Source organism: Lycorma delicatula, chromosome 2 (assembly GCF_047948215.1).
Source record: "Lycorma delicatula isolate Av1 chromosome 2, ASM4794821v1, whole genome shotgun sequence".
NCBI lineage: Eukaryota > Metazoa > Arthropoda > Insecta > Hemiptera > Fulgoridae > Lycorma > Lycorma delicatula.
In genome coordinates, this window is record NC_134456.1 from 5,471,046 (window position 1) to 6,000,308 (window position 529,263).

Sequence of the window (529,263 nt, forward strand, 5' to 3'; positions counted from 1 at the left end):
TATTCTTTACTTTCTGTCACATTGGCTGTTGGATTTTGTCAAACAGACACAAATTTTTCTGCCTGATTTTCACCTCTTTGTATTTGATCCTTTTTTCCCCCCACTCTATTCTATTTCAGACTTTCTATTTACAATGTGAAGGTGGTAAAATTTTGTTTTCTTCTTTAGTTTTAATTGTTGATGTTTGAAGTGAACAAATTATTGGTATTGGAAAAATTAAACAGGTGAATGCAAGAATTCTTTTTGTTTTTCCACATTGTTATTAATTATCTGTGTGTTCATTTTATTAATTAATTTATTTTTTATTATATTTTTTCTTATTCATTTTTTTAAAATGAAAAATAGAGAAAAACTGATTTCTTAAGAAATCTTAATAAGAGTTCTTTTGGAACTTGAAGGAGGCAGTAATCACGAAAAGAATTTGTCGTCAATAAATCAGATAGTAATTTGAATAATAAGGATACTGCTTTGAGTATTCATGACTAGGAACAGAAATACAGTAAAAATAATGCTGATGACTCCAACCAAGGTACAACAATTGGTAACCAGCATACTATACTTTGGTTGAAGAGCTAATGAAAAAAAATGACGTTTATTGGAACTGCTAGAAAAAACAAAAAATAGATCTCCCTCAGTTTCAAACCAAAAAAATCAAATCTTAATTTAATTTATGGTTTTCAAAAAGGTAGATCTGTTGAGCTATGCAACTAAAATAATAAATTAGTAATACACATCTTCTATGCACAATGATATTGGAATAGACAAAGAAGCTAGAAAACCAAACATTATTACAGAATATAATATAATAAAAGGTAAGATGAATGATATTGATAAAATGCATGCCACATATTCTATCTCAAGAATGACCAGAAGGTGGCCATTAGTTTCATTATTTCCAACCTGAACACAGGAATATACAAATAATTCTTTCTGTCTTAAAATCAAATGATTCCCCCATCGAGATGAAAATTTCTTTCTAACCTCGCAATGGACCTGAAGAAAAGAGAAAATATAATCTGGAAGAAGAAATGCAAAATAAGAAACTGTGGAGCCAATCAGAAAAAAATGTTAACACAACAATCACACGTGCCAAATACAAAAATTTTACCTGCAAATTAATTCGCAGTAAATATTATAAATAATGATAAAAAGTTGTCAAAATATTCCTCTCTAAAATTTTTACAATGTAAAAATCATACATTTTAAAAATATATATTAATATATATATTTAAATATATATTAGTCATCATTTTATGTTTAAAAATGTAGTTAAGTTACCTTTTAAAATAATAGTAATAATAATAATTAAGAAAATCAATTAAAAAATTGCATTTTTCTTGTATCTTTTATATATCATAATTAATGAAAAAAATGAATTTGATAAAATCCAACGTACAAGTGACTGTATTATAAAATTGTTCCAAATGTAGAAAGGCTAAAAATAGTATACCTATTTTCAAAAATAACAAACGTTCCATTCCAGGTTTAAAAGGAAACTGAAGAGCAAAATTAATTTCCTATTCCTTCTACCAATGAGTCAAATGTGTTAATTTTACATTATCAGCACACCAAGCCCATCAAAATGCAGATGATTCCACAAGAGACAACTTCAATTTAGCACAGGGACTGACTAGGTAGCAATTACTTTCAGAGAAAGTAATTCATAATACTACTACTTACACTTCAAATGCTTTAATTTCTTACAGCTACTAAAAAAAATGTATTTTACTTCTAACTTTTAAATTTGCAGTTTTTAGTTTTTGTATTTAGTTTCGTCTTTGTTGATCGACATGCAACAATAAAATAATAGGAAATCTTAAGAAACAAATTATGATTTAATTATTAATTTAAAAAATTTTAAGTAGGATTAGTATTTGCGCCTTTTATTTGTTCTCTGTATCAAAAATTATTATTTTACAGAAAATTCACTGTAATAAAAATATGTTAAAAAAGGACTTAGTGTATAATTATAAAAAAAAAATTATTTGAGAGAAAAAACATTCTATACTACTTAACTTTTTATCTCGAGAACTGCATTGTACATATAGAAAATTATATAATAATGAAAAGAAAATCTTTCATGTCACAATCTGTCATATAAAGCAGCTCTCAAACTGAAGCAACAGGCAATGCACAACCAGCAATAAGCAATATACAATAATTTTGCTGCCAGTATGTTTATATTAGAATAGGTCTGGAGTCTTACACCAGAGCAAAGCAATATCATTATGCTGAAAATGTTGCCATTCGACAGCAACAAACAGCTAGCTGCTAAGAGATAAATATCGCTTTAACCAGGCAATGTTCATAATATATATATGTATAGTTGGTGTAATGTTTGGTGAGTACAAATACTATTTGGGAAGTTTATAAGTTTATTTTAACCAACACTATTGTGTTGTAAAAAAATTGTCAGGACCCATTCAGTAGCAGTTTTTAAAATGTATAGGATGATTCTATAATTCTTTTGTACAAACTACAGCACTATGATCTATTAGAAGTTCTTGCGAAGGATGAACCACATACTCCATACTTTCCTCCTTTTCTCAAAAACCACCACACCTCATCATTGTCAGATGACATAATTATATTTTTCACAGTTAAAGTGTAAAGTAACCCTACAACTAGACAATAACTCAACAACTAGAATATTGTTCAAACAAAATTGCTTTTGTTACTAATCGTAGATCATCGATTGATCTGATGTGAGAGTAGGCTCGAAGCAATGTTATAGTTGCTTATTGTTCATTGTTGGTTTCATATTGCTTGCTCCTCTAGTCTGAGAACTGCCTAACAATGAAAATTCAATTCTATACGAAGAGTGAAACTCTTCTAAAAAATAACAAAAAAATATATAAGTATATTTTTTATAATGACAATACACGTTGAAGTTTGTGACACTTAATCCAAATAAAAATAAAACAAATAAATAGTATAACAAATGAATACTTATTTATAGAAATCTGGAGAAAATATGATTAAAGACATCAAAAGGGTTAATAACATCACACAATACACTATCTTAATGTGCGATTTTTAGTAACATATCAGTATAAATCTAAAATCTACAACCATTGTTAAATGAATACAAATTAAAAAAAAAAATTATAATGTTAGATCTACAATTATAATCTTAGATCTTTAGACAGATTTTTAGACCACAATGTAAATTAATTGTTTGACTATTAACTTCTCAAAAATTATTACAATACACAGTAAATTAATCTGGTTAGGTGTAAGCATAAATTTACACAAAAAAAAAAAAAAATAAATGTATAATGATAATAATTGAATAATAATGGATATTAGTAGAAAAAAATCTATAAAAATGTATCATTTAAAAAAAAAATTGTATCTTAACCTACAGAGAAAAAATATAAAAATGTAAAAATAATAATTATTTTAGCATTTGACAAGGTTAAAAAATTATCAATTAAATTTAATTAGGAATGTGTAAATTACATTCATTTATTTTTATTTGAAAAGAAAAAACACTTTAAGCCTTTAGTTATAGACAATTAAAATTATGAAATAATTTAAACAAAAAAAATTCATAAATAAAATTGAATCATAAAATCTACTTAATACAGGTACAACAATGAATTCACCATTTACTACAACTAAATAACGCTAATAAATGTATAATTATCATGATTAGCTGCCCACAATTACAACTTAGTACTTGTGATCATATCATGAAATTATAAATTTTAAATTCCTAAATAAATAAAAAAATACTCAAAAGCCATTGAAAAATAAATAAAAATATAACTTTGATGTTACATAGTAAAAATAAACATATGTATGCGAAATGTAAAAATGAAATATGAAATGTACATAAATGTATATAATAATGTAATAAATAATGAATGAAAATAAATGTAATAATAAAGAATGTAATAAATGTTTATAAATGTATGAAATGTAAACATGAAATATAAAAATGTGTGTTTTGACTGTTAAAGAATCATTATCAGAAAATACAGTTTAGGGAAATTAGTAAAAGTATATTAACAATTAAACTAAATAAATAAAAATGTATATTATTACCAAATACTACTTACTAGTTGTTGAATTTAGTATTTATACCCGATGTTTGTGAATGAAAATAATATTCAATCATCATTTATTATTTTAAACATTAAACATTATTATCTACCTTTTTATTTTATTTACTAATACTTCTGAATCTACTGAAGATAATTGTTATTTTAAAATAAATAAGACATACATCTGATAAAAATAAGCTCTTTACGACATGTAGCCTAACAATAAGTAAAAGAAATAATATGGGGGATAGTATCTCATAACCACCACACAATGTATCAATAACAGAGTTCAATATAGACTGAACTTATGCTACAGCGACAAACTCTATATTTAAAAATGAATTGTTGAAACTGCATCACACTGATACAGTTAAAACCTATTGATTGAACCTGATTAAACCTATTTGAAGTTCCTGCATTGCAATTGGCGATTGGTCTTATGCTGTGCTTTGTGTAATAAGAAGGTTAGAGTCAGATAACTGCACTATGGTAAAGTTAGCTGATTCTGAATCCACAGAAATCCAGAGACATTTCTGCTCACTAGACAAATATTTGTTGTTCTTGATATAGCATCACTACATGTAGATAATTGATTATCACTCTAATGCTATGATTTCATAAGAGAAAAAAGAAACTGACAATAACATAATGGTTAGGTTAATTTAAATGAAATCAATATAATGTGCTACTTATCAGTTTTCAACCCCCTTTTTTAATTCAATATATAAATAAGATATTGCGAATGATATTCAGGGAAATATGGAACAGCTCACCTAAATAATCGAAGTGATGCTACAACTTGAAATTTCGAAGCTTCACTGCACTAACAAATTTTAATTGGCATTTATTTAATAACTAATTTAGATATAAAATGAGGTTCCTGCATTTAATTAACTTGTACTGAACACATTCTACTTTCAGAACAAATTTACAAAAACAGGTTAATGAATATGTTTTCAGCAAAAATCTGGGGCCAGACACCAATAGCTGTTATGGAATACGCTGTGAAAGAGTTCACTGTGTGAATTAAAAATGGAAGACATTTAAAAAATGTTATTTTCTACTTATAGTGTTAAGTAATGTGATGTGTTTTTTTATTATAATCAAAAATAAATAAATATAAACAAAAAAATAAAAACTAAGTTTCAATCCTGCTGTGACTTATGGGTAAATTTTTTTAGATGCTGGTTTTTTTTTAATGCAATTTGTTATTAATTAAGATAAAATAAAAAATAAAAAACTACCTTTAAATTATTAAAATTAGATATTACACTAGTAGGGTTCATTTGGGTGGTGAATCCAACCTTCTTCAAAGATACAATTTCAAGATTATCTCTTATTTAATTTTTATTGGGTTAGGATGCAAATTTTGGATTTCTATTTTACTTAACTCTCTCTCAATCATTCCCTCTCAAAACCTCTTCTCTTCTGACCTCTACTTCACATCTTCCTTTACACCATCTCACCACATTTTTTTGGCCTACCATTAGGTCTTCTTTCTATTATATTTGGATTACTAAATATTTAACATAATTTTTCTCACTAAAGAGAAATAATCAGTTTTGTATGTTTTAATATATACTTTGAAATTAAACCTCTGATGAAACTGCATCCACCAAACGCATGTTAGGTACTTGTGACATATATCGTTTTACAACTTTTATTAAGATTTATTTTTTATTTTATTTTAACTAATAAAATAGCAAAATTAACTGCAGGATAAATATTTATTTAACTGTACTTATTACTAATTACAAAGTTCTATTCACTTGTAATAATACTTTATTTTTTCATAATACTTTTTTCAAAATAACTATATTACTAAAGCAAATGTCAGTAGCGTAATTTATTTATTTGAAACAACAAGGAACTATTTTTGTAATATTATCTTAATACGTAATTCAATAATAATAGAACTGCTAAAAATTCCAGTATATATTTAAGTAGACAAATTATAATAAATATACAACATAGTGATTTGCATGAATGAAGACATTCATTGATTTACAGAATATGATCTGAGAACTATTAACTTTAAAATTAATAAAATTGAACTATTATAGTTTTAATTCAATATTATAATGTTTTTTAGAAGGAACAAATAACCTTCTGTAAGTATGAAATGCAATAGTTGTTTACATTAAATACAATATTGTTCAAATTATAAATACACTATTTCAGGTTCCAGGAGATGATGAAAGATGGGAAGCACTATTTAAACTGGGTTTTTTTTTAAATTTAAGAATTTTTTGATTAACTTATATTAAATTTGGAAATAAGCTTAATGAAATTTATAATATTATATAGATGTTAGAAAATACAAAGATATTCTGTTAATTAGGAGCGGGTGACATTGCACTGCTTCATTATTATTTTATATAAAACTATTGGAATTGTTTCATACTTACAAGAATTAATATTGTAATAATTTATAATTATATTGAATCAGCTTAAAAAGAAATATGTAAATTAATAATAGAAAATGTTTGAATAACATTACTGATAATTGTTAATAAGAAAAAGTGGTATGATAAAACATTGTTTTAGCCTTCTGTAAATATGAAAACAATATATGCAGAAATTGAGAATGGTAAGAAAAATAAAAAACTAGTTCTAATTGATAAAGAAAGTCTGAGAATGTATAGTTAGCAAAATTTATTTTATTTTAATTACCGATATGTCAAAAATGATGAAATATTTTACAGTGACAGAGATTTTAGAAATACTTTAGAAACAATTCATAAATTAAATAACAATTATAATTATATAACATATTTCATTATTTGCTGATTAAATAACATTACACAAAGCTCTAACTGATGATATTTCTTATTTTATAAGTACAAATAATGTATGAAACCTGATGTTCTGGAATTTGAACATAGATTATTAATAAATAACTTACTAGATATGTTGAAATAGCATCTATTTTATTATAACCAGATAGTAGAGTGTAGTCAATAAACTGTAAATCAATTTTAAAATGTTTTAATTTTTGATAAAAAAGGATATTTAAGATTCTAGGTGCAAAATATTACATCACACTACATTGCAAAATATTGTCACATTATACCTTCACCAAGCATATACTATAATTATGTATTTTTTGTTTCACTTTTATTTTCATTTTATGTTAATTATAAAAAATTAATTAAATTATTATTTTCATAGTTTATTTTTTTTAGTTAATTTATTATATAGCCAATCAAATAAAAAAAAAAAACCTAGTTGCACCAACATTAATAGGAATGCTTAACAATTAACATCATTTTATTATGTAAAATCTAATTAAAATTTTATATAAAATCTCATGAAATTTTTTTATGTAATTTAGGTACACATAACTGCGTAACAGGAAAAATATTTTTATAATATATATTTTTGAAAATGTGTACAAAAACAATTTTTGTTAAAATATTATTTTATTGCGCTTCTAAAATTATAAGCCTAACCTTTAATTACGATTATGATAAGTGTAGACACTAAAGATTCCAGCTGATGTCATTTTAAAGTCAAATAGCTACCTTGAATTCAAACACAATTGCAAATATAGAACTAATTAATATAAACCCTAATAACAGGTTTTATAAGGTTTTTTTTATAATTCTTGTTAATAAAGGGTTTGTAATATAACTAGAGTTAGTAATAACCATAATAAGTTAATAAAAATCCTAATTAAATTATTATTTTTGCCATGTTAAGTTTTTATAGAACATTGTCAAAAATATAAACTTAACCTGCTTTACATATTAGAATATAAAGGATTTTCCTATATTTGAGTGAATATATTATATCATTCAGAATAATATAGAGTTTGATCTGTTAATAAAACACCATTGTTCTAGATATAAAAAAATGTACATGTGGGAAAAACTATCACATTCATTAGGTTATTGCATATCATATTAAATAAATGGAATAACAAATCAAGTGTAGTTAAAGTTGATGATTTTTGTAAGTACTATAATTTTTTCTGATTCTTTATGCTCTACAGTAAAACAACATTAGCTTGGGGCATTCACAGCCAATAAATTGTATCAGTTTCTTCATATAAAGTCAAATTGTATTAATTTTACAACTATCTCTTTTATGAATAATTACAATTATTTTTTTTTAAATAATAAAAGAAAATGCTAATTTATATGAATTATTTAGACAAGTATTTTTTTCTCATTGTTTTTTACGAAAAAGATAATTATATAGAAAAATAAATAAATATTAAAAAGCAAATGACTATTTTTCCATTATATGTTCAGTATTCAATTAAAGTTCCAAAATTAAAAAAAGAATATTGATCTTTATTTATAAGATTTGTGCATTAAAGTGAGAACAGTTCATAAGAATTTTAAAATGCAATATCAGTTTGGTCAGAGAAGTTCCCAGTGGTTATCCAGTAAGTTATAATCTCACATAAAGGTGTGGAATATTTGGCTACCACAAACTGGCTCAGAATATTTGCAGCAACAGCCAAAAAAAGTCTCAAGGGCTTATGCATATGCTTGATTTTGTTCCTGATCAAATCAACTACTGATTTCGCTGATAGAGACAAGAATAAAAATCTATAGATTAACATCACAAGTTCACTTTTTTTATTTCTTTAAAATAATGAATAATATTGACATTTTCCATGAACATTATGACAAAAGGTTAACTTTGGTGTGAATAAACTAGCAAATTTCATTACCATTAAACTTGTGAATATTTCACATCGGTCAGTGAGAAGTTTAATCAACAAATAATAACCATAATTTTGAACAAAAATAATTTTATATAAAACAGATGAAAATGAATTTGAAAAAAAAACTTTCTATAATGTTGGACTTGCATATTACTACAATTAATTAAATAATAACCTATTTTAATTAAGTCTGTTAATTTTTAAAATAAGTCTGTAATATTTTTATTTACTATTAAGCAAAGAAAATAATATAGTTCAAATACATCTTATTTGGAGCACTTATATTCATATTTGCCTTCTAAAAGGTTCAAAAGTGTTAAAATAATGTTTTGCGATTAGATTTTTTTTTTAATAAAGGTAAAATACACATTTTTTAACTTATAATAATTTCACATTAATAAATTTAATAACAAAGTTTTATCTGACATAATTTTTGAATTTCTCTCTTGTTAATTTCAGAACTAATACAATAAAACTTGATTATCATTGTTAGTCTATATTTATGATCACAGAACATTATTATTTATTAAGAATGTATTGATCAAGAATTAAACACTGCAGATTATTAATATCACTAAATGCAATATTAAAATTTTCACTATACTTAATATTTCCACTAGGATTATTGTAATTGACTTGAGTGTTATTTTCTGCACTTCTTAGCACTTTCACTAACCTCCATAGATGACATGTTTCAGAGTATCTCCATTCTCAAAACTACTTTTAACACTTTATTAAAGAGGGAAGGGCAGAAAATAACACCTAAATCAAGCACATTAAAATTTTACAATGAGTTTATTCCAGAAATTTTCAGTCATCCAAAAATGTTTGGTTCCTGCTTAGGAAACCTTATAATTCCTGATGTTATCTTTACAATGTAAAATTATGTTATAATCTGAATAAATTATTTATTTGTTTTTTAATAAGACTGTATTACACATGTTTTAAAAGGAATAAATCTAAAAAGGATAGATTAAAAAGACCCTGAATTTTTTTTTATAGAAAACCAACAGTCAAAATGTTAACATATCAAAGGTACTTGATTCTTGATTTATTAAGTTACAATTTTAATAATAAAAAATGAAAATAAATGATAGAACTATAAATAAAGTCATCAATTCAACAAAACTTATAGTCATAAATCTACTACACTCATGATGAATTCAAAAATATAAAAAAAAATGAAAATAATCATAATAAGAACTTAATATCTAAAAAGAAAATATAAATCTATGGACAGAGCAGCACAAATCTTACTTGAATTACAGTCTCTATTCATATCTTTTCAAAAATAGGAATTTAATTAGTACTCAAAATGATAAATAAACATTAAAAAAGGAACAATTTATTTAATTTTATAAAATACGATTTCTGCTGTAATGAATTCAACTAATTGAATTATTTTGATATATTTTATTTCTATCACATGCTAAATTAATAAATTTTATATAAGAATCAAGAACATAACTGGGTAAAGGAACAAAAAAAATATTTTCTGAATTTTTTGTTTATCTAATATTTTATAGCATAAATAGGATTTGATGTAGTTTTGTAAGTGAAAGGTTAATATAGCTTCGATTATTTTTTAACAACAAATAAATGTTTTGGTTTTATACAATAATGAATAAGATAAAGTAAAAAAAATGACCTTTTTTTACTTTATGTTTTATTAATATAAAATAAATGTAATTATGTACAAGGAGTGAACAACCAAAATCAGAGAACTACAAAGAGAATAAACTAGGAGAAAGAGAATAAACAAATAAAAATATCATTCAAAATACTGAAAGAGCCGTAATATCACAATCATATACCTTTACCACCACTCCTAAAAAAAATAAAAAAGATATCGAGGCTTAAAGTGTAAAAATATTCCTTATAGAACCAAGTTAAATACTTACACCAACATTGATTGTTATGCAAGATATTTGTCCAAAATAAAACAGAAACCCTATTCTATACTTAAAAATATATGGAACCATACTACACAATAATTCTAAATAATAAAATAAAAACTATGTTAACACAATACATACATAATCCCACAACTTGTGTTTTCCTTTCCTATTTTTTAGTAAGGAAAAGAAAAAAGGAAACAAAATAATACATTTATGCATTAGTATGTACAGTTTTACTGCTAGCTGATACTTTATAAATTGAATAGGAATACTGCGATTCAGCAGATAACTTATGTGTTATATTATCAACTCTATTTTTTATATGACTCAACATATCAGATGACAATTCTTCAACACTTGTATATCTTGTCTTCTGGAAACTGAAGATGTCTGTTAGGAATCCCATCACTTGTTCCTAATAAAAAAAACACATAAATGATAACAAAATAATTGAAAATATATTTACAACATTACTAAATATTAATAAAATATTTAAAAAATATATCAGTCTTTATATAAAATTTATAGAATGTTTGTAAAAAAAATAAAATGATGGCAATTTTTTTTTAATATGCTACAACACCACTTCTCCAACTTTTTTTTTGTCATTTCCTGAAATGGGACCTGCTTTTACTACAAACAAATCCAAGGGAAAATCAGGGGTGTATCGTCCCTGAACTTCTTCTGCCATCTCGGCTCATATATTTGCAACCAACATTGCGACATTGTGTCTCATGACCACTTGTTCTGCAGTATAGACTCCATGATATTTACAGAGATCAGCATGCCAAATTTTCTCAGCATGCTTCCCTGTGCTGCACAAACTTGTTATACACAAACACTCTGTTCCTCTGTGGTGTCATCTCTCCCGCAATAGTTGCAGTTCGCAGAGGGTCTCAATGCCTGCGTGTCAAGCATGCTTTGAAGCTTCTATGGCCAGTGAGGAACTGAGTTAACTCAAATTCTCTCAACTCATTTTGAGTTAACTCAAACCCTAATTCCTCATGCTTCTGGAATCAGTCTATGGGTCCATATATCATCTATCCTTGGTTTACTGATCCCATACTACTTTTCCAACCTGACTAAACTAAAAAAATATTTTTTTGTGAAATAAATGGTATAAGAAAAAAATTTTTTTTTGGACATGCTTCGCTTTAAAAAGGGAAAGCTCTGTCATACAGATGGAATGCAAAAAAAATGAATATTATATAAAATTAATTAGTTTGTTAGTATAAAAATTGAACTAGAATTAAACAAAATATTTAAAAAAATTTTTTTATTTAAAAAAGAATCATGAGTGACACTCTAGGCTATCGTAAGCTGTGCACGATGGATGCTGAAAATGTTGAAGTGTTCACAAAGATCAAAGAATGACATCTGCATGTACTTTTCTTGACCACTTTAACCCAATGGGAAACGAATCTTTTTTCCCATATCGTTACTGGGAGATAAAATGTCGTTTCATGTTTCAAATGTTGAGATGAAACAATAGTGGTGTCATTCTGGTTCACCTAAACCAAAAAAATTCAAACAAGCCCATCGTCAAAGGAAAATCATGGCAACTGTATTCTGGAGCCAAAAGGGTGTTCTTTTATTGATTTTATGGAACCTGGGACATCCATCAAATCACAAGTCTATTGTGAAACACATGTGTTTAGAAACACTGTGTGAATATTTCCATTCAAAACCAATGATGGAAAATGCAGAGATCAGGAATTGTTCTTCTCCAAGATAATAAGATAATGCATGTCCACACAAGGCTGCATGTACAACAGAAACAATTAAAAATTTGGATGGGAGATATTTTTTTTTTTATTATAAACTTACAAGCTTGTGTCTCAATGACTCTGAGGAAAGTGAATAGTTGAAATTCTCAGTGCAGAAGTGGCTACAATCCCAGGCAGCAGAGTTTTTTTGCATTGGGTCTGATAAAGCTTGTTTAACGATATCAAAAGTGTTTGGAATGAAATGGTGATTATGTAGAAAAATAAACTAAATAAAAGTATTAGAAACCATTAATAATTTTTTTATTTTTTCAACTGTTCTCATTTTAATACTGATGGCCCGGCCCTTACTTTTGAATGGCTCTTACTAGGGCTAAATGAACAGCTTTATGAAAAATTTGAAAAAATTACAGACTCCGTAAAAGATACGATATATACTTCTTTCGATATTTAAAAAGAATGAGTGAAAGCAGACTACCCAAGAAATTATTTCAATTCCTAAAACTTAAGAGCAAACCTAATTGTTTTAAAGAACTAAAACTAAAAAGAAAACTGAACATAGTAAAATTATTACAGAGAAATTAAAAAAAAAAAAATGAATTCTACACAGTTTCCAGGAAAAGCCAAGAATAAAAAGAGGTAAACCTGGAACAAAAGAATGAAACAAACTCAAAAGAATAGAAAAATATTGGTAAACATAAAATCCAAAACAATAAAATGTAAAGTGAAGTTTTTTTAATGTGACCATTGAAGACCCAAACAAAACACAAAAATGGATTATTAAATTCAGTATATTTACTGTTTACGCCAATGCGTAAAGCAGTTATAAGTTAATTCAACTTGTTTGGTATTTGACTTATTTTCATCTAAAATTTAACAGTATTTCAATGTAATAAATATTTCAATTATAAATAAGAAATTTTTCATACACTGAAATTGATGCATTCCATTCAACGTACATATATGCTCAGCTGATTTTTATTTATGCCTTTTGTATTGATTATTTATTAAGATTTAACTCTGTATTATTTCATGTTTATAAGGTTTAAAAAAAAAACGTAAACATGTTGCATTCACTCGGCTCCATCTACACTATATAAGCCGGCTCCCCACTAGAGTCAGTCAGTGTTTCTCTCAGTCTCTCTCTAGTCAGTGTGTCTCTCTCAGTCTCTCTCTGATCACAGTCTCTCTCTGACCATCATTCGAAGAATCATTAGTGCATCTTACAATTCTAATATTGTTTAGTCAAAATTTACACTTCATGCAGTTAACAAGTAAATTACACATATTTTTCAACAATGAATCTTTTTTTATATGTTAAAAATCCTTTAAACATTATGTTTGTGTTTTTACTTCTCTATAATTGTATGATAAAATATTAAACTTAAAGGAATTTATATAGACATATATAAAATCCACGATTGTGAGATTATATTTTGTGCAAGTGAATATCAAGATGTCAATGTTTTTTCATTCTACAGTAATCGTCCATTAAACTCTTTGTTATGATAATCCAGATTACATCCTGCGTAAGTGAATATCAAGATATTAATGTTTTTCATTCTACAGTAATCGTCTGTTGAACTTTCTATTATGACCGTCCAGATTAAGTTCTGTGCCAGTGAGTATCAAGATATTGTTTTTCATTAACAAAAAACAGTAATCGTCTACTAAATATTAAGGTAATCCTCTGTTAAATAATACGATATTATTATTATACTGTATTGTTATATGCTGTGTTTATGTAAAAGAAATATTTAAGGTAATAAGTTTACCTATACTTTACTTAAGGATTGTTGCATATAAATATCGTACAAGGAGATTTTGTGCAAAACATTTGTCTTAACAAAACAATAATATGTAATAATGAATTTATGCATTATTTTTTGTTTTTATGAATATGGTTATATAATTCTGATTTTCATTCTGTTAAAAATAAAGTCCAATTACCTTTTGGCAAAACCGAGCTATGTGTAATTTTATTTTTGTAACTTTCCCCAACTTTACTTTAAATCAAATTCATAGGAGAGGAGTTATGACTGAGTGTTTAAGTGTTTGCAGCAGACCAACTTTTCTAGCAGAGAACAATTTTTTAGAAATGTAATTCTTGATATAATTTACAATTATATACTTCCACAGCTAAGTATAACGGAAAAATCATAAAATTTCAATCAGTTTATGTGAACAGCAAAATGATATTATCTACTTTCTCAAGATGGTAATGTAGGTCAGATCTCCTGTTTCAATTAGCCAAGAAATATTGTCACCAAAAAAAAAAGGACGATGATCAACTTTAACAGTACAAAGACTGGTAATGCAATAAAATTCTCTTTACAGTACTATTTTTTTTTTAAATAAGCAGCCACCTTGCATCATTTTTTTTTTTAAATTTCAGAAGGTTCTTACATTACTGTAATTCTTATGCATTTATTACAATAGGGCTTAATAAATTTATATCATAATGTAGGCTGGGAAAAATCAGCTTTGAACAATTAATAAGATGTATCTGTTTTAACATCTAGGCCATTCGTTCTCAAAGTGGGCAATAATGCTCCTTTTTGGGTGCTGGAGGCCTTCAGGGGAAGCAGTAGAAGGCCCAGAAAAAATTGGGGGCATTCAGGCGGTCTAAGAAAGTGATAGCTGATTAAAAACGTTAAAAAATTATGTTTTCCTGATATTTGAAACGAAAATTAAATACCTACTATGCTAGTACAAAGAATTAAAGGGCCACCTATATTTATGATACAAAATTATTGTATTCAAACTATTTAACTTTGCAACCAAGAGGTTTAGAGAGATGAATAAAAAAAATTAAGCTTGAATACTCTACCTTTTGACAGTATACTTCAGATTTCAATTTAAAAAAAAATACTTCCAAATATGATTAAATATGCATTTTACTTGCTCTCATTTAAAAGGCAAGTTACAACTCAGAAACACAATATGCCACGTTTAAAAACAATAATTGCAATTGCTGTTTTTAAGAGTGCATCTTAAAAACAGCAGTTGCAATTATTATTTTTAAAAGATGCAAGTTTAACAATTTTGGGGGCACTAGAAAATGTTTCATCCTCAATGATCTAGGCCATTCATTTTGGACATTTTTCAGGATCACACCAAGAAATAACATTTAGAAAAAAACAATATGAATCAAATCATCATTCCTAATGAACTTACTGTAAAATTCTAGTAATAAATGATAATATTAATAAGCTGTTTAAAGTCAATTATACCAGTTAGAATGGATGGCATGTACACCATCATCAATTTACACCAACCAGAAAAATAAAATTTGTCAACCGAACTATTGTGTGTGTGATGGTTAGGGATTTGACAAAAGCAGAAAATGTTCAGAAAAGTTTTAAGAAGTCATTTCAAATATTCTGAACAGTATAGAAAGTATCATAAAATGCAATTAAGATAAATTAAGGAATCAAAAATTCATATTACTCACAAATTAATGACAACAAAGATGTTGTTTAAGAATCTGATTATGCTGTTATAATCTTGCCACTGCTGTCAGTGGCAAGAGAGAATAAATCAATAATTAAATGTGGTGAATGTTTATCATTTTGACATGAAATTTAACATTAAAATTTAATATTGTTTTTTATTTTGACCAATCAAAACAATAATGTAACTAATTTTTTAAGTTTCTATTTAGGTTAGAAAAAAATGTTCACAAATCTATCTGTCAACTGAATTATTATTTTTTATTTTACTTATATATTTAATGGATTTAAACTCAGACATTTAAGAAACTGTTGTTTGATTACTTTTAATTCAATAAATAAATGGAATGGAATGGAATGCAAAGTTGGCAGGAGTCTATTACTCCCTACTTTATCGCAGAACCTGGACAGAGTCCCTTGCTGCTGGATCATTCTAATCGGGCTTGTTTTTAAAAGGGTTATTTTTTTAATCTCGGATCTAATTTTTCAAGTTTTGTCTATTATTATTTTAGTGAATTTAAGACGGATTTAATTGCATTCCAATCCGTTGTTAAACCAGCGTTATCGAACCCATTTCATGGGCCGACCGTGGAAGGCTAGGCTTATAAAGCCTGTCCTCCAGACGTAATTCCCCTTCAGACCGTCCACTGAAGTCCTTTCGGTGCTAACTCTTTAATAGGCTAGCAGGAATACGCCACAACGGGGCACTACCTGTAAGGAGGGAGCAATGCGTCTCCTTTTCCGGAAGAGTCGCAATTGCTAGGTTATTTTATCTTACTGTAAGTTTTGAAATAGGAGAGGTTGTGTAGAAGCTCTTCATCCGCTTCTGGTATGGCTGCCCTTCAGGACGCATCTCTGCTGGGCTCTGTTCCGGACTCCAGTCCGTGATGTTGAGACGAGTGGCTGGTCTTCCTTCTTCTTCATCATCATCTTCTCCCTCTTCTTCTTCCGAAGACCCCTTCGTTCTTCTTTGGCCTGCACTTTCCAAGAATTGGTAGTAACCGAAGTTACATACCATTAACCTTGAAATTCCCGAGGCCCCGAAGGGCTGAACGGGGGAAAGTGCAGGTTTCTTCGTTCTTCTGTGCTGTCAGTGGCTGCTGGGCAGGTGACTGCTGGGCAGGTGGCTGCTGGGCTGATGGCTGCTGGGCTCGTTCCCTCTTTCTTCTTTCTTGAAAGGAAAGGAAGGTAATAGGGAACTTACAATGGTGACACCTAATCGCGATCGCGGTTTGGGGGCGGCGATTTTCTGGAAAGAAGTAAACAGAAATCATTCACTCCACGTAATTATTAACCTTCAGACACACGTGTGTCTGAGAAGGGGTTGGGGGGATCGCGTGGCCGCAGTGAAGAAACGAAGAAACCATTTCCATTTGTTTTTGTGGTGGCTGTTGGTATCTGCAACAAAAGAAGCAGAACACACACACGAGAAAAAAGAAAAAAAGAAAAAAAAAAAAAAATTTAATTTTTACTTTTCTTTCGACTGGCAGGATGAGACGGCACGACGAGTCGTTCCACATCCACGTTTCTCCCGTTTCTGAAACAAGAGAAACAGAACAAAACACACGCGGAAAAAAAAAAAAAAAAAAAAAATTATTGACCGCGTTTTTGTTTTATGCGCGACTTACCGTGTTTGTCGTCTTCAAACTATATAACTCGCGAAAACTATTCACTCGCGACCCCGGAAACGCGTCTGACGCACTATTCCGTTTATGGCTCATGCGATATGGAGGCCCCTAAGCCTGGTTTGTCGCTAAATAAATGAATAAATAAAAATAAATAGTTCTGTTGCTCTTTCGCTTGTTTTCCTCTACAAAATATTCTGCCTAATTAAATTATAAGATATTTTACATAATAGACGCTTAATATTCTTTCTATAGAATGGCTGCAAAATTCCTATCCACGATATAACATATAGGTCGGAAATACTGTATCACCAGGCGATTTTAATGATTAATCAGATGCTTTTATTTACTCCACAAAGTGCTGGGTTTGTTAGAAAGTGATGTTATTTTCATGTATTCAATGAGAATTTTTATTTGTGCAGTGTTAAGTAAAGGCACAAAGACAAAGCAAGTATTCAATTGAAGGAAGACTTGTTGCTAATATTTGGGTGCATGGACAGACAAATGCAAATGAAGACAGAATTTATCAGCTTTTTTCCTAAGGAAGCTCTGTCAGTAGTAACAATCTGAAGTGGAATAAAAAAATCCTTAACCACCTCGATTTGAAACTTATCGGAAAAATGTCTTTGATTTGAAACGATCTAGATGAGATTCCAGTTGATTGAACAGCTTTGATATCGTTGAGGAATCCTGTTTACACAATTTCCTCTTAAGTCAACCAAAAAAAAAGGTCAGAACTAAATACAATCTGTTCAACACTTAAGAAAATAATGAAAAAAAAAATGTTGGGTCTAAACTCTTTAAGGCTGCTCTAGTTAATGAGTTTTTTGACTGGATCATTATTTTAATGGAGTCACTGCAAAAATCTTCTAAGGCATTTTCCCAATGTGCAATCCCAAAAACCAGTTTTGTTCTCTGATAAGTGTGTCATTTACCTGAGATATATTTCTCAGAATATTTATTTTTTGTGTAAAGAAAATATCTTCTTTCATTAGGAAATCACAATCCACCCACCACGTGTAATGATATGGATAGAGATATCTGAAATGCATCTGGGAGGACCACACTTTTTTGAATGATGTGTTAACATCACTTCATATTAAAACATGCTTGAAAATGACTATTTCTTAGCTTCGATTAGTATGGAATTAATTGCCAAATTACAAGAAGATGAAGCTCCAGGTCGTAAAGTTCAATCAGTAAGAAACTTTTTAAATGAACATTTTGAAAGGTGGTGGCTCAATAAGGGTTCTGAAATTCAGTGGCCTGAAATTCATAAGTCCAAACTTAACAATCTTAGAAAACTCACTTAGAGCATAACCAAGAAAAAATGTCTGATTTGCGACTAAGAAATTTTGATGAGCTGAAAACTGCTGCCAGTGACTGTTTTTACAGCTGTTCATTCAATATAAAATCTAAACACATTTGATGACTAATAAAACTATGTGTGGACAAAAGAAGAGCACTTACAGAAATAATTTAAAGAAAGCTTTATGTTTAAAAATAATAATTCTAGGTGTAAAAGTGTGATTGTGACAATCATACTTCATCTACCAAAACAGAGTAAGCTAAAAAAAATGTATACAAGATTTTATTATTAACATTATCATATTTGTATTTACCCTGAAGTAGAAGCACATCTCACGTAATTTTTCATCCGGACCAAGGAATCCCCAGGCCATCAGCGGTGACATTTGTTCAGAGATAGCATAAAAATGTGCCATAAATCCTCTTGGATATTTAAGCATTTGCCTTTTAGCTTTTAAAACTGACCAAACAGCTGTGGTTAATGCCTGTTAACAATACAGTAACAATATTAATGCACTTATGAGTAATTTCAATTGAAATAATAGAAAAACAATTATACAGCAACAGTAAATTTGAATTATAAAAAAAATATCACTCAATATTATATGATATTTCTCAAAGATAAATTGAAATAAATATCTTTCCCAAAAAAAGTTAAATAATAATGTTAAAGAAAATTTGCAGAAATGTGTAGAAAATTGAAATGAAAAAAGAGTTTTATTTAAATTTTATATAACTACAAGAGGAAAAAAGTAGCAATACTGAAGTAAGTACCATTAAATTCCAAAAAAATATATAAATAAATAAATCTTACTCTGACTGATACATAATTATATGTCATATAGTTCATTTTAGGTAGATGTGGTACTCTATGGGAAGAAAAAAGAGATGCCCTAGCACTTGCCTGGATCAAGGAAAATTTTGGTAAAACCTTTGTCATAGCAGAATTACAAAATATAAAATAAAATAAAAAATTAATGTGATTAAATTTCATATTATTTATTTAAAATACAGAGTGTTCATAAAAGAACTCTTCCATTTCAAGTATTATTTAAACAGCATTATATTTAAAGTATTACTTGCATGAGTATATATTCTGAAAGGGTAAATTCTGAAGTAGTTTTTGGCGTTTGATACACTTTGATATGTGCACCATTCATTGCCCTGCGCATGTCCAGACAGTAATCCAGCTCTTCCAATATACTCGGCAGCATATGGGATGTAAAAAATGCTACTGCCACAATAATCCTCTCCTGTAGAGAGCTGATATCATGGATATTCTTCTAATAAACAATTCTTTTCACATGTCCCCACTAAGAAATCTAGTGAGGTCATGTCTGGGCTCCTTGGTAACAATGCAACAGGCCCTTCTTTAATGCAGTATAGACATGGTTGCTGTAATGCTGCAGAGTGCTGTCTAGCAAATAGAAAATTAATCTTTTTTCCTCTTCAATATCGTCAATCTCCAGTCATTTCTACAAAGATGGACAGGCCCACTGTACGGTCATTCATCAGTTTGCACCAAACATTGAGTTTGGGAGAGTCACGCTGATGTTCAATAATTTCATGTGGTGGTTATGATCCACAAATCCTGCAATTGTGTCGATTTACTGACCTACCAATGTAGAATGTTGCTTCATCTTAAAACATGACATTTTTCAGGTAGTTTTCATTTTCATCAATGTTATTAAGCATTGCAGCTGCAAACTCCAATCTTTTCACTTTGTCATTGGGTCTGATTTCATGTAGTAAGTTGTATCTTATACACACGTAGTCGAAGCCTCTCAAGCAACAATTTATACACTACATATTTAGGTATTCCTAACTTTAAACTGTGCTTTGCTAATGACTTTTTAGGGCTACATATACAAGATGCTTGGATCTGTTTCATATTCTGTTCAAATATGGACAGCCTGCCTTGTGCCTTTCCCTTTAAGATACTGCTTCTTTTCTTAAATTGATTAAACCACTGGAGAATTGTTTTATTTGTAGGCGCAGCACCTGATAATGATGATGCTCACATTGATAATTACACTGAACTGTGATAACCAATCTTGTTTTAATAAACCAAATCAGGCACTGAGTTTTCTGCTGTGGTGTCATCATGACTGAGAGTGAGACTGCCAATCGAATATATAGTGAAGGTAACACAGCGGTGCCAATTGTGACAAAAATTTGTGATGAAAAACTAAATAATATAACCAGCATAGATATGAAACCAGACACTTTTAACTGATTCCATTATTTCATTATGATTTTTTGGAACCAAGCAGTTCTGTTATAAATATCCTGTACAAACAAATGAAATAATATAAAGTAATACATTATAATATAATATAAAATAAATAATATATCAAGGTATTAAATATGAAAAAGATATCTCAAAATAATTTACAATTAAGAAAACATTAATAAAAATTATTTGAGTACATGTTTATTTACTCATTTACAGGATGCAGAAAATTCAGGGATTTTTTAACATTTTTTAATTTAGTATTATTTTAAAAGAATATTTTTTATTGTCTTTTTTTAAATAAAATAGCGGGAAGATTTTTTAAATGGTTCAGTAATTTATTAAAAATGGTAACAGAAGAACAATAATGTCTTTTCTTGTAAGCCAAAGTGTTGTGTTGAGTTATACAAAAGCAGTTCTGTTGTCTGGTTCAAGTCCTATTAAAGGCACTTTTATATGGATTTGAATATTAGATCGTGTTCTTTGGTGGTTGGGTTTCAATTAACCACACATCTCAGGAATGATCAAACTGAGACTGTACAAGACTACACTTCATTTACACTTATACATATCAACTTCATTCATCCACTGAGGTAATACCTGAATGATAACTCCCAGAAGCTAAACAGGAAAAAAAAGAAGAGTTCAGTTGTCTGGTTTGATAGGGATAGATATTATTTTTTAATTGTATGTAACTATCTTTAAATAGTATATTTAAAATAGTAATATTTAAAAATATGTATCAAATTCAAATCCTGAAAATATATATCCTAGATGATGGGAGATTTCCATCAAGATACCCAGCACCAGCCTCTGGGGATCTCTAATGCAATCAATATAATAGCAAACATGTTACGGCCATCCCAACTGCATAGGGAAAGACACCCGCCATGTGATGCTTCCAGTCGCCACTCCCCACCACCCCTGTTCCTAGCCATGATGGGCTTTAACGGGAGTCATCTTTCGCCCTCTAACTTTTTACATCTCATAGTAATAAGCCAGCCCTTGTTGGGATACCACCGATGTAAATGCCTTGGCAGACATTTACATAGATGATTTTTAAACTCAACTTTTGCCTTTGCTTCAGGCCTCATCCAGACATCTTGAATGTCCTACATCATTGTCCTCTGAACTAGCTGAGTTCGTAGAAGCACAAACCCTGCGCCAAGTTCTACTTTTACTGAGCCAATTCTAGTAAATGTCTTGTAAATTTAAGGCAAATTAAACAACATACCACCAAAAATGTTGTTGAAAACAATGAAATTTAGTCCTAGTTCCCTTAGTGAACTCACCTTTCAGTTCATACCCCAGACCTAGGTTAATTTACGGACTCCAGTCTGGTCTACAAGGGAGAGGCGGACAGACCTCCTACTCCCACTCAGCTCCATCGTAGAGTCCCGCATGACATTTACTTGCTTTTACCATTGTCAAAATTCCGCTACACCTCACAGCTGCATGGGATCCATACCCTTGGCAGTGCAGTCGCCATCCCTCCAACAGTCATGTTTGCTCATTCAAAAACTACCCTCGTCAAAATGGTGCTGCACCTCATGGCTGTATGGTAACCCATACCCTCGGCCATGCAGTCGCTGACAGTCAGAATAATCACCACAATTTCTATCTGACCATGGCTGGAATGCCAATATGCCTACCTTCGGCCAATCAACTGCCCAGGCGGTTCCTAGCCACCCAGGATACCACTCTACTGTACCCCTTCAGTCGTCCTGCTCAGGGCAAGGAAACAGAGGAAGCCAGAAACAACTGTTCATTCTCTGCGAATCTTCCAGTTGAAGCTGTGAGACTTCCACATGTTATGGCCAATGAAATACAGTCGACTAAAATAGCTAATGAAATAGAAGAAAACTATATAAGTAAAACAAAAATAATACTAACAGATTCTTTAAAGCCATTTGAAAGCCATCTGTTTTGTACAACAGCAGTAACAGATGATGGTGGAGTATCAAGATCTTCAAAAGCATCCATCAATATATAATCCATAACTACATCGTAAAATGTCATTGCTTTTACTCCCTTAGCACTCAATTCTTGTTCAACATCATCCCAACTTTGCTGATCTTGAAGAAATTTTAGCATCTCTTCATACGCAATTAGAAAATCCTTTGGATCCTGCATATCATAAAAAAATAAGTTAAAAAGAATAATCAGCAAAGAAATTTAAATATAGGTGAAATAAAAACACACATAATAGAATTCCAAAGAAGAACAGATAAAAGTATCTAATAAGGCAGTGTTTTTTCTTACAAACAATTTATGAATAATTAAAATATTTTATTGATTCTTTCTTACTTTGCTTTTATAGTAAATTTTTATTTTATTCCTTCAATATTTGCAGCATCATAATTCTTTAAAGAAACATACAATAACGGGATATTTTTTGTTAATGCACACATTAAAAAAACTCTTTTATTCTGATCTGATAAATAATAATTTATTATTATAAATCATTTCAGGAATGGGTAGATATGCTACTACATGGACCAAAAACGGAGGCTGTCCTAGCATTTACCTGAAGTGGAAATGAATCATGAAACCCTGATCAGAGCAACTTCATAAAAATAGAATATAAAAAAAAATAGATGTGATGGTAATTAAAATAAATGCTGTTCTTTCATTTCTATTTTTTTAATATGTTTATGGTATCTTCAATGGGTACATTTGAATATTCTATTTATAACATAAGATACCATTTTAGTATTATTACTCATTTTTTAAACTACTTTGAAAGAGTTCAGAAGTTGATTCAAAATGTTTCAAATGCTCTTAAGAAAAAAAATATTTTTTTGGAAACTTTGTAATAACTGTTTACTCTTATCAAACCCAACAGTTGATCATCATAAAGCCAGATTATAGCAGTGGATATACTTTTATCTGTTGTTATAATTCTGTCAGTTTTTTCAGATTGCAGCAGAGTATGACCACTTCATAGAGAATTAATGAATCAAGTTTCTTTTAATACAAATTCTTTGAATGAATATATATTACAGCTTATTAGCTATTCTACAAATCATTAATTTGTTTTTCTTGAATAATCATGATCATGTGGAAATATCACAAATGATATTTGGCAACATCATAATATTTAAAATGATTTTGAATTGTTTAAATTTTAACTTTTTTAAAAAACCAGTAGAAACTGTTCATACAGATATTGTAACATTTACAAACAGATACTTATTAAACAGCTTTTAGTTCAAAGACCACGTAAAATAAATATATAATAACAAACCATTCGGAATTTATTACAACAAAACATAATTTATTATAACAAATAAGCTTAATAACTGTATATTTATTTATAAGATTAACTTTTTTCTATGGCCGCATATTAACGTTTGAATTAGACAACTGGAACCTGTATCAATTTTTCCAAATTTTCATTATGATACAGGTCTTCAACTGATCAAAAGTCTACTCTTCTCAACCAGTGACCAATCAGAAGCGGATATTGTTTAATATATCAGTTGTTTTTTTGTTTTTTTTACTTTGACTTTAATCCGATTTAATAGTTAACAAGCAGAGGTTAATTTAAAAGTGCACCAATAAGTTTCTATATTACACAGTTTATCCTTTTATTAATTATGTCGGATTCTGAGGAAGAAATGTCTAACACCAATCAATATTAAAGAAAAGGCAGAACTTATGATTAATAATCTACTGCCACAGAAATGTATGGTTTAATATATTTTTTGAAAAAGTTTTAAAAGATATTCTGTAAACAATGCATTCTATCATTAGTTTTTTTTTTTTTTATTAAAATCTACCTTATAATTGGTAGAAGGGAAATATGGACAGACAGGCTGGTGGAGGATTAATTGGCTTGGAAGATATGTGCTGAGAATTTCCACATTGCAAACCACTTGTCATATTCATCATAAAGAGAAAAAAATAAATGGAATGTGAACAGCAGACAATAAATAAACAATTTATGTGTATATTTTACACACAAGCACGCACTACAAATAAATATATATATATATACCTTATCAGCAAAGAGCAACAGGTCAGTTAACACTTGACGTCCATTATCAGCAAACCAATACCATGATGTTTTATCTTTGAAAAGCCACTGGAATGCCAGGCGAATGCAGTGCAGTTTACCAAGATATTCCACATCAGAACTACAATGAACCATCTCTGTACGAAGGCATCTAAACAAAAAAGATGAAAAAATCACCTAAAATCACAGATACACAGATTAAAAATATTATTTATTTAAAAATAAGTTAAGGCTTTATATATATCGAAAAACTGATCTCATTGCCATTGTTACCATTAAATAATATTGGTAACTTTCAGCTATCTTATATGCAGAATAATTATAAAAAATATGTAACAGGTATATTTAAACAACTCACATCTCACACATAATAAAAAAAATTACTGCAACAACTGCAAACACCTGAATTAAAAAAAATAATAAATGGAATCTCATAATCAGGGACACATGACCGTTGGTACATTTACAAATTTTTTTTCCTTTTATTTTCTGTAGTTAAAAACAATTAAAACTGGTTTTTTAATACAAACCAATGCTAACTATTAATTAACTCTGGGAATCTTTGTTTGGCATGAGACACATTTTCGCCTGTCAGTTTTCAATTCATATTCAAGTAATGTCACTTCACAGACAACCCAAGTAGATTAATAAAAGACATATATGATTCTATTTAGTTGCTTCTTGTGATCATCAGGATAATCTGTGGACATATTCCATGAACAATAAGGTTAGCCAAATATTCATAATGGGATAGTATCACTAAAATTCTCTTTATTTGTTTATAAAATTACACAACATTATGGCTTATTATTTAAGTTTCTTCAGGTGCTATTTTTGTACAACATTCATATATTACACATTTGTTTGACTGCTTATTTTTATTAATTTCTCACATTTCCAAATTTTTTATTAAATATTATTCATAATATAAGTAGGTAGAAATCTTGATATCATTTTTACAACTACTACAACACTCTGAAAACTGCTGCTTGAATGATCTAGTCGTTATCTCCAATGTAAAATAACTAAAACATACTCATAATATACACACAGGGGATGTTAACAAAGCATGGCAATCCTTAAATAATTTTTCAACTGTTGAACATTGAAAAATGAAATTCAGCAGATGCTTCTACCTCAAAACAATCTATTTTTTAGTACGAAATCACATTCCAAACGACTCAGGAGAAGGCAGCTCAAACATTTTAAATAATTGGGTCCTAAAAGTATGAATTGTATAGACTGATATTTAAAAAATTAAATAAGTTAACTTATCCCTTTGTTTATATTTATTAATATGCAATCTTTGGTAAAAAGAATGGTCACTTATTCTTAAGAAATAAGAATATTCACATTTACCAAACCAGACAACAGAATTGTTTTCATATAACTGAACACAATAATTCGGCCTTAAGAGGAAGGATCTTGTTATGTTTCCAATACCGTTTTTTATAAGTAGCTGAACTATTTGAAAAATCTTCCTATCAATTTATTTCAAATACAATTAAAAGATTTTTTTAGTTTTTGGAAGCAGTATTACTGTGTCAATAAATTTTTAAATAACACAAAAAATATAAACATAATTACCTAGATCACATCCAATGTAAACATAAATATGTGCTCACAATAATTTTCAATAGCAGCTTCTGAATAGTGAATAATTTGTTATAATTTTTTATATTTGATATATTTACCTTAATATTATTCCATGTGTTTGTATTTAAATAATTAATATAAAGTTTAAACATCATCTATTTTTTATCTTACAATTTGTTTTACGCTTATAATTTATCTTACACTGAAGTAATCTGCATAATGTATTATTACATTTTAATCAGAATAAATGTTTATTTAATACTACATTTATTTATTAAAGGGTACAATTCTGACATATCATATTAAAGCACATTGAAAAACAAAAATTTTGACATAAAAAAAACTTTTGGCAACAATAACTCCAACCAATATGGTAGCCATTAAATATATATATATATATGTATATATATTTTTATTTTAAAAGTAATTATAGTATTTCTTGAATAACTTCTCAACAATGAAACAATTACAAAGAAAATTAAATAGAATTTAGCAAATGCTCCTACCTTGAAACAATCTATTTTTCAGTACAAGACCTATTTGGGGTGTACGTTAGGGCACCTTTGAAACTATTAAATGAAAAAATATTAAATGGCCACCATTTTGGATACCATAACTTTACATTTTTTTTATGGCAAAATGTTTGGTTTTCAATGCCTTTTAAAATTATGTTATAACCCCCATCCTCTTCATTTAATATTTTTTGAGTGGTCACTCATGGGTTCTTACAGGTATAATGGTCCACACACACACACACACACACACACACACACACACACACACACACACACACACACACACACACACACACACACACACACACACACACACTCCCTGCAAAAAAAAAAACTGAAAATTCCATAAGCAACAATTTATAAAATACAATATGTTAATTCTGATGCTTTATTTATGAGTGGTTTGTACAAAAGTACAAGCTACCATAATTTATCTTAAGTGAAAAATAATTTTATTAAATAAATTAGACTTAATTTATTACCTGTAAGGAATTCCACCTTCTTCAAACTGCTTAAGTGCTGACTGATAAAGTGGTAACTTCTCAATATCTGTTAAAATATCAGCAAATTCTTCAAATTCTCTTAAATCAGCAACCTGGAACAAAAGGTTACATGTAGCAAAAATGTTGCTTTTCAGTAATCTTAATGTTGTACTATTTATGCTTATGTTTAAAACAGCTTTTATGACTTGATATAATACACCATTACGTTCACATAAATAGACAAATAAAAGCTATAGCTTTTATCTGTCTATTTATTTATTATCTATTTATTATGTCTATTTTTGTGAAATAAAATATTTTTGTAATAAACATATATGTTTATTACAAAAAAAAATCGAATCAATAACTTCAAAACTCTAATGAACTGCTATTCTCTAGCAACCACTCAAATAAATAGTTCTATTAGTTGAATGGAATTAATTGACTTGATGTTGTATTATGTCATCTTCTGTGCCAATCATTACGTGAATATTTATTATTAAATGCATTCTGGACTAACTGCAATCATACCCAATAGTCCTCCATTGTGGTTGCTCTGCAGGCTATATTTTATGTATGTATTCAATCACATTTGAAACGAATTATAAACGTGCTTATATCCGGTAACTACATTTTCATTTACAGCATGCCTTTGCTTATAAGTTAGTTATTCATGAAAACAAATTTCACAGTGTATACATTTTTATTTTCTATGTTTAATGTAAAAGAGATCTGCATTTAAAAATAAACTAAAAATTTTATTTTATGATATCAGCTTTATTTACGATTGTTTTTTACAACTTTATTGCTGTTATTTAGTTTTCTCTAAATAAAATTGCTCAATCATTTGCCTAGATGGATCAAGGAAAACCATGGTATATCCTTGATCATAGCGGCATCCCAAAATACATAACTAATTATAAAATAACGAATGGATATGATTAAAAGTCTGTATTAATTGTTTAAAGAATATTAAAACATGAAGATTAAAATATACTGCTGTTTAGATATGAATATACTAAATATAAAAAATAGCTATAAAATAATTAATTAATAATTAATTCAGAAGGCAAGAATGAAAATAATTTTAGTACACATTTATATCTAAGTTGAACAGAATGTAGAAAACTTGGGCTTCTTTATTTTTATTTTTTAATTGTTATTATTTAAAAATCCACTGTCAGAGTTAACATTGATTTTGTAAAAGAATATTTTTTAATTATATTTTAAATAAATTGGTGGGAAAAGATTTTTAAAGATTTGGTAATTTATTAAAAATGGCAACAGTAATATAATAATGCCATTTTTCTTAAACCAAAGTATTGTGTTGAATTACACAAAAACAATTCTGTTGTTTGGTTTGATGGAGTTGGATAATGTTATCTTTTTTAAGAATAAGTGAGAGTATTCTTTATAACAAAAATTGTGTAATCATAAGGACAAAAACAAGTGAAAGTTTACTGATGTTTCAACACGTTTATTTTCAGTAGATGAATAAGGGGTTAAAATATGTATTTTAAATATTAATGATAAATAATCAGTAGGAATTGATGAAAATCTTTCCTCTATTTTGAAAGAAGTCATAGATACTGTTAGTGTTCCTGTTACAAATTGAATTATTGAATCTTTCACTAAACAATATGTCCAAGAAGTAGGCTTACCATATTTTTTTTGTGTCCAACCAAGGACATATTTTTGTAATTACTTAAACATTTTAATAATTTATTGAAACATTAAGCTTTATTTATTCAGTTGTATTTTTTACTAATGACTTTTTTCAGAAATGGTTTGTTTGTTTTAATTACAAAGAATTCACAACAAGGAGGTTTGAATTAATTTTAACATTTAGCAGATGTTTAACAGTAGATACTGAAAGTCTACCCCTTTCTGCAGACCAAATGTTTCCCATAATTGTAAAAATCTCACAACTGCAGCAGATGTCCCAAGCAAAGACATCAAAAAATCAACCATTTTAGAAATATTGCAACATGAAATATCAGTCTTTTGAAACAGCTTAACAATTTTGCTTTCCACTTCTCTTCAATAGTGTCTGGTACTTTTTCAGAACTTGAACCACAACCTACCCTTTGGTTTTGAATTACCTGTTTCAACAATGTATCATCAAATACGTCATTAGTATTTATGAAATCTTTTATAATTTCATGAAAAACTTGCCCACTTTTTAAGTGGGCAAGTTTTAAGTGGGCATATTTTTAAATCAGACCAGTCAATTTCAGTGCATAAATTTATCCACTGAAACTTACTAAATTTATCAAAACTGATTCTCCACAACTCTAAGTATTGGATACTAGAATTATAAAAATTGTCTACGCTTGAGAAGAATTTTTGTTCCTGAACATCATTATTTTCTTTTAGAGTGCATAGCAATTCTTTGGCAGAAGAATGTATAAATTTGTGGGTTTGAATTTGACAAATTAATTCAGAATATGTCTGAAATGCTTCTGTTGCTGGGATAGAATTAGCTTATATAAAAATTTCAAAAACAGTTCACTTACTAGATTTTCAAAAAAATCAAATAATAATTTTGGGCATTTGTCACAAGATAAGAAGTATGATTTTAGGCCATAAAAAATGGAAATTCTTTCTATTGCAAGTAACAAACTAAGGAACTTTGTGCTGCTATGAGATAATATGTCTTTATAATCTGTTTCCACAAATTCACAGAATTCTTTAAGTTTTGTTACTTTTACAGTATATATGTGACAAAAATATTTATAAATTTTTATAACAATAACTTCTATGTCTAGGTGATAGAGAATCACATGCTGTTTGTACTGAATAGTGTACAATGTGGACTGAACAACCAATTCCTAAAATAGGTCTATCTAAATCACTTTGAACTTTTCTGAACATTTTTTCAATCCCCTTTCTCTTCACACCACCAAAATTACTATTAGTGTTACCAGTAGTATAACAAACCAATGTTTTTTCAAGTTTATATTTTTTCACACACTGCAAAAGAAACCGAGTCAAATTTGAGCAGTTTCACCTGACACTTCATCAAAATTTAAAGTTTAACTTGAATACCCTCCTTCAGGCTAAAATACCCTACAATAATCGGAACAAGTTTTAATTTACTTCTGTTTGAGCTATCCATCGTTACTGTTACAAAATTAATGTTTTCCAAAGAACGCAACACATTATCAAATATAAATGGCAAAATAATGTTAACAATAATTGCTTCGGTTTTGGTTCTAGCAGATGAAAGTTTTGGATCATATAACTTTTTAACCTGTCTAAGAATTGCAGTCTGATGTTTTGAAACTGAGTTCATGTTTAGCAGTGTGATATGAAAATGTAGCTTCTTTAGCAGCACACTCCACATCACTATTATTGTTATTTTCATCTTTGGCTTAAAAAAAATCTCTTGTTTGCTAAAGCAGTAACATTAACAGCACTCCAATGTTAGCTTCTTTCACATGGCCTTCAATAGTACCGTTTCCTTTATGTGCAACAGAAAATTCTTGTGCATAGTGTGTTTCATTGTTACTATCATTACACAATTTTAAAATTTTTTATTCCTGTTGCAGGTTAACATTAAACACACATTTTCCTTTGTCCATTTCTATATTTGTTTTGGTTCTGCCTGGCAGCTGATGAGCTGTGCGTCTGTGGGGAGGTCCAGTCAAACGAGCACATTATGTTCAACTGCCCAGCTCTTGGGAGGGGGAGCAGAACTCAGGTCACTCTGGAACTTAGAGGTCAAGGGTGGTCAAGGGGAAAATTGGCCACTCACACGCGGCAAGTCATTGTGGTGAGAGCCACATCGTCGGACCATGTGAGAGTTGCTTAATGCGGTTGCTTTGTTCAACCGACATTAGTAGTTTGTCTAAGGGAAAAGATTCCTACCACGCTGCTTAGGAAGCTAACAGAGAGATATGGCTGGCTACCAGCCAGATTAAGGCTCCAAGCGCTTTAATGGTGGACAGGTACTTGCTGGCATTCAGCGGCCTAAGCGTGGCAGCGAATTGCTGTCTTTGATGAGATAAATTTAATTATTGATAGTCATATATATTTTAGTAGTTGATGGGATGTGACCCATTTTAGTGATCTATGACAAGTGGGTGGTAGGACACACAAGTGAGTGGTGTATGGTATCACGCTTATTCTGCTCACGCTTTTAGGTTAGATCTAGGAGTTAGTTAGGACACTGGTCGCTAAACTGTTTCGAGGCTCAGTAGCCATTTGTGGCATAGACATTTGGTCTTATGCTTTAGGGCGACTGAATGGGGTGGAGGCAGGAGAAATGCCAAACAAACCAATCTTGACCATTGCTAAACGATACAAAAAACAAATAGAGATAAAATGATCAAAAACATGTAGACGAGTTACTTCACACGAAAACAACATAAACACATTGCCCCTGTTGTGTTGCCAAATGACTAAGTAAAATGTTGTGGTGAGACCAGTAGCCATGCCTCCATCAAAATCAACATCAAAACTTGCTCCAAGGTTGGCTGAGAGATGTACGGCCATAAGAGAATGTTTAAACACACGATGTCCAACATACAGGTCTAAAATTAAAAAAAGTCCTCGCCAGTTATAATATTCTCAAACCACAGACATTTTTGCAACTCCGGACAGCATTAAAAAACCAGGACTGTCCAGGTTAATCCCGGACATATGGTAAGCCTACCAAAAAGTACTATACTCCTCCTTAAAATTAAATGTAGCCAAATAAATCCATTTCTAATCCTCCAATTAAATTTATTCATAAATGAATGCTCAATCTTAAATATACCACAGTAACTATACATGAGCATATTACAGCAGACATGTATGAAACCATTTCAACTGACTTTTGTGTATGAATTATTGGGTAGAAACATTTAATAGTATGTTGCAGCCTGCCATGATTTATTAGCACTACTTCGAAATGCAGAGTTGCATGCAAGAGTACTGACTGTTTTCTGATGAATGTGGAATTTATTGCAATTCAAGAACCACAAATGTAGTTTTCTGGACTAAGGAAATGCCCAGTTTTTCTTATTTGTAAATTTTGGAAAAATGGTTAAACCTTGACCTCAAGAGAAGGATATCATGGATACAGTAAGATGGGGCTCCAGCTCATGTTCCTCTTTGGATGGATGATTTCCTAAAAGATCATCTTCCAAATTGCTAACTCAGTAAAAAAAACTAAAAGTCAGATAGTCTTGATAGAGTTGGATAATGTTATCTTTTTTAAGAATACGTGAGTATTCTTATGACAAACAGTGTCTATTCATAAGGACTAAAACAAATGAAAGTTTATTGTTTCAACATGTTTGTTTTCAGTTAATGCATAAGGAGTTAAAACATGTATTTTAAATACTAATGATAAATAATCAGTAGGAATTGATGAAAAAGTTTTCCTTTGTTTTGAAAGAAGGATACTATAAACTGTTATGGATATTGCATGGATACTGTTCTTTGTTTAATTTTAATAAAAGTTATTTACATAAATTTTCTCAGAATTAAATTCTCTACAAAGTTAACTAGAAATTTTTATTTCTTTATTTGTAAATTAACAAAGTTACTTTATTCTAAACCTAAAAAAGTGTATTTTCTGGCAAAATATTGTCATGTTTTACCCCATTATTCATAAAAACCTAAATGAGATACAGATCTGGAACCCCTTTTATCCAATTTCTTAGATCAAAAACCATAACACAGCACCAAATTTACAGCTCGATTTGTACCCCAAGAATTTCAGTATGGTTTAGTTTCACGGAAGGAGCAGAAAGCAAGGCTAAATGTTTCACGAGCTGAAACTCACCAAAGAACCATTATCTAACCTATGTTTAATTGAACATTTTTTCTTACTTTTGGCTATAGAACCATCTCCCAAGGGATTGCCATGCAATTTGGAATCACTGTGTATTGATGTGTATGTGTGTGTGTTTGTGTGTGTGCTGATGTGTGTGTGTTGATGTGTGTATATTGATGTGTGTGTGTGTGTGTGTGTGTATTGATGTGTGTGTGTGTGTGTGTGTGTTGATATGTGTGTGTATATATGCATATGCCACTTTGTTATAACATGTATGAAATATAAAGCACCAAAACACAGTAATTATATAAATTAAACTTACCATATTAATTTCCAAAAACTGGTTTTTGCAGTATCCTGCACCTTCAGATGGTATTAAATTCTATATTCATTATATATTACAAAAACATAATCTTTTAATGATTTGCCATTTTTTCCAAAATTATAAGTTTTTTTATTACCAAATTTTAAATGATATTGTATGCATTCATGTAATTTTGTTGTCCATCACTGGACAGAACCACCCCTGAAGGCCAAATACTCTAAATTAGGGCTTACTGAGTTAGCCTCTCTTATCAGAGAAGATTTCTAAAGAGATAATCAAGATACCTCAAATAAAAATAATAAATGGGAGCACACAACCATAGTTCTAGCTACCTGAAACAAGCACACTATTGGCTACCATTTTGGACTGGACAATCAGAATTTAGTATAATTGTATCATTTTTCTCATATCATTAAGCTCTTTAAAATGATATATCGAATGACCACTGGTTCCATTTGAAATTTTTAATTTGCTCCTCCCGCCACCCAAAATCAAAAACAGTGAAAAATATACATTGACTGAAGTAGCTCCTCAATACAGGGAAGAATGCCACAAACCATAAACATTTATCTCAATTATAAAAGAGGTAGAGGGCGATTAAGTTACTTTTCAGCCGCCTGGTATAAACGAACACAAAATCATGTTAGTACAATAAATTTAAAAATATCAATAATACATAATAATCAACCTTTTACTGCAGCAGTAAATGCCTGCACACTCCACATATTATAAAAAAAAGAAGCTTATGTTAAATATTTTGACAATGTTTTTATTTTCAAACTTTTTATTTTCATTTTCTTAAGATGATGATAAAATCTGAAAGTAGCCACGTTGTATTTTGAGTTTCTCTAGGAGAAGCAATTTTATAATTATAAATATTTTTCATAAAGAAATTTATTATAAACAGTTTTTTTATTTTAATTAGTTACTTGTATACCTGTGTTAACAGTTCGAAAATAATTCCCTTTCTGATAACATTCATTTAGTAAAAAATAAAAAAAAGAACACTTCAAGTAAAGAATAAGTTGAAATAGTAAAAAAAAAAAAAAATAGAATTATTTATATTAACGTATTTACTAGTATGTTTAGGAGTGAGAAGTATAATGCCAATTAACTCCTAGTCTAGAAAAAATTATAATAATATTTTTTATTTAATCATTTGTTTGTTTTTTTATCAAAAAATAATGCTGATTGATAAAATATATTTATAAAGTGTAATTCAAATTAACTTCCAATGTATAATCATTCCTTATTTATTCATGTACAAAGAAGAAAAAGATATCAGAGTTACTTTCCAGAGATATTATTATCAAGTACAATGTAAACACAAATAAAACACATGTATTCTTTATAAATGAACAAAAAAATCACTTAATAGACAATGAACTGAACATCTATGTCTGTTCTAAACAGAGAAACAATTACTTTATTATTTACATTATGTAATATGTTTATAAATACAAATTCTTATTTGTATTTTATCTATTAAATATTAATCTTTACATAAATTGTCACAATTGTCTTGCATTTGATCATTTTTATATCTTTGTTTATTTTTGATTGAGAAATCAGTAAGGTTACTGTTTATGTTCTTTTTGTACTAAAGATTACTAGTAATAAAGAAAGTAATAAATTTTTAATTTTATAAGGTGAAGTTGTTAAAATTTCTGATCATATCAGAAATGTTACATAAAATATTCCACAAAATGAAACTGCTCAGAAATTTGCCTGAAAAAATCAAAAGACATCACTGAAAACCCATAAAAATTCAGAGTCACCATATCTAAGATGTCACACCTGTGACAGATAAAAACATGCTTTTTTTGAAAAACAGCTCTGTCTGTTGGACGTAAAAGCAACACACGCTATACTAAATATTTTACGATTCCATAACAATGTTTCTAATATGTGTGTCCGCTACAGACTACAGAACTACTGGATTGATTTAAGCGCAGGGGAAACACTGGAAAATGGAAATAGGGTAAAACAGGGGAAATTAAAAAAACGGGAAAAGGAAATGGAAAGGGGAAAGGAGAAAAAATAAAAGGGGAAAGAGGAATGGAGAAGGGGGAAGAGAAGGGAAAGAGAAATGGGAGAATGAAAGGAGAAGGGAATAAAATGAGAAAATGTAGAAAGGGAAATGGGAAGGGAAAATGTGAAAGGGAAAATGGAGAAAGAGTTAAAGGGAAAAAGGGAAGGTTAAATTTTGTGAAATTCCGTAATGTTCATGTTGTTAATGTTTTATCAAACTTTTAATTGTGTTAATTTAATCTATATATATATATATATATATATATATATATATACTCAAATCTAGCAATATTGAAATATTACCGAGACTGCTAGTAAAAAATAAAATAAAAATTCTGAAGGCAGTTGGAGAATATATACATAAGAAATTGAGTATACATAAGAAATTCAGGTTTATTTAAATATACTAATTGTATTATCTATTATTTAAAAACTTATCAACAAAGTTTTATTTTTGGTGAAAAGAAATACTTCAATATTAAATAAATTAGTTGGTTTGAGTTTTAAATCATTAGGTTATTTACTAAAAAATCCCCCAATAAATTGCATAGACTGCTCTATAACATGAAAATAGTTCTGTTTTCTGGTTGGATAGAAATGAATATTGTAATTTTATAAGAATTTATATTATTTTATATTGTATTATTAGTTTATATTATATTTTATATGTGTGTGTGTGTGTGTGTTATATATATATACATTTACTGAAATTAAATTTTTTAAGATTCATATTACTCCTCTGCACTGTTAAATTATATTTAAATTCTATTAAAATAAACTACCTAGTACAGAATATTGAGATAAGACATAACTTACCTTAACGTTACCATGAAAGTAATTTTGTGAAATTAATTTTAACATTAAATTTTTCTGGAGATTCTATGAATGTTAATAAAATAATAGAATGTTAAATTATATAGAACAATATCAAAATAAAGACAACCAAATTTAAACATCGTATATAGAAAACCTACATATAATAACAAAAAATATCCAAACCACCCTTGGTCTCATTAAATTAACACTTAAACAAATATGATTAATAGAGAACTCAAGTATACAAATAATAACAAAGAAAAGTTACACAATGAAATAAACATCATAAAATGTATATACTGGTTGAAAATGGATATAATGCTATTTTAATTAATAATATTTAAAAAAAAAACAACTATCAAAACACAATAACAAAATAATTACCTTACAACCAATACATAATAAGACACAAAAGAGTGAAAATATATATATATCGTATATACATATATTATATATATATATATATATACACATAAAGTTTTTAAACGAACAATAATATCATTGAAGACATTACTAAAAACTTACAATAAAGAAATATTTAATTCAGCATACAAACCTAATAACCACAAAATAAAATATTTAAAAAACAAAAATAATAATAATAAACTAAACAATTTGTGTAGAATTTATAAAATTAAATGTAATGATTATGATTGTATTTATATAGGAAAAACAAATAGATTTTTAAAAATAGATTTCTCAAATATTAAGGCAATTACATAAATAATAAATTAGTTTTATCTAATATGACAAACCATCTAATAACCAATAAATATTCTACCGCTGATATTAGCGTAAATTTAGAAATATTATAAATTAATGAAGATGATATAAAATTAAATATATTAAATACAAATAAAATTTAAATTTGATAAACAATCAGACAGTGTTTGAGGAAAATGGTCTTACAAAAACTGCAACTCTTAAACAACTCACATACATTAGTACACAATTGTCATTATTCTAGTATTTTAATTATGTAATAATGGAATTATTTCAATCATGACTGACAATGCGGGAACCCATGAAAGTACTTTCATGGTAAAATATGTCTTACCTCAATATTCTGTGGTTTATTTTAATAGAATTTAAATATAAACAAATATACCTAAATTTAAATATAAACAAATATATATATATATATCATTGATAAATTTTGGGATCTGTTACCCCTTTCAAAAGTTAAAGACTACCAAACTCCCTAAGCTCTAATGGTGAATGGAAACTAAATATTTTTTAATGAGAAAGGGTAGGGTTACAATAAATAATTTTAAAGGATAATGATAAAAAGTTTTGATGTAAAAAAAAAAACAATCTATTACTTATTCCTAATCAAAATGGCAGTCATTTTCACAGCTAGTTTTAAAAGTGGTCTGTCTACAGAACCTCTTAAATAACAGCTCGACAAAGAAACCCCCCCCCCAAAAGAAAATTTAAGTAAAATTTAGCAATTGTTCCTATCTCAGCATGATCTAATGTTTTGGTATGATATCACATCCTAAAATCCTCATGGGGTACAACTTAAAAATTCTAAAAAGAAAATTCAAGGTTGTGACAAATCATTTTTAAGGGCATTGAAAAACAAAAATTTAAACTAAAAACATTTTGTTAAAACAACCCTAACTAAAATGACAGACATTTAATATTTTTCACAATTAACTTCAAGAGTGGTTTATAGTACACCATAAGTAGTGATCACATACTAAAAAATAGACAGTTCTGAGACATCAGCTTTGCTAAATTTCATTTCTCAATGTTTAACTGTTGAAAAATTATCTAAGGATCTCTATACTTTATTAACACAATATTATATATATGTATATAAAATAAAAAAAAATCGCAAGATTTTATCCGGCTTTTAATTTAATTACACTTTTTCACTAAATAATTTTTTGTATTTTTTTATCTTTTAATTCTTTTTTTTTATTTCCTTAAATGATTTCAACCACCTTTTTTTCATATTTTATACAAAATATTTTTTCAAAAATATCTAACTGCTTTTTAATCCAAATTCAAGGTAAAAATTATCACAATTTATCATTTTCAGTAAATTAAATAAAGATCAACTTTTTAATTTTTTTTTTATATTTACCTACAAATGTTTCTTTCTTTTAATAAAGATGTATGTGCAATATATTTGGTTCTAAAAATGGTTTTTTTATTTTTTTTTATGTATACTACATACAAGTTGTTAAATTCAATATAAATATATGATTACTATTTTGTTTCTTTTATAAAACCCGAAACTACTATCTCAAAGTACTATCCCAATATTAGGATTAATACTAAAGTGTTACAATTCATTAAAAAGTTTCATATTAAAAAGAAATCTTACCTCTTCTTCAAATAACTCAATTCTATTATTTTCCAGTGATATACTACTTGCCTTATGAAAACTATTTTCACACATTTCACATTTTGAAGTGTATTTAATTTCATAATCTAACTCATGATCACTTACAAATATTGCAAATTTATTTATAATTAAACCCATAAGAAAAAAATTTTAACTAAAAATCAAAATCAAAATATAATTAAAATTAAATTATAACAGTATTTCACACAGTTTCCATAATGAAACTAAAAAAAAATAATAATAAAAAAATAAAAATATATATATTAACTGTTATAAACATTTAAGTCACAACAAAACCAAACAAATATCGGTTATAAAATGAAAAAGTAAAAATACTTTTGTATCTAATCTGCATAGCTTATCTATTAACAGCATACATATAACATTTATGAACTCCAGAAATTAGCTTACAGAATGGACAAAGGAACATTTATTACAGATAAGTAAGCAACTTCTTCTATACAAGTTATTACATTTCTATAAGTTAAATAAACAAGAATATAGTGCTATGTATATACCCATGTAAGGTTGATAGTAATTACAAAATATTTATACTTACTATTTATTCTACTTGTCAATCAAAACAACTGCCATATTATTACAGAATATGCCGAAAGAAACAATCCTTTATCTATTTAAGAATTATTTTAATGGATATCATAATTGTAATTAATATAAACTAATAATTCCTTAATAATAGAATGATCATTTTTAAAATGAATTTAACAAAAAGATCTCTAAAACAAATTGAACAATAAAATTGGAAATTAAATTAAAATACAAAATGGATTTGTCAATTCTAATTGATTTTGTGATATTTAACTAATGAAAAAAATAATGTTATATAAAAGCCAGTTAAAGAATTGGATAAGATTCCTGGCTTTGCCCTTGACAGATTTTAATTTCGAATACACCATAGGGTTTTTAAATATTAATGACTCAATTATGTAATAACTGGAAAAAATACATTACAAAAAAGATTAAAATGTTTAAAAAATTGAGTCATATTTGATCTCCTTGATTGAATGACATTATTACCTTAAAAATTATATAATATTACTAGTATAATTACTAAGAAAATCAAAATTATTAAAAATTTTTGTTTCCTGTTTATCTCAGCTGAATGATGTCCAAAATTACACTTAATTTTTTTTATTACTAAAAAAAAAAATCAAAATTTTTAGTAAATAATTTGGGTTCTATCTGAACCCTTTGCTTGTCAGTTACTTAATATAACATGTTTAATAACAGAGTTGAAAAATAGATGAAATTCAGAAATTATAAATAATTTTTAAATTCTTACATTGGATCTATTGAGACCCCTTTTTTTAGAAGTTTCTTTGTTAGCTATATTAATACTAGATGCAGTTGGATTTTCAATCCTAAACATTCAAATTAAAAAAAATATATATTTTAAGAACCATTTCAAGTATAATAATAATTATCTTAATACCTACAATTTTTAAGTACCAGTTTCATTTAGCCCCCTAGTTTTTTAGCACTTAAAAAATTATTGATTGGAGTGCTTATTTACTTTAGTAAGTCAGCATGATTTGGTGCAATATTATTCAACAAGGCTAAGATAAATTATAGTTTACTAAAAAAAAAAAAAAATGGGAATCACAATATCCCCTTATCTGATGGTGTCAAAATAGTGTTCAAAAGTGACACAACCTTATAGGAAAATGACAACAGTAGTTGAAAGTGGCCTCCATTACGTGATTCTCATTATTGAATTTGACATTGCATGCTCTTAAACAAATGCTGTAATGTTTGTTCAGGAATTAAAGTGACACATTGTTCAATCTTGCTCTGCAATTCAGTAACGGTGTGAGGATGAGTGAGTGATGTAAGCAGCATCCTTAAGGTAGCCCCACAAGAAAACATCAGGAGGGGATAAATCAGGAAACTAAGGGGACCACAACCCCTTCAAAATCACTTGTCCATGAAAACACTGATCCAAAAAAGTCATAATGTTAGCTTTAATTAGTCATAATGTATGAGCTGTAGCATTGTCCTGCTAAAACCATAAGTACTCTAGCTGGTCTGCAGGTATAGTGTTTACAAATTGTTGTACCATCTGTATGTAGTGCTCCTCCTGTTAAAGCCCAACAGAGCTAGGAACAGAATGGTGGTGTGGCGACCGGAAGAGTCATAAGGTGGATGTCTTCTCCCTACGGGGTTGGAATTTATGTACTGCTCACTGTTCACTGTGCCACGAAAGAATGTCATGAAGATTCACGTACATGATATTGCACACCAAACAACTACTTTTTGTTCATGCAGCTGATGTGGATTTTCCATGAAATCTGTGAATCACGAAATCAAATACATGAAATCTGTGCAATCACGTATCTGTTAAGGAGGAACAATGCCTCATCAGACCAAAACCAGTCAGAATTCTTCTCCATCTGGCGTTACACATTACATGAACCGCTGACAAAAAGCTACACGCTTTCCAGTGTTTGTGAGTAACAACTCGTGAACAACACAAATTCTGTATGGATGCATCTTTAAATACTTGCCCAATGCCATGTGGGCACTACCAACAGAGAGACCAGACTGACTAGACAGGTGTTGCACAGATTTTTTAGGACTAACAGAATATGCAGCTTGCACATGGATCAACTTTTCTGGTTTTTAAACTTTTGGTCGATTACTTTTGGCTGCATCTGCTGTCACAATCCCTGTCTCTTGGAACTTGTAGAATCGCTTGATGGAGGGCTTGTTTGGTGCATTCATACCATAAATTTCTGTGAAGGCATTCTAGGTCTGGACATAGCTGGCACATCTAATATATTAGGAGACAATAAATATTAACTGCTGCATTCTGTAACCCATTTTTCCTTAATTTACCTAAATTAAACATGGAACAAAAGAAGAGAGCATTCTTCTATAAGGTTGCATCACTTTTTGAACATTCTGTATATATAAATAAATATATGTATATATCTCAGCTTTAGCCTGATTTATATATAAATATATATGTAGCCAAATTATTTTTGTGCCAAATTTCAATTTTTTTCTTCAAAAGGTTTTCAATATGTGGGACAGATACAGTTTAGAAATAAAATTCAATATATTCCCCCAACCCTAAATCTGATCAACTTAAAACTTTGGAATTTTAAATAACTTAATAAGTACTTACATTGTACTAAAACAACTGTTTTACGAAAACTAACCAAATAATCAAAAAATAAAAATAGTGAAAACTACCCCTCCCCTTTCTTAATTTGCCCTAATTTTAATGCCTTCCTTTTTTATAGTAAACCCCAATTTGGCTTATTTTTTGGTTACTAAATATCATATGATTATTTTTGTAAATGCAAATTAGATGTGTATGAAACTTAAATATTAATTACTATGTATTTTACACTGTTCATTGTTCAGATGTGATTGTATTTTCATTCTATTAAATGAAATTAAATTGTTTTATGATACTTAAATTTACAATTATTTTAACTTAACTACTTCTACACTGGCTATATTAAGGAAAGAGAGATTTAACTACTCTGCCATGGAGATTAACAATTTAATTGCATGTTTTTTGTTTTTTTTTTTGAGAATTATATAACTACGATCTGTGCCCTTGGAGCAATGGATAGATTTGTTAAGTGTCAGTAATCAATTTGAATGGGAGAAAGTCTATCAACAATTAACTCCTCTATAATCTGTTTTATTCTGTTAAAGGGCTGCACTCAGTAACAGCTGCCTATGGACAGTGTTGAAATGGATTTTTTTAGCATGTGAAAAAATTCCATGCCTGACTGTATACTCAAACTCAAAACCTCTGGATAAAAGTCAGAGACACTACCACTCCACTATGCAGATTGGCTTAAGTACATTCTAGTTATAAATTATATTTTCTTCTTTATATTTCTTTTTTTTATTACTTCATACCGTTTTCTGCAGATTTAAAAAAAGAAGATTGTAGATTTCTTCTTATACTGAATTATTTTTCAATAATTGGGTTTAATGTCACAAGAAAACTACAATGAAAGTTGTCACTAATATTTATGTTTATAAATGTATATATGTACATTTATGAAATATTTATACTTCTGTTTACAGTTGAATATTATGTATGAATGAACATGAGTATTACAAATGTTTACTCATTTGTGTTATTAATATGAGATGCTATATTGTACAGTTTGAAAAAGTATATATATATATACGATGTACAAAAAATATTGTACCCTTTTCTTTATTTTTTCTAGGTGCCCTTTTCTAGGTGTGTAGAGAGAGGTGTAAGTTACACTGACTGCTATTAGGTACTCCAAGTTTTGATTGAAATACCCACCATTCCCATAAGTACAATTTTTTCAAGATGGCGCCCACCAAACAACAGAAGGCATTTTGTGCTATGGAATACGCAAACACGTCTGTTATCACAGTTGAACACAACTTTTGGCAACAGTTTGGGGTTGATCCACCTGACAAGAACTCCATTAAGCATCGGGCATACATAACTCAAGGAGACAGGTTGCCTATGCAAAGGCAAAAGCATTGGCCGTCTTTCACATTCAGAGGAGACAGTGGATAGAGTTCGGCAATCCTTCCAATGCAGCCCCATGAAGTAAGTTCGGAAAGCAAACCATGAGTTAGCATTACCCCACTCAACAATCTGGAATTTTCTTTGTAAGCATTTGAAAGTCAGGGCTTACAAACTGAAACTTGCAGGCAATCACTGAAAATGATAAACAACTTCACACTGTCTTCCGTGTAAACATGTTGGGATTCCTGGAAAATGATGAGTTTGGGAACAAGATAGTCTTCAGTGATAAGGAAACCTTCCATGTCATTGGTCAAGTCAATAGACATAATGTTCGAATCTGGGGTTCAGAACACCCTTGGTGAATAATTGAGCATGTCAGAGATTCTCCAAAGTTGAACGTCTTTGCTGCCATGTGCAGAAGGAAGCTTTCTGGGCCATTTTTCTTTGTAGAAAGAACTGCAGAGGGACACTCGTATCTTGACATGCTCCAGATTTGGTTGGTGTCGCAACCTGAAGAGAACTCCCAAGATTTTATTTTCCAACAGGATGGAGCTCCACCCCACTTCCATAATGACATCACAGAGTATCTGAATGAACATCTCCCACAGCGATGGATAGGTCACACTGGTCCTGATGATGAAGCATTGTTGAGATGGCCCCTGAGGTCTCCGGACATGACACCATGCAACTTCTTTTTGTGGAATTTCATCAAAGACAGCGTCTGCGAGAGTGGATCACAGAAGCCTTTGCTGTCATTACCAGAGACATGCTGATTCAAGTATGGGAGAAAATGGACTATCGACTAGATATCTGTCATGTCACGAAGGACAACCATACTGAAACTTTGTAAGGTAGGAAAAAACTTTGATATATTATTTTACTAAGTCGTTCATGCAACTACTATTTGTTGAAATTAGTTAATTAGATAGTTGAAGAGAAACCGCTCAAGTGTTCTTTTGATAATCTCTAATTTTCAATTCTTTAAATATTTTAATTTAGTAACAGCTAAGCATTTTTCTGTCGTAGGTAGGTTTAATCAGTTTACACGTTTATTTAAATTTCCTTGTTTTATATAATAAATTAATAATTAAAAAGCAAAAAAGTGATCAGTTATGTATTATTTTATATCACTGCAACATATTATAAAAACTTGTTTAAGTTTAGATTTTAATTTTGCTGTTATCTCTGTGGTGATCTCATGACCTCATATACCAATCTCCAAAGCAGAATGGTATCATCTCTGCTTTTCAACAAAAGGTTCTGAGTACAAGTACTGGTCAGACTCCCATTTCTTTAGAAGCTGAAAAATTCATTATCATCCATCAGTAACTGTATATTGCGCATCAGCCTGCTGTTGATGTATGAATAAGAAAAATATGTAATTTTATTCTGTTTTACATTAGTTAAGCATGAATATTTATTCATGCTTAATTAAAACTTGTTAATTACATGTTAATTAAAACTTAACATTATAATTTGTTAAAAATACTGCAATAATAATTTTATTTGGTTATTTAATTAATCTACCAAGGTGATATCAATCTACCAAGATGATTAAAGAATTGAAAATAAATCAATAGAAAAGGATCAAATTTTAATTTTTATACAAACGTCAAGAAAGTATAGCAACATCACTGCCAGATTTAACCCTATATTTTCTATTTAAGTTCTGAACCTCAGTGGATCTTCTTTTGATCCACCTGGTTTTGTGAATTTTCTCAGCTATATTAACAACATTTATAATGCACAGCTATTGTAATTTATGAATGGATTGAGTGTTGTTAATAAGTGTTTGCGAGTTGGTAACTATAGAACAATTGAAATCAATATCTGACCATTTCAAATCATGGTAATCAAACTGGGAAATACTTAAAGCATTCAATCAATTATCTCTCCTGATTGAATTAGCAAGGACACTTTAACTATTAGTAAACAAAAAGTTAGGATTTACAAATTGGAACAACTTGGTATAATAAAGAAAGATTACTAACTTTTAAACATCTAAAAAACAAGAAAGTTGCTTTTACAAATTTATACAACTATAATAGGTATTTACAAATTAAAATTAAATAAATACTGATTTCCAGTGATTAAATAACAAAAATATTTAGAGTGCAATTAGATTTAATCTAATGAAAAAATAAAATCATAAAATTACCTCATCCTGGGCAGAAACAAATGATTCTGGAGACGAGTAATCAGTACGAACTTCTGAATCGGCTCCAAGGCGTGTAGAAACACTATCAGCACGGAATAAAACAGAGCGCTGAAACACAAAACAATAATAATAATTAAAGTACAGAATTATATTGTTTTAAATAATAATAAATAAAATTAACCAATAAAAAACCATTTAAATTTCAAAAAAAGGAACAGATTCTCAATTTGAGAATAAGAAATATAAAAAAAAAGATAGGAGCTAACTATTTAGATTTTTTTATTAATGAAAAAAGGTATTTGACAAGGATGTCCATTATCTCAAGCTCTCTTTAAGACTTACATTAATTTTTTTCTTAGATACTTGCCAAAAAAATTTGTTAAGATGGGAGTCATGACTGTAGGTGAAGAGCTTATTCATACAATTTTATTTGTGGATGATCAAGTGGTACTAGCCGAGGATGAACAAGATATAGAATACATGATAAGAAAACTTATCGAAGAGTGTGCTTATGGACTGTAGGTGAAAAAAATATGTACTATATAATAATTGGAAATACAGGACAAGATATTTTTACAAATGAAGGAAAAATAAAATTAGTAAGTTTAAATATATGGATACTATTCTAACATCAGATAGAAGCCAGATATTGATTTTTTGGAAAAAGTTGGTAAAAATAGAATGATCACCAAGCTCTTAAATCAATATTTATGGAATGTCTTGTTTAAAGTTGTTGCCCTCTTGTTGAAAGTTTCTCTACATATGGATCTAAAATATGGACTCTCTTCAAGACTTAAAAGTAGAATGATTACCATGCAGATGAGTTTTAGAGAAGGAATTGTTAACCAACTATCTTAGACCAAGTAAGAAATGATGATAGCTAAAAAAAATAAACAGGAAATCACTTTTGATGGATAAAGTGGAAGAGAGCAATCTGATGTATAGATAAGAGTAAGATAGCTCAAAAAATTTGGTCCTGAATTCCTAGCAGATGGAGAAAGAAATGTCGGCCAAGGAAGAGCTGGATTAATGATGTTATGACCATTATGGAGAAGTAAGGACTGTGAAATGAAGATGATTATAATACACACAGATGGTGTTTTGCATTTTAGTAAATGGCCTTGAGCTATACACAGACTTAAAGAAGAAAGAAGAACTATAAATACATATTCATATATTTTTATGTATATTCATGACTTGCTTTTTACCAAATGTATTTATTGAAGTTATTCTACTGTTATTCTGTAAAGAAAGTTTCTCTAGTAGAAAAACAGTAAATTTCTTCTACTTATAAAAAAATATGTTTGAAATAAAAAATGAGACGGTCTACATAGATAAACTAAAGATTATATATATATATTTTTTTCTTTATTATTGCTTTGCATTGATTTGTTACAGCATAATAATTTAGGTAGCCAGATATCATTCTGATATTCAAAGTATTCTCAATGGAAATTTCTAGAAAATTAGTTTGAAATGTTTCATTAAAAAAAGTAGATAAGAAAAATTTGTTTGAAAAAAGTTTGACTTTATATTTTATATGAATGTAAATATAAGCTAAAGGAAGTAATAATACATATTGCTACATTTCAGAGAACCTGATCCAATCTCTGTGATCACAATTGGGAATAGTCATCTCTTTGTTATTTTTCTCTATTCCTTTTCTTATATTTAAAAAGGTGCAGGCTGTTCTTTTTTAAAGAATTCTTTTTTACATAGGTAAAATATTTTTGTAGTTAAATAAAAAAACCCTTATTTAATAGCTAAATGAAACTAAAGCTAAGATAATTTTAAAACTACTACAAAAAAAAACGTTGACTACAAGAAAAGCACTAAAAATTTAAAAGTAATGATTTTTCAAATCTTTAAATGTCACATTTTTGAATTAGCATCAAATGTAATAAGTGAATGATAAATGTACTTGTATATATTGCTTTGAAAAATATTATGTTTTATTTTTAATATCCACTGAAGCCAGTTTTATTATTATTTTAAAGAAAATTTCTGCAGCAGGTGTAACAGATTAATTCTATTTTGTTTCCTTTTATATATAAGTGATATATAAATAGAAAACAGATCTATATACAAAAATAACAAATACATCACTCAGTTGTAAAATAATATTATTGAATAAAAATAATTCATTTACAAATAATAAAATTTTATTGTATCAGTCACTTTAAAAGAATAGTAACAAAAAGTTAAAATGATACATACAATTATAGTTTCCTGTTTTTAATTGAATGCCCTGGGCATACATTAATTATTTGCTTTACACTATTTGTTCCATTTTTTCTTATGGCCATGATACAATAAGTACCTGAAAGTGGCATTAGTCGTAAAGTTACTTTCTCTGAGATTAATGATGTTTAAAATATATCCAGTCCCTATGGTAAATAGAGTGAAATTTTTGGCTGAAAATAATCTGCAGTTGAATAGAACTGGCATTTTGGTTTACAACACCATATTCAGTTCAGGGAAGAAAGTAAACCACTTTACTCCTAAACCTCCTTAATAAACATGGGATGCATATTACTTTTGTAAATGACAATGCTATTTTCAGGAATGATTTGTGTCTTGCACCAAGTCACCTATTATTCTCTTATTGCATCTGAATTATATAATAAATATACATAATAGAATAACGTATCACATAAAATTATTAGCCATAAATATTAATCAAATCATCAAAAAGGAAACACAGTAACAAAACTTTTTATCTGTTAATTTGGCCTAATCTAGAGAATGATTCAGGAGTAAAGGGAAATAATTTGGTAGCCAATTCTAGAGCTTGAAATAAGGAAAAATGTTTATACAAACATATGTTAACACACTGTTATAGAATTACCCATAAAGCTTACTCCTTACATAACACCTTAAAATTTCAGTATGACCTAATTCACCGAGAAACTGAAATCCAGGTGAAACTTTTTTCTAGCTGTAACTCAATAACAAAGTGTTTTCAGACATATGTTTGCATGAATTTTTTCCGTATTCAAGCTGTAGAATCAATTCCCAAATCATTCCTGTAGAATCTTTCCTCCTGAATCATTCTGCATATATATTCATAGTCTAAAGAAATCAGTTAAAGTGGCTTTTTTACAACTGAGTAATTTCAATTTTTAAACATTTTGAAGATTATTTGAAGTTTATATCGCACAGATTATAACTGAAAAAAGCTCTGAGTAACAGTTTAAAGATACATGATGTAAATTTTTATTGAAATGATTGGCACAATGGAGACTGAAAAAAAATCTGCTTGATAAAATTATTTTTAATGATAAAGCTATTTTCCACCTGAATGATAAGCTAAATTACTAAAAATTTAGGTTAAGAGATATTATATCTGCATGAGTTGGTGAAACACTAAATAAGGATGTATATAATTTATGATGTAACTTATATTAAAAATATATTGCCTTTTCTTACTTGCTTGACAAATTATAAATGACATCAGTAACTACCTACTCACTTAAACATAAGTTAACTTAAACCTAACCACAGTTACAAGATAATAACAGAAAATTTATTTTTCAATAAAATAGTGAACCACCACCACATTTCCGTTCTAAGGTTTACTTTTATTTCAAATGTACTATGATTGCTTGGAATGGGTGGAGGTCAAATAATTGACCACCAAGATTATCTGATCTTTTCTTTTTTTTCTTTCTTTTTCTATTTTTAGCTGCCAGAACCACCGTAAGGTATTACTTCAGATGAATGAGGATATGTATGAATGTAAATAAAGTGTAGTCTTGTACAGTCTCAGATCAACTACATATGAAACTGATTCTGATCTAACATCTTAAAACTCTTCTATTTCAAACATTTAAGACAAAGTTTTTATTCCGCATATTCCTGCAAGTTTAGATGTGTAGCTTATTCAGAGAAGTATGATTAAAATATTGTATGTGGTGCCTCATCATGTTTTAAGTTTTAAAACATTTTTTAAATTAAACAAATGATATCATATAGTTCTTAAATAAAACAAATATAATCATGTAGGCAGGTTTTTATATCCTTTGTTTTATTGATATTTTGCATTTACATAATACTTGAAAAATGTTACAAATTTTAAAACTTTAGTTTAAAAGAATGAAGATATCCATATCACGATCATAATACACTATATAAAAGAAATATTCAAATTTAAGAACATAATTTAAAGTTATTTCAAAAGGTTCCATAAATAATATTTAAATAGGCTTAAAAAAATTCCAAATGGAGTAAAATAAATAAAACTTTTATTCTGATCAGCGCATAATAATACATTATGTAGATCACATCAGGAACAAGTATAAATCCTACTTCACTGATTAAGAAAAAGGAATTGACCCAGCATTTGCCTGGGTCAGTCAATGAAAACCAAGGTAAACCTAGATCAGAAAAGTATCACAAAATAAACCATTAATTATAAAATATTAAAAAGATCTGATTAGAGTTCATATTAATTATTTAAAATATAAAAAATAATTCATAATTCAAAAGATATTAATAAAAATTATTTGAGCACGTAATAAGTAATTCCATGAATTAAATACATTTGACATTAAAACAACTCTATATAATATATATGTTGAATGCAGACAATTCAGATTTTTTAAAGTTACACTGCCCGACAATAAAAGTGTTTCAGGCTGAAAAATAGCTTATTCTTATGTATTTCCATCTGCTGATTTAAAAAATCACCATAAAAATTACTCATTAGCAATTGCTTTAGAGATACCACGACATGTCATTTTTTACCCGACCTACATTTTTAGTTTGGGGTAAGTTTTGTTTTTGGAGTTGTCACACCTGTTAAATGACAAAACACAACATTTTCCAGCAGGTTATAAATATTATTACTATTGCTGTGTCTGTAATTTTCATATTGTTTGTGTTCTAATTAATGCAGAATTTCTGGTTTTTGAGTACGTTTGAACTGAAAAATTTGTTAAATCAAAATTCTGCGAAAGTGTGTAAATTCAGTGAATAATTTTTGTTACATTTGTGGTGAAATAACATTTTCGTCACAGAAACACAATCTGATGCCTCTTGTGAAGACTGTGTTAATAATAATGCCTGTCAGCATTATTTTGGTATGAAAGTAGGGGACCAGGATAAGTCATGGGCTCCAAATACATGTTGAAACTCTTATTCATTTATACTACAAGAATGGCTGAAAAACAAAAAAACAATCTATGGTTTTTGTTGTACCTATGATTTGGCGGGAGCCTACAAAAACTGCTATTTCTGCTTGACTCCACCTATAAAGGCAGGAATGTCAATGAAGAAAAGAGGAACAGTTCAATACCCTAATCTTCCATCTGCTACTCGACCTATTCCACATTCAGATAGTTTACAATTTCCTACTCCACCCGAAAATTATGAACTTGAAGTAGAAAATGAAGACAGTGTGGAAGAAGAAGAACCCAACAGCCTTCTATATCCCTTGACTCTGATTTTGATGAAAAAGATAATAAACCACACAAACTCAGTCAAGCAGAATTGAGCGATCTCATTCAAGACCTTGATTTGTTGAAGGAGAAGGTAGAACTTCTAGGGTCAAGACTACAGCAATGGAATCTTCTCCAACATGATATCAGGGTCTCACAGTACAGACATCGTCATAGGGATCTGCTTTTTTGAGAAGAAAAACAATCTTGCTGTTTGCTGCGTTAATGGCTTGATGAAATATTTGAATCATGATCCAACTGATTGGAGGCTATTCATAGACTCTGACAAGCTTAATTTTAAAACTGTATTACTTCACAATGGCAACTGTCTTCCTTCTATTGCTGTTGGTCATGCAGTTCACATGAAAAATGAAGGTGGTATAGCTGAACGGATTAAGGCAACAAACAGTTTACATGAAAGACACCTTAGCTACTCTCAACAATAACAAGACTCTATATCAGATTTACTAAGGAAAAATGAGAAGAGAAGTGGTTTCCTATTATTTTTTTCATCACTGAATTCATATGAAGGAGCCTTATGAAAACATGGCAATCCTCCTAGACTCAATGAAATATGCTGAACACAAGTAGAAAATCTGTGGCGATCTAATAGTCATCGCTGTATTCTTAGGAATGCAACTGAGTTATACTAAATACTGCTGCTTTTTATGTATGTGGGACAGTAGTGATAGGAAATCACATTACATTCAAGCAAGCTGGCCTGCAAGAAATCTTAACTCTAGGGAGAAAGATGTTGTTGCCAAGCCTCTCGTGGACCCAAAAGATGTTCTTCCACCCCTTCACATAAAGCTGGGTTTGATGAAAAATTTTGTCAAAAGTATAAACCGAGAAGGACAGGCCTTTAAGTACTTAATAGACGAATTTTCTACATTAAGTGATGCAAAAGTTAGGAAAGGTATTTTTGTTGGGGCACATATTTGACAACTTGTAAAGAATCCTGTGTTTGACCGAATTTTGGAGGGGAAAGAAAAGGAAGTTTGGGAAGCCTTAAAGGGAGTCATTCATGGATTTTCAGGCAACAAAAGAGATGAAAACTAGTCAGTTGGTAACAGTACTTCTGCAAAAATACCAAAAACTCAGATGCAACATGTCCCTTAAAATCCATTTTCTCCACTCACACCTGGACTTTTCCTCCTATTTGTAGAATTGTCAGTGATAAACATGAAGAAAGATTCCATCAGGATATTTCTGTAATGGAACAAAGATATCAGGGCCATTGGAATGAAGCAATGCTTTCAGATTACTGCTGGTCTGTGTGTTGGGATGCTCTGGAACTCATTTACAAGAGGAAAACCAAAAGACAACAATCTCATGAAGCCATCACAGGATTCTCTTCAGACCCAACCAACTACCAGGTATTCTTTCATCAATTAAGAACTCTTAGAATGTAACTGTCATAAAAAAATGTCAAATGGACTGTCTACGTTGTTTGTATATGTAATTAGAATGTATAGTTTTCTCTTAATCTGTTAAAATAAAATACTACCACCTATTGTATATCACAGAAACCAGAGGTAATAAAAATTTTTCTTTGTCATATTTGTTTTTCTCAACCCAAAATTAGTAAGATTTGATTCATGAAGTGAAGATAAGATTAAAAAAAAACGATTTTGTTGGGCAGTGTTGTTTAATTCATATGATTTAAAAATTAATTGACAAAGTAATATTGTGTCTTTAAAAAACTCTTTTAATAGTATTTTAAACAAACTGTATGAAGATGATGTTGAGAAAATTATTTAAGTGGTTTGGCACTTTAATATTAATGACAATGTACGCACAGTATGACCTTTTCTGGTAAGCCGGAGGTAATATGTTGTGTTGCACAAAAAAAAAAAAAAAAAAAACAATACTGTTATCTGGTTTGATAAGGTGTATATGTTATTTTTTTTTAGGAATAAGTGATTATTGATTTTAACAAAGATTGTACATTAATAGACATAAATACAAAGATAAATCAACATTTTTAATTTACCAAATATCTACATAACTCATATTTATGTGTGTAAGCAATGACCTGGCAGTCATTTTTCTATTTTGAATACTCCTTCTGATTTTTTGAGCAAGTCTCAAGAAATGATATTATATTTCAGACAGTAATGTATGTAAACATAATAATGTTTAATAATGATGACAAACTTAGCGTTTTATTAAGGTTTAAAAATAACAGTACAGTTTAATTTTATTACAAATGAAATCAATTTAATCATTCCAAGAGAATTTAGCATCTAATAAAACACTCAAAAATTTTTCTTTATGGACTAAGAAATATTATCATTAATAAGAATTCTATTCATATGATTAGTAATATAACATCTACTTGAGAAGCATCTTGTTGGTTTATCCATTTTTAAAGTTAGTTACAATTCATCCAGTAAATAATTTTTTGAATTCCTAAACTGTTACAGATTTCAAGACTTCCTATGCTCTTTAAAGTCTCTAAAATTTATTTTGTTTAGAAAAGAGACTTACTGGGTTGATCTTGTGGTAAAATTGTTGTTGCAAATCAGTGTTTTAACTAGTGATTTTCTAAGTCGAAGGTTCTAAGATCCAAAACCTAATCCAAACTCACAGATGAACTTCTCTAAATATTATATTATGTCCATAGATGGATTACTTTCATACCCAGGACCAAAAGTGAATTTAAAAGTAAACAAAGAAAATAAAATGTAACAAAAAGGAAGATCCTAGATATTGGTATACGAAAATACAAGACCAAAACTTTTACCAGAAGTTGTGGAATTTGATATATTAGGTGGTAAAATTATGAAGAATGACTAAGTATAAAAAATATCAAGCAAGGGCGGCGTGATAGAAAAAATTGCTAGTATCAAAAATATATTTAAAAATAAAATAAAAAAATATCTATGTTAAGTACTTTATGATAACAAAATGTGATCTATAGGGAAGGCAGAAAAACAATGGATGGAGGTTTTAAAATCTGGTACTCTAATGGAATGCTAAAATTTAGGTGGGTTGATAGAATATAAAGTGAGACTTAAAATTTTTTAGAGAAGAGTGAAAGATCTTGTAAAAAAAAAGAAAAAAGTAGGTTGGTCAGATTAAGACATCGAGGCTGACTGAATTTTGTTTTAGAATAGATGAACCAGTTAAGTGAGAATATAGAATGTAAGAGTTATACTGGAGATAGGAAATTAGCACACAATAGAAAGGAGTAATAAAATGCATCAATTCATTCAACAGACTAGTGTGTGTGTGTGTGTTTGTTTGTTTGTTTGTGCGCACATACATGTGTATGCAGATATTCTGAACATTAGATTAGAACAATAAGTAGAATAAAATTAAAGATAAATTTAATTAATATATAAAAATTAAATTTGAATTTAAAATTCAAATAACTTATTTTAAAATATTATAAATTAATTTAAAATTCCATTCTTAACATGGAATTTTATTTATATAATACAATCAAAATATCAGAAAACAAGCAATGCATTCATAATTGGTTTAATTTGTAATCTTTCACTGTTATAGAAACAAAAAGAAACAATTTGCATAAAAGTAGGTCAGTTATAAACTATATATAACAGTCATTATAAATTCAATAAACAATATCTAAAATACCAGGTAAGAAAAATAAAAATATTAAAAACTCTGAATGAGCAATTAATTTATGATTAGTCACACATTGTTAGAGAGACTTTCTTGATTATTTCTTTGTACATAATCTCTGATAAAATTTGTTTCAAAAATAAAAATAAATATAAAGTACCTTATTATTTTTACTATTGTACTTAACTATGCCACACAGATGCACGTATATGATTTAATCATTTGCTATGTACACATTTTATTTACTACGTTTTTATCCATGACAGGCAGTAATGAAAATTATTTAAAGGTATCAAATTTCTAAAATGACAAACTAATCAGTTTTTAATTTTAAAAAAGCCAGGAAAGTTATGGTTACTGAGGGCTTTGCCCTTAGTAGATTTCTACTTAAGGAAGGAGGAAGATTATTAATGAGGACTTAACTTTAATAACTTCATCATCTAGTATAAACCAATATAATTACCGCTGTTTACTTGCTACTAATATTAACTGGTTTTGTATGTACTAAACATATTGCTCTGCTGATAAAAAAGTCTCTTAAGAGATATTACAGTATATTAAAAAACTGGTCTACCCCTTAAAAAGAATTTTCAGATACGGGAAACATGGTCATTATATATTATATCATCTCCTTCATCACTTTTAACCAAACTAAAACGGTATCAATGACCCATGTTCACAAATCAACATAAAAAAGGCACAAAAATCAAATAATTCAGTCTGAAGATGTAAAGCAAAATTAAAACTAAAGAAAAAAATTACTTACTGTTAACTAAGATACATTAGACTTTCCTAACTAGGTTATTAAGACTTTCTTAGCTACCTAAGTGATATTAAATTATGTGAAAAAAATTTAACTACCCTATTAAGTAAAATTTTCAGATACAGGACCCATGAGGTCATGGTCTACATGGGACCTGAACCATATACAGAAATCATTATAATAATTTCAACATCTAGTCCAGAGATACCAAGCAACAGGCCAATATCAAACAGACCAACATATGTACATATATTTTTTAGTTATTTTTCAATGTTAAAATTGTCTTTTTTTGTTAGAAGGGGGTCAAGATCTGCAAAATGTACAACACCAACATGTAAAATTTGACCTGATTAGTATACTTTCATTAAATAGTAAATTGTAGAACTATAAGAGTTTAACCTAGAAAGTAAAAATGAAAATATCTTAAAACATCAAATGATTGTTATTTTAATAAGTTGATAGTTTTAATTAAATAACTTTAAAAAAATTTTTAATTAAAAATTTAGGACAAACAAAAAGAAAATTAAAAGTACATTAATAACACCTGGTAATAAAACTGGAATACAAAATGCACATTGTTATAAATATAATTGTCGAATGTAACATTTAATTGTTATTTACAGAATCTTAAAACAAACAATTATCAAATTTCATGACACTACATCCACTTTCAGATGTTGCAGCATTTATTTGGTCTTGAAATCGACTGAAATATTGACAAGAATGTAGTCAAAATGTTGTTTATTTTAACACTGTATCTTGTGTATGAACCAGACAGGTATCCTCTGTTCGTGAAACTAACATCTATAGATCTGTATGAAATATGAGAACATATGCTCTCTCTTACAAGAGTACAAGAAATGTAAGAAAATGTAGATATAATTTTGGCTGAAATTATGCTAAGTAATATACCAGTTCAGATCAGGAGAATCCAGACTATTCAGTTCAAGTGAATCCAGACTATTCACCTTTCAAGTTTGCTACCTGATTCGAGTTCTCCATAAAAAATTACGGGGGATGTCTTTAGAAAATTTTGACATCAGGGGGACCCTCCAAAGGGAATCAAAATTTTGAAAAATACACCCATCTGAATTAGTAAATTATGCCATCATTCGCCCATCCAATTGATTTGTTTATTTCATTAGATACTATTTAGTACAGTTTGTTTTAAAAAGTAACAAATAAGCAGTCTCTTTGAAACAAAGTACAATGAACTTCTTGGCTAGACATACAGGTAGTAAGTTATGAAATTTTCAAAATAAATCAAATCCTTTTCATTTTTGAATCAGACAGAACAAGTAAAAACGTTCCTTTACCAAATATTTTGCCTACTTGAATGTAAAGTACATTCAAGTAGAGAATACACAGAAAAAGAAAAAAAATATAAAGTAGAAAACGAGAAAGAGCAGGTGCAAGTAAAACTCTAGGGAAAGGATTATTTTAACAGAAAATTTCAAAAAATTATTCAGGTTTGATTTGAAGTATTTCTCAAACTAAGAACTGAGAGAGAGTGTGAGCAAGCAAAATTCAGGGAGATAAAATATGAAAAATTTCTCAGATATATTAAGATTGTGGGATGGTATAGATACAAAATCCACTGTAATGCTGTTCAAGCCCTAACATGGAGTGTTAAGAAATAAAGGAAACAGAAACGAAGAAAAAGTGGCATGCAGTTAGAGTCTGAAATAAACATTAGGAATGGAAAGGGAATTTTTTTTGGAATATTTGAAAAAATAAAGATACTGACTACCATTTGGTTGTGTTCTATTAATCAACACATCGCAAGCTAATGATCCACAGATTAGTAAACTACAGTTACACTCACTTCAAAAATAAGGAATAGTTTCCTTTACACCCCAAATCAAAAATGCTACACTAATTATCTGTAGCCTCCATAATCAGAAACCATATATGGCTAGATTCTATGAATATAATGAGAGAAAGCACACCTTCGATCTCCTTTATGCTAAATTGAATGGCATCAATAATGTTTATTTACCAATCTCAGTGTAATTTGCAAATAAAATTTTAGTATTTTTCAAGTCTTTGGTTCCAGAAATAATGGAGGACAAAAGGTAAAAAGAATGTAGAATTTTTTTACTTAAAACCTAATAGTACCAAAAAAAAATGCACAAAAATATTTGTTTTACATCAAAAGTATTTCTGGAAGAGATTAGGCAAATAATAACTACACTATTTCATTATTACAAAACTTTAAACATGTCTTTCACTTATATAGATACATACTACTAATTTTCATTAGCCATTAACAGATTATCCTTACAAAAAATGCCGTAGTTCATCTACATTCATCTCTTTTTGTTTATAACATTAAAGAAAACTGCTGTAGTTAAATAAAATTAAAATTCATTAAAAATTATAATATAAATTCTGATTAATTTTTACCTGGTCAAGAAACAAAAGTTCACACTGTCCCTGGAGCTGATAAGCACCATCCAATAATTTTTCAAGTTCACGATAGAACTCAGCCTCCTCTTCGGAAGTAAGAGCCAATGCAGTAGTACCAGCAGTGCTTCCAGCTGCAGCAGAACTAGCAGAATTGCGATAAGCATCAAGTGCATCTTCCCAATACTTGATACTGATTTCCAGTGCTTCCATTCCTAAAAGTAGATATAAATAATAAACTGATATGAAATTCAAAAATAAATACATGAAAAAATTCATCATGTTGTGCAATTTCTGAACATTTGTGAAGAAAATCTAAAATCTAATTGAAAATTACAGTCCTAACCTATTTTTCTCTGTATAAAAATTTCACAAAACTCCCAGGGTTCAATTTTTTTAAACATTTTAGATAATATATTTTAATGTCTTTTTTCCGCCAACCTTCATGGTAGAACAGACCCAAAGTTAACCCAAAAATCCTGGGTTTGGATCCTGGTCAGGCATGGCATCTTTAGTCTACAAAAAATTTCCATTCCATATTCCTATGCACCAAACTTAGAGATTATGTGGTGAACCATCAACAAAAAACCCCATTTAATTTTACATGATTTATTGAAGGTAGACTCTATTTTTTTTTTTTTTTTTTTTTTTAATAGGAAATATCTGATAATGATAGTCAAGAAGTTGGTGAACAATAATAATACATACGTAAAAACTATTTTTAATTTGGAAAACTTAGTTATCTTAATACATTTAAGGTATCAAAACTCCTAAGCAAAAAATGGATTATTCCAAACAGAGGCAGTCCCTCTATAGGTTGATTGTTCCTTTCCTGATCATTTAACTTTCATTCCCTATTCCTTAAATAAATTCTGTAGGAGTTCAATCAGCTGTTTTGGTAGCCAGCAGGCAACTGCTTCTTTATTTGAGTTTCCTCTAAACTCAAATAAAGTTTCCTCTATCCCTCTGATAGTGACCTGATGTGCTTGTGGAATTGTCCAAGGACTCTGTTTCTCACTTGGAAGATTATACAAAAAGATAAACTAATTACTCAGGTACCAACCGAGTGAAGTCAGGTCAATTATCCTTGTTCCTAATCAACCAGTCAAATCTGTTTTTCTCTATAATTTATATGTTTAAGAACTGGACGAATGGAATTGTCAAATTTATAAAGGTCTTCAGAATAATTTGGCTAGGGCCCTTGAAAGAATGAAGACAACCAGGGTGATCAAAATAATATATAAAGAAAGATTGCACAGAAGAAGAAAAAAGGGTCAGCTAAGGAAGAAATGGGTGGATAATATTATCAAGGATCTGGTTTTGATGGGTGTGAGAGGATATAGAGTGCTAATGACTGATAGAGAGGCTTGAAAAATGATTGTTGAGGAAGCCAAAAACTAAAAAGGTTGTAGCATAAAAAAAAGATGTTTATTTGAATGGAATAGAATATGTAACATTAATATAACAATTCAAATATGCTTAGACTAACATCAGTAGATTAATTTGTGGTACTTTGATAAATTATTGTTGATCATTAGCAACCTTCAGCATTCATTGCCATTTGAGATGAATAATACAGTGGTTAAAGTTCCTAAATATTAAATAAAAAGAAAGAGCAATGCTAAATACCTTTTGTAATAAACATGAAAATAAAAAATACACAAATATTCTTTATTAAAGGAATAACAATCTAAAGCTAAAAGAACACTTTGATTGTTAAATAATCATCATTTGATATTAAAAAATTGCAATAAAATATCTAAAAAACTTGACAAAAATAAAAGAAAAAATTTCAGTGATAAAGTAATAATAATGGTCAATGCAATTTTTGGAACAGAAAAGGAAGTGAGTTTTATGTAATATTTTTCTTGCTAAATCAAAATATAAATACTCCAAAATACTTTATCGTGTCACATTTTCAAGTTACTAACATCTAAATTTATCTATTGTATCATTATAATGTTAGTATATAAATATAAATAAACTCATTAGCATTGTTTAGCATACATCTTTGCTCATATCTGATTTCTTACATGACTGATCCCTAATTACATGCTACTGTAAAATATTAGCTCAAACTTGTACAGACAAAACAATGATTCTTCACTTTTTAATTGTTAACCTGTACATGATTATTTTTATGGTGGAGTTTTTATTGCATACTTTAGTTAAAGAATTATAACTGTCATAATTGCCATAATAAATTTTAACAAGATAAAAGTTTTTCATACTGAGAGTGTTTTCAGAAATTGTTAATTTTCATTTGAAGTAACATATATACATGTTTTCTCCCATATTAAAACCAAAGAATGTGATTAATAATTAATTCATAAGTGACTTAGTACATATTGTAACAAGACCGATATAAGGAACCAGAGTAACAGATTTCTGCCAATTAAGAAAAAAGTGGTAGAAAATATCATAATTGGACAAATCCAGAAACGGGCTGAAAGGTACCTTTTTAGTAAAGCTAACAGGTCCATTTAACAATCGTTCTTTGTAATACTGCCCACAACAGATGTTGTTCAATAAAAAGAGGTTACAGGATCAGGGTAAGAAGGTAGGAATCTCATGGGGAAAATGTAAGGGCAGATGATCACTCTCATGCTTTGAATTGGTCTGGTCCTGCAGGTAAAGAGGATAGGAGTATTAATACTCCGGGAAAGGCCAGTTACAGTCAGTCTGCAAAGAGAGTTTGCGAGAGAGTGCTACGATAGAGTTCTATGAGAAAGTTCTAAGTGAGGTGTTATTATACGAGTTCTGTATGAGAGCTCTAAGCAAAGTGTTATTATACGAGTTTGAAGCGAGAATATTCTACGAAGAGGTCAGTGAAGGAACAAATTTCTAGCGTGTGCAAGATCGATGCCATTATGCTGACGATCTTGTACACACAAGATCATCAGCCTAATCTGATTAGTCAAACTAATCTTTGATAGCACCAAATTTCAAAAGCTTCAGCCCTGCTTTCCTCTTGGAGGAATGTTTATCAGGCTTGAAATCAAAAAATTAACATGTGACTATATATTTGGCAACAAGTTTGATCCCAAGTAACAATCAGGATGGAAATAATTCAAAGATGTTATTCAAGGTTTTCTTGGAAACAAAAAAGCTAAAATAGTGATTTTTTAATACAAAAATTCTTAGTGAACTGCAAAATTTAGGTTGGAGAATGACAGAGAAAATTCCTTTTTTTACATTCTAATTTTGCCTTTTTCCTTCTACGTTTAAATGCTGTTAGTGATGAACAAGGAGACAGATTCCTTCAGAATATATTAAAAATATCATTAGTATTATCACGAAAGGTGGGATGAATCTATGATCAATGTGGGTGATCAACTACTACTGGTGTTTAGAAAGAGAAAAGACTTCTCAGAACATAAAAGAAAAAAGTAATTTCACAGTTAAGTAGACATCAATTTCTGCAAAATATATAATTTTATTTATTCTTCTTACCTTGGAAATAATAGTTATTAGAAAGAAATATCTGTAAAATGATTAGGTAGATTAAAATCACATCTTAAATAACACTAAGATCATGAAGTTAATTTTTTTGAAGTTAACTAAAAATCTTGTGAGAAAAACTTGATTTGATTAAAAGAAACAGTATAAAAATAGATATAAGGTCACCTACTTGTGTATCAGTTCCAAGATTTTTATGTTTATTTTTAGACCAGTGTAATTATAATAAATAAAGAATATTTATGGAACGTGAGAGGTAGATTGCTGAGCAGGAGCGCTTCCTGCTCAGCAATCTGACCTGGTAGTTTGGATCTTTTTGTTTTCTATCTAACTTTCTACGTTTCACTAGGATTATATAAAATGCTACTGCATAGTTTTTAGTCAATAGTTATATTTATTTTGAAACATAGAAAAAAATATTTATAATGTTTTCTGTAAGTATCACTTATTTAAACAGTAATAAATTTTTCTTTTATTAAATTACTGTCATTTTTAATTTCTTATACTAGTTCCTAAGTATCTACTGATGATGGATCTTTAATAATGAATGACTAATTTTAGATTTTACTTAATTTTTTTAAAATAATTTTTGAGTGTGTTCTATTTTAAAATTTATTCCTAAATATTGTTGTCATATAGGCATGAAAATGCCGATAAATTTTGTAAAAAATAATCTTATTCTATTGTAAATTGGTTTTATGTTAAATGAGCTCTTCAAACTGCTCATCTGGACTGACACAATTTATAACGAAAGATTATTTTACAAAGGAGCTCCAATAATAAAATACTTAAGTATAAGCAAAAAATTACATCTTTGAAATTTATTTTAAAACATTCTTAATAACCATTTTAAAAGTTATTTTGGTAAAAGTCTAATATTAAACATTACCATCCAGGCACTGACACTGTTGAGGAATTGATATATTTAGAACAGATTGTATCATTCCAAAATATAGTGACAAAAGAAATTTAGAGATGCATCAATCTACTAAGATAAGATACAGGCAGTGGAGATGAGATCAAAGAAGGCTGAAGGGCGTCACATGATTAGATCTGGGTATGGAATGAAGAAATAAGAACTAAATCGGATAATTACAGCTTGAATTAAAGAACGACAGATTACTGTAATTGAAGGAAGCAACCCTGGAGAGAATCTCTGACAATAGAATTCTCATAAAAGTACAAAATTATCAGCCTTGCAGAAGGAGAGACATTGGAAAATCATGTAAAAGACGGCAGTAGCTCATTGTGAATTCAAAACAGGCATAAGTCTAATTCTTGTGTGAAAGAAGAAGAAGATCAATTTACCATGGAATAAATACCGGTAACTAAAGAAGGTTAAAAAAACCTGTGTTTATATTTATGGATGTGCTACCTTTATTGAAGAAAAATCACTATTTAAAAAAAAAATAAATAACAATATTCATTTCTATCAAAACAGTCAACACAACTGTTTTTGTATAACCCAACACAATAATTCAACTTACAAAAAAGGATTTTATTATGATTTTGTTACCATTTTTTATAAATTATTATTGGATCATTTAAAAGATATTCCCACCAATTTATTTAAAATAAGATTAAAAGATCTACTTTAAAAAACCAATATTACTCTGTCAATGAACTTCTAAATACCAATTAAACAAAAAAAGACCAGAATTTTCTGAATCTCATTCAATGTGTATGTAAATATGTGCTCAAATAATTTTCAATAATGCCTTTGGAAACTGTAGCTATTTTCATTTAATATCTTAATGTATTTAATGAATTTACTTTAACATCATTTCATGAGTGTATTTTAAATAATTAATATAGACTTTAATCATACCTGTTTTTTATCTTATAATTAATTTTACACGTGATGTTAATTTGACGTGAATTTGTTAATTGATGTGAATTTTACCAGTCATAATAAAATATTTATTTTATTTAATGCCCACATACAAGCTGAATGGAAATTCCTTATATTTTGTAGTATTAAATTGCCAGCTTTAAGCTACAGTTGTCAAATATGAGCAACAAAAAAGCAAATAAATAAATCTTTTATTCTAATCGGTATATGAAAATATGTTATACAAAGTCAATATAAGAAGAAAACCTTTAAACATAAAAACAAATTATAAGCTAAAAAATAAACATGTTTAAAGTCCATATTAATTACTTAAAATATAAGCACATGAAATAATGTTAAGCCACATTAAATGAAAAAAATAATCCCCAATTCAAGAAAGCTATTGAAAATTAGTTTGAGCACATATTTATGTACACATGAGTAGCGCAGATAAAAGTGTTTTTTTTTTTTTAATTTGTATTATTTAAAAAGTCATCAACAGAGTAATGTTTTTTCCATAATAGAAATTAATCAACTGACTTTTTAAATAAACTGGTAGGAAGATTTTTCAAATGGTTTAGCAATTTATTAAAAATGGCAATGTTAGCATAATAAGTTCTTTTTTCATAAGCTGAAGTATTGTGTTAATTTACTCAAAAACACTATTTTGTTATCTGGCTTAATAAAGTTGGATATTATTATTGTTTAACAATAAGTTACTGTTCTTGTTGATATTGTATTAGTGACTTGTTAGAGTGATAAAATCAAGGTAAGATCTTGGGAAAGAAGTATTAAAAGGAATAAGTTTATATAAACAAAAAAGAAGATAAGGTTGTAAGAGAGATTACTTTTTTTTAGGGATGCTCTCACTTAAAAAGAATGGATAAGAATAGATGTGCTAGATTTATAAGATAATGGATATTCTTAGAAAGGCAAACAGTTAAAGGAAATGATCTGACAAAATTAGGGAATAAAAAGGAATTAATTATCCCAATAAATTGGGATAAAATCAATGGTAACACAATTCAATTCAACTCAAGATATGGCTGGTCACCGAAAAGCCTAATTTCCCAAGAATGAGAAAGCCTAAATATTTATTTCAAGTACTGTTTTTTTTATGTATTAATGACTCAAAAGCCTAATCTAGTGGTTAACTCATCGTCGCAAATCAATTGTTAACAGCTGATTTTTGAAGTTGAAGGTTCTGATGTTCAAACTGTAATAAAAGTTAATTTCTTTTATATAGATTTGAATACTAGACAATGGATACTGATGTACCTTGATGGTTGGTGTTCAATTAACCATACATCTCAGGAATGGTCAGTCTTGAGTCTGCACAAGATTATACCTCATTTGCATGTCATACACATAACCCTCATCTTATTGGCCCATGGGGGATTGCTTATTTTTCATTAGTTAAACAAATTTAACTAGTAAAGAAAATAAAAAATAAATATATTAAATTATGTTAATTAAAAAAAAGAAACCAGAGATAAACATTAAAAATTAAAAAACACGAGTGCCAAAAAAAGCATTGCTGACAAACATTGCACTTTAATAGAGGATAATTATTAATATAGTACAATTAAAGAGTATAGGGGTGACAATTTTGTATGTACTATTTATATGTACACACACACACACACACATACACACACACATATTTATACAGCCTATGACAATCTCAGTAACATAAGGATTCTAACACAGGGTCATACATCTGAATTGGTTCAACTGTAGAGCTGCTGTGGTGGGTCAAACATATGCACATACATTCTAAATATATTACATTCCTTTTTGGGCAGTCATGTAAAAACATTAGTTAGACAACTTCACACGTACGAGATTTGAGGTTTCTGAATTTTTCAGAATGAAGTGTTGAGATTCGAGTTATTCAAAAACGACTTATTCATCTGATAGACATAATTATGCTTGTTATGTATTTAACCAGCTTAATTAATATTTTCAAACCATACATCAAAATCGGCTCAGCAGTTGAGCTGCTACAGTCAAACAAACATACATACACCCTAAATAGATGACACTCCTTTTTGTGCAATTGTGTAAAAAGTAATAAATTAACTTTACCTAAAAAATCAATTTTTGTTTTATTTTTTAATTTATTTGTACATAAATATGTAAATAAATGCTTCTTATTTTTATTAAAAGTTAGATATTTATAATCTAAATGATATCAATGAATGTTAAAGTAGAATTTTTTAATACTGTTCAGTAATATTTTTTAATATAACGGTGCATCTGCAAAGAGCGGTATGATATGGCAAAAAATTGTAATACATTGTGAGATTAATGATAAATATTAATAAGAGCAAAAAACCAAGGGCACTTTTGAGGCAAACTACTTTTACAGTTTAAAGTGAGGGCCTACATGTCAAATAATTCTATTAGGTCACTGAAACAAACAAATTTTATGTGGCAAGTAAAATTTTATTTTACAAGTTTTATAGAGGAATAAAAATCAAAAAATAATGTAATGCAAATAAAGTAAGCAAGTATATATTATTACACAGTTAAATATTATAAGGAATTACAACTAAAAAGAGCTAAATTTTATAATAAATAATAGTCAATATAGGGCACATTTACATAAACTCTAAATTATGCAATGTCCCATATTCATTTATACCAATTGGTCTTAATGAGTGAAATGTCAGGAATGTTCTTCAAGTACATTTGAACAATAATAGACGACAGCAATAATTCTTCACCAATTTGTTATTTCTTTCTTTTCTAAACAAGAAAAAAGCATATGTTCAAACAATTAATTTTATGGTATACAAGATGAACAGTTCTTTATATTACATAATAATTTTATTTTATTTTCTTAACAGAGTGCTTGCAAGATAAAGATTTTTTTTTAATCAACAAGAATATTTTTATAAACCATAAAAAGAAAAAAATAAGTGTAAACTTCATCAAATTTATCTAAAACATAAAACCCACTAATATTTCATTTTTTTAGATTTCATATAACAATTATGACTATCTTAAAAAATAGTAATTTTAGCTAACAGAATTATACATACACAGAGATTAGTCTTGGGACACAATATTGAGACTTGACAGTTGTTTTAGTAATATTTCCAAAGAAACTTTTGCTTCTTTTAGACATAATATTAAATCTGATTAAGGATCAAAGGAGTCAAAAAATAAATAAATAAAAGAACAAACAACGAGAGAATTAAAATTTTGTATGAAAATGTATTTTTTAAATTATCAACCAATACACAAAGATAATAATATAAATCACTCATTTTCTTAGTTAAACATTCTATTTTCATAGTATATTATGAAGGGTGGCTGAATCATAAATAAATATTATCATTCCTACATATATTCTTGAATAAAGTATGTCATACTCATGGGCTCCCTCAAAATGCTAGAATGAGTTTTTAAGATACAATAATATGCTGTATGTAAGATCATTATCTGGGGCACATAAATACGAATCATGTAGACCAATATTTATAAAAATTAATTATATTAACTTATCCTTGTATTTATATTTATTCCCTAAAAAGAATAATCATTACTTATTCTTAAAAAAAATAACAATATCTACCTGTATCAAACCAGACAACAGGACTGTTTTCATATAACTCAACACATTCCTTTGGCTTATGAAAAAGGGTTTTATTGTAATTCCATTGCCATTTTTAATAAATTTCCAAACCACTTGTAAAATTTTCCCGCCAATTTATTTAAAATACAATTAAACAATTTTTCTTTTATGGAAACAATACTACTCTATTGATTGGTTTAAATAATACTATTTTTAAAAAAAACTTGATTTTTAAGCATCTTTTTTTTGGTGGGGGGGGGGGGGTGAAAAATACTTTATGTTAACATCGCCAGGGACAAAACTGCAAAAAAAAAAATAAATAAATAAAAACATGCTTCTTCTCAGATAATAAAAATATTAATAAAATAAGATTAAAACTAAAATAATAAAAGAAACATAACCATTTAAAACTAAAAACCCAAAAAGTGAGATAAATCCATAATAAAGTATTACATCAATAATTTAAATTAAAACAGTAAAGATTACCATCAGCCATATACCAAATGGTGTAAATAGCTGAAAACTACTACTGAATATTAAAATTGTTCAATATAAACAGATGGCCCTGAGAAATAATAAAAGATTAGATAATACTGTTTCATTATTTCCCAACGTACTTTGCATTTCAGCTCCTAGTTTAAACTTGTGATGCAAAGCCCCATAACAGATACAATTCACAAGGATTTGATGCACTGTTAATGGCAGTCGCAGAGAGTACAAACAGGTGCATTTGTTTGAGTCATCAGCTATCCATGAGTGAGTCTAGTGTGCCCTATTTGCCAACAGCAAATAATAACCTCATCTTGACGGTTATTTCTGCATGAGGAGCCCCACGGTGACACAATGTTCTTAACTGGATGAAGTTTATTGTTGATGGTAGTATTGCATTCACTTTGCCACTCATCATGAACCAACCTCTTCAGAAAAAGGGACAAGATTGTTCGAAACAACACGGTTGGTGAAAAGAGGTCGGAAACAATCCTTTTTTGCCGCACTATAAGTACACTCATGGCCTGAAATTCCAATATGGATAGGGATCCAGCAGAAGCTCAGAGTTGTATTACGCTGAGTCATTTGTGAAATAACACTGAACCTCACAGACAATATAGTGTCAGGAGAACACATCACTAATCGCCTGTAAGGCACTATGCAATCTGAGCAGACAAGTACATGTCAAAATGTTGTACTAATTATATTTAAGGCCTTACTAATAGCATACAGCTCTGCAGAGAAAATACTAATGATGCTGGAAAGACCAAAAATGTATGTGCTGTTGCCAATCACAAAATCACAACCAAGCAAGTTAACGTTTTTAGAGGTGTCTGTATAAACTATTGTAAACTACTGTTTACAATATTATGAATTTTTCTCATAATTAACCAGATTCGTGTTCTTTTTATGATACTGAAAAAGACAAAAGCAGTAATTAACAAGAGAAGGCCAATTCAATGTGTACATAAATATATACTCAAAATAATTTTTTATAACACTTTCTGAATTATGAATATTATGCAGTTTACTTCTTATATTTAGTACTTCCATGTATTTAGTTTAAGATTATTTAATGCATTTACATTTCAAAAAATATTAAATATTTTAATGATATCTATTTTTTATCTTATGTATTTTTTTATATTTATAATTTATCTTATAATGATGTGATTTATACAACGTATTATTATGTACTGATCAGAATAAACGATTTATGTACTTATTTATTCACTTTTACAATACTCTTCAACTAAATCTGCAGTTCTTTCTCTGATTCCACAAATTCAACTCTGTTATCTTTTTATCTGATTATTTTTATTTCTTCTCTTTCCATTGTAATACTTTAGGTTTTTTTTTGCCTTCTCTGTTAATTTTTTAATAAACTTATTGAGATGTGTTGATGGCATACAAGTCTTCCCTCATTCCTCATCGATGCAGATCAACAAAATATTTCAGCATTTTGTACTGTAACTATCACTTTCTGTCTAAAATACATTTTATTCCTTTATTAATATTTAATTTATTTCTATACTAGTGTTTTTTCAAAACTTTCAACAGCATAATCCAGTCTAGTGAATAAAGCAGATTTGCATAATATGTATTCCTCAAATCTAATACAAAATGTTAATACAATTTTTATTAGCATCCTCAGAAACCCATTGACTCATGTACCTTTTCTTCAGTCATATTCTCCTCAGCGCAAGCTGAACACACACGGTAAATGGAAGTTATTATTTCATCAATTTGTGGTCTAAATACCACTTTCCAACCTTAACACATCTGCTTTATTAGTAATATTTTTTATGTGTCTTTGTGTCTAACAAATATCTTACACATTAGTACTAAACAGCAATATTAGATCGCCAGCTTTCATTTTACTGATGATGCATAACAATAAAATACTGCACACCAAAATTTATGAGAATTAAATACTTAAGTAAGTCAATAATTATTTAATTTTAAACTGCATTCTTACTTTGAACTGAATTGTTGAGTAGAAATTATGGTGACTGATAATTTTATGTATTTATGAAATAATTATTAGTATATATATTTTGAAAAATAATATTATGTTAATCTATTTACAACATGATTGCCAATTACATCTTTCTCTTTGTGTTCATTCATGGGAAAATGTGCAACTATTTAATCAAAGTAAAGATAAATTTAATCTAACACATTTACAGACAAAGCAATATTAACCAACAGTAAATTTCTAAATGTTACATTTAGCTTCTGTATAAATTTGTCTCACTTTATTGGTGTAAATCTATAGTTTAAATTCTCTTATTATACAAATGAAACTAAGCTGTAAGGTACTGAGAATAGCAGTGGTTTAAATAGCATATCATTTCAAAAGTAACAATAAAGGACATCCTTTTCTCTAAGCTGTTTATGCTTTTGTTATTACCTATAAAGTTTTGCTATTACAAAACTTTAATCTATATATAACGAAATCTAAATATTCTACAGATGCAAACAATAAATACCCACACTTCATAATTTAAAAAATGAAAAAAGTTATTGTTTTGCATTGTCAAAATAATCAAAGTAAATTAACCCTTTTTTTTAATATAAATAAAATGCATGTATATACATTAAGAGGCCTAACCATAATAATTGTAAGTGATTCAGACAAAAGCCATGAACCACTCCTAAAAAAGATACCCATTTTCAAAAATAGCAACTTCCTAATGAAAGATTTACTTGGAAAAATTAGGAATGAAGTGGTTTCCAGGTTTTTTTTTGTTTTCTTTCTTCAATGAATTAAATATACAATTGAACAGTAAGTCCGATGAGTCTCCATGTACCTCCTTTTAATTAACATGTTATTTTTTTTTAAATCGCTTGGTATTCGGTACCGAAAAAATATTTTCTTTAACGCGGTTAATGTCCTTGATATCAAGGTTAACAGGTAACTCACACGCTTTCTTGTTTCAGTTGTTAAGTCATGATCAATGTTAGTGAACATATTTACAGTGTTTAGGAGCGATTGGTGACATGTCTTTAAATACACAAATAACGCACACACATGGCAAACAATGCTACAAACACAGAATGGATTTAAAGAACCCTCTAACAAGGACCTGTTTTGTAAAGTTAGAATGGTTGATCAGGAGAAACTTTCATTTGTTTCCGGTAGTTTTAAAGGCAGGCCCCGTAGTAGATGAAAGAAGACAAGTGTAAAAATGTGTAGCCATCGTGATTCGACCGAGCAATTAAATCTAATCTATTTGTAAATCTAAATTAATTAAATCTAATCTAAATTAAATCTATTTGTAAACAAGAGGCCAATTTAATATACCGCAGTCAGCAATGCATGATTATATTAAAAAATACTCGAATATAAAACCATTTCGACCAAATTTTATAAGTAGATTATCGAATAGAGATATGCTGCACTTAACAGCAAGGCAAATGCATTGTCCACCAATAGTGTTGTTCTTTAATGAATGTACAATCTATTTTAGATTACAATAGTGTTGTTTTTCTATGCTACGAGAATAATACTGCCGGCCTCCGTGGCACAAATGATATCGTCTTGGCCTTTCATCTGGAGGTCCCGGGTTCGAATCCCGGTCAGGTATGGCGTTTTCATACGCTACTTGTCATTCATTTTATTCTCTGAAGCAATACCGAACGGTAGTCCCGGAGGTTAAAAAAAAGAAAAAAAAATTATAATTCTGATTTGCGTACGAATCGGAAAGGAATCCAGCATCTGTCATTATATGAGCAGGGGATGACACCGCAATAATTGTTCGGGCCATATTTTTTTGAGAAGTACGTGAGTACTGATTCTTATTTGCAAATGGCGGAAAACAGTTAATACTTTTACTTTAAAAGAAGGTTATCATGGATATCCATGTACGGCAAGACGAGGCTCCCTTCAGCTCATTTTGCTCTTCGAGTGCTTAAATGTGCAATTTCCAGGTCACTGGCTCAGCCATGGTTTTCAAGCACTAAGAAACAAAATAAAGGAAAATATATAAATCGATTTATATATTTGGACTATGAGAAAGTCCAAAAACGTAAAAAAAATCATCCAAAAGATGTATAGAAATGCGAATGTATATGGATTTTGCCTGTACTATAACATCTCGGGACTGATTCGACATAAGTTCTTCGAAAATCTCTATATTGATGGGGCACTGATGGAATTAAATTTTGGACAAAATTAAAAAGAAAATCACGCCGAAGGCAGAGTTAGATTTCACCGGTGCTATGTAGGGGATAAAAAAGATTTTCACCTTAAAGTTAAGAAAAACTTCAATTTTACTCAATACGACAATGGTTGGATGTGAAAAAATTTTCATATGCTTACCATACGACATCTTCTTACAATTCCAGCAACATTTTGGTCATCCCTTGCCATATCAAAAATTGTTTCACACAAAAGTTTTATGTAATTTTTAAACAACTAACGACCACTTTAAACCGATTCGATGCTTGCCTATTAAGGGAAATATGATTTTTTTGTCCTGAAAACCCCAGTTTTTCCACCCCCTGGGCTAATGGTTGGTGATATCAAAAAACTTTGCTTATGTAAGTTTCAGGCCCTTATCCAAAGAATAGTATGAACTTTAAACGAATTCGATATTTTACTTAATAAGAAAGTTATGGCGATATTTTGTTTTTTCGAAAGAGCCCCGCATTTCTACGCCCATGGTCCGATTTTGCCCATTAACAAACTCGACCGAGATTTTGGGTTGTTATATTTTATGTATCAATTTGAAAGCGATTGGCTCAAAGTTGTGGCAGTTAACTTTGAAAAAAAAATTATATATATATATGTATGTATGAATATATAAACTTTTGAACTGGCAGTGTTTTGGGGTCTGGGGGATGTGAAACGCGAAGATGTGTCGAAATTTTCCGGAAGTCGAATAACGATACCCATTACAATAGGTACCTAAAAGGGAAGGGGTAGTTTATGGCCTTTTAAATTTTTGACTTTTTGTATAGCGGTCGTAAATGATTGATATTAAGTACGATGAAAGTTATTTAAAATTCCACAGTTTTAAGCGAATCGGATTTAGGATTGGATAAATGGGCTTTTAGGTGGTAATTGGATTATTTCCTTCAATTTCATAATGAAAATAGAAAAAATAATCTAAGAAATAGACACACAAAACGTCAATTGTATATTAAGTACAGAGATTGAATCTATATAAAAACCATTCATACTTTAATGGGAGAATCTTATATGATAGTAATAGCCATAGTAAACGTACAACGTACATATTACAATCAACTCCTGCTATGTTATGACTAAATTGATAATTGAGCTAGTCCATCCGTCGCTTATTTAGTGTCTGCCCTCGCCCCAGTTACCCATGAAGTATCAATGTCACAGTATCATCATCATCATCACGTACTAGATTTGCACGGAAAGCAGTTTCCTTGTTGACTAACCTATTTTTAATTTTTAAATTGACTAACAAAACTGTGATTTATAACCTCAATCAATTCGACGTTCATACATATGCTATTTTAGTTCACGATTCTTCATTGGCAATTACCATAAAATATTAAAATTCTTTATATTGTATACACCTACACAAATTACATTCCTCCGGTAATTTGTAACTCCTACTCTGTTAAATTACACTAAGAAGAATTAATTGTACCATGACTGAAAAGGGTAGTATAATTTGTTGCTTTCCATAATCTGCTATTATTTTTTACGGCTACGATTGATATCCAGAGTGATTCACGAAGAATGTAACAAAATTACAGGATATGTTCTAATAGTGAAAAAGTTCGTATAAGCGTAGGTTCGTAAACGCTTTGTTAGCGAGTGTCGGCTGGCGAAATATTTCGTCCCGATTTCTGCGCCTTCGGTAAAATTAAGCCAGACTGTAATTCTTGGAATCAAAATTAAGGGATAAATTTAGCGGTTTCACATGAAATCTGACCTGAAAACTTTTTTTTTAAATTAGGTCCCAGAACTGTATTTTTAGTGATTTTTTAAAAAAATCTAGGAAAAAGGAAAAAAGATTGGGATCAAAAACACACTATTTTAGGTTTGGAGTAAAATAACTCCGTTAAATGGGTAAATAAATAAAACACACAATAGTTTTAAATAAAATAGAGAATTTGATTCCGAGTAAAATGGTATACATAAAATCCACAGGAACTAAATACCATTTATTTTCTATAATAATTACGAGTTATATTTTCCATAGTTTATTACAGGACCATTTATTTATTTTCAATGAGAATGTTTCGGTTGCTTCATACTTAAATTTTTTGCAGAATAATTTCTCAGATATATCGGAAGATGTTACTCTGATTACAAGAATGCAGAACGATTATCCAGCACTATGGGGTAACTCCATACTTTTCTCTAGCACTTAGACAACACCTAACCGCGACATTTTTAAACAAGTGGATTGGACGTAGTGGACCTATTGACTGGCCTCCGAGGTGGCCTGACTTAACACTTCTGGACCGTTACCTGGGGGCCGCTTGAAATCATTAGTATATGAACAAAAGTGTAATACAAGAGAAAAGTTAGTTATGGGAATTCTCAGTGCGGTACAACTAATACAAAACAACCCTGTTGAAATACAGACAGGCAAAATAAACACTGTTCGTCGGGGAGAGTGGTGTATGCACTGTGGCGTTGGACATTTTCAGCAGTTTAATTCTAAGTCGATTTTATTGTTTGTATTTCTTTTTTTCCAAAATATTTAATTCTTTTGTTTTATAATATTGAACATTTTGTTTCGCTGATAGCTAGTGAAAATCTGCCACATTTTCATATATTTTGTTTTTAATAACCTTCGAAATTTTTATGTTTGTATTAAGTTTTTATAGACTTTATTCATATTATTTCAATCATAATCAAATTATGTACCGGTTTTGTTTACAATCTTTATGTAATTATCATCCACTTAACAAAGTTATTTTACTCCAAACAAAAAATAGTGTTTTTCGACCCCAATCTTTTGTCTATTATCCCGTATTTTTCGAAAAATACTAAAAAATACAGTTCTGGGACCTATCTTTTTCAATTTTTCGGGTTAGATTTCATATAAAACCACTAAATTTATCGCTTAACTTGGGTCCCAAAAATTACAGGATGGCTTAATTTTTACCGAAGGCGCAGAAAAAAAGCGAAATTTTTCGCCAGCGATACTTACTAATGAATAGTTTCCGAACCTACATTTATACATAATTTCTTCTTTATTTTCATCAATAGAACGTGTCCTCAAAGTCTGTAATTTTTTTTTCTGAATCACGCTGTACATTAAAAAATTAAGATACTTCTTAAAAAACTAAGATGCTTCTTTAAAAGTATTAATATTCTATTAACCGGGCATACCCTGCGGTAAAAAAAACTTGAAGGCATTATGATAATTTGTAGGGCTGAATACCGCCTGAATTTTGGACGGGTTGACGCATTAATATGCACCAATATTTTTGGCTTACTGCAGAAGGAATCATTACTTCACTTCTCGCTTTCCACAATAATCCAGGCATAGAGTATATTTTCTTATCATTTAGAATTTCTGTTTAATTTTTGAAGGAGTGCATTTGTTTCCTTAACAGAAAGCCTAAAAACTATGATTAAATGTAAATATATACAAATAAAGATATAAAAAACGTAAAATTTAGTAAAAGTAAAATCAATAAATTAATTAACAGTTACTTCTTTGTAAAAATATTACAAGTGTCACTTATTACAGAGATACCTAGCATCCGATCAACGAGCACAAAACATATCTACAAACCTCTAAAGACTTCAGTTGTGTACTTTTTACACTCTTTCTTTTCTGTTTAGCCACCGTAAGGTAAAGAACCACCGTAAGGTACAACTTCAGACGATGAATGAGGACGATATGTATGAATGTAAATGAAGTGTACAGTCTCAGGTCGACCGTTCCTGAGATGTGTGTTAAATTGAAACCCAACCGCCACAGAAAATCGAATCCAGATTGAGTATTCAAATCCGTATAAAAGTAACTGTCTTTACTAGAATTTGGATCTTAGAACTCTCGACTTCGAAATTAGTTGATTTCCGATGACGAGTTCACCACTAGACCAACCCGATGGGTTCTGCACTGCGATTTACTAACTTACCAGATGGTACAAGTAACTCCAGACGGTGCAAAAAATGATGTGTTACGCGTAAACCATCATATCCTCCTACTGCAACCTTTGTTTCGTTTTGGGCCGCAGAATAAGATCTGATGTTGATCACCCATCGATATTACAGTGGCAAATAAACAACGCAACACGCATTCTGCACACCATTCTATTCACCGTCCGAGGAAACCCAATTCCTGGAATCGATAGCGGAACGCCGAAACTAACTACTACTGACGAGGATGGGCCTGATTCAACCTGCCACTTTGAGGTACCTGTGGTCGAAACCAAATCGTACAACAAGATGGATGCAACGTCCTGTCATCACGACTACAATCCCGATTTGAAGGCAAAGCTCGCGGTAGAAGAACAAAGTAAAAGGACCGATCGACTCTTAACGTTGTTTTTCCTACCCTTGCCACTAAGGCTGGTCCTGCGCGGAAGCATTGCGCAGCCTCAGCGGGTGCCATGGCCTCTAACCCCCAAGGTGACCCCGTGAGATCCGGCTATGCCGTGCCCCACGGAAAATCATCCCGTCGGCCGGGACTCGGTCCTCTAAGTTGCCGTGCCTCTAACCGGTGCCCCTCCGTGAGGAAGGACTCCAGCCGGGACTACAGTCTTTACATTGCCTTGCCTCTAACCGGTGCTCTCTGGTTAGAGAGGGCTCCAGCTGGGACTACTGTCTTTTATTTCTCCAGAGCAAGAGGGGTCCTCGGTCACTCAACAAAGGCGACCCACCTTAGCGAACCGCCGTCTCCTGAGCAAGGCTACCCTCAAAGTCCCTACCTATCATATGCCGTTCCACTCCTAGCATCCCGATCTTTAGTTTTAAGGATGCGTGTTGCTAAATTCACGATTGACTCCTGCTGTTTCCTTCTACTAAGCATATATTCACAAGTCAATTTAGGGATGAGCAAACGCAAACCAAGACTCTGTCGGGAGTTAAGTTACACCTATAGATAGTACGTTCAGGCGTGTCTGATATACTGCAGTAACTGCACTCAAGGTATTCTCGCTAACCAAAGCGATGGAGGTAGGCCTCAAAATCCCCATGTCCCGTCAACAGCTGGGAAAGGTAGAAACGTCAAAGCGTCTCTGCACTCACTCAGTCATGTACCCGTGGAATTATTCGCCTCGTCTATTCTCCCGTTGCGGAGGCACTCCACTCGTCTTATCACTCACCAAGTAAGACACGACTAACCTCAGTCTTAGGCATCTCATTATATATACGCGATAGCATCTGAGCCCTCAGTTTCTGGACTCTTAATCTGGATCGAATGTAACGTACATCCCGGAATTAGAATAATTTTTTTTTATCAAGGTTAAAGCTATACGCGGGGCCATAATTCCCACTAATAATAATCAATACCTAAAACAAACGGTACAGTAAATTATTTCACGTTATCTCCGTGTCTCTGCAGAGTACCAGCCGTCATATTAGACCTCATGTTAAATTTTTCATACGTATCTATTAAAGAGCAGTGAACCCTCCAAATTTGGGGTTCTACCGCGGGAAATTTTCGACAAAGAATAAAAAAAGTTGTGAAATCTAAACGGGAAATTTACGAAACATTGTTATAAATCTTATAGGATTATGGATGTTAGCAAAAAATATTACTTAAAGTTTATTTAGAATAGCTTGATAAAATATTAATTGTCATTATAAGATTATCGACTTACAATCATCAACTACTACAAGTTAAAAATCTCACAATCACTATTTTTCCTCGGGTCACGTGTTATAAATGGGATTATTTACGGAGAGTATTCTACAGGCTGATTAATTTTCCGTTAGCCAACCCAATAGAAAATGGCAGAGCAGCATGTGATGTAAATTAACCGCCACCAATTTGTTGAATCTATTACTACCGAATCACTTAAACTTGGTATTCGTACGACAGCTCAATTTAGGGCGAACACATTGTATTTTACGTGTAGCTGTTTAATATAAAAGAAAGGAATTTTGCTCGTCACTCATTCAATCATAATATTAAAACCTAATTATTACCCGACGAAATTAAAATTTTGCCTGGAGATTTAGCTCTTAAACCCCCTATAAAAAAATTCTTTTTTAATCGCATTAACAGACTGGAAAAACACACGAAAAAGTAAAATAGTATATGTTTTTAATTCTTTTTGTTCTTATCAATTTTTTTTTAGCGTCTAAGGGACCATATCATGTCAGCGAGGTAATCAATAGACACATAATATGTGTATTTGGAGATCGGTAATCCATATGGGTTTAGGGAAAGGGTAAAAATCATTTATTTTTTTATTTTATAATTAATTGTATATTTTATGATGCTAATCGGATCAAATTCTACATATTTCACTTGATCTACCCAGGCAAATACTGGTTTTTTTATTTGTCCTTATTATTCATGGAATACCATATATATCCGTTTTTTATACGATATACGCTTATAATTACGTACCGATCAGAATGAAAGACTTTTTTTAATAAAAAATATTTATTATATCTACGTAAAAAATGGGAAAAACTGATGTGAACACCACATGACTTCCTTGTACGCATATTAAATCACATATACAAATCTTTTTAAAATGAAAAGTACTTAAAGTTTTATTTCATTAATAACGTCTGATATTTGTTTTTGTTAATGTAATTTTCTTTTTACAATCACGGGTTAATACACGTAATTATTAATAAAACAATATATTTAAATTAAAAATAGTTAGAAAAATAAATTTAAAAAAACTAAAAAAAAGGAGATGAAGTCTGATTCGAACCGATGTGCCTTTTCCCTTCTAAGATCCAAATATTTCATTAATTAAAGTTTTATTTGGCTATAACTCTGAAACCGATAAAAATAAATACAATTTATGATATATCGTCGAAAAGCTCTCGATGAGAGCTTATTACTGCAGTTAAGAAAAAGTCCAAAATCCAGATTTATTTGGATTCTGGGCTTTTCTGGACACTTTGGTTTAGTCGATTGCAATCAAAAGAGGAGGTGCACAACTAGATGTTACAACAGTCCTAAATCCAAAATTTCAACATCCTACGACTAATCGTTTTTGAGTTATGCGAGAAACATACATACGCTCATACGTACAAACGTCACGCCGAGACTAGTCAAAATGGATTCTTAGATGGTCAAAATGGATATTTCCGTTGAAATTTTAAAACTGAAATTTTTTGCGATCACAATACTTCCTTTACTTCGTACAAGGAAGTAAAAACAGGCCATCAGAACCATATGGGTAATGCGGTAATTTAAAAATTGGTGAAATAAGATAAATCGACAGATTTTATTTAAAATTTTTAACAGAGAAATGTACTGATACATATACTTTTTTAATAAAAAGAAAAAAGAAAATAAAAGATACTGAGAAAGAAAGATTAATCAAATAACATAATGTTTTTTTACCAATAAATTGATTGTCAATAAAAAATAAAAAAAGGGAAACAAAATAAGTTCTGTAATATGAAACGTGTTTAAAAAAAATAACTTGTCAGATAAGTAGTTCAATAATAACTATGTATATAATAGTAATGCATATAATTAATTATAAGCTCGCAAATCATTAAAGTAAGAAATAAATATATGTTTCACAAACAGAATATTTTAATCTTTTTTATAAGAAATCGATAGTCTATTATAAAAATAATAACCTACATTTTAATAAAGCTAATTATTTATATAGTTATAAATACAAAGAGAATGTGTGTCCGTTTGCCTTATAGTCAGATCTACACTTTTATTCCGATCATTATGCAATTTTGCAACTAATAGTTCCACACAAGAGAAAACGTTTTATCTACAATTCATTTTGAAAAATTACCCCCTTTTCCAATCCCATTAGCAAAATTTTAACGCGCAGTTTTGCGATTTTTAAAAATTGGTGAAATATCTCGCAAACGACAAGGACATCAGATCAAAGTAGAAGGTGATTTTCTGAAAGCCCATAAAATTTGCTACTTGTCCGGCTCTAACAGCGTTCTTAGTTTCGAAGTTATTAACAATCAAACTTGAAAATTGCGGCACAACTGTTTTCTACTTTAACCCTGTAGAGAGTGTGAGTCACCATTTCATCTGTTATTTCCTTCTACCCGTTTTCCACCTCATTGTCGGTCATAATTTAAATATTATTAAATTTTTAACAGAATAAATAAAAGTTTTATTTTAATGCGGTTGTATGCTTTATTTAAATATTAAATACTTGCATCCCCGTCGCGTGCTATTTGGTTACTTTCGTTTCCCATTGCAACCGTAGCAGATAAGCACTAAACAACAATAAAAAAATCCCTTCCGGCGTGCCGGAAGGCGGAGGTTGATTTCACCGGTGCTAAGTAGGGAATAATTGATGGTTAACGGATCACGGTTTGCGTTTATTGCCTCAGAAGAGTGAATATAACGTCCTCGCCGGTCGGAGGAGGGTGGGTCGAATAGACCTACGCATTGGAGAACACCTGATTCCGTCGAGTCGTGTTGTCCGATATTTAGGGGTGACTATTGACAAATCGTGTAGATTCAGCGACCACATCATCGCGGTCTGTGAACGGGCAGAGAACACTCTTGCTGCCCTGAGACGACTTCTCTCAACCCAGTCGGCGCCTCGAGCATAGAAACGGAGAGTCATTATGTCTACTGTCCCATCTATTATTTTGTACGCTGCTCCGGTTTGGAGCTCAACGTTGCTGATTAAAAGGAACCTTACCAGGCTTCAGAGTATGCACAGACGTTCGTTGCTGGGGGTCATTGCAGCAAACCGATCACCTCATATGATGCTGCCTGAATGCTAACGGGTGTTCCCCCATCGATTTATTGGTAAAGGAACGGACGGACAGGTACGCCGGGAAATCGGCTGCATTGATACGAGACTACTTTTAATATCTGATAAGATCAATGGCTGGCCGGGGAAACGGCAGCCTGGACGAGAGTCTTAATACTGGAACTGCGATCGTGGTGTTTGAAAAAACAGTGACCTTGACTATTACACTACTCAAATGTTCACAGGCTATGAGAATTTTGGCGTTATCTTCATCGTATTGGGAGGCGTGATATCCCCTAATTGTATGTACTGCACGGAATGTTACACCGTCGAACATATCCTGTTTCAGTGCTCTAAATGGGAGGAAAAAGGGCTCGTGCAAAGATTACTGGTTTGTCACCTGCATCCCTGCTACTTTATATCATCACTTCTGCAGCTTCCTGGATGCGTTCAGTCTCTTTTCTCGGACGGTGCTTCGAGCCAAAGATGATGAGGAACGCTTGAGGGGTTTCTAACGGGAGGTGTTGGACAACTCCAGCTGTGAGGGCCGGTATGCCCTGGTGTACTGGCTCCGATGATCAGCTGGGGATTCCATCTGTGAATGGCGTTATGTTCACTGAACGGTTCCCGGGCCAGGTCTAGCCGCTGCCGCCGGGGAGGGGGCCCGGGGCTGAGGTGGGGCCGGAAGTGGGCCTGGTTGAGGTCACGTGACTGCATTATGCGCTCTCATTGGCTTATGACGCAGTATGCCTATTTTTGTACTTATTTTATTCTACGGATTGAATGGTAATTAGAAATTTTTGAAAGATAATAGAATTGTTCGAAAAATTTATAGGAATTTACTAAAATGTAATCTACGGAACCCTTAGATAAGGTTCCTATAACCAGTTTTTTTTTTTATTTAACCTCCGGGACCACCTTCACGTATTGCTTCAGAAGATGAGATGAATGATTTGTAACGTGAGTGAAAATGCGATGGCTGACCGGAATTCGAACCCGGGACCTCTGAAAGAAAAGCCGAGATGCTACCACTCGCGCCACGGAGGCCGTCCCTATATCCAGTATCTAGCTGAACTTTATGAAAAAATTTCTCGCGAGCTTTATATGTATAATACTGTAATAGTGGTACACGACTTGAAATAATTCATGTCACTCTCAATAATAACACAGCCATCTTCAAGAATAACAATCACACTATGCCAGAATTACTAGATAAAAGTAAAGAATAAAGTAGTTTTCTGTTGTTTTCTTCACTGAACCGAATATACTCTTGCCATATCAGCAAGCCAAGATCACCAGAATGCAAGTGATACATTCAACCTCCCTACAAGTGACTTCATTTATTCATCACAGAAATTAGCTAATTAATGAACATCATTACTCTCAGACATAGAGACTCTGACCGGTGTCATTTATTTATCCCAGGGATTTGTTATTTAATGAACATCATTACTCTCAGAGACAGACTCTGACTGCAGTCTTGTACCTCAGGGACTTTAAATGCATTACAGACTAAATCATATATTTTTAATCCTTTTTTTGTTATTATTATTCTTTTTATTGTGCTTTAAATATTTATTAACAAAGACAGGGACGTAGCGTAAAACTATCAATGTATTTTTCCATTAATAATTTCTGATTTTTTTTTCATCATTGAATTATTATTTACTGTAATTTTTTTTACAATCAGAAATTAATAATTATTAATAAATCAACAGAGTTAAATTGAAAAAAAGGAAAAAAGTAAGACGTTGCAAATGCTGCAAACGATGAAAGAATACAAAATTAAGAGAAAATGATAAATATAAAGAGGAAGAAAACATTAAGACCAAGGAAAGAATAAAAAGATTAAGAGAGGATGATAAAGAGAGAGAAAATTTGAAAACTAGAGAACGTGTACAAAAAATTAAGATCAAAAGAATTATATCAAACCAAAGATCGATTAAATGACCGGCAATAAAAAACAAATAAACGAAATGATGATCAACTCCGACTTATGAAGAATATTGTTCGACAATATCAGAGGAGTAATGAACTAAACGTTAAGAATTTTTCGCAATTTATTAAAGATCTGGTATGTATGCCTCTGTGCATATGTTGTTCTTGGGAGGGTCTGTTTTTCAGTCGCTCTGTAGTTAACTTTAATGGAACACATTAGAATTTTTTTAACGGTTATCTTTTCTGCATGAAAGGAACTTTTATGTTACGTTTAAAACTGAAGTTATAATGGTGGAGAAATATATAAAATTTCAATTTATCTGTATTCACGCACCATGAAAAAAATAACCGATTTTAATGAAAGCTCCCTCCTCTATGAATCATGAGACCTTGCCGTTGGTGAGGGGGCTTGAGTGCTCAGGGATACAGAGTAGCTGGACCGAAGGTGCAACCATATCGGAGAGGTATCTGTTGAGAGCCAGACTAAGGAATGATTCCTGAAAGAGGGCAGCAGCTCTTTCAGTAGTTGTTAGGGGCGTGAGTCAGGACGACTTAAACGGCCGTATCAACATCACTCAGTCCTCTGAGTACTGCGGAGCTGAAAGCAATGGAAAACTACAGCTGCTTTTTTTCCAAGAAAATGTGGCTCTCTGCATTTTCACATAGCAATAATGGAGGCGCCTTCCTTGGTAAAATATTCCGGAGGTAAAATAGTCCCCCGTTCGGATCTCCGGGTGGGGACTACTAAGGAAGGGGTCACCAGAAAATTAAAAAATAACATTCTACGAGTCGGAACGTGGAATGTTAGAAGCTTAAAAAAGGTTGGTAGGCTAGAAAATTTAAAAAGGGAAATGGGTAGGACAAATGTGGATATAGTAGGAATTAGTGAGGTTCGGTGGGAAGACGAAGGCGACTTTTGGTCAGGTGATTTTAGAGTAATTAACTCAGCGTCAAATAATGGGCAGGCAGGAGTAGGTTTCGTGATGAACAAGAAGATAGGGAGGAGAGTGGAGTATTTCAAAACGCATAGCGATAGAATCATTGTAATAAGGATAAAATCAAAACCTAAACCGACAACGATTGTTAACGTCTATATGCCTACAAGCGCCCATGATGATGATGAGGTAGAGTGTGTATACGAAGAGATTGATGAAGCAATTAAACACGTAAAAGGAGATGAAAATTTAATAATAGTTGGAGATTGGAATGCAAGCATTGGAGAAGGCAAGGAAGGAAATATAGTGGGTGAATACGGGCTGGGCAAAAGGAATGAAAGAGGGGACCGACTTATAGAGTTTTGCACGAAGTATAATTTAGTAATTGCCAACACCCAATTTAAAAATCATAATAGAAGAATATACACTTGGAAAAAGCCAGGCGATACTGCAAGGTATCAGATAGATTATATCATGGTTAAGCAAAGATTTAGAAATCAACTCGTTGACTGCAAAACTTACCCTGGAGCAGACATTGATAGCGACCATAATTTGGTGATAATGAAATGTAGATTGGGGTTTAAAAACCTGAAGAAAAGGTGTCAGATGAATCGGTGGAATTTAGAGAATAGGAGGTAAAGAAGATTTTTGAGGAGGACATCGCAAGAGGTCTGAGTAAAACAGATAAGGTAGAAAATGCAGAAGAAGAATGGGAGAATGTTAAAAAGGAAATTCTTAAATCAGCAGAAGCAAACTTAGGCGGAATAAAGAGAACCGGTAGAAAACCTTGGGTTTCAGACGATATATTGAAGCTGATGGATGAACGTAGAAAATATAAGAATGCTAGTGATGAAGAAAGTAAAAGGAACTATCGGAAATTAAGAAATGCTATAAACAGGAAGTGCAAACTGGTGAAAGAAGAGTGGATTAAAGAAAAGTGTTCAGAAGTGGAAAGAGAAATGAACAATGGTAAAATAGACGGAGCATACAGGAAAGTTAAGGAAAATTTTGGGGTACATAAATTAAAATGTAATAATGTGTTAAACAAAGATGGTACACCAATATATAATACGAAAGGTAAAGTCGATAGATGGGTGGAATATATTGAAGAGTTATACGGAGGAAATGAATTAGAAAATGGTGTTATAGAGGAAGAAGAGGAAGTTGAGGAGGATGAAATGGGAGAAACAATACTGAGATCTGAATTTAAGAGAGCATTAAAAGATTTAAATGGCAGAAAGGCTCCTGGAATAGACGGAATACCTGTAGAATTACTGCGCAGTGCATGTGAGGAAGCGATTGATAGATTATACAAACTGGTGTGTAATATTTATGAAAATGGGGAATTTCCATCAGACTTCAAAAAAAGTGTTATAGTTATGATACCAAAGAAAGCAGGGGCAGATAAATGTGAAGAATACAGAACAATTAGTTTAACTAGTCGTGCATCAAAAATCTTAACTAGAATTTTATACAGAAGAATTGAGAGGAGAGTGGAAGAAGTGTTAGGAGAAGACCAATTTGGTTTCAGGAAAAGTATAGGGACAAGGGAAGCAATTTTAGGCCTCAGATTAATAGTAGAAGGAAGATTAATGAAAAACAAACCGACATACTTGGCGTTTATAGACCTAGAAAAGGCTTTCGATAACGTAGACTGGAATAAAATGTTCAGCATTTTAAAAAAATTAGGGTTCAAATACAGAGATAGAAGAACAATTGCTAACATGTACAGGAACCAAACAGCAACAATAACAATTGAAGAACATAAGAAAGAAGCCCTAATAAGAAAGGGAGTCCGACAAGGATGTTCCCTATCGCCGTTACTTTTTAATCTTTACATGGAACTAGCAGTTAATGATGTTAAAGAACAATTTAGATTCGGAGTAACAGTACAAGGTGAAAAGATAAAGATGCTAAATTTGCTGATGATATAGTAATTCTAGCCGAGAGTAAAAAGGATTTAGAAGAAACAATGAACGGCATAGATGAAGTCCTACGCAAAAAATATCGCATGAAAATAAACAAGAACAAAACAAAAGTAATGAAATGTAGTAGAAATAACAAAGATGGACCACTGAATGTGAAAATAGGAGGAGAAAAGATTATGGAGGTAGAAGAATTTTGTTATTTGGGAAGTAAAATTACTAAAGATGGACGAAGCAGGTGCGATATAAAATGCCGAATAGCACAAGCCAAACGAGCCTTCAGTAAGAAATATAATTTGTTTACATCAAAAATTAATTTAAATGTCAGGAAAAGATTTTTGAAAGTGTATGTTTGGAGTGTCGCTTTATATGGAAGTGAAACTTGGACAATTGGAGTATCTGAGAAGAAAAGATTAGAAGCTTTTGAAATGCGGTGCTATAGGAGAATGTTAAAAATCAGATGGGTGGATAAAGTGACAAATGAAGAGGTATTGCGGCAAATAGATGAAGGAAGTAGCATTTGGAAAAATATAGTTAAAAGAAGAGACAGATTTATAGGCCACATACTAAGGATCCTGGAATAGTCGCTTTAATATTGGAAGGACAGGTTGAAGGGAAAAATTGTGTAGGCAGGCCACGTTTGGAGTATGTAAAACAAGTTGTTGGGGATGTAGGATGTAGAGGGTACACTGAAATGAAACGACTAGCACTAGATAGGGAATCTTGGAGAGCTGCATCAAACCAGTCAAATGACTGAAGACAAAAAAAAAAAAAATGAAAGCTCTGAAATAAATTATTACATTATTTAAATCTTGATTTAATTTAATAAATTAAAAAAGAACCGGCACAGAACATTGCCAGTAAAAATATTTTGGCGCATGACTTGCTGCTATTTGATTGCATTTTAACAAAATTTTAAAATAAAAAGAAAAAATTGTTGGTAGACCTTTTAACGATTTTCACAACGAAACTTATTTTAGTAATTCTAAGCCATAACTCATTCATATTTAATCCAGATTATTTTCAAGAATCCTACCTGAAATTTTACGGTATATAAAATTTCAACTACCATAAAAGGTTGTAAAAAAAAATCCAAGGAATAATAAATTTCATTTACGATAACAAATGTGAAATTCCAAACTCTAATTTTTTATATCTACTGCATACAAACCATGTCGAACAACTAATCTAGTGTGTAATACATCATAAAATAAAAATAAAAAAAATTATTTTGTAGGAGTTTCTGTAACAATACTTTAGGAATTAAAACTGCCTTCTACCGATAAAACCTTTATTTTTATAATTTATAAGTATTTTACAACAACAATTGTTACACAATCAAACTGAAATTGAATAATAAAAATTCTGAATTAAGATATGTAACACTTTAAAAGAATTTCCCCTCCATCAGCATATCCAACAGTCATGGTTCCACTCCACCATGCCACCAAACGAAAAACCAAAGCACAATTCTAAATAGCAGTTGACTGTGAATATGAAAAGTTAAGTTAAAAGTTCGACTTGGTGCAACTACATTTTATTAATGGGCATCATCTTAAATAATAAGGTAAGTGTTTCTATTACTTATCTCTTAGAAAAAGAAACGTAAATTAAGAAAGCCATTAAGAAATCACAAAGTAAAAAGTAAGTATGTACAAATGATTTTAATATTATGTTTTAGTGATGAGTGCGTGTTGTAGTTCATATACATGATGTTATAACATGCGGAATAGTATTATAAAATATGCTTTCCTTTTTTCTATGTTTCAATTACATCTTTAAAAAAATTTCATCCACGAGAACTGCCTGCGCTATCAATAACATGATCCTCCTTTGACGGGATTTGGATGATTTTCAATGTGGTGATCTAGCAGTCCTCCACATGCACGACACAATTCACCTCCCAAAGTTAAAACATACGTAAAATCTTAAAACTGAAATTTTTTCAAAGTTTCAAATACGAAAAAAAGAAATAATAAATAAGAAGAAAACATTAAAAAGTGAGTAGTACAATAATTTGGTTTATTCTTCTTTTCTATACACAATTTAGTAAAGTAGTAGTTATAAATAAATTTCCAACTATATTATCTAGTAATTTGTAGAAAACGTTCACAAATTTAATAAATTAAAAAAGAATTGGTAAAGAACCCGGCCAGTAAGAACATTTTGGCACATGACTTTTTAACGGCTATTTAATTGGATATTTTAACAATTTTTTAAAATAAAAACAAAAAATTGTCGGTAAACCTTTTAACGACTTTCACAGGGAAACGTATTTTAAGTAATTCTTTGTAGCCATAAAAACCAATTCATATGGATACATCCCTCCTCTATGAATCATGAGACCTTGCCGTTGGTGAGGGGGCTTGAGTGCTCAGGGATACAGAGTAGCTGGACCGAAGGTGCAACCATATCGGAGAGGTATCTGTTGAGAGCCAGACTAAGGAATGATTCCTGAAAGAGGGCAGCAGCTCTTTCAGTAGTTGTTAGGGGCGTAAGTCACAATGACTTAAACGGCCATATCAACATCACTCAGTCCTCTGAGTACTGCGCAGCTGAAAGCAATGGAAAACTACAGCTGTTTTTTTTTCCAAGAAAATGTGGCTCTGCATTTTCAAAAGCAATAATGGAGGCGCCTTCCTTGGTAAAATATTCCGGAGGTAAAATAGTCCCCCGTTCGGATCTCCGGGTGGGGACTACTAAGGAAGGGGTCACCAGAAAAGTAAAAAATAACATTCTACGAGTCGGAGCGTGGAATGTTAGAAGCTTAAAAAAGGTTGGTAGGCTAGAGAATTTAAAAAGGGAAATGGATAGGGTAAACGTGGATATAGTAGGAATTAGTGAGGTTCGGTGGGAAGAGGAAGGCGACTTTTGGTCGGGTGACTTTAGAGTAATTAACTCAGCGTCAAATAATGGGCAGGCAGGAGTAGGTTTCGTGATGAACAAGAAAATAGGGAGGAGAGTGGAATATTTCAAGACGCATAGCGATAGAGTCATTGTAATAAGGATAAATTCAAAACCTAAACTGACAACGATTGTTAACGTCTATATGCCTACAAGCGCCCATGATGATGATGAGGTAGAATGTGTATACGAAGAGATTGATGAAGCAATTAAACACGTAAAAGGAGATGAAAATTTAATAATAGTTGGAGATTGGAATGCAAGCATTGGAAAAGGCAAGGAAGGAAATATAGTGGGTGAATACGGGCTGGGCAAAAGGAATGAAAGAGGTGCTATGTGTGGTGCTATAGGAGAATGTTAAAAATCAGATGGGTGGATAAAGTGACAAATGAGGAGGTATTGCGGCAAATAGATGAAGAAAGAAGCATTTTGAAAAATATAGTTAAAAGAAGAGACAGACTTATAGGCCACATACTAAGGCATCCTGGAATAGTCGCTTTAATTTTGGAAGGACAGGTAGAAGGGAAAAATTGTGTAGGCAGGCCACGTTTGGAATATGTAAAACAAATTGTTAGGGATGTAGGATGTAGAGGGTATACTGAAATGAAACGACTAGCACTAGATAGGGAATCTTGGAGAGCTGCATCAAACCAGTCAAAGGACTGAAGACAAAAAAAAAAATGGATACATCTGGGCATATCTATATTAAATAATCGCGTATACATTAATTGCTCAGATATTTAATATATATATATATATATATATGCCCAGATACGATATCCATATCAATTTCAATCGTAAATTAAATTTACGACGTGATACTGTATGCTGCAGCTGTTTACTGCAGCAATTCGCTGTTTCGATCTTCCCGGCACTGATTTCTACCAATTTGTTGATGAAATATTTGGAAGATGAAATATTCGAGACCAGCAGTTGCAGAAGAACTACTATAGCGTTACTCTGTTTCAATATAAGCGACCAGATTTACGTCTTCTCTCTAAAATTAATATTACTTATTAATAATGGAGTGTTAAAATGATAAAACGTTTTTGTTTCGAAGAAAGTGATGCCATAATACATTTTAATGATGAAAAACTAATGATTTGTCGTTAACTATTAACAGGATGTTTGTTTTCAAATTGAAATATTTTAAAATTAGAAATTATACAATTTAATAATTGAAATATTTAAAATTTAGAAGCCGAGTTTAACATTAAAGTTGGCATCTAAATTTAACGATAAAACAAAGATTAAAAAAAAACCAATAATAAATTGAATAAGTTCTCAGTCCTGTTCTTGAATAATAAGTTCTCAGGGCCTGCCTGAACTGGACAGGACTGAGCTCGCCGTCACAACAGGTTCCGATTTTGAACTTCCATCTAGTCCGCATTTACATGGGCATCTGGTAAACTATAGGTTCCCAGACCAGCGGCCGAATTAAAGGGCACAAAAATTTAAAAATAATATTTTAAAATTGTATAAAATATGTGAGGTGTTTTCATTTAATAGTAATTATATTTTATAAGCAAAAAAGTTTTGTTTCAAACCACCTTTATTTCAGTAAAATTATAAAACTAATCTGTTTAAATTATATTAAAAAAATCTAATGTGGATACCGCATGACTTCCTTGTACGTTTTCTATATTATATATACACACATTCTTTTTGAATGAAAAGTTTATTTCATTAATAACTTCGGATATTTTTTCATATTTTTTTTTTATTGTTATTGAATATTATTTATTGTAAAACATTTTTTGCAGTCAAGAGGTTAATAATTATTAATAAATCAATACATTTGAATAAAAGAAAAAAGTTAAAAAAAAGGAGATGAATTTGAACCGATGTGCCTTCCCTTGTAAGATCCAAATATCTAATTAATTAACATTTTATTATGCTATAACTCTAAAACCAATGAAAGTAAGAACCACTTATGATGTATCGCTGAAAAGCTGTCAGTGAGAGCTTTGGTATGGTGGGTGGATCTGAAGTCTCCTCGCTGGGTGTTAGAGGCAGGCATAAAGTAAAAGAGTCAACCGCCGGGGAAGGTCTGCCCGCCGGTGATGTTCAGCTGGTGGGCGGGAAGGCCCGTTAGAATTAAAGGGCACTCCCTTGGAATGTGTTTACTTAATTGTGGGTCCGGCTCAGAGGAGGGGATATAAAAAAGATAAATAAAAAGTAGGGGGTAAAAAAGATTTCAGCCTTAAAGTTAAGAAAAACTTCTAATTTAGTCGATACAATGGTTGCATGTGAAAAAAATTTCACATATTTAGCATTCAAGCCCCATCTTACATTTCCAGCAACATTTTGGTCATACCTTGCCGTAAGGGTTGATCATATCAAAAATTGTTTCAGACAAAATGTTCTAAGTAATGTTTAGAGGACTAACGACAACTTTAAACCGATTCGATACAATGCCAATTAAGGGAGGTAATGATTTTTTTTGTCTTCGAAACCCCATTTTTTTCCACTCCCTAGGCCAATGATTGGCGATATCAAAAAAATTTACTTAGATAGGTTTTAGTCCCCTTATGCAAAGAATAGTAGGAACTTTAAACGAGTTCGATATTTTACTTACTATGAAACTTATAGCATATTTTGTTTTTTCGAAAAAGCCGTCCATTTCCATCCCACGGTCCGATTTTACCCATTAACAAAACTCAACCGAGATTTTGGGTTTATTTTATGTATCAATTTGAAAGTGAATGGTGCAAAATTACGGCAGTTATCGTGTTTACAATAAACTGAAATATATATATAAACTTTTGAACTAACGGTGGTTTGGGGTCTGGGGGATGTGAAACGCGAAGATATGTCGAAATTTTCCGGAAGTTGAATCATGAAACCCATTACAATAGGTAGCTTTCTTATGAAATCTACCAAAAATATTTCCTTCAAACTCACTTTAAATGTTTTTTTTTTGTTTTGTTTGCAAATCTTAATTATGCAACCGTAAGCAAGTTTGTTAAACACGTTTTCAATTATTTTTATTTTTTACACTTTATTCACTAATGCACTTTTTCTGACGACTTAAGAAAAAGTGATAGAACTTAGTTACTTTTGCCTGCGAGATCTTCAAGTTGTTTTCTTTTTGTTTTAAAATGTTGTAATAAGTACCTTGTCCGCACGGGTAATCTTCTATCTTATATAAAACGTATGTTTGTTTGTTTGTTTGATTCGAAAATATCTCGACACCGGCGAAAAATTTTTCTTTTCACGTAACTATATATATATTTTTAATATCAGCCAAATCGGGCCATAAATACAATCTTTCTAAATATTTCCATCCCAGCGCCACCTAGCGGGTCCATTTTCGCAAATTAATTTGTTTTCACGTAACTAATATACAGTATATTCCGAATATGAGCCAAATCGGACCATAAATGAAATTTTTCCAAATATCTCAACCTAGCGCCATCTAGCGGGTGAAAACTAATTCAGGAACCTTCGCGGGTATGCGCACAACAATTCACCAAAGTTTCATCGCAATCGGATGAATGATAAAGGAACGCATATACGGAACAACCAAACAAACATTAATTTTTATATATAAAAACTAGGTAGAATAAAAGAGAAAATATGGACTGTTTGACTACGCGTTGAACGTCATACAAGCGATATTGAATTTTACGCTTATAAATTTGCATCACAGTAAAATTTAATTTTCTTATATTAATAATATACTAATGTATAAATCTGAAAGTCTGCTTGTTTGTTTGGCTGTAACTCATTCACACAAAAACTATTGCAGCAATTTATTTTATTTTTTTTATAGAGAAACATAGAGGGGTTACAAAAAACCGATATCATACGTTAATTTTTCGAAAAATGAAGAAATTGTACAAGTTTATCAGTTTGTGAAACATAAATTTCTTCATTCGGCGATTTCTACTGCACCGACTACGATGAATTTTTATTATTTTATTTCTCTTAATTTATTTCTTTTAATAAATTTAATAATTTGTCTTTTTAGTAAGGCAGTTCTTTGATACCATAGTTAAGTTTTTTAAACCGGGTAAAAATGTGAAACTAAAAAATTGTTTACATGTTATTTGTTAATAATAAATGAATATGTTTTAGTACAGATTGCACATCATAAACAAAAGGATAAGTTTACAATTTTAATTTTCTAAATATCAATGTACAGTCCAATTTTTTATGTTGAAAACTCGTTCAAATTCTTTGAGTTAGTACTAAAAAATTGCATTATACTTTAGACAGGAATATACACATATGCGTACTTTTATTAAAGTAAAAAATACGGCTTCATTTTTAAAATTAACTTCACGTTCATATTTTAAAATCGTAAAAATAAAATCAATTTGATGTTCATCCCAAGAAAATTTGTCATTTAATAGAACACCCATAACTTTTTCTTTATAAGTAACAGAAATATTATAGTTATAATTAATATGAATTCTATCTACGCATCAATGTTCGTCTACCTGAGAAGCACAATGCAAGTACGGGTTTATCCATATTTAATGTTCAGATGTTTGCAAACCATTTAGTAAATATTTTTTAACTACTAATGTAGAGCTTTCAAGTTTTTGTAAATAATAAATTTCAGATATAGATACCAGTTGTATTATATCCGAAGAGGGAAATGATTTACGGTTGATTTTGAGATAGATCATTAACAAACATATGAAAAACAAGGGTCCAAGAACACTTCTCTGTGGCACTACTAGTTTTATATTTTGAAAAGTAAATCTTAATTTTACACGTGTATTTTTATCAAAAGACGAAAAGATTTTATCATTTGCTTGTTTAAGACGGTAAGGTTTGAATTTAACCAATTTTAAGCAGCTCCTTTGATACCACAGTTAAAAATTTTTTAATCAAATAAAGATGTGAAACTAAAAAAATGAACTTTTGTTTTCTCTGAAAAATAAAATATTTTGTAAAACCACTGGGAAATGTCTGTGTCAGTAGAACTTTCTAAAACCAAACTGAGAGTTTATTAATGCGTAATATTAAAAAAAAATTTTAATTTAATTTAATTTTAATTTAATTTTCATAATTATTTCAGATAGCTACTTTAGAAAATACAATAATAACAAAATCGGCGTTTAATTTTGTAATTTAAGCGGTAAATCTTTGTAAAGAAGTGGAATAATGATGGTTTAAGTCTTATTTTAATAATTAAATAATGATTTAAGCCACATAAAGTTTAAGTTTCTTCTTAGAATAAGGAGAAAAATATATACAGGTCAATACTATCTTTCATTTTGTGGGTCTCACAGGTTGAGGGATCAAATTATTTGAGATATTATCCTTTATACCAGTACTAGAAAGTGCATTTAAAGTAGCGTATGTCGGTCACTTGTTACTTGCCCATTTATTAAGTGGAAGCCTAGAGTGTTTACTTCATTTACTGCTTATTAAAATTACATAATTGCGTAAATATTTAATAAAACTAGAATTTGAATTTTTTAATTTATTTTTTACGGCGATATAGAATTACGTGTTTTTTCATAAAGAGGTTTATAATACAGTATTTAAGTTATGTATAACATTACCTCTTGTTATTTATCATAATTAACATAAATAATCATAAAAGTTTTTATCATACTCGGTATACGGAATTTATTATTATTATTATAATTACTGTTGATATTTTTATAATATGATGGTTGTTCAATAATTAAGGAAAAAAAATGGTAAAACTACTTTACAATAAACTGAAACTGTCTGACCTTTAAGTTGGCACTCCTGATATAGAAATCAGCTGTTCGAAAAGAATTTCTAATATTATAACCTGTTTTGTTTATTTCAAAATGTTCGGCTCCATGAAAACGTATACGTTTCAAGTGAGCACAGTAAAATCCGACGAATTTCATTCGTGGATGTTAAAACCGATTGGTAAAACGCGTATTATTGAAAAGTGCTAATTTGTGTATAAATAGACTAAATAGAATACATAGGCAGAACGCTGATTTTCATCGTAACGGAACACCTGTAGAAGTTTCGACTGACGGGTTGCAAAATTGCGTTACTGATATTATTCGCAAGGTCAGACGCATAACAATTTGAGAAATTTGTACGTCCGTTTTATTATCCATTATAAGATGAATTACCGAAAAACGTGTTCGAGATGGCTTCCGACACAGTCAACTCAAAATCACAGGCACCAGAATTCACATTTGTACGGAACGTACACGACGGATTTTGGCAGAACGAACTAATAGTAACTTGTGATAAAACTTCATCATTTTCGGCCAGAATTCGAATATCAGAGTAATGGAATGAAAATATCCGAGTTCATCCTCCAGAAAACATCCAAAATCTATGCGTCTAGTGCACTGATTCTCAAACTATTTCGCCCGCCGCCCAAATTGAGAATCAATCATTTTCTGGCGACCCCCAAAATGTTTAAACTTAACATCTGTTAAATAGCAATTGCTGTTTTTAAGATGTGCTCTTAAAAACAGCAAATGCAATTATTGTTTTTAAACGTGGCATATCCTATTTGTGTGTTGAAACTTACGTTTTAAATGAGAGCAATTAAAACGCATATTTAATCACATCTAGAAGTATATTTATTAAAATTGCTTTTAAAAAAATTACAATTTTTAACGATTGAGACTGTAATATGATCTCGGGTTAAGCCGAGAGGGGGTGATACATGTTGCACAAAGACCTCACAATTTGTCATTAAAGGTAGATCAGCTAGATCAAAACCCTTTAATCTCCATATTTATTTGTACGGATCAACACGTTGGTTAGATCGGGAGATATGCAGCATTAAAGACAAAAGTGGTATTTCGGTTCAGAAAAATTGTAGAGGCATAAATAAAAGAAATTAAACTATAGTCTTAAACGATTTTAATGCAGTTGACTGAAAAAATTTTGTTTCCCCCATGCGCTCGATCAAACATGAAAACTTTCAAATTTTTAAAACTTTGCTTCTCACTAATTTTTTTTTAATTTGATGATTTTTGAAATCTAATGACTACTGAAAAAAGTAGAGTATTCAAGCTTTAATTTTTTTTCTTACTCGTCTCTCTAAGCCTCTTTGTTACAAAGTTAAAGTAGTTCGAATACAATAATTTTTTATCATAAAATATATGAATCCCTTTAATTTTTTGTACTAGTATAGCAGGTATTTAATTTTAGTTTGAATATCAGGAAAACATAATTTTTGCCATTTGTTCTGCGGAAGACCTATTTTTGCACCTAAATCAACCCTGATATTCACCCAGTTGTGTTTAGGCACGATAAGAAGAGCTTTAGATAGAATTTTTTATGTAACTTCCAACAGCTACAATTGAACTTCCCCTAGAAGCTTGATTATTTTAAGTTCTTTAATTAAGTTTTGAATTTCATCCAATTTTGGAGGTTTCTGCTTAATGGTTGTTAATTTTTAAATTAAAAGCTTTTTTTAGTTTCTCACAATTTAATAAATTTTGGAAATATTTTTGTCTATTTTATAAATTGCCGAATAGCACAAGCTAAACGAGCCTTCAGTAAGAAATATAATTTGTTTACATCAAAAATTAATTTAAATGTCAGGAAAAGATTTTTGAAAGTGTATGTTTGGAGTGTCGCTTTATATGGAAGTGAAACTTGGACGATCGGAGTATCTGAGAAGAAAAGATTAGAAGCTTTTGAAATGCGGTGCTATAGGAGAATGTTAAAAATCAGACGGGTGGATAAAGTGACAAATGAAGAGGTATTGCGGCAAATAGATGAAGAAAGAAGCATTTGGAAAAATATAGTTAAAAGAAGAGACAGACTTATAGGCCACATACTAAGGCATCCTGGATTAGTCGCTTTGATATTGGAAGGACAGGTGGAAGGAAAAAATTGTGTAGGCAGGCCACGTTTGGAATATGTAAAACAAATTGTTAGGGATGTAGGATGTAGAGGGTATACTGAAATGAAACGACTAGCACTAGATAGGGAATATTGGAGAGCTGCATCAAACCAGTCAAATGACTGAAGACAAAAAAAAATTATAAATAGTTAAAATAAAATATATTACTAACTATTTAGATCTATACGAATAGAATCTTTTGAAGTATCTGTTTTAACGAAATAAGAAACAAAGAGAATACTAATAATAATAATAATAATAATAATAATAATAAAAGAGGAGGTAAAGATAGTAATCGCAAGGAAAATTAAGCTTCCTGGTTACTAACTTGACAACGAAGGGGAATGTTAAATTGGTGTTAATTACACGGTCGACATTGTGGTTTTATTAACACGGGAAACATAAGTAAGTATAAGATTATTACGCCGACGACGACATAAAACGAACCTTTCATGAAAGAAACAAAAGGAAATATAAGAGAAGAATATAATTAAGCGAAAGGTAAACGGCATAAAATCAAATGTACATTAATACGAACAAAAAATATAAAAAGCGTGTTAAATGTTCTATTTATATGTTTGGTTTCTATAGCGCTAGATCTACATAGACCTTCTATATCTAATGCTGGGATATTTAACAAAACCACACCCCCGTGTGTTGACATCAACCGCCACTCCCTCAAAAACCTCAAGTCATTTTATGGGTTCACACCCATTTATTTACCTCAAAAGTCAACCGTTACGATATTTTCTAACAATATGATTGCTTTTCAATTATCCCCCTTTTTTATCTTGAATTTGAATGACCACGCCTATTTTAAAAACATTTATCTTAACAGCAGCAAAGTCTATAATACATATCAGAATAATCACAAGTCCCATAAGGGTTTTTTATTTATTTATAGGTAAGGAATTTTTATCCTTCTAGTAAAAAAGTTGTATTAAATTTCATGAATGTGTTAAACCGTTTTTGAAATGGAAAAACATAAACTTTAGATTCTACTACTATAAAATCGATTTTAATATTTTTTTATTGGAAAGTAACCGCACCTCTCACGTTTTCCAATAGCACGACATACAAACGATAAATGAGATACCTTTTCAAAGAAGATTACCTAAATCTAAGCCCGGTTTGCAATAGCGGAAAAACCTTCGAATATTAAGTAAGATGGCCTGAACTACCGTATTATCAAACCTTAAAAATTCAACTTCAACTTTCACTTTGGTGAGTCACCGAAGATATACTCGATTCAGTTTAAGAGCTATCCTCTTTTAAACAAACCGCGTGGCGTTGTAATAAACTGCCTCGAAAGTTACGCGAAAAGATTATATGTTTTGATTTTTCATTTGGCACCGACTGAATCGAGTTAATTTACGAATTAATTACACGACAGCTATATTTAAAGTTTTATCATTGTCCCTGGAAACATCCAAAGTGGTAATGTTTGAAAAAAATTGTTTTAAATTATTTTTTACGAAATTTTACCTTATAAATAGATTAAAGTACGGAAAAAGTCGGAAACTGACTTTTTTTTGAGAAATTGAGCCGTTTTAAAAATCTTAAGACTCGATCCGTAGTCCTAAAAAGATTTACAAACATGTAATGTTTGAAAATTTTTAATAATAAATTTTATGGAACTCAACGCATTTAATCGGATAGATAACCGTAAGGAAAATCAGGAATCGTTGATATTTTTGCAAATTTCCCTAGAGAAATCATTTTTCAACCCGTTAAAATATTGAATTCGTGGCTTCGAGAACTTTTTTCGTAGACTTTCGGCGTCGTATATTTACTGTGCTGCGATTTTACAGGATATGTTTCTCTTCCCTCTAGTATAAGGTCATGATGCTTCTTTGTTTTTGTTTTAAATCTGTTACGGAAGATGCAGACCAATCACAGCGATAAAGTCCAGAAAGATAACTTTTCGGCCTCATGGTCACTCCAAACCTAAATGCACGGGAGTCTAGAAGAAATTAAAATTTATTTTTTCTTAAAAATTCTATAGACGCTTCTTACTACATGGAATAAATAAAATAAGGCGATCGCTGCTCCCACTCGGGAACGCGAATTTTGCTAATCAATTGTAAGATCCGAACATCCTATCCTAACTCAAGAAAGTGAAGAAGACCGCAAACGGACAGTAACGAATGATATAAAAAAGCCCCGCAGTCCCACGACGGAAGAGCGCGTTCCCTTTTTCAGGACCACGGGACAATTTAAGGTTTACGGTTTGTAAATTATTTACAGTCGGAAAGACAGGCTAGAGAAGACAAGAAGAAAGGACAATGGAGATCGACTCGCTACCATGAACTGGAATCCGAACCGACATGCAGTGACGGAGACAGCCAGACCGAAGAAAGGTTCCTAACATTGTCACCAACCACCCATCCTCCTTTCCTAAATCTTACAATTACGTCACCGCCGGCACATGCGATTCCCTCCGGAAAGGAGAGTTAATTGTATCCTCCAAACACTAGGGCCCATGAAAGGCGCATTTCTGTTAGGCCGGATGGCTCTAGCACCGAAACGACTTCAGGAGACGGACTGAAGGGGAATCGCACCGGGAGAATGAAACTCAAATGGGGCTAGTCTCCGAAGGTCAACCCTGTCAAACAATTTATTTCCGGTCTACAGAATCGGAATGCAGGAAATAATTCCATCTGTAAATAAAATAAAATAAATATAAAACCCCATTAAATAAATAATTATGATGATGAGCTTTACAGGAAAAATGTACTGTTTGATTTTATTACAAACGAAATCAACTTGATTATCTCATGAGAATTTTTCATTTAATAAAACACCCAGAAATGATGCGTTATGTGCAATAAAAATATTATCGTTATCATTAATGGCAATTCTATTCACGCGAATAGTAATGCTATGTCTACCTGAGAAGCACAATGCTGATGCGCAATGTTCTATCTGCATTAAATGGCTAAAGCCCATCCGGTGAATAATTTTTCGAACCTCTACCGTAAAATTTTTAATTCCTTTAAATAGTTACCTTCAGCTATAGAAACAGTTTTGAAAAGTATCATCTATGAAAAGGAGTTGGCTTAAGATTTTGAGAGGTAGGCCATAATAAGTAATAAAAAAAGCAACGAAAAAAGAACACTTCCCAAAGGCACTCTATGTTTTACGTTTTGAAGTTCGGATTAAATTTTGCATATGTATTCTTATCAAAAGAATAATTTTGCAACATTTTGTTTAAATTATAATTAAATATTTTATCAATAAACTATTGATCTACAAAGTTATCCTTAAACAGACCTGGATATCCTTAAACCTTCTGTTATGGGATTCAGCTACGGGGTACGACAAGTAACAGCAATACTGAAATGATCAAATATTTCAAAATAAATTGATGACGACTATAATCGAAGCGTCGTGGTTTGCTAGGAATATAGAAATTCATCGCTATCTAGGATTATCTTTTGTTTACGAAGAGATCTAAAAAATTGTGGTTTAACAGAAGTTAAACAAACATGTAAATTATCTGGCAATAAATCTATTGGAAAACAGAGATGACATCAGGCGACTGAAACGTTTCCATGTGGTGGACCTGGGAAATGTAACCAAAGAGGTGACCTGGAGAAGGAACCTACGACTGGGAACATAGGATGACTATGTCACTATGTAGTGAAAGTAACTTTAATTAGTCTACAAATTACAGCTATTTCTTTTACCGACAAATATCTGTTTTATCTATAATGTTGTTTTCTATTTTTAGTTTTTCTTCCTGTGATTTACTTCTAGCGCTGTGTTTTAAGTATTGAACTTTACTCGGACCACCGATATGTGTTTTTCTAATATATGAGCTTTTGAATCTTTGTATGCTTTAATAAGGGTTTTCCGGGGGGGGGGACATCTCTTCCCGTGATTATCATGACTCAAATTTATTTATGGTTCCCTATGAGATACCGATTGTAAAATTATTAAGGATGTAGGATGCACAGGGTATACCGAAATGAAACGACTGGCACTAAATAGGTAATCTTGGAGAGCTGCATTAAACCTATCAAATGATTGAAGACAAAAATCTGTAAGTTTTAACACAGTAGAAAAAAAAATTCCTCAATTTCCTATGTTTCTGTTAAACGTGTACATAAATAATATATGGATTTTAATCACGTTTATTCTTTATTTTATAATTAATTGTATATTTTACGATGTTGTTCTGATAAAGAATTTACTCAAGTGGTTTTACTATTGATCCGTCCAGGCAAATACTGGGATTGTTTCTTTTTTAACCAAGAAGTAATATATCTATTTATTTCCGATGTATTATTTATTTATTTATTTTTTTTTTTTTGAGGTTTTTAGGGGCATCGACTACTTTGGTCATTAGCCCCATCAAACTTTAAAAAAATTAAAAACAAAGGTTCAGTAATTCATTATCATGAATCAAAAATGTTCAAAATTTTGCATTCTTCTATAACTACAAATCCAGAAAATTACTTCCTAGGCTTTCCTTTCGGCCATCCTTTCTTGCACCGTTTATCCATCCTGCGAACGGCCTCAACTTCTGACGAGAGAGTGTCTGAGGTCTCGGACATGGCATCATCCTCTCTATCTGATGCCAATGACGTTCGCCGACTTACATCAGGTGATAAAGTTTCGTCGGTGCTGTTAGCATCGTTGCTAAGGAATCTAAACTAGCAAAAGATGCACTTTCCGCGGATGATGGGCTGGATTCTATCTCTACTGTAGTGCTGGGTCCAGCTGAAATAGATGCTCTCATCGAAGCTGTTCTTTGCGCTTTTGGAGGCTCTATTGGTACAGGTTTTATATCCTCTACGTCTGGTGCTTTCTCAATAATAACTTGCACCTCCATTTCCGTAGATTCAGATTTTCTTGTCACAATTTCTTTAGGCTTGTGACTAGACGACGGAGTGATCTGTTTCTCTTAGTCAAGATTTTTTATTTTTACTTCAGTTGGTGGCTTTATAATCGCAGGTTTGACTGGTTTTTTTAACTGCGCTGGTGCGTCTCTCGTGTCAACGGCGTCAGACGGAGAGTGAGCCTTCTCATCTTTACTTTGATGAGTCGACTCAATCTTTGAACCAATGATTCTTTCAATCACCGTCGCAAGACTTGGTGCCATCGTGTTACGCAACTGCTCCACGGTTATTATAGATGTGGAAGGGGCAGCCGCTTCTTCTGCATAAGAAGTCGATGGTCGAGGTGTACGCTGATTAACAATTTTCTTCGCTTCAGGATAACTGACCTTTTGAAGCGTTTTAACTTCCTGAATTGCCGTTTCTAATTTATATATAGGGCAGTTCCTTGAACGACAGTTGTGGTGCCCTTTACAGTTAACGCAGATTGGAGGGTCTTTACATGGGTCACCCTCATGTGTTTTCACTCCACATATACATATTTCCTGCGCTTCACATCTAGCTGTTGTGTGTCCAAATCGCTGACACTTAAAACATCTCATCGGTTGCGGAACGAATGCCCGAACATCAAGACGATGGATGCCAGCTCGCACCTTTTCAGGAAGGTTCGGCCTATTAATGTTAAAACATGCGAGGCCGAAGGTAGAACTTCACCATTTCTTCGCATGGGTAGTCTGCGACACTCCCTGACGCGACATTTCTCGTACAATTTCTTCTTCTGTACAATTTAGAAGATCGCGACAAACAACAACTCCTCTAGATGAGTTAAGTGTGCTATGCGTTTGGACAGAAACCGGAAATTCACCGACCTTCTTCAACGCCAGAACTTTCTGGTTTTGCATGTCGTTGATGGTTTCGACATGCGATTCATTAAAAGTTTTACGAATTTCCTTAACAGGACCACCAGTACAATTTGTTATCTCTCTTGCGATTAAAAATGGACTAACTTTTTGAAAGTTTCCATTCTCCTTTGTAATAATTAAAAATCTTGGCTTAGGTATGTTATAGCCAAATAAACCTTTCTTTAAGTCTTTACTGATTCTATCAGCATCTTTCTTTATCTTATCAGATTCCTTACTTTTTTCCTCTTCGCTTGTGGCGAATCGGAGGTTTCTAAACGAGGGTGTTTACGTGCACCCTCTGCCACGTTTGTTTGTTCAAGTATGTTCATGAAAGATTATCCCTTCTGTAGCAAGGCTAGCCGCCGGGGTACACCCCCACTCCAGGGCTACTAACCTTGGAGGTCCGACCCGGTACTCTGGTGGAACCGGCATATGTCCTGGCAGAGAGCGAATGCGCAGTCTCTGCAGACTCCAGGCTCCTACTCACCGAAGCTTTCAGAGCTCCCATGCACCGACACAAATGGGCACCATTGCTACATGCTTGCCATCGCAGGGGGCATGTGGACAACGGATGGGTCTCTGTTACACCTGCAATAACATTGACCCTGGCCGCCACATCCCCAGCTCTAAGTTTGGTATGTCTCCACTTCCTAATCAATAAATTGTTCACATCCTGCAGGCAGCCGAAAAATACAATCCGTCTGTTGACCTGAAGATGGAGACAGGTCAATGAAGTCATACATCGAGGAATTTACTCGGAGCCCCGTTAGCCAGCTATATGTATTGTACATAAGTACAGCTGTTGCCGCCCTGAACGTGGAACTTTGATGTGTTCCGGACGTGGGGATTACCTACCTCAGGGCATTATTATTATTATACACCGATCATAATAAAAACAAGATTATTTATTTTATTGGTAATACTAATAAATTTTAGTGGTTGGGATCTGAGAGAAAAATACAGTTGAACAATTTTTAAATTGTAAAAAAAGTGTTACATAAGTTAGTAAACATATACTCGGTTAACTTAATAAAAATAAAGATAATTCTAATAATATATAGCATTTTGTTTTATATGTATATACCAACAGAAATTATTAGAAGCAAATGGGAGTGATAGAAAAAAAAATATATATATATATATATATATATATTTGTAATCTTTCCGAGCAACACCTCGAAAAGCAGCTAATTAAGTAAAGATTGTTACGTTAATAATAATAATACTGTATTTTACGATACCATAATATAAGTACGCGTAAATGCAGTAAAACCTTTTATGGCCACGCAACTGTAAAATGAGTACGTCATGGAGTAAAAAAAATCCATGTTGATAGTAGATGGTGTACGCTACATCAATAAACTCCCGCAGCTTAGTAACAATATGGTGGTATAAAAAATTTAATCGACTTTTCTACTATAAACTTAAATGTTACGTTTGATTATAAGTACTAAAAAAAAAATCACTAAATAACAAGACGATAACATTTTTGTCATAAAAAAAGAGTTCGGCAAATTCTTTTTTCTTTCTATTTTATCCTAATCCTTTATCGGTTTACGACACAATGTTCAGTTATTTGGTTATATTCATACCTTAGATCAATGGTTCCCAAACATTTCCGAGTCGCTCTTTTTCAATTAAAATATTTCCATGGCGCCCTACCCTAAGTAAAAGTATGAGTACTCGCAAGTAAAAGATAAAAATAAATAAAACTCATGTATCTTAATTATAAATGCCTTGGTTCAATTAATTATGAAGCTTTTACAATATTTCGCGGAGCCCCTGTGGAAAGGCCGCGTCTCCCCGGGGCGCCGTGGCGCACAGTTTGGGAATCACTGCCTTAGATTATCTAATATACTTATATTTAATTTCTATCCGACTTAGTTTACGCTAATGCCTTATATTTATACTTTAAATTTCATGCGATAGTTTTAATGTGTCCGTAAAATAATGATGTGCATTACTTTCTCAGAATAAAATGTTCTAGAAGTTTTGATAATAAATTTTACTCTATCTAACAAAGTTTTTTTAAAATTATAAACGTAAAACCACCATGCTTTTATACAATAAGTTTTTCTATTTTACTATTGAAGATATGGTTTTGAAAACTTTTATTCAATTTTTCAGGTAAAAATCCACAAGAAACCATCGTTTATCCTTTAATTTGGGTTCCTAGAAATTCAGTACGGTTTTATTTCATTCTTTGCCCAGGTATCACGGCGAAATCTTTCGCTAGCCGTAACTCACTAACGGAGCGTTTCCAGATCCACGTTTATATGAACTTTCTTCATTATTTTTGCTAGTAGAATGAGATAAGAAAGCGCCGGTAACACTAGGAGAATCATTCTGTATACAAGTTAATAATAAAAATTAGAAAATGAAAAAATTTCACATCTAATCCAACTAATGGAGTTGTTTAATGAAAGAGGTGGTGGTGACGATGATGTGTGTATGTGCGCGCGCGCGCCCGCATTCATGCCACGTGCGTGTTAATATGTTATAACATAAATAAAATTTTCAATGATCAAAAGAATAATAATAATAATAATAATAATAATAATGCTTGCAATAGCATTATTTTCAAACAAAAAAAAAAAACAACTTGAAAACCGTTTTATTATTTAAACGTAAATAAACGATAAAAATCGCACCTGAATTTATTCACATTTTAATGAACATCGAAGGGAATACTAGACATGGTACATTACGCAGTTATAAGAGCGGGTAGAAAAAGAATGAAGAGGACAGGAAACGAACGAGATATCTATCCACTTCACTCATTCGCTCCCTATATAATAATTTATACCCTCATTATAAATAATAATAATTAAAAGGATCCACATAAATTTCTAACTAAATAGCAAAACTACATTTACTAGATGTAAAAATAAAATTTCATTTCTGATAAGTCTATCAACCGTTACGACACAAATTACTAAATAACTATTTTTCCAATGTAAAATCATTTAAATTTTTAAAAATCCATAAAGGCTGCATAACTTTAGCTACCGGGAGGCTTCTCACTCGGCAGAGGAGGGAAAATGATTAATAAGCTCTTAATTTTAATAACTTCGTGGATTCGCTTCGGCGTACTTTCGACTAATATTATGTATTCTTGCTTATAAAATCCTACTGCTCGATGAGTTTCTTAACAAAGAATGTTAATCGATGTGGTTTCACATAAGTAGTAACTTAAATTGTTATAGAAACTAAAAATGTTGTGTATCTAATAAAATATTTGAATCAAACAACAAAAGGGTGGATTACTTTATTGATAGGAATAATTATGATTCTCTATAACGTTTTTTTCAACATGTTTGAAATTTTGTAGTTAGTTTTGAAGATGAAAAGCAAAGGAATGAGCCCCTCCAAAAATTTCCACTGTGCGAGAAAAATTATGCAAATCTATCCTTATACTTATACTTAGGATCGAACCTTTTAATTAAGGCCCCGATGGGACACAACTCAGTTTCTTAGGAGATATTGAATTATGTAAGAAAAATTATTCCAATCTTTTGAGTAAAATTTAGAGTTATCCCTAGACTGATTTTAACCAAAACTAACAGGCAACAACGACCAGTATTCAGAGATCATCTTCCAAAATGACATGAAAATCAATTTTACAGTCTGAAGATACCAGGTAAAACGATAACTGACGAAAAAACCAAAAGAGAAGGGTAATTATCTCCCATCCCTGAATGAAATTTTCCCTGGTACAAGAATGTAACTTTAAGCTCAAAAATGACATAAAAGTAAAATACCTCTTTACGGGAGTTTGAATAAGACCAAACACCATCAAAAAGTATCTTAGCTAATTAAGAGGCAAAAACTATATGAAAAACTTTACCTATCCTTCGAGTAAAATTCTGCGGTATGAGAACGATGAGATCCATACCTTCCTGCCTTTAAACGATTGTAAGCGAAATTAAATTATATCAATCCCATATATATATATATATATATACAGAATCACTGAGCCAAATTTAATCCGAATTAGTCCATCTAGTTGGTGGTATCAAGAAAAAACAGACCAACATAGATAATCCTCCCAGAATTTATCAATGTAAAAAATATGTTTTTTTGTTTAGAGAGGGACAATAAAATCAGTAAAAACTTCGATTTGCAAAACTTGATCCGATTAGCATACTTTTCCTTATATAGAATTTTGTGAACAGCTATGCAGGATAACAATGCAGACATGAAAGTAAAAAGGAAAGAAAATGTGTCAAATATTTTATAAATTAATAAAACATAGAAAATATTTTTATAGTTTGATTTTTTTTTAGATGAAAAATTCTCATATTAGTCTGAAAAGATAATCTATTGCTTATAAAAAAAATATACTGTTCTTTTCAATAAGATGCTTTTTTCAATATTATAAAAATATAATGATCTGAAATTCAGGTTTAAAAAATCTGATGTGGACAACAGATGACTTCCTTGTATCCTATTAAATTACATTTTCACATTTTTTTAAAATGTAAAGTACGTAAAATTTTATTTCATTAAAAACTTCTGATATTTTTTCATATATTTTTTATTTTATTATTTATTATAAAAACATTTTTGCAATCACGGGTTAGTAATTATTAATATCTCAATATATTTAAATTAAGTTAAAACATAAGGAGATGAAGTCGGATTCGAACCGACGTGCCTTTCCTTGTAAGATCCAAATATTTCATTAATTAAAATTTTATTTGGCTATAACTCTGGAACCGATGAAAATAAGTACCATTTATGATATACCGTTGAAAATCTCTCAATTATAACTTATTACTGCGGTTAACAAAAACTCCAAAATCCAGATATTTTTGGAGGGCTTTTTTTGACACTCGATTTTGGATTTTTTTGGTTTAGTCGGTTGCAATCAAAAGGGAAGGTGCACAACTAAATGTTACAACAGTCCTAAATCCAAAACTTCAATAATCCTACAGGTAATCGTTTTTGAGTTATGCGAGATACATACGTAAGTACAGATGTCACGCCAAAACTAGTCAAAATGGATTCAGGGATGGTCAAAATGGGTATTTCCGTTGAAATCTGAAAACCGAAATTTTTCGCGATCATAAGACTTCCTTTACTTTGTACAAGAAAGTAAAAATCTGATCCTACCCTAGTTGAAAATTAGTTTCCTGCAACCCTTTTATCAAAAAATAAAATATGAGCTATCAGGATCCTAAAGGTTTAGCTGGGAATAGAGGAGAATGGAGTCAAACGGTAAGACAGAGAGAGACCTACCTAAGAGTAGATATGTTGAAGAATAATTTTTGAGAGATGTCTAAAACGGTTAGATGATAAAAGAATTATAACAGAAGATCAAACCGAATATAAGTTTTAAATAAGTACTGAGCTCTATTTTTTTTTTTAATTTATGATAAATACAGCAGCAGCTAACAATAAATAGGAACGTACAGGCGGTAGAAAAAATAATACTGGGTTTCAAAGTTACTTAATATCTCTTAAATTTTATTTACAGTAATGAATCGTAAATGAAATGAAAGAGTCATTCTTCAGTATTCAGTGATCAATAATTCTTACACGAGTTGAACGTAAGCACCATTCATCACGCGTCACACATCACGGAGATCTGACATCGGTAAACAAGCTCTATCATCGGATCTATGCCGACCGATTTAGTGATCGTGGAAAACGTAATTTACCCGATCCCGTATATATCAATATAAGCAGCATATCCAAATAAAGAACTCATGTTACTCTTACTTCAGAGAAAAAAACGGCCCGTAAACTTTCCGTTAGTATATTGTATAGAAAACGCTTAATTTTGAGAAGTACCTTTCGTACTATAACAATGTATGGAGATTTTCTGACCCCCAGATATAGACATTAAAGTGTGTTAATTTTTCCACTATGATAACAAGTTGACTCATTACTAAACATAATGCGATCAAGAAAGTCATCATCTTCATGCTGCAAAACTTCGACTGTGAAGTCGGTAGCCACAGGCTAGTCGGTAAGCTTCTAGTGACTAAACATGCGTGCAAATGTAAGCGTTTCCTTAGAACATTCCAGAATATCATCACCGACATCGCTAGTTTGCGGCCGCTTTTCTAACAATTTTTTTAAGACTGTGCAGAAAAGATTTCCTGTATCGTTTAACATTTTGTTCAGACACATTTGGTCATCCGATACTGAAATTTATTCATTACCTATTTATTCACGTAATTAGTTATGTTAACGTCAACCTGAAAGCACAATGCATCCGTTTTATCTGTATCTTCATCCAAGTAGATCATTCAATCCACCCAAAAATAATTTTTTGAACTGCTAATGGATAATTTTTAAATCTTTATCAGAGAGTAAGTAATTTTGTCGTAAACGAAAGTAGAAAGAGTAGAAAAATTTAAGGAACATAAAAGATTAGAATACCAGGATTTAATAATAAACAGCGTAATATTTAGAAAAAAAAGTAATAAACAAAATGAATGAAGAAAGGTATCCAAGCAGTCAAATAACTGTTGACCCTACGTAATATTTCTCACTTTCTCTTATTTTACTCATTTAGTTGAAATAAAGAAACTTAAAATTGAAATTCCTAGAGTCTTTATTCAAACCATACTATTATAGGGTAATAAATAGGTTAGATTTGAAGGATATTTTCAACAATAAGGAATGCAAAGAGCCAATCAATAATAATAACAGAAAGCTTAGATGAACATCTTTATATATATATTTCTTGTGTCCGTGTGTATGAAAGTGAACTCCTCCTAAACGGCTGGACTGATTTTGATGAAAGTTTTTGTGTGTGTTCAAGGGGATTCGAGAATAATTTAGATTCACAATTTGGTCAGATGGAAAATGTTTTTTTAATTAATTTTTTATTTATAAGTAGTTGTTGATTTTGGAATGTTTTACATTGGATCCGGCAGACTGCACTACCATCGCAGTATCGAATATTCAATAATATTCTATTTTAATTTTCGTTTGTCCCGGCAGTTGGTGCTGCGATCAAATTGAGAAAAATATTTCGTAATTTTGTGTTACAAAAAATCGCGAGAAAACAGTCTTTTAATAAATAAGAGGTTAATAAATCAGATGGAAATGTAAACAAAGGAAAACCAATCAGATCAATTGCAAGATGGCCGCTGTCAAACACAACGACCAATCACAAAGAGCCCGTATGGCCGTTGTCAATGTAAACAAAATCACAACTGATTAAGTAACAAGTAGGCAGCACTGCGATCGCGTTTAGAATTGTGCGCGTATTGAGAAGTATTATATTATTATTTATTGAAATAACGTTTTAAAGTGTAATTAAAAAATATACATTGTGCAAGCGTCGTAGCTTGCACAATGTATATTTTTAGTAGCTTAGTGTTGTTCTTACATTAAAATTCGTATTTTTAACGAACTACTGTGTTTAGAGAATAGTTTGAATTAAATCCGATAGGTAGTGCTGTTCTGACAATTGGATTTATTTACATTCTGAATTTTATAAAGTTAAAGTTGAAATTTTATAAGGTTCCGTAATGTTTTGTAAGTTTCTTAATGTTCAGTATTAATTGTAATAATTTTGCAGCCGCAACACTTTTCGTTAAAAAATTATTTTCCACCGAATACTGTGATTAGAGTGGTGTGAATTAAATCCGATAGGTAGTGCTGTTGTTTTGCCATTTGGATTTATTTACATTCTGACTTTTATAAAGTGAAAGGTTAAATTTTGTTAAATTGCTGATGTTCAGTTTTTTAAGGTTTTATGAAACTTTCAATTGTTGTCATTTAATCTGTATACTCATGGTTGTATATATATATATACTCAGATCTAGCAATAGCGAAGCACTGCCGAGTCTACTATAATTGCGTGCTTATTGAGAATATTATATTATTATTTATTGAAATAACGTTTTAAAGTTTAATTAAAAAATGTACATTGTGCAAATTTGTAAGATGCAGTATTGAAGCGAGTATTTTACATGATTTTTCATGAATTTTAATGATGTATACACGTGCATACAAAAACAATCAACTTAACCAACAAATTTAAATTGTCAGTTCTCATTTGATTCTATGCAACTTATGAAGTATTGAACGGCTCTTTGAAAATAAAAATTTAAGTTTGTAAAATAAATTATAACATTTATAAAATTAAAATATAAGTTACTTATAATATAGTTTAAAGTATATTTAAAAAATTGAATTTATAATGTTTTAGCCGATTAATTTTATAAAAAGTTTTCTAAAATTATTTTTAATTTACAATTATCTAAAATAGATGTTAAAATAAAGAATGAGAAAAATGATAAAAATTTCTACTAAAATTTTAACTACGTTGCTTTTTTACAGCACTTTAATTTTTTTTATTAATTGATTAATTAAGCTGTTACGTGGTTATGAAACATCAAAATTATTAAATAAAATAAAAAAAAATATGTAGGAGGTACTTTTTTAGAATGATGTTAAGTGAAAATTAGTAGTAATGTGGATGAAAATTTATTAATTACACTAATTAGTAATTTTACGACGTTTCGATTTTTTAATTCAATTTTCATCCGACATCTCAATATTTAGTGAAAATAAATATTAACCATACTACACATAATTAATCAATAAACCCATTAAAATAATACAACAATCACAAACTGATAATATCATACTAATAGTAATTTTAATGAAATTTATAACACATTCCTGCTAATTTTAACTTAATTAAGTTACTTATATTTATGTGTGTGCATTTATTACAGAATAATGCCGCGTCAGGACAACGTCTGTCGGGTCTGCTAGTAGATATATATATATATATACGGAAGATGAATAAATTAAAAAATAATAATTGTAATCTACATATCCAAAACCGACAAATTCAATAAGAAAAATTAACAAAATAGAAATATAATAATAATAATTTAGATATAAAAACAGATTTAATAGTTTACAAAAAATATAATACTCCGTAAAAATAAAAAGCCTTTAATTATATTTTTAAATATAAAACAAGATAATTAACCACTACTTCCTATATTCTATTAAATCCAACTGGAATAATACCACGGTACTCGTATTTATGCAATTAATATATTATTTCTACACTATTTTATTATTATTATTATTATGATTTTATATTTCGTTACATAAAACTTAGTCATAAAAATAAATTTATAATTAATTACGAGTATAACATAGAAGAAATGTTAATAACATGATCACCTTAGACGATTATTATATATATTAAACCAGACAATTATTTTCCTGGTCAATTAAGATTATACTTTATATGAATTAAAGTTAAATTTATGCTTAACTATTCCTACCTGACAAAGATAATTATTAAAACTTACTCCTTATTACGTCAGTGGTACAATAATATCTTCACATAAAAATAGACCTTATAAAATTTGTTTACGGGTAATAATGTACTTAAATTTTATATATTAAATTTTTTCTAATTTATAACGTAATTAGCACTGTTGTTAAATAAAAAAGCAATTTAATTCATTCTTGCATTTCAAGTTCTGATTTAATTTTCAAGTTTTTGAATTTCAAGTTCAATCATTTTAAGGTTTATTTGTATCTTTATAATAAAATAATTCCTTTTTATTGAAAAACGATAACCAAAATTATGAATACTTTTTTTCACATTTTTATTTTAAAATATATATTTCTAGTTTTGTGATACACGGATAAATAAATAAATACAAAGAACTGATTATTTCTGTACTTGTGGAGCACTTAATGGAAAGTTGAACGGAGGGACTATTGTTTTTATTCTTGTTTAAAGATTAAAAAAAAAAGTTAACTTCTTTTCTGAAGCAGCAAGATAAAGCTCAAAAAAGAAAAATATATAAAGACATTTTTGAGGGAGGGTGTGAATATTAAATAAAAATTTCTGCTGATTTGCGATCTTGACAAAAAAAGATTTTCAAAAAAAAAGTGTCCCAGTAAAGATCTGAAATTTTATTTTGGCTGAAACATCCAAACCAGTTTTATAAACTTTTGCAAAAATTTAATACATTCTTTCTCCCCGAAGGTAGTATCTATTTACAAATTTGAAGAAGATTGGTCAACGGGATCCAGAATTCTAAGATCAAATACAGCCCAACCAACATACATAAGTACATACCCACAAACGTACATGTATGACAAAATACATTTTTTGGACTTGGGAGCGCGCTGGAATAATTTTTTTTTCTCGCAGATTATTTGAAATTTATTTAAATTAATATTTTTTTTTAAATTGTTAATGTCTCCTTAAGGCACAGGACTTAAATAAAGAGCAATTTTTTTTAATCGATCTGTATACATATTCCCGTTCTGCATTTTCCTGTTAAACTACAGCTGCTATAGCAGCATATATCGTTGTAGCCGGATAGAAGCCACCGCTTAACTAATTACATAATCTAAATATACTTCGATTAATCATTTTTTTGGATATAAAAAATCTTGTTACCGTATTTATTTAAAAATTGTACTATTTTACATACAGAATGAGTCAGGAGGAAAGAGAAATAATTTGGGAACTGATTCTAGAGCTTTAAATAAGGAAAAAATATCACACAAATTCATCTCCGAAAACGCTTTGTTATCGAGTTAAGGCTACCGAAAGACTTCGCCTAAATTTTGAGTTCCCCGGTGAAATGAGATCATACTAAAATTATACTAAGGCGTTATATAAGAGATAAACTTAATGGTTTTTTTGACCTGAACCGATAAAACAGGTCCCAGAACTGCATTTCCTGTAGTTTTTACGATATCCCACGTAAACCAGAAAAATTCGATGATGAAAAACATGTTGCTTAGGTTTAAAGTACAACTGTGACAAACATTTAAAAACTATTTCTATCCTCAGACACTTGAACTGAGCATAATAAAATTATAGTTAGCCGGCCTCCGTGGCGCGAGTAGTAGCGTTTCGGCCTTTCATCCGGAGGTCCCGGGTTCGAATCCCGGTCAGGCATGCATTTTCTCATACGCTACAAGTCATTCATCTCATCCTCTGAAAACATACCTAACGGTGAACCCGGAAGTTAAAAAAAATAAAAATAAAATTGTAGTTTGATAAAATATTAAAAAAAAGAATTAAAATTAGATATTTCCACGCTGATAAACCTTCATTTGTAAAAAAAAAAAAAAAATGTTTACTATGAACAAAGTTTTTAAAAATCATTAACATCCTAACTATAATCATCATTATCATCGTAAAATCATTATATCGTAACTGATTTGATGGCACTTCAAGTGTCGGAGAAGCGCTTGTCTCCCTGCCGGATTTTACTTTCCCGTCTAGATAGTGCTGTAGCAGAGTTATAGCTCAAGAAGAGAAAGCATTGTAATCGGTCCAATTTGGGCATGAGCGGTTTTCTCCGGATCTTTACGTTTTGACACCTAAGGAATCCAAACAACCGGATGGAAATTTCTCGAATGTTAATGTTCGTATGTACGAGTGTGTGTTCGGTGTTGGCCTCTAAATCACCTTATATCTCTAGAAATAATGGACCAAACTTAAAAGGTTAAGGAAGTGAGGCTGTAGAGCAAGGTCATCCTCAGTATCTCGAGATTTTGCCTAATTAAGGTCGTATTTTTCTTAGGCACATCTGGCCTAAGAAAAATACGACCAAGGCGTTTTTATGTTATGACGTCACAGATAAGCGGTAGACTTAAATAAATAGTATTTAAAGTGTAAAAAAGTAACTCTGGCTGGGTCTCGTCGATCCAGAGTTACTGGATCGACAAGTAACTGTGGATCGACGAGTAAACGAAAAAATATAATATTTAAATAAAATTACAAATATTTTAAATTAAGGTGTGTGTGTGTATGTGTATGTAGCCGTGCATAAGAAATAACCCACAGTTGTAGGAGTTTCCCGGAACATGGCTTTAGCTGCATGACGGGAAAGTCTTACCACTGTGTTTTCAGCTTTTTTTTTTAAGAACAAGTAACTACATTTTTTTTAGAAAAAACAAATTCATAAATATAAACACAAGGGAATTAGATAAATTTTTAATTTCCAAGAGTGATCTGATAGCCCATTTCTATATCTAATAATCTCGTTCTTACTTTTTGAGAAAACTAAAATACAAGTAATGTATTATACATTGGAATATACGTAAGCATAATAAATGTTTATTAAAGATGAAGAAGCTTAGCGCTTTATTAAGGTATTTCAAAGCAAACCATTACGGGGTTTTACTTTGTTAAAAACGAGATCAATTTGATAATTCCAAAAGAATTTTTCGTCTAATGAAAGGTAATTATCGAGCAAACCTACACGTACTCAAGACCTGGAGCGAGCCATTACTCTGCAGAGATGAATTCCATTAGCCCTGATGTCCTACGAAGGGTGTCAAAAAACATGGCGCGAAGGATTCGGACCTGCCTTCAGGGAAATCGTCGATATTTCCAACTCTTGCTGTAAGACATTACCAGTTGTCATAACTACGTTTCATGAATCAAATCAAATTTATTTCTGTATTATAGCTATAATGGAATTATAGTGCATAGTACCGTAATGCGCACGATAAATTGATCCCATTATGTTTTCCTTAAGTAAACTAAAATATTGAATATACAAAAATTTAGAAGGGTAGTTATATTTGCTTTATCATCACTTGTACGGTATTCCTTCTGTTATGTAATAACTCAGTCAGTCAGGGAAGTAAAAACGTAAAGAATCGAGGAAAAAATAATGCAGTTGAATTTACGAAATTAAAAAGCAACCGCGGAATCAACAACCACAAAAAATTAGTTTTTTTTTTAATTTAAACATTTTTTTTTAAACTTTTCATCATAAATTAATAAAAATAATACTAAAATAATAAATTTTTATGGAAAATAATTTTCAAAGTAAATCGGTGGAAGTAAATTCACATTTAGAAAACGACTAACAATTTCATTTATAATTTATCTAATCTAATAAACAGCGACTACTAAAAATCGTTAACCAAACAATTGCGTGCTACTTGATTTATACGCACAACTAGATACTGCACGCATTTTTACGCATACAAACATGCTAAGTAAAAATTCCACAACTCATAAAAAAGAAAAGATAAAAATATAAAAAGGAAAAACATTATAAATCATTCCTTAAATTATAGGGAGAATTTCTCTATAATTTAAACGAAATAAATAAACCAATTTACAGAAGTTTTATCTTCTATAAATAGTTTTCACGAAATTCATTTTGTAAATTACTAAATAGGTTAACTGAATTATATTAGCGTTTAACTTTTAAAGAGTGTATATACACACACACGTATGTTATAAATGTATGGGAAAAACACCACTAAATCTATCTATATATACAAAGAAGAACGTTTGTGTGTCCGTTTGTCTTTTATATAGATCAACAATTTTCTTCGGATCGTGATGAAACTTTTACGCACTAATAGTTCCAAACAAGAGGAAAATTTTTATCTACATTTCATTTTGAAAAAACTACCTGTTCTTTTCCAACCCCCTTAAGCAAGGATTCACAACTTTGCGATTTTTCGCGAATATCTCGAAAACGGTGAGAAAATTGACGAAAGTGGAAGTGATTTTCTGAAAGCTCATAAAATTTTTCTACAAAATGCAACTTGAACGGTGCTGATAGCTTCTTAATTACGAAGTTATTAAAAATCTAACTTGAAGATTGGTCACCACTGTTTTGTTCTTTACCCCGTTGAGTAAGTGTCACCGTTTCATCTGCTATCTCCCTCTCACCTGTTTTCCTCATTGCTGGTCTCAATCGCTGACTGTTTTAGGTCTACATAAAAACCCACAAGCTGAACTTCAAGAAGCATCCGTAGCTGCCGAAATTGAACATCAAACGATAGTCGCTCAAGTTACATGTCAATATGCGTGCGAAGCAGCAAGGGTAGCCGCTAGTAAATAATATATTTTATTCAAATCAATATATATATATACCCACGAAGAAACTTTCAGGACATGTTCTACTGGTGAAAATAATGAAAAACGTTCATATAAACGTTAGAATTACTCATTAAAATACGAAATGCTATTGAATTTATATGAAACGATCCTGAGATGATACCGAAAGCCACCCGGAATATTTTACATCCGGCAGAGTACTCCGTACATTGTGAAGGAGGAATTTCAAGCAATTACTGTAGCTGAGACTTATTATTTTGTTACCCCATTTATCGTTTCATGTATTTCATTTTTTTGTTTTGCTACATTAAGAATTTTTATTAGGTTCAAAAAGAATAATACAATTTTATGTCTATTTTTCGTCTGTTTTCTTTAATAAAAACCGATCTTTAAACGTTTTTATTTACTTTTTTGTACTGGAGATACAGTTCTGGAACCTGTTTTATCCTATTTTCCAGCTCAAATTACATTAAAAAAAAAACCACCAACTTTACTCCTTAAAATTTGGGCCCCAAAAATTACAGTACGACTTCTTTTTATTAGAAAAGATGAAATTCGGGCGAAATCTTTGGCTAGCTGTAACTCGAAATCAAAATGTTTCCAGACCTATGTTTGTATGAACCTTTTTCATTGTTTTCACCAGTAGAACATGTCCTGAAAGCTTGCGCGTTTCTTTATGAGACACTCTGTATATCATGTTAGGAATTGGTAAACATCTTAATACAAGAATACAATAAATGAACTGACCAAAAATACGCCTGGAAGGATCAAGGAAAACCGAAGAAAAAACATCTATCACAACAGCGTAAAAAAAAACCAGGAAAAACTAGCTTCTCAGGGCTTTCCCTTAAGCAAATTACTAGTTAGAAGAAAAATTAAGTGAAACATTAAAGTATGTGTGTAAAAGAATGTTTTACACGTAAAGTCTATTTTTTCAGTGAAATTGTGAGATTGGATCGTACCTCTCAATTTTTTTCATCGACTGTAACCAAAATTAAATGGCATCAATGAAAAAAATTCAGAAGTAACCGGTCTGAATATATCAAGCAAACTGATAACTGGCAACAAAAAATTAGTCTTATTATCTCCGATTTCTGAATGTAATTTCCCGTTTGCATAACCAAAATGACCTACTAATGAAATGAAATCATCTCAAAAATATGACGTTGATTCTAGGAACGATAATAAAAATAAAAATAAAAAAATAGTTTTTTTCCCCGACCCGTTTGTGTGGGTTCGAATAAGACCGTACACCATCAGAAAGCATGTAAGCTATCAAAGGGGTATTAAATTATATGAAAACATTTACCTACCCTTTGGGTAAAAGTTTTTGATACGGGCCCATAAAATCCGTTCCCTGGAACAGAGAATACGACCAAACTTAAATGGCATTATTAACCTACATACAGAAATGATCCTGGAAAATTTCATCCGAATCGGTTCATCCACTCTTGACATATAAAGAAAAACTAGGCTGCTATTCATACATACATACGTACGTACGTATGCACATCGTTTCGAAGTTTTTCAAAGCTAAAATTGTATTTTTTTTTTTGGCGGTAGAGGGGGTCATGAAACGTTAAGATATGCAAAAATCCTGACATGCAGAATTTTGATCCAATTAGCACACTTTTTGTACATCTATATAGCCAAGAAAATAAAAAAAAATATAAAAAAAATAAAAATTTATTAACTGTTTTTAAATTTTCAACTCGCTACGACTTTTTTTTGTTAAATAATATCGACGGCTATGTTTCTTACTGGCAAAACTGTTATTAATTTTAAATATATGTAGGACATATTTTAATAAAAAAAAAATTTCTAGGAACAAAAATAAAAAAAATTTAATTCAAACAATTTATTAAGTTAAGAACAGTTTTTAAAATTTCAAACAAGTTAAACGATTAATCCTCTACCGGGACATTCGTGATATATAAAGCTAACATGTAATTTGTTGGGTTATTCGCTAATGAAGGTTCTGAAAACCTTTAAAAATACATAAATGTGATCAACGTTAAACTTATATTAGTAAAAAAACGAAAAAATGAAGTCCAAGATAAAAACAAAATTCCGGTTTCTTATTTTTTTTTTTTTGTTTATTTAATATTAAATAATTATAAATATAACACACATGCGTTTTCACATAACAATAATGGAGGCGCCTTCCTTGGTAAAATGTTCCGGAGGTAAAATAGTCCCCCGTTCGGATCTCCGGGTGGGGACTACTAAGGAAGGGGTCACCAGAAAATTAAAAAATAACATTCTACGAGTCGGAGCGTGGAATGTTAGAAGCTTAAAAAAGGTTGGTAGGCTAGAAAATTTAAAAAGGGAAATGGATAGGGTGAATGTGGATATAGTAGGAATTAGTGAGGTTCGGTGGGAAGAGGAAGGCGACTTTTGGTCAGGTGATTTAAGAGTAATTAACTCAGCGTCAAATAATGGGCAGGCAGGAGTAGGTTTCGTGATGAACAAGAAGATAGGGAGGAGAGTGGAGTATTTCAAAACGCATAGCGATAGAATCATTGTAATAAGGATAAAATCAAAACCTAAACCGACAACGATTGTTAACGTTTATATGCCTACAAGCGCCCATGATGATGATGAGGTAGAGTGTGTATACGAAGAGATTGATGAAGCAATTAAACACGTAAAAGGAGATGAAAATTTAATAATAGTTGGAGATTGGAATGCAAGCATTGGAAAAGGCAAGGAAGGAAATATAGTGGGTGAATACGGGCTGGGCAGAAGGAATGAAAGAGGGGACCGACTTATAGAGTTTTGCACGAAGTATAATTTAGTAATTGCCAACACCCAATTTAAAAATCATAATAGGAGAATATACACTTGGAAAAAGCCAGGCGATACTGCAAGGTATCAGATAGATTATATCATGGTTAAGCAAAGATTTAGAAATCAACTCGTTGACTGCAAAACTTACCCTGGAGCAGACATTGATAGCGACCATAATTTGGTAATAATGAAATGTAGATTGGGGTTTAAAAACCTGAAGAAAAGTTGTCAGATGAATCGGTGGAATTTAGAGAAGCTTGAGGAAGAGGAGGTAAAGAAGATTTTTGAGGAGGACATCGCAAGAGGTCTGAGTAAAAAAGATAAGGTAGAAAATGTAGAAGAAGAATGGGAGAATGTTAAAAAGGAAATTCTCAAATCAGCAGAAGCAAACTTAGGCGGAATAAAGAGAACTGGTAGAAAACCTTGGGTTTCAGACGATATATTGCAGCTGATGGATGAACGTAGAAAATATAAGAATGCTAATGATGAAGAAAGTAAAAGGAACTATCGGCAATTAAGAAACGCTATAAATAGGAAGTGCAAACTGGCGAAAGAAGAGTGGATTAAAGAAAAGTGTTCAGAAGTGGAAAGAGAAATGAACATTGGTAAAATAGACGGAGCATACAGGAAAGTTAAGGAAAATTTTGGGGTACACAAATTAAAATCTAATAATGTGTTAAACAAAGATGGTACACCAATATATAATACGAAAGGTAAAGTCGATAGATGGGTGGAATATATTGAAGAGTTATACGGAGGAAATGAATTAGAAAATGGTTTTATAGAGGAAGAAGAGGAAGTTGAGGAGGATGAAATGGGAGAAACAATACTGAGATCTGAATTTAAGAGAGCTTTAAAAGATTTAAATGGCAGAAAGGCTCCTGGAATAGACGGAATACCTGTAGAATTACTGCGCAGTGCAGGTGAGGAAGCGATTGATAGATTATACAAACTGGTGTGTAATATTTATGAAAAAGGGGAATTTCCGTCAGACTTCAAAAAAAGTGTTATAGTTATGATACCAAAGAAAGCAGGGGCAGATAAATGTGAAGAATATAGAACAATTAGTTTAACTAGTCATGCATCAAAAATCTTAACTAGAATTTTATACAGAAGAATTGAGAGGAGAGTGGAAGAAGTGTTAGGAGAAGACCAATTTGGTTTCAGGAAAAGTATAGGAACAAGGGAAGCAATTTTAGGCCTCAGATTAATAGTAGAAGGAAGATTAAAGAAAAACAAACCAACATACTTGGCGTTTATAGACCTAGAAAAGGCTTTCGATAACGTAGATTGGAATAAAATGTTCAGCATTTTAAAAAAATTAGGGTTCAAATACAGAGATAGAAGAACAATTGCTAACATGTACAGGAACCAAACAGCAACAATAACAATTGAAGAACATAAGAAAGAAGCCCTAATAAGAAAGGGAGTCCGACAAGGATGTTCCCTATCTCCGTTACTTTTTAATCTTTACATGGAACTAGCAGTTAATGATGTTAAAGAACAATTTAGATTCGGAGTAACAGTACAAGGTGAAAAGATAAAGATGCTACGATTTGCTGATGATATAGTAATTCTAGCCGAGAGTAAAAAGGATTTAGAAGAAACAATGAACGGCATAGATGAAGTCCTACGCAAGAACTATCGCATGAAAATAAACAAGAACAAAACAAAAGTAATGAAATGTAGTAGAAATAACAAAGATGGACCACTGAATGTGAAAATAGGAGGAGAAAAGATTATGGAGGTAGAAGAATTTTGTTATTTGGGAAGTAAAATTACTAAAGATGGACGAAGCAGGAGCGATATAAAATGCCGAATAGCACAAGCTAAACGAGCCTTCAGTAAGAAATATAATTTGTTTACATCAAAAATTAATTTAAATCTCAGGAAAAGATTTTTGAAAGTGTATGTTTGGAGTGTCGCTTTATATGGAAGTGAAACTTGGACAATCGGAGTATCTGAGAAGAAAAGATTAGAAGCTTTTGAAATGTGGTGCTATAGGAGAATGTTAAAAATCAGATGGGTGGATAAAGTGACAAATGAAGAGGTATTGCAGCAAATAGATGAAGAAAGAAGCATTTGGAAAAATATAGTTAAAAGAAGAGACAGACTTATAGGCCACATACTACGGCATCCTGGAATAGTCGCTTTAATATTGGAAGGACAGGTAGAAGGGAAAAATTGTGTAGGTAGGCCACGTTTGGAGTATGTAAAACAAATTGTTGTGGATGTAGGATGTAGAGGGTATACTGAAATGAAACGACTAGCACTAGATAGGGAATCTTGGAGAGCTGCATCAAACCAGTCAAATGACTGAAGACAAAAAAAAAAAAAAAAAAATAACACACATAATACGTAATTATAAAATTAAGGTCAAACGGTAAAATAAAAAGAAGTTTTTTTTCTTAACCATAATAATTACAAGTTCCGTTACATTGTTACAACGATGCGTGTCCGTTTCCACCGACGCAATTTTAATAAAAGCCATAAAATATCAACTAATTATTTAAAACATAATAACTACATATAAATTGACCGTTTAAAATCAGCAGCAACCTTATTTCACAAAAAAAAGAATCAAGCGATAATTACTTTTAAAGTAAAGTAAATCCATTAAAAAAAGGAACACACATGTAGGCCTATATAAGTGCCAAAATTATATGAATATTAAATTGGTATAATTTCGTAAAAAAGTTATTAAAAAAAAATTAATATTGATAATAAAAGGTAACACGTATTTTGACCAAAAAAGTGTGTCATAACTTAGAACTAAAGTTTCAAATACGGGAAAAGGAATATTGAGTTCACCCAACTGCTAATATGTAAATGACCTCGTGCAAAAAAAAAAAACGAGTATTGCTATATACTAAGCATACAATAAATACTCACACGATAGATTCAAATTATTTCTGTTTTTCAATGGTTATACAATTACTTGAAAAGAAATTTTAAAAAACTCAAAAAAAAAACTGGCAACGATGTTGTTACATTTTTATGGAATTTGCTTACAGCTTAAAATTTAACCCATCCAGCTTTACCTATTTTATGATTCGATTCTTAATATATATATATATATATATATATATATATATATATATTTGTATTTATTTAATTTTAACTAGCTATTCAACCACCCGGTTTTGCCAGGCATCACAGATTTGCATCGCTTCGCTCTGCTCTTTGAAGAGTAAAACGAGATTCAGTTTTTGAAAACCGATTTATTTATCGTAATCAAACACGCAGTTTGAATTTCATTTTTTAAATTGGTCGTACCGTTCCGGAGATATATGTAAATTTCGGAAAAATAATGGATAACCGAATGATCCAGCGTACATCTTTTTTACTCAAAGGGTTAGCACTCAACATTGTAAAAAATACGCCGTTTGAATTTGTAAGATTGGTCATACTGTATTGTAGATATAACTGAATTTCGGCAATGTCCAGATAACCGGATAATCGAGAGTATAAAAGAAAAAAACATAAAAACCACTCTTGAAATAAGTAGAAACTTTTTGGCGTATTAAATTTTTCTGTATACCTTTAGGATTCTTAATTTTGCATTACAAAAAAATCAACTCGTTTTGTGTGTGTGTGTGTGTGTATATATATATATATATATATATATATATATATATATATATATATATATATATATATATATAAGATTATTTAGGAGCAAGTATGACTGTCTACACGGAATTGTCCGAAGAATTCCATGTAGACAATTCTATCTTCTACTCTAGACAAAAAATGAAATCAATACACATTCTGTCAAGCTTAAATTTTCATTCGATCGTTTTCCTCCTACATGAAGTTTCTTTTATATTTCAATATGACATTTTTTCTACATACAGCTCTATGCTTAAACAAATTTACGTTGAGCTAATGTTTTTTGCAAACTATTTATATATTAGATATCAACGAAAGAAATGTGATGCACAAAATGTATTACAATTTATTGTTATATAGTATTCTTAATACTGTTTCGTATCTTACTGAATTCATCCTATAGAATTCGTCGTAGGATAAAAACAATATATCTCGTATTAAAATGGTATCCCTATAGAAAAAAAGGAACGACCAAGTAACCCACTTCCTTAATCGAATTATTTTCAATCGAAAACACACGGGACTTTGACCGCACTTGACCGGTCTTATTTATTATTTAACAAGTACACCTGACCACCACGAGACATGTACTAACGTATCGGTAATTTCCGCTAGTGATCGGTACATTTCGGTGCCTACTTTTTGGTTATAGTTCATTATTTTAGTGAGAAAAACAATCGCATAAATAAAAAATTTAAAAAAACATATTATTAATATATATTTCGCATATGTATATCAATTAAAGAAAGAAATTTAACAGCAATTAATAAAGTAACAGCAAGTATAAGTAATAAATATATAATAATATAGAAAGTACACACCTGACCACCACGAGACATGTTCTAACAAGTCGGTATTTTCCGTTAGTGATCGGTACATTCCGATGCTTATTAGCTAAGGGGGACGGGCAGACTTACAGACAAACAAATGCCCTTTAGTAGGGTAGGATAACTACAGTTTGATTTTCTAATAACTCAGGATTATTATTATTAATATTATTTCCACGATAAAGATGAAAAATAAAGTTAGTAGCGTAAGAGAAATGTTAAACCTGACAGGGATTCAAAATCTGAATTACTTGGATAAAGATCAGAAATGCTTCTAGTTAGCCGATCACAACGAATCGCGATAATTTTTATTCTCAAAAATAAATAGATTCTTAGATGATTTGCTATATAAATTTAAAAAGATGAAATAATTAAGAAAAAATTAAATTCTAAATTAAGATAATTCTTAAAGGAAAGGTTAAAAACGAAAATTACAGTATTATGTGTGTGTGTGTATATATATAAATATATGTATATACTTGTTTTTTATACAGTTGCTAATTTGGAGAATTCTGACCGATACCGTATCTATTTTGAACATAAGTATTATTTTTAACGTATTCCAAAATTATGGTCATTATTTGTATTAAATCCATAAGTTGAATCCATATTGGATTCAACTTTATTTTGTTAAATGGAAAATTTTAAATGTAAGTAAAATTTGACGAAAAATCAACAGCGAAAACTGCGCATCGTTTTTCAAGATATTATTCATTAAAAAGTCTGACTTAGGGGTGCCTCTCTGGACAACTCTCGATTAAAAAATATATATACAGATAAACAAGTAATATAATTATTCATTTTACAGGCATTCATTTTCTATTAAAATTCCTTAAAACATTTCAACGAAATCGTTGGCATTCATGCAACACCTGATATTTTACGTATCATTATGAATTAGTTTGAACAATGCTCTATTTTTACAATTAGACTATTAAAGGTTACAAACTGAATAATGAAGTTAATTTTTTTTTCTTAGTTTAGAAAGTGATATAATTACTACTAAAAGTAATGCTATAAACTGTAATCGTGTTTAAATATAATTTTTTTTTCATTTATCAATACTTGATTCCCTACGAGAATATGTGTCACAATGGCACGTAAACCTAAAAAAGAAATAATAAATAAAATATTTATTTTTTGAGCAAATAATAAATATTATCCACAACATAAAATGACATTTAAACGATCTTCTTCCTCATCGTCTCCTTTCGAGCAGCTATCTTCTTATTTTTCTCTTTCTTTTTCTCTTTAGACTCCGGGAATTGTCATTTCGACCCCCACCAGAGCTTATCTGTGTTTTTCGAAACATACCAGCGAAGGTCCGAATAAGCAAATATTTCGGTTTTTCACCGACGTATTTGATTTCTATCGTCATTTGCCAGATATCGGTCTTTCTATTTTTTAAAGAAGCTTTTACTACATCCCAAGCAGTAAAAAATAATTCGTTTTTGAAGACTAGCGACTAGCATTTGTTAAATTTAATTTTCTATGTTTAACTGTTGAAAAGGTTCCTAATTAACGGTTGAAAATACTCCCATACTTTATTAACACCTGTATGTAATGTGAAGCATAACATAGTAATATCAATTGTAATATAACTCAACAAAGGGGAATACTTTTTACTCGAAGGTGGGGTGGTAGAAAATCGTGTGCCACGTTTTTAGTTGGATAAAATGCATCCGTGCGGAACCAACCGGAGGTCTTCTGTATATCTGGGTGTAATTATAAATAAATATATATATTAATTAATACTTTTAAAAAAAATTAAATTCTTTGTCGTTCCACGATTATAAGACAATTCAATCATCTATAGAAAGTGGTCATACTTATAAATAAATGAAAACAAAGGCTGATTTGTTAGCGGCGTGTTTTCACGAAGTAAATAAATGATTGAACCCGTTATACTACGCATATTGCGTCGTAGATCAGAGAATGAATTCCTGTAGCAGCAATTCATCACAGTTAATAATTGGTTCGACTGATCGTAAGTACCAATAAAAATTACTGGCCACCAGAAAATAAAAATACGATTGCAGTATAATGCGATAACTTTGCTGATGAATTTCAAGTTTAATAAAAGGATTTGTAATAATGGTAAAAATTCTACGGTCTCGTATTTTATTTTCCAATCGCTTTTCTTTTAACCTATAGAATTTCATTTCAGTACTAAAATATTTAATCAAAAAGTCTGAAAAATCAAAAAAAGGTTTTTTATTTTCCTGGCTTCAGAGATATGTTTCAAAAAGGAAGGTATGATATTATAATCAGTCAAAAAATTGGGTACGGGTTTTTTTTAATTTCTCAACGTTTTATGACCCAGGGACATCAAAAAATTTGAGGATAATGTTCATACCTACTTAAATAAGTACCTATATAGAGTGGCGGGTTACCCTATGGGCAACTTGGGCAAATGCCCGGGACCCCAAGAAAAAGGGGGCTCCGAACACAAACCAAGATCCAAATTCTGCGTTTTTCTCACAAAAATATTTCGAAAAAATTCATAATACTGCATTATAAACAAGGGTCCAGCTTCCAAAGCATCGGCAGAACGTTCTTTCTATTTCCTTAAAAGGATTAAGAACTATTTAAGAAATACTTTGGGGGAGGGTAAACTGTCAAATTTATATATATTATCTATTGAAAGTGATGTAACTAATTGTGTTAATTTTAACGAATTAATAATTTTGCGGCAAAAAAGCCCAAAAGTAAATATTTAAATAAATATTGCATTCATGTGTACATTAGATTTATAATGCTCTTTATATATCAATATGTGTAATTGTTTACCAAATATTTTGTATTTTTATGTAAAAGGTTTTCACGGACGAAGGAGAATTTATTTCACTTTTTATGCAATAATAAATATTATGGAGATTTTTTAACAATTGTTTTATTTTTTCCAACGTGGAAGTTATTTAGTTTGAGTTTGAGACCCCGAAATTCTACTTTGCCCAAGGCTCCAACGAGTTATAACGCACTACTGCGTAAGTACGTGTGCTGGCATGTTTGAAACTTAATAACGTTTGATTGGATAAACCGATTTTGATGAAATTTTGCATAAAGATTCGTGCATATGGGGAAATTTGTTAGCCAATTTTTGTGGTAAACATCTCAAAGGGGTGGGGTAGATAGTTTTTTTGAGGATCACTTTCTCAAAATTGGCAAATATTTAAAAAAAATATGCTCAGTTCATGCGTGCATGCTTATCTTACCATTTTTTTTTTAATTTTGCTCCAAAATTTCCCTTCCCCAAAAAAACTGAAAAACCAGAATTTTTTTATTCATTACATATTTTTTAACCGAATTTTTTTTTGTCTTTCTAGGCATATATTTACTGCAAGTGACCCAAAAAATAATTTTGTGGTAATATTGTGGTTGGGAGAGAGAATCAGGTTTTAAAAAATCAATTTTTTATTATTTTTAAACTTATTTTGGTTTATTTAAATTTTTAATATTATTAAAATTTATTATTTAAACTTTCAATTACAATATTACAATAGAATTTCATCATAACTCACCTCTACCCACGAAAGAGATTGAGGTAACTTTTTATTGGTTGTACAGTTTTCAATGAATTCTTTTTTTTTAGTTTTTTCCATTTAAGATAGAAACGTAGAAAATTCAAAATTATTTCTTGTAAGATGATTATAGAAGTAGGGAGCAGAAAAAATTTTAAAATAGCGATTTTTTTTTTTTTTTTAATTTTAAAAACTTTTTGGTTTACTTAAACCGATAATTAAATGATAATTTTAGAATAAACTTTCATATAAATTACCCCAAAAAAGAATCTTAGATAACTACTTTCATGTAAGTAGTACGGAAATGGGTGTACGGTCGCCTTTTTCCAAGATGGCGGCTGTCCGCCATCTTGGATTCCAATATGGCGGCCGTCCGCCATCTTGAAACGTCACTACTGACGTCATTAATTCAAGATGGCGGTGGTCGGCCATCTTGGATTGGCGACCGTACCCCGTCAGTGTTGCCAACATGATTTATTTTTTGTCGACAGTGAGTCAGTGTTGCCAACTTGATTTAATTTGTGTTTGTATTGTTATATATTGAAGTAATATTTCAAAGGTTGGTATCACTGTTGTTTGGCGGTCGGTTTGAATTAAATGAATAATATTTAAAGTGAAAAAAAATCTGTCGGCTAGAGGATTCGAACCCGGTCATGACGGGACGCGACCGACTGACGCCTTAAACCAATCGGCTGCGGTGACTCCCTGATGTAATGAGTGAAAAATGTTCTACGTAAGCTGTGAATTTTAACGTAAAATCAGTCTGTACACACACACACAATCACACATGCACACACACGCGCACACACATACATATATACACACAAGTGAATATAGACGTACCTCGAGGATGATCCTGGTCGTCCAGGCGATGGCGTCGGGAGGCGTTACAGGTTCTCGTCGTAGATCGTGCACCGGGAGGCGGTGGCGGTAATGTCTGCTACGACACACACACACACAAACACACACGCACACACACATACATATACACACAAGTGAATATAGACGTACCTCGAGGATGATCCTGGTCGTCCAGGCGATGGCGTCGGGAGGCGTTACCGCGACGGAGAGAGGTTCTCGTCGTGGATCGTGCACCGGGAGGCGGTGGCGGCGGTGTCTGCTGCGCGTGTGTTTGCGTGCGTGCGTCAGCGGAGTGACGCAGACGTGTTTACCGTGCGAGATGCGGCGCTCGACTGAAGAATTGTGGGACCGACGTGGTCTGAAGTTGTCCGATTGACCAATCGCAGCGTTGGAATTCGAATCGGCGCATGCGCACTAGCCGTTAGTGCGTACGTGCGAACTCGAACGTCGTCTCTAATAAGAGCGGATGCGATAAGGAAAATGTTTTTTTTTTTTTTAATAATTAAAACCACAAGCCAATTATTTTTTTTTTTGTTCTTATCGACACGATAAATAATTCCACGAATCGTATTTATTTTAATTTCTTATCTATAACTTGCGTTGGTTAAATCCGGTTGTGTTTGTATATAAGTGAAAAAATTTGTGTAATTTCATCATTCGCAATCTGTTATTGAAAGTGAATACATCGATCGCAGAGAGATCATTTGATTTCATCATTCGCAATCTGTTATTGAAAGTGAATTTTAATTTCTTACCTATAACTTGCGTCGGTTAAATCCGGTTGTGTTTGTAAATAAGTGAAAAAATTTGTGTGATTTCATCATTCGCAATCTGTTATTGAAAGTGAATACATCGATCGCAGAGAGATCATTTGATTTCATCATTCGCAATCTGTTATTGAAAGTGAATACATCGATCGGAGAGAGATCATTACATTTTCATCTTAATTAGCAAGGTAAGTTTTACTTTAATTAATTAAAAAAAGAAATACTAATGGAACAGTATGGTATTATCAAATAACTTTCAATCAAATCAAATCAAATAAATTATTTAATTAAATTTTTAAAAAAATACTTTATAAATTAAAAAAAATAAATACTTTTTACAATTAAAATAAATACAATAAAAAATACTTTTAAACAAAAAAATAAATAAATAATATATATAATGAAAAAATGTCTTCTTCTTCTTCTGTTATTCACTGAAACACACAAAAAAAAAACAATGTTACGATATATGTTATTTTAATTTGTTTCAGATATTACAAAAAAAATTGAAATGGTATCACCGGTAGTTATCCATGCAATAAATAACAACGTCATCCGTCTTCGATGGGACCTGTCTGACTCTGAGGAGATGTATCTCCTTTCAACCCTTCTACGGTATCAGAAGAACATCCTGAACTGTTTGAAGGAAGAAGGCAGACGCTTTGATGGCAACATAAAATGGTAATTAAAAAAAACGTTAATATTTTTTTGTAAATGTACTGTTTTTTTTTTGTTTTTTTTTAAAGTAGTCAATATGTACTAAAATTATTCTGTTTCTACAGGTACGTTGCAGCAAATGTTGAATTGATGAAGCGGACACAACTCGAAGACGGAGTAGAAACAACATTCACAAATTTGTACTTGCATGGAAAAACTAGAACGGTGATAAATTTGGACGATAACACCGACGTTGTTGAAGAATCATGGATAGAATCAGTGGAGAAAATTATAGAGACACTGACCAAATTCATCAACAACGGCAGCGGATGGGTAATGAATAAAATAATATATATTGATTTAAATATTATCCGTTACCGTCCGTTATATGGCGCCTCTAGTTCATTTATAAAAACACCAAAAAAACTTGTAAAAAGAGAGGCAATAATTAATGTAAAAAATCCGCATGATGAAAAATGTTTCCTATGGTCCGTACTAGCATACCTCTACAATCTACCTGGCAAACACCAAAGAACGGTTTGGTATGCAAGGTACGAACATGAAATTAACATGACCGGGATATCATATCCAGTAAAGGTAAAAGACATTGATCGCTTCGAGGTGTTGAACCCCACAATAAGCATCAATGTCTACGGCTATGAGGAAGATAACGATCGCGTGTACCCGGTGCGTGTTACCGAAAACCGCGATCGTACCCACTGCATACACCTATTGCTGCTTGCAGGGGAGACGAGAGATAAATTTCACTACTGCCTTATAAATACCAAACCAGGTAAAAATGGGCTATCTCGTCTCCTTTCAGGTCTTACAAAACATCACGGTACCAGTCAATATTGCCCTTACTGTTTGCACCGTTTCAGTTCATCAGACCCACATGTCGCTACACAAAACCTAAACCAACATTTGATCGAGTGTAAGCGACACGGTGCACAAAGGATAAGAGTTCCCGATCCCGCTAAAGAAAAGGAATGCGTGATGAAGTTTAGGGACTACTCGTCCACACTACGCGTTCCGTATACGGTGTATGCAGACTTTGAATCATTTGTACATCCGATGGACACTGCCACCCCTAAACCCAACACTAGTTTTACCGATAAGGTAGCCCATCATCTTCCGTCCGGTTACGCCTATGTAATCGTCGACGAGGAAGGGGAGATTTGTGAAGGTCCTGTAGTCTACCGAGCGAGAACCGATGGTGAAAATATCGTTGAAAAGATGCTGGATGAATTGCTCGGTCACGCCGATAGATTGCACCAAATTATGATCACCGAAAAACCGATGGTGATGACTCCCGAAGACACTGAAACATTTCAAAGGGCTACCGAGTGTTTTCTTTGTCATTGTGAGTTGACCGATGACCGTGTACGTCATCACTCGCATACCACAGGACGGTTTCTCGGTGCATGTCATAACGAGTGCAATTTAAATTGTAAGCGCACCGAGCATATCCCAGTATTTTTTCATAACCTCCGCGGTTACGATAGCCATCATATAGTTCAAGCTTTGGGAAAATATAAGGACGATGTAAAAATAAACTGTATCGCCAACACGTCCGAGCGATTACAGTCACTGTCCGTCGGTCCGTTGAGGTTCTTGGACTCTTTACAATTTCTTTCGTCGTCACTCGAAAAACTTGTGGAAAATCTAGTAAAAGATTGTCAGGACAAAGACACCGTATTTAAACGTCTCACAAACTGTTACCCGCTACCCGAGAAAAGAGATTGTTTAATCCGTAAAGGCGTTTACCCGTACGAGTACATGACCCATATAAACAAGTTTTTCGAAACCCAACTTCCACCGCAGATGGCATTTTACAGTACGCTAAGAAGAGAGAACATAACGGACGATGATTACGTCCACGCTCAACACGTGTGGGAAACGTTTGACTGCAATACGTTAGGCGATTACCACGATCTTTATCTTCTTAGCGACGTATTATTGTTGGCAGACGTCTTTGAAAATTTCCGAAGTACGTCTATGCAATATTACGGTTTGGACCCCTGTCACTTTTACTCCACCCCTCATTTCACGTGGAATGCCATGTTAAAATTTACCCAACAAAAATTGGAACTGTTGACCGACATAGATATGCATCTGTTTGTCGAAAAAGGTACACGAGGCGGTGTAGCCATGATTTCAACCAGACACGCCAAGGCGAACAATCCAAACATTCCAGATCAGTATGACCCATCCGAACCCACATCCTGGGTTCAATATTACGATTGCAACAACCTTTACGGAACAGCCATGGTTGAGCCCTTACCACACGCTAAATTTAGGTGGTTGAGTACTGAAGAGATTGACAATCTCGATATTAACAGCGTTGACGATCGTGGTGAAAAGGGCTACATCTTGGAAGTGGATCTTGAGTATCCACAAGAATTGCACGATCGTCACAAGGATTACCCTCTCGCACCAGAACGGTTAGTACCAACCGATGATATGTTGTCCCCCTATTTGAAGGACATAAAGAGATGTCCCGTAAAGAAATTAATGACAACATTGTACGACAAACAAAAATACGTTTTACATTACAGAAACCTAAAGTTGTATACTCGACTAGGACTGAAAATGAAAAACGTTCACAGAGTTCTGGAATTCTCCCAATCGCCTTGGTTGAAACCGTACATCGACTTCAATACTGAAAAGCGTGCACAAGCACGAAACAGTTTTGAAAAGGACTTTTTTAAGTTGATGAACAACGCGGTGTACGGCAAGTCCTTGGAAAACGTACGAAACAGAATAGACTTCCAACTGGTTACTAACGAACGTAAATTGGATAAGGTGATTGCAAAACCGAGAGTTAAAGCTTGGTACATCTATAACAAGGATGTCGTTGGGGTAAGTCTGAAGAAAACGGAGATATTTCTCAATCGTCCGATCTACATTGGATTTACCGTATTGGACATTAGCAAAATGATCATGTACGAATTCCACTATGACTACATGGTAGAAAAGTACGGTCATAATATAAATCTTCTAATGACCGATACGGACAGTCTGATGTATCATATCGTGACCGATAACGTTTACGACGATATTCTTCACGATATCGATCGGTTCGATACTTCAGATTATCCTCGCGATCACGCATGTTTCAGTAATACCAATAAGAAACGACTTGGTAAATTCAAAGACGAAATGAATGGAAAAGCTATTCGTGAATTTGTCGGACTTCGTGCTAAGATGTATAGCATTCTCGAATTCGACAAGAAAGAGAAGAATGTAGCAAAGGGTATTCCTAGAGTATCCATTGCAAAGGATCTTAGACACGATCTGTACAAAAAAAGTCTTTTTAATGATTCCGTTACGTATACAAGCGCGTACGGAATCATAAGCACTTTGCACAATATATTTTCCATTAACAAGTCAAAGAAATCGCTTTCACCTTACGACGATAAACGTTACATATTAGAAAACAAAATTGACACTATTCCTTACGGTCATTATAGCATAAAAAAAGAAAAGTACCCGCCAATGACAACACTTCCCGAAAGAGACCGAGAATCGAAAACGATGTCCTCATAGCCCATGGTCATGACTACATACAAAGAAGCCAGAGAACCGAAGACCACATAGACCACGATCATAACTATTTTTAATATTATTTTATCATGCGGATATATATTGCCTTTCTTTTTTTTTAAGTGAAAAAAATTATATGTAAAAAAAATAGGACAAAGTATATATATCTAATTACATAAATCACTTTTTTCAAAAAAATTTAAAATATGAAATAAAGTATATATCTAATAATATAAATGACTTTTTTTTCTTTTAAGTGAAAAAAAATTATTTGTAAAAAAATATGACAAATTATGTATCTAATTATATAAATCACTTTTTTCAAAAAAATTTAATGTAAAACAATATGAAATAAAGTATATATCTAATAATATAAATGACTTTTTTTTTATTTTAAGTGAAAAAAATTATTTGTAAAAAAATATGACAAATTATATAAATCACCTTTTCCCAAAAAAAAATTTAATGTAAAAAAATTATAATTACTTACATCAATTACTGCCGTCGTCTCCCTCTCTAATCCGATGGTATCCACACATATCCCGTCGACAGACGGGACAATTCCTGCTATATCTCGCTAATTTCCTCACACAGTCTTCACAGTATCGATGACCGCAACCCGACAACTCAACAGTAACCGATTCTGTTAAACAGATCGGACATCTGTCGGTTGTCGGGTTACCATCATCGCCCTCGTCCGACTGGCTTGGATTAGCGTTGACGACCTGTTGCAGAACTCTGTTTAGAGTACTTCAATGAGGTCGTCGTGGTGTTGAACTACTATCCACGTCTGTGATCACGGGACGACGACATACCCGAATACGTCGACGACGACATTGATGACCACGTTGAACACGGTGATTGGCACTATGTTCAATGTTATCACCTTCAACTTCGACAATTTCCTGAATAATGTGTAATTCATTATCAGGTAATTGCGATGACGGTGATTGGTCATCATTGTTGTCATCGTTGTCGGTGTGTGGATTGAAATCCGTCGCGGACCCATCGGATTCTGCAACCTCTTGTTGATGATGCTGAGATGGTGATGACGGTGGAGGCGGTCCATCAAAACGAGCGGCTAATAGCATTGCCCGTCTTCTTGCCCTCAATATAGCGTTTGACAAATCAGTCGCCGCGTGTTCGATCTCCGAGTGGTCATATACATTTCTAAGTATTCGGTCCTTTATTTCCATAAGGTCCCGAAAAGCGATCATTAGTTCATCAATCTCATGTCTAACTGTATAAGATGTCATTGTGAACACACTCTCAATATGTAATGATGACATGTAAAATGTTGAAGTCAGAATGATACTTATATATATACAAAAAGAAATATTAAGTAAACTGCAATCTTATCAATTTAGTTTATGTACTGTTTTTAATTTTATTAAAATACAATTTTAACTGCAGTGTAAGCGATAACAACTATGCGGTTTTGATAAAACTTCTTATAACAAATAAATATAATTATTAAATAAATTAAATTTTATTTAACTTATCAGCGGAAGTTGCATTCAGATAAAAAAAATAATTGGAAAATAAAATAAATTGCATACGATAATTTAATCGCGGTTATAAAGTCAACTCTTTGTATAAATTTTATTTTCGGAACTTGCATTCAGATAAAAAATAATTGGAAAATAAAACAAGATAATTTTTTAAGAGATAAAAAATATTATTTGAAACTTTATTCATTCTTGCGTTAACACTCAATCATAATGGATCGTTCTTTTTATGATAGAGTCCATACATTTTATAGGGTTACTAGAAACGGTAACAAAAAGATTTATACGCCGTTATGGCCACATATGGACAATCCGTTTCTTTCCCCCCTGATCCTAGCTATGCATGGATTCAGGTACGAAGGTATCGACGATCTGGTCAGATGTGACTATTGTCGTATACGTTTGTTTAAATGGGAAGAGACAGACAATCCGTATGTGGAACATATACAGCGTATGCCATCTTGTCCGTTTTTTCGGTAACCGTTTAAAATGTAAAACGACACTTTATGCAAAACGGTCCTTTTCAGGACCACCCTAAACCCCCCGAATCGATCACACATTAAATCTTTAACCGATCTGAACATATGTGCAGATCGATTAATGATTTATCATTGTTATCGATACGGCCGGTGCCAAGGCCGGGATATAAGAGTGGTGAGGCGGGTAAAAAAAAAATAAAGAAATAAAGATCCTTTTTTTTTCTTCCTATTCCTATCCAAACATACACACACGAAATACAGTCAGTACAACAATGAACGTCAAGGCGTCAATAGCTAAAGAGCTCCATCGACAGGCGCGTCGAAACTACCCCACAAGACGCGTTGAACTTAAAGGTATTTCAGACCTATATCAAGCTGACCTTGTTGAGATGATACCGTATGCTAAATCGAACAAAGGTTACCGTTACATACTGACGATGATAAATTGTTTTTCTAAACTAGCATTTGCCGTACCGGTTAAAACCAAAACCGGTACGGAGATCGCTAAAGCCCTCAAACCCATATTGGATAAACACAAGATGCGACATTTTCAAACCGATTTGGGTAAAGAGTTCTACAATCCGACGGTTAAACGACTATTACAGTCGTACAATATAAATCACTATTCCACACATTCGGATAAAAAAGCGTCGATAGTCGAACGGTTTAATCGAACACTGAAAACGATGATGTGGAGAAAGTTTACCGAACAAGGAACCTACAAGTGGTTAGAATTACTACCGAAACTTATTGCAAAATACAACAACACTAGTCATCGTACTATCGGAATGAAACCGAAAGATGTAAATAAGCGAAACCAAGCCGCTGTTTTACAGCGGTTAAATACGGTACTCTATCGAAAACCTACTTTACCGAAATACAATGTCGGTGATCGAGTGCGTATAAGCAAATTTAAAAAGACATTCGCCAAAGGCTATCTACCGAATTGGACGAATGAAATATTTATCGTACATAAGGTACATGATAATACGCGTCCGTGTACTTACACGTTGATCGATGTTCACGGTGAGGTGGTGAGCGGTAAATTTTACGCTGAAGAGCTCACTAAAACTAACGTTACAAATAATGTGTATTTAGTCGAGAAAGTCTTACGAAGAAAAGGCGATAGGCTATTTGTAAAGTGGCAAGGGTTCGATGGAAAACACAACAGTTGGATACATAAGGCGGATTTGGTGTAGTGAATCGATCAGTCATAAACATGAAGTTGGAACGTCAACAGGTCGGTAATATTACGCTAGAAAACTTCGACGATTATACAGGTGCCGGGTGTGGAGAGGGGAAAAGGTCTCGTCATGGACCTCTTCTACCGAATACAATCAGATGTATTATCTGCGGACCGTCTAATTGCGGAAAAACAAATGTCCTATTCAACTTGCTGTTCTCACCGGACGGTTTACGATTCAGAAATATTTACGTGTTTTCTAAATCGCTGTACCAACCGAAATATAAGTTTCTAGAACAAGTCATGACTGGTGTCCCGGAGATCGGCTTTTTTGCATACTCAGAAAACGATCATGTGATGGCACCCGACGAAGCGGAACCGAACTCGATAATGATTTTTGACGATGTAGCTTGCGAAAAGCAACATAATATTCGCAAGTACTTTGCGATGGGGCGACACAACAACATCGATAGCTTTTATTTGACTCAGACATATTCAAGTGCCGGGAAGCACCTTGTACGAGACAACGCAAATCTCCTTCTTATATTCAAACAAGACGATCTCAACTTACGTCACATATATCAAGATCACGTAAATACCGATATGAAGTTCGATCAGTTTAAAAGTCTGTGTGGTGTTGCATGGAGAAAACCTCATGGATTTTTGGTTGTGGATAAGGAGAGCGATATCGATGCTGGACGATATAGAGTAGGCTTCGATGTTTTTGTAAAAGAGATCAGTTGATAGTCGGTAACAATGGCAAGCATACACACCTATGAGGACGGAACACCGTACGCTAACGCCATACGTTTTAGACAAAAACCGCAAAACAACTTGTGTTCCAAATATTTTAGCGACCGTCAGAAGTTTTGCGGTAACTACGTGTGTCGTAAAGTGAACTACTGTGAAAATAAAGACCGACGATGCTGGCGACATGTAAAAAGAATGAATCGTGACTATCCGTTGGTCGTTCTGTTGATGATTACTAGCGAAGGTAAGATTTTCAATAAGCGTATATGGTTAAAATTTTTAGAAGAATGTGACAAATACGAGATGCCAATCGAACTGGTGATATACGATAAAAACATGTTCAACACCACAATTCGACACGGATGGAACTTTATTTCAAGATTTAGACCCTCTCCACTCGTATACAAAAAACCTTTATTGGAACTTCGAAACCGACATGCATCTATGGACTACACAAACGTTTACATGCACATGTTGGAATACGGTAGTCGTCTAGAAGGAGCGAGATGCTGTATAGTGATCACGGAACGAACTATTCCGATCAGGTCGCCAAAAACGTTGTACCGCTTAGCGTTATCATACGGTAGAAAATGTTTTGTGGACACGGCTTACGGAGTACAATTTACCGACGACGTACCGGAAACATTACCGATAAGACGAGGAGGATTACCGTTCGACATCGTGAACAACAGGGCGCAGGCGCTCTTTTCCGGTGAATTTCTAAACGAAGCGATACCTACTTTGCGACTATACGCCAATGTGTTCGGATTGAGGTACAACGAACGACGCGAACTGTTTGAAGTCCAAAACGAAGATCTGTTGCGAAAATGGTGCGAATATGCAGGAGCGAAACCAGACGAATTTTGGCTGTTCAATAGCTATCTGTTGCATTTACATTCGGAAGGTGATCGTCATCCGATCAGACGACTTTCCACACGGTACCTGACAAAGGTCCCACAACGCGATCACTCAACAGTTGTGGATATCCCAATGTGGGTTGGAAATGTAAAGAGAGCTGTTGTCTTTAAAGACACAAGCACGAAACTCATGATACCGTCTATCGATCAGGGTGTAACGCAATATTACCGCGAATTGTGCAATACCATTCGTCGTCCGACAAGAATGAATGTTTCGTTAATCGATATTATACGCTTTTTACGCAGAACCAAAAAACATGCAGTGTTCTTTAGATCGGTGGAACTAGGATGGTGATGTGTCGACTGGTTTCCGATCATTCGTAACCACGATGTCGAACAAGAACGAGGTCGATATGTCATCGTCGTCGACGTCTGCGAAGTTGGTAATGGAAATCGATAGAATACGAGATTCGATTAAACGAAAACATCGCGCTATTACGCAAGGAATAACAGAATCGGAACAAGTTATTGAAAAACAATTTAAACCTATTGTCGAACCGCTCCGAGAACTTAATCAATCGTTTAAACAAAAGTCCGAAGTTAAAAAAGAACAAGAAGAGAATGCAAATGGAGTGGTTGAAAAAAAGGAGGAGGTGGTGGAAGAGACACCGACGGTTATGAGAAGACTCTTTAAAACACCGACGTCGGAAAAACAATTCGTGAAACCTGTAGACCCGTCGACGCCGAAAACGATGGGTTTTCGTGCAAAACATTTCTTGAACCTTACCGTAACAGATAAAGGTAAAAAAATAGACAACGTCTACGGTGTTAAAAACATAGACGATCAATGGATGATCGGAACAAAACCACTCCAGTTCAAAGGAAATAAAATAGTTATCGACAACAAGACGTATAGCGGTTCCAAAGGTTTATATGAATTGATTTTTTTGAATGAGCCTGTAGATTACACAAACAAAGATTTAAATAACTATAAGAAAATATTAGAAACTACTGAGGCGCATAAAAGTCAAAACACCGGTCGCATAATTTCCAGTCGGTCGTTAAAGTACAAGAATATTATCAAAAGACTGTTTCCTCGTACACATCTTTCGTCGGAAAGCGGTCATGACGACGAAGAAAGTCCAATAACCGGATCGGGTCTGTTGATGAGAGCGAAGAAAACGGTTAGACCGGATTACGTTTACTGGGACGATCCGAACGAACTGTGCGATAGACTGCGACTTTTATTGGCTTCGAAACGTGCGGGTCATACCGGTCATAATAACGAAATAGTCTCGATCGTAGAAGAACTACAAGAAGGCGGATACATAAAGGAGGGTAGTACAGGGAACTTTTTATTTTAAACAGTCTGAAGATGAGTATCGACAAGTTCGGACGTTCTCGGGTTGGAAGCGCAACCACCCAACCACCACCAACTCGGATTGTCGAAACGTTTGACAAAACCGCCGATGGAGATTTCGATATCAAGAAAAGACGTTTGTGCAACGTTGGACCGCCTGTTGAAGATGATGATGGTGCAACAATCGGTCACGTTAAGAAAATGTTCGTAAAGCAAAGCGAGTTGAATAATAAATACTTACCTACGGTTTCACCGATGGACAACAACGCACTCTCCTTTTCAAAGAGGCGATTGTGCGATATCGCCGATCCAATTGTAAAAACAGACGCCGTAACTGTCGACTATTTACGGAAAAACCTTTTCGGTAAAAATGAGACAATTAACGCGAGAGGTTGCGTTATCGCAAATGCTGGTGCACCAATTAATAGCACGGATCTCACTACAAAGTCGTACGTAGACAAAGTGACAAATGGGACATTTTTACGACATTTTTACGAGTAAAGACGGTGTTGTGGATATCCAAAAAAGTGTTATAACAAACGCCAAGGCACCTGTTGAGTTGACTGACCTCGCGACTAAAGGATATGTCGATCTAATGAGGGGTCAATTGAAGAAAAAGATAGTGGAAGAGTACGTAATGCATAGTGATCTAAATAGTGTATTCTTAGCGAAGGTTTTTAAAGATGATGACAACGCAATCAATTATCAAAACAAGCGAATATGTAGAGTCGGTGATCCTGTCGAAAAGACGGACGTCGCAACAAAGTCCTACGTAGACGATATGGAATTACATATACAAAAATCGCTTACTGCGACTAAGGGATATATCGATGACACATTATTTAGGTTCTACAAGTTTCTATTAAACATTAATGACAACGCTAACAGAAACTTAAATCAACAAACGCTTATGAGTGTACTATCCGCTGACAATCATCACCAAAGCGATTCTGCAAACACAATTCTAAGCAGTAAAGATACAATGGAGAACGAGGATGTGACAAAAAATATGGTGCGTCCACCGATCACTGATAAGACATTGAAGAATGAGGATGTGACATTGAAGAATGACGATGTTAATGAAAATATGATACGTCCCCCGGTCTCGGATGATGTGAATAAAAATATGGTACGATTGCCGAACACGGATCCAATGTAAGATGGTGCAATGTAGTTAACAAGCTCATTGTCAGTCCGACATGGCAAGAGTGAGGAGGTCAAAACGTTCTTCTCCTGTTCGAAAGGGTAAGGTGAGAAGATCTAAACGAATAGCCAGTCTTAAACGAGGCGGTGGACTGTTAACAACTCTAACAGCAGGAGCTGCAGGTGCGTTGGGATCTTATATTGGCGATAAAGCATTAAAAGGCGTCAAAAAGGTTGTGGGTAAGGTTGTAAATAAAGGGATCGATTTACTACCGATAGAGTTACATATTCCAGGATATCAGTACTGCGGACCGGGAACGAATTTAAAAAAACGATTAAAGAGAGGCGATCCCGGTGTAAACAAGTTGGACGCCGCTTGTAAAGAACACGATATCGCATACGCAACGTACAGCGATAACGAAAGAAGAGCGGCAGCAGATCGTAAATTAGCCGATAGCGCTTGGGAAAGAGTTAAAGCTAAGGATTCAAGTATCGCGGAAAAAGCTACGGCATTGGCGGTTACAAACGCGATGAAATTAAAAGCAAAGTTCGGCGGTGGAAGAGTACGAAGACGAAGAAGACGATCAAAAAGGAAAATATAAAACGCCTTGTCGAAATGATGAAACAAAAAGCGGGCGCTGCAGGGCAGGGATTATACCTTAAGCCCTACCCTTTGACCGGATCGGGGATGGGCGGTAAAAAAAAACGTCGTCACCGTCGTCGTCGTCGTCGTCGTTGTCTCCAATAAAGGGAATACCAGTGCGACCGCTATCGAACATAGAACTAATGTGGTACGCGAGAAGACTAAATATAGCAGATTTTAGAGGAGTCTTCATGTTGGACGCATTACCCACACAACCGAAGACTAACGAAACTGCGATTGTTAATCTTGACCGCAGTACCGGTCATGGAACACACTGGGTATGTTATAGAAAACGTGGACGGATGGTGGACTATTTCGATAGTTTCGGTAATTTGCGTCCACCTAACGAATTGATGCGTTATTTTCCACTCGATTCGATTATAAATTTCAATTATAACGCCAGACAGAATATAAACACGGTTATCTGCGGTCATTTATGTCTTGAATTTCTCAGTCGTGATTCGTCAGTCTACAGGTAAACATGTTCTGCATAAGTGGAAATACGTCGTTCTTACACGCTACATTCTTTCCGTCATTGGATTTGTCTGATGGCGAATGGGAATTGGCGTTGATAAACTTAACCACATACAACTCGATTCCAAATGTCGAAGAGGGAATCAACAACACACTTACTGTTGTACCAAAGAAACCTCAAAAACCGATTAAGCTAACACTAGCGACCGGATCGTACGAAGTGGATGATATCGCCAAACGCTTGAGCGATGAACTCAAAGACAAAAGCAAAATAGATTTACTTATGCGTCCGAATAACAACACGTTAAAATGCGAACTTAAATGCAGTGCCGCGATCGATTTGACATCAACGGATAGTTTGGCACCGTTGTTGGGGTTCGAGAAAACTAATTTGACGGCGAATATATGGCACGAGTCATCGAAGCCAGTCGCCATTAACAACGTGAACACCGTACGGGTCGAATGCAACCTTATACGAGGCTCTTATACGAACGGATCAGAGGGACACGTGTTGCACGAATTCACGCTAAGCGTACCGCCTGGTTTCAAAATAATCGAATCGCCGAAGAATATAATCTATCTACCGGTGAATACGAAGAGCTTAGACGAGATCGCCATAAAGTTTACCGATCAAGACGGAAAACCGATAAACTTTCGCGGTGAAACCGTTACGGTGAGATTGCATTTACAAAGGAAAACGAAGTAAAACGAAAGCCGATAAATGGGGTTAATATACAATAGCGCTGGTACTAGTAGCGAAACGTCACGCAAACCGATCAGTCTACGTGCAAACACCAAAGCGTTAACATCGCGTAACGTGTTGTTTCTTCGAAAACTTGGTTTTACAGTTTTGGTGAATCGTAATGGCAGCGATAGGAGCGAATATGTTGGACGTCGGTGAAAGTGTTTCGTTCGACAACACGATCACACAGTACGAATATCATACCCATCTACCGTACGCTTCGTCGACTTACAACAACAACGATGAAATCCGGATTCCGATACACCAACAAGATGTGTACACGTTACCGCATAAAAGCTATTTGATGGTCGAAGGTGCGTTAACTACTAAAGCAGGCGATAAAAAGGCAACGGAATCGACTTTAACAAACAACGCGATACCGTTTCTCTTCGAGGAGATACGATACGAGATAAACGGCGCGGAAATGTGTCGCGTACAAAAGTTAGGAATAACGACAACGATAAAGAATATTCTTTCCTTGCGTAAAAGCGAAGAAAATATTTTGGAAAACTTCGGGTGGAAGTTCAAAGCTACGGATAAGTTCGATTTAGATGAAACCACTGGAAGATTTTGTTTCTACGTTCCGCTGCGTATGCTGATGGGTTTCGCCGAAGATTACAAACACATAATATTGAACGTCAAACAAGAATTGGTCTTGCTTAGATCTTCCAGCGATGTGAACGCATTAGTGTCTTCCAAAGAGGCACCTGATTCCAAGTTGAAAGTGACTAAGATAGCGTGGAAAATTCCGTATGTTCACGTTGCCGATACGATGCGATTGCAATTGTTGAAGGTCGTAGAACGAGATAGACCGTTAGCGATTGCTTTTCGTACATGGCAGATCCACGAATATCCGGCTCTACCACAAACAAACATACATTCATGGACGGTAAAAACATGTGCGCAAACGGAGAAACCGAGATACGTGATATTCGGTTTACAGACGGACAGAAAGGATAAAGCTACAAAATCATTGACGCTCTTCGATATGTGCGAGTTGGTAAACGTTCGTCTGTATTTGAATTCGCAGTACTATCCGTACGACAATCTACAGGGAGATGTGAATATGATGTATGAAATGTTCGCCAGCTTTCGGTCCGCCTATTATAACAAACCGGAGGACGAATGTCCCGCTTACAGTTTGGCGGATTTCAAGGCCAGTGTACCGTTAATTGTTATCGACTGTTCCCGTCAGAACGAATCGCTTAAAACGGGAACAGTAGATGTACGTATCGATTTCGATACCAAAAACAATATACCAGCCAATACGACTGCCTACTGTCTCATTATACATGATAGCATCGTCACATACACTCCGCTCACTGGAATAGTGAAAAAACTTATGTAATGCGGGAGGTATTTGAGATCGATCAATTAGGTGGTGGACGGGAAGAGGAACGTAAAAAGCAAATATTGTCAACGTGGCGACAGTTTACGAAATGGCTGATAACATTTAGTGTATTTAAAACGGGTATTGCAGTTGGAATAATCGTAACACTGTTACTGGGCGACTTATCGCATGAATCTTGTACAACGATGAAACCGATACGGTGTAGAGTGACTTTTTCTGCACAATCGCCGGTTAACATACCGTTAGTATGGTGTAATTCATCGTCTGTGGAGGTTTTGTCCATTTTTTACAACGCTACAGTATCACCATCATCTTCAAAAAACGTGCCTGCTGGCGTAGTTAGCAACAACACTACATCGTCACCTTCAGAAAAAGCAATAGTGTTACCAAAGGTAAACATCGACAAAACCGCATTGAAGAGGAAAACCATAGTGAATGTAAAATCATCATTACCTTCAGCGAAGACAACAGTGTTACCAAAGGTAAACGCTACCAATATCTCATTACCTAACATAACGTTACATGCACATGATGATGCTGACTATGATGGTCCTCTAAACGAGGAAGAAGAAGAACAGGTGGAGGGGGTAACCCCCACCACTTCTACTTTGAAAGTATAAAAAGGCTTAATCCGACTGCGTACACAAATCAGTAGTTGTTGAGCATCCGTCATGGAAGGAAGTGGTGTTTCTTCGCCAGACGACGTTCCATCGTTTCTATTCATGAACGATTCTTTGCATAACATCGATCGCCATTCTGAAGTTACGAAACCGACTGAGAAGGAGGTTAAATCGAAACCAACGAAGATCCGCAAAAGGAGAAATCCGCGTAAAAAATCTTATGATAAACCTTCTTCAGTTGAACACACGATCACAAAGACCAAGACCGATAAGAAGCAGAAGAAGAAGAAGGACAAAAAGAAGGCGGATAAGGGGAACGAAGGGATATCCCCCACCAACATTGTGATTTCGTAGACATCGTCGGTGGTTACATATCGCCATCCTCATACACGGATGAGCGATCGTCATGGAAGGAGTTATCGAGTATCACGGCTTTCTCGGCAAACGAGGTGAGTTTATAGTTAAAGAACTTGCTGTTGTCGGTGATGGAAACTATATGATTCTTCACTTTCGATCACCGTACCCAAAGTCTGAGTTGACATCTAAATACAAACGGATGGCCGGATGGTTGGAGAGGAATTTTCACAAAATCGATTGGAATTACGGCGAAGTCGTTTACAACGACGATATCATGAAGGCGTTATGTTCGCAGTTTGCCACAATACACACCAAAGGGCTGGAGAAAGTGGAATTTTTGCGACGGTTTCATAACGATGTTCGTCAGATACCGGACGGCGCACCGAAACCGAATTCAAATTATATCGTAAATTGTCCGTACCACACGCACAAGGAGAGTGGAAAATGTGCGTTACAAACCGGTTGTTTCTACATGGAGTGGTTGAAGATGTGTAAAAAGCCGTTGGATCTGGTGAGAGAAGCCGATCGATTGCGATCGTTTGCGAACACAAACGCGGAAAACAAAGAGGAATTGGCAAAAAACGGTTATTACTATTCCTTCAACGAATTGTGTGTAAAATGTTGTTGGTGTAACGAAAGGATGGATGTGCATCACCACTCAACTCGTTGTCAAAACTGCATCAAGGAAAACGTACCGCTTTCGTTTGAACATGTTGTTCCACGTCGAGTACCGCTGTAGAGCTCATTCTGCTGCAAGATGTTGATGAATCAACATCTTTGGTTAGAGATCTCAATTATAGTTATTGCCTTCCATCTTGGTTTTATGCCTGGAATATTATTTATGCTTGCACTGAATCACTTGCAAACATTTACAAAAAAAATAAAAAATAAAAAAAAATAAAAAAAATATAAAAAAAGATTCGAGTGTTTTACAGTAGGCCTATTGGGGAGAGATTTCACTCATGTAAAAAAAAAAATCTCAACGCGCCACGGTTGCTACCTCGTGGGTGGTGTGGAAACGTAACCGTTTTTTTTAAATTTAAAATAACAAGCGGGAAATAACAGGAAGTACAGTCCATAACAGTCGCACTGATAAGGTATATATATTTGTCGCTCTGCTCACTACATCATTCATTTCACAACACAGCTGCACATCAGACGAACATGGGTGAGAGAACATCGACATCATTCGAAGTTGCTAAAGCAAGAGTGATTTCCAGTATTAGAAACTTGGTGCGCAGTATCTCAAGTGTGAAGGGTGCAGATGTACTGTTTTTAGAATCGCTTAGTGAGGTATTAAGAAATGTGAAATGTGCAGTAGAACGAGGTGTTATACGAGATGAAGATTTGACCAGTACACTGCGATGTAAAATATGTCTGATTGCACGTGTAGGAGCAACGATACTACCGTGCGGTCACACATTCTGCATAGATTGTGTACGCTATTTAATACAACACAACCTTCCATGTGGGATGTGTAGACAAGCGGTGACTGGCTATATAAAAATCTATTTCAATTAGTCACCTCTCCGTCTTTCCCAAACTGTCCTTTTCAGGACAACAACAACACATTACACAAACAACACAAAATTACACGCGTAGACAAAACAAAAAACACTTTAAACCCCCATACAATAAATTGTAACTAATTATTGTTTTTTAATTTAGAAAAAACTATATTTATTTACATTTATTGAATGTAGTGGTTCCAAGGCCCGTGACACGATATGATATTGGATTTATCCACTATCAATTGTGTTACAAATGGTGAGGAGAGTGTTTTATAGTAAACCTATTGCATTTTTTCTCCATAAAAGTCCTTCCGATGTGTAATTCCATCCGCAGTTTAGCGATGGACGTTGACATAGCCGCATCGGTGTGGACGATTAGATTTTTTCCGAATCGCCGCGTAAGAACGTTGCGTCATCTTATGAAACTTACAATTGCTGCGTTTCCTCACGCAACAAGAATTACCGCAGACATACACCGTTTCAATACGATTAGAGTGGTTTTCAATTACGACGCCACTTACGCTGAACTTCACGACGGTTTACAAGAATATTTAGACAGTTTAAAAATAGATACTGTAGACGGCTTGTGTAGACATTATATTAATTATAGTGACGACTCGATATAGTAGCGATGAAAACGTTTAGCGATTCGGTAAACGAATTGAGGTTTATTGCATCGTATATTTGCAAATATTGTTTTATGATGCTTACCACCTACTACGATGTTAATGATGAAATACATGCTTTCGATTGTAAGAAATTCGACTATTGCGGTCGTGGTCTACCAGAATACTTATGTTCGTGCGAACTGATTATTGAAAACGTGAAAAAAATGCACGCTATGGTACGTGCAAATAAATACGAAGTGTTATGGGAAAGTCCGTTCGCCTGTACAGTTATCGATAGTAACGAACTCTATCGGTTGTTTTTCAAAATTGTCGTGGAAATAGGGGGTAAGAAGGTAAATCACAATTGCAATTGCCATTCGAGTTTGAGCACTGCGAATGTTAAGATGGACGCCGTAGCATTTATTAACGTTTTCAACGATGAATATTGTTTTCTAAAGAAGATGCCGTTCAGGAGGTTGACCGATCTTGATATCGGTGTGAGCTACGTACTGTTGGAAATGAGAAAAATATTTACTCAATACGGCGAACTCCGTATTTGCGTAATATTGTACGACAGCGAATCGGATGAACCGGAAAGCTTTCAAACCTTATTACCAAAGACGTATACAAACAGATTTACCGACGATGAATTGAACGTTGTAAAAAATCATTCGATGAAATTAACTTATTATGGAAAGAAAAAACTCGCCAACGGTGACGTTGACGAGTTCAACGAGGATATAAAAATAAGTTTGTAAAATTTTGCACGAGTGTTTGTAGGCCTATTGGGGAGAGATATCACTCGCATAAAAAAAATCTCAACGCGCTGCAGTTGCTACCTCTTGGGTGGTGTGGAAACGCAACTCGAACAAATTTATTTTTTTTTGTGGTGGTGGTAAAGGTTTTTAAGAGACTTATAAAATTTCTCTCATCCTCTCACAACGCGAATGTACCTTTACTCGAGAGGCTTTAAATCAATTAAATTCTTAAATGTACATAATTATAATTTTGTGTAACAGTCTTTTTTGCTTTATTCTTTTTTTTCTTTATAGGTCTTCGGTATTGATTATTATTGTTTGTTAAAGTTTGTAAATACTGAAAAATCTCACCAATATTTGGATCGATATTTTCTTTATTATCGCACTCTATGTCGTACAATATAAATTGCTCGTCGGTAACAAGATCCATTGTGAATAGCGTTCAGTGAACGTGATAAAAGTAATTTTTATATGATACGACTGAACGCAAGTTATAGATAAGAAATTAAAATAAATACGATTCGTGGAATTATTTATCGTGTCGATAAGAACAAAAAAAAAATAATTGGCTTGTGGTATGGAAAGAAAAAAATTATTATCGCGTTGATAAGGAAAAAAATAATTGGCTCGACCGGATGTGGGTAGTAGATAAGAAATTAAAAATAGATACAATTCGTGGAATTATTTATCGTGACGATAAGAATAAAAAATTATTTATCGCTTCGATAAGAAAAAATAATTGGCTCGACCGGATGTGGTTAGTAGATAAGAAATTAAAATAAATGCAATTCGTGGAATTATTTATCGCTTTGATAAAAAAATTAAAATTAATATTATTCGTCGATTCTTGGAATACCGAATGCGGATGTTGATAAGCAGATTTGTGGGTATAAAAAGCCATTCGTAACCGTCCTAGTCTCATTCTAGAGCTAACGTTTGAAGAAATAACAACATTATAATGACTGACGGAAGAAACAATTTTATTCACAATTTGAATAAGCGTCTTGTTGCAACCAACCTAGAGACGAAGAGCGTTGGTGATCTTACGATTGGGAAACCGTACGAGGTTGTATGGTTAAGAAAGATTGCAACGCGGTATGGCAAAAGTATCGTGTGTCGTTTACGCGATGGTGAGGAAACCATGTTCAATGTATATTTGCCGAGAAGGTTTGCGGAAACGTTAAAAGAGGACGAATTTGAGACAATAACTGAAATGAAGCTGAAACTCGTCTTCAAAGGACGCATCGGAAAAGCCTTCGATGTGGTATTCGAGTAATACCAGGTAGCTATTCAAACTGTCCTTTTCAGGACAACAACACATTAAACAAACAACACAAAATTACACATACATACACAAAACAAAAAACACTTTAAACCCCCATCAATAAATTTGTAACTAATTATTGTTTTTTTAAACAAAAAAAAAACGATATTTTTTTACATTTATTGAATGTAGTGGTTCCAAGGCCCGCGACATGATGTGGTAATAGATTTATCTACTATCGGATTATGTTGCAAATGGTGAGGAGAGTGTTTAAACAAAAACGATCTTAGTTCTTTGTTTTTAAAATTTCTCACGAGGGGCGTCTTAGTCGTCTGCTAACGACAATAAATTTATTCCTACTTCTGCATTTGGTGTGAACGGTTGAACATCGGGAAAATGAATATTTTATTGTGTGTACAGATTTTGTGTTACATTATAACTACTGTAGAGTGCCACCATTCGTTATTCTACGAAACGTATATGCAAACGTTAGCTTTTCGGTGTAAAGTACCGCAACAAAGATCCGTACCGGTAATGAGTCTTTCGAAAGATTTAAATTCTCAAAGATTTATTTTCAGACCGGTTTATGTTGTTCTACATCGTTGTGATATAGGTTCGGGTTGTTGTCAGAGTCCTGAATTCGTATGCCAACCAGATGTTAATGGTATCGAAAAGGTGATAGTCGAAATTAACATAACAGAACAGTTTATTAATAACACTTTGAAAATGTATCATAGAAAAATTGTAGCTTCAAATCATACAAAATGCACTTGCCAGGATATCACCATACCTATCAGATGAATTTTTTTCGAATTGTGGAGGGGAGGTTGTGACATTCTGATTCGTTGATAGCAGGGTGTGGTAGTTGTGGTGGTGGGGAGGAGCTTATAAATACAGTGTAACTGAGTGAAGCAGTTTATTCGTTGAGAAACGTTCGAGTTATAAACATGATTCAGTTTAGTGAAGAAGATGTACGCGTGCGCGTCGGTGACCAACAACTGACGACTATGTGTTTTAAATTAAAACACAGTTACGTATATATTATCGATTTATCTGAACATCATTTTGATAAAAACGGTGATAACTTGACCATAAGAGTGGTTTTCAATGATGATGATTTCGGATATGGACGAAAATATTATTGCGAATTTGAATGCGGTGAACAAGCTATCGCACTTATTCACAGCAAAGAAGTACTGTTTTCTGGATTCTACGGTGACGACGGTAATGTAAAGGCGTTCAAATTAAATCATTCGTCGAATATGAATTTGAATGCGTCCGTGTTAAAAAATCTCAATACGTCGCATCGAAAAAATAACGTACTCGCTGTAAACGTGTATGCCGCAAACGAAAGAAGAAGAGTAACAGCTAATGTAGCGACGGACGGAGGACTTTTCTTCAGAGGTCGTGATGAGGTAGATTGTTTCGCCGATGGTTGTGATGATGATGATACCCAACCGCTGTTGGTGGCGTACGACACAAATGAAAATTCAGAATTCGATTACGTTAAAACCAATCGATATATGAAAGGACGTCACATCGCTTCTCTTTATTTTATTTTATACAAGAATACGAAACGCAAAGAAGAGGATAAAGAAAACCGTCAACGAATATTTTAATTTCTACGATGTTTAAATAAGTCCTTTTAAGGACTACAACACATTACACAATCAACACAAAATTACACACATACACAAAACAAAAAACACTTTAAACCCCCATACAATAAATCGTAACTAACTATTGTTTTTTTAAAAAAAACGATATTTATTTACGTTTACTGTATGCAATGGTTCCAAGGCCCGTGACATGATATGATATTGGATTTATCCACTATCAATTGTGTTACAAATGGTGAGGAGAGTGTTTTACACATTTTTTAAGTATTTTCAAAATAGTAGAAAGTGGTGCGATAGACATATGCTTGCAATATTACGTTTATGTATGCGAAACATTATTTCTTTACTTCTTTACAAGAGCGTGATGTTATAAACGACAAATGCAGATAATGAATAATGATAAACTTACACAAGAAGGTAGGTTTCGCATACATAAATTAGAGAGTTATCTTGGGATTTTTTTTTGTTTTCACATAGATGTGCTTTCTTGTATAAGTTTATCATTACTCATTACTTGCATTTGTTGTTCATAACATCCCGGTCTTGTAAAGAAGTATCATGAAGACGTTTCTTAAGATATATATAGTCGAGTGTTTTTTAGGCCTACTGGGGAGAGATATCACTCTAAAAAAAATCTCAACGCACCGCGGTTGCTACCTCTGGGGTGGTGTGGAAATGCAACAACACTCTAAACCCAATGTAAAACTATTTTTTAGAAATAAAATTTAGTCGATCGGCATTACTGGATGAAGGTTCCAAGGCCTGCAGTGTAATCCGACGTCAGATTCACCATCTGTTGTCGAATTACACTTGCGAATGGTGAGGAGAGTGTTCCAACACATAAATTCATTTCATAACTTTTTTTTTTTTTACAGATCCAGACGCAACCGGATTTAACCGGTTACAACAACTCAAGTCACTTTTGTATTAGTGACCCGATAATAATTAAAAAAAAAAAAAATTTCTTTATCGCATCCGCTCTTATTAGAGACGACGTTCGAGTTCGCACCTACGCACTAACGGCTAGTGCGCATGCGCCGATTCGAATTCCAACGCTGCGATTGGTCAATCGGACAACTTCAGACCACGTCGGTCCCACAATTCTTCAGTCGAGCGCCGCATCTCGCACGGTAAACACGTCTGCGTCACTCCGCTGACGCACGCACGCAAACACACGCGCAGCAGACACCGCCGCCACCGCCTCCCGGTGCACGATCCACGACGAGAACCTCTCTCCGTCGCGGTAACGCCTCCCGACGCCATCGCCTGGACGACCAGGATCATCCTCGAGGTACGTCTATATTCACTTGTGTGTATATGTATGTGTGTGCGCGTGTGTGTGTGTGTGTGTTTGTGTGTTGCAGCAGACATCGCCGCCACCGCCTCCCGGTGCACGATCCACGACGAGAACCTCTCTCCGTCGCGGTAACGCCTCCCGACGCCATCGCCTGGACGACCAGGATCATCCTCGAGGTCCGTCTATATTCACTTGTGTGTATATGTATGTGTGTGCGCGTGTGTGTGTGCGTGTGTGTTTGTGTGTGTGTGTCGTAGCAGACATTACCGCCACCGCCTCCCGGTGCACGATCTACGACGAGAACCTGTAACGCCTCCCGACGCCATCACCTGGACGACCAGGATCATCCTCGAGGTACGTCTATATTCACTTGTGTGTATATATGTATGTGTGTGCGCGTGTGTGTGCATGTGTGATTGTGTGTGTGTGTACAGACTGATGTTACGTTAAAATTCACAGCTTACGTAGAACATTTTTCACTCATTACATCAGGGAGTCACCGCAGCCGATTGGTTTAAGGCGTCAGTCGGTCGCGTCCCGTCATGACCGGGTTCGAATCCTCTAGCCGACAGATTTTTTTTCACTTTAAATATTATTCATTTAATTCAAACCGACCGCCAAACAACAGTGATACCAACCTTTGAAATATTACTTCAATATATAACAATACAAACACAAATTAAATCAAGTTGGCAACACTGACTCACTGTCGACAAAAAATAAATCATGTTGGCAACACTGACGGGGTACGGTCGCCAATCCAAGATGGCCGACCACCGCCATCTTGAATTAATGACGTCAGTAGTGACGTTTCAAGATGGCGGACGGCCGCCATATTGGAATCCAAGATGGCGGACAGCCGCCATCTTGGAAAAAGGCGACCGTACACCCATTTCCGTACTACTCATGTACCATTATTTTTCCACTACATAAGAATACATAACCGATGCCAGGAAAGTATTACAAGTTAGTTGACAGCTTATTTTTTACTACTCTTTATTTTAAAGTCACTCTTAACACCTTAAAGACCATGCGTAATTCACAAAATAAATTGTAATTAAACTCATTATCTCCCCAAATCTGGATATCTTATAGTTCAAAGGTTTTCCAATTAATCGTTCATTTTTAAATGATAGCTTCTTTAATCAGGACGGTTATTTAATAATTTTTTTTTTGTCTTCAGTTATTTGACTGGTTTGATGCAGGTCTCCAAGATTCCCTAACTAGTGCTAGTCGTTTCATTTCAGTATACCCTCTACATCCTACATCCCTAACAATTTGTTTTACATATTCCAAACGTGGCCTGCCTACACATTTTTTTCCTTCTACCTGTCCTTCCAATATTAAAGCGACTATTCCAGGATGCCTTAATATGTTGCCTATAAGTCTGTCTCTTCTTTTAACTATATTTTTCCAAATGCTTCTTTCTTCATCTATTTGCCGCAATACCTCTTCATTTGTCGCTTTATCCACCCGTCTGATTTTTAACATTCTCCTATAGCACCGCATTTCAAAAGCTTCTAATCTTTTCTTCTCGGATACTCCGATCGTCCAAGTTTCACTTCCATATAAAGCGACACTCCAAACATATACTTTCAAAAATCTTTTCCTGACATTTAAATTAATTTTTGATGTAAACAAATTATATTTCTTACTGAAGGCTCGTTTCGCTTGTGCTATTCGGCATTTTATATCGCTCCTGTTTCGTCCATCTTTAGTAATTCTACTTCCCAAATAACAAAATTCTTCTACCTCCATAATCTTTTCTCCTCCTATTTTCACATTCAGCGGTCCATCTTTGTTATTTCTACTACATTTCATTACTTTTGTTTTGTTCTTGTTTATTTTCACGCGATAGTTCTTGCGTAGCACTTCATCTATGCCGTTCATTGTTTCTTCTAAATCCTTTTTACTCTCGGCTAGAATTACTATATCATCAGCAAATCGTAGCATCTTTATCTTTTCACCTTGTACTGTTACTCCGAATCTAAATTGTTCTTTAACATCTAGATTTAATAATTAAAAAGAAAAAACCTGGTGTTCATGTTAATCAACTGAATAAGAAAATATTAATACAACGGTCATTTAAAAGAGAGACAAACGGACACAGCAGAAAAACTATTTAATAGAACAAACCGAAAATGTTTGACTTTCAAGTTAGCACTCTTATACAGAAATATCAGCTATTCGAAAAGAAATTCCATTATTATAATTTCGTTTGTTTATTTCAAAATGTCGGCTCCGCTTTAAACGTGTACCGGTGGAAGAACAGCTGCTGTAATAAGATTTTTTTTTTCTTTAGGTACAAAACCGGTCGAAATTCACCCACAGGTATTATAAAATATTATCGCAAAAAAAATGTTAATCGTGTTAATTCGTTTTAAGTAGATCGAATAGTTTAAATCGGACTGAACAAGTGTAACTGATTTTCACCGTAGCGGAAGTTTAGACTGACGCTTTGCAAATATTGCGTTAATGATATTCGCAATGACAGACGCATAAAAGTTTTGGAAAACAGCTAAAATTTTTAGTGCGATTATCGGCACTGTCCTCTCAATTATCCACGATAAACTGAGTTATTGCAAAAAGTGTTCTAGTTGGATTTCGAGACGGTCGACTCGAAATCACAAAGAAATCCTAATTCATATTTCTAAGAAACTTAAACGACATTTTTTATAGGAGGTTAATGGATTTTTAAGATCTCATAATAACTTGTGATGAAACTTAAATTCATTATTTTGAGCCGGAATCCGAACGTCAGAGTGTGGATGGAAACATTCATGTTTTATGCGTCAACCGATAAAGTGTTACGATGTTTTGGAACTATAAAGGGCCGATTTATTTTGATTATACAGAGTGTCCCATATAAAACGCAACCCATCAATCACTCAACCACGAAATTTCAAAAGTCAAGCTTACTCCCCTACTCGTTACTGAAATGGACTCGTCCAACATCTAAACATCGCGGTGACGCAGTAGAACACTACCGATAGTAACAACAATGCAATCATAACGTTCAGTGTCTTGCTAGAGACAAGATGGTGTTTTCGCTAGATGAACGTGTTTTCAATGTCGAGTCGTACTTCATTACGAAAGCAGCGGTTACAGTGCAAGATTTGTTTCGCCATAAAAAAGTACCCAGATAAACCGGCTCGTAACAAAACATCAGTATTAAGGTCAGTCGCAAAATTTAGAGGGGACCGGTTCTGTTAATAACAAGGAACACAAAAGATCTACGTCAGTGTTGAATACAGATACAGTCGCTGAAATCAAAGACCGATTACTCGCCTTGCCAAATAAATCGATCAGACGTTTGTCTGCTGAAATTAATTTGTCTAAATCGACTGTTCATCGGGCGATTACAATTACAATTACGACCTTATCGCATTCAAACGGTTCATCGACTTCTTGAGCCCGACAAAGAAAAACGGCTACAATGTTGTTAACGGTTCAGTCGATTTCTGCGTAAGGGAATTAATGTTATGGATTCGTTATTTTTCACAGATGAAGCACGGTTTCATTGGGATGGCTACGTAAACAGCCAAAACAGTAGAATTTGGAGCGCTGAAAATCCCCACGTTAATCACGAAAAACAATTACACCCGCAGAAGTTGGGCGTGTGGTGCGCGATATCGCGGAAGAAAATAATCGGTCCTATTTTTTTCGAGTACACCATTAATGCAGAACGATATCAGGATATTTTATTTCAGTTCATCGCACTCTTGGAAGAGAAAGACAGACACTGCCGGCTACAACATGACGGTGCGACATCGTACTACGCAGATTCAACTTCTGATTTCGTCGAGGAATTCTTTGGTAATCGTGTTATCGGTCGAGGCTTGTGGCCACCAAGATCTCCAGGTTTGACTGCGGCGGATTTTTTTCGACGGGGTTACCTCAAAGAAAAAGCCTACAGCAACAAACCACGAACACTTGAACGATTGAAAGTCAATATTGAACAAGCTGTATTAAATATCCAGCCACAAACTTTGAAAAAAGTTGCAAAAAACGCTGTCAAAAGAATTGAAGCTTGTATTCAAGAAAATGGCGGCCACTTCCAACATTTACTCTAAATGTAAGGTAATTGATGTAAATAATAAAAATTACATTTACAATTACACATGCCTTTTTATTATTTCAATACCTACCAATAAAAGGTTGGGTTGCGTTTTAAATGGGACACTCTGTATTTGGAAGAAGAACATATAATCAAAAACTATTATTATTGTGACATGCTATAAAATCAAGTGAAACCCGTTGTAAGGAGTAAATATACTGGTTCCCTCTTAAAATGCGTAATTCTTCTTTATGATAACGCCAGTCCCCATTATTCCGCTCAAAAGTAACGGCAAGCTATTCTGGAAGTTGAATCGGGAAGTACTGCCACATCTATCTTAAAGTCCCAATTTAGTACCGTTACAACATTTTTTTGGTCCTTACGAAGAGTTTTTACGTGGCAACAATGAGCGGTTCAAGAATACGGCCCTGACACTGAGGTGAACAATTCTTTACGGCTAAAATAAGAAAACTCACAGAAAGGTGGGACAAGTTCCTAAATTTAGCCAAGGATTATGCTGAAAAGATGCATTAATTTCATTCTTATTGAATAAATAATAATTGAACTACTTGAAAAGTAATTTTGAATAACCGTTTTGTTATAATTTTTTAAAATCACGTCATATCTGAAGTCATGTTTCATCGTTATTCTGTTCATCCCATTTTTTTTTTTTACGTCAGTATGTTTTTATTCATGTCATTTCGTGACATTCCCGATAAAGCGACTGTTATTAACTTAAAAAGAAGTTATTAACAAAAAAAAGAAAAGAATTTTACATTGAAAAAGACAGTCGTGTTGAACGACCATCTAAAGGTACCGAAATTAACTGACAAACGATGGTATAAAAAAATAATACCGTTCGAAAATAAAATTGGGTAAAGAATACTCGGTTAGCAAAATCGAAATCGTCGTAAGATAATTTGATTTTCTTCATGTACGTTAGGTGAAATAAAATACAACAATTTTTTTTTTTTTAACAAGTTCGGGATATCTCCAGGACAACTTTAACCGATCGGAAAAGTTACACGTGAGATAAGTTTGCGCTAATTCATCGCATCGAATTTCCGTAATAATCCCGTTAGAAAAAACTATATGTTAGGTTGAGGCGGATAAAAACAGAATTTCTTTTCCGTATTTTTTCAAATAAATCGATTATATTGGTTTTGACGACACCACATCAACTCTCAACTGTAGGATGTTATCTTGACTAGTTCGACGTTCACGCGTGGACCCAGAAAAACAATTTGAAATAGAGGAATCTTGCTTATAACGTAGAAAACATGAACTCAACCGAATATAACAACAATATTGGGTATTCTGCGACATATATGGCGAAGATAAGGAATTTTTTCTCTTCACTGTACCCGACAGATCCGCATAAACCTTTCCGGATTCAATCAGAGTTCGCTTATGGCCCAGAAATACTATCATTTCGGATTTATGGAAAGCCAATCTGGAGATTCCTAATTTTCAAGGGTTGAATTTTAGACATTTAATGGTAATAGTAATTGTAGCGAAACTTTCGTTGATCTGTGAACTGGGGCGTATTCTAATATGGCGGAGTCTCTGTATGCGGTTTTCAAAACTCCATAAGAGAAGTGAACGTAAAACTAGTCGCGAATAAATAACACCTTCATTTGCGAGTTTATGTGGTTGCGTCATAACCAATATAAATGATTTATTTGAAAAAATATGAAAAGATATAGTCGGATTTTAGCCGCCTTAATAATCGATTGCTTTTTCTAAGGTTTCTTTTTTTGTAACAGATTTTCTATAGGTTTCTGCTGTACTGTTATTCTACCGGGTAATAGTCTACTGAACTGGAACGATAGTCAAATATTGGACGAGTCCATTCCAGTAGGACGTTGAGTAGTACGATAAAAAATTCAAATTTTATAGTAGGCTGATTGATAGGTTGCGGTTTTCTGTGGGACACATGTTGAGATAGTAGGGCGATCCTAATATCTGTATGATATATCACATTAGATACTCTAATCTATTGTGTAATACAGATCAAATATATTAAAACGTAACAAGCTAATAAATTTCTCAGTCCATTATAAAGTAAAAATTTATCTTATTTTTTTTAAATAAATGTTATTTCCACACATTCGATTAGCTTTTTTTTGTTCCTTGTACTAAATAAAGGAAGTATTGTGATCGCAAAAAAATTTCGGTTTTCAGATTTCAACGTCCATTTTGACTAGTTTCGGCGTGACGTCTGTACGTACGTACGTATGTATCTCGCATAACTCAAAAACGATTAACCGTAGGATATTTGAATTTTGGATTTAGGACTGTTTTAACATCTAGTTGTGCACCTCCCCTTTTGATTGCAATCGACTGAGCCAAAAGTGGTCAAAAAAGTCCTGTGTTTAAAACGCTTACGAAATTTTTCGTAAGCTATAACTAAAAAACGAAGCGTTTTCGGATTAATAATGTTTATGTGAACATTCTTTATTTTCATTTGTAGAACATGCCCTGAAATTATTTGCATTTCTTTGTGTTACACTCTATATCTACGAAACATAATACGTTGAAGATAGTTTTTTTTTACCATAGTGTTAATTGTATTTTAAATTACCACGAATAAACATTAAATGTTGTCGGATAATATATCTATGTTAATATTGTCGCTAATGGATCTGTACTCTTATGATGAGTTAATATTAATGATGTTTTCAAAATGAAACCTATAAAATACACACGAAATTAAAAAAAAAAAAACACAAGAGTAGAAAACATATAAGTAATGTTGTTTTTGTTATTAAATGTAATTAATCATAAGAGTAAGCATTGTATATAATACAAATATGAGTGCATTTCATAGTCTCTATGTGCTGTATGCTTATATTTACATCTAATAAATATAACCACAAAAATCAAAGAAAGTTATTATTATTTTTAATTCGTAGGAATGGTTACGTAACTATAACAGGAGCTATAACTAAAACGGGAAGTATGGTGATCGATCAAGATTTTGGGTGCAGAGGTTGTAGCCGATCTCGACGTTTTATGACACCCTCTAAACGAAAAACACAAATAAAAAACACGGAAAATTCCGGAAGGATGTAGTTTACGGCTACATTAAAGCGCCTGAACATTAAAACTTAAAATCCAGCTCAAATATTTCTTTATTAGGGCACTGACGCCACAAAATTTTTAAGTTATCTGACAAGGGATGAAGTATTTACCTCCGTTAAAATTTCAGCTTATATAATATATTATATTTACTACTAGTAGACCAGTAGCGGCTTCGTCCACGCTATATGGTTACGTGCGTTTCCCGTCGCGATTAGGGATGTTCAGCCAGTCAAGGCTCGCTTCATTTACCGTTTCCGTCTAACCAGGGAACTCTGCACCCTGGACCCCTCTGAATTCATTAAATTCATAAAAAAACTATAACTCATAAAAAATTAAAATCATAAAAAAACGTAGAAATAAATAACCTAAAACTTCTTTTACTAAATTTAATTTAGTTGTATATTTCGAGAGATATCGTGTATATCGATTATCATTGTCTATATCGATCGCTGTCTATGTCAATATCGACTTCCTCAGACAGTTATTATGAGATTAAATTTTTCGAAATATCTCGACCTCAGCGCCAACTAGCGGGTCCATTTATTGTAAAAATATTTATTTTCTCGTAACTAATATATTTTCTGAATATGAGCCAAATCGGATCATAAATACAATTTTTAAATATCTCGACCCCAGCGCCACCTAGCAGGTCCAAACTGATTCAGAAACCTTCACGGGCGTGCGCGCAACAACTCACAAAGTTTCATCGCAATCGGATGAACGGTATAGGAACGCATACGGGACAAAAAGCATTCATTTTTATATATATATATATATATATATATATATATATATATAAATACGCACATACACATACGCGTGCGCGCGCGCACAAAATAATTTTTAAACGTGACTTTAGAATCTTTCAGTTTTACGGAAACCTCCCGTAGGGGAAGATACCCGACTTGTGAAAATCCCGGAAATGCCTTGACAGACATTTCCGTCAGTCACAACCTACTATCGACTTCGTTTCGCCTATTCCGACCACAACCACTTACAATCCTAAACTATCAAATTAACCGATTCACGGACGCGTGACCCCCAACCTTCCTCCAACACCGAAGGTTTCACACAAAAACTCTTCCTATATCTAACTTCAATCAGACTATGTACTAAGCGCAGATCATTACTTGATTGAGTCTTTAAACACCAAAAATACTATCCTCATACCAATAAAACAAGTGTCGATCGCAAAAGTGACAGTTTTACGTCCTAAAATTCAATTTACCTAAAGCCTTCTTGATTTACTTAAAAATCAAGAAACTTATCCACAAATTTAATAAGCCTCATAGAAAACATTCTATCTCTCTCTGCTCTTGTCCGCTTTCAGCGAGCTAGATCAACGCCTACATCCTCCCACACTGCAGCTCCATCATAGTTCATCACACATCTATTCTCATCCTAACAGCAAATATCTCAGCTAACCGGGGCTCGATGCCAAAACCCCTCTCTTGACGAGTAAACACCCAAGTGGGCTCTTAGCCACCCGGGTTGCTATAATAGCTGTACATCTATAACAGCATCAGACCTCCTCAGCCATCCTCCGCAGGGCTAAAAATCTAAGGAAGCTAGCAACTATGTTCAATTCCCTTTTGGTTTTCCAATTAACTTGCAGATCAAAATCAGAATTGATCCTCGCAAGCTCTCTAGCTACTTTAGTTCGTTCAACTTCGTATCTGGGGCAGACATATAAAACATACCGCGCATCAGTAATACTTTGCTTTTGTTATTCATATATACATATAATAGCCGGCAAGGTAATGGTTTGCAATCTGATGTGAGTTATAACTAAAGCAATAATAATCGAGTAGTTCATATGAGAGCGGTGAAATCAGATTATATTTAAAAAAAGAAGAAGGAAAGTAACTGTAATAATACAGTTACACTGTCGCCCATACGGTAATCGTTACATGCACATTGACCGTAGCATGTAACTCAGAATTATACATCCAATTTACAACCGTAATCATTTACGCTACATACCATATTAATGAAAGAACTTTTAATAAAATTACTCCATTATTAAGGTAATTTAGAAATCTTTCAACGACGTCATTATTCTTGCTTCCTTTGATGTAATAAACACAATACATCGGATTGTAACCATCTAACTTTAAATATAGATAAAACCTCGGCATCGTAAGCTTTTGACACGGATAGAATTCCTATTAATGATAATCATAATATTTCTGTGTTTCATAGAGCGAAATTTCTGAGTGTTGTTTCATTAAATGACGTATTTATCTAGGGCTTATTAGAGTGATCTCCTTTTGAAACAGAATCAAACCGTACTGTTTTCCTTCGAAGCGCTTATAAATAAATACTATGCTTATCTTCATTATAAAATACATACAACGCCTACGTATATTCTCGTGTAAAATATAATCTTATTTCTTTGGACTCCCTCAAAGAATCAGAATGGTTGTGTAAGACTGTTTAGGGTCTATATATATAAACCATGCAGGAGTAGATCTAGCAACTAAATCTGAGAGGTGACATTGGGAGCAAGGGGGGGTCACATTTCCCTACTCCCTTCTAATTGGGTTGGTATATAATATTTCATACATTTTCATCGGATACGTACTATATTCTGAACTATTTTTAAATACGAAAATCGTTTAACCAATCACTGGTATTGCTGTAAAAGAGGTAAAAAGGGACGGTTTCGGCAAAACCATAAAAGAAAATGCTTAAGTCTTTTTAATTTTATTTCGATTTATAAAAATTAAGCAGTAAGTAACTCGAAGTGACCCTCACAGGGACTCCAAAAGCTAAATTAACTTTAAGCTCGGACTAAATAGTCCTAACAATTTTAATCAACACTGCCATACAAACAATGAAAAATATATAATAAAAAATAATATGAAGATTTAAATTGATTTTTAATTGTTCATTCTTATTACGATCCACAATTTTATACATTTTATTTAATGCGATAATAAAAAATTATTTACAAAATAAATACATCTCGATGATTACGCATCTTAGCATACCGATCAATAACGCCATCTGTATGAATATGCATTAAAGCAAATGACGTCAGCCTCTCTCAATTACATATTAAGAAAATATATTCACGTTAATTATAGGAGTTGCAACTGGTTATTTTGGCAATATAGTATTGGTAAAATATTACAATTCTTTTCAACTGGGTTTTCAAAATGCAAGGTCATCGGGCCTTTGGGAGGGTTTACGGCTTCCATGGCCTCCTTCTCCTCCGGATCCGCCAGTGGAATCATGTCGACCGATATTTAGAAAATTAAATATGTTAACTTTGTTTTATTTAAATTTATGAACGTGCAATTTGGTAAAAAGAATAGTCACTTATTCTTTAAAAAAAAAAAAATATTCACTTTTACCAAACCAGAAATGCTTTTGTAAAATTCTACACAACAATCTGGCTTACGAAAAAGGGCCTTGTTATGCTTTAGTTGCCGTGTTTAATACATTGTCAAACCGTTTGAAAACTCTTTTCACCGATTTATTTAAAATACAATTAAAAGAATTTCTTTTTCAAAAATATTATTAGTTTATTAATGAATTTTTAAATAATATATAATTTAAAAAAATAATTTTTTTTAAACTGAATTTTCTGCATCCTGTTCGTTCAATGTGTACGTAAATACGTATTTAAAATAATCGCCAATAACTTCTGAATTGTGATTTTCTTTTTAGCTATTTTTTATATTTAATATCTCCATGCAATTAACTTATATTATTTAATCTAATACTGCTATTATTCCTAATGTGTACGTTGCAATCTCTTTTCTTCAACTAGTGAAGAATAAGAAACCCACCCTCGTCCCAATGAGATGAGGATGATATGTATGACATGTAAATGAGGTGTACTCTTGTATAGACTCTGGCCGACCATTCCTGAGACGTGTGTTTTATTGAACCCCAACTACCAAAGTTCACCGGTATCCGCTGTATAATATTCATATCCGTATAAAATCAACCGATATTTACTAAGATTTGAACCTCAGAATCTTCGACTTCGAAAATCAACTGTTAAAGAGTGATTTGCGAAGACCAGTTTACCTCTAGACCGACCGGTGGGCCTAATCTAATATTTAAATATGAAAGTTTGTGGCGAGTTCTATCTGTTTGCAGCAGCATCACGCGAAATTTACTCGATACATTCGTGTAATCCCAGGAACGGTTTTAGCTCATAGGCCATTTGGGGGTAAAGTTGTGAATATTTCCTCGTCAAAAGTTTGTACTTTAGTCGCTATAGAGATATTACTATTCTGTTTTTTTTTTTTAATTAGTTTCTTTTTCAGATATTTGTAAAGTCAGTACACTTAAATTGTTATTTATCAGTATCATTCTCAAAATATTGAAAATACAGAATACAGCGGTGAATGGCCCTCCCCAGGCCAGATGAAAAGGGCAAGCGAAAAGAACCCTGAGCGGCTAGTATATTTATATTTTAAATAATTAATGTGGACTTTAATCACATAATTTCTTATCTAATAAATTGTTTTTTTTACTTCCTTGTACGAAGTAACGTAAGTATTGTGATCCCCAAAAACTTAGGTTTTCAGATTTCAACGGAAACATCCATTTTGACCATCCCTGAATCCATTTTTACTAGTTCGGCGTGACGCCTGTACGTACATATGTGCGTATATATCTCGCATAACTCAAAAACGATTAGCCGTAGGATGTTTAAATTTTGAATTTAGGACTATTATAACATGTAATTGTGCACCTCCCCTTTTGATTGCAATCGACTGAGCCAAAAGTGTTCAAAAAAACTTTTTCTTAACTGCAGTGATAAGTTGAGAGCTTTTCAACGGTATATCATAATTGATATTTATTTTCATCGGTTCCAGAGTTATAGCTAAATAAAATTTTAATTAATGAAATATTTGGATCTTACAACGGGACACATCGGTTCGAATCAGACTTTATCTCCTTTTTTTAACTTTTTTTTTTTTTAATTTAAATATTTTGATTTATTAATAATTATTAACCTCTGATTATAAAATAAAAATACGATAAATATTAATTAAATAATAGCTAAAAAAAAAAAAAAAAACGAAAAAATATCCGAAGTCCCCACGTCCGGAACACAACATCTATGTTCCACGTCCAGGGCGGCAACAGCTGTACCTTTGTACATCACATATAGCTGGCTAACGGGGTTCCGAGTAAATTCCTCGGTTATGCTTTGCTAAGTTTGACCTGGTTCCAACTTCAGGTCACTAAACGGACTGGATTTTTGGCTACCTGCAGGAAATGGAATAACAAACGATTTTGGAAATGGATTTATACCACTCTTAGAGCTGGCGATGTGGCGGCCAGGGTCAATGTTATTGCAGGTGTAACGGAGACCCTTCCGTTGTCCACATGCCCCCTGCGATGGCAAGCATGTAGCAATGGTGCCCATGTATGTCGGTGCATGGGAGCTCTGAAAGCTTCGGTGAGTAGGAGCCTGGAGTCAGTGCAGAGACTGCGCATCCGCTCTCTGCCAGGACATATGCCGGTTCCACCGGAGTACCGGATCGGACCTCCAAGGTTAGTAGCCCTGGAGTGGGGGTGTACCCTGGCGGCTAGCCTTGCTACAGAAGGGATCAATGGTCATGAATTTTCCTGAACAAACCAACGTGGCAGAGGGTGCACGTAAACACCCTCGTTAAGAACCAGCCGTTTCGCCTGAGGCAAAACGGAGAAAAAGTGCGGAAACTAAAAGGATAGAGATTGAGGCTAGAAAAAGCTTACAAAAAGCTTTTTTCAAGAGCAATAATACACCGAAACCTAAATATTTGGTTATTACCAAGGAGGATGGAAATTTTTCGAAGGTGAGTCCTTTTCTCGTCGCTCGGGAGATAACCAAATGCGCTGGTGGCCCTGTAAAAGAAATAAGGAAGACCTTCATGGGACTTCATGTTGAGACTGTAAATGATGTCCAGTCTCAAAAGATTTTAGGGCTTAAAAAGATTGGAGAACTGGCTGTGCATGTTGATCCCCACGGTACGCTCAACACCTCAAGAGGTGTGGTCGTCTGTCGGGACCTTCTAAATTGTACGGAACAAGAAATTGTTGAGGAGTTGTCAACGCAGGGAGTCATAGAGTGTCGCCGATTGAACATGAGGAGGAATGGCGGGGTCCTACCTTCAGCCTCTCATGTTCTCACATTTAACCGGCCTACCTTGCCGGAAAAGATTAGAGCGGGGATACATCGATTGGATGTGCGGGCATTTATCCCGCAACCAATGCGATGCTTCAAGTGCCAACGTTTTGGCCACACCGCCATCAAATGTGAGAGAACGCAAATATGCGTGTGCGGCGAAGAGGTGCATGAGGGAGAGCCGTGTAAAGAGCCCCCTACATGCATCAATTGCAAGGGACAGCATTCATGTAGATCCAGGAATTGTCCTGTCTACAAAGAAGAAGTAGCTGTGCAGGAAGTTAAAACTCTGCAGAAAGTCAGCTACATCGAAGCCAAAAAGATTGATAACGCCCGCAAACCCAGAGCAACAACATCTTATGCTCAAGCTGCGGCTACTGTTCCTGCTCCTGCTCCAATTGCTGTAGATGAAAGTCAGCTCATCAGTAAACTTGCTCCGAACTTGGCTAACATGATTGAAAGAATTATTGACAATAAAATGAAATCTTTCAATATTAAAGATCCAATAAAGCCAAAGATATTAGTACAGCCTCCTCCCGAAGATAAAACAGCGAAAGCTGCTCTCGCTCTGAGGAAAACGGACGCCAAAGCAGAATGCCAAGTCCGTCTTAGTGAGATTCTTGATGACAAGAAAACGATAATACCTACAGAGACTGTTATGGAGGCTCCAAAGCCTCCAGCAACTGAGTTGGTCTCCAAACCCCAGAGGCCACAAAAAATCACACAAGGGGGCGAGTGTCCCACCTCCCACAGGCGGTTGCCGGTGCTATCCCCGTGTCGGGGAGTGGCCAGGTTGCCGCCTTTCAATCGGCGCCTGAGTCGTCGTCGTCGTCGGCGGCTTCGGTGGTCTCAGACACGGAAACCGGAAGCCTTACAGGCGACGACCTTCTCCGCGAACATGCTGCTGTTCGCAACATGGAGAAGAAGCGAAAAAGAGGATGGCCGAAAGGAAAACCCAGACAATAATTTAATTAAAAATTAGTGAGTCGATAGTACAGTGGAACATCAATGGATGTTTTTCAAACATCCATGAGCTCCAACGCTTGGTACATGATGTAGACCCGATCTGTATATGTCTGCAAGAAACACATTTCCGCCGAAATGAAAATTTTAAATTAAAAGGTTTCAATATATTTCGGCGAGATCAACCGCCAAATATAAGAGTTAGAGGTGGAGTAGCTATATTAACATCGACTAGAGCTACCACCGAAGCGGTTGTTCTAAACACAAACCTACAAGCGGTCGCCGTTAGAATGAAGCGTCCGCTCCAGGTCACTGTCTGCAGCATATACTTGCCGTATTTTGATTGGAATAAGGATGACATAGCAAGACTAATTTCCGAGCTTCCCCCACCTGTTTTACTGGTGGGTGACTTTAATGCTCATAATTCTCTTTGGGGATCAGATCGAGTAGATCCCCGTGGAAGAGAACTGGAAGGGTTCCTGATGAATTCAGAACTTATTATTTTAAACGACGGATCAGGAACCTTTTTCAATGCCAGAGATGGATCGACGTCCTGTATAGATCTTGCACTTATAAGCGGATCGATAGCACCGAGGTACAGCTTCCATGTTATAGACGATCTGCATGGAAGCGATCATTTCCCGGTGCAAATTGTAACTGATGTTACAAGAGCAATATATCCCATCCCTAAAAGATGGTTATTTGAAAAGGCAGACTGGACGAGCTTCACAGCCAGAACGATACTCCCGGAAACAACTGGAGTTATCGGAGACGATGTCGACGCCATAACAAATGCAATAATTGAGTCGGCATCGAGATATATTCCCAAAACATCTGGGAAACTTACAAAGAAACCCGTTCCATGGTGGAACGATGAAATAAGTGAAGCTATAAAAAGAAAGAAAAGGGCGTATAACGCCTTTAAGAAGCGTCCTAGTATAGAAAATCTTGTTGCCTTTAAGAAATACAGGGCGTATGCAAAACGTCTTATGATAGATTCGAAAAAACGATCCTGGCAGCAATACGTGTCATCCATCGACAAAACTACTACTGCATCAGATGTTTGGAGGAAAGTGAAGGCGATTTGTGGGCGTAATGATTTTGCTCCCATAACTAGCCTTCAAGATGAAGATGAAATAAAAGATACTCCATACGAAATTGCAGAGCTGTTATCCAATCACTTCGAAAAGGCCAGCAAAACCGCCAACTACGAGGAAGGTTTTCGAACCAAAAAAGAAGAACTCGAAGGTCTACTAAATTTTAGAACTGAGTATAATTACTCATATAATGTACCATTTAAAATGGAAGAATTCACGAAAGCGTTGGAAAAAGCAGGTAACACAGCTGCTGGTCCGGATGAAATCCACTATAATATGATCAGGCAGCTGAATACCACTGCAAAGTGTAGATTATTAGAACTTTATAATAAAATATGGCGGGATGGAACGTACCCGCAGCAGTGGAAAAAAGCTCATGTTGTTCCAGTACCAAAGAAAAATAAAAATTTAACAGACCCCAATAGCTACCTATTTCTTTGACGTGTGCTATGGGGAAAATATTGGAAAAAATGATTAATAATCGACTCGTCTGGGTTTTGGAAAAAGAAAACCTGATATCACCGTATCAAGCAGGTTTTCGACAATACCATTCTACCACTGATCAAATGATCAGCTTAGAGGACATTATATATAACAGCTTTATTACAAGGAAACATTGTGTCGGAGTCTTCTTTGATCTTCAGAAGGCTTTCGATATGACCTGGCGTCATGGTATAATGCTCCAGTTACATGAATGCGGCATTCGTGGCAATCTGCCTATACTGCTCAGCAACTACATGAATGACCGTACCTTCCAAGTGCGCGTCAAAAATGAATATTCATGTGAAAGAATATTGGAAAATGGCATACCGCAAGGTTCGCCGTTGAGCGGTACCTTGTTTACCATTGCCATTAATAAATTGATATTAGCCATTCCAGTAGAAATCAGCAAAAGCGTCTATGTTGATGATCTGGCAATCGTATATGCCAGCAACAAGACTGCTATGGTGAGGTACAAATTGCAACGAGCGATCAATGCTCTAAATGAAGTTGCAAGGAATAACGGATTCCAATTCTCACCAGAAAAAACGTGCTGTGTACACTTTTGTAGGAAGAGAATTCCTCATCAAAGCCCGGCGTTGACAATTGATGATAATCCAATACAATATAAAGACAGCGTAAGGTATTTAGGACTAGTATTGGATAAATCCCTTACATGGGGATTACATATACAGGACTTGAGTGATAGATGCAAAAGAGCCCTAAACATTATAAAATGTTTATCGAACTTAAATTGGGGCTCAGAAAAAGAGACATTGTTGAGATTGTATAAAGCATTGGTTCAATCTAAACTAGACTACGGATGTATCGTATATTCATCCGCTAGAAAGTCGCACTTAAGAAAGTTAGACGTAGTTCATAATAGCGGAATAAGATACGCAACAGGTGCTTTCCGCACAAGTCCGGCGGCTAGTCTGATGTCTGAAGCCGGAATAATGCCACTACATTATAGAAGAGAGATCCTCTTGTTAAGATATGCAGCAAATATATGGGCTTTCCCTGCTCATATAAATAATAAATTGTTTACGATTCATCCCATGGCTGCATTATACGAACGTCGTGCTACCTATTCCAGACCAGCCGGAATTAGGTACCACGAATTAAGAAGAAAATATGAAATTGCTATACCAGAGACTCTAGCAATTTCTACTAGAGAAATACCGCCATGGCTCTTGCCAGCGGTAAATGTAAGTTTCGATCTCTCTCAAGGAGAAATAAAAAAGAAACCAGCAGTGATCATCCAGCAGGAATTTTTGGCAACCGTCAGTAATTACGAAGAGCATATAAGAATTTATACTGACGGTTCTAAAACCGAACATGGTGTTGGATGCTCGATATATGTAAATGAAGAAGCCCACTTTTGGAGACTGCCAGATGTGGCCAGTGTCTACACGGCAGAACTCACTGCAATTCAGCAAGCTCTTCGCTACACTGAACACTTGCGAAGAGAGAGTGCTAATATGTTCCGATTCATTAAGTGCACTCGTTGCAATTCGGAACAAGAACATTAAGGATGTCCTAATTGCAAACATCCTGTCCATTTTATACGTACTAAAACAACGAGGACAGCGATGCGTATTTGTATGGACTTCAGGGAATGCTGGTATTACAGGTAATGAAATCGCAGACGAAGCTGCCAGAAAGGCAACAGTCTGCGATGATTTGGATGCATTTCCTGTAAGAGTGGCAGATGTTAAAAACCGTCTAACAAACATAGTAAGAAACAAGTGGAACGCTGAATGGAGGAGTTTAAATACAAAATTAAACTCGGTTAAAACTTCTCCTTATAAATGGAAAAGCGACTTTAAGTTGACTCGCCGTGAACAAGTAGCGGTGACCAGACTTAGAATCGGTCACACGCGATTAACAAATTTATATTTGTTAACCGGCGAAGTGAGACCAATGTGCGGTGTTTGTAATAAAACACTGACAATCAAGCATCTAATAGAAGAGTGTACCATATATGAGGACCTCAGAAAGAGGTTCCGTCTTACAAATAATATTAGTGCTGATCTGGATAATGGAAATGAAGAAAATATAGTTGCATTTTTACACGCCAGTGGACTTCTTAAAAGTCTATAAAATGGAAGTTTAAAGCTGTGGTAAAAGATACTCTAAGCGGTAGATTTATAAATACATATAAGGGAGTCTCGAAGCGTGGCACGTATAGTGACGGGAGGTAGCCCTCTTGCATAGGCCATTTTGGCTCACCTGCATTCAAGAGCAGTGAGTCGGGGTGTGTCCGATGATAGCATGGGGGACCCTCAAGGGTGGATTGAGGGCGCGAGGCTATGGGTGTACGCCGTGCATGCCTATGGCCTGATATAAGAAGAATTCAACTGCCACGGCACCTTGGCACGACTGATATACTGCTCAACGGCGGTTCTGGTCGCCCCGAGGGTGCTTAAACAAACTATAAATGAGACTACGTAGAAGAAAGAAAGAAAGAAAGATATGGTATTGATAAGATTAATTTTAATTTTAATTTCATGGTCTTTTGAGAACCTATCTCAAATTTTAATATTAGGGCCCTTTACACCCCGTAAGTGTTTGTGATTGTCCTTGTCTTTCATGTTTTAATGTTTATTGTGAAGTTTGTGTTTTTAAATAAAATGTAAGCGCCCTTTACACCCTTACATATGACGATCCTGATGGAGATAATAATTTCTTTTAAAGAATGTGACGAGGGCTAATGACCTTAGCAGTCGTGCCCGTAAAAATTCAGTTAAAAAAAAAAAAAAAAAAAAAATATCCGAAGTTATTAATGAAATGAAATTTTATGTAGTACTTTTCATTTTAAAAAATGTGTATATGTAATTTAATAGGCAAGGAAGTTATGTATTGGCCACATCATTTTTTTTGATAGAGAGTGTTATGATACTACCTACATCAAGCTAAAATCCCCAAAATTTGATCGATTAGCATACTTCCATTTTACATTATAATTACAACTATTAATAATTCTCAACTCAATACTACCTTAAAAAAAGGCACGTATGTAATACGTGCCTTTTTTTTGTAATTGGCAGAAATTTCCGAAATACATAACTAAAGTGACATACCAATGTAATTAGTACATGAATGCGATTTTGAGTTCAGAAATGGCAAAGATAAAAAAAGTTCTTCCCTCAAACACTTCATGGAGGTTTAAGTTTAAATAAGACCTAACACCACCCGTAAATACCTTATTTATTTAAGGTACATTAAATTATGTGAAAAAATATACTTACCTTGACTAAAATTTTTAAATTCGAAACCTAAAGGTTTGTATCTTCTTGCCCCCAAAACTGATTGTGATCAAAATTAAGTAGCATCAGTATCTGATATACAGAAATCATCGTGCCAAATTTCATCCAAATCTGTTGATCCAATTTGAAAAAAAAATTAAGAAAAAACAGGCAAACATACATACAATTCCGGTATTCTTCAATGCTAAATTGTGTTGTTTTTTTGTTTTTTTGTCACAGAAGGGGGTCATGAAACAACATTTGTTCAAACTTTTACAAGCAAAATTAGATCACATTAGGACACATTCCCTTTTTTTATTATTTATTACAATATCATTATAAATACGGAAATTAAATATACTATCTTTTTTTCCTTTTTGTTACGTACGTTGTTAAAACTCTGACTACGTTCCACACAAATAGTCTATAATAAAAAATGTCTTATACGTATAACAAAGTAATAATCATAAACGTTTCACAAAACTTATGAAGAAAGAAAAAAAGATGAAACCATTTTACTAGAGTCATAACACTTCATATTAAACGGGATATATAGCAGGTTAGTAACAGCCGACTATACATTAAAAAATAATGAAATGAAAAGGGTATACCATTAAAAACCTAATTGACTAAACAGCCTTGAGAGTATAGCCACCTATTCAACAGACGGTTCTTTAAAACAAAATTAATATCCAGCGTAAAAGACAAAAGGAAAATATTATATTCAGACTTATAAAGAAAAATAAATCGGACCGAATAAACCAAATATAACAAAAGACAACAAAGAAGTATTTACTTTTGGGACATACAATAATACCCGCTTGTAACGTAAAAAGAACTTAACACGACATTACTTGGAATACTGGAAAATGCAGGGAGAATTCATTATATGATATGAGATGGTTGACTGGGGATCGAAAACAATGAGAATGTAAGAACAGACAGAAAGAGCCCGACACACCTAAAGCTTTAGGGAATGATTAAAAACAGAAGTATAACAATACTTCAAATAAAACACACACCACTTTATATATATAAACTATTTTTGCTTAGCTTTTACGTTTTTTTTGTTTCATCGCATTTTTATGAATAACATAAATTTAAATAAATAATTAAAAATAAACCTTTAAAAAAAGGCGCTAACAATTAAAAAAAAAACCGGTAAAGAATTGCATTACCTTTCCGCCTTCATTTATATCTCCGAAGGGCGCCACACTTATCGGAAGCTGTCCTTTCCGTTTTTCTCAGACATAGGCTACTCTTAAATTCATACAATCAATTTTTATCGATTATTTTATGATCGGTCTTCAATGTGACAAGAACCGTTCAGGACGTAAAAGTTAGTTTTACAATAGAACTACAGAATAAGTGAAAAAAGTGAACTGCGTTCGTTCACTGTTGCTAAAAAATTACGTGTTATTCCTTAAGCAAATGAGCATGGAAATCGTGCGACAAGTAGAAAATTTAATATAGCAGAGTTTTGTATTCGTGTCAAAAGAGAGAAAACGGATTTTTCGTAGCCAATAAAAACAAGAGAACGTTTCAACGGAAAACGCGAAATATCCGGTAATAGAATAACAACTTGTGAAGCACATAAGAAATATACTTGGGTTGCGATACGCAACCTGTGATTTCCGACATCCCAACGGGATGTCGGATGGTGTGTCGAATGTCGGGTCATCATGAAAGAACTAGAAATTGCCGATGAATAAAATATTGGTAGGGATGAATTTAAAACTAGTTCGCTGATTTCTTTGCCGAGATAAATTTTCTATTCGAAGAAGGATGATAAAAGTAGCGGCTACCAGAAGCAAACGAAGATAAATTGACAACTTTCAAAAATATGTCAAACATTTACAAATAAGGAACAATTATTAAATCGAGAATGCGGACCGGAAACCGGTGACTTTCAAAATGCCATCGACAACAAAAAATCGAAAGTGTAGATAGATGCAAATGTAACTTCGGTTACTACCAATTCTTGGAAAGTGCAGGCCAAAGAAGAACGAAGAGGTCTTCGGAAGAAGAAGAGGGAGAAGATGAAGATGAAGAAGAAGGAAGACCAGCCACTCGTCTCAACATCACGGACTGGAGTCCGGAACAGAGCCCAGCAGAGATGCGTCCTGAAGGGCAGCCATACCAGAAGCGAATGAAGAGCTTCTACACAACCTCTCCTTTTCAATACTTACAGTAAGATAAAATAATCCAGCAATTGCGACTCCTCCGGAAAAGGGGTCGCATTGCTCCCTCCTTACAGGTAGTGCCCCGTTGTGGCGTATTCCTGCTAGCCTATTAAAAAGTTAGCACCTAAAGGACTTCAGTGGACGGTCTGAAGGGGAATTACGTCGGGAGGACAGGCTTTATAAGCCTAGCCTTCCGCGGTCGGCCCATAAAATGGGTTCGATAACGCTGGTTTAACAACGGATTGGAATGCAATTAAATCCGTCCTTAAAACATTAAATAATAATAAACAAAACTTGAAAAAATTAGACCCGCTATTTAAAATTAACCCTTTAAAAAAAAAAACAAGCCCGATTAGAATGATCCAGCAGCAAGGGACTCTGCCCAGGTTCTGCGATGGAGTAGGGAGTAATAAATTCCTGCCAACTTTGCATTCCATAGATGCAAGTGTGTTCAGACACGAACTGCCGTTACGAAAAGCAATGTTGCTCGGTGATTCTTTCGGACGGGAAAAAATTACCCCAAAAGATAATATATTAAAAATATATTATATTATCTATATTTGTAGATAATATATTTTCCACCAGATACTGTTGTACGATCATAAAAAAAGGGATAGATGAATAATGAATTAGTACTGGACCGAAATAAATACGTCTGGGACGTAGACCAGGCGCTGTATTACGCAAATCTTCCGCAGTTACGATGAACAATTTTATCACAAGTTATAAGAACGATGCAGTAACGCGAAGACCGATTACTTGAAAGTGTGATCAGGTTATTTTATTCCTCCTTACGGAATGAAGTTTATTCTTCAACCTCTAGATATATGCGTAAACCGATCGCTTAAAACTAAACTTCGTAAACAATACACAAGCTGGATAGCCAACATGACACACGACACTACATCGTCTGGTTAAATTAAAAACCGTCACCGATACAGATTTGCGACTGGATTATTGCATCTCGGTCTGAAATATCGAATGATTTGATTAAAATATCGTTCAAGTAATACTGTATTTCGAATGCTCTCGATGTAAGTGAGGACGAAGACAAATGTGGTTAAGTGATAACGAAGATAATTCCTGTTCTACGAACGACGAAGTAGTTCAAACATTGATGATAGTAAATAAGGTAGGTGGTATACCTATTGTTATTTCTAAGCTTGTAAATAAAATTAAATATTTACAATATAGATCGATTTACTGACATTATGCAAACAACAAATACTGTTATACGTTCTAATCTTACATGGTGATTTTGTTAATAAAATGCAAAAAAGTAATGATTTTTTTTTTAGTATTTCAATTTCAAATCTGGATGCGCGTGATAGGTGTATCACGCCTATGTACACAATCTACGGTAATTCCTTACTGATAATAGTTACTTTTTGTTTATATTTTAAAAGTTTATTATTTAAACATTCAATACTATTAAAAGTTCCCAAAAAAGTTTCGAAAAAATCAAAAATCTACCTATATTTTTAACTTTGATCGGATTTTCCATCCCAATACTGCCCCCAAATTATTTGTTTGTTTTGGGTCGCTTGCATTACTACTATGCCTAGAAAGACATAACAAATTCGGTTAAACAATTATTTTATTATTATTATTACTATTATTTTATTACTATTTTTAAGGAAGGGGGAAACAATGTTGGGACAATTTTTTTTTAATAAGATAAGCATGCACGCATGTATTGAGCTTTATTTAAAGTGGGGTTATATTTTCAAAATTTTGAAAAACTAAACTACCCAAAAAAACCTCCCACCCCCTGAAGATACTGATACCTAAATTTTATCAACAAATTGCCCCAAATACACGAAACTCTACAAAATTTCATCAATATCAGTTTACTCAGTCAAAGTTATTACTCTTAAAACAAACATACGAATATTACCACCTCCATTTTTTTTTTTGCTATTTAAGGTCCCTGGGATATGAAACACCGAAAAAACGCATACCCCATTTTTTACTGATTACCATACTTTCCTCCTTGCAGCAAGCTCTAGAGCTACGATGCTAGGAAAGCAGAATAAGTTAAAACAAGTGAAGAATAATTTTTTTATTTATTTCTTATTAACAAGCACGAGCACTAGCGAAAGAAGAGTGGATTAAAGAAAAGTGTTCAGAAGTGGAAAGAGAAATGAACATTGGTAAAATAGACGAAGCAAACGGGAAAAATAAGGAAAAATTTTGGGGTACACAAATTAAAATCCAATAATGTATTATACAAAGATGGTACACCGATTTATAATACGAAAGGTAAAGTCGATAGGTAAGTGGAATATATTGAAGAGTTATACGGAGGAAATGAATTAGAAAATGGTGTTACAGAGGAAGAAGAGGAAGTTGAAGAGGATGAAATGGGAGAAACAATACTGAGATCTGAATCTAAGAGAGCATTAAAAGATTTGAATGGCAGAAAGGCTCCTGGAATAGACGGAATACCTGTAGAATTACTGCGCAGTGCAGGTGAGGAAGCGATTGATAGATTATACAAACTGGTGTGTAATATTTATGAAAAAGGGGAATTTCCGTCAGAATTCAAAAAAAAGGTTATAGTCATGATACGAAAGAAAGCAGGAGCAGATAAATGTGAAGAACACAGAACAATTAGCTTAACTAGTCGTGCATCAAATTTCTTAACTAGAATTCTGTACAGAAGAATTGAGAGGAGAGTGGAAGAAGTGTTAGCAGAAGACGAATTTGGTTTCAGGAAAAGTATAGGGACAAGGGAAGCAATTTTAGGCCTCAGATTAACAGTAGAAGGAAGATTAAAGAAAAACAAACCGACATACTTGGCGTTTATAGACCTAGAAAAGGCAGTCGATAACGTAGACTGGAATAAAATGAACAGCATTTTTAAAAAATTAGGGTTCAAATACAGATATAGAAGAATAATTGCTAACATTTACAGGAACCGAACAGCAACAGTAATAATTGAAGAACATAAGAAAGAAGCCGTAATAAGAAAGGGAGTCTGAAAAGGATGTTCTCTATCCCCGTTAGATTTTAATCTTTACATAGAACTAGCAGTTAATGATGTTAAAGAACAATTTAGATTCGGAGTAACAGTACAAGGTGAAAAGTTAAAGATGCTACGATTTGCCGATGATATAGTAATTCTAGCCGAGAGTAAAAAGGAATTAGGAGAAACAATGAACGGCATGGATGAAATCCTACGCAAGACTACCGCATAAAGAAAAAACATATAAAAAAAAACCAAAACAAAACGAAAGTAATTAAATGTAGAAGAAATAACGAAAATGAACTACTGAATATGAAAATAGGAGGAAAAAAGATTATGGAGGTAGAAGAAGTTTGTCATTTGGGAAGTAGAATTACTAAAGATGGACGAAGCAGGAGCGACATAAAATGCCGAATAGCACAGGCGAAACGAGCCTTCAGTAAGAAATATAATTTGTTTACATCAAAAATTAATTTAAATGTCAGGAAAAGATTTTTGAAAGTACGTTTGGAACGTCGCTTTACACGGAAGTGACACTTGGACGATCGGAGTATCTGAGAAGAAAAGAGGAGAAGCTTTTGAAATGTGGTGCTGTAGGAGAATGTTAAAAATCCGATGGGTGGATAAAGTGAAAAATTAAGAGGTATTGCGGCAAATAAATGAAGAAAGAAGCATTTGGAAAAATATAGCTAAAAGAAGAGACAGACTTATAGGCAACATATTAAGGCATCCTGGAATAGTCGCTTTAATATTGGAAGGACAGGTAGAAGGAAAAAAATGTGTACGCAGGCCACGTTTGGAATATGTAAAACAAATTGTTAGGGATGTAGGATGTAAGGGATATACCGAAATGAAACGACTAGCACTAGATAGGGAATCTTGGAGAGTTGCATCCAACCAGTCAAATGACTGAAGACAAAAAAATAATTAACAACAATATAGTTTAAAAATCAACATTTTTTAGTTTATAGAAGTACATTTTGTCGGGAAAACCCCACAAAATAGGTTATTATCGCCCGAAAACAAGAAAAACAAAATAATACCAACTTTACTAAATTATGGAAAAAAACACGTAAATGTTAGAAAATATAATTTATTCGTATTTTAAAAAGTACAGTTCATAAGTAATTAAATAAATTTTTACATTTATTAAAAATAAAACCATGTTTCAATTGTATGTACACGTGTTACATAAATCATTAATAATTGATAATATGAAAACACAGAAATCAAGTTCAATGACCGAATGAATGAAATAACAGAGGCCAGACAAATAATTTAACTGGAATTAAAGGAGAAGCAGAAGAACAAAAAGAATAAGAAACAAATGATGATGAGAGATGAGTATGGAGAATGAAGAGGAATTGAGGTTAGGCCACTTACAACACTGATGGACAAATCACGCTTCAATTAAACGGTTGAGATAAATTTCGTTATTTATCTACCTAACACTTAACATTTAACCATAACACGGCAATCAGAAAAACAATCAAAAATTAACACATTATTATTATTATTATTATTATTACCATGAAAGTAAAAACAGATAAATTATTTCGAAATAAAAAAAGTACATAAAGCTTTTATATTAAAACCAATAATGATTTTACAATTACCAACTTTCTGAGTAGAGGCCGTGTGTGCATACTATCTTATACTACAGGCACATAAATTGATTAGTTTTTCAATGCTTATCCGTTTTGTTGGGAAACACATAAATTATCTGAAGTAGAAGTAGCATTTATCAGAGTTGCTTTTTCTGACATTAATAATGTTGTTTACACAGTGTATTCGTTAAATAATGGTGCGGGGGGGGATTTCAAACAGTCATAGCATCAGAAAAAAGGGCAACAAACATATAAAGTATACGTCAAAACGAAGAACCTCACCAGCAATCTTACTAGTTCAATAGACTTAAGATATGTTCTACTTTTGTTGCCCTAGAGCACTGGTTCCCAAAGTGGTCCAGGTGGACCCCCAGAGGTCCACGGGAGACTCGACGGGGGTCTACGTTGGCGTGACAAAAAAATGGGGGTTCACAATTCGTAAGCGGGGGTCCACGAAAATTTTCTTGGAAAATTGAAATTTATGAAGCAAAATATTAGTCGGCGCGTATTTTCCCAGTTTTCAAACTTGTCACAGGTAGAATGCCTTGATGAGGATATTCAGACATACGTTCAACATTTAATTGCCCTGCATGATGACTTCAAAATCAGATTTGAAGATATTCTGACGATGGAAATACCACCATGGATCATAAATACATTTGATGAAACGGAAGTGGAGAATGTGATATTACAAGAGGAGCTACTCGAGCTTAGCACTAATGAGGAGCTGAAGGTGAAATTTAAAAGAGGGTAGCAAACATTTTGGCTGCAGGCAGAAATAACAGAAAAATATCCTGGACTGTGGGGAATTGCGAGAAAGCTTTTGATAGCGTTTCCCTCGTCATATCTTGTCGAAAAATGTTTTTGATAAACCTTTTATAAAAAAAAAAAAAGGAGCAGATTCAATATCACAGAACGGGGAGATTTGCGCTTATTCCTAACAAAACTGAAGCCAAATATTGATAATTTGCTGTCGATCCATCAAGTACATCCCTCCCATTAAAATTGTAACTATTTTGTGATTGTCATTGTAGAAGTTACAATGAATGGGGAGTTTTCTAATTAAAATAAGTGAAAATTGATTGTTGTGCTGTGAGTAGATGTCAAAAATGTAAAGTTGGATGGATGCATTTTTTTTTGATTGGCCAACTTTACTTTTTTGACATCTACTCACAGCAGTCAATCAAAAATTAACCAATCAATTCTCACTTTTTATTCGGAAGCTGTTAGTTCGTGGAACTTAGCCGTAACGCAAATTTTCATAGTTAGATCTAATCTTCACATTTTCCGTCGACTGGAAATACGGTAGAAATGTAGCTTCAGGGGGTCCACCGGAACCAGCAAAATTTTGAAAGTGGTCTATGAGAAAAATAAGTTTGGGAACCTCTGCCTTAGAGGCATCAAGGCATATTCAATTTATTATCACATAGATAGATAACATCTAGGTTGATAGACGAAATTGTTTCGATGATCCGGATGGGATTGATCGATGATCATGATGGGAAATTAAAAATTTCCCATCATGATCTAACCCAGTTTGAATATTTGTATTAAACGGTTTCATCAGATGGTGATGGTCATCCTGGATATGACTGTTTCAAGTAGCCCATTTCCCAAATTTTTTTCCCTTATCGGTGAATGTTATTTTCATGTGATAGTACTTCATTGTACATACGTCGGTATTCACACCTGATAAATGTAACCAAATCAAACTTGGTGAGCCATAAAACACACGGAACTTTCTTCTGCACCGTAATCATAGTTGCTAACGCGCTTCAAGCAGTTATTAACCTTATAACCCAGACCGCACCAGTGCTGATACTAGAACTTGTTTACCGATCAAAATCTTGGAAAGTTTCTCTACATTTAGATATGTGCTTACTGTAGCATACTGTATACCAAAACAATGAATCTTTGAGAACCCAGCCGTTATTTTACGGACACACTATACAGCCACTCTCTCCAGTGATGAAGGTATCACTTAAAGGTCTAAATATCTCGTGAATTTTCCATACGGATATGAAACAATATAAATTCAATACCAAATCAACATAATTAATTCTATAAATTCAAAAGTAAAGCAATACTGATATGAAACGATACAGAACTAGGTTTAGAGAAAAAGGGGGAAAGGAGACCACTTCACTCCTCAGTATTCTTAGTAGTTCAGTCATGGAGTTGCTTTGTTTTAAACGGTCGCTTTGAACCAAAAAATTTTTTTTACTTGTCGCGAATTCACAGTGTAGTTAAAAATTTCAATAACGAGTTATTCTGCATGTTAAGTAAAACATTGTTTTAAAGAATTTTATTAAATAAAATATTATAATATATATGTTTATGAGATGGTGACTTTAATACTACTTTAAGACTAGCAGGTAATAACATATAGCCTACAGAGGCATCCGACTGCAACATAAAATGTAGAAGTAAAATAAAATTTCACATCGCTTTTTTAAAAACGTGCTTTTTAAATAGAAATTTGAATATTAATGAGAAATGTACATGCGTATAACACTTGCGCTAACTGCGATGCATTCCTGCTTCATTTTGCTGAGCACATTTCTCCTTTATATCTCGATAACGATGAATTTTTCGAAAAAAACACAAGGGGGCAAAAACTGTTTTTTATCGTTTTATGGAATACCATCATTAAAATTTGAAAAAAAGGGTAATTTTTAAATGTTGTCCTCAGTGTAGCGCCCTACCTTCTAGATACGACAATTTAAGATAGTCTATATTACTTCCAGTTACAAAACAAAAGTAGGGTAGTTGTATTATTATTTGAGTAGGTCAATTATTGGAGAAGGGTAGTATTCATACTGATGGAGTTGCGCGTGCGCCGACCTTTTTTTTTCTTGTTTAGCATCCGGGAATTACCGTTCAGGTATTACTTCAGAGGATGAATTAGGATGATATGTATGAATGTAAATGAAGTGCAGTCTTGTAAAGTCTCAGTTTGACCGTTCCTGAGATGTGTGGTTAATTAAAACCTAACCTCCACAGAACATCAGTATCCACGATCTAGTATTGAAATCCGTATAAACGTAATTGCCTTTACTAGCACTTGGAACACCGGAACTTTCGACTTCCAAATCAGCTGATTTGGGAAGATGCGTTCACCACTAGACCAAGCCGGAGGGTTAGCGTGCGCCGACCTAAAATCTGGCAAGTGCCCTGGCCCCGATGGGCAGCCAACAGAGGTGGTCAAAGCGGTGGTTGACGTTGAACCCTAGGGGGTGCTGGATGTTTTAAACTATTTGTTACTTCACAAGCACATCCTCAGGAGTTGGAAAGGAACCCGACTAGTCATGGCCAAAAAGCCAGGGCACCTGGATGGCTTGGAATCCTCATACGGGGCCCTGTATCTATTGAATAGCTACAGCAAGCTCTTTGAGAGATTAGTAGTGACAAGGCTAAAGGAACAAGTGAATAATCGAGGTGGATTTAGAACATCAGTACGGCTTCAGGACCGGCGTTCCACAGTACACGCGGTGTCTGAAACCGTGCGTGCTGCAGATGAAGCTGCTGAGGGCTAGTAGAAGAACCTCCATGGGTTCCTGGATACCTAGACATCAGGGATGCCTTTAAGAGTCTACCGTGGGGGGTTTTCTTCCGACGGCTTAAGACTTCCGGCATTAGTCCCTATCTTTGGCGTATTATCCAAGCTTACCTCTGCGGGAGATGGGCTGTCGGGGTCATCGCGAAGAGAAGGTTACTCCCTATGAGTTGTCCCATTACTCCCATTACGAGTTGTTACTCCCATTATGAGTTGTTACTCCCATTACTCCCTATGAGTTGTGATTCAGCGGAACGGGGTCCTGTAATACACTTACGATGCCTACTTACGGGCTTGGTGGATCCGGCATAGTGTGGGTGAGGGAGAGGTATTTTAGTCGGTGGGAGCCCGACATTTCCGACTGCACGGGCGGACGGCGGCTGGGAGAGCTTTTCTCTCCTCCGACGAAAAAAAAATACAATACTACTCCTTCTAAGGACGTCGTCGGGTGAAAAATAAATATTTCTAATTTACTTTTGTTTCAATAAAGTTTAGATACTATTCTATTTTTTTTATTGAGGTATTGTAATGGTAAAATAAATACTCATCCACTTTACCACAAAGGGGAAGAAAGATTTTACCGAGTGAATTTTCATTTACATATTATTCACTACCCTTATCAATTTATTAAATCCCCTTCTATGTAACTTTTTATTAGAAATAATCACCAAATAAAACCTATAGTTAATCGGGACACAATAAGTACATCAGCCCTCTCCCGGTAGGTTATTTTTATAGTTATCAGATAAAAATAAAGCATATCCCAGGGTAGAGAGAAAGACAAAGTCGACACCTCCAAAATCACGCCATACGATACCATGCAACTTAATCTACAACAAAGAAGCAACAACTTACAGATGACTATAATCTTAGCACGGATTTATGGGCATCTAGCCAAAACCGTTTCTAATAAAGAAGAGATCAAGCATAAGTGAAAAGGATGGATACCAAGAAAGGAAATATCTACTCACCCATAGAACTAGATAACAGGAAGAAAACTGTACGCAAAGAACTGCTTTATGGTCGTTTCGAGTGGGCATCCATTTCAGACACAGTAGGCAATTCCTCTTAAAAATTAAAAATTTCTTGAACCGATGCTTAGACTTCATTTGGGAAAAATCATTGCGCGGTGTATGTTAGTATCAAACTGTACCACAGGTAGTGTAATCTGCATGACGGATAGCTGGAGTAAAATATTTACTTCTACCTCCCAGGAGTCAGATTAATTCGTTGATAATAGAGACTTGTCCAATCATCCTTAATAAACTGACACAGAACACATTGGTGGATGCCACATTGGTGGATGAAGTGTTATATAACCGGTATGCGCACCATATAACGAGCGAGTTAGCCACGGGGTAATAGGGAAGTAGTAGCGTAATATACTACTGAAGAAGTGATCTGTTAGAGGGATGCAGGCGTCCCCCTGCATTCCAATACAAAAGTGGAAGTAATTATATAGGAACGATTAAAATAAAACTTTATTTCAGACAATAAACAGGTTAATCGATACTGGTTGCCTAGTAAAGGGGCTTACTTCAAAAGCTCTTTTTATTCTTTTCCACAATCTTTCGTAATTCACTTTATTGAAAAGTTCATTTCCAGTCAATTTTACGCTTCATAGCATGGAAATGAAAGAATAATTGCGTCAATGAGTAATACTCAAATGAGGATATCTTGAAAATTTCTGCCCTATTGGCAAAAAAAAACTATTTATATCCCCAAGGAGAAGACGTAACTGTATCTATACCTAAAGATAATTAGCTAAAAAGAATTAAAAATTCTACGGTAGCAGTTCAAAAAACTATTCACTAAACTAATTGATTGTAACATCTAAATTTAAATACGGATAAAACTGTGGCACTGAGGTTTTCAAATAACCGTAACATTGCGAATTGAACGATTAGAATTCCCATTAATGATAACTATAGTATTTCTGTTGGCATAAATACAAATTTAGAAGTGTTTTAAAAGTTAGATGACAAATTCCTGGGGATGATCAAATTGATTTTGGCTCAATAAAACGCCAAACATGAACTTTATTAAATACGATATATAACATTTCTTGGGGCGGTAATTCTACGGTAGCAGTTCAAAAAACTATTCACTAAACTAATTGATTGTAACATCTAAATTTAAATACGGATAAAACTGTGGCACTGAGGTTTTCAAATAACCGTAACATTGCGAATTGAACGATTAGAATTCCCATTAATGATAACTATAGTATTTCTGTTGGCATAAATACAAATTTAGAAGTGTTTTAAAAGTTAGATGACAAATTCCTGGGGATGATCAAATTGATTTTGGCTCAATAAAACGCCAAACATGAACTTTATTAAATACGATATATAACATTTCTTGGGGCGCTCTCAAAAAGTCTAAACGAGTTTTTAGTTTATGGATAAGTTAAAATATTACCTATATGTTTATATTTATGAATACTGAATCTTTGCTAAAAAAAAAAAATAAATCCACTTATTATTAATAAATAACAATATCCACCTCTATAAAAAGAACTGTTTACGTGTAACTGAATTCAGTACTTCGGGTTATGAGTAAAACGATCTTGTCATATATCCGTTACCTATATTAACAAATTATTGAACCGTTTAAAAATTCTTCAACCAATTTATTTAAAATATAATTGAATGATTAATATTACTCTGTCGATGACCTTTAAATAATACTAATTAATGTATTATCTTAAATAATACTAAATGAATTTTCTATATTTTAGTTCAATATGTGATCAAACAATTTCCATTAAGGTCTTCTGAATTGTGATTTTATTTTATAGTTATTTTTTAATACTTCGTTCATTCATGTTTTATTATATCTTCACATTATTTCATAAGTTTATATTTTAAATAATTAATATTTTTAGTCACACCAATCTTTTATTTGATAAATAACTAGCTGGTCAGAGCCCCTCTTCGTTCGCCCGACTGTCTAACCAGGGGGTTCCGCCTACCGGATCCCCGATTAAAGACTCTACGTGGAAGGAAAAAAAATTAATAATGAAAGGGGATTATGTACAAAAGAAATAAAATAAAAGAGGCGAGTAAACGATGAAGAAGAACGTATACAGACTTCAAAAATACTTGGAAAAAAACTAAATTACAAAAAACAGAATAGTAATAACTGTAGTAGTGTGAATATTAAATATTTTACAGATATTAAATATATATTTTTTTTTTTATGTTTAACCTCCGAGTCCACAGTTAAGTCCACACACACAAAAATGCCCTTTAGTAATGACTAAAGGGCATTTTTGTGTGTGTGTGTGTGTCCGTTAGCATAGCACCGGAATGTAACGATCACTAGCGGCAAATCCCGATTCGTTAGCATCAATTTCTAGAGTTAAATTTCTAATTTTACTTTTGTTATATCAATTTTTATCATTCAAAAAAAATATTTTTACTCAAGAGATAGTGGACACCTAATAATCCCATATCAAGACACCGACTGCTAGGGCAACCCGCCCGGAGGGCCTAACTGCGGAGGGCGTGCCTGTGGCACCCTTCTGCAGCTAGTAATAGAGTAAAAGGATTAATTTCTATTTCTTAAATGAATGTATTTAATTCACAGCTTTACCCCAAGGTGGCTAGGGCCCCGATCTATGGCTTAAAACCTTCCCTGATGTATCCCTCAGGATATTTATCCTGAAATTTTGAAAGACATCGGTCGGTTGAAATAGATAAACTTTCACATTTATATAAAATATTGTGAATTTTGTGAAGCTGCGATAAAGATTTCACCATGGTTTCCCTTGATCTATCTAAACAATTGTCGGGGCAATTTTCCTTTTTTTTATCCGTGAAGTAACGTACAACCCATTACGTACATGATCTACTATGTATCGACCAGAATAGAAAAAAGCTGACAACAAAGTTGTAGGACTTTCCCGTCACACGGCGAAAGCCGAGTTTCGAGAAAGCTCTACAACTATGGGTTGTTTCTGATGAACGACTTACATACAACGTAATTAAAAATATTTATCATCTTATTTAAATACAATATTTTTTCGTTTATTTAATTCAATGATTCTAACTAAAGCGCGCGCGTGCGCGCATGCTGTATATAATTTGCGCGGGGGTGGCGGTATTATCGGCGACGGTCGTCTCTAACTAAATGCAATTTCACAATTTACATAGAACGAATTTCCCTTGTACGGTGAACAGCTGATGTACCCGAGAGGTTTAACGCAACAGGTACCGAGTCAACCGGGCGATTGAGTTCGAGATCCGCCAGACCGAGTTACTTTTTAAAATTTTAAATATTTATTTATTTAATTCAACCGCTCACCAGTGACGTCACAACATAGCAAGCGACTACAACATTTTTGGGGTGTGCGATTTTGCAAAACTTTTTTTGCAAATATTGTTATGTTTTAATCGTTAACTAATTTGTCTAAGAAAAATATGATCTTAGTTAGACGAAATCTCATAATATTGAGAGTGACCTTTCTCTACAGCCTTTCTCTCTTCATCTTTTAAGCTGAAAATTTAATCGCATCAATGCCCCTTAATATAGAAATAATGAGACGGACTTTGATCAAAGTCAGTCCAGTAGTTCTGGAGATAAAGGGTGATGTAGAGGCCAATAGCGAACATACACACGTACATACGAACATTAACACCGGAAAATTTCCTTACTTCTTTTTTTGGGGTTTTTTGGGTCCTTTAGCGTCAAAACATCAAGATCTAGAGAAAACCTCATACGCCCAAATTGGACCGATTACAATACCTTCCCTTCTAGAGCTATAGAACTATCTAGACGGGAAAGTAAAATCATTTTATACAAAGATGGAATAATCAAGGAAATCGAAAATTAAGTTATAACTAAATTGATTTAACACGAAAAATAATATTTATTTTTAAAAACACTATAGGGATTAGGAAAACTATAGGGATGGTACACCAATATACAATACGAAAGGTAAAGTCGATAGATGGGTGGAATATATTGAAGAGTTATACGGAGGAAATGAATTAGAAAATGGTGTTATAGAGGAAGAAGAGGAAGTTGAGGAGGATGAAATGGGAGAAACAATACTGAGATCTGAATTTAAGAGAGCATTAAAAGATTTAAATGGCAGAAAGGCTCCTGGAATAGACGGAATACCTGAAGAATTACTGCGCAGTGCAGGTGAGGAAGCGATTGATAGATTATACAAACTGGTGTGTAATATTTATGAAAAAGGGGAATTTCCGTCAGACTTAAAAAAAAGTGTTACAGTCATTATACCAAAGAAAGCAGGGGCAGATAAATGTGAAGAATACAGAACAATTAGTTTAACTAGTCACGCATCAAAATTCTTAACTAGAATTCTATACAGAAGAATTGAGAGGAGAGTGGAAGAAGTGTTAGGAGAAGACCAATTTGGTTTCAGGAAAAGTATAGGGACAAGGGAAGCAATTTTAGGCCTCAGATTAATAGTAGAAGGAAGATTAAAGAAAAACAAACCGACATACTTGGCGTTTATAGACCTAGAAAAGGCATTCGATAACGTAGACTGGAATAAAATGTTCAGCATTTTAAAAAAGTTGAGTTCAAATACAGAGATAGAAGAACAATTGCTAACATGTACAGGAACCAAACAGCAACAGTAATAATCGAAGAACATAAGAAAGAAGCCGTAATAAGAAAGGGAGTCCGACAAGGATGTTCCCTATCTCCGTTACTTTTTAATCTTTACATGGATCTAGCAGTTAATGATGTTAAAGAACAATTTAGATTCGGAGTAACAGTACAAGGTGAAAAGATAAAGATGCTACGATTTGCTGATGATACAGTAATTCTAGCCGAGAGCTGCATCAAACCAGTCAAATGACTGAAGACAAAAAAAAAAATAGGGATTATTGTTCCATATTTCAAATTTATGAAATTTCCTTTTTTAAAACATATTTTATTCAAATATTAAGAGAATGTATATGTAACATCGTAATAATGGTATAGGGAAAAGGGATGTTTCAAGAAAGGAAAGATTAATCCATAAATGGATTTATACAATACGAAGTGTTTCAAGGAAATCTCAAAGCAATTGATTTTACCAATTCTTTGATAGATCAGCACATCGTTACCGTGAAAGAGAGAGCAAATATCAACAAGTTACTTCTCAGCAGTCTATCTAAATGTAAACCAAAACAAATTGCTTTTCATCTAAATACTATAAAGTCACCGGAGAGCACGCTCAGGCTACTTAAGATAAAATAGGCCGCGCGTGGAACTATTCAACTGAATTAAAAATCGTTCGACCAGTATATAACTGGAAAATCCCAACGTGCAGGAAGTGCATTCATTAATCGATCATCTATCAGAACATTCCATTATGTATACACACAAAAAATCGTTCAAGTGTACCAAAATAATTATCATAGGCCTACAAAAAAAAAACAACTTAAATATAAAAAGGTTAACAAACTATCACGTCCTTGGCCTCTTTTTTTAAATAATATAAAATTAATACGGTAAATGTAAAACACAATAGGCTTTTTTTATTTTTTTAAAAACCGGTTGTACTTACGTAATAATGACAAGCGTAATAAAATAATTACAAAGCATATAGTAAGCGGCTATTCGACGAAATTATAATATATTGATTTAAAAATAAAATTGAAAATGTCAATACGTAGCCCGGTCGCTATTAAATACAAACATAATAAAAAAAATGTCCTCATAGTAGTAGTTTCTATTATTATCATTAGACTATAGGTGCATATAGCTACTATAATAGCATCTATATACGTTTGGAGGAATGACAAAGGCCTCCAAATGAATATAATAATAATAATGTAAACGCATTCTATTGAATTGTTATAGACCTACTGTAGCGGTAGGTCAATTACCTCGACTATTATACATATTATAATACAATAAGAACAATAATTAATCTGTTAATGATTTTATCTAATAATTTCATGAATGCTATTTGCATATTTCAATTAAAATAAAATTTTTTATATATATATATATATATATATATATATATATAGGGTGATTCAGGAGGATAGGGATACATTGCTAGCATGTACAGGAACCAAACAGCAACAGTAACAATTGAAGAACATAAGAAAGCCGTAATAAGAAAGGGAGTCCGACAAGGATGTTCCCTATCTCCGTTACTTTTTAATCTTTACATGGAACTAGCAGTTAATGATAATAGGCCTACAACTCATTCTAGAGGCTAAAAATAAGAAAAAAGTACATATAAACATAGGTCCGAAAACGCTTCGTTAGCGAGTTATACAGAGTGAAAGATTTTGCCCGAGTTTCAATTCCTCCGGGTAAATTAAGGCTTTCTGAAATTCTGGGAAAGTCAATTAAGGGGAAAATTTAATTGTTTCTTATGTTTCTTAAGCTGGGAAATCGAAAAAATAGGTCCCAGAACTGTATCTCTCTTAGTTTGTATGATATCCCGTGTAAAACGCCAAAAATAGGGTCAAAAAACACATTTTTTTACGTTTGACATACAATAACGTTGTTAAATTGACAATAAATCATACATTTTTTAAACATAAATTGTAGATAACTTAATTACAAGAAGATTGATGTAAATAATGTCAACAAAAGAAATAAAATTTTAAAAATGTCGACTTTTATTAACAAATGATTTATGCGATAAAATTGCTTTGAAGAATATATTTTGAATGAATGTGTGAACGATCAACGATAATCAATATTATAAGCAATATCTAAATCGGATAGCAACGCTTAATTTCATTGAAACTTTGAAAGAAAGTTCTTTTTGGTGGATCTAAGAAAAAAACAAGATTGTTGTCGAATTCAATTCTTTATACTGGGGGAGGTAAAGACATGATAACTTCTATTCAAATTAATTTAGTTACCTTTGATTTTACTTACTTCTTTATTTATAAAGAAAAGTTTTTTTTTTATTTTTTTTTTTTGGTCTTCAGTCATTTGACTGGTTTGATGCAGCTCTCCAAGATTCCCTATCTAGTGCTAGTCGTTTCATTTCAGTATACCCTCTACATCCTACATCCCTAACAATTTGTTTTACATATTCCAAACGTGGCCTGCCTACACATTTTTTTCCTTCTACCTGTCCTTCCAATATTAAAGCCACTATTCCAGGATGCCTAGGTATGTGGCCTATAAGTCTCTTCTTTTTACTATATTTTTCCAAATGCTTCTTTCTTCATCTATTTGTCGCAATACCTCTCCATTTGTCACTTTATCCACCCATCTGATTTTTAACATTCTCTTATAGCACCGCATTTCAAAAGCTTCTAATCTTTTCTTCTCAGATACTCCGATCGTCCAAGTTTCACTTCCATATAAAGCGACGCTCCAAACATACACTTTCAAAAATCTTTTCCTGACATTTAAATTAATTTTTGATGTAAACAAATTATATTTCTTACTGAAGGCTCGTTTCGCTTGTGCTATTCGGCATTTTATATCGCTCCTGCTTCGTCCATCTTTAGTAATTCTACTTCGCAAATAACAAAATTCTTCTACCTCCATAATCTTTTCTCCTCCTATTTTCACATTCAGCGGTCCATCTTTGTTAATTCTACTACATTTCATTACTTTTGTTTTCTTCTTGTTTATTTTCATGCGATAGTACTTGCGTAGGACTTCATCTATGCCGTTCATTGTTTTTTCTAAATCCTTTTTATTCTCGGCTAGAATTACTATATCATCAGCAAATCGTAGCATCTTTATCTTTTCACCTTGTACTGTTACTCCGAATCTAAATTGTTCTTTAACATCATTAATTGCTAGATCCATGTAAAGATTAAAAAGTAACGGAGATAGGGAACATCCTTGTCGGACTCCCTTTCTTATTACGGCTTCTTTCTTATGTTCTTCAATTGTAACTTTCGTTCCTGTACATGTTAGCAATTGTTCTTCTATCTCTGTATTTGATCCCTAACTTTTTTAAAATGCTGAACATTTTATTCCAGTCTACGTTATCGAATACCTTTTCTAGGTCTATAAATGCCAAGTATGTTGGTTTGTTTTTCTTTAATCTTCCTTCTACTATAAATCTGAGGCCTAAAATTGCTTCCCTTGTCCCTATACTTTTCCTGAAACCAAATTGGTCTTCTCCTAACACTTCTTCCACTCTCCTCTCAATTCTGCTGTATAGAATTCTAATTAAGATTTTTGATGCATGACTAGTTAAACTAATTGTTCTGTATTCTTCACATTTATCTGCCACTGCTTTCTTTGGTATCATGACTATAACACTTTTTTTTAAGTCTGACGAAAATTCCCCTTTTTCATAAATATTACACACCGTTTGTATAATCTATCAATCGCTTCCTCACCTGCACTGCGCAGTAATTCTACAGGTAAGAAATTCTGCGCAGAAATTAATTTGAACGATTGATTTCATTTGTACTTTTGTATCAGAAAATTGTTTAAATTTAACAGTAAATTGACAATTTCTTGTAAGTTTTATCATTTTTCTGATGAACATTGTAGTAGCATTTTGAAAAAAATAAATTTTGTTTAAAACTGTTCTTTTTTATGCATAAAATTAACAGTATGTTTTAGCATTCATACTAATAAACTCAGAATGAATTAGTAGCTATGCGATTATAAAATGGTTCTCATTATTTTATTAAACGTGTATAAATGGATTGCACGATGTAATGTTGAATTGTGCTTGTTTACATGGGTGTGAGAAATCTGTTTTCTCCCCGGATATGCAGCTACCTTTTATTTTTACTTAAATATTTTACAAATATTTAAGAAGTTCAAATATTTGATTACCACACCCTTCTAAATCACCGTTAAATGAAATTCTATTCTCCAAGTTTTTTTACAAAAGTTATTTTTGTCTATACGTAATAACTATAAATTTTTCCAAACTGTGCCACTAAAGGGAAATTTCAAATGTGTCTTAGATTAATTTTTTTATGATTAAAATAACAGCGATAAGTGTTGATCTTCAACACGAAGGTCAATTTTAAAATTGCATTATGTGAGAATCTAAGTTCAAGATTAAACTTTAGATGGAGTTATTCCGAATGTGCATCGTAGAAAATTTTGGATCCATCTTACCTGACAAACCATTCATTCGAATCAAATGAAATAGATCAAAATGTTTTGTGTTACATTAGACCTTCCCCACATACAAAAATTAAGCCGTAACGTTCTGTCAGTTATGACGGTTATTAAAACCAAAAACGGCATTATTACATAAACACTACTGACTTTCAAAAGAAACAAAGGTTAAAACTAGTTAATAGATTATCCGACAAACATGCATTTTATAGAATACGTATGAATATTTTTTTTAAACCATAAAAGGAAAAGAAACTACGTAGGCGTTAACACCCTTTTAATTTATTTTGTTTTTATGATTTAAGACAAGCAATGCATATATTTTTAGAAGATAAGGTAGATAAAACAATAAGTGCAAAAATACCATCAGAAATTCAACCTAAGACCGGCTGATTTAGAAGCCGTCATTCTAACCACTACACCGATCATTCAACACGTTTTATATACTTTTAAGAACTCACGAAAGTTTATTGTGTGTGGCTTTTTTACGTACACTCTTGATTTCAGGTAGCCCCACAAAGAGAAGTCACAAATCGATAGATCGGGAGAGCATGGGGGCCAAGAAACATCGCCGAAACGTGAAATGACGTGTCCAGGAAACATTTGTCAAACCACGTCAATCGTTGCACTCGCCGTCTGAGCTGTGGCAACATCCTGTTGAACCACATTTCTCTTATGTTCATCCGTGCCTTTCCAGTTCTGGACGCAGGATGTTGTTTGACATGCCGGTGTAGCGCGCTGATGTCACTAAAACTGCGGTTCCCCTCTCCAAAAAAGTAAGGACCAACAATCGCTATCTTGGAGACACCGCACCACAATGTTACTTTTGAGCTGTGGAGAGGTTTTTGGTGTAGTTCACGCAGGTTCTTTACAAATATGTTTATCTACATGGACGTTTAAGTTGGTGTCATCATTAGATGGCCCTCTCTCATGTACTTATTTTTATGTGTATTTAACACTACGTGAGTCATGCATAGTGTTGACTCTCCCAAACGTTGCTTTGTGATTTCATCTTAGATTGATAATCACGTATATATGTATGTTTATTTCAATTATTCACTTTCCTTTTACTCGCTTTCCCATTCATAGCATAAAAGCAAGCAGTTCTCGTGTAGTTTCGATACTCGTCGCTGTTTGCTGCTCATTCAGTTCGTGTGTAACCCATCGAGCTGCGACCTTTTTGTGTGCAAATGTTCTGTTAAAATGAGGTGTACTAAAGTTTTTGGTATTCCGATGACGGCGTGAGGCAGGTCACACGTCGTAAAAGCAGATTAATGTAAGCCCCATTTTCCAATCTAAAAAAAATCCAAATTCGGATAAGGAAAATTAAAAAAAAAATTGGATTATTAAGATTTCGATTTTTTAGTAAATGGGAATAGGTACTTTTTTAAAGTTTTTTCCATTTTTTGACGTCTACAAACTGAATTAACTGTTTTAAAAGTTGGAATAAAATATATGACCTCTCACACTTTTAACGTAATTTTGAATTAATTATAAAAGTGCAAACTCATCAGCGAACATAAAATGACTAATACAGAAAAAAAATTTTTTTTTTGACAATACTTGTATAAATCGATATTAATATCGATATTTTCGATAGTAAGAATATTATTTTTCTACAACCAAAACAATAAAGATTAGAAATATAACAGTCGAATCGAAGAAAGATCAGTTGCATTGGATATAACAAAATTGGTAGGTTCCAATGACAAAGACTGCCTTTAAATTTTCAACAATAAAAAGAATGAATGAATATTAAAAAAAAAAAAATTCAACACAATAAACAAAATTTAAATTCGTTTAGCAAAACATTATGTTCATTACCACCATTTTTTTTTCTATTCAATAACAATTTATTTCTTATTAAAATAATTTTTTTACACTTATAATTATATAATAAATTACGAAGGTTTGTGCATCACACGGAAAAATAATAAGGCCAACATCAGTTAACAGTTATGTAAATTAAAATTCAAAACAGCTTCACAGATTAAAAAAACTGCAAAATTATTTTTATTTTTTTATAATCATTATCATTTAACCTAAAAAAAATTTGTTGTTATTAATAATAAATTAAATTCAAAAAGAGTTTAATACATTATTCAGTCCTTCATATGAATATTACAAGCAGAAAATTTTGTAACATATAATTGTCGGTTCCTCTCTCCTTTGTCGGCATTAAAAAAAAAGATAATTTCCAATCTAATAGAAAGTTGTCATATCATTGCCCTTGAACTAAATAAATATAATATTAAGAAAGCCTGGCTACTGAGGGCTATGCCCTCATCCGACTGTTATATAAAAGAAAAGAAAATTAATGGAACATTAAAGTATATAAGTAAAGAATTATTTTACTCTTAGTAAAATGTTTAGGTCCTGTAATTAGAAATAGTAATTCAATTTATCCAAAGATAGTAATCCAATATAATTACGAGTAGATCCTCCAGTAAACAGAGGGTTATGATTGTTTTTCTTTACCTTCACGGAGTTTTCCTCATTTTTTTTTCTTTTTTAATTTAGCGCCATAGGATTAGTTAATATTTTAACTTTAAAATAAAATATAATTTATTAAATTCCAAGCAGTGGAAGATATTTTATGAATTTTTTTCTTGACTGTTCTCATAGCGTCTGTGATCTCTTTCGTTCGTAGTTCTAAATTTTCTAAAAAAATGTCTAAATTTTTCTGTCACAGAATACCTGGTGGGGTTATAATAAAGCCAAAGAAAAAAACTGAGTACACTCATTGATTGTTTTAATGATGGTTCAATTTCTAAAGCTATTATTTTACGAATACTAGGACCGAAAAAGGATTGAAAATGAAAAAAGATGAAGTAGAAGTATAAAAAAAGAGGAGTTGTAAAAAAAATTACTAAAATGAAAAGGGCAAGCACAGAAAAAGTTGACTACTGCCCTGGAGGGCAGTGCTTATGATGCTGCATTAACATACAATGATGGGAATCCAGGACGTAAAAGTTATTTTAAAGTTTGGAATAGAACCAGGTGAAAAGATAGAATAAAAGGTGCTGATAAGGAAGAAAAAATTTGTTTTTTTTCCTGTTTAGCTACTGTTTTTTTTTTTTTTTTTTTAAACAGGGAATGAATAAAAATTGTAAGGGAAAATGTTTTTTGTAGTAAAAGTATGACAAAGACTCAGCAGCAAAATAAGACCTTAAAAAGCTAAGTAAAATTTCCCTGCTGAGTGTCCTTTGATATTGGGTCTAAACGACGGGTAGTAGGTGCTCTTAAATGATAATTTTGGTATACGGAACTCATGAGATTCTTATCTTCCTGTCCCTTTGACCCATTGTAACCAAAATTAAATGACATTAGCAGAAAATCATCACACAAAATTTCATCTGAATAAATTCAGTCTTGAGATATCAAGCAAAAAACAGGTCAACGTAATATATCAACCATAATATTACGTTTTTTGGCTGGGGAGGATCATAAATATCATGATCAGCAAAACGCCTAACATGTAAAATTTGACAAGATCAGCATACTTACCCTCGATTAGCGGTATACTGTGCAGGTGTATACAGTATACATACTACATTTATGTAGCCGGAAAAGTAAAAAAATTAATAAATAGTATTAAAAAACCAACTAAAAATATCCGTGGCTAAATATTAAAAAGATGACGTTACATGTGAGGGGAACGTTGAAAAGGAACGGATTTATTACAAATTGTGAAAATGTTGTTCCATCAATAAATATTAACACAGACGGAGACGTAGTCACATCATTCCTATTCTAAAGAAAAACAAACGGGATAGAACTCATCTGAAAAATAATAAAAGGAATAGTTTACCATGTGGATTTTATAAGATCAAAACCGATTCGTTGTGTACAGGAGACAAGACATCATTATAATACATTGATAAAAGTGTAAATTGACTCTTTTTGTAAAAAAATAAAGTAAAAAAAGCTATAATTTACTACTTAAATTTTGTATAAATTTTTATCATTGCAGTAAATTTAGTTGTTTATTTGTGACATATAATTAATAAGATAAGAGTAAATAAACTATATATCAGTAAAAATGTTCATGTTTGTAATCTTGCAATAATTTTCGTCGAATCGATAAAAAATGAAAATATATACTAACCACTCTAACTTGACTTCATTACAAATTTAACGATTATATAATTTTTTTCTAGAATTATTTTATTTGTTATTTGATGATGGGCGTGGCGCGGAAAGGGAAGGTTTCAACGTTGCCAAATGCCTTCGCGCAACCAATGAGGAATATTAAAATACTTTACCTTAAAAACACACACACACACACACACATACATGGTTTTAAAAATAAAAATGAAATATATTGTTAAAATTATTTATTCATCTATATATGGAATAAAATACTAAAATAAAAATGACATGTAAAGAAAAGAACAAAAAGCAAACAGGATGGGGGTATAAAAGTATTATGCGTTGACGTACATGTAAATATTAGATTAAACCATTAGGTATATGAACAAAACTTGTTTTTATTCTTTTTTAATAAATTATATTTATAAAAATAAAAAATTAAAAAAAAAGTTTGTATATCATTAATAGTTCAGTAGTAAAAAAAGACTAGAAAAATGTTAAAAAAAGCACACCTTATTTCCTATTGCACGCAGTTATTTTAAAGAAGCTGTTTTATTCCTTAGTATCTCTAAATTATAATTATCTTTAAATTATAATTATCTTTTTACATAAAATTACAGTTATAATTAGATTGCAATTTTTTTTTTCTGAGAACAAAATCGATTCTAAATTTCATTTTTTACAATATTATTTTACCGGCTAATGTAGTACAAAGAATGTTAACAAAATATAGCAATCATTAAATAGCGTTTCAACAGTTAAATATAAAAAAATCTGATGTGAACCACATGACTTCCTTGTACACCTATTACATACATTACATATACATATTTTTGTTGCACTTCATTTAAACTTATTTTATTTGAAAGTGAGATACGATCCTCCAATTCTTTAATAAAAATGGACAGTTACATAATTACTGAAATATTAGTTTTTATTAACATCAAATATTTATACAATTATTAATTCAACCATCGTAACTCGAAATATTAATGGACAGTTACGTAATTGCTGAAATATTAGTTTTTATTAACATCAAATATTTATACAATTATTAATTCAACCATCGTAACTCGAAATATTAATGGACAGTTACGTAATTGCTAAAATATTAGTTTTTATTAACATCAAATATTTATACAATTATTAATTCAACCATCGTAACTCGAAATATTAATGGACAGTTACATAATTGCTGAAATATTAGTTTTTATTAACATCAAATATTTATACAATTATTAATTCAACCAACGTAACTCAAAATATTAGGTCAGAGTAAATCCCTTTATTACTCTTTAAATAAACGTAAATATTATAAATGAAAACAAAAACAAAAAGGGGGAGAGGGTTATTAAATTTTATAACGATATTTATTACAAAGTAGACCGAAACAAATCCATAAATAAAAATACGATTCTAAATTATAATTTTCTATTGCTATTGAATTATTATTTATTGTTAAAAGTTTTTTTTTACAATCAAAGGTTAATAATAAGTCAATATATTTAAATTAGAAAAAGTCGGATCGAACATTTCATTAATTAAAATTTTATTTGGCTATAACTCTAGAACCAATGAAAATAAGTACCACTAATGATACATCGTTGAAAAGCTTTCAGCGAGGGCTTATTACTGCAGTTAAATTCCAAAATTCAATTTTTGTTTTGTTTTTGGGCTTTTTTAGACACTTTTGGGTCCAGTAGATTGCAATCAAAAGGGGAGGTGCATAATTAGATGTTGCAACAGTCCTAAATCCAAAATTTCAACATCCTACGGCTAATCGTTTTTGAGTTATGCGAGATACTTACGTACGTACGTACAGAAGTCACGCCAAAACTAGTCAAAATGGAATTTAGCAAACCTTTCTAACTCGAAACATAATTTTTCAGTGTGAGTCTACCACACCGCAACGACACAGGAGGTTTCATTTGATTTTTATGAAATGAATCTGATAAATATAAAAACACAGAATTCCTTTTGTATAAAATGTTTGAATTTCAAGGACTATTAAATAAAATATTGTTTAAAAAAATATGTAGGATGTTTTAGCTCTACAGAGAGGCAATTAAACTAATTAATATTTTCTCGGTTTCTCTAATTAATATCTTCCCCGTTTCTCAGTTTTAAATGAATAAATAATACAGGCAGCTTGATAAAAAAAAAAAATAATAATAAATAAATATGTTAACATGTACCATACTATAAAAATGAATGACATTGGGATAACTAGATATAAAATACAAATAAATAATGACATAGTATAGAACCAGAAAAGATCTAGAGGTCTCTTAATTGCAACAAAATACGCATATGTGTATATAATATAATTTTTTTAAAAAACCAAAGAGAAACACGAGTAACTGCATTTTATTGCATACTTTATTCCTTACAATTAAGATAATAAATTAACTTTTTTTTTGTACAATAATAAATTTATACTGAAAGACCTTCTAACAAATGATAAAACAGGAAATAATGTAGAAATAACATAGCTCTTAATCTATTCATAAAAATTAATAATACAAAATTAAAAAAAAAAAAATTCATTGGTGTATGCAACATTTTACAATACAAATAAATTATGGTTTAAAAATAACGAAAGAAAGGTAATATTTTATGTATCATATAATATTTAAATGAATGACGAGCTAAATTACTCGTTGTTTTGTTATAATCTTTAATTGTTAAATAAGTAGTATTTAAATGAAACGTGTTTCAAGGACACAATTCTTAATTGTATTTATACAATTTTTTTTACTCGTACAAGGCATTCAATAATCATATTCGATTCGCTTAAGAGCTATCCTGTTGTGAAAAAACGGCGTGGAGTTGTAACAGACTGTCTCGAAAGTTAAAGTTTCAGAAAATCCAACGTAACGTACAATTACAATAGATATCAAACCGATGACGATGTGATTTGCGGCCGATTATGTTTAGAATTTTTATCCGAATAAATTATATGTGATTATGTTTAGAATTATTATGCGAATATATTATACGTTTTTGTTTTTTTATTTTTTCTAAATAGATATGTCGTTTCTATTACCGATTGACGGTAACAGGTCGATAATTAAAAAATAATTTTTTATTAAAAAATAATTGTTTCGCTTTGGAAAAGGATGTCAAAAAAGATGAAAATAATAGTTATGTGAGTAGTTATGAAATTGAAGATATCATTGACTATATACAGAATAAAATGAATAAAATTAATCAAACCATTTTTTTTACGAGCAACCCCAAATACGTTACAGTGTGAAATTAAAAGCACCGTATGTATAGACTTTTCGGATACAGATTGCAGTATCGGCAATCTGTTGGGTTACGGAGCGAAAATTCTAAAAGCGACGCATCTTTCGGATCATCGGATCAAATAATAAATATAGCTCCCGTGAATGTAGTACGCGTGAAATGTAACATTATTTCGGACAGTTATGAAAATCAAGATCGTATTTTATACGAGTTTCCGCTGAGTGTAGATCCGGGCGATATGATTGAAGAATATCCCCCCCTTATATTGAATTTCTACCGGTAGATGTGAGAGAAATTTAATTCATTAAATCTACACGGCGAACATGTCTACATGTCTACACGGCTACATGTCGGTTTTGAAAGAATCTAAGTAATTTTACACGCTACAAATAATCAAATGGATTTTTGGACCCATCGGAATTTCGAGTAGCCAAAGTTTCTGAATAGAAACTTGTAATTTGAATTTTTATTTTTGTTATTATAGACATGCCACTGGTATTTGAAAGCGATGATGAAGTTGATGTTAAAAATCGTTTTCAAATTGACGGAGAAAACAATGAAAAATTAAAATCTCTAGGTTTTGAAGTCGTCGACGGGAAACTTAAAAGCACCAGTACGTTATTGAAATAAAAAAAACTTTTATAATATAGAGTGTATAGAGATGAATTATTTAACAGTTAATAAAGTGGCGCGTTCAGATGAGTCCCTAACATATAATCAATCAATTTCACAATCATTATCCTTAGCGAATAAAATCGAAAAGGAGATTAAAATCTCTATAAATCAACCGACTTGTATATCGTCCTTGGTGAAAGTTATTTGATTATTTCCGGCAAATTCGTCGAAACAGACGGAAAAAATCTACTACTTCAGAATTAGTTAATTTTGGTATGGCCTTCTTATTCCAGGATATGCGATATCTTATTAACGCGCAAGAAGTAGCGTCGGTGAGTAATGTAGGCGTAACAACGGTTATGAAAAACGTTATTTTAATGACTAATTCTCTTTTGACATCTACCGAAATAGCGGGATGGATTAGTGGAAAAAATAAAGCCGATTTAGATGTAAATGGTAATTTCAACTTATGCGTACCGTTATCGATGCCGTTGGGTTTCGCTGAAGACTATACAAATATAATCATAAACAACAGACAGGAACTAGTGTTGAGAAGTTTTGATAGCGATGTAAACGCGATACGCGCTACGGTTCCCGAGCACAATTCTAAGATAGAATTATTAGACATCGTGTGGATTGTCCCGTATCTCAAGGCGTCATCCGAGTATGAATTGGAATTAACTAAAATAAGAGATTAAAATAAAGATGTGCGTATGGCGTTCAGAGCGTGGGATCTTTACGAAAATACAGCGGTTCCTCACAAATAGATAAACCGCGCTATGTTATTGTAGGTTTTCAAACCGATGAAAGATAAAGTCGTGAAGGACGCGTCAGAATTTGATTCTTGTAACCTAAAAAATATTGATTAATGATAAATTCAAATAAATATCCGTATGAAGATTTACAAGGGAATCAAACGTTAATGTATAGGATGTTTATTATAAAACATTTAAAGTATGTATACTATAAAAATATAGATACACCATCTACATTTTCCAATTACAAAGACAAATATCCTTTACATGTGGTCGACTGCTCGCGTCAAAATGATTCCGTAAAGATTGGTGTAATCGATTTGAAAATTAAGTCGAAGCGGAAGAGAATTTTAAACCAAATTCAGTAGCGTATTATTTATTGATATACGATAATGTAATCGCGTATTCTTCGCTGACGGTTGTTCCGGAGGCTAAACAGAAAAAGAGAGAGAGACTCAGATCTAGAAGATTATCTATAAAAATCAAAAAACAGCGACAAGGAAAAGAAGGAAAATTTCTTGGAACACATGATCAGGAAGGACTCAAACAGATTAAATAAATAAATCTTTATGAAGTTGTAGACCATGAAAAGCAAATCGAATTATCTAAAACAGAAGGAAGAGAATTTCCAAAGGATAGGTTTGAAAGAAGAGAACTGTTGCCATAGAGATAACTTCCGAGGAATAATTTAAATATAAAAGTTCTTGTAACAGAAACTGGACAGATGAGAAAAAGGAAGCAGTGCTGAAAAAATAAGTACACATAAAAGATAAAAGAAGAAAAAAGAAACTAGAAAAAGGTTACATTTGTGTGGGCCTAAGTTAGCCTTTTCCCATAAAAAAATTAAAAAAATATGTTAGCATATATAAATATTAAAAATATAAATAAATTAATAAAAAAACATCTTGATTATATATCATCTGATTATATATACATCCTTTAAAATAGAAATGTTGAAATAAATATTACGTACAGATAAATAAATTTTATATATATACAACGACAAAATTATACGGTTTTCATGATACTTTATGATCTTATCTCTGTAGTAAAATATATCATTCTGAAAATTACTTTCTATAAATGGATTTAACATTAAATTCGAGAAGAAGGCCTTAAATTCTAAACAACGATTGACTTTGAAATGAGACTATGAAGAAGCGTATAAATCTAATATAAACAGATTCAATAAATTAAAATTACAGAATTTATTATAACGAGAGCTCTAAATTGAATTATTCAAGGATTAAAAATCTGCAAGGATAATTAATTCAGGTAGAAAGAAAGACAGACAATAAATTAATTACAGTGGAACACAGTTTATCCGAACGCCGATTTTCCGTATGTCCATCTATCCGGACAGCTTACATACACATTAATTAAGTGGGACACCGTTTATCCAAACACCGATTTTCCATATGTCCATCTATCCCAACAGCTTACATCCGCATTAAGCAAATTCTGATAAGTACTATTAAAATAAAGTTTTGCTTTAAAAGGAAATGTATTCGTCTCAATTTGTGTTTTTTCTGACTTCTTTGATCTTCTTGTAATCAGTATAACACAAAAACATACATATATGTTTATGGCCTCTGTTCAAGTAATTAAAAAATTAACTTCTGAAAAGATTAATTAATTGGTCAAACACGAACTATATAAGTTCCGTCATCCAGCAACCAGATTTGTCACACGAAAAATCTCATTAATGTTTATCTATCGCTAGGGACTGGTTGGAGCGACAAGAATTCTATTTTCTTTAAAACCATTACGTGAACTTGCAGCTCACAAACGAAGATAAGCATTAAACAAGTACAGATTAAAGACCGTTTTTAAAAAGAAATAGTAGTTTTTCAACGTCAAAAGCGATGCGACCATAAGCAAAAGGTTTGGCTAAGAATAACGTGTCAGGAAAACACGTAGGGTATGATTAGTCTTTCACCATACGTGAATATGGTTTTTTGCGGATCGAAAAATAGCCCGCCACAAATACAATATTGAAAAATAACATGCATCATCTTTCATGACAAAGACGAAGCAATTAGTAAGCAAAATCAAAGATAACAGATAACAAATAAAGTCACAAAACCAGTGGCGGCTCGCGTTTAGACACTGTGAAACTGCAGCACCCCCTATTTTCACTAGATATTATCGGAAACATCTAATATAAGTCCTTTATTCTTTAATTCTTTCTTTATACTTGTAGAATATATAATACTTAAGATTAATGTCAGTGGCCATCTCCAGTTTATGAACAGTTTGCATGAAACTGTGCGCATCACAGTTTCAGCGGCGTGGTGTTTGGCTCTAGCGCGCATGCGCACATAGGAAGCTGCGAGGGAGAAAGCATTTCATTATTTATTCAGTTAAACTGAATACAGTTTTTAAGCACAATGTGATTTAAAACCGTGTACCATATTCTTGAATCTGATAAAAGTATAGAATTAGATTATTATCCTGCATCCAGCTAATCTATTTGATTCATTTTTTCGGTTCTATTATTTTACAGAAAACTTTAACCATGGCCTTGAAAAAGCCCAGAAAAAAAATTAAAGTTATCCAAGTAAAATCACAAATTTTAAAGACAGATAAAAACAATAGCGTCTCAAAACAAATTCTCAGCAGAGAATCAGACCGCCGACTCAGAGTCAACTACCAACTTCATGTCAAATTGCAGTATAGGTTTAAGTAAAAGAAGAATAAAAATTAAAGTATAGGTTAAAGTAATGTATCTTTGACATAATAACCACTGTATCATCTCACAGATCACGCACTGTAATGATCATCTGTGCACTCATATATCAACGAGATCCTGTACATGTAGCCTCCTCAGTGGTCTGACTTTCTCAACACTGAAGTAAATTCTGCGCCAGATGATTCATTTTCTTGTCTAGCTTTGATATGTAGTACGTACTGGTCCTCCGTATCTCCTCACAAACACTTAGCACCCCTTGATACCTGTGCAACTCATCGTTTCTAGCGAACTATGGAGCCCCTGATCAGTGGCGGATCGTAGCTAAAATTAGTGGAGAGGCTGCTCCAGAAAATTTTTAACCTTTGTTTTCAAATTGTGTAAAAGGAAACAAGCATGCATAAAAAGAAAATTTATTCAGAAACTTGATGAAATCGTAAAAAAAACAAAATCAAACATTTTTTACTTACTTTAACCTAAATTGTGACAGTTCAAGCTTGATCTATTCATTTAAAAATGAAATCCATTCTTCTTGTTTTAATTTGCTCGAAAAGATCAATAATTTTCTTCTAATCACACTAGAGTAAATAAAAAACTACCTTCCACCAGAACACCAGAATCGGCGATGCAGGATCGACCAGCTTGTTTTGAAACCGTTGAATGATTTCATCGTTACTATTAGAAATAGTTCCCTATATTTGTGCACCACATTGATTTCAGGGAAACCTTAAATTTATTCGTAAGGTCAAACGAGAAAGGTATGTTTTAATTATTGATTGTCACTAAGTTTTTTTTCTATTAAATGACATATTTTTTTATAAAATCGTAGGGTAGTAAATTTTCATTTCTTTCAAATATTTTTGTAAACCCACCGGGTTGGTCTAGTGGTTAACGCGTCTTCCCAAATCAGTATTAGTAAAGCCAGTTATTTTTACACGGACTTGAATACTAGATCGTAGATACCGGTGTTCTTTGGTGGTTGGGTTTCAATTAACCACACCATCTCAGGAACGGTCGAACTGAGAATGTACAAAACTACACTTCATTTACACTCATACATATCATCCTCATCCATCCTCTGAAGAATTATCTAAACGGTAGTTACCGGAGGCTAAACAGGAAAAGAAAGAAAGATATTTTTGTTACTTCTAATTCTTTTATTAGCAAATTTCTACTCATTATTTTATTACAATACACGAGTATGTATTGTATGTTCTGAGTATCGTTTTAATTTTCACACAAATCCTTTTTTTTTTTTTGTTTTTCATTTTTCTATTCCTTTGATACTCATTAAACATTAAAGTGATATTTCCACTACGTACGACAAACCTTTTTTTAATTTTCCTGTTATCCAAATAATCGGATTCCGCTGTATTTAATGAGTTTATTATTAAATACGTAATAAAAATACAAATAATTTTTTTTACGCTGACAATAATGGTGTATTTTATGCATTTACTTACAGCTAAAAAATTATCACTTCCCCCATATAGTACTGCATTGTACCGTGATTCCCTTTATCCAATGGATTCGAAAACATGCCAAAGCTAGGATATACGAATATATCCAAACAATTTCAATTTTTTCAGTCAACAAGTATTTGAGGAAGGAGGCAAAAAAACGTCGGTATTTTAAATACATTAATAGGTATTTTCTGAGAAGTAATGCTTATTTTTTTACGATCGCTTCACAAAAGTATAAAATTGAAACGGGAAAACAAACCCTTCCCTATTTTAATTTTATCCATAATTTACTGCCATCAATTCCTTATTCAGAGAAATGTTTTGCGCAATTTTCTAAGAGTTTATGCTAAGCTAGGTGGAAGATATTACAAAATATACACTAATACAAGTACATATCTTCTGAAAATTTGTATAACTTTTTTTTTTCTTTTTTTTTTACTAAGGGGAATCTTAAAACTTTAAAATTGTAAAAAACCCGATACCCAAAATGGCTATGTTTTTCTCTATACTAGTATAACAACAGTAGAATTACAGCTGGGGAAGTAAAAGTTAAATAAACATCTATGAATTAATAAACAAAAAAACAATTAAATATAATCATAAAACAAAATCTTTAGAAACGTTTTATAGGCTGTAAAAGAAAAATTCTTTTTGCAGAATAAAAAGATTAATCCACAATCTTTAATTGCGAAAATAGCATTAAAAAATGATGTAATAAATATTATTAATGATGCATAAAAGAACAATGAAGAAAAAAGAAAGGAAAAAGCCAACAAAGATTATTAAGCCAGTGAGGTCATAAAGATCAAACAACAGCTGGTGGTATAAAATTAATATTTTAACTTTAATAATAACAGTTAACAATGATAAATTGTGTAGGTGGATCGGAAAAGATGAGGGCGAGAATTGATGGGCGACAAATCTGAATGAAAGACAATCATACTGTCATAATCTTTACCATCGAGAGTTATAAATCATATTAACCGTTCATAAAACAGATACGCTGATTGTTCATCGATCAGAATACATGATTTTTTTATTTTAATTTCACAACCGCAAAATAAACAAAGGAAATTAGCCGAATTTCTTAATTATAATAATTTGCATACGTTTTATTTTTAAATCACGCGACAAATGGAGCCTGCTTCGCATAAGTTCAAATGACATATTACAATTTTACAATTACAGATCACACAGTTTGTATAAGTTACAAGCTACAGGTGTTCAATAAACAACTGCAAGTCAAATAGAAAAAATTACTTACAGGTTGGTAACACAAAGTAACTTCATAACCCTTCTAACTTCCTCTTTAGGAAAAAATAATAAAGTAAGAACTTAAAAGAAATAAGTAATTATAATAATAGTAATAAATAATAATAATTAATTGAACTAATAAGAAAGTTACATTTACAAATCAACAGATGTAAATAATAATTCTGAAAAATTAATATTTTTATTTATAAATATTTAATTTTCAATCTAAACTAGACTACGGATGTATCGTATATTCATCCGCTAGAAAGTCGCACTTAAGAAAGTTAGACGTAGTTCATAATAGCGGAATAAGATACGCAACAGGTGCTTTCCGCACAAGTCCGGCGGCTAGTCTGATGTCTGAAGCCGGAATAATGCCACTACATTATAGAAGAGAGATCCTCTTGTTAAGATATGCAGCAAATATATGGGCTTTCCCTGCTCATATAAATAATAAATTGTTTACGAATCATCCCATGGCTGCATTATACGAACGTCGTGCTACCTATTCCAGACCAGCCGGAATTAGGTACCACGAATTAAGAAGAAAATATGAAATTGCTATACCAGAGACACTAGCAATTTCTACTAGAGAAATACCACCATGGCTCTTGCCAGCGGTAAATACAAGTTTGGATCTCTCTCAAGGAGGAATAAAAAAGAAACCAGCAGTGATCATCCAGCAGGAATTTTTAGCAACCGTCAGTAGTTACGAAGAACATATTAGAATTTATACTGACGGTTCTAAAACCGAACATGGTGTTGGATGCTCTATATATGTAAATGAAGAAGCCCACTCTTGGAGACTGCCAGATGTGGCCAGTGGACACGTCAGAACTCACTGCAATTCAGCAAGCTCTTCGCTACACTGAACACTATTGCGAAGAAAGAGTGCTAATATGTTCCGACTCATTAAGTGCACTCGTCGCAATTCGGAACAAGAATATTAAGGATGTCCTAATTGCAAACATCCTGTCCATTTTATACGTTCTAAAACAACGAGGACAGCGATGCGTATTTGTATGGACTCCAGGGCATGCTGGTATTACAGGTAATGAAATCGCAGACGAAGCTGCCAGAAAGGCAACAGTCTGCGATGATTTGGATGCATTTCCTGTAAGAGTGGCAGATGTTAAAAACCGTCTAACAAACATAGTAAGAAACAAGTGGAACGCTGAATGGAGGAGTTTAAATACAAAATTAAACTCGGTTAAAACTTCTCCTTATAAATGGAAAAGCGACTTTAAGTCGACTCGCCGTGAACAAGTAGCGGTGACCAGACTTAGAATCGGTCACACGCGATTAACAAATTTATATTTGTTAACCGGCGAAGTGAGACCAATGTGCGGTGTTTGTAATAAAACACTGACAATCAAGCATCTAATAGAAGAGTGTACCATATATGAGGACCTCAGAAAGAGGTTCCGTCTTACAAATAATATTAGTGCTGATCTGGATAATGGAAATGAAGAAAATATAGTTGCATTTTTACACGCCAGTGGACTTCTTAAAATTCTATAAAATGGAAGTTTAAAGCTGTGGTAAAAGATACTCTAAGCGGTAGTTTTATATATACATATAGAAGAAAGAAAGAAGATATGGTATTGATAAGATTAATTATAATTTTAAGTTCATGGTCTTTTGAGAACCTATCTCTAATTTTAATATTGGGGCCCTTTACACCCCGTAAGTGTTTGTGATTGTCCTTGTCTTTCATGTTTTAATGTTTATTGTGAAGTTTATGTTTTTAAATAAAATGTAAGGGCCCTTTACACCCTTACATATGACGATCCTGATGGAGATAATAATTTCTTTTTAAAGAAATTGACGAGGGCTAATGACCTTAGCAGTCGATACCCGTAAAAATTCAGTTAAAAAAAAAAAAAAAAAAAAATATTTAATTAATATTTTTTTTATATTTATTAAAAACAGAACTACATTACAATAAAACATTTTCATATTAGTATCACGCGATTTAATCTTTGTGCACCTGCACCGCAACAACAGAATCTTAACCTGCCTTTGATGAATCGTAAAACTTGAACATATTGTCGCATGTTCACGCTGTTCGACAAGGATATTGAGAGACTATCAAACGTAAAAATTTCTTACAAATACAATTTATTACCTTAAAGATACATAAACAAAATAATAATAACGTTTTCATATACGATAACTCTTCAAAATATCCGGCAATCGGTTTCCAGGTAATAATTTTATCATAAACTCAGTCATTTTTGAGCTCTAGTGACTAGTCTTAATACGCATTGAACTTCTACTTTCCCGGGTATATATCTATTGCAATTCTATAAAGGGAAGAGTATAGAGATCGGTCAAAATTTTGAGTATTGGGGTTCATGTAAATTTATAAATTTCAAGACCCTTTCAGTAAAAAACAAAAACTGATGTTGATAACAAATGACTTGTTGTTTGTACGCCTATTAAATTACATTTACACATTTTTTTTTTAAATAAAAATTACGTAAAATTTTATTTCATTAAAAACTGATATTTTTCTATTTTTTTTTTTTTTTTGTTTAATTATTATTCATCGAAAAACTGTTTTTACAACTGGAGGTTAATAATCATTAATAAATCAATATATTTAAATTAAAATTTTTTTTTTAAATATATGTATATGAAGTCGAATTCGAATCGATATGCCATCCCCTTGCAAGAAAAAATTAATTAAAGTTCTATTTGACTATAACTCTGGAACCAATAAAAATAAGTACCACTTATGATATATCGTTGAAAATTTCTCAGTTAGGACTTACTACTGAAGTTAAGAAAAAATCCGAAATCCAAATATTTTAGAATTTTTTGGACGCTTTTGGTCCAGAAAATTGTTATCAAAAGGGGGTACGCAAATAGATGTTACAACAGTCCTAAATCTAAAATTTCAACATCCTACGACTAATAGTTTTTCAGTTATGCGAGATGCATACATACTTACAAATATAGATACGTAAGCCGAAACTAGTCAAAATGGATTCACGGATGGTGTAAACGGATATTTCCACTGAAATCTGAAAACCGAAATTTTTCGCGATCACAATACTTCCTTTACTTCGTACAAGGAAGTAAAAATTATTGAAATTTCCGGAAGACATACGTATTTTGATTAATATCTCCGGACTGGCTCAACATAACTTTTATTCCTTGTTTTATTTGAAAAAATTTGATTTCGACTTCGATTTATTTTTACAACTGTAATATAGAAATCAAACTTATAAAATATTATAAATAAAACACACATTAAACTGCAAAAATAATTAATAAAAATATTCTGTTAACCTTACTTACCACTATTTCAGTAAATGTAACTACGATCTACACAGGTTTGAAATAACTCACCTGTAAAAGAAAACAATATATCATTAATTAAGCCGATGAAATTAACGAAGCAATTTATGATTTAAAATAAAATAAGCTATGCTTAAAAAAAAATAGAAAACAAGAAACTCTCAAAAAGTGTTTATTAGAAATTAATATCTAGATGCGCATTTCGATTTTAAAATGTCAACATCATCATCAGAATAAATATAAAAAAAATTAGTAAAAATAAATTTGAAAAAAGGGAATTATAAATAAAGTAAAACAACAAAATGAAAAGTAAAATATAAAATATGTTTCTGTGGACAATCCAAGTTGAAAGTAAAAAGACAGTTTGCAGTATTTGTCAGTATTCCTTAAGAATCAACTTCAACTGCCCGAATATAATTATATAGTTGTTATTTTTAATAATTTGTAACACCTTCAGTATATATTAACAGCGCACTTGTCATTATTAATTTAAGAAGATAATTAATGCAGGTAAACTCATTGTAGCCAATTATTACATTTTAGGTAATGAAGCTTCCCTGGCATAATATTGTTAATTAATTCGATATCATTCTTCTCTGTCGGTCTGCATTTCTCACTCTCTCACTCACTCTCTCTCTCACTCTCTCTCTCTCTATCTCTCTCTCTCTCGCTCTCTTTTATATATATACTCCCTCCTTTTTAGTGAGATTTGTAGTGAAAATGTCGTACTTATGACCTTTTTAATTGAAAAAATCGTTGAAGTGTAAATTAAAAATATACCGTTTAACATCAATACCATCGTCAGTTAAAAATTGTTTAATAAAAGTGTATGTTTAATTAATAAAGAAAAAATGTTAATAAACTATAAAATTACACATTCCAACATAATTATAAAATACATAGATAAAGGAAGACAGATAAATAATTAGGAAGAAAATATTTTTACAGCCAGCAAATAACTCAACTTTTTGCAATCCTGGTTATTTAGAGCTTTGCCCACGACAGATTACTGCTTAGAAGAAAAATTAGTATATCAATAAAGTATGTAAATATAGAATTATACAGTAATATACAAGTTCAGGTAAAGAATTACTGGTATCAATATGGAACACCCATATTCAGAACCCACTGTACTAAATTTCATAAAAATTGTTTTTATGTCTAGCCTGCAGATATCAAGCAAAACGATAACCGACCAAAAAAAAGGAAAATAGGCTTATTAGCTTCCACCCATGAATGAAACTGTCCCAATACGTCGATTAAATCGACATACTAATGTAAAGGAATCATCTAATTAGTACAAAACTGTAACTTTTGACTTCAAAGAAGATAAAAATGAAAAAAGTGGTTTTTTTCTACCTCTCCTTTAAATGAGATCCAGATATTGTCAGAAAGTATCGTAGCTATCTAAAGGGCATTAAATTATGTTAAAGCATTTTCCAAACCTCTGAGTATAATTTTGAACTCGTTAATACGGTTTGTATTTCCCTCGTTGACCCATTACGGTCTATCAGAATCGTGAAACATCAAGATTAGCAAAAATGTCGACGTGCAAAATTTTTTTCTTTGGTTTTATATACACCCCTCCCGAACCCGGCCCGCAATTAAGCAAAACTCAGCTCGAGGAGGTGTCGTCGCCAACTCAACCTAACCAACATCCACCCGGGTCTTGGGCGTAACAGTTGCCTGCCTCTAACCGGGTCTCCCGAGGAGGCCCCAGCCGGATCTCGGTCTTAACAGCTCGAGGGCGACGGAGTATTCGCGTCTCATCATCGTCGCCCATCCCAGCAAGCCCGGACGAACGACGACTCCACTGAAGGTTGTCCATCGCCCCCTAGCTACCTCGTCGTCCCTGTCTTTGTGCTGTAGTATCGTTGTTATATATTTTGACACAGCCCTGAATTTGTCGACTCCAAATAGCGTATTCGGTACAATTGTATCTATTTTTTGGCAGATGCCTCTTTCAACCATCCACCGTCGACACCTGAACACAACATGTTCAGGAGAGACATAGTCTCCGCAATATAAGCGATCGGAATTGAGAGAAAAATGTGATTAGGTTAGCATATTCCAACGGATTTTTTCAAATTAAGAAGAAAGAGAAAGATAATAAAGAAGAATCTAGAAGGAACTAAAAGGGATTCTTTATTTAGAATAACCGATCCGTTTACAAAATTTGTGGCACCTCCAAAAGCTTCTGTTCGACCAGAAGGACTTATAGAAAAACGCAAGGGCGCGGACAATGAAAACTATTACGCTTTAAAACTCAAAAGGACGGGTCGGGTACCGAATCGGCAGGCTAGGAGGAAGTATAAAACTGCCGGGGACTAGCGGAAAGAGTAAGTAATTTTGCAAGGCCGAGTTCGGCGCAGCGTATGATAACAGTAAGCGTGTGGTAACAATGACTGAAGAGTGCGTCACGAGTATTCTGTTTCGACAGTATTTGAAAAAAATAACCCGTTCAGGGAGTTATTTGTAATTAGGAGTGAAAGTGGAAGTATTCTATTCATTCGAAAATATCCTTGTCGAACCGCGAACACGCGAAAATATTCTAATAAAGTAAACATAAATGAAAAAATGAAAAAGTGACATGGCAAAACAGGACAAATAAAATGATTAAATCCCAAAAATTAACTTGGTCAACATATAACAAAAAATGCCTTTCTGCTAAAACAAAACTTAAACATTATAAAACTGTAGTACAGCCAGAAGTCACCTACGGAAGCGAGACCCTTTTCAAAATCACTCAGAAAAACCGAATTGAAAAAATTCTGAAAATAGAGAGGAGAATTGTCAGAACGTGTATCGATAAAAAACACAAAAAAGAAGGCCGATGGTGGATTGTGCCAAATGAGGTGGTGTATCGAGAAATAGAGCCTGTTACTGATACTATGCGGAAAAAAAGAATCTCTTTCTTCGGTCATCTCATAAGGACACCGGAAACAAGACCGTCAAGAAATATCATTGAAAAGCTCTGGTTCCAAAAGCTAGAAGTAGGATGGATCAAAGAAATTAGAGAAGATATGAAAGAATTGGGAATTTCCCTGACCGACCTACAGAATAAAACTGGAAAAATTACAAAGCTAAAAGATAAAAGCATTAGATTTAAACAAAAGACAGACAAACGACAAAATACAACGAAGAGGGTGTTTACGGATGAAGAAAAGAAAGCAACAGCTGAACGGATGAAGAAATACTGGGCAGCTCGAAAGAGTAAAATAACACGCTTTTCTCAGAAAAGATCCAACTAAAATTGACTTAAGTGGTCCATGTCGGCCGTAAAAGCATAATAATAATAAAAGTAAACATATACAACAAATATGCAGTGTAACTATATAAAATTTTGAGATACAGCGCATCCATTGTGAACAAATCTCCCCACTTCTTAACTGATTGTGACCAAAATTAAATGCCACATTGCCTCATAAATCATTATTCCAAATTTTATCCAAATCCGTCCGTCTAGTCTGAAGATATCAACCAAAAAATAGACTAATAAACTGTACATACATAATAATCCTTCCAGGAACTATTAATGCTAAAATTATGTTTTTTGTTTAAAGAAGTGCAACATCAGTAAAAATCCCGACAAACAAAATTTGGCCCGATGGGGCTACTTTAGCTTATGTAGATATACTTTACAGTTATATAGTACAACTACACATGCAAGAAAGTAAAAATAAAATTCATAAAATTTTTTTTTTACAACAATTTTGGGGGATTTTTCAGGTCATATAAAACCATCAAATTTACCCGTTAATTTAAGTTCAAAATTTCACAAGCTACAATATTTCCGTACCAATGTTTATATGAATTTTTTTCTTTATTTTTACTTGAAAAATATATCCTAAAATTCTTTCATTTTCTTCCTAATATATCTTGTACATAAACAGAGTGTTAATTAACTTTTGGAATTCTTAAATAATTTTTTAACATTTAACATAAAAAATTAATTTACCAAATCCCCGAGAAGTAAAAAGTAAAAAAAAAAAGATACCGAATGTAATCGACCAGCAATATAATAAAATAATATAACAGGCCCGTTATATCAAAACTGAATTATAAAAATTCTTTGTTAAAAAAAAGGTAGCTAGACCAACGTTCTCTCCATTCGATAACAGTGTTTTATGCGTGACTAGTTCAGATTAATTTGCGTCACCTCTAAAAAGGTGACTGATTTTTCTTTAGTGTTGAAAATAAAAGTATAAATAAATTCAGTATAATAAAATCAGCATAAGTAAAAAAAGTTGTAATGCTTTCTTGACATTGTTTATATACTATTATAAAGTGGAAAAATAATTATACATGAAAAAAGTTTTTTTGGGGGTTGGGAGTAATTACTGATGAAATTTTATTGTAAAATTATTTGTACGTCTATGTTAATCGGAAGAAACTAAAAAAATTCCATAGAAAAATATACAACCAAAAAAAAGTTATCGAAATTCTCTTTTGTGGAGTGTGAAATTTTATTGTAATATTATTATTAAAAATGTATTTTTAAACTTTTACTAATATCTAAAGTTTAAATAAATGAAAAAATTTTGAAAGATTAAAAAAATTGATATTTTTAACCACCAGTCGCCTCTCCCACCTCTAATATTGCTCCGAAAGTATTTTTTACCGCTATTACTAGGAAGACATAAAAAAAAAATTCTGTTAAAAATGCAATAAATAAAAAGATAGCTTTTTCGATTTTCGGGAAGGGAAAATTTTTAAAAATGCATGTACTGAGAGCATAATACAAAGTAAAGATATGTTCGCAAAATTTTGAGTAAACTGACGCCAATATCCTACCTATCCCTGGAGATTACTGACCCCCAAACAAATACCAAAAATTACCCCATATACAAAATTTTCTGTACAAAATTTCATCAAAATCAGTCCATCCAGTCAAAAGTTTTGACTCAAACACGCCACTTTTTTTGTTTTTTGGAGTCTCCACGTCGTGAGACGTCGAGAAATGGGAAAAACTCCCTACCCCATTTTTTGAGTGATTACTATACTTTTTTCTTGCAGCGTAGCTGGTAAAAGCGAGTATTAAAAGAAAGTTAATAAAGCGAGTATTAAAAGAATGTTAATAAAGCGAGTAAAATACCAGAGAAGGATATGCGCTAAAAGCCACTTTATTACCTGCAGTTTATTTTCTCTTTAATAATATTTTATAATGGAAGTAAAAAGGATTTCCACTTTATTTTCTCTTATGGTTTTAGAAATTTTGATTTAATTTGTTCGTACATTATATGAACCGCTTTACAGGTTGAAGTTCAAAAATTAAAACTTAATATTTTTAAAACTAACCATTTTTAAATCACAATTACTCCTCACGATTTACTATCAAAAATAACTATTAAATTAATAAATAATTGACTCATTAATGCCTGTACTGGTAACCTGTTTCACTGCAACATCTTAGCATTCCGTTCATCTACTAAAGAAATCTGTTTTTTTTAATCTAGGTTTTTAAGTTATAATTTAAAAAGCTGGCTACGCTGATAGCTTTACCGGCTACGCTAGTCAAGCCCTTTAACTGATCATTAAAAAAATCTAATAATGAAAATTAGAAAAGTTAGAGCAAAAAAAAATGTTAACAGAATATATTTTTTTTATAGGTAAGGAATCAATTTTGAGAAATTTTTTTCTAAAAGTTTTCATTTTCAGATTGTCGCCGAATGGCTTCGACGGCACGTGGCACTTCCTAACCTTATGGTAGCTGGTCTCCGGCGAAGTACGGGAGTTGCGGCTCGTTCATCGAAGTCAGACCGGGCTTTCCCTCAGCGGCAATTGGGTCCCCATTACAGCGTGGCAGTGGTGGTCCTCAACGCAATGTCCTAACCACCAGAGCCCCGCAGTGTCAGGTCAACGAGTTTTAAGGTGTTAGCAGTAGGGAAATGAAACTACAACATGGCAGCACCTGTCGCTAAGTGCGACATTTTGTTCTCCTGTTACGTTCCAGTTGGCATTACATTTTTCTGTCGCCCCTCGTATTTATACCTTACTCGTCAAATATTGGTAAGCTCAGTTGATGCGCAGGGTCGGGATGAATTCCTGGACCGGCGACTTGTTTCTTGCTACCTATGGTGATACATTATCCCCTCCATTGCACTATATATATTGATATATATTTATTATATATATTATTGATATATATTTATACGATATATATTTATTGATTTAACGACCTCTTTGGTTGAGTGATAGCGTCCCTACCTTTCTTCCAGTAGGTTCGAATCTCGGTCGGATTTGGTTTTTTCCTTCTCATTGTTAAAAACTAAATAGAGTAGGATAACATTAATTGAGTTTAAAGCTACAGTTACCGGAAAAATTAAAACCGTTACTTTTAATTAATGTATTATTGTTTTTAATTTTTCCTATATCGAATCGTAGCATTAGAAACTATCGCATGAAAATAAACAAGAACAAAACAAAAGTAATGAAATGTAGTAGAAATAACAAAGATGGACCGCTGAATGTGAAAATAGGAGGAGAAAAGATTATGGAGGTAGAAGAATTTTGTTATTTGGGAAGTAAAATTACTAAAGATGGACGAAGCAGGAGCGATATAAAATGCCGAATAGCACAAGCTAAACGAGCCTTCAGTAACAAATATAATTTGTTTACATCAAAAATTAATTTAAATGTCAGGAAAAGATTTTTGAAAGTGTATGTTTGGAGTGTCGCTTTATATGGAAGTGAAACTTGGACGATCGGAGTATCTGAGAAGAAGAATTGGAAGCTTTTGAAATGCGGTGCTATAGGAGAATATTAAAAATCAGACGGGTGGATAAAGTGACAAATGAAGAGGTATTGCGGCAAATAGATGAAGGAAGTAGCATTTGGAAAAATATAGTTAAAAGAAGAAACAGACTTATAGGCCACATACTAAGGCATCCTGGAATAATCGCTTTAATATTGGAAGGACAGGTAGAAGGGAAAAATTGTGTAGGCAGGCCACGTTTGGAGTATGTAAAACAAATTGTTGGGGATGTAGGATGTAGAGGGTATACTGAAATGAAACGACTAGCACTAGATAGGGAATCTTGGAGAGCTGCATCAAACCAGTCAAATGACTGAAGAAAAAAAAAAAAAGCATTAGAATCGCATATATTTTCCATATCTGTTTCTAAAATAAGAAAATACGCGTTCATAACAAGGGACGTTATGTACATGGTTATTATATACGATAAATGTACAACCATGATACTGTTCGAGGTTTTTATAATTAACAATGTTAAAAGAGACCGTAGGTAGACCGGTAAGATTAAAAAATGTTTAGATTCTTTGTCTTGTTACCAATTATTTATGACTGTCTAAATCGGTTACAAAATACAAAACATATGATTAAGATACACAGTGTTTACTAAATCAGATGTTTTCCAGTAATTTATTATAAAAAAATACAACCGTTCCAAGATTCATTTAATTAAGTTAAATATCTGAAAACTAATACTATTCTCTCAACAAAACAATAAAAATAAACCAAAATGTCAGTATAACCTGTAAAATATAATCACACATTAAATTGTTATTCATTACAAGATAAAAATTACATAATTAAATGTTAAAAAAAAAACATCGTTCGAGAGAATAATAGAATACAAACGATATATGAAACAATAATACAAAATTGTCCATAATTCCTGTAATTTTTCATCAGAATTTGCTAATTTTTACTTTTTTTTTTGTCCTACATTCCCGAGCCGGACATCCAATTAAGTATATTCGACTCGAGGACGTGTCCTTTCCGGATCTTTTAATCGCCTGCCTGTAATCTCCAACGTAAGAACCAGGCCCGGCTATGCCGTTTCCAGCCCCCCCGCCGGAGACCGGGTCTCGGTCTTTCCTTTTGCCAGCCTCAAACCGACGGCGCAGGAGCCGAAGCCGCCAAAGCGTATCCGGGAACCCCCACCGCCGGCCGGGTCTCGGTCTTTTCATTCATTCGCACCTAACGGACCCCAGGAGTCCCCGCTCCATCTCGGGAACCCACACACCAGGGCATGTGAGCCCTCAGGAACGGGGCTGTCCGCCCAGCCCTACTATAAACTACACCCCTAAGTATCACAGTCGTCTTTCCTCGTCTTCTTTTATTCTGATAACTGTTCTTGCAAATATTGCAAAATTATTCCGGTTTCCGGACATAGCCAAGAGCCACTCCGAGAGCTGCTCCGGTCGAGTATGCATCAGTCCTGCATTTATACGTTGTTCCTCCCATCGTCTGCACTCAAAAATAGTGTGTTCGGCATCGTCGACCGCATCGCAGTAACAACAGATTGGTGACTCTCTCCTGCCCAACCTATGCAGGTATTGTTCAAACACACCATGTCCCGACATGAGTTGCGTTGTGTGGCAATCTAATTCACCATGAGAGCGATCTAGCCGAGCATCCAGGTCCGGGATAATTCTTTTTGTCTATGCGGCCACTGCTGAACCCGCCCATCCCACCTTCCATTGTTCTCGTATAATAGAACTGGCCTCAGCTTTGGCTACACCGGACGCCCTTAGTTTTCGTCCTTTAATCTGCAATTCTATCGGGGGCACCGAAGAAAGCACGCACAGTGCATCATACGATAACGTTCGGTACCCCGAAACTACCCCCAGAAGCGACTTCCTATGACTGCTAGTTAGTTTTCTTCTGTTGCGCTGGAAATTAACCACATCGGCCCATACCGGAGCGGCGTACAACAGAGACGACGTTATCACCGAGGTGATAAGTCGCCTCTTCGACGCACGTGGAATTCCTTGTCCCGCAAAGAGACCTCGCATGGCACGGATTGTTGTTTCCACTCTGTCGCAGATCATGGCCACATGGCTGGAGTATTTGAGGTGTTTATCCAGTAGCTAATTTTTACTTGCTTTTCTTTAACTCACTTTCGTTCTACGGTTAACGTACGGATGGACCGTATGACAAATATAATGTGAATTATTATTATTAGTAAATTTAAATATATATATATATCTTAATCTTAGGTAAAAATTAACTAATTTTAGCAAAAACTTTATCGCTTTAGAAAATTTAAATTGTTATTATGGTCTTGTAGTTTTGTGATCTCAGATTGTAGCGTCGCCTAAAATAAAATTTATTTATTTACCTGTTTAACACAGACTTACGCTCTCCTATTGTAATTAGGTGAACGAAAAAATGCGTAATTGTTAGGTTTTATTGTATTAAATGCAAATTTAGAATTTAAAAAAAAAAATTGTTATCGAATAATGACCGTTCCAGACATTTTCCTTTTGCACTGTTCTTTATAAAAACAACATTGAAATATTTTTAATTTTTTTCCCGACGATAAACCAGAAACAAAAATATTTAAAATTTAATCCAAGAAATATATGAATTTTTTATTAGCATTTCCCGGTAAAAAACGTAAAAAAAAAGCGAGGTTATAAACATAAAACAGCCGTTAATTTATATTAAAATGTTTATATATTCTTACAGAAAAATTTGCGTTGTCGAATTCAATATTAATACGATTAAGCTATTATAGAAAATAGTAATAATAAGAATCGAAGTTGTATCGTTTAAATTTCAAAATACTTTAAAACAACAAACTGATATTAGTAAAAACAAAACGCGAGAAATGTGCAACACAAATCTTACTTAATTTTATAAGATAAATAGTAAAAGGCGACTTAAAAAATAAAAATTACTTGTATAAAAATTAAGTATTTCATTTGTTTACTTACGTTTGGAATGATGGACGTCACAATTTTTAAAATCGACTAAATGATACATTTTTATTTCTATCTGGAAATTTTCAGTAAATTTTAAAAACGATATGATTACTAATCTTTTTTTTTATTGCTAATGAACAAATAGCACTTAGTCTATTTCTATGAAAGCAATTAAATAAAACATTTAAAAAGCGTTGTTAACTTTATAATCCTAGTAACAATTTTTTTTATTGTAAATATTTTTCAACATAACGGAAATTATAACGTTCTTTTAACGGTTGGTTGTTTTTTTGTATCTAGATACAACCGTTAAAAATATGTTTAATAGGCATACAACAGAAGTATTCTGTTATTATTTGCCCGATTGTAAAATTTATTAATCACCAAATTAATGTTTTGTGAACTTTTTTTCCTGTTTAGCCTCAGGGAAGCACCGTCAGGTATTACTTCAGACGACGGACGATATGTATAAGTGTAAGTGAAGTGCACTGTAGTGTAGTGTTGTACAGTCTCAGGTCGAACATTTCTGAGATGTGTGGTTAATTGAAACCCAACCACCAAAGAAAACTGACATCCACGATCTAGTATTCAAATCCGTATAAAAGTAAGCGCCTTTAGTAGGATTTGAACACGGACTCTTTATTATTTTGTAGCCATTAACACAAGAATAAAATTATTCTAGATGAATTTTTTTTGTAGAAATAATTTTACGTACAGAAATTTTTATTAAAATTTTCGATTGTTTTATATTTAACAATATTGCTTTTTATTACATACGGGTGATCACAAAAAGTGTTTTAGCGATAGACAACAAATTAAAAAATGTATTCGAAAGGTTAAGGTATATTTTTTATAAATACTGTAATCATAAATCATACGGTTCATAGTCTCGGAATAAATAACTCGAAAAGTTATAAAAAAAGTTCTTTATTAAAATAATCACGTAGTAAAATTAGGGTAGTAATTCGATGTGTTCCGTTGTTAAAATATGAAAAATGATAATAGTTTTTATTCATAAATTGTATTCTAATTGAACGACGCATAATGTTACAATAGTTGATAATTTTTAACTCTTTCAAGAAAAACAAGAATGCTTTTTCCGTAAGACGACATGGGTATCTGCTGTAATAGTAATATACTCATGGTTATAGAGAGAAATGTTAAGGAAAACTACTGTTATTTTTGTTAGAAAAGTTGTAAATTACATGTTAAAAGCAGAAGGCTGAGAAAAATTATGTTAACACGAAGAAGAACCCAGTAAAGTCCAGTTGTTAGATGGAGAAAGTATTTGTAATTTATACCAGGAAAGAGTGACTTTCAGCGTTCAAAGCGTACCAAAAGTTTAAAATGCAATACAAATTGTCAAAATATTAGAGACGCTTTCAGTTAGGTTGATTTGAAATTCTCGGTGCAAGAGGAAAAAGAAAATGGAAGCGTAGTTTTAAAATCTGTAACACGGAAGTAAGGGTAGCTGTTAAGTGTAATTACTTAGTACCGAATTCGGCCCCTAGTGGTGTCACCAGTGTTATTAAAAATTAATTAAAAAGTATCCGTACACATTTATGGTAATTTCTTGTTACTGCCGCTCGAACCGATTGATATCTTTCACCTTTACAGGGTACACGATATCGGTCATGTTTAGCCTCCTCTCATATATTGAATAAGCGGATACACGGTTATTTCTTCCCGCTTGATCATACATACGGGACAAAATTAACCGTAGGAAGTATTTATGATCATTATTTTTTTTTAATATCGATGACCGCTATTTTATTTTGGATTTGCGATGAGAGTTGTATGTATGAACTCTTCGCCGTATAGCGAAGTTACCGAACAATGTCTAGATGATTAACCTTGCTCAGTATACACCCACATTCTTGTACATTCTTACTTTTTAATTCACGATTTCTTAATGGCTTTCTTAATTTATGTTATTTTTTTCTAACAGATAAGAAATCGTAACACCTACTTTATTATATTTAAGATGATCCCCATTAATAAAAAGTAACGATTGAGTCAGATCATTTTAAAGGACACTGAAAAACACATTGATTTAAAATACTCCGGGTTACGACAACAATAACTAAAATTACGACTATATAATATTTTTTCGGCTAGTTTCAAAAGTGGCGTACAGTACATGACAAGAATTCGTCCTTCACAAAAAAATAGATCGTTTGAGGTAAAAGTATTTCATTAAATTATTTTGAATTTTTTTTTTTTTATTATTTCGACGTTATGTAGGCGTAGTTATTTAAGAGGTATTACGACCACCTTTTTAGATATCTGAAAAAATTTTCAATAACTTCATTTTGGTTAGGCTTGTGGTAGTCTGAACTTTTACGTAACTTTTTTTTTATTCGATGACCTTTAAAATGATTTTTCACAACCGTACTCTTTCGATTTAAAATGTTTGAGTTTCCCACCCGAGTATCCGGGGGTGGCACTTACAAACCGAAAAATAGATCGTTTCGAAGTAGGAACATTTGCCGAAGTTCATTTTTCTTTATGTAAAATTTAATCGTACCGTTCCTTTTTTTTGTCATCTTTTGTTTCCCCGCCCCCCCAGAGCCGGACCCATAACTAAGCATAATCTAAGCTCTGGGGTGCGCCTAGCCACAAACTATCTCGAAAGGACGTAAGGCCCCGCCCAGGTAGCCGAGACTCGGTCTTTTTGCTTGCCACGTCTCAAGCGAGGAGTTTCCAAAAAGATCCTCTAGAGAACCTTCGGAGAGATCCCCCACCGGGTCTACGGTTTTATTTTCTCCCCCCGATGGCATCTCAAGGGAGTCCCCAGCCGATCATCGTAGGTGGAAGACCGAAGCCCCCCACCCGTCCCGAATGAGTGGTATTTTTTGTCCCTCAAAGATACCAATGCGCTCCTATGAAGACACAGTTCCAGATGCAGATGAAGCTGTCTTACATCCCCGACCACCGGGCGCATGATCATGTGACTTGCAGGACGAGCATCTTCGTACTGTTCCCGATCGTACTGTTCCTTGTTATTAGGCAGAACAACGGATACGAAAAACATTTTTTTATAAAATGTTCTATTTCGAAATGTTAGCGGCTAATTTCGTAGATGTAGTGTGTATATGCGGTAGATAGAAAGTTCCATCATCAACAAAACATCAAATAGCCTCCCATCTATTCCTTACGTCACCATTTTTTTCCGATCTACCAGTCAGCAGTCATGATTTAATCAGATACTTCAATCGTTCACGTTTAACTTCGTCTTTAAGCCAAATTTTTGTTTCTGAGGTTCTCACGTTGTACAGCATCGTCATCGTTGGTCAAAGTAAGCGCGTCTAGGTGCTTATTTTGCCAAGACAGGCGTTTTGGCATCGAGCTCTGGTTAGTTTAAATTTTTGTCCCTGATTGATGGAGCTGTATATGGAACAGCGAAGGAATTGACTTCGCTTGCGGGAGCAGCCCAGACGGGAGATAGGTTAGTTAATTATGTGATGTAGCTTCGATGCGGTAGGATGGATGCATCGACTCCGCTCCCAAAAGTGGACTAGATTGGAGCTTTAATTACTTAAAGACAGTGGAATTCCCCTAGAAAGATTGGATATTTGTGTAAAATCGAAAATGAAGTTCCCGATTTGTTCTGCTTATTAATTATTTTTGTAATTTAAATTAATCGGGATAGTTGTAGATTTAAACTACCGCTGTTGCGATCAATAATTTTTTTACGTGGTATGAAATTAAGAGGCCGTTTCGTATTTATTTAAAAATCAGTCAACCTTGTGTTAACTTTTATATTATTATTAAGCGGTTTTCTTTAATAATTAAAATTAGACGCGGGGTTCGCGCTTCCGCGAACCGGGTTAAACGGTCGTGAGGGCTACGAAGTAGAACAGAAGAACAAACATGTCCGAAGATGCCTACAGCGAAGGCATAAGCTGAGTTAAAATCAACGATGGAAATATCTACCGAAATAAAAGAATAGCCGACGTGTGAAAAAATGCAAAGGTCAAATTCTGTTATGTCTAGCACATCACATCGTAGATAACGGTTACCGGTAATTACTCGTAGCCGATTTTTCGTTTTGTTTTATCTAAATAATTTCATTTCACTAAATGCAAGTTCTTCTTGAAAACAAAGCGATTTGTATTACAGTTCTGTATGAATTAATTATAGATAATTTAGTAATTACATCATCATCAATGTGAAACTTCAAAATGTACAACGCGCAGGCTATTTTTTCAACTGTCATCCAGGACACAACTGTGCTTGTGGTATTTACGTGAGAGTATACGATATTATTGCAAATTAGATTTTAAGTAACTTAAATAGTAAGCATTATGAGTAATTTTAACTGAATGTTCTCTTCCGGGTAATAAGTAAGAACTAGTAATAAGTAAGTAATGAAAGTAGCGATTGGTAATTTAGAAATTTATAAAGGATTACAAAAAAAGAGAAGCATGTTGTTGCATAATAGAAGTATAGGGTAATAGGTCTAGTGACTCATCAGGCGCATATAAATAGAATGTAAGAAAATGAAAACAAAGAAGTTGTTTTTATTCAAGCACTGGCAGCCCGAACTATAAACGTTTTTGGTAATGGTAAAAAGAACACGAAATACAATGAAAAATAGTAACCCATTATCATACAATATATTTTTGAATATAATTACGAGTTAATACTATGCCCGGCGTTCGATATAATCATTCATTCATTATATGTCAAATATATATGTAGATATATACATACGCGTACACAAACACACGTTTGATATTTTTAATTTATTTTAATGTCAATTGACCCTATATTCAAATTGCTTTTGCACAATAAATAAGATACAAGGTATACAAGAAAAAGAAAAAAAAAAATATATATATATACCTTGCAATTTGACCATCATTATACAGAGTACAAATGACGCAATATTTTGAAAATATATGTTGGCGCTTATAATAAATAACATATTCATGTATATAATTAACATATATACAGGTTAATTAAGAATGAAGATTTCATAAAACCTTTGGGTTATGCCTAATATGATTTTTAGATCTTATCGAAAATGTTTAATGTTAGTTATCCTTTTTTAATATTCAGATCTGTTAAAACGTTCTTTTATGAAAATCATATATTGAAAATGACAACTTTTCTTGTACGGTGAATTATTATGTTGTTATATAAAAACGATTCTGTTGTCTGGTTTAATAGAGTTGAATATTGTTATCTTAAAAATAAGTTACTATTCTTTACAGCAAAGACTGTACATTTACATACAATATCGTAAATGATTATGCAGTAATGTTCTGCAGATTAAATTTTCTTGACGTTAAATCGCAACAAAGAAATGTAATCGACACAGAAGAGAATCCAGTCGGCAGATTTAAATAAAACAGGTCTTCGACGAATAAATTCTGTTCAGCTGTTCAAAAAATTATCGTTGATTACGTAGGGGAGATGCACAAGTCTACTCGTGCCCCATATTCAAACACGCTCTTGTAATTTCAAGTCGTTACAAAGAATTCAATTTATTAACTCAACTACAAAAGTGAAATACATAATTTAATTAAGAATTGTATTATCAACTATTAATTAACATGTTATTTAAAGTCAATAGATTTCTAATTTATCTATCAACTGTATTATTAACAAACAGCTGTAACGATGTTTCCTCCTTGCTACACCCTACGTAAATTAATTATGACAATGTAATAAAACTAAAATATTTTTACAATTGTTAGTAAAACACTAGGACACATCTATTCCCATCACATGTGTCGCAAAGGGATCGCCTTATCAATTAGTCCGATTTTGATACAAAGATTCCAATATTGACATGATGAATGAATACGAGGTGCGACAATAAAATAATGAGACTGATTTTTCTTTGCAAGATGTGGCAACCCTGCATCTTGCGTAGGCACACCATCTTTGACCTTGGTCTGTAAACTACTTCTAGTCCAAGCGGCACATTGATGCAACTGCTCAGTCGTGAGTTGTGCTGTAATAAGTGAACACTTGTTTGTGTCTCTCGTCACAGAAATGAAACCGCAAAATATTGCGCAACGGTATGCCATTTCTTTTTGCGTTAAATCGGGTGAAAACGCGACGACAACTTACGGTAAGCTTCAGAAGGCTTTTGGAGAGGAGGTTATGTCAAGAGCTCAAGTTTTTCGGTGGCATAAAATTTTTAGTGAAGGCAGAACGAATGTTGAAGATGAAGACCGCAGTGGCGACCATCAACCTCACGGACCATCAACCTCAACTTGACCAGGGTGCGTGAAATCGTACGATCTGATCGAAGATTATCCGTGAAAATGATTGCAGAAGAACTCAACATCAATCGAGAAACGGTTCGTCTAATATTAACTGAAGATAAGACAACAGCGAGAAACACGGGAAAATGTTGCAGCCGATCTGTTAGAGCAAACGGAAATCGATCCAGATTTGTTGAGCCGTGTTATCACCGGTGATGAAGGTTGGTTTTTTTCAATACGATCCAGAGACAAAACGCCAAAGTTCGCGATGGTACTCAAAGGGATCATCCAGACCAAAAAAGGCTCGCATGTCAAAGTCAAAAGTGAAATGCACGCTTGTGTGCTTCTTTGATTCCAAGGGAATTGTTCATAAAGAGTGGGTACCTCCTGGACAAACAGTTTACCGATATTTCTAAAAATAAATTTTAGAAAGACTTCGTAAACGAGTACTTCGTATCCGTGCCAACATTGCTGATAATTGGATTCTGCATCACGATAATGCGCCATCCCATACTGCTCTATCAGTACAGCAATTTTTAACCTCAAAACAACTTTCAGTACTACCACAGCCACCTTATTCACCAGATATCACTCCGTGCGACTTTTTTCTATTTCCAAGAGTCAAAATGGCGGTCAAGGGACACCATTTTCAAACAACACAAGATGTCCAAAAAGCTGTGACCAGGGTCTTGGAGGATATTACAAAAGATGAGTTCCAGAAATGTTACCATCAATGGCAGAAGCGCTGGAATAAGTGTGTGCAATCAGAGGGGAACTACTTTGAAGGAGACAACACTAAACATGACTAAAACGGTAAGCAACATTTTTTTTTTTCACATCAGTCTCATTACTTTATTGTCGCACCTCGTACATGAATATATATATAAATTTCTCGAACATGGTTTCGCTGTTATGTTTTAAAAAAATAAATAAATGTTATTAATAAGTGATATATCCACTTTACCAACAAATAACTGTTAAGTCCTCCAGATCTTTCGGATTTTACAAACCATCATCAGGAATTAAAATATTATAATTAAGTTAAAAGTTGAAATACGTACACTGACTGTTTGCATGTAAACAGTATATTGAAGATAATATAAAGATAATCTAGCGGATTAAAATATAATTAAAAGGAAAACCATGTTATCAGAAATGATATTTTAGCTGTTACGATTATTATTTCTTTATGTTTGCATTTAGTACTTGTTGAATAATTTATCATTAAAAAATTTCTCTTCATTAATTAGATTTTTTTGTTACCTATAAATGTGGAATTTCTCTAAATTATGTGTATTAAAATGATTGTAAGAAATATCTAAATTTTTATAAATATATCTGAATTGTAAGTATGACCATTATCTAAAATATGTCTGTTAAAAGTAATTAATTACTTTTAATTATTTTATATATATATATTGACAGGTTAACATAAAAGAATTCCAAACCTTAAATAATTATTTGGATTAACTGTTTTGTCTTTTTATTTGTTTTGTATTTAGGGTTTAATATGCGAGAGACTATAAAACCTAGTCTAACAGTCTGTCGGTAGAGTTTCCACAAAATAAACTTCTCAGATTGACGTCATAGGTAAAAAAAGAGTTACCTCACACTCTTGTTCCATCACCATAAAAATTTAATAATATTATCAATACCTTACATAAACGAGTCACCGTATCAAATCTCATGATGGTAAGTTCGTCAGTTCCACAGATATTAGATAAAATAAACGTCAACGTACTTGCGCACACACGCGCGCGCATACCACATACTCAGATAGAGAAAACTGCTGCTTTATCCCAGAAGCAACTAAAGAAAAATTTCTGGAATACGTTTAAATATTACACACCACAGTAAGGTTTGAAATATTAAAAGTCTTGACGATTCATTAAATTAATGTTCAATTTTTATATTATAACTCTTTTAAAACTTCAATTTCATTCTCATTACAGAAATATTATGATTTTCATCCTACTAAAAGGGTTTAATTATATAATTCTGAACATCATTTTAACGACCGCTAAGGAAAAATTCGAGATTTGCACAAAATTAAAGAGCAGTAACGACTCGTAGCTAAAATTAGTGGGGCTGCTGCTCCAGAAAGTTTTTTCTGGGCCTTTTCAAGGCCACGGTTAAAATTTTGTGTAAAATAAAACAACCGAAAAAATGAATCAAATAGAACAGCTGGAAGTAGGATGATAATCTAATTCTACACTTCATCGCATTCAAGAATATGGAATATAAGAACAGTAAGTTTAAAAACCGTATTCGGTTTAACCGAATAAATAATTAAAATGACAATACAGATAATACATTTTAGTATTATTAGATAATAACTTAATAAAATTTCCCTTAAAAACACTATAGTTCAATGGTGCTTAATTTAAATTTCTATGTACACAGAAACAAATACATATTAGTTTTTACTAATTATCTTCTCTTCCGCCCTTCCAGCATATTTTTGGACAGATTTGGCAATCAAAAGCCGTTGATTTCCGCCATCTTCTGACCACTACAGAAAAAACAATTAAACCGATTTCATACTCCTTCCACCGACTAAACTAGAAAAGGGAACGAACAAGAAACGTTCCATGCACAAGCGGAGTAAAAAAAAACTACCTTCCACCAGCACGCCAGGGTCGGCACTGCAAAAACGACAGTGCTCTCTCCCTCGCAGCCTCGCGATTCATATGTGCGCATGCGCACAACAGCCAAACATCACACCGCTGGAACTGTGAAGCGCACAGTTCCATACAAAGATTTTTGTATCTTTTCATAAACTGGGGGGGGTATTGACATTAAGCTTAAGGATTATATATTGTACAATTATAAAGAAAGAATTATAGAAAAAGGACTCATTATATTAAATTTATTGATATTATCAAGTAGAAATAGGGGGTGCTGCAGTTCCACAGTGCTTATACGCGGGCCGCTACTGTTAAAGAGACTAATGGCAACAGCAGAAAAACTACTTTATAGAATAAACTGAAACTGTCTGATGTTCACGTTGGTACCCCTGACACAGAAAATATCTCCTGTTATAAAATAATTTCCATTATTACAACTTCTTTTGTGTATTTGAAAATGTCGACTACGCTTGAAACGTGTAATGTAAAAGAATGAGCGTGCTGTGAGTATATTTTTATTTTCAACTGGCCGAAATTCACTCGCGGATGTTAAAATGGTGAGGTAAAAAAATATACTAAACTTGCATATTTTTAGACGCGGTTTAAACAGTTTAAATCGGGCAGAACAAGGGGTCGAACATATTTGTCGTAACGGAAGACCGGCGGAAGTTTCAACCTACGCTTTTCAACACCGCATTAATGATCTTTTAACCGAGGAATGATGAATAAAAATTTTGAAATTGCTGAAATTTGTAGTGTGAGTTTCGACATCTTCAAAAAGCGTCCAAGACGGTTTCCGAGACGGTCGCCTCAAAATCACAAACTCGCCCAAATTCATTCACATTTGTCCGAACCTAAACGACAGTTTTTTTAACGGAAAGTATGCTTTTTTAGGTCCCATAATAGCTTGTGATGAAACTTGGATTCGTCGTTTTCAGTTAGTTCCAAACGTCTACGGAATGAAAACATCAGAGTTCTTCCACCAGTAGGAAATCAAAAACCTACCCGTCAGCCGGTAAAGTCAGCTAACGTTGTTTTGGGATTATAAAAGTCCAATATGGTGGGATATTTTGAAGAACAACGTATAATACACAGTAAGTAGTATTATGATATGCTAAAAAATAAAGCGAAACTTTCTAATAAGTAAACCTGTAAAGCGGTTCTCTTTCAAAAGATGTATTTCTTCGACTTGATAACAACCCTCACAATACCGCTAAAAAGACACACTCCGTATCTCGCACTATCAGTTTTTTTTGGTTCGGTGCTCTCAAACAGTTTTTACGTGGCAACAATGAGATTGGACAAGAATGCGATAGAAGAATAGCTCAGATATAGAGGTGAATAATTCTTTACTACTGGAATAAGTAATCTCAGAGAAACATGAGAGAAGTGCCTAAATGTAGCCGGGTATTATGTTTAAAAGTAGCGTTAGTTTCATTGTCATAAAATAAAAAATAATTTTTATACAGTCATTTGTCTAATAAATAATTGAACGACCCTCGTATTTTCAAAAATAATCTTTATTTCTCATTAATTTGAAATATTAACATTGTTGAATGGAAATCTGCTCGTACGGTAACTGCACACTTGAAATTAAAAGACGTCTAGCAATTGTTAAGGGCTGCCATGATTGGAGGCGAACAAAATATGGAAAAGCAAGTACTTCAACTTGAAAACAAAATGCTGACTAACCAGGGCAAACGTGAAATATGGACTATCAAGAAAGCTGACACACATGATGTCTGGTATTGGTGCCGGGTGCTAAGAATCCTGTGAACGGCCAAAATAACTAAAAAGAAATTTTAGATAAAATCAAGCCTAATTTTTCCTTAGAACGATATATACTGAAACTGAGACTATCATACTTTGATCACGTCATGAGGAAAAATAACTTCTTGGAAAAGGACATCTTATTAGTCAAAACGAACGGAAGAAGACGACTGGGCCGACCAAGAACCCGTTGATTGGATACCATGAAAGAAGCAACCAGCAGAGTGTGCGGAACTAAAAGAAGAAACCAGAGGAAATGGAAGGAGTATGGATCTGTCACATGACCGTGATCAGTACGCGACTGAACGGTTAAGAAGAATTAATATACTTGTTAAAATTCTTTCGCTATATTTTTGTTCCTGATGAACGAGATAAAAGTTAAATTTGTATAACAAAAAAACGAATAGCGGCCATTTATTATTAGAGCGTACACACACATCCGTAAATACAAGATTACGAGAAATTACAAAACCCGTACACCTAATATGTTGACTCGATACTCAATTACTGATTAGTATTCTTTATTTACAGCCTAAGGGAAATAGAATAAAATATCCGGTAGATTCATTTACTGAAAGAAAGTTCAATTATAACATTTCATATACTTTATATTATAAACGCCGAGAAATTAAAAGCCTCTGGCGTATACGTTTATAACATTTAACAAATGACTTCATAAGTATATGGTTAAATAAAACCGGTTATTTAGTCATCGGTAAATACTGATCAAACTTGTTAGAAAAGTGTTCTCTAAGCTATTTATGTCCTTAAAGCGATTCAAAACATTCTTTATAACATTATACTGGTAAAAGCCAAAAGCAATGTATTATTAAGAAAAAACTTTAAACTCTTAAGTTCAAACGAGTCATATTATAAAGGTTCATTTGAAACATACCTTAACGGTCGATCGATTGATTATTAATTTTTATATATTATTATTAAAACATAATCATCCTTGAATTATTTGATATATTATTAAACGTTTGTATAACATGACGTAAACAACAGGTAGTTTTTTTATTATACACCCGACTGAACGGAGCCGGTTAGGCTTATAATACAGGTTTAATCTGTATATTTGTAAGGAAAAGGTTTCTGGCTTTTAACACAATATCAGAATGAATCTACCGATTTTGATGTAATAGTATTTAAATAAAAGGAAGGTTTTTTTTTTGTTTCTAGTTAATTTTACACTATGAATTACTAGACCTCTGTAATCGATAACAAATTTTACAGCATGATATGTAGTACAAGAAACACCATGTATCACATTACACAGAAATAAAATTGCACAAAAAAAAAACATAAAGAAAATTAAAATAATCGTAATTAGATTTACATCTTTTTTTTAGTGAATCAAGTTTTTAAACGTAGTAAAACCTTTTTACCAAAAAAAAAGCTAACAACACAGTTGTAGGACTTTCCCGCCACGCAGTTTATTTTCTGATGCGCGGCTTACACACACAATTTAATTAAAAATATTTATCATTTTATTTAAATATAATATTCTTTCTTTATTTAATTCAATGATTCTAACCAAAGCGCTCGCGTATATATTACTTTATTCGCGCGGGTGTGGCGGTACTAGCGGCCAATTTTTTTTACACTTTAAATATTATTCATTTATTTAATTCTTCCGCTAATTACAATATGACGACTACAGCCCACCGGGCTGGTCTATTGGCTAACACATCATCGTACATAAAATGATTTCGAAGTCGAGAGTTCTAATGTTCAAAACCTAGTAAACCTTTATTACGGATTTGAATACTAAACCGTGAATACCGGTGTTCTTTGGTGGTTGGGTTTCAATTAACCACACATCTCAGGAACGGTCGACCTGAGACTGTACAAGACTACAAATCATTCACATTCATATATATCATCCTCGTTGATCCTCTAAGTAATACCTTGCGGTGGTTCCAGAGGTTAAAGAGAAAAAAGAGAGACGACTACAACAGCTCTACATCAGTGCTACACTAGGGCTCCTTTTGGTGATAGGAGGTACTAATGACACACTATACCCACCTAGCCACTAGTTTATTTAGAGCATTTTTGGGATGAGGGTGCGATTTTGGAAAAAAACGATTTTTGGAAATATTATTTTTAAATTGTTAACAAATATGCCTAACAAAAATAAGACCTTAATTAGACGAAATCTCTCGATACTGAGGGTGACCTTGCTCAACAGCCTCACCCCCTTGACCTTTTAAGTTGAAAATTTAATGGCATCAATGTTCCATATACAGAATTAATTTGATCAAGTCTGGACAAAATCGGTCGTGTTGTTCTGGAGATATAAGGTGGTTTAGAACCCACCGGGTTGGTCTAGTGGTTAACGCGTCTTCCCAAATCAGCTGATTTGGAAGTCGAGAGTTACAGCGTTCAAGTCCTAGTAAAGCCAGTTATTTTTACACGGATTTGAATACTAGATCGTGGATACCGGTGTTCTATGGTGGTTGGGTTTCAATTAACCACACATCTCAGGTACGGTCGAACTGAGAATGTACAAGACTACACTTCATTTACACTCATACATATCATCCTCATTCATCCTCTGAAGAATTATCTAAACGGTAGTTACCGGAGGCTAAACAGGAAAAAGAAAGGTGATTTAGAAACCGACATCGAAAACCGAACACACACGTACATACGAAGATCCGTTTTTTTTTGTTTTTTTGGGTTCCTTAGTTATCAAAACGTAATGATCCGGTGAAAACCGCATAAGCGCAAGTTGGACCGATTATAAAACTTTCCGTTCTATAGCTATAGCTTTGCCATAGCGATAGGCGGGGAAGTAAAAATTATCATAATAATAAAAAAGCGGAAATTTCTATAAGAATTAACCAGAAAAAAGTGAATCAAGTAACGTACGGTTTGCTCCGTACTCTATTTAATAGATAATTTAGCGGAAACCCAGTTTGAGTATGGGTTCCCGTTACGACGTCAACGAAATTAAACATATGATAACAGCGTTTTGTTGAAATTGTACACCGGGTAAATCTCCATAATTTCAACAAAATATACTTGTTGAATGCTGATTCAATCTACATTTAGTGATGTAATGAACAGTTAACTACGGTATACAACAATCGATCAATCACCTGTTTGTCTAACTACAAACGTCGTTAAAAAAAAACTCATTGACCCTGACCGTTATTCTTTCGCTGGACATTAGTACATTCCAACCATTTGGCCGGGGTTGTTAAACATGATTGAATTATTTAGCAGCATACTGGTCGCACAAACTGGATGTAAATAATTTTCCCAATCCATAACCCAGAATTTTCATAACGCTTCTAGTTCACTCAGTGTGCCAATATTTAGATGCATATTCCTCTGACCGACTATACATAAAATAATTTACAGAACATAACAACAGTCTGCTGCCCGTCTAACTTTTGATAACCAAGACGTGAGAGTACAGGATAGAAAATGGCCTGAAAAATGGCCGCCGGCCATTTTCTATCCTGTACTCTCACGAATAAATCGCCATTGGTCTTGTAAAATTATCACGTGTCCATTGGAGCATTGACGAATTTAATGCAAATTAAATTTAATGCATTGACGAATTTTTCTATTGTAAAAATTGTACTCGTTTCTCTTTATTGTGTAAGTAACGGAAGAATTGCAACAACATTTTATTGCAATATAAGTTTGTGATAAGATGTACTCAACTTTAAAAGCACAATGAATGCAGAAGTTTACAGAGAAATAGACGAGTTAAATAATAAACGACAACTTACAATATCGATGATTAAGAATTAATAGAACGCTTCATTTTTAACACAGCAGCATTATTGTTGCAATAAATTTCAGTTGAGGTTGAGAAAAAATCTATATCAGTAATTATGAATTAATACCAATAAATTTCAATGACGGGATTCTAAGAGAAAAGAGCACTTTATTAACATTAACTGTAAGTGCATATTTGATATCTTTAACTAGCCGTAATTCGAAAATAAAGCATTTCTGGTTCTACGGTTACGTAACTTTTTTCTTATTTTTAGAATCACCTCCCAAAATAGTACCCTTTCTTGGCGAAACCCCACACACGCGCAAACACACACACGGTGCTATTTTACGAATTTATATAAAACGTTTTAACTTTGGTATTATTATTACTATAATAATGGAAGCCGTATTTTTTTCATTTCCGCGAGGGATAAACTTGTGTTAGACATCTAGTACTAATCTACTTTTTTATAAGTACTATATTACTCGCTCTTACAATACATGCAAGTAGTCACGTAGTAGATATCTGAATTAAATAGACAAGCTGAAATCGTACACTAAACGAACAATTAAATTGACCAGCCAGTTTGTAACAAATAATATTTAAAATATACTCGTGTGTGTGTGTGTATGTATATATATATATATATATATATATATATATACGTATTTATTTGTATTGAAAAAAAATTTTTCAGCCAATCCCTCAAGTACAGAATTAATATTGTAGTAGGCGGAAAAAAATATTTTCAATATATATATATAGTAAAGGATCAGAATGGACCAGAATACGGTTTCTTTCAATTAAGAAGAAAGAAAGAGAAAATAAGGAAGAATCGAGAAGGAATTAAACGGGATTCTTTTCTTAGAGTTAACAAGTTAATTTAACAATTTTTTCTTTGCAATACAGACAATGGTAACTCCAAAAGCTCTTGTTCGACCAGAAGAGTTACCGGACCAGAATAACAATTTATAGAAAAATTTAAAAACGCGGATAATGAAAATTATTACGCTTTAACAATTAGAGACGAGTCGAACACCGGTTCTGCAGGCTTGGGGGATATAAATACTGCTAGGGACCAACGGAGAGGGTCAGTAGTTCGGCGAAGTTGTGATAACAAGCTATAACATGAGCATTTTTGCAAGACTGTGTTCTACGCTGTTGCGGTGACGGCGATATCAGTAAGCTTAACAACAATTGAAGAGTACGTCACGAGTGATACAGCGTGGACCGTGGGTGCATGCAGGCAGTTGTTCGGTGAGTTATTGGTAAACAGTAGTGAAAGACACAGTAACCTACTCGTTCAGAAAATGCATATTATTATTGCTACTGTAAACAATAGAAGTAATAATATTTGCAGAAAGCGAATTGTACGAACTTTAGACTGTTCTATTGTTATCTTATTAATGTAAAACTAGTTTCTATCAGTCATCTTAACGTTTTTAGCAAAGTGGACTGTATTCAGGTATTTATAATTTAATTTTCATTAAATAATTCTTTCCTTTTATCTGAATTACTATTCTATATGTTATATAAACATATTGTCATTATCACTATCACGATCACTATTAATAATAATAATAATAATATCATTATTATAATTATTACTATTATATTCATTAATCATTTTGTTTGCATGTCTTTAGTGTAATAAATTCTATTTGTAAGAAACTTTTGCGTTTGATAGTCTCAATATTCTTGTTGAACCGCGAACTATATATATATATATATATATATATTTTTTTTTTTACCCCGGTCACTGTAGGACCACACATAATAACTAATTTCTGACGTATTTTAGTTGTCCAATACCTTTCATTCTTTCACTGTGCCGCTTTCTTCTTTCTTCCGACCAATTTAGGATAGCGCATTCTTTCTTCTCTTTCTGGATCCCTTTAAATTCTAAGTCTTTTTCCTACGTACCCTTCTGTCTTTTAAATCCGTCACGTTTATATTTGCTACCCTTAGGTCCTCTTTAACTTGCTTGAACCGTTTAACTTTCGTCTTGTCACCATTACACTTGCCAAAAATAGTCTTCGTAAGTCTGTTTGAATCCATTCATTCAGTAAAGTTAGCACTTTACGTAAGTAAGTTGGCAATACGTAGGCGAAGACGCCAGCCAATCTTCCCCTACATATTGCTTCCGTGATTCAACCTACAAGGATATCTCTAAAGTAAAGACCGCTGGGAAATTTCTCTCCTAAAGGTTGGCAAACTTGTGTCGTTCACGGCCACGCTAGTAATGTACACACAGCATTGTTGTCTGTAAGTTGTCGCGTTGTAGTATCTTTGATTACATGTGAGTTATTACGTTATAAAATGAATAAGAAAATCGATGTTGCCGTCGACCGTGAAATACGTGGAGTCATAAGCTTTTAAACCATCAAAACGTTAAGCCGGCTGAAATTCATAGGCAGTTGGTTGCTGTGTACGGTGATAATGTAATGTAATTTTTTTTTAATTATAATTTATCGTATCATTGTGGGTGAAGGAAGTGCACAGCATACTTAAGAATATAATTCAGTGCCATCTAAATAGTTAATAATACAATAGCAAATACAATTTAATAAATTATTAAATTAAATAGATTTGCGCACAGAAAAAGCCAGATAAAGTCATAATAATCTGGTGTTGAAGGGATCAGAGATAGTTAAAGAAAGATAGAGAAGTAAGCGAAATAGTGAGTGGGTTTAGCAAATTATTTAATAGTAATTAGCAAAAGCTAGAAGATAGTTTTATCATGATTGAAGCTTATTATTAATAAAATTTAGTAAGATTCTACTACACCTCATTTTAATTAGAATACATTATAAATCTATGTTTTTATATGTATTTATATAGTCCAATGTATTATCTAATAATTACAAAGCTTAAGAAGTCTACATCTATTATTAAGAGATAAATCTGTACAATTAAAAATACAAAATAGGGATCTGTATCGATATATATATATTTTTTTTTAAATAATCAACATTTAAGCATAAAAATGATCCAGTAATGAGTCACACAGCACTGCTAAATTATGTTAATTCACATTTTAAAATTTAATCTCCATAAAATTTTGAATAATTTTCTCCCCAACATTTTTTTCTATTAACTATTGCTATTTGAGAGATGTACGTACAACCTAAATAAAATAATGATTCCCTTACTATTACTCCATTTATTTCCATCCCTTTTTTTCCAGTTTTAATATGTAGCAATCTACTCGTTTCCTTAAATAACAGATTTAATTCAGAATCAATTTATTTAAATATTTCTAGTGTTTATAAATTTAGTAGCATTCTTAAAAATATTGATTAACAACAAGCAGAAAATACTTCACTCCTTCCTCAATAAAGAAATTTATGGTTTCATTATGATGAAACCATATTTCCTATGGGAAAGATAACACTTCTTCGTACAATAAAAATGACAGAAATATTAAAATCTATTAATAGATTGCTTCAAATTACATGAAAATTAAAAAAAAAAAATATTTAAGCTAATATGTATTAAAACCCTTCCTCTACTATATATACAGAGTGATTCCAGCCTGCACAGTAATTTCTTGGGAGATGATTCTATGGCCAAAAATTAAAAAAATTTCATATACACATAGGCCAGAAAACGGTTTGTCAGCCGAGTTTTGGTTCGCGAAATGTTTAGCCTGCTTTCTGCTTCCTCTGTGAGAATAAACCGTACAAAAATTCTTGGGATACAAATCGAGGGGTAAATTTGGAGCTTCCTTATGGTTTTTTATCTAAGAATTGAATAAAAGTGATCCCAAACCTCTATCTCACATAGGTTTTAAGAAAAACCGGTTAAAATACAAAAAGGTTTTGTCAGAAAATACACTTTTTTTAGGTTTGGAATAAAATAACTTTTTAATTTACCGATAAACAAATAAAAATTTCTAGTTAACTTTGTAGAGAATTTAATTTTGAGAAGATTTATGTAAAAAAGTCTTAAAATTAAACGTAAATTTGAGAAGTTCAACTTTCATTAGAAAGAAAACACACAAACTGGATTGGAAAAGTGACAATTTTAAGCAAAATAAATTTCATTAATATTTGAACTACATAATATAAATGAAAACAAATAGAAAACTTATCAATAGCAGAAAAAATTAATAAAAAACAGATTTAAAAAAGTAATCACATACTTTTTGGTTTTTTCTAAAAATTATAAAATATCAAAATGGTTTCTTGATAAAGCTGCAAACATTTCTTCAAAGCAGTTGCTCAATGCGGCCGCATTTTGTTCAGTGCGTAATTCAGCTTGGCGAATCCATGTTTGCCTGGCACGTCTAATAGCATCATTATTATTCCTAATAATAGCGCCGTTTTCTGTTATACGATGTCTTAATTCTTATTGTGTGCCAGTATGAGCGGAGTAGACTTCATGCAACCCCAAAGGAAAATGTCCACTGGTGTGAGATCGAGGCGGGCATTTTACTGGTCCGTTTCGACCAATCTATTGCTTACTAAATGTGTAATTTAAAGGATTCATCACATCATAACAGTAGTGAGCAGGTGTGCCATCATTGAAAAACCACATTTGCACTCTATCTGCAAACGGAATAATTTCCAAGAGTTCCATCAGATTTGTTTGCAAAAAATTCAAGTACTGCTCTCCATTGAGCCTTGACGATGAGAAATAAGGGCCTATGAGATTATCACCACACGTTAAACGAAAAATTACGTTGGAAATAATGACTTGTAGCAGTCTCATGGAATTTTCTTCTGCCCAAGTATGAGTTTTTCGATAATTTACAACGCCATTTTTAGTAAAACAGGATTCATCAGTAATTAGAATATTACTAGAAATAACAGAATTAATGTGCATGGTGAAGAACGTTAAGGGAGGCCCTCGTTAACCACCGAGGACTTGTTGAAACGCGTCGATGATGAAATCAGAAAGATCGTCGCTCAACGATTTCCGTCCTAGCGCTTCTTTTTCCTGATGTTTCAAGAGCTGTTATCGGTCGTCGCATTGTTCATAAACATTTAGACTTCAGAAAGGTTTGTGCACGTTAAATACCGCACGTCCTAACGGAACGTCACCAAAAAATCCGAATAGTATCTGCTTTGGAATTTTTGATGCGCTACACAGAAAAAAGTGATGCATTCATAAATTCAACTGATACCGGCAATGAAACCTGGATTTCGTATTACACGCCAGAGAGAAACTGCAGTCAAGTAAGTGGTGTCATCCTCAATCACCAACCAGACCAACAAAGGTCAAGCCACAGCCATTTGGACGCAAACTGATGGCTAAAGTCTTTTGGGATCGGTTTGGCATATTGCTGATTTATTTCATGCCGTGTGGAACGACTATAAATGCAGAAGCCTAGTGCGAAACTCTGTAAGTTATGGCGCGCCATTCAAAATCGCTGACGTGGGCGGCTAACCGACAATATCCTTCTACTGCATGATAATGTACGTCCACATATTGCGGGTCCGACACGTGATTTACTGAAAACATTTAGATGGGAAATTTACGATCACCCACCATATAGTCTGGACTTAGCGCCTTCTGATTACCATTTGTTTCGGAAATTGAAAGAAGTTCTGAGTAGTAAGCAATTCGCGAGGGACGACGAACTTAAAAATGCTGTTAATCAGTGGCTAAATGGACTGGCGACAGAAGAATACGACAAGGGTATATTGAAGCCTGTATATCTCTACGATAAATGTCTTAATTCATGTGGTAATTATATATATTAGTGTAGTAGTATAAGGTATGTAGTTTAAGAGAAATAAAAAATATTTATAAAGTTTTCAGAAAAAATATTTTTACAATGAAACGGTCATTACTTTAGAAATAACTTCTCGCAACTCCCGGTGAAGTTCCTCATTCTTCCTTAATTTCCAACTATCATTAGCTTTTCTGGGCCCTAGGAGTTTCCTTAACACCCATCTCTCTGCAAGTTCCAGTTTATATATTTCCCCGCATTCTGTCTCGCATAAATCTGCTGGTCGGAATACCGTTGTATACGTAGAGCCTGATCTTGCCCATCCTTGAGATCCGTTTCTTACTGTACACGTCCTTCGTTAGGCCACAGGATTTTAAGATTTTATTGATCCTGGAGATGTTTGTTTCCTTGTCCACACCATTTGGTTGGTTAAATTCGCCCAAGTATTATCTAAATTTGCTCGCTTTCTTATTTCTTCCGAGCTCTGTCCGTAACAATTTTGGTGCGTTCTTAATAATAATGATAATAAATATATTTTTATTTTTATTTTGCTTAATTATTTTTTACAAATCTTTAAATAAAATATACAAAAGAAAAATTGGTTTCGTACAATTTTTTCGTAGATTGACTAGTGAATTATTTTTAAATTCCAAACATCGGGTGAAGGTAAAATATATAAAAACTATCCTTTAAAAAACTGAATGAAAGAAAAGAAATGTTTTTTTTTTTAAGGACAAATTAATTAACTATCAATTTGCATGCATGTATTTGTATAAAATACAGAACGCAGTCAAGTAATAAAAAGAATAAAATTAAAAGAAACATCTCATTAAAAAAAAAAAATCCGTTAAATTTACATCCATAAAATTAAAGGTGGAATCAGTCTTTCACTTTAATTTTCAATATTTTTAAACGTTTTCTGTCATAAACTTACCATGTAGTCACAGTTTAAACAACATCGTAGATAAATTTATCTGTTTTTAATTCAAAAACAAAAGAATCACAGAAACGTGCTGAAAATCTTGCAAATTTGAATAAAACGTCGAACGTTGTACTGATTAACTGTAAAAAAAAAACAAACAGAGAGAATTTCAAATTTATGGATGGTATGTCGTCCTCTGCAGTCAAAACTGTTTTAGCTCCTTATTTTATCTTATTTTGGGCAAACAATTTTTAACAAGACGTTTTATAATTTATTTTCTAATCACGTGCTAAAGAGCTTTCTCTTTTTTGTAAAATATTCTGTTGTTCTTTCATTAATCTTTTATACTATAAATAATTTCATAGTAACAATGATTACTAAATTTCATATAAAATTATATGTTAAGTAGTATAATTTTGATACCGCAGATTTTTTTTTCAGAAGTTATTTTATAACAGCTGCTAAGTGAAAGTAATAAAATTTAATTTGAAGCAATAAGAAGTTAAAATGGACAAAAAAAATCATTAATTAATTTTTAATATAATTCTTTAAGTGGTATTACCGTCTAACATTAATGTAATATAAAAAAAAAAGATGTTGACACCACATGACTTCCTTGTACGCCTATTATATTACATATTCACATTTTTTTTTAAATTAAAAGTATATAAAATTTTATTTCATTAATAACTTCTGATATTTTTTCTTTTTATTATGGAATTATTATTTATCGTAATTTTTTTTACAATCGAAGGTTAATAATTTATCAATCATATTTTATTATATATTAAAAATAATATTAAAAAAGAAAAAAGTTAAAAAAAAAGGAGATGAAGTCTGATTCGAACCGATGTGCCCTTATAAGATCCAAATATTTCATTAATTTCAATTTCATTTGGCTATAACCCTGACACCAGTGAAAATAAGTACCATTTATGATATATCGTTGAAAAGCTCCCAAAGAGGGCTTATTACTGCAGTTAAAATAAATCCAAAATCCAGATTTTTTGGATTTTAGACGCTTTTGGACACGTTTGGTTCAGTTGATTGCAATCAAAAGGGGAGGTGTACAACTAGATGTTACAACAGTCCTAAATTCAGAATTTCAACATCCTACGGCTAATCGTTTTTGAGTCATGCAAGATATATACGTACATACAGACGTCACGCCGAAACTAGTCAAAATAGATTCACGGATGTTCGAAATGGATATTTCCGTTGAAATCTGAAAACCGTAATTTTTCGCGATCACAATACTTCCTTTACTTCGTACAAGGAAATAAAAAAACAATAGTTGCATAATTTTCCGGGAAAGTTGTGGCTGGCTACATAGGGCTTTGCCTTCGGCAGAATGTAACTTATGAAATTGAAACTGATCGAGATATTAAAACTATATTTATTACCACCCCTGCTATTAAACGATCGGTATAAAAAAAAAATCACTTAAATTTTTTGTAAATGTAAAATCTATTTTGGCCAATGAATAAAGTAATTTTTACAATTTTAACCTTTATTTTCAATTTTCATTTTTTTGGTTCTATGTCTTTAATTTTATTATCCGACTAGGGAGCCTTTTGCACAACCCATCGGAATTAGGTAAGTTTTATATAGTTTCTTTATTCGATTATTTTAACTTTTATAGTTTAAAGACTTCGGCTTAAGTATTAGTTTTGAGGTTTTATTTACCTTCTTCACTCTTGTTTTAATAAATTTTTATTATACGATTAATATTAATTTTACAATTAGTTTTATTATTTTGGAGTTATTTTACCCTTTTATTAATAAAATCAAATGATTGCAATCAAAAGGGGAGGTGTACAACTAGATGTTATAACAGTCCTAAATCCAAAATTTCAACATCCTACGGCTAATCGTTTTTGAGTTACGTGAGATACATACGTACGTAAGTACAGACGTCACGCCGAAACTAGTCGAAATGGATTCATGGATGGTCAAAATGGATATTTCCGTTGAAATCTGAAAACCGTAATTTTTCACGATCACAATAATTCCTTTACTTCGTACAAGGAAGTAATTACAAATAAGCTTAACTATCTATCACGTACATTTTTGCTAAGAATTAATAGACATGCTAAAGAAGACATACTGAGATCGAAACCTGTTTCCGATGGTACGTTCACACTCAATTTTTCGGCTATAAAGAGCCGGAAGTTTATCAACCGGTTTTACCCATTTTGCCATCTAAGTTTGTGTCCTTAGACTCTTTTCTTATTTAGCTCTCTAAAAAATTTTAATTTGGTACGGAATTTCAGTAACATAGTGACCCACAATAGTAAACTTGAATTTGTTATTTTATAATAATATTGTAATTATACATGAAAGGATATTGCAAACCGATAATACATGGTATAATATATGGTAAAATTCATTATAAATATGGTTAATATTTAGAAGAATAGTTCGTAAACAGTTCGTGGTGTTTAGTGTTTGCAGTTGTAATGAAGAACTGAACTGTAAAACCAATTGCTAAATTTGAAAAAAATTAACAGAGTTATTAATTTGAAGATACAAGTCTATCAACGTAGCGTTAGTCCATCTGACAAAATTACTGCTGTTGCTGAAAGTGTCGCTGAAAACACACTTTGTCAATTCCACGAAGTTCATCCATTTCAACCCTAAATCGGATTTTGCGTAAAGATCTTGAAGCACATGTTTATATATTACAGGTTAACTCAGCAATTGAAGTCTTGTGACCGTGAACAAAGTCGTGCGATCTTGATATGATATTGCAGGCAAATAACACAAATTTGTTTTATACAAAATTTATTCATAGTGACAAAGCCAACTTCCAACTGAATGAGTCCGTGAATAAACAAAACTGCCGCGTATGGAGCTTCGAAAACCCTAGAATAATTTCTATCGTTATTCACAATGAACTTGTTGAGATTTTTTGACCGACGGTGTTATCGGGGCGTATTTTTTCTAACATATTTTATTTTAAGTTGGACGAAACGGACGTAGTCGATGTTTATTTCCAGCAAGATGGTACTACAAGTTACACGAGCCGACAAAAGATCGTATTAATACGTGAGAAATTCCCAAGAAAGGTTATCACACGAAACGGAGACATCGATCCGCCGCCTAGATCGTGCGTTCTAACATCTTTAAACATTTTTCTCTGGTGCTTTGTGAAGAAAAAAATCTATCCCAATAATACTCAAACAATTGAAGCGTTTAAAGAGAATATTCAACATGTTCACTGAATAATTTCGCAATTATACGAAAAGAACTTCCTTCACAGGATTAACATTAGTAGCACAATCAGATATTTGTTTCATATTTTTTATTGTAAATTTTTTTAATTTTTTGTCTAAATAAAAATAACGATAAATTCTCAAAATAATAAAGATTTTATATTAACTCTATTATGATACCCCTTAATGGAAACCCTTAATTTGTCTTTTAACATAATTTGCAGTCACTTCACGTTCATACCACATTATATCAAAAGGTTTTTGTAATTAAAAAGATTTTGCTTTTAACATTTGTCCATTACAACTTTTTTTTGTCAATTTTTAATTAATTTTTTCAATCGGTTCACTACTTCCATTAAAAAACTAATTGTTTTCTGTAATTTTGTTAGTTTTTTTTTTATGAAAAACAACCAAATGGCTTATTGTCATAAGCCAAGCAAAAACAAGTTTAACAAATTTTAATTTAATTAATAAAAATAAAACAAATATTAAAAAAAAAGAACAACTAAAGTAAATGTGGCAGAAAAACGCTACAATTTAAAAAAAAATATTTATCGTCATAATGCAAAAACAAACAATAAAGACAAATTGTTTTTTTTTTTGACTTGATTATATCAATATTCTTAGACTTCTGAATTTTCTATAAATTTTGTTAATAATTTCCGTTTTGTATTTTAACATTTTATAAGGTATTTTAATTTACAGCCGCAAACACAAAAAAGCTTTGTGTTTGCGGCTGTAAAATACTGTAAATACTGTAAAATATGTACAAATATGTACTGGATATTTGTTCCAGTACAAATATCCAGTACAATATTTGTACTAGAACAAATATTGTTCCAGTACAATATTTTGGTCTTTAAAACAATTCCCTCGTTAATTACTTCTATAAAATTCTGGAACCCGTTCTAACATTTTATTTGTGTCCCAAAATTTTAGTACGGGTTCATTTTACAATTGGAGCAGAAATCAGAGGGAAACATTTCAGCAACCAATTAACTCAAAAATTTGAATCACCTGTGTATTTTTGAATGTATATATATATATATATATATATACACTGGGTGACTGAAGTGTAACTTACCTCCCTCTAACATTTTTTTGTAATTGAAATAAATGGATGCAGTTTGCGGCATTCTTCCTTGTACCAAGGGGTACTTCAATAAATGTATATTTCATTCTTTTTTATGTTTGGGCGACGGGGAAGTAACTAAAAAATTTCAAATGGGAACAATAGTTATTTAATACTTTATTTTAAAGAGCTCGATAAAACGAGAAAAATGATATAATTGAAACTAATTCTGATCGTTTAATCCAAAATGGCGAAGAACAGTGTATTAGTTTCAGATAACTAGATTTACAGTTACAGTATGAATTACAATAACCCATCGGGTTGGTCTAGTGGTTAACGCGTCTTCCCAAATCAGCTGATTTGGAAAGTCGAGAGTTACAGCGTTCAAGTCCTTGTAAAGCCAGTTATTTTTACACGGATTTGAATAATAGATCGTGGATACCGGTGTTCTTTGGTGGTTGGGTTTCAATTAACCACACATCTCAGGAACGCTCGAACTGAGAATGTACAAGACTACACTCATACATATCATCCTCTGAAGAATTATCTTAAACGGTAGTTACCAGAGGCTAAACAGGAAAAAAGAGAGAGGGTATGAATTATAATATGTCTCCTTTAAATTTTTATTATTTGCGGTATCCCGATTCTCTCTTTGAAAATCTTCTCTAATAAGAAAGACTATCTCAATAAATCTTAATTTAGAGTATTCGGCCTTCAGTATGGCGAGGGACAGAAGACTTTAAACGGACATAGTCATGCGATACCTTTTAAAGGTCTTTGTGAGGCAAGCAAAACGGTACCAAAAAATTAAATTTTGACTATTATATCAAAATGACAACCACGAATGTCATTACGTTAATTAAAAATTGAAAAGTTAATAATTAAAATTTATATATATATGCAAGGCGTGTATTTAAAGTAACGTCCGTTTAGGAATAAAAACAGAACTAAAAAATACGAACAAACATTATTACTTACGCATGAAAATCTACATTTATTATTTATTTTTACTTTTAGAAATAGCTGCCTTCAACTTCGACACATTTTTCATAGCACTTCACTAGCTTCATCATTCCCTCTTCAAGAAATTCTGCCGCCAATGATGTAAACCACACAGTAACCCATTTTTCAATTCACCATCCTCGTCAAATCTTTGTGATGCAAGCCACTGCTTAAGGTAAAGAAAAATAAAATAATCAATAGGAGCTAAGTTACGACTATAGGATGGACGATTGAAGATTTTCCAACTAAATGTTTCCGATCGCCTCACCGACTGATTTGCCGTGTGCAGCCGGATATCGTCATGGAAAAATAAAAGCCCATGAGATAGAATTCCATGTCGTTTGTGTTTTTATACCTGTTCTAATATTTTAACGTATCGAAAATCACAGTAGTTTCGCGATCAATAAATTCGAGAAGCTAAACGTATTTTTTGTTCCAAAAAACAGAAGCCATAAGCTTCTTACAAACGTTCTTGTTTGAAGTTGTTCGGTCTAGAATATGATGAATCTCGGCATCGAATCGGCTGCCCCTTTGTCTCGACGTTCCAATACGAAATCCATTTTCAACTCCGGTAAAAATGTGATCAAACAATTCATCAATTTCATTTTTTTGAATGCCTCAAAAATTCATGAGCTACAGTAAGACGTTTTTCCTTCGCGCGCGCGCGCGTGTGTGTGTATGTTATATACCTTCGGTATATAATTGTTTACAGACCAATTTTCAGTTAAGGATCGTGAAATATTAGTAAAAATCAAAAAGGATTCTAACGTGATGAAGCGCTCTTACGAATTTTCTCGAATCTATTTAGTCAACTTTTTCAATCAAATCATCCATTATCACCGACGGCCGGCCGCTACGTACATCATCTTGACCGTTCGTTCACCCTTCTCGAAATGAAAAGCACGATCGTTTTACTTAAGCGTCACACAATATTCGACCCGTAAACGTGACAAATTTGCCTATATATTTCAGCCACAGAACTGTTTTTGCCATCAAAAATAGGTTTATTCATCTTACTTCCCACTCGGCGGGATCACGAATTGTATCATTCATTATAAATGGATGAATATAAACAACTAATAACAAAACACTAAACTATTATTGCTAAAAACTAACTATTGATTGAAATAACTGAGCTACGCAAGCGCCATCTGTTTACATTGCGTGTAAAGGCGACAAATTTAAAACGGACCTTACCTTCAAAATCACACCTGATGCATATACCCATTTAATAAAGTTATGTATGCCAAACATAAAAAACATGGTTTTTTTACCCCAATTTATTGGGTTTCACCCCAGATTTCTCAAAAACGACTACAGAAACAGTTCTGGGACCTATTTTATTATAAGAAATCCCCTTAATTAACGTCCTAATAATTTCAGTACGTCCTCATTTCATAGCTGGAAATCATTCATTAGCTGGAAATAATTTCCGAGCGAAATCTTTCATTAGCCGTAATTCGCAAACGAAGCATTTTAGGACTTAGTTTATACGAACCTTTTCCATTATTTTCACGAGTAGAGTAGGTTATATTATACAGAATAAGTACCAGGAGAACTTCGTGATACACCTGTAAACATATACGAGGTCTGTTCAAAAAGTAACCGAACTTTTTTAATTACGCGCCAACGGAGAGATATTTAGTGACGTGCGGTTGGCATTATTGTGTTCCTCATACCTCCTCTGTAACTACGTGTTCTTGGATTGTTGATATCTCCTTTAGTTTTTGTATTACTATTGTTTGAGTACAGCACGTTTAAGTGTTAGTAGGGATTTTTGTAACGTGCGATTTTTTACCGTTGAACTTTTGTCTCGATGTCGTAGCCGTATCCCCGGCTTTCGTCTCCCGTTACGATCCTTTGCATGCATGTTTCATCGTCATCGACTTGTTCAAGGAGTTGCCGGAAATTGTCCATTCTTTCTGCTGTTCGGTCATCAAATGAGGAACAAACTTTGCTGCAACTCGATGCACGTTCAATTTTTCAGTCAAAATGTCATGGCATGATCGAATCGAGATGCTAACCCTTTTTGCGAGTTCTCTGACAGTCAATCTGCGATATGCACGCACCAGATCGTTCATTTTCTGAACGTGGGTATCATCAGTTGAAATCGAAGGCCTTCCTAGTTGAAGGTAATCTTCAATTGACTGACTACCACTTTTAAACAGTGAAAAACCATTCGCAGAATTGCGTACAACCCAGAGCATCATTTCCGTAACCTTGTTTCAAAACTTGAAACCTTTCTGTAAAAGTTTTCCCCAGTTTTCACGCAAAAGTTTAGGTTGTATCGTTGCTCCCGAAAGACGCACATTACAAAAATCGCTATTAACACTTAAACATGTTGCACTCAAATAACAATAACACGAAAACTAAACGAGATATCGACAATCCAAGAACATGTGGTAACAGAGCAGGCTATGCGGAACACAATACTGCCAGCCGCACGCCACTAAATATCTCTGTTAGCGCGTAATTAGAAAGATTAGGTTATTTTTTTGAACAACCCTCGTATATAGAAGATTAATATTGTGATAGATAATTTTAAAGAGCGATTAAAAAAAAAAGATTTGGATTAAAAGGTTTGGGCTATGACACCGTCAAAATGGCCTACAGTAATAATCTTAAATAATTTTTTAAACAAAGAAACTCTAAATAAAAATAAAATTTAGGAATGCTCTACCTGAAAACGATCAATTTTTCGATATGCGACTATTAAAATGAACTGTACTAGCTGAGAAAAGTATTAAATGGCGGCCATTTTGTTTAGGGTTGTAGTAGTAGCCTGTATGTTTTTTAAATTAAAACTTTTGTTTCATCGTCGTTTAAAATGATTTGTCACAATCACTACGATTTCCATTAATATTTTTGAGTCACTCGCTCACTCACGGGAATTCCGAAAAAGATCCCAGATTTTTTGTAGCCTAACACTGAACGCGTGAGACAGGCAATGAGGTGGAAAACGGGTGAGAAGGAGAGCTTTGAAATGGTGGCACTTACTCATAACAGGATAACGTACAAAACAGTAATGTATCAATCAATATTCATCTTTGATTGTTAATAACTTTGGAACTAAAAACTGAACAAACTGCTTTTGTAACAAATTTTATGGACTTTCAGAAAATCATCTTTGGTCGATAGCTCGACGAGCCAGTCGAAACGTGTTTAAAATGGCGAACAATTATAAACTGGTACATATAAAGCACTTTGGTCTAGTGTACTGTTTCTAAATAAAATTCTAATTTTTCTAACTTTTGTTTGTTTTATTCAACTTATTATAGACCATTTTGTTTAGAATTAAATTTTCCACAAGTTTTGTTTAAAATTTTTATGTGTTTATTGTTCATTTAACAAAGTTATTTTACGTCAAATATACATAACAGGGTTTTTTACCCTAATATATTGGTTTTCACCCCAGATTTCTCAAAAATTATTGCACATACAGTTCTGGATCTTATATTATTCGATCTTTCAGATCAATACCCATAAGAATTAAGGGAAATTTTTTCCCTTAATTAAGGCCCTAAAAATTTCAGTACGAACTCATTTCACTGGATAACTGAAATCCGAGCGAAATCTTTCACTACTCGTAACTCGCAAACGAAGCATTTTAGGTCATATGTTTATACGAACTTTTTTCCATTATTTTCCCGAGTAAAATAGGTTATGAAAGTCCCGGAAGAACTTCGTGATACACTCTGTATATATAGAAAATACTAATCAATTAATAAAGATAGAATGTACGGTACAATTAACAATGACTAAGCAACGCTCATTTACAATGATAGCTTACGTATAGGGATAGTTAAAACCTATTTATTCTGTTAATATTTAAATTTAACTTTACGACCAAAGGTAACATTTTCTTATTACTACAACCTTATTATTCTCTACTCTACGCAATGTTTAATTTAAATTTCATTTTTACGATTGTTAAGCATTCATATTTTACTACCTGCGTCTACAGTAATAAAATATAAAATTAATTTAAAAGATTTAATTTACAATTTTTAATTGATAGAACTTTATTACTACCTACCATTCATTATTTAGTTAAATTAACAGTTTAAAGGGATTAACACTTTTTAAATATAATCTATTGTTACAATGAAATCAATTTAAAATCTCCTCCGTAAAGCCAATTTTTTCAAATATAACTCATAACAGGAAGTAGGTTTAACAACTTATATTGTTAACCAACAAAATGTGGTCATTTAGTAACTGGGAGAAATATTTATTTCTCATTCCCCATCCCACAAATAATAAGAAAATATCTTATTATTTGTGGAACAAATTAAATAATGAAGAAAGAAAGAAATTAAAAAATTAATATAGATAATAAAAAAAAACTGGATAAAACATCAATACATTCTAGCGAATGATTTGAAAAAGTGTTGTAAAACGAAAAAATGCGAGGAAATATAAGATGGTTGTATAACTTAAAGGTAAAGGAAAACTAAAGACTTATACAAAGATTTGTTTAACTGCTGAAAAAGCTTTTTTTTTTTAGTCTGTTATGCCAGGAACAAATGAATGATTTTTGAAGGGACGTCTCTTTTTGCTATTAAACATTTCGAAAGCATCATATATAATAATTACAAAAGAAAATTAAATAAACAAATAAAATAAATCAATCTCAACAGGTAATCAGTAATAAAAATAAGTAAACCAGCATTATTGAAAAAATATAAATTTTATAATCAGGCGAGCCACGGTAAAGCAAAATAGTTTGGCAAACCTGATGTGTAGGAGGGAATCGGTCTGAGTAATTTTGTAAACCGGATGCCATTTCAGTAACGATACACCGTACGTTTGTAACGGAAATCTATTTTAAAATGATGATCGAGTTGAGATTATTCAGCAGTTATTCCATCGGAATTGCAATATTCCACGTCATTGGTGCCGTTCCTAGTCGCAATACAATAAAATTGTGGTTAAACAACTTCCTATGTACTGCTCCTGCAGTGAAAAACAAACCACCAAATCCTGTTTACACCGTAAAGAAACAGTGAGAGATTCGACCGACCAATAGTAAGGAACTTCAGATTTTAACTAGAAAGTACACTTTATTCTTTAGTTTATCCTACAAGTAGTATACATAAGAATTCTGCACAAATATTTGAAGATTGATACGTACAAGATGATAGTATTGCTGGAGCTAGGTGAGCGTGACAAAATAAATCATGTGGTATTCTGAGAAACTTTACTTAACTTGTTTATGGATGAAGTGGTTCTATTAATGAGTGACGAAATGCGCATTCATTTATAGGCACAATGAACAAACAAATGTCTGTTACGGACCTGATTCAAATCCAACGACAGCTTCATATGCATCATCACCACAGATCACGTAGATCTGGTAGATTCTGTATTCAAAGGTCTTTTTATCTTTTTTGAAACGTTGAACATCACTACGGCTCGGTACTAGAGAAATTCCTTATTCCTAAACTGCATGGAGGTGGGATAGGCTTGAACGTATTGTTGTTATTCCAACAGGAGGGGACAACAACATACATCGCCAAAGAAACATACCGTGGTTAAACAGATGTTTCCAGATCGTGTATTACCAGAAAATATGTTCCATGCCCGGCATATTCTCCAGACCTGTCTGATACGATTATTTTCTTTGCAATTAGTTGAAGTAAAATTATTCTTAAGAAATTCTAAATAATTTCTGGTTCTTATTGTGTCTCATCGAATCCTAAATTAAGAGTATGAAACCGGTTAAATTTTGCAACCGTATGATGGCGTTTTTTTATTACTTATACAAATCTGCTACTCTATTTCTATGTTATAGAATCAACCCGCTACAAATCCGTTTCCTGGCATTTCATCTTTTTTCTTTAAATAATCAAATTACTCTGTTATTTTTTGATAGATGTGATAAAAAATTAAATTTAGTAAACAATTTTTGTAATTTTTATTATCCTTTCTCTCTTTCTTTTTCCTGTTTAGACTCCTGGAATTACCGTTCAGGTATTATTTCAGAGTATGAGTGTAAATGAAGTGTACGTAGTCTTGTACAGACTCCGTTCGACCATTCCTGAGATGTGTGGTTAATTGAAATCCAACCGCCAAAGAACACCGGTATCCACGATCTACTATTCAAATCCGTATAAAATTAACGGCCTTTATTAGGACTTGTACGGTGGAAATCTCGACTTCCAAATCAGCTGATTTGTGAAGACGCGATCACCACTACACCAACCCGATGGATTAATTTTTATTATCCTACCTGTTATTAACCACACACACAGGAATTATAAAGAAAAATCTAAAATTATTTTTGTTTTGCTTATTCCCCCAAGTTCTGGCCATATCCTGTGAGAAAAAATGTTTCATGATAATAAACAATAAGATAAGAAATATATCCTCAAGATTTGTAACAAATCCCCCACACCCAAAATTTTGAATAATTACCAGACTTCAATTAGGAAAGTATACATTTTTATAATAATAAATCGAATAAAGTATATAACTTTTTTTATAAAAAAACTTATTTCACCTGAAACGTTGAAGGATTGCTTTAATGACTTGCGATGCTGTTATCACATTGGTAACAACATATGTTACCTTAGGATCGCTGTTTTTGAAATATGGAGCCAGCATCACAATCATTTGACACTAGGTTAAGTAGAGTCGATGGAGGACAGATGGACACACAAGCGTATCCCGAATCTCCAGAGATTGCTGAATTTCAATCACCGGGATTTGGGGTAAGAGTTGGCCCAGTTCCTTATCGGTCATGGGTGCTTCAAAGCATACTATGCGCACCGACGTTGAGGACCTCTTCGGAATTTGATTACTGCGGGAAGGAAGACATCGCAGATCACACGGTATTCGTGTGCGATCGGTTCCTGCAGCATATTGGAGGAAATTCGGCGTACTTTCCCCAGATAATAACAAAGGGATTATGTTGCAGATCGAAGGTTATCCACTCTGTTGAAGATTATCTGTATGAAGATGGCGGAAGAAGTGCAGTGGTAAATAATTCCCCCCAAGGATTTTACAAGGTGGTGGTAACGAAAAAAAACTAGTAACAGCAGCACTACTCACTTAATTCTTTGAAGTATTTTACTATATAAAGACGTTTATTACAAACTTCTTTAAGTATTTTCGTTAGAAACGTTAATTTTTTCCCCATTCATTATCACAAAATTATACCAGAAACATTTCAACAAGAATAAAAGTTCCTTAAGGATATTTTGTTTTTAAAAATTCAAAAAAATAAGAATAAAATATTATTTTTGAAAACATATTAATGATAATTAGTAACTGATAATTAAGATCTATTCATAAACGTATGTTGTAAAACAAACGTTATATAATTTAGTCGTATACCAATTATGTTTAATAATACACAAATTATGATTTAATTTATTTATATTTTAAATTTAATTTACTAGTGCTAAACTAACGTAATGGGTTTTAAATCAAATAAGGTAATACTATCCTGAAACTTTCACCATTTGAGAGTCTATAATATAAAGAAAAAGGAAAAAATAACATAATAAAACTTGCAGGTTAACTACTTGTTCGTTCCCATGTAGACTGTACAAAATACATTAATGTATAAGGAAGAACATAACGAAACCAGTTACCATAGCCATATAAACTTATTGCGTACACAAACGAATATATATCATAGTTAGAATGCGTTTAAAACGTAAAGTAGTTTAAAAATATACACGTATCTTATAATTATTAGATTTAAAAAAGGAATAAGAAATTAGGAACTGATTGTGTATCATCTGAATTACTATTCTGTTTTGGAGACGTACCTATCTGAATAAGGTTTTAGATATTAGTATAAAAATTTATGCGTTTGGAAAAGAACCTTCAAATACCAAAAAAAAAGAAGTAATCGTTAACATACCGTATAAAGCAGAAATGCATTTATCTAACTATAAAAAAAAAGTTCGATGTGGACACCACATGACTTCCTTGTACGCCTATTAAATTACAAATGTTTTTTATTGCTTTTTTCATACTTTTTTTTATTATTGAATTATTATTTATTGTAATTTTTTTTACAATCGTAGGTTAATAATTATTAATAAATTAATATATTTAAATTAAAAAAAAAGGAGATGAAGTCTGATTCGAACCGATGTGCCCCTTGTAATATCCAAATATTTTTCTTAATTAAAACTTTATTTAGCTACAACTCTGGAACCAATAAGTACACTTAAGATATATCGTTGAAAAGCTCTCAATGGGGCTGATTACTGAAGTTAAGAAAAGTCCAAAATCCAAAAATATTTGGATTTTGGGCTTTTTTGGATACTTTTGGTTCAGTCGATTGCAATCAAAAGGGGAGGTACACAAGTAGATGTTACAACAGTCATAAGTCCAAAATTTCAACATTCTACAGCTAATCGTTTACGTACGTACGTACAGACGTCATGCCGAAACTAGTCAAAATGAATTCACGAATGTTTCCATTGAAATTCGCAAAACTTTTTAATTGAACTTCATACAAGGAAGTAAAAAATATACCAAAGTGTGTTTATTTTTTTAAAACCTTATTACGACGAAGATATTTAAGTTCTATGGAAGACGTTCCCTAAAAATTTAAACTGAAATAATATATTTAAAATTTTAAAGAAAAAATCAGATTTAAAATTAGGCAAAGAAATGTTTGCCAACCATAAATATGAATCAACTAGACCACTGTTAAGTAAATAAAAAAGCTGACAACACGGTTGCAGGACTTTCCCGTCACTCGGCTTTTTTCTGATCCAGCTCACACACACAACTTAATTTAAAATATTTATCGTTTTAGTTAAATATAATTTTTTTTTTTTATTATTTAATTCAATGATTCTAACTAAAGCGTGCGCGCATACCGTATTTCATTCGTGCGGATTCGGCGTTACTAGCGGCCGGTTTAAATACTTTTTTACACTTTAAATATTATCCTTTACTTAATTCTACCGCTTACTTGTGACGTTACAACATGTCGGATGACTACACAGCTGTAAGTCAGTGCTACACTATAGCTCCTTCTGGTGAGGGGTACTCGCTCCTATTTTTTTTGTGGTGAGGGTACGATTTTGCAACAGATTTATTTTTTTTTGGAAATATTATTTTTTAATTGTTAACAACTGTGCCTAAGGAAAATAAAATTTTAATAAGGCGAAATATCGAGATACTGAGGGTGACCTTGCCCAACAGCCTCACCCCATTGACCACTTATATATTTCCCCATATATAGAAGTAATCTGACCAAGTTTGGTCAAAATCGGTCAAGTAGTTCTGTTAATATAAGGTGCGAGACACCAAAATACAAAGGTACATAAGAACATCTGGAAAATTTCTAACCAATTTTTGGGTTTCTTAGGTGTCAAAACATGAAGATCCGGTGAAAACCTCACAAGCAAAGCTTGGACCGATTACAATACTTTATCTTCTAATGCTATAGCTCTGCTATAGCACTAGACAGGAAAATAAAAATATTAACTTATCCATTTATGAATGTGAAATCTTTACTACAAAGTATAATCACTCATTCTTAAAATAACATTAACCTTTTCTATCGCACTACATAGAACTGTTATCATGTAACATAATACAAAATTCGGCTTATGAGAAGGGCTTTATTATGCTTCTGTTTTCGTATTTAATTACTGAATCATTTAAAAAATATTTCCACCAGTTTATTTAAAATACAATTAAAATAAATTTCTATTAATTGGATAATATTACTCAATCGATGAATTTTCAAATAATATTAATTTCTTAAGAAATTTACGAAACCCAACATTTTCTATATCTAATTCAATGTGTATTATATACTCGTAAACATAAATGTATGTTTAAATAATTTTCATTAACGCCTTTTGAGTTGTGAATTATTTTTTATATTTAGTATCTTCATGAACTTATCAGTGGCGGCTCGTAGCTAAAATTGGCGGGGATGCGGCTCCAGAAAGTTTTTTCTGGGGCTTTTTAACGCCACGGTTAAATTTTTCTGTAAAATAAAAGAATCGAAAAAATGAATCAAATAGATTAGCTGGAAGCAGGATAATAATCTAATTCTATATTTTATCGCATTCAAGAATACGGTATACGGTTTTAAAAACATTGTGCTTAAAAACCGTATTCGGTTTTACCGAATAAATAATAAAATGTCAATACAAATAATATTTTTATAGTATTATTAGATATCCGGCCTCCGTGGAGCGAATGGTAGCTTCTCGGCCTTTCATCCGGAAGTCCCAGGTTCGAATCACGATCAGGCATGGCATTTTCACACGTTACATTGTCATCCATCTCATCTTCTGAAGCAATACTAACGGTGGTCCCGGAGGGTTAACAAAAATTATTATTATATAATAACTTAATAAAATTTTCGCTTAAAAATACTATTGTCCAACGGTGCTTAATTTAAATTTCTATGTATACAAAAAACAAATACGTAATTACTTTTTACTAATTACCTTCTCTTTCGCCCTTCCAGCGTGTTTTTGGACAGATTTGGCAATCAAAGAGCCTTTTTTTCACCCCATCATCACATCGCTACTGAAAAAACAACTAAACCGCTTTCATAATCCTTCCGTCGACTAAACTAGAAAAGGGAACGAACAAGAAACGTTCCGTACACGCGCGGAGTAAAAAAAACGTATCTTCCACCAGCACGCCAGGGTCGGCAATGCGGGAGCGACAGTGCTTTCTCTCCCTTGCAGCCTCGCGTGGCGCTTCCTATCTGCACAACAGCCAAACACCACGCCGCTGGAACTGACAAGCGCGCAGTTCCATACAAAGATTCTTGTATCTTTTTCATAAACTGGAGGATGGCTCTTGATATTAAGCTTAAGGATGATATATTGTACTACTATAAAGAAAGAATTAAGGAAAAAAGGACTCATTATATTAAATGTTATCGATAATATCAAGTGGAAATAGGGGGGGGGGGGGCTGCAGTTCCACAGTGTCTATACGCGAGCCGCCACTGGTACTTAACTTAATGCTATCTTTTCATGTATTTATATATTAAATAACTAATATGGAATTTAAACATCTATTTTTTATTTTATAATTAATTATATATTTTGCGATGCTGGAAGTTTTTACCACAGTTTTGCTTGATCTAACTCGATAAATTCTTCGGCGTAGATCCTAATTTTTTAATCGGTAAATATCTACCCGTTCATAAGGTGATTTATATAAAATATATTATTATTATGTATCGATCAGAATAAAAAATTTGTTTATTTAAAAGCCTTTATAACTGGAACGAGAATCTGGTACCAATTAAAAAGGTAGAAGTTAGGCATGGCAAAGGTATACACTCCGTCCCCATTTTCAGTTGTATACGGTGAATAATCGATATAAAAATTGAGCGTAAAATTTATTTCACTCTAAAATATACCGAATGAACCTAAAACGGTGAACATTTTCTTTTTTCCTTCTGTCCGCCATTTGAGTTTATTAATGAATAAATTTATATCTAAAGATCGGATTGAGGAATCACAATAATATTTAGTACTAGTGTTTATACCAATTGTCTAATGAATAAAAAATTATAGCGTGCAGGCGTTGACAAATTTCAATATGGCAGTCATATTAATTTCCAATCCTTTTCATTTCGGTCCTCCTTAGTTTTATAATATTACATTTTGAAAAAATGTTAAGCATTTTATTGTTAACAAAATGACATCAAATTACCGAGTCGGTCTAGTGGTCAACAAGTCATCCCAAATCAGCTGAATTCGAAGTCAAGAATCCTAAGGTTCAAACCCTAGTAAAGACGGTTACTTTTATACGGATTTGAATACTAGATCGCGGATACCGGTGTTCTTTGTTGATTGGGTTTTAATTAACCATACATCTCAGGAACGGTCGACATGAGATTGAACATACATATCATCGTCTGAAGTAATACCTTACGGTGGTTCCGGAGGCTAAAGAGAAAAGAAAAAGCAGAATGATGCCTTATTTTTAAAAATCGGTGGACTCATAACCAACTTATGATAGAAAATGTACGACATAATTTTCCCATCACATCTACGAGGGCGGTCCAGAAAGTAACTTACGTTTGCGCCTAGCGTGGAGATGGGTGGGGATAGAGCCGCCATTATGGCGTCAAAACGTTTCGACTCTCAGTACGCATCAAGCTTCGTTGCTTGTGGACTATGATTTTTCTTCTTCGTTTATTGTGTATTACTGAAATGTGCGCTACAATAGAAAATTCCCGTGAGTTGTGAGGTGCGTTCAGCGATTAGGTTTTTACTTGCAAAAAACCTCAAACCAATTGAAATTCATCGGCATTTGTGGGGTGTACGGAGATGGAATAATGAGTGAAGGTGGAGTGAGGCAGTGGTGCATTCAGTATAAAAATGGCCGCACCAAAGCTCATGATGAGGACCGCAGTGGTCGGCCTAGTCTTGTGACTGATGAACTGACGATGAAAATCAACGATCAAATTCGTGAAAATCGCCCCATTACAATTATGGAACTCTCGCTTCATTTCCCCCAAATTTCGCGAAGTTTACCGCATGAAATCGTATAGGAAAAGCTTGGTTTATCACAAGCTTTGTGCAAAATGGATGCCAAAAATCTAAGGTGGCAGATTTCTACAGAGAAGGAATTGAAAAGCTTGTGCATCGCTATGATAAGTGCGTCAATTTAAATTGCGACTATGTAAAAAAAATAGTTTAAGATTGTCCCTTTCAAATGTATATAATACAATTTTTTTTTTTATTTGGTTGGTTTTTTATTTCAAAACGTAAGTTACTTTCTGAACAGCCCTCGTATTAAATCAGGTGCTTGATTTATTACTATTGATTTACTATTAACTGTTTTACTATTAATTATTTTGACTTATTATAAATAATTTTTCTTTAATTATTTTCAAAGTATTCAATAATTTTTTCAAGATAAAAATAATTACCTGAGATAATCCAACAGTTCTATTTTCAAAACAACACTAATGAAGATCATTTAAAGATAGTTAATTTTTTTTTTAGATAACAGTAATCGTTATAAAAGTCAATCAAAGTGACCACAATTAGAAATTGTATAGTTTTTTTACACTTTTTTTGAAAGACAGTCTTATCCTCTAAAATTTTCTGTAGCTTTATTTGATTAAATCCATTCTGGATTTTAAGCTTTGTCTTCAATACTAGAACTGGAGTAAAATAAACAATATTTTTTAAATAACCCCAAACGTAGAAATCAGGAGGGTTTAAGTCGGATGATCTGACAGGGCACGATACTGACCTACTACGACCGACTGTCGCTGGCCGTTAGTAACCGACTGAAATGTGCTGGAGTACCATCACGGTGAAACCATAAATTTACTCTTACTTCCAGAGATAGGGTCTTCAAACAAATCTTCCAGATTTCTATCAAACCATAGAGGTAATTTTCTCAAATTTAGACGTTTAGTAATACAACAGGTTCCAATAGACAGTAATTAATAATATCTGCACATATTATTTATGACCGCTCTGGTAGAGTGTATGAAGATTCTCTTCACTCCAAATATGCTTATGGTTATGGTGTACGATACCAATCCTACTGAAACAAGCTTCATTTATGAATATCAGTAAAATGCTGGCACAGAAGTAGGTTTCTTCAATAATCTTTCTTTGAAACCTATGACAAACAGATAAAGGAGGATATTGAATAGTAAAAAATGTCGTACATGTTCATAATTTTTAAAACTAAGATGACATTTGTTTACAAGAAAATGCTTAACGCTTTTTCAAATAAAAATGTAATAAGATATAACTACGGATTACAGAGATGTAAAGGATTGAAAAATTGACATGGCTAACATCTTGAAATTTGTGAACGTATTTACGTTGTAATCTTTTATTTATTAGACAATGTTAGTATAAATTTGTGAACCAAATATTATTGTGATTCCTCAATCTGGTTTTGCGATAAAAACTTTTCATTAATAAACACAAAATCGCGGACAGAAGGAAAACGAAGGGAAAATGACATTTTTTGTTTATTTTGACAGTTAAAATTCGAAAATGTATAGCCCAGCCCAATCATTTCAAGTAGATCCAGTGTCTGTGTATACGTGCAGATATATATATAATATAACAAGATATCTTTTACTTAAAAATATTATCTTTATTAATCTCTAGGGTTAACCAATGAACTACACAAACTTATAAATTAAATTCACTACGTTTCACTTGGAATTGTCAAAGCTTCCTCAGGTGACAATACAAATGCATACACACATCATACAGAATTATCTTGCATATATATGCAAGAGAAATATAAACACATACACACACACACCAGAAAAACCAACCAAAACTTAATAATACAAAAATGTGCAAGTTTTAAACTCTCTCCCTTTGTATGTATATATATATAGTTAAATTACCTAGTTCAAATAAATTTTCAACTAAGAAAAAACTAATAATGAATAAATGGTACTCAAAAGGGAACTGAAAAATATTATGAAAAAGTCATACTATATAGCGAAGGGTAGTTTCTTTACTATAAGGATGACGTCATCAAATGCAATAACCAATTACCGAGCGCGCCTATAGACCAGCTCCTAAACGCATAGCGAGTGGCGCGTACAACGCAGCCATCCAGTCTCGTTCCAGCCATGAGGCAGTCAATGTGTTTTATTATTTGTTGTTTGTGTTATTATATTAAAAGTGTTTGTGCCGCTATTTATTAAAATATCATTGTTTCGTGGTTTAATATTCACCGGTTTTTTACACATAAATATATATTTTAAATATATATGAATACCTGATAATATATTTAAAAAAAAATTAAATCAGTTTTGTTTTTGTTTTGTTTACAGTTGTTAGTTAATTGTTTTTAGTTATTAATTTTTTTTTTTTAGTTATAACTTTATCTTCACTTACTAACAACACATATATCATTGGATTTTATTCACAGGATTTTTTTACGGTGAGTTTTTCATCTTATAAAATCGAATCTCAAAGTGAGTTTTTAAATAAAGAAAATCATTTAACTATGAAATTCTCCTTCCACAGTCTTTCCTTTTTATTATAATTAGAATAATTTAATTATTTTGATATGATTACCGTTTATTTTTAATATTTATTTAATTAATATGTAATTTTCTTTTTTAATTGAAAAAAAAAACAAAACAGCATTATATACCATTCAGCAGCGAACACTATAAACGCAACAATATTCTTTATACAGAAAAAAATGCGAGTGAAAATTATTTGAAGCAAATAAAATCCTGTATGTTTATAAATGAAATAAAATTAAAAATTATTTTAATAATTGTTGTTGTATCATAATTTTAAATTTACATTTAAAACTGAATTATCACCATACCTGTTTATAAACCATGTATATCTGTATCACATTTAGGTTGTAAATAATGATACAAACAGTATCAGAAATGGAAAACGTATTAATAAAACATGTGTATCATGAAGACGATATATAATCTATTCTAAACATGACATATTTTGGAATCATCTTCCTATTACAATGCTTCCTTTTCAGATGTGTTATATCCGGATTATATTTTTTATGATTTTACTTTTATAATAAATTTTGATACAGATTAACGATACGCTCCGTATCAGTTACAAATACATTAATAATTAGACAGTAATATAAAAAAAAGAAATACAGTGTAGATGTTTGCAACATAAAGGTCATAATACAATTTTATACAGGTTGACATATCTTTAGATGTTCGGATTTATGGTTTTATATCCTGCATTCTTATTATTACTTATGATTGAATCCAAAAGAAATAGGGATATAAATAATTTAAAAATCTTTTAGGATAATTTTGTATAAATAATAAATAAACCTAATGTAGAAAATCTAACAGTGATTTATTCTTATATATTTTAAAAGCAGGCACGGAAAATTGTTCTTTTACATTAAAAAGAAACAAGCCAACTTATTTTAAAAAATATTACTAACAATTTTCTTGTTTTTGAATAGTTTATAATAATAGATAGCGTTTGTTGATTAACAAATTTAACAACGGCCATGTGAGATCTTCCAAAGTAATATTCTATCACATTAATTCGTTTATTAGGAACATACTGTAGTTTTATAATATAGAAATATATATATATATATATATATATATATATATAAAATTATATGTAAACTAATTTTAGTTATTTTTTTGTAACCTTATGTATGGGGAATAAAATGTATTTTTTACTAATATAAATAAAAGAAGATCAACCTCTTTAAATCCATTTTAAAAATTCATGATTATAGGTAGAATAACATTAATATTTATAGTGGTTGCTTCGAGATACAAAAATTTACAAAAATAGAATAGTTATTTCAATTTCAATTAATAAAAATATTAAATGGATTCCGTATGTTAAGAATTTAAATTGTAAACTTGGTAAGATTATTTTTATATGATGTGGCGTTACAGAAAGTTTGCAATTTGAAAATAGCTAGGCTTATATATTTTGTTTCCGGTGGAGTCTTCTTCAGCACTTGCATTGCAGTACGGGATGGTGCTACTTTTAAAATTAATACCAGATTTTTATATGCGGCACAAAATTTAATTATGAAAATAATGTGTAGGAAAAAAGAAAACTAACTAATAAAAAGCTATACATATTGCCGCGTGTTCGCGGCTCGCGGCTCCATCAGGATATTGAGACATAAACAATTTAGAATGTTTATATAATTACAGTTTATTGGTTTAAAGACATAAGTAAAAGAAGACAAATCAATAATAATAATGACAGTAATAATAATAAACGACAATAATAAAACAAATAATAAAAATAGTAATCACAACCACAATAATAATCTGAATAATAATAATAAACAGTGATACATACAAAACAGAATTTAAAGTAATCAGGATTTATTTACAGGTAGTTAAATATGATTCAGCCTCATTGACAAAAAGACAATCAAATGACCACTCATCTTAGCACTTTTTACCACGTCTTGTGTTAACAATACAAGACAATCGATAAGACAACCATAATGTTCTTTCACTTCAAATACCTTTGCTGTTCACAAATAAAACTACCCTAACAATTTATGAATGAAATTTAGTACATTATCTCTTTCACCTAAAGTCTTACACTAAACCATTTCTTGTTTTCATGTACGGGAATTGGTTGTAACATCACCGTAATTGCGTCGAACCTAAACTAGAAATTCGCTCCTCCAATGAATGACCTCGTAGAATACTCTCGCTTCAAACTAGCAGAATAACTCCTCGCTTAGAATTCTATCGTAGCACTTTTTCGCAGACTCACATCTTGCAGATCTCGGAGAAATGACTTCAGCTGGTCTTCTCCGGAGTATCTATACTCCTATTCTCTTCATCTGCCGCACCGGACCCAACTCAAAGCACGAGAATGATCATTCGCCCTCACACATTTCCATAAAATTCCTACCCTGGTCCGATAACTCTTCTCACGGAACAACTCGGTTTAGGTGTATCAGTGAACAGTATCACAAAGGACAATTGTTAAACGAACCTGTTACCTTTACTAAAGGATTTCTTTTAACCCCTATCTGGATTTCTCTCATTACTATATTTTTTACTACTTTCTTCTTAATTGGTTTTTTTTTTGTCTTCAGTCATTTGACTGGTTTGATGCAGCTCTCCAAGATTCCCTATCTAGTGCTAGTCGTTTCATTTCAGTATACCCTCTACATCCTACATCCCTAACAATTTGTTTTACATATTCCAAATGTGGCCTGCCTACACAATTTTTTCCTTCTATCTGTCCTTCCAATATTAAAGCGACTAATTGGTAGGAATCCGTTACTCGGGTCCGTTATACCGGTCTTGTTGCAATATATTAGAAATATTAGATATCGATAGACACGAATATATTATTAATGACTAAAATATTAAATTACAAAATACAAAAATTACAAAATTTTTACAACTACAAGAATAAAAATTGAACAATGACACCAGTCTCTGTAATTCATTATACGTTCATATTATGAATATATCAGATTATGATACCTAAGAAGCTCAGGTAAAAAAAAAATTTTTAACTATAAATTTTCAAGGTAAGAATTACCTTTTTGACTGAATAATCATAGACATTAATATTATTTTAATAAAATATATATCTTAATTTAAATAAGTTTGGGTTTTCTATTTCATCAGTATATTGATTTTGAATTTATAGAAAGTTACAATCTTTTATTTAAATCTTCTTTTTAGTGAAAGATGGATTTCATCTATCAGAAATTTCCTGGTGAGAGAAATAGAGTACAATACGTGAGCTGAAAGTTTACCCCTCGCAACTGCTGTGCCTAGTGTACATAACCCATCGGATTGTTCTAGTGGTAAACTCGTCATTGCAAATAAGCTGATTTCGAAGTCGAGAGTTCTAAGGTTCAAATTCTAGTAATGGCAGTTACTTTTATACTGATTTCAATATTAGATCGTGGATACAGGTGTTCTTTGGCGGTTGGATTTCAATTAATCTCAGAAATGGTTGACCTGTGTCTGTGCAAGACTACACTTCATTTATAGTCATACATATCATCCTCATTCATCCTCTGAAGTTTTACCTTACGGTTGTTCCGGAGGCTAAAGAGAAAAAGGGGGAGAGTACTAGTCATTGTATTTTACTAAGTCTGTTGTGTTTGCATTCTATATACAAATGTATCATGTTACCAATAATCGACTGATGTCATTCGGTTAGGTAGTACAACAAAACAAGCCCCGCTCGTCCGTCCCGCCAAAGCCAGCCGACACTTCCGTTAACATAGACAGGAGTAAACTTTCAGCTCACTTAGTGTAGTTTAGTTCTACATACTTATTATTACAGTATACCTTTATTTGAATTTAAACCGGTTAGGATCACCATTAACAGTTTTATTCACTGTTATTTCTATTGTTTGTTCTCAATACTTTTTAACTTTGGATCAATGTTTCTTTTTTCTTTTCTATTCTTTGAGATGACGGGCATCGTTGGTCTTTTTGCCCTATGAGAATGGAAATCTGTAGCGTATGAAAAATTCCAGACTGGGAATCGAACCCAGGACCTCCGGATAAAAGGTTAAGACCCTATCACTCCGCCACGTAGATCGGTAAATGTTCTTCTCGACTTAGTTACATCCATTCTGATCTGGTACCCATCACGTGTTTTGAATTTTTCTCGGAAAGTATCTCTACCTTTGATTTCTATCTTTGCTTCTTTCAGTTGTCTTTCTGTGGTTTCCACGGTCAAAGATTTCCTTGGTTAGTTTATTTTCGTCCATTCTCATTTGGTAATCGTAGATAGCAAGTCCGGGTTTCCTAATCGCGTCTGATATTTTGTCTACCTTCCGGTAAACTAATTTTTACTGAAAAATTTCTGGTAGTTTTCTAAAATTTTCTGTTTTTCCGGATTCTGGTAATTTTCCGTTAATTACGCGAGATTAGCGAACGAAGCGAGAGCAGGTTACGTTTGGCTTAAATTTAAACTTCCTTTTTTGCGAGGGTTTCTAATCTATTTACCTTAGAGGTTGGTATCGGGTGATTTTTTTTTAATTTCTAGTTATAGTTTCGACCCCCACCAGAACTTATCTGTGTTTGTCTATGTACACCGGTGAAGGTCAGAATAAGCAAATATTTCGGTCTTTCACGGAAATATATATACTTCTTTTCTAAAGAATATCGGAATATATTTTTTGCAACGACCAGTAAACTCGGTTCATAGTTGTTATATTTAACAAACGAAACACAGGTGTCGTTCTGTGTAAACAATGTCATCTCAAAATAAAAATACTCGTTAACATTATTATTTTTTTATATATTACTAGTCAAATATTTTTTAATTAAATTAAGAAATGAAAATTATTTGTATCGCTTAATAAAATCTTGTATTTTGAAGGAAAAAAAGAACAGTAAGATTCGATAAGTTTAAACATTGTAAAACTACTACAACTTGGCAACAGTGTGCCTAATGAAAAATGAAACTGTCTAACGATAGAAAGAAAAAGTAAATCTCCATTTGACTGCAGAATGCAAAAGAAATATGTCGGTATGTAAATTATTTCGATATCGAAATAGAAGAATTTTTCATATTTTATTTGCCTTAGCGCGACCAAAACAAAAAGTAGTGGAAGAAAGTAGCGATTTACGTAATGTAAAAAATAAATTCATTAAAACCAGTTTACTATTAAAAGTGTAAAACAAATAAATTAGATAAATGTTGAATTAAAAATAGCTACACAAAAAAATTTCCTGATTCATGAAAAAAAAAATTCACGCATGATTTATTAACGTATAACGCTACATAAATGGAAGCAGGTGTACTTAATGTTTAATATCCTGCACCTAGTACGGGTTTACATCCACCCTTTTTAAAACGTAATTCTAGACTGGATTGAAAAATTAAGCGATTTAGGTTATTTTCTGTATTAACCACAATTCCATCTAGTTCACTGCAAGTTTGCTTTTAATAAATTCAAATAACTGCACTAATGACTTCTGTTTTTTCTCTTACTATCTGCTTCCATTAATCCTTTACCATAATAACTGTTTTGCCACTCATCCATTCATTAATTTTTTAAAATTAATCATTATAATTTACAAATCCTTTATAGTATGAACAATTCCGAATTTCTAAAGTTGAATTTTTATGGTTTTTATTTTTCATTAGTGGTTGGAAATGTAGAAGGGGGGAATCACGATTGATGTAAGTTATTTGATAATTTTATTTTGTTATTATTATTATTAGTATATTATATTCTATAATAATAGTTTAAAATCTCATAATTACTAACGTCCAACATTTATAGTTATCGATTTTATACATTCCAATCATTGTTTTCTTTAACCGGTTTTAACCTCTCTATATATCCCGTATTAATAAAACAAAAAACTGTATGTCTTAAAAACTGTTCGTTTTTTACTAGGTTTTTTCTTTTATCTTTTTCTAAATCCTTTTTAAATTATAGTATTAATGTTGACGAACGATAAGGGAACTTATTAAAAAAAGGAAGTCCCTTGGAATCCGGCTTAAGAATTTAAACAATTATTTTTTTTATAATTTCTGATAATTTAACAATTTTTCAACTTGAGGCTGTAATTAAAAATATTATAGCTGTCGATGACGAATTACCGATGTAGATGTCCCTCGGGGCATCTGCATCGGTGGCATCTCCCCGTGGCCGGGCTTTACACTGTGGAATGTGTTACAGTTTGAGGGCAAGAAGATGTCCTCCGTTAAAGCCATTACTGGCACAGAACGGGGGGGGGGGGTGTAGCGACCGAACACGCTACGAGGCGGGATCTTCTCCTCTCGGGGGGGGGGGGGGGAATTGAGATGTCGATGGTAAGAAGAGCAATTACGATCCAAATTTTTTTCCTAAAAATTTTGATTTGTTTTACCAGATATAGTCTAAAATGATAAAAAAGTCATCGGTCAATAGGATTAACAAGGACCCCAAAGATTTAACTGAAAGTTTGATTTTTTTCTCAATGATACTTTCAACATACATAATTTTTTTTTATAGATAAATTCGTCATTTGATCAAACAGATCAAATCGTATTCAAATTTGTTTTTTGAAGATTTTGATATTTTTTTCGAAATCTGTTTTTTTAATATTTAAAAACCCTATTTATAAGCTGAATAAAAACTGTGATTAATCAAATTAGCTGTAATATATTAGTAAAAGAGTCGTTTGGAAATAAGATAAATTCATCCTAGATTTGTTTTGCTACTGTAAAACATGTTACTAAGCTTCAGACATATCGTAAAAAAAAAAATTGAAATAAAAAAAGAACTACATTTTTCGTTTTGTAGTGAAAGATTATACGGTGAAACGGTTCATATTAAGAGTCACCAGAGTTAAATTTAAGTGTATTTCCTTTTATTCATAAGAAAACCTATAATTATATAAGTGCAAGACTAAAATATTATTGAATATATATAATTGTAGACGTAAAGAAATACTGTTTTTAAAACTGACTTCATCATATACTTATTTTGGGTCGACTTACTTTTTATTTTAAACCTAGTTAATAGTTTATAGGTTTAAATTTAAAAAGGACGGGCCACCGAAAACAAACGTTGAAGGGAGGAAAGAACGAAGGGTTCTTTTTAACACCTTGTGTCAAGGGTCCAGGTAAAACTTGGTCAAGGGAGGAAAGGTTTGGCTCGGTTAGAATAGCTAGCTAACCCGGTACATATTTATAAGGGTTCTTTTCCGATAGAACAGCTGTTAAATTTTATATTACACGTATGTTTAAATGTAGTTTTACCCCGGTTCCAAAAACACGTTTAACTAGTTTTAAAAAATATATATCGACGACTGAAGTTTTTATCTTTTGCATATTATTAAGGATACGTGGAATAAATAATACTTTTACATTTTTTACGTATATTTTTAAGACCGTTATAAAGTGTAAAATTAACTTATTAAATAAATTTAAATTCTAGTACGGAAAACATATTTAAATAACGTAAACGTTTTTCTAACTTATAATTTGAACAAAAACAGGATTTAATAAAATCTAAAACTTTTTCGGTTCTTTGTAACGCAATGGACAGATTTCTTTTATATTCTGTTTTTATCAAATAATAATAAAAGCAAGAACGGTAAAAGTTTTTTTTTTACATTTTTTAAATTAAAAAAAAGAATTATTATTTAAACATTTTAACGTACTTCCATTCATACCCACCTCCAGGCTCATTAAATTCATCTTTTTGTTGACGTCACTCTTTCACCCGAATATATATTTTTATAAATATTAGCTGATATTTAAATTTAAAATTGCACTTTGTACGAGGAACTTTAACGTGAAACGTTTCAATGGATATTCCCCCTTTCATTTCAAGAAACAATTTAATGGACAAGTTACCTTCATCTCCAGTACGCGATTTCTTTAAATGCCTTTCTAAAGCGTTATTTTCAGTCTAATAAACTCATTAAAAATATCTATAAATGTAAAATCAACTAGATTTCGGGAAAAATGGATAAATCACCTGAACCTGTTGTCCGTATTCAAAAATTCTTCTTCTTTTTTATGCAGATGTGTTTCTTGATTATAATGCTTTAAAAAAGTTATAAGCTCAATAATGTAGCAGTTTCTTTTTTTTTAACTTTTAGACCGTTCGTTTATCGGAAACAGTATGGTTTTATTTACCAATATTTTATTAATATTTACTCAAATAAAAATCTGTATTACGGAACAGAAACAGTGAAAATATTTACACGAAAGATTTTTTTACTTTTCCGCTTATTTAATTATACTGTGTAGCTATACAGTATAAAAGATTATTCATATATGTATTGTATAAAATTATACTATATAAAAGAAAGTTCATTTTTCAGACCAATTTGCATTTCAGGGTTTTAGCAAATATTGATGTTGCAAACTTCTATCTAACAAAAAAAAAAATACCCAATTTTAACGTTGAAATATTTCGGAAGGATGTATGTCCTTATTATTTTTTTTGATATCTCCAAGCTAGAAGGACGAACTCGGATGAGGCATAATGATGTCTGAATACGGTTCATTTACGACATATAATTTTGATAAAATTGGTTTTTTTTTGTCTTCTACATGTTAGCAATTGTTCTTCTATCTCTGTATTTAAACCCTAACTTTTTTAAAATGCTGAACATTTTATTCCAGTCTACGTTATCGAATGCCTTTTCTAGGTCTATAAACGCCAAGTATGTTGGTTTGTTTTTCTTTAATCTTCCTTCTACTATTAATCTGAGGTCTAGAATTGCTTCCCTTGTCCCTATACTTTTCCTGAACCAAATTGGTCTTCTCCTAACACTTCTTCCACTCTTCTCTCAATTCTTCTGTATAGAATTCTAGTTAAGACTTTTGATACGTGACTAGTTAAACTAATTGTTCTGTATTCTTCACATTTATCTGCCCCTGCTTTCTTTGGTATCATGACTATAACACTTTTTTTGAAGTCTGACGGAAATTCCCCTTTTTCATAAATATTACACACCAGTTTGTATAATCTATCAATCGCTTCCTCACCTGCACTGCGCAGTAATTCTACAGGTATTCCGTCTATTCCAGGAGCCTTTCTGCCATTTAAATCTTTTAATGCTCTCTTAAATTCAGATCTCAGTATTGTTTCTCCCATTTCATCCTCCTCAACTTCCTCTTTTTCCTCTATAACACCATTTTCTAATTCATTTCCTCCGTATAACTCTTCAATATATTCCACCCATCTATCGACTTTAGCTTTCGTAGTATATATTGGTGTACCATCTTTGTTTAACACATTATTCACTTTTAATTTATGTACCCCAAAATTTTCCTTAACTTTCCTGTATGCTCCGTCTATTTTACCAGTGTTCATTTCTCTTTCCACTTCTGAACACTTTTCTTTAATCCACTCTTCTTTCGCTAGTTTGCACTTCCTGTTTATAGCATTTCTTAATTGCCCCGATAGTTCCTTTTACTTTCTTCATCACTAGCATTCTTATATTTTCTACGTTCATCCATCAGCTGCAATATATCATCTGAAACCCAAGGTTTTCTGCCAGTTCTCTTTATTCCGCCTAAGTTTGCTTCTGCTGATTTAAGAATTTCCTTTTTAACATTCTACCATTCTTCTTCTACATCTTCTACCTTATCTTTTTTACTCAGACCTCTTGCGATGTCCTTTTCAAAAATCTTCTTTACCTCCTCTTCCTCAAGCTTCTCTAAATTCCACCCATTCATCTGACACCTTTTCTTCAGGTTTTTAAACCCCAATCTACATTTCATTATCACCAAATTATGGTCGCTATCAATGTCTGCTCCAGGGTAAGTTTTGCAGTCCACGAGTTGATTTCTAAATCTTTGCTTAACAATGATATAATCTATCTGATACCTTGCAGTATTGCCTAGCTTTTTCCATGTGTATATTCTTCTATTACGACTTTTAAACTGGGTGTTGGCAATTACTATATTATACTTCGTGCAAAACTCTATTAGTCGGTCCCCTCTTTCATTCCTTTTGCCCAGCCCGTATTCACCCACTATATTTCCTTCCTTGCCTTTTCCAATGCTTGCATTCCAATCTCCAACTATTATTAAATTTTCATCTCCTTTTACGTGTTTAATTGCTTCATCAATCTCTTCGTATACGCACTCTACCTCATTATCACCATGGGCGCTTGTAGGCATATAGACGTTAACAATCGTTGTCGGTTTAGGTTTCGATTTTATCCTTATTACAACGATTCTATCACTATGCGTTTTGAAATACTCTACTCTCTTCCCTATCTTCTTGTTTATTGTTCCCTACTTCTGCCATAAAATGGGTAATGGTAAAAAAAAAATTTTTCCTATTTTTTTAGTTTCAAGACTTTAAGTTACATGTTTGTTCTAATTCCATTCCATTACATCAGCACATTACTTTGGTTGTATATTTGATCAATTTCATTCTGGGATGGAGAGCGGTAAATCCTTCTTATTTACTTTCCTGCCATCATAACTCTAGAGCTATGCTGCAAGAAAAAAAGTATTGTAATCGGTTAAAAAATAGGGCACAGGTATTTTTGCATTTCTCGACGCTTCATAACCCAGGCGCCTCAAAAAATATCTTGTAATGTTCGTACACGTGTTGGTATGTTTGAAACTTTCAACTGGATAAACCGATTTTGATTAAATTTGGCACAGTGACTCGTGCATATGGGGAAATCTTTTGGTAAAAGATTGGGGTCAATATCTCAAGGGGGTGGGATAGATAGTGTATCTAGGATCAATTTTCTCAAAATTTTGTAAATGTAAATGTAATATGTAAATTTTTTTTTTGTGGGAGAAACAACGCCTGGGCGTTATCATCGCCCGGTATTTTATTAATAAAAGGGTAAAATAACTCCAAAATAATAAAACTAATAAGGTGTAAAATTAATATTAATCGTATAATAAAAATTTATTAAAACAAGAGTGAAGAAGGTAAATAAAAACTCAAAACTAATACTTAAGCCGAAGTCTTTAAACTATAAAAGTTAAAATAATCGAATAAAGAAACTATATAAAACTTACCTAATTCCGATGGGTTGTGCAAAAGGCTCCCTAGTCGGATAATAAAATTAAAGACATAGAACCAAAATTGAAAATAAAGGTTAAAATTGTAAAAATTACTTAATTCATTGGCCAAAATAGATTTTACATTTACAAAAAATTTAAGTGATTTTTTTTTATACCGATCGTTTAATAGCAGGGGTGGTAATAAATATAGTTTTAATATCTCGATCAGTTTCAATTTCATAAGTTACATTCTGCCGAAGGCAAAGCCCTATGTAGCCAGCCACAACTTTCCCGGAAAATTATGCAACTATTGTTTTTTTATTTCCTTGTACGAAGTAAAGGAAGTATTGTGATCGCGAAAAATTACGGTTTTCAGATTTCAACGGAAATATCCATTTCGAACATCCGTGAATCTATTTTGACTAGTTTCGGCGTGACGTCTGTATGTACGTATATATCTTGCATGACTCAAAAACGATTAGCCTTAGGATGTTGAAATTCTGAATTTAGGACTGTTGTAACATCTAGTTGTGCACATTCCCTTTTGATTGCAATCGACAGGATAAAGAGTGTCCAAAAAAGGACAAAATCTAAAAAAAATTGGATTTTGGGCTTTTTCTTAACTGCAATAATAAACCCTCATTGAGGGCTTTTCAACGATCATAAGTGATACTTATTTTCATTAGTTCCAGAGTTATAACCAAATAAAATTTTAATTAATGAAATATTTGGTTTTTACAAGGGGATGGCACATCGGTTCGAATCGGTCTTCATCTCCTTTTTTTTAAACTTTTTTTTTAAATTTAAATATATTGATTTTTTTAATAATTATTAAACTCTGTAAAAAAATTTTACGATAAATAATAATTCAATAATAACAATAAAAGAAAAAATGAAAAAAATATTAGAAGTTATTAATGAAATATACTGCTCATTTAAAAAAAAAATGTGTATATGTAATTTAATAGGCGTACAAGGAAGTCACGTGGTGTTCACATCAGATTTTTTTTTTATTATTTCCAGAATTAGATGATATGAGAGTGTAAAAATCGTTATTCGGGATCGGTATTTGATTTTATTAGAAAGTAATGAATTATTTTTTTGTTTTAATTAGCCCCGCAAAATATAGTGAATCGATGTAATTTTAAAGAAATATTGTATATTCCAGAACTTAAAGAATAAAATATTAATTTAAATAATAAGTTATGAATAAAGAAAGAGGAGGTTTAGTTTTACACATTTAAATATTTATCAAGTTTTTTCCTAAATTCCTAACATTCCTAATTCCTAATTAGGTTTATCTTAGTTTTTATATTCATAACAAAACGCAAAACCTGATTTACCAAATTAGAATCTTTATTTGAAAGCGCGGAGTATATTTCGATAAATTTATTTCTTTAAACTTGATTGTGAATTCCAGGAGTCAATGCAAATCAATCATAACGAATTGTCAAATTTTGATATTACAAAAAAAAATATATATATATATATATTTTAATGCATACTTTTTTTTGTTTTTAATATTTTATTCTTTTAAATATTTAAATATAATTTTTTAAACTATGATTCTTTAGTATACCATATTACCCGGTTATGAAAAATGATACGTTTTTTTTTAATTTCCCTATACAATTAAATAAAAAGATCTTTCTTGGTTCTCTGATGAAAAACATACACATACTTTTAGCTTAATTTCTTTTGATTATATTAAAGAAGTATTTTTGTCATGGTATCTTTATATTTACAATGAAAGGTTAAATTACGAAATGGTTTCAACTAGTGCAGGTGTGGTGTATCATAACAGTCTGACTGCACGCCTACATATAAACCTGGTTCTTTTTTTTATCAAGAATACAAATTCTTTTATGTGTGTGTTGCGCAGCTTTGTGCAAGACAGCACCAACAGCATTCTTTTCACTTGGAATTATATTATTTGCTGAGTATTAACCAACATATTATTTTAATGACACTTTCTTCATTTTTAATGTTATGAAATTCATATAAGGACAGCGCCACCACACAAAAATCTTACATAATTACATTAAAAAAAAAAAAAAAGTTGACGATAAAGTTATAATACTGTCCATAAATTTCAGCGAATGTTCTACGAATGAAAATCAAAGAAAACATTTCACGTAAACACAGGTCTGGAAGAGCTCCTTTTAATAGTTACAGCTTGAAAAATTTCGCTCCTGATTACTGCTCAAAGGGTACAATAAAGCTACACTAAAATCTTTGTAACTTAAACACATCTTTGTATTTCGATTATACGTATTATTAATAAAAGAACTCCTTGGTTCCAAAAAATCGTATTGAAATGCAGCACCCCACTCTTTAAGCCATTCATCACGCGTATGAAAAAATTGGCAAAAACATAAAAATTTTAATTTGAAGCTATGACTTTCACATAATCTTATATATAACTACCAAAGCTTATAAGGGAGTAGTTAAAAGTATCCGATTTTCATACTTATGTTCGTTATATTATTAAAATTTTCGTCGCAAATATTTGTCGCTGTTGGCACCATTGTCTGACCTTCACTGCGTATCCGCAGTCTGTCGGCAGTCTCACTCTTAGTCATGATGATACCGCAGGAGAAAGCTCAGCGCTTGATTTTGTACCGAAACACCATCGGTTATCACAGTTCACCGTAATTATCGACGTGAATATGGCGGTGCCGGGCCTGCGAATTAAACAATACTCTAGCGGTTTAACCAGTTTACGGAAACAGGCAGTGTCTTAAAGAGGAAGCCACCAGGCAGGCCGTCCGTATCTGAACATCTTGTACGCGTAGTCCGAAAAATCATTAGCAAGGCGCAGTTTAGAGTTAGGAATACCTTAATAGCAGTGTAAAAAGTGAAGAGTATAAGTCTCGCACTACGTGCATTCTCGTATAAGATAAAATTTTTATGTGAAATCAAACCCGATGACAAAGTGAAAAGATTGGAGTTATAATGATTTACGAGCAGTTTTAATGCTTTAATATTAATGAAAATGAGGACGACCTCATCCCAACCCCGTAGGGGGAAGACATGCACCTTGTGGCCTCAAACGGACATCTTCACATCCAACTTAACATGATTCCCTCAAACTAACTAACCGAAACCGGGGAAGCGCGAACCCCGCGCCTACAAACAGATTTGACAGCACCGTTCGTGACTGTGAATGCCTCAAAAAACGAACGAGTTTAAAATAAAATAAGTGCTACACTCATACCGATCAAAATTATGTCTTACGCAACATAGAGACTCAGAACTACACCCAATTAAGTCGATCAATTTAGGTCTCCTAACAAGGGGAATGTAACCTCATTCGGGTCCGCGCAGGAGCCGGGGACAAACCCCGCACCTCCATCACGGTTCCATCATGGTGTCTCGCGTAGCATTACCAAGTCACGATCACGACCGCCACCGGGACGATCACGTGGACGACCTGAAAAATATCATGTTTTCTGATGAAGCGACATTCCACATTAGCGGGTCAGTAAATCGACACAGTTGTAAGATTTGGGGATCAGAGCCACCGCATGAAATTATCGAACATAAGAGTGACTCTCCCAAAATCAATGTTCGGTGCGGACTGATGAATGAACGTATTGTGGGCTCGTTCATTTTTTTTGGAAACCACAATTAATTGGGCTATTGCCTGTTATACGCTCGAACTTTACGTTTTTTCACAGACTGACGAAATTGAAGAACAAAAAGGATTAATTTTCTATCGGCTAGACGGTGCTGTGCCGCATTACAGCAACCGTGTCCGTGCTGCATTTAACATTCGGTTTCAGAACAGGTGGACTGGAAGAAGAGGGTGATCGCATGGCAACCAAGGAGCCCAGACATGACTCCACTGTAAGGTCATGTAAAAAACATTGTTTACTTGGAGAAAATCTGTGTCGTCAATCACCTACGGGAGAGGATTGTTGTGACAGTATCACACATTACACCCGACATGCTGGTGAATACGTGGGAAGAATCGGATTACCGTCTGGACGTGTGCAGGGCAACGAATGGTGCACATATCGAAGTGCATTAAACACCAAAATAATACTTCAGAATTTATCCTTTCGCAACATATACTCATGAAGTAATATTTTAAATATAATGCTGTTTAAATAAAACTTAAAACCGATGAGTTATTTTATAAAAACCTATATAATTGGGTAAATTTCACTCAATAGATGAGATATAATAAGCCTTTTTTTTGTTTTGATATCTTCAGATTAAATAAACCGATTTTTATGAAAATAATTACTTCCTATTTTTTTTTTTTTATACTTGCTCTTTACTAATTCCAGAAGTATCTTTAAAAAAACAATTTACGGATTAAATACTACTCTTCCTTTAAAAATATTCATGAAATTTTAATAACATAGCGAAACCAGGAAGGTTACGCAGCATTTATTCGGTTGTTTTATATTATCTTCAATTTATTGAAATTATTTCAACAAAAATTAAAAAAAATATCAAGTATCCAAAAAAAAAAAAACATATAAGCAAGAAATTTTGTAAAATCCAGAAAAAATTATGGCTTCAGTTTTTCGTAACTATAAAAATATGGGATTCCTAGGATTTCAAGAAAAAATAAATTTTAATTTTTGAAAATTGAATATTACGTGATAACATTTTACTTGCGTTTGAATAATTTTAAAATTATCCAGCTCCATAATATGTCTGACCTAAATCTATTTGTTACTGTTTACATCTTAATATTTGCAGTCAGTCGTCTTCATTTCTTCATGTTTTATTTTTCTGAACAATGTGCTTATTAACAATTTAATCGCGCCTTTCTCTTTTTCTTTGACACAAGGATGACACAAATTTTTATAATCTTTTTTTTAATAATATATAGAATTAATACAGTGGAATTGAAATTACGCACGATTTTCGATTTAAAAATATCAGTAACATCTTCGAGTGTTTGCTATTTATCACTCCGCTACATATTACTACACAGACTTTCATTTTTGTTCTAAATGTATTCCCTCAGGAGCATTACATCAAGTTAGTATAATTATTTTTAATATATATGAACATATACGATTCATTACAAGTCAAATTGCTAACCGCTATTCAAAATAAAAGAAAAATTAATCATTTGATTTTTCTTTTTTGTAGTTTTTAATTTCATTTTACTTGATTTTTACAGTTTAAAATTACGACTTTTACATGGTTATAGTTATCCTTTAAAAGCAACTATATTCTATATTTTAAAAGTTCGCAGCCTACAATGAAAACAATATTTTCAGTGATTTCCACGGAAGATTTTTCCACTTTTTTTCAAGTGGAAAAATCATAAATTTTAAGAAAAAAGCAAAATAAAATGTAATACTGAATTTGAAAAAAAAAAGTCAATGTAAAACAATTTTTATTACTATTTAAAAATGAAAAAGAAAAAACTTAAAACAAACTAGTTAGAGTAAAATTAACTTCTGTTGCGAGGAGTTATACTAGAACCTAAATGCAAATACCATGTAACATCATATTTTCAATTACGTTTTTAATGTATTTGGATACTAAATAATTAAAAAAACTTTTAACATCTCGTATCATACCATAAAAAGAAACAAAAGTTGTATGTGTTCATTGAAGTAAACCGATCAAGTGGAGAAACCAAGGGAAACTTCCGTTTTTATTCTTCCCCTTCTGAATTTTATGATAGCAAAGTTTTCCCCCTCTTAAAACTGTTTACTTTGTTTTCTCTAGTGGTTTTGTATGTATATATACAGTGGAAAAGGAAGGGAACAAAAGCTCTCCTTGGAATGATCAGAAAATACAATAACATACTTAAACCTGCTAGAAGACTTTTATAATCACTTCAAAGTTATCAAATTTGAAAAGGGAATTTGTAAAAGGAAACCGTTTATAAAGTATAATCTAAACGCAATAATAAAAATTATAAATAGATGAATTAATGAAGTAAGTAAAAATAAATAAAATATATTTATTTACTAACTGTATACCCGATTTCATACATACGTATTATACGATTTCATAACATACGTATCGTTTCAAAGAGAGAGAAGGCTTTTTGTAAACAATAAAAATGTAAATTTTTACTCAAAAATATAAGAAATATTAAATAAATAAATAACTACTTGACTGTATAAATCACATAAACATGAATATTTTAATTGATAATTGGGTTATGAGAACCAAATGTTTTTACATACGATCGCAAATCATGATAAAAAAAAATTAAATATTAATTTCAAACGAGTAAACATTTAAGTTAACTTTTTTAAATTATTTTTTCTTTTAAGAACGCAACGAAACATCAGAAAATTTTATTTATTTAATTATGAAGTAAAAACTACTCTTTTTTTTTTAACTGATAAAAACTTTTGAAAAGACGTTATTTTATACGCTATTTTGGCTTCTTATTCAATTCTCGATCGAATGTAAATTAAGTATAAAAAAAAAATTTAACTGCCAATTTTTTATTTTTTTCTGGGCGCACAACGAAGTTCGTTGTCAGCGCTCAGGCACAATATTACTATAGTAAACAATTTAGGTTAACAACACAAAATTTAAAAATTAAAAACGGAAATATAAAATCAACAAACAATTAAAACGCGCAATATCATAAACAAAAATATTCCTCATACAGTACAATATAAGACGTGAAGTGCCTATACTGTATGCTAAAGGCAAAATAAAACCACAATGAAATATAATTTTAAAAAACTAATTTAAAACTACAAAATTACATCTGGCTTACGCTAAATAGACTAAATAGACAAACATGTTACTGTAATAATGAAATATTCGAATACAGGAGCACGGCCTTAGAAAAAAATAAAAAGACATTCGATAACATCGTAATATTATTCACTAAAATTTATCAATGTTATCACCAAATTAAAATTTCCGACGCAATGCTGCATAACAACCACAATCCACAAGGATTTGGTTATTCTTAGTTGACAATCGCAGCGAACACAAACGGCTCCATCGGTCTGGGTCATGACGCAGGTCGATGCACTCTTGAGTGAGTCTAGTGTGCCTATTCGCAAACGGCAAATGATAAGATCCTCTCGATGGTTGTTCCTGCATGAAGAGCTCCACGGTGACAAAGTGTTCTTAACTGAACAAAGTTTATTGTTAATGGTAGCATTCCATTCACTTTGCCGTTCATCGCGAACAAACAGTTCATCACTCTTGGAGACAAGATCGACCGAAACAACGCGATTACTGAAAGAAGGCTGAAAACAAGCCACTAACAGCGCGCTCGTGGCCTGAAATTCCAATACGGGTGGGGATCCAGCAGAAGTTCACACTTGTGTTAAGCCGAATCATTTCAGAAATAACAAACTGTATCTCACAGATAACTGGGTGTCTGGAGTACATGTCACTAATCACCTGCAAGGAGCTTATAGAATCTGAACAGACAAGTAGTGTTGAAATTCTAAGCTAATTATAAAGAGTGGAGCAGAGAAAACGCACGTTTTTAAACCCCTAGTACTCAGCGGTGAGTAAGGGTATTGTCCTTCGGCGACCTCTGGCGGACAGCTCAGACTACGCAGTTTCAGTCGCTATGGAGCGATGGAGCGTAGAACATCGTGTGTTTGCTGTCGAGCAGTTTTTTTTAGAAACGATGATTCTTTGGTCACGGTTCAACGTCTTTTCCGCCGAAAATTTGATGTCGAACGTCGAGGTGCAGTTCCAGATCGAAACACCATACTCCGATGGGTTGAGGCGTTTAGGAGTACGGGATCTGTGATAAAGAAAATATCACCTGGCCTTCCCCGTTCAGTCCGAACTCCGGAAAACGTGAACAGAGTAAGAAGGGCAGTTCTTACTAGTCCGAAACGATCCGCTAGACGACAGGGTGTAGCGCTGGGTACGTCACGTCGTTCGCTTCATCGCATCTTACACGGTCATCTCAAATTTCACCCGTAAAAAATAACGATCGTCCAGTAGTTAACCGAAAGGGATTTTGTGCAAGGCAAAAAATTTTGTGACGTAATGAACGCCATTCTTACGGAAGATAGGCCCTAATAATGATGAGTGACAAAGCCCATTTCCATCTGAATGGTTATGTTATTGTACAGAACTATCGGTACTGGGCGTCGAAGAACCCACATGAACTACACAAGAATCCTCTCCACAGCTCAAAAGTAACAGTGTGGTGCGGTGTTTCCAAGGTAGGGATTGTTGGTCCTTACTTTTCTGAAGAGAGGAACCGCAGTTATAGTGACATCAGCGCGCTACATCGACATGTTAAAAATTTTCTTCGTCCAGAACTGGAAAGGCATCGAGTGAACGTGAGAGAAATGTGGTTCCAATTGAATGTTGCCGCAGCTCATACGGCGAGAGCATCGATTGAATGAGTTCGACAAATGCTTACTGGAAATGTAATTTCACGATTCGACGATGTTTCTTGGCCCCCACCCTCTCCCGATCTATCGATTTGTAACTTCTTTTTGTAGGGCTACCTTAAATCAAGAGTGTACGTAAACAAGCCAGACGCAATCGAAGACCTAAAAATTTCCATTCGTCAAGAAATTGTGTCAAATGAAATGTTTTAGAAAGCCGTGCAGAGCTTTGAGGAAAGGCTCCGAATTTGCGACCGATAAGAAGGTACACAAGAAGGTGATATTATTTTTTCAACCTAATTAACGTATGTTGATTTCAAAAAGCCAATAAAACTACTATTATTTAATGTAGAACTTTTTTTCTCTAATTAAAACAACCAAAGTTATTGAGTAGTGAAAAACATGCGTTTACTATGTTCTACCCTTTATATGCAGCCTTATAATAATGTACAGCTCAGCGACGAAAACACTAATAATGCCGGGAAGGCCAAACATTATCAGACAAGATTTTAAAAAGTGTGTAAAAAAATATATAAAAAAGTATATTCTAAAAAAAAAAATAAAGGTTATTATAAATTGCATAAGGTTTAAATTTAATTCCTGTCGGATTTTGAAAAGTACAAAATGAATGGGGAAAAAACATGCAGAAGAAATGCATGTTTTTCTTATCAGGCAAAGAAATGAGCTCGATCTGAATGAGATTTTTAATAAAAAAAGATTTTGCCATAAAGTAGTATTCCAACCGTGAACTTAATTAATTCTCGAATAGGTATCGGGTAAATTTTCTTGAACTAAGTTTAGGAACGATATTGAATTCTTTTAGAGTATTAAAAAAAAACTGTTTTTTTTTTTTGTCTAGGTAATAGGTTTTCTTAAAATTCACAAATTTTTCGATTTTATTTATATATATATATAATTAATTACTGTTGATATAATAAATAAATTTTAAAATATAATATAGGAAACGAGTACAATAAAAGTTATTTTTAAATTCACTAGTTTTTTTTTATTATAACTAGATTATAGTAGATAGTAACTAATAAAAATTAAAAGAGGTTGTGAAAAAAGGTGCATTGACCGACGTTATATATTTTATAATCTTTCTTAGTTACAATTAAGGAAAAAAAAGGAGGTAGGCCCAATTTATTACGATAAGTTAAGCAATAAATAAACTTAACCGTAGATAAAGGTGTATATATACCGTTATCATAAATAAATGAACAATTTAATCGTGTCATTATCGATTCAGAACAGTACTAAAGGAAATTCTGTTTAATTATTGCGTATTATATAAAATCGATTTACTGTCTTATTTAGTAAAATACACACACACACACACACACACACACACACACACACACACACACACACACACACACACACACACAGAGAGAGAGAGAGAGAGAGAGAGAGAGAGAGAGAGAGAGAGAGAGAGAGAGAGAGAGAGAGTGAGACTGTGTGTTGAAGTACATTAATTTGTTTGCTTTATTAGATCCACAACTATTATAGTGTAGACGAATAAAAAATTTGTACCAATAAAAAAAAACGGTTCTTCCATATTTTGGGCACTTCATGACTTTTTTTAGGTCGCCGAGTCAAAAACGATTATTATGTATATAAATACAAAGCTTAATGATAATCTCTTTGTACGTACAAACAACTAACAATGTAGTAATTTTTGTGAGCGTTAAAACAACCAAAAGGTTGCAGATAAAACGACATGAAAAGTCAAATACTAATAAAAAAATAACATTGCTATTTTCTAGAATAACAAACCAGGGTTGACATGAGTTACGGAAGGTGAGAAGTGAAATATTTTCCCGGTCGCCTTTTTCACCGAATCGAATATACATTTTTCTATTTTTTTTCCTGTTTAGCCTCCGGGAATTACCGTCAGGTATTACTTCAGAGGATAAGTGAGGATGATATGTACGAGTGTAAGTGAAGTCTAGTCTTGTACAGACTCAGGTCGACTATTTCTGAGATGTGTGGTTAACTGAAAGCCAACCACCAAAAAACACCGATATCCACGATCTAGTATTCAAATACGTATAAAATTAACTGCCTTTACTAGGATTTGAACGTTGGACTCTCCACTTCGAAATCAGCTGATTTGCGAAGACGCGTACACCACTACACCTACCCGGTGAGTAGAATTGAATATACTATTTCATATCAACATCAGCTTCCTCTGTTGAGATAAAGCAGTGCACATTCGGCGTTCATTTTAAGTGTGCCAACATACCAACATATAGTAAGGACCCATCGGGTTGGTCAAATGGTGAAAGCGTCTTCACAAATCAGCTGATTTCGAAGTCGAGAATTCCAACGTTGAAATCCTACTAAAGGCAGTTACTTTTATACGGATTTGAATACTAGATACTGGTGTTCTTTGGTGGTTGGCTTTCAATTAACCACACATCTCAGAAATGGTCTCCCTGAGACTGTACAGACTACACAATTCAGCTATAGAAAGAATGAAGTAGTTAAGCGTACAATAAAAACATAATATGCTGCATAATTTATTAAAAAAAAAGAAGAAGAACTTACTTATTTTTTTATTGCTGCAGAATAAAAAAATAAGTATTTACTGTTCTCAGATTTATATTTTTATATTCAAATATTTACACCACTATTTCATATAATCTCTAATTTATTTTTTATAACAAACAACCTCTTATATCGATTAATTTTTTATTTGTGACAATATTGTATCATTTTTAAATTGTATTAAAAATGTATACATTAATATGTATCATTTTCGACAATATTCCCTACAGTTTTCCCTTAATATTTCCAGGCAAATGATGCACCAGTTCTTTTAGTTACTGGTGAAAAAAACATACTTAATCACTCTTTATGTGATACAATGATATTATATATTTAAATAAAACATACTTTTAAAAATATAATACAAATAATACTTTTAAAATATAATAAAAAAATAAAAGTTTATAGTATAAATAACTGGGTGATAGATTGAATGACGAAATCAAATTTTTTAGAAGTTTACGACTAAGAGAAATTGAGAGTTGATTTTCTTTTAGAGAAAAGGGGATTTATTTAATTTACTGTTAAGGAGATTCATCCCATGAGATCATCTCATGGGATATTCCAAGAACAGTCCAACGTGATATTACGTAATCTTTCTGAAAGAGACTGATAATAAAAAATTGATGTCCTTGCAAAAATAACGATGATTTGAAAGGAAAAACCATAAATTTATGTTATCGTATTCTACTTACAATATATTCAAAACGAATACACGATTAGAATGTCTGTCTCACTCAATCTCTCTCTCTCTCCCACCAAATCTGGCCTGCTTTATTCTTACCCATGCTAATACACAAATTCTACACTGCGGATCAGGAGACTACGTAAAGATATCAACATGGACCAGCCAAGATAGATCACTAAGTTAACAAACTGGCGCCAAGATAAAGCAAAGAAAATAACAATAAAATGAATTTTTAAGACAAATATTCTTGGATAGACCAGGCTAAGAAATTTAAGGACGTTTATCCCCGAGATAAACAAGTAAACTGTAATCAAACGTCACTGTTTTTACGAGGTTTGTAGTCTCCTGGTATGCAGAATAAAAAAAATAGCGCATAAAAAATGAAATTAAATTCTAACTACTAAACTTTTACACTATTTACCAAAACCATCGCGCACAATAAATAAAACACTCCCGTTTTACAAATTACTGAGTCGTAATTTTGATGATGATAATAAGATAACGTATTATAAAAACTATGGCCAAGTTAAATTTGGAATAATAAACAACAAACACTCCAAAACTAATGAAGAACCGTTTATTACCACCGTTTTACCAGTTAATTTCCCGTATTGTGATAAATCGGTAATACTAATAGAAAATAATTAAATAGCTAATTTAAATAAATATATTAATAATTTATATTAAATAATATATATATTATAAAAGCTGATAAAATCAGAACAAACAATTAATATATTTTTTTCAGTCGGCTGAAGGCGCTACATAATTGGAAAGCTATTTAAATATACTGTAACCGTTGAAAAGAATTTTATTTTATGTGTTTGCTGTATAAAATTTTAATAGATAAAATTGTTTGCTGTATAAAATGTTAAAGAATATTTATATGTTTTAATGTTCTTTTCTGGAGTTTCTATTCTTTTCGGGATACCTTTTTCTGTTATTAAACAGTTTTCGATACAAAGTACATTTTTCGACAAATTTAAAATAATAAATTTTATGAAAATGAAAGCTACAATTTTTAAAGAAAATAAAATCTCTCTTTTTTTTAGTTTTCAAATTACTATCAAAAAACCAAAAATCTGAAAAAATATTTTAAAGATTTTTAATATTACACCGTATTCTCTTCTTTTTTAGGTAGATTTCATAATAAAACTACCAATTGTAATGACTACAATGATTCAACTTCCGGAAAATTTCGACATATCTTTGCGTTTCACATCCCCAAACCCCAAAACCACCGTCAGTTCAAAAGTTTATGTATATATATTTCACTTTCTTGTGGGCACTATTACTGCCGTAATTTTGCGCCAATCACTTTCAAATTGATACATAAAATATAACGACCTAAAATCTCGGTTGAGTTCGTTAATGGGAAAAATTGGATTATTGAGGTGGAAATGAGGGGGGGGGGGGCTTTTTCGATGAAAACAAAATATCGCTATAACTTTCTTATTAAGTTAAATATCGAATTCGTTTAAAGTTCCTACTATTCGTTAGATAAGTGTCTAAAACTTAACTAAGTAAATGTTTTTGATATCACCAACCATTGGTTCAGTAGGTAAAAAATTGGGGTTTCGAAGACAAACAAAAATCATACCTTCCTTAATCGGCACAGAATCGAATCGGTTTAAAGTGGTCGTTAGTCCTCTAGACATTATCTAAAACCTTTCTTTGAAACAATTTTTCATATAACCAACTGTTACGGCAAGGGATGACCAAATTGTTGCTGGAATTGTAAGAAGATGGGAGCTTGTCGTACGCTAAACATGTGAAAAGTTTTTTCACATGCAACCATTGTCGTATAGAGTAAATTTGAAGTTTTTCTTAACTTTAAAGTGGAGATAATTTTTATCCCCTACTTAGAACCGGTGAAATCTGACTCCGCCTTCCCTTTCGGGAAAAAAAAGATTTTTTTCTTTTTCAAATTACTACCCATAAACCAAAAATCTTGAAAAATTATTTTACACATTTTCAGTATTACACCGTATCTCTCTATTTTTTTTTATAAATAACAGAAGATTTTACATCATACAGAGAAAAATAGAAGCAGTTCTCTATTCTTTTCCTCTCTTTTTTTTGTATAAAAATTTCTGAAAGTGTCTGTGTTTAATACTGAAAAAGTTGCTCTGTTCGAAAAGGTTTTATGTTTTTAGATATAACAGTGTGCTCTATTTTAATACTAATATAGAAGTTTGAACAGCCATTAACACCCCCGTTAAGTCCAGCTAACACTAAAACATAATGTGCTATAACATACAATATGATTTAGCCACATACGCCGCTATATTGCAATTTATTACATTGATCAACCAGCATCATAACTAAGGAAATACATTAATTTATGTTTAATTAAAGCGATAATATGTTAATTTATTATGGAAGGGGATAACTGATATCACGTTTGATATTCAAAGCTGTTGCCTCCATCTCTACCATTTACACAAATTATCACCTAACAATTATTGATTAATATAACCGATAATTCAAATTCAAGCTTCCTCTATTGACGTAGTCGTTAAAAAAAGAAGGCAATATTAATATGCATAAAAGGCGTCACTAGTGAATCTGTTATGTTTCCCCCTTTAAAAATTAACGCGAAAAAAGTCATTTCCGTTTAATTTTTAAAACTGTAGTATTTTACAAAGTTCAATTTTTTTCCTTTTATCCCTATGATAAAAGTGCAAGGATATCGGATTTTTTTTAAATACCCCCCAAGACAACCGGTCCCCGTCGGTCAGAGATAACTCGGTTGCCTCAGGGGCCGTGGCAGCAGCCTGTCACCCGCAGCTTGACTCAACCCAGAATCTACCTGCCGGGGTCCCCCCTGGATAGCAAGGACACCCCGACTCCCTATTCTGGGCAACCAAGACGCCCCTCCTCAGAAGGCCTATCCGTCCCGGTTCCTATCCTACTAGGATCCAGGCATGTATTACGCATGCCCTTCCCCTTATTCCCGCCTACTCTCACTGCAAGGGTCCACCATGCCATCATTAGAAGCACCCCGACTCCCCCGCTCTTGCAAGCAGGATATCGGATATCATCAATTGATAATCCTTTCAATTCAGAAGCATCCTCACAAGAAATCCGGTATGAAGGTTGTCGTAGATCTCTAAGCCAGGTATCCTCTTCTGGGCAAGCCACAGCTCCCACTGAATTTCTCTTCCGACTAATTGTTACAGGAAACCATATCTACAAATCTAAAAAAACAACTAAATTACGCTGTCTTTTTCCTTTTTACGCCGGTAAACACATCCTGTGACGTAGAACATCTGTATTCGTTATTCTATTTACCGATGAAATTCTCAGCATAGCCACATCTCAAAGTTGTCAACCAGTAAGATATTCTTTGCCTTCATAACGTCTATTTTTCGGCTCCGTATAATGATGATACTGATAAAAGATAAATTCTTGTTTATGTAGCAAACATTTTATATTGTAAAATGCGGTTCTGCGTACTTTACTCTTACTCTTTATGATGTTTTCTTGTTGCTCTTGTTTCTTATGTCCGTTTCTAATTTATACCCATAACTTTAGTCTTTATTAATTTACGTTATGTTTATATATTCTAAAACTTTCATCAACTTTATTTAACCACTGCAATCCATTCTTACCATCCGCAAAGAGCATAGTATTATCGAAATATGTTTTTTCTATGGCTAAGACTCCTGAAAAGCTTTGGCTTTCTGTACCACATCCTTCCAACTATCACTATCCCTTGCCTTCCACATACAACTTCCAAAGATCCTCCTCCAGTTCTTCCAATCACTTTTTTCTGAACCTTCCTCGACTGTTTCATCAAATGTTCTTCTCATAGCTCTACCTTCCTCCAGTTTCTATAAATGCCCTGCCCGCCAAATTCTCTCCTTTACCTCTAGCTGCTCCAGTTCTGAATCCTTCCGTATCCTCTATGTACCTCCTTCCTTTGTAAGCCAATACGGAACTTCCTTCTAACTACTTTTCTTTCTCACTGTCTTAATTCCTTCAGCTTTGCTCCAGTCATCGTCATTATTTCCGACAGATCTCAGCACTGTGTTGTGTATTTTTATTTTTGCAAGATGAGTTACGCTTTTAGATCTAAAACGTTTTCCTACAATCCACAGAGGTTTTTACTGCCGTAGCCATTCTACATCTTATTTCTTCTGATATATTAGGCATCGTATAATGTGGTGGGCGATTTCGTCGTATCGTCAAAAAAAAAAAAATAATCACAGAAAATGTTTAATTACACCATTAAAATTAACAGTCTTTTCTATGTAGAATTTATCAAACAACGTCCCCTTTTCTGTTTTCTGTATACTAATTTGAAAATAAAAAACACAGTTTTTCAGGATATTTTCGTGAAAGTAAAATTTAAACATTTATGTAAAAATCTGATGTGGATTCCTTGATGTGAACTTCCTTGTACGCCTGTTAAATTACATGTACATATTTTTTTTTTTAAATGAAAAGTACATAACATTTTATTTCATTAATAACTTCTGATATTTTTTTCAATTTTTTTTTTTTTTTTTTTTTTTTTTTTTTTTTTTTTTTTTACTGTTATTACTGAATTATCGTAAAATTTGTTTACAATCAGAGATTAATTTATTAATAAATCAATATATTTAAATTTAAAAAAAAAGTAAAACAAAGGAAATGAAGTCGGATTCGAATCGATGCACCTTCCCCTTGTACGACCAAATATTTCATTAATTAAAATTTTATTTGGATTGTAACTATGGGACCAATGAAAACAAGTACCACTTCTGATATATCGTTGAAAAGCTCTCAATGAGGGTTCTTACTGCAGTAAAGAAAAAGTCCAAAATCCAAATTGTTTTGGATTTTGTGCTTTTTCGGACATTTTTTGTTCCGCTCGATTGCATCAAAAGGGGAGGTGAACAACTAGATGTTAGAACAGTCCTAAATTCAGAATTTCAACATCCTACGGCTACGCGAGATACATACGTACGTACAGACGTGACGCCGAAACTACTCAAAATGGATTCAGGGATGGTCAAAATGGACATTTCCGTTGAAATCTGAAAACCGAAATTTCTCGCGATCACAATACTTCCTTTACTTCGTACAAAAAAGTGAGAAAGAATATCGACGATAAAATTTTGACACGTTAATCCATTTATTCGCCGTATCACAAAACTGTGCAGCATACGAATGTATAAATATTAATTCAGCATCATTGAGAAATTTCAGTAGTTTAGGCTGAATCATTCTGTCATTCCCACGTGTATGTACGATTATTGTTTCATGCGTATAATAATGTACTGGAAGCTATCACTTGTGTAGCGTCGTGGCACGCCGATGACAAGCAATTACAAATTTTGTTGGTTTTTTTTAATTGATGAATAACGATAACATTATTCGTAATGCTTCTTCACACCATCATTCAGTTCAGTGAAAGAAACCATTTCAGTTGGCGTTATCGCGTTACTCCATGCGGTACGATATAGTTTTATAGTTCATTTTTATAAAGCTTTATTCAATGTTATTTTCATTAATTTTAATTTACCCTCGTTTTTCTGCTAATCGGGTTTTTACAATGAGTAATTCTAACGTGAGATATAAACCGAGAAAACCCTTAACAAGCCTCGAAAAAAAATCAGTAACGTATATATAACCTTAAAACAAGATAACCCTGAAATTGCAGTCAGAGACAGGTGTTAGCGAAAGAATAATTTTTAATAAAATAAAAAAACAAAAATTATAAACATGTTAGCCCTGAAAAGACTCGAAACCGTGTGAAACTATTGAAAAGTTGGACGAGTTTACTAAAACCGCTATCAAAAAAAATTTCATTCGTTTCATTTCAATAACGAGCTTCCTAACTTAAACAAAACATTAAATGTCGTGAATACCGATTCTGAACTGCCGAATTTTTTTAGAAGTAAATTACATCGTAATTTAAAATCAATGAATTTTCGTTTCACGTCCAGAAAAAATAATTCTTTATCGATTGAACGCGATAATATTATTTCATAGCGCACGGAACACCAAGCGATTTCGTAAAAAGTAAATGACAATTTATTATCTAAATGAAACCTGGGTTAATGTGATAACAGTATGGCCTGTTGTTATCTCCCTATTAAAGAAGAAAGAGTGCAAAAGAAGTTTTTATGAAAGATTTGTCAACCGGGATACAAAACCTACCTGGAAAAGTTAAACGATTAATAGTAACGTTGGTAGGAAGTGTTAATGGGTTTTTGAACGACGGTCTATGGGTATCTGAATCCAGATCTTTCCACGATTATCATGATGAAATGAATGGTGATAATTTTATGGAGCGGTTTAAAAAAAATTGTCGAAATTGTTGCCGAAGGATCCGTCATAGTAATGAATAATGTGCCGCACCGATACCTGAAAACTTAAATAATTCCAAACGATTCGATCCGAAAATCGGAAACTGCCGAATGGTTAAAATCGAAGAAAATCGCGTACACCGAAGAAATGTTAAAAGTAGCATTTATAAGCGTAATAAAATCAGTTAAACAAAAATATAATTATTATAAAGTAGATGAAATAAATATAAAAAAACTTAAAACTCGTGTCTTGTTGCGTCTTCTTCCTCCATACCATTGCAATTTTAACCCGATAAAATATATATAGATACATATGAAAGGCTACATTGGGAATAATAATACAGCATCTAAGTTAACTGATGTAAAAAAATCTATTGATAGAAGATGTGAGTAGAGTAGATGCAAATGCTTGGAAAAATTACATTCAACTTGTAATTAAAGAAGAAAAAAAAGAGATGGAAAGCACAGTTTGTGTGAAAACATTGAAGATATTTGTGATAAATTTGGGTAACTCTGAAAACAGCACAACAGACAACAACTTATCGAGTACTGAAGAAATACATAGAGATAACAAATATTTTTTTCTATTTTACTTGATGAAATTTTAATAAAACGGTAACGCACTTTCTTAAAATTTGTATTATTAACATAAATAATTTTATCACAATTTTCAAGTTTTTGTATTACAAGTTATTTTTACTTCATTTTATGTTAAAGGTAAAGAGAAGGTATTTTTTCTCGGATGGATCACGCTAATCATCATACTGTTGTGTTTGTGTTTGGGGTTCGATACACGCTTTCGTGAAATAAATTATAGTTCTTATTTTATCTGTTGAATACCGATTCAGTTAAAAGATCTTTCAAACGCTGATGAAGTTTTTCGCAAAGAAGCACATTCCGGGATTAGAGGTACGTTTTTTGACAAACTGTATCGCTGGAATCGTCAGTGCAATACTAATTCAAGTAAAATAATTTATAATGGAAAAAAAAATCACTTTCGGCACGCCGGAAGGCGGAGGTAGATAAGGCGGTAGTGCTTAGTAGGGGATAAAAAAGACTGCCACCATAAAGTTAAGAAAAACTTCAAATTTACTCAATACGACAACGATTGCATGTGAAAAAAAGTTTCACACGTTTAGCATATGACAAGCCCCATCTTACAATTCCAGCAACATTTTGGTCATCCCTTGCCGTAAGGGTTGGTCATATCAAAAATTAATATAGACAAAAGTTTTAGGTGATGTTTAGAGGACTAACTATCACTTTATACCGATTCGATACTTTGCCTATTAACGGAGGTATGATTTTTTTGTCTTCGAAAGCCCATTTTTTCCATCCCCTGCTCCAACGGTCGGTGATATCAAAAAACTTTACTTAGATAAGTTTTAGGCCCTTATCCAAACAATAGTAGAAACTTTAAACGAATTCGATAATTTACTTAGTAAGAAAGTTATACTGAAATTTTTTTTCGATAAAGCCCCCCATGGTCCAATTTTACCCGTTAACAAACTCGTTCGAGAATTTGGGTCGTTTTATTTTACGTATCAATTTGAAAGTGATTGGTGCAAAATTACGGTAGTTGTAGTGTCCACAAGAAAGTGAAATATATATAAATGTAAATAATAAACTTAAACTTATACTAAACGTTAATATACGTACATAAACTCTTGAACTAACGGTGGTTTTGGGGTCTGGGGGATGAGAAACGCGAAGATACGTTAAAAATTTCCGGAAGTCGAATCATGGTGCCCATTACAATAGTTAGCTTTCTTATGAAATCTACCTAAAACTTGTAAGGCATACGTTAAAAAAAAGTACTTTGAAACAAGAAAAAAAAAACATTTTGTGCACATAAAACACTGTTGACTTTTAATTTAACATTTTATTATATGATAGAGGAAAATTAATATTGGTCAAACAATGAAATATTCCCCAGAATTTAATTATTTTTCGACGTGTATAAATTTCCTGGTTACAAACGTCTTTATCAATCGTATAATCTATTTGGCTTTTAAAGTTATACTCGGAACGGCTTAATTTATAATAATGAAATTTTATTTTCTAACTTGCATATTACGAGAAACAATTCTGTAAAACGAAGGAACAATCAGACGAAAGATAAGGGAAATATTGATTGATAGATGCTTTAAAAGTTAAAGTAACGTTAATATGAAATAATCAGATTTTTTTAGTTTTCATAAAAAAATGTACTTTTACCTTATTAGTAACATGAATGGTTGGAAGACCATTGAAATACCTAATCACATTAACGTACACACATTTATTTTTTTCGATGTCATGTAGTTGTTCCCAAACGGTATGTGTAAATTCAATACACCATGTTCAATCGTTGTGTTCCATGTATCGTCCCAAAACATGAAACGTAAAATCATCACTGAAAATAACCTCGTTTAAAAACTCCTAATTATTATGTAACTAATCCAGAATGTCTATAGCGTCTAATTTTGTCCTGTAAATAAATTTTATGTAAAATCAGATTTTGATAGCCAGTAAAGCGTATTTTTTTTAAAATCATTGTTGACAGATGTTTTAAAATTTTGATGAGATAAAAAAACAATTTTTGTGTCTGGTTTATGTTATTACAACAGTTTTACTTTAGGGCAATTAATATAATCAAATTTTAATATTTCTAATTAATTAGGAACGATAAATAAATACATGAAGATACAATATGCAGTATTTATTACTTAAATAAATTATATCATTATTTATAATTGATTGATTACTAATAATAAATTATTAATCTGTCTTGAGGTGTGCGGGTAGTAATTTATTTATTTTTTTAACATCATACATATTTTCTTCTTTTTTTTTGTAAAGATTAAATAATATAATGTAATGTTATTTAATAATATTATTTTATTTTCATTTTGTCTAAAGATAGATATAATTGATAACATTGTTATGTAAGTCGACTAATATTTTCATTAAATTTTAATAGACTACTGATAAGAAGCGTTTATTTTAGGAAATGGTTATAATAAAAAATTTGCGATAAGAATTAAAAATATTTTTTAACGGAAATACATATTTTATTTACAATCAAGCTGTGTTTTTATATTATCAATTCCGTTTCTAAAAAAAAATCATTCCTTTAAATAGGATTGGCAAAAACTAATTTCGGATTTGTATTGTGAAATAAAACTCAAGTTTTTATATAAAAAATCTGACAACACTGTTGTAGGATTTTCCCGCCACGCGGCTTTTTTCTGATGCACGGCTTACACACATATACACACACAATTTAATTAAAAATATTTATCATTTTGTTTAAATATAATATTTCTTGTTTACTTAATTCAATGATTCTAACTAAAGCACGCGCGCATACCGTAATCAATCGCGCGGGTGTGGCGGTAATAGCGGCCATTTTAAATGTTATTCGTTTATTTAATTCTACCGCTCACCTGTGACATTAGAACATCGCAAACGATTATTGTTTTGAATACTAGATCGTGGACATCGATGTTCCTTGGTAGTTGAGTTTCAATTAAACACTCATCTCAGGAATGGTCGACCTGAGCCTATATAAGACTACACTGATTTACTTTCATGCATATCATCCTCTAAATTAAAACCTTACGGTGGTTTCGGAGATTAAACAGAAAGAGAGAGAGAGAGAGAGACGACTACAGCAGCTGTACGTCGTTAAGTGCTCCACTAGCGCTCCTTGTGGTGAGGGGGTACTAATCACACACTCTACCTACTTAGCCGGTAGTTTATTTAGAGAACTTTTTGGCGTGAGGGTGTGATTTTACAAAAATCTTTTGCAGTTTGGTCAAAATCGGTCGAGTAGTCCTGGAGATATAAGATAATTTACGGTCCGACACCTAACACCGGACACACGTACACACAAACATCGGGAAAATTTCCATCCGTTTTTTTTTTTTTTGTTTTCTGTGTTTCGTTAGATGTCAAAACGGAAAGATCCGATGAAAACCGCATATGCACAAATTGGACCGATTACCTTCCCTTTTATAACAATATATCTCTGCTATAGAGCTAGGCGGGAAAGTAAAAATGAACTTTAATCAATTGTATAATTTTCATTTAGTCCTACAACTTTTGCCATCTTTCTGGCAACCTCATGATTCCGGGCTCATAGTCCTTATCGGCAAAAAACTGAATAGAGTGCGACTTCAGGTTATCAACATTAGTTGATGACCTGAAGTCTAACTCTAGTTACGAAGTTTACAAACTCTCAAAGAGTTTTGTAAACTTCGAAATAAATAGTAATCTGATGGTGCAGGATCAGGGTTATATGAGTGAGGGATGAGATCACTTTCCGACCGAGGTCCAATATTTTTCCACTAGTTACCAAAGATGTGTGAGGCTTTGCATCGTCTTGGTATTTTTTTGCGATTTTCCAGTTCTGACAGTTTTTCTTTTATCGCTTCCTCCAGTTTCATTAGTTGTTGACAATTGATCTTTAATTAAGCAGCTTAAAATACACAACATCTTTGTAATCCCACCGAATTGACAGCATGCTCTTTTTTTGATGCGATTCAGCTTTCGATGTGACTTGTGCCGATATATCATGCTTGGACCATGATCGTTTTCGATCAGTGTTATTGTAGATGATCCATTTTTCATCACCGGTTACGATTAGATTCCAAAAAGAGTCAGCGACTTCATCGCGTTTGAGATGCATATCACAAATATCGATTCGTTGTCTTCTTTTTCAAATCATACGGAACCCAAATATCGAGGTTCTTACAGAGTCCAAGATATTCGATGTGATTTTCCGTTGCGTCTGATACATTTGCACTCTCTGTACCCAATCGTACCAGTTATATGACGACCCGATTTATTATGGGTTTGATTTGATCTTCATCGACTTAGTAGGTCGACGAGAACGTCGGTTACCTTTGGATGAAAAATTTCCAGAACTGAATTCTTTAAACGGATTCTGACAACGTGTGTTCTGTTAGGTGATCAACACCATAAACTTCTCGGATCTCTTTGTGAGCCTCAGGACCTTTCTATCCTTTACGAAAATAAAAAAGTAAAATACGTCGAAAATTTTCGTTTTTGCACTCTATGTTAAAACTAATCGTAAACTCACAGGTACAAACAAAATTAAAAGTAATTCGCTTACAGACATCTATCAAATAACAAAAGAAAAAATCATAAAAGTGACGTAAATTCTTCAAAATAAACATAAAGCTATCTATTTGTGAAATATCGAAATTGCTTTCTTCCCAACACCAATATTTATGCTTGTTTTTTTTATCTGTGTTTTTTTTTACTCTTGTACGCATCTAGTTTCTTTTATTTACTCTACATATAAAATCACAAGTTTTATTATTAATATACTTAACTACATGTTCCAATAAATAATATAAAGCGGTAATAGAACAGGACGGGTAATGTTATATAAACACTTTTAAACAGGACGAGGTTGTAGAATCGAATATATAGTATATATGTATCTCACGAAGAAACGGAAAGAATTACAGTATATCTTCTACAGATGGAAATTAAAAAAATATAAATAAAGTTTATTATATAAACAATGAACCGGAAATGCTTCGTTCAGAGTTACGGCTTGGTTAACATTTCAGCCTGATTTCTGTACCAAAGATAAAAAAAACGACTAAAATTTTAGGAACTTAAATAAGGCGTAAATTTGTGGTTTCATTAACAGATGTCAGAATACTATTTCTGATAATTTTTGGGTAGATTATTATAAACCAAAAAAATTGTCCTAAAACACAATGTTTTTTTTTTAGATATGATGTACTACTAACAACTTCGTTAAATTGCCAGTAATCAAATACAAATTTGCAACAAAAAAAAAACGTTTGTAGGAAATTTAATTCTGAGAAAATTTATGTAATTAACATCGAATGAACGTGAAAACAAGTTTAAGAAATCTGATTTTAATTAAAAATAAACAAACCGAAAAGTGATAAAAATAGCTATACTCGATTCACTTTAAGAACTATTCTTTGTAAATAAACCGCGTGGAGTTGTAACAGAATGTCTCAAAAGTTACGCATACAAATTATATGTTTTAATGTTTCATGTTTTCATTTGGCGCTGAAAGAATCGAGTTATTTACGAATTAATTACACGGCAGCTATACTTAAAAGTTATACTCTCTTGAAAAAAAAAACACGACAGAGGATAGACGATAAAATATTGTACAAATATTGGTGAGGACTAACCGGTTTAATGACCCGATACATTACTGTAATAACACAATCGCACACGCTGAAGTAAAATCTCACTACTACAAATAACAGCTCTTACGCTGAAAACAGTATATAATGTAAAAAAAAAAATAAGAAACATTTCAGTTTTGGAAAATAACTATAAACAAAACCAATTAATAAAAATAAATAAACAAAATTGTTCAAATGCCCTCCTTCATCGTTTACACAATATTCCGCTTGATTTATCATTCCTTGGATGACTCTAATTAATGTAACAGGAATTCTGGTATAATCTCACCGCCTTGAAAATTCTTGTCACAAATTCTTTTTTTTTCTATTTACGTTTTGTTCATATACTAACGATTTCATATGATCCGATTGATAGTAATGCATTGGCATTTAGTCAAGCGTGCTAGGAAGCAAATTAAATTTTTAGTCCGCCGTTTTGTTATGTTTTTAATAAAAGTCAAATATCTTAAAACTTTCTTCATGTTCAATTGATATTACTTACATTTTATAAGAATTAATTTTTTTTTAAATATTTATGAAAAATGTTATTAGCTTATTTGCAAATTAACAAAGTTATTTTACATCAGTTCCAAAAAAAAAAACAATATGTTTTGCGGTACCAATTTCTAGTGTTTTAAAATAATTTTCTAAAAAGAAAAAATTACTAGTTACGATTCTGGAAGCCTGTTTTATTCAATTTTTTAGGACCAAAACGATACGAAACCATCAAATTCACCCCTTTATTTAATTTCTAAGAATTTAAGTAGAGGTTAGTTTTATTTCACCTTTGGAGCAGAAATAAGAGCGAAATTTTTCGCAAGCTATAACTCGAAAACTAAGTGATCCATGTTTATATAAAAGCTTTATATATATATATACAGGTATGGTTGTACAGACTAGGATGACGCCTACATTTTAAGCACAAATAATTTACAAAAGAAAGTAATTTTTTAAATGGAAGCGTTCATGAAAAAGTACAATACAGTAATACCTCATTGTAAAAAGTAAAAAAATAAATAAATTGCAAAAGCTAAAAAGGTGAATGAACTTATCGTTGTTAAAATCGGTAAAAGAAATCAGATACCAACGGTTACCAGGAGAGTATATATATGAAAACACAACAAAATACCAGGAGTATGCGCCAGGGCAACAGCGTTGTTGCGCTATTGATCGGTTGTGGCCAAGAAAAAGACAAGGCCAAGGTTGTCTGAAGTACGCTAAACGTGGCGGGAGATTCCTGTTGGCCAGGTATTGGTAATAATAATAATACTGCTACATTCTCCTACTCTTTTTCATCTAATGTTGTACTTCGTGATTTCTATGCATACCAACGGACACATGATGAAAAATAATATACTCTCCGCCTTCAACTTCTTATATATACTTATACGCTAAACTTATTTCAAAATCCTCACTAAAAAAAAAAAAAAAAAATGATCTTCACGTCCAACATAAATTTTATCGTATAAAAATGTTTAACTCTTTTTTTTAATTACAGTTTCTTTAATTTTAATTAGATTACTTAAATAATAATAAAACACAAAAATAGATTGTATTTAACGTTAATTAATTCCATTATTTATTTTTCACTCAAATTATTAAAAAAGAAATTTATTTTACTAGACATCAAGATTACCTGAATAAAAAACGCGAAGTAATAAATATTGATATAAGATATATGATATAAGACTTCTAAATATTAAAAGTCTGATAAATGTGCGTGTGTGATGTTGATCCATCTTTTTGAAACCAGCCGTTTGCATTCATTTGTTAATATATCATTCTATGAAACAGTACACCATACTATCAAGATCGTTCGGAATGTTCTCAACCCGATACAGAAATGGCGCAAGCATGACCAAATGACTACGGTATTTGTTACGTATCAACATTTACGTGGCGTACTAGGATAGTTTCAGATGCGAGTGTTTAACTGCTTGTTTTTTTTTTTTTTTTTTTTTTTTTTTTTTTGGCGACAGACTAAAGCGGTGGTTCCCAAACTTTTCCAAGTCGCGGCGCCCTTTTCCAATTAAAATTTTTCCATGGCGCCATACCCTAAGTAAGAGTATGACTACTTGTAAGTAAGAGATAAAAATAAATAAAACTCGTGTATCTTCGTTTTTTTTTCCTTTATTAACATTAAATTAATACTGTCTTAGTTCAATTAATTACGAAGCTTTTACAATATTTCGCGACGCCCCTATGAAAAGGCTCCCCGGGGCGCCGCAGCGCTCAGTTTGGGAATCACTGGACTAAAGCAAAGAAGTTTTGAGATTTTCTGAAAACTAGTTAAAATTGAAGTTCAAACTGTTATAAAGTACTTTATTTTAAAAGGTTTAAACAAGTCGGACTGCAATAAAAGTTAGATTCCAATTTAAAAGATTTTTCCCTTTGAAAAACTTTCAATGATAAAAAAGTGGGCTGCTGAATTTAATTATCCTACATCCAATCCAGATGACGAAAGCTCGAGACGCCTAAAAACCTCTACGATCGACGAAATCATCACAGAAATCCATATTAAATGATCGCCGACTGAAAATACGTGAGCTTGCTGACATTGCAAAAAGAAATCTCGATAGACCGCGTCTACTACATTTTACATGATTTTTTTTTTTTATATTAAAAACGTTCCCGTTAGATGGGTGCTGCGTTTATTAAGGTCGACCAAAAAAAGCATTCGACTGAACATTTCCAGAGGACGTGTTTAAACGCGATTCCGCTGGGTTTCTTCGACCTTTTATAACAGTAGATGAAGCATGAATTCACCATTACCCAATAGAGACCAAATAATGGGTGGAACAGGTGAAATTACGTCAAAGAAAACGAAAATATTTTCATCTGCCGGAAATGTCACGGCTCGGTTTTTAGAATTTGGTGTGATGCTCATAGACTATCTGGAAAAAGGCAGGACTAATATCGTGGAGTATTACACTTCACTACTGAACAGCTGGAAGGATACTATTCAGGCTAAATGTCTACTTCTTGCCAAAATGAAATTTTTTCTTTTACAAACGATAATACGCCTGGTCAAACGTCTTGAGTTGTTGCTCCGAAATTCCATTACCTACGGTCGAAGTGCTTCCAGATGCGCCGTATTCGCTGGATCTTTGAAATCCAGCGATTACTTTCTCTTCCCAAACCTGATGAAGAAATGGCTTTCTATAAGAAGATTCACTTCAAATAATGAAGGTAAAGCTGAGACAACTGCTTTTTATTTTGCAGAGATGGACAATCTGAATTCCATTGACGAAATAAAATGTAGAAAAGTCGTTGGTGTAAATGTATCAAACTGCATGGTGAATACTACTCAGTAGGTTTTACCAAACCCAGTAACAAAAATCTTTTTCTCAAAGTGTAGGTGAATTTATTCAGGCAATTTAATACTTCTTTTTTTTCAATTTAACACCTTTTAATAGTTTTTGATCTTACTCAACCCCCTCCCAAAAGAATTGGAAGAAAAGCCATCTTTCTTGTATGCCATTTCTAGACTCAAACCCACATACTTACTTACTCCATTTCATAAGTACATCTCTTTGGTTCGGCTGATTTCGTTCACTGGTGGGAAATAATAAGCGCAATATTTTTGTTTTTTTTTAATCAGTTATCGTTTTGCTTGATAAACAGACTTTTATGAAATTTTATATGATGTCTTTTACTCGTGATATGAGCCACTGATGACATTTAATTATAATTGTAACTGGTCAAGGAGATGTGGAGATACAGTCACCATGGGTCTCGTATCTCAAAATTTTTCTTGAAAACAAGTACAGCTAACAAAAAATTAACCGCATTTTAACAAACAACACACGATTACGCAACCTTGTTCAAAAGCCAATGCTCGACACGTACTGACAGTACTCAAATGTGCAGGCAATAAAGTCTTCTACACTCTAGCTTCAGTCGTACCAACATCTTCAACATTATTTTACCCATCTCACACACTAATATATGCATTTTATCAAAAATATGCATTTAGTAAATTACTGAGTGAAGGGGCCTCTTTTAAGTTGAACACATTTTTTACAATCAGAACTAAACATTTTAATATTCCACTTAATTTTCCCCTCGAGTTGTTACGTGTTGAAGACGAAGCCCTTAATAACCAGAATTGCATAACTTTTTTTCTTTCCCATGTTTTCCCTTTGATTTTATTTTAAAATTACTACGAAAACAACTTTATATTGAATTTTTTCTATGCAATTTGATGTTCTTATCTGATATTTTGTTATAACATCTATTTAACATTTCGTTCTTGAGCTTTTTACCAAATTACCAAATTCCAAAAAACAAATAAAAAAAAGTTTTTAAGTTTTTTTTTTGCAAAACTAACAGCCTAAAATTCCAAAACCTTAAACGGTCAAACTACAATTAATTTAAATTAAATTTAAGCTTTTTTATAATTGTTAAGATTTAATAACATGATACTAAAGTTTGTAATCTTGATTTTAAGTGATAAATTGAATAAATGAAGAAAAGAAATGCATATTATTCGTCTTCGGAAGAATAGGCAATTTTGTTTAATACATCCGTTTTTCTCATTAATAATACTTACACTTTTTAGAATTTGACTAATTTTTATTTATTAAAAACAATTGATAAAGCGTTAAAGTAATAATAAAAAGAAAACAGACAAAGAAATTACGTAATCGAGTAGTCAACACTTAATCAAAAGATATTGTATGACATATACACCCTTAGATTTCTTTTCTTTTTTTTTTAAGTTAACTTAAAATAATAGAATACGTCATATCACCCCACTCGAAAACTCTCAGCATCAAGAAGATTCCTCTGTAGAGCCGGATGTAGCTCATGTTCCCTTTAGTTTAACATAACAAAGAAGCAGCACCAACTTTTAAGAGAACATGCTTTATAGTATAACAATAACAATAATAATGTTATAGACAGACGTTATTATTAATATTAGATATGCATAGTTAACATAGACGAATATTTTGTATCGCGCTGAATAATAGAAAATAGTTTACATTATTATTTGTATACCTTGAAATAAGCTGTCAACGTCGTCTTACTTTAAAATATTATTTTATCATTTCATCGGTAGTATATATATAAAATACAATTCATATCATGATTAAGATCATCTTTATTATAATCACTGTTTTAAAGAGAATAACAGTAAAATTATTACAGTTTATATAAATAAAATCCTAAGTAAATTATGGTGAGACACCCACTATGCATAAGCAAAGTAAAAATAAACAATAATGACATAGAACTAGTAGAAAACTTTACATATTTAGGGGAAAACATCACACACAACCTCCAAGAAAATCCAAACTGGAATGAAAGAATAAATAAACTCATCAAAGCTACAATAAAAAAAACAAAACATCTATAACAAAAAATGCATGCCCATAAACACAAAAATAAGACATTATAACTCAGTTATCCGACCAGAAATACTTAACGGATGCGAAACCATATTTGGACCGTACCGGACAAGGTTTACCGACAAACTGGAAAAGATTGAAAGACATATTCTACGACGATGCATCGGGAAAAACATTAAAAAAGACGGGATTTGGAGAATTATTACAAACGAAGAGATTTACCAAACGATCATCCCGATAACTTATAAATTTAGAAAGAAGAGAATTTCCTTTCTAGGACATATTTTCAAAACGGAAGAGACCAGACTTATCAGACGGATAATCGAACTTTTCTGGAACAAGAAAAGCAGACCGAACTGGTTATACGAAGTACAGAAAGAAGGACATGGGGGAATTAGATATAACCCGTGAAAACCTAAAAACGAAAACCGGAAACTATGAGAAATTAAAAAATAAAGAAACAAGATTCCTATCAAAACCCAAGAAAACAATAAGCCGAGTGTACTCTGAACAAGAAAGGGCAAGAAGATCTGAAACCCTTAGAAATTACTGGCAAAAAAGAAAAGCTGAAAAACAACAAATCAGCAAGAAAAGAAAGAACTTGCCAAAAAAATGAACTAAAGTGATCCATTACGGTCTTAAAAGTAAAAAAAATCTTAAGTGTATTTCAACATAACAACGTTAACATAAAGTGTAATCTACTTTTTTTTACGTATCATGATTCTATTTTCCCTACCTACAATCTAATTACTTTATTTATTTTTTATTTTTAAATATTAAATTGATAACGGCAATAGAAAATTATATTTGTATAAGTATGTATATATTTTTCTTTAGTTATTTTAAAATTTAAATATAAAGAAGAAAAAATCTAATATTACAGTTAAGACCCTTCTTACCTACCTATTTATTTACTTATCAAAATGAAAAATATTATAAAAAAATTTTGTTCTGTAATGTAATGTGGAATCAGGAAAAAAATTTGTACAACTGAATCCTTTGAAATTCGATAGTTTATCTAATAAATTAATATAAAACATCGTTAAACAAAACAACACTAAAACGGTATTACTTTCCTTGAATACCTATAAACCCGATGCAGCAGCTATTACTATAACGTAAGGTATGATGATCGCTAAAAAAAGGTTTAAGAGTGGAAGTTTTTTTGTTGTAAATTTCGACGCGTCATGACACCAGAAGAATGTATGCACGTACGTATGTGGACCTTTACTTTGATAAATAAGAGTATCTTCAAACTGCCAAATCATTAAAAAATGAAATTTGGCTCAAGTATTTCTATTTATTGGGGGAAATGATGCCATTAAATTTTGAACTTAATCGTACAAGAGGGTGAATCATTTTAAAAGTTTAACTTTTCGGAAGACAACGTAGAAAATTCGGTATAGTACTGAAATTGTATGTCAATCGAAGTTACGGGTGGATATAAATATTTATATAGCTTAATTATTTTGGAATATATTTCCAAAACAGGTTATTAAAATCTCAAAAACTTGGAAAAAATGTTCGTTTAAGTTCTACGGTCTGTTAAATTTTGACCCCTATCCGATAAGAGATTTCACTAAATATTTCTAAACATGCTTAATCATTTATTATAAAGTTAAGCTAAAGTATTTCTACGCATGAGATCTAATTATATTAATTTTCGTCCCTTTAGACGAGTCGGTAAGGTGAAAACTATTCCTATATTGATTAAGAAAAATCACCCTTCATTCAGAGAAAAGAAATAGTCAATAGTTTTTTAAATGAAATATATTTGGGGAGGGATATTTTAATAACACCATTTTTAATGTTATTCCTTTTTATATTCTCTGGGTTTTTTTTAAATAGACTCATCAATAAAACTTTCATAAAGTTTAATCAATCCCTTTCAACCTGTACCAACACCCACTTCTAATAATTTTTTTTCCAAAGATTTGATTTAAAAAACAAATATTCCTGTTAAAACAGTTATTACTTATAAAAAAAGAATCTATAACTGAAATACTGTTGGTTCAATAACGCTCAAATTGGGGAAGAACAACGAGAAAATGTTAGGAAAATATTTCTAAATTTGTTTTTCTAAGTTACATCCTGGCGTAAACTCGAATAAACTTAAAAGGTTATAATAAAAAGCATATTAAACTTTTCTTTCTATTTAGAAATAACAACAAATTACAGAAATAAAAAAAAAAAGGCTATCCTACCGAAATTTTTACCTTCAATATGAAGCAAATTATTAAACTTCAAATTCATCGGCGAATATAGTACATGTTATCGTAAGAAATAGGGAAGTAAGCGTGCCATGGGTGCTTTTTATAGCCTGCAGAGCCTGGACTTTATTCCTTACTGCCTGTGAAATGGCAGTTATATTTTAATATGATGGGTACTTACAACTATAACCCACCGGGTTATCTTCATCGCAAATCAGCTAATTTCTAAGTCGAGAGTTGTAAGGTTCAAATCCTAGTAAAGGCAGTTAATTTTATTCGGATTTGAATAATAGATCGTGGATATCGGCGTTCTTTGGTGGTTGGATTTCAATTGACCACACATCTCAGGAATGGTCTATCTGAGACTATACAAGATTACACTTCGTTTAAGTTGATGCAGAGCATGAATGAGTATGATGAATATCACACTCATTCATTCTCTGAAGTTACCTTAGTGTGGTTCAGGAGGCTAAACAGAAAAAGAAAGAATGGTAGTCGCAACTATGGAATAGAAAATTACAATAAAATAAATTAATTAATTTTCTCTCCGATAACAGCAGGTCTAAGCTCAATTAATAATTACCGCTCAATAAAAAATGAATTCTGTAGAGCGTTAAAAAACCGAATTCCGGATAAAAGGCTGGAACTAGCTCCGTCACGTAGATCGACAAAATTATATCTAGTTTTCTATGAAGAGATACCCAAATGTGTACATATAAGTCAAGTCATCAATTTTTATCAGGTAATTAAGAACAATTACAAAAACATATAATTATAACAAGGTAAATAGATTATTATATATAACTATATTACAAAAACGTGCAAATACTAAAAATTAAATAAATAAATAATTCTTAAGATAACAAATTTTAACAAGTAAATAAATATTAATGATGCATTTTATTAGATAAAATGCCAAATCTTATCTAAAACAAAGAACGTATAATACACGTGCCATATTTACTTATTAATAACAGAATTACTATAAATGAATATTACGAATTTAAAATTTTATTTAATTTAGTTAAATTGTCTAATTACTACTTTAATATTAACAACTGTAATTTATGCACTTTAATTTCTTGGCAAAATTTGCTGAAAAACAATCCTGGTTATATATAGTAAATAAATTAAAAATTTATAAAATTAAAAACAACAATGAAGAAAATTTTAAAAACTGACACAAATTGCGAACCCGGAACTGTTACGGCTACCTAAGAAGGTGGTCAAATATTTAATCGGTACACGCATATCTAAACTTACCCCACGACCTCCTTAACCGATTAACTTCGATATAAAATAACGTAAATTTTTTAAAATATGTAATGTATTTGATTTTCTGCCCTTCCTAGCATTGTCGTAGTCAAGAATGTTAATCCACCGGGTCGGTCTAGCGGTGAACTCGTCATCGCAAATAAGCTAATTTCGAAGTCGAGAGTTCTAAGGTTCATATCCTAGTAAAGTTACTTTTATAGGGATTTGAATATTAGATCGTGGATACAGACAGGTGTTCTTTGGTGGTTGGGTTTCAATTAACCACACATCTCAGGAATGGTCGACCTGAGACTGTATAAGACTACACTTCATTTACACTCATACATATCATCTTCTGAAGTAATACCTAACGGTGGTTCCGGAGGCTAAACAGAGAAAAGAGAAAGGTTACCACGTCGCTACAGTTTAACAACGAATGTTAGAATGGCAATGCTCTCTTTTTCCTGTTTAGCCTCCGATAACTACCGTTTAGATAATTCTTCAGAGGATGAATGAGGATGATATGTATGAGTGTAAATGAAGTGTTAGTCTTGTACATTCTCAGTTCGACCATTCCTGAGATGTGTGGTTAATTGAAACCCAACCACCAAAGAACACCGGTATCCACGATCTAGTATTCAAATTCACAATGGCAATGCTAGGAGTGCAGAAAATAACACTCAAATCAATTATGACAATCCAAGGGAAATATAAAATATTGTAAAAATTTTATGAAATTTATTTTAGCTAATAAATAAATAAGGGAATTTTGATTTTTGATATTGAATGAAAAGCGTGAAAAAAACGTTTATTTCTCAAAGTAAAATTTTTCAGATTAAAAAAAAATTAATAAACAATGAAAATATGATTATAAGAAGTGTCGATTACTGTGTCCTTTATCAGCGTTTAAAAATGGTAATTTCCATTTCAAAATAGATCATTCCATTACAAAAAAGTGTTAACCTTGAAATAAAGTTGAGGTCAAATCCAAGGTCACTATGAGGTTTTAACTCTCCAATCTGAGTAACTTTTGTTTAAGTAATGTATTTTCTATTGTGCGTATTTTACGAGAAAATCGCCTGGGGCAATTAAAATGAAACACCTATGGGAATATATAATATATATATATATATATATATATATATAATCAGAAAGTAAAAATAATTATGATTCACCTTTATATATTAATCATAGTAGATTTTGAATTGCATTAGTTGTATAATTAAAAAGTAATTCAAAATTAAACTAATATTTTATGTTTTTATTAAACGGGGGTTTTTTTTTCTAAAAATAGTTATATAAAGACAAAAATGCTACAAGACCTAAGACATAAAACAATCATTATAAAATAAAGTAAATAAATCTTTTCTTTTTGGTTCAGTTATAATGGTTTTGTGAACGGAGAATGAAAAGTTGTGTTTAAAAAAATACAACCTAGAAAGAGAGTTTTAGGTTAAAAGAAGAGAGAAACAAACGTTGGTTATGTTTGTTCAGCTACAAGGTAGTGAAAAAGAAAAAGAGAACGAAGGTTGTAGACAGGTTTTTATTTTTACAAAACGATAGTGAAATGGAAACTGGAACCGTAACACATGGGGTCTACATGCGACACGGTTTGTACTATTCAAATGAGAACAGTAAAACTGCATTGTATCGTCGCGGTCTGGCGAACCGACACAAAGATGAAATGAAATTATACACTCACTCGCTGGTTAATACGCATCATGGGCCGGTGCACCTCGTCGCGTCCGTACCGAACGAAAACGAGGTTTCGATTCACTGACCTACGAAATAACAATGTTTATACAAGCAATAGTCTGCGTAATATTCTGTTGAAGGACACGAAATGATTCGTTTAAAACTCGATTACAATATTTTATGTATGCGTATCTATGATGAAAAAAATAATTTGTTGTAGTTCACTTTTATTTGGTTTAATTAAATAATTTTTGTTGTTAGACATTTTCTGGTTCCTGCTAGAAACCAAAAAAATCTTTGCTCTTAACATAGCAAGCAATTTTTTTAAGTTATAATAGTAAATAGTAAAATTTAATCAAAACACTGACAACACAGTTGTAGGAATTCCCGTCACGGGGCTTTTTTCTGATGCACGGCTTACACACACAAGTTAATTTAAAATATTTATCATTTTATTTAAATATAATATTTTTTTGTTTACTTAATTCAATGATTCTAATTCGCTCGGGTGTGGTGGTACTAGCGGCCACTTTAAATACTTTTTTACACTTTAAATATTATTCATTTATTTAATTCTACCGTTTATACCTGTGACATCACAACATAGCAACGACTACGCAGCTGTACGTCAGTGCTACACTAACGTTCCTTGCGGGAGGGGGTACTAATGACCCACTTAGCCACTAGTTTATTTAGAGCTATTTTTGGGGTGGGGCTGAGAGTTTGCAGAAATTTTTATTACTTTTTAATTGTTAACTAATGTGCCTAAGACAAATAAGACCTTAATTAGGCGAAATCTCGCGATACTGAGGGTGACCTTGCTCTAAGTTGACCTTTTAAGTGGAAAATTTAATGGCATCAATGCCCCATATATAGAAGTAATCTGACCGAGTTTGTTCAAAATCGGTCGAGTACTTTTGGAAATATAAGGTGGTATAGAGGGCAACACCGAACATACGAACATTCGCAAAATTTCCATCCGGTTTTTTGGGTTCCTTAGGTGTCAAAACGTCAATATCCGGTGATAACCGCATATGCTTAAATTGGACCAGTTACAATACTTTCCCTTCTAGATAGCTAACTTTCCCTTCTAGAAAGGTATAGCTCTGCTATAACGCTAGACGGGAAAGGAAAAATTTAATTATCATGTCAATATAGATAATATCGTCCTTATATACTCATTTACCACGCGCATCAAGGTTTGAAAAAATGAAAAAAGTAGAAAAATTAATCGTTACTTTTTTGAAATTTTTATTTTATGAGCAGATACACAGTATTTGTTATTTGGGTAATGTCAGTAAATCAGTTTATACTGCAAATATTTAAATTTTATTGTAGCAGGTACTTTAATTACTGTCATCAGGGTTCGAGTTTCCGTCATTCATACAATTGTAATTATCTTGGTAATCATTTAACCACAATTATCTTCGTTTAAATTTCCATCAAGAGCATTTGAAATACAATATTTCTTGAACGGTTTTTCAATCAAATCATCTGATATTTCTGATCGGGCCGCACTAATCCACTCGCAAATCTGTGTCAAAGAGGATTTCTTAATTTTACCGTAATCACGACTACGGTATGATGATATAGTCACCTGTGTCGTGTAGGTCATCCTGTTTGCAGTGTTTGCGGAATTTGGTTTTAAACTGTCGGTTTACGCAGATATCTAGAGATTCAAAAATAAATGTCATTCCAACAGGAATAATGATCACGTTCCATCCTCTTTTGCATAAGCAATAATACGTAACAAGAGGTTTCACGTTACCGAGTGTCAAACGCGCACAGTTACATGGATACATGATAGGATTTCTTTACAAGTAAAGTTTAACTAATTTAAAATGTACTTTAAATTTGTAAATAACATGTAACATTTCTACAAGAGGGAATAAACACAGTGTCTTTTTTACTTATTCTATAGTTGTACTATATGGGAAACATTTACGTACCGAACGGCCATTATCACATGAAAATTGATCATAAAATGACTTTTTATTTTTTCTGTTTGGCCTCCGGAACCACCGTAAGATACTACTTAAGAAGATGAATGAGGATGATATGTACGAATGTAAATGAAATGTAGTCTTGTCAGGTCGACCATTCCTAAGATGTGTAATTAACTGAAATCCAACCACTAAAGAACACTGTTATCCACGATGTAGTATTCAAATTCGTATAAAATTAATTGCCTTTGCCAGGATTTGAACCAAAAAACTCTCGACTTTGAAATCAGCTGATTTGCGATGAGTTCACTACCAGACCAACCCGGTGGGTTATCATAAAATCACCACTAAATAATCTTTAAAAATGTTTTCGCATGAAATAAGTACGGCCTAGTTATGAAAAATGGAAAGAACAACTCGATAAGTCTGGCGTCATGTTGTAGACACGATTTAATGTTCTAATACCGGTAATTATTACCCACATAAAAGTTTTTTTTTTTAATTTTATCTAAATTTAAATTATTTTATTTTACTGGTTCGTAGTCAAAACAAAACAATTTATATTACAGTTCTGCATGGATTGATTAATATGTATATAAGTTTCCGGACAATATGGTGTGCGCGGTACATGGGTGTACATGGTAAATAAAATTAGAAATAGATGTGATATAAGTTAAATGCTACATAGAAATGTTTTGTTCACGGAAAAGGCAATTGCACGCTATCGATTGTTTTCTGTAACAATACTCTATGTTATGTAAAGTTACATCGAATTAAAATATTCACCTAGATCTACATTTTTTCATTCGATAACTTAACCTGTTTTTAGATTTTAAAATGGATACGTTTTTATTATTTTATCGTATTTCTAGCGAAAGAAACAATTTTTTTTTTATTTTACCACATTTTATCCGTTGTTTTCAATTTACATACAAACGTTTTATTTGCATAATTATTGTAACTATATATTTATTTGATAAATAAATAAACCTTTCATTACCATCGGTAGAAAATAATACATTATATCAGAATCGGTACGTATGCTATTCCATAGAAAAAAAAAGGAACTGACCTAAAATCGCAGCACTTTCCGCTACAAAGTACAAATTAATTATAAAATAAAAAATACAGATTGGATATATAAATTCATTAAATAATATTAAAGTAAATACATAAAGATGCTAAATATAAAAAATAATTACAAAATAAATCACATTTAAGAAGGTTTTAATAAATTTATATGAGGCATATATTTATGTACACGTTGATCAAAATGAGACGGTTTTTTAAACAATATTTTATTAGTAGTGTTTAAAAATTCATCTACAGAGTAATATTGTTTAAAGTAAGTGAAAATCTTTTAACTGCATCTGTATAAATAAAAATGTAAACGTTCGTTTGTTCAAAATCTTAAATCTCCGAAAGTTCTTCACGATTAATTTCAAATTTTGACACAACATTGCATTCGAATACGTGTTTTTATATACCTACTATTTACATATCTAAGATGTCACACCTGTGAGAGGTAAAAACATGCTTTTTTTTAAAAAACAGCGCTATCTATTGGACGTAAAACCAACCACGCTATACTAAATATTTGATTTTAAGATTCCATTTTAATGTTTTCGGTATGTGTGTCCGCTATAGGCTAAAAAACTACTGGGCCGATTTACGCGCGGGGAGAAAGAGGTAATCGGGAGAGAAATAGGGAAAAATCGAAAAAAGTAAAGGGTAAAAAGGGAAGAAGGGGAAAATGAAAAAAAGGAAAAACGGGAAATGTAAATGGGAAGGGAAAAGGAGAAAAAAGAAAACAGGAAAGGGGGAAAGGAACCAAGGAAAGAAAAATGGGGGAAAGGGAGCATCATAAAAATGAAAATGGGGAAAATGGAGAAAGGGTAAAAGAGAATATTTAATTTTGTGAAGTTCCGTAATGTTCATTTTGTTAATTTTTTATCAAACTTTCAATTGTGTTCTTTTAATCTATATATATATATAAACTCAAATCTAGCAATAGCGAAGCATTGCCGGGTTTGTTAGTTTTAAATAAATTGATGGAAGATTTTTTAAAAATGTTTCGGTAATATGTTAAAGCATAGCAAGTCCCTTTCTCATTAGAAGAAGTATTGTCTTACACGAAAACACTTCTACAGAGACTAGCAATACTCAAATGTGCACGCAAAAAACAGGCCTCTTTCCCACTCCAGCTCCAGTCGTACCAACATTTTCCACATTACTTTACTTATTACACATTAATATATTCATTTAAAAAAAAAAATAATAATATAAATTCCTGAGTGATGAAGCCTCTTTTAAGTTGAACAACTTGTACTATGAGGTTTCATAAAGTTGGATATTGTTTTTTTTTTTTCATAAATAACCACCTTTTTTTAGCAAAAGTTGCATTCATAAATATAAAAACAAGGATAAGTTAAAATTCTTAATTAATTTAATTTTAAGTTCTTAATTATTCATATTCTATACGCCAATAAATGCAGAGTATATTTTCTTATAAATTTTTAATTAATATTATTTAAAGATTCACCTTCAAAAGAATATTATTTCTATAAAAGAAAATTTAATACTGAAAGAGTAAAAAAAAAAAATTATGAATATGAAAGTTTTACTGTAATCGTGTGCAGAATACTGAGAAAGGTGATACGATTTCTGTATTGGGCATTATTACAGAATCATTCAGAGTTTATTTATAGGTACGGATGTATATATATATATATATATATATATATATATATATATATATATATATATATGTACATGTGTATACACAGCAAACAATTTTAATTCCTTTGTAATATTTCTTTTTTTTTTTTTTTTTTTTTTTTTGTCTTCAGTCATTTGACTGGTTTGATGCAGCTCTCCAAGATTCCCTATCTAGTGCTAGTCGTTTCGTTTCTAATAAAGCAGTCGTAATATTTCTAATAAAGCAATAAAAAGTTTTAAATAATTATATTTTTATTATTTATAGAAATTTATTATTAATATTTATTCAAAAAAAGAAAACAAGATATAATGTTTACATTGCTAATTTTAATCAATTAAAGAGTCATTTATTTTTTAAATCTTCCTACTTATTTATTTAAAATAAAATTAAACGATTTTCTTTTACAGAAACAATATTACTTAGTAATGAACGTTTTTTTAAATATTAAAATTTAAAAACCCAAAATTTGTCCCATGTCCATTCACTGTGTTTATATAAATACGCGATCAAATAATTTTCATTAAAGCCTTCCGAATATTTATTTTTTAAATAATTAATATGAAGATTAATCTATGTACTTTTTATTTATAATTAATTGTGTATTCTATGATGCTACTCTAAAGAAGATTCTATCACGGTTTCCCTTGATTTATCCAAGGAAATGCTGGATCAGCTCCTTTTTTTATTCATGTAGTAGCATATCTACACGTTGCTGATGTGTTCTATATAATGTATTATCATCTTCCAATCACAAAATACGATTTATTTAACTTTAATGTCTGAAGATTGACACTCGAATAAATCCATAAGACTTAATCGTTTCCAAATATCACTACCGGGTTATTTTATCAACATCATTGCCAGATTTTTTCGGTAATATATATTTTTAAAATAAATTATAATACGTATAAAGAGTGATGACACATTCGGCATTTCGTTTGTTTTTGACTTTTGAAATAGACATATATCGCCTAACGTATTTCTTGAACTTTTATCTCAAATTTTGTAATAAGATTTCTGCTGTTAGACGAACCGACGTATGCGTAACGATTTTTCATAAAATGTTCCGTTTCAAAATGGCGGCGAGTACAGGCGTGTTGATAAAAGCGTCAATTGTTAAATCTCACTCGCTGAGTGAACTACCAACCGCCTAGGGGGTGTTCTTTGCATTTATTACTTTGTAATAGCTAACTTTATTATAAATTTATTTTTATTTTTTTTTATTTTTATATATTGCAGGGAAACAATAAAAATTACATTGCAAAAAGCAACATGAAAATGAAGTAGGTGATTCAATAGGTTAATCTTTAGTCAGCGATACAATCATATTAATAATGCAAAAAGATTATTTTTGTTACTAGTTAAACCTTCTAGTAGCAATTACAATCTATAATTTATACTTTATTTTAATTTTTATTATTAATCTGTTAAATTCAATACAAGGTGAGCGATGTCAACTGTTCACAGAATTTCTTTTATTAATTTTTCAAAAAAAATATTTTTATATTTCTTTGTATTAGGATTACTGTTTTTTTTTTTTTTTATCTTTGTAATTTAATAGTTGGTTATTAATGTTAATGTATGTGCTCTGAAGATGCTAAAATCTTTTTTTTATTAATATACGCTGCAGCCCTTACATCACAACTTATCCAGACATTCTGGGCAAAACATGTGATTGAACGACTTCAGCAGTCTCCTTACTCATCAAAAATGGCTCCTATGATTTTTTTGCTCTTTCCTAAGCTTGAAATTCTGCCTGAAGGGAAGAGATTAAAACCGAGAAGAATTCAAAAGAAATACAACAAGAGGACCTATGGACCTAAACAGATTTTGAAAAATGCTTCCAATAATAAAAACATCGCTGAGATAAAGTGTTTACATCAAAAGAATCTACTCTATTTGTGTGGTGGGAGGGGGAGGCAAGTCATTAAACTAAATAGGTTAATTATTTTATTATGATTTTTATGAGCCAAGGTCATATACTCTTTGATCACACCTCGTGTGCATATATATTGCATATAATTAACAAATATATAGGTATGTGTGTGTATATATATATATATATATATATATATATATATATATATATACACGCGTAAATCGGTCCCGTATTTTTTTAGTCTATAGCGGACACACATACGAACATTGCCTTTTATGTATATATACTAGCGGACCCGACAGACGTTGTCCTGACGCGGCATTATTCTGTAATAAATGCACAACACATAAATATAAGTAACTTATTTAAGTTAAAATTAGCAGGAATGTGTTCTAAATTTCATTAAAATGACTATTAGTATGATATTATCAGTTTGTGATTGTTGTATTATTGTAATGTTGTATTATTATATTATTGTATTATTGTAATGATTGTTTGTATTATTGATTAATTAGTGTAGTATGGTTAATATTTATTTTCACTAAATATTGAGATGTCTGATGAAAATTGAATTAAAAAATCGAAACGTCGTAAAATTACTAATTAGTGTAATTAATAAATTTTCATCCACATTACTACTAATTTTCACTTAACATCATTCTAAAAAAGTACCTCCTACATATTTTTTTTTTAATTTAATAATTTTGATGTTTCATAACCATGTAATAGCTTAATTAATCAATTAATAAAAAAATGAAAGCACTGTAGTTAAAATTTTAGTAGAAATTTTTATCATTTATCTCATTCTTTATTTTAACATCTATTTTACCAAATTTTAGATAATTGTAAATAAAAATAATCTTAGAAAACTTTTTATAAAATTAATCGGCTAAAAAATTATAAATTCAACTTTTTAAATATACTTTAAACTATATTATAAGTAACTTATATTTTAATTTTATAAATGTTATAATTTATTTTACAAACTTAAATTTTTATTTTCAAAGAGCCGTTCAATACTTCATAAGTTGCATAGAATCAAATGAGAACTGACAATTTAAATTTGTAGGTTAAGTTGATTGTTATTGAATGCACATGTATACGTCATTAAAATTCATGAAAAATCATGAAAATACTCACTTTAATACTGCACCTTACAAATTTGCACAATGTACACTTTTTAATTAAACTTTAAAACGTTATTTCAATAAATAATAATATAATATAATATAACATTTTCTCAATAAGCGCGCAATTCTAGCAGACTCGGCAATGCTTCGCTATTGCTAGATTTGAGTATACATAAAGATTAAATGAACACAATTGAAAGTTTCATAAAATCAGTATTCGGTAGAAAATAATTTTTTAACGAAAAGTGTTGTGGCTGCAAAATCATTACAATTAATTCTGAACATTAAGAAACTTACAAAACATTACGGAACTTCATAAAATTTAACCTTTCACTTTATAAAAGTCAGCACGTAAATAAATCCAAATGAAAAAACAACAGCACTACCTATCGGATTTAATTCAAATTATTCTCTAAACACAGTAGTCCATTAAAAGTACGAATTTTAATGTAATAACAACACTAAGCTACGACTCAAGTAACTGATATGCGAATTTTTTAATTACACGTTAAAACTTTATTTCAATAAATAATAATATAATATAATATTTCTCAATACGCGCACAATTCTAAACGCGATCGCAGTGCTGCCTACTGGATCCAATTGTGAACCTTACCATCTCAAGATCAACAACAACACAAATAAATAAATTTAAAAAAAAAATTCTATCGGTTCAAATTGTGAATCTAAACCATTCTCGAATCCCCCTGAACACGCACACAAGAAATATATATATAAAGATAGAAGAAGAAAGTCTGTTTGTAAATTTGTTTGTTTCGAAAATAACCCTTCACAACTCTCTCCCGCTAAAGCACTCTGTTGTCAATTTACAGATTATTTTATTTAATTTCTAAGCGTACACTATTTTAAATTGCATTTTATATTTGTATTTTTATTTACTTATTATTTATTAATTTTATTTATTTAATTTTATTATTAAAGAGGGAGATTATTAGTTAATATTTAGCAATCTAGAACACGCTTACACGATCAAAATACTGCTTATCAAAAAATCATATGATTTACTTTTTCTTAAATGTTTGTAAACGATCGGTAAGAAGAAGCAACACCAACAAATAAGAGCCAGAAGAAAGAACATGCTTACATGATGCCCGTCAAAAAATCAAAAATTTTTTCTTAAATTTTTTTTTTTTGTCCTCAGTCATTTGACTGGTTTGATGCAGCTCTCCAAGATTCCTTATCCAGTGCTAGTCGTTTCATTTCAGTATACCCTCTACATCCTACATCCCTAACAATTTGTTTTACATATTCCAAACGTGGGTGGCCTGCCTACACAATTTTTTCCTTCTACCTGTCCTTCCAATATTAAAGCGACTATTCCAGGATGTCTTAGTATGTGGCCTATAAGTCTGTCTCTTCTTTTAACTATATTCTTAAATTTTTATAAACAATATATAACAACATTAAAAATAAATTTAAATTAAATTAACAATAAATAACAACATTAATAATAAATTTAAAATTAATTAAATTATTAATAAATTTTACTACCGTAATCCATTCATTCAATAACAATTGATCTTAAAACACAAATATTTTCGACACAAAGAATCGATACTGAAAATACTACCGATTATTAATTTTAATTCCTTAAAAGCATTTATAAATCAAAATTTCGCAAAATCCTTTCTTAGTACTAAAGATTGAAGGTACCCTGAAAATTTGATGTCTCTACCTATAATAGTTTTGGCTGCACGTTGATTATGAGTCAGTCAGTCTGTCTGTCAGGACATTCTCTTTTATGTATAAAGATATTTATTTGAATTCTTGATTTTTGGGCTATTTTTTTAAATTTAATTTAAATAATAAAGAATTATTTTTATTGAAACTATGATTAAATTGATCAATTCATTGATAAATTGTAATTACTAAGAAAAGTCATAAATATTTTTATATCTTTTCCAATTTAAAAGAAAAAAAACTTTAATTCCAGAAATCACGAGTGAATAAAAAATAATCCAAACTGGTTTTGTTATTCTGGTAACAAAAGTTTAACGTTAATTGCAATACTTTATCTTATACGATCACATTTTGTATTAGTGACCTTGAAATTGTTCGGTTGGCTGCACCCGCCCGCTGACCATCGAACCACTGCCGCGTTGCCATTACCAATGAATTTCCATGTAACAATATAATTATATGTTTCCATCTTATGCGAAAAAACAAAAAATAATATTTTATTCCAATAAACTAGGAGTTAATTAATTCTCATTACACGATTTAATTTATAGAAACTACTACCTGGTTAATATTATGTACGCATAAAATATAAAATTTAACAACTGTTTAACAATTTAATCATTTCATATGATTACTATTTGTTAAATCATTATACAGGTTGCCTTACGAAAAAATAAAACGGAAAGAATTTTAGGATATTTTCTGTAAGTGAAAATAAAGAAAAAATTCTTATAATTATCGGTTCAGAAACCCTTGCGAAATATCTCGTTCTGTTTTCTACTCCGAGGATAAAAAATCCGTTTCGATACGCCAGAAGGCGGAGGTAGATTTCACCAGTGGTAAGTAGGGGATAAAAAAGATTTCCACCACAAAGTTAAGAAAAACTTCAAATTAACTCAGTACGACAATGGTTGCAAATGAAAAAGTTACTGCAAGGATGAACTTGGTTCAAGGAAGGTCATCCTTGCAGTAAGGGTTGGTCATATCAAAAATTATTTCAGACAAAAGTTTTAGGTAGTGTTTAGAGGACTAGCGACCACTTTAAACCGACTCGATACTGTGCCTATTTAGGAGGTATGATTTTTTTGTCTTCGAAACCGCATTTTTTCCACCCCATGGGCCAATGTTTGCTGATATAAAAAAACTTTACGTATATAAGTTTTAGGCCGTTATCCAAAGAATAGTAGGAACTTTAAACGAATTCGATATTTTACTTAATAAGAAAGTTTAGCGATATTTCGTTTTTTTTCGTAAAATCCCTCCCATTTTTCTGTCATTCCGTTCTGTTCATTGGCCCCACCGGGCTCTATTTTTGTTATCTCATATACATTAATCTATTGGATTTTCAATCTTGAAAATTAAAATTAAAAAAATTAAAAACAATTATTTTAAGTCACATTCACCCTTCCTTGTTTTTTTTGGGGTTTAGACCTTCTTTTATCGAGTAACTATTTACTTAAGTTGATACAATTTATTCAAAAAGGTCTTAAAAACTGGTGATACTCCGTTGTCCGGTAGAATCGAAAATCAGATCGAGATTTAATATACATAAATGTAAATAAAAGATAATCTTCGTTTTGTGTGTGTCCTGATAACTCAAAAACTACTTGACCGATTTCGCTCAAAATTTCACAATTTATTAGTTGTTCCGTGAGTGTTTACATGTTATTAGTTCCATAATACTTAATAACTTAATTTTCAATCACATAACTGTTTGAGGAAGTCGATATTGACAGACAACGATCGATATAGACAATGATAATCGATATATATCGATATATACAACCACATTAAACTTAGTAAAAGAAGTTTTAGGTTATTTATTTACACGTTTTTTGTTTCCTTTTACGATTTATGTAGTAGTAAGATTGGTGCGGTGAGAGTGATAAACACATTATGAGGGTTATAAGAAGAAAGAAAGAAAATTAATATTGAACAATTTATTGTTTTTGTAATATTGTCCATTTCATCGTTACCGTAATTATTCCTCCGGCTAGACGGGAAAACAAACAATTTCAACTTTTTTCATCAGCAGGTTTTCGAAATATGAGGAAAATATTGTTGACAAATAATATTCAATATTCCCCCATATTTAAATCCGATCGATTTAAAACTCTGGAATATTAAATAAACTAATAAATATTTTCCTCATGCTTAAATTTCTATGAACATTCAAAAAAAGTCAAAAGTTAAAAATGTCGCTAACTACCTCCTCCATTTTTTTAAATTTTGCCCAAAATTTAATGCCGTCAGTGCTCCATTTTTATAAGCTTTTTGCGCAATTTTTGAAGAAAGTTTTGAGTGAGTTCGGATATTTTAATCAAAATACTGACCAAAACACGTATTTAAATACATATTTCATAAATTTTTTGAATTAAAGAGATCTTGAAATGCCTACATTTATAAATCCTGATACCCAAAATATAGGCTAATCGCTATACTTTATCTTTAAACCTGTGCTGCTGTTTCAGCAATATAACTATACAGATTGTGGCGCAAATGCAATAAGTTTACCGATTGTTCTCATGCCAGGGAAAAAGAAACAGGAAGAAAATCATATTATTCTAGTTTTTTTTTAATATAAATATGAAGGATATTTTATTTAAATCCGGTATTTTAATAAAAATCGTAAATTGATGATTTTTTTATAAAAAAAAAAAAAGAATAATAATACTGTAACAATAAAAACTTTAGAAAGTTTTATTTTTTTTTAAACTATAAATGTCAAACCCCAGACCCTTTCCTTTCACTTTGCAAACTGTAAAAATCTCACATTATAACGCTATACTATTAGCGGTATCTAATAATGTTAAACAACACCAAACAGAAAAAATAAAAAAAGAGTAAAAAAACAGTTTGTATTTCTATTTATAAAATAAAATAGACAATGATAATAAATTTTAACTAATAAAATTCTTTCTAGAAATCATTTTATATTTTTATAAAGTGTAGAGAAAAAAAACCAATTCCAAATAGGATAAAAGTGTTATCTTTTTTTCATTTAGTTGCAAGCCGTAACTAATCAATAACTATCATCTTGTTGCAAGCTATGGATAACAATCTGACAGGCTGACACGGTTTGTTTCAATTTTTATTAACTTGACCTTGAATGGCATATCATTTGAGTTCATAATGTACGTACACCTAAGAATATGACTGGTTCTTACCTCAACCAGACGGCCCACCTTTTTACTTATTTATATATATTATTTATTTATTTATCAAATAGAAAATAAATGTCATAAACAACGATTTACTCAATAAAATTCATTTTAAGGGAACAAGTTTTATAAACGTGTTATTGCAATTCCGATTGTCAAAACATATTCGTTTTTTCTTAACAGAATTTAAAATATGTAATACAACCAAAGATACATAAATAAGTGATTTAAGTATTATTTTATTAAATCAGGGTAAATATATAAGAATAATTTACTTCTTTATCTCTTTGATAATGAAAAATTACAAGAACAATTTATAAAAAACTAAACATAACCGTAAATAAAACAACTGAAATTATAAATAAAAATCAAAAATTAAATCTTTTGATACAAGATTTAAATAGTGTAAATTTACAAAAATACAGTTTAAGAATTAAATAACATAAGAACGCTATATCATACAATGGTCATCTTACGATCAGTCACTCATTATACAATAACCGATTTAATAACAATATTACATGGTTTATTTTTCATTACATATGATTTTATTAAATGTTTTTTCCAAATCTAAGTAAATAACTTTCTAGAATTTAGCGTACTAACAACAACGAAAAGTTTTAAAATCCTGAACATTTTTAGCTGTTTCTTGAGTTGCGATTTTTTAACGCATCTCTAACCCCCAATGTTTTTTATTTTTTATCCCCAAAACACAAATATAATTTTAGACAGATCGTTTGAATCAATAAGTATAAGTCGTTCAAACGAATGCATTGTTTGAGCGCTGCGCGCAGCCGCCGGCGCATCACCATTGATCCGTTCTGTGCAATAGCGGCTAAAATAAAAATGCGAGCACATACAACAAACAAACAAACCCAAGCACCATCCATTTTTACGGGAAAGATGATGATGATGATAATAATAATGAAATTATTCAAAATTAAAACAGGTTATTTATTCGACCTCATTTTTATTCCCAGTAACATGATTTTTTTTAGATTTCTAGCAGACTAAAAAGCCTGGATATTAATACCGAGCAATAACTACATTCGACTGAAAGTATTATAAGTTTTATGTTTTTTTTAAACGACGCTGTTTCGACAACAGGTAGACTAGTCTTCTTGGAATGTAAACTGCTACGTTCGAATGAGCGCAACAGAAATTAAATATAACTTAATTTTTATAAACAAATTACATAAATTTTTTGACATATGGATGTTTTAAATTATCAACACGAACTGGTCCGGTCGGTAAAAAAGGTTTAGTTACGTAAAAAGAATTTACCGACACAATTAGAGGATGCAGAACACAATTATATTATCCGTATACCCCTCTCCGCCAACAATGAATCCATATCATATGATAATAACGAAATTAAATTAATAAATATTTAACCAAATAATAAAGGATGAAATAGAGAAAAAACCGGTCGATCGAGTTTGAGACTCAACCAGACGGAATTATTTTATTACACTTTAAATATTATTAATTTATTTAATTCTACTGCTCACGTGTGACGTCACAACATAGCAGGCGACTACAACAGAATTTTTTGGGGTGGGGGTGCGATTTTTCAAAAAAAAGTTTTTTACAAATACTGTTACTTTTAATTGTTAACAAATGTGCCTAAGAAAAATATGACCTTAATTAGGGTGAAAACTCGAGATACTAAGGGTACCCTGCTCTACAGCCTCATCGCTTGACCTTTTAATTAAAAAATTTAATGGCATCAATGCCTCATACATAGAAATAATCTGACCAAGTTTGGTCAAAATCGGTCGAGTAGTTCTGGAGATATAAGGTGATTTAGAGGCCAACACCGCACACACACACGCGCGCGCGCGCGTACATAAAAAAAAACGGTTTTTTGGGTCCCTTATGTGTCAAAACGTCAAGATCCGGTGAAAACGGCATATGCTCAAATTGGACCGACCATAATACTTTTCTTTTTAGAGCTATTGGACGCTATCTAAACGGGAAAGAAAAATGAAGTTTTAAAAATTAATAAAAATTCAGAAAATATGTATACAAGACTCAGTATTTATTAAATTACATCGACATTTAAAAAGTAAATAAATAATTTTTATTTTGGCAGAAGAAAACCGATACGATTTTGGTGATATAAATATTTATAGTCCAGAAATATTTAATTAGAACAGCTCTTGGTAGACCAAGGTTATATCCCGGTACACGCTTATTTGAAGAATTTAAAGTACCTTCTTTGAGACAAATATATATGTCAAGAAAGTAAACTGCATATAAACAAATTTATAAATGAATTTGAATTTAAAAATACACCGTACAATACTCGTTCAGCAGGAACAATTACTTATACCACATTCTTTTCAAAATTAACTGTTTGCAAACTTCAATTTTCTATTACGTCAGTATATTTTCTAACAAAGTTCTTAATCATTTTAACGACCAAATAATAAATAATAATCTAGTCAAAGAAATAGATTAACGGGTGAAACACAATAAATATATATTTTAAATTACCAAATTAAAAGACAAAAATAATCCACACTAATAAAATAAATTTAACATGTTATTAAAATAAATAACATACAACAAAATAAATTATTATACTACTTAACATTAAAAAAATGTACATATATAAAAATGTGAATGTTTAAGTGAATGCTAAGGCAGTATAAATTCATAATAGTATTCGGTTGTCTTATCTTATGAATATTTCTTGTTGTCTTATCATACGTTATCTTAAATGTATTTCTTTTTTTTATTTCTCCATAACGAAATAATTTTTTTACATTATGAATTTATATTTCATTTTATTTGATTACAATATAAACTTAAATAATTCTACATTCTAGTTCTATGTATTTTTTAATTTAATTTTTCAATTTAAAGTTTTATTTTTTATTTATTTTTTTTATGTATCATACTACAAAAATTATGTATTTTTTTATGCATTTACAGTCGCATCAACAATTACAGTCATTAGCGACTAAAGTAACACTATCATGTAGTGTTACATAAAACAACAAAAATAAACAATAAAGAAACAGGAACAAATAGACAAGTAACAACAAATACAAACTAAAATACATAAATCAGACATAAACCACTAAATTGTATTCTTCATTCCACTGTAGGAGAGGAACCGCAACAGACGTTATATACCTTCTTTCTGGTTTAGTAGAAATTTCATATCTGAACCCCAGGTCTAAGTTTTGTCGGATGGTTCCAAAGATTGGGCAGTCAAAGAGCAATCATATATTTTTATTTAGTTAATTATTGTATTTTTAATTAGTTCTTTTATTAATAATGCTATTATTATGATATGAACTCGAAGGTAGTGCTCAAGGTTTCTTTTGCTCCCTGCATCAAGGATAAATATGTTGAATAAAATTGTATATATAATTTTCAATCGACAATAAATAAATATGTTAAATAAATATAAGAATACTTTACACTGAAAACAGCTATAGCAGTTTCATTAAAAAAAAGACAAATACTTTCTTACTGTGAGTGGCACATACTCGCTAGGGTTTATACAATGTCATAGGTTAAAAGAATAATTTGGGGGCGTATCAATATTTAAAAAATAAGTTTAAAATTTGCTTTTCAGTGAATTTGCTTTTCTCGTTTTTAGAATTATTTACTAATCCTGAAATAGATAAGATATATCTCTGAAATTAATTTTTCTAGCACCATATTCCATAAAATTTTAATTTTATAGTTCTAAATAATTTTGTCTATCGACCACCAATTTATTTATTTTTTAAATAGCTTTATATTTAGCGTCACTCCCACAAAAGTACATAAACTGTTTGATTACTATTTAATGAAAATACGAATATATATATATATGGACCTATGCCCTAAGCGTGGTTTTACAATTTTCCAATCGATTGGTATGCTGTGAAAGATTCTTAGAAATCCACCATACACGTGTAATTTTTTTTTGCTGTATTCTAAGCAATCACGTACGAATACACCAAGCAATGAACATGCTGATCTAACCGCCAAAGCGACATGAACTCGAGTGACCTTCAAAGATCGTATAAACGTGCTTTTGTAATACGTCAGTTAAAATGTGTACGGCAGACAAAGAGAAGATTTGTACAGGTCAACTGTTGACGACAGCAAGCTGCGACATATCAAAGATACTACTGCATTAGCGCGAAAATCAGCTGTCAAAAATCTTCCTAACACCGTAAATTCGTTATAATTTTTATTTTCTAATATTGTTCACGGAAAGAGATACTGATTATTCGGAAAATATTTACGAAAATAAAAATTACAGTGATACTATCGGAGTAACGCTAGATCGCTAAAACATCTCACATTTCCAATGTTAAGTTAAAAATAGTACATTTTTTAAATATGAAAAATTTGAATGTAGTATTCGTTAGTTTAGAATTCACCTTTGTTAATTAAATGAGTAATTGGTAAAAAAAGCTAATTTCTATCTTTCTTCTCCAACATAACAATTTATAATGTTAGGTTTTCCTTATTTTCTTCCAGAATTTATTTTTAAAAACTTATTTAAATTAGCACTACGAAGTATATCAGAATCATTAATGAAAGAAGCTGGAACTCATTCAAGGACTTTACAAAATAGAAAAATATATTCTATCCACTGAGAAAGTACGAAAGTTATTGAACTCAACAAATATGTGATATATATATATATATTTTTTTTTTTGTCTTCAGTCATTTGACTGGTTTGATGCAGCTCTCCAAGATTCCCTATCTAGTGCTAGTCGTTTCATTTCAGTATACCCTCTACATCCTACATCCCCAACAATTTGTTTTACATACTCCAAACGTGGCCTGCCTACACAATTTTTCCCTTCTACCTGTCCTTCCAATATTAAAGCGACTATTCCAGGATGCCTTAGTATGTGGCCTATAAGTCTGTCTCTTCTTTTAACTATATTTTTTTCAAATGCTTCATTCTTCATCTATTTGCCGCAATACCTCTTCATTTGTCACTTTATCCACCCGTCTGATTTTTAACATTCTCCTATAGCACCGCATTTCAAAAGCTTCTAATCTTTTCTTCTCAGATAAAATTTTTTTTTTTTTTTTTTTTTTTTTTTTTTTTTTTTTTTTTTTTCACTTCGTCCAAGTTTCACTTCCATATAAAGCGACGCTCCAAACATACACTTTCAAAAATCTTTTCCTGACATTTAAATTCATTTTTGATGTAAACAAATTATATTTCTTACTGAAGGCTCGTTTAGCTTGTGCTATTCGGCATTTTATATCGCTCCTGTTTCGTCCATCTTTAGTAATTTTACTTCCCAAATAACAAAATTCTTCTACCTCCATAATCTTTTCTCCTCCTATTTTCATATTCAGCGGTCCATCTTTGTTATTTCTACTACATTTCATTACTTTTGTTTTGTTCTTGTTTATTTTCATGCGATAGTTCTTGCGTAGGACTTCATCTATGCCGTTCATTGTTTCTTCTAAATCCTTTTTACTCTCGGCTAGAATTACTATATCATCAACAAATCGTAGCATCTTATTTTTTTCACCTTGTACTGTTACTCCGAATCTAAATTGTTCTTTAACATCATTAACTGCTAGTTCCATGTAAAGATTAAAAAGTAATGGAGATAGGGAACATCCTTGTCGGATGTTATATATATATATATATATATATATAACAAAAGAAAATTATTTGAATAAATATAATGTCAACAAAGGAATTATGATTAGTAGGAACAAAGGGATAATGATTAAATATGAATCAAAAGTGCATTTCGAATAATTTAAAAGTATATTATCGTCATGTTAAATTCTGATAACGTACCTGCTAATGGGGCTGTAATGCACCAAAACGTTTCTTAAAAAAAAAACTTTATAACGATTACTCACATTCTAATCGATTTTGCGATTAAAATTTTCGTTTTCAAATTATAAATTATATCGTCGTCGTAAATCAACTGCTTAAACCTGATTTTCGAAGTCGTAGGTTCTGAGGTTCAAATCCTCTAAAGTCAGTTGCTTTTATACGGATTTGAATACTAGACAGTGAATACCGGTGTATTTTGGTAGTTGGGGTTCAATTAACTACGCGTCTCAGGAATGATTGGCCTGAATCTGTACAAGATTACACTTCATTTACATATCATACTCATCTCATTAGGCCGGGGGACGGAGTTACTTATTGTTCGCTAGTTAAGCAGATTGCAATGTTCACGTTATGGAAAAAGCTTATAAATAATTGAAAGTTTTATAATTATTTTTGGATAATCTTTTCGATAAGTCTTTATTAGGAAATCATTAATAAATAACCGTTTCTTAAGGTCCTTAATATGGATTTACAAGATCTATTAGATTTTAAAGATTAAATTACTTTTTAAAAAACTTAAAATATTGAATTGCACTAATGCAGTGTCTGTAATATCTTATCGAATCAATTCGATCAGGTAGAAATAATTCAGGTGTAGTACAAATTAAGCGCTCGAATGCTAGGGGTGAAAGGGGAAAGTAAATGGAGCCATAGGGGAATGCAAACCCCCCTCCTTCATAGGGTGCATAACAAATTGCAATCAACTGCTGCACACTGTGAAAGCAGGAGGGAAGTTCTATACTATAGTATACAGACATATAAAACGTAGTATCTTCATTCTAAGGCTTCCCACCGGCAACGCAAACAGTATATAAAATGTAATGAGATGCTGGTGCAATGTATAATCTAACGGAAGTGTGAATTTCAGCATTAATCGCTGATACGTAATTACAAATATCAAACACGCGTGCACTTGTTCTACCGCAAATGTCGAATATTTTTAAAATGTACAAAATAAATGTTCAAGAACCGTTCAAAATAATCTGTATGAAAGACAATCTTAGTTTTGTATGTGCCCTAATAACTCAAAAACTATTTAACCGATTTTGCTGAAAATTTTACAATTTATTATTGTTTGTTCCAGGAGTGTTTACATATTATTAGTTCCATAATATTTAATCGCATAAATACTGTGTGAGGAAGTCGATAATTTCATAGACAACGATCGATGTACACAATGACAATCTATATAAACGATATTAAATTTAATAAAAGAAGTTTTAAGTTATTTATTTATAGGTTTTTTTATGATTTATATAGTAGTGAGATTGATCAAGTTCAGTGACGGCTCGTAGCTAAAATTAGTGGTGATGCTGCTCCAGAAAATTTTTTTTGGGGCCTTTTCAAGGGCATGGTTAAAGGTTTCTGTAAAATAAAAGAAACGAAAAAAAAACTGAATCAAATAGAATAGCTGGAAGCAGCATAATAATCTAATTCTACACTTTACCACATTCAAGAATATGGTAAACGGTTTTTAAGTATTTTTTTAGTATTATTAAATGATAATAACTAAATAAAATGTCCGCTTAAAACAATACAGTCCAATGGTGCTTAATTTAAATTTCTGTGTACACAGAGAAAAATACATAATTAGTATTTACTAATTACTTTCTCTTTCGCCCTTCCAACGTGTTTTTAGACAGATTTGACAATCAAAAAACTTTTGTTTTCCGCCATCATCTGATAATTACTGAAAAAAATAACTAAACCGCTTTCATATTCCTTCCACCGACTAAAGTAAAAAAGGGAACGAACAAGGAACTTCCACACACACGCAGAGTAAAAAAAACTACCTTCCACCAGCAGGCCAGGGTCGGTACTGCCGAAGCGACAGTGCTCTCTCTCCCTTGCAGCCTCGCGTGCAGCTTCCTATATACGCATGCGCATAACAGCCAAATACCACTCCGCTGGAACTGTGAAGCTCACAACTCCACACAAAGATTTTGTATCTTTTCATAAACTGGAGGATGGTTACTGTTTTTTTTTGTCTTCAATCATTTGACTGGTTTGAAACAGTTCTCCAAGATTCCCTATCTAGCGGTAGTCGTTTCACTTCGGTATACCCCCTACATCTACGTCCCTAACAATTTGTTATACATATTCCAAACGTTGCCTGCCTGCACAATTTTTTCCTTCTACCTGTCCCTCCAATATTTTTTTTTTTTTTGTCTTCAGTCATTTGACTGGTTTGATGCAGCTCTCCAAGATTCCCTATCTAGTGCTAGTCGTTTCATTTCAGTATACCCTCTACATCCTACATCCCTAACAATTTGTTTTACATATTCCAAACGTGGCCTGCCTACACAATTTTTTCCTTCTACCTGTCCTTCCAATATTAAAGCGACTATTCCAGGATGCCTTAGTATGTGGCCTATAAGTCTGTCTCTTCTTTTAACTATATTTTTGCAAATGCTTCTTTCTTCATCTATTTGCCGCAACACCTCTTCATTTCTCACTTATCCACCCATCTGATTTTTAACATTCTTCTATAGCAACACATTTCAAAAGCTTTTAATTTTTTCACTTCCATATAAAGCTACGCTCCAAACATATACTTTCAAAAATATTTTCCTGACGTTTAAATTAACTTTTTATGTAAACAAATTATATTTCTGACTGAAGGTTCGTTTCGCCTGTGCTATTCGGCGTTTTATATCGCTCCTGCTTCGTCCATCTTTAGTAATTTTACTTCCCAAATAACAAAATTCTTCTGCCTCCATAATATTTTCTCTTCCTATTTCTACATTCAGTGGTCCGTCTTCGTTATTTCTACAACATTTCATTAATTTCGTTTTGTTATTGTTTATTTTCACGGGATAGTTCTTGCGTAGCTTTCTATCCATGCCGTTCATTGTTCCTTCTAAATCCTTTACTCTCAGCTACAATTACTATAACATCAGCAAATCGTAGCATCTTTATCTTTTCCTTGTACTGTTGCCATTAAGATTAAGGATTATATATTGTACTAGTATAAACAAAGAATTAAAGAAAAAAGGACTCATTCATTGTATTAAATATCATCAATAATATCAAATGGAAATACGGAGTGCTGCAGTTCCACAATGCCTATACGCGAGCCGCCACTGGTTGAGGTTTGATCTGTAGTAAACTTTCCAGTGGTCATAAGAAAAAAAAAGAAAATTAATATTGTGAAATTTATTTTTTTCGTAATACTGTTCGTTTCATTGTTTTCGTAAGTTACAATAACGTAAAACAAACGTAAATAATAAATATTAATATTTAGATAGACGATAAAACCTTTATAATTTAAAAATAACAATGCGTCCTGAACGGCAAAATATTGGTCGATACAATATGAGCCAAGAGAATGAGAAATACAGAAGAAATGAAACAGAGTAAGAAAAAGCACAACGAAATGGATTACATGTCACAGTATGTAACTGTGACATGTAATCCATTAATCTCCACATGTAATCCATGTAATCCATATTGTGATGATGATCATGTGATCATCATCACAATAACCTGAAAATGATCGATTGCATCAACTGGTAACACTTGATCGTATTGCATTTCACTATAATTCTTAAATTGAATATAACTTGCATCCGATTCAAACGTTTGCTATTTCAAATTAAACTGGCTTTTGCATTAACGATAAATAAATCACAAGGTCAATCGCTGTAAATATGTGGATTGAATTTGGAAAATCCATGTTTTTCTCACGGTCAGTTATATAAGTTGCACGCTCCCGTGTAGGAAAACCTAGCGATTTGTTTATACATGCGCCAAATAGAATCGTTAAAAACATCGTATATCCCAGAAAATTGAAATGTTTGTAATTTAATTAAATGAAATAAAATGAATATTGTATATTTTAATAGTTTCCTAATATAATTTTTTCAAATACAATAAAAATTTATTTAACTCATACAATCAAATTTAAGAATATCAAAGCGTTGCCGGTTCCGCTAGTTCAAAATAAATAACTAAACGTGTATTTAGATTGCTAACAACAGTCATAAATAGGTATAATTGAATTAAACCGATTAAAATGAAGATTATAATAATAACATTATAAATCTCATGATAATAACGTATATGTGCAACATTTAATAAATAACGCTCATTATAAAACCGTGCTATATGAATTAGTAATGTTGATAAACACCTGTATCAAATCAAGACAACTGAACTGTTTTAGTATAACTCAACACAATACTTCGGCTTACGTGGGGTAATTATTATTATGCTTTGGTTACTATTGTTAATAAATAACTGAACCGTTTGAAAAAAAATTTCCCACCTATTTATTTAAAAAACAATTAAAAAAGATTTTCTTTAACGAAACAATAATACTCGGTCACTTAATTTTTAAATACTAATAACAAAAATCTGCCTGAATATTTTTCATCAACGTTTAACATGTTCATATAATTTTTATTAATGCTGGTTTAATCGTTGTTATTTTTACTTACTTGTATGAAGTAAAGAAAGTATTGTGATCGCGAAAAATTTCGGTTTTCAGATTTCAACGGAAATAACCATTTTGACCATCCCCGAATCCATTTTGACTAGTTTCAGCGTGACGTCTGTATGTATATCGCATAACTCAAAAACGATTAGCCGTTGAATGTTGAAATTTTGGATTTAGTACTGCTGTAACACCTAGTTGTGCACCTCCCCATTTCAGTGCAATCGCCTGAACCAAACGTGTCTAAAAACGCCTAAAATCCTAATGTTTGGATTTTGGACTTTATCTTAATTGAAGTAATAAGCCCTCATTGAGAGCTCTTCAAAGAAGTATCCTAAGCGGTATTTATTTTCGTCGGTTCCAGAATTATAGCCAAATAAAATCTTTATTAATGAAGTATTTGGATCTTACAAGGGGAAAGCACATCGGTTCGGAACCGATTTCATTTCCGACTTTTTTATTTAATTTAAATATTTTGATTTATTAACAATTATTAACCTTTTATTGTAAAAAAAAAATTACAATAAATAATAATTCAATAATAACAATAAAAAAGAAAAATATGGAAAAAAATAAGAAGTTATTAGTGAAATAAAATTTTATGTACTTTTAAAATGTGTATATGTAATTTAATAGACGTTAAAGGAAGTCATGTGGTGTCCACATCAGATCTGGTGAAACACCCGATTATTTAATATTAATTGAAAATTATAATTTGGAATCGTATTATTTTTATTTATGCATTTGTTTCAGTCTACGGGATAATAAATATCGGTATAAAATTTAGTAGCCTTTTCCTGCTTCGTTTTTTTTTCATTTTCTTAATGGTTACATCATAATAATTTAAAAAACATAGTATTAGATAAATATAAGACTTACATTTATTTAAAGAATAATAAAGGGATTTTTACTCTAACCTAATATTTCAGGTAAGATTGTTGAACTAATAATTTTATAAATATCTGATGTTAATAAAAACTAATATTTTAGAAATTATACAACCGTCCACTTTTATTAAAGAATTGGAGGATCGTATCTCACTTTCAAATGAAATATGTTTAAATGAAGCGCAGCAAAAATGTGTATATGTAATTTAATAGGTGTACAAGGAAGTCACGTGGAGTCCAAATCAGATTTTTAAGTATTAATATAGATTTTAACTGTTCTTTTTATTTAATAATCTATCGTTAATGTTCACACTATTGTACAGCATCATAAATTTCTCGTTGTTTATTACAGATAACACAAATGAATCTATATAAAAAAATAATTATTTAAAAAGGACTTAAAAATTCTACGATTTTAATCCGACTTGATGGATTGTATAACCACCTGACTTAAAATGTGGATAAAATTGTTACGTTGTGCTGTACAGGTAGATGTAACTGCTAATCGCCTTGATAAATTCCCATTAAGAATGATAATATTGCTGTTTCTCATAAAACAAAATTTCTAGATGACAAATTCTCTAAGGATGATCAAATACTGATTTATTTAGCAGCATTTTAATAAAATGCTAAGCTCGCCATCACTGTTAAACAATTATCAACCTTATGCAATTCCCAAATCTTACATAATAATATCATCTCTTGGGGCTTCCTCAAAAAGTTAGACCGAATAAAAAAATAAATTATTGTTTGCCGTCCACAAGTATATTCATGTAAAATGATATTTAATAAATTAAATTATGTATTTGCATATTTATAAATATGTAATCGTTGCTACAAAGAATGGTACTTACAAACAACACAATATGTTGTTGCAGTACAACAACAGTATGTTGTTTTCGTTTAACTTAACAATACAACACTTATGCTTACGAAAATGATTCTTATTTCATTCAAATATTTAATAAAGAACTGAAACATTTCCAAAAATCTTTCTACTAATACATTTAAAATACTTACTTTTATATAAACAATTTTAGTCTGCCATCGTCACTTAAATTAAGATAACGTATATGCTAATGGGGCTGTAATGCCCCAAAAAGTATCTTAAAAAATATTTTATAATGACTACTCACATTTTAATTGATTTTCCATTATAAATTTTCGTTTTTAAAATTATAAATTATCAAGTCTAGTTGTTAACTCGTCATCGCAAATCAGTTGTTTAACAGCTGATTTTCAAAGTCGACGGTTCTGAGGTTCTTTTTTTTTCTTTTACTGTTTAGTCTTTGGAACCACCGAAAGGTACTACTTCAGAGGATGATGTGTATGAATGTAAATCAAGTGTAGGCTTGTGTAGTCCCAGGTCGAGAACACAGGCCAAGAACACCGGTATCCAAGATCTAGTATTCAAATCCGTATAGAAGTAAATGCCTTAATTAGGATTCGAACCTTAAGGTTCTGAGGTTCAAGCCCTATAAAAGTTACTTGCTTTTATATGAATTTGAATTTTAGACAGTGGATACTGGTATACTTCGCCGGTTTCTTTCTTTTTATTTTTCCTGTTTAGCCTCCGGTAACTACCCAACCATCAAAGAACACCGGTATCCACGATCTAGTATTCAAATCCATGTAAAAATACCTGGCTTTACTAGGACTTGAACGCTGGAACTCTCGACTTCCAAATCACCTGATTTGAGAAGACGCGTTCACCACTAGACCAACCTGGTGGGTTATACTTCCCTAATTGGCGTTCATTAACCACACGTCTCAAGAATGGTTGGAAAATAAATACCAATAATAAAATAAAATAATATTATAAATACTAATTTAAACAAAAAAATTAAATACCCTTAATTTTCTGCACCCCGTTCAATATGTACATAAATAATTTTCTAGCTGAAAAGCTTTTATCAACGCCTTCTTATCGTGAATTATTGTTTAATATATTTTTATACTTAATGAGCTAACGTTAACATTATTTCATTAACTTATATTTTAAATCTATACTGTTATATAAAGACGAAGAGCGATTCCGTTTATTCGGGAAAAACAAAAAACTACTAGATCAATCGCAACTAAATTTTTACCCGTGTTTCTTGACATAACTGAGAAGGGTTTAGATATATTTCATCTTGAAAAATCTCGAAGAACCTACCGGTCGATTACTTTCAAATTTTCAGGATATATTCATATTATACCACGGATGGTTTTAAGCCACAGATCAAGGCCTTATCTCCGTTGAAAGTTAAAATATTCAAAATATTCATTATTTCTTCACCACCAAGGACAGTGAAGTTGTAAATTAAAGATATTCATTAAAAAAAAAAGAAAAAGATACTTCATTATTATATTATCTGCTTACATGGAAAAGAAATAAGTTATGAATTTTTCGTCATCAAGGGTGTGAATACTTCAGTTACCATAGCTACTATTATTCTGTTTTTAGTAATTTCGTTTCATTTTCAGGTTTTTGTAAAGCCTGAATACTTTAATTGTTATTTATCAGTATTATTCTCACAAACGTGTAACGAACAGTGCGGGGATCCAGGGAACGAACCGGAATGGCGACCGAAGCGAGCTCTGCGGGAGTCCAAGGCGCCGTCCCAATGCAACACGGGTACGGCGACCTAAGCGAGCTCTGCAGCTCTGGGGTTGGCCCCGTACCCCCGACCTGGCCACTGTAGACGGGCCGTCTAGTAATTAACATAATACTTTAATCACGTCCCTTTTTTTTTCTTATAATTAATTACACATTTTGTGATGCTTTCATCAAAGTTTTTACTACGGTTTCCCGTGATCTACCCATGCAAATGCTGGAGTAATTCTTTTTTTTTAATCATAGAAGAACACATTCAAATATTCCTGATGTGATATTTATATAATGAAGTTTTATTTACTCACTCTCATCTGTAAAATAATAATTTATTCATAAAAAATTAAAAGTTTTGAAAATTTTATTATTAATTTAGTCAATTATGTATTTTTAAAAGAAAAAAGTTAAGAAAAGTTAAAAGAAAAAGTTTTCAATTACCAATACACAATTATATTTGTCAAAGTTTACAGTATTGCACAACGGTTTTTAGTTATATTTCCGCTAATTTATTTGAAAAAAAAACATCTTTTCATTATGTTTGTTAATTAAAATTAATATATTAAAATTTAAATTTAATGCGCTTAATTTAACTTGTTTATTTCATATATATAAATACAATTTTAATAATTGTGTAATAATTGAAAAAAAAAAAATGTTATTTTATTAAGAACTTTTAATTATTTAAAAATATATACGTAAATCTATATACTCGTATGTATATTTATTACAACATGCGTTCTTAATAGAAAATTAAAAAATTACGTAATAAAAACAAACATATATATATATATATATATATATTTTAATTTAATTAACTGGAATACGTAATCATTATAATTAGTAAATTTTAATAAATATTTTATATAAATTGTCTAATTTAATATGAAATAATTATTCTATTCCAGTTTATTAGTTAAAAACAAATTACTTTTTTAAAACCTGTTTATTATTTTTTGTTATAATACCGTATATTTTTTTTAAACCTTTAATACAGTATAATTTGTTAAATAAAGATTACAAACCGAAAATTCGTTTTACATTAATGTATATATATAGATAGATACGAGCGCGCGCATGTGTGTGTGTACGTATAAATTGTACTAATTTATTTTTCTTCTAAAACATTAATCAGTAAAGAAAGTAAAGAGACGTAGAACATAAAATAAAACGAAATGGAAATCGATGATAAACAAAAAACACAAAACAAAAAAAAATGCATACCAAGTTTGAACGCGGGAACACGATTCAATGACCTTGACTTTTGCCACCCGTGTGTGTCCATGAAGTTGAACCGGTAATCGAACTATGGAATATAAAATGGTTGTGTAAAATACTCCTACAAATCTATATAATTTTAGTTTTTTTTTTTTGTAACAGACCAATAAAATATACTTTCTGAAATAAGAATCTGTTTTTTTATTTCAAATTTACTTCTATATTTTTTTATTTAATTACTTATTTTTAATATTAATATACTATTACATATACAGAGTGTCCTGGTAATTGTTGTCCAAACTTAAGGGACTGATTCAGGACATCAAACTAAATAAAAAAGTTCAAATTGACAAACGTCCTATTTCGCTTAATTTTGTCTGCCCGCCAATTTTGTTCTATTGTTTTTTGTTTTTTTCTAATACAAACTTATATCTTAAAAACGAATTGAGAATGTTATGAAACTTGATGTACATGTACCCAAATATAATTTCTACAAAATAAATAATTTTGAAGTTTTTTTTAAATTACTAATAAATCCATAAATATTTGTTTTATAAAAATATGTTTTATTACGAGTAGATAAAACGTGAAGCACATTTATTATGAACAAATAACACCTCCACTGTTCAAATTGGTTGATAAACAGTTCTGGTCGTTAAAGTGAATCGTAAAATTATGCAGTTTAACAATTTTTTGCCTATTTCACTTTCTAAAGTAATTGAATAAAAATATTTTTTTGTTATTAACAATAATGAAACGCGTTCTTATCTCAATACAATCTATTTTTCGGTATAAGACCACTGAAAAAATACTAGTACCCTGTATCTGAATTATTTGGGGTTTACTGTATGCCACTTTTGAAACTAGTTATGAAAAATATTAAATGACCGACAATTTTGTTAGGAGTGTCTTGGCCTGAAATGTTTTATTTCACTTTTTGTATGTTTTTTTAATGCCCTTTAAAATGATGTATCACAATTATACCTTTCCTATTTAGCATTTTTGAATTGTTAACCCCCTCTTCTCTACTCAGAAGTGTTCTGGAAGGTCTTTGGGTGTTTGGAATGTTGTGGTTTCATATTGAAAAATAGATCGTTTCGAGGTATTTAATCTTAATTTGTTTTACGTTTAACTGTTGAAAAGTATTTAAGGGTTAAACTTTTAACGACGTATAAAAACAAAAAACGGTTAAAAAACCAAGTTTTATTTCCCATACCGATTTTTATACTTCTTTTCATTATTTAATATACTATTAATTAAAAATTAACTATTATTTAAAATTCATCTACCGAGTACTATTTTTAATGTTAAATAAAATCTTTTAAATGTACTTTGAATACATATTTTTAAATTTTAAAAAGAAATCTTTTTAAAATAAATTGATGGGAAATCTTTTTTAATTATTCGTTAATTTATTAAAATTTTCAAAGCTACACAAGACCCTTCGCGTAAGTTTAAATATAATGTTAAGTTAACCGAAGACATTTCTATTATCTAGTATGACAGTAACTAGTAGATAATATTTTTTAAGGATAATTTACTATTTTTATTTTTATCAAAAATTGTACGTTCATAAATATAAATAGGTCTAGCGGTTAACTCGTCATCGCAAATCAGTCCTTTAACAGCTGATTTTCTAAGGTTCTGAACTTTAAATCCTAATAAAATATAGTCGTTTTTATACAGATTTGAATACTAGGCGGTGGATACAGGTGTACATTGATGGTTGGGGTTCAATTTTAACCGCACGTCTCATAAATGGTCGGCGTTAGTCTGTACAAGATTAAACCTCATTTACATGTCACACTTATCATCCTCATTTCATCGAGCCGGGCGGGGTTGCTTATTGTTCATTAGTTGAACAGGCTGCAACGTACACATTAAGGGGGAAGAAAGTAACATATTGAGAAACAACCTTTTACTTAGAACTGTAACACAGACCAACAAAAAGAACATAACTATTTGTTATTAGATGAAAATATAGTTTGTACTGAATTTCGCCCATCGAGGAACGACAGGTTAGAATTATTAGCCCGAAAGTGAAAAGAACTTGAAAACCTAGTCTACGTGGTTCGTGCTTGTTAGCACCAAAAAAATAAATGATCTGACAGCTCATTTTCAAATAAAAAGATAAAAATAAATATTTTGCCAAATAAAATATTTTTACTAAACGCAATAAATAAATAAATATTAACTCCGACCGCAAGGCTGAATAGATGCGTCTCGGAATTTCGTGCGGAGGTCTCGGGTTCGAATCCCAGTCAGCATGGCATCTTTTCATACGCTTCCAATTTCCACCAGGCTAATGATCACAGCTGATGAAGCCCACTCTCTTATAGAAAACAACAATCTATACAACTTAATTTAAATTAATTTCAGTTACAAGTGAATTAATAAAATATAAAAAAACAAAACTTTTCTAAAAAGAACGGAGGAATGATTAATAATAATTTGAATCTTTACCAGAATCAAAAGAAAATGTCGTATTATACAAACCGTAAAAAAACAAATGTAGCCGAGGAGAATCATTAAAATTGATAAGAATGAAAAATTGTTAAGATAATATTTAATGTAGTTATATATATAAAATATATCCTAGAAAAGAAACGTAAAAGAAAAATTGAGTGGAAAGAGAAGAAAGAAAATTAAATAGCATCATTTGCGAAGAATAAAAAGAGTAGGAAACTTTTATATGGAATTTAAAAAGATGACATCTATTAGGGGGGAAAAACTAAGAATGAGCATGAAGTAAGCAATGGTTTTTACATTTTTCACCTTTCTTTTTTTTTCTTTTTTAGTATTGTATCCCGTCAAACGAAGATATACGACGAAGACATTCAAGATAAATAAAAACAAAAAAATATGAAAGATGATTTGGGGAAGGAAAAAAATAGATAGATTTGATGGGAAGGGGTAAAATGAACAGCTGCGGTTTATATTGTGGTCGTAACGGTCGTCAGGTAAAAGCAAAGCATGACAACAGAGCGGCGCACGTCTTCTCTTTTCTTAGAAAAGGAGTGGTAATTTTACTTAGAAGGAGGGGCGTAACCTACACGACCTTCGTCATTTTATTCTGTTAAACCCTATATATATATATAAAATACAGAACATCATAACGTTGTATTTAAGATAATAACATCGTGTACAAACTGAACTGTCCGTCTGGTACCGCAGGCACGTACGATAACAACAATAAAGAGTTCGCCTTCTCTTATTCTCTAATCGTTCATTCATATCAACATTGATTATTATCAAATAATCAATCAATAATATCGATAATATCTATAGTCAATTGTAGGGAAGGGTAAATAATTGTTAAAAAGCTTTTATTCTTCATCTAGCAAAAGAAGGAACTTCGGTGAAGGGGAGCAAAACCATGCCTATGTTTTATTATTATTTTAATTAAAATTCCTTATTCTTTAGAATAAAATAATCTTACAGAAAATATTTATCCAATAAAATTTTAACATAAACCGTAAAAAAATTATTATTAAATTTGAAAGAAATCGGATTTTGTTTAAAAATTTAATTAATAATACTGCTTAATATATATACTATACAAGACTAGTGTCGTTATATGTCTTATCCCTATGAAAATGCCAGAGACTATAATTTTAAAATTATAATTATAATTATAATTAAAACACACAGTAAATAATTTTTAAGTTATATCCTTTTCATCCAAACAAGCAGTAAATTTTACCGCCGCATTATTAAAAAAGAAACTAGGAAACTACCGACGTCTTGTAAGTACTAAGTACATTATACAGAGTGAGCAACATAAAACCGAACCCATAACGTAACCGCTGCAGAATCGGTAGATTATGTTGGAATGAAATTTTATGAATGATACGATTAAATTAAATAGGAAAAACATAAAAATTAATTTAAATGTTGCATTTATGTACCTTATTTTACAAAAGATTGTCAAAATGACCACCCTGGGCATCGATGTACTTTTGTGCTCGACTGATCGTATTGAGAGTCATCTGACGCAAAACGATGTCAATTGCGTTGATTTCTCGTTGAATGTTTACCTTCAGTTCCATCAATATTGTGGGGATTAGATGCATAAACTCTCTCCTTTAAGTAACCCCAAATGAAAAAAATCGCAAGTAGTCAACTCTGGGGAACGTGGAGGCCACCGTCCTTTGCTGACTGACAGCTTGTTCATTTATGAAAGCTGCATGAATACGATTCAGTGAAACGTTTCATGTGTGACACGTTGTTTCGTCCTGTTGGAAGAAGCTGTATTCTTTTTTATAATCAGTTAACTGCGCGTAGAATTCTTCGAAAATGGCAACTTCTGGAAATGCAAGTAATTCTTTCAATATCGGCAATGGCCTGTAGAATCCTAACGTAAGGTTTCTTATTTCGTTTTGCATTTGAAACCGAACCTGTTGTACGCCATTTTTTAACTAAATCGTGTACGCTACTTTTCCCTGGGATACAGGCATTCGGAAATTTTTCTACGAATATTTGAAGTGATTCTTCAAACGATCCAGAAAGAATATAGGCCTCAACTATAGCTATCCTCTACTGGATTGAATAAGGCATTTTATATAACACAAATGCACTCACTGCATTTGCAAAGTGCACTGCAACAAAACGTATACTGCACTGACATGAAACCACCTGATGAACGCCAGCAAAAATCAGTAATAACATATACATCCACTAGCCGCGCTAGTTGTGAGAGAGTCTTTCACAAATAATGTTGGGTGCGGTTTCATTCTGGGTTCGGTTTTATGTTGCTCATTCTGTACTATATGCAAAACATACATTATTCAGAAGCAACGTTTTGTGTCGCTGGTTAAAAAAAACAACACAGAAACGCATCCAACATCGTTTCATTAACTTAACTCGTAATCAATTGGTATCGATTGACTGGCTGCTAGTGGCATTCAAACGTGGGATCAGTTTGTAGATTTTTTTTGTGTTTATCATCTGGTGTTCTGCCAGGTAGTAGATCTCTTACGGCCGCCGCTGTCTCCATCCATTTCTGTACCAAGCCTTCTCCTTTGTTCGCTTGTAGTTTCCGATTTTCATCCAATTAACTTCAATCGTCTTCTTCCTCGTTTCCTTTCTCCTTCTAGCGACATAGTTGTCAAGATTTTATTTCCTTTAATCATATCTCCATAACAGGTTTCTTTTTCTTTTGTATACTTTCAGCGTAAGTGATCTTTCCTCTTTAATCTTGTTCATTATATTCTCATTTCTTACTTTATCTGTTCATCTTATTTTCGCGATCCTTCTCTTTATCCACATCTCAAAAACCTCAGTCCAGTCCCGTTACCCCTTCCACACCATCCATGCTTTATTTCCGTACATGCATTCGGCTAATCTTAATTCAAAGTCCAAACTTTTATTACATTGTAATTTCCTCTTCTTACTTAAGGCTTCCTTTACCATTTCTAGCCTTTTTATTTCCATTATGCTTTTCCTGTCACCATATCACCCAAATATCAGTAATTTTTTACTTTTTTTATTTTCGTTTCACTTATCTTTATGGCTAAATCCTCTTTGTAGTTTACTTCAATTACTTTAGTTTTCCTATACTCCAGGGCTATTAACCGTATTTAAAGCACCAGCTAAATTACCATAACATCAGCAAACCTTACACAATTTATTTTTCATCCTCCTAAAATTATTGTATTACATTCGTCCTTTATTACATTCGAATTTTTTATTACACTCATTTATTCTCGGGGTTTTTTTTAGAGGGGATGGGGTAATGGAAATTTGATATTTCAACTTTCATTTTATTTATTTCATTTTGTCGCATTTATTTTTTCTGCGATTGTTTCAATGGCCTTTATTTATTGCTCGCTGTATTTTTATTTTTCGTTTAATTAATCATCGAGTTCGAAAAAGAAAATGTATGTAAAAAAATAAAATATATGTATGGAAAGATAGACGAAGTATTTATGTATAAATCCATAAAAAAAATATTATCGGCTGGCACCATTGAGCCTCTCGGCCAAACGCAGTGACGATTCTCACAACTCCCGATGTTTTTTTAGAAAGCGACGTTTCATATCGTCGAGCAAACGGCGACACGAACGACGTCCATAAAAACACAAACTTTCTTATATATGAACTAAACCATAAAGTATTTACAGCAATATATGACATAATGTAGTTTTTTTTAATTTATTCTGTTGTATATAAATCTACGTAATTATTATTATTAACTAGGTGTTAAATTTTCATTTCATAACACTGATAAATCTGTAAACAATAAACAACTGCATTTTCCTTATTCATAAATAAGGAGTACCCGTTTCGATTTTATAATTTTTTATTGAATTCTTAATAATAAATTTATATAAAAGTTTCTGATTGGGGTTCGTCAGCCATCCATTCATAACACTGAAAAATCATAGAATGTTTGATACTACAGATACTACAATCGGTTCAACAATTACGCTGCTACAAATATGAACTTCTACGACTGTTAAATATCAAAATAGATTTCAATCTCGGCAAGTCGAAGAAAAAAATTAAATATTTAAGGATCGATTTCTGTTTTTCATATTATAAGAATGAACCTCATCTCGTTCATTTGATTATCAAAAACCCATTCTAAATGCTTTGAAACTGTATATTTCATTTTCCACAGCAATTGTATTACAACAAGCCCATTTGGGCGTTGCAATTCCGTAAAAAATACCACTCTCCTTGCCACTATTGTCAGCTGAGTGGGTAGCCTTTCCGTTTAACATTCGGTTACCGATAACAATGATCGTTTGATAATCAAAATAAGCTACAAGCTTATGTTTGGGAGTAGGAGATGGAAGTTTTTTAGCGTAACAAAAACGTTATTCTTGGGATTTGAACTTACGATCTCCGGATGTAATAGCAACGAAGATGTTACCACTCCGTCACAAAGGTTAACCTTATTACATCATCATTTCATAATAAACAAAGTAAGTACAAATAATTTGTACTCTCTTATTAATTATTTGTTGTTAACACAACAAATAATTTGTTGTGCAGAATTTGATCGTCTAATCTGCATTCTTTTAATCCTAATTGTATTAAAATTACGATAATTTATTTAAAAGGACAAATGAAAAAATATATAACCTAAGTTTATCCATACAATAAAAATAATTAAATTACATAAAACGATTAATTCATAAATTTTCAGGCTTATTTTTCAAGGTCCAATGACTTCTATTACGATTTAAATAATTTAAAACGAAAATAAAACAATATTAAAGTAATATAATGTATATTTGAATAAAAACAATATTTTGGAGCATTAAAAATAAATTTTATTTATGAGGGAGGGAAGGTTTTTTTTAGTAGTAGTTGAGTTTAGAGTTAGCAGGAGGGAGGTCGGTATAGAAGAATTGCACCATGTGGTCGAATCAGCAGGGTTACGTCGCGTCAGGCGCCAGTTACGCCATACGCCATACTACAGAGCGCAAGTGTTTCGCTACGCGTTACAGTACGGTACATGTTGCACGCGGAAGAGAGGGAATGAATATATATATATACACCGATGACGCAACCTGGTAGTTTGTATTCGAGCGCAGAGGCAGATCAATACAGGCGGGGAAACATTTAGGGAGGGGAAGTTGACGAAGAGGTGAAACAAACTCTCTTCTATTCGTCGTCATCGTCAGTTTTCAACTTTGTGGCATTACTTCTACTCGTTTCCTTGCTTCATTCCGCTTAAAATCATCGAAAAGGAAAAGAAAAAAAAAGGAAATTCCCCTCTACTCATTTTATATTTTCCAATTAAAACAACCGCATTCAAGAAGGGACTTTTAACGCATATTCACCTCTTTCTCAGTACTTTTTTTATTCAAATGTTACATCATTATTAGAAGAGTGTTTTAATTCTTTTAATTGCTTAGATAATTGACGCAATCTTTGGTAATAATGATTATTACTTCCATCCGAATCTTTTTTAATCGTAACAAGTAGAATGATGATAATAAAGCCTAATTGGAATAATAACGTATACATCCATGTACCACGCGCACCATTTTGTCCGGAATGACAACAGTAAAAATAGCCTGCGCATCGTACGTTGAGCTTAGGTTTTACATTGATGTTTATGTAATCGTAAAACTTATGTACCGATAAATCAGTTTGTACAGAATTGTAATAAAAATTGCTTTGTATCGACTACGAATCGGCAACCAGTGAAATTGAATGTATTTAAACAAAACAAAATCATGGCTATAAATAATTACTGGTATTACAAAATTAAACTCTTTATCTACAATCTAACGGAGGCTATTCTTTGCATTTTTTTCACACATAGGAAATTTTTATTTTATACGAAAACATTTTTATCAATCATTTTGTAATCATGTTCTTATGAGTTTTCATTGTGGAATGAAAAGCGAGCTACTTATAGAAAATTTGATATTATAGTGCCGCATCTCTGAGGGGCGAAAGCAAGAGAATGAATTCCTCTTAGCCGGCAAAATAAAAGAGCATTTCAGCCAAAAAAAAAAAAAAAAAAAAAACGCCCAACATCCGGAAATATAAGAAAAACTTACAGTGCATGAATGGAATGTACGTCACATTGCATACGCCATTTTTACAAAAATTGTCGGATGAAAGCACATTTGATAACGCCGATGAATTAAATATGTATAGGTATGAATTTAAAGGTAGAGTCAACTTGATACCCAATTTCTTTAACGACAATTTTTCTATTTGAAGAAGGACGACGATAGCATAGCATTTTCCAGAAGCGTAAGGAGATAACCCACAAAGTTTCAAAGATGGGAAAGTCATGAAAAAGAAACAATTACCTAGATTAAATAGGGAAGCCCACCGGGTTGGTCTATATCGGGTGAACGCGTCTTCCCAAATCAGCCGATTTGGAAGTCGAGAGTTCCAGCGTTCAAGTCCTAGTAAAGTCACAGTTATAACGATTTGAATAATAGATCGTGGATACCGGTGTTCTTTGGCGGTTGGGTTACAATTACCACACATTTCAGGAACGGTCGAACTGAAAGTGTACAAGGCTTACACTTAATTTACACTCATACATATCATCTTTATTGATATCCTGTTTAGCCTCCGGTAATTATCTGAAAGGTAATTACCGGAGGCTAAACAGGAAAAGAAAAGATTAAATAGGGAATGCAGACCAGAAACCGGCGACTTTCGAAATACTATCAATAACAACCACTGAAAGAATAGGTGCCAAACGTGTTCAGATATGTACTGCCGGTTACGAAAAATATTGCTTGATGAGTTGAGAATGCTTTCTGACGGGGAAAAATTCCCCCGTATACAATTTTTAAAAAATTACGGAAAGATGAAAGATTTTCACCTGATAGTATCGGTAAAAACACAAGAAAGGGGATGGATGAATAATAACAGTAAATAAACTGGATGATATAAGAGGTAAAATTAAGAAATCGTCTTTGATATAGATTTTTGTGTGGATTATTGCATCTCCATCAGACGTACGGGATGATTTGATTTGAGAAATCGTTCAAGAAATGTTATATTTCAAATGGTTCAACTGTAGTTAAGTGATTACGAAAATAGTTGCAATTCTACACATGACGGAAACTCCGAACACTGATGACAGCAATTAAATAAATACCTTCTATAATTTCTACGCTTTCAATTACATATTTACTGTATAGGTTGATTTAATGACATTATGCAAATAGAAAATACTGTTATACATTCAATCTTCTATGTTGATTTTGTTAATAAAATGTAAAAAAACTAGTAATTTTTTTTTTTTAATTTTCCATCCCTGGGTGGGCATGGTACACGAGGGCAAAAGTTAATTAACATTTTACCATTTTACACGACTTTTGTAATCACGAAAAATTATAGTGAATATCCTTAAAAGACATGCATACACATCCAATTTATTGAATCAGTTAGCCAATTCGCCTTAACATCGCCGGTCAGATCGTAACATTTAGTGACTATAACGGATGTAAGAAAGCGTCATACTAGTGATGTAATTTGTTCCTGTGTATAAACGCTGCAACCAGTCGTATGATTCACTCTGTATCTTCGTTACGTAAAAATATTAAATAAATTATTTCATCGATTACGACAAACTATGACTTCCTTTATTAATATCATACAATTTGTCGTAACCCACGCGGTTTCACATTGAATTTTCGTTTCTTAAAAAAAATCTGATTACTATTTTTAAACTAAATTCATATAATTAAATATTTTTTTCAATTATAACTTCCTGGTTTTAACATTATATATTTTTTTTTAAAGGAGACAGTGTATTTAATATTGTTTAATATAGTTTTATCTGACTTCGTAACCTCATAATGAAGTAGCACAGTAGACAGGATAAATAGACAAAACCATAAAATTACCAAGCAGCCTTCTTCTCTTTTATGCCCTCTAAATTACTCACCGCTAAGGTATCAGACACAAGGCTATGTGAGCTCATAACCAATCGAAAGTCTTTTTATTCGATTTCTTGTGACGTCATCGAATGACGTCACAGCCAAGTTGCATACAGATTTTAAAATGACAGAACTCTTCTATCTAGTCCCCTATTGTTTCTTTCTTCATAACTGCGGTATTTTGATCTTCTTAAACAAAAATAATACAAATAAATCAATCTTACAGTTTTATAATTTAAACCTGATTTAAAGACTGCGAATTAACAGGACTGACTGTGATTTAAAACAGGATTAAAAGACTGTGAATTAACAAAAAAATGATGTACGTTTTCGGCCGTTGTAACTTTGTGGCTTACTTTTAGAAAAAAAGATAAGTATATATATATATATATATATATATATACTGGGTACTAACAAAGTTTTAATACTAGATCGTGGATACCGGTGTTCTTTGGTGGTTGGGTTTCAACTAACCACACATATCAGGAATAGTCGAACTAAGACTGTACAAGACTACACTTCATTTGCACTCATACATATCTTCATTCATCCTCTTAAGTATTATCTGAACGGTAATTACTGGAGGCTAAACAGGAAAAAGAAAGGGTGTTAACAAAGTATAGTACTGAAAAACGTTTTCAACAATTAAATACAGAAAAATTTAATTTAACGAATACAAACGATCTAAACAATCTATTTTTTGTTATGAGAACAACACATCCTCAACTTTCGGTAGAACTTTTCAAAATTTTAAATGGGAATTGTGAAACATATTTTATTCTTCACTGAAAAGCAATAATTTGATGCTAAAATACTTCGGGCTACAACACTCCTAACCAAAATGTCGGCCATTTAATTTTTGTAACAGGTAATTTCGAAAGTAGTCTACACTACCTCTTAAGTAACTACTCGACAGTGAAACACGATAAAAAGATTAAATTAAGCACATCCTTCTACCTTAAAAGGATCGAATTTTTGTTATGAGACCACAACTTGGGGTATAATGTAGACCACTTTTAAAAACCAGCTGTGAAAAATATTAAACAACCTTCTTGGGTTAAGGTTACGTAAACCAAAGTTTTATTTTTGTTTTTTTTTTACTTTTTTCAATGTCATTTAAAATAGCATGTCACAATCCTTTTCGCTTCCCATTTAGAATTTTTCAGCTGTTCCCCCGTGGGAGCTTGATGGTCTCATACCGAAAAATAGATCGTTTCGAGGTATGAACGTTTGTTAGATTTAATTTTTCTGTTTATTTCTTAAAAAACTATTTTAAAATTGTCATACTTTGTTAAAAATTTGATGTATATATGTAAAACAATAAATTAAACCCTCATTTGTATTTATATTATTTTATTAAGACTCCAGCAACAAAGATATAGTTTACATTTTCAGAAAAATATAAGAAAAAGCGGGTTTTCTTATATGCAATTACAGATTTCTGGCAAAACAACTTTGTAAAATATTAAATTAATATAGATTATGTTAAAATGGTCATTTATATCCTTTCATTCGTGAAATTTCAGCTTGTTTCAGTAATTTTCAATGAGATTAGGCCATTTAAAATTTATTCTTCATTTCATTAAAATTTAAATTATTATATAAAAAATCTGATGTGGATACCACATGACTTCCTTGTATGCCTATTAAATTACATATACACATCTTTTTAGAATGAAACGTACATAAAATTTTATTTCATTAATAACATCTGATATTTTTCATTTGTTTTTTATTGTTATTATTTAAAAAAAAAAAAAAAAAAAAAAAAAAAAAAAAAAAAAAAAACAGTTAAAAGGAAAAAGGAGATGAAGTCTTAATCGAACCGATGTGCTTTCTCCTTGTAAGATCCAAATATTTCATTAATTAAAATTTTATTTCGCTATAACTCTGGAACCAATGAAAATAAGTACCACTTATTATATATCGATAAAAAGCTCTCGATGATAGCTTATTACTGCAGTTAAGAAAAGTCCAAAATCCAGATTTTTTTTTGATTTTGGGCTTTTTTTTGACACTTTTGGTTCAGTCGATTGGAATCAAAAGGGGAGATGAACAACTAGATGTTATAACAGTCCTAAATCAAAAATTTCAACAACCTACGACTAATCGTTTTTGAGTTATGCGAGATACAAACATACGTACGTACATACGTCACGCCGAAACTAATCAAAATGGATTCAGAGATGGTCATAATGGATATTTCCGTTGAAATTTGAAAACCGAAATATTTCGCGATCAAAATTTTACTTCGTACAAGGAAGTAAAAATTATAAAAACAAAAAAAGAATCTAGAGTACGTATCAGAAACAGTTGGCCCAAAACTATTAGCTTGTCTTTTTGTATTATCATCAACTTAGACACTCACCCTTTTGATTTTGATAATAAAAACTAAGTAAGTAAAAAAGTGTTAATGTTTACTATCTGCAGTTATTTTGTTTTTTCAATAAACAAACGTAAATGATATTAAACTCATGAAAATCTCCTATGCGGAGCAGAAATTCATTTGAATCGTTATGTAAACGCAGAGTGTGTATTCAACTATATAATTTAACTAGCAATCGATATTAATGAAGTCAACAGCTTAAAATTTTGAAGCTAACAAGTAATAGGAAATTTTTTTATGTACTTAAATCCCGTGCTACGACATTTAGCTTAAACTATGATATTAATTGTTGACCGTGGATTATAAATCAAAACTTGTATTTTTATGTACTTAATTTCTACATCTTCATTGCTATTACCGCAGGAAATGTTTTCATTTTATTTTCATAGCCGTCCATCCAACAATTCAGTATTTACGAAGCCAAAGGGTCGCATGAAAAGCTTCTATACTTTTACAATGTAATAAAACCCTTTCCTTTTGTTCGTGACATCACGATGACATCTAAATCTTTTGACTGAAAAAGAAGAGTCGCTTTAATTTCATAGCCTTCCATCTGATATGACGTCAGAATGCCACGACCGATTAAATTGAAGTTAATTAATTTTCAATACGTCATAACTGAATGTTATTGGATACTAGGTGCGAACCCGGCTTCCCTCCGATTTGTCCCTTCACCTCACTCTCAAATATGCGCTATGAATTCATCATAAAAACTTTCTTGTTATACTGGGCTTAAATTAATATCTGTCATTTAATAAATCACACTTAGGATAATTAATAACACAATGGAACAGGAAATTTGAATATCCATTCGCAATCAGAACGTCATTTACAACTGCTACCAATCTGTCTCTCTCCCTCGTAAAAAAATTTGAACTGTTTAAGTTTGCCTACCTAAAAATTATGATTTTTAAGAGAGTAAACTTTAAAAAAAAAATTAATATACAGGTAGATAGCGTAGTAATTACATTCGATTAGATAATTCATATCTGTTTTATCTATTAATCAATGATCACTTCAAATTTCCTTTTATAATATTACACTACAAAAATACTATAAATTAATAACGGAAATATTTTATTTGAATGAATTTTTTATGGGTAATAAAATAAAAAATATCTTTTTTACCAGATGCCTCTACCTCAAATCGATCGATTTTTCGCTATGATATCACTTTGGAGGTGTACTGTAAGACACTTTTAAAACTAGTTATAAAATAAATATTAAATACCTTCCATTTTGTTGAGAGTTGTCGTATACCGAAGTTCTTTACTTTAATTTTTACTTTTTTAAATTTTTCAGTAGTTTTTGACTCCAGAAGTTTTAGCATTTTCTCCAATTTCGGGGCTTAGAGAGTTTTACTGGTTCGAAATGCAAGAATCAACAATTAAGGTCGTACTTCTACTCTTAGATCTACTTCTACAGAGGATAACATCAATCGGTTGATTTATTATTTTTTTTTTTCAATTTTTAATTCCTTACTTTTTGGTGGCGCCTGGGTACATTTTCAACGTTTTTAATTGACTTAAAACCAATTCTGGGTCAAGATGGAACCATCTTGCGAACTTTATTAATTTCAGTCGGGCGGTTCAGACGCGACGGTCTAACAGACAGACTTATATTTTTACTAATGTTGCTAACAGATGCTCGGCAATGTTGGCTTTACATATTACTCTTACTTAGACAAAACAGTATATAAACGGCAGACCTATTTTGTTTCTTAGCAATAGATTTTATAATAATTAATTCATTACTGAGGTCCGAAAGCCTCCGAGCACGAGCCGACCCGAGCGGCTTCATTAAGGCCGGATAGACATACTTCCAACGAAGCGCATTAATAGAGGGGCTGCATAACATTGCAAGCAACGTGTGATGTCATGCATTTCATACTACAGTATAAGCAATCGTGTTACTTACACCAGGTATGAGTCACCGTCTTGTTTAAATCCTTATCCTGCCTCCTCAGGCCAAACAGCTGGCGTAAGTACAATAGATCATAAGTTTGAAATAGGCAACAACTAAAAGCGGGAAAATAAATAACGAATAAAATTTTCTACGAGGACCTTCTCTAGCAGTACGTAGATGTACATTTACGGGCATCATAATAATAAGTTTAAAATCTAGTTAAACCTATTTTATGTTGCAATCAGTTTCTGTATAAAGCCTAGTTAGCCTTAAGAAAGATAATAAAGACCAAAACATATCGGAAGAATTCAGTTACTTAACTCTCATATTTAAAGCCGAAGAAAAATGTTTGCACATGTTACTTATTCTTAAACAATAATAACATCCATCATTACCCAATAAAACAACAGAATTGATTTCGAGTAACTATGGATGAAATATTTCAGAGGCTTACGAGAAAGGACCTTTATTAAAATTCCTTCGTCATTTTTATTAAATTACCGAACCGTTTAAATTTTCTTCATTAATTTATTTAAAATACAATTAAAAGATTTTCTTTTACAGAAACAATATTTCTCTACTGATAAATTCTTAAATAATACTAATTTAAATAAAGAACGTTGAATTTTCTACATCTCCATTCAATACATATATAAAATATGTGCCCAATTATCATTAAAGTCTGAATTGTGAATTATTTTATTTAATTAGTAGTATGTTCCTGCATTTACCTTAAGATTATTTCAATACTGTCTTTAATCACATCTAATTTTTATTTTTTATAATTTATTCTATGGATTTGTGATGCTGGTTCTAAAATTTTACCATGGTTTTTCTAGAAAAAAGTGGCATATTCACAAAAATTCTGAACAATACCATTTTTTATTTATGTATTAGCATATCTGCTAATTCCTTGTACGGTCTAGTATATTATGTACCGATCGGAATAATATATTCATTTATTTATAATTTTTTTTTTGTGTTCAGTCATTTGACTGGTTTGATGCAGCTCTCCAAGATTCCCTATCTAGTGCTAGTCGTTTCATTTCAGTATACCCTCTACATCCTACATCCCTAAAAATTTGTTTTACATATTCCAAACGTGGCCTGCCTACACAATTTTTTCCTTCTACCTATCCTTCCAATATTAAAGCCACTATTCCAGGATGCCTTAGTATGTGGCCTATAAGTCTGTCTCTTCTTTTAACTATATTTTTCCAAATGCTTCTTTCTTCATCTATTTGCCGCAATACCTCTTCATTTGTCACTTTATCCACCCATCTGGTTTTTAACATTCTCCTATAGCACCGCATTTCAAAAGCTTCTAATCTTTTCTTCTCAGATACTCCGATCGTCCAAGTTTCACTTCCATATAAAGCGACACTCCAAACATACACTTTATGAATAACTTAATAAAAACATACAGTTATTTATAAATAATTATCATAAAAAATAAATTATATAAATACGCCTATCCTCCTCATTAATATTCTAACTTATTTTTGGCTTATGAAAATAAAGATTAAAAATTAAATTACTAAACAATGAAAGAAAGTGTTACGGGAGAAAGAGTTTATTAGAAACAAAAATAAAAGAAAATTAAGCGTATATAATAAAATGTCAAGCTACGTAGATAATTAAAGATCGTAAAAACGTGCCATAAAACTACGGAAACATTTTACTATCTAGCCACGGAAGGTAGTCACGTTGAAAAGAGAAGTGCTATATAGTTTGATACTGAATGAGAGTGTGTGTGAGAGAGAGAGAAAATGATATCGAGTTACATAGAAGGCTTTTAAACTGCGGCAGTCAACCTTCAGTATACTTTAAAATGTGAAAAGCCTATATTTAACGAGCGAAAGGATATCTTTCACGTAATAAGTATAAATAATATACACGCAAACACATCACCACACAGTCCCCTCAACCGCTATCGTCAAACGTATAATCATTACCAAAACTAAAATTGTTTGACCCACCCATACCTAAAATCACCCACACATACACTAAATGTTATTCATGAATTAGCCTCGGTGTAAAACTATTACGTATAATCTACATATAAATTCATATTTATATATACAGAATGATTCAGGAGGAAAGGGAAATAAGTTGGGAACTGATTCTCAGCTTGACGTACGGAAAAACGTTCACACAAACATACGTCCTAAAACGCTTTTTTTATCGAGTTACGGCTACCGAAAAATTTCGCCCGGATTTCAGTTACCCAAATGAAATGAAATCATACTAAAATTTTAAGGCGTTATGTAAGGCGGTAAACTTGATGTTTTCTTATGTTTTTTGATATGAAAAATCGTATAAAACTGGTCCCAGAGCTATATCTCCCGTAGTTGTCAAATCCGAAGTAAAACAGAAAAGCTCGGTGATGAAAAACACTTTTTTTGAGGTTTGAAGTACAATAACTTCGTTAAATGGAAAATAAATGCGTAAATTTTATTATCAAAACTTGTAGAAAATTTAATTGTTAGATAAATGATGTAGAATATCCATGGAAAAAAAATTAACTTTTATTACTGAAAACCAAACAGAACAAAACTTAACAGAAACATGTTATGAATTAAAAACCGTAAAGTATTTTGTAGAACTTTTAATAATCTTAGCGAGAATGGTACATTTCCCAGCGCGCTCATGTTTCATGTGAACGTCAACCGGTACATGGTGATGAAAGGGAAAACATTCTTTAAGTGGTACATCTTAGTCCTACAACGAGCACGCGAAGAATTTCTACACTACTCAACATTCCACAAAGTACAATATGGAGATATTATATTACACAATACATGTTCACTTATATTGAGTATTTACATTAATATTGAATAGCGACTGCAAAAGTACTTGGAAATATATTTAAAAATTGTTGGGAAGTGGAACTTAAATTTACGCAATCATATTTTCAGAATAGTATATATTTTTAAATATTTTCCGAAAATATAAACTTTATTATACCATTTTATCTCAGAATTAAATTGTATAAAAGTTTTGATAATAAAATGTACGCATTTATTAGTCGTTTCACAAAAATATTGTACTTCAAACTTAAATAAAAAACTGTTTTTCGTCAGAGAAATTTTAAGTTTTACTTTGGATATCATGAAAACTACGGGAGATACAGTTATGGGACCTGTTTTATACGATTTTTCACGTCAAAAACATAAGCCATCAAGTTTATTCTGTACATAATGCCTTAATTGTAATTTTTAATAATTAAATTTTGTTGTAGATCTCAATCAGTTATATTCAATACAAAGTGAGCGAGGTCTATTGTTCACAGAACTACTATTGTAGTCTTGAAATTGTAAAATTTAAAAAAAGTCAACTCATTGTTTTTTCTAGTGTAACTACAATAATGTTCATTATAAATTTTAAAATCCTACGGGAAAAAAATCGAATTAAAAAAATAATTACAAATTACAATACACACGCACGCACAAGTATTGTGTGTATCCCCTTCTAACAAGATTCAAAAAGACTCATAAGGTCAGTTCCGGTATCAATTAATCTCAATGACCATTCTATGTTCCAACAGGATGAGAAGTCTTCTTTACTTCCTGTAGGACAGCGAAGAGCAGCATCCTTCCCTTCTTTTGTCTTCCTCTTTTCACCATCTTATAGACAAAAGCCCGTATACCTTCTTTTAAAATAAAAGCGAGAATTCATTATCGATTTCTTTTTTTGTAGATGACTGGTTTATCACTTACGCTAAGCTTACGTTTGTTGATAGGCGAGTAGAACTATCTTATAGAAAGAAATTTTATAGGTTATGAAAAATATCATCCCTAACCGAGAAGATTCAAACCCGAAACCTTTAGGATGAAAATCTAGAACGCTATCTCACCACCACCGATATATAACTTTTATTAGACACAAGTCACAGCGTTTTTTAAAGAAAAATAAGTGTTGAATGCCCAGTCTTACCAGTATATAAGTGAGGAGCGAGTGAAACGGTCCAAAAAAATCGGCGAACGGAAAATATTATTACGTATCAGCACAGCCAGTACATCGAAATGCAAATAAATTAATTTCTACAATTAACACCTTCATTCGGTTTATCTCATGGATTGTCTGTAATAAACATCATTACCCTAATAGAAATAAACTTTGATCGATATCTCTTGAATTTTTAAATCTTATAGGAATACATTATAAAATTGTGGGCATAAATATATGAAAACTACTGAAAAAAAATCCTACTCATTATGACATTTCAAATAAAATTTACGATTACAAAACTATTTATTTATAACTGGGTATTTAAGCTCAATCCAATCGTTTACAAGATAAGTTTTACAAGCAATCAGACGAAACGTTGGGTATTGGAGTTTTTGCAAATGTTGATGTTTCAAGACCCCCCCCCCCCTCAGTCCAAAAATAGTATACAGAGATTTCCGGAAGATTTACGTAAGTACATTTGTTGGTCTCTATTTTGATTATATATCCCGACTGCCTCAACATACATTCTTCGAAAATGCCTCAAAAATAAATTCTATTTGTGGGACGTTGATGTCAGTAATTCCGGGGAAAAGGTTTTGAACCTTTTTTAAATTCTGGTAATTTATATTTTTTTCAAGTAGTGTTATTAAAAATGTTTGATGAATTAGCAATCGAGCAAGGAAGTCAACCGGGCCCAAATGTTTAAAAAAAAAATTATTTATTTTAAGCAATTGTGCCCTAAATACAATATAATTTTAAAGATAAAAAGCCATTTGATCAAGGGATCAACTAGGGCAAAATCTTTAACGATGAATTTATTTTTCTCAATTATACTGTTACTACTGTAGCATTATTATAGTAAAAACATCATTTGATCGTAGGATCAAATCGGATTTTTTTTTTAGCTAGACTTTTTCGTATTCGTAATTACATCATTAATCTTTAAAAACGTATTTGAAATAAAATTAGAAAAGATCAAAGTCCGGAAAATGATGCTATCCTTTGCATAATTTACATCTTTTTATCTATTTTAAATTGTATTTTGCTTCTTATCCATTTGATAATTAAAAATCATCATGAAAAAGATAAAATTACTGTACATTATGTAACGAAGAAATTACAAAATGAAACCATGTTTTATTGAAAACGGATTTGAACGGCTACATTATTAATCCATAATAAGCCGATAGTAATTAAGTAAAGCGGGTCTAATCATTACCGGTAATGCATATAATCATTCGTTATTTTATAAATGTTTTCTATCCGGTGTAAAAATAGCATAGGTAATATTTTTGAAACCTTTTCTCTCTTCGTGACAACACAAAGTGTCAAGTAAATCCTTTCTAAAGGAAATTAAAAGCGAGTTAATGAAAAGATAGATTTGTAAAATAATAATTAAAAAGAAAAAACAATTTGGCTGAAGAAACGATTAATTAAACGTTACAAATAACACAACTTTTTTTTTTCTTTTAATTCTACTCGTAGTTATTAAACGATGAAAATCATTTATTGTGTCGAAAGAACATAATAATTCTACAACCGTTAACCGCAGTTTAATTTCCCGCTTTCTTATTTCTTATACTGAATCGTGATAATTTACCGTAATAATAATATATAAATATCTTGCTGTCTCATCACACGGTAATTAATTAAACTAGGAATAATTCTGTATAAAAAAATGCAGGTAGAATTAATAAAGGGAAAAATTTAATTTTTTTAGATATATATTTTAATTTAATATTAATTAATTTATTAAAATATTACGGTAAATTTGGTCAAATTAAGTTTTAAAATGTACATAGTCGGTAGTTATTATGAAAATAATATTTAAAAAATCTGATCTGGATACATGACTTCCTTGTACGCTTATTAAATTTATTACACATATTTTCTATATATTTACTTTTTTCTTTTTTTTTTGACTTATTATAATTTTTTTTTACAATCACAGGTTAATAATAAATCAATATATTTCAATTAAAAAAAAAGAAAATTAAGTCGAATTCTCGCAGATGTGCCTTCCCCTTGTAAGATCAAAATATTTCATTGATTAAAATTTTATTGTGCTCTAACTCTGGAACCGGTGAAAATAAGTATTACCTATGACATATAGTTGAAAAGCTCTCAGTGAAGGCTTATTACTGCAGTTAAGAAAAAGTCCAAAATCCAATTTTTTTTAATTTTGGGCAATTTTTGGTCCAGTCGATTGCAATCAAAAGGCTATATGCACAACTAGATGTTACAACAGTCCTAAATCCAAAATTTCAATATCCTACGGCTAATAATTTTTGAGTTATGCGAGATAGATACTTACATGCATATAGATGTACACCTAAACTAGTCAAAATGGATTCAGGGATGGTCAAAATAAATATTTTCGTTGAAATCTGAATACTGAAATTTTTCGTAATCGCAATACTTCCTTTACTTCGTACAAGGAAGTAAAAATTATAGAAATTTCCGGAAGACATACGTATTTTGACAACAGTCCTAAATTCAAAATTTCAATATTCTACGGCTATCTGTTTTCGAGTTATGCGAGAAACATACGTATGCATACGTACGTGCAGACGTACGACGAACAGACGTTACGCCAAAACTAATCGAAATGGATTCAGGGATGGTCAAAATGAAAATTTCAGTTGAAATCTGAAAACCGACATTTTTCGCTATTACAATACTTCCTACTACAAGGAAGTAATTAATAAAATCCCTAATTTTTTTCTATACAAATTTTTTTTAATTTTTTTTATACATTTAAATAAATCTTTTAAAAACTTCGTAAAAATAATGAAAAAAAGCAACGGATAACTTGCGAGATAGATTTAAATTTAAAATAAATTTATAAAAACAAAATTTCATCAGACAATTGGATGGGTAAAAATTTTTATAATGGTTGGAAGGCCGATCAATGAATAGAATATAGATGTAGAGAAAACTACCATTACCTCCTTTTATGAAGCAAGATATAGCTAAAACATTTTAAAAAATAAATTCAATTTTGGGGGAAATGGGGAGAGGTGAATATTAATTAAAAATTTTTGTAATTTATGATGTCTATAAATAAAAGATTAACTTGTAAGAAACGGTTTTTGTTAATGTGCCCCAGTAAATTTGAAATTCTATTTCTGTTAAAAACACCTCTACCCCTTTTTCAATTTTTTCAAAGATTTAATACATTCTTTCCTCCCAGAAGGTAGTTCCTGTCTACTAAGTTTGAAGAAAATCGATCCAGAATCTAATACCAAATACAGGCCACCTGTATTTGGCCACCTGTACATAACCTACATATCACAAACGTCCGTCTGACAAAAAGTGTTTTTGGACTTGGAAGATTGAATATAAATATTTTTCGCAGATTATGTAAAATTCATTTAAATTTATATTTTTATTCTATTTTTTTAATGCCTTCTTAAAGCACAAAATTAAAAAAAACAATTTTTTTTTTAATTTTTACCAATCTATATACCTTCTCGTTTATAGCTCTAGCACCATATATTGCTATAGTCGGGAAAGTAAAAGTAAAACAAAAAATATATTTATACTCTTATAATGGCTACTTTTAACTCAAAGATTTATCCGTTTATTTACATAATTTTTTGTTAACGTCCGGATCCATCGTCCGGCACTCTTCAGAGGATAAGATGAATGATTTGTAGCGTGTGTGAAAATGCCATGCCTGGTCGGGATTCGACCTCTGGATGAAAGGCTGAGACGCTACCACTCGCGCCACGGTGGCCGGCTATAAAAATAATTTAATTCGAAACAAATAAATTTTTGAATTGAAAACTTTTTTATTATTTGAAAACAAATAAAATAAATATTTGTTAACTTTTTTCAAAAAATCTCGTTAAAATGTTAAAACGGAAATGAAAAAAAAAACAAAGCCTGGTTAACATCTGACCCCCATAGGGTAAGACACCCACCCTTTGATGAACTCAGCCACACTATTTCCTACGTACGTAACCCGGGTAACAAACAAATACCATTCTAACCGCCAATAAAAGTTGGGTTAAGTTTATATAGAGAGTAAAACAAACTGAATCTACTTTGGCTGGCCACAAATTTTCATCTAAGCAGGTAGTCGATTATTCTTTCTGTTTTCAATTAAGTAAAACTTTTCCGGGCTATATTTCTACTTTATTTTCCCTCGTTAAAAAAGTTCTGTTAAAGAAAAAGTTTACATAAAGTTATGAAAGCATGCACCTTTACAATTTTTTTCTGTATCACGCACAATATATTGAAGTGTACGAATGAGTTTTAGCGTGTATTCGCACCATTAAAACAATCAATATTTGTGCGTGTATTGTTTTACGTTTATTTTTTATAAATATTGAAGGGAAACCCGTTTTCGAGCGATTTATTTAAAGATGTCAATTTTAATTAGCAAGTAAAAAACAATCTTCAAATGAAAAGATTTTAATTTCAAACTATTGTTTATTGTACTCATTTGCTACATTAATCGGAATAAAAAAAAGGATTAGATGATTTCGTCAAATGATCAACACGGATTTCTTATAAAAAAATCTTATTTCATATCTTCCTACCGATTAGAACACTGTATATTTTTCCCACAGAAGAAATTATATTAGTTTATTTTACACTGTTTGTCCTACATTTTTTTATTGTTTTGGTGCTTGTTAAACAAAAAAATGTTTAAAAAAGTGCCACAATTTGAGGGTTATTTTCTCTGAGAGTAGTGATACCAATTATAACTTATACATAGTTCCTGTGATAAACAGGTGAATGTGTCATTTTTAGGGCAATAATTCACCTTCCTTTTATTTGGTTACATATAACAGTATAATGGGTTCAGTGAAGAAACCCAGGAAACCACTTCACTCCTTATTTCCCTATCATTCATCATTTTTATATAATGTACCAGGTGATCGACTTAAAACTGAACTAAGCCGGCTCAAACTAAAGTTATATGAGTGTCACCTTTAACCTGCTACTGTCAATGCGACTACTATCGCCAGAAGGTGGTTGTGTATATTACTACTTCCGTCTCTTATCAATTGTCAACTGTTCATGCGTCATCGACTATAATTTCGTTTTTGCAGTCGTGTTTCTCTAAATTGTCTTATTCGATCGAGGAAAGGATTGCTATAGTGGAAGTTTATGTGGTACGTTCTGTATGCTTTCGAGAAACGCGTCAAATATTCGGGAAAGAATTTCCGAATTCCACTACCCCGGCTAAAAGTAGTGTTCACGATTCGATTAAGATATTTTGGCGTCCAACGGGATAGGTTTCAAACGAAAACGAAATAGGCGATGTTCCGTTAGAGCTTCTGCGAATATAGTCGTTATTCAAAGAAAGCGTTTTTCTACCGGTCCGAAAAAATCTATAAGTAAATTATCACAAAAGAAATGGTGAAAAATACACATCTTGCCGTAAATTCTTCACGATTTAAATTTGAAACCGAGGCGTGTAACAACATAAGAGCAACAGGCAAGCGGAAACGAAGACATTTAAATTCAACTGATTCTAGTCACGATAATTAAGAAATCATCAAAAACTGAAAGTTATTTATATGACAGTCAAAAGCATTGTCGATGGAGAGATAAACTTGATGCTGATCTTCACGTCGGACGATACAGAGTTTCATTTGTCTGGCCACGGCACAGCACCAAGTACTGAATGATTGAATATTCTCACTGAATGTTTGAGCAATCAGTTAACGATGAGAAAATCGGTATATGGTGTGCTGTTTATGATAATAATATGACCGATATTTTTTGATCGCTGTGTCAACACGGAAGTGTATCGTACAATTTTCAAAAAATTCTACGCTCAGTTAACAGAAGGACGGAGTAACGTGACACATATCAAACAATTCAATGGCACGCGTTCATGCGGCTGATGACGGTGGTTATCAGCGTTTTTCCGATTTCTCTAGTTGCGATTTTCTCCTTCGGGGTTATTTGAAGGATAGAGTTTATGAATAAAATTTCCACACTATCGATGAACTGATCGATTCAATAAGAAATCGATGACACTGACAACAACCTTTTGCATCATATGACTCATAAGTATGATCACTCGAGCACAAAAGTGTAATTGTTACGCCTGGCACACACTTTAAACACCTTTTGTAAAAATATATTAGATATGTAAATTTCTGCTAATGAAAAATAAAAATTAATTTGTTTTCAATTTTTTTTATCTCATTTATAAAAAGTTAAACGTTGCAACTGTGTTTAATCTATAGCGATTCGGTTTTAAATATTCATCCGGTAAAATATTCTGTTTATATACACATATATAATAAATAGCTACGTCATTTTCGGAAGTAAAAGCTACTTATACTAGATCGACTACGAAGATTTTTTGTTTTTGCTATTTATTTGTAATAAATAATTTACATCACTTCGCATTATATATCTTTATCCATGAGTTTGAAGCATAATAACTCGGATAATAATAATATTTAAACATTCCCCTGGATCATTTTTTTTTCTATTAATCGAAACAATATCCTTTCGCTACTAAATTTCTCTTTAAAAAAAGAAATAGAAACAAAATTAATGAAATTTTAATTGATATTATGTCCATGTAAAAATCTAAAAAAATTACCTTAAAATAAATATATAATCGATTAATTGCTTAATAGTTTCTCTTGCTTAAAAATTTGACTATTTTTCGACTTAATATTTTATCTTTATTGTACTTTGACCAAATTACTAAATATTTATAACATGTGACATATTTGCAGATTTTTTTGTACGTTTAATTTCTCAAAGGATTATTAAAAAAAGATCTCAAAAAAGTAACTTTTTTTTTAGTTTTTCACATTCATGATTTTTTAATGATTAATTTGAGTAAGGACATGAAATTGTGTAAGTTAATAAGTGATTAAAAAGAATAAAATAAAACTACTTTTCCCTTTTATTATAGAGCAATTTGTTAGAGTAACAACAGACACTAGTGTACGGTATGGTGCAGCGGTCGGTGTCCGATTCCGGTAGTCGGCTCGTATTACTTCAACAACACCAAGTCTCTAATATCACAGCCACCTTAAAATTATCCTCAAACAGTAATTCTTGTTTAGTTCCCGTACCTATTTTGTCAAGCTTATCATTTTCCTGTTTTTTTTTTGTTTTTTTTTTTTTAATTACTGTACTTTTGTATTTTTACTAAAGTGTTTTTGAGTATTTTATTAAATACGAGAGAAAATAATTCTTTGGTCGTTATCCTAAATGAGTATAAAAAATAAATAAAAAAAAATCTGATTTGGACACCACATGACTTCTTTGTACGCCTATTAAATTACATATACACATATTTAAAAAAATGAAAATACATAAAAATATTTTTTGTCTTCAGACATTTGACTGGTTTGATGCAGCTCTCCAAGATTCCCTATCTAGTGCTAGTCGTTTCATTTCAGTATACTCTCTACATCCTACATCCCTAACAATTTGTTTTACATATTCCAAACGTGGCCTGCCTACACAATTTTTTCCTTCTACCTGCCCTTCCAATATTAAAGCGACTATTCCAGGATGCCTTAGTATCTGGCCTATAAGTTTGAAATACATAAAATTGTATTTCATTAATAAATTCTGATATTTTTTTAATATTTTTACTTCCTTATGCGAAAAAAAGAAAGAATGTTGCGATCGCAAAAAATTTCGATTTTTAGATTTCAACGAAAATATCCATTTTGACCATCCCTGAATCCATTTTGATTAGTTTCGGCGTGACGTCTGTACGTACGTATGTACCTCGCATAACTCAAAAACGATTAGGCGTAGGATGTTGAAATTTTTCATTTAGGGCTGTTGTGACATCTAGTTGTGCACCTCTCCTTTTGATTTCAATTGACAACCAAAATTGTCCAAAAAAGCCCAAAATCCAAAAAAAATGTGAATTTTGAAATTTTGAAGTCCACTAATAAGCCCCGATTGAGAGCTTTTCAACAATATATCATAAGTGGTACTTATTTTCATTGGTTCCAGAGTTATAGCCAAAAAAAAACTTTAATTAATGAAATATTTGGATCTTACAACGGGAAGGCACGTCGGTTTGAATCAGACTTCATCTCCTTTTTTTAATTTAAATATATTTATTTATTAATAATAATTAACCGGTGATTGTAAAAAAAAGTTTACAATAATAATTCATTAATAACAACAAAAATAAATTAAAAAAAGTCAGAAGTTATTAACGAAATAAAATTTTATGTACTTTTCATTAAAAAAAAAAATGTATATATATTGTAATAGGCGTACAAGGAAGTTATGTAATGTCCACATCACATACTTTTTTTTTTATTGTTATTTTGAATTATTATTTATTGCAAAAAAAATTTTACAATCAGAGGTTATGACTGCAGTTAAGAAAAAGTCCAAAATCCAGATTTTTTTGGTCAGTCGATTTCAGTTAAAAGGGGAGGTGCACAACTAGATGTTAGAACAGTCCTAAATCCAAAATTTCAACAATCTACGGCTAATCGTTTTTGAGTTATGCGATACATACGCACACATGTACTTACGTACAGACGTCACGCCGAAACTAGTCAAAATGGATTCAGGGATGGTCAAAATCAATATTTCCCGAAAATGAAATATATTCTTTATTTTTAGAAGAAAATAAATATTTCTTTACTTCGTACAAGAAAGTAATTGTATTAAATTACTTGATGTGCCCGAAATTTTCGAGTATCATTTTTATTAAATGAGCGAAATATTTATTTGTTTTTTCTTTTAAATTGGATAAAATATGTACAATATTTAAATAAAATAAAATAAATATGGATCAAGATAAATTATAATAAAATATATAAAGTAAAATAAAATAGATATAAAAATATTAAAAAAAATTATGACGACCTGGAAACAATTAATTTAATTCCTATTAAACTGAATCTCGTGCGATGGAATTCCGTACTGTTCAATATTCGGTGTGTCAGTTTCCAACGATGAGACATCATCATAAAGCCACGAATACTGTAGCGTGTTGTTGGCAATCTCTGAATGTTGGCATTAATTTACTTCTTAGTATAGTCAACATCTCGTGCAATAATGCACCATCAGTTGCTAGCTTTTTATTAAAGTGTAAAAATTGGCTCTGATAGCATAGATTAGGCTACGTAACTACACTTTGATATCAAAATTCTACAGTTAACGATGGGATGAACACCGAATTATAGCAAAAATTGAATTGCATGTTGAAATAAGTTTTCCTTTCAAAAGATAAACAAATATTTGGTTGGGGTCCGAAGTGGTACTTTTATCTCAAGCGTTTTACAGCATTAAAAATATAATTCAGAAAAATAATAAAATCCTTATTAAAAACTTTGAGGTCAGTTAATCTCCTTGATTAAATAAAATTTTTATTTCTCAAAATTACACAGATTTAGAGTATAAGTGATAAATAAAAATATATATATATCAGTTAAAAAACCCCTTTGGGTACGCCGGAATGCGGAGGTAGATTTCACCGGAGCTAAGTAAGGGATAAAAAAGATTTCCTCCTTAAAGTTAAAAAAATTTCAAATTTACTCAATACGACAATGATTGCGTGTGAAAAAAGTTTCACACGTCGTTTAGCATACGACAAGCCTCATCTTCTTACAATTCCAGCAACATTATGGTTATCCCTTGCCGTAAGGGTTGGTCATATCAAAAATTGTTTGAGACAAAAGTTTAAAGTAATGTTTAGACGACTAACGACCACTTTAAACCGATTCGATACTGTGTCTATTAAGGGAGGTATGATTTTTTGTCTTCGAAACCCCATTTTTCCCACATCCTGGACCAATGGTTGGTGATATCAAAAAACTTTACTTAGATAAGTTTTAGGCCTTTATCCAAAGAATAATAGGAATTTTAAACAAATTCGATATTTTACTTAATAAGAAACTTATAGCGATATTTAGTTTTTTTTTTTTCGAAAAAGCTTCCCATGGTCCGATTTTTCTCGTTAACGAATTCGACAGAGATTTTGGGTCGTTATATTTTATGAATTAATTTGAAAGTGATTGGCGCAAAATTACATCAGTCATTATGTTCACAAGAAAGTGAAATACATATATATATATCTAGACTTTTGAACTGACGATGGTTTTGGAGTCTGAAGGATGTGTAACGCGAAGATATGTTTAAATTTTCCGGAAGTCGAATCATGGTGCTCATTATAATAAGTAGCTAGCTATCTTCCTAAAAAATTTATTTAAAGAACAAATAAAACATTAGAAATGTTTAAAAAAAGTTATACAATTTAAATTAAAACAAATTTAAATTCGTGGGATCCCCTTTTTTTAAAAAAAAAGTTTTTATGCTGTCTATATTAATACTATATATATATTCGGATTTTCAACTTCCAATTTTCAAAAATTTTAATTTAAAAAGTGTATTTTAAGTACGGATCCCATTCAACTCCTTTTTGGGCTTAAAATACCTATTTACTGGAGTAATTATTTACTTTAATACGGCAGCCCAATTATGTGTCCACTCCATAATCCGATTGGCTTAAAAGTTTGGAACTTTAAATATAATTTTCAAAAACCCCGATACAAAATTAAGGCCGGTCGCTATGCTTTCCCTTTATAACGCTGCTGCTATACCAGTACAGTTATAGCTGATATAATAAGATCGTGTTTTCATAAATAATCCTTTCACTTTATAATTTTTTTTTCTTAATTACGTATTATATTTTTAAAAATGTAGCAAATTGACAAATAAAATTATTTATTTTATTCTAAGATTATATGAAAGAAAAAGTCTAAATAAAAACCGAACACACAAAAAAAAGAACTGTCAAAATTATGAATAAATTATAGATAATTAAAAAAAAAAAATAAATAAATAAACGGAACCGTAATCATTAGTCTTCATACTCAATCGCATATGTATGTTTATTGTAAGGTAAATGAAATGACAAAATAAAAATACTATTACACTACCACGTGGCAACGTTAAAAATATAAAACAGATATTTATCAAGGACTTTTTTATTATTATGTCGACTCACGAAATAGTTATGCGTATACATGCATATCCACTCTTGTTATACCTGTGATAATTTTACGACCATGAACCAGCAAACGACTATCCGTACGTTTTTATTACTTTTAAAGTAAAAATATATATATATATATATTTTTTTTTTTTTGTCCTAATTTTATAAAGTTGATTTTGTTGTACACGTATGAGGTTAAATATAAACTATAAAATACTGTATTTTTAATACAAAACTAAAAATAGAATTCACGAATATCTATTTATATTTATCAAATTTAAATCTATAAAACTGATCCGACCGTTTTTATATTACAATATTATTGTATTATTCCTTTGATTATGTTTTTTATCTGGTATTAAAAAAAAATATGTAACAATACACAGAAATAAGAAAATCTTAATTAAACTACAGCACAATAATGAAAACAATAAAATTATCATCAATATTAAATATTCCCGTCTAAGATGTATCTCTTTGGACTCTCTTAAAAAAAAGCTGACAACAAAGTTGAAATACTTTCATGACATTATTTATTCTTATATAGTGAAAAACTAATAACGCGTGAAAAAGTTACGTAAGATATCTTCTTTACGGTGGAGGTAAATTATTATGAAGTTTTATTGTAAAATTATTTGTTTAAATAAACCATAAAAGTTTAAAAAATTCAAAAGTCGGTATTTTTTAATCGTTTTCTGCTCCCCCCCCCCCTCCAAAATCACCTTCCAACAAATGTTTAATTTTTTCTACGTTTTCTTTGTTAAATGAAAGAAATTAAAAAAGAAACCCAAGTTATAAATGTATAACCAATAAGAAGTTACCTAAGATTTTTTTTTGGGTGTAGGGATGAATTATGATGAAATATTATAGTATTAATTTTAAGTAATAAATTACTAATAATATTAACGGTTTAAAAAAACCAGAAAAAACTTTTAAAAGTTTCAAAAAATGTAACGCAGACACATTTGTAAACTTTGATCGGCTCTCCACCTCCAATATTACCCCCAAAGTATTTTTTTTGAGGCCACTTGCAGTACTACTATGCTTAGGAAAATATAAAATAATATCGGTTAAAAATATACACTAAAGAAAAATATAACTTTATTCGATTTTTGGGAAGGGAAAGAATTTGGGGTATTTTTTTTTACATCGTAAAATAAGCATGTACGCATACACAGAGCTTAATATAATGTGGAGTTAGGTTTACAAAATTTTGTTAAAAAATTTACCACAAACTCTCTACCCCACCACATACAGATACTGACCCCAAACTTTTACCGATAAATTTCCCCACATACACGAATCTCAGTACAAAATTTCATCAATATCCAGTTTATCCAGTCAAAATTTATTAACCTTCAAGCACGCCAACACACGTACATACGTACGTACGAACCCTCCCCCCACTTTTTTGTTTTTTAGTTTCCCCGGTTCATAAAATGTCGAGAAATTCAAAAAACTCATATCCCATATTTTTACCGATTACCGTACTTTCCTTCTTGGACCGTACTTCTACAGCTATGCTATGATGCCAGAAAGGTATGAAATCCATTTTTTTTTAACCTCAGGGACCACCTTTAAATATTACTTCAGAGGATGAGATGAATGATTTGTAGCGTGCGCGAAAATACCATATCTGACCGGGATTCAAACCCGGGACCTCCGGATGAAAGACCAAGACGCTACCACTCGCACCAAGGAGGCCGGCATCCAGTTTTTACCTCATTTTTCCTGTTTAGCCTCCGGGAATTACCGTCAGGTATTACTTCAGAGGATGATAAGTAAGAATGTAAATGAAGTGTAGTCTTGTACAGTCAAAGGTCGACCGTTCCTGAGATGTGTGTGGTTAATTGAAACCCGACCGCCAAAAAACACCGGTATCAACGATCTAGTATTCAAATCCGTATAAAAGTAACTGCCATTACTAGGACTTGAACGCTGGAATTCTCGACTTCCAAATCAGCTGATTTGCGAAGACGCGTTCACCAGTAGATCAACCCGGTGGGTATCCAGTTTTTACCTGGACGGATCAATGTAAACGTAGTAAAACCTTGATGAAAACAGCAACACAAAATAAACATTTAATTAAAAAAATTAAAAATTGTACGCGTATAAAGTCCATATTAAATATTAGAAGACCAATTTGGTTTCAGGAAAAGTATAGGGACAAGGGAAGCAATTTTAGGCCTCAGATTAATAGTAGAAGGAAGATTACAGAAAAACAAACCGACATACTTGGCGTTTATAGACCTAGAAAAGGCATTCGATAACGTAGACTGGAATAAAATGTTCAGCATTTTAAAAAAATTTAGGGTTCAAATACAGAGATAGAAGAACAATTGCTAACATGTACAGGAACAGCAACAGTAATAATCGAAGAACATAAGAAAGAAGCCGTAATAAGAAAGGGAGTCCGACAAGGATTTTCCCTATCTCCGTTACTTTTTAATCTTTACATGGATCTAGCGGTTAATGATGTTAAAGAACAATTTAGATTCGGAGTAACAGTACAAGGTGAAAAGATAAAGATGCTACGATTTGCTGATGATATAGTAATTCTAGCCGAGAGTAAAAAGGATTTAGAAGAAACAATGAACGGCATAGATGAAGTCCTACGCAAGAACTATCGCATGAAAATAAACAAGAACAAAACAAAAGTAATGAAATGTAGTAGAAATAACAAAGATGGACCGCTGAATGTGAAAATAGGAGGAGAAAAGATTATGGAGGTAGAGGAATTTTGTTATTTCGGAAGTAGAATTACTAAAGATAGACGAAGCAGGAGCGATATAAAATGCCGAATAGCACAAGCGAAACAAGCCTTCAGTCAGAAATATAATTTGTTTACGTCAAAAATTAATTTAAATGTCAGGAAAAGATTTTTGAAAGTGTATGTTTGGAGCGTCGCTTTATATAGAAGTGAAACTTGGACGATCGGAGTATCTGAGAAGAAAAGATTAGAAGCTTTTGAAATGCGGTTCTATAGGAGAATGTTAAAAATCAGACGGGTGGATAAAGTGACAAATGAAGAGGTATTGCGGCAAATAGATGAAGAAAGAAGCATTTGGAAAAATATAGTTAAAAGAAGAGACAGACTTATAGGCCACATACTAAGGCATCCTGGAATAGTCGCTTTAATATTGGAAGGACAGGTAGAAGGGAAAAATTGTGTAGGCAGGCCACGTTTGGAGTATGTAAAACAAATTGTTGGGGATGTAGGATGTAGAGGGTATACTGAAATGAAACGACTAGCACTAGATAGGGAATCTTGGAGAGCTGCATCAAACCAGTCAAATGACTGAAGACAAAAAAAAAAAAAAAAAAAAATTAATTATTATTTAAACTACAAATACACGAAATAATATTAAGGTGAAGTAATGAAGATAATAAACATAAAAAAATAACTACGAAGTCGATCACAATTCAGAAGGCATTAATGAAAATTACTTCAGGACATATCTATGTATTTGCTTTGTTTAATGAATTTTGTAATTCGTATTATATAAAAATTCGTCGACAAAGTAAAGTTGTTTTTTTTTAAATAAATTAATGCGAAGATTTTTTTATAGTTCGGTAATTTAGTAAAAATCTCCACAAAAGCATAATGTCTTTTCTGGTAAAATCACCTATTGCGTTCAATTGCACAAAAACAGTTCTGTTGTCTGGTTTGGTAAAAATGGGTATTGTTTTATATACGTATCTAAACAATAGAGTATTCTTTTTAATAAAGATTACAGATTCAAAAATATATACATATGGATAAGTAAACTTTTTTTTTTTTTAATTTTCAACATTATTTATATAACAATGATTTGACAGCCAGTTATTTAAATTGAAAACTTATTCTGACTTCTTTAAGAAATCCCAAATGAGATGTTTTAATACAATTCAGATGAGAATATATTAAGCGTTAACAGATATCTAATAGATATTTAATACTGATTACTAGCTTATCGTTTTATTAACACGCTTCAAAGAAAAGCAAAGTAAAACAAAACATACGAAAGAAACCACTTTACTGACTTTTAAAGGACTATGAAAAGGAAAGAACGCATCAAAAACACCAATTTGTCAACAAAAGAGAGATGTCAATTCATAAAGATTTAATAAAACAAAAGTGAAAAGATTTCTATAATTTTACAGTAATTTTGTTTTTTTAAATTACAGATACTTTTACTGTATAAACACTTTCGTGAACGATGTTGTGTAAATTGTACAATACATTTTAAAGATAGTTAAAATAGAAAATGTTTCCGAAAAGCTATACATGAAAGTAATAATCTAAACAGTTTGAGATGTACATTGTTATATCAAATATTCAACTGTCATTTAACATGAAGTCATTCATTTGTATATTGTTTCTGCCGTAACTGACACTTTTGAGTTTTGTCATAATAGTTTTGTTTGTTTTTTATGTCCGAAAATTATATAAACTTATAGAATAAAATTGTCGGTTTCCCACACAAAAAAAAAAAACTATGTAAAAACTTCGTTTACAATATAAATATATAAAAGCTTATTCTAAATGTATGATTTTCCTTATATTTTTCCCACGGATAAAAATTACAAACAAATATTTAATTAAACATTTTTTAAAACAAAGAAATCTCGAATAATTTCATTTATCTTAAAAAAATAATTTAAAAAAAATTATTTTATATATAAATAAATATTTGAAAAATCCAAATACTTTAAGACGAACGAAAATATAAAAATGGGGACAAAATCTAAAGCTTTAAATGTAAACGTTTTAGTATTTGCTAAAGTTTAATATTTTTGGCAAAACACATTAGAAAGTTGAAAATCAAAATAAACGGGTTAGAAAAATGTGCAAATGAAATTAGTCTAAAAATGTAAAATCTAAATAATGAAAATTTTACAAGAAGATCAATCAAAAGGGTTCAAAAATGTAAATATTTAGGTGAAATAATTTTACAAGAAACATTTACAATAAAAACTTATCAAAAAAAAAAAAAAAAATTAAGATATAAAACCCTAGTTTTATCGGAAGCGTTATATAGTGCGGAAGGCCAACAGAATTTCTCAAGAAAAAAGAAATTTAAGGAAAATCCACTGTCTAAAAACTCGAAAATAATAATTTTTTGTAGATTATGAAAAATCAGAAAAAATACTACAAAATTTTGAAAAATAGACATCCTAAATGAGAGAAAGAAAATTAAAATTTTATGGTCACATATAGAATGGATGAAACTAAATTAATAAAATAAATAATTTTTTTCTGAAAAAAGGTAAATAAGCCTATTCAAAGAAATTGAATAAAATCTAATATTTTCAAATAATAATTTTCGACAGACAAAAGCTGTTAGAAAAATAGTGGATGAATAAAATTTTCCAGATAAACAGAAAAAGGAACATAATAGATGGAACGAAAAAATGAGAAAAAAGTTAAGGGGAAAATGAAAAACTTTAGAAATTAAAGTTAAAACTAGACTATGCAACTGTCACCATAAGAGAATGGAGAAAAATCTTTGAAGAAAAAGACTTAAAAAAGCTTAATTTTTTCTAGTTATGCAGAAGAGAATTTGAAGAGACATTCCTAGTAGAAAATATATAAACAGCAGACGAACAACTGAACATCCTGAAGGAGAAAAAACAAAACTGCAATATCTTTAAAAAAAAAACAGAATACATAACAAACAGTAATATTCCAAATATTTACAACGAAAATTTGGAAAAATCAAGAATACAGAGAGAGATTTAAGTACCTTGGCGAAATCAATTCAACCAAATGGATCAGATAAATCCACTGGGTTGGTCTAATGGTGAACGGGTCTTCGCAAATCAGTTGATTTTGAAGTCGAGAGTTCCAACATTCAAATTCTAGAAAACGCAGTTACTTTTATACGGATTGAATACTAGATCGTGGATATCGGTGTTCTTTGGCGGTTGGTTTTCAATTAACCAACCACATGTCTCAGAAATGGTCGGCATGAGACTGTACAAGACTACACTTCACTTATACTTACGCATATCATCCTCATTCATCCTCGGAAGTAATACTTGGAAGGTAATTCCCGGAGGCTAAACAGGAAAAAAAATTGTTTAGATAAAGAAGCAAACAAAAAACTGATCAGAAAAATCCAGAAAGCTACGCCTTGACAAAGATTGTATGCAATAAAAAACGAATATCTAGGACGGTAAAGATTAGGCGCTACACCACAGTAATCTGACCTAAACTCCTGGACGGTGCAGAATGTAAAACACTAAATCAGGGTAAAAATAGACAAAATAGAAATTAGCGAGAGAAAGATACTTTTACGAAGGAAAACGGATGCGGGCTGGAAAAGGAAGACTAGCTTTTTATGGACATTTACCAAGAATGAGCTCAAACTGACTAACCAAGAAGGATTTTGACAAATGTAAGAAAAACAAAAGTATCAACAGACGGTTAAAAAAAAAATCAAAGATGATATCAGGAGTTATAAAAAATACATACATAGAGAACCGAAACATATTCAAAAAGAAGGTAAAAGACTATAAAGGGATCCAGGAAGGAAACAGAGAACAGTAATGAGAAATGGTCACAAGAAAGAAAGAAATAGCACAACTCAAACTGAAGGACAGTTGAAATAACAGGATACCGACCAGAAATTAACTGTTAAACGTTGTGATAACATATACACGATTATAATTTGTTTATCAAAATAAAAAAAGTTATATAATTAATGACGGAATGCAACGTTGTACAATCAAAACAGATATGAGAAAAATAAAAGCAATTATTTTTATAAAAGATTTATTTCGTCTAAATGGATGGAATTATTGGTTTGAGATTAATTAAAAATAACAAATATGTTCGCGCACGCCAGTTGAGAAAAATACAGCGAATCATAATGAAATGTTAAAGCGAACACATTTCATTTAATACTTAACTAACAGAACGGAATTAATTCGAGCTCAATTCAACCGGTCAATTGGAAATTTTCATTTGTTTAAATTTCGTGCCATAAACGATTACTGTAATAAAAGAATAAAACATTAAACACTGCGGTAAAAGAAAAAAATATTCCAGTTAAACTTAAGTATTTTTATTGTATGTAGAAAAATTTGTAACTGAAAATAAAACTTAGTAGTGTTATACAAAGGCTGTTAAAAAACCTTGCCTTAAGAGATTATTGAAATTGTCGATAATTTTATTATCGATAAAGAAAGTCATAATGCCAGTCAAAATAAATTTCTTATAGCACAATCAATTTGTATTTTTATTTGAAAATTCTTACCTAACGATTGATGTTTTTTCCATATGTTAGGGGTGATGAGGGAATCTTAACTCCAGATTTTTAACATCCCCCTCCCATAGGTTTCTGAAAAACTCAAAAAGTTTTTGAAATGTGTTTCTCTCTGAATCTATGCATTTTAGATAAAAGTTTTTCAAACAAAAAAAATGTAGAAAACATTCTCTACAATTAATGTGTTTGAAGTTATGCCGTATAATTTGAAATTGAAATACTAGGTGGCGCTGAAGTTGTAAAAAACGTGTTTTTCGAGTTTTTCACCGGAAAAAATTGTTTTTCGTCTGTATTGCATTTGGAAAAGTTGTTAATCTCAAAATAAAAACAGACAACTTTTATTCAAACAATTTTCTTGTACGATTTACCGTTTTGGAGCTGTACCTTGCGAAAATGTGAAAATGTTGTGAATTGGGCACGTGTTCTAAACCGGTCTATTCGCTGAACAATGCCGATGTCCCAGGCTACAGTAACAATAGGACTGCTGCGTTGCCATTGTACCGCTATAACTCTTGAATGCTAAGTCGTACAAGAAAATTGTTTGGGTAAAACTTGTCTGTTTTTTTTTAGATTAACAACTTTTCCAAATGCAATACAGACGAAAAACAATTTTTTCCGGTGAAAAACTCGAAAAACACGTTTTTTACTACTTCAGCGCCACCTAGTATTTCAATTTCAAATTATACGGCAAAAATTCACAGACATCAATTGTAGAGGAGAATGTCCTCTATATTTTTTTGTTTGAAAAAATTTTCTCTATAATGCATGGATTCAGAGAAAAACGCATTTCAAAAACTTTTTGAGTTTTTCAAAAATCAATGGGAGGGGGGATGTTAAAAATCTGGAGTTAAGCTTCCCTCCTCGCTCCCTAACGCATGGACAAAAGATCAATCGGTAGGTAAGGATTTTCAAATACAGCCTATTTTGATGACAAATTGCCTGTAATATTTAACAATTTAGTGGTTTTGTCCGATTTATATGTTTTAGTTTGTATTTGTTGTTACTTGTCTATGTTATTCTTTATTGTTCCTATTTCTTTATTTATTTTTGTTGTTTTATATAACACTACATGATAGAGTTACTTTAGTCGCTAATGACTATAACTGATGCGACTGTAAATAAAAGCAAAAAATGAATTAAAAAAAAATATCTTAATGAAATTTTTAAATTGAAAACTGAAAAAATAAATATGATCGAATAAGAGAGACAATAAATGAGGACTTCTTAATAAAAATAAATAAACGTAACTACGCACCTGATCAAAACAAATGAAATATACAAAGAAGTAAATGTTGACAAATTATGCTTTCCTTCCATACGGTACGTCCCAATTTCATTGTAAAAAATACTATAAAATTTCAACAAAAAATGGTAAAGCCTCGTAAGAGATATTAAAATTTGTAAAAAAAAAAAAAAAATATTCTATTCTTTGAGTTAAATTTTGCGATTCGGGACCATTGATGACCATAGTTCCTACACCCCTTCATTAACTATAATCAAAAATAAACGGCAACAATGACCAATTAAAAAAAAAAAGTCATCATACAAAATTTCATAAATTACGGTCTGAAGGTATCAAGCTATACGATAATTGACGAAAAAAATGTATACAAACACTGTTGCTGCTTATTATCATCCTTCACCCGTGAATAAAATTAACCGAATATATAAACAAAATTGACATATTAATGTAAAGGAATCAATTAATTAATGTAAGAATGTTGATTAAGAGTCCAGAAACCAATAAAAATTAAAATAAGATATTTTGCCCCAGCTATTTTATGATGAATTTGTAAATGACAGATACTGAAAGATAAGTTACAGAAAGCATCTTAGCTACCTTTTTTTAACCTCCGGGACTACCGTTAAGTATTGTTTCAGAGGATGAGATGAAGTGACTGTAAAACTGCCACGCCTGACCCGGATTCGAACCCAGGACCTCCGAATGAAATGCCGAGACGCTACCACTCGCGTCACGGAGGCCGGCTACTATTTGAGTTACCTAACGTGTTATTAAATTTTATGAAAAAAATTACCTTCCTTTTTAGTAAAATTCTAGCCGACAGTAAAAGGATTTAGAAGAAACAATGAACGGCGTAGATGAAGTCCTACGCAAGAACTATCGCATGAAAATAAACAAGAAGAAAACAAAAGTAATGAAATGTAGTAGAAATAACAAAGATGGACCACTGAATGTGAAAATAGGAGGAGAAAAGATTATGGAGGTAGAAGAATTTTGTTATTTCGGAAGTAGAATTACTAAAGATGGACGAAGCAGGAGCTATATAAAATGCCGAATAGCACAAGCGAAACGAGCCTTCAGTAAGAAATATAATTTGTTTACGTCAAAAATTAATTTAAATGTCAGGAAAAAATTTTTGAAAGTATATGTTTGGAGCGTCGCTTTATATAGAAGTGAAACTTGGACGATCGGAGTATCTGAGAAGAAAACATTAGAAGCTTTTGAAATGCGGTGCTACAGGAGAATGTTAAAAATCAGAAGGGTGGATAAAGTGACATATGAAGAGGTATTGCGGCAAATAGATGAAGAAAGAAGCATTTGGAAAAATATAGTTAAAAAGAAGAGATAGACTTATAGGCCACATACTAAGGGATCCTGGAATAGTCGCTTTAATATTGGAAGGACAGGTAGAAGGGAAAAATTGCGTAGGCAGGCCACGTTTGGAATATGTAAAACAAATTGTTAGGGATGTAGGATGTAGAGGGTATACTGAAATGAAACGACTAGCACTAGATAGGGAATCTTGGAGAGCTGCATCAAACCAGTCAAATGACTGAAGACAAAAAGAAAAAAAAAAATTAGTAAAATGTTTAACTACAAGATCAATGAGATCTGTATCTTCTTTCTCCGTTGACCGATTGAAACTAAAATTAAACGACATTAATGCGCCATATAAAGAAATCATAGTGCCAAATTTCCATCCGGTTTGAAGATAACAAACGGAAAAAATACATATATTCTTCCGAAGTTTTTCAGTGCTAAAATTGTGTTTTTTGGTTTGAAGTTGTCGTGAAACATCAAGATTTACAAAAACTAAAACACGGAAAATTTTATGCCATTAGCAACTTTCCTTTATATTTATGTTGTATAAATATATCAGCTGAGAAATTATTTTTTTAAATACATAAAAATATTCTTAAACAGGCTTTCGAAAAATTACTCGTACATTTTAAAACTGTTAATTTTTTTAAAAGTTTTTGATTCGTAAAAATCTGAAACATTTTTTTACCTTAACTATTATTAGTCTCAAATGCAAAACAGAATAAGCTTTGTATAATGTTAGCGAAGGCGCTGATGCAGTGAAAGCTTCAGAATAATTCCATCGATTAATTGTGGAAGTTATCTTCCTCGTCACTTCGTTGGAATCATTCTCACCAGCAGACGCATTTACACAAAAGATTTTCTAAACTTTTTTCCCGACTTAAAAGCGAGGAAAAATTAATACAGTATAAAAAGCTGAGAATATTTCTATTTTTAATTAATTCCACGTTATACATTTTTTTTAGTAAATTTTTCCTTACCACGTCAACATCGTTTCACTGGAAAGCGTGATTTGATATCATCGTGAATAAAAAAATATTAGTCATCTAATTTATTAATATTTGTACCTTATCTGCTTCAGTTCCAGTCTGTATCATTTGTACGTGTTACTTTTGTGGAATACCACAATTAATGTTTGGATTCGGTGAAATACAACGATAATTTCACCTTTTTACGATGGAAACGTAATTGTTTCTTTTAAATCTGAAATACAAAAATATGTTATACTGTAATCATACACGTGCCGGAACTGACCGTTCGGTTTTTTATAGTTCGAATTATTAAAGTTTTATTTGTAATTTGACTGGTTTAATGCGCTTCTTCATTTCTTTCTATTCTATACCTCTTAGCATTTAAATATATACCTTTTAATATATACATGTACATCATCAATCAATAGTTAAGGGAGAGAGTCTCCGTTATTAGACATGTTACTTATCCATTTATTTTTACGGATGTATAATCTTTCCTATAAAAAAAATTCACTTACTGTTAAAAAAATAAATCCACCCTCAACAAATCAGGGAAGCGTTTTCGTTTAACTAGAACACAATTCTCAGCTTAATAGAAAGCCTTATGATGTTTCAGTTTTTAATATACTGCTGAACCTATAAACAAATCTTTCCACCAATTTATTTGAAATAAATTTAAATAATTTTCCTTTACAGAAACAATATTACTGTCAATGAATTGTTTTACTTAAAATAACACTAATAAAAACGTGTTTTTAAACTTGAATTTTCTGCTTCACTCTAACATGTACATGCTCAAATAAGTTTTATTAACGCCTTCTAAATAATGATACATGTTTTATATTTATTATTTTATATTAATTTAAATATATAATATGGACATTAATCACATCAATTTTTTTACTTCCTTGTACGAAGTAAAGCAAATATTCGGACGCGAAAAATTTCGGTTTCCAGATTTGAACGGAAATATTCATTTTCATCATCCCCGAATCCATTTTGACTAGTTTCGGCGTGATATCTGTACGTATGTATGTATGTATCTCAAAAACGATTAGTCGTAGGATGTTGAAATTTTGGATTTAGGACCGTTATAACATCTAGTTACAAACACAAATCCAAAAAAAATCAGGATTTTTGACTTTTTATTAACTACAGTAATAAGCCTTCTTTGAGAGCCATTCAACGATATATCATAAGCGGTACTTATACTTATTTTCATTGGTTCCAGAGTAATAGCCAAATAAAATTTAATTAATGAAATAATTGGATCTTGGGGGAAGGCACATTGATTCGAATCAGACTTCATCTCCTTTTCTTAACTTCTTTTTTTTTTAATTTAAATATATTGATTTATTAATAATTATTAACCTCATATTGTAAAAAAAAACTTTTACGATGAATAATAATTCAATAACCAAAAAAAAAAAATAATAAGAAAAAATATCAGAAGTTTTAATGAAATAAAATTTTAAGTACTTTTCAATTAAAAAAAAAAAAAAAAAATGTGTAAATGTAATTTAAAAGGTGTACAAAGAAGTCACGTGGTGTACACATCAGATTTTTTTTATTCTATAATTAACTTAGCAATGTTACTTTGATCAAGAATTTACCATAGTTTCCCTTGATAAATTCATATAAATGTAGCAATTCCTTTTTTTATTCTCATATCTACCCAATCCTGACATGAATTAAACCGTGTGTCTGAAAAAGAACTCTGCGGTTTTAATTAAATTTACTTTATTAAATTTAGAATTACAAATGTGTTTTATTACATGAAAATACAAAGTCTAAATGTTTTTTATATCTTAATGTAACTCAATATGTGCACAGTTTACAGCCCTGCATACGTCAAACCGATAATCCATCCACCTCATTCCATACTCCGGCGAGTATATGTACAGGAATCCTTTCCACAGCTTCTGTTATTCTCTGGTGCAGGTGGTCGAGGGGTTGAACCTTTTCTCGGTGTACGATGTCTTTTACGTAACCCCAAAATCGCATTGGCCAAGCGTTGAGAGCAATCCGCACAATTTCTGCGTGATTTGTAAGGACTCTATCCCGTTGAAAAATTAGGCCCTCTATATTTTCAACTTGTAGAAAGATAAAGTTCTTTAACACGTCCGAGTGCACACACTATGCCTGTAATAGTCTGCTCGTGGAGAAAAAAATAACCAAAAAATTCGATTGTTCACGATTTCACACCAGACATTCACTTTCGGAAAGTTGTGACGAATTCGACCGAACCGTTCGTGTGAACTTTCTAAGCTCCATACTTGAAAATTACGGCGATTCACGACTCCTTCTACGTAAAATGTATCTTCATCAGAAAATAAAAACCGCTGGAAGTAGTCTTCATCAGCAAAAACCAAATTTCCAAAGTTCCAAATTTAAATCTTTCTAGCTTATCGTTAAGTTTAATTTCAAGGAATAGCTGTAGTTTATAAGCACAAAGTTTCAATCGTTTGCCAAGCGAGTGAGTTTGCTCATAATGGTTAGTGCTTTTAGGAATTTTTAATTGACGAATAACACTACGACTTGTACGTTTTGGACTTCGTTGGAAAATTAGTCGAATTCTTTTCGTGTTTTCGTCACTCGTTTTTGGCCTATCTGGTGAGTGCTCTTTCAAAATGATTCCTGTTCCCAAAAACTGTTCACATTACTTATGTATGCTACTACCACTCGAATAATTTATACGATACACTCGCGTGTAATTTCTTTGTACGACAGTCATTAATTTTATTTCTGGCAACCGGTACATGCACTGTGCTTTATCTTGTGGCGACACCATCGTACTGAAGCCCAGACTCGTAACATATTTACCTGCAACAGTCCAACACGGCTGCTATCTGACGGAGAATGTGTAAACTAATACTCCATTGTCACTTCAAGATTACGCTTAAAACACTATATTCCTTTTTTTCTTTTATCCCCTGTTTAGCCCTCGGGAACCACCGTAAGATATTACTTCAGCGGATGATATGTGTGAATGTAAACGAAGTGTACACTTGTACCGTCTCAGGCGACCGTTCCTGAGATATTTTGTTAATTGGAATCCAACCACCAAAGAATACCGGTATCTACGATCTAGTATTCACATCCGTATAAAAGTAGGATTCACATCCGTTTACTAGGATTTGAATCTTAGAACTCTCGTTCACCACTAGACCAACCCGGTGAGTTAAAAACACTATATTCCCCCAAAATAAAAGCCGTATTCATTCTTGAAACTCCGGAATTATTTTTCGGATACCCGGTATTATTAAATTGGAATTAAACATTTATCGAATGTATTACGTAAGAAAAGAGGTTTTAATTAATTTTACTACTTTTTCTGTTTATTCTATTCCTCCTAATTTTTTCCTTTACGGACAAGATATACGTAAAGTGGACATAAATATGAGGTATAAGAGATACTTGATACGCGCTCTCTGTTAGAGTAATGTATGCCGTACAGTTTTGTGTTATTCCTATGATAAATATAAAGCGGTGCTGTCAGCTGCAGCGTCACATTTTGGTGATGTTGATGTACCTCAGCATATTTACCCATAACTTTCCTTCATAAGCCTTAAATTTTTAAATTCTACTGTTTTATCATTGCCGTTATTAAAAAAAAAAAAAAACGCAATCATTTAAGGTTTATATCTGCATTTCATATTACGCTTTATACAAAAAGAAACGCAATATTTTGGTAAGTATAAAAACAAATAATTGTTATTGTTTTATATTATATCTCAATTAATAAAACGAATAATTATTTATAATAACTCTTCTGACAGATTCTTTATACATGGGCCAACATATACATATAGATGTTGCCTCATGATTTAGGGTGAATAAAATGTAACTGCTGGCATATTATTATACAATTATTTATTAAACGCAATATTAATGGTACATACATCATTTAATATTGCCCGATATCTAATTGGTTGTCGTAATTCCCCTTCGAAACCGATTGATTGACAGGACACACACACACCCACACTTATACGATCTATTGATAACGTACTTAGGATAAAAAATACATTTCTCAGCAGGTGGTGGTAGCTGATTCGTCCCATTTTGCTATTCGATACTGATATTAAAAACTGACTAGAGATTAAAGATGTCGCTTGTCAGATCGACATGCTTAATTGTAACAAGATATTAATTAATCTATTTGCAGAAAAAAGTACTGCAACGATCACGTATTATCAGAGATGACTCGTCGGCCCCCCAAATTGCACGTCAAGTACTTGGGTATAAAAGTCATTACACGAACAGCGCACTGCAACCTAACAAGGAAATTTTATAAGATGCCCAGTTCATACTGGGCACCGTTTACCCTAGTTAAATAAATACTAATGTAGGTAATATTGTAATAATACGAAAAAATAATGAAAAAAAATTTCATTAATACTAAAATATAACATTACAAATGATGCAATATTACATTTAAGATTTAAATTTAAATCAAACCTTCAAAATTACTTATTATTTAAACAATAAACATTATTAGTTAAACGACAGTTTAACATAATTAGTTACAACACGATTAACACAATCGATTATTAGTTAAACAACCTTTAAAATTATTATTGTGTTCATCGCTTGCCGGTTTCAAGATATTTACCAATTTTGTTATTTAAGAAGTCATTTCGAGTCTGGTTATAGGATTCTTAATTCTAACAGGTTCGTTACACTTTTCAATTTGATAAAAGTATCTGGCTGAAATTTTAAAAGAATACTTACAAAATTATTTAGATACGGTAGATTTTGTAAAACCCACCAAATAAGTCACCAAACAAGCAACTCATGTTACGCTTCTTTTAACGAAATAAAAACGGCCCACAAACTTGCCGTTCAGATACTGCTCAGAAAACGTTTAATTTTGGAATGTCCCTTTCGCATTGTAAGAGTTAACTGGGATTTTCTGACTCCCAGATAGGAACATTACGAGAGACTTTTCCACTAAGATGAAATGTTGATTCATCACTAAATGCAATAGAATCAAGAAAATCATTTTCACGGTGCAACATTTCAATCGCGAAGTCGACACGCACAGTACAGTCGTTAGCTACAAAGCCTGTATAACAGCTGAAAACGGTACGAACGCTAATGTAAACGTTTCCTTAAAACAATCCACACTATCCTTATCGGTGGCTAGTTCACGCCTCCCTTCCTAATAGATTCTTTAGGGCTAAGCAAGAACGATTCTTTGTCATTTTTTTCAAATTCCCTCGGCGATCCCGTACTTTTCCCTTTTACTAAGACATCCGTTCGTTTCCAATCTTTTATGCCGTAGGCCTTTTATGACGAATTTTATCGTCAATCGGAGGATAACAAGTAAACTTTCTACGGAACACACGTATAACTGTAATTTTTACGTACAAAACATTTAGCAAACTGTAAAAAACTTTCAGTTTAGGACTCACCATCTTTGATCACATAAAGCATCTTTGTTAAGCATAAAGATAGGGAATCAATCTACGGCTTACTAGGCTGCACTTAATTAAACCTGTTCTTTTTTCTCTACGATTCTAGCCTTAAATCAATACTGCAGCACGCCTCATATAAGACATATTACAACAAATTAAAAACTCGTTTTTTTTTTGTACCACCTTACATACGTATATAATTAGATTTCTTTCTCTAAAATATTAAAATTTTCCGACGCTGGATTATTTCCAAAGTTTAACGAATTTATTGCAAAACTAAATTTTTTGCTTTTTAATTATAATTCATTATTTATTTAATTTTAATTTCTAAATAGCCGACCGGGCTGTTCTAGAGGTTAACACGTCGTCGTAAATCAGTTGTTTAACAGTTGATTTTCGAAATCGAAGATTCTGAGGCTCAATTCCTAAAAGTTAGTTGCTTTTATATGGAACTGAATACTGGACAGCGGTACCGGTGTACTTTGCTGGTTAAAGTTTTTCAGACCACACGTCTCAGGAATGGTCGGCATTAGTTCTAGCAAAACTACACTTCATTTACATGTCATACATATCATCCTCATGACAGTGGGTCGTATAGGGGGGGGGGAGGTTGTTTATTGTTCACTAGATAAACAGACTGCAACGTACATAAATTAAAATCCAGATTTAAAAAAAAAAATCTAAATAACCATCTTACTAACATCTGCAGTTATAATACTGTTGTTTTACGAGTAGTTAACGTAATAATATACTTTTATAGACCTTTCTTTTTCCTTTTTAGCCTCCGGCAACTACCGTTTAGAAAATTCTCCAGAGGATGAATGAGGATGATATGTATGAGTGTAAATGAAGTACTGTAGTCTTGTACATTCTCAGTTCGACCGTTCCTGAGATGTGTGGTTTGAAACCCAACCCCACCAAAGAACACCGGTATTCACGATCTAGTATTCAAATCCACGTAAAAAAATCTGGCTTTACTAGGACTTGAACGCGGTAACTCTCGACTTCCAAATCAGCTGATTTGGGAAGACGCATTAACCGCTAGACCAACCCGGTGGGTTAACGTAATAATATACTAGTCTAATTTTATAAGTTCTAATTTTAGATTGTTTTATTATTTTTTATAATAATAAAATTTAAAAAAAAAATAAATTTAATTCCAGATTTTTAATAATGGTGGTTTTTATTTGTTAAAATTATTACTTTTATATACGGCATATTAATTTAGGAATAAACCTCCATTGTTTAAAAAGAAAAAAAATATTACAAGTTTATAAAATGTAATATGTAATTTTTTTTTTCATCTAACTACGTTAAATTAGACTTATTTAGAAAGGTGGCAAAAAAAACTGTTAAAACGTTGCATTAAGGTAATAAATATAGGGATGAAAATCCGGCTGGTGGCAGATGGGGAAAACAGCCCTTGTTTTCGTTCTTTTCCTACCTGCCCTACACACCTGCTCCCTTTTTACAGATAACCTCTCCCTTCTTTATCACAACGACTGACATTTTTTGGGGGTGGATGGTAGATCTTTGCACTTGAATTACCACTCCGATGTTATTCTTCTTTTCTTTTACGCTTTCTTTCTACTTATTCCGTACAAATAATACCTTTTTATAAATAATACATATCTTTTTAATTCTTTCTTTTTTCATTTCACGTTTTTACTTTACTTTTTTAGAAAGAAAGAAAGAAGCGAAGTTAATCCACACTCTTTATAATAATTGTTGTAAGTATATAATTCATCGTTCGTGCTTCGTCTACTTTTTCCCTTTTATAAATGTCAAGCCCTCCCCTTCAACTGATCGATATTGTATATATTGCAGACACAATAATGTTCTTTTCACTACTTTGTTTTTCATTGGGAATCCTTCAGCTGTGTACAAAGAAAATATTTCTAATGTATATATATTTTTACATTACTCAAAATATAGAATGCATTATAATTTAAAAAAAAATTTAAATGGTTATTTTTTTTCTTAAAATATACAACATTAAATTATACAATAAAAAACAAAAATACTTATAAAATTGTCTTTCTTAAAGAAAGAAATAAAGGGTAGTAATCAGTTCCTTTATTTCTTCAGTAAGAACCAAACATGACTGACTAATAAATGAATCAACTTTTATTTTGATGTCGGTATATAAAATATATATATATATATATATATATATATATAAAATACTTTCTTTAGATAGCGTCAGAAATGACTAAATATGGATAAAGAAGGAACTGATCCAACATATGCCTGAGTATAATAAGGGAAACCACGGTTAAAACCACCATTATTAGAGTATTATCATAATCACAATTAATTAGAAAATTAGAAAAAAAAAAAAATTGGCAAAGTATGTCCGGTATGACTTACCGGCTATTAATAATAAAAAAACTTAAAAGCGTTAGAGCAAAAAACTAAATATATATTTTTTACAGGTAGGGAATAGATTTTAAGAAAGATTTTTCTAAAAAATTCAGTATTGAAAAATTTTCTTAAGTAAAGAAAGTTTTGTCTAAATTAAAAAACCCCTCAGTAAAGGCAAACATAGAAAAATAAGGTTTTCAAAATCACTTTTCTGCATTTTAGATACGCGATCTACAATTTTTTAAAAATTAGACGTTTCTTGATAGCTCTATGTATGAATTATAAACTCTAAAAAATATTTGAAAAATTTTTAAACAAAGTTGATTTTTTGAAAAAAAATATTTTTTTGATTATTTATATATGCATTGTAGGCAACAGATTTGCTTTGACAAATTCGTCTCTGAAGAAAATCGAAATTGTTTTTTTCGCGATATCCCCCCACCCATTAACGATTTTTGAAAAAACTATATATGATCAACGGCTCATATATTAAAATATTTGAGTCAAATCTGAAGAAAATCGGTTCGTACAGTTCCAAGATATAAGGCCAAGAAAAGGCTGAAAAGAAGGCTGCGTTCATTCATCGTTGCATAAAAGTTACAAATTATTGCTTACGCAAAAAAGCACGGAAAATTGTGCTACAGGCAAAAAAATTTATGTAGCAGAACCATTGCTCAGAAGGACTATGGGCTGTCGGGCCGTCAACTGTACATTGTGTACCGAGAAGTCTTCGAGAGTGTTACCACTTACGCAGCGCCCGTTTGGGCGCATAGGTTGGACAGGAATATAGCACTTATTCTGAATTTAAGGAGCGCTCAGCGCAAAGCCTTGATAGTACGCATCGATGTTTTTAAAACAATCTCCTATGAGGATACCACTGTATCGGGAAAGGCTCTCCTAATCGATTTAGCGGTGAAAGTCCGGGCGGTCATGTGGAAATTGCGAAGACGTAGGGAGGCCGAGATACTTGGGATGCGGTTTCCAACCGGGCCTGTACCGGAGCGGAATGGTGATCGCAATGCACCGGAACTAAATTTCGAACAGTCGCCCATCTCCCGCATGCCGAGGAGGCCTCACAGCCTCGCGTTGGAACCACGGCAGCAAGAATGGCACACCACGACTAAGGGAAGGTCTTTGTATAAATTTGTACAGAACTTGGGGGGATGGCACGCTTCTAGTTCATTTTTAAGCGGAACAGGAGCCCAAGTGCTCAAAAATGATGTGAATTTAAAACAATATCTGCAACGGTTCCGCCTGCCAATTGATGAACAGTGTGTCTGCGGGGAGGTCCAGTCGAACGAGCATATGATGCCCTGTTCTTGGAGGGCCAGACTCGGACCACCCTGGAAATTAGAGGTTAAAGGGAAAATTGGCCGCTCACAAACGGCGAGACAATGCGGTGTAAGCCCCGCATTGTTGGACCGTTCGGGGCACAGTAGCCCTTCGTGGCACAGACATTCGGTCTTATGTTTTAGGGTGGCCGAGCGGTTTGGTGGCAGGGGTAATGCCGGTAAACCAAAATCAGAGCCCTGCACCCGCGGGGAAAGGTAATAAAAACATGAGAAAATTTCGGTGGAAAAACAGAAATATCAGAAAAACTTGTAGCGCATATGTGGAATGTACGTCAATTTGGATACGCGATTTGTACAGAAATGTATCGGATGAAAGCACATTTGAGAGCGCTGATGACTTAAATATCGATAGGGGTGAATTTAAAACTAATCTTAACCGGGTCCGTCGACATAGTTTTTATATTCGTAGAAGGATGATGATAGCATAGCGACTACTAAGAAGCATACCAGGATAAACCCGCATAAAATCAAAGATATGTCATAAATTTACGAATAAAAAACAATTATTCTCTAGATCAAATCGGAAATGCCATCGACAATAACTATTATAAGTACACGTGCAGAAAGTGTCTGATACGAATTGCGATTACGAAAAACAATGTCGCTCGGTGATGCTGACAATAATTTCGGAAGGGAAAAAATTACCCCGAATGAAATTTTTAGAAGTACCAAGAGGTAAAAATTTTCCACCCGACATTTCTGTACGAGCACAAAAAATCGATATATGATATATTATATATATATATATAATTAATTTTGAATCAGATTATATGCGTCTGGGAGCGTCAACCAAGCGCTTTATTACGAAAACCTTCCATACATGTAACGGATAAGTTTTAGGCATAATATGACCGATGATGTAAAGCGAAGAGCAATTGCTGGAAAGTGAGATACCTGGTGGAACGATACCTATCTTCAATTTCTAAGTAACTCCAAAGACCGACCGATTAAAACCGAACTCCGGAAAGACTACAAAAACTGCATGGTCGACTAGGGACTACGTAATCTGGTAAAATTAATAAACCGTTTGTGAGTGGATTACAGCAAAGTCAGAAATATCGGATGATTTAAATAAAAAATCGTTCGAGAAATGTTGTATTTAGATCGCTCTAGGTGAAAGAGAGGATAATTATTTGCGGTTAAGAGATAGCGAAGAGATAATTCCAATTCTACGGATGACGGAACTCGAGCACCGATGACAGTAATTAAAGTAACTACCTACTACAATTTCTACGTTTCTATTAAATATTTACACTGTAGGTTGATTTACTGACATATGCAAACAACACCAAACTGTTATTATACGTTCGATCATCTTCGGTGATTTTAATAATAAAATGAAAAAAGTAACAGATACTTTTTTTACTTTCTAAAATTTTACAAACCCGGGTACTTTAGAAAAGAACGATATAGCGTGTTTGTGACAGCGATTCCGGAACGATTGAAGGTAAATATGTTTTTTCTTTTTACGCATAAGATATCAAATTTTTCGTTACAATCCTGCAAATGACAGCGAGTGTATTGCCTTTTATTACAAAAGGGGGAAAAAGCAACGATTTATTTAATATTTATGAAGTACTTATATCGATTCCTGTAAAAAGAATCCTTTTATTACAGATCGATATTTTTTTAATCCTGATTTTTGACGAGACATATTTTTAATAATTAATTTTTCAACGTCATTACAAACAAATAGAAAATATTTTATAAAGCGAGAGAGAAAACATGTCGAATTACGATGACTAAAATAAAAATAACGTTCTGAGAAATCGCTTGAGTAAAATACAGTAATATAGATTAATATTAGAAACTAAAGTACCAAACGGCCAACACAATTACTTTCATAAAATCAGTAGTCGTAATAATAAAACTGTGTTAATGATAATAATAAAGGAAATGTTATGGAATATTTCTAAGAAATGACGGTAGTGAAATAAAAATTTAATAAAAAAAGAAAAAGGAAAGAGTTAGGATAATACAACAAAAACCTTGAAAAAAACGTAACAAGGTAAAATATAAGCTAGGTAATACAGTTGAGGAAACAAAACCCATTACTAATGGAATGAATAACCGCATAAATATTTCAATGATACAAGAATTGCAAATAGCTAGTCGTAATGTTTTCGTTATCATTATAAACGAATACAGTAGATAATTTTAACGCGCGTGTTCAAACACACCCACACATCACATACACAAAAATATCGTTAGCTTTCACAACAATCGTATTATTACAAAATATAATAAATAAATTTTTAAAAAATTGGAGTGTATTGCGTTTTGTAATTATATATGAGTGAATACTTTTAGAGTACTTTTCAGTAATAACTTCTACCAATAATATCAATATACTGTAAAAAAAAAACAAAAAAAAAATCGGCAATGTGAAATAACTTTTTTGACTTTGCCTTTCACACATTTTTATTTTCAAATATACCGTAAGAGGTTTTAAAAAAATATAAATGCATATGCTTTGTAATGAAAGAGAGCCAACATTAATAACTATGGTCATTAGCCCGGTGGAAAATGGTAGTGTATGAAAAGATGCCCTGCCTGATTGAGATTCGAACCCGGGAATTGCCGCACGAAATACCCAACGCTACCTGCGGAAGTCGACAAAAATATCAATGGCTTAATTATGCAATATTAGAATACAATTGCGAAAAAAGTTTAGTAAAATAATTTAAATTAAAGTCTGACTTTATCCTTTAAAAACCTTTAAAAAAATTTATCCAGGTAGAAAAGTATAAAAACAAAATAAAAATCTTTAGTAATAAAATGAAGGTCCCATTTGAACCCCTTGCTCTACAGCTAATTCATATAATATTTTTAATAACAGCCCAAACTTAAAATATCAGAAATTATAAAATAATCAAAATATTTTTTAAATTCTTAAGTCGGAATTTTTTTTTTTTTAACTGTTCCGATGTCGTCTGTGGTTCACCCAACTCTTACTACGTACTCGAATGTCTAGAAGATAATGAATAGTTGTTTCTTCTCGTCGTACACGGCACAAGGCGATCGGTGCACCCTCGCTTAAACGAGTGTCTCACTTATACAAAACTGTAAATTACTCAGACATCCTTATCCTACTTGGAGAAGATGACAATAACCGCCGGAAGTTAGCGACGATGATTGGAGAAGAAGCCCAGCAGTCGTCCGACAGAAGAGCGAAAAGGTCTAAACTTCCTCGGTTTTGTCCTTTTCAGGGTTCACGGTCTTTCAAATGTTACAGTCTGTAATTACAACCGGAAATACAGAAATGTAGGATAAAGAAGAAAGAAGTAACTTTAACCCACGAAATCGAACCCGGTCCAGCCGTTATCCGACAGATGCAAGACGAAAAGAATGGCGAGAGTGAAGAAGAGTCTACGAAACCTAAACTCACCAAACATCCTTCTTTCCCCCGACTTACAATTTTGACCTATTTTTAACAAATGCGATTCCCTCCGGCGAAGCGAGTGCATTGCAGCCTCCAATAACTAGGGTCCCGTTAGACGTATTCCTGCTAGACCGAAAGGCACTAGCACCGAGACAGGCCTTCGATGGATGGACTGAAGGTGACGAGGAAAAAGACGCAAATAAATTGCTAATCTTCAAAAGACAGCCCAATTAATGATTTCAAATTGAACTGCAAGAATGGAACGCAGCCCGCATTTACTATACGAGTATATTTAAAAATGAATGTTTGTTTGTCCCATATGCGTTCCTATACCGTTCAACCGATTGCGATGAAACTTTGTTTAGTTGTTGTGCGCACACTTGCGAAGGTTTCTGAATTAATTTGGACCCGCTAGGTGGCACTGGGGTCGAGATATTTAAAAAATTGTATTTACGGTGCGATTTGGCTCGTATTCAAAATATTTATTAGTTACGCGAAAGAAATATTATTGCGAAACTATACCCGCTAGGTGGCACCGGTGTCGAAGTATTTACGAAACAAACTAACAAATATACAGACTTACTTCTTCTACATATATATATATATATAAAAAGTAATGCTCGTATGTGTGACCGCTATAGACTAAAAAACTACTGGACCGATTTACGCGCGGGTTTTTGCAAAATGGTCCGCGTTGTCCGGAGAAGGTTTAAAGCTATTGAAATCCTCCATTTTACAAGTAGAAAGGAAGTTAGGGGTAGGTACTTTGAACCGACTACTGTGTTTAGAGAGTAGTTTGAGTTTAGTCCGATAGGTAGTACTGTTGTTTTGCCGATTGTATTTATTTACATTCTGACTTTTTATAGAGTGAAATGTTAAATTTTATGAAGTTCCGTGACGTTCATTTTTAATGTTTTATCAAACTTTCAAATGTGTTCATTTAATCTATATATACACTCAAATCTAGCCGGCTATTGCTGGGTCTGCTAGTTACTTCAATAAAGAAACAAATATATAACCGACATTAAAGAAACAAATACCCGCCTGATAATAATAAAAGGTCTTGCAGCAAGGTACTGTTGTCTAGATTCTGCGATTAACTGGGGGATATGTATCTCTTGCTATTCTTGCATTCCGTTCCGTTCCACGTCGTCTAAAAGAAACCTTGATAAGATTGAATTTTAAAATTGAATATTAAAGTTAAAGAAAGGAATTATTAGCACGGGTTGAATTCAGCTACTTGTTTTTTGAGGCTTAAAAGTTTTTATTTATTGGAGTAATCGCTTCAATACGTCGGCCCAATTTGGTGTAATGTTATTCAACAGGTTAAAAAAAATTATAGTTTATACGTTAATTATAGATACGTTGATGCTGTCTTGGATGGGTTCGAAAAATCAGTTCGAAACTGCGATATATATAGCCAAATTTCAACTTCTTTCAATGAATTTTGGCATACGTATAAGTCTAAATCTGTTTAGAAATAATGTTGAATATCTCCCATCCCTAAATACGATCGACTTCGCAATTTAAATGACTTAGTATTTTCATCGTATCAATTTTCTAAGAACAATGCGTAAAAAGTTAACAGATAAAAACTACCACTTTCTGTTTTTTTAAATTTTGTCCAGAATTTAATGCAACGCCCCCTGTGCAGAAGTTTCTTTCAACGATTTTTGAAGTATTTTTGTAAGGCCAGTCCAAAAATAATCAAAATACAAGCTTTTACATACATAAATCTTCCCGGAATTTCTATAACTTTTATTGTAGTAAAACATTTTTTAAACGTCGACATATATGCAAAAACCTTAGGACTGAAAATTTTAGCCTGTAATACTTTCGTTTTATGGTTATATTTTGCAGCGGCAATAAATAGTGCTGTAACAAGAAGGTAATAAATAAAAAAAAGAGTACTGGAAAATATAAATGAAAAACTAAAATAAATTTAATTTTATAGTAAATTATATTTTAGTATTCGTTGTATTTTATAAATTCGTCAAGCACAGAAAAAAATAATTTTTTCAACAATTCTATCGCCAATTTCACCAAATTAATGCTGTTTTCAATCTTTTTTTAGTTGTTTAAACTTTTTTATACAGCTATATTACTTTTTTCTTTTTTTTTCACGCCAATAAAAATGAAACTTAAACGATACGCAATATTTGTTTTATACATTTCTCCTACATTTAGTTGTCTAAATATTTTCTTTTTTTTTAAATATACATTATGTGCTGACAGTTATTAAACCGAAAGCTGTATGTGCATATTTTAAAATTAATCCTATATTAAATAAGGTAGGTCCACCGATATATTCTCTGCATACACGCGCACGCGTGCTATAATATTAAAGAGAATATAATTTTTTTTATCAACAGAAATATTAGATTTAATTATATAAATAAAGTTCTCTAAAAAAAAGACAATATACTAAAAACTGGAAAATTTATTTTAACTCACCGATCATAAATGATAATCAAACAGGATGTAGCATAGCAATGAAAACACTTACCTAAAAAAAAGAAAAAAAATCAAATTCAGTAACTGTTTATTAAGTTAATATAATTAATTAGTACAGAATAAAAATATCCAACAATTTAATTTTGTCAATTCAATTAATTTAAGCTGTATTTGTAATTTATGTCAAATAATTACTTCCTTTTTATTGAAAATCAGTAACTAAAATTATGAATGCTTTCTTTCACATTATTATGTAAAAATATTTATTTATAATTTTATGATACATTGTTAAATAAGTAAATACAAAAAAAAAATTATTCCTACACTTGTGGAAGAGTTAATGAAAGTTAGACGGTGGCACTGTTGTTTTGTGTTCTTGAAAAATAAAAAAAAATTTTTTGTTTCATTCTAGGGGTTCCCTAATCAAGGGGAAGCACTCGGGTAAAATTAATTTTTAAAAAGTAAATTAAAAAAGAACTTTTTAAAATTGTTTACAAAATACAAAGATACAACTATAATTCTAAATAAAAAAAGTTTTAACTTTCTATCAAGGAGGGTGGGAAATAAATTTTTATTTCATTTTCTTGAAATAAAAATCGCTAATTTTTATTTCAAGAAATAGTAAAGTGTAAGGGCTGTCAAAAAAATTAAGATTTCTACCTTTTAAATGCAATGGGTAACTTGCGAGATGGATTTAAAATAAAAATATTCTTTTAATTAAAAAGAATTTTTTCGTTACCTCAGATAATTGCAGTGGGCTGGACAAAAAATTTTTTATAGTGTTTTGAAGTTCTATCGATGCAGAAAATATACATACAAAAAACTCCCGTTAACTCTTTTTCTGAAGCATGATATAACTAACCAAAGAGAAAAATATACATTCATTTTTTGGGGAGGAATGAATATTAAAGAAATATCTTTGTTAATTTGTGATCTCTATAAAAAAAAACTTTAGTGCCCCAGTAAAGATTTTAAATTTTATTTCTTTTAAAACACCTCCAATCCTTTTTCCAATTTCTACAAAAATGTATTACGTTCTTTCCCCCCTCCCCACCGGAGGTAGTACTACCTGTATACCGACTTTGAAGAAAATCGGTCGCTGGGGTCGCCAGTTATAAAATCAAATACAGGCCAACAAATATACGTACGTACATGCCGTATAATCGTACAAAACGTCCGTCTTACAAAAATTTATTTTTTTGGACTTCGGAGCACTGGAATAAAAAAATTTTTTCGTAGCTATACAATTTATTTAAATTTATTTTTTCGTTAGTTTTTTCATTCTTTTTTTTTTTTTTTTTTGTTAAAATATCTCTTTAAGATGCACAGAATTTAAAAAAGACCAATTTTTTAGATTTTTTTTGGACCGATCCATATATTTTCTCGTTGGAATTTACAACAGGATATATCACTATAGCCGGGAAAGTAAAAATCACATTGCGTCCTTACAGAAGAAAATATAAATCTACACCGGAAAACAAAAGACTGAAATTTATAAGACGTAAATAACAAAGAAAAAATGTAGAATGTATTAGTTATGTTGAAGTTAAATGATTAGTACAGAATAAAAGGAATGGAAAGTAAGAGGAAACCAATCAAATGACTGATGATTAAAAAAAAAAATTACATCTTAATTGTTACATCTTATTGAGTATATACACGATGCTTAATTCCCACAGAAAAAGTACTTAAATCGTTACTTCATATAGTCTTAGTATTTATTACTTTCCCAGGTATAAACGAGGTCTGTAAATAAAGTAATGAGATTGGTTCAGAAAAACATTTTATTTACAATCCAATTATACATGGACTATATTACCTTCGAAATAGTTCCCTTGGGAAGCAAAGCAACGCTTCAAACGGTTTTCCCACTCATCATAGCAGTATTGAAACTCAGAAACCGCAATATCATTCAGATGGTCGGTTACATTTTTTAAATGTGTTCTACTTTCCAAAGTGGTGTCCTTTGAGGTGTTTTTTTTTTAAAGCCGGGAACAGGAAAAAGTGGCATGGATTCAAGTCAAGTGAATAAGGTGGTTGAGAAACTACAGGAAAGTTTTTCTTTGCCAAAAACTCATTAATTGAGAGTGCCGTGTGACAAGGTGCATTGTCATGATACAACATCCCGTTGTCTTTGATGGCTGGTCTCACGCGTGCAACTCTTTTCCGCAGTCTTTCAAGAATTTCTCGGTAAACATAATGTTTACAGTCTGTCCTGTAGGCAAAAACCACTTATGGACAATGCTTACTATCGAAGAAACAAATTAGCACGGTTCTGATTTTTGATTTGCTCATTTCTGCATTTTTGGGACGAGGTGAGTTTGAGTTTGCCACTCCTTGCTCTGGCGTTTTGATTCTGGGTCGTACTCAAATATCCAAGATTCATCACCAGTAATAACATTTTTTAGAAAATCAAGATCAGTTTCAATTCGCCCTAGAAGATCGCGACACACTTCCACCCTGTTGTTATTCTGTTCAGTAGTGAGGTTTTTTGGGACCAATTTTGCACTAACATTTTTCATGTTCAATTCGTTTGTAAAAATTTGATGGACTGTGGTACGGTTCAAATTCAATTGTTCTGCAATCATTCTGAAAGTTAATCGCCCGTCGTACCGTATCAATTGTCTGATTCGCTCAACATTGTTGTCACTTTTTGACGTTAACGGTCTTCCAGAGCGTGGATCGTCCGCAACTGATTCCCGGACATCTGAAAATGCTTTAAACCACCTAAAAACTTGGGATCGTGACAGAACGTCATCTCCATACGCCCTTTTCAATTTTGAAAAATTTTCAGTAGCATTCTCACTGAGTTTAACGCAAAACTTGATCGCACAACGATGCTCATAATTAGTATCACTTATTTTTGTAACGTACAATAAAAACTCGTTTCACGAAAAGTTTGTTTACGTCTCACGTGGCAACAATAGACTAAAAATATGAATACCTAATATAAATCAGCTGTTCATATAACCATATGTTTACTAGTAACTTTACATTATTAATTTACAGACCTCGTAATTCTACTCTTTACCATATACGGGAAAGTATGCTAAACGAATAAAATTTTGCAAGTCCGCATTTTTGCAGATCTTGACGTTTCATAGAACAAAATTTCAGCATTGAAAAATTCCGGAAGGAATTTAAATTGACCTATTTTCCTATATTGCTTGATAAATCAATACCGATACTTGGTATGATGATTTCTGTGAACGGTCACTGATCAGTAGAAGATGAAGGACAAAACAGAATCTTATAAGTTCTGTATCTGAAAACTTAACTCAAAAGTTCGGTAAATGTTTTCATATAATTTAATGTTCCTTCAGAAACTAAAGTAGTTTCTGATAGTGTTCGTCCCTTAATCAAACCCTCATAAAGGGTTGGGGAGGAAAATACTTGTTTATTCTTTGGTTTCTGGATGCAAAATCATAAAATTATACAGTGTGGGGAAAAGTCCTTTTACATGTTAATAGCATAGTATAGGTAGATAAGTAGATAACATTGTTATAAATACAAAAAACAGTATATTTCAACGTTTATGGCCTGTTAACATTAACATTTATTGCGAATAACATTGTTACAAAGGTTCAAGGTTTTATTATCAACAACGACAGTGTGCACTCCAGTTCGATGCAAAGGTTGATACGTTGCCATGTTCTTGTGTGCATTCGCTGCAGCATATCAGGGGTGATCTTTTCAAATGCCATGCGAACTCCGTCTTTCAGTTGATCGTCGTTTACGAACGTCTTCTTTTATTATCCCCCATAGTACATTGTTCGGTGCGGAGAGGTCTGGGCTTCGTGAAGGCCATGACAACGGTGCTGGCAGGTCTCGTGATTCACGTCCAATCCAGCGGCTTGGAACATTTAGCCCGGTCACAAGAAAAGTTCAATCGGTTCAACAAGAAGTTACACTTCTAGTTGAAGTGTAACAATGTCAGCTATTTCTCTTGCCGTTAATATTGGAAGCAGCCACGATGTTAATAATGTGAAGATAGCTGTGCTGGTTCGCAGAACCATCAAAGAAATATGGTCCAAGCAGATGGGCTGCCGTTACAAATCATAACATGCGGTGTATTGCACTCGATTTCCTCATAAAAGTGCGGATTGTCTAAAAGACGTTACGATTTCGTGAGCTACGATAAATCGCGTACTCGTCAGAAAACTTAACTTTTTTTGATCATTTTTTGCAACTTTGCGTTTTTTTGCGTGCGAGCAGCATTTCACACGCATGTACACGTTGGTCATAGTCACGATCACTCATCTCATTCATTGAGGATGACCGAAAACATGAAACATTCAAGTCTTTCCGCATGTGGTCTCGCATAGTCGATCACAGGATGCTTAATTCTTAAGACAGCTTAAGGGTTGACTTCATCGGCGATCGTTCAATTAGCAACACAAGTTTCGGTGCGAATCGTAGGTCTTCCGCTACGTGGTGCATCGAGAACACTTCCCCTCGCAAAGATTTTCTTCTAGCATGCGAATAATGTTGGTCGTAATGGCGACGGTTTTCCAAACCGCACAGCGAAGTATCTCAAAATCTCTGTCGTTGTCTTCTTTGTGTTCTGACGTTCGTGAACCCACATAGAAGCCAGCAAAAGTTCATCAACAGGGAAAGCACTTGTGTCCGCCATGTTTTAACTCGAGACTTCTCACATCCTTCCTACACTAACCGAAGTGACATGCGCAGGACTCAGCTTATGGGAAATAAAAAGTCAATTGTTTAACAGAAAAATACAAAAAATAAATAAAATACAAAAAACAGAGAAAAACAAAAAAATTTACCGTTTTTGTATTATTTTGTATTCATAACAATATTTATCTACATGTCTAACTGTACTATGCTATTAACATGTAAAGGGAATTTTCGCCCAGTAAGTACTATTTATATAGTTCCAGTGCATTAGTATATTTTAACTGATTATATATTTAGCCAATTTCAATCAGAATTGGATAAGCTTAATTTTATAGCATATTTATTTCGCCAGTTATCATTTTAGCCCACCGGGCTGGTCTAGCGGTTAACTCGTCATCGCAAATCAGTTGTTTAACATCTGATTTTCGAAGTCGAAGGTTCTGAGGTTCAAATCTCAGTAAAATTTAGTTTTTTTTTTTACACGGGTTTGAATACTAGATGGTGGATACCGGTGTACTTTGGTGGTGGGGTTCAATTAACCACACGTCTCAGGAACGGTTAGCCTAAGTCTGTACAAGACCTCATTTACATTTATGACATGCGATCTTCATCTCATTAGAACTTGAGAACGACTGCTTACTGTTCACTAGTTGAATAGATTGAAAAATAAAGTTATAATTATGCTTGGTGTCTTCAGAATGATGAACAAATTTTTTCATGTTGATATCCGGATACGGTACTGATGCCATTTAACGTTCCATTCTGTCGTTAGTTGTCATAACTAGAGTTGAAAAATTTACACAAATCTTTGTCGGCCTTTTATTTCTTTAATTCGAACTTTTTTTTATAAAAATACTAGCCGGTCAGAGCTCGCTTCGCTCGTCCGAACGTCTAGCCAGGGCGCTCCGTCCCCTGGACCGTCGACCCGTTTGTATTTTTGTGAGACCCTCATTTTTGTGAGAATATTAAATATTTTACAGATATTCATTAAAGAAAAAAGTATTAGTAATTTTACTTAATTATATTTCTGTTGCCATGGCGACAGAAAATAAAGATGTGAACACATGCAACAAACAAACCAACGCACCGTGCTTTTTTATTAGAAAGATAATATTTTTATGATTCCTTAATTAAAAATCACTCTTATCTAAATAAGCATAGTGTGTATCGTGGTATACACGTATATAATTAAAACTACTATAAATTAATTTTTTTTTAAATTAAATACTGAATAAAATTCAAATTTAATTTACTAATACAAACATACTAAAATCTAAAAAAAATTGTTTTCCGATTCTTTAATGATTTATCAATATGATACTGATAAAAATCAATTTTCTAGTAAACGGTATATACGGTAGTAATTAAATATGCACTACATAGGTTTTTTAGATTCTACTACTAGTAATGATATGTTTTTATAGTATTTATATTAACGAGATTAACAATAGGATTTCAACCTGGAACATTTAGGTTTAGAAAAATAACTTTTAATCACAGAGATATTTGAAACCATTTTTATAAATTTACAAATAGCGTTATAATTAACAAATTTTAATTATTTCGTTTAAGAAAGGACGATTTATAAATTGATAAATCTTCTAAATTAATTTTTTAAATGACATTAACACCTTTTTAAGGGTAAAAGAAAGAAAAAATTTCCCCTAGTTAGGTAATATAACGATAATGACCATTTTAATTGGTTTTAGATCGCGCGTGATCGCCCTCCTATTATTTTTCTTTTACAGGAAATTAAAGTGTCGTTGAAAGAATTCCCTTGCGTTTCATTATTTAACAATAAGCAGGATTAGGTTTCTGACTTCCCGATCGAAGGACTTAACAGAAATCGTTAATGCGTAAACTTTTAACTAGATTATAGAATCACTCCTTTTCTTTGGATATTTTTATTCTTCTATAATTTATTTACTAGTAAAAATAAAATAAATATATTATATACAGAGTGATTCATAAAGAATGTAACAAACTTTCAGGAAATGTTCTACTTGTGAAAATAAAAAAGAAAGTACACATTAAAATAAGTCCGTAATGCTTCGTTAGTGAATGATAGCTGGTGAAAAATTTCTTCCTAATTTTTGTACCTTCGATAAAATTAAACTTTACTGTAATTTTCATAAGGGGTAAATTCGGTTATCCAGTTTCAACGACACCATTGAAACTAGATACCAATACAGTCACCAGGTCCAATATTACAGATAACAAAATATCAGGATCACTTACTCGTATTTTCAGCGAGAATATCTTGGTTTCTTCATACTTAAAGCTTTTGCAAAGTAATTTTCCAGATATATTAGAAGATGCTTCTCTGATAACAAGAAGACAACAGATTTTCCAGCAAGACGGTGCAACTCCGCACTTTTCTTTCGCAGCTGCTTAAATGCGATTTTGTTTAAACAAGTCCATCGGACATGGCGGACCTATCGATTGGCCTCCAAGGTCGTCTGATTTAACGCCTCTGGACTACTCCATTTGGGGGCCACTTGAAATCATTAGTATATGAACAAAAGAGTAAGAGAACAAAGATAAACAAAAGAGAAGAGTTAGTAATTACAATTCTCAATACGGTACAACTAAACAAAACACAACCCGATGTAATTTACATCATGAATTTTTCAGCGCCCTTTAAAATGATTTGATATAAGCTTAATCCTACCATTTAAAATGTTTTAATTATCCCAATGAGCGCTTAGAGGTGAGATGGTTTCTTGTCTAAAAAAAATAGAAAGGTAATAGTTTCAAGTTAGGGACATTTTCTAAATTTAATTTTTCTATATTTAACTGTTGAAAAGTTATTGAAGGGTTGCCATACTTTATGAACTTCCTGTTGTATATTTTTATATATATATATATATATATATATATATATATAGAGAGAGAGAGAGAGAGAGTGTGTGTGTGTGTGTTTTTTTTTAAGCAATTTTATTTAACTTACCAGGTAATAGAATTGAAACAATTTTTTATACTCATCGGATTGGAGATTAATTACACTCAGTTTTTCTTCAAATCGTCATCATACAATTCAAGAGTAACTTGTATGATTGAGATGAACAATTCGTTATCTATTTCATGAAAATCGGAGCGATCATTCTATGTTAGAAAGGCTATGACATAAAAACTACACCACCCAAAAAATGAATCCATATAAAAGCACATTAATAATATATAAATCAAATTAACCGTAAAAAAGGTGCTTTTAGTAGAGCTTTTACCGTTAGTATTTAGTAGAAAAAATAAGAAAATAAAGAAAAAAAAATTGTACCAGAAGAATGTGCAAATATTTAACATGAACGTTAAAAGTAAGATATATATACATATTTTATACATTAGCTGTTATATTATAACACTAAAACAACCAATTTTTACTAAATAAAATCTTTCACTTATTATTATTATTATTATTAATATTTTTAATTAAATAATATCTTCATTACAACATCCTTTTAAAAGGACATTAAATACCACTGGCTTAATTAAAGAAATACAGATTGCTCAGAATACATCCCTTCAATTATAGCTTAACCCCCATTTATAAAACGGTTGAAGGGTTGTAACAGAAAACGACCTTAAATTAAAATTAAATAACGCTGGCTATACTCTGCAGGAATAAATAATTAATTTAAAAAAAAGATTTTTTATAAAATTAAAACGTTTAATTCATTAAGCAAAGAATAATTGGTTGTTTTATTTCATTCAATTAGTAATTAAGTTTAATTAATATTAATTTAAAACGTCATTAATTTAGAAGTAGATGTATAAATTTAAATAATGTTAAAACTTCTCTATCGTGTTCCAAGAAAAATTAAAAATCACGTTGTAATCTTCAAAAATTAAAAATTTGTATTAATTGATGCGTACCCTGGAACGCTTGTAGAAGGATATAGATTATAAATATCTAAATAATTATTTAAATAAGAAATAATAAAAGTATCAAATAGTTTACAATCAGGTATTCATCGGTCTATATTTTTTACTTTAATTTTACAAATATACGTTGTTTTTTCTTTCCTTTTCTTCTAAGAACCAATTAAGATTTATTAATGTAAAAAAATTACGAGTGATAAATTTTTAAATATTTTAAATTTCCTACAAATATTTATTTTATATACAGAATAATTCAAGAAGAATGTAACAAACATTCAGGACATGTTCTACTGGTGAAAATAAAGAAGGAAGTTCATATAAACATAGGTCGGGAAACGTTTCTTTAACGATTTTCAGCCGGGTAAATAGTTCACCCTGATATCTGTACCTTCAGTAAAAATTAAGCCGGCTATAACTTTTAATCGAAATTAAGGTGAAAGATCTGGTGGTTTTTAAAGCCTACAGCGAAGGCGAAGGCCGAGTCAAAATTCACTAAAGTAAATGTCTACCGAGACATTTACACATCGGTGGAATCCCAACCGAGGCCTGACTAATTACTGTGACGTGTAATCAGTTAGAGGACAAAAGACGACCTCCGTTAAAGCCTATCAGGGCTACGAACGGGCGTGGGGTGGCGACCGGAATTGTCACAAGTGTCTTCCACTACAGGGGATGGTGGTTTTATATAAAATCTTATCTAAAAAATTAAAATAGGATCCAGAACTGTATTTATAATATTTTAGTTTAATCTGCGGTAAAAGCAAAAGATAAGAATTTTGCTAATGCTCTTACCTCGAAAAATCTAATTTTTAGTATGAGACGACTTCAACCAAAACCCCGCTTGATTTGGAAAGAGGTAACTAAATGGGAAGAGTAGGTAGGATTTTGATAAATCCTTTTTAAGAGCATTAAAAACTACGTTTTTTACGTAAAAAAAGCTGACAACATATTTATAGGACTTTCCCGTCACTGTCGGTTGTTTCTGATGTACGGCTTACACACACAACTTAAACTATTTATTATCTTATTTAAATATAATTATTTTTTCGTTTATTTAATTCAATGATTCTAACTAAAGCGCGTGCGCATACCGTATTTAATCGGCACAGATTTGGCGGTACTAGCGGCGACGGTCGGAACAAACTAAACTAATGTAATTTCACAACCATTTCTAATTACTAATGTAATTTCAACACATAGAACAAATTTCGCTTATAGAGTGGTAGAGTGGTGTATCCGCGAGGCTTAACGCACTAGGTACCGAGTCTACCAGGCGTCGAGTTCGATATCCAGTCAGACCGAGTTAGTTTTTTATATAGCAAAAACTTATTATTTATTTAATTCTAACCGCTCACCTGTGACGTCACATCATAGCAGACAACTGCAGTATTGTTTGGGGTACGGGTGTAATTTTGCAAAAATCTTTTATGCAAATATTGTTATTTTTTAATTGTTAAAAAATGTGCCTAAGAAAAATAAGACCTTAATTATGGGAAATCTCGAGATAATGAGGGTGACCTTGCTCTACAGCTTCACCTCTTTGACCTTTTAATTTGAAAATTTAATACCATCAATGCTCCGTATATATAATTAATTTAATAAAATTTGGTCAAAATCGGTCCAGTAGTTTTGGAGATATAAGGTGTTTAGAGACCAATAACGAACACACGCGAGCGCGTACATACGAACATTAACATCTGGAAAATTTCCATCCGGTTTTTTGGGTTTTTTGAGTCTCAAAACGTCAAGAACCGGTGAAAACCGCATATACCCAAATTGGACGATACTTTCCCTTCTAGAGCTATAGCGTTAGACGAAAAAATAAAAATTGAGCTGCAACAGATCTAATCAGAATTGCGGGCATTTAATATTTTTAACCGCTAATCAAAAGTAGTCAGTACCTCTTAAATAACTGCTCAATATATAATTATTTCTTAATTCCTCAATATGGTAGCGGTTGATTTAATTTATTCATGTAGCTTAAGGTTTTCTGCGTAATCTTTTTGTAAATGATATTTAAGGCTTTTCTTGTTTTCTCATATATTAATTTAAGCCCTTTAAAAAATATAAAAAACTATTAAATTATTCTAATATTTAGTAATTTTTTTTCTACCGACGACCTACCTATTTGAATATTAGCATTTATATAGTCAACGTAAACAAAAAATACCGGAATCTTTGTTTAATTAAAAAAAATATATATATATGTTGTTGAGAAGTTATCTTAAAACCAGTTTAAGTTTATTTAATGGAAAATTCCAAACTATTATGTAAGATAAATATAAAAAAAGAAACTAAAATTAAATATTAAGAAACTACTTTAATAGTTGTTCGTTTATACAACTATTTCGACATTATTAAATGAAAAAAATAAAATGTTATCATTCAAAAAATAAAAATTTGTAATTATTTATGTATACGGTCTAAATATTATATAGATTTTAATTAATAGTTTTGAAACATTAAATTATATACTGAAAAAAATAAATAAATACAAAAAATAAAACAAATATGTTAATAATAATTTCATAGAAAAAACCAATGTAGGTTAAATGCTAATTTTTACGCATAAATCTTAAATTATGCTGTTTTTAAAAATATGATAATGAAACTTTAAAGTTACAACTGAACAGGAAAATTTAGTAATAATAATAATAATTATAAAAATTACTGTAGTAGTTTTTTGAACAGGCTATAATTTTCTTTTTTTCCCGTTTGCTTGCGGCTGGTTAAAGCATAATTCAATAATTATTCTACGAAAAAATAAGGTGTAAAATAAAATTACTAACATTTACGGAACTAATAACTAAAAAATCGTCGCCATTTTCGAAGTTTCAAAGATAAAATTTTCAAACCTATTTATTTATAGATTTTGTATGTACAAATATACCAAATTTCATTAAAATACGTCAATTTGTTCTTAAGATATACATTTTTAATGAAAGCACACAAAATGGCGTAAGATGGAAAATGAAGCGAGATTGTTCATTTGTCCACATAAACGTTTTTATTTATTTTGATATGTTTTGAATTTTGTTCCTCTCAAAATAAAATTTACAATCGGTTACAATATAAAGAAACCGTAAGTAAATATGATCAGATAAAATCACATGCAGAGAGGCTTTCATATAAGCTACTTAAAAATTATATACTAATATTCCTACACAGAAAATTCCTATGTAAGTACACACGTAAAGTTAAGTAAGAGAACAGTACCGTTGATGACTTAACACAAAACAAAAATAATTAAAAGATTAATAAACAACAGAAACGATGAAACACTGAGAGAAAGAAGAAAGAAATAAAACTAAAATTAATAACGAAGAATATTAACTAAAATTGAACGAAGTGAAATAAATGAATTATGGATAACATTTCAGTTGATGCAGCTCAAACTGAAATCACATAAAGTCACCAAAGTTCAATATGTGGAATCGTTTTAACCATCTAACATCCTCAGTATTGTCTAGAAGGCTAATATACAATTAATTCACGAGCCTGTTTAGCCGCAGTTTATATTTTGCACCGAATAACTGTATTTCTTCTCGAACATACGGTAAACCTAGATATTCATGTATTTCCCCGTTTCTTACGAACCAAGGCGTTTCTGTTATACTCCTCAGCGATTTTTTTGGAATCGCTGTATTATCTCGACGTTGCTGCTGCTTTAAGTACCCCAAAGCTGGATCCTATAGGTTCAAATCGGTTTCAGAATAGTCGTGTACAACAACTGTTTGTTAGATAATGAGATTTCTGATCTCTTGCTCAGCAACCGGTACGTTTCCTTAAACTTAATATTCAGCTGTTTTCTCTTTTCCCTTACATGTATCTTTCGCGTCAGACGACGATCAAGATGAAGACCAAGGTAGCGTACACAAGGTACATGCGGTATGAGAAAGCCATCGAAATGGACCACTGGCAGTTTCCTCTCTATATTGCTAATGTCCCATGATACGACTTCGATTGATCGACCTTATATTTTGAATCATCATATAAAATTGGCTGTTTTGGTAAACACCTACCGGGAGAAAAAATCTCTGCATAGCTATTACAGAGGGGAGTGAAATACGGGTACTGTGATACACCTTCTCAGATGGGATAGAAAATCAAGCAACCTTTTTTTATTAATGGGTTTTCTAGATATGAAGTCAAAACTGTTTATAAATGTTTAATGTCCCACTCCTCTAAAACTCCGATGGACTTAAAACGTGGGAATTTTAAATAACTTAATAAGTACTTTCATCAAACTAACCTCAATTTTCTACGAGCACTATACAAAAATAGAAACTGGCAAAACTACTCCTCCCTCTTTTCTAATTTTATCCTAAATTTAATTTTATCAATGTCTCATACCTAAACTTTTTTTCAGTCCATTTATAAAGATTTTATTTGAGCCATTCCGGAGGTATTTATCAAAAATAGCTAGTACACGTATATACTCGTACGTTCATTTAGTGGGCCCCATGAAAAGATATACGTTTTTGATTTAGTATCTCTCGCCTATTTCTCCGCCGATTCTACTGAAACTTAACAGACTTTGTAACGAAAGTTTAAAAAATGTTCTGTAAAAATTTCAACCTATAAAATAAGTGGTAAAAATGATTAAAAACAGATGATGTATTGTTAAACAGCTGTACAAATTGAAAAACAATTTAATAATTAGTCATAACCGTGATTAATTCTTTTTTTTTTTTTTTTTCTTCAGTCATTTGACTGGTTTGATGCAGCTCTCCAAGATTCCCTATCTAGTGCCAGTCGTTTCATTTCAGTATACCCTCTACATCCTACATCCCTAACAATTTGTTTTACATATTCCAAACGTGGCTTGCCTACACAATTTTTTCCTTTTACCTGTCCTTCCAATATCAAAGCGAGTATTCCAGGGTGCCTTAGTATGTGGCCTATAAGTCTATCTCTTCTTTTAACTATATTTTTCCAAATGCTTCTTTCTTCATCTATTTGCCGCAATACCTCTTCATTTGTCACTTTATCCACCCATCTGATTTTTAACATTCTCCTATAGCACCGCATTTCAAAAGCTTCTAATCTTTTCTTCTCAGATACTCCAATTGTCCAAGTTTCATACATACACTTTCAAAAATCTTTTCCTGACATTTAAATTAATTTTTGACGTAAACAAATTATATTTCTTACTGAAGGCTCGTTTCGCTTGTGCTATTCGGCATTTTATATCGCTCCTGCTTCGTCCATCTTTAGTAATTCTACTTCCCAAATAACAAAATTCTTCTACCTCCGTAATCTTTTCTCCTCCTATTTTCACATTCAGTGGTCCATCTTTGTTATTTCTACTACATTTCATTACTTTTGTTTTGTTCTTGTTTATTTTCACGCGATAGTTCTTGCGTAGGACTTCATCTATGCCGTTCATTGTTTCTTCTAAATCCTTTTTACTCTCGGCTAGAATTACTATATCATCGGCAAATCGTAGCATCTTTATCTTTTCACCTTGTACTGTTACTCTGAATCTAAATTATTCATTAACATCATTAACTGCTAGTTCCATTTAATTAATTCTAACTGTTTTTAATTATTCTAGTTCTAATTATCATCTGTTTCTAATCATATTTACCGGCTATTTTTAACGAATAAAAAATGTGGTTTATCTGAAATTGATGTTTTTATTTGAAAGCCGCCATTGTGTTTCTATAAATCCTAGAAGGTTAAAATTTTCCCAGTACATTTTTAGAACCTTTGTTAAAAGATATGTAAAGTTTCAATAAAATTGGTGGGGGAATTGGCGAGTGATAATAAATCAAAAGCGTATATCTCTTCGTGGGACACACCGTACATATATTTCAAATTTCTATGTTTTTTTGTTTTTTTTACTAAGAGTGTCTTGAAAAGTCGATATTTACAACAAAATATCGACCTTTACAACAAAAAAAAAAACGATAGTGAAGAAAATTGTAGCCGATCTCTAACTTTCCTTTTATAGCGATGCTGTTGCAACAATACTATAGAACTAAAGTCAGATAAGGTTTTAAAATTGAAATGGAAAAGAAATGCAGCTAAGGAAAAAAATAGTAAACGAATATTTAATGAATGCCTTTGAAAGAAAAAAAAGAATAAATTAAATTTTGTATCATTTATTCTATATGTTATTCCTTGACAATAGGATTATGTCATAAATATATTATGAAAACGTTCTTTTATAACAGATAATACAACCTACATAATTAATTCTATCATTTTTTAATACTGTAAGAAGGATCTCATAAAAAAAGAAAAAAAGTTATTTGAAACGTAACATGATATATTACGAGCAATATTACATTTACGTATTAATATTAAACGTAAATCATAAACATATTTTCATTTTATATCCTTTACTAGCAGAAAGCTATTGAAATTAAAAAGAATAAATCTGTTTAAGTTAGTTTACAAAATATTAATTAAACAATAAATATAGACGCAATGCAAAAATGTTAGTTTTATAAAATACAGGTAGAGTAGAAAAAAAAAATAAAACACACTTAATAACACACTTAAATATTAATCTCGAAGATAAAATTTCCATTAATTATAACTATATTTTTGTTCCCAATAACGGTACTTCTGGGTCATTTATTAGATGAAAACTTTTCTTGGAATGATTATTAAATTGATTTCGTTTGTAAGAAAATTAAATCGTAAGGAAATAAAAGATTAGATAGAAAAATAGCCTGCCTCCGTGGCGCAAGTGGTAGCATCTCGGCCTTTCACCCGGAGGTCCCGGGTTCGAATCCCGGTCCGGGATGGCATTTTCACCCACGCTACAACCGTTCATCTCATCCTTTGAAGCAATACTTAACTGTAGGCGAGGATGTTTAAAAAAAAAGAAGAAAGAAAAAATAAGTTTTCATTTATGCCTTTTAATAACACGTTTTGCTTGTCGTAACTATTAAATATTTACTGTTTACTGTGTACATATATTCATTCTCGTAAAAAGGATAACATCATTTCTTAGAGCATCCTCAAAAAGTAACAAGCTTTTTAAGAAATTTAAAAATGTTATCCTTTCTGTTGTTTGTATTGATAAATGTGTGCGATATTAGTCAAAAAAACAAAAAAAAAGTCCATTTATATTTAGCACTCTCTTTTTCTGTTTAGCCTCCAGAATCACCGTAAGGTGTATTACTTCAGAGGATGATATGTATTGAATGTAAATGAAGTGTAATCTTGTACAGTCTTCTCAGTTTTACCGTTCCTAAGATGTGTGGTTAATTGAAACCCAACCGCCAAAGAACACCGGTATCCACGATCTAGTATTCAAATCCGTATAAAAGTAACTGCATTTACTAGGATTTGAACGTTAGAACTTTCGACTTCGAAGTCGGCTGATTTGCGATGACGAGTTCATCCCTGGACCAACCCGGTGGGTTACCTCTATTAAACTAAACAAACAAGAACTGTTTTCGCGTAACTCAAAACAATATTTCGGCTTATAAGAAAGGGTTTTATTGTGTTTCCGTTGCCTCTTTTTAATAAACTATTGAACTATTTAATAAATTATTTTTAAATGCAATTAAAATATTTTTTTACAGAAACAACATTACTATGCCGAAAAAAATTAATTTCCTACCTAGAGAAAGAAGCTAAATCAAATAATATAAATAAAAAATAAAATTTCATAACCTATGAAAACATTTGAATTTATTTTTTAATAAAATAGAACAATATAAAGTTAAATAATGTTGTAGTAATCATAAAGCCGGTCTGCGTGGCTGAAGAGGTAGCGTCTCGGGATTTGTGCGCGAGGTCCCGTGTTCTAATTCCGGTCAGCCATGCTATCTATTCATAACCTACCAATTTTTTCCGAGCTAATGACAATAGCTGTTAATACCCGCTCTTTCATAGAAAAAAAAACATATAATTTTACAGCAGAAAATAGAAAAAATAAATACTTTTTTTATAAAAAGACGTAAATTTCCTTTCAAAACAAAAAATAATTCTGACATTAAGTTAAGTATTTTTCCACTGCGAATAATTTAATTTAATCGATCATTATTATGAACAATAAGAAGTCCAGATCTGTCGTCCTTAAATTAAAACGAAAAAAAATAAACCTGAATATTATACAGACTCATAGTTTTATAAATGTAGCATAATATGTTTATGCGTTTTAATAAAATACTTAGAATTTATAAAATTCCATTAAAATCATTACATAAATTTTGATTACCTAATATGTAATTCTAATCGTTTAGCGTTCACTGTGAATAACCGGTACACCTAGTAGTTCTGCAGCAATTAATTTTTTTATCGTCTTTTCTAGAAATAATACAATTTATTTTTATTAAAAACGTTTCCTTAGAACTAGTTAGTTATGTGAAGATTAAATACAAAAATAATACAAGATAAAACATGAATTATCGTTTGTACAAAATGCATAATTCATGTTTGTTTACTGGAACATATTTCTACCGATAAAATAAAAATGAAAAGAAAAAACATTTATTTGCAGTTACAAGATTAAAACATATATATAAAGTAATAAATAAAATAATTCAACCACTGAAAGCAGAGAAAAATTATTGTACAAATCTGGAAAGAGGAAAAGATTCCTGATGATTGGAAACGTGCTCTTATACACCCTCTGCACAAAAACGATGATTAAAAAAAATCTGATGTGGACACCACATGACTTCCTTGTACGCCTATTAAATTACATATATACATTTTTTTTTTTTTTTTATTGAAAAGTGCATAAAATTATATTTCACTAATAACTTCTGATTTTTGATTTTTTATTGTTATTGAATTATGATTTAGTTTAATTTTTTTTACAATCACAGTAAAAATTATAAATAAATTATTAAATTATTAATAAATCAATAATAAATTATTAATAAATCAATATACTTAAATTAGAAAAAAAAGGAAATGAAGTAGGATTCGAACCGATGTGCCTTCCCCTTGTAAGATCCAAATATTCCATTAATTAAAATTTCATTTGGCTATAACTCCGGAACCGTTGAAAATAAGTACCACTTATGATTTAGCGTTGAAAAGCTCTCAATGTGGGCTTATTACTGCAGTTAAGAAATAGTTCAAACTCTATACCTTTTGGAATTTGTGCATTTTTGGACAGTTTTGATGAAGTCGATTTCAATCAAAAGAGGAGGTGCACAACTAGATGTTACAATAGTACTAAATCCAAAATTTCAACATTCTACGGCTAATCGTTTTTGAGTTATGCGAGATACATACGTACGTACGTACAGACGTCACCCCGAAACTAGTCAAAGTGGATTCAGGGATAGTCAAAATGGTTATTTCCGTTGAAATCTGAAAACCGAAATTTTTCGCGATTACAATACTTAGTAAAAACGTATAGAGGCATCTCATTGTTACCTGTAATTTATAAAATTTTCTCAAAAAACTTTTAAATATTATGGAATAACAATTAGAACCGCAAATTGAAGAATTCCAGAGAGGTTTCAGAAAGGGACCGTCTTGTTAGAACAAATTTTTAATTTAAAAACAATTATTCAAGATTACTAAAAAAGGGATAATACTGTAATCACTTTTATGGATTAACAAATGTGCCTAAGAAAAATAAGACCTTAATTATGGGAAATCTCGAGATAATGAGGGTGACTTTGCTCTACAGCTTCACCTCTTTGACCTTTTAATTTGAAAATTTGCTCCGTATGATGTACCTAATCAAATTATATGTATCTAATCAAATTTTATGGAGCTTATTATTCAACATATTAAAGGAATTGCAACTAGACAATAAAATGTTGAATTTAGTAAAAGAAACCCTCACAAATAAATACGTTCTTAAAAATAAAATTTTAAAGATTAAGCTCTGAATCGTTTAAAATCAAAGCAGGTTTGAGGCAAGACAACCCTTACTATTTAATAAAGTTTTGGAGAAAGTAAATAAGGAATGAAACAAACAAATGGAAATTTTAAAGTTAAAAAATGTGAAACTAAGAAATAAGTGTAAGAATCTCAAAGCTATTTGGCCTTTGCAAATGATCTGGAAATTTTGTCCCCGGAAATTAAAACCGCAGAAATTCAAATTAATTTTTAAAAAATGTTAGTCGAATAAACAGGTTTACAAAGTGCTTTTCAAAAACTGAATCTATGACAAATATTAAAAATGTTTCAAAGACTTTAAAAACCGAATATGGAAAAATTAATGAAGTGGATAAATTTAAATAGCTAGGTGAACAAGTTAAACCCAACGCTCTAGGGAAAAAGCAGCGAATAAAGTTACAGCTAATCAAATGGATCTTGTGTATCACTTAACAAACCATTTGTACAATAAAATATCAATTTCCAGAAAAACAAAAATTAGGTATTACAATACAGTTATTAGACCTGAATTTTTGTATGTCTCGAAGTGTTTATATATAAATAAGTTTATATATAAACTTATATAACTTATATAAATTATATAACTTATATAAACTTATAACTTTATATATAAACTTTATTGTTTAGTATAAATAAGACGAAATTGATGAGTTAGAAAAGAAAAAGATAAAAATATTAGGGTCAGTTAAAATCGAAGAGATATGGATGATTAGAAAAAATGAAGAGCTTTAAAAATTTAATGACAGACTTTCAGATTTATGAAAGTCAAACTTTAATTTCAGACTTTCAGAAATTTAAAATTTGGAGAGATAACTGGAGAATTAGAAAAAATGAAGAGCTTTATAAATTGAATGACAGACTTTTAAGGAAAAGATGACCGATATTTTTTGGACATCTTTTCAGAATGGAAGTTTTGTGCATAATCAAAAACTAAAAACATCTGGTTTAATGAAGTATTACAGGATGTGAGAGAACTAAATATCACGGAAGAAATAAATTTAGAAATATTATTTTCGAAAATAAGGGTTTCTAAGAAAACCGAAAAAGAATACGACTACAGATGGAAGTTAAGAGAGAAAGCGAAAACATGGAAAAAGAATGAAGAAGTACTGGAAAGAAAGGAAGTATAGAGTAGATAAATTTTTTTAGTAAATTATCTACCCCAGTCTCTTTCTTTCGGCTGTAAAGCATATAAAGCACATCTAAAACATGATGCACCTAAAACAAGTCTGAATTACTTTTTTCTGAAATTAATAATCTTTTTAAAACAGCCAATCTTAGTCACCTAAGAGTAATTCATGAATTGTTCTGGCGTATTGATAATCCAACTTCCTGAGTATGGAAACGAGAGATTAAATCAATTCATTACTTTTAAACCAAACACTTCATCTAGTAAGCCTGACATTTAATTGTTGTTTTTTGTGGGTTTTTCCGTTTCGATCAGCTATGGAGACAAAATTTTACAGTTCTCTTCGGGTTCCTTTCCACCTTTCCGATAGTACTTTTTAAGTATGACTGACATTTTTCTTGAATTTCTCTATTAATTTTTTTTTTTGAAGTTTCTTATACGCATAAAACCCTCCTTTCCGAAATTAAAAAAAAAGTTTTCTTCTTAAATTCCCGATTTTATAAGTCCAGAATTTCTTTCGTTAGAATCTTTCTTAATTTTATCATAATTTATGGTTTTATTATAAAGGAGAAGTATTATTTTTGGGAATTCTTATTATTTATCCTTTAAAATGTTGCCTAAAATGTCGATCTCCTTTTATGATAATTTCTTTAAATGTCTAATATAACATTTTGTGGGAATGAAGTATTTGTATGAATGTCGACCTTTATAGGATCGCATATTTTCCTTAATATTTCATTTTCTTTCTTTGTTCTTATAGTTGCTTGTTATTCTTGAAAATTTCTTTTTAAACAGAATTTAGAGTTCTCTCGATAATTTAAATTTCGTCCCATCTCAATGAAAGTTAAAGTTTAATATTATTTACAAATTGGAAATAGCTTAAATTAATTTTTTCGAATATTTTATAAATATTTTTATACTCAATAAATATTAAATATATTTATTATTTAATCTATGTAATATTTTTGGAAAGGAACAGACCCATATCCATAAATAATTAATTATTACACTTCTTCAGTACTGTTAAGCTTTTTGTAACAGATGACAATAGCCGTTAATACTATACTAATCAGCTTTTGTCCTCATAATAGGAATTCAGTCATTTTTGCTTGTTTTTTTTAATAATTAAACTTTAAATACCTATTTGTATAATATTCCGGCGTGTAGTGCATCTTTCTTTATCTGGGATCATAAGCAGCTGCGTCCGTTGCTTAAGTAATATGGTGTACATAGAGTATGTCCACTGCTAAGCCAGTATGTGTTGATATATTTATTACCTATTATTTAACCTATTATTTAACCTATTATTTAACCTAAAAATATTTCATATTTTTAGGTTAATTTAAAAGAATAAACAGATAATATTATTGAGAGAGAGAGAGAGAGAGAGAAACAGAAATGAGCTTCGATAACATTAAAATTATTATATGATAATAAATATTACGATTATTAATTAGCAGTAGTATATACTACTCTATATATATTACTCTTAGCAGTAGTATATATAGTATATATACTCTCTAAATTTGTTAAAAAAAATTACCATAGATTACAATCAATTTTGAGTTTAAATAGATAATATATAATCAAAGGCAATAGATAAATACAGAAAAAAAATACTGATTGTAAAAACAAAGGGTACAAACAAAATAGGCTAAATATAGTAGGAAAATATTATCCAAAAGCAAAGGACCAAAACTTATTTATGAAATATTATCAAATTTTTCTTTTCTCATTTTTATCAATTAATACTTTCTTTACACCTTGAGGCATCGTTAGCAGAAGGAATACTTGGGTGTGCTTACGGCGTAGTTTTAACAGCCTTTAATAATTAAATGATTATAAAGTAAAGTTGTACAATTTAAATCGTTTAAAAATTAAAATACCGATCGTTTAATAATTAAATACCTACAGAAGTGGTTCTACAGCAAGTAGAACCCTACAACTGTTTCGGTCTAGTCTCGAATTATATACCTCCTGCACGGGAAGTTTAGCGCCTGGTTAACCACTTGTATCATATAGAAATTAATTATTCAATGCTCATAAATAGTAATAATAATAATTTTTTTATTTTTTTTTTTTTTATCTATAGGCAATGAAAAATAAAAGTAAGGCAGATATAAATAACCAGTGTTTCCGGAAATTAAAAAAAATATCTTAACCACTAATTTACAGTATTATCTTTTATTTATTATTTCTTTTTTATAATTTATGTAACCGATACACATGACACATAATCAATAAAATTACTTTATTAATAAATTTTCATTTTGGCTAAATATTCCAGGAATATTAATCATCTTTATTTATTTATTTACATATTTAATTGTCTCTTTTTTTTCTTTTAAGGAAACAAAAAAAAATATCAGCCCACATTAATTATAAATTGGTATGATGTATGTTTCAATTTACACATGTTTACACACACACACACACACACACACACACACACACACACACACACACACACACACACACACACACACACACACACACACACACACACACACACACACACACACACACACACACACACACACACACACACACACACACACACACACACACACACACATATATATATATATATATATATATATATATATATATATATATATAAATATATATTATAATTGTAGCAGTACTATGTTTTTTTCTTTTTTTGAGGATTGTGAGATCACAGAGGGCCACTTCACTCAACTCTGGTTCGTCTTTTTTTTCCTTCTTTTTTTTTATTGCTTCCCAATACTTCTTCATTCTATCAGATCTTGCTTTTCTAAGTTCTTCTGAAGAAACCCTCGTTGTTTTCTTTTCTTTAATTTTAAAACTGGAGTTTGCTTCTTTTAGTATTTTTATATTGTCAGTTTTGATTCGTAGATCTTTTTTTTGTGATTTCTAGTTTTTGCATATCTTGTTTAATTTCGGTGTTTTGGACATTTTTCAGTATTACTCGAACAGTTTTTTCCGACAAGCCTGTTCGGTTGTTTTCTTATTATGTGTCCAAAGAACGAGATTCTTTTCTTTCTAAAGTAGTCTACAGCTGGTTCTAAGTCATGTACCTCTTGGTTTGGTATGAGTCTCCATTTTCCCCCATCTGCAAGTCGTCTTTTATTTATGTATTTTCTTAGAATTCTTTCTATTCTTTACACCTCTGCTGAGTAGGAAATGCTGAATCTTAGTTTGAAGAGTCTTTCGCTTCCATATGATATTATAGGTCTGATTACAGTTTTATAATGTTTGAGTTTGGTATCTACTGAGATGCATCTTTTGTTATATGTTGTTTTGGTGGTATTTTGTACATAATTGAGCTTCTGTGTTCTATCTTTTCAGTTTAATTTTTCTTTGAGGTCATGTGTGATTTTTTCTCCTAAATATTTAAACCGTTCACATAGCTCGACTTTGTGTCCCTTACGTGGTTCAATACCAGGGGATTTATGGCCATTATTCTAATCTTTTCATATGATATTTTTAGGCCTATTTTTCCTCCGAGTTCTTCCAGTGAAGTACTTGGATTCTAGCTTCTGCGATGTTATCGGCTAGAAACACCTAGGTCATCTGCAAATCCTATATGGTTTACATGTTTCCTTGCTTCAACTGTTACGTGCGGTGGGTCTTTTTTGTACCATTCTTTCATTACATATTCTAGGGCGCAGTCGAAGAGCAGTGGGAATAGTCCATCTCCTTGTCTTAACCTGTTTTGATTAGGAATGGTTCTGATGTTCCTCCTCTAAATTTTATTTTGGGGTATGTGTCAGTTAACGTGAGTTCTATCGTTTTTGCTAGTTTCGGTTATCCTAGATTTCTTAGTATTTTCAGCGCTGATGGTCTATGAATTCTGTCGTAGGCTTTTCGGAAATCTATGAAAACTATGCGTTTTATTATTTATAGAAAATAAATATAAATAAAATTTATAAAGAAGATGATTAAAAATTTATTTTATCTTATTTTTTATAATTGGTAGGGAGTTCAGTTTTATAATTAATAAGTTTTAGTTTCTAAAAAAAAAATCTTTTGTTGAAAAGGAGGTTTTATAATAAAAAAAGGGATTTTAGAAAAAGAAGGTCCTGCGTAGAGTAAATTCTAAATTTAAAACTAATAATTCAAAATAAGAAAATAAGAAGTAACCATTAGTAATAATCTTTGTAGAGTTTAGAAAAGCTAATGATACTATTCATAGACAAACTTTAATGAAAACTTTGGAAGAATCTGGATCGGTTAAGAAAACTACGTAACTAATTAAACGAACTTTCTACACCTTTTGACATCAAGACAAGGAAATAGCTTATCTTCAACGTGGAGGTAACGAAACAACTCTGCTTCCACAAAATGAGGCAGAAATTTAAAGAAATAATAAATGAGAGGAGATCGACTTTTATATGTCACATTTTAAAGGGCAAATGATAATGGAATTTCCAAGAAAATCTTCCTTTTTTAATCTAGAAAGAGATATTAAAGGCTTTTGATTAAGTTAAAAAAGACTTAAAACAAAAGAATCTCCAGACTTACAAAATCGGGAATTAATAAAAAAAAAAAAAAAAAACTAAAATAATTCTCGTAATAATTCTCGAAAAATTTTAAACTAAAGGAAACAAATAAAAGCCAACTTGAGACTTAAAAGTAAGGTCATTGACACTAAGAAGAGTGTTAAGAGCGTTAGTCGTTAAAAAAAATATATATACCTAAAAAAAAAATAAATAAAATGTAAATTATAAAACTTTTATTTTTTAAGGGTTAAAAGGGTTAAATATATAATCGGAAAAATGCTATTTGTTATGGTAACTTGTGTAAAATAGGGTGAATGAGTCTAATAAATGTTTGAAAAAATTTGAACGAGACAGTACGCGTAGACATTAGAGATATATTAAAGGGATGTACAATATATCAAAGAGGACTGGGCGTTATCATTAGGTTTATTACACATAATACAAATAACAGTCTAAAAGAAAAAAGGAAAACTTTCGTTTAGAAAGTTTATATGAATTTTCCAATGTTTGCATAAAGCAAACAATGTAATCCTTCCGTTGACGGTTAAGTTAAAAATTATTACTCCGACCGTCATATTTTCACGTATGTGGGGAGGAGGTGCACGCGCAACGAATTGATAGTGTCTAACGAATGAATATTAGCAGAAGAATATATATCGATTATTAAAATAAATTAACAAATTTTCTCACTTAACTTGTTTTTTTTTTTTTATGATAATCTTCATCGAGTGCTTAATGAAGAGATTTACACCTCTTCAGAATTGATTTTATTTCATTTTTTTCTCATATAAATTTAATAAATAGCGATCATATTAAGAAAAAATAAACAATAATTTTTCTAATCTTTTTTTTTTTTGTCTTCAGTCATTTGACTGGTTTGATGCAGCTCTCCAAGATTCCCTATCTAATGCTAGTCGTTTCATTTCAGTATACCCTCTACATCCTACATTCCTAACAATTTGTTTTACATATTCCAAACGTGGCCTGCCTACACAATTTTTCCCTTCTACCTGTCCTTCCAAAATTAAAGCGACTATTCCAGGATGCCTTAGTATGTGGCCTATAAGTCTGTCTCTTCTTTTAACTATATTTTTCCAAATGCTTCTTTCTTCATCTATTTGCCGCAATACCTCCTCATTTGTCACTTTATCCACCCATCTGATTTTTAACATTCTCAAACACATTAACATTAACATTTAACATTTCTAATCTAGAACACATCAATTTTACAGATCAATAGTGACAAATTAAAATCCCTTATACTTGAAAAAATATATTTAATAATAAAAATATAGTTTCTTGTATTGGCCGCCTCATATTCCTTACAGCCAATCGCATCATCCATAGGGAGTGGCTGGGAAGAGATACTAGAAGACTAATAAGTGGCTTAACAGTAAGAATCCTCGTACGTCATCGGGTCAATACAAATACATAACAAGTATATATACATATAAACGGTAAGAAATACAAATTGAAAACCATCCAAGAAAAAGAAAATTTCCATAAGTTAAAATTCCACAAAGTCCATAAAACTATAGAACACAATTATAATTAGGCAATTATTAGAATAAAAGAACGACGAAAACAAATACAATACATGTTTTAAAATGACGAAACGACACCGATCAGACGGATAACTCAGTCCCTATTATTGCCAACCACTCGATGAGTTACTCCGTTGTTTTTTCTCCCAAATAGCTTGATTGAGTCGGCATACTTATTTGTTAAACTTAAAGACACCTAGTGACAGAGAATATTTGAAAGTCTTATATAAAATACTCGAAAATCTATATTTATCTTAGGAATCATCAACGCAAACTTTTTTAGATGGTAAACTTCCATGTAGATAATAATGAATCCGTAATAATTTATCGATTTACAAGTAATTTGATGCCTACCTTGTATTACATTGAGTATCGTATGAACTGCTGTCAACAACGCCAGAGAATCTCCATTTCAACGTCCACAAAAGCTTTTTCTGAACAGCTTCCTCCATATCGGATGTAAATAATTTTTCACAAATCTACATATTTTTTTTTTGTCTTCAGACATTTGACTGGTTTGATGCAGCTCTCCAAGTTTCCCTATCTAGCGCTAGTCGTTTCATTTCAGTATACCCTCTACATCCTACATTCCTAACAATTTGTTTTACATATTCCAAACGTGGCCTGCCTACACAATTTTTTCCTTCTACCTGTCCTTCCAATATCAAAGCGACTATTCCAGGATGCCTTAGTATGTGGCCTATAAGTCTGTCTCTTCTTTTAACTATATTTTTCCAAACGCTTCTTTCTTCATCTATTTGTCGCAATACCTCTTCATTTGTCACTTTATCCACCCGTCTGATTTTTAACATTCTCCTATAGCACCGCATTTCAAAAGCTTCTAATCTTTTCTTCTCAGATACTCCATTGTCCAAGTTTCACTTCCATATAAAGCGATACTCCAAACATATACTTTCAAAAATCTTTTCCTGACATTTAAATTAATTTTTGACGTAAACAAATTAAATTTCTTACTGAAGGCTCGTTTCGCTTGTGCTATTCGGCATTTTATATAGCTCCTGCTTCGTCCATCTTTAGTAATTCTACTTCCCAAATAACAAAATTCTTCTACCTCCATAATATTTTCTCCTCCTATTTTCACATTCAGCGGTCCATCTTTGTTATTTCTACTACATTTCAGTACTTTTGTTTTGTTCTTGTTTATTTTCATGGGATAGTTCTTGCGTAGGACTTCATCTACGCCGTTCATTGTTTCTTCTAAATCCTTTTTACTCTCGGCTAGAATTAGTATATAATCAGCAAATCGTAGCATCTTTATCTTTTCACCTTGTACTGTTACTCCGAATCTAAATTGTTCTTTAACATCATTAACTGCTAGTTCCATGTAAAGATTAAAAAGTAACGGAGATAGGGAACATCCTTGTCGGACTCCCTTTCTTATTACGGCTTCTTTCTTATGTTCTTCAATTATTACTGTTGCTGTTTGGTTCCTGTACATGTTAGCAATTGTTCTTCTATCTCTGTATTTGAACCCTAATTTTTTTTAAATGCTGAACATTTTATTCCAGTCTACGTTATCGAATGCCTTTTCTAGGTCTATGAACGCCAAGTATGTTGGTTTGTTTTTCTTTAATCTTCCTTCTACTATTAATCTTTAGTATCCTTGTCGGACTCCCTTTCTTATTACGGCTTCTTTCTTATGTTCTTCAATTATTACTGTTGCTGTTTGGTTCCTGTACATGTTAGCAATTGTTCTTCTATCTCTGTATTTGAACCCTAATTTTTTTTAAATGCTGAACATTTTATTCCAGTCTACGTTATCGAATGCCTTTTCTAGGTCTATGAACGCCAAGTATGTTGGTTTGTTTTTCTTTAATCTTCCTTCTACTATTAATCTGAGGCCTAAAATTGCTTCCCTTGTCCCTATACTTTTCCTGAAACCAAATTGGTCTTCTCCTAACACTTCTTCCACTCTCCTCTCAATTCTTCTGTATAGAATTCTAGTTAAGATAGTCGTATAGAAATCTAGATAGTCGTACGGTATTTGACATACAGATGTACTTTATTATCATAATAATAAAAAAGACATAATAAAATATAATTAAACAAAATAATAAATTCTGAACATGAACTGTTTAGCATTACAGAAGTAACATATATAATTTAAATTATTAATAACAAGCCGGTCGGGACTCCGCACCCTGGACCCCAGGGAACTCAGATCGGCCCAGGCGAACCTCGAAGCCGACCCTGGGGCTCCTCGGAGCACAACCCAAAGCCGAAGAGTTAGTTTCGGTCGCCGTTCCCGTCTTCCCAGCGGGCTCCGCTCCCTAGATCCCCGCAGTATTTGTTATCCTCATGGTTGTGAGATTAATACTGATAAATAACAATTATAATATTCGGGTTTTACAGAAAGCTGAAAAAGAAACTAAATTATAAGAGACAGAATTGTAGTAACTTTTTTCGCACTCGCGTATTAATGGCTTATCACTAGAGGCTCGTTGCATAATGAATTATTATATGACTTGTGAATACATGTCACTGACCTCATTTAATGTTGATTACAATAAGTAAAGAGCAGAAATATTTCTGATTTTAACTTATTGCAACAACATTAAACGGGTCCTATTAAATAATACTATTAATTACATTAAATAGTCACGGATCCTATATTATAAAATTTTACTCAAGATAGAATAATTTTTTTAAAAATATAATTCAATCAATATTTCTTAGGAAAATTATACACTTTTGGTTCGTGAAACTGACTTTTCGACATTTTTTCAACAGGATCGAAATCTATGTAATATCAACTCTATGTATATATATATATATATATATATATATATATATATATATATATATATATATACTCTTATATATATGCTGGGCTGATTTTTGCTTGATATCTCCAAACTGATTGGAACAATGATTTATATATATACGAGTATATATATGTAACAATGATATCATTAGCCCTCGATAATCAAAGTAATGCCTCGGCAAGGAGTGTAATTCTTTCCCTGCATTTTTTTTTAAATTTGATACAATAAGTCTCCCATTATTCACGCTATGGCACCAAATTTCATGATAAGTTAAATTTTTTCTTGAGATATCAAGCGAAATGTGCACCGGTACATATCTATAAATAATAATCTTTTTTGGAAAAATTGAATAAAAAATATTTAAATAACAACGTTAGGAAAATTTTTACAATCATGGGGAGAGGGGTCAAAACGGAAAGAAATACAAAATTATCGAAGGAGTTTTTTTTTTTTTTTTATTTATTAATAAAAAAATTTCTCTTCTTCTACAAGTAATAAAATCCGGTGAAATAAATATATTCAATTATTGAATATAAATCAGAAATTTACCTCTGTGATGTAGTTTTACGTTCTGTGTCTTACCCAGAGTTTCCGGTTTCAAAAACCGGCATTTTGAACAAGCTTAAAACTTCTCAAAGTATAGATACTATTAATATATTGAGGTGAAGGCATAAAAATATCCTCCCCCAAATCCAATTCCCATAAACAAAAAACAAAGAAAAAAATTAAATCAGGAATGAAAATTAAATAATAATTTCAGTTTTAAGAATACTCAAAAAGAATATTTTTCTAATTGATTTTTTTTTTTATAATAAAAAAGCTATATTCCTTGAATATTTTAAGTTATTTCAACTAGTGATTTGAAGATTAAATACGGTAGATTAGTATAATGGCTCTATTTATTGGTTTTTACTCTACAATAGTATCTGTTGGCAAACTTTTAATGAATTCATTTATTCGTAGCTTAATTGAATTTCTTTTACATCAATAACGCCATTGTTTTAGTTAAATAATAATTTCAATTAGTAAATCAGCAATTTTGTTGGCAATAATCATCACCGCGATTTAATATTCATAAAGCATATAATTATAATTAATTGTTTTTTGGATCGTATATTTAATAATTAAAAACTTTAATAAAAGAAAACTAAGGAAATACAGTATAAGTTCTGTTACAGTATAAGCGCTTTAGTAAAACCCTAAGCTTTCTTCATTATTAAATATTTATTATGTCTAATTATACTCGTATCCTATCCAAAGTGTAATGTGGTCTCTTGAGGCCCCATCAAAAGTGTTTTTAAGATACAAAAATTAGCTGTCAATATATCGTTTAGTACCCGTAAATATGAATCGTGTAGACCAATATTTACAAAATTAATTATATTATTTTATGATTCCATTTTTTTATTTATGAATGTGTTATCTTATCTTTATGAATGTGTATAGACCGATCGAAATAACTCATTTAGAGGGGAAAAAATTGTTACCTGATTTTTTATAATTGGAAATGGTAAAGGGGCTGATAATAAACATTAAAAATAAATTTTTGAGCGGGGTTGGTGGAGGGCTGATTTGGGGGGTTGAAAAGGGATGAAAAATGGTATTATTGCGATTTCTGGCGAAATTTGACGTCACAAAAATTTGTGGTTATTTAAGACACAGAAAGGTGTATTTTCACCAAGTTTCGTCAAAATTAAATTATTTTTGCGGAAATGAAAAGTTAAAAACAAAAAAAAAGAAAGATTTTTCGCATTTTTTTTGGAAATTTTGAAATTATGTTAAAAAGTGACCTGTACAAAAGTTGTAGATTTTTGCGTGATATATACAACTTTTATATTGGAAAGTTTTTTCAACCCCTCCACCACCACCACCGCTCACGCACTTATTTTTTTAACATTTTTTTATAAGCCCCTTTACCATTTCCATTTATAAAAGTTCACGTAACAACTTTTTTTTTCTCTAAGTATAATTTGGTTGGACTAGTAATCTTCTTCATCGTACGAATGTGTAATGTGTAATTTTGGCTAAAAAGAATATTCACTTATGTTGAACAAGTAACAATATAAAATCAGACCAATATTAAACCAGACAACAAAACTCAATACAATACTTCGACTTAAAACGGTTTTGTTGCCATTTTTCATAAATTAACGAACCGTTTGAAAAATCTTCCCAACAATTTATTTAAAATACAATTTAAGTATTTATCTAACTCTTTCGATGAATTTTTAAATAATATTAATTTTTAAAAAACCAATAACTTATCTGCATCCCGTTCAATAGGTAATTAAATATGTGCTCAAAATAATTTTCAACAGCGCCTTCTAAATTGTGAAGGCGTAATAATATATATTTTTCTTTATAATAATATTTTTTAATAATTTGAAATATGCCGATCTCCTGTGGCAGAGTAGTGGAGATCCCGGGTTCGTATCACGGTCAGGCGTGGTATCTTTTCATACGCTACCAATTTCCACCGGACTAATGACTAATGACAGTAATGACTAATGACAGTAGTTGTTGGTACCCGCTCTTTCATAACAATACAAACACACACATACATATATATATATTTAGTAATAATATATAATATATTTACATTATATAATCTATTTTTTATATTTATAATTTATCTTATAAATCGTTATCTAAGTAATATATTATAATATATATCGATCAGAATACGGTATTTATTTATTTATGAATTTTTGAAACGTTAAAAATGATTTAACTTAAAAGAAGTATCAGCTGGAAGAAAATTAAAAACAAAACAAATCGAACGAAACATTTGTAATATTAAATGAAGTCAATAATAAGTATTTAGATATAAACATGAATAAGCTACTTTCTATAAAAAAAATTTTAAGCAGCTGCCAATTTAATTGAAATTTTAATAGCCCGACGTTTTTTACGTCACAACTTTTGTTTTTCAATGCTGTTTAAAATGATGGGTCAAAAACCTACCCTCACTACTTAAAAGTTTTGAATTGACCCCCCCCCCCTCCTGTTTTTGAGTGGGATATTAAGGTCTCATACAGAAAAACGTAATGTTTTGAAATAGAAGCATTTGCTTCAATTTTTATTTTTTTATTTTTATTTTTTACTGTTGAGCAATTATTTAAACGAATAAATGTATAAATGAATTTATTTAGTTAGTTTATTTATATATCCGTAAATCAAATATCTATTTATTTATGAAAAAATAATATTAATTTATTAAACTAGCCTATAACAATATAAATAAAATAATATCATTAATAAACCTTGATTTAAATATTTTTATTAAGTATTTCATTGGAATATGAAATACAGATAAAAAAATATAGTTCGAAAATTGATTACTAACAACAAATACAAATAAAAAAAAAACGAAAAGATAAGAATAAATAAAAATGGGATCATATATTATATGGATTAATAGTGGTAACGTAACATGATAGGCGAAAAGTGTGATATTTTGAATTATTGCAGCTTTACTGGTAAGAAATTATTATGGGCTGTATAAATAAATGAACTGTTAACAAAATGAAAGAGATAAGATTGTAAAAACTATAAAATAGAATGAAACATTTTTAATAGTTCCCCAGTCGGATACACTGCCAAATACGTAGTAATATATCTTAGGAATGTTGAAGGAGGGGGGTAAAGAGAAAGACAAAAATAGGGAATGTGAGAAAAAGAGATAGGAAAATGGAAAATGAGTCATCATTTAGCAACACGTAGAACAATTATTTAAGGTTTGGATGGATTGATATTTTGTTTTCACATTTAATCAACTAAAAACACATAAGAGGAAATATTTTTATTAATTCTTACAATTTCAATTGATATATACCACCATCAATATCTAAATTTTTCATCCTATATTTTCCAAAATCAAATAGAATTAATCCCCCATGACTGTCAAGATACAATACCGAATTTTAGTTATTTTTTTTGTCTTTTTAAAGCGGGTACTGAGATATAAAAGATAATTAGAAGTAAAAAAACACACACACCCGTATATAAGTAGCTACATGGCTGCTCAATTATCAAGCTATAAAGGCCAAGTATAGCAGTCAGTCAATATTTAAAAGTGAATAAAAAGGTAAATTCCCCCTTAAAAGGTTATTTCTAACCTTTTCTAATCGTTTGTGTATGTACGAGATGTGTTCAAAAAGTAACGAGAATTTTGAAATTTCGCGGGTTGTATTAGTCCGATACTCGGGATTTTCTCGTTGTTATATTGGTAACCATGTCTGAAAAGTATGAGCACATTTTCAACCATATTCGATGTTTAGTCTGTTGTCAGCTGTCAAAAGGATAACACGTCTTTTGGTACTGTCGGCGACTTTTTATTTGTATAAATAAGGGATCAGAGAATTTGTATTAAATTTTGCTATAAGAATGGAATAAAGTGCAGCAATGTTTTAAAAATGTTAAATATTGCTTTTGGTGAGTAAAGCAAGGATTTACCAGTGGTATAAGCTTTTTCAAGAAGGTCGTGAAGACGCTGAAAATGACGAGCGGCCCGGACGCCCCAGCACATCAACAACCGATGAAAACGTGGAAAAAGTGAAAGAAATGATTATGAATGACCGCCGAATCACAATTACAGAAATCGCTGATGATGTCGGGATATCAACTGCTTCATGCCATGAAATCTTTTTGGATGTTTCGGGTATGAAACGTGTGACAGCAAAATTTGAACAAAATTGTTGAATTTTAAACAAATTCAGCGGCGAATGGAAGTTGCTCAGGAGTCACTAAATGAAGTCAACAATGCAGACCTATTGAAACGTGTTATAACAGGTGATGAAACATGGGTTTACGAATATGATGTCGATGCTAAGGCACAATCATCATCATGAGTTCTTGTCACAAGATCAAACGATCAATAAGGAGTATTACCTACAAGTTCAACGCCGTTTGCGTGAAGCAATTTGAAAACACGCCCGGATTTGTGGAAATACAATTCATAGCTTTTGCAGCATGATAATGCTCCTGCTCACATTTCATTGATTGTTCGTCAATTTTTAGCCAAAACAACACTGTAATGATACCCCAGCCGCCAAATTCGCCAGACATGGCCCCGTGTGACTTTTTTCTCTTCCCAAAAATAAAAAGAACCTTAAAGGGCCGTCGTTTTACAAAAAGCGAATAGCTAAAAGAGCTAAACACTATTCCAAAGATTGAGTTCCAGAAGTGTTTCGGGGATTGGAAAAAGCGCTGGCATAATTGTATAATATCTAATGGGACTATTTTTAACGGGAAAATATTAATGTAGACGAATAAATACAATTCTTTCCAAAAAACAAAAATTCTCGTTAGTTTATGAACAGACCTCGTATTAAAGAAGTAAAGACAGATTACCGATATCCTTATCTCAAATCCTTCCCGCACTGGAGTGTCGTATTTGATTTATCAATTAAACTACTTAATTCTATAGGGCAGGATTTAAATTGCGCGACATTTTTTTCCGTTGGTATGGAAACGCCGCTTTTTTCTTTATTATTTTTATTTCTTAGTCATAATATACTTATATCCGTATTTCCATGCTTCTTTACATTACAGGCAATAGAACAAGCCAGTGATATTTTAACGGACGATCATAAATAAAAATTAAAATATGCATAAATAAAGAAAAATAAATTTGTAGTGCGATAATAGTAAAATAAAAATAACAATAATAAATTTGAATTAAACTGTTCCGTTCCTACTACGTCAAAATCTTTTTACATTACATGTTTAAAACCATTAAAATTATATAATTTAAAAAGTTATGTAACCCATCGGGTTGGTTTAGTGGTAAACTCGTCGTCGTAAATAAACTGATTTCAAATTTGAATTTCTGAGGTTTATATCCTAATAAAGATATTTGCTTTAATTCGGTTTTGAATACTAGATCGTGGATACCGGTGGTGTTCTTTGGCGGTAGAGTTTCAATTAACCACACGTCACAGGAGTCGTCGACCTGAGTTTGTTCAAGATTATAAATTTACCGGTAGTTACATTACACCGATAAGTCGTGATAACTTTAATTGTTGATGCAACTACAAATAAAAGTATTAAAATAAAGGTTATATAATAACTTTATTAAAAAGTATAAATTATTTAATTTGATGTGACAAAGCAAAAAAATAATTAAATAAAAAATTAATTAATTAAAAAACTAATGTTTTTTTTTTTGTCTTCAGTCATTTGACTGGTTTGATGCAGCTCTCCAAGATTCCCTATCTAGTGCTAGTCGTTTCATTTCAGTATACCCTCTACATCCTACATCCCCAACAATTTGTTTTACATACTCCAAACGTGGCCTGCCTACACAATTTTTCCCTTCTACCTGTCCTTCCAATATTAAAGCGACTATTCCAGGATGCCTTAGTATGTGGCCTATAAGTCTGTCTCTTCTTTTAACTATATTTTTCCAAATGCTTCTTTCTTCATCTATTTGCCGCAATACCTCTTCATTTGTCACTTTATCCACCCATCTGATTTTTAACATTCTCCTATAGCACCACATTTCAAAAGCTTCTAATCTTTTCTTCTCAGATACTCCGATCGTCCAAGTTTCACTTCCATATAAAGCGACACTCCAAACATACACTTTCAAAAATCTTTTCCTGAGATTTAAATTAATTTTTGATGTAAACAAATTATATTTCATACTGAAGGCTCGTTTAGCTTGTGCTATTCGGCATTTTATATCGCTCCTGCTTCGTCCATCTTTAGTAATTTTACTTCCCAAATAACAAAATTCTTCTACCTCCATAATCTTTTCTCCTCCTATTTTCACATTCAGCGGTCCATCTTTGTTATTTCTACTACATTTCATTACTTTTGTTTTGTTCTTGTTTATTTTCATGCGATAGTTCTTGCGTAGGACTTCATCTATGCCATTCATTGTTTCTTCTAAATCCTTTTTACTCTCGGCTAGAATTACTATATCATCAGCAAATCGTAGCATCTTTATCTTTTCACCTTGTACTGTTACTCCAAATCTAAATTGTTCTTTAACATCATTAACTGCTAGTTCCATGTAAAGATTAAAAAGTAACGGAGATAGGGAACATCCTTGTCGGACTCCCTTTCTTATTAGGGCTTCTTTCTTATGTTCTTCAATTGTTATTGTTGCTGTTTGGTTCCTGTACATGTTAGCAATTGTTCTTCTATCTCTGTATTTGAACCCTAATTTTTTTAAAATGCTGAACATTTTATTCCAATCTACGTTATCGAAAGCCTTTTCTAGGTCTATAAACGCCAAGTATGTTGGTTTGTTTTTCTTTAATCTTCCTTCTACTATTAATCTGAGGCCTAAAATTGCTTCCCTTGTCCCTATACTTTTCCTGAAACCAAATTGGTCTTCTCCTAACATTTCTTCCACTCTCCTCTCAATTCTTCTGTATAAAATTCTAGTTAAGATTTTTGATGCATGACTAGTTAAACTAATTGTTCTATATTCTTCACATTTATCTGCCCCTGCTTTCTTTGGTATCATAACTATAACACTTTTTTTGAAGTCTGACGGAAATTCCCCTTTTTCATAAATATTACACACCAGTTTGTATAATCTATCAATCGCTTCCTCACCTGCACTGCGCAGTAACTCTACAGGTATTCCGTCTATTCCAGGAGCCTTTCTGCCATTTAAATCTTTTAATGCTCTCTTAAATTCAGATCTCAGTATTGTTTCTCCCATTTCATCCTCCTCAACTTCCTCTTCTTCCTCTATAAAACCATTTTCTAATTCATTTCCTCCGTATAACTCTTCAATATATTCCACCCATCTATCGACTTTACCTTTCGTATTATATATTGGTGTACCATCTTTGTTTAACACATTATTAGATTTTAATTTATGTACCCCAAAATTTTCCTTAACTTTCCTGTATGCTCCGTCTATTTTACCAATGTTCATTTCTCTTTCCACTTAACTAATGTAACTAATGTAACATGCAAAAAATTAAAAATAAAAGCATGAAATGCGACAAAAGAAAAAAAAAATATATATATATATAGAAATATTGGAATTAGTGTGCCCACAATCCAGGAATCTTAGCTAAATTTATACTAATTTATATTGTCAGGCTCTACACGTTAAATGCTTATTGACAATACACTATAGTCAATTTTGCTTTCTCAGTTTTATTTTACGTAAGGATCTGAGTAGCGCGACCCACCCCATATCAGAAAAAGTAAACATAACGCGAACCGCCAAACATGTGCTTACATTTAGTTCAACGGCCCCTAAAAATTCAATTTTTTTATGGCTAATCCGTTTCTTAAATACTAAACTAAATAATCTGAGTTTAACACATACTAGTTTAACACTGTCCCTTTTGAAAGTAAAGAATTTTGTTTACTATTTTGTTTCCGTTTCAATGGAGTAATTTTTTTGTAAAATTTCATTACGTAGGTTTAACTTTTAAAAACGGTACATCCATTTTTGGTCTTAACAGTCTTTTTTTGGTCTTATACAACACTTTAAATGTATGGCTCAAAATTCTGTACTAATCTCGTTAATGTTCTAGTAAATAAACAAACAATAATGGAAACAGAATTAATTGTGTTATTTTAAATATTTATTTTAATTTATAAAAATAATTATTATTTTTATCCATAAAATTACAACACTTTGGACTTAGCTTCAGTTTATAGGATATACTAATGAGGAGATGAGGCGTTGCTCTTGAACACTTATGATCAGAGGGAAAATTTCCAAAATTTCAAACATGCCAATAAAATATTTTTATTTCACTTCAAAATCGAGAAAAAAATTCAGATTTAAATTTCTTCGTAGATTTTTTTTTTTAGTTTATACGACCTATTAATGTTACTATAATTAAAATGACTATTCCATATGTATGTTACAATAAAGTGTTTTTTCTCTTTATCCACTTGAAATTTGGTTAAGGGCTATTAAAAAAACAAAACCCATTTACATATACAGAACTGTATGATGGTTTCAAGTATCCAAATATTCTCTAATCGAGATTTTATTATACGCATATTGTACGTAAATATACTTCGAAATTTTTATAAATACAAGTTTTGAAGGAACATTTTTCTTTTGGTCCAACCAAATTAAACTTAGAGAAAAAAAATTATTTCCTGAAATTTTATAAATGGAAATGGTAAAGGGGCTGATAATAAACTTTAAAAAAATAAAGGGCGAGCGGAGGTGGAGGAGGGGTGATTTGGGGGTTGAAAAAAAATTTCCAATAAATCCGTTGTATAGATGATACAGGTACAAAAATCTACAACTTTTGTACAGGTCACTTTTTAACATAACCTCAAAATTTCCGAGAAAAATGTTCTTTTTTTATTTTACATTTCCGAAAAAATAATTTAATTTTGACGAAACTTGCTGAAAGTATACCTTTTTGTGTCTTAAATAACCTTAAATTCTTTTGACGTTAACTTTCGCCGGAAATCGCAATAATACCATTTTTCACCTCTTTTCAATCCCCTAAATCAACCCATCATCCTGAAATCCTGAAGCATTTATTTTTTTACGTTTAATATAAGCCCCTTTACCATTTCCACTTATAAAAGTCCAGGTAACAATTTTTTTCCCTGTAAATGAGTTATTTCGATCGGTCTATATTTTTGACGGATTAAAAATAATGTAAATAGCTGATTTCGAAGTCCAGGTTCTCAGGTTGAAATTGTAATAAAGATAGTCGCTTTTATTCGGATTTGTATACTAGATCGTGGATACCGGTGTTCTTTGGTGGTTGGGTTTCAATTAAACACATATCTCAGAAATGGTCGACCTGAGTTTGTTCAAGACTACACATTTACCTGCTACAGTTTTGACTTTAATTGTTGATGCGATTATAAATAAAAGTATTACGACAAAGAAAATAAATAGTTTTCTTTTTTTTTGTGAATCGTAACTCCAAGGAATATATTTAAAAAATAAAAAATGTTCAACACAAGAAGAAATCACAATTTACTTTCATTTACCTTATATGTATACATAATATTTTAAAAAATAAATTAAATAAAAATCGTAATTCTTTTTAAGGACGATTTAATTTTTTATAATAAACTCTTATTAGTGTTTTATCTTCTTTAACGTACTTACAACTTATATATATATATATATATATATACAATTTATATTCTTGTAATATGATATGTACACTTTTTAAAGTTATTTTTTAAATCATTTGTACTTGGTCATATATTTACATAAAAAATAAAATATATATATATATATATAAAATAAATGTTGTTTTTATGTTTAATAAATGTATAATATTCTTACATTAACCAACGAAAAGGATTTGAAGATCCTTTTAAATATTAAAATGCATTACATTATACAATATTTTTATAAGTTTTTTTTTTTAAACAATTCCTTATTTAATTTAAGATAATCTTAATTATGTAAAATATAAATATACGTAATTTCATCAGCATAAATTTAACTAAATCCACTTTTATACTTCTTAAAAAAAAGAAAAAAATTATCATAACAAGCTTGAATAAAATAAATTAAAACGCATAAAGAGCAAATAAATGTAAAGTAAACTAGATTTATTATTCAACAATTACATAATCTCAGTAGTTCAAGGCCCTCCCGCATCGGAATAAAATATATAAAAACTGCATTCTCTAAATGACACATAATAATAAATAAAAAATCTTAACGACTTGGATATAGCAGACTTTACCAGTACTATTTAAATAGCGCTTAAAATTTAACCTTTTCTCCACTGATAAATAATATTTTAAATTACTTTTATGACCTTATTTATTTTTCAGTAAAAAGAAAGGCAACAATAAAAAAAAACCGTTTAAATTTTATAAAGATTTATTAGACAAGTTTTAAAATTAGAGCCAAGTCATTCATATACACTAATGCAATTAATCACTTCAGTTATAAATTAAATTTGTTTAAAATTTTCATATAAAAGCAACTATTTTTTGGGGGATATTTTAATGATATTCATTTTTACGTTCTCGGCTGTATAAGTACAGTATTCAAGGAAAAGGGGGGTTTGTACAGTATATACAAGGGAAAGTATGCCAATGGGATCAGGTTTTATGTATCGGAATTTTTGAATTTTTTTTTAATGTCCTCAAAACATATCCTCAAAACAAAAAACATAATTTTAACATTTTTTAATGCAAAAATAATGTTTAATTAATATCCTTATGAAAATAAGGATATCCATCCTTATAATCTTATAGAAAGAATGGATATAAATGTTGACCTGGTTTTTTTTTTTTACTCGACTACGTACGAAGGTAATGTTGTAACTGTTCTTTGTTTGTTTATTTATTTGTTTGTTCCCGAGTATAGTTTCACAGATCCAACCAATTACAATCAACCTCTGGGTAGCAACAAATCTTCGAGCTGGAAGTAACATAGACTATCTGGGGGCGCTATACTTGAAGAAAAAAAAATTTAATTACGCTATTTTCAAATTTTAATAATTGTATTCCGTAAAACGATAAAATAGAAATACTTTTTGCCTCTTGTGATTCTTTAGAAAATTTCATCGTTCTAGAGATATAAGCGAAAATGTGCTCAACAAAAGGAAGCAGGAATGCTCGCGGCTAGCACATACTCGTACGGTAAAATAAATAAAAATGGATTAGTTGCTATGCGTGAATATCGCTAAAAATACTCGGATCGAAGAGTACCGGATCGTAAAATATTTGAGACTTTGTAGAGGCGAGATCAAGAAACGCGTATGCTTGAACCACATCGATTCGATGTTGGTCGTCAACGTTTTGTGAGAAATGCCAACGCTGAAGAAGCAATATTGAATACATCGCTTTCATGTTTAACAATCAAGTACGTGGTGAACGTACGGAACAACTATTATACCCATTCCATACAATGTGCGTCCAAGAGTTATTACCAGCTGATTTTAATAAACGGGTGAAATTTTTTCGATAGTTAATTAGAAAATGTGAATATCATCCCGATTTCGAAAGTAATATTCTAATTACTGATGAATCTTGTTTTACAAGAAATGCCATATTGTAAATTATCAAAACAGTCGCACTTGTGCAGAATAAAATCCCCTTAGACACTTTTTCTGTCGGTTATCCTACCGGAACCACCATAAGGTACTACTTAAAGAGGACGAATGAGAATGATATATATGAATTTAAATGAACTATTGTCTTGAACAGTCACAGGTCGACTATTCCTTTTCAATGATCTGATGGGAACTCCATGGGCTTGTAGGATGGGAGTAAGTTAAGACCGAGTCCCGGCCGCGGGGTGGTGGGGCTGGGGACGGCATAGTCGGACCTGGTCTCTTCTTTCAGCGGTTTGAGGCAGGCAATATCTATGACCGAGTCCCGGTCTCTAGCGGGCGGCTCAGGAACGACATAGTCGGGACCGGTTACCGTCCGTTGGGGTTTAGAGGTAGGCACTTAAAAGATCCGACCAGGGGGCTGACCTGCCGTGCCTGACATACTGCCGATGGGTGGGGACACTCTCTCGGGCTGAGTTCTACTTAGCTGTAAATCCGGTCCGGGGGAGTAGGGTTTAAAAAAGTAGACTATTCCTGAAATGTGTGATTGAAATTCAACCATCAAAGAACACCGGCAGTATCCACGATATAGAATTCAAATCCGTATAAAAGCCTTTACTAGGATTTGAACTCTTGACTTGAAATCCGCTGATTTGCGACGACGAGTTCACCACTAGACCTACCCGGTGGTTATCCCCGTGAGACTACTACAAGTCGTTTCCAGAGCACTGCTTCGTTTAATGTATGGTGTGGTCTTCTTGGTGATGATCTCATACGCCCTTTTTCTTATCGCCAAGACCCAGTGGAGAGCGGTACTTGCATTTTTTGCAAACAAATCTGATGGAACTTTTGAAAAATATTCCACTTACAGATAGAGTGCAGATATGGGTTTTCAGTGATAGCGCACCCGAACCCACCGGGTTGGTCTAGTGGTTAACGCGTCTTCCCAAATCAGCTGATTTGGAAGTCGACAGTTACAGCGTTCAAGTCCTAGTAAAACCAGTTATTTTTACACGGATTTGAATACTAGATCGTGGATACCGGTGTTCTTTGGCGGTTGGGTTTCAATTAACCACACATCTCAGGAACGGTCGAACTGAGAATGTACAAGACTACACTTCCTTTACATTCATACATATCATCCTCATTCATCCTCTGAAGAATTATCTAAACGGTAGTTACCGGAGGCTAAACAGGAAAAAAGAGAGTGATGGCGCGCGCACCGGCTTACTACTGTCGTGATGTGATGAAATATTTAAACAATACATTTAGTAAGCAACGGATTGGTCCGAATCGGACCATTAAAATGGCCAGCTCGATCTCCCGATCTCATGCCAGCGAGAGATCGATTTTCCTTTGGGGTTGGATGAAGTCGTTAGTCTATTCCGTTCGTATTGGCACTCAAGAAGAACTGAGACAACATCTGTTCAGATTCATTTTTTCTACACATGAATCTGAACAACATCGTATAAAAACTGGGAGGGAGCTACTATTAGGATTAATAATGATATTAAACGTGCCCGGCTAGCACTGATTCGACAAGCTGAACTATGCACTGAACAATATGGCGGCTACATTGAGTAACTCCTTTGAAGAAATACTTGCAGCTTCATTAAGTAACTAACGATTTTGATATTTAATAATCTTTATATAAAAAAAAAAAAAAAAACTAAAAAGGATGTGATGTTTATTTTTGCTAAATCTATTTTTTATTCAATTTTTCTGTTATTGATAAGTTTTCTATTTGCTTTCATTTACATTGATGTTGTACAAACACTGATGAAAAATCTCCCGAGAGATTACCGTGCAATTTGCAATCATTCTGTTTATCAAATACGTGTTTGGTAATAGATCTTCTGTACTAATTGCAAAGAAGATTAATTATTCAGTAGTTTTGCTGACTGAATAACTGAAATTGAATCTGTTACTCATGAGTTATAATCTGTTTACTGTCCTACGAGTATTACGTAAATAAGTTTACAGTTCTAACACGTATACGTGGTAGAAGATAATTTAACAATTAGTTATAACACCCTTAACTATAATTAGTATAATATTCGTGAATATTAATAGCCAATTTAAAATAATACCGATCAGAGGGGGTAAATTAACGGTAAAAGTGTTCGTTTTACTCGCTATTATTAATTATAATTACTTATCAAGAATATGATTCAGTATTATTTGTGTATACGTCAACAAAATTTCATGTCTAGAAAAAAAATCAAATTTGTAGAAATTAATAAAAATAAACTTAGATTTATCAGTACATTTTCTGTCTCTTTCAATATTTTATTCAGTTTTAAACAAACAAATAAATATGATGACAATAATAACAACAAATGCTGTGACGCGTCGAGAACAAGTAGTACAGGCAATTTGTCATCAAAATAGGCTGTATTTGAAAATCCTTACCTACCGATTGATCTTTTGTCCACGCGTTAGGGAGCGAGGAGGGAAGCTTAACTCCATTTTTTTAACATCCCCCTCCCATAGATTTTTAAAAAACTCAAAAGGTTTTTGAAATGCGTTTTTCTCTGAATCTATGCATTTTAGAGAAAAGTTTTACAAACAAAAAATGTAGAGGACATTTTCCTCTACAATTAATATCTTTGAAGTTACGCCGTATAATTTGAAATTGAAATACTAGGTGGCGCTGAAGTTGTAAAAAACGTTGTAAACGACTAGACCGGTTTCGAACACGTGCCCAATTAACAACATTTTCACACTTTCACAAGGTACAGCTCCAAAACGGTAAGTCGTACAAGAAAATTATTTAAACAAAAGTTGTCTGTTTTTTTTGAGATTAACAACTTTTCTAAATGCAATAAAGACAAAAAACAATTTTTTCCGGTGAAAAAACCCCAAAAACACGTTTTTTACAACTTCAGCGCCACCTAGTATTTCAATTTCAAATTATAAGGCATAACTTCAAAGACATTAATTGTAGAGGAGAATGTCTTCTACATTTTCTGTTTGAAAAACTTTTCTCTAAAATCCATAGATTCAGAGAAAAACGCATTTCAAAAACTTTTTGAGTTTTTCAAAAATCTATGGGAGGGGGGATGTTAAAAATCTGGAGTTAAGCTTCCGTCATCACCCCTAACATATGGAAAAAAACATCAATCCGTAGGTAAGGATTTTCAAATAAAAATGCAAATTGACTGAACTAAAGTTCCCGTTACAAAATTCCGAGTTGTCATATGTTACTCTCTTCGTCTAACATGTTAGAAGAAGAAAAGATCAATATGTGGAAGCTGTGACTCATACCTCACAGTGAAACACATAATAGTAGAGTGAACGTTATGCGGAGACCTTAGAATGACGCTAAAATTTACCGGAAATTTGACCATCGATTTATCTTATAATGATAAAAGAGAGAAGAAAATGATGAAGTTTTTATGAAAAAGTGGTCTACCAGAAGACTGCGACTAACATCTAATACGTTTCATTTCAGGATGACTAATTATTAATGTTACTTTTTATCTGTGTTTCTTTTGAGCTAATGACGAATTTATTTACCGATTTTTTCTTAATAATTGCGGGCCCTTTACAGCCGCTTTTGATAGTTTTGACGACATTTCTTTAGGAATGTACTGTATGTTTTTAAGTGGCAAGGGCACTAAATAATTATTGTTATTTATATAATTATTATTATATTTTCTGCTACGAACACTATGAATTCTATGTGAATACGGTTTACCTTTCTTAGCATCATTCTTTTATTATACGTTGACGCGTTTCGGAATGACTCCATTCTCAAAACTTATTGTTTTCTAAGTACAATAAGTTTTGAAAATGTTGATATTCCGTAACGCGTCAACGTATAATAAAAGAATGAAGATAAAAAAGGCTCTATATATCCTTACCATCTTATGTTTCTTCAGGGATTTTATTGTATTACGATAAAATTTGTTTCCAGATGATATGCTCGACAAGACTGGCCTTTTGACTTAGTTATTTATTTTTAATAAGAATAAACATTGTATAATGTAAAAATAACGGCAAAGTTCATTATTATCACTGAAATAGTTTTCTTTTTTTTTAATTTAAAAACGTAAAAGAAATATCAACAAATTAAATAGCATTAATTATTGAATTTATTTTTTAATAAAAGTGTTAGTAACGTTACTAGTGTTTCTTAGATAAAAGAATCAATTACATGGAAAAAAAAACCAAATGAATTAATTAATAGCTCAGTTGAAAAATCATTGTAATCTATTGTAGTGTAAAATTAGTTCATGCATTGACATCTTTTGATCCGTAATATATTAATTTTATTAAATAACGAATTAATAAATAAAATTTAATTGAACGGATCAAATTTTATTATCCTTAACACAAATAATGCGTTCTTCCATTATTCTGATAATTAAGAGATACAAGTGAATGGTTAAAAACAAAATAAGTAGATCTTTTTTTGTAGCAATTCATTTGATAACATTTATTTTAAATCGGTTGAATTATGTCTTTTTAAGATAATCTATATATAAAAAAGATAAAGCTAATTGAAATTAATTGAGAAATTATAAAATTCGCAGAAATAAAATCAGATTTATATGTTTTTCATTGTTAAGCGCGTAAAACGTTTTATATAGTACAGTAAAATTGACATAAAATAGTAGGATAATAAGGTACTACTTAAAGGCATAATGAAACAGAAAAATTGTTTATTTTTTATGTAATTTGACAAACCGAAAGGTTCCCAAGGCCAGATAGGAATGTTTTACTTTCTCCGCTTCAAGAGCCTCTTAGTATAAAAAAAAAGTTATAGAAACTTCGAAAGGTCCACTCTCTGGATTGGGTCAACACAAAATCTTCGAAAACGGGTCAAAAAATCTTTATATATAGAGGATTGATGGCTTTATATTTTGGGCAAAATAAAAAAAGGCTTATTTTTTTCTATTTTTAACTTTTTACTTTTTGTATAACAATCGTAGAAAATTAAGCTTTAGTAGATGAAAGTACGTATTAAGTTATTTAAATATCACAGTTTTAAATCGATCGTGTTTAGGGGTGAGAAAATATTCAAAATTATTTCTAAACAGTTTTTGCCTCAATCTTTACAATTGACAAAAAACAAACGGGCTTATCGAGACACGTATTTAAAAGTAACAATTTTTTTAAACTTTAATTTTTAAGATTGAAAACCCATCTGTATATACAGTATTAATATAAATGACGAAAGAATTTGAAAAAAGGGGAGTCCCTGGGTCCGGACTTAAGAGAATTTTAGAAATTATTTGATTTTTAATAATTTATGATACTTTATCTGTTCTTCAGTTGCGGCTGTCACGAAAAATGTTACATGAAGTAGCTGTCGAGCGAGGGGTTCAATCGGACCCAAATTTCTTTATTGATTATTTTTTATTTTTTAGCAATTGTATTTTAAATATTACATAACTAAGCCGTTAATTTTTAAAAACCTTATGGCACAATTAAAAATAAAATTCTGTGAAGGGCAAAACCGGAAAAGTTATGCTACACATTACCAGCTTTTTATTATTAAGGAATGAATGCCGTACAACTTTTACTTCAAACATTAATTGATATGTAATTTTTTTTGAATAGGAGCGCTACGCGTAAACATTTACAAGAGATGAAAGTGTCATTTAAATTTCAAACTATCATACGTTGGTCGAATTTTGGTTGTATAGTATTACAAAAAAAAAAGAAAGAAAAACAGAAAATTGTCAAGAATTAATAATCTTACAACTTTTATTTGAAACAAGTTATCCGAGGCTTTGGTAAAAGATTATTTGCGAATAATAAGTGCGAAAATCTAATTTTTTCTTAGGTTAAAATACTTCAAATATAGCTAAAAGCAAATGGAAATAAATGGGCCATGAAGCAAGAATGGAACCGGGAAATGAGTAAAGAGAATTCTCGGATGGTGACCATATGATGGGAGGAAAGAAAGAGGGTGACCAAAGAGGAGATACTACAAAAAAATTTCATCTAATTTTATGAACAAAATATGCGAATTATCTAGGATTTATGCGTAGTTTTTGGTTATTCACAAAAAGATTTACCCTTCAAAAAAACCTATTCTATCTGGCACTCAGGACTTCTATTCTTCAAGTTACATACTAAAACAAACACTTACTCATAATTTCATCGAGTCCCTAATTAGTTGTAAAATAAAGAATGTTCTAATTAATCCGTTCAAAAGTCTATTTCTGCTGTACTATTATACGCGTATTTATATGAATTGATATTTTATAACACGATGTGGCTACAAATTTATAAATTTCTTTTAATTAAAATAATCCGATTTTCTATTTAAATTATACAGTTCTTTAAAAGCAGACACTATAAAAAGTCACATGAGATTTTAAAAATATTTTTAACACTTGAAAAATTCATCCTCTACATCGACCTAAACTCTCTTTAATCGACTAGTTTTTATGATAACAAGCATTTCTGGATATCTTCTACGTCACTTGGTCGATGGAAATGTTCAAACCAGTTATCTTATATTATTTATAATTACTAGGTTTATTTTTTAAATTCCTAACAAATATCTATTCTCTGTATTATTAATCCTGTCAATTCTACCTACAACAACTAATGTTTTATCTACGACACTTTTCTACTTTTTGGCACCAGACATAACTCATTAACACATCGATAAAAATAAAAAAACTAATTATACATTATAAAATCGATTCCTTGTTTTTCTTCTTCATTTTTTTTTAATCTATTAACATTCCCGAAGATAAGTAGAAACTCTATATATAAAGTGTTAGTAAAGTATGTGAACTTTAAAAAACGTCTCAAAAGTTAAACGTAGAATAATGGAATTTAGCAATGATTCAATCTACTTTTTAATATGAAACCTCATCATTATTCGTATCCATAAATTAAATTAAATATGGATTCAAGATTAATATATGAAACACTTTAAATTACATTATCGGCTTAAAAAAGAAATAATGAAAAAAAAAACAATTATAAAAAAGGCAATAAAATGTAAAAGTAATATTTTTTAAAGCCTTTTAAATTTATTATTTTTATTTTCCCAGCTATAGTTTTATTGTTGCTGCAGAAAAATAGCTGTAAATGGAGAAAATACCGATTAGCTAAAATGTTGGGTAACAAGGTTTTTACAAATTTCGACATTTCAGACCGCCATTAGAAAAAAAGTTTGGAAATTTCGGAAGATGTGTCAGTCTATATTTTAATTAATATCTCCAAATTGACTCAACATACGGGCACAAAACATATATATATATATATATATATATTTAAGTGGCACAAAACATTTCTACATATATAGGGCTTTGATAGCAATCAATTATGAGAAAACTAAAAAAAAAGCAGAAGAGGTAATTTTCGCTACTTTAATTATTTACCTTTTGTACAGGAGTCGTAGAAAGTTGAGTTTTAATACAATGGAAATAATAAGTTATTAAAGCACTGAGAACTAAGTTATTTAAGATTCCAATGTTTTAAGTAGATCGGATTTATGGGTGAAGGATATTTAACATTTTTTCTAAACAGCTTTTTCGTCATATCTCATAAACTCATTGTTCTATATAGTTAAATTTTTCATAAAAATCTGGGTGTATATATAAATATATATATATATATATATATATATATATATATATATATATATATATATATATATATATATATCTTAGCTTTGACTTGATTTCCGATTCCATAGAACAATACCCTATCACAGTAAATAACCAGGTTTTTTTTATAGTAAACTATATTTTTTTTAGCCTGGTTAAATAACATTACACTGAATCGGGCCAACCTATTAAGCCAATATTTATTATACACCAGGAGCATTAGACATGGATTTCGGAAAAAATTCGTACCACTCTGTAATTTGGCATGATAATATGACCGATGAAAGCTAATTTTTGTAACATGAATCAGGTTTATGGTGGGGTTGGAAAGGGGGAAAAATTGAAAAAATTGCCCGAGTGACCGGATAAAATCGCGTATAGCTCCGCCGGAAATCACTTTTGAGAAAAATGTCAGAGGTAATCGCCTGACTTAAAAACTAAGACGTTGTAGACAACGATTCCATAATTAGGTCACGTGCAATACTCAAAAAAACGCTAAAAAATTAACCTGACATTTGAGACTAAGTAGCTTTCTTATTTTTTTCTCAAAATACTTCAAATTTTGGGGAAAAAATAGCTCTAACGTTGTTCAGAAATTACCCTGGAGCTGGATGCTGTAAGTTAATTTGTTATTGGAAAATAAACATTTTGCAAAAACTCGAAGTGTCTATAACGTTTGAGCATAGAAAGATAACTGGGTCTACTTGGGCTAGATTGAAAGAAGAGAGAATGTGTGACCTTTTTCTTACCAAAAACAATATCTTTCAGCTAATTTTTTTATTTTTTATTAATGTTCAGAAAATTTTTCAGTATTCTAAAATACAATATCTCAGTAAAAATTGCATGTATTCAAATGAAACCAAATTCATCCTAAAGTACTATTTTTTACCTTTAATTTAAGCTTTGAAAAACTTTAATCGGTTCAGTAGTTACCGAAATATTTGCAATAATCTGTTTTTATTGCAAAATTTATATCGCCGACGTTAATAATTAACATTAAGGTTAAAATTTGGAGAGGTGATTATTTTTGAAAGCATCGATTAGATTGAATTTAAAATTGTTTTGTGCAAAATTTTTCAAGAAACAGCGATGACAAAACAGCGAACCGAACGCGCGAGTGGAACGAATTTTTACAAAAAAATCGCTTGTTTTATGTCTAGTACTCCTGGCCTACCCCAGTAATTAATCTTTTAAAAACAAAAAAAGAATGTGACTTAATGGGATCCGTTCTTAAAATATCAATATTTAAACTTCAATTTTCAAGATTAAAATTTTTCTTCTTCAGTCATGAAATAATTGTGTGATGAAACACCAAGATTTGCAAAAACTTCAACGTGCAAAATTTGACGCTGCACACTTTCCCTTACAGAGCACACTGTATAACTATACAATTTAATTACACAGCCGGGAAAGTATAAATTAGATAAAAGGGAAGTGAGATATTGAGGGAAAATTACGTTTTTGCTAAACCGTTTTCATACCCAACCAATGCAAAGTTTAATAACATTAGTGGATCATATATAGAAAGTTAATGCGAAATTGGAAATTATTTTTGATCCAACTTTCTTAAATAATCCGACCAAAACTTACCAGATCGATAGGCTGCTATCTAATTTCAGCCACCCCTTATACACCTCTCGCCGTGCGGAGGGTATAAACGACCACAACAGCTAGGGTCCTCATCATGCGCAATCCAACTGGATACACTCTCGGTCCTACCGCAGTAACGACTTTGAAAGAGAACTGCATCGATAGAATGATGTAATAATAATAATAATAATAATAATATAACATTCCCAGTGGATAACAGTCCCCCTCGTATTTCAAAAAGATCAATGATCAAAAAGGTTCAGAACCCAATTTTACCTTCCGTCTATTCACGTATTTATGAATACCAAGATTTATAAAAAAAAAACAAAAAACACCCGGCCATTAAATAAGAAAGATCCATTATCAAGAGGCAACGTCCAAGATCCGTCAGACATAGGTGGTTAACAGCCTCCCGCCATATTGGGCTCCCAACAAGCAATACTTGATTTATCAACCAAAATATATGCCGACGTATTCAAACGATGAACGGAATCTATCCCCGCTTTTGCATTTCTCAAAGTTCATGCACCCTGAACAAATATTAAAAAGGTGATTTTTTTTTTTACATTATTTAACTTTTCCTTGAAAATCTAACTTTTTCCTTTTTCTTTATTACCGAATAAAGAAAAATTACAAAAAAATAAAGAATCATAGATGCAGATTTTGGTGGAAAAGTATGAAGAAAAGGCAGTATAAACCATAATGCATACGACCAGGACAGCTCTAGATATAATAAAATTATAATTTTCATATAATATTTTTTTTAATTCTATCGTAAATTTAGCTTTTTTCACTTCATGCACTTAGAAAATGTCGATTCATTAAGAATAAAATTAAAAGATTTTCTTTTACGAAAACAATTTTACTCTGTCGAATTTTTAAATAATCTTGAATATTAAAAAAAATGACCAAAACTTTCCTCAATAGTATTTTATATTATTCCCGTTTAATTTATATATTACCGACACAAGTGTACACTTTCTATTGTTACTCTTTGTGTATTTTATTACTTCCTTGAACGAAGTAAAGGAAGTACTGTGATCGCGAAAAATTTCGGTTTTCGGATTTCAACGAAAATGTCCATTTTTACCATCCAGATTTTTACATTCACACACACACACACACACACACACACACACACACACACACACACACACGCGCGCGCGCGCGCGCGCGCGAGTATGTTCCACTTTCTTGTGGACAAAACTGACGTAATTTTGCTCCAATAACTTTCAAATTGATACATAAAATATAACAATCCAAAATCTGGGTCGTGTTCGTTAATGGGCAAATTCGGACTATGAGGGTGGAAATAGGGGGCTTTTTCGAAAAAAAAAATATCGCTATAACTTTCTTATTAAGTAAAATATCGAATTCGTTTAAGATCCTACTATTCTTTGGATAAGGGCCTAAAACTTATGCAAATAAATTTTTGTTGATATTGATATCACCAACCATTAGCTCAGAGGGTGGAAAAAATGGGGTTTTCAAGACAAAAAAAATCATACCTCCCTTAATAGGCACAACATCGAATCGGTTTAAAGTGGTCGTCGTTAGTCCTCTAAACATTAACTAAAAACTTTGCCTGAAACAATTTTTGATACGACCAACCCTTACGGCAAGGGATGACCAAAATATTGCTGGAATTGTAAGAAGATGGGGCTTGTCGTATGCTAAACATGTGAAACTTTTTTCACGTGCAACCATTGTCGTATTGATTAAATTTGAAGTTTTTCTTAACTTAAAGGTGGAAATCCTTTATTAATCTCTCATTGCAAAATGTTTTCGATAAATAATAATTCAATAATAAGAAAAAAAGAAATATTAGAAGTTTTTAATGAAATATAATTTTATGTACTTTCATTTTAACAAAATGTATAAAAATAATTTAATAGGCGTACAAAGGAAGTCATGTGTTGTCCATATCAGATTTTCTCTTTTGGTTATTGTATTCACCCTTTTTTTAATGTACGTACTTTGAACTTTAGTTTCTGTTCCTAACAGGTGAGGAAGGTTCTGTGTGGCGAAACAGCTGTCTGATTTTTTAAAAATATATTTTGTGAAAATGTTACAATAATAATAATAAAATTGGGCTGAAATCCTATTTCCAGTCCGTGTAGGCGTTCTACGGGACTGATCGGCTGATTTTTTTTATTCCGTTCGGAATGAACCATAGATATATCATCAAGCGTTATCGGACCCCAAACTTTAGTCTCCTCTGATCTAATACATTTTCGAGGTTATTACCCACAAGAAAATCACTTTGAAGTTCTATCGATTCTTGATGACATATCTATCGGCCATTCCTAACACAATAAAAAAAAAATTAGCCCGATCCGTCTAATAGAACGACTGGAAGGACTGTAAATAGATTTTGAGTACGCATTTTATCTGTGATAGTAAAGAAAGGTGAAAAACTAGGGAGTTGGGGTGAGACAAATTGTAAATGGAATAGATTTTTTTAGCCGATTTTTAAAAATATATTTACATTAATTTGGAATAATAACTCTACGAAACATTAGCTGGAGTAAGACGTACTAAACACTTTTTTAAAACTGGATTTTTTTGCATGCCTAAATATGTATAAAAATATATGTGCTCGAATAATTTTCTTTTTTTTTGAATAATAAATTATCTTCTGGAATTTTTTAATTTTTAATACTTTCATGTATTTACCATAACATTATCCTATGCGTTTATAATTTAAATAATTAATATGGAATTTAAACTCGTGAATTTTTATTTTATAATTGTATTATTTTGTGATGAGGCTTTGATCAAGATTTTTTACCACCAGTTTTCCTTGATCCATCCAGGCAAATTCTGGGACAGTTGCATTTTTTACCCCGAGGAGTACCATATTTACTCATTCCTTATATGATTTGTATAATATATTATTATGTACCGATCAAAATATAACATTTATTCATAACACAGCCTTACGAACTATTATAATGTAACCTTAAAAATAATTATTCAGTGTAGGAGCTTCATATTAAATGTGAAATTTTTAATAATACGTTATCTGTTTTTATTTTAAATTTTATTAGGACTAGATTATTATTTAAAAACGAATTCGGATAACCGTTGATCCATCGGAATGTAACGCGTAATTTTATATATTTTCCTTTTTCCCACGCTAATCTAATCTTTGTTTAAGTTCAGCGTACCGCATATTGGAGCGATTATACTAGTGATGATGATGATTACAATAATGACCCCGAATTATCGACGTGTTAGTTGGACCAAATCGATTCGATCGATTGTTTTCTTATTATTATATGGTTTAGAGATTGTAGCGGAACTGTGTCGATAAACAAAATTGAAGAAAATAAAAAGACACTTTCTTCTTCTTTTTCATTGTTTCTCCTTAGTTAATCCTACCCCCATCAGCGTATCTATTCACAAGAACCGGCTTTGTTCAATTAGATTAAATCCTAATTGTCTGTCAATCAATTGCCGTCACTCGAGCAAATCCAATAGTTTAGTTTGCTATAATAGGCGGTAAAAGCTTTCAATCTAATCCTGATATCTAAAATAATGGAATATTTTTTTTTTAATTTTTATATGTTAAAAAATACACTTTAAAAGAATAAAACATAAAAAATAGTGTTTTTTTTTTTTTAATTTTGACTATAAATTCGGAGGAGAATTTAAAAAGGTCGGCAAAAGATTGCACAACCTCCCAATTTGATAGCGTAAAATTTTTAAAAGATCAAAATGTTTACTAAAAAAAAAAAAAAAAGACTTGTTTTAGGTGCATCATGTTTTAGATGTGCTTTATATGCTTTACAGCCGAAAGAAACAGACTGGGGTAGATAATTTACTAAAAAAAGTTTATCTACTCTATACTTCCTTTCTTTCCAGTACTTCTTCATTCTTTTTCCATGTTTTCGCTTTCTCTCTTAACTTCCATCTGTAGTCGTATTCTTTTTCGGTTTTCTTAGAAACCCTTATTTTCGAAAATAATATTTCTAAATTTATTTCTTCCGTGATATTTAGTTCTCTCACATCCTGTAAAGCTTCATTAAACCAGATGTTTTTAGTTTTTTGATTATGCACAAAACTTCCATTCTGAAAAGATGTCCAAAAAATATCGGTCATCTTTTCCTTAAAAGTCTGTCATTCAATTTATAAAGCTCTTCATTTTTTCTAATTCTCCAGTTATCTCTCCAAATTTTAAATTTCTGAAAGTCTGAAATTAAAGTTTGACTTTCATAAATCTGAAAGTCTGTCATTAAATTTTTAAAGCTCTTCATATTTGCTAATCATCCATATCTCTTCGATTTTAACTGACCCTAATATTTTTATCTTTTTCTTTTCTAACTCATCAATTTCGTCTAACTTATTTATATATAAACACTTCGAGACGTACAAAAATTCAGGTCTAATAACTGTATTGTAATACCTAATTTTTGTTTTTCTGGAAATTGATATTTTATTGTACAAATGGTTTGTTAAGTGACACACAAGATCCATTTGATTAGCTGAAAAAGCAGCGAACTTTATTCGCTGCTTTTTCCCTAGAGCGTTGGGTTTAACTTGTTCACCTAGCTATTTAAATTTATCCACTTCATTAATTTTTCTATATTCGGTTTTTAAAGTCTTTGAAACATTTTTAATATTTGTCATAGATTCAGTTTTTGAAAAGCACTTTGTAAACCTGTTTATTCGACTAACATTTTAAAAAAATTAATTTGAATTTCTGCGGTTTTAGTTACCGGGGACAAAATTTCCAGATCATTTGCAAAGGCCAAATAGCTTTGAGATTCTTACACTTATTTCTTAGTTTCACATTTTTTAACTTTAAAATTTCCATTTGTTTGTTTCATTCCTTATTTACTTTCTCCAAAACTTTATTAAATAGTAAGGGTTGTCTTGTCTCAAACCTGCTTTGATTTTAAACGGTTCAGAGCTTAATCTTTAAAATTTTATTTTTAAGAACGTATTTATTTGTGAGGGTTTCTTTTACTAAATTCAACATTTTATTGTCTAGTTCAAATTCCTTTAATATGTTGAATAATAAGCTCCATAAAATTTGATTAGATACATATTAGATACATATAATTTGATTAGGTACATTATACGGAGCATTGATGGCATTAAATTTTCAAATTAAAAGGTCAAAGAGGTGAAGCTGTAGAGCAAGGTCACCCTCATTATCTCGAGATTTCCCATAATTAAGGTCTTATTTTTCTTAGGCACATTTTTTAATCCATAAAAGTGATTACAGTATTATCCCTTTTTTAGTAATCTTGAATAATTGTTTTTAAATTAAAAATTTGTTCTAACAAGACGGTCCCTTTCTGAAACCTCTCTGGAATTCTTCAATTTGCGGTTCTAATTGTTATTCCATAATATTTAAAAGTTTTTGAGAAAATTTTATAAATTACAGGTAACAATGAGATGCCTCTATACGTTTTTACTAAGTATTGTAATCGCGAAAAATTTCGGTTTTCATTTTTTAACGAAAATATCCATTTTGACCATCCCTAAAACTATTTTGAGTAGTTTCGGCGTGACGTCTGTACGTACGTATACATAATTCAAAAACGATTAGCTGTAGAATGTTGAAATTTTGGACTTATGACTGTTGTACCGTCTAGTTATGCACCTCCCCTTTTCATTGCAAACGACTGGACTAAAAGTATCCAAAAACCCCAAAATCCAAATCTTTTTGGTTTTTGGACTTTTTCTTAACTGCAGTAATAAGCGCTCATTCAGAGCTTTTAAACGATACATCATAAGCAACGCTTATTTTCATTGATTCCAGAGTTATAGCCAAATAAAATTTTAATTAATTAAATATTTGGATCTTGCAAGGGTAAGGCACATCGGTTCGAATCCGACTTCATATACATTTTTTTTTAAGTTTTTTTTAATTTTATGTATTGATTTATTAATAGTTATTAACTTCTGATTTTATAAAAAATTTTACAAAAATTTTATTGATTTTAAATAATAATTTAATAGTAACAATAAAAAAGAAATATGAAAAAAATCAGATGTTAAGATGTTAATAATTATTAATAAATCAATATATTTAAATTAAAAAAAGAATATATGTATGTGAAATCGGATTCGAACCGACCTGTGCATGGTAACGGATCCGCCACGTTCCTTCTTACACCACATCAAACTTGAGCGACGTGAAATAAAATTAATATATAAACTAACATAAAATGCTGATACGGGCACCACAAAAAACTGTGATGCAACGCGGTGTCCACCACAATGCAACTATGTAAATTAAAGAATTTGACGATCGAATCTCATTTTCAAATGAAAAAAAGGTTAAATAAAATGCAGCAAATAATGTGTATATGTTATTTAATAGGCGTACAAAGAAGTCAAATGGTACCCGCATCAGATTTATTTTAATTTTCTATTCGGATTAAATAGATCGATTTTTATAAAATTTTGTATGACGACTTCAGAATAAGGATTATTGATGCCATTTTTATTAACAGGGTGTTATTCTTATTATCGATCCCGTATCTCAAAAATTTATTCAGAGTAGAATTATTTTACATAATTCAACATTTTCTTAGGAGGATTACACTATTAGTTCGTGAAACCATCATCATTTATCGATTGGATCGAGATCCAAAGCGCGCAGCGATATCAACTGAATATTACCTCAAAACTGAGGAATTTAGTATATTAGACTGGCAACCACAAAGCCTTCAAAAAATTGGTGTTCCATTTAAAAAATAAGTTACTACTTATGTGAAACCACCAACATCGATTAACATTTTTTGTAAGAAAACCAACGAGCGATTGGATTTCTTAAGGCGGTGATTCCCAAACTGTGCGCCGCGACCTCGTCACAGGGGCGCCGCGAAATATTGTAAAAGCTTCATAATAAATCGAGCCAACACATTTATAATTATTAATTTAATGAAAATAACGTAAAGAAATAATGAAGATACACGAGTTTTAATTATTTTTATCTCTTATTTACGAGTTGTCATACTTTTAGTTAGGGTACAGCGTCATGGAATAATTTTAATTGAAAAAAGGCGCCGCGACTCGGAAACGTTTGGGAACCACTGTCTTAGGCAAAAATACTTAATAAAATCTGTCAAAAGTATGATAAAGCCAATCCAAAAGTTATTAAAGTTAAAGACTTATTAATAATTTTCCTCTTAAGCAGTCTGTAATTATTCCGTCATTACTTATCCCACCTTAGCCGAAGAAGAAATACAACTTTTTGTTAGTTTTTAAAATTAAATTTAATAGAGCTGATTTTTTTTTTATATCAAATTTCTATAATTATTTTTTTAAAGTATAAAAACTATATCTGTATTTCATTATATATACATTGTGTTTATACAATTATTATATTACACATTGTGTTTTAAATAAACATTTACGCTCCTTGAATGTTTACAACTAGAAAACGAACAGGGAAGAATAAAAATGACCAAACCGTATCACCTGATAGTTCAAAACATCTGTTTTTGACTGCTGTCACTCATTGCTAGACGGTACATTATTTATTCCGTAATAAAAAAACCTGAAATTCAGTTGTCTTTTTAGAAATGTAAGTGGCTTTTGAAGTGTTATCGGAAAACTTAGGGTGTTAAAGAGGTTCAACCGCGTTGGTCAATGGAATTTGGAACACTACATACGTAACAGTTTCAAGAATTCGTTACGGTTTGAAGCTAACAAAACAATGAAAAATATAAACAAGGGGCGGCCTCGGCAAAGAAAAGCCTCTATACCGCTAATGAAAAGGCCGCTTTAGTTATGCAAACCCAAAGGGTTTGCATAACTAAACTTTAGTATGATCCCCAAAGAAATCTCTCGGGTAATGTTTTCGTAAGACCGGAAATGTTCATAGAATCTTAAGAGCTGAGCTAATAAGTGGAGATCATACATCCCAAGACGTGGTTTTAATGAAAAATATCCAGATAAAACGAGCATAATGTTGTGAATGGTACCGGGACAAGAATGAAACAAATGAAGAGTTTGAAGGTTTACTTGTTCGGTCGGATGATGTCATTTTTAACCTTAATGGAAGAATTAATAAAAATAATAGACGTTATTCGAGTAACGCAAATTCATATATAATATAACACATACCTGTAAATTTACCCGACCTAACAGCACGGTTTCTTCTAGAAATACTGCCGGGGCATTCTTTGAGGTGACTGTCACCGCCATCTCTTACTTACAAACGCCAAAAAACAACATTATTCCTACTCTACATAACCTTTTTGTTGATAATGAAGGGTATTACTTTCAATAAGATGAGGCTTCACCCCACTATTATTGTACCGTGAATGAATTTCTTACCTGAGCGACGGATACGACGGAGAGGAAGTGCTTCGGAGTTCGGTTCGATCTCCAGACTTCACAGTTACGTTTTCCTACCTTTCGGGTATTTTAAAAGACGCTGTTATTAAAAACTTCTACAAAACCAAGTACACTGCGGCAGTTGAAACACCAAATCGAAAATGCTGTTAACAGTTAACATGATACCTTTAGCAACAACAGTACATTTAGCATACAGCTGTGTATTAAATAGTTGCCGTAAGTGTATTGATGTTAACTATGGCTATTTTGAACGTTTATAAGTTTAAGTTAAAAACAATAGTACAAGCATCATGTATCTAACTGTTTTCTATATTTGCATAATTTTTAAAAAAACAATTTTAATATTTTTTGAATCTTATACAACAAATAGTCAATAAATTTTTTTAATCCAGAAAGGGTCATTATTTGGCCAATCTAAATATTTAATTCCTTTTATATATTACGTCAGCAGCAAAGTAATCCAGTATTTAACTAATTTTAACAGGTCAACAACAGTACAAACTGTGCTTAATTCGTTAAAACTGGTTTAATCCAGAATTAAATAATAATAATAGTAAATGTTATTGGTTTAACGAACTATAAACTGTAATTTAGAAAGTGTTTAATAATTTTGCAAGAAAAAGAGAATAATTAAGAACAGTTATAATAATAATATTGTAGTATGAAAATAATAAGTCTTGTTACAGCGTAATTACTACAGCAGTGCATTAACGGTCAACGGAAGTTTTTTTCTATTTTTCTCGTTTAGTAAAGTCATGTATTTATTTTTTTTTTTCTAGTGGTAATAATGATCAAATATGGATAATTTTTTTTTTTTATTAATAGTAATAATAATAATAATAATAATAATAAATTATGACGCTAACACTTTTCTTTTTTTTTTATTTATAATATTTCATTTTTTATAATTGTTTAAAAATAAATACAAAAGTCAAATAAAGTATTTTTAAATTAGTAAACATGTTAAGAGGTGAAAAAACCACCCTTTTTTTGTAAAGAATAAAAGACTGCAGCCAAATGGCCTATAAAACTTAATACGAGTTTCTGATTTAAAAGAAAAACCATTAAAAAACAAAGTAATATTCCGAAGGCAAACTTCTCCTTGAGTTAATGGTTACTGGCATTTTTCCACTAAGTTAAAGATAGAATGGTATTTGGAGAGAAAAAAAAACTTTTATTTAGACCTAAATTTACATACTTTTAAAACTAAAGTTTACTCAGAAAAAAAAATACAAAGAATAAACTAATTTGTAAGGTTCTTATACAATAAATTCGAAAAACGGTACCACTAACTTAATAATCGTTAGTAATTCTTTTTTTGTGTCACAATTTTTGAATAAATCGGTTTGTCCTTTACAGTCGGTTTCGAATAAGGAACCCCAAATAAATCGTATTATAAAAAGCACACGATGAGGGGTTTCCAACGAACACCTTCAATAAAACGTACATATAAATAAAGTACATAAATATATAATAAAGTTCATATACATAAATACATTAGCGCTGAGTAAGACCAAATAGGTGCAATAGTTTACAAAGCATTAAAAGATTTAAATGGCAGAAAGGCTCCTGGAATAGACGGAATACCTGTAGAATTACTGCGCAGTGCAGGTGAGGAAGCGATTGATAGATTATACAAACTGGTGTGTAATATTTATGAAAATGGGGAATTTCCATCAGACTTCAAAAAAAGTGTTATAGTTATGATACCAAAGAAAGCAGGGGCAGATAAATGTGAAGAATACAGAACAATTAGTTTAACTAGTCGTGCATAAAAAATCTTAACTAGAATTTTATACAGAAGAATTGAGAGGAGAGTGGAAGAAGTATTAGGAGAAGACCGATTTGGTTTCAGGAAAAGTATAGGGACAAGGGAAGCAATTTTAGGCCTAAGATTAATAGTAGAAGGAAGATTAAAGAAAAACAAACCGACATACTTAGCGTTTATAGATCTAGAAAAGGCATTCGATAACGTACACTGGAATAAAATGTTCAGCATTTTAAAAAAATTAGGGTTCAAATACAGAGATAGAAGAACAATTGCTAACATGTACAGGAACCAAACAGCAACAATAACAATTGAAGAACATAAGAAAGAAGCCCTAATAAGAAAGGGAGTCCGACAAGGATGTTCCCTATCTCCGTTACTTTTTAATCTTTACATGGAACTAGCAGTTAATGATGTTAATGAACAATTTAGATTCGGAGTAACAGTACAAGGTGAAAAGATAAAGTTGCTACGATTTGCCGATGATATAGTAATTCTAGCCGAGAGTAAAAAGGATTTAGAAGAAACAATGAACGGCGTAGATGAAGTCCTACGCAAGAACTATCGCATGAAAATAAACAAGAACAAAACAAAAGTAATGAAATGTAGTAGAAATAACAAAGATGGACCGCTGAATGTGAAAATAGGAGGAGAAAAGATTATGGAGGTAGAAGAATTTTGTTATTTGGGAAGTAGAATTACTAAAGATGGACGAAGCAGGAGCGATATAAAATGCCGAATAGTTCAAGCGAAACGAGCCTTCAATCAGAAATATAATTTGTTAACGTCAAAAATTAATTTAAATGTCAGGAAAAGATTTTTGAAAGTATATGTTTGGAGTGTCGCTTTATATGAAAGTGAAGCTTGGACGATCGGAGTATCTGAGACGAAAAGATTAGAAGCTTTTGAAATGCGGTGCTATAGGAGAATGTTAAAAATCAGACGGGTGGATAAAGTGACAAATGAAGAGGTATTGCGGCAAATAGATGAAGAAAGAAGCATTTGGAAAAATATAGTTAAACGAAGAGACAGACTTATAGGCCACATACTAAGGCATCCTGGAATAGTCTCTTTAATATTGGAAGGACAGGTAGAAGGAAAACATTGTGTAGGCAGGCCACGTTTGGAATATGTAAAACAAATTGTTAGGGATGTAGGAAGGGGTATACTGAAATGAAACGACTAGCACTAGATAGGGAATCTTGGAGAGCTGCATCAAACCAGTCAAATGACTGAAGACAAAAAAAAAAAAAAAAAAGTTTACAAAGGTCCAATGAAAAATAAACAAAAAGGAATTTATATCGTTAAACAATAAAAGAAGACAAACGAATAATAATATAACAAGCTCATGGAGACAAATGTAAAGAGGTCAGGCTCCTCGTCAAGGCACAGAAAGATGCTCGTCAAACCTGTATATGAGAACCAGCTTAAGAGTAACTAACGCAGATTCCTCCAAAGGATGAAGGGACATGAAGGCATTTCAGTCGCCGCACATCCTCGTTGTTGCAAAGGAGATTAACTTGCATAATCATCTAACCGCTGTCTATAATTTAAGTCGAACCGTTTGACCTCTTTGCGAAGATAAAGTAATTCTAGGTATTCGTGAATTTCTTCGTTCCGTACACAATGGATCTCGCCAAGTTATTCTGGAACATTTTCTTTTTTTTTTGTTTAACCTCCGGGACCACCGTTAGGTATTACTTCAGAGGATGAGATGAATGACAAGTAGCGTGTGAAAAACGTATAATCTCAACGTTACTCGTGCTCGTCGTACCTCACAGCTCTATGTCATACCTCCAAATCGGTTTTAGAATCCTTGTATGAGGGATATCTCTAAAGTAAAGACCGCTGGAAAATTTCTCACCTTAAGGTTGGCAAACCTGTGTCGTTCATGGCCACGCTAGTAATATACACACAGGATTGTTGTCTATAAGTTGTCGCGTTTTAGTATCTTTGATTACGTGTGAGTTATTACGTTATAAAATGATAGGAAAATCGATGTTGCCGTCGAATGTGAAATACGTGAAGTTATACGTTTTTTTAAACCATCAAAACGTTAACCCGGTTGAAACTCATAGGCGGTTGGTTGCTGTGTTCGGTGATAATGTAATAAATGAAAGAAACGTCCGAAAATGGTATGAAAGGTTTACAAATAACAGAATTAATGTACAAAAGAACATTCGAAGAGGCCCTCGATAACCAGCGAGAATTTATTGAAACGCGACGATAATGAAACCAGAAAAGATCGTCGCTTAACGATTTCCAACCTGATCCTTTATTTTCCTGATATTTCGAAAGCTGTTATCGGTCGCATTGTTCACGGTCATTTAGGCTTAATAAAGGTTTGTGCACGTCGGGTGTCGCAAGTCTTAACGGAACGTCACAAAAAAAGTGTACGCGATCAAAGTGCGGGATAAAAATGCAATCTAGGTGGACCCGAGATCTCGTCTCACCGCAAACGTAATATGATATGAATTACTCTGATTCATCTTTATTCTCCATTTTATCCGTACAAAAGTTAAAAGCAACCTTAGATTAAACTGGATTTGAACTGGTGTCCTACAACCTCATGAATTATTATAAATAATAATAAAGATATATCAATTAATCAATATAAACATTTTTGGAGCATTTTCCCTTGTTGTGCTTTTGTACATTTTATAAGGAACACGTACCATTCAGCTTTTAAATGTGTTTCTTCTGGCAAATCAACTCAACGCCCATTTTTCTGTTCCTGACCATCAACTTCCTTTCTTTCTAAAAAAAATTACAGCTTTTTTCTTTCCTAATGTCTATCTATAATCATTCCATCTTTTCTTCTCTATCTATCACTTTTTCCGCTAGATCTTGACGATTTCGACGCAGGATATCCTTCGACTAATGCGTTTACCTGATTCTTAATAACTTCAATAAATTCTGCTTTTCTTCCGTTCCTCTTAATATATAATTTTTCTCATATTGTTCCATTTTTCTCGAAAACCAATTAAAACTACGTAAGACATTTTGTCTTTCTTCTTTTTTCTTCCATAATTCAGATTCATACGATATAAAACATTTGCCAAACCACTTCTTTAGTTTAAATGGGGTCCTTTTAATTTTAGTAATCCTTTCCCATTGTCAAAATCTTTTATTCTTTTTTTTTTTTTTTGATAAACGTTCAATGTCAATTACTTTATTAGTACTAAGAATACAATAAATGGTTAATTAAATAACGAACTGTAAATATCAATTTAATATAGGTACATACAATTATTTCTACACACACATAGATAACAATTTTTCCATGAGTTCATAGAACTTCCTTTACTCATAAACAATTTAATTATTTTTTTTAAATTCTCACAAATTACTCGTTCATTGAACACGTAGACTTTTATAATATATTAAAGAAATAAATAAAACAAAGACGTTTTCTTAATTGACACACAACTAATAAAATGAGCCCTTTGCCCTGCTTTTATCTCAATTAATACCCCGACTCTAAATTATAACTAAACGGAGATAAATAGAGATAAAAATAATCTTATTGATCAAGATAAGTAAACTGTAAATATCTAACATCGCTGTGGGAATATTTTAACAAAGAATAGTGATTTAAACAAAGAGAAAACAAACCGGACTACTCTTCATTAGCAAAGGCACACCATGTTATAACTTAGAATAGAAACCGATTTTACAACTTATAACTTTAATAATTGTATGCATTTATTTAAACTAGAAACTGTAATAATAATATTAATAATAACAGTAGATTTTTTCCCAAATCTCGTTTGTGTGAGAATACTTTTCTTCCATCTCTTTAAAACAGTATTAAAATATTAATAACGGAACTTTAATTAAAAGAAATCAGAATGAACTTATTTTCTATCTGCATTAATAAGAATGAAAGTCTACCTGTCTTTCTGAAGATCATCAAATTTAAACCGCACAACAGAATTTTATGAAACTGGTAACATAATTCTATTTCATCCTCGTATTGGTTTTAGATCAATGAAAATTACTAAAATACTTTCGGAGGCTCCCCCCCCCCCCGCCAAAAAGAGGGGAAATCAAATTCCAAAATTATCGAACCGATTGATTTTATTTTTGGTATATGTAAATCTAAACTCGTACATATCTATCTATCTTTCTAAGTTACAAAATTGGGGAAAAGTTATATTTTATGCGCAGGACTGATCAACCGGTCCAGTAAGTAACCCCGGTGGTGAATTAACCGGTCCAGTAAATTTTTAATTTTGAAATACCCAATCCACAATTCTGTGGACTATAGTTTTACGGGTTCGAAATGTTGAAATCAAAAATTCAAATTGTACTTTATACGTATAATAAAACCAATTTTACTACTAATAATTTTAAAATATTGATTTCTCCCTTTTTTGAGCACTTTGACACATTTTCGAAATTTTTAATGGTTAAAAAACCCATCTAGAGTTCAAGACGAACCGCCTTCCAAGTTTCATGAAATTCTACTGCGCGGTTCAATCGCACTGCTTTAACAGAATGATACACTTACATTCAAATGTTTAAAATACGTCCATGGGCACCAATAAAGGGAGAAATTAAAAATTTCAAAACTACTGAACTAATTGATCTTCTTATTGGTGTAGGTATTTAAATACGACCTAAATTATTAAGTCTTACATTTTCGAAACTGTCAAACTCTTATGTGCCATAAAATATATTTAGAAATTAAAATTCAAATACTACTGCACCGATTTGTTCAATATCACGCATAAAATATATTCAAATAAAATATTCCCCTTTATTAAATTTATCGTAAGTAAAAATATTTTTTTATTAAAGGCTAGGAAAAGTTTAAACTATTTTTTGTTGGCATATATTTACATGTAATAAAAAAAAAATTATTGTAACGAAGTTGGTATAAATTAGATAGCCGAACGTCTTTTTTACGTCATCGATATAAATATTAAATAAAGTAAATAATTTTTGCTTACATACAAATCATAATTTTCAGGTAGAAAACATAAATAATCCAAATTTTTTTTATAAAAAGAGAAAGAAAGAAGAGAGAGAGAGAGAAAGAGAAACAGAGATTGGTGTCACAGTTTAGTTTAATTTATAACCGTGAAAGCATATTCAAATTTGCTATTCTATTTTGTGGTGGACAATCCCAACTGAGGTTATTATGACAAGCTCCATTTATAACAAGTAACGTTTTATCAATTCATAACAGTTGGATTAGAAGTGAGAGACAACCAGGGAGAAATTATAAACGCAGTTAATAAAAATATAAAATTGAAATTTCGTCTATAGATTTTATAGCTTAAGGTATATTAAAAAGTTCGGTGTACGAGAAAGGCCTTATTACGGTTCCTTGACCATTTAAAAACCACTCCTAATAATTTATATTTAAAATACAATTAAAAGATTTTCTTTTTATTGAAACAATAATATGACGATGAATTTTTAAATAATAATTACTTTTAAAAATCCTGAATTATCTGCATTATATTCAACGTGTATGCAAGCAAGTGTTCAAATAATTTGCATTAACGTCTTCTGAATTATGAATTATTTTGTAGCGATTTTTTTAATATTTAGTATATTTGTATATTTATTTACTTTAAAATTATTTCGTGTATTGGTATTTTAAATTATTTGGATTTTGAACACATTTATATTTTATTTTATAATCGGCTGTATATTCTGTGATGATACTCTGATCAATTTTTAATAGGTTTCCCTTGATCAATCCAAGTCAAATGCTAAGACAGTTCCTTTTTTAAATTTTCCGGCGAATATAAGCTACATTAAAGGGGTACGGTGTTAAAAAAATGGAGTTCGGATTTTTTTGTTCTTTTCATTGATCATATTATTTTTTTCTTCAAAATTCATTAAGGGTGTGAAGGATATTGCGAAAAACCAATTTCGATTTTCTTCAGAAGCATTTTAGAGAAAAGTTTATTAAAGCAAATTTGTTACCCACAATTCAAATATAGGTGTCTCAAATATAACACAAGATTTAAATTTCGCGCCATTTTTCCGTTAGGCTGGCAACGCTCTGTGAAGCACATGTAGTTAGTAATAACAATCCGGTTAGTAGCGAGTTAGTCGTGATAGAGAATATACAGAAGCGCATAAATATCGTGAAAATATATTATAAATACGGAGAGTGTTCTGCTGAAACTGTCAATGGTGTACGTTATCGCGAGATGATAACAGCATTTTTGTATCCTCGGTTGGAAGCCACGGACTTTGGTTTTGATACTGATGAGATGTTCTTCCAACAGGACGGCGCCACATGTTTGCGGCGCGCGAAACCATTGTGTTGACACAGCAGAAATTTCACTGGCGGCTGATTTCTCGTAACAGTAATGACAACCGGTCGCCAAGGCCATGCGATCTTATACCTTTTATCTCTGAGAATTTGTAACTTTTATCTCTGTCGATTTGTAAAGTGCAAGGTTTGCGGCAAACGGATACCAACCATTCCTGAATTAAAGAAGAAATCCGATGCTTTATCGCAACAACTGAACCACAAGTCAGAGAAAATGCGATTGCAAATTTTGTCAAAAGATTGCGTATCATATGAGACGTCTCATATGATACGTATCATAAAATAATATTTTCCATTATATATGAAAGATAATATTTTCCACATTTTATCGGAAAATGTTTACTCTTTCAAAATACGGCACAACTTTGCCAATTCATGAATAAATAAAGGTTCATTTTGTAAACTTAAATTCTGTGTTACTTTTGGATACCTATATAGATAATTAAAAAAACTTTTTTTAAAAATTCAACATCCATCTCTTAAAATTGAAATAGGTTTTTTTTTCCTTTTTGCTCTATCTTCCTTCGGTTGAAGTACGTTTCAAAAAATTTATACTTCATATATAGAGCTATCAAGAAATGTCTATAATTTTTTTCTAAATTATCGACCCCGGACCCAAATTGCTGATATGTTTTTTTTGGAAAATTTTCTTTTTCTATTGAAGATGGTGTTAGATTTAGAGAAAACTTTATTTATGAACATTTATTAAGTTTAACCTATATATGAATATTTCTAGAAAAATATATCCGCACCTCTAAAAAATATATATTCTTATTTTTTTTCACCGTTACCCGCATCAACTAAAGAATCATTACCGACTTATATAAAAGTGTATTCATAAATAATCAGGCTATAAACATCAAACGTTGGATAACAAACATCTAAACAGGTACATGACCACTATATTATTTTCACTGCGCACACAGTACTCCATAGAAGGTAAATCGCGTAAGCAAAACCGCTAAATTGAGTGGTTCTTCATCCCACTATCACAGAGAAACCGCAAGTCGTTTGATGCATTTCTTCCGGTTGAGCAAACCTTTCACATCTGAACTCAGGTTTAATCGACTACGAATAACCCCGAATACTGAGCAATCTAGGAGTAAGTGGTTCAGGACAATTTACATCGCACGACTCACAGTTCTGCTGAGGAGAATATATATTCTGTTTTTTGTTAAAAATCTTTTAATTTTTGTTAAAAAAAAAAACAAAACTGTTTTGTATTTTTTTCATCACTTAAAGGGCTACTAAAATTAAAGTAGTTCTGGCTCCCAAATAAAATTCCTGGCCCAAAATGAGAAGCAATTTTTTTTTATTACTTTCTTAAGTTATAATTATTTTATAAAAATTATACCTGACCGGTGTAACCGGGAATGTCCCACAATACTTTGACAGGATTTTTATCCAAAATAAAATAACATAAAGTAAAATAACATATCTACACATTCCAGACATAATTTATATAATTTATTATTATTGTATCGACCGGAATAAAAAAATTATTTACCTTTATTTTTTAGAATACATTTTAACTCCGATTATTCGAAAATAAGATTATCTTGAAACCAAAGTTAATCAAAATGACTGATAAGAAGGAAAATTCATATAAATAAAAGACAATCTTCGTTTTGTGTGTGTCCTAAATACTCAAAAACTACTTAACCGATTTCGCTGAAAATTTCACAATTTATTATTTGTCCCGGGAGTATTTACATATTACTTCCATTTTTTTTTTTTAACCTCCGGGACCACCGTTACGTATTGCTTCAGAGGATGAAATGAATGATTTGTAGCGTGTGAAAATGTCATGCCTGACCGGGATTCGAACCCGGGACCTCCGTATGAAAGGCCGAGACGCTACAGACCCGTAATATTTTATCACGTAATAATTGTCTGAGGAAGTCGATACTGACGTAGACAATGACAATCGGCATACACCACACCTCTCGATATATACAATAAAATTAAATTTAGTAAAAGAAATTTTAGGTTATTATTTGTACGTTTTTTTTATGATTTATATAGTAGTGAGATAAGGGAACTATGATAAATATCCTGGTAATAGCGAAGCATTGCCGGATTCACTAGTATTATATATATTTGCGTTTATGCACAATTCACCAGTAAAACAGTTATCATGAGAATATACCGTTACAAGTGGTCATGTTACATATACGTAAAGGATACATCAATTCATAGACGGAAATATAAAATGAATTCATTATACGCTTAATAAAAATAACATCCGTTAAAGAAAAAGAAAAGAAATACTTCCCTTTTTAGCGATTGCTTTATGAATTATATCTTGCGGCATTTTCAATAAGGAATCCAAGATAGGTAATTTAAAAAAAAAAAAAAAATTAATTTCTAATAATTTATTTCTTGTTTTAAAAACTTTAATATTAAACAAATATATATTTTTTCTTAAAATCAAATAAAGAACAACTATAAAAAAAGCAAATTACCGACTCCAAAACAAATAAAGAAAAATTTGATGTGAGCACTACACGTCTTCCTTGTATGCCTATTAAATTACATATGCACATTTCATAAGAAAGCTACCTATTGTAAAATTTCGACATATCTTCGCGTTTCACATCCCCAGAACCCCAAAACCACCATCAGTCCTAAAGTTTATATATATCACTTTCTTGTGGACACAATAACTACCGTAATTCTACGTCAGTCACTTTCAAATTGAAAATATAAAGATCCAAAATCGTTATACCAAAAATCATGAAATTTTATATAGAGTAATAGATTATAAAAGAAATTAGTAGAAGTTTTTGGGGAACAAAAATCGGATAACTTGGATGATTCTATATTGAAATCAATTATATATTATGAAACATAACAAAATAAAAAATATAACGATGAAAAAACACACACACCTTTCCAATATTTAAAACATGAATTTTAAAGATTTTTCTACCGTTTAACAGTTTCAAACAATACACTTGTTTTCACTGTTAAGCGATTATTTAAGAGGCACTGTCGACAACTTTTGAAACTACCTGTGATAAAAAATTTGATAACCGCCGTTTTGATTACAGTTGTCGTAGCCCGAAGTATTTAACGTCAAAATATTTTTGTTTTTCAATACCTTTTAAAATAGTGTATCACAATCCTAGCCCTTTTTATGTGAAATTTTTGAGTAGTCCCTCTCCACCTTTGGGGTGTGATAATCACATATCGTAAAACAGATTCGTTTCGAGGTAGAAGCATTTGCTAAATTTAATTTTTCTGTGTAAAACAACTGCATTGTACGTTTAAGGGTTTCCATACTTTACTAACATTCTGTATAATACTTTGCTCCGATTCGAAACTGTAATGTAATACGATTCGCCTAAATACTATAAATAAAAAACTACAAGCAAATTTTTACGAGTGACAACTTCCTCTGATGATAAACCTCTTTCAATTCATTCGATAAATTAACGAGTGACAACAACTATTAGTATACTATGCGGTCACTCTTATACATTTATTATTGTATACACGCGTAGGCGGTTATAAAACGCGGTATACGTTTACCAAGATATCATCATCCTCATTTCTGGTGGTTGACGATTGTTGTCCTGGTGTAGCTAGAGTAGAGTAAAGCAAATCGACAATTTCCTGTGACCTGCTCTTTGTTGAGCGAATGACATCTGGGTCACAGAATCCACTTCTTTAACTCCTTTGAAGTCAATTATAACAGAACTTTTTTCTTCTTTTTCTTTTATATTTCTATTTTATACGCGTATTGTAATACGACTAGCTTCAGCCAGCAACATATTCTATATAATTATTACCGATTGTTGATGTGCTATACTCGAATAATAAATCGAAAAACAGTTATTTATATATGTCGGAGACAGTTGTACGGATATTATTGTGGAATTGTAAATTTATATAACGACCGACCTCCGTTCGTAGAGTGTTAGCGACTGTTGTCTGTCATCCGGAAGTTTTCTATACTCTGATCTCAGTCGGGTTTCATATTTTTCATACCCTACAAAATTATATTTTCATTCAATTATATATCTGTTTTTCATCTTATCAAAGTTAAATAAACCTTACTGAATTTCTAATTTAAATTTATAAGGAATAAATTTACTAATTCGTTTATTCGATTAATTTTCAGTTTACCAATAAAACTGAACATTAAAAAATAAAATTCATCAGTTAAGCAACAGTTGATTAGTGAGCTGAATAACAGTTTATTTAATATACATTTAGCATCGCATTGATATCATGATCATATTTGAGTTTATTTTTTATTTAAATTTATCAGATTAATAATAAAATGAACTGATATTTTTAATTTGCCGCCACTTTTTTCTCGGTAAAGCCAGAATAGAGATTTGTATATGCTGTTGTTAGTAGTAAACATTGAAGTTAAATTATGGAAAAGTACACACTTGAACAACGTGTAGAAATTTAAAAATAACAATATAACGAGTTTTCGAGAAAAAAAAATTATTTCAGCGATGAGACACACTTCTTTTTACCGACTTTGGCAGTAAACAAAGCAGTCGAATGTGAGGTCAGAAAATCCAAAAAAAAAATGAAGATATGCATCCTCGACAGGTCACGATTGGTGAAGATTTTGGGCCGGAGGATTGATTGACCTTACTTCTTTGAAATGAAAATGGAGGTGTCATTAACGTCAACGAGTTTGATATCGAGAGACGATTTCAAATTTTTTATGGCTTAAAATTAATGATATGAATGTGGAAGACATATGGTTTCAACAAAACGGTGCAACACGCCACACTGCCGATGATGAAACCATGCAGTTATTGCAAAAAAAAAACTTTATCGATCGTATTATGTCGCAGAGAGTGATGTGAATTGGCCGCCAAGATCACTTGACTTCACATCATTGGAGTTTTTTCTCTGGTATTATCTTAAGGATAAAGTGTACAACAATAAATCACAAACGACTGAAGACCTCAAAGAAGAAATTCGACACGATAATCCCGACATTTCCCAGAAATTATGTCAATATTTTATGAAAAAGTTTGTCAAAGAGAGAACATGTGCAGCCAAGGCGGGGCGCTCTTTTGTCAGATGTTTTATATCACACATAACCTCCATGTCACTACTTTATAATAAAGCAAAAATATTATCAATTATCATAAAAAAGTGTTTTATTAAAAAATTAAAATGTCAACTCATTTTGGGACACCTTTATTTTTTTAAATAATTTTTATCGCTATTTATTTTATTACTTTTTTTTTACTTCTTTAACTAATTTTTTTTTTGGGTGGGGGTAATTTATGATGAAATTTTATAGTAAAATTATCATTATATGTTTAAATCAGCCAAACAAGTTTTAAAAAATTCAACACAAACAAATCGATATTTTTTTTATCCTTTTCAGGTTCCTATTTCAAAATCACTTCCCAAGAAAACTTTTTGATTTCTCGTAAACAAAATCAAAATTCCAAAAATTTCGACTTTTCTCAGAAAAGTTTTTTTTACATGTTTTATGTTAAATACAAGAAATTAAAAAAATAATCCACTGAGAAATGTACAACTAATAAAAAGTTACCTAAGATTTAATTTTTTGTAGTGGTGGTGAATTAGGATGAAATTTTATTGCAATATTATTATTATTTAAATTTTAAAAAAAGTATTAAAACATTATTTAAAAATCGATATTTTTAAACTGATCGGCTTTGCCGTATTCAATATTGCATCAAAGTTTTTTTTGGGGGGGTGTTGGGGTGGTCACTTGTACTACTATGCCTAGACAGATAAAAGAAAATTCAGTTAAAAAAATATGTAATAAATAAAAAGATTTTTTTTCGATCTTTAGGGAAGAGGTAAAATTTATGGGAAATTAAAAAAAAAAAATAGTAAGATAAGCATTTACTTTTGTTACCACATGCGTAAATGCGTTAAAATAAAGTAGGGTTATGTTTGTAAAATTTTGAGAAAATTGACCTCAAAGGAAGTATCTACACACCCCACCTGGAGATATTAACCCCAACATTTTACCAATGAATTGCTCCATATTCACGAGTCTGTGCCAAATATCATGAAAATCGGTTGATCCAGTCAAAGGTTAATAAGCATCAAGCACGCTAACACACGTATCCTTGATCAAAGCAGCATCACAAAATACACAATTAGTTGTAAAATAAACAATACATATCATTAGTACTATTATTTATTTAAATTTTTAGAAAATTTAATTTAAATCTAATTTACAATTTATTTTTAATTTTAGCCCACCAGGCTGATCTAATGGTTAACAAATCGCCGTAAACAGTTGTTTAACAGCCGATTTTCGAAATCGAAGGTTCTCAGGTTCAAATCCTAGAAAACGTTAGTTGTTTTTATACGGGTTTTAATACTAGATTATGGATATCGGTGTACTTTGGTGGTTGGGGTTGAATTAACCATACGTCTCAGGCATGGTCGGCCTGAGTCTGAATACGAATATACATCATATATGTCATATCATCCTCATCTAACTCGGCCGGGGGGAGGGGTTCCTTATTGTACACCTAAACAATACCTAAATAAAGAAAATATAGAAATAAAAAAATTAGAGAAAAAAATCCGCAAAGTAGAGGTTCTTGTGAATGCAAAAAAGAAAAGCCTACATATGCTGGACAGAAAAACGAAAAACACAGCCCGGTGAAAGATTAAAAGAATTATGGTAAAGAAGGCGGAAAATCAAAAAAATGGGATTGATTTTGCAAAGCCTACTCGGAAAAAATATTAAAATAAATGCATGAAAATGCTAAATATAGAAAAAAACTACAAAATAATTCACAATTAGTTTATGAAAATTATTTGAGAAAGTCAAATTCACATTTTACACGAAATATTTTCTTTTTTTAAATTATATATAAAATCTGTAGAAAAGTAAGATTGTTCTGTAAAAGGAAATCTTTTAATTGTATTTTAAATAATTTGGTGGGAAGATTTTTTAAATAGTTGAAAATTTATTTAAAAGTTCAACAAAAGGATGAGAGGTCCTCTCTTTTTAGCCGAAATATTCAATGAAAAAAAAAAGGATTTAATTCATTTTTTATTATAAATAATAATTATGCGAATATTACTTACATAGTGAAATAGTATAAAAAAATAACAGAAGAATGGTTTAAATCATAGATATTTAAAAGAAAAATCTTTATTATATGATGAAAAATACGCATTGCAATTGATTGCAAAAGCGGACGAAGGAAAAATTTAAGAATGGAAGAACTATGTACTATGTACCAGTGACCTTCAACCGCCGATCTGTTCAAATATTTTTTAAAGTGATTTACCGCAGTCTCACAGCAAGGTTTAAATTAAAAACCGGAATAAAATTACTGTTAAACTCCCAAGTTATTTAATAATTACACGAAACATTTTCAAACTGAATAAGTAATTAATGTACAATAATAATACTAAATAGATCCGGCCTTTGTTTGTGTGAATTGTTTTGGAAAAAAAATTCCGTAACTGCTGCTTTTAGTAGCGTGACAATAAAAAGAAAATAATTCAATAAACTATATAATTCGTAATATACATTTGGATTATGAAGTAAAATTGAAACACGTCACACTTTATAAATAAACTACATTAAAAAAATAAATAAACAAAAACCAAAGTAAATTAGTGCTATAATACATAAAATATTATAACTTTATGTAAATTTCAATTCACGCACGCACACGTGCGCGCGCGCGCGCGTGTGTGTGTGTATATATATATATATATTGTGGTTGGTCATGTAAGGCGCCATAATTCTCAAGTATTCAATGAATATATGACTTTTAAAAAGTCAGAATTAATTCAAGTGGACGTTTTATAAATGGTCGACGGGATACACACACATGAATATTCTTTAATCACACGTAATTGTAACATAACTCTTTCCAGTACATTTTAGTTTTTAAAAAGCTACAAATGTCAGTGTCAACTAAATAAATTATAAATCTACGTCATCCCTATTATTAGAAATATATATATATATATATATATATATATATATATATTTCTTTAACGTACCAGTAATTCTGTGTTCCTTGTACCTCTTTCTATTTATAATTCTTATTATATACAAACAAAAATAAATCCATTATGACGTCACGTGCAAAAAAAACAGGTATTATAAACTAAGTACTTAAACCAGGTAATCAATAATTATCATATTTTAATTTATTTAACGTGAGTTTTTATTATTAATATAACATAGACAAGCTACCTCGTCATTAAAATAAAAATACCGCTCCCAGTTTTATAGATTTTTCAATATCTTTTTATATTATCACGCGATTAAAAAAAAAAAAATTAATGTTTGTTGCAAAATAAATTCTGCACTGATCTTCGTATATCATTGGAATTTTTAAATCTTAGTTCGCGTATTATTAACTGTATAACAAATTTTTAAGTACTCCTACGAGGGGTTCAGTGATAATTCCGAATTTTTTCAAAAAACAGAATTTATTTATTTTTTTAAACATTCAAATAAAAACAGCATCGTTACAATTAATTTAGTTAGGTATAATCATAAAGTTAGTTAGGTATAACCCTGGCCGGGTTCGAATCCCGGCCAGGCATGGCATTTTCACACACGCTACAAATAATTCATCTCATCCTCTGAAGAATGTCTAACGGTGGATACGGAGGTTAAAAAAAAACAAAAAAAACGTATAATCATAAAGATTTTTTTTTGATTTTTTTTTTTAAATGAAAAAACAAAAAATAAATCACTTTCATACTACCGTTTATTAAAGCGTTACTTCAAATTTTGATTTGCAAAAGAAAACCTATAGGTTTATAACGAACAAATTTATTTATTTTTATTTAACCTCTTGAGAGCAACCGGTAACCGCCTAGAAGACGTTACTTCTGTCGATCCCAAGTGACGTGGCTAAAGATTAGCCCCCCCCCCCCTTAGTGTAGCTTGAAGCTGATCTCCCGACGGGGTCCCTCTTGGATCATTGAGACATCACGACATCCCTTCCGGTTATTACGAACACATTACTGCTTGCTTTTCATAGGTGTATATTAACCCTCTTTGCTGAATTATTTTTTTTTTTGTTTTTACTCACTTAGGTATACTAGTTATCAACTTTTAAATACGTCTTGGAATAAAAAACCGTTTCATAAACCCGAAAAACACAAACACGCGCTAGTGCGTGGTGCGCACAGAAGACGAAAAGCACTGATTTATCCCGTCCGTACTTAAGATAATAATTTATTTCTTCGCTTTATTAAAAAAGAGAGACCTGAGTTAGTGGATTTTACTTATAAAAAGCCTGTGTTAAATTTACGTGCGATAAATACTCAATTTTTCCGTTTATCGATAATCGATTTAGAATTTTTTATTTAATTTTTGTATCGGTTAGATTAAATCATAGTATTTTCATCTGATTTTATCTATCATCTGACGACTTTTTACTAGCTGAAAATTAGTTTTAGGTATATTCATTTTTTCGACTTGATTTTGCAGACGGTATTTGGGCTACACGCTATGACCCCGTGTAGTTGATCGTCACAGACCGAATCAGATTCTTGTTTCGGTTCATCATCGGTGGAACGGTTTTTCTTCAAAACATTAATTTGCTGGAGCCGTAAAACTTCATCATGTTTGGTCTCAGCCTTACCCGAAGCGTGTATTAGGACAAAGTGAAAGTACAGCCCCGACCGAGTTGCTCTTGGCATAGATCTCTGCTACAAATGAGAAGGGTTGAGTCGTCCCCGGGACGGGCATGTTAAGTGCGTGCTAAATTTTGACTGCCGGGAATCACGATTTCTAAATAATAATACATCTTATTCTTCGACTGTTGGCAGTATGTGACCGTAGTATGAGTACAGACTGTGGCGTCAAAAAATTTAACATCACAGTCTTCGGGTTTGGTCCAAATAAAAAATGGGTTGTGGGGTTGATTGCAACTAACGGTAAGCAGTCGATTGCCGTGATGCGAGCAGAATATGGCTTAATAGAATTCCATTGGGCTAAGTGCATGCTGACTTTTTTATTTGTCATACTTATTCTCTTGTCATAAGTATTCGATACTCGTGAGGTGCGCATGCTGGGCGTGAATCTATAATCATTAAACGGATATATCCTCCCTGTATTATAAAATGGTAAGAAAAATGCTGAAAAACACAAAAATTGCAATAACTCGAGGCCTAATATATCTACTAGGACGAGCGATGATTTAAAACGCTTGGCGTATCAAGTTACTCCTAATGACGCCTCACCCAAAATTTTTCCTCAACACTGAGTCGAGATACGAGCGAATATCGGCTCTCACTGTAGTATAATATGGTTAAGGATAAAAACGAGTGCGTCGGTGCGTGGACACTCAAAGGAAGCGAAGCTTCTTAAGCGATATTATATGAATTATTGACGGTACAAAATGAACGTATACGCGATATACACAATCGATAATTATTTTATTAATAACAAACTAACATGAAATGCATATATTATAAAAAAATATTTAATTACGTATTTATTTCACGCGTATACGCATAAGCCGTGTATAAGAGTGACACAGGACGCTTATCGGACACGCCTGCAGGCATAGTGGGGGAAACAAGTCAGCGCGTTACGCTCTTTCGTAACGCTCGTTTTTTCTCAGTTGACTCCCCATCCCGAAGCCTGCGTTAAGAAGCTTCGCTTCAAAAATGCTGAAATGCTGTCCACGAAGCGGCCAAAGTGCATTGCCCCTAGTATATTCATAAAATATTTGTCACATTGTTACTTATACAGCACTTATAAACTATTTATTTATAAATAAGAACAGGGTACTTTAAAAACTAATTAAATAAAGGTATATTATCTAAATGTAAATGATAACAAAGAATATAACATTTGAAATGCAGAATTTTTTCACAAAAGACATTTTTTTTTTTTTAAATACGGTTTTATAATTTTCTAAAACGTTATTTATATTTTTAAAACAATACTGCATTCGATGTAGGAGGAAATGTTAAAAAAAATTTTTTTTAAAGGAAGTAAATAAAAAAATACATATTCATAAAATAACTTTTGTATAAATTTTAAAATGCAAAATTATTAAACAAACATATAATTACGCCGTTGAATAAATTTAATTGTAGTTTATCAGAATACAACGTATTAGTATTTATTATTTAATTATTTAAATTTTTTAAAACATATAAGTACACGTAATTTTTATTATTGTTTTCTATAGGCAATTCTTTTCCTTTTTAATGATCAGGTTAACAATCACAGAGGTAATTATCATTTGAAAAACGATCTGTAACAAATTTCCATGCTTTGGATGAGCTCTATTAGAAAAAAGAATAATTTACATAATTTTTTTTAGAAGTGCAAACAAAAGAAATAAACATAAAAATACGATAGAAAATTCTCTAAGTAAAGCGTGCAATAAGAGGCGTAGAAATAAAAATAAGGTGTTTTAAAAGGACTATATAAACGAAAAAAGAAGACGAAGATGATGTTAAATTCCATCATTCAAAAAAATAAAAAAATAACCGAATTAAAAATAAATCCTAAAAAAATTTCTTTAATTCTTCTTTAAATTCCGAACGTTTTGAAGTCGACGCCAAATAAAAAATTATAATTAAGAATAAATTTCCTTTAGGGCATCCTTAAAAAATTGAAATTAAAAAAGAATGGTAAGATTTTATTTTTAATAAATTTTAGAGCGTTTTTTTTTTTCTTTCTAAAAGTCAGTTTAATTTTTATTTTAAACTTTACTTCCTTATAAACCTGTTTGTTTTATTACTTCCTTGTACGAAATAAAGGAAGTATTGTAATCGCGAAAAATTTCGGTTTTCAGATTTCAACGGAAATATTCATTTTGACCAATCTCCTAATCTCCTGGACCCCACTCCATTTTGACGTACGTATGTGTCTCGCATAAATCAAAAATGATTAGCCGTAGAATGTTGAAATTTTGGATTTAGAACTGTCGTAACATATAGTTGTTTACCTTCCATTTTGATTGCAATCGACTGGTCCAAAAAAGCCCAAAAAAAATTGAATTTTCTACTTTTTCTTAACTGCAGTAGTAAGTAAGCCCTCGTTGAGATCTTTTCAACGATATATCATAAACGGTACTTATTTTCATTGTTTCCAGAGTTATAGTGAAATAGAATTTTAATTAATGAAATATTTCGATCTTACAAGGGGAAGGCACATCGGTTCGAATCTGATTCTTTATATACATTTTTTAACTCTTTTTTTATTTAAATATATTGTTTTATTAATAGTTATTATTATTTATTGTAGAAAAAGTTTTACAATAAATAATAATTCAATAATAACAGTAACACATATATAAAAATAATCAGAAGTTATTAGTTAAATAAAATTTTATGTACTTTTCATTTAATTTTAAAATTTTTACAGATGTTAATAATTATTAATAAATCAATATATTTAAATAATATATATATATATATATATATATATATATATATATATATATTTAAATTTAAAAAAAAATTTTTTTTTAAAAATATATGTACATGAAGTCGGATTCGAACCGATGTGTCCCTGGTTACGGATCAGACATGTTTTCACTTACACCACATAACTACTTGTTTTTTTGTTTTTTTTTTGTCTTCAGTCATTTGACTGGTTTGAGGCAGCTCTCCAAGATTCCCTATCTAGTGCTGTTCGTTTCATTTCAGTATACCCTCTACATCCTACATCCCTTACAATTTGTTTTACATATTCCAAACGTGGCCTGCCTACACAATTTTTTCCTTCTACCTGTCCTTCCAATATTAAAGCGACTATTCCAGGATGCCTGGAAACAAAATTAATATATAAACTAATATAGAATGCTGAGACCACCACTACAAAAAAATGTGATGCAATGTAGTGCCTACAGTATGTAATTGTGCAATTGTCCACTTAATTAAAGAATTGGAGGATCGTATCTCATTTTCAAATGAAATAAGATTAAATGAGGTGCAGTAAAAAATGTGTACTCGTATATGCAATTTAGTAGGCGTACAAGGAAATCATGTGGTGTCCACATCAGATTTTATTTTTATTAAAATATTAGTAATTTTATAAAAAGAAGTAATTATTTCTAATAATTATAAATATTTTTAGAAATAAGTGACTATTTATATACATAGTGATTTACAAAGATTGAAACAAACATTCAGGACACGTTCTACTGGTGAAAATAAAGAAGAAAGTTCATATCAAAATAAAAATAGATTCGGAAACGCGTTATTATAGGCAAAAGATAATAGGTACCATTTATTTTTAATGAGAATGTTTCGAGTGCTTCAAACTTTAACTTTTTACTGAATAAGTTACCATACCTAACAGAAGATGTTCCTCTGATTACAAGAAGGCAGACTACTTTCCAGCACGATGGGGTAACTCCACACTTTCTCAAGCAGTTAGACAACACCTAAATGCGACTTTTTTATACAATTGGATACAACATGGCGGACCTATCGACTGGCCTCCAAGGTGGACTAATTGAACACCTCTGGATTACTACCCGTAGAACCACTTGAAATCACTAATATATGAACAATACTATAATACAAGAGAAGAGTCAGTCATTATAATTCTCCAGTACAAGTAATATAAAACAGCCCTGTTGAAATACAGAAAGCCACCAAAAAACATTGTTCGTCTGGCAGAGAGGACATTAATGTGGTGGAGGACATTTTCACCAGTTTATTTAATTTGTAAATCGGTTTTATCGTTTGTATTTGTTATTTTTATAATATATAGTTAATTCTTTTATTTTGCAATATTGAAAACTTTGTTTTGTTTAATACCTAGTTAAAATCTGCATCGTTTAGATTAATTTATTTTTAGTAAACTTCGAAATTTTTACGTTTGTATTCAATTTCTTTGGACTTAATTCATTCCACTTTACGCAGAAAAAAAATTCTATACAAGTTTTATCTAAAACTCTCACGTGTTTAATACCCATTTAACAATGTTATGTTAAAACATAAAATAGCGTATGTTTCCACCCCAAATGTTTATCTTTACCCGATATTTTTAAAAAACTACTAAAAATTCACTTCCGGGACTTATTTTTTCAGTTTTTCAGGTCAGCTTTCATATAAGACCGTAAAATTTACCTTTTAATTAGGGTCCCTAAAATTACAGTCTGGTTTTATGTTACCGAAGGTAGTGAAATCAGAGTGGCATCTTTCGCAAGCCAATACTGGCTAACAAAGCGTTTCCGAACCGATGTTTATCTAAACTTTCTTCTTTATTTTCACGAGTAGAACACTACTGAAAGTCTGTTACATTCTTCGTGAATCACTCTGTATAATATTTTTTTCTAAATTTTCTAAACCCCGGTTAAAAATAAATGAATAATTTATTCTTTAAGACGTAGCGATTCATAATATTTCTTATCCAATTAATTCACTTTTGTTGCTTAAAATGCGTTAGTTTATTTGTAAAACGTTAGCAATTAAAATATTTAATAGAATTTCGTTTGTTTTATTTTTTATTTTTTATTTCAGGCGGTTCTTAGAAAGACTAAGGAAAATAGCAAATATTTATAACGGTATATAATAGTATTAAAAATAGTCTATTTTACCCTATTTATTTTTAAAGAATTTCAAAACTGTCCTTGGTGATAATTAATGTATAATAACTTAGATAAAAATAGCATAAACAAATCCATTAAACAAAATTAAAGTTGATTATATAAACAGCATGGAAAATACAGTTTTAATAACGTAAATAATTTAAATCGGATTCATTCGTATAAACTACTACAATGTATTTATAAAAGGACGTCGTTCTAATTTAAATAATTATTCCTTAATTATTTTCTTTAAAATAATAAGAAAACCACCACAATTTCTTTAATTATTTGTTAAACCGGTGGAAAAATTAGCTCAAATTTACCTCTTTACATGGATAATTTTATGAAATATAGTTAAAACAAGTTAAAAAATTTTACTTTGATGCATTTGCTCAAATGATGCATTTCGAAGAAAAATACGGCGGACCTATTGACTGGCCTCCAAGGTCGACTAATTGAACTTTTCTGGATTATTACCGGTGGAACCACTTGAAATCACTAATACAGAGTTATCATAAAAGAATGGTGCGGTTTCAGTAAGTCATAGGACGATTGTAGGGAAATTTCTAGATGTTATATTGGTATCCCTGAAAGCCTCCAACCCAAAAGTTTATCAGCAGTTGTAACCACAACATCAGTTCTTGTATTGTTGTTGGGGTGAGTTTAGTGAGTTACTATGTTCTCGGATAAAGACAAAACAGTGTGTTTTATTGATGGCCGAATTAAAATCCGTAATTTTAGTTCAACGTGCGTTTCGATGTGAATTCGGAAGAGATCCATCACACAAAAATAACATAACACGTTGGTTCAAACGATTCGAAGAAACCGGATCGGTTAAGAAACAGATACAACCGGCAGACCACGTGTACCAGACGAAACGGTTGAACTAATTAGACAATCGGCAATTAGAAGTCCTGGAAAGTCCATCCCCCGTCGAAACGTCGAATTAGGTATTCCAAAATCAACAGTTCACAAAGTTTTACATAAAAAACTGAAATTACACGCTCATGAAATCCAGATACTGCAGGAATTGAAACCCGATGATGATGTAAAACGTTACAATTTTGCCGTTGAAATGTCGGACAGAATAAGTGAAAACGAATAATTTTTAGATTATATAATTTTTACAGACGAAGCTACATTCCACGTGAATGGATTGTTTGTTGCTCCCAATTCACGAATAGGGAGCTCTGAAAACCCACACGCTATTATCGAGAAACAACGCGATTCGCCTAAAGTTATTGTTTGGTGTGGTGTGATGAAAAATTGTGTAATAGGGCCTTTCTTCTTTGCTGAAAAAAGATTCTTTTATGTTAACTCTGTATTAGTGATTTCAAGTGGTTCCACCGGTAATAATCCAGAAAAGTTCAATTAATGGAGTTGTGTATCTTGACATGTTAACCGATTATTGCTTTCCTCAGCCGGATGGACTCGAAAACATTCATCGACTTCATTTCCAACAAGATGGTGCTCCCCGCACTTCAATGCATTGGTCACGGAAGCTTTGAACGAAAAATTTTGAGATCGATGGATAGGCCGACAAGGACCCATACTTTGGCCTCCAAGCAGTCCAGATCTGACACCTTGCGATTTTTTCTTGTGGGGGTACATCAAAAGCGTTGTTTATACACAAAAAATTCGCGACCTAAACCGCTTAAAAACAGAATTAATGAAGCAATAACAACCATTAACGAAGAAATGTTAACTTATGTTTGGAGAGAAGTTGAGTATCGTTTGGTCATTTGTCGAGCGATTAAAGGGGCACATATTGAAATTGATTAATTAAGTAAAAAAATGTTTGAGACGACAAATTTGAAAAATAAAAAACATAAACTGTAAGTAATTCTGTTTTAATTTAAACCATGTTCAAAACCTCACCACTGTTTTATGATAACCCTGTATATGAACAACAGTATAATACAAGAGAAGAGTTAATTACAATTGTCCAGTACAAGTAATATAAAGCAGCCCTACTGAAATACAGAAAGCCGAAGAAAAGTACGGTATTACTTTGGGTCGTACGGTGAGTTTGTGTCGTGAAAATGGATTTTCTTTTCTTTTTGAGGAATGTAGAGAACGCAAATACCATTCACTTAAAAATGTAATTATGTAAGGCCTAATATAATTATTTTAAGACCTATACATATATAGAGATCTATGTACACAATTTGTGGCCCAAAAATCTCCAGAACTATTATATCAATTTCATTGAAATTTAGATACGCTGTAGTAATGTATTTGAAGTTGTGCATGTGAACATTTGATGACGATTGGTCGAGTCGTTCTTGAGTTACGCTCAATTTAAGATCGACAACATAACCATAACCACAATTTGAGGTTAAGTTGACTTTATATCGGTAAAACTCACTTATGCAGTGAATAATAGAGAAAGTGTGTCGAAACTTTTGATGCTTATGTGTAGGGTCTAGTACCACATTTCACACTAAGAGGATATTACAAATTCAGAGTTTCTATTCGACAGTACCTCCTGTCGTGTAGTGAAATTAAAAGATGGTCTTCACTGGTAAAGAATGAAGCTATTATACCTGACAGTCTTAGAAGCAATAACGTGGCCATGTTCAGGACAACAATTGGTCATGACTGTCTTGGTGCCATCCTGCACCGAATAAATATGAATCCTCTATCTACATGTGCCGTCTGTAAGGCGGAAAACAGTGTTATGAACTTGTAGCATGTAGTTTTGAATGTTATTATTTTAAAAATTGTAAAGGAATGTCAATTGGAAAGATCTATTGGCGAGTACGGAAATTAATGACCTTATCAAAATCAGAGTATTTAAATAAATAAATAAACAAACAATTTGCAAAGGCTGAACTCAAATAAATTTTACCCGATTTTATTTTACTAAAAGAAAGAATTTATCAGAAATTGGATTGAAGGTAATCTTAGAAATTGATTTTCTAATTTCTTTAACGAAATAACTACACTTTCCAACATAACGACTATTCATGAGATATAATTATACAAATATTTCGTTCTAATACCCCGTAATTGTGTATCATTTGAAGTGTTATTAACGACATTTTGAGATATCTTAGTAACTTATCCCGGATTGCAGCTTTACTAATTTGAAAAATGGATTATAGTATCATTATAGAATTTTCTTTTCAAATTATTTTTCTTTTAATAAGAATATAAGTACGGTATCCGGAAAGTCCAGGGTTCGAATTTAACAGGTATAGAATTTTTCAAAAATATTCTACAAAATTTCCAATTCATATTTCTACGCACAATCTTCTAGTTTATATAGTAAATTAATCATCAAATAAAGAAATTATAATTTTCAACTTAATTAATTATTAGGGAAAGGTTAAATTTGAGAATACAAAAATGAAGGATGTCAGTTTTTTCTGGATAAAATTTAAAATTATACTTTATTTAAAAGAAAAAAAATAAACGAGCAGAAGGATATTACTGGGAAAAGATTCGTACAAATAAAATTATTTAATTTAAAAAAATTTAATTACACGAAAATAATTAAGTTAATACATTAGTTGATTAATTTATTTTAAAACTTTTCTCCTCATGACGAACTTCAAAACTGTTTTATTCAACTTCTATGAAACAATTAATAACTAACTTTATTGTTAACTTATGCATTATTAAATGATAATATTTATTAATAAAATTTTACATTTAAATAACTTAATTAACCTAATATTATAAAAGTCTATTATAATTAATTATAAATAAAAAATAAATAAATATAATTTGTATAAATCCGCAGCACTGAATTATTCAAACGAGATTCCATTTAATGTTTAAAGATACGAAGTTATGTAGTTGCTATTTAAATATTAAATGACACCAACGCTTCAGATGAAAACGAATACACATACACACACAAGAGCGGATGGTGAACTTGACCTACAAGCGAGATTGTTATTAGGTCTTTCATTTACCATTTAACATGTAATAGACTGCAGTAAATGAAGTAAATCAACCGAGTTAACAAACAATAACTGCTCAGTTATATACAATAATACACATTCCATTCTACACAATACAGTAGAATATATATAAATATATAGTTCCTTATTACCACAATAGACTTGTTTTGCCAAATTATATCATTCAGTAACCTAACACGTAAACCAGACGATTCTATTTTATTAAGAATAATTGATCCAACGAAGCGAGATATTTCCACTTTGTATATTTCTGACGCGGTTACGATCGAAACGTATTTTCCGATTATTTTTACGAAAATTTGTATTAAGAGTCCATAATATTAGGCGAAATAATATATAAAACGTTTTTACATACCAATTTTTTAAAATCGCAGCTGCAATCGTTCTTATTTAAGAGATGAAGTAAAAAACACGTTGGAGGGGGAAGTCTTTGCAGCCGAGCCACTGTTAATAAGAGAATGCACTAGGTCCCCCTCCATTCACCATTTCCAATCCATCTCTTAGCTGTTAAACATTAGATACTCTACGTTTTCACATTTTAACCATCTGAAAACTATCACTGTTCGTCTCTGAGCTCTATCTCTATTACTGTACATTATCACTCCTTTCTCAGTACACTAATATTTAATCCAACGTTGGTTTTCGATAAAATTATTTTTTATAATTTCCTCCTCGAGAATACTTATTTAATGAATAATTTTGAAAAATCCAACTAAGAGTTCCGTATACAAAGTTATGAAACTTTGACAATTTTTTTTTTTTTTTCTAATTTAGGGTCCGATGAAACAACACGAACAGTGTATAAGCTTCCTATAAAATTATGAATTATGAAAAAAAACAAATTCTAATCTTCGAATAAATTTTTGAGGTACGGGGCCAATGGTGACCGTGTATCCGTCCATATACCCTTTGATTGTTACCAAAATTAAATGGTATCAACGAACCATATTCAGAATTTATCGTAAAAAAAAATTTATAAAATCAGTTCATCCAATGTGAAAATATTAAACAAAACTATAACTTGTCAAAAAAAGAAAAAAAAAAGAAAAGTTTATTACCTATCTCTTCAATGAAATTTCCTAAATATATAACCTAAATTACATACTAATGTAATTAGTGGAATTATTTAATTAATAATATAATGCGAACTTTAACCGAGTAGCACAACTAGCGCATAAGTTACCCTTAAGCTAGTAGTTCTCTCCCCCACAAGCCAAAAAAAAAAAAAATTATTTTGTTATTATTAGGCTTTACTTTATATTTTATTTTTTATTAATCTTTTTTTAAAAATATATTGTATTTTCTAGAATATGTTACATTTTGTAAAATTACAAATTTCAACTTTTCACTATGATTGGGAGGAAAATAATAATTTATTTCTCAAAATTTGTTTTACATTATACATCTTAGAAATAAAAGTCAAACAGAAATTAAGTATCACCTACAGAATATTCCGTGTTAGGGATTATCATGAAAATTAAAATAATAATTAATTTGCCTGTCAGCATTCTTCACGCTATTCCATACAATCATATTTTCTTAATTTACACGTTATCTCCTTTAAACATTGCATTCTATTAATCGAAAAAAACTTTTTCTATTTATTATTTAACTTCAAATAACCACGCCTACTTGGCCGGTCTAGTAATTAACTCGTCCTCAGCAAATCAGTTGTTTAACAGCTGATTTTCGAAGTTGAAGGTTCTGAGGTTCGAATTCTAGTAAAACCCAGTTGCTTTTATGCGAATTTGAATACTAGTCAGTCGGTGGTGTACTTTGATGGTTGGGGATCAATTAACTAAACGTCTCAGGTACGGTTTGCCTGAGTCTGTACAAGACTATACTTCATTTACGTGTCATGCATGTCATCCTCATCTCACTGGGCCGTGGGGATTACTTCTTTTACACTAGTTGAACAGATTACCACGTAGACGTTAGGAAAAAATTAAACAAGAAAATAATTTTTCACTAAAGATAATTTCGTTCCTATATTTCTTGATTTTTTCGGGGAGTAACTTATACATTTATACATTTTTACTACTAAAAACGTGTAGAAACGTTTATATAATTTAGTATTGTTTTAAGCAGTATAAAAATGTATTTTATGCATGATTTTCTGCATTAGAAGAATCTTTTATTAAAGATTCTTTACAAACATAAACACTTTATAAACATAAAAATACCTGTGGAGCAAAATATCAAGTTTCTTAAATAAATAGTGTTCAAATTCAAGAGACAAGTAATAAAAAATTATCATCATATATATAAAAAAAACCCCAATAACAGGAACAAAAAATCGAGTAAGTGGAATCAATCGTTTTACAGATGAAAATAGATAAAGAAAAAAAAGGAAAATTAACTGGGTTGAATTATAACCCATCCTTTTAACCTTTTAATAAAATTGCTAATAAATATATATATATATATAATTATCCAGGCAAAGAAACGAATCGCTAATTATATATTCTAATTTAATCATCATAAGGTGGAATTAATTACACATGAATTACAGTGAAAAGAAAATCATAGATTCCTCATTATATAAATAACTGTAATGAAAAAAAAGTATTTGCCAACAGTAGGTGTTACTCATACGGCTTGAATTTATAATTTTGTATTAATTTCAGAGTGCATTAATAGATTGTTTTTTATTACATCATGTAATCCTACTCGATTAAAAAATACTTATATAATTTTTATTTGTCAGATTCTCCATCTCAAATAATTTTGTTATATAATCAATAAATTTCAATACACACGCCCTTCATAGCTCGGTAAATGTCCAATCGATATTTAGTTTTTCCCTGTTCGTTTCTTTGATTCTTTCTTTTCAGTGATTAGTAATCGTGTATTTTTACTTCCTTGTACGAATTAAAGGAGTATTGTGATCGAGAAAATTTCAGATTGCAACGGAAATATCCATTTTGACCATCCCTCAACCCATTTAAACTAGTTTCGGCGTGACGTCGGTACGTACGTACATATGTATCTTGCATAACTCAGAAACTAGGACGTTGCCGTAGGATGTTGAAATTTTGGACTTAGGACTGTCGTAATATATAGTTGTGCACCTTCCCTTTTGACTGCAATCGACTGAACCAAAAGTGTCAAAAAAGAGCCCAAAATCAAAACAAAATCTGGATTTTGGACTTTTCTTAACTGAAGTAATAAGCTATCATCGAGAGCTTTTTATCGATATATAATAAGTGGTACTTATTTTCATCGGTTCCAGAGTTATAGCGAAATAAAATTTTAATTAATAAAATATTTGGATCTTAGAAGGGGAAGGCACATCGGTTCGAATCAGACTTCATCTCCTTTTTTTTAACTTTTTTTTTTATTAAAATATATTGATTTATTAATAATTATTAACCTCTGTTTGTAAATTTTTACGATAAATTATAATTCAATAATAACAATGAAAAAATAAAAAAAATATCACAAGTTATTAATGAAATAAAATTATATGCACTTTTCATTTAAAAAAAAAGAAGTGTATATTTAGTTTAATAAGCGTACAAAGAAGTCATGCTGCCTTTCATCCGGAGATCCCGGGTTCGAATCCCGGTCAGGCATGGTATTTTCACACGCTACAAAAATTGTAATTCTACTCATCCTCTGAAGTAATACCTAACTGTGAACCCGGAGGTTAAAAAAAAAAGAAAAAAAAAGGAAATGTGGTGTTCACTTCAGATTATTTTTAATAAACATTTGTTTAATTTATCCTCACAAAAAAAAATCACCCAAACGATTAGGTCAATGATTGGGTTTAAAGACCTTCACGGCCAATCTATTGTTTGAAAATTCTTAATCAAAACTTGGCTAACGAATACATTTAAGTACGGGGCTGCACCATTTTGTTGGCATTAGATTTGATGTAATTTTTCGAGTTCACCCGCTTAAGAAAAAAGATAATCATTTAACATAACGAGATATACATTTCCATTAATAGTCTTTTCAGCAAAGAAGAAACGTCCGACTTCATGATTTTTCATTATTAAAACGTAACAAACATTAACTAGGGGCGTGTCGCCTGCTTTTTCAAAAATGCATTTAGGTTTTCAAAACCCCATATTAGTGAAATATCCACGAATATAACATGTTAACGGATTTAACGGAATTAACATATCCATTAAGATGAAAAGATTCTTCATCCGTAAAACTTACATAGTTTAAAAATTATTAGTTTCCACTTATTTTGTATAAAATTTCAAAATCAAACCAGACACGTTTTTCTATATTAGACGGTTTTATTTCTTACATAAGCTGAATTTCCTACCCACAAAAATGCAACCTGTTGCATAGAACCTTTGAACAGTTTTTTTTTTTTGTAATTTTTAACTCGAAAATTCGACCAGGTGGATTTATTAGTACGACCGATGGACCTACCAGGCGATTTCTATTTGAGTAAAGATTCTATTTGGCTGAGAAAGCCCTTAATGCCAATCATTGACTTTTGACCTCTCTTTTCTTTTTTCTGTTTAGCCTCCGAAACCACCTTAAGGTAATTACTTCATAGGATGATATGTATGCCTTGCTGGTGAGGTCCAGCATGCTGCGGTGTGTTGGCACTGATGAGCCACCAAGGACTCCACGGGTAACAGTCAGGCAACAGCACACTGAATACTGAAGGGACCCGGCGCCGCGTCGCGGCGAACTGGGTCTGGCGTAGTGTCCAAAAGGGCAATATTAATAAAGAACTCTCAAAAAGAGCTAACCGGTAGGCCGACCTGCCTTGCCGGTATATAGCCGGTAGGTGGGGAGGCCTATTTGAGTTTAAAGACACTCCCCTGGGCGGCGTAATACCAACAAGTCGGTCCGGCCCAGGGGAGCTGAGAGAGAGAAAAAAAAAAAAAAAGGATGATATGTATGAATGTAAATAAAGTGTAGTCTTGTATAGTCTCAGGTCGACCGTTCCTGAGATGTGTGGTTAATTGAAACCCGACTACCAAAGAACACTGGCATCTACGATTTAGTATTCAAGCCCGTATAAATGTAAATGCCTTTACTAGGATTTGAACTTTAGGACTCTTGACTTCGAAATCGGTTGATTTGCGATGGCGAGTTAACCGCAAGACCAGAGGTTCCCAAACTTATTTTTCTGATAGACCACTTTCAAAATTTTGCTGGTTCCGGTGGCCCCCTGCAGCTACATTTCTACCGTATTTCCAGTCGACGGAAAATGTGAAGATTAGATCTAACTATGAAAATTTGCGTTACGGCTAAGTTCCACGAATAAACAGCTTCCGAAAAAAAAGTGCGAATTGATTGGTTAATTTTTAAGCGGCGGCGCTTTGCAAGTCTCGACACGTTCGTTGTACTGAATATGGAATATGCAAGTTTTTACAAGTAACAGTCGCTGAGCTTCTCAAAACATTATCTGCCTAGATCGATACGCAAAGTCAAGCCAACATTTTAGTTCTTCACTATCGAAACCAGATGAATTTTCGTGGACCACCGCTTACGAATTGTGAACCCCCATTTTTTTATCACGCCAACGTAGACCCACGTCGAGTCTCCCGTGGACCCCTGGGGGTCCACCTGGACCACTTTGGGAATCAATGCGCTAGACAAACCCTGTGGGCTCAATCATTGACCTAAATAGAAGCAAAAGAACACAGTCGTACACTGGCTTCATGTGGTGGCTCATTTTCAAATGTACGTTGAAATGTCGAAACACGTTAAACTAAAATTACCAATTTCAGTTCGGTATGCCGTAAAACTCACTATGGTTTTTCTTGAAAGTAAACATAATAAACAAAGAAACAAAAAACTCATCTCAGTATCAATACTGAAGCGGTTATAATGGTCGTTACAAAAACTCTTCGGGAGGAGGTTTTCAATTTTATCAAAATAATTTTCAAAAGATCCCTAATACCTCTAATCTAAGCTACTGGCACCTCATCACTCATATATAATAACAACCATCATTTCATGAAAAAATAAAATTTGAACACGTAATATTTTAATAATATTTTTAAGAGTGATTTTTGCCCCTTCCGTATCTAAAATAAAATTTAAATACATAAATTAAAAATTCCTACCGTTTGATTAAAAGTTTTAATTAATCGTGTAACTTGAATATAAAATTTGTATAGCTCAATGTAATATCATACTATTTTAATATAATGCCGAATACTTTTCAGAAACTACAACCTAAGTAATTAAGTATAACTTATTAATATTCAGATGGTATAATTCAATTAAAAAGCGTAGATTCGTACAAACTTGATACGGTATACAGTAACTTTTAAGTAATTTAAAAGACCTGATTACTAAATAAGAACGTAAAAACTATTCCACAGTTTTATGTGCAATAATAAAACTTCCCTCTACTTAAATAATAAAAAAATTCCGTTTGCTTTTAAAATACATGTTTTCACTAAAACCGTTAACGTCCATTTAAATTTTAAAAGCAATCGTTTAAATTTAAAGCGATAAAAATTGCAGTTTTTCTTTTTTTAATAGGATCCTTTTAAAATTTAAATGAAAGTAATCTCTTTTTTCCCATATAACATACGATTTCACGACAACTGAAATATCTTTTAAGATTAATACGATTGAAAATATCTCAAAAGATGTATAAAATAACAATAAATATTGTAATAAAATTACAAAAACAATGTTCAATAAATAAAATCGGTAATCATAGATCACACCAAAGTTAAACAACGTTGAGATCCAATCAAAATAAAAAAATCACATAATCTGTATTTACATTTAAAGAACAAAACTTGGACACATACGAGTATTCAGTTTTAAAAAGCAATAATGCGCATTACGCTTAAAAAAAGCGCCAATGATTATTTTAATAAAGATGTTTAACATTTAAATAAATATATCTCAACTTTCTAAATTAAACAACGGAAATGTAATTAAGCAGAAATATTATGACGTATCAGTTTTCTCACAGCTATTAAGTTACACTGTATAGTTACGCAGTATGATATATAAGGAAAAGTATGTTAATATAAGGGGAAAAGTTATACAAGGTGTGGAAAATCCCGATTTTCCAATTTTTATAAGTCGGAGATTTTCATGCCTTGATGTTATATCATAAATAATTTTTTTATAATTATTAAAAATTGTAAAATTTTACCAGGAGAAAGTCAAAAGACTTTCTCCTGGTGTTTGATCTTATTCAAACCTGCCCATAAAGGGGTGGAGGCAAAAGAAATAATTTTTTGTGGCTTGTAGTCAAGTCACATTATTGTACTAATTAGATGATTCCATTAGTATGTTACTTTACTATAAACATTAATGTATGTTACTGTTCAAGCAAATAATTATCAAAATAAAAAATAAATATTTCTATTCTTTGAATAAAATTTTGAAATACAGAAAACATGATGTTTGTATCTCACTATTCCTTTGGTCAAACGTAGTCAAAATTAAATGCTCATATTCAAAAGCCATCGTATAGAATTTCATAAAAATCAGTTAATCCAATATAAAGATATCGAGCAAATCGATAACTACCGGAAGATATAGACTTACAACCCCCTGCCGCCGAATGAATTCATACAAATACAAAATAAAAATGAAATATTAATGTAATGAAATCATCTAATTCGTACAAGAACGTGACTTTAAGTCCGGGAACAACAAAGAACTGGTTTTAGGCCCTCACCTCTTTACGGAGGGTTTGAATGAAACCAAACACCATCAGAAAGTACCTTTTCCTTACCTTTTCTTTCTTTTTCCTGTTTAGTCTCCAGTAACTACCGTTTAGATAATTCTTCAGAGGATGAATGAGGATGATATGTATGAGTGTAGTCTTGTACATTCTCAGTTCGACCATTCCTGAGATGTGTGGTAAATTGAAACCCAACCACCAAAGAACACCGGTATCCACGATCTAGTATTCAAATTCGTGTAAAAATGACTGGCTTTACTGGGACTTGAACGCTGGAACTCTCGACTTCCAAATCAGCTGATTTGGGAAGACGCGTTCACCACTAGACCAACCCGGTGGGTTCCTTATCCTTACCTAAGGGTTATTAAATTAACCCACTAGATTGGTCAAGTGATGAACACGTCTTCGGAAATTAGCTGATTTTGAAATCGAGAGTTCCAAATCCTAGTATTTGGAAAAAGGCAGTTACTTCTATAAGGATTTCAAAACTAGATCGCGAATACCGGTGTTCTTTGGTGGTAAGATTTCAATTAACCACACATCTCAGGAATAGTCAAACTGAGACTGTACAAGACTATTCTTCACTTACACTCATACATATCATCCTCACTCATCCTGTAAACTAATATCTGACGGTGATTCCCGGAGGCTAAAAAGGAAAAAATGTATTAAATTAAATGAACAATCGCGTAAAATTTTGAGTTATCGGATCCACAAGGTCCGTACCTCACTGAGCTCTCGGCCGATTGTGACCAAAATTAGAGCATCACTGTTCCACATTCAGAAAACATCCAGCCAAATTTCACCAAAAATCAGTTTATACTGTCCGAAGATATCAAGCAGAAAACAGGCCAACTTAAATATACCATTCGGGAAATGTTCAGTACCAAAATATTTTTTTTCTTTACATGAAAAATTAAGATTTGCGACTCGGACATGCAAAATTTGAATCTATTAGCATACTTAATCTTAGAAATTATAACTATATAACCGGAATCCAAAAAATTCATATCATGGTATTTTAATTTTGCCAATTTTCCACTTTAAACCAAACAATTTCTTTTCAACAATTTTTTTCCTCCATGGTGTTCGAATTAAAATGTCAGCGTATACTGTAGTGAACATATTACTACTTTTAATACATTTTTCAACTAAATAAATAGTTGATAAAGTTAAGTTATCGGGTAACAGCCCAAACACCTTCATCCACGAAAGCGGATCACCATAGACGAATATAAACATTTACATGCAGTCATGATTCATTTATGTTTTCATTTACATTTTAACGCAATAAAGGTTTATAAAAATTCATGGGCTAGATTACTTATGATATTTCAAAATATTATTCCATATTTCCTAGCAACCTCAATGCCTTCATTTATTTTACATGATTTATATAAGAATGTAAATTAGAATATTCTTAATTGAAAAAAAGTTGGCAAAGTATTTCATGACTTACCCAGCTTCGCTGGGCCCCCGAATCAAGGGACCTATTTTAATAACCCTAATATGCTTTAAAATTAGTATTAAGTAAGTTAAAATCCAAATCCCCAAAAATTTTTTTTTTTAAGTTGAGGGACCCGCATTAAACGAGGCTTCTTATGACTTTTATACTTAGGAAAGAAGTTTTAGGCATTAATAATTTGGAAATACAAAAAATGTTTGATTTGGTGTGTTCCCTTACTCCAAGGGGAGTAATTGGCTAAAATTTATGTTAAAAATAGCCTCCAAGTGACAATACTAAATTTGAAAAAGATTGTTCAAAAATATTTGATGAATAGAAATATGCAACCATCATTTTACATACAGCCATGTACAATCATGATTTTTGCCAATTTTTTCTTTGTACATATCCTAGACATTTGGGGCTAATCAATACTTTACATTTTAATCGCAATGTATATTATAAACTGAGCTATTAAACTTATACACTGAGTATAAGTAATGTATATTATATTATACACTGAGTTATTTCAAACTTTACAAAAATTCAAAAAACGATTTCTCGTTGCTACAGATTTTTAGTTTTTACGTTTTTACGGTCATTTACCCACTGATGTAAAATATTAACGTAAATATCTCCCATTAAGTTATTTTCTGCAAGCAAGAAATAGCTACTAAAAATTAAAAAAAAATTGAAGTCAATTTTTCGCGGTGGGGATGAATATATAAAAAAAAATTGTGCAATTTGTTATCCTTATAAAAAGGACTCCATCTTTTTAAGAAAACGTTTCTGATAAAATGCTTCAGTAAAATTTTTAAATTTTATGTTAGTCAAACTTCCCCACCCCTTTTTCTAATCTTAGGTTTAATAATATTAATTATTAATCAAAATAATTAATATAATAAATTCCCCTGAAGACGACATTTTCCTACCAAGTTTGAAGAAAATTGATTTTCGGAGTTTGGAATTATAAAGCTTCAAACAGGCTAAAATAAACAAATGAGAATACATTTATAAAAATAGTCAATTTGGGCTTACGAATAACGTTAATTTTTTTTTTTGTAATTCTAATATAAAAAATTAGGTTTTTTTTGTGAACGATTTCTGTTTTCAAAAATATTCCCTTGAATCACAATTTAAAAAAAAAAATTGATAACAAATTTGACTTTTTGGCATTGATTATTTATATTTATTCTTATATAGTGGAAAAGATAATGTTACAATTTTCTTGGTATAAGTTATTTAGTCTTTTATAGTGGAAAAATAATTATACATGAAATAAAACGTTACCTAACATTTCTCTTTTTTTTGGGGGGGGGGGACCCGAATTATGATGAAAGTTTATTATTATTATTATTATTATTATTATTATTATTATTATTATTATTAGAAGTTTAAATAAACAAAAAAAAAGTTTAATTAAAAAAAAATCAATATTTTTAAACTTTGATCGGCTCCCGCAATCCAAATATTGCCCTCAAAGTATTTTTTGGGGGTCACTTGCACTATTGACACGTCTAGAATGACGTTTAAAAAAATCGGAATATTCAATAGGGAAGTGGTTTAATTTTGGGGCAAATTGAAAAATAAGCATGCACGCATGCACTGAGCTTAATGTAAAGCGAGATCATTTTTGCAAAATTTTAAGAAAAACTTATCTACCATTCATCCTGGAGATACTAACCCCAACATTTTACCAACAAATTGCTCCATATACACACTTCTCTGTGTCAAATTTCATAAAAATCGACTTATCTAGTCAAAAGTTATTTTTTCTTTCTTTTTCTTGTTTAACCTTCGGTAATTACCGTTCAGATAATACTTCAGAGGATGAATGAGGACGATATGTATGAGTGTAAATGAAGTGTAATCTTGTACAGGCACAGTTCGACCATTCCTGAGATGTGTGGTTAATTGAAACCCAACCGCCAAAGAACACCGGTATCCACGATCTACTATTCAAATCCGGTAAAAATAACTGACTTTACTAGGACTGGAATGCTGGAACTCTCGACTTCCCAATCAACTGATTTGGAAAGACGCGTTCACCACTAAACCAACCCGGCGGGTTAGTCAAAAGTTTAAGCTTCAAATAACACACGTACGTACGAACATTACTCCCCCCCCCCCCCGACACTTTTGAAAACGTTGAGAAATTTAAAACCCTATAATTCATTTTTTTTACTGATTACCTTCTTGTATTTCTTTTTTCTTCATGCAGCATAGCTGTAGAGCTATGAGTATTTTTTTGAAAACCATACTTTCCCTTTAGTACAGCTATATTAGCCGGGAAAGGAATTATCATTATTTTCGCAAATTTATCTGTTTTTAAATAAAAAAATTACGAATTGAAAGCAATTTTTCAATAGGATAATTAATTAAAACTGACAAGTTGTACAATACACAACATGAAAATTGCATGTCGTGAAAAACACGTACTCGCCTCTGCTTCCTAAACAAAACATGTAATCAAGAAAGACAAAAAAAATAAACAATTTGCTGCAATTAAGCCAATCGCATACGATATTTTCTGTATCATAGAATCGTTTGTCGTGAAAGCACGTTTTATGAATTCAAGGTTAAATTGCACGCAGCATATACAGTAATAAAATTTATGGGCTCCCATTAAATAAATTTCTATATTCAATTTATTAAAATAATTTTTAAATAAAAAGAAATTAAATACGTTGTTAGAATAAATGCTTACTTTAATTTTTTTTAATAATAGACGTGCAATACGCATTCAAATTATAGTTATAAATTTTGAAATAAAAGAATTTTAATATCTTACCTAATTCAAAAATATATTCAAAATCTCACACCGTTTATTATAAAGATGATGGGATAGTACAGATATTGAATACGCAACATTTACATGAACCTTTATACACATAGCGTGTAAGAAAACTAACCTTGCAAAACTGATCTACACAATGCGTCGTCGCATCAACTCACTGCATTCGTACCTGTCCGGACACGTCTGCCTGAACAACAATCAGTAGATGTTGCGCAAACGCAAATGGAATAACATCGACTAGCGTACGTACATACTTTTTAGATCTCTGTGTAAAGCAGACAATTTCAACGTACATTTTTTTAATACAAATTATAAAAAATGTATAATTTTTATAGCATTTTTTAAAAACATTCCGTTCAGTTATTTTACATCTGTAATTATAGTACGTAAAACAGAGAAAAAAAATTATTTAAAAAATTTTGTATATAATATAAATGTTGTGTATGTGGTTAGCGTCTATAAATGATTTTAAATTTCAGGAATGCTTTTAACTTAGAATTACGAAATACGGTATGGTAATCTATATGTTAAGGAAATTAATCTGCAATATATGTGAAGAAAAAAAAACGGCTGAGGGGTTAGAAAGATACTAAGAAGGTGCTATACCTTGAAAGCGGTTAGGCTTTATGAAAATTAACGGTTTTTTTTTTTACGTATAAAAGCAATAAAATCAGAAATTCTTCTACTGATGGAAACTGTGTGTATAATGGATGTTACTGTGTGTAACTTCTCACAAAATGGAGTCTATAATAGTCTTCAATACGACGTCTAAGGTAAAAGCGGCACTAATAAAAGTTGCTTTCTCTGAAAATAATGATGTTCATTACATAGGGCTTAACAAAAGAAAGGCAACCCATATTTTCAGATTTAAATATTTATATAGCGTTAATAAAATCTTGGAATCCTTAAAATAAGTATTCAAGAATTAAACATAGAAAAATTAAAACTTAGAAACGATCTATTTCTCAGTATGAGACCACCACACTCAAAGCATCCTCTCGGGCAACTCCGGGAACCTTTCCTGGGGGAGACTAAAATATTTTAAATGGAGAAGGTATAGTTCTGACACATAAAATGAAAGGGCATTAAAAAACAACAAAAAAAATGCGTAAAACAATTCGGGCTGTAACACCCCTAATCAAAATAACACCCCCCATTGAATATTTTCCTCAATTTGTTTCAAAAATCCAAATTATTAGATTAAAAATTACTGGTGGGGTTTCATACCGAAAAGTAGATCGATAAAGGAAGTGAAAATAAGCGCAAAATTATTAGACTGCATAATTTTGGGATTCACTTAAATATTACTAGACAAATCTCAAGCTGTTTATGAACCGATATTTGAACAAATAAAGTATCATTCTGTTCATAATAAGAGTTTAAAATTTTATCTAATAAACGGGCTATTAATGATTAAAAAATTAAAATAGTCACCACTTCCGAATTTTCTAAAGTAAAATTTATTTATTTTTTTAGAAAATTGTATCTCTTAAGACAGAAATTTTTATTGAAAAAACACAAAATGGTAGTCGGAGGGGAAAATGAAGCGAGATTGAATATTTCTCCAAACGATCGTTTTGTTTATTGCGATGAGCTGAATCAATCCCTTTAGGTCTGAACAGTAACTTCCAGGCTACCTGTACGTATTTATAAACACATTTACATACATTTTATCAGAATTATATTCTCTTAAGATTTTGATAATAAATTTTACCCACTTATTAGTCGTTAGAAAACGTTTTTATATTACAAACGTAAAAGAACGTGTTTTTAGACAACAAATATTTCTGGTTTATGTTGGATAATATGAAAACTGTTGGAGATACGGTACTGGAACCTGTTTTATTCAATCTGTCAGGACATAGGAAACCATCAAGTTTACTCCTTAATTCGGGTTCCTAGAATTTCAGTACGGTTTTATTTCACTCTTTGCCCAGGAATCAGGGCGAAATCTTTGGCTAGCCGTAACTTGCTAACAGAGCGTTTCCGAACCAAAGTTTATATGCACATTTTTCATATTTTCTCTAGAAGAATGAGCTCAGACAGCGCCGGTGACAGTAAGTAAATCGCTGCATATACAAATGATTCCAAACTGCACGAAAATCTCTCGGAGATGAACTTTTCTTTATCGATAAGTTTGCTATTTGTTTTCATTTACACTATGTTATTCAAACACCGATGAAAATTGTTCGGTTTAAAATCGTATCACTTTTCCGATCCAGTTCGTGTTTTGTTTTTTATTACAGTTAGAGTTAGATTTGTGTTTAATTTTAATACGCGTTATTTATATCAATTTTCTCAGAATTAATTTTTCTATTAAATTAACTAGAAATTTTTATTTGTTTATTGGTAAATTAAGAAAGTTATTTTATTCCAAATCTGAAAAAGTGTATTTTTTGACAAACGTTTTTCATGTTTTACCCCGTTTTTCTTAAAACCTAACTGAGATGGAAGTCTGGAACCACTTTTATTCAATTTCTTAGATCAAAAACCATAATAAAGTACCAAATTTACCCTTCTATTTGTACCCAAAGAATTTTAGTACGGTTTAATTCACAGAGAAAGCAAAAAGCAGGACTAAATGTTTTGCGAGTCGAAACTCGCTAAAAAAACGTTTTCTAACCTACGTTTATATGAGATTTTTTTCTTATATTTGGCTATAGAATCATCTCCCGAGAGATTGTGGTACAATTTGGAATCACTCTGTACATATATATATATATATATATATATATATATTTGTAATAAAAATAAATAAACCAAATTTAAATACTATCATGTTGGGCTAATAAAAAATGAGAAGTCAAATTACGTAGATTTATATGACTATTATGTACAACCATTTTCAATTCCGCGGTTCGATTATTGGTTCAACTTCATGGCCACACACGAGTGAGTAAAGACAGGGCCATTGAAACATGTTCCTTTTTCATACTTGGAATGCTTTTTCGTTTTGTTTTATTATTTTTTTTTTTTTTTTTACAAAAAATTGAATTTAGCTTACCTTCTACCTCAGAACAATCTATTTTATAATCTGTAACCACTACACCCCAAGCGCTAAGAGTGCCCACTGTGGGGGCAAACAAAAGTTTAAATAGAAAGGATAGGGTTGTGATTCATAATTTTAAAAGGCATTGAAAAAAGATTAACGTAAAACAGTTAGGTCTATGATACTCCTAATCGAAATGGCGGTCGTTTAATATTTTCACAGCTAATGTCAAAAGTTACCTGTAAAATAACTGCTCAATAGTATAATATTAAAAAAAATAAAATTTAGCAAATGTTTCTACCTCAAAAAAAACATTACTTTTCGGTATGAGATAAATACCTAGGTGTTAGGTGTAGGTGTTTCGAGATGGACAAAATTTGCAGCATAGCAGACGTAAAAACTACATTCAGTTTCTGTTCACTTTCGACGGTTATTTTCGCCATATTGATAAGAATATTTTTAACCTTTCATGCATGTTGTCTAAATCACGACCATATTACAGATTAAACGATGTTATTTATTTATTTATTTTTTTTTTTTAGTAAAATATATATGTAGAGTAACTATTAAAAAGTAGAATTTAGCTACTCATTTCGGATTGTAAATATTAAAATTAATAAAAAATAATCTATGAAATATGACGACTTTCACTTCGTTTTCCTTCGGTCCATTTTTTTTTTTTTTAAAGAAAAATTTGTATCTTAAACTCGGAATGTGGAATTATTATAATACTTGGTACATATATTTTTACCAAATTTCTTTCATCAATTTCTTTAGTAATCGTCACTTGTATAAAAATTTAGTTCGTTAGAGAAAATTTTAAGCCTTTTATTGTAAACAAATTGAAACGTAATTTCTTTTAAATCGGTTTTTTTGTTTGTTTTTCCCCTCAACCCTGGGCCGGATCTTTGCAATTAAGTATAACATAGCTCAGGGGAGTGTTCATATACTTAAACAGGTCTCTCTGCCTACCGGCTATATCCGGCGTGACGGGTCGGCCCGCCAGTTCAATCTTTCCTCCGTGCTTGCCTCTAACTCGGAGTAAGGTAACCGACTATGTCGTTCTTGGGCCCCACCCCAGAAGCCGTGACTCGGTCTCTACGCCGATACCTCTAACGGGGACAACCCGGAAGTAGCAGCCCCGCCGGGACTCGGCCTTCTTCAGCGAGGAGTGTTTGAGCCCCCGTGCCTCATCACCGCCGCCCATCCGCGCAAACACGGACGAACGGTGGCTCCGCAGGGAGCTGTCCATCACTTTAATGAAAAAATTACTTAACTGAAATAAAAATTTTAATTAATAATTGTTAATTATTTAAAAACGTCTAATTAATTAATTAAATTTGGCAACAACAATAGCACAGTGCACAGCTATATTGTTATAATAAAGTTGTAACACACTGAACATGATATTGTCCTAGTACCGGTAATAGTAAGTAATAAGCTTTTTTTTGTTAAAATAATGTTTTTTATTTTTATGTAAACCCCTCTGAATCAGATATTATTATTGTAATTCCTTAATCTGAACATGAGATGAACAGTAGGAAAACGAAGTTAAGTCGTTTTTAATCCATTTTACATACAACATTTTTTATCCATTTTAATACGTAGAATCCAAAAATGAATAGCCAGGTACTTTTTTATTACACTCTGAACACATACATACAAAAATGTTTACTTTCAGAGAAAGCAACTTCGATTATTTTAACTTTTTTTTAATTTTATATGATACTATTCACCACATAAACTCAAAGCTTGTGCGTGGGAATACGAGGATGGAAATTTTGTAGCGTATGAAAAATGTCATGCCTGACCGGGATTCGAACCCGGGACCTCCCTATGAAAGGCCAAGAGATACCACTCCGTTACGGCACTTACCTCGAATAGCTCTTGTATCAATTAAAAACATAAGAAAGACTACGACAAGAAAAAGTATAATAAATAAAGGCAATAAACTTATTAATTTTATCCCTAGAAACTTTCCCCTTTATCCCGTAGCTTAAAGGCAGAATCCATTACTTAAAATGGACCGGAAACTACATTAGCCTTTCATTAAACGGGGATACTAAAAGAAAAAGACCAGTTCAATATTTAATATTTCTAAGTGCGCCATATAATACGGCTATTTGCATACGATCATGATAACAAAAAAATGTATTCAAAATAACCCGTAGACCACTCGGTAACAAGTGTTTACATGTGTATCGGTAGGTAGGAGAGGGTATAACGTGTACTGAATGAAAGCAGAAAACCAGAATGGTAGTAGTAGAAGTGAATTTTATATGGTATACGGTTTACGTTGAGACGGAGAGAACATCAAGTTTAGTATTGCTCACGACCCTGAAATGACACGTGGCCAAAATCCCTCGGGCGCCTACGTTGCTATGGTAACAAGTTAATACAGGGGCTGAGTACCTGAACCTAACCGCTGCGTCTGTACTAGGACTACTCCCTTCCGTAGTCTCGCTTTTTCCCTTCTCTAGATCATACCGCAGAGTGCGCACCCCCTATCAGCGACCAACTCAACTACTTAACACACACACACACACACGCACGCACACACGCACACAACACCAATTATTAATATGATACAGCTGATTTACTTCCAATTTAATCCCAATTAAATTACGTACACGTGTTTAAATGGAGAATAAAATATGCAAATTAATGTTAATAAGATGTAATAAACGGATTTTATTGTAATTAACATTATCTGAATTATATAATTAACGAATCTCCCAACAAAATTTCTACAGCGATTAAAGAATCCTAAAAACAATTTTTCTACTAAAATTATTACCCAAAGAAACCTTTTTTATTTAAAAATTAAAAATAAAAATGATGTATAATTTAATACTTGAACAGTTTCATTTTAACTTAAATTTATATCGTCATTTTCAGACACAAACGGTATAAATAAATAATTTCATTCTAATCGGTACATATATAATATATTTTATAGTTCACACCAATAGGTTGATATACTACAATACGAATAACATAAAGAGCTGTCCCAACATTAGCCTGGATCAAGAAAAGCCATGGTAAACCCCTGATTAGGTTCGCATAAATACGTGAATAATCTATACTATTACATACATACAGCCGAAGAGGGTTTTTGTTCGTTCGGGATAAACAAAAAAAACTAGTAGATCAATCGCAAATAAATTTTTATTCATGTTTTTTGGTTTAATTGAGAAGGTTTTTAGATATATTTCATCTCGAAATATCTCGAAGAACCAACAGATCGATAACTTTCAAACTTTCAGGATACATTCGTATTTTACCATGGAAGGTTTTAAGCCAAAGACCGAGACCCTGCTCCCTTGAAGGTTAAAATATTAAAAATATTCACTATTTTTTCAAGCCCAAAGATGGTGAAGTTGTAAATTAAAGACATTCATTAACCAAAGAAGAATAATCCTCTTGCTTTTTATTATATTTCTGCCTCCACAGCAAAGAAATAAGTTATGAATTTTTTCGTCGTCAATATTGTGTGTACTTTAGTCACCGTAGCTACTATTATTCTGTCGTTTACAATTTAGTTTCTTTTTCAGGTTTCTATAAAGCCTGAATACTTTTAATTGTGATTTATCAGGATTATTCTCACTAACGTGAGGATAACGAACAATACGGGATTCCAGAGGGTGGGTGGACGGGAATGGCGACCGAAGCGAGCTCTGCGGGTGTCCAAGGCGTCGACCCCCGGCAACCGGGAATGGCGAGCGAAGCGCGCTCTGCGGCCCTGGGTAGGCCCCGTGGTTCCCAGGAGTTCCTGAGTAGGCTACGTAGTTCGCCTAGGCCCTGAGGGTCCAGGTTTTGCTAGACATGCAGGCTAGTTAATTATAAAACATAAAATAGAAATGGTTATAGTCCATTTTACTACGCGTAAGATTAAACTTAAAAAATAATTACAAAATTAATCATAATTTTGAAGGCATTACTGAAAATTAAGTTTAGTACCTATTTATAAGTTGAATGGAGGTACAGAAATTTCAAGGAATACATATGTATATCTTTTATTTTTTGATTAACATAATTTAAAAGTTCATTAACATTGTAATGTTGCAACTGTAAAAGAAAATTGTTTAATTGTACTTTAAGTAAACTGACGGAAAGCCTTTTTTAACCGGTTCAATAATTTATTAAAAAAGAGTTATGGAAGCATAATAGGTCCTTTTTGATAAACTGAAGTATTGTGTTTAAATTCCAAAAAATAAAAAACAGTTTCAATATCTAGTTTGACAGAAGTGGAATTATAACTTTTTATGAACAAAAAAAAACCCTTCGTCTTTATACATATAATAGTTTAGATTACGCACATATTTATACGAATCTAATCAACGTTTTACCGTCGTTTTCGTTGATCAGGCAAATGCTGGGACAGCTCTTTCCTATTCATGAAATTCTTCTCCTATTCTTTTCCTATTCATGACTATTCTTCTAATTTAAGATTTCTCATTCATAAATATAAACACAAGGATAAAAATCTAATTTTTCTAAATTTTATTTCTATCTTGAAACATCGTTTTGACTTTTTAAGAGGGTCCAAGAGAAAATATTATTCTTTATTATGTATGACAGTATAATAAATACTTAATAAAGCTGTCAAGCATTTATTTTATTAAGGAGCTTCCAATAAAAACATTACGGTTTGATTTTATTACAAACGAAATATATTTGATCGTTCCAAGATAATTTATTATCTAATAAATCATCCAGAAATTTCGCTTCACGGGATCTAAAGCGTAACCCCGAACTTATTTAATATCATGCTAATGATCTATTTTTTAAGGATTTAAAAAAATGTAAGCTTTTTACTATTAAAATCAATTTAACCGCGACGTTTCACCTAAAAAAAAAAAAAAAAACGGAAAAGATGAAAAATTAAAATCAGTTAAATGTTTTGCTAATGTGTTGTTTTTATCCGTCGACTCAAAAAAGAAAACAATATTTTTAAGGTAACGTATTATTTGTAATTTGTATTTGTAGGTTAACGTATAATTTCGAAATGGCAAAAACGATTTTCATGAAATATGTATCAAACAAATCATCATCTCGATTGAGCAATCTGGTATACGTTGGATTTTTAAAAAGAGAATGGTGGAAATAAACAGTGAATTCGTAGATGATCTTCCATAAGCTGATGATTTTTTAAACGGATAATTACACGGTCAATATAGATGATTCTGTTTACTCAAGCAGTTATTTTATTTATTACTTAGGGTCTATATGAATACTGCAAATAATTTTTTTTTTTTTTTGTCTTCAGTCATTTGACTGGTTTGATGCAGCTCTCCAAGATTCCCTATCTAGTGCTAGTCGTTTCATTTCAGTATACCCTCTACATGCTACATCCCTAACAATTTGTTTTACATAATCCAAACGTGGCCTGCCTACACAATTTTTCCCTTCTACCTGTCCTTCCAATATTAAAGCGACTATTCCAGGATGCCTTAGTATGTGGCCTATAAATGTGTCTCTTCTTTTAACTATATTTTTCCAAATGCTTCTTTCTTCATCTATTTGCCGCAATACCTCTTCATTTGTCACTTTATCCACCCGTCTGATTTTTAACATTCTCCTATAGCACCGCATTTCAAAATCTTCTAATCTTTTCTTCTCAGATACTCCGATCGTCCAAGTTTCACTTCCATATAAAGCGACGCTCCAAACATACGCTTTCAAAAATCTTTTCCTGACATTTAAATTAATTTTTGATGTAAAGAAATTATATTTCTTACTGAAGGCTCGTTTAGCTTGTGCTATTCGGCATTTTATATCGCTCCTGCTTCGTCCATCTTTAGTAATTTTACTTCCCAAATAACAAAATTCTGCAAATAATAATATTCCTAAAAGAACAGTGAATGTGGCTCTACTATATTAGCAAAACAAATTAAAAGACAAATTGTAATCTTCAACCACAATACACTACTTGTTCAAGCAAAAATAACTGTACGCTTCAACCAAAGTTAACGAAAATTAACGGTTAGTAAGTCCCTTGTTTCTAACTTGGCATCGACTTAAAAAACTTCAAATTAAAAAAAATATATATAAATAATATTTACTTAATATAAATTTAATACGTGCGAGAAATAATCCAAATTAACGGTTTTTATAAAAACAAAAATCAAACAAGGACAAAAAATGGAATTAGCCAATCGATTAACAAAAGATATTTACAACAAAAAACCATTAAAAAAAAATCAGGAATTACAACCCGCAGGATTAGTCTAGTGATTAAACTCGTCGTTGCAGAATCAGCTGATTTTCGAATCGAGAGTTCTAAACTTCGAGTCCATGGCACTTGCTTTTATACGGATTTGAATACTAAACTGTGCATACCGGTGTTCTTTGATGGTTGGGTTTTAATTAACCACATTGGGAAGGCAATGTGGCAAACCACCCGTAAAACCTGCCAGGAGAATTCCAAGGAATTGGATAACTAAGACTCGGACACGACTATGGTTTTTTCAAACCAGAAGCTTGTATGTAACAGATTAATTTTCAGTTTGAAATTATGAAATAAAAGTTTTTAATAAGAAATAAATCAAAGGAAAATCATGAGAAATATCTTAGGACCAATAGATGGAAACGAATACCAATTCAAAAGTAATAAAGATCATTACAAATACAATTAAATGAGAAAAAGTTGAATTCTATCTGAAAACGTCAAATTTTTCGTCCACCTTATAAGAATAAATTTTATTTACAGGCTCATAAAAAAAAATCATCAACCACATTTACAACAAAAACAACAGAAATCAATAAACCTCAATGGTTCAACAAAATCTAAAAGAAATGGTAGAAGATACAACAAAATTCAAAATAATAGTACTACAAAATTTCCAAGAAAAGAAGGATCCCCCACTGAAGTCCCGGTGGGGGGATTCCTTGGGGTCCCCTCATTAGAGGCATAGCGTGTAATTAAAAGACCGGGTCCCGGCTACCTGGGGGGAATTTTAGTTCCCGTCGAGGTAGTTTGAGGCGATGGCACCTCCTGGAGCTAAGTAAATGCTTAATTGCAAATCCAGCTCCGGAGGGGGGGATAAACCAATGATGTACTCAAAAAAAAAAGAAAAAATGAAAAAAAGATGGAAAAAACTAATAACGTCTGGTTAGAAAAGAAAAGGAAAAAACAAAGCGAAATAAATAAACTACTGGAAAGTGAGGAAAGAAAACAGTTCAGAATATAAAAAATTGAATACAAAATGTTGCTTCACATTATCTTCAGTCGGCCAAATTAAAAAAAAAAAAATATTTAATTTACATTGCGTTTTTTTTATCTAAGAAATAAACTATACGTAGATAATATTGACCTCTTTTCCAATACACCTATTCAAAACATCATACAAGAATACTAAATCATGGGAAGAGGTATAATCTATTTAAATAGAAATCTATAATTAGATAATCAAAGCGTTAAAATAGAAATTAAATAAAAAATAGATCTGATTATGCTAGGTTATGACAGTAGCTTTCATTTTTATTTAGAAGCAAGCAGATAATTTTCTTCCCACACATTTAAATAAAATGTGTATAAATTTATTCATTTATTTTTATAGTAAACATAAATATAAGACACGATTTTTTTTTTTTTTTTAGTACACAAACAGAAAACTACGTAACGTTATTTATGAATAGATGAGGAGGTGTACAAAGAAAAAAGGAAGAAATTATGAAAGCAAGTAGGAGCTAACTCAACATCAACAAGATTATGGGGGTGTAACAAAAAAAAAATGATAAAAGGAAATGATAATGAAAGACTTCAGTAGCTCACATGAGCATCACAAGAAACACCACAAGCAGAACTTTATTTCTTCAAACATGGTTTCACTCAGTACACACACGCGCACGCGCGCGCACACTAACGCATTCATCGTTTGTTCATGTTTGTTGATTCCTTTATTACAGAACTACTGATGCAATGTAATATGTGGTCAAGTTTCGCGTAGGAAGGTTGTATATAACAAGGAGTAAAAAGAAGTTCTATCTAACAAGATAGTTGGTGCCGTAAAGAAAGGAATATACATCACTCTATCGTTCTCTCTCTCTCTTTCATTCTTATGACTATAAGATTATAATTCTTGTTCTTGTATCAGCAAAATGAAAATAGAACTAAAAATGTTGGTGACTTCATAGTAAATAAAACACCAATAAATAAAGTTTTGTATTTATTATTTTTTTTTTTTAAAGGTAGTACGAGGGTCAATCAATAATTAAAAAGATAATTGGCAACAGCGGAAAACTATTTAATAGAATAAACAAAAACTGTTTGATGTTCAAGTTCCCTTTAGCGGTCATAACATAGAAAATACCAACTGTTCGAAAAGAATTTCCATTATTAGAACCTGTTTTATTTATTTCAAAATGTCGCATCGCTTGAAACGTATATCGTGGAAGTATAGAATACTGTGACAAGAATTTATTTCTGAAGGTGTAAAAACCGGGCGAAATTTACTAGTGGATGTAAAAAGCGTATTAACCGTGTAACAGTATAAATAGGGCAGAACAAGTGGCACTGGTTTTCATCGTAATTGGATATTTCGACTGATGCTTTATAAAATTGGAAAGATGACCTTATTCGCAAGGATAGGCGGATAAAAATTTGGGAAATTCCTGATATTTGTAGTGGAAGTATCGGTACTGACCCCCGTAGCGGAAGACACCCGCTTTGGACGATAACGGTCGCCATACCAGTCCTCCGTTCAAAGTCCTGATGGTCTTTACCGTAGGTCCTCTTTTAGACCCTCTAAACTTGATAACATATCACAATCATCAGTTTGGTTTCTATCAGGAAACCACCAATGCAATTGCCTCGGCAGACATTTTCAATCAGTGCCAGTGTACTTACACGACCTACTACCGCCTTCATCTGACCTCTTCCAACCACGACCACCTACAATAACGTACAACCCTCAACTATAAAATTTCCCAGCGCCTTCCTCTAAGACCGAAGATTTCACACAAAAAGCTCTTCCTAAATTTAACTTCAATTAGACTATGCACTCAGATCGTTACTTGATCGAGTCTTTAAACACCAAAATACTATTCTCGTACAAACAAAACATGTGTTGATCCTGACAACGACAATTTCGTCCCACAATTCAAGTTACTCTTAATCCCCTTGATTTACTTACAAATCAAGAAACAGTTCACAGATTTAATAAGCCTCTAATGAAAACATACCCTATCTATCTCTGCTCTGGTCCGCTTTCGGGAACGAGGTCGATGCCTACACCCACCCACACCGCACCTCGACAATTCTCCACATAGCCACCTCATCCTAACAGCGAATATCTAAGCTAACCGGAGTTCGATGACAAAACGCCTATCTTGGCGAAGTAAGCCCCCGGACGGACCCGTAGCCACCGAGATTAGTATTCTTAGCACGGCTAAGAATCTAAGGAAGCCAGCAACTATGTTCTATTCCCTTTCGGTTTTCCAAATAACTTGCAGATCAAGACCAGAATTGATCGTCGCAAGCTCTCTAGCTACTTCAACTTCGTACCTGGAGCAGACATATAAGACGTGGCGCACATCATCGATGGCCCTATACTCCAGACACAAGCCTGAGTTAATCAGACCAATTCTGGCCAAGCTATCTCGAAACGTACCGTGTCCAGAAAGAAACCGTGTAATATGCCGATTGAGGGAATCCACCTAACTACCTTAATACGTCTCACATCAGGAAAAATTCCATATTGTAACGGCCATCGGGCAAATCAGTCCACCTGACCTGCCATAAATGGAAATCCTGATCGTCTATTTCTTTTATGCGCCCAGAGGTAAGTTGGCCTACCTTCTTAGCATACCAACGTAATTAGTGCTCAGTCGCAAGGATATCAATGGGCTTAATATCAGAAATAACAAGGACCGTCATTAAAGAGACAGTCCTATAGGTATCAATCACAGATAACAATAAGAGACGCTGGGTTTTCAACAAAATATTCCTGTAACATTTCTACCTAATTCGATGAGCCCAGACTTGTGCAGCGTACAGCATTATAGCTTCGCATGTACCTTTAGATAGAACACGCATCGTTCTGAAATTAAGCCCCCGATCGAGGTGAACTGATCTCCGAACATCGAAGAAAGCAGAACTGGTCTTTTTGGCAGCATACTGAAAGTGCTCCTTGAATAGAAGATTCTCATCCTTGATAACACCTAGATACTTCTGCAGCGATAAATACGTAATTCCATGACCTGCCATTGATACACGAGGTCGTCGTGTAACTTCTAGTCTGCCTTTAAGCAACAACATCGATATTTTCTTTGGGTTAAACACCATCTTATGTTACAAACTCCACAACTGGAGAATCTTACTCTGTTCGTTCGTTCCATTATCTATGAAAAGTCGAACTACCGCTCGTTTTCAAGGTTGGTTCCGAGACGGTCGACTCAAAATCATAAGGGCAGCCGAATTCACATTTCTACGGAACTTAAACGACTGTTTTAAACATAAAGTAGCTTTTTTTTAGATCTTATAACTTTGATGGAACTTGAATTCTACATTTTGAGCCGAAATTCAAATTTCAGAGCACAGAATGAAAATATCAGTCCTCCCGCCAGGAAAAATTCAAAACTTATGTGTAACCGGTAAAGTAACTGTGTTTTCGGACTATAAAGACCCAATTTATTGCGATTATTTCGAAGAACGACATACTATTGTAACAGCAAATACTATTTTGACAAGCTAAAAAGATAGAAACCCGGAAAAAAACGAGGGAACGTCCCGGTTCTCTCTCAAAAGTAATAATTCTTCTGACTGATAACGCCCTCCCCTATTTCGGTCAAAAAACACGGGAATGTATTTAGCAGTCATGTCGGAAGGTTTTGCCGCATCCACATTATAATCTCCGTTCCCTAAGCGTTTTTACTTGTGACCAAGTACGGCAACAATGAATAGTCCAGAATGAGGTACAAGAAATGACTCGGGTGAAAAATTAATTATTACTGGAATATGAAAGCTCACAACAGAAAGATGGGATAAGTGTCTTAATGTAGCTGGGAATTATGTTGAAAAGTAACTTTTCAACAAAAATAAATAACAGCAATTGAATAAATAACTTTCTAGTCATTTATCTCTTTATTTTTTGTACTTATTGTACAACCCTTGTGTGTATATCTTTGAATCTTCCTCATCTGCTTGAGTTAATCATTGATCTTTATCCAGTGACAATAATTTAATGAAATATATTAAAGGTTGTAGTATTTTTATTTCAATTTCATCTTAACAGATATTTCAATTTTATGTAAATTTTATCCTAATACAGTTAGTTTCTTTTATAAGAATTTGAATAATAGACGGTAACCCACACCCACCGGGTGGTCTAGTGGTGAACCCGTCATCGCAAATCAGCTGATTTCGAAGTCGAGAGTTCTAAAATTCAAATCCTAGTAAAGAAGTTACTTTTATATGGATCTGAATTCCAGATCGTGGATACCGGTGTTCTTTGGTGGTTGGTTTCAATTAACTACACATCTCAGGAATGGTCGACCTGAGACTGTACGAGACTACGTATCATTTACATTCATAAATACTATTCTCATTCATTCTCTGAAGTAATAACTTACAGTGGTTCCAGAGACTAAACAGAAAAAGAGAGAGAATTCTAGACAGTGGATACCGGTGTAATTTGGTGTTGGAGTTCAATTAACTACAAGTCTCAGGAATGATCGGCCTTTTTTTTCTTTTTTTCTTTTTTTTTTTCTCTCAGCTCCCCTGGGCCGGACCGACTTGTTGGTATTACGCCGCCCAGGGGAGTGTCTATTTGAGTGTTAAATAGGCCTCCCCACCTACCGGCTATATACCGGCAAGGCAGGTCGGCCTACCGGTTAGCTCTTTTTGAGAGTTCTTTATCAATATTGGCCCCTTGGGGACCCAAAAGGGCCAATACTAATGCACCACGCCAGACCCAGTTCGCCGCGACGCGGTACCGGGTCCCTTCAGTATTCAGTGTGCTCTTGCCTGACTGTTACCCGTGGAGTCCTTGGTGGCTCATCAGTGCCAACACACCGCAGCATGCTGGACCTCACCAGCAAGGCTGTCCACCCGGTCCTATTCTAGCCAACACCTTGTCTTCTCTCATCGGAGTATTTCTGTAGAACGACTTGTCTAACAAAACTAGCAAAATTATTCCGGTTTGACTCGCTTCTTAGCATGTAGTCTATTGTTGTCTCTGGAGTTATACCTGTGAGTGCCTTACTATGTCTAAGTGTGTCCCACCTATTGCACTCAAAAAAGGTGTGCTCAGCATCATCTATCTCGTTGCAGTAGTTGCAAATCGGTTCTTCTCTCTTGCCTATTTTGTGCAGGTAGTTATTGAAGGAACCATGTCCTGCAAAAAACTGCGATAGGTGATGATCAACCTCACCAAATCTTCTCGACAACCGTGGCTTGATGTTGGGGATGAGGGTTCTCGTCCATCGACCCACAGCTTCCTGCGACCATCTTTCCTGCCAGATATTATAAACGGCATCCCTGAGGAATGATCGGCCTGAGTCTGTACAACAGCACACCTCATTTACATGTCATACATATCATCCTCATCTCACTGGGCCATGAGGGGATTGCTTATTGTTCAGTAGTTGAACAGATTGCAACGTAATTATTAGGAAAATAAAAAAAAAATATACTAAAATAAAGAAAGAAAAAGACTGGTACAACACAGTTAGTAATTTATCATTAAATAAAGAACAATTTATTAAAAAGTATTTCCATCTTTTTTTAGACCGACTAAATTTATTTTCAATGATATTGAAATTATGTTCTAAATAAAAAAGCAAATAACATTTGTTTGGTCAATATTTTTTTAAATTTTTTTTATTATAATAATGAACGAGATTAGAACAAAATTTGGGCTCCAATGATTAGTAAAATTATAGTTAATATAAGAAAAACCGCTAACCAACAATTGAATTCAATGCGTTTAAGCACGTTTGGAATTAAATTCCATCTTCAGGAACCCTCATATTCATTCTACTTACAACGTTAATTAAAACTTCACATTTAACTTGTAAGAAAATCGAGATAATTGCGTAAAACATAACATTGGTCGTCATATGTTTTAAAATTATGTCAACGTAAACGTCCTGTCTATTTGGTGGTTTCAACTGTTGTCTTCCACAACAGTTGACACTATTTGACCACACTGACCACATTCGGTGGTCTGCCATAACAGTTGAGACTAAAAAATAAGACGTTTACGTTGACATAATTTTAAAACATATGACGACCAACTGTTTTGTTTTTACGCATATCACGATTTTCTTAGAAATTACATGTGAAATTTTAATTAATGTCATAGATAGGATGAATATGAGAGTTCCTGAAGATGGAATTTAATTCCGAAAGTGCTTGAGAGCGTCGAATTCAATTGTTGTTAAGCGGTTTTTCTTATATTAACTATAATTATATACTTAAACCAACGGACTATGCTTAACAAAATTATTAGTAAAGTAAAGTAAAACGTTATAAAATTGTTAAGATGAAAAAATGTAAAATATTTAATAGTGAAATACCACTCAGATAATAAAATATTACAAATACATTTAAATATAAATTCATTTAAACAGTAACAAAAGAGTAAAAGAATATACCTTTTGCTTTCAAAACTGTACGTATATGTGTTATCTCATCTTATTTACCTTAGTATATTAGGAATATATTAGCAAAAATAAAAAAAGTTGATTTTTAGGGGCCATTGAACTATACGTTAGCATTTACCTGGGAGGGGATTCGCATTTTGTTTACTTTTTTTGACAAAGGGTGGTGACGCGCTACTCAGATATTTACATAAGATAAAACAGAAAAAGCAAAATCGACTATAGTGTATTTTTAATAAGCGTTTAACGTATAGTCAAATAATATAAATTAGTACATGAGATATAGCTAAGATGCTGGATTATACACAGTAGTTCCAAAATTTGTTTACTAATTTTGTCTATATTTTCGCATTTCATGCATTTATTTTTAATTTTATCGCATATTACATTACTTTTATAATTTCAATGGATACATGTATAATAAAAAATCTGACATGGGCACCACATGACTTCCTTGTACGCCTATTAAATTACACATACACATTTTTAAAACTACATAAAATTTCATTTCACAAATAACTTTTGATTTTTTTCATATTTTTTTTATTGTAATTATTGAATTATTTATAACAAAAAAATTTTATAATCAGAGGTTACTACTTATTAATACATCAATATATTTAAATTAAAAAAAAAGTTAAAAAAAGGAGATGAAGTCTGATTCGAACCGATGTGCCATCCCCTTGGAAGATCCAAATAAATCATAAATTAAAATTTTATTTGGCTACAACTCAGGAACCAATAAAATTAAACCACTTATGAAATATCATTGAAAATCTCTCAATGAGGAGTTATTACTGCAGTTAACAAAATCCAATTTTTTATGGATTTTGGGCTTTTTTGGACACTTTTGGTCCATTCGATTGCAATCAAAAGGTGTACATAGCTAGATGTTACAAAAGTTCTAAATTCAAAATTTCAACATTCTACGGCTAATCGTTTTTGAGTTATGCGAGACATACGTACGTACGTAAAGACGTCACGCCGAAACTAGTCAAAATGGATTCGGGGATGGTCAAAATGGATATATACGTTGAAATTCAAAAACCTAAATTTTTCGCGATTACAATACTTCCTTGTAAAGTAGGTATAATCTAACTCAAAATTGTCATTGCTATTTTTATTTTGCATTATTGTTCTGCAAATTTATTATTTTCCCGTCTAGCACTACAGCAGAGCTACAGCTTTAGAAGGGAAAGTATTGTAATCGGTCAAATTTTGGCATATGCGGTTTTCACCGTATCTTTATGTTTTGACAGCTAAAGAACCCAAAAAACCGGATGGAAATTTTCTGGATGTTCGTATGTACGTGTGTGTGTGTGTGTGTGTGTGTTTGTTCAGTGTTTTTTTCGCACCTTATATCTCCAGAACTATTCGATCGATTTTGACCTAACTCGGTCAGATTACTTATATACTTGGGGCATTGATGCCGTTATATTTTCAACATAAAGGGTCAAGGCGGTGAGGCTGTAGAGCAAGATCACCCTCAGTATCTAGAGATTTCGCCTAATTAAGGTCTTATTTTTCTTAACCGCATTTGTTAACGATTAAAAAATATTTCCAAAAAAAATTCTTGCAAAATCGCACCCCTGCCTTAAAAATGCTCTATATAAACTAGTAACTAAGCAGTATACCTGGTACCTCTTCTCATAACAAGGAGCGCTAGTGTAGCATTGACGTACAGATGCTGTAATCTCTGCTGTTGTTACGTCACAGGTGACCGGTAAAATTAAACAAACGAATAATATTTGAAGCGTAAAAAAGTATTTAAAGTGGCCGCCAGTACCGCCACACCCGCGCGAATAAAATACGGTAAATGCGCTCGCTTTAGTTAGAATCATTGAATTAAATAAACAAAAAATATTATATTTAAATAAAATTTTAAATTAAGCTGTATGTTTATGTGTGTGTAAGCCGTGCATCAGAAACGGTCGTTTGACGGGAAAGTCCTACAACGGAGTTGTCGGCTTTTTTATATTTACGCATATTTTAATGTTTATTTATACTCGTGTGTTAAATTATTACGGGGTTGTTCTAGCGCCGGTAATTTAAAGAAGCACGGCAATGCTCTTTTACCTTCTAATATAACGAATTTAATTTTAAACAGTATGGTTTACCATTTATTTTATTTACCTTCGTAAACGATAACATATTGTTTTTAAGTATATGAACCAGAAAGCTGTCGTAGACGCGGTAGTTCAATATTTGCTTATTACAGCTTCATTATCGAAATTTCAATTAATATTTATATATTAGTTTATACATTTTAAATGTATAAATTGAAGTGTTTAAGATGCCTGTTAATATGAGTACAATAAAATGGAAAAACTAATTTTATACCGTTAAAGTAATAGATTTGTAAGATTTATTTACGTATTTGATAAATTTGTTTTAATTATTTGCATGTTAAATTGTTTTTGAAATTTCGACGGATCAATTGGGTTGTTTTAAAGATATAATGTAAAGAGGGCAAGCAATTGTAGTTACATTCAAATTCAAGAATAATATCATATTAACTTTATTCCGCTATTTCTTACTAAGTATTTATCTTTAATTTTTTTAAAGTAAAAAATCGATAAAAAAGATGTTCATTTATTTAATACTATTATTGCCACTTCTCTGACGATCGAATAACCATAAGAATTGCATCCAATTTTCAAATCTGGTGCAATTATTAATTGGAACATTAATTAATTAATTCTATTTGATTTGTATTTAATAAAATTTGTATCGCCATTATTAATTTAGTTTTAGGGACTTCCTATACCATATATTCTTTTTCTACACTTAACCTCACTGCAAATACTCGTACTTCTTGTTACGTATTACAATAACAAGAAAATTGTGTTTTTTTACGTTCTAATAACTAAAACTCTCATAATAGGCTAGTCTTCTACCTAGAATTTTACTTTTTACGAGTATTCTATTAAAATCGATCAGGCCGAAATACGTTGCACTTAATCTTAGGAACATATTCATTATTTGTTTAACGGTCGTTTAACACCGCAATGTGATTTTTCGTGTTACTTGCCGTTATACTTAGAAAAACGATTAACAAGGAACAAACATATTGTAATTAAACTTTATTCGTTCGGCTGTTGAATCGATAAAATATTAGTACCGCAGCAAAAGCACCGGTTGCATATACTTTTTCTGAGAGTAATGATGTTCGTAATACAACCATTCCGTGTGGTGAACAGAGTGAAAATATAATTTTTAAGGCTGAATATCAAATCCATTTTACAGGATTTGGCATGCTAAACAACCATTTACCGTCTCGTTAAAGAAAGATTCCTGGGCACGGTTAACTTGTTATTCTTGACAATATTATTATCGCGAATAACTTTTAAATTACGGTATCCGATCATCTACAACCGTTGTAATTTCTTTTAAGACGAATGTTAATAATCATTTTAGTTTGCGTCTAATCATTTGGATTGCGATTCGAATCCCGCGAAGTATTTAGCATTTCTTTTAATTCATCTTGATTATTTTGTTACAATGCGTGTGCAAACATTTTTTATGGCCGAAACGAAAAACGGAACCGCTGTTTGAAAAATGTTGTTTTAAATCTTAAATGAATTGCAGATATGATGCATTTTTATTGTATCTTTTTTTTTTGATTGATAAATTAACTCACTAAAGAAGCTTTGAAACTTGTATTTGGGAATATGGAAATGGAATTTTTGTAGCTTATGAAAAAAAGGACATACCTGAACCGGGATTCGAACCCGGAACCCCCGGATGAAATGCTGAGACGCTACCACTCCGACGCTGAAATCGGTAAATTCTGTTATTTAATTTTTTTTTTTTACCTTTAATTACAACTACATTCATTTTTCTTATTGATAAAAGAAATTCATATACAGTCATACAAAACACAATGACTTTGGGAGTAACGGTGTTTTGTTGAGTCGATATATTTAAAGCGTTTGTAGTACTTAAATTTTGTTCTACCCTATGTTGTATTTTGTTACTAACAAAAATTAAATTTCATTTTATCAAATAAGAACATAAAATGTATGCTCAGTCACGATGCATAATTATCTTTGTTGTGTGCCCCAGAACCATTAAGCTCTTGTTCCACGTGCCCGTCGACCAAGTAACTTGAAATCGTGTCTGAGGTCATAATAACAATAATAATAACAACCGTGCGCTGTTAGTTAACAATGTATTTATAAAAATTTATATCGATTTAAATACGAAAAAACAGAATACTGACTTCACATTTATATACTACTGGGTTCGAATTCCAGTAACCACTTGTTTAATATTATATTTATTAAAAAATACATATATTTTAAAATTAATTAAGTTGCGGTTGAATAAACAGACGTTACAGCAGTATATCTTGTTCCTTTTGCTGTTAGAACGGTACAGTATTTAATATGAAACGAAGAGATGTAGAACAAGCATGAGATTTATTTAATTCCGTTTCCCGTGGTTTCTAATGTTCCTTACGGGGAGAAAACGGTACGGCAGACCTCCGGCACAGTGACCTTAAGAAAATCCAACTAGATATTTCTGTATAAACTTTAACAGTATTACTTTATTTCATTATGCTGATGTAAATCGATTTACTAGATTAGAATTTCTATTTACTTTCCTCTCTATAGCTCTACAGATATTATAGCCGGGATTTTATTTAAACTTTCTAGAATTAAATTGAATCGGTTCCCCGTAATAGTCAGTCGTCAAGATACCATACCAAATTAGTTTTCTTTTTTTTTGTTAAACCGTTCCTAAGATATAACAGCTAAAAGTTAAATACTTCATACCCGCGCGTACGCATGCGTAATCCATTGTGCTGCGACAGCATAGACATAAAGGGAAATTGAGTATTTAGGTTTTTGGGAACAGCGACGTTTTGTACCCCCTTAGTTCCAAAGCACAAAAAAAAGACAGACAACAAAGTTGTTATACTTTCCTGGCATCGGTTATTTATTTTTATAAAGTAAAAAATTCAACAAAAAAAAAATTGTTTTGAAACTAGCTAATTCAACACGTGTTATTATATGGAAGCGTTGAAGTAATCATAAACTTTCAATGTAATTTTTATACACAGAATCTACTCTTGAATAAATCAGCAGTTTTAAAACGGTTTTGTAATATTAATGTTATAGTTTCACAGTAATTATTTATATCTGTATTACGTTTAATATGTTGAACGGAAGAAATTTTTTAAAAAATTCCACTGAAAAATATAAAATCAATAAAAAATTACTTGATTTATTTTTTGAGAGTAGGGGTGAATTATGAAGAAATTTTATTATTAAATGTTTAAATAAGCTAAAAAAATTCAAAAGATTAAAAAAATTGATATTTTAACAATTTGATCGGTTTCCCCAACAACAATATTGCCAGTAAAGTATGTTTTTTGGGGCCATTTTCACTGCTACGACTAGGAAGGCGTAAAAGTAAATTCAATTTAAAAAATACAATAAATAGAAAGATAGATCTTTTTTCGTTTTTGGTGAATGAAGTGAAATTCTGGAGCTAATTTTCCTTTAAGTGCAAAGATAGGAATATACGGATCTACTGGACCTTAACATAAAGCGGAGTTATTTTTGCAAAATTTTGATAAAATTGACCCCAAAGAAACTATCTACCCCAGTCACTAGAGATATTGATTCCAAACGTTTAACGACAAATTTCCCCGTATACACGAGTATTTGTGCTAATTTTCATCAAAATCGTTTAATCCATCGAAATTTATTAAGCTTAAAACACGCAAACACAAGTACATACAAACGTTACCTCCATCCCACTTTTTTATGTTATTTGGGATTCCTGGATAATAAAACGTCAAGAAATGCAAAAAACTCATGCCGGTTTTTGACCGATTACCGTACTTTGTTTCTTTCAGCGTAGCTCAAGAGCTGTGATGTCAGGAAAGTAAACGTTATATAAAAATTTCCGAAATATGTACGAAGGTACGTATGCGTGGACCTTTATGGTTATATCTCCAGACAGGCTCAAATTAAATTCTACGAAAACAGCTGAAAAAATTTCTATAAATAATGGCATTGATGTCATTAAATTCTGCACGAAATTAAAAGGTAAAGGGGTAGTTTACAGTTTACACAGGTTTGAATTTATTTGTCATATAATATCGTAGAAAACTGAGTTTTAGTACGATGAAAATACTTAGTATTAAGTTATTTAAATTTCCAAAGCGTTAAGTCGATCGGATTTAGTGGCGGAAGATATTCAAAATTATTTGTAAACAATTTTAGCCTTATATATCGAAAACGCAGCGACTAAAAAGTTAAAAATTTGGCTATATATTTCCCAGGTTTAACCGGAATTTCATCCGCATCGGTGAAGAAGACATTACGATACCCGTACCTTTTTTTTTTACTATTAGTATAGACGACAAGGGGTGTTTTACAAATGAATTCTACGGGGCTCAAGAATTAAAAGATTTTTAAATGTATCTTATAATTTCTGATACTTTATCCGTTTTTCAAGTCAAGGCTGTAACTAAAAATGTTATATGAAGAATCTGTCGAGTAAGGGAGATCATAAAATGGGACCCAATTATTTACTACAAATTTATATATATATTTTAGCAAACATGCTCAAAATAGATTATAATTCTGATGATAAAAACGTCACTCGGTTAAGAATGTAAAATGTTTTAGTAAGACCTTTTACTTTTTCTCATTATAGCCTGTCATTTTCAGCGCAAGAAGTAAAATTGTAATAAAAAAGCTATGTGTAATATTCACCCGATTTGTTTTTAGTTTTGAGCTTATAACATTACATTATGTTCAAAAAACAATATCTTTCGCATGGCCTCCACGGCTTTGCTTGACATAGCCAAATTTATCGACAAAATTTTGCATGACTTTCGCACAAATCAGCTTGAGTTCTACTCGAAACCCACCGGGGGTTGGTCTAGCGGTGAACGTCTTCCCAATCAGCTGATTTGGAAGTCGAGAGTTCCAGCGTTCAAGTCCCAGCAAAGGCAGTTACTTTTATACGAATTTGAATATTAGATCGTGGATACCGGGCTTCTTTGGTGGTTGGGTTTCAATTAATTACACATCTAGGAAGGGTCGAACTGTACAAGACTACACTTCATTTTCGTACATATCATCCTCATTCATCCTCTGAAGTAATACCTGAACGGTAGGTAAATCTCGGAGGCTAAACAGGAGAAAAGAAGAAAAAGAAGAAGCTTGAGTTCTACTAATAACGCGTCGAATACTTGTTGCTTTCAAGTCATTAATCATTAGTGGTTTGTCGCTATAGACATGTGACTTAACATAACCCCAAAGAAAAAATCTTAGGGAGCCAAATCACCAAGATCTTGTTACCAATTGACATTACAGTTTCGTGAAATTATCGAATCTCCAAACTTTTGACGCAATAACCGAATTGTTTCAGCAGCTGTGTAAAATGTGGCAATATCCTGTTGAAACCGCATCCATTCAAATCAAAATGTGCCAAATTTGCAAACAAAAAAATCACGAATCGTAGCTCGATAGCATTCGCCATTTACTGTAACAGTATCTCCTTGCTCGTTTACAAAAAAAAAGAAACAAAAATGGCCCGATGATGCCACCAGCCCGTAATCCACACCAAACAATGATTTTTTCCGGATTTAATGATCGCTGTTGAAATATTTGTGGACTGGAAGCATAAAATACGGAAATACGGAAATTTTACTTATTTACAAAGCCATCAAGCCAAAAATGAGAATTATCTGAAAAAAAATTATTTTTTAGATGAAAATTTGGATCCGCTTCGAGCTGCTGTAGAGTTCAATCGGCAAACCGTCTACGCAAAAAAACGGTCCTTTGGCTTTAATTCTTGATTTAGTGGAAACTTATACGGGTGTAGACCAAGATATTGGCGGAAAACCCTCAACGATGTTGTTGAAGAAAGGCTCAATTTTTGTAAACGAAGTGAAACGAATAAATTTCGATTTTTATGAACACGCATTTACAATAACAATATTCTATTGACTTCTTCCATTACTTTTCTGAATTGAGCTTTTATTTGGCCGATTATGCGCAGCTTAAATAATCGCAAAGTGCGCACGCAGTACATAGCTGAAACCAATTCCATATTTTGATAATAATTTTCATGATTTGTAAACGTTTTTGAGGCGTGATGATGACATAACTACTGAAAACAAATTCCAATTTTTTTTTGTCTTCGGTCATTTGACTGGTTTGATGCAACTCTCCAAGATTCCCTATCTAGTGCTAGTCGTGGATTATATTAAAATTTAAATTCCAATTAAAAAATTATTAAAAAAAAGTATTCGTCATACCACAATCTATCAGTTTTTTGCGTTCAATTTGAAAGGCCCATTACTTTTAATAATGCATAATTTGTAAGGTTAAAACGGTATTTTATCAAAGGGGTTAAATTGGATTCCCTAAAAAAATTATAGATATAAAAATCAACTGAAAACTGTTTTCTTACAATGCGTTTTTTAATTATTACTAAAATACGTATGTTAAATTATTAACAATAATAAGAAAATTATCAAGACTTATATTGAACTTTGAAATAAAAAGACGGCTATTAAAAATTGTTTATTGTTTCAAAAATTATTGCTGACGTGCACATTTGAATAATAAATCGTATAAAATTTTCGATTAAGTTTCCCAGCAATAAATCATATTGATATATATCCATATTTTAATGAAAAATAACATTCACGTCAGCATTATAATAGTACAAATCGATTTTAACTCTCTTCAAAATCTATTATTTTTAAAGAAAGTATATATACATTTAAAAACAAAATGAAGAGTATATTGAAGGATTGCAGTAAGTATTTCGTTATTTTAATGCCGAAACAAATATTTGGAAGTGCCTGATTTGGCAACACCGCTTTATATAAAGAAATAACAAGTCATTTGATATATAGGAAGACATTAGGGTTAGAATGTCAAGTGGGTGAGAGTTTAACCAGATAATAAGGGTATTACTACTTTATAAAGAAACTACAGTAGTTAAATTATCCGGCATTACTCCCTGACACATAGAAAAAAATACATATATATATATATATATATACAGTGAGCAACATATAATCGAACCCATAACATAATCGCTGCAGAGAATCAGTAGGTTATGTTGGAATGACATTTTATGAATGATACGGATAAATTAGATAAGAAAAACATAAAACGTAATTTAAATGGTGCACTTATTTACCTTATTGTTACAAAAGATGTTCAAAATGACCACCCTGGGGCATCGATACGCTTTTGTTCACTGATCATATTGAGAATAGTCTGAAGCAAAACGTTGTGGTCAATTGAATCGATTTCTCGTTGAACGTTCACCTTCAGTATATCAATATTGTGGAGATTAGATGCATAAACTCTCTCCTTTAAGCAGCTCCAAAGGAAAACATCGTAAGTAGACGACTGCGGGAAACGTGGAAACCACCGTCCTCTGCTTCTGCTGACAGCTCGTTATCTGTCTCCTTCAGTTGTTGCACAGTTGTAAAGCGGTACGATTTCAATTTTAATTCAAAGCACTTTACGACAAGATGTGTATTTAACACCAGATTATTGGAATAACTTGCGTAGCGATTTTTTTTGAACCGGCAGTAATTTTCCTTTCGATATCGGCAATGGCCTGTGGAGTGCTAACGGAAGGTTTCTTATTTCGTTTTGCATTTGAAACCGAACCTGTTGTACGCCATTTTTTAACTAAATCGTGTATGCTATTCTTCGCTGTGATACAGGAATTCGGAAATTTTTCTACGGATACTTGACGTGATTCTACAAACGATCCAGAACGAATATAGGCCTCAACTATAGCTATCTTCTTCTGGATTGAATAAGGCATTTTACACAAACACAACTGTACTGCAACAAAACGTATACTGCACTGACACGTAACCACCTGACAAACGGCAGCAACAATCAGTAATAGCATATACATCCACTAGTCGCGTTAGTTGTGTGACAGTCTTTCATAAATAGTGTTGGGTAGCGGCTTTCATTACGGGTTCGGTTTTATGTTGCTCACTTGTATATGCGAGCGCACGCAAAAAAAAAAATTCATTTCAATTTTTAATTATTTTATCTCTTCTCCCCTGAAAATGATGGATATATATTTTTTTTAAATTCATTTATATTAAATAAATCCCGTACGTATTGGCAAGAATAAGATTGACATTTAAAAACACCGACAACACAGCGAGTTGTTTCTGATGCACGGCTTACACACATATACACACACAACTTAATTTAAAATATTTATCATTTTATTTAAGTATAATAATTCTTCGGTTATTTAATTCAACGATTCCAACTAAAGCGCGATCGCATACCGTATTTAAATCGCGCGGGTGTGGCGGTACAAGCGGCGACGGTCGGCAGGCTGGTGTAGGCAGGCTTAACGCATCAGGTACTGCTGAGTCGACCGGGCGATCAAGTTGGAAACCCAGCCAGACCGAGTTACTGATTTACATTTTAAATATTATTAATTTATTTAATGCTACCGCTCACCTGCGACGTCACAACGTAGCAGACGGCTACAACAGCATTTTTTTTGGGATGGAAGTGGATTTTGCAAAAAATTTTTTTTTGCAAATATTGTTATTTTTTAATCTTTAAAAAATTTGCCTAGAAAAATATAACCTTAATTAGGCTCAATTTCGAGATACTGAGAGTGAACTTACTCTACAGCCTTACCCCTGTTATCTTTTATCTTGAAAATTTAACGGCATCAATGCCTCATATATAGAAGTAATATGACCAAGTATAGTCAAAATCGGCCCAGCAGTTGAGGAGATTTAAAGTGATTTAGAGACACGCGCGCGTACATACACGAACATTAACATCCGGAAACTTTCCATCCCGGTTTTTTTATTTTTTTGGGTTCTTTAGGTGTCAAAACGTTAAGATCCGGTGAAAACCGCATATGCCCAAATTGGACCGATTACAATACTTTCCCTTCTAGAGCTACAGCGCTATCTACACGGGAAAGTAAAACTAGTTTCTAAAAAAAAGTTACCCATTTTATCTCGAAGTTTAAAAAGTTCAGTCGATACGCAGGTGAGGATGGATTGCTGTCCCAGGGATTGGCTTCTTGCTACTTATTTTAATTTTCATCCCTTATGTTTTTCCCGTTTTTTTATTTTTTTTATTTCGTTAGAATCTATAAATTTTTAATGAAAATATGACAAATAGGATTTAGATTAACTCATATAAAAAGTTTTATAAATAACAGTTGGCTTTATTTTGTTTAATGTTCAGAGAAAACAAATGTTTAAAGATCGAATTAAGACTTATTTGTTCAAATTTTTTAAATTAATTAGTTTTTTTTATATATATATATATTTTTTTTTAATAATCAAGGAAAAAGAAATCTATGTGATTATTTCAGCTATGTGCAATAATTTTCTGAGTTCAGATATTTTTATCATGAGTAATTGAAGTCAATGTTTTACTCTAATTGATTTAAACATTGTAAATTAAATAAACACTGAAGGGCAATTTTTTTTTTTTGCTACAGGGAACGACCTTTAGAATATTAAGCTAATCCCTAGAGATAATGTTTAGAAGGTCAAACGTTTAAGTTGACGCTAGTTATTTATTATCTAACGATCCTAATGAAATTTATCTCATTAAATGTTATATTATTTTAAATTTATGTTTAACAGTTACTAAAATATTATTACATATTTTGATAATAGATCATTGTTTGAGCCGGAATAAATATGTACGATTCATTTAGACGAATATTTAGAAAATTAACCGAAAATATGTTTATATTAACGAATGTAAATGTTTGCTAAAAAAAAGTAAATAAATAATAATATCCGCCTGTAACAAACCAGACATCAAAATTACTACGTAACTCAAAGACAATCTTGTTCGGCTTACGAGAAAGGTGTTTACTACTTTAATAAATTACCGAACTATTTAAAAAATTTTCCTACCAATTTATTTAAATTTAATTACGAGAAATTTTTTAAAGAAACGATATTATTCTGTCCGTAATTTGTAAATAACAGTACTTAAAAAACGTTAAAAACCCTTAATTGTATATGTCTCCATAAATATGTGCTCGATTAATATTCATTAACGCCTTCTGCATTTTGAATTATTTTAGTTATTTTATGAAAATATCTTCATATATTTACCATATTATTATTTCACATTTTATTTATTTTATAATAAATTGAGTATTTTGTGATGATATTCTGAACAAAATTTTACCACCGTATTTCCTTTAACCATCAAGACAATTGTTAGGACAGTTCCTTTCCTTATCCAAGGAGTAGCACACCTATTCCTAGAGTAATCTATTATATATATTATTATTATAGTATACCGTTCGGTATAAAATATTTATTTATTTAATATATCTTTAACTCAATAAGATAATTTCCTCTACTCTCTTTGTTACATAGGTAAAGAATCCCCTTTAACCTTGATAAATCCTATAAAATGTATATATACTAATCCTAACGTGTACGTTGCAATCTGTTCAACTAGTGAACAAGCAACCCCCCTCAGGACCCAATGAGATGAGGATGATGTGTAATGCCATGTAAATGCGGTGTAGTCTTCTACAGATTCAGACCGACCAAATGTGTGATTAATTGAACTTCAACTTACAAAATACACCCGTACCCGCTGACTAGTATTCAAATTCATATAAAAGAAATTAACTTTTACTAGGATTTGAACCTCAGGACCTTCGACTTCGAAAATCAGCTGTTAAACAACTGATTTGCGACGACGAGTTAACCACTAGACCAACCCGGTGGGATATAATATTAATATGAAAAATATAATCGATAAACTAATTATTTAGTTTTTTAAATTATTATTTAAGACCAACTATATGACACTTTTAAAACAAGCTGTGAAGAGTATTAAATGACCGCCATTTTGGTTAGAATTCTTGTAACCCGAAGAGTTTTATATTAAAATTGTAATATTTTTTTTTTTATTCAAAATGATGTGCCACATACAACCCTACCTTTTCCATTTAAAGTTTTTGAGTTGCTCCTCAATGGAAGCTTGGTGGCGAGGTGGTCTCATATAGAAAAATAAATCGTTTAGCAGGAACATTTGCAAAAGTTACATTTTACTATATTTAACTGTTAAAAATTTACTTAAGAATTGTCATATTTTAACACTATATATATATATATATATATATAATAATCACACGTTATTCTTATGAAGCCTGTTAACAAATATCCTTTTTTTTTTGTTTCGAATTCACCCGCCTAGTGGATATGTTAGTTTAAATAATTTCCGCATATCTTCTTTTTTATTCTTCCAATATTCTTTCTCTTTCTTCCGGCGTCTTGAAATCTTTTATTTTTTACATCCTAAGACTTTTACTTGATATCTTAGGTCTTTGTTTTTTTCAGTTTGTTTTAACTTTTTTCACGCGTTTTTATGAATTTTTAATTCTTTCATAAATTCTTGAGTATTTTTGAACCGATTTGTCTTTGTTTATCCATTCATGCAGAAGTCAAACATTTTTTTTAGCCGGCCTCTTTTGGTTAATTCTTTGGATATGACAATAGAAGTTTTGATTCTTCTTTTCTCACTGCACAGGAGAATTTTTCGATTTTCCTGAAAGTTATTTGTTCGGTACAAGATTTGTTTTGTCGTTTTGGAATTTCAAGCCGAAGACTTTTCTGATTATTCTTCTTTCTTTCAATTTTTCTATTTGTCGTTTTAGTGTAAGCGTTTCCGCTGCGTACAGAGCTTTTGATTTTATTATTCTTTTGTAATATCTCGGTTTGAAGTTCCTGGAAACTGACTTTTTTTTTTGTAGGTTCTTTTGGTCAATTTTCCATCGATTTCTTTTCGTACGCGTTTCATCTTATCCACTCTCTTGGATGCTTGAAGCGATCTCTCTTTTAATCTTTTGGTTGTTTATTTTAAGATACTGTTGTGGATCTTTTATGTCGGTCATTATTTTACTTTTTCAAAGGAAACTTCGCAATCTGATCTTGACCTTTTGAGTTTGCAATTGCCGGACTGGAAATTCGGTTTTACCCGGTTTTTGACCGGCACAAAGATTTCATTCGAGAAGGCTTTTCATTCGATTGTTTTCATTCGGTTCAGTTCCATTTCCTTGTTACTTTTTCTAGAGCGCAGATGCAGAGCAATGGTGAATGCCGATTCTCCTTATCTGACTCCGGTTTTAATTTCGAACAATACAATAATTGGGTGGAAATTTCACCCAAAAAGTTTACTCTGGAGTAGATGTTTGACGGTCTGGGTCTGATCAGACTCGTTGTCTAGTCCCAAGTTCTTTTATCTTGGATATGACGGAAATCCTATCTACGAGATCGTACATTTTTTGGAAATGTAGCGGCCCATTACATTTTTAAGGTTGAATATTTGCTTCGCTGAAGATCTTTTTTTTCTGAAACCTCCTTGGTTTTCTGCGAGATGCCGATAGAGTTGTGGTTTGGCTCGATTCAACAGAGCTTTAAATAATTTTTTTTACTTTCAACAATGAAATTTCTCTGTAATTATTTAGGTCCGTTTAAACTTAAATATCCTTGAATAACAATATTTTTTTTTAAATATCTACCTATAATAAAAACAAATACTTATGGCCTAATTATATCATTAGTATAATAGTAATAAAAAACCTTCTTCGCCATTTACACTTACAGAATTATAAATAAATTTATATAAATATTCAGAACTCAAAAATAAACCCACAAGAAAAACAAACAAAAATTAAGGTCATATTAAGAAATATAAATTTATAAAATAAATACTATTAAATCGAAAGGACGTATCAAGGCTAAAAAACTAATGAATAAAAAAAATCTATATTCAAAATCAAGGTTACTATAAGTGAATGTTCTGTAAGTTACACTCAACACATTTATTAAGAATGAGTAAGCCATTACCTTGATACAAATAATACGTTTTACAAATAAATATAAATTATCTTTGTTATTATTATAGGTAAGTTAGAGGCCTGTATGAAAATAAAAGAACTCTCGTATAACACGTAATTTAAAACAAACATTCCCGCAGTATTTATAATCAAAAGTGTTAAAAATAAAAATCCGGATTAAAATAATTAAAATTTAATATCTAACAGATGATTCATCAGACTAATTAAATGGAATATCTAATATTAATTAATGATTTCTAAAAAATAAATATACTGTAAATAACTTTTAAAAAATCACCTTAAACATCTATAATTTCGATCAAATTTTCACCACTAACTATTCGTATCCAAATACAATTGCATAACCTTTCAATACACACTTGAAAAAAAAGAGTAAACAGCGATAGTTGTCGAACTTACGCGTTTTTTAAATGATTTATTAAACCGATAAATAATTTTAAATATTAATAAAAATGTTTATCTTCGTAAAAGTGATCGGTATTAAAATGTTATAACTCGCTTTATCGGTTGGAAGGGGATTTATGACACAGTTATAGCCAAATTAGTTACGAGATTTTTTATTAAAATTTTAATCGCCACATAACTTGACGGTTTAATTTTCTCCCCTTTAATAAATCGCAAAAAAGATTATCCTAGAAAAAGTTTAATTACACCATTAGAATCGTCAATCTTTTCTTAGTAAAATGTAAAAAACAGTTGCGTGTAATATTCCGTTTTCTTTTGTACTGGCGTGAAATAACCACGATTTTTAAGAAAACATTTGAAAGACTAAAGTTTAATTGATTTATCCTCGTATTTATAATTTTAAGTGCGTAATGTTTATTAAAAAGAATAGTCACTTATTCTTAAAAAACAAAAAATAATAATATAAACAATGCAGACTTCTATTAAACCACAATAGAAAATAAAACTGTTTTCATGTAACTTATACATTACATCAGCTTATAAAAACGGGTCTTATCGTACTTCCGTTGCAATTTTTAACATACCGAACAATTTAAAAGACCTTCCCGCCAATTTATTTAAAACTACTGGAACAGGCAATGCTTCGCTACTGCCAGAATGTTTACCCACCGTTCAAACCTCACCAATCTCACTACTATAAAAACGTATAAATAAATAACGTAAAATTTCTTTTACCAAATTAATGTCGTTGTATATATCGAGAGATATCGTCTACATTGATTATCATTTTCTATATCGATCGTTATCTATGTCAGTAGCGACTTCCTCAGACAATTATTAAGCGATTAAATATTATGGAACTAATAAAATGTAAACACTCTAGGGACAAATAATAATAAAAAACTGTGAAATTTTCAGAGAAATCGACTAATTAGTTTTTAGTTATTAGGGAACACAGAAAACGAAGATTGTCTTTTATTTATATAGAAAATATAATTAAAAATTATCCTTTACAGAAAATATTTTTTCTTCAATGATGAGATTTAATATCCTGGCATCATAGTTCAAGAATTATGGTGCAAGAAGAAAAGTACAGTTATCGGTAAAAAAACGAGGTACGGTTTTTATTTCATTTCTAGACGTTTCATGACCCAGGGACTCCAAAAAACAAAAAAAGGGGTATATTGTACGTATATACGCGTTGGCGTATTTGAAGCTTAATAACTTTTGACCAGATAAACCCATTTCGATGAAATCTGGCACAAAAGTTCGTGTATATGGGGCAATTTGTGGGTTAAATTTTTGGTTTTAATATCTCAAGGGAATGGGATAAATAGTTTTTCTGGGTTAAATTTTCTCAAAATTTTGCGAACATAACTCCAATTCAAATTAAGCTCAGTACATGGGTGCATTGCTTATCTTACCATTTATAAAACAATTTTCCTTTTCGAAAAATTGAAAAAACCTATTTTTTTATTTATTGCATATTTTTTTAACGGTTTTTTTTAACCTAGGCATGGTAATAGCGCAAATAACCCAAAAACAAAATTCTTTGGGGACAATATTGGGGGTGGGGGAGCCGATCAAAGTTTAAAAATATAATTTTTTAAGCTTTTTTAAATTTTTTTCCGTGTCATTACTTTCTACATTCTATTACTATTCTACATTCCACTCAACATGTACAAAACTTGCGATTAAAAAAATTTTCATTAAAGTTTTTTTAATTACGAATAATTCTGTAGCTATTTTTACTTCCTTGTACGAAGTAAAAGAAGTATTTGTGATCGCGAAAAATTTCAGTTTTCAGATTTCAACGGAAATATCCATTTTTATCATCCTTGATCCATTTTGACTAGTTTCGGCATGATGTCTGTACGTACGTGCGTATATATCTCGCATAACTCAAAAATGATTAGCCGTAGGATGTTGAAATTTTGGATTTAGGACTGTTGTAAAATATCGTTGTGCATCTCCTCTTTTGATTGCAATCAACCTGATTAAAAATGTCCAAAATCCATAAACACTTTGATTTTTTACTTTTTCTTTTTTTTTCTTAACTGCAATAATAAGCTCTCATTGAGAGCTTTTCAACGATATACCATAAGAGGTACTTATTTTCATTGGATCTAGAGTTATAGCCAAATAAAATTTTAATTAATGAAATATTTTGATTTTACAAGGGGAAAGGCACATCGGTTCGAATTAGACTTCATTTCCTTTTTTTTAACTTTTTTTTAAATATAACTATATTGATTTATTATTAATTACTAACCTGTGACTATTATAATAGTTCAATAATAACAAAAAAATATATATATATATATATATGAAGAAAAATCAGAAGTTATAACTGAAATAAAATGTTACTTTTACAAATGTAAAAAATGTGTAAATGTAAATGGGTGTATGTAATTTAATAGGCGTACAAGAAAGTCATGTAGTGTTCGCATCAGATTTAATATATTCATGTTCATAATACAATAATATAATATCACGTGTTTATATTTTGAATTATTAACGCAGACTTTAATCAAATTTATTTTTTATTTTATAATTAATTATGTATTTTATGATGCTCTAATGAAGGTTTTACTAAGGTTTCCCTTGAACCACACAGAGAAATGCTGCGGCAGTTCCTTTTTTTAAATAACTTATCTACAAATTCCTGACATGATCTATATAACGTATTATTATGTATAAATTAAAATAATAGATTCGTTTAATTATTTTTAAAAACTATATAAAACGATTAATCTAGATAAACATAAAATCCAGAGATTAAAATACCTTTTAAATCTGAAGATACTTCGAGTATTTTACCCGTGCAAAGAACGAATGCAGATTCATTTATAAACTATAAAAGGTTAGAAAGGAAAAATAAAATAATAAATAACCAAATAACTAAATTTTTGTAGAAAAACTTATTTTGTTGTACCGATGAAAAAGTAGTTTACCATCCTTAAAAAAACATTGGTAGATTTTGAACTATTCCATCTCAATTTCCCTTTATTGGTCTTTTCCCCTCTTTTTCTTTTGAATATACTTTGTGCGCATTTAAAAATATAATTTCAAAAGTAATAATTCAGATAGAATATAATTAAAAAAGGCACTACAAATTTAAAAAGATATTTCAAAGGAGAAAACGTAAAGAGATACTAAAGAAGTATTCTGTATTCATTACTTGTATTTAAAATATGAAGTATCGCCAAGAATTATTAAAGCGCAATAGCCATTAAAATATGATAGGGTAAGATACAGGTTACCGATTTAAAAGGAAAAGAAAAGAAACTGTCCTTTTGACGTAACAGGAAATGACTACCAAATTTAATAATCTGAATAGGCCGCTAATTGGATCTTAATGATTCATATAAATTTAAATTGATTCTTTGTAAAAACAGGTGAATTTGAAAGTAAAAAACCTTCATTACAACATCACCGACAAAAACAAGTCGATACAAAGAAAAAAGAACGATTCAATTAGGTCTACTTGTTAATTCAAAAATACAATTAATTAACTAAAAAGTAAATTAAAAAAATTCTAAAAAAAATTAACTATTATGAAAGCTTGTCAAAAGAAATTAATACAATAAAAAAAAAGGATTAAAAACTAAAACCTTAATTAAAATTAAATACAGCGTGACTAGTATCATTTAGAGTACTAAATCGGCATTAACGGGAATTCTACTTAAGCGATACATAAGTTATACATGAGTAGAAATACAATTGAACGGTATTTTTTTAAATTAGATGGTTTACAATTCAACCGTTGAATAGTTTCTTGAACTTCAGATATACTCGTACATACAGTTCTGTCAAATGTAAAGTGTTACAATTAATAGTTGACGACTTTTTTTTTTGTAATGATAAATTAATTCACCACAGCTTTTGAAGCTTATATGTAGTAATATTGAAATGGAATTCTGTTGCGTATGAAAAATGCCACGCCTAACCGGGATCGGAACCCGGGACCCCCAGATGAATGTTCCATATCCTATCAATCCGCCACAGAGATAGATTTTCAGGCAGATCATTAATAAAAAAATCTGATGTTGACACCACATGACTTCCTTTTACGCCTATTAAATTACATATTTTTTTTTAAAATGAAAAGTACAAAAAAGTTTTTACTATCAGAGATTAATAATTATTAATAAATCAATATATTTAAGTTAAAAAAAAAGTAAAAAAAAAAAAATGAGATGTCTGATTCGAACCGATGTGCCTTCCCCTTGCAAGATCCAAATATTTCATTGATTAAAATTTTATTTGGCTATAACTCTGAAACCGGTGAAAATAATTACCGCTAATAATAGATAGTTGAAAAGCTCTCAATGAGGGCTTACTACTGCGGTTAAGAAAAAACCAAAACCCAGATTTTTTGGGATTTTGAACTTTTTTGGACATTTGGTCCAGTCGATTGTAATGAAAAGGGGAGGTGCACAACTAGATGTTACAATAGTACTAAATCCAAAATTTCAACATCCTACTGCTAATCGTTTATGAGTCATGCTCGCATAACTCATAAACACGCACGTATCTCGATACGTGCTTACGTACAGACATCACGCCGAACTAGTAAAAATGGATTCGGGGATGGTCAAAATGGGTACTGCCGTTGAAATCTGAAAACCAGAATTTTTCGCGATCACAATACTTCCTTTACTTCGTACAAGGAAGTAAAAAAAAATAGAAAAGGAAGAAAACGAGAACATTTCACTACGGTACTCCGGCTTCGACATCCTGAAAGAGAGGAGACCTGTGGTTTTACGAATATATACGCATTCTTTACTAAAGATGAAATTGCAACTGCCTATTTACGGTTAGTAGAGTATGACTAACCAGTTGTAAAACAGTTCTTGTGATACCGTAGCTAAAGCTTATTATACAGCGTCCTGGGAGGTGCTGGCTAAATTTAAAGGACTGATTCAGGACATTAAAATAAACAAAAACGTTAAGTGGATAAATTTTTTTTTTCAATAAAAATTTATTTTGTAAAAACGACCGAAGAAATTTCAATGAGATTTTATATTTACCCAATAACATCGACAAAATAAATTTTCAAAACAACGACCATTAAAATCTTTTAATCGTTAATAAATAGACAGATATTAGTTTTATCGAATTATGTTTTACGATAAAATTTTAAGTTTATCGTTGTGAACAGAATGATATCTAATTTGTTCAAATCGGTTGATAAACAACTGAGATGCGGTTGAAATTGTTAAAGTGAATTACAAAAACGATCCGTGAAAACGGGCACAAAATTATTAAGACTGCTTAATCATTTCTGACATCCGCTTTAAATAATTTCGACTAGTCGTACATATAAGCTGTTTATGAATGAATCTGAATAGATAAAGTGTAATTTTGTTCGTAATAAAAGCTTTTAACATTTTATCTACTAAAATAAAATTCTACGATACTAATATTTGTCCGGTTATTAACGATTAAAAAAATGTAATTGCCGCCATTTTGGAATTCTTAAACTTATTTATTTTGAGATAGATGGAGTTTGGTTTATACTCTCTCTTTTTTCTATTTAGCCTCCGGAATCACCGTAAGGTATTACTTCAGAGGATGATATGTATGAATGTAAATGAAGCGAAGTCTTGTATATAGCCTCAGGTCGACCGTTCCTGAGATGTGTAGTTAATTGAAACCCAACCGCCAAAGAACACCGGTATCCACGTGCAGTATTCAAATCCGTATAAAAGTAAGTCTTTCAGGATTAGGTCCATGTACACTACATTTTATTAAAATATCTCGATTCATTAAGATATAAATTTTTAACGGACAGAGGGAAAATGAATCAGTCCCTTAAGTTAAGGCAACACCGCCCGGGGCAATCAGTATCTATCTATAACTCGGTTTAGTAAAATATATTAATTAAATTGGATAAGTATTGAACAACATTACTAAACATTTTTTATCGGTCTATTTCTTATGAGAAAATATTGTACCGACGCCTTCAAATGAATTTGATAAATAAGTTTTGTTTACTAAGTACCCGATTAAACAGTTACTTCTGTCTAAACAAAGCGACATGCTTGTAAATCCATTCTAAACAACAAATGTAGTCCGTTTAAAATAGGTTTCTGTATTTTTTTGAACCTGTAATTTCTTTCTGATTACGGTAATAACACGATTAAAAATATTAATTTATATTACTGTGTTGATAAATGAAATAAATTTAACTTGCGATTAATTACATAATTTAATTAAGTAAATGTTCTCACTAAAACGATATCGTAGTTCACAACATTATATTCAAAGCCGATAGTAATAATCAGAAAATAAAAGTAATATTATTATATTAATTTACTAAATAATTAAACTATCAATACTACCTTAATACGGTCCATAATCAGTTTCGTCTGCAGTTTCCGCAGATCTTCTGCGATAGGGCAACAAACCTCGATTTCTGAGCTCGACTCAATTTCACTGTTACCGACATTAATTTTCAATTCATCTTCACCGATGTCATCCTTCATCCCTAAATTTATATTAAGCTTTCAACGGCATCTTCCATTAACGCATCTGTTTTCCAGTAAGAATCCATTATCTCTTGAACTTTCGGCACCGATCTTTTCCAAGCTTCTACAGTAATTGACAAAATCACATCTAATGTAACTACTTTCAGTTCTGTTAAAGACACGGGGTACATATTACGATTTCGAATTTTTTTTTTAATTTTGAATTCCAAACAAATTCAATCGAGTTTAAACCTGGGTGGTAAGGTGGCGATCAAAGCACTGTAATTCATTTGTTATTTACTATTTCGTCAAATTCATAGTTCTGGGCGGTGAGTTCGACAATTTCTGAGTCTAAGTCGTAGTTTTATTTTTCTGGAATCGTTCTTGAATATCTTTTTTCAAAGAATTGGATGACGGAGGTTTATTTTTTGTTTATTACGGTAAGAAAGTTATAGCGATATTTTGTTTTTTTCGTTAAAAGCCCTCCCTTCCGATTTTGCCCATTAACGAACACGACCGAGATTTCTGGTCGTTATATTTTATGTATCAATTTGAAAGTGATTGGCGCAAAATTACGGCAGTTATCGTGTCCACAAGAAAGTGAAATATATATATATTTAACTTTTTTTTTATTGCATTTATATAAATGTATATATAAAATGTTGGACTGACGGTGGTTTTGTGGTCTGGGGGATGTGAAACGCAAAGATATGTCGAAATTTTCCGGAAGTCGAATCATGATACCCATTACAATATTTGTTTACTAATTTGTTTAGTTATATTCCAAAGCTTTATTTAATGCAAATGGAAGTATTACAATTTTTGAATAACTTTTCAGCATTAATTTTATTTTTACGTATTACAACTTAATTCGTTTTTTGAAACGGGTTCTTTAATTATTTAAATGCTTTTAAAAGATCCGGAAGTAATGTTTATTAAATGAACATCAATATGAGTTGTTCTTCTGTCAATATTCCATTATGAATAGGACAAAAAAAATATGTAATACTAACAAAATATTTTTACGTCTACCACTGCATCTATTCAACTCTTTCGCTGTTGTTGCATTGTCAATCCAAGTGAAATCCATTTTTGTTTGGTCTTTACTACTATTTTTTTTTTTTTTTTCAATTAGTGTATTGTTGTTTTGACGTTAAACCATAAAGCTTTAAAAGGGTAAACTGAAAAACCCAACAAAAAACAAAAAAAAAAAAATAATCACTCGGTATTGTTTAAAAATATAAACCGTAGTTTTACAACCGATTCAAATATATTTGTAACAAAAGATTACACACATGAAAGAGATGCAGGAATACGCAATAATGGTTCTATTTTATAATCCGATTTAACCGTTTATCTATTATAAAAAAATACGTATAATGTACAAAAATTCCAGGACTGAGACAAAAAACAATTTCAATATTTAAGCTTCTAAATAGTTTCCCTTGAGGGCGATATTATGTTTAAATCGGGTATAAATTTCGTCAAAGCCCTAGAAAAGTCTTCTCGTAGAATCGCCTTTAGGAGTTACGTAACATTTCTTCTTTGGCATCTATCAACTCGTATCGCTCCCCTTCATGGACATCTTGAAGTTAGGAATATAGTCTGCAGGAGCTATATCTGGCGAGTATTGAGAGCGGTCCAGTACTATCATCTGTCGTTTCGCCGGTAATTGCCGAACAATGATGGCTGCGTGAGCTAGCACATTGTCGTGAAGCAATAAGCAATTCTTGGTTTAATGAAAATGCGGTAGCGTGCAACGAATTCGGTCCGATAAACATTTTAGGAGATCTAGGTAGACAGCGGCAGTAATTCTCGCACGCGTACGATGTTTTCATCGCTGTAGCTCGTTGCCGGCCTCCCTTCTCTCTCATCTTCTTCTATTAACATCCGACCCGCAAGAAAACTAGTAAACCACTCCAACGGGACACAGCTTCATCGCATTTGCTTGTTTATCATTTCAAATGTTTCGGAACGTTTGAAATAATAAAACACGTTAATTCCAAGCAACTAGCGTAGCATTATTCCCGTGAAAAAAAAACAAAAACTTTATATACGCACGTCGTTCCTTTTTTTAAAAACCGACTAGGCACAAAAACAGATATACAACACGAAACACTAACTCAAAACTGAATGAAGCTTTGGTAATGTTCTCAAGGCTTCTCACAATAAGTTACAACCTCGCCCACGAGACTGCGCCACTATTCCGTTTTTAGATAGATTTCGTAAGAAAGCTATCGATTGTAACGGGTACCATAATTTGACTTTCCGAAAATTTCCACATATCTTCGTGTTTCACATCCCCTAGAACCCAAAACCAGTCAGTCCAAAAGTTAATATATATATATATATATATATAATTTTCTTGTGACACTATAACTGCTGTAATTTTGCGCCAGTCACTTTAAATTGATACATAAAATATAACGACCAAAAATCTCGGTCGAGTTCGTTAATGGGCAAAATCGGAAGGGAGGGCTTTATCGAAAAAAACAAAATATCGCTATAACTTTCTTATTAAGTAAAATAATGGTGGAATTCATTTAAAATCCTACCATTCTTTAGATAAAGGCCTAAAACCCATTTAAGTAAATATTTTAATATCGCCAACCATTGGCCCGGGAGGAAAATGGGGTTTCGAAGGCAAAAAACATCATACCTCCCTTAATAAGTACAGTATCGAATCGGTTTAAAGTGGTATTTAGTCCTTTAAACATTACCTAAAACTTTTGTATGTAACAAGTTTTGATATGACCAACCCTTGCGGCAAGGGATGACCAAAATGTTGCTGGAATTGTAAGACGCTAAACATGTGAAATTTTTTTCACATGCTACCGTTGTCGTATTGAGTAAATTCGAAGTTTTTCTTAACTTTAAGGTGGAAATCTTTTTTATCCCCTACTTAACACCGGTGAAATCTACTTTCGCCTTTCGGCGTGCCGAAAGGGATTTTTTATAACCCAAGTTCTAGAACATTTTGTACAGACTGTTTATATTTATAAACAGTTAGTTCATTTTTTTACAACAGCCCGTCAAAATAGATATAAGCCCTACGTCTAAGGTAAAATTATTTCCTTTTTATTAAGCAAGGATGTAAATTTATTATTTTGTCAGTATTTTAGTATATTTATTATTAGTATTAGTATTATTTTATTATAGGTGTTAATATTTTAGTATATTTATCAGTATTTTACAAAAATACTGTTCACAAAAAACATAACTGGGAAAAATATTTGCTGAAAAAAAATCCAAATTTTTAAGGTCGGATGCTTTTTTAAATCATTCAGTCATATCATTTCCATTAGTACCGGGTTATTCATTAAGAGATAACATTTTTAATTCAGTGTTTTTTGTTTACAATAATCACGCATACAACTGTTATTTATAATAGCTGTTAAATAAAAACAATACAATTTAATTTAAAAACAAGGTGAAAATGGAACGGTATACTCTACAATAACGCAGAGAGATTGAAAAAAATTCATGATTTATTTTGGCTATTCTATGTTTTTAGTATTCATGTTAATGTTATTTGATATATCTATATTTTGTGTATTCTAAGAAGCTACTCTAATCAACGTTTTACCACTGTTTCCCTTGATCCAACCAGGCAAATGCTCAAGCAGTTACCTGATTAATTTTTTTATCGGTGGACTCTACCCGTTGCTAAATAATGTTTACAATTTATTATTACGTACCCAAGAGAATAAAAGATTTATTTATTTAACTGTATACAAACGCTACGAAAATTTAGAAATATCTTTGCCAGCAGTTCTTTTATTATTAATTACGTAATGTAAAAGAAAACGATTTTAGAAATTAAAATTTATCTTTATGTACGTCATTAGATTATTTTGTTTTTCAATAAAATTACATCTTTAAACGAATTAAAATAAATAGAAATGAAAATCGTAACGGTGATTTAACCGTAGCTTTAATTTTTAAATGCAACTTTACATTTAAAAATTAAATACGGAGTGAATGTGGTTCCACGATTTATCCAGTGCTACGTAAGCCGGTAAAGTAAAAGTATGCGCGCGCGCTTATGTGTGTCTTGACTTCGTGAACAAGCATCCGTATCAATAAATTAAATCATTAACCTCTTCCCTATTTTTTTTTTTTTTTTTTTAAAGTAAGTGAATGTAATCCATAATAGTTATAATAATAGTAAATAAATAATAACGGTACAATAATATTTGTATCTGACCTATCTTTCTCTGAAACATGTTATACGATAATAAGAGAGCTTTGAATTCCTTTAGGTAGAGCATAAAAACCTATTAGTGTTTATAACAAAATGAAAAATTACATTAGATCAGTACGTTTAGAATTAAAGCTTTCAAATAAAAATAACTTAAGATTGTCTCTCTCTCTCTCTCTCTCTCTCTCTCTCTCTCTCTCTCTCTCTCTCTCTCTCTGTGTGTGTGTGTGTGTGTGTGTGTGTGTGTGTGTGTGTGTGTGTGTGTGTGTGTGTGTGTGTGTGTGTAAATAAATAAATATATATCTTACGTTTATGACGTCTTAAACATTAAGAAGAAATACACAAACCAAGAAAAAAGAATAATCGATTTAAAATATGTATATTCATTCCTATTAGGGGATTTCTTTTCCATTATTCACAATTTATTTACTGCTTAATTATTACTATTAAATTTTATTCCTTTACATTAAGTATGCTTTCATAAACACGTGAAGAAATATACTCTATAAATACTGTTTTGTCTGTGTAATAAATAAATTTTCATCATTGCCCACACTATATTTGAACATTTTTCGATAGATGGTATTCCAGTTATCAATTATTTTTCAAATAATCATCGTTTAGATTAGGAATGAATTTTAAAAACAAGAAACAAAAAAAAAACACTATTTCGATATTTAAAAATTAAAAAAAATCATTATATTCGTTCTGGTAAGCTAAATAGGATAAGATGTGTAACGATTTAAAAATTAAATCAAACACTACGATAAGAACTAATTTGTATATTTTTTTTTTAATAAAATATAAAAATCTTTTAAAATAACTACTGTGGAGAAGAAAAAGTATTGAAATGACAGTCTACGATGCAAATACAGGACTACATAGGAGACCGTTCGCTGTTCAAAAAAATTCGCCGTCTACTCAATTTCTTGCGAGAGTTACATCATTGCATATTTACGAAATAATTAATCATCATTTAGTAAAAAGAACTCATCCGTGACCTAATATAACAATTCTTTCCCGTTATTATACAAACTTCCTTAATTTACAGTAAACCGAATATATGCAAAAATTGACACATCATTGTCTGGTGCCCATAAATATAAATCTAGTAACCGATTATTAAGGAAAAAAAAAATGTAAACTTATCTGTGTATTGACATTTAAATATGCAATGTCATAAAATGAATTGACACTTACTGAAAGAAAAAACACAATATCACCTTAGCTACCCAAACCAGACAAAAAATTGTTTTTCGTGTAATCAGTACAATACGAGGACTTTGGCATACAAGAAAAAGTCTTATTATGCTTCCGTTGCAATTTTAAATAAATTAGAGAAATTTAAAAAAATCATCAAATCGATTTATTTAAAATACAATTATAAAACTTTCTTTTACACACACAGTATTTCTCTCTCTCACTCTCTCTCTACTAATTTTAAAATAATATTAGCTAATAATCGGAAAAAACTGAATTTTCTGTATCCCTTTCAACGTATACGCAAATACGTGCACAAATAATTTTCTGAATACAGATTTCTTACTTTTTAGTTATATTTTATAATTAGTACCTTCATTTATTTACTTTAACACGTTTCATGTAATTTTTTTTCGTACTATCTTTAAACTCACAAGGGGCGACAGGGATTCGCCTAATAGACGTTACCTCAGTCGTACCCGTGAGCCGTGGCGACGAATAAACCCACCCAGCTTAGGGTCCATATTGGCCCCCTCGTCGGGGTCCCGCTGGATCATCAAACACCCTGACCTTCCTTTTCTGGAAGGCCAAAGCGCTCCTCCCCAAGAGAGCTGCCCTTCCTGAGCTTATACCTACTCAGGCCTTATACCTATTACTTTTATTTGTAATTGTGTAATTCCGTATTTTATGATACTACACATGGTTTCCCTTAATTCAACCAGACAAATCCTGTAGAAATTCCTTTTTTTATCCGTAGCCTAGCATATTAATTCATTCCTGACGTGATCTATATAATGGATTATATAATTATTACATAATATTGAATTTTTCCTATAAAAAAATTGTTTTAGTATTGTGGTGTTTAGAATATAAACTAATTTCCACTACGTCTTCTTAGTTTTTTATTTTTATTTTATGTAATACTCCGCCGTATTTTTATTATACCGATTTCCGTAGCAGAATGGTCTCGGCTTTTCATCCGGAGGTCTGGGGTTGGTATCGCGGTCATGCATGGTTTTTGTTGCACGCTACAAAATTCATTTCTCATCCATCAGTAATTGCAAGAGGGCGTAAGCCTGTTATTACTGCATCAATAAATAATTATTATATAATACAAAAATTAACAAGGTTAAGGCTTTACCACGGTTTACCTCGATCCATCTGCAAAAATGCGGAATCAGTTGCTTTTTCTTATTTATGGAACGGGAAATAATAGCTTTTCCTGCAACGTTCTATATAATTTATATATATATTTTTTTAATACAATGATTTAATCCTTTTTACTTCCTTGTACGAAGTAACGAAACTATTGTCATCGTCAAAAATTTCGGTTTTCAGATTTCAACGGAAATGTCCATTTTGACCATCCCTCAATTCATTTTCTTTAGTTTGGGGTGACAGCTGTACGTACGTATCTCGCATAACTCAAAAACGATTAGCTGTAGGATGTTGAAATTTTGGATTTAGTTCTGTTGTAACATCTAGTTGTGCACCTCCCCTTTTGATTGCAATCGACTGGACCAAAAGTGTTCAAAAAAGCCCAAAATCCAAGAACTTAGATTTTGTACTTTTTCTTAACTGCAGTAATAATCCCTCATTGAGAGCTTTTCAGACATGTCACAAGCGGTACTTATTTTCAATGGTTCCAGAGTTATAGCCAAATTAAATTTTAATTAATGAAATACTCGTATTTGGATCTTTAGTCCAGTGTTTGACGGTTTTTCGCTCAGAATTCTTTCGGACAAAAGCGATTGAAGTGAAATTTTAACAGTAACTAGGGAACAGCTCAAGGAACAAACTTTATACAGCGCCGATGTGTGCTTTTAACCAAGGGGGTGGATTCCACCCCTTCTCGGGGTGGAAATTATTACATTCAAAATAACCGCAGAAATCGATGTAGGTATAAATTCTAAGCAAAAAAATTATGTATAAAACGTTTTGTGGAATCAATACTTTTTGAGTTATTCGTGGTTGAAAATGTTAGTTTTTCATCCAACCATCGAACAATTTTTCATGAATAACTCAAAAACCTTACGTTTTCTCGAAAAAATTATTATTAGAAAAAATGAAGCTTATAAAATAAGGAAGAGATTGTTTTTTTATTTATTTCTGTAGATGCAATACGAACCCAGTTATGCCTCGTTGAAGGTAACTTTTTTGTTTACCGAAAACTGAAGTCGAACCTTTAAACGTTAAATAACGGAAAAACGGAACGTTTTTCGAGTAAAACTTATACGATATTTTTAAAAGTACTTAAAAAGACCTTTAAAATTAGCTGTGATAAAAGTCATTAGAATGAAAACTAACGGAGTTATGATGAAAATAAAATGGTTGTCTCGCTTTTTCGGGGAACAAGATCAGCAATGAAACAAATGACTTTTCCGCAAGAATTGGAATTGAACGTAATCCTTTTACAATTTACTTAATTTTAGTACTAACAATATGTTCTAGGAGTTTAACCGTTTTGGAATGTCTAGATCTGAAAAAAAAGGTTGATTCAAATTTGAAACGTTTTTGAAATATCTGAATTTTCCTTTTTTTCACAATAATTCGAAAACTAAAGAAAATACGTAAAAAATGCTATAATACAAAAAATTAGTTTTATTTTACTGAAAATTTTGATTTTTTTCTATAGACTAAAACTTGATTGAGATATCACCGTTAGAAGTTTGCATTTAAGTGTGAGTACCACCTTCCCACCTTCCCCGAGCCCTTTTAACTCAAAACTTTCAAAAACGAAGGGCTCAAGGAATCTGAACTTTACGTTCCTTATAGCTCTTGAAATTCCCTGCAAAATGGTTTTTTGAGCGATTGGATATCTTAAAAATTAAGCAAGTTATCGTTGAAAATCAATCGCATTTTTTCGGTGTAATTTTCGGAGCATGTAAATTTTAATCACGAGGCCGGTTTGTAAGGTTTGGGACGTTGCAATAAATTATAAATTACATTAACAACTGTAAAAAGTTTATAATTCATTATGAATGCACCATTAAAACATTTTAATCTGTTGAAAACTAAGTTTTTTCATCATTAGGTTGGATTATAAGGTTTGCAACGTTGTAACAATGTTTATTCTACACATTTAATGATTTTAAACTATAAAACATTCAAATCTATAATTTTAACTTTTTTTTTAAGCCGTCATTGAGAGATTTTTAATGATATATCAT

The 529,263-nt window shown here is 31.7% G+C and overlaps 1 protein-coding gene across 1 annotated transcript; it reads right to left on the minus strand.

Moving 5' to 3' along the window:
• Positions 1-10,304: 10,304 nt before the first annotated feature.
• Miga (mitoguardin) lies at positions 10,305-482,434 on the minus strand. The gene is made up of 8 exons (XM_075358217.1): positions 482,323-482,434; positions 57,728-57,942; positions 45,530-45,637; positions 27,579-27,691; positions 24,968-25,136; positions 22,861-23,094; positions 19,049-19,219; positions 10,305-11,040 (listed from the first exon to the last, which is right to left on the minus strand). Exons 2-8 carry the CDS (start codon positions 57,938-57,940, stop codon positions 10,837-10,839), a joined length of 1,212 nt encoding a protein of 403 aa, XP_075214332.1. The 5' UTR covers positions 57,941-57,942; positions 482,323-482,434; the 3' UTR covers positions 10,305-10,836.
• Positions 482,435-529,263: the final 46,829 nt, after the last annotated feature.

What these genes read in the sequence shown, in the direction of transcription:
- Miga (XM_075358217.1), bottom strand. Translation starts at nt 57,940, where the DNA reads ATGGAAGCACTGGAAATCAGTATCAAGTATTGGGAAGATGCACTTGAT. An exon ending in TTGTTTCTGCCCAGGATGAG is followed by an intron (nt 27,692 to 45,529) that starts GTAATTTTATGA and finishes CTTTTGTTCCAG; the next exon opens with GTTGCTGATTTAAGAGAATT. An exon ending in TGTTGCTCTTTGCTGATAAG is followed by an intron (nt 23,095 to 24,967) that starts GTATATATATAT and finishes TATGATATGCAG; the next exon opens with GATCCAAAGGATTTTCTAAT.